The 493173-nt window shown below is 51.3% G+C and overlaps 6 protein-coding genes, 1 long non-coding RNA gene and 1 pseudogene across 18 annotated transcripts; 3 read left to right on the top strand and 5 right to left on the bottom strand.

The window, feature by feature from the left end:
• Positions 1-79646: 79646 nt before the first annotated feature.
• On the bottom strand, positions 79647-83700 carry LOC129018049 (uncharacterized). The gene is made up of 4 exons (XR_008495188.1): positions 83587-83700; positions 82231-82392; positions 81384-81540; positions 79647-79777 (listed from the first exon to the last, which is right to left on the bottom strand). It is a non-coding gene; the product is annotated as an uncharacterized LOC129018049 (long non-coding RNA).
• Positions 83701-87347: 3647 nt separating this feature from the next.
• On the top strand, positions 87348-218336 carry RAI1 (retinoic acid induced 1). Of its 4 annotated transcripts, XM_063656605.1 has the most exons (7): positions 87348-87782; positions 129972-130106; positions 199028-199164; positions 199791-205389; positions 210475-210568; positions 216283-216332; positions 216861-218336. In XM_063656605.1, exons 4-7 carry the CDS (start codon positions 199807-199809, stop codon positions 216873-216875), a joined length of 5742 nt encoding a protein of 1913 aa, XP_063512675.1. In that variant the 5' UTR covers positions 87348-87782; positions 129972-130106; positions 199028-199164; positions 199791-199806; the 3' UTR covers positions 216876-218336. The 4 variants fall into 4 exon arrangements, with proteins under 4 accessions (XP_063512675.1, XP_054315166.1, XP_063512677.1 ...); XM_054459191.2 differs by lacking the exon at positions 199028-199164; XM_063656607.1 differs by lacking the exons at positions 129972-130106; positions 199028-199164.
• Positions 218337-218953: 617 nt separating this feature from the next.
• SREBF1 (sterol regulatory element binding transcription factor 1) lies at positions 218954-244694 on the bottom strand. Of its 4 annotated transcripts, XM_063656609.1 has the most exons (20): positions 244398-244691; positions 230400-230489; positions 226974-227405; positions 226422-226609; positions 226204-226338; positions 225901-226122; positions 225147-225261; positions 224584-224804; positions 224145-224346; positions 223847-224025; positions 223345-223606; positions 223095-223261; positions 222744-222912; positions 222107-222215; positions 221716-221825; positions 221496-221628; positions 221126-221291; positions 220444-220650; positions 220243-220354; positions 218954-219729 (listed from the first exon to the last, which is right to left on the bottom strand). In XM_063656609.1, the coding sequence occupies exons 1-20, from the start codon at positions 244486-244488 to the stop codon at positions 219500-219502; spliced, it is 3540 nt and encodes a 1179-aa protein (XP_063512679.1). In that variant the 5' UTR covers positions 244489-244691; the 3' UTR covers positions 218954-219499. The 4 variants fall into 4 exon arrangements, with proteins under 4 accessions (XP_063512679.1, XP_054315172.1, XP_054315173.1 ...); XM_054459197.2 differs by lacking the exon at positions 230400-230489 and having other exon boundaries at positions 244398-244694; XM_054459198.2 differs by lacking the exon at positions 244398-244691 and having other exon boundaries at positions 230400-230569.
• A 6490-nt stretch (positions 244695-251184) lies between these two features.
• TOM1L2 (target of myb1 like 2 membrane trafficking protein) lies at positions 251185-378301 on the bottom strand. 3 transcript variants are annotated; one of them, XM_054459180.2, is made up of 16 exons: positions 378114-378301; positions 315005-315089; positions 306191-306269; positions 301267-301416; positions 292233-292367; positions 290302-290460; positions 287267-287383; positions 277031-277164; positions 274527-274575; positions 273945-274068; positions 270385-270502; positions 269126-269201; positions 265408-265494; positions 258553-258612; positions 256495-256531; positions 251185-255437 (listed from the first exon to the last, which is right to left on the bottom strand). In XM_054459180.2, exons 1-16 carry the CDS (start codon positions 378163-378165, stop codon positions 255289-255291), a joined length of 1611 nt encoding a protein of 536 aa, XP_054315155.1. In that variant the 5' UTR covers positions 378166-378301; the 3' UTR covers positions 251185-255288. The 3 variants fall into 3 exon arrangements, with proteins under 3 accessions (XP_054315155.1, XP_054315156.1, XP_054315157.1); XM_054459181.2 differs by lacking the exon at positions 265408-265494; XM_054459182.1 differs by lacking the exons at positions 258553-258612; positions 265408-265494 and having other exon boundaries at positions 378114-378265.
• Positions 378302-378706: 405 nt separating this feature from the next.
• Positions 378707-422289, top strand: DRC3 (dynein regulatory complex subunit 3). Of its 3 annotated transcripts, XM_054459185.2 has the most exons (14): positions 378707-378829; positions 379709-379819; positions 382868-383044; positions 389045-389161; positions 393155-393321; positions 397931-398077; positions 399466-399585; positions 400173-400285; positions 402643-402817; positions 409394-409525; positions 411211-411281; positions 412059-412182; positions 421185-421316; positions 421682-422289. In XM_054459185.2, exons 3-14 carry the CDS (start codon positions 382885-382887, stop codon positions 421793-421795), a joined length of 1572 nt encoding a protein of 523 aa, XP_054315160.1. In that variant the 5' UTR covers positions 378707-378829; positions 379709-379819; positions 382868-382884; the 3' UTR covers positions 421796-422289. The 3 variants fall into 3 exon arrangements, with proteins under 3 accessions (XP_054315160.1, XP_054315158.1, XP_063512684.1); XM_054459183.2 differs by lacking the exons at positions 411211-411281; positions 412059-412182; XM_063656614.1 differs by lacking the exons at positions 411211-411281; positions 412059-412182 and having other exon boundaries at positions 400155-400285.
• Positions 386399-386783, bottom strand: LOC129018046 (membrane protein BRI3-like; annotated as a pseudogene).
• A 1094-nt stretch (positions 422290-423383) lies between the features above and the next one.
• ATPAF2 (ATP synthase mitochondrial F1 complex assembly factor 2) lies at positions 423384-444012 on the bottom strand. Its single transcript, XM_054459190.1, has 8 exons — positions 443649-444012; positions 433731-433775; positions 433351-433496; positions 431433-431530; positions 429743-429823; positions 426868-426980; positions 426248-426363; positions 423384-423807 (listed from the first exon to the last, which is right to left on the bottom strand). Exons 1-8 carry the CDS (start codon positions 443779-443781, stop codon positions 423670-423672), a joined length of 870 nt encoding a protein of 289 aa, XP_054315165.1. The 5' UTR covers positions 443782-444012; the 3' UTR covers positions 423384-423669.
• Positions 444013-444138: 126 nt separating this feature from the next.
• On the top strand, positions 444139-473141 carry GID4 (GID complex subunit 4 homolog). 2 transcript variants are annotated; one of them, XM_063656619.1, is made up of 5 exons: positions 444150-444693; positions 449918-449977; positions 458894-459001; positions 463629-463730; positions 469913-473141. In XM_063656619.1, the coding sequence occupies exons 1-5, from the start codon at positions 444256-444258 to the stop codon at positions 469943-469945; spliced, it is 741 nt and encodes a 246-aa protein (XP_063512689.1). In that variant the 5' UTR covers positions 444150-444255; the 3' UTR covers positions 469946-473141. The 2 variants fall into 2 exon arrangements, with proteins under 2 accessions (XP_054315164.1, XP_063512689.1); XM_054459189.2 differs by lacking the exons at positions 463629-463730; positions 469913-473141 and adding an exon at positions 461454-462222 and having other exon boundaries at positions 444139-444693.
• The last annotated feature ends 20032 nt before the right edge of the window (positions 473142-493173 follow it).

Genomic DNA, 493173 nt, shown 5'->3' with positions numbered 1-493173 from the left:
AGACTTGCAGCTTGAAACAAGTCAGATAAAAACCTCCTGCCTGGCTCACGCCTGTAATCCCAGCACTTTGGGAGTCCGAGGCAGGTGGATCATGAGGTCAGGAGTTCCAGACCAGCCTGGCCAGCATGGTGAAACCCCGTCTCTACTAAAAATACAAAAATTAGCCAGGCATGGTGGTGCACACCTGTGATCCTAGCTACTAAGGAGGCTGAGGCAGGAGAATCACTTGAACCTGGGAGGTGGAGGTTGCAGTGAGCCGAGATTGCACCACTGCATTCCAGCCTGGGCGACAGAGTGAGATTCCATCTAAAAACAAAAAAAAAAACCCCTGCCAAAGATACTTTGGGGCACAAGTACTTGCCTGAGCCCTTCGAAAGCTCCCAAGTCTGAGAGCTTGTAGAGAAATTATCCAGGCCAACCTCCCTCACTGAAGCATTCCTTCTGTGCCATCTTGGGCAAATGGAAAAGTTGGTTCTGCTTACGTGCCCCCAGTGATGAGAGGTTCCCCACCTCTTGAGGTCACCCGCTCCACTGATGGACATGGGTCCATTAACCCAAAGTCATGATACCCATTAACCCAAAGTCACCCTTGCTGAAGCTTTAACAAACAAAAGTTCCTTTCTACCTTCAGGGTTATCTCTCTTTGCCCCTTGATTGAGCTCTTCAGATATAGGAAACCATTTATCACGGAACAGCTCCCAGGGCAAACCTCCTGATGGCCTCTCTTTTCTCTAACCCCACCTCCCTGGCTCCTGAATTCTGAATCAGGCTGCAGAAACTCCCAGCAATCATTAAAATGGGGTTTTAGTGCTAAAATTAACATGTGTTTATTGGGTGCCTTTGGGTAAAACCTAAACCTTTCCCTACTCTGAATCTATTTTCTGTTCATAAAACATAATGATATTTCTATCATAGAATATTTATTGAGTATAATATCTCTTGAGTGAGGCTGTTGTGAGGATTAGAGGTAATAACTCGTACAAAAGTGCCTGGCATACAGTGCATTCTAAGAAAATGTCCAGGCCGGGCGCAGTGGTTCATGCCTGTAATCTCAGCACTTTGGGAGGCCAAGGCAGGCAGATTGCTTGAGCCCAGGAATTCAAGACAAGCCTGGGCAACATGGCAAAACCCCATCTCTACAAAAAAAAAATACCAAAAAAAATTAGCCGGGTGTGGTGGCACGTGCCTGTAGTCCCAGCTACTTGGGAAACTAAGGCGGCAGGATCACTTGAGCCCAGGAGAGAGAGACTTCAGGGAGCTATGATTGCGCCACTGTACTCCAGCCTAAGTGATGAGAGTGAGACCCTGTCTCCAAAAAAAAAGAAAGAAAAAAATGTTTCCCTCCTTTCTATATAATTGAGATTTGGTGGTTAAGGTCACACTCATGGACATGCTGCTGGGATTTAGGATACCACTGGGGGCCAGGAGAGCTGGCTGACAGCTCAGGGACCTGCCAGAGTTCCTGGGAGGAGATGGGTGGGAAGGGGCCAGGATGGGTGGCCAGAGCTGCTCCCCAGATAGCACGTACTGCAGGTTATCAGAAACCCTATTGTCACTGGGAGTGCTTTAAAACCAGGAAGGTGGTGAGGGGCTATGGCCGCAATGCCCAGCACCCCCTGCATAGATTCAGGCCTGATTGCCCTCATCCTACCCCGGGTGGCTCCAGGAACAAGAGGGTAGCCAGGGTGGGAGCTGGGGCAGGGGAGAGGTCATCTGGAGATGTGTGCCCTGATCACAAGTTCCCTCCCCACTCCCATCTGCCCTGAGCTTTGGAAGAAGCCCCTTCCCGAAGGACCTACTACTTGCTGGGAAGAGGGCACGGGAGTGAAGTCACCTGAATCCAGTTGTCCACAGCCTAGGCCAGCCTGGGAAACACCAGCAAGGATGTTGGTGCTGGCAGGGCCTCACTGCCCCTGTGTCCACAGTGTCCACAGAGCACAAACCCCTGCCTTCCTGCTGGCCTCCAGAGGTCCTAAACACCCCAGGTATACACCCAGCACAGGGCATTTTCATGTGCTATGTCCTCCGCCTGGGTTGCTCTTCCCCGCATTTCCTCCCAGTACCCTCCTCACCTCCTCTGGGTTCTGCTCAACTTCCACCTCTCCACCCTGTTGAACATGCTGACTTCCCCACGCTCGCCATGGGCCTCTCCCAACTTTATTCCTCTCCATGGGCCATATCATTTAACAAATGTATTTAGTGCACTTCTTTATTTTGTATAGTGTCATTCCCTGTCCATCCCCCATCCCCTATAAGGGGAACTTCAACAGGGCAGAGATTTTTTGTTTGTTTTTTGAGACAGAGTCTTGCTCTGTCGCCCAGGCTAGAGTGCAGTGACGTGATCTCGGCTCACTGCAACCTCTGCCTCCCAGGTTCCAGCAATCGTCCTGCCTCAGCCTCTGGAGTAGCTGGGACTACAGGTGTGCACCACCACACCCAGCTAATTTTTCTATTTTTTAGTAGAGACAGGGTTTCACTATATTGGCCAGGCTGGTCTCGAACTCCTGACCTCAGGTGATCCACCTGCCTCAGTCTCCCAAAGTGCTGGGATTACAGGCGTGAGCTACCACCCCTGGCTTTTTTTTTTTTTTTAAGAGACTCCTGGGTTTAAACTCCTGGGCCCAGGCGATCCTCCTGACTCAGTCTCTGGAATAGCTGAGACTACAAGTGCATGCCACCATGCCCGGCTAAGGGCAGGGATGTCTTTTTTTTGAGATGGAATCTCACTCTGTCACCCAGGCTGGAGTGCAGTGGCATGATCTCAGCTCACTGCAACCTGCCCCCAACCCCGGGTTCAAGTGATTCTCCTGCCTCAGCCTCCCAAGTAGCTGGGATTACAGGTGCACACCACCATGCCCTGCTAATTTTTTTGTACTTTTAGTAGAGATGAGGTTTTGCCATGTTGGCCAGGCTGGTCTCGAACTCCTCACCTCAGGTGATACGCCCACCTTGGCCTCCCAAAGTGCTGGGATTACAGGCATGAGCCACCATGCCCGGTTCTGAGGGCAGGGATTTCTGTTTGTACACAGCCCTGTCCTGGGCACCTAGCTGTGGCACAAAGCAGGCACTGAATATACAATGAGTGAATGAACACTGTAGCTCTGCCACTCTGAGTTGGGTGATCTTGGGAAAGCCACTTTTCTGGGCCTCAGTGACCGTGTCTGTGGAATGGAGAGGGTGTCCAAGTCTGTTACCTAAATAAGAGACCAAACCCACCTATTAAGATTGAAGTTCGGCCGGTTGTGGTGGCTCATGCCTGTAATCCCAGCACTTTGGGAGACCAAGACGGGTGGATCACCTAAGGTCAGGAGTTCGAGACCAGCCTGGCCAACATGGTGAAACTCCGTCTCTACTAAAAATACAAAATTAGCCGGATTTGATGGCGGGCATCTGTAATCCCAGCTACTAAGGTAGGCTGAGGTGGGAGAATCACTTGAACCCGGGAGGCAAAGGTTGCGGTGAGCTGAGACCGTGCCATTGCACTCCAGCCTGAGCAATAAAAGCAAAACTCTGTCTCAAAAAAAAAAGATTAAAGTTCCTGGCTGGGCATGGTGGCTCACGCCTATAATCCCAACATTTTGGGAGGCCAAGATGGGTAGATTGCTTGAGCTCAGTAGTTCAAGACCAGCCTGGGAAACATGGTGAAGTCCTGTCTCTACGAAAAAAAAAAAAAAAAAATTAGCCAGGCGTGGTGGCGTGCACCTGTAATCCCAGCTACTCAAGAGGCTGAGGTGGGAGGATCACTTGAGCCCAGGAAGTTGAGGCAGCAGTGAGCCATGACGGCTGACTACACTCCAGCCTGGGCAGCAGAGTGAGACCCTGTCTCGGAAAACAAAACAAAACAAACAAACAAACAAACAAACAAAACCTAACCATGGAAACAATAGCTAATCTGTCTGAGTTCTTGCTGGCTGCAGGCTCTGAGCTTAGCACTTGAAGAACACATTTTCTTTAAGCCTCACAAGATCCCTGTGAGGTAGGGAATGTTATTCTGACTTTCCAGATGAGGTAATTGACTCATGTGGAAGGTACTGGCCCACAGTCACACAGCTGAGTAAGTGTCAGAGTTGAAACCTGTGGTCTGATGAAGGCAAAACATTCTTCCTTACCATGGCCCTGAGGTCCTAGATGGTCCGGGCCCAGCCCATCTTCCCAGCCCTTCTTGCCCTCTGTACTCCAGCCACACTGGCCTCTTTGAGGTTCCTTCCAGCCACAGGGCCTTTGCACCTCCTGTTCACTCTGCCAGGCACACTCTTCCCTTCTCTTCTTGGAGATCAAGAATGGTCCTCTCATCATCTGCCTGGCCCACCTCCACATCCCCTGCCAGCAGCCAGTACACACCTGGCACCAGGATGGCAGTGGGTGAATATTTGCTGAATGAGGGAGGTCAGAATTGAATTTAAGTCCCATGAAAATATCCTTCAAAAATGAAGGTGGCCGGGCACGGTGGCTCGCCTGTAATCCCAGCACTTTGGGAGGCTGGGGTGGGCGAATCACGAGGTCAGGAGATCGAGACCATCCTGGCCAATATGGTGAAACCCGTCTCTACTAAAAATACAAAAAAATTAGCTGGGTGTGGTGGCACGCACCTGTAGTCCCAGCTACTTGGGAGGCTGAGGCAGGAGAATCACTTGAGCCTGGGAGGTGGAGGTTGCAGCTGAGATTGCTCCACTGCACTCCAGCCTGGTGACAGATCAAGACTCCACCTCAAAAAAAAAAAAAAAAAAAAAGGAGGCAAAAAGGCTGGGCACGGTGGCTTATGCCTGTAATCCTAGCACTTTGGGAGGCTGAGGCGGGCAGATCACCTGAGGTCAGGAGTTCGAGACTAGCCTGGCCAACATGGAGAAACCCCATCTCTACTAAAAATACAAAAATTAGTGGGGTGTGATGGTGCATGCCTGTAATCCCAGCTACTTGGGAGGCTGAGGCAGGAGAATCACTTGAACCCAGGAGGCAGAGATTGCAGTGAGCCGAGATCGCGCCACTACACTACAGCCTGGGTAACAGAGCAAGACTCTGTCTCAAAAAAAATAAATAAATAAAAGCGGAGGCAAAGTAAAGCTATTTTCAGACAAACAAAAGCTGAGAGAATTGATCACCAGCAGGCCCAACCTGAAAAGAAATACCATGGGCGGGTTCTGCAGGCAGCAGGAAAATGATCCCAGTTGGAAGCCCAAGAACACGGGAAGAAATGAAAAAGACACATACGTGTAAGTAAATCTAGATAAGTATTAGGTGCTTGTAAAAATAAAATAATCTTGTGGAGTTTTAAATATTTACCTTGATAATTGAGAGAAAAGGCAGAAAAAAATCGGTAAGACTATAGATTTGAACATGATTGGCATTCATAGAACTCTCCTCCTAGCAACTGTAGAATGTACCTTCTTCCCCAGTTCACACTGAACATTGGCCAAAACAGACCCTATGCTGGGGCATAAAGCCAATCTCAACAGATTTCAAATGATTGAAATCATAGTTTATGCTCTTCTTTTTTTTTTTTTTTTTTTTTGAGACGGAGTTTTGCTCTTTTTTGCCCAGGCTAGAGTGCAGTGGCAGGATCTCGGCTCACAGCAACCTCCGCCTCCTGGCTTCAAGCCATTCTCCTGCCTCAGCCTCCGGAATAGCTGGGACTATAGGCATGCACCATCATGCCCGGCTAATTTTGTATTTTTAGTAGAGATGGGGTTTCTCCATGTTGGTCAAGTTGGTCTCGAACTCCAGACCTCAGGTGATCCGCCCGCCTCGGCCTCCCAAAGTGCTGGGATTACAGGCGTGAGCCACCGCGCCCGGCCTATGCTCTTAAACATAGTGGGATTAAACTGGAAAACAAGATGATAACTTAAAAAAAAATCTTCCAATATTTGCAAACTAGACAATACTTTTTCTTTTTTTTGAGACAGGGTGTCTGTCGCCCAGGCTGAGGTGCTGTTTCACAATCATGGATCACCGCAGCCTCAACCTCCCGAGTTCTACTGATCCTCCCATCTCAGCTTCCCAAGTAGCTGGGACTACAGACACTTGCCCCAATGCCTGGCTAAATTTTTTTGTATTTTTTGTAGAGATGGAGTTTTACCATGTTGTCCAGGCTGGTCTTGAACTCCTGGACTCAAGCAATCCATACTCCTCAGCCTCCCACAGTGTTGGGATTATAAGTGTGAGCCACCACGATGGGCCAGACAATACATTTTTTTCAGCCCCAGAAACAAGGTCCAGCCTGGGTCAGGTGTCGTCCATGGACCAGCAATGGGGACCGAGGGCTTGGGGTGCTATCACTGGCTCAGGGTGGGTCAGGTGACCAACTCTACTCAAGCAACAGTGGCCAGGGGAGGGGCAGGTGACCAGACTGCATGAGAAGATAGCATTTCCCATTTAATCTCACAGATAGAGGGCTGGGGTCAGGAGGAGGCATGAAGCATTGAGTGCCAACTTAGTGCTATGCGGACAGACAGAGTGCTGTGCGAATAAACAATAACAAGCCGTCCCTGCCGCGGTGGCTCAGAAGCGGCTAGGGCATAAGCAGGCCATTACCACAGAGTGGAAAACTGCTTCGCAGGGGTGTGCACAGGAAGCGGGGAAAGAGCAGCATTCAAGACTTGAAGGCAGGCCGGGCGCGGTGGCTCATGCCCGTAATCCCTGCACTTTGGGAAGCTGAGGTCGGCCGATCACCTGAGGTCAGAAGATCGAGACCAACATGGCCAACATGGTGAAACCCCAGCTCAACTAAAAATACAAAAATTAGCCCGGTGTGGTGGCCCCCACCAGCTACTCGAGAGACTAAGGCAGGAGAATCACTTGAATCCGGGAGGCGGAGGTTGCAGTCAGCCGAGATCATACCACTGCACTCCAGGCTGGGTGACAGTGAGACTCCGTCTCAAAAACAAAACAAAACAACAACAAAAAAGACCTGAGGCCGGGTGCAGTGGCTTACGCCTGTCATCCCAGCACTTTGAGAGGCCGAGGCGGGCAGATCACTGAAGTCGGGAGTTCGAGACCAGCCTGACCAACATGGAAAAACCCTGTCTCTACTAAAAATACTAAATTAGCCAGGCGTGATGGGGCAGGAGGCTGAGGCAGGAGTATCGCTTGAACCCAGGAGGCAGAGGTTGCAGTGAGCAGAGATCGCGCCATTGCACTCCAGCCTGGGCAACAGGAGTGAAACTCTGTCTCAAAAAAAAAAAGACTTGAAGGCAGCCCTGATTAGAGCTAAGGATGGGGTAGGGCCTCACCAAAAACTCTTTCCCTCCAGTGGCACATGGATCTGCTTAACGTTGGAGTCTTGTTTAGGATTATTCCCTCAGGGTTGACCCTGGAAGCACAGAAGACACAGCCAAGCTGCTTTCTAAAGCTCAGTGCCTGCAGAATAGTACAGTTCCCATTTCCCTGCATACTCACCAGCACAGAGTATTAGTCCAAAAATATTTATGTTACTTCAAAGTTGAAAAATTAGTTGAAAAATGTTATTTGCCTCTTTCCCACATTATTAGTGATGTTTTCGCATGTGCTTTGCATTTAAATTAGAATAGTGTTTTATTTGCACTACTTACCAACACAACTTCTCTTTGTGCCTTTTTTTCAAAAACACCCACGGATCTTAAGGGCCAGGCTCGGTGGCTCACGCCTGTAATCCCAGCACTCTGGGAGGCCGAGGCGGGCGGATCACGAGGTCAGGAGATCGAGACCATCCTGGCTAACACGGTGAAACCCCGTCTCTACTAAAAAATACAAAAACTTAGCCGGGTGTGATGGCAGGCGCGTGTAGTCCCAGCTATGCGGGAGGCTGAGGCAGGAGAATGGTGTGAACCCAAGAGGCAGAGCTTGCAGTGAGTTGAGATCACACCACCGCACCCCTGCCTGGGTGACAGAGCGAGACTCCATCTCAAAAAACAAACAAACAAACAAACAAAAACAAAAACACCCATGGATCTTAGTCTTTGCAATCTCTTGAATTTATTAATTTAAATGAATTGGACTGTTGTAATGTTTAAGTGATACTTAAAAGTTTTTACATTGCTGGGCGCTGTGGCTCACGCCTGTAATCCCAACACTTTGGGAGGCCGAGGCGGGTGGATCACCTGAGGTCAGGAGTTTGAGACCAGCCTGGCCAACATGGTGAAACCCTGTCTGTACTAAAAATACAAAAATTAGGGCTGGGCATGGTGGCTCACGCCTGTAATCCCAGCACTTTGGGAGTCCAAGGCAGGCGGATCATGAGGTCAAGAGATTGAGACCATCCTGGCCAACACGGTGAAACCCCGTCTCTACTAAAAATACAAAAATTAGCTGGGCATGGTGGTGCATGCCTGTAATCCCAGCTACTTGGGAGGCTGAGGCAGGAGAATTGCTTGAACCAGGGAATTGGATGTTGCAGTGAGCCAAGATCCTGCTACGGCACTCCAGCCTGGCAACAGAGTGAGACTTTGTCTCAAAAATAATAATAAATAAATAAGTAAATAAAATTAAAAAAAAATAAAAATACAAAAATTAGCCAGGTATGGTAGTGGGTGCCTGTAATCCCAGCTACTTGGGATGCTGAGGCAGGAGAATTGCTTGAACCCGGGAGGCAGAGGTTGCAGTGAGCTGAGATCACACCACTGCACTCCAGCTTGGGGCACAGAGCAAGACTCCGTCCCCGGGGGGGAAAAAAGGTTTTTACCTTGAAAATTTTCCAACCCAACAAAAAATTGCAAGAATTATACATTAAACATCCTATATGCGTCACCTAGATTTGTTTTCAGCATTTTCTGGCCTTTGCTTTATCGGTTTCTATACAGTGATTTTTTTTTTAATGAACTATTTGAGGGTAAGTTGCAGACTCTTCGCCCCTAAATCTCCAAAGAACAAAGACATTCTCCTATGAAACCACAGTACTGTGATCAAAATCAGGAAGTTTACCATTGATACAATGGTGTTAGCTAATGTACAGTCCATATTCAAATTTCTCTGATTGATCTGACAATATCCTTTACCGTTCATTTTCTCCTCAGATCCAGGATCATGTGCTGTCTTTAGCAGGCTGTGATCTGGAACACTCCTTGGTCTGTCTTTGTCCTTCAGGAGAGACATTGACATTTTTGGAGAGCACGAGCAGGGTATTTTGTAGACGGCCCCTCAGCTGGGTTTGTCTAAGGCCACCTCCTGACTCACTGCAGGCTCTGCAAGAATGTCACCTGCGTGCTGCTCTGTCCCCGGTGCCTGTGGTGCCATGTTACGGGGAGCTGTGATTGCTGGTGAACAGCAGGCGTCTCCTCTGCAAAGGCACGTGAGGTTTTGCTATTTTCTTTGCTCTGAATGACCACTGCTGATGTGATGTTCTTATTGATTTGTGAGACTCGTGAGGCGTTTAAAGCCCCTCTCAGGAGGGCAGCTCAGATGCAGCTGTGTCTCAGCGAGCGTCAGAGACTGACGGAGGGGCAAGCTGTCATCCCAGCCCTGGCTGCTTGGTCAATGCGTCCTTGTTAATGCTGACATCCTTGCCTCCCTCCTGACGCCAGGCAGGAGAGAGGCTCTCTGTGCTCTGAGATTGAAGGGTAAAATCACCTATGAATGAGTCAACAGCCCAGCTGCAACAGACTCCCTGAATTCATGTCAGACCCAAGGGGATAACCCAAAAGGAGCCTCTGGGGGAGGGCTGGGGAGCTCAGAGCTGCTGCAGATATGCTCCCAACTACACCTCTCCAGTCCCTGCCTCTTCATCTGTAACAGGAAGTGCCTGGCTTAGATGCTGTTCAAGTGTCTTGATGAGGGCAGGTGGCATCTGAATGGGACAGTTCTTTGTGTGCGAGTGGTCTCGCCAAGTGCAGGATGTTAAGCATCCTTGGCCCTCATCCCCAACACAAAACACCCCACAACCATTTCCACAAGGCTCCAAGGAGGGTGTTGTGGCCCCCAGCTGAGAACAGCTAGGTGATAACTACTAATCTCTGCTACTGTGTATGGAAGACATCTTATGTGCTGGCGTTGTGCCAAGCATTATCCCGTTTCTACTTCGTAACAATCCATATTACAGATGAGAAAAGTGAGGCCCAGAAAGGTTAAGCAGCAGCCAGGTAGGGTTGGAGCCAGGACTCTGGTCCCAGTCAGCCCAACTCTGTGGCCCATCCCATTCACCTGTGCACTCATGGAGGTGATGCCACACGTGGGTTGTGACCCCAGGTTCCTGAGTTAAGCCTGAGTGAGAGGTTAATATTGTCCCCCCTTCCCCTGTCACCACGGGTGGAGCATGCTGCCCTATGCCATTGACATTAGGTCGGACCATGTGGCTTACCTCGGCTCACGGAATGAGAATGCACAGGACATGAATGTGCTTGTGTAATTTGCTTTGGCTTTTTGTGCTCCAGTGACATACCATGAGAAGCATATACCCTGGGTGACTGCTGCCCCTTTAGCCTGGGGCCCAAAACAAGCACATGTGGGGGACACCCAAGCCCTGCCTGGGCTCACTGGACTGTGGACTGAAGCAGCTGCCCAACCCAGCCCAGCTGGATTAGATCAGTCAATCCACACTCAACCTGCAGACTCATGTGCATGAGCTTACATATTTATTGCCATAAGCCACTGCATTTGTGACGGTTTGTTATGCAGCATTACTGCAGCAATAGCTGACTGATACAACCGTCCTGGCTCCCAGGACCAGCTTGACCACTTACTAACTGCCAGAGCTTGGGCAGGTGGTTTTGCCTCAGTAGATCTTTGTTTCCCCATCTGTATAACGGTTGAGTAATAGTACTGACCTGCCTGTTATGAGGATTGAAGGTGATCACGCTTTTAGTATAGTACCTGGTATATAGAAAGTATTTAGTAAATGTTAGTTATTCATTGCTACCATCAGCACCACTATTACTATTATTGTTAACTGTGCCCCTTGGGATCCAGTAGGGAGCCCTCACCTCTACTCTCAAGGATTCTGACAGTCTGGAGTTAATGAATGGGAGGGGACTCAGCCCTTCACGGAGGTGGCCCCAGAGCACCTTGCCCTGGTCCCAGAGGTGCTCCCTGCCCCTGACTCACACTCACCAGGGCCCACTCACCCTCAACCTCAACAAGCATCTAGAATCGACTGCTTGGCACCAGATGGCCAAGTGCCTCACAGGGAGGCCCGGATGTGTCAAAGTGACCCAAAGTCCACAGGAAACCCAAAGCCAGGCTTGTGTCTCTTGACAGGTTCACCCTCCTTCAGCCCAGGATTTATTACGTAACCAACACTTTTAGCAACAAGCTAGAGCCCGGCAACAGGGCCCACCCCCTAGTGTAAGAGTGTGAGAGTGTGAGCGTGTTTGTGTCTGTGTGTCTTTCAGTGTCTGTGTGTATGTCTGTCTGTCTGCTTTATTGTGTATGTTGCTGAATGGATCTGTGTGTCTGTTGCAGTGTGTATGTCTGTTTCAGCATGAGTGTGTTTCAGCATCTGTGTGAGTATGCGCGTCTGTTTTTCAGTGTGTATGTAAATGGGTGTGGCTGTGTTTCAGTGTGAGGACAGTTGTGTTTCGCCATGTTGGACAGGCTGGTCACGAACTCCTGACCTCAGGTGATCCACCCACCTTGGCCTCCCAAAGTGCTGGGATTATAGGCGTGAGCCACTGCACCCGGCCCTTCATTCCTTTTTAAGGTCCACTAACATTCCACTGTAGGTACACACCACATTTTGTTTATCTGTTCATCAGTTGATGGACATGTGGGTTGTTTCCACTTTCGTGCTATTGTGAATAATGCTGCTGTGAACATTTCATGTACGAGCTTTTCATAGACATGTGTTTTCATTTCTCTTGGGCATTCTCCAGGAGTGACATTGCTGAGTCACATGGTTATTCTGTGCTTAACCTTCTGAGGAACTTTCAGACTGTTTCCAGAGTGGCTACACCACTTAACATTCCCACCAGCAATGCATGAGGGTTCCAATTGCCCCACATCCTGCCCTTGTTTTTGTTTGTTTGGTTTTGGCTTTGGCTCTTTGATTATAGCCATCCTCAAAGATGTGAAGTCTTATTGTGGTTTGATTTGCATTTCCCTTATGGCTAATGATGTTGAGAGTTTTTCCCATGCTATTATTGGCCATCTGTATATCTTCTTTGGATAAACGTCTGCTCAGATGCTTTGCCATTTTTAATTGGGTCATTTGCCTTTTTATTACCGAATTCCAAGATGAAGCAGGACTACACATCAGGAAGGGTTTAAAATGGAATGCTGGAAATCACAGCTTCTTAAGGTTGTCTCCTGTCTCTGGGGGACACCCAGTCTTCGCGTCCCAGAGGCAACCCCACTGCGAGTCCCTCCAGCCTTTCATCCCATAGTCCCACTCCACTCCATCTCTAGGGAAAACGTCATTCCATCTCCCTAGGAAGTCACTTCCAGGCAACCCCAAGGCCTTTCCTTTATGGAATCAAGGGCTCTTTAAAGTGTTTTTCTAGGAAAGATCTGCTCTTGCTCCAAACATCTGTGCTGCTGCTGTTGCCTTGTATGTATGCGGGAATAGCTAAAGCCAGCTCCTTGGAAATGGAACTATGTGCTTTTTCTTCCAGTCACTACACATAAATGACTTCTACTTTTCCACTTCTTAGTCAGACTTCTCCTTCAGACTCTGAACTCTATCCACCCGCTGGACTCCTCCGAGGAGGTCTTACAGGCACTTCACCCCATCTCCTCCTACTCCTTCCCCTCCACTCCCTGTTTCTTGACCCCAGCCCTCCCCCACCCTAGGTCCCAGTCACCCTAACCAGACATCTAGGCGCCACTCAGACCCCTCCCTCTTGCTCCCTGTCACGACTAATCAGTCATCGACTCCCATAATTGTTCTCTGAGATAGCACTGCTCAGGCTTCATCAGCTGGCACCTGGACAGTCGAGACAGCTGGCTTTCCCAAGCTTCCATCCTTTCCAAAGCACCCTCCACCCAGGAGCAGATGACTCCCTTGCTCAAAACCTTGCAATGACTCCCTACTGCCCAGACCAAAATCCCATCTTCCCAGGCTGGTGTGTGAGACCCTTCCATGAATCAGTTCTTTCATTTATTGATTCGCTCATTCTTTCAATTTTCTGAGCATCTATTATGTGTGAGAGACTGGCAAGCGTCTACAGAGCATCTGCCATGTGTGAGACAAGCCAAGCAGGTGACCAGTGGCACAGTAGGGGCCTGTGGGGGACAATGGAAACAGAGAGGAGGGGACCAAATCCAGGAGAAGGTGGTCACCCAGTACCCACCCCAACTCCAGCCATTTAAATTATCTCCAGTTCCCAGAATGCACCATGCTCTTTCATGTCTGGGGAACTTTGCAAACCCACTGAAAACTCTTCTCCTGTCGCCCTTTTTGCAAACTCCTTCGAGCCTTCACAACCTGGTTGAACTGTCTTGTCCTCTGCAAAGCCTCCACCCAATGCAGAGTTGATTCTGTTAGTCCTGCCTTTGAGCCCCCACAGCCTACCAGAGACCCCATTACAATGTTGATCTCATCCAGTTACTGTTTTTTTGGTTTTGTTTGTTTGTTTGTTTGAGACAGAGTCTTGCTCTGTCACTCAAGCTGGAGTGCAATGGCGCGATCTTGGCTCACTGCAACCTCTGTCTCCTGGGTTCAAGCGATTCACCTGCCTCAGCCTCCCAAGTAGCTGGGATTACAAGCATGCACCACCACACCTGGCTAATTTTTGTATTTTTAGTAGAGATGGGGTTTCACCATGTTGGCCAGGCTGGTCTCAAACTCCTAACCTCAAGTGATCCATCTGCCTCGGCCTCCCAAAGTGCTAGGATTACAGGTGTGAGCCACCACACCAGGCTCGTTCAGTTACTGTTTTAACTATGATGATCTTTATGGAAAATGAAATGCCATGTTGGTTTTACTTTCTGCTGGTACAGACACATCAGGGAACCACAAGTGCCTCTCCCCCAACTCCCTGCACCTCCCACCTCCACCAAGGAAGAAGCAATTTTTCCCATCTAAACCTCTGGCATGTGCTAACTCTGGTTCTCAAGCAGGGCTGATTTTTTTTTTCTTTTGGGATGGAGTCTCACCCTGTCTCCCAGGCTGGAGTGCAGTGACGTGATTTTGGCTTACTGCAGCCTCCGCCTCCTGGGTTTAAGCGATTCTCCTGCTTTAGCCTCCCAAGTAGCTGGGATTACAGGTGTGCGCCACCATGCCCGGCTAATTTTTTATATCTTTGGTAGAGATGGGGTTTCACCATGTTGACCAGGCTGGTCTCGAACTCCTGACGCCCTGATCTGCCCGCCTCGGCCTCCCAAAGTGCTGGGATTACAGGTGTGAGCCACCGCGTGGGGCTGATTTTGGCACACACACACCCTAAGGACATTCATCGAAGTCTGGACACACTTTTGATTGTCACAGCTGGGTGGGGGTGGTGGTGCTACGGACATCTAGTGGGTAGAGGCCAAGGAAGCTGCTAAAAGTCTACAATGTGCAGGGGCTGGGCGCGGTGGCTCACACCTGTAATCCCAGCACTTTGGGTGGCCAAGGCAGGTGGATCATGAGGTCAGGAGATCGAGACCATCCTAGCTAACATGGTGAAACCCTGTCTCTACTAAAAATACAAAAAATTAGCCGGGTGAGGTTGCGGGCGCCTGTAGTCCCAGCTACTCGGGAGGCTGAGGCAGGAGAATGGCGTGAACCCTGGGGGCGAAGCCTGCAGTGAGCCGAGATCGCATCACTGTACTCCAGCCTGGGCGACACAGCAAGACTCCATCTCAAAAAAAAAAAAAAAAGTCTATAATATGCAAGACAGCCCTCACAACCAACAATTATCCAACCCAAAATAGAACAGTGCCAAGGTTGAGAAACTGTCCAAATTATAGGTGGAAATACAGTTGTGTGTGTTTCGGCATTAGAGGGCATTCCCAGGCCTAGGTGGGCCCTGGAGATGGCCCATGTTCAGGTTGTTATGCTGGGAAGGTGTAGGTGCATGGAGGACATTGGCCGGCTGGGCTGTGAGGAGGAGCTGTGGGCAGGGGCTTGCAGAGATGAAGAAGGGAGCCCTCGGTCTGGCTGAATCCCTGGATGGATCATGGGGCCTGTGGGCTCCTCAAGGGGAGGAGACCTGTCCTCCCTTGAAGCCAAGCTGGGAGATAGTGGTGCCTTCCAGGAGGGTAAGTGGGCACCTTGCTGCCTTCCACCTCTGAAGGGCCAAGTGGTGCCCAGGATATCCATGTTTTGGCTTCTTCCTGGGCACATGTGGAGACTCCATTTCCCAGGGCCCCTTGCAGGTAGGTGTGGCCACATGACAGGTTCCAGCCAATGGAGTGTGATAGGAAGTAATGTCACCACTCCAGGCCTGGCCATGGAATTCTCACACAACCCGGGCTCTCTCCTTCCCAGTAGTATCCTAGCTGAGCCAGAGGATGCTAAAGGCCTACAGGGCAGCAGAGCCACAGATGGAAGGAGCCTGGGTGCTTGAGTGACTATGCAGCCTCCCCGGCCTGCCATCCTGTCTGGTTGGACTGTGACATGAAATAGATGTGAAACAGATCTTCATCATGAAGAGCCCTGGGCCTTAGGGGTTTACTTGTTACAGCAACTAATTTTATTTAACTAATACTGGTGGGTCAGCAGGAACATCCAAGATGAAAGACAAAATTCCCCTTCAGTTTTTCAGGGCTGTTCAAGTCCTAAAATCCAGGGCTGATCCTGAATTATTCCACCCTCCTCGCCCACCCCATTCTCCATTAGACTCTTTTGTAGTTTTTGCCAACCTTGGCAAGTGGGGCCTTGAGTAGGCCTTAATTTGATCCTTAAAAGTAAAGGGATTTCTTCCACCCTGAGAGTTGTGTGATAGTTTGTACCAGTTACAAAATTTGTGTTCTTTTTCTTGATGGACTCTGAGCCCCTTGAGGGGAGGGCCTGGGCCTGATTTGCAGATGTCACAAAGGCCCAGCAGTGGGCTGGGTAGGCAGCAATCTTGAGGAATTGTTTGTGGAAATCTCTGAGCATGTGATGTCCCTGATTGGCCAGCTCATTCTGCCTTTATGGTTTTTGGTTTGGTTTTTTTTTTTTTTGCGACCCGGGTCTCACTCTGTTGCCCAGGCTGGAATACAGTGGTGCAGTCACAGCTCACTATAGCCTCCACCTCCTAGGCTCAAGCACCTCTCCCAACTCATCTGGGACTACAGGCATGCACCACCATGCCCGGCTATAATTCTTATTTTTTTGTAGAGATGGGGGTCTCGCTATGATGCCCAGGCTGGTCTCAAACTCCTGAGCTCAAGTGATCTGACCACCTGAGCTCAAGTGATCTGACCTCCCAAAGTGCTGGAATTACAGGCATGAGCCACCACGCCCTGTCTTCCTTTGTTTGTGTTGATTATGAATACATTCACTTGCAAAAAATAACAAAAAAAAAAAACCCAGAAAATCTGATCAACAGAGACTTAAACAAATAGGTGTTTTGTTGTGTGTGGTTTTTTTGGTTTTTTTTGTTTGTTTGTTTTTCATGGAACACAAGCTAGAAGCAGGCAGTTGCTAGCATGAGGGAACTTGACTTTGCCATCCCTATATTGACCTTTTTATTCTCATGCTTCAGCCTCATAGGCACAAGATGGCTGCCATAGCTCTAATCATCACACTGGGGTTCGAGGCAAGCAAAGGTGAGAGAAATGTCTAGGGCCAGGCTAACTGTATTTGTCTCTTCATCAGGGCAGCAAAAGCTTTTCCAGAAATCCCCCCAGCAGACTTCCACTTTAAGAGTGATTGGCCTGAATTGGGTCAAATGGCTAGTACAAGAGGCTGGGAAGTTAAAACAGTCACGGTTGGCTTAGAACACTGATTCACAAATGAATCTTTTTTTTTTTTAAGCACAAAGGGAATAGGTATTAGGAAAGCAACCAATAGTGTCTGCCTTGATTTCCAGTCCTGTATCTGGGGCTTCTGCCAAAAGTCCTTTCTCCTAGGGCCAAGAGGGCCCAGGCCCGTCTTCTCAAGGTTACCACACCTGGTTTTCCCCATACCCGAGAGTATGTGAGGATAAAACAGCAGAGGATCGAAGGGTCTGTTGCCCACCCTCCCACCTTGCCTGCTGCCCTGTCCTGGTGCTTCTCAGGAAGCCTTCGGGGTACCCACCACACCCTGTCCCCATGCCCTTTCCCAGTAGACACAATCCCAGCCACTCTGATGAAGCTGGACTCTGTCCCCAAGAGATAGAAAGTGAGCCACTCTCCCAGCAGAGGCACAGGGTCAGTGTGTTCTGCAGAATAAACACAGTATTCCTAGGTACTCTCATCTGAGAAGCTGCCACATCTCTCTAAACCCCTGGCCTTCCCACATGATCTGAAAATAACCACTGATACTCACATATAGAATGCAGAATTCCAACGAAATGGAACTAAAAATAGCCAGAGGAAGAAGGACGTGCCTCAGGCAGATGATGTTTAGCCAAACATGGGAACAAAGGATGAGCCTGGGGCCTGGGAACAGGGTAATAGTAGCCAACATGTGCCAAGTGCCTACTGTGTGGCAGGTACTGAATGGAGTGCCTGGCAGGCATCGTACTGCGGGTCCCTCGAGTCAGCCAGAGGAGGTAAGTACTGTTACCACTCTCATTCTGCAGAGAGTGAAACAGGCTCAGAGGGGTAATGCCTAGAGTAGCATCCAGAACGTGAGCTCTGGTCAGATAGGGTTTGCTTCTCAGTTTAGTCATTCCCTAGGTGTAATGTGTTTAGGCCTCAGTTTCCTCATCTATAAAATGGGTAAGATAGTAGTAGCTACTTCATAGGCTCACTGGGAAAACTCAATATAAGTCATATATGTAAAGTACTCAAAACCAGATCTGGCACGAAATAAGCCCTGGATGTATGTGTGCAAATATGATACCCATTTTATAGGTGAGGGAATGAAAAATTGCAGATAACTATGCATTTGCCCAAGGTCACAAAACCAGTAAAAGGTAGAGCTGGCCAGGCGTGGTGGCTCACTCCTGTAATCCCAGCACTTTGGGAGGCCAAAGCAGGTGGATCACCTGAGGTCATCCCAGCACTTCGGGAGGCCGAGGCAGGTGGATCACCTGAGGTCAGAAGTTTGAGACCAGCCTGGCCAACATGGTGAAACCCCGTCTCTACTAATAATACAAAAATTAGCCAGGCTTGGTGGCACATGCCTGTAATCCCAGCTACTCAGGAGGCTGAGGCAGGAGAACTGCTTGAACCCAAGAGGCTGAGGTTGCAGTGAGCTGAGATCGCACTCCAGTCTGGGCGACAAGAGTGAAACTCCGTCTCAAAAAAAAAAAAAAAAAGGTAGAGCTGGGACTCAAAGCCAGGTCCCTCTACTACTCTAAACCACCCACCAGTCAGCCTGACTCCAAGTGGCACAGGCCAGTGGGTTAATGGGCAGGAGAACAGGTTCTATACACACCAGGCAGTCTAGTGGGTCCCCTTGAGGACCACAGGCAAAGCCAATGAGGGCTGTTTCCCTTTCCCCGAGCGCCCTGTCTCTCACCTTGACCTGTCAACATACCACCCGTTCTTGAGGGCTGGGAGAGAAGCCCCCATCTCTGACTTCTGGGTGGTAGACGCCTGGCTGCAGAGCCCTCCTGTGACCCCGTTCATCAGTCTTGGGAACTCATAACATTGGGGAGAACAAGCACAGACTTTGAGAACCTGCACACCACCCCCACCCTGTAGAGGTCCAGAAATGTCTCACTGGCAAGCAGCCTAGGTCTGCCTGTCATAAACCAGGAGCAGGCAGAGATGGAGACCGCACTGAATTAAGGCATCCAGCTACTAACATCACAGACAGAAAAGCCTCCCCAATGGACAAGCACAGTATTGCCTCTGAGCTATTCACATCAAAACTAATAGAACCTGAATCTGAGTAAGAACTAGACCCAATCAGCAAACTGCAGAAAATACAGGAGACAGAGGAGCATGTGAAACACCACCACAGAGGTGCAACCAGCACAAATCCAGACTGCCAGAGACCCTCCAGGGAGAACAGCTGGCTTCCTCAACAAGTAAATGGCAATGCATCAATGAGAAAGGAACCAGGAGCCTACGGACTAAATGAGAAATATCATTATCAATCAATTACAGTGCTGGGCCTTATCTGGATCCCAATTCAATTATATGTATTGCATATTATATACATGTCTATATATTATGTACACACACACATGCCAATTGGAACAATGTGATTCTCCAGTGAGCTATTTGATGATTCTAAAGAACTATAGTTACTTTATTTATTTATTTACTTGAGACAGGGCCTGGCTCTGTCGCCCAGGCTGGAGTGCAATTTGGGCTCACTGCAACCTCTGCCTCCCAGATGCAAGGGATCCTCCCACTTCAGCCTCCCAAGTGCTGGGACCACAGGTGTACGCCACCATGCCTGGTGAATTTTTGCATTTTTTGTAAAGACAGGGTTTCGTCATGTGCCCAGGCTGGTCTCAAACTCCTGGGTTCAAGCAACCCACCTGCCTCGGCCTCCCAGAGTGTTGGGATTACAGTCATGATCCACTGTGCCCAGCTTATAGTTACTTTAAAAAAAAATTTAAAAAAAGGTCAAGCATGGTGGCTCACACCTGTAATCTAATCCCAGCACTTTGGGAGGTTGAAGCAGGAGGATCACTTGAGCTCAGGAGTTTGGGGTTGCAGTGAGCCACAGTCGTGCCACTACACTCCAGCCTGGGTGACAGAGTGAGACCCTGTCTCTGAAAAGAAAAAAAGGCCAGGCGTGGTGGCTCATGCCTGTAATCCCAGCACTTTTGGAGGCCGAGGCAGGCAGACCACCTTAGGTCAGGTGTTTGAGAACAGCCTGGCCAACATGGTGAAACCCCATCTCTACTAAAAATACAAAAAATTAACTGGGCATGGTGGCAGGCGCCTGTAATCCCAGCTACTCAGGAGGCCGAGGCTGGAGAATCGCTTGAACCTGGGAGGTAGAGGTTGCGGTGAGCCGAGATCACGCCACTGCACTCCAGCCTGGGCAACAACAGTGAAACTCCATCTCAAAAAAAGAAAAGAAAAGAAAAAGATTATTTATTTATTTGTATTTCAATAGCTTGGTTACATGGATGGATTGTATAGTGGTGGAGTCTGGGATTTTAGTGCACCTGTCACCGCATTAGTGTACATTGTACCCAATACATAGTTTTTTTTATCCCTCACCTTCCTCCCCATTCCACCTTCTGAGTCTCCAAAGGCCATCATACCATTCCGTATGCCTTTGGACACTTATACCTTAGCTCCCACTCATAAGCAAGAACACATGTTATTTGGTTTTCCATTCCTGAGTTACTTCACTTAGAATAATGGCCTCCAGCTCCAACCAAGTTGCTGTAAAAGACATTATTTCATTCTTTTTTATGGCTGAGTAGTATTCCATGGTGTATATATACCACATTTTCTTTTTCCATTGATTGGTCTATGAGCACTTAGGTTGGCTTCATATCTTTGCAATTGTGAACTGTGCTGAGATAAACATACCTGTGCAGGCGTCTTTTTTTTTTTTTTAATTTTTTTGGAGATAGGGTCTCACTCTGTCACCTAGGCTGGAATGTAGTGGTGTGATTTTGGCTCACTGCAACCTCCTCCTCCCAGGTTAAAGTAATTCTCCTGCCTCAGCCTCCCAAGTAGCTGGGACTACAGGCACATGCCACCACGCTGGCTAAGTTTTGTATATTTAGTAGAGATGGGTTTCACCATGTTGTCCAAGCTGGTCTCGAACTCTTGACCTCAAATGATGTGCCCACCTCAGCCTCCCAAAGTGTTGGGATTACAGACATGAGCCACCGTGCCCAGCCCCAGGTATCTTTTTGATATAATGACTGCTTTTCCTTTGGGTAGGTACCCAGTAGTGGGGTTGCTGGATTGAATAGTAGATCTACTTTTAGTTTTAGTTTTTTTTTTTTTGAGACGGAGTTTCGCTCTTGTTGCCCAGGCTGAAGTGCCATGGCGTGATCTCGGCTCACCGCAACCTCCACTTCCCATGTTCAGGTAATTATCCTACCTCAGCCTCCTGAGTAGCTGGGATTACAGGCATGTGCCACCACGTCTGACTAATTTTTTGTATTTTTAGTAGAGATCGGGTTTCTCCATGGTAGTCAGGCTGGTCTCAAATTTAAGACCTCAGGTGATCTGCCCGCCTAGGCCTCCCAAAGTGCTGGGATTACAGGCGTGAGCCACCGTGCCTGGCCTTACTTTTAGTTCTTTAAGGACTCTCCATACTCGTTTCCATAGAGGTTGTATTAATTTGCATTCCCACCAGCAGTGTATTAGCGTTCCCTTTTCCCCACATCCACACCAGCATCTATTGTTTTTGACTTCTTAATAATGACCATTCTGGCTGGGGTAAGGTGGTCTCTCATTGTGGTTTTAATTTGCATTTCCCAGATGATGAGTGATGTTGAGCATTTTTTCATGTGTTTCTTGGCCATTAAGACTTTTTTTTTTTTTACAGCAGTTGTAGGTTCACAGCAAAATTGAGAGGAAAATACAGAGAGTTCCCATACACCCCCTCCCCCGCAAACACACATGTACATCCTCCCCCATTGTCAGCAAACTCCACCAGATGGTACATTTGTTATAATTGATGAAGCTACATTGACACATCATTATCTCTCAGAGTCTACAGTTTTACATTAGGGTTCACTCTTGGTGTTGTACATTCTATAGGTTTGGACAAATGTATAATGACATGCATCCACCACTGTGACATCATACAGAGTCGTTTCATGGCCCTGAGAGTCCCCTGTGCTCTGCCTGTTCATCCTTCCCTCTCCCCTAACCCCTGGCTATCATCAATCCTTTTACAGTCTACATAGTTTTTACCTTTTCAGTATGCCATATAGTTGGAATCATACAGTATGTAGTCTTTTCAGACTGGCTTCTTTCATTTAGTAGTGTGCGTTTAATGTTCCTCTATGTCTTGTTACGGCTGGATAGCTCATTTCTTTTTTTTTTTTTTTTTTTTTTAAGCAGAGTCTCGCTCTGTCGCCCAGCAGGCTGGAGTGCAGTGGTTCACCGCAACCTCTGCCTCCTGGGTTCAAGTGATTCTCCTGCCTCAGCCTCCCGAGTAGCTGAGATTACGGGCATGAGCCACCATGCCCGGGTAATTTTGCATTTTTAGTAGAGACGGGGTTTCTCCATGTTGGTCAGGCTGGTCTCGAACTGCTGACCTCAGGTGATCCCGCCTTGGCCTCCCAAAGTGCTGGGATTACAGGCATGATACAGGCGTAAGCCACAGTTTTTTTTTGTTTGTTTGTTTTTGTTTTGTTTTGAGATGCAGTTTCACTCTTGTTGCCCAGGCTGGAGTGCAATGGCGTGATCTTGGCTCACCACAACCTCTGCCTCCTGGGTTCAAGCGATTCTCCTGCCTCAGTCTCCTGAGCAGCTGGGATTACAGGCATGTGCCATCACACCCAACTAATTTTGTATTTTTAGTAGAGACAGCGTTTCTCTATGTTGGTCAGGCTGGTCTTGAACTCCTGACCTCAGGTGGTCCACCCACCTTGGCCTCCCAAAGTCCTGGGATTACAGGCATGAGCCACTGTGCCCAGCCCAGCTCATTTCTTTTTAGCATTGAATACTGCATTGCCTGGATGTATGACAGTTTATTTATCCATTCCCCTACTGAAGGACATCTTGGTTGCTTCTAAGTTTTGGCAATTATGAATAAAGCTGCTATAAATATCTGTGTGCAGGTTTTCTTGTGGACAAAAGTATTTAACTCATTTGGGTAAATACCAAGGGACACAATTGCTGGATTGTATGGTAAGACTATGTTTAGTTTTGTAAGAAACTGTCAAATTGTCTTCCAAAGTGGCTGTATCATCTTGCATTCTCAATAGCAATGAATGAGAATTCATTGAAAAATTCATTTAAAAAAAATACAACTGGCTGGGTGTGGTAGCTCATGCCTGTAATCCTAGCACTTTGGAAAGGAGGATCGCTTGAGCTCAGGAGTTTGAGACCAGCCTGGGCAACATAGTGAGACCCCCATCTCTATTCATTTTAGAAAGAAAAAGAAGAATAAATACAACTGATATGCTAAGAAAGGAGAGAAAATGGAATAATCGAAATTCTCAGTTAAAGGCCGGGTGCAGTGGCTCACGCCTGTAATCCCAGCAGTTTGAGAGGCCAAGGTGGGCAGATCACGAGGTCAGAAGTTCGAGACCAGCCTGACCAACATGGTGAAACCCCGTCTCTACTAAAAATACAAAAATTAGCCAGGCATGGTGGCGTGCACCTGTAATCTCAGCTATTCAAGAGGCTGAGACAGGAAAATCTCTTGAACCCAGGAGGCCGAGGTTGCAGTGAGCCGAGATCACACCACTGCACTCCAGTCTGAGTGACAGAGCAAGACTCCATCTCAAAAAAAATGCTCAGTTAAAACACAAAAGGCGGAAATAGTGGGGGACAAATGTAACAACAAAACACATGGACAAGAAATAGCAGTAACAAATATGCTAAATATTAATCCAAGTATATCAATAATCACTTTGGGGTTTCTTTTGTTTTTCCTTTTTGTTTTTGAGACAGAGTCTTGCTCTGTTGCTCAGGCTGGAGTGCAGCAGCGTGATCGCGGCTCACTGCAACCTCTGCCTCCCAGGTTCAAGCGATTCCCCTGCCTCAGCCTCCTGTGTAACTGGGATTACAGGCGCACTCCACCACGCCTGGCTAATTTTTGTATTTGTAATAGAGATGGGGTTTCACCATGTTGGCCAGGCTGGTCTCAAACTCCTGACCACAAGTGAACTGCCCACCTTGACCTCCCAAAGTGTTAGGATTACAGGCGTGAGCCACCTTGCCCAGCTCAATAATCACTTTGAACATTAGTGGTCTAAATGCATCAGTTAAAAGACGGAGATCTTCAGAGTGATTAAAAAACCAAGACCCAGCCAGGTATGATGGCTCACGCCTGTAATCTCAGCACTTTGGGAGGCTGGGATGGGAGGATCACTTGAGGACAGGAGTTCAAGACCAGCCTGACCAACATGGAGAAGCCCTGTCTCTACTAAAAATACAAAATTAGCCAGGCGTAGTGGCACATGCCTGTAATCCCAGCTACTTGGGAGGCTGAGGCAGGAGAATCGCTTGAACCTGGGAAGCAGAGGTTGCAGTGAGCCAAGATTGCACCATTGCACTCCAGCCTGGGCAACAAGAGAAAAACTCTGTCTCAAAAAATAAAAATAAATAAAAAATAAAATAAAAAATTAAAAAATTTAAAAAAAGAAAGAAAAAGAAAAAAAAGGACCCAATTATACCAAAAAACCCACTAAAAAAACCCCACTTTAAATAGAAAGACACATAGATTAAAGTTAAAAGGATAAATAAATGTAGGCCATGCTAATACTTATCAAAAAAAGCAAGAGTAGCTATATTAATTTCAAACATTAATTTAGTGGATTCCAGAGAAAGAAAAGTTTTCAGGGATAAAGATGAGCATTACATAATGATTAAGGCATCGATGCTCCAACAACACATAAAAACCCTTAACATGTATGAGCCTAACAACAGAACATCAAAATACGTGAAGCAAAAACTAACAGACTGCAAGGAAAAATAAATGAATCCACCAATATAGTATTAGAGACTTCAATACTCCTCTATCAGAAATTAACAGATCCCACAGAAAAGCAGTAAGGATATTGTTAAACTCAACAGTAACATCAATCAACTGGATATAATGGACACAAATAAGCTACTTTATCCAACAACAGCAGGTTACCCATTCTTCTCAAGCTTGCATGAGACATTCACCAAGATAGACCACATTCTGGGCCATAAAACGTACCTTACCAAATTTAAAAGAATAGAAATCGGCCGGGCGTGGTGGCTCACGCCTGTAATCTCAACACTTTGGGAGGCCGAGGCGGGTGGATCACGAGGTCGGGAGATCCAGACCATCCTGGCTAACACGGTGAAACCCTGTCTCTACTAAAAATACAAAAAATTAGCCAGGCGTGGTGGCGGGCGCCTGTAGTCCCAGCTACTCCGGAGGCTGAGGCAGGAGAATGGCGGGTGAACCCAGGAGGCGGAGCTTGCAGTGAGCCGAGATCGCGCCACTGCACTCCAGCCTGGGCGACAGAGCGAGACTCTGTCTCTAGAAAAAAAAAAAAGAATAGAAATCATACAATATCTGCTCTCAGACCACAATGTAATTAAACTAGAAACCAATAACAGAAAGATAACTGGAAAATCCCCGAATATATGGAGATTAGATGACACACTTCTAAATAACACAAGGATCAAAGAAGAAATCTCAAAATAAATTTTAAAATATTTGGCCAGGCACAGTGACTCATGCTTGTAATCCCAACACTTTGGGAGGCTGAGGCGGGCGGATCACCTGAGGTCAGGAGTTCAAGACCAGCCTGACCAATATGATGAAACCCCGTCTCTACTAAAAATACAAAAATTAGCAGGGCGTGGTGGCAGGCTACTCAGGAGGCTGAGACAGAAGAGTCACTTGAACACGGGAGGCAGAGGTTGCAGTGAGCTGAGATTGCGCCATTGCACTCCAGCCTGAGCAAAGAGAGCAAAACTCCATCTCAAAAAAAAAAAAATTAAAAAATTAAAAATATTTTTAACTAAATCAAAATGAAGGCCGGGCATGGGTGGCTCACACTGGTAATCCCAGCACTTTGGGAGGCTGAGGTAGGCAGATCGCTTAAACTCAGGAGTTCAAGAGCAGCCTGGCCAACATGGCAAAACCCTGTCACTACTAAAATCTACAAAAATTAACCAGGCATGGTGGTGTGTGCTTATAGTCCCAGCTACTCAGGAGACTGAGGTGGGAGATCACCTGAGCCCAGGAGGTTGAGGCTGCAGTAAGTCATGATCACGCCATTGCACTCCAACCTGGGCGACAGAGCAAGAAAAAAAAAAGAAAGAAAGAAAACACAACTTACCAAAAATTGTAGATGCAGCAAAAGCCATGCTTATAGGGAAATGTATAGCATCAAATGCATGTGTTCGAAAACAAGAAATTGGCTGGGCATGGTGGCTCACACCTGTAATCTCAGCACTTTAGGAGGCCAAGGCGGGCAGATCACTTGAGGCCAGGAGTTCGAGACCAGCCTGACCAACATGGTGATACCCTGTCTCTACTTAAAATACAAAAATTAGCCAAGCATGGTGGCGCACGCCTGTAATCCCAGCTACTCAGGAGACTGAGGCATGAGAATCATTTGAACCCATGAGGTGGAGGTTCCATGGAGCTGAGATTGTGCCACTGCACTCCAGCCTGGGCAATAGAGCTAGACCCTCTCCGAAAGGAAAGGAAAGGAAAGGAAAAGAGAGGAGAGAGGAAAGAGGAGAGGGGAGAGGGGAAAGGGGAGAGGGGAAGAAAAGAAGAAAGATCTAAAATAAATCATCTAAGCTTCCACTTCAGGAAACTACAAAATTAAATCCAAAGTAACCAAAGAAAAAAAATCAAAATTAAATCAAAATCAAAAAATTAAAATAAATTTAAAAATATTTGGCCGGGCACGGTGGCTCACGCCTGTAATCCCAGCACTTTAGAAGGCCCAGGCGGGTGGATCACCTGAGATCAGGAGTTTGAAACAAGCCTGGCCCGTCTCTACTAAAAATACAAAAAGTTGCCGGGCATGGTGGTGTGTGCATGTAATCCCAGCTACTTGGGAGGCTGAGGCATGAGAATCGCTTGAACCCGGGAGGTGGAGGGTGCAGTTAGCCGAGATCTTGCCACTGCACTCTAGGCTGGGAGACAGAGTGAGACTCCGTTTCAAAAAAAAGAAAGGAAGAAGAAGGAAGAAGAAGAAGAAACAGGAAGAAGAAGGAAGAAGAGGAAGGAAGGTAGTAGAAGAAGAAGGGGGAGGAGGAGGAGGAGGGGAAGGGGAAGGGGAAGAACAAGAAGACGGAGGAGGAGGAGGAGGAGGAGGAGGAGGAGAGGAGGCAGCAGCCGTGAGGCAGAAATCAAGACTGCTGGATGGAACTGCTTTGGACAGGAGAAAGGATCTGGAGGGCCCTGGTTCTGGGGAGCCACCATGCTCAGGTGTCAATCCTCGGTAGATCTATGGGGGAACTGAGGGTGGCCAGGCGTTCTGAGCCAGCCAGAAAGCTGCGTGGGTTGCAGCAGCCTGGGTGGGTTCCAGTCGGTCAGCAAGGAAAGGCCCCCTGGGTTCCAGGCACCCGGGACTCAGCTGCAGAGATGGTGAACCAAGCCCCTGCCTCTCCTAGACTCACCTTCCAGACCAAAAAAGGTGATTGGCAAATAAAGTTAATAAATAAACACAATCATTTCAAGTAGAGTCAGGTGCTCTGAATTACATCAAGCAGACGGATGGGAAGCGGGGCAGGAGGGAGGTGTGGACGGGGAGGAGACTTGGGGAGGGAGAGGCAGCCCCAGAGGGTCTATGGGAAGGGACAGCCAGTGCAAAGCTGCAGAGGAGGGACAGGGCAGGGTGGGGGAGTATTCAAAGGACAGAGGACAAGTGGAGGGAGATGAGGACCAAGCCCACCAGGGCTGGATGGTGCTGGGGTCAGTGGGCCGTGCCCAGGAAGGTGGGTTTATTGTAAGGGTCTTTGAGGAGCCAGTGAGGGTTTTCATCAGACATGGTGTGATTTAATTTTGCTTGTTTTTATTGGGGTAAAACACACATAACATGAAATTTACCATTGTAACCACTTGAAAGTGCACCATTCAGTGGCATTGAGTACCTTCACAATGTCGTGGAACTGCCACCTCTATCTAGCTCCAGAACCACCCCCAAAGGAAACCCCAGACACATTAAGTAGTCACTGGCCACTTCCCCTCCCCCTGCATTGCATCCGTGGATCTGGCTGTTTCTGACATTTCTTTGTTGTTTCTTTTCTTTTTTTTTTTTTTTTTTGAGACAGTCTTGCTCTGTCAACCAGGCTGAAGTGCAGTGGCGTGATCTCGGCTCACTGCAACCTCTGCCTCCTGGGTTCAAGCGATTCTCGTGCCTCAGCCTCCCAAGTAGCTGGGATTACAGGTGCCCGTTACCACATCTGGCTAACTTTTGCATTTTTAGTAGAGACGGCGTTTCACCATGTTGGCCAGGTTGGTCTCGAACTCCTGGCCTTAAGTGATCCGCCTGCCTCGGTCCCCCAAAGTGTGGGGATTACAAGCGTGAGCCACCATGCCTGGCCACTTTTTTTTTTTTTTTTTTTTGAGACAGGGTTTTGCTCTGTCACCCAGGCTGGTGTGCAATGCCACAATCAAGGCTGACTGCAGCCTCAACCTCCTGGGCTCAAGAGATGCCTCCTGGTGGAGCTGGGACCACAGGTGCAGGTCACCATGCCCAGCTAATTTTTTTTGTATTTTAATAGAGTAGGGCTTTGCCATGTTGCCCAGGCTAGTCTCGAGCTCCTGTGCCCAAGCAATCCGCCCACCTCAGTTTCCCAAAGTGCTGGGATTACAGGCATGAGCCACTGTGCCTGGCCTGGACATTTCATGCAAATGAAATCATCCAATCTGTGGCCTTTTGTGTCTGGCTTATTTTGATTTAATTTATTTCCTATTTATTTATTTATTTATTTGAGACAGAGTCTTACTCTGTCGCCCAGGCTGGAGTGCAATGGCACTATCTTGGCTCACTGCAACCTCTGCCTCCTGGGTTCAAGTGATTCTCCTGCCTCAGCCTCCTGAGTAGCAGGGATTACAAGTGTGTGCCACAACACCCAGCTAATTTTTATATTTTTAGTAGAGACGGGGTTTCACCATATTGGCCAAGCTGGTCTCGAACTTCTGACCTCAGGTGATTCACCCTCATCAGCTTCCCAAAGTGCTGGGATTACAGGCATGAGCCACAGTGCCCAGGCTTTTTTTTTTTTTTTTTTTTTTTGAGACACAGTCTCACTCTGTCGCCTAGGCTGGAGTGCAGTGGAGAGATCTTGCTCACTGCAACCTCCGCCTCTCATGTTCAAGTGATCCTCCTGCCTCAACCTCTGGAGTAGCTGGGATTATAGACACGTGACACCACACCCGACTAATTTTTGTATTTTTAGTAGAGACGGGGTTTCACCATGTTGACCAGGCTGGTCTCAAACTCCTGACCTCAGGCCATCTGCCCTCCTGGGCCTCCCAAAGTGTTGGGATTACAGGCATGAGCCACTGTGCTTGTCCTGATTTAATTTCTTAAAGCCTCTCGTAGAGAAGGGCCCGTAGTTGGGCACGGTTAAGGCACCATTAGGTGGGATGTGCTGGCGGGCTAGGCCATAGGAGCGGGATGGTGAGAAGAGGCAATCTGGAGGGATCATGGAGGCATCGCCCCCAGGATTTGCGGCGACTGGGCCAGGGGAGGATGAGGGATTGCAAGGAGTGGAGAGGACTTGGGTTTCAAGCCTGAGCAAGTGGGACAATGGGGGTGCCAATGTGAGGTGGTGGAGACTGTGAGGGGGGCAGCGCCATGGCAGGGGATCAGTCAAAAGTCCACTCAAGAATTTAGAGTACGGGGGAGGGGCTGCTGCACAAACGTTTAGCACAAGCCAAGCCTGCACCCACTGGAATGTGAGCATCAGAGTGGGTCGTGGGGCAAGTGACAGGCACAGTGCTCATCAAGGAGGGTGGGCCATGGGCCATACACCTCCAGGTTCTTTTGGTGGGAAAAACAGGTCAATTTCTTCTGCTCAGTAGGATGTATACCAGCAAGAAGATGAGCACACCAGCTCACTCAAAACTTTAAGGAACTGGGCCAGATGCAGTGGCTCACGCCGCCTGTAATCCCAGCACTTTGGGAGGCCGAGGTGGGGGGGATCACCTGAGGTCAGGAGTTTGAGACCAGCCTGGCCAACATGATGAAACCCCCGTCTCTACTAAAAATACAAAAATTAGCCAGGTGTGGTGGCGTGCGCCTGTAGTCCCAGCTACTTGGGAAGCTGAATGAATTACTTGAACCTGGAGGCAGAGGTTGCAGTGGGCCGAGATCACGCCACTGCACTCCAGCCTGGGTGGCGGAGCAAGACTCCATCTCCAAAAAAAAAAAAAAAAGACAAAACAAAAAACTTTAAGGAACCCATTCACCTGCCTAATTAGTGGAAATGTTTCTGGGGCCACAGGGCCACGATGCACAGTTGCACAGGTTGGGCACTGCACAACCCAAAAGGAGTACATTTATACAGACTTGAACATGACTGGCATCTTCCCTGAAGTCAGGCAGTATACAATCTGTGCAGTGGTGCCTGGTGTCTGGCAGTCAGGGTCATCATGAAATTGCTGTTTCTAAGTAAAGGAGCTCCCTTGAGAAGAGATAGGAAAGTTTGTGAGAAATATGTCAGCTTTCGTGGCCTCTGAAGGTCAAAAGAACTCTGGCGTTTAAACACAGCGGCCAGAGTCACTGCACATCCTGTTTTCTTTATGAGAAGAAAAGCTCGGCCAGGGAAATGTCAGCTCCAAGGTACACCCAGCTGGTTCACCGCAAGACGGCCACCCATGTCGTGCTGTCTTCACATATTCCAGGCAGTGGGAGGTCTCTCCAGGATTAAGGCCACCACCCTTCCCTCACTGCCGCCTCCCCTGTCATGCACATGGGGAAGGCCTGGCTCCTCTTAGGCCAGGCAGACCACCCTACTTTATTTGGCCTTGGGGCCAGCAGACAGGCCTTCCAGGACTGCCACCTTGGTCCCCAGGGGCAGTGCACTACACACCAGGCATCTGCAGTGGGCACAACTCCCTCTAGGATTGTGCAAACAGGACCTCTCTCCAGCAGCTCCATGGAGCAGGTCTCGAGAGCCCTGGACTTGGGTTTGAATCTCAGCGGTGCCACTGGCTGGCTGACCGTGGGACGTTGGGCAAGTCACTTTACCTCTCAGCCTCTACTTTTTCCTCTGTTAAGCGGGAATTAGAAGGCTGACCTCTCAGGGCTGCTGGAAGGGACAGAGGGGCATGTATAGGGTCCCTGGCCCATCCTTAGGGAGATGAGAGGAGAAACGTACACCCACTCACATATTCATTCACACACACACACACACACACACACACACTCTCCCCTAACCAGGTTTCATTTTTTTTTTCTTTTTCCTTTTTTTTTTTTTTTGAGATGGAGTTTCCACTCTTGTTGCCCAGGCTGGAGTGCAATGGCGCGATGATCTCGGCTCACTGCAACCTCCACTTCCCGGGTTCAAGTGATTCTCCAGCCTCAGCCTCCCGAGTAGCTGGGATTACAGGCACTCGCCACCACATCCGGCTAATTTTTTGTATTTTTAGTAGAGACGGGGGTTTCATCATGTTGGCCAGGCTGGTCTCGAACTCCTGACCTCAGGTGATCTACCTGCCTCAGCCTCCCAAAGTGCTGGGATTACAGGTGTGAGCCGCTGCACCGGCCCTAATCAGGTTTCAAATCCTTCTCTAAATACCCATCCTAGGCCAGCATGTCTCACTGATTCTTTTATTCCTTTTTTTTTTAAGAACAATATCTAAAATGCAAAAAAAAAAAAAAAAAAGGATATAATAATAAACAGTCATATTTTCATCACCCAGAGAAGTCCAGCTGCCAAGCAGGTGGCCTTTGATGGTGGGAGGCAGTGCCCCCCCTGCCCTGCCTCCCTCTTCACTCTGGCTTACCCCATGGGGCTTTTCTGGCACAGATGAGGAATCAGGGGTTTGAGGGCTACAGGAGGCAGAGGAGCCATCCTCCCGGTTCTCTCAGACAGGACAGGGAGCCTGGAGCACCCAGCTTCACAGAGGCCCCAGCACTTCCGTAGGCCTCACACCACCTCCTTCGCCCGCCTTTGCCAAGCCACCCACTGCGATGATTTGAAGGCCACCCCGGCAGGGCAGAGAGGCCCTGCAGGTGATCTTGCACTCTGCCTGCATTTCCACCACCAGAGCCTCAGATCTTTTGTTCTCCCAAATCAATGGCAGCAACGCTGTGGGCTGCCTCAAGTTTCGCCTCTCATCCTGGGATCGGGCAGGGGCTGGGAGTCCTTTTGGACAGGGATGCCCCATTTGGGGGATTGCCGGTCAGGGCTGGGGGATGGGTGAACCCTCAAGAGTGACACGTCTACTGGGTATTTAGACATGGGAAACAGCTTCCCATTTGGCTGCAAGGAGGCTCCAGGAGCTGGGAAGTTCCCCTGCGGCTGCCTGTGCTCCTGGGAGGAAAGGCCCCACCCATGCCAGATCGTGGTCCCCTCGCAGGTGTAATGCATTCATCTGGGTAAGCTGGGCAGCCTTGGAGTTGAAAGGACCCCAGGAATCCAGTCCAGGCCCCCTGTGGTGCAAATGGGGAAACTGAGGTCCAGACAGGGAGAGGACCTCACCCAGCCAGTGGCTGCCAGGTAACGCATGTCTTTGGTTTTGTCCCTTTAACTCTGTGAGTCTGGGTCTCAGTCTCCTCATCTGTCAGTTATAAACGATAACCCCACTACAGTCCCAGGGCATTGCGGGAGAAGCTGGCGGCGGCGTGGCAGTTGCTGTTCTCTGAAAAGTCCCCACTGTTCCTGCCCTCCCAGCCTTGGCCTTTGCTGGGCCATGGGGTCCCTTCCTCAGGATCCTCCCTGCTGAGCCCACCCCCCGCACATCCTGGCTTGGGTCCCTGCAGTAAGCCCTGTTCTCACGCCCCCCGTCCAGGAACAGGGGCTGAGATCCTCTCACCGGCGTCAGCTTCTTTCATGCTGAAAGCTCTGATTCTTGCACCATGCCCAGGCCAGAGCCCTCACTCAATGCATTGAATAACTGAGCAACACGGGCACACCTGGAATCTTAACCGCTTTCACGGTCCCCTAAATGCTCATCCTGAGCCAGAAAGTCTCACTGACTCTTTTGTTGTTGTTCTTGTTTTTTTTTTTTTTTTTTTTTTGAGACAAGGTCTCGTTCTGTCTCCTAAGCTGGAGTGCAGTGGTGCAATCATGGAGTAGCCTCCAACTCATAGGCTCAAGAGATACTCCTACCTTAGCCTCTCAAGTAGCTAGGGCTACAGATGTGACCACCACACCTGGCTAATTATTGTATTATAATTATAATATTATTATTGTTATTATTTTTTGAGACGGAATCTTGCTCTGTTGCCCAGGCTGGAGTGCAATGGCATGATGTCTCGGCTCACTACAACCTCCACTTCCCGGGTTCAAGTGATTCTCCTGCCTCAGCCTCCCAAGTAGCTGGGATTACAGGCACCCGCCACCATGTCTGGCTAATTTTTTGTATTTTTAGTAGAGACGGGGTTTCGCCATATTGGCCAGGCTGGTCTCGAACTCCTGACCTCAGGTGATCTGCCTGCTGCGGCCTCCCAAAATGCTGGGATTACAGGAGTGAGCCACCACGCCTGGCCTCACCTGGCTAATTTTTTGTTTGTTTTGAGATGGAGTCTCACTCTGTCGCCCAGCCTGGAATGCAGTGGCACAATCTCGGCTCACTGCAACCTCCGCCTCCCAGATTCAAGTGATTCTTCTGCCTCAGCCTCCCAAGTAGCTGGGACTACAGACGTGCGCCACCATGCCCAGCTATTTTTTTTACTTTTAGTAGAAACAGGGTTTCACCACATTGGCCAGGCTGGTCTTGAACTCCTGACCTCGTGATCCACCTGCCTCAGCCTCCCAAAGTGCTGGGATTACAGTTGTGAGCCATCGCACCTGGCCTCACCTGGCTAATTTTTTAAAAATCTTTTGTAGATATGGAGTCTCACTATGATGCCCAGGCTGGTCTTGAAATCTTAGCCTCAAGTGATCCTCCCATCTCGACCTCCCAAAATGCTGGGATTATAAGTGTAAGCCACTGTGCCTGGCCTGTTCTTCCTTTAAAAGAAAAAAATCTGGCCGGGCGCGGTGGCTCACACCTGTAATCCCAGCACTTTGGGAGGCAGAGGCAGGTGGATCATGAGGTCAGGAGTTCAAGACCAGCCTGGCCATTATGGTGAAACCCCGTCTCTACTAAAAAAAATATATAAAAATTAGCCAGGCATGGTAGCACACGCCTGTAGTCCCAGCTACTTGGGAGGATCGCTGAGGCAGGAGAATCGCTTGAACCCAGGAGGCAGAGATTGCAGTGAGCCGAGATCGCGCCATTGCCCTCCAGCCTGGGCGACAGAGCAAGACTCCGTCTCAAAAAAAAAAAAAAAAAAAAGAAAAATCTAAAATGCAGAAAGATGGAAAGAATAATAAACAGCCATATTTCCCTCACCCCAAAGTAAAACTATCCACACCTCATCATTACTGCTTCTTTCCCTTTCTCCTTTGCCCGAGGGCAGGTGGTGGCATGGTGCACGGCGGGAGGCGGGCAGTGATGCCTGTTTTCCCCATGTTCCCCACTCATGATGGCCATTGTCGTCCATGCCAGGTGGCCCCAGACCGATGGAAGGAAGGAAGCCCCAGTGGAAGTTTTGGTTTGCATGTCTCAGGTTATCCTCTCACACACTCACCAGCCAGCTCAGGTCCCCTCTGTACCCTGCTCACTCATATATTTTGCCATTTTTCTGTTGTGTCTCCTGCTTGTTCCTTGTTGGTCTGCAGGAGTTCTTTGAATGTGCTAGGTATGAATTCCTTGTTGGTTGTTTGGCTTATGACATTTACATAAAATAACTTTTTTTTTTTTTTTTTTTTTTGAGACAGGATCTTGCTCTGTCACCCAGGCTGGAGTGCAGTGGTCGAACTCCTGGGCTCAAGCAATCCTCCAGCCTCAGCCTCCTGAGCAGCTGGGTCTACAGGCATTGCACCACCATGCCCAGCTAATTTTTTGATTTTTTGTACAGACAGGGTCTTGCTATGATGTCTTGGCTGGTCTGGAACTCCTGGGCTCAAGCGATCTACCTGCCTCAGCCTCCCAAAGTGCTGGGATTACAGGTGTTAGCCACGGTGCCCAGCCAGATTAACCATTTTAAAGTGTATACTTTAGTGGCATTTAGTATATTCACGATGTTACGCAATCATTACCTCTACCTACTTCCAAAACATCTTCATCATCCCAAAAAGAAACCCCATCCTTGTTAAGCAATCTCTCACTTTGCATTCCCTTCTTCCCCAATTCCTTGGCAACCAGCAACTGGCTGTCTCTATAGACTTACCTATTCCACATATTTCACATAAGTGGAGTCATACAACATAGTGACCTTTTGTGCCTGGCCTTTTTTTTTTTTTTGAGACGGAGTTTCGTTCTTGTTGCCCAGGCTGGAGCGCAGTGGTGCGATCTCGGCTCACTGCAACCTCCGCCTCCTGGGTTCAAGCGATTCTCCTGCCTCGGCCTCCAGAGTAGCTGGGATTACAGGCATGCACCACCACACCCTGCTAAATTTTTGTATTTTTAGTGGAGACGAAGTTTCACCATGTTGGCCTGGCTGGTCTTGAACTCCTGACCTCAGGTGATCCACCCCCACTCGGCCTCCCAAAGTGCTAGGATTACAGGTGTGAGCCACAGCGCCTGACAGCCTGGTTTTTTTTTTTTTTACCTAACCTGTTTTCTGTAGCATGTGCCACTACTTTATTCCTTTATATGGGTGAATAATATTCCATTGTGTGGCTATACCGTGCTTTATTTAGCCATTCATCTGTTGATAGGTATTTGGGCTCCGCCATCTTTTGGCGATTGTGAATAGTGCTGCTATACCATTTGTGGTTGAGTATTTGTTTGAGTACTTCTTGTTTTCTTTTTTTTTTTTTTTTTTTTTTTTAACGAGTCTTATTCTGTCGCCCAGGCTGGAGTGCAGTGGCACAATCTCGGCTCACTGCAACCTTCGCTTCCCTGGTTCCAGCAATTCTCCTACCTCAGCCTCTCAAGTAGCTGGGGCCACAGGTGTGAGCCACCATGCCCAGATAATTTTTGTATTTTTAGTAGAGACGGGGTTTTGCCATGTTGCCCAGGCTGGTCTCAAACTCCTGGGCTCAAGCAATCTGTCCACCTGGGCCTCCCAAAGTGCTGGGATTACAGGCATGAGCTACCGTGCCCAGACAAAACCACTTCTCCACATTCTCATCCACACTCCTTATTTTCCATTTTACTTTTATCGTAGCCATTCTAGTGGGCACAAAGTGGTATATTAGCGTGGCTTTGACTTACATTTCCTTTTTTTTTTTTTTGAGACAGTCTCACTGTCACCCAGGCTGGAGTGTAGTTGGTCAATCTCAGCTCACTGCAACCTCCACCTCCCGGGCTTAAGCAGTTCTCCTGCCTCAGCCTCCCAAGTAGCTGGGATTACACGTGCACACCACCACGCCTGGCAACTTTTTGTATTTTTAGTAAAGACGGGGTTTCACCATGTTGGCCAGGCTTGTCTCAAACTCCTGATCTCAGGTGATCCGCCCGCCTGGGCCTCCTAAAGTGCTGGGATTACAGGTGTGAGCCACCAACCCCAGCCTCACATTTCCTTCATGACTAATGGTGGTGAGCATCTTTTCACGTACTTGTTAGTCACTTGTATATATTATTGAAGAAATGTATATTCAAGTCCTTTGACCCTATTTGAATTGGGTTGTTTATCGTTTTGTTGAGTTGTAAGAGTTCTTTATATATTCCGGATATCTGACCCTTATAAGACATAATTTATAGACATGGTTTCCCATTCTGCGGGTTGCTTTTTTACTGTTGTTACAGGTTGAGTATCCACCTTCGCAATCATGTGAGGTGGGGTCCACCTTCTGTTCCACCATGTAAGCCATCACCAGCCTTTAGCCAAGCCATCCTTCTCCCTAGGCTGTGAGCCCACCTAGATGCCCAATACCACGTAAATGAGAATGTGATGGGTGCCCCTTTTGGGGTTCCATAGGCCAGTGAGAAGCAGTGAATTCCGGGTGCTCACAGCTCCAGGGATAGATCATGATGCTCAGTCATGAGAAACAGCACCAGCTGCAGAATAACACTGGCCCACAGCCATGCAGCCACATGTGTGCTTGTGTAAGGCTGGACACACAGCTACAGACCAAGTATCAGCCTCATTAACAGGCAGCCTTGGGCTGGGTACAGTGGCTCACACCTGTTATCTCTGCACTTTGGGAGGCCAAGGCAAGTGGATCACAAAGTCACGAGTTCAAGACCAGCCTGGCCAACACGGTGAGACCCCGTCTCTACTAAAACTACACAAATTAGGGCAGGGGGCGGTGGCTCACACCTGTAAGCCCAGCACTTTGGGAGGCCAAGGCAGGCAGATCACCTGAAGTCGGGAGTTCCAGACCAGCCTGATCAACATGGAGAAACCTCATCTCTACTAAAAATACAACAAATTAGCTGGGTGTGGTGGCGGGTACCTGTAGTCCCAGCTACTCGGGAGGCTGACATATGAGAATGGCGTGAACCTGGGAAGCAGAGCTTGCAGTGAGCTGAAATCGCGCCACTGCACTCCAGCCTGGAGGACAGAGCAAGACTCCCGCTCAAAAAAAAAAATAAATAAATAAATAAATTCGTCAGGTGTGGTGGTGCATGCCTGTAATCTCAGCGACTGAGGAGGCACAGGCAGGAGAATCACTTGAACCCGGGAGGCAGAGGTTGCAGTGATCTGAGATTTCACCACTATACTCCAGCCTGGGCGACAAAGCAAGACTCCATCTCAGGAAAAAAACAAACGCGGCAACCTTGGCAGGGGAGAGAGGGGGGCTGGAGGAGGTACATACAGGAGGACACATTACAATTAAATAAAATGAACAGTGTCTCACACGGACCTGTTGTGTCTGGAATTGGTTCCCTCCGGTGGGTTCTTGATCTCGCTGACTTCAAGAATGAAGCCGCCGACCCTTGCGGTGAGTGTCACAGTTCTTAAAGATGGTGTGTCCAGAGTTTGTTCCTTTAGATGTTCGGATGTGGCCAGAAGTGCTGCCTTCTGGTGCGTTCGTAGTCTTGCTGACTTCAGGAGTGAAGCCGCAGACCTTCGCCATGAGTGTTACAGCTTAAAGGTGGCAGGTCCAGTGTTGTTCATTCCTCCCCAAGCGTTCGTGGTCTTCCTGGCTTCAGGAGTGAAGCTGCAGACCTTCGCAGTTAAGTGTTACAGCTCTCAAAGATGGCACGACTGGAGTTCTTTGTTCCTCCCAGTGGGTTCGTGATCTCGCTGGCTTCAGGGGTGAAGCTGCAGACTTTCCCTGTTGGGAGTGTTACAGCTCTTAAAGATGGCACGTCCGGAACTGTTCCTTCCTCTCAGTGGGTTCACCGTCTCGCTAGCTTCAGGAATGAAGCCACAGACCTTTGTCCTGGGTGTTACAGCTCAAATAGTTAGTACGGACCTAAACACTGAGCAACAGCAAAATTTAGGACGAAAAGCGAAAGAACAAAGCTCGCTACAGCATGGAAGAGAACCAGACAGCCTTGCCGCTGCTGGCGCGTGGCCAGCTTTTATTCCCTTATTTGGCCCCACCCACATCCTGCTGATTGGTCCATTTTACAGAGCACTGATTGGTCCATTTTACAGAGTGCTGATTAGTGCATTTTTACAGAGTGCTGATTAGTGCATTTTTACAGAGTGCTGATTGGTGTGTTTACAAACCTTTAGCTAGACACAGAGCGCTGATTGGTACATTTACAATCCTTTAGACAGAAAAGTTCTCCAAGTCCCCACCCGATTAGCTAGACACAGAGCACTCATTGGTGTGTTTTTACAGAGTGCTGATTGGTGTGTTTACAAACCTTTAGCTAGGCACAGAGCACTGATTGGTGCACTTACAATCCTTTAGCTAGACAGAAAAGTTCTCCAAGTCCCCATGGGACCCAGAAGCCCAGCCAGCTTCACCCCTTACTGTGATAACATGCCAGGACTTAGCCCCTGCACCAACACCCGAGAAAGAAGTGAAAGGACAGCTCTTTTGGCACGAGGTGCTCCAGCCAGGCCCCTTCGAGTTTCCTGTGGCCCGTCATCACTTTGACCTGCCTGGGTCCCTGAGGGGCCCTAACAGAGGAGGAAGGGCTCTTCTGGCAGGGGAAGAGGCCTGTTTCTCCCCTACCCGAGTAGTCATGGGGCCAAGCTTCAAAGTGCCTGAAAGGAGCACAGCAGGGGATGTCTTTACAGCCGAAGAGGAAGCCACGGGAATGGACTATTTCGCTGATGGGGTAGCCATGCCCACGTGCCCCAGCAGGCCAGCCTGGACTTGTACCTTCTGCTTGCCTGGGATCTTCCCCTGCAGACCGCCCCCAGCAGTCAGTTCCACACCAGGAGCCCTCAGCCAAACGACCACCGTCCCCTCTGTCCGTGCTGAACCCAATGCCCAGGCACAGCCCCAGCCCCAGCCCCAAGATGGGCCCAGTGATGAAGTGGCTGCCCCTTCACTTCCTCAGCAGTCCCCAGTAGGTCCCGAGTACAGGCCAGACCTCCCTGCCAGGGGCACGTTCCCCTCAGATCTCAGCCCAGGTGCCCTGAGTGGCCCTGCGTGTTTTTAGACATCTTCTATTCTGCGCCCTGGCTCTGTCCCCCCCATCTGTGTGTATAACCCTCTCTATTCGCGCCCTTTCCTGCTCCCTTTTCCTCCATCTTCCCTTCCTTCCATTCACTGATCCCACACATACCGTCTGAATGCCCACTGTGTGTCGGCCACCAGGCACTCCCCAGGGGATGAGGCGAGCAGGGTCCACATGTGGGCCAAGACACAGTCAAAACCACTCAGAGAGCAAGGAGTCCTTCTGGGTTTGTTTGTTTGTTTGTTTGAGATGGAGTTTCGTTCTTATTGCCCAGGCTGGAGTGTAGTGGGGCAATCTCGACTCACTACAACCTCCATCTCCTGGGTTCAAGCGATTCTCCTGCCTCAGCCTCCTAAGTAGCTGGGATTACAGGCATGGACCACCATGCCCAGCTAATTTTTTGTATTTAGTAGAGAGGGGGTTTCACCATGTTGGTCAGGCTGATATCAAACCCCTGACCTCAGGTGATCCACCTGCCTCAGCCTCCGAAAGTGCTGAAATTACAGGAGTGAGCCACTGCGCCTAGCTGAGCCCTTGTGTTTTAAGCTGCAATGTGGGACAAAAAGATACAAGGCAGCAACTGTAGGGAGGGTGGCCTTGGAAGGCCTTTCTAAGGAGGTGACAGTCACACTGAGATCTGCAGGCAAGGACACCTGCTTTGCAAAGATGTCGGGAAAGAGAAGTCCAGGCAGGGGAACAGCAGATGCAAAGGCCTGGAGGCAGAGGCTGAGATCCTCCCGAGGACCAGCCCCTGGCCTCAGATGTGGTTGGCCCTCAGTGACCAGAGGGAGAACAGTCTTTGCTGGTGTCACACAGCAAGTAAGAGGCAGGGATATAGGAGAGAAATCAGACCCTGCCAATACTACGTCTCATGTTCCTTCCCTGGCCACTGAACACTTGCTGAAGGCCACCCTCATTCATCGGTGACAGTGTAGGATCATGCTGGGGAGGCCACCAGCAAGCATTAGCATCTGCCCAGAGCTGGGGATGGTCCCAATCAGATGCTCAGCTCCAGCTGGGAAAACAGAAGCAGCACCACATCCCCACTGTCTTTGCCATGCTGTTCGGGACGTTGGACAGTATTGGATCACCAGCTGAGGCACACACACTTTTTTTTTTTTTTTTTTTTTGAGACAGCATCTCACTCTGTTGTCCAGGCTGAAGTGCAGTGGCACGATCTTGGCTCACTGCAACCTCTGCTTCCCAGGCTCAAGTGATCCTTCCACTTCAGCCTCCGGAGTAGCTAGGACTACAGGCAGGCACCACCATGCCCGGCTAATTTTTTGTATATTTTTGTAGAAACAGGGTTTTACCAGGTTGCCCAGGCTGGTTTCAAACTCCTGAGCTCAAGTGATCCTCCCACCTTGGCCTCCCAAAGTGCTGCAACTACAGGCATGAGCCACCGCGCCTGGCCAGGCGCATGCTGAGAGAGACAGCCATCTGCCAGCAGCTCATGCATTCACTTACCAGTGATGTCATTTGCCTGTGAGCACCCACCATGTGTCAGGCATGGGGCTGGGGCCTGCCTGGCCATTCCATCACCTCCTCCAGGCTTCTGTATCTGCGCCCCTGTCCCTGAAATAGCATTTCCACCTGCCTTGGATGCTTTCTGAAAAATGCCACCCAAAAGATGTTCATATCCTAATCCTGGAACTCATGAAGGTTTCTGCTATGGTTTGAATGTGTTCCCCAAATTTCATGTGTTAAAACTTCATCGTGGGAGGCCGAGGCAGGCGGATCACGAGGTCAGGAGATCAAGACCATCCTGGCTAACACAGTGAAACTCCATCTCTACTAAAAATACAAAAAATTAGCTGAGCATGGTGGCGAGCGCCTGTAGTCCCAGCTACTCGGGAGGCTGAGGCTGAGGCAGGAGAATGGCGTGAGCCCGGGAGGCGGAGCTTGCACCACTGCACTCCAGCCTGGGTGACAGAGTGAGACTGTGTCTCAAAAAAAACAAAACAAAACAAAACTTAATCTCAGCTGGGTGTGGTGGCTCATGCCTATAATCCCAGCACTTTGAGAGGCTGAGGTGGGAGAATGGCTTGAGGTCAGGAGTTCAAGACCAGCCTGGGCAACATAGTGAGACCCCCATCTCTAGCCCCCCTAAAAAATGATTTTAAAAAATCCCCAAATTCATATGTTGATTGGAGGTGGGGCCTTTGGGAGGTAATTAGGATTAGATGAGGGCATCAGGGTGGGGCCCCATAATGGGACTTGTGGCTTTATAAGAAGAGGAAGAGAGACTTGAGCTGGCACACTCTTGCCCTCTCGCCATGTGACACACTGTGCCTTTTCCTGATGCTGTAGGAAGGCCCTCACCAGATGCTGGCACCATGCTCTTGGACTCCCCAGCCTATAGAACCATGAGCTAAATAAACTTCTATTGCTTATAAATTACCAGTCTGTGATATTCTGTTATAACAACAGAGAATACACTAGACAGAAAATTGGTACTGAGAAGTGTTGCTAGTAACAAATACCCAAAAACACAGACGCAGCTTTGAAATGAGTAGCATTACCCAATGGGCTGGAAGAATTTGGAGAAGCAGGCTAGAAAAAGCCTGTATTGCTGTAAAAAGAGCATTAAGGGCAATTCTGGTGAGGTCTCCGAAAACAAGAAGACTAGGGGAAGTCTGGAACTTCTGCGAGATTACTTAAGTGGTCATGACCAGAATGCAGATAGAAATACGGAGAATAAAGGCCACTCTGATGAAGTCTCAGATGGAACGGAGGAACAAGATATTGGAAACTGGAGTAAAGCCCGTCCTTGTTATAAACTGGCCAAGAACTTGGCTGGATTGTGTCTGTGCCAGGGACTCTATGGAATGCAGAATTTAAGAGCAATACATTAGGATATCTGGCAAAAGAACTATCTAAGCTGCAAAGTGTTCCGGCTGCTGCACAGCTACTTACATTAAGCTGCAAGAGGGAAAATGACTTAAAGATGAAATTTATAATCAAAAGGGAAGCAAAGCAGAAAGTCTTGGAAAATTCTCAGCCTGGCCACATAAAGAGAGAAAAGGCATGTTCAGGAGAGGGTGAACCCAAAAGGGTAGCCCAGCAACTGTTTGCTAAGGAAATTAGTACAGGGAGAAAGATTGGCAAGAGAATAGAAGAAAGGCCGCGTGCGGTGGTTCATGCCTGTAATCCCAGCACTTTGGGAGGCTGACGCAGGCGGATCATGAGGTCAGGAGTTCGAGACCAGCCTGGCCAACATGGTGAAACCCCATCTCTACTAAAAATACAAAAATTAGCCGGACATGGTGGCGTGCGCCTGTAACCCTAGCTACTCGGGAGGCTGAGGCAGGAGAATTCCTTGAACCTGGGAGGTGGAAGTTGCAGTGAGCTGAGATCACGCCACTGCACTCGGGCCTGGGTGACAAGAGTGAGACTCTGTCATAAATAAATAAATAAATAAATAAATAAGAGAATGGAAGAAAGACCCTGAAGCATTTCAAAGATCTTCCAAGCTGGCCCTCCCATCACAGACCCAGAGGCCTAGGAAGGAAGAATGGTTTTGGGGACAGGCCAGGCACCGTTCATGGATTTGCTGTCCAGGGCCCCCTAGGGTGTCCGTGCTCTCATGTAGTGTTCCTCCACTGTCCCAGCTGTGGCACAAGCAGCCCCAGGTGTGGCTCGACCCACTGCTCTGGAAGATATAAGCCCATAGCCTTGGTGGCATCCGCATGGTGCTAATTCTACAGGCTCATAGAAAGCAAGAGCTGTGAGTATGGCAGCCTCTGCCTAATTCAAAGGCTGTATCAGCCTCGTAGCCCAAGCAGGACTTGTTGCAGGGGTGGAGACACCGCAGAAAGCCTCTCATGAAGGCAACGCCTGGTGGAGCTGAGGCAGTGAGACCACCACCAAGACCCCAGAACTGTACAGCTACCAGCATGCAATGCCAGCCAGGGAGAGCTCAAGTGTGGTCTGGGCCCAGCAAAGCCATGGAAGCCAGGCTGCCCCAGGCCTTTGGGGCCCACCCCCCACCCCAGTATGTCCAGGAGGCGGAACACAGAGTGAAGGATTATTCTGGAATCTTAAGGTGTGATGTTTAGCCCAGGTGTGGTGGCTCACTCCTGTAATCCCAGCACTTGGGGAGGCCGAGGCTGGCAGATCACGAGGTCAAGAGATCAAGACCGTCCTGGCAACATGGTGAAACCCCGTCTCTACCAAAAATACAAAAATTAGCTGGGCGTGGTGATGCGCGCCTGTAGTCCCAGCTACTCGGGAGACTGAGGCAGGAGAATCACTTGAACCCGGGAGGCGGAGGTTGCAGTGAGCCGAGATCATGTCACTGCACTCTAGCCTGGTGACAGACAACAACAACAAAAAAGATACAATGTCTACCCTGTTGTGTTTGGGCTTCTTTGGGACCATCTGCCCCTTTCATCATGCCTATTTCTGCTATTTGGAATGGGAATGTCTGTCCAACGCCTGTGCCACCATTGTATTTTGGGAGGAGACAACTTGCTTGATTTCACAGGGTCACAGCTGGAAGGAATTCATCGCAGGATGAATTGTGCCTTGAGTCTCACCCATATCTCATTCAGATGAGACTTTGGACTGTGGACTTTTGAGTTGATGCTGGAACAGGTTAAGACTTTGGGGCTTTGGGGATGGAATGAATACATTTTGCATGTGAGGACATGAATTTTGGGGCCCAGGGCAGACTACTGTGTTTTGAATGTGTCTCCTAAATTTCATGTGTGGGAGACTTAATCCCCAAATTCATATGTTGATTGGAGGTGGTGCCTTTGGGAGGTAGTTGGGATTAGATGAGGTCATTGGGGCAGGGTCCCCAGGAAGGGACTGATGACTTTATAAGAAGAGGAAGAGGCTGGGTGAGGTGGCTCATGCCTGTAATCCCAGCACTTTGGGGACTGAGTGGGTGGATAGCTTGAGCCCAGGTTTTTAAGACCAGCCTGGGCAACGTAGTGAAACCTCATCTCTATAAAAAGTACAAAAATTAGCTGGGTGTGGTGATTTCATCCACACGTACTGTAGTCCCAGCTACTCGGGAGGCATGAGGTGAGAGGATTGCCTGAGCCTGGGGAGGTAGAGGCTGCAGTGAGCCGTGATCACGTTGCTGCCCTCCAGCCTGAGCAATGGAGTGAGTCCTGTCTCCAACAAATTGTTTAAAAAAGGGGAGGACGAAAGACCTGAGCTGACAGCTTCTGCTCTCTCCCATGTGAAGCCCTGTGCCATGGAATGATGCCATGAGAAGTCCCACACCAGATGCCAGTGCCATGCGCTTGGACTCCCTAGCCTCCAGAACCATAAGCATATAAACCTCTATTGTTTATAAATGACCCAGTTTGTTTCATAGAAACAAAAAACTGAGACAGTTTTCTTACATGGCAAAAAGGTGGGTGGGTCTATCAGGTGTGACTGAGGATTCTGAGATGAGGAGATTGTCCTGGGGTATCGGGGTGGGCCCTGAATGCCATCACTAGTGTCTTTATAAGAATGGGGAAGCAGGCCATGCGTGGTGGCTCACGCCTGTAATCCCAGCACTTTGGGAGGCTGAGGTGGGAGGATCACCTGAGGTCAGGAGTTCGAGACCAGCCTGGCCAACATGATGAAACCCTGTCTCTACTAAAAATGCAAAAAATTGGCCGGGCACGGTGGCTCACGCCTGTAATCCCAGCACTTTGGGAGGCCAAGGCGGGTGGATCACAAGGTCAGGAGCTTGAGACCAGCCTGGCCAATATGGTGAAACCCCATCTCTACTAAAAATACAAAAATTAGCCAGTCGTGGTGGTACACACCTGTAGTCCCAGCTACTCGGGAGGCTGAGGCAGGAGAATTGCTTGAACTCAGGAGGCAGAGGTTGCAGTGAGCTGAGATGGTGCCACTGCACTGCAGCCTGGGCAACAGAGTGAGATTTCATCTCAAAAAAAAAAAAAAAAAAATTAACCGGGTGTGGTGGCACGTGCCTGTGGTCCCAGCCACTGGGGAGGCTGAGGCAGGAGAATCGCTTGAACATGGGAGGCAGAAGTTGCAGTAAGCTGAGATTGCACCACTGCACTCCAGCCTGGGTGACAAGAGTGGAACTCCATCTCAAAAAAAAAAGAATGAGGAGGCAGAGAGATGACCACACACAGCAGAGAAGACAGGGTGCAGATGGAGTGGAGAGATCTCCAAAGATGCTGGCCTGGAAGACGGCAGTGATGTGGCCACAAGCCAAGGAAGGCCAGCAGCTGCCAGAAACTGGAGGAGGCGAGGAACAAGTCTGCCCTAGAGCCCCGCGGAGGGAGCACGGCCCTGCAGACATCTTGATTTCTGCACAGTGACATTGATTTCAGGCTTCTGTCCTCCAGAACTGTGAGAGAGCAAATTTCTGTCACTTGTGGCAATTCATTACAGCAGGAAACAAACACACTCGCTAACCTTTTACTCCAATTTATCAGCGCCCTCCTCTGCTCCTGCTTATGGAGTCTATGTCATTCCCAGCTGGAATGCCAGCTGAGGGCAGGATTTTAAGAGCCTTGTTTTTCACTGCACCCTAGGGCTCACAGCACCAAACACAGATTGAATGCACAACGAATGAATGAATGGAGGAACCAGTATTTTTTCATTTTTCAAAAGTAATAATAACTTTTACATGAATGTGGGCTTAGGCGTATGCTTAGAAAAAGTCCCAAGGGGGCTGGGCGCAGTGGCTCATGCCTGTAATCCCAGCACTTTGGGAGGCCGTGGGGGGCGGATCACGAGGTCAGGAGATCAAGACCATCCCGGCTAACACGGTGAAACCCCGCCTCTACTAAAAATACAAAAAGTTATCCGGGCATGGTGGTGGGTGCCTGTAGTCCCAGTTACTCAGGAGGCTGAGGCAGGAGAATGGCGTGAACTCGGGAGGCGGAGCTTGCAGTGAGCCGAGATTGCACCATGGCACTCCAGCCTGGGCAACGGAGCAAGACTCCGTCCCAAAAAAAAGTCCCAAGGGAATCTACACAAATTTCTACCAGCACTTAGCACCAGGAATGAAACTACAGAAAGCTTCACATTCCACAGTGAACACTTTTGAGGGATTCAAGAAACTCTATTAATTGTTATCAAGAAACCAAATAAGAAAAGCAAACCATAAGGCCGGGTGAGGTGGCTCATCTCTGCAATCCCAGCACTTTGGAAGGCTGAGGCAGACAGATCACTTGAGCTCAGGAGTTCAAGACCAGCCTGGCCAACATGGCGAAACCCAAAACCCCATCTCTACTGAAAATACAAAAAATTAGCCAGGTGTGGAGGCGCATGGCTGAGGCATGAGGATCACTTGAACCCAGGAGGCAGAGTGAGCTGAGTGAGCTCAGTGAGCTGAGATCGCACCACTGAACTCCATCCTGGGTGACAGAGCAGGACCCTGTCTCAAAAAAAAAAAAAAAAAAAAAAAAAGGCAAACCATGAAGAGGAGAGTAGCACCATTTTTTCCAAAAGGGCGATTCTCTAAGGAGTTGGGGTCTGGAGAGCATCTGCTTGAATGGAAGTCACCAACAGGAAGAAAGCCATGCTTTGCAGAGGCCTCACCAGCCTGGAGAGCCACCAGGGCCCTCAAGGGCAATCAAAGTTCCCACCATTGGACTAAGAGGGGCAGGAACGTCCACCTGTCTTTCCTCAGATAAGAGAAAGGGCTCTTGGAGACTTTGGGGGGCCATTTAGACGTTGAGAGCTTAGTTTCTACACCACGGTTCCTACACCACTGATGGCTGCTGCCCTGTTTTATTGGCGACCTGCTCTGGGCCAGGCACATGGACTGTTTTTAATCATCTCGGCAAAATCTCAAGGTGGGGCCAGTCTTTGATTTATGGAGGAGAAAACCGAGACTCTGAGAGGTGGTTTGCTCAACGTCACACAGCTGGAAGGTGGCAGAGCTGAGAGGGGCCTCTGGTCTGCACTGACCCTTCTCGTGAGGCCACATATACCCGCTACCATCTTAGTGTATGTCTCGGGGTCTGTAAGGATTTTCCACACTCAGGCAATGCACCTTCTGGCCATTCCTGGGTCCTTGCAATACTGGTATCTCCCCAGTTCACCAATCTTTTAAAAATGCTTAAGGGAGTTCAATTCTGCCCCAACACCAGGCAAACAGTGCCACCTGGCGGATGACAAGTACAGTACAGGAATTACCATGTGCCCTTGGGAAACTGTCCCCAGGCAGTTGTGATTCTAGGCCAAGGGCAGAGTTGTTTTCTTTGACTTCATAAGAGGGGCAGGAGAGGAGGCCCACTGTGTTACCACAGCTGAAAATCAGAGGGCTGGCCCTGTCTGGGTGCTTCTGACAGCGAACCCAGACTTTCTGGGTCCCGCCTATGGTATCCTGCCAAGAGATCATCCAGCTTGGGCTTAAATACCTCCAGGGTGGGGGGCTCACTCTCCATGTGTCTTCATCACAAAGTTCTTGCTATCTCCGTGTAACATCCACTCTTGGCTCTTCCTCTACTTCCACGAAGAGCTCATCAACCCCTCTGCCCTCTGACAGCCCTTTGGAGGATCCAGGGAGCTCCACTTTCTCCTCCAGACTAAGCAGCCTCCATCACTGCTCTCAGGACAGGAATCTGGCTCTTCTCCCTGAAGTCGTGCTTCTCAGGTCTTCCTGGCTTGAGTGCTTGTGGTTGGGGAGTAGGATGGGAGGGGCAGAGACAGCTTCATTTTGCTGTATCCGATAGCGGAAGTGCTCTTCTCCCAACACCTGCCATGGCTAGAATCTTCTCACCATTCAGGTCTCAGCTCAAATATTACCTCCTCGGTAAGGCCTTCTCTGACCACCCTGGGCTCAAGTAGCCTCCCCAGGCCCACCCTCAGCCAAACTAATGGCATGTTTGCAGCCTTCCCCACCCCCACCCCCAACCTGGCCATGAGCTCCACAGGGCAGGGATTTGTCTGCTGTGTTAGGTATTGAGTCCATGGCCGTGAAGCAGTGGCCAGCATCTGCTGGCTTGATCCTCACTGGGATGAAGAGCAAGGTAGGGCAGTGGCTCCACTGGGCTCCTCCAGAAGCAGAGCCTGGGATAAGGGCAAATAGTTAATTTGGGAGATATCCCCCTAAAATTCTTTTTTCTTTTCTTTCTTTCTTTTTTTTTTTTTTTTTTTTTTTTAAGAGACAGAGTCTTCCTCTGTTATCCAGGCTGGAGTGTAATGACGTGATCATAGCTCACTGCAGCCTTGAACTCCTGGGCTCAAGCGACATTCCTCAGCCTCCCAAGTAGGTGGGTCTACAGACGTGCACCACCGTGTCCACCTAATTTTTAAAATTATTTTTGGTAAAGACAAGGTCTTGCTTTATTGCCCAGGCTGGTCTCAAATTCCTGGGATCAAGAGATCCTGCTGCCTCAGCCACCCAAAACACTGAGAATTCAGGTATGAGCTACCATGCTTGGGTATCCCCCAAAATTCTAATGTTGAAGTCCTAACCCCCAGAAGCTCAAGATTGTAGTTGTCTCTTGATATCCACGAGGGATTTGTTCCAGGACCCTCACAGATACCAAAATCCAAGGATGCTCAAGTCCCGCGTATAAAATGGCATAGTGGCCAGGCACAGTGGCTCATGCCTGTAATCCCAGCACTTTGGGAGGCCGAGGTGGGTGGATCACCTGAGGTCAGGGCTTTGAGACCAGCCTGGTCAACATGGTGAAACCCCATCTTTACTAAAAATACAGAAATTAGCCAGGTGTAGTGGCACACACCTGTAATCCCAGCTACTCGGGAGGCTGAGGCAGGAGAAATGCTTGAACCTGGGAGGCAGTAGTTGCAGTGAGCCGAGATCGCACCATTGCACTCCAGCCTGGGCAACAAAAGCAAAGCACCATCTCAAAGAAAATAAATAAATAAATAAAATGACATAGTATTTGCATATAACCTAAGTGCATCCTCCCATGTACTTTAAATCATCTCTAGATTACTTATAATGTCTAATACAATATAAATACTACATAAATAGTTGTTATACTACATTTTTATTTGTATTTTTGTTGTTGTGTTGCTATTTTAAATTAATTTATTTTTTCTCGAATATTTTCAATCCACGGTTGGTTTGATCCCTGGATACCAGAGAGCCAACTGTAACCTTATTTGGAGATAGGGTCTTTACAAAGGTCATTAAGTTAAAATGATGTCAGTAGGATGGGTCCTAATCCAGTATGAGCCGTGTCCTTATCAAAAGGGGAAATTTGGACACAGACACACATAGAGGGAATTCCGATGAGGTGAAGAGACACAGGGAGAAGACAGCACTCACACGCTGAGGAGAGAGGCCTGGAATAGAGCCTTCCTGCACACTCCCAGGAAGGGCCCTTCCTTGCCAACACCTTGATCTTGGCCTCACGGCCTCCAGACCATGAGACAGTGAGGTTCTGTTGAGGCCCCCATTCTGTGATGCTTTGTTACAGCAGCCCTGGCAGACTAACACAGGCACCCACTGCCCCGGCACAGACAGGGCCGTGGATCCCTTTACAGGTGAGAAGGCTGAGCCAGGGGAGGGAGGTGACTTGTCCCTGGTCACTCAGAACCAGGCAGGCCACAGACCCAGGTCTCTGAACTCAAGACAGGAGGATCAAGACCCCAATCCCAAGCCCACCCCACTCCCCAACATAACCCCAGTGGCCTGACGATGGGCCCCTGACCAAGGGTAAGCATTGGAAAGCCCAGCCTCGCTCGGGTCGGCCTGGGGACAAAGACGCACATGCTCACACCCACCTCAGGCCTCACTGGGAAGTGGATGTGGGGCAGGGAGGAAGTGGGGGCCTTTGGGACACACGGGAGCAAGGTGGGCTTCCAAGACAGCACCCACCACCAAAAATCACCAACCCAGATGTGCCCAGACACCAAACCCCAAATGAAGGTCTGACCAGGATGGCAGCTGATGAACACTGCCCAGGGATGCAATCGCTGATTCAACTCACGCTGAGCTCAGCCCCAGGGCCCCCGTGCCCTCAATGAGCTCAGCATGTTATGGAGGACGTATGTATGCAGACAGCCGTAGAAGAGTGCTTATTCCTGGGACAGATCAACGCCTCAGAGCCTGTGGGAATCCGGGGGTGCCCTAACCAGAACAGAGTATCAGGGAAATCTCCCTGGAGGAGGTGGCCCTGGCATGAAGTTTTGAGGGACAAGGAAGCATTAACTGCCACAGTGAGACACCACTTCCCACCCACTGGACGGTCACTACCAACAAATGGGAAATATGTGTTGAAGAGACATGGGGACCTAGAACCCCTGTGCACTGCTGGTAGATGTGTAAAATAGCAGCCACTATGGAAGATAGTGTGTTGATCCCTCAAAAAGCTAAACATAGGCTGACCACGTGACCCAGCAATCCCACGCCTAGATGTATACTCAGGAGAATGGACACATCCACATGAAAACTTGTACATGAGTGTCCATAGCAGTATTATTCCTAACAGCCAAAGGTGGAAACGACCCAGGTGTCTATCAACGGATGAACAGGCAGACAGAATGTGGTATGTCCATACAGTGGAATATTATTGAGCCTTAAAAAGGAATAAAGTTCATTTTATTTTATTTATTTATTTATTTATTTTTGAGATGGAGTTTTGCTCTTGTTGCCCAGGCTAGAGTGCAATGATGCCATCTTGGCTCATTGCAACCTCCACCTCCCGGATCAAGCAATTCTCCTGCCTCAGCCTCCCAAGTAGCTGGGACTACAGGCATGTGCCACCAGGCCCGGCTAATTTTTTTGTATTTTTAGTAGACAGGGGGTTTCACCATATTGGCCAGGCTGGTCTCGAACTCCTGCCCTCAGGTGATCCACCCGCCTCGCATCCCAAAGGGCTGGGATTACAGGCATGAGCCACCACGCACGGCCAATTTTTTAAAAAAGGAACAAAGTTGGTCAGGCCTGGTGGCTCATGCTTGTAATCCCAGCACTTTAGGAGGCCGAGGCCGGTGGATCACCTGAGCTGTCAGGAGTTCGAGATCAGCCTGGCCAACATGGTGAAACCCCGTCTCTACTAAAACTACAAAAAATTAGCCAGGCATGGTGGTGGCACCTGTAATCCCAGCTACTTGGGAGGCTGAGGCAGGAGAATCACTTGAACCCAGGAGGCAGAGGTTGCAGTGAGCCAAGATCGCATCACTGCACTCTAGCCTGGACAACAAGAGCAAAACTCCATCTCAAAAACAAACAAACAAAAAAGGAATGAAGTCCTGATCCATGCTACAACATGGATGAATCTCAAAAACATTTTCCTAAGCAAAAGCAGCAGACACAACAGTCACATATGAGTCCATTCATATGGAATGTCCAGGACGGGCAAAGGCACAAAGACAAAGAACACATGCATGGTTGCCAGGGGCTGGGCAGGGGAAATGGGGAGGTTCAGGTTTCCTTCTGGGGTGATGAAAATGTTCTGGAACTAGACAGTGGCAGTTGCACAACATCATGAATATCCCCCAAACTACTGAATTATACTCTAAAATGGCTACATTGGTGAATTTTATGTGAATTTTACCTCAATTAAAAATTTCAGAAAGAGGCCGGGTGCAGTGATTCATGCCTGTAATCCCAGCAGTTTGGGAGGTTGAGGCGGGCAGGTCACCTGAGGTCAGGAGTTCGAGACCAGCATGGCCAACATGGTGAAACCTCGCCTCTACTTAAAAAAAAAAAAAAAATACAAAAATTAGCGGGACGTGGTGGCACGTGCCTGTAATCCTAGCTACTTGGGAGGCTGAGGCAGGAGAATTCTTGAACCTCATGGAGGTTGCAGTGAGCCGAGATCGTGCCATTGCACTTCGGCCTGGGTGACAGGGCAAGATTCCCTCTCAAAAAAAAATTTTAAGAAAGAAAGAAAAACAATTTATCGGCAAAGAAGGGAGAAGAGAGTTCCAGGCAGGGGAAAGGGCCAGCACAGAAGCCAGCAGCGCGGGATGGCTTCTGGGAGCTGCAGACTGCCCAGAGCACTGGCAAGAGAGCAGGCTGGACACAGCCCTGAGTGCCAGGAAAGGGATTTAGAATTTCCTCTGTGCCAATGGGCAGCCTGCAGTGACTCTTCAGCAGGGAAATGGCGTGGCCAGATTTGCACATTGGGAAGGATTCTAAGGCTTCGAAGGAGAAGGGGATGTGCAGGGAGGGGATTGGAGGTGGGTTCAGGGGCTGAGAGGGGGAAGGGTGATGTGGGAGTGGGGATAATTGGAGGTGGGTTCAGAGGCTGCTAGGGGGAAGGTGATGTGGGGGTGGCGATAATTGGAGGTGGGTTCAGGGACTGTGAGGGGGAAGGGGATGTGAGGGTGGGGATTGGAGGTGGGTTCGGGGACTGTGAAGGGGAAGGGAATGTGAGGGTGGGGATTGGAGGTGGGTCTGGGGACTGTGAGGAGGAAGGGGATGTGCGGGGGAGGGGATTGGAGGTGGGTTCAGGGGCTGCAGGGGGAAGGGACGGGGCCAAGGGGATAGGAAGGGGCAGTGAGGAGAGGTGAGGCACTAGGAAACCCAAGATCGAAAAGAGGGGACGTGGGAGGTGAGGGAGAGAAAGGAGGGAGACAGGTTGGTGGCTCAGTATTGGGGCTCACCAGGGTGGAAAGCCCTAGGGCAGGAGCGCTCTGGGAAGAAGATGAGAAATAGGTCCAGAATATGAGTCGGAGGTGCCTGAGAGACATCCAGGTAGTGACAGGAGGGTCAGCCTAAGGGGAGGGTCTGGGCTAGTGACAGGACCCTGGGCTCAAATCTGAGGGCTTGGAGAGTACAGGTGCCAGATGATTGAGATCTCCCAGAACGACAGATATGAAACCTTGTGACACCAACAGCGGTGGGTTCATGGGCTCTGAAGCCAGTGGCCTGGGCTCGAATCCGAGCACTGCCATTTACAAGCTGTGTGATGTTGGGCGAATTACTGAATCTCTCTGAGTCTCCTTCCCCTATTCCTAAAGTGGAAGGAATCCATTCCTATCTCACAGAGTTGCTGGGAAGATTCAGTTAGTTAATATTTGCCCAGGGCTTAGGTCGGTGCCTGGTGACTGCTTAGCAAATGTTAGCTACTATTTAGTGTGCATAAGAATCATTTAGGGATCTTATTAAAGAGAAAGAGTCCTGGGCCCCACCCCCAGAGATGCTGGCTGAGACAGTGTCAGATGCGGCCTGGGAATCTGACTTTGGTTTTTTTTTTTTTGGAAACAGTGTTTCACTCTGTTACCCAGGTTGGAGTGCAGCGGCGTGATCTCAGCTCACTGCAGCGTCAACTTCCCGGGCTCAGGTGACTTTCCTGCCTCAGCCTCCAGAGTAGCTGGGATTACAGGCATGCGCCACTGCACCCGGTTAATTTTTGTATTTTTTGTAGAGATGGGGTTTCACCATGTTGCCCAGGCTGTTCTCAGACTCCCGGGCTCAAGCGATCCGTCCACCTCTGCCTCCCAAAGTACTGGAATTATAGGCGAGAGCCACCATGCTTATCTGGAATCTGGCTTTTAACAGGCATGCCCCAACCTACCCTATGTCATTGTGAGGCAGGTGGTCACTGGACCTCACAGCCTTAGTGGAGTGGAAGGAGCAGACCACAGGGTTCCGAGGCTGCCCAAATTTTGAGGGACAGGCTGAGAAGCCCAGGACACAGGACAACGCAGAGATGTGGGAGGAAAACTGGCGAGAAAGGAGACCCAACAAATGACAGAGGGTGGGCTCTCGGGAGAAGTGGGAGAGCCACAGGGTCGCATGCTGCTGAAAGACCCAGCTAGAGAGGACAGAGGAGCCTCTCTCTGGGGAAATTGACAATAAGAAGGTGGCTGGTGACTCTGGGAGGAACTATTTCTGAGAAGTGGTGGAACCAGGGCCAGAGAGCCAGGGCTTCAGGACTATGTGGGGTGCTACGGACTGCACTGTGTCTCCCCAAACCCCCATGTTGAAGTCCTAACCCCCGGTGCCTCCAAATGTGGCTGTATGTGGAGATAGGGCCTCTGAAGAGGGGATTAAGGTAAAATGAGATCACACAGATCGCCTTAATCCAGTACGGCTGACACCCTAATAAGAAGCAGGAATTTGGACAGACACATAGAAAGGGAAGACTATGTAAAGACACACAGAGAAGACACCGTCTACAAGCCAAGGAGAGAGGCCTCAGAAGGCATCAACCATGCTGACACTGCAGTCTCAAATTTCCAGCCTCCAGAACTGTGAGAAAATTAGCTTCTGTTGTTGGAGCGCCCAGTCTCTGGTGCTGTGCTACAGCAGCCCGACAGACTCATGAGTAAGGCAGTGAGTCAGCAATGCTCTGACAGAGTCCAGATGCCACCCAAAATCTGGGCAAAGCCCCTGACAAGAAAGACCAAAGTCAACAAACAGAAAAAAGCAGCTTGGTGAACTTTTATTATCTTCTTCTTTATTTTTTTTTTTTGTTGTTGTTGTTTTAGACAGAGTTTAGCTCTTGTTGCCCAGGCTGGAGTGTACTAGCATGATCTTGGCTCGCTGTACCCTCTGCCTCCTGGGTTCAAGAGATTCTCCTGCCTCATCCTCCCCAGTAGCTTGAATTACAGGTGCCTGCCACCACACCTGGCTAATTTTTATATTTTTAGTAGAGACAGGATTTCACCATGTTGGCCGGGCTGGTCTCAAACTCCTGACCTCAGGTGATCTACCCACCTTGGCCTCCCAAAGTGCTGGGATTATAGGAGTGAGCTACCTCGCCCAACCAATTATCTTTTATGAATCTGTAAGATGGAGATAATATATCTTACAGCATAATTGTAAATGTTCAGCAGAGCATATGGAGTGTATAATCAGTGCTCAAGAATCCTAAAGAGGGCCAGGTGTGGTGGCTCATGCCTGTAATCCCAGCACTTTGGGAGGCTGTGGTGGGAGGATCACTTGAGGCCAGGAGTTCAAGACTAACCTGGGCAATATAGCAAGGCCTCATCTCTAAAAAAAGAATTTAAAACTAGCTGGGCTTGGTGGTGTGCACCTGTAGTCCCGGGTGATGCTGGGGAGGCTGAGCGGGGAGGATGGCTTGAGCCCAAGTGTTTGAGGTTACAGTGAGCTATGATCATGCCACTGTACTCCATCCTGGGTGACAGAGTGAGACCCTATTGGAAGAAGAAAACTTCAAAAATGAGTAACAATCTCATCAATATCCTCAGCGAGATAAGAGAATTGCAACCACAAAACAAGAACAGGATGTAAGAAAAAAGGAATATTCAGAGAACAGAAAAGAGCCCATGAAAATTATCTACCTATATATTATATATTATATGAATATATTTATAATATATACTATATATTATTTATCTGTCATATTTATGGACAATATATGGGTGGATATGTAATATATATTTACACTTACACACATACATATAGAAATTAAAACCTCAACATAAGGATTAAAAGATAAAATTAAAGGCTGGGTGAGGTGGCTCACACCTGTAATCCCAGCACTTTGGGAGGCCAAGGTGGGTGGATCACAAGGTCAGGAGTTCAAGACCAGCCTGGCCAACATGGTGAAACCCCGTCTCTACTAAAAATACAAAAAATTGTCAGGTGTGGTGGCACATGCCTGTAATCCTAGCTACTGAGGCTGAGGCAGGAGAATTGCTTGAACCTGGGAGGCAGAGGTTGCAGTGAGCTGAGATTGCACCATTGCTCTTCAGCCTGGGCCACAGGGTGAGACTCCATCTCAAAAAAAAAAAAAAAAAAAAAAAAAAAAGAAGAAGATAAAATTGAAGAAATGACATGGAAAATAAAAAAGATAAGAAAATGTCACAGATCCAGACAGAAGGGCCAATATCTGAGTTATAGGAGTTCCAGAAAATGAGAACACAGAAAATGGAGCGGAAGTGGGGCCAGGCATGGTGGCTCATGCTTATAATCCCAGCACTTTGGGAGGCTGAGGTGGGCAGATCACGAGGTCAGGAGATCGAGACCATCCTGGCTAACACAGTGAAACCCTGTCTCTACTAAAAATACAAAAAAATTAGCCGGGCATGGTGGCAGACGCCTGTAGTCCCAGCTACCCAGGAGGCTGAGGCAGGAGAATGGAGTGAAACCGGGAAGCGGAGCTTGCAGTGAGCCACTGCACTCCAGCCTGGGTGACAGAGTGAGACTCTGTCTCAAAAAAAAAAAAAAGAAAGAAAGAAAACGGAACAGAAGAAATCATCAATCATATAATTCAAGAAAATGTCTCAGAACTGAAGGACAAGACTTTACAGGTTGAAAGGGCTTACCAGGAAGCCAGAATAATGGATGAAAACAGATTCTTATCAAAGCATATCATTGTGAAGATCAGCGACAAAGAGAAGGTTCTACAAGTTCCCAAAAATGGAAAATATAAAAGGGCAGGTATGTGGGAAAGATCTTATACAAAGGAGTAGGAATCAGACTGACTTCGTACTTCTCAGCAGCAACACTGGAAGCTAGAGGATGATGGAACAGTGCCCTTGAAATAAACTACAGGCACGCAATGCATAGCAACATTTCAGTCAACCATTGACTGCATATACAGTGGTGGTCCCATAAGATACCATATTTTTACTGTACCTTTCCTATGTTTATATATGTGTAGGTACACAAATACTTACCATTGTGTTATAATTGCCTACAGTATTGACTACAGTAACATGCTGTACAGGTTTGTAGCCTAGGGGCACTAAGCTAGACCATACAGCATAGGGGTGTAGCAGGCTGTACCATATAGGTTTGTGTAAGTCACTCTATGATGTTCACACAGTGACAAGGTTAACTAATGATGCATTTCTCCTAATGTATCCCTATTATTAGGCAATGTGTGACTATATTTCCAATCTTCATTTTATGCCCAGCCAAACTACAAATCAAGTAGGAAGGTAGATAGACTAAAGGCATTTTCAAACACGAAAAGTTTCAATAAATCTACTTCCCTTCCTTTCTTCCCTATTCTCTTTCTCATTTTGGTAGAGCACATCTTCCACCCTTCGCAAGAAAGGGAAATCCCAGGACAAAAAAAGCAGGAAATCCACCTCTGGAGAGAGATAAGAAGTGATCCAAAGGTGTTGCTGGAAGGAGTAGCCGAATGATCTAATCTGTGCCCTGGGCAGAAAGTGCAGTCAAACCAGACTGGAGCTGGGCAGGAGGCCCCTCAAGTGATTTCATCAAGGAGATGAAATTTATAGAACACACGATATGTAAAAAAGATGTGAGAGTAGATTCAAACTACTGGCAGAAGGCTTGGGTTTGAATTTGGGATAAGTACACCCAAACCAAACCAAACCAAACTCAATCACTTCTAGCTCCAGGGAGGACACAGAGCAGTGCAGGAAAGGACATGTCCTCTCTGTACCCTGTGCAGCTCAGCTGCCAGGGGCATTTACTTGGGCATGATAAAGTGCACACTGGATATTGGTTGTGTTGGTTCAGATCACCCAGGACTCAGTTCCTGAGCTGTATTCAAGAGTGTAAGAAGCATATTGGTGAGGAACACCTGTGAACAATAAAAGGTGAGAGGCTGGGCACTGTGGCTCACTGTAATCCCAGAACTTTGGGAGGCCGAGGTGGGTAGATTGCCTGAGGTCAGGAGTTCGAAACCAGCCTGACCAACATGGTGAAACTCTGTCTCTACTAAAAATACAACAAATTAGCCAGGCGTGGTGATACATGCCTGTAATCCCAGCTACTAGGGAGGCTGAGGCAGAATTGCTTGAACCTGGGAGGCAGAGGTTGCAGTGAGCTGAGATCGCACCATTGCACTCCAGCCTGGGCAACAAGAGCAAAACTGTGTCTCAAAAAATAAAAATAAAAATAAATAAAAGGGGAGAAAGCAGGCCTTGGCAGGGGGGAGCATCAGACCATGATGTAAATCTCCCCAGTCAGGAGCTCCAAAGCCAAGACTGCCCATTCCAGGAGTCGCATGCTGGACAAAGACAGCTCCAGGACCCCACTGTGCTCGGTCCCTGGTTGGGGGCTTCCCTGGATTAAGGAAGCAGTTATTTGGTGTATTTCTCCACATGTGTTGCTATAAAGGAATACCTGAGGCTGGGTAATTCATGAAGAAAAGAGGTTTATTTGGCTTCTGGTCCTGCAGACTGTACAAAAACATAATACTGGCATCTTCTTCCAGTGAGGGCCTCAAGAAGCTTCCACTCATGGTGGAAGGTGAAATGGGAGAAGGCATATCACATGGCAAGAGAGGGAGCAAGAGAGAGAGGTGGAGGTGCCAGGTTCTTTAAAACAACTGGGTTGGCTGAGCACAGTGGCTCATCCCCGTAATCTCAACACTTTGGGAGGCTGAGTTATTTACTTCCAAGATACAATGGTGGTACAGGGATTGGGTAAACATTCCCATTCCAAAAGGGAGAAATTGGTCAAAAGAAAGGGGCAACAGGCCCCATGAAAGTCTGAAACCCAGCAGGGCGGATGTTAAACTTTAAAGCTCCAACATAATGCTTGAGTCTATGTCCTGCATACAGAGCACACTGGCGCAAGTGGTGGGGCTTCCAAGGCCCTGGGCAGTTCCACCCCCGTGTATTTGCAAGATGCAGCTCCCATGGCTGCTCTCATGGGCTGGAGTTGAGAGCCTGTGGATTTTCCAGGCTCAGGGTGCAAGCTGCCGGTGAGCCTACCATTTTCAGGTCTGGAGAGCAATGACCCTTCCCCACAGCTCCACTAGGCAATGCCCTGGTGAGGACTGTGTGAGGCCTCCATCCCCACATTTCCCCTCCACACTACCCTATAGAGGTTCTCTGCAAGGGCTCCACCTCTGTGGCAGGCTTCTTTCTGGGTACCCAGGCTTTATGATACATCTTCTGAAATCCAGGCGGAGCTGCCAAGCCTCCTTCACTCTTGCACTCTGTGCACCTGAAGACTTAACACCACATGGAAGCTGCCAAGGCTTATGGCTTACACCCTCTGGAGCAGCAGTCATAGCTATACCCAGAGCCCTTTGAACTGATGCTGGAGCTGGAGCAGCTGGGGTGTGGGGAGCAGTGTCCCAAGGCTGCACAGAGAAACAGGGCCCTGGCCCTGGCTCCCAAAACCAGTCTTTCCTCCTAGGCCTCTGATCCTGTGATGGGAAAGACTGTCCTGAAGACTTCTTTTCATTTTTTATTTTTATTATTATTTTTTTGAGACAGAGTCTCACTCTGTTGCCCAGGCTGGAGTGCAGTGGTGCGACCTCAGCTCACTGCAACCTCCTCCTCCCGGGTTCAAGTGATTCTCCTGCCTCAGCCTCCCGAGTAGCTGGGATTACAGGTGCCTGCCACCACGTCCAGCTAATTTTTGTATTTTTAGTAGAGATAGGGTTTCACCATGTTGGCCAGCTGGTCTCAAGCTCCTGACCTCAAGCAATCTGCCTGCCTTGGCCTCCCAGAGTGCTGGGATTACAGGTGCGCCTGGCCCTGTAGACTTCTGAAATGCCTTTGAGACCATTTTCTCATAGTCTTGCCTATTAGCACCTGGCTCTCTTTTAGTCAAGCTAATTTCTCTAGAAAGTGCTTGCTCCACAGCCAATTAGTATTCCTTTCCTATAAATGTTCTTTCCGTCTCTACCATATAGGCAGGCTGCAAATTTTCCACAGTTTTATGCTCTGCTTCCCTTTTAAATATAAATTCCAACTTTAAGTCATTTATTTGCTCCTATATCTGATCACAGGTTGTTAGAAGCAGCCAGGCCACATCTTGAATGTTTTGCTGCTTAGAAATTTCTTCCACCAGGCTGGGTGCAGTGGCTCATGCCTATAATCTCAATGGTTTGGGAGGCCGAGGTGGGCAGATTGCTTAAGCTCAGGAGTTTGGGACCAGCCTGGGCAACATGGCAAACCCCATCTCTACAAAAAATACAAATTAGCCATGCATGGTGTCACACATGTGTGGTCCCAGCCACTCAAGAGGCTGAGGTGGGAGGATTGCTTGAGTCTGGGAGGTGAAGGTTGCAGTGAGCTGGGATCGTGCCACTGCACTCCAGCCTGGGTGACAGAGAGAGACTCCATCTCAAAAAAAATAAAGAAGAAAAAGAATTTTTTTCCACCAGATACACTAGATCACCACTCTGAAGTACACTCTTCCACCATTCCCTTGGGCATGGACACAATGCAACCAAGTTCTTTGCTACAGCATAGCAAGAGTGACCTTTGCTCCAGTTTCTAATAAAGTCCTCATTTCCATCTGAGACCTCATCAGCCTGGCCCTCACTGTCCATATTTCTGTCAGCATTTTGGTCACACTAGTTAACAAGTCTCTAAAAAGTTCCAAACTTCCCCTCATCTTTCTGTCTTCTTCTGAGCCCTCCAAACTCTTCCAACCTCTAGCCATTACCCAGTTCCAAAGCTGCTTCCACATCTTCAGGTATGTTTATAGCAACACTTCACTCCTTGGTACCAATTCTGTATTAATCCATTTCTGTTGCTATAAAGAAATATCTGAGGCTGGGTAATTTATAAAGAAACAAGATTTGGCCAGGCACAGTGGCTCACGCCTGTAATCCCAGCACTTTGGGAGGCCGAGGCAGGTGGATCACCTGAGGTAGGGAGTTCGAGACCAACCTGACCAACGTGGAGAAACCCCATCTCTACAAAGAATACAAAATTAGCTGGGCGTGGTGGCACATGCCTGTAATCCCAGCTACTCAGGAGGCTGAGGCAGGAGAATTGCTTGAACCTGGGAGATGGAGGTTGTGGTGAGCTGAGATCATGCCATTGCACTCCAGCCTGGGCAACAAGAGCAAAACACAGAAGGAAAGAAAGAAAGAAAGAAAGAAAGACAGAGAGAGAAAGAAGGAAGGAAGGAAGGAAGGAAAGAGGGAGGGAGAGAAAGGAAAGAAAGAAAGAGAGAGAGAGGGAGGGAGGGGAGGGGAGGGGAGGGGAGGGAGGTTTATTTGGCTCACGGCTCTGCAGTCTGGTCAGGAAGCACAGGGCTTGCATCTGCTTCTGGTGAGGGCCTCAAGAAGCCTCCGATCATGGTGGGAAATGAAGAGAGAGCAGGTGTGTCACATGGTGAGAGGGAGCAGGAGAGAGAGTGATGGAGATGCCAAATCTCATGTGAATTCATTGCTATAGGGAGGGACCAAGCCATTCATGAGCGATCCACCCCCATGATCCCAATACCTCCCACCAGCCCCCACCTCATATATATATATACACACATATGTGTGTGTGCGTGGATAAAATAGGTATATAGGCCAGGCGCAGTGGCTCACGCCTGTAATCCCAGCACTTCGGGAGGCCGAGGCAGGCAGATCAGGAGGTCAGAAGATCGAGACCTTCCTGGCTAACACAGTGAAACCCCGTCTTTACTAAAAATACAAAAAATTAGCCCGATGTGGTGCCAGGCGCCTGTAGTCCCAGCTACTCAGGAGGCTGAGGCAGGAGACTGGCGTGAACCTGGAAGGCGAAGCTTGCAGTGAGCAGAGATCGCGCCACTGCACTCCAGCCTGGGCGACAGAGCAAGACTCTGTCTCAAAAAAATAAAATAAAATAAAATAGGTATATATATATACACACACACATTATATACGTGTGTGCGTATATATATATACACACACATATGTGTATATATAAATATATACGTATATATATACACACACATATGTGTATATATACATATATACGTATATATATACACACACATATGTGTATATATACATATATACGTATATACACACATATATACGTATGCGTATACATATATACACACATATATACGTATGCGTATACATATATACACACATATATACGTATGCGTATACATATATACACACATATATACGTATGCGTATACATATATACACATATATACGTATGCGTATACATATATACACATATATACGTATATACACATATACATATATAATATGTGTATATATGTATATACGTATATATGTGTATATACATATATGTATATACGTATATATGTGTATATACATATGTGTACTATATATGTGTATATACATATGTGTACGTATATATGTGTGTATACATATGTGTATATACGTATATGTGTATATATGTGTATATATGTATATATGTATATATGTGTATATGTGTATATATGTATATATGTGTATATGTGTATATATACACATATGCGTATATATACATATATGTATATGTACGTATATGTATATATACGTATATATGTGTGTATATATACATATATGTATACATATATACACGCATATATATGCATATACGTATATATGTATACATATATGCATTATGTATATATGTACATACATAATGTATATATGTATATATATACACATATATATGTATGTGTATATATATATTTTTTTTTTGAGACAGGGTCTTGCTCTGTCTCCCAGGCTAGAGTGCAATGGTGCAACCACAGTTCACTGCAACCTCAACCTCCTGGGCTCAAGCAATCATCTTACCTCAGCCTCCCGAGTAGCTGGGACTACAGACGTGCCACCACATGCAGCTACTTTTGGATCTTTTTTTTAGAGATGGGGCCCCACTATGTTGTCCAGGCTGGTCTCAAACTCCTGAACTCAAGCAATCCACCTGTCTTGGCCTCCCAAATTGTTGGGATTACAGGTGTCAGCCATGATGCCCAGCCCCCATCTCTAATATTGGGGATCACATTTCACCATGAGATGTGGAGGGGACAAACATCAAAACTCTATCACTCGGCCAGTGTATTCATTTTCAGTGGCTGCTGTAACAAAGCAATACAAACAAGGTGGCTTACAACAAATTTATTCTCTTGAAGTTCTGGAGGCTGGAGGTCCAAAATCATGGTATCTGCAAGGGCTGCATTCCCTCCAGAGGCTCTAGGGAAGGATCTTTTCCTGCCTCCCGGCATTCCTTGGCTTGTGGCTGCATCACTTCAATCTCTGCCTTAGTCTTCACATGGGAAGCTGTGTGTCTCTGTGTCCTCCCCTGTTCTTTTTTTTTTTTTTTTTTTTTGAGACAGGGTCTTGCTCTGTCATCCAAGCTGGAGTGCAGTGGTGCGATCATAGATCAGCCTTGAACTCCTGGCCTCAAGTGATCCTCCTGCCTCCGTGGTCTCCCAAAGCACTAAGATTACAAGCTAAATCCAGAATGACTTCACCTTGAGATCTGTAACAATTGCATCTACAGAGACCCTGTTTCTAAGTAAGGTCGAATCCTAACAGTCAGGTTGGACATGAATTTTGACACTATTCAACCCACTACATCCAGGGTCACACTGTAATCCACCCCCTCCCTCTCTCATCCCATCCCCAGGCTTTTCCACCTCTCCAGTGCCAACCTCTGGCCTCTGCTCTTTCCTTGGGGCACCCTATTCCTTTCAACCCTCTACCCAGTCTGAGCCTGCTCGCCCCTCCTGGTATCCTACCCATGTCTCATGCTCTGCCTCTTCTCATTTGCAGTGGTGACCCCCCCAATTCCCACTGCGCCCCCCTGCATTGACCAAAGTCAAGTGGCCTACAGCCCCTGTCCCTACCTCCTTTTCATATGCTTTCCTGAACAGTGAGTCTGGAAACCTGAAATCACAGCCCCAGACTCTCTTGCAGCTCGGTTCTAGATGTGAACTTGGCTCTGACCATTAGATTCACTGACATGTGTGACCAGAATGCTTTCTGGTGGGAAAGTGTGGGAGAGGCTCCTCCCTGCTGCAAAGGCACATGTCCCTATAGCAGTGTCACTGGCTCCAGCTGCAGCTTTGTGAGTGGTGAGAGACAGGGTCTCACTCTTTTGCCCAGGCTGGCGTGATCTCGGCTCACTGCAACCTCCGCCTCCCAGGTTCAAGCCATTCTCCTGCCTCAGCTTCCTGAGTAGCTGGGACTACGGACACCTGCCACCATGCCCTGCTAATTTTTGTATTTTTTGGTAGAGATGGGGTTTCACCATGTTGGCCAGGCTGGTCTTGAACTCCTGACCTCAAGTGATCTGCCTGTCTCAGCCTCACAAAGTGCTGAGATTATAGGCGTTGAGCCTCTGTGCCTGGCCAGCTTTTAAGAACAAATGTTGCACCTGGGCAGCGCATGGCTCATGCCTGTAATCCCAGCACTTTGGGAGGCAGAGGCAGGAGAATCAGTTGAGGCCGGGAGCTCAAGATCAGCCTGGACAATATAGTGAAGTACCACGTCTCTACAAAAAAATTAAAAATTAGCCAGGCATGGTGGCACACACCAGCAGTCCCACCTACTGGGGAGGCTGAGGCAGGGGGATCACTTAAGCCCAGAAGTTTAAGACTGCAGCAAGTTGTGATTGCCCACACTGCACTCCAGCCTGGGGACAGAGCAAGACCCTGTCTCCATAAATCAATCAATCAATCAACCAAGGTCGCACAATGTCTTTTTAGATACAACACCAAAGGGACAATCTGTAAAAGAAAGAATTAGTAAGTTGGACCTCATTAAAATTAAAAACTTCTGCTCTGCTCTACAAAAGGCTGTCAAGAGAATGAAAAGCCAAGCCAGAGACTGGGTGAAAATATTTGCCACAGACATATCTGATAAAGGGCTGTTATCCAAAATTTACGAAGAACTCTTAAAACTCAACAGTAGGGAAATGAACAATCCAGTTAAAAAATAGAGATGGATGTGGTGGCATACTGCTGTAGTTCCAGATACTAAGGAGGGTGGGGCAGGAGGATTGCTTGATCCTAGGAGTTCAAGTTCAGCCTGGGCAACATAGCAAGACCCCATCTCTAAAAAACAAAAGATCTAAACAGACACCTCACCAAAGATACACAGATAGCAAAAAAGCATATGAAAAGAGGCTCAACATCATACATCATCAGGTTAATGCAAATTAACACAACAGCGAGAGCCTCTACACACCTATCAGAATGGCCAAGATCCAGAATGCTGACAACATCAAATGCTGGTGAGGATGTGGAGCCACAGGAACTCTCATTCATGCTGGTGGGAATGCAAAATGATACAGCCACTTTGGAAGACAGTCTGGCAGTGTTATGGACTGAATGTTTTTGTTCTCTCAAAGTTCGTATGCTGAAGCCCCAGCCCACTTTGTGACTGTATTTATTTGGAGACAGGGCCTTTATGGAGGTGATTAAGGCCAAATGAGATCATAGGGACGGGGCCCCAATCCAATAGGATGAGTGTCTTTATAAGAAGAGACATGAGAACAAGCTCTGGGCTGGCTGCCTCTCTCTCTTCCCTACTCCACCATGTGAGGACACAGGGAGAAGGCAGCCATCTCTGAGCCCAGAGAAGAGCTGTAGGATTAAACCTATCTTGCCCACACCTTGATCTTGGACTTCTAGCCTCTGGAACTGTGAGAAATAAATTTCTGTTGTTTAAGCCACAAAGCCTGTGGTATTTTGTTATGGCAGCCTGAGTTAAGACACGCAATTTTCTTACAAATGAAACAGATTCTTACCATGTGATCCAGCAATCATGCCTCTTGGTATTTACCCAAATAAGTTGAAAACATACATCCACAAAAAACCCAGCACACAGATGTTTGTTCAGCTTTTTTCATAGTTGCCAAAATTTAGAAGCAACCAAGATGTCCTTCAGTAGGTGAATGGATAAATAAACCGTGGCACACCCAGGCAATGAAATATTATTCGGTGCTAAAAAGAAATGAGCTACTAAGCCACGAAAAGACATGGAGGAATCTTAAATGAATTTTACTAAGTGAAAGAAGCCAATCTGAAAAGGCCACATACTGTATGATTCTAAATATGTTACATTCTGGAAAAGGCAAAACTATGGAGACAGTAAAAAGGTCAGGGTTTGTGGCCGGGGCGCAGTGGCTCATGCCTGTAATCCCAAAACTTTGGAAGGCCGAGGTGAGCAGATCACAAGGTCACGAGTTCAAGATCAGCCTGACCAATATGGTGAAACTCCATCTCTACTAAAAATATAAAAATTAGCCAGGCGTGGTGGTGCACGCCTGTAGTCCCAGCTACTCGGGAGGCTGAGGCAGGAGAATTACTTGAACCTGGAAGGTGGAGGTTTCAGTGAGCCGAGATCGTGCCACTGCACTCCAGCCTGGGCGACAGAGCAAGACTCCGTCTCAAAAAAAAAAAAAAAAAAAAAAAAGGTCAGAGTTTGTGGGGAGGATGAATAGGCAGAGCACAGGGAAATTGCAGGGCCGTGGAACAAGTCAGTATGATCCATGGCATTATAATTACAGATGAACAACACCAAGTGGGACCCTAACCTAAGCCACAGACTTCCAGTGATAATGACGTGTCGATGTAGGTTCATGGATTGGAACAAATGTACCATCTGGCGGGGGGTGCTGACAATGGGGGTGGGGAGCTGTGCACGTGTGGGGGCAGCAAGGACACGGGAAATCTCTGCAACTTCCACTCAGTTTGGCTGTGAATCTAAAACTGCTCCAACAAGAAAGAAAGTCTATTAAAAAAAATACATACGTACATAAAGAGCAACAGTTGATTTCTTGCTCATGCTAAGTCTGACCAGGGGAGCAGGAAGACACTACATGGTGCAGCCAGTCTACGTCCAGGCTGACCGAGATTCTGTTTTGATGGGGTCTCACCAGCTCAGGGAAAGGAAAGTGAAGAATTGCACACCAGCTCCCGAAGCTGCTTCCGGGAAGTGACATCCTCACTTCTGCTCACATTTCATTGGCCAAAGCGAGTTACAGACAGCCTTGACCTTGAAGCGTGTGAAGAAGCGCACTTCACCTTGGCTGGTGCCAGGAAGGAGAACTGGGGCGCTCATGCCCTCCATGGACCACCACATTCTGCTAAAAACACTCAGCATGGTGTTTTTACCGTGTGAGGCACCGAGCCCTGCCTCACACACATGCGCACGTGCACACATACTCACACACACAAACATACACACACACCCCTCCTGGGCAAGCCCCTGACGCTTTTGCCTGGTCTTTCCTCAGCAGCTGAGAACAAGGGCCCTCAGTTTGGGATGCGAACCATTTCCAGATCAGTTGATCAAATACGTACTGAGAAATTACCAGCTGGGCACAGTGGCTCACACCTGTAATCCCAGCACTTTGGGAGGCCGAGGCAAGTGGATCACCTGAGGTCTGGAGTTCAAGACCAGCCTGGCCAACATGGTGAAACCCCACGTCTACTAAAAATGCAAACATTTGCTGGGCGTGGTGGCAAGCGCCTATAATCCCAGCTACTCAGGAGGCTGAGGGAGGAGAATCACTTGAACCCAGGAGGCGGAGGTTTCAGTGAGCTGAGATCACGCCATTGCACTCCAGCCTGGGCTACAAGAGCAAAACTCCATCTCAAAACAAAACAAAAACAAAAACATAAACAAAAAAGAAAATAAACTACCATATTCACGGCAAAAACAGATTAAGGACAAGGCAGTTGAAAATGAAATGACAGGACCTGGAGAAGAGTGTGTTTCCCAGAGCTGCTCTCACGAGCTCTCCAGGAGGTGGGAGGGTCACTCAGCCCCAAACTTTGTGGGGTGTTGTGTGTTGGTGTGTGGCCAGGTATACTGATGTATAATTTACATACAATTAAACTCACCAATTTTTAGCATGCAATTCTATGGATTTTGACAAATGTGTCAAATCACATAACTGCCTCAAGCCCCCTTGTGGTCAGGTCAGCCTTGCCCCCATCCCCAGTTCCTGGCAACCGCTGATTAGTTTTCTGTCCCTATCATTTTGTCACTACCAGAATGTCACATAATAGAATCCTGCAGCCTACAGCCTTTCAAGGCTGGCTACTTTTGCTCAGCATAATGCACTTAAGATTCACTGATATTTTTGTACGTACCAGTAGCTTGTTCCTTTTTTTTTTTTGAGACGGAGTTTCACTCTTGTGGCCCAGGCTGGAGTGCAATGGCACGATCTCAGCTCACTGCAACCTCCGCCTCCTGGGTTCGAGCGATTCTCCTGCCTCAGCCCCCCAAGCAGTTGGGATTACAGGCATGCACCACTAAGCCTGGCTAATTTTGTATTTTCAGTAGAGACAGGGTTTCTCCTTGTTGGTCAGGCTGGTCTCAAACTCCTGATATCAGTGATCCTCCCGCCTTGGCCTCCCAAAGTGCTGGGATTACAGGCATGAGCCACCGCGCCTGGCCGCTTGTTCCTTTTTATTGCCAAATAGTATTTCCTTGTCTGGACATACCGCATGTTGCCTCTCCATTCATCAGTGGATGAACAATGGGCTGTTTTCACCGGTGCACTTGCCTTGATATCCACAAACTGCAAATGGCGGTGGCCCTGCCCATCCCACCCACACCGCTGCAGTGCGTGGCCTGCTCACTGGGCCACACATACATGAACCTCCACCCGCCTCAGGGCCTCTGCACTTACTGTTGCGATGCTTGCGATGCTCTTCCCATGACTCTGGCCTCTTTCCTCCAAACCTCTGCTCATAGGTCACCTTTCTGACCACTCTGTCCTCAGTTTCCACCCCATCACTCTCTGTGCCCTCCTCCTGCTGTTCCTTCTCCCAGCACCCACTGGAGTCTCTGGTTTTGTTTGCTTGTTTGTGTATTGTCCATCTCCCACCAGACTGGAGACAGGAGACTCTCAGCGGAGGAAGTCTCTGTTCATGGCTGTATCCCCAGGGCCTGACAAGAGTGGACTCTAAATATGAGTTGCGTGAGCAGCTGCTGGTACAGGATCACAGGAGGATTAAATGAAATAGCGAGTGTGAGTGCCCTTTGCAACCTGCTGTGCTTATAGAGGGGGAAACAGGCTGAGAAAGGTGCAGTGACCAACCCAGGGCCACCAGGTCAGAGCGATAGACACCCAGGCCCACACCCCTCCCTGGGCCACCCTCCTGTCCACGCTGCCTCAGGGCCAGCGTTACCGAGGCACATTACACACACACACAGCCCACAGACACCCAGACCGCACACACAGCTCAACACCACACACAGACAAACGCCCTCAATGCAGACATGCCCAGCCTTGCACACGCAGGAAGTCCACACACAAACACCAGCACACTGCCTTGAACACGCAGGAATAGCATTCACATGCCCATCCCCTACACAAACACACAGGCCACACCCACACGCCAAAACACTCCCCCAGCGTCAGACCTTGATGACTGACGGCCCAGGACTCCTGTGGGCTTGCGTCGCCATAACAACAGATGGCTCCAAGTCTTGGGCTGTGAGTGTGGTTGGGCTGTGAGTCACAGCTGTGGCAGACGCTCCACAGAGCAGGAGCAGCCTGGCCCAGTGCGGACCCCCCAGTGCCAACCTCTCATGGACGCAGAGTGGACCCTCTCAGATGGGTGTGCAGTGTCCATTAGCGTTACCCACAGGAGGGATGTGGCCCTCGGGTGTCCCCTGTGTGCTACACACCGGCGTATGCCCAGAGCTTCACACACATTTTCTTGCTTAATCCTCATGGTGTCCTCACCAAATCAATGTGGCCAGGGAGACAATTTTACAGATGGTGAAACTGAGGTTCAGTTAGGGGAAGTCCCTTGCCTCACTCAGGTCACACAGTGAGTCACCACCAGGCCTGAAATTTGAATTCGGGTCTACTGAACCATGAAAGGTCCTCTTTCCACTGCCCTGCATCCAATCCAGGGGAGCTCCCAGCTGTGCACACCATTTCCAGACAAAAGCAATAGATTATCAGCTCTCACTTGCACCAGAGTTGGTTCTGCCCTTGTAGAGCTCCCTTGGTAGGTAGTGAGATCCCCTCATGAGCAGCATCCAAGCAGAGACTGTCATAGCTGCTATGGAGAAGCATCAAGTATCAGGGGACAAGGGGTTGGACCAGATGGCCTGGCTTTGAGTTGTAAATGACAAAAAAAAATATTGGCAAACAAAACACGAATATAACAGCTTCAGGAACAGCCGGATCCAGCTGTCAGATGTCATCAGGAATCTTCTTCTGGATTTCCCCTTCCTTGGGGTTCACTTTCTTCTCAGAATAACCTTCCCTAGCCTAGGGTAGACCTCACAGCTGCAGGCTTACATCAGTCATGGCCCCTAAAAGCAAGCTTAATAGATGTTTGCCAGATGAATGCTAGAAGCATGATAAGGTTGTGGGTCTCAGTCTAAGTAAATCCCAACTTGACCTCTGGGAGTCACTCTGAGGAGGCGCAGTACTCATTCCTGTGTGCCAAATCCCATCATCTCTCAAACGTCGTATGATTGAGTTAGACTGTACTATGCACTTCACAAACATTAACTCATGGAAATCCCAGGCAGCCCTATGCAGTGGTCACAATCTCCATCTCATGGATAGGGACACAGGGTCCCATAGAGGCAAAGTGTGGTGCCCGAGGTAGGGCTGGAGTCACACAGTGCCTTACCAGGCTGAGCTCAGGAGGCCGTACCTCTGAACGAGGGCAGGACTGTTCTTCACAGGCAGCTTTCCTCCAAGGAGGCAGAGGACGGCACTGGCGTGTTCACTCGGCAGCCAACATTGGCGAGCACCCACTCTACCCAGCGGCCCGGGGTGCCACTGCCCATGGAGCTCGGAGGTGCCAACTGCTACGAGTGACCTTGGGTAAGTCATTTTGTGCTTGATCCTTGCATCCCCATATGTAAATGGGCAGGTCACCCCATTCAGAGGGGCAGCACTTGTGTCAGTGGTTGAACGCTTCTGGCAGTACAGCCCAACAGAACTTCCTATACCAGGTCCCACAGGGTGGCCACACACCACTCCTGAACACCAGAAAGTGACTAGTGTAATAATAACAAGTTTAAAGGCCGGGAGCAGTGGCTCGCGCCTGTAATCCCAGCATTTTGGGAGGCCGAGGTAGGTGGATCACAAGGTCAGGAGTTCGAGACCAGCCTGGCCAACATAGTGAAACCCTGTCTCTACTAAAAACACAAAAATTACCCGGGTGTGGTGGCATGTGCCTATAGTCCCAGCTACTAGGGAGGCTGAAGCGGGAGAATTGCTTGAACCCGGGAGGTGGAGGTTGCAGTGAGCTGAGAGCGCACCATTTGCACTCCAGCTTGGGTGACAGAGTGAGACTCTAAAAGAAAAACACACACACACACACATACAAATTTAAGTTTTATTTCTTTTAAATTGATTGAAATGTACCTAGCTACACGTGGCTAATGACAACCATATTGAGCAGCAAAGCTCCAGGGTTCTAGACAAACAGCAGATATTAATTTTGGTGTTGTTCTGTTTTACTAACCCCACCCCATGCTCCAATTCCATGCAGGCAGCCTGGCCCCTAGCTTGTCTCAGAGAGCTTTGCTGGCCTCCTTTGCCAGAGCTGGTGGCCAGACTCAGCATGGCCTTGGGACCTTTGTGTGGCTCTGGAGAAGAAAGAAGGTCCCGATAATGGCTGAGATCCAGTTGCCCACCAGCCAGCAGGATAGGGGCTTAGAATAGGATGTAAGTTGATTTAAATAAAAAAAGGGGCCGGGCGTGGTGGCTCATGCCTGCAATCCCAGAACTTTGGGAGGCCGAGGAGGGCGGATCACTTGAGGTCAGGAGTTCGAAACCAGCTTGGCCAACATGCTGAAACCCCATCTCTACTAAAAATACAAAATAATTAGCCGGGCGTGGTGGCTGGCGCCTGTAATCCTAGCTACTTGGGAGGCTGAGGCAGGGGAATCGCTTGTACCCGGGAGGTGGAGGTTGTAGTGAGCCGAGATCACACCACTGAACTCCAGCCTGGGTGACAGAGTGAGATCCATCTCAAAAAAAAGAGAAAAGAAAAAGAAAAAAGGAAGCTGGCTGTTTCTGGCACACCTGGGTTTTCCACTGGGTCTATACCAGGTGCACAAGTGCCTACTCCCCACCTCTATACCCGCACAACCCACCACGTGGACATGCACCAAACACACCCCCCAGCTGTGTGTGGACACAAGCAGCCAACACATGCCCTGTGGCTTACTCCTCCCATGCTCCTTGGCCTGGGGTGAGGGTCCAGCAGTTCACAGAACATCCACGTGGTCTGGGCTTCCAGAGCCTGTCCATCCTCCATCCCCTCTACCTGCCCAGCATCCCTGGGCCCCTGCTGGCCTGCAGGAGTAAATGGCCACCTGCACACCCTACACACTCACGCCCAGCTCTGGATGGACATGGGGCAGGGCGGGGTCTGGGCGGTAGCCAGGAAATCCTAAGCTGTGAGTGTTAGTTCCCTGTTGCTGCTGTAACGAGTTACTACACATGTGGGGGCTTAGAACAGCAGAAATGATTCTCTTGCAGTTCTGGAGACTGGGTGTCCAAAATCAGTATCACTGGTCTCAAGTCATGGCGTCGGTGGGGCTGTGACCCCTCGGAGGCGCCAGGGGAGAACCTGTGCAGGGCCCCCTGCAGCCTCTGCCAGCTGCCCTGGTGATCCCTGGCTGTGTTTGCATCACTCTGGTCTCTGCCTCGGTGGCTGCGCAGTCTCCTCCTCTGTGCTTGTGTCGAGTCTCCCTCAGCCTGTCTCTGGTGTGAACACTAGGGACAGCATTTAAGGAACCCCTGGATAGCCCAGGATCATCTCCTTATCTCAAGACCTTTAACTTTGCACATCTGCAGGAGCCCATTTTTTTGCTGTAAAGGGGACACCCACACGTTCCAGGGATGAGGACCTGGATATCTTTAGGGGCCATTTTTCAGCCTACCATCATGAGCCACAGGCACTCCGTGGCCAGCTCCCAAAGTTAGCTCTGGCTGTGGGGCCGTGTACAGTGACAAACCTGAGACCCCATCAGCGCTGACACCATAGGCCCCAAGAGCCTGTGGCCATGGCTGGCGAGAGCTCCCAGTAACAGTGGGGCTCTCAGAGAAGTAGAGCGAGGAGCACAGAGAGACGGACGGGCAGGTCCTGGGGGCAGGAAGGCATGAATTCAGGGGAGGCACACCGTGGCCTCCAAGCTGGGCCTCCACAGCGTCTCACTTCATCTTCCCACAGCCCCTGACAGATTAGGAAACCAAGGCTCACAGAAGCAACAACTAAGTCCTCTGTGCAGCTGACCTCTGAATGGCCCCACAGAGGAGCTGTTAGCAGCTCCAAGTTACAGGGGGAGGAAGTGCCTGCTCAGAGGCGAAGTGACTTGCCCAAGGTCACACAGCAACAGGTGGCAGGGCAGAAGCGTGAGCCCTCTGGCTGACTCAAGCACCCACCTTCTTGGTGCCTCACCAGGTTCCCGGAAGCCACAGGGTGAGCTGGTCTTGGAGAATGACCAGGATTTGGGGACGTGGAGAAGGAGGGTAGATGAACTTTGAGAGCTGAATGGACCAATGGGATTTTTTTCTGGCTTTGGAGGGAGGTGACCTCAGCGTGGGGGTCAGTGTCTCTGCTATTGGGCAGGTTCCTCCTCTCAGGGGCCCCAGAACAGACTCCAACAACATCTATCCCCACAACAGGTGGGGGTCTGGGGAGGGTTATGTCTAAAGGGCTGTGTTCACCCCACAGACGTCTCTCAGGGGCCTGCCATGGCCCCTCCCTCCCTTGGTTTTTTCTCCTTTTTGTCTGCTGCCCCCATCCCACAGGCCTTGGAGGGCAGCAGGAAGGAGAAGGGCAGAGGATGTGGCATGCCTGAGTGCACCCTCATTTCCAGGGACTCAGGAGAGCAGAAAGAGCTGAGTGCCCCCCAGGAGCAAGCCAGGAAGGGGCCATTCTCACCTCCAGTGGTGGCTGGGAGCTGGCCCCACCAGGAATGACGTAAGGCTCCAACCAGCAGCCCCGAGACCCCAGCCTGGCCCTCTAGGGCTGCACACAGAGCTGCATGCACCCCACCCACGTGTGTGGACAGAGGCACACCCCCTCCCTCCGTACACCTGGGCCTCTAACAACAGTTAGATGCCACAGAGGGCCTGGGCATGCCGTCTGTTGTTCAGGCAACACCCTGCTCTTGCTCAGGTGGAAAACTCTGGAGTGTCCTGGGCTCCTCTCCTCACCCCATGTCAGAAATTCTTGTCTATTCTACCTTCAAGATATATTTGGAATTGGAATCTTTTCACTGCCCACAGCCCCACTCTGGCCAGGGCCCCCTGGATTCCCAGGCCTCCTGCTCCTGCCCTGGCCCCTCTCAGCAGCCAGGGCGCACTGTGAGGACCTAGGGGAGATCCCAGCTCTCCCTGAAGGCCACCGTCACTCAGGGTCTGAGCCAGAGGCCCCACTGTACACTGTGGCCACCCAAGCTGGTCCTGACCCTCTCTGTCCTTGCCTCCTGCTCTCTGCCCCCATGCGTTGCTCTTCAGCCCTACAGGCCTCCCCACTACTCCCGGCACACTCCTGCCTCAGGACCTTTACACCTGCTGTCTCCTCTTCCCAGCTCCCCACACATCTGTCCCCTGCCTCCCTCAGGTCTCTGCTCTAAGACCACCTTCTCTCACCTAACTAACAAGCTGCTTCCCCCTCCCACCCCCTCCTGCACCCCTGGGACGCTCATCATCCATAGTGCCTATATTTACCTTTCTATTTTGTCTGTCTCTCTCCTGCCCCAGATACCCACTAGAATGTTGGCTCCAGGAGGACACGGATTTGTGTCTGCTTCGGTCACCGTTGCACCCCTACCCAGCCCAGCATCTGGGGCGTTGCAGGCTCTAACACCTGTGGAGGGAAAGAGTGCAGACACAGACAGAGACAGGCAGGGGCAGGTGACCTGTACACACTCAAGGCCTAGTGGGGCACTGGCACAGCTGCACATGCCCACACCTGCACACACACACACACACACACACACGGGCCCTGAGCTGAATGCCCTTGGCTCAGTGGGGCCTTGGATGACAGCCTGGCCCTGGCTCTTGGGCAGCTGGGGTCTTCGTCCTCACCCAAGACTGCCAGCCCACCCCAGCTGTGGCTGCTGATGCCCCAGATAGGCCTGCACTTCTCCTGAAGAGAAAGGACCAGTTTCCTGCAGCCAAACCTCCAGCACAGACCACAGACCACAGACCAGCCACGGCATCTGAGCTCCTCTCTCCCCCTAGCCTCTGCATCCCTGACATCCCCCACCCCAGGGAGGCAGCCTAGGCCCAACTGCCCCACTGAGCAGAAGGGAAGACTGAGGCAGGAGGCTGAGCCAGCCAGCTGCCCCCGTTAAAGGAGAAGCAGATAGACGTGGCTTCCAGCCCAGCCCCTCCCTGGCTCAGGCGGTCACTTCCCAGTCTGACCCCAGTCTGTGGGGGCTCCCTGGGCACCCTTGAGCCATGCGTGTGCAGCCACTATGCACACTCCCGCCAGCCGGCCCCTCCAGCCCAGCTTATCACCGATGACTTTCCCAACAGAGATCGATAGAAAACCTTTTATCTCCTTCCCCGTGGCGGCTCAGACTCAGGCCTCAGAACAGAGCTGGCTCCTGTTACTATGGTGACCCTCATGGACCTCACTGACTCCCTCCCATTCACTCCCATCCCCACTCCCTCCTCCCTCCATCCTCCCTTCCCCTCCCCCACTCCCACTCCCTCCCCATCCCATCCTCCCTTCCCAGCCCCTCTCCTACTCCCTCCCCACCCCCATCCCACAGCCTGGGACCAACACTGGCTCCCTACCCCTGCTGCCTGGTGAAGGGACAGGGCCTGCACACCTCCTGGCTGCTCATGGCTGACAGGGAGGGGCCTGGGGGGCTCCTTGCACCCACCCAAGCCCCATCTGCTCCTGGTCTCGACCTTGCCAGTCCCCCACTTTCATGCCAAACTACAGCTCCAGTGCCCGATTGAGGCCGCCCACCTGGCCACACCGTCCTCAGTGTTCTGTAACTGCTCACTTGTATCAATGAGTTGTTTCCCCCTCCGTACAGACAGATGGCACCCCTCCATACAGGGCTGCTGGGAGCTGTGAGCATTACATAAGCACAAACCTATGTTGAGTTTGGCCTGTGGCTGATGCTCAAGATATACTAGCCATTGTTAATAAGCCTCAATTTGTGCATCTATTAAATGGGTATACAAGGGATTGTGGTTGTAAAAATTAAATGAGAGACAGACACAAATAGTTTGGCTCACTGCCTGGCACATTCTAAACACTACATCCATGAAGGGACCATCATCCAGCCCCTGATAACCCACAGCCTCCCTTCTTCCTTCGTTCTTTGAGGGTGTTTAGGCGTGGGGAGGAGGTGGGAGGAACAGGTGCATCCCCGCCCTCCATGAAGGCTCTACAGCCTTGGCCTGCGGCCAAGGAGAACAATGCCCCATCAGGGTCCAAGTAACCTGTGTCCTCTCTCTGCTCACAAAGCTATATTGGTTGTGCCTCATTTTGGTGGAGGCCAGATTTTCCTCCCATGCTACCCTTGCCTTCCTGCCTGGAGGCCGGGGCTGCTCTCTTCTTTCCGCCTGGAATTCCTTGCCGCACAGCCAGCCCCACAATCAGGGAACCATCTTCAAGGGAAGTGCTATGGCACCGAGATCTGGAGCCAGACCCCCCGGGTCCACATTGCAGCTGTGCCACTGCTACCCTCTGAGGCAGCTGCACAGAGGCCTCCCAGGACCCCACACCCTCATCCCTGGAGCCTACCAGTGCTCCCTCAGGTGGCAAAAGGATCTTTGCAGACATAATTAGATTACAGATCTTGAGATTGTTGCAGGCTATCTGGATGGGCCCCAAACGTAATCACAAGTGTCCTTGTATATAAGAAAGAGGCAGAGGGAGCTTCGACTGAGAGGAGGAGCTACGCCAATAGAAGCAGAGGTTGCTGTGATATGAAGATGGAAGCAAGGATTCTCCCCCAGAGCCTCGAGGACGAGCCAGCCCTGCCCACATCTTGACTTTGGACTTCCGGCCTGCAGAACTGTAAAAGAATAGATGTACATTGTTTTAAGCCACTGGGTTTGTGGTCATTTGTCCCAGCAGCCGCAGGAAGCACACATACATGCTGCCTCACCTCCTCATCTGTAAAATGGGGCTGGTTCAGGACCTCCCCACTGGTTCTTGGGAAGCATAAGAGTTGGAAGGAGCAAAAAGCTTAGAAAAGTCAGGGATCCTATTTTTTAAATTGCTATGCAACAGCGATTTGCCGAGGAAGACAGCATTCCTCCTGCCTTCAAGAAACTTGCCACCTGGAGCAAGGGAGACTCACAAAGAATCATGATCCCAGAGGCTGTTAGAGGCTTGTAGAGTAGGCCTGGGCACACTGCCCAGGGAGTGGGGGCCTGATTTGACCGGGGGGCCTGGGAGGGCATCCTGGAGGAGCCCACTCTTGAGCTAAGCCTAGAAGGATATGGAGGGAGGAGTCAGACAGAGCAAGAGGGGAAGGGCATCTTGGGCAGAGGGAACAGCACGTGGAGCTGCTCAGAGGAGTAACGGAAGAGGTAGTTGAGGAACCTGCAAGTCAGTCTGCAGGGATGGGGCCTTGGGGGCATCACGGAGGTGAGGGCAAGCCAGGGAGCCACATACTGGAAAGGAACAATTTTTGGGGCCACCGTGAGGAGGGTGAATGGGGGTTTGAGACCGAAGGCAAGGAAACCAGTTGCAGAGATTGTGGTCTGGGAGGTAGTGAAGGGTAAAATCAGTGGAATTTCAGGACAACCTGAAGAAGGTGGGTGAGCAGAGGCAGTGGAGGGTTGGCAACTTCCTGCCAAGGGGAGGGGATGGGGGTGGGGCAATTCCCGAGATGGCAATGACAGTGATAATGACAACTAGTGCTAAAATTAGTGCTTACTATATGCCAGGGAATGTGCAAAGTGCTTGATACGCCTTATCTCAGTCTCAATCCTGGAATTGTGATTATCAGCAGGGAATAGAGCCCAGAGATGGAATCCAGAGCTGGGAACAGCGAGGTGCGGGAGGCTGGGTGGCGGGGGTAGGGAGGGGAGGTGAGGAAATGTCTTTTATATAAACAAGATGAAAAACTGTTCAGGGACTGCTCTTGTCATACTTTTCTATTATTAAAAAAGAAAGAAAACACATGTTTTATTAGTAGCTAAGCACTTTTATTTCCACCACTGGTAATAACAAAAAATCTGTAGGGCCTGAAAGCATGGCAATTCTAACCCCTCTATTTAAAAAAGACCTCTGAAGTACATATCCCTTAGGACTGTGCATGGGTAGTCAAAGCTTAATGACCAGCGGGGGAACAGGAGGGTGGAGGGGTCTGTGGTCAGCAGCTCGGCTGTCCTGGTGGTTTTATTTCTTGAGCTGACAGTGGTGAATGCAGGGGTGATCAGTGAATTATTTTCCATACCTTCTTGAATATCTTAAATATTTTATAATTAAAGATGGGGTGTGACTGATATTCTCCGGCTCTACATGAAAGCTGGTTGGAGGTACTAAGTCACATTCACAAATTACAGGATCTCTGTCCTCCTAGTCAGCTTGAGTTCCTTTCATCACATCCTGGCTCTGTTTGCATACCCCCAGAGATGGGAAGCTTCCTCTCTCTCTTGAAATTGCCTGGGGCCCTCTTTGAACAGCTCTAATTGTGGGAAAGTTCCTCATAAAGAGCCAGAAGCCTGGTCCAGTCCCTCTGCCCACTGGAACCACACAGTCTGTGTGTGATCACACAAGGCCCAGGCGGCCCTTTAGATCTTTGAAGACAGTGCTCATTCTCCTTCTCTCCCCATTCCAAATTTTTCTTCTCTGTGTAAAGTCTCAGTTCTCTTTCAGGCAAGCGACAGAAAACCAGCTCAAACTGGTTTATGATAAAAGGTGAATGTATTGGCTCAAGTGACTTAAAGTCCTGGGGTTTCCGAGCTTCAGGCACAGCTGAATCCAGGTGCCCAGAGGGTGTCTCCATGTCTCTCAACTCCTCATTCTTCCCCATTGGCTCTGTTTTCAGACCCACAGTCTCAGCAACTACCCCTGGAGGCTCCAGCAAAGCTCAATGCTTCCAGCAAAACTCCTGGAGGGCTTAGGTCATTTGAACCACCCCTGAACCAATCCCTGTGGCCAGGCAAATGGGGCAGTTTGGTCAAACCTGAGTCACGTGACAATCTCTGCATCCTAGAGGTAGGGACAGCCCAGCCTGAACCACATGGGCCATACGTGGGAAACAATGGTCCCCACAGGAAAAATGATTGTAATTACCACCAAAAGACTAGATGTGTTAGGTAGGACGGAGGCTTTATAACAGAGATCCACAATAACACTGGCTTAAACAAGATGGAATTTTATCCCTTGCTAACTCCAGATGCAAGAGATCTTGGGCTGATATGGTTAATTGTATGATTGGGGTGCCCCATAGCTGAGCATTCATTATCCGAGTTGGAAGTTAAGAGTTGTTAAAACATGAATATATTTAGTACTGTCCCGGCCACTTACTTCGTTCCCAGTCAAGCATCTCACCCTGCCTAGCACCAGCATCTGTCCACCCCACCTACCTGCATCTCTTCTGTCTGTCAGGTCTGCTTATGCAAGCTGGTAGCAAAGGAAATCTTCAAAGTTGTAGAATTTCTTGAAGTTGATGAGGGTTATGTTGGAGAGCTCCTGGGTTCTGCACACAGTGGCTGACAAACCAAGGATCTATCTATCTGGCTGGGTCAGCCCTGTCTAAATAATGAAAACCCCCAACGTGAAGAAAGATGAACCTGTGCTTTGGAAGAAAATGATTTGAATGTCATAGAACTCAGAGTGGCCCAAAGAACTCAGGGGGATGTGATGAAGCATTCTGGTTGTTAGGACCCAGAAGGTTCTAGTAAGGACCATCAGGCAATTTTGTGGGAAGAACTATGCCTACTCAAATGAACTTTTTGTACTCTAATTGTCTTCCTCCATTTTCTGCTGCTAAAACAATACCACTCTGGGTAATTTGTAAACAATAGAAATTTATTTGGCTCATGCTTCTGAAGACTGGGAAGTCCAGGAGTATGGCACCAGCATCTGGTGGGGGTCTTCATGCTGTATCATCCCATGGTGGAAGGCAGAAGAGCAAGAGAGCACTAGAGAGTGAGCAAGAGAGAGCTGAACTCACTTTTACAATAAATCCAGTGTCTCGATAATGAGCTCACTCCTTCAATAAAGAGATTAATCCATTCATGAGGGTTTTGCCCTTAAGACCTAATCACTTCTTAATAGTCCCACCTCTTAATACCTTCACAATGGCAATTAAATTTCATCATAAGTCAGCCTGGCATGGTAGCTCACCACTGTAATCCCAGCACTTTGGGAGGCCAAGGAGGACGGATCACTTCAGCTCAGGAGTTCAAGACTATCATGGCCAACATGGTGAAACCTTGTCTCTACTAAAAATATATAAATTAGCTGGGTGTAGGGGTTGGCACTTGTAATCCCAGCTACTCAAAAGGCTGAGGCAGGAGAATTGCTTGAACCCAGGAGGCAGGAGTTGCAGTTAGCCGAGATCATGCCATTGCACTCCAGCCTGGGTGACAAGAACAAAACTCCATCTAAAAAAAAAAATTAAATAAATAAATAAATGTCATCATAAGTTTTGGAGGGGACAGTCAAACCATAACACTAAGTATTAGCACATTAATCTAAGAATTAGCATATTAACCTAAATGTTGTTTGTGAAAGATAAAATGTGTATATTGTCATAGTTTAAATTTCATTTTTCAAAACAAAATTCCAATTAAACATTTTTTTCCCAATTACTAAGAAATGTTGGTTCCTGGAGCTTTGACTTGTGGTCAAAGTGGTCTTTTTCTCGGGATAATGAGACCCTTCTTTAGAGTGGGTTCAATGTCTGTCTCACTTGCCAGACTATGGGGGCTGTGTGGTGGGTCCCACATTATTATTCCTGGAGATGGAATCTAGAATGAGGGTTGGCTCGGCTGCACGCAGTGGCTCATGCCTGTAATCCCAGCACTTTTGGAGGCCGAAGCGGGTGGATCACAAGGTCAGGAGTTCAAGACCAGCCTGGCCAACATGGTGAAACACCGTCTCTACTAAAAATACAAAAATTAGCCGGGTGTGGTGGCAGGCGCCTGTAATCCCACCCCGGGAGGCGGAGGTTGCAGTGAGCCAAGACTGTGCCACTGCACTCCAGCCTGGGCGACAAAGCGAGACTCCATCCCAAAAAACAAAAACAAAAACAAAAAAAAGAATGAGGTTGGGCTCGATAAATATGCATTGAATGAATGAATGGAAGATCTTAGTGAGGCCTGTCTGGCTCCGGCCCAGCTGGTCTGGGACCCCTTAAGAGGCATCCCTGGAAGTGGACAGAATTCCCCTCTGTGGTGATTAAATTTGCCTGGAGTTGGCCATGCACAGTGGTTCATGCCTGTAATCCCAGCACTTTGGGAGGCCAAGGTAGGCAAGGCAGATCACTTAACTCAGGAGTTCAAGACCAGCCTGACCAACATGGCAAAAACCCATCTCTACAAAATACACAAAAATTAGCTGGGCGTGATACCATGCACCTGTAGTCCGAGCAACTTGGGAGGCTGAGATGGGAGTGTTGCTTGAGCTTGGGAGGTTGAGGCTGCAGTGACTCATGATTGTGCCACTGCACTCCAGCCTGGGTGACAGAGCGGGATCCTGTCTGAAAAAAAAAAAAAATTGCCCGGAGCTAAGTGGGGCTCTCACCTGCTCCCTCTCTTCTCTCTGCTAGAGACCAGAGGCCTTGAAGGAAGGAAGCCCAAGGGTCTCTTCTGGCTCTGCTTCCCCATCACTACCTCCACTTCCCCGCATCCCTTTCCCTGGCAGAGGCTTCTTGCCACAGGGCTCTGGGCACTCACAAGACCTACAAAAGAAAGGTTCACATTCACATCTGTCTTCTCTGTAGAAGTGCTGGAGGCTGATGGGGTGAGGGGGAGCAGCAACAGTTGGTGGTCCAGAGTTCTACAATGTTGAACTGTTTTAAATCCTCATAAGCCCAGGAGGCACGGATTGCTACACTCCTCCTGTTAGAAACCGGAGTCTCAAAGAGGGTGAGGAGGTACCCAAGGCCATGCTATTGGTGGCACGGTGGCAGAGCTGGGGCAGGAGTTCTGATTTTCCATCTCATTCCTCTGTTACTGTCTAAGCAGAGAGCCTGGCTGACAGCTACCTACACAGAAGAAGGTATTCTGGGAGAGTTTCCTCCCCTCTCTAGGCCTCTATGTTCTCTGCAAAATGGAGATAATAAGACTGAAATGCACATAGTAGGTGCCAAATAAGTACTAGCTACATGCTTGCTAATGGGAGTCCTGCTGCACACTCACACTCTCCCTGGACTCTGTAAGAACAGCCCAGAGCCTCCATCCAGTTTTCATTGCAGAGGAGGCGGGACGGCAGCGTGGGCAGGAGCTCAGGCCAGGAGAATCCCTACTGTAAGTATGACTGTGTGATCTTGGGCAAGTGACTTCATTCCCTAAATGTGTTTCCTCATTTGAACAAGGAGGCTATTGAAATGCGGGTGTCTACCTAGTGAGACAGCGGCTGCGGGAATCACCTGGCCACAGTAAACGCCCTTGCATCCTGTTGAGTGAGCCAAGGATAAGCCTGGTCCCTGGCAGGGTGCAGGATTCTGTCCTGAAATACACCCCCTCCGCTTTCCCCTATCCCAGCCCACTGGGGCCTCTCCTCCAGGCAGGAAACATGATCTCCTTTTGACCTATGAGAAAACAGACAGGAAGTTCAAGGCCACACAGATGTGAGTGTTAAGAACTCTGGGGGGAAGGTGTCTGAAACCCAAGGCTGTGTGTGTGTGTGTGTGTGTGTGTGTGTGCGCGCGCGTGTGTGTGTGTGTGTGTCGGGGTGTGTTGGGGTGTGCTGGGGGGTTGGTCAGCCAAGTGATTTAAATGCGGGTATAGAACAATAGGTAGTGGTGGGGCCCCGAAGAACCTAGATTCCTTAAAGATATTTATTTTCTTTCTCTTTCTCTTTTTTTTCTCTTTCTCTCTTTCTTATTTTTTTTTTGAGACGGGGTCTCACTCTGTCCCCCAGGCCGGAGTGCAGTAGCACTGTCATGGCTCACTGCAGCCTCGACCTCCCTGGCTCAAGCGATTCTCCCACCTCAGCCTTCCAAGTAGCTGGGACTACAGACATGCACCACTATACCTGGCTAATTTAAAAAAAACAAAACCTTTTTTTTTTTTGTAGCGATGAGTCTCACTATGTTGCCCAGGCTAGCCTCAAACTCTGGGCTCAAGTGATCCTCTGGCCTTGGCCTCTCAAAGTGCTGGAATTACAGGCATGAGCCACTGCACCTGGCAACGCATGTCAACTTCAAAATTTTCACTTTTTGCTCTGCTTTCCGATCAAAACAAGCCTAGCAGCCTGAGTTCGGCCTTTGAGCTGCAAGTTTGAGACTCTGCCCCAACACTGACTTTATTGGGCCTCTGCATTGCACAGCGTGCACACCCCTGCTCACCCTCCTACCTGTGTGCAACTAAGGATGACAAGCAGGGTCAGCAGCAGAAGTGTCTTGGGGCTAGCTCTGCTGACAGTGATCCCTGATCAGTTCCTAGTTCTCTTCTGAGAAGACTGAGCCCTCTTAACCAGCATCATTCAGAGCAGTCTCAGGATGGTTAGGCCTATGGCTGTCCTCCTCTGGAAGGGCCCTCGTTTGTTCAGAAGCCTCCCCTGGTTAAAGCAGGCAGAGGAAAACCACTCTTGAAAGCTTAACTCACCAATCACCTCCTCCAGGAAGCCTTCCCTGAATTCCTTGACAGGACTAGGTCATTACTCTGCATGCCTGGGCACCACAGCACTCTTCACGGGTAACTTTCACATTGCAACCCAGGGTCTAACCCAGTGTCTGACCCACAGTGGGCTCTCCATGCATGAAATGAGTGACTAAACTCACCTGCTGTGTGACTTTGGATCAGTGACTTCACCTCTCTGAGCCTTGATTTTCCTATCTGTAAAATGAGTTGCGGCAAGGCAGCATTCAGAGGGTCCTTGCAAATGTGATTAAATAAATTAAGAGTCTTCTTGAGATGGAGGGATTAGCCTGGATTATCCAGGTGGCCTGGAATGGAATCACAAGGGTCCTCATGAGCAGAGGCAGGAAGGTCAAGGGAGGAAGTAGGAGCTGGGACAATGGAAGCAATTGTTTTCTTGCCTGTTCTAGCTTCTGGAGGTCACCAAGGGGTCACAAGCCGAGAAACACAGGCAACCTCCAGAAACTGGAAAAGGCAAGGAACAGATTCTCTCCTGGAGGCGCCAGGAGAGCTAGCCCGGCCCACACCTTGGCTTTAGCCCAGTGAAACTGATTTTGGAGTTCTGACCTCCAGAACTGTAAAGAATAAATCTGTCCAGCCTGGGCAACATGGTGAAACCCACTCTCCACAAAAAATACAAAAATTAGCTAGGCATGGTGGTGTGGTGTGCCTGTGGTCCCAGCTACTTGGAAGGCAGAGGCACGAGAATCACTTGAACCCGAGAGGCAGAGGTTACAGTGAGCCAAGATTGCGCCACTGCACTCAAGCCTGGGCAACAGAGCAAGACTCTGTCATAAATAAATAAATAAATAAATTTGTGTTATTTTAAGCCACTTGTGGAATTTGTTACAACATCCCTAGGCACCTGGCACACAGTAGGTACTCAACAGTGGCAGTTCTGGTCAGGTGTGGTGGCTCACACTTGTAATTCCAGCAATTTGGGAGGCCAAGGCAGGAGGATCACTTGAGCCTAGAATTTAAGACCAGCCTGGGCAACATAGCAAGATGCCATCTCTATAAAAAAATAAATTGACCAGGCATAGTGGTGTATGCCTGTGGTCCCAGCTACTCAGGGGGCTGAGGTGGGAGAACTGCTTGAGTCCAGGAGTTTGAGGCTGCAGTCAGCTATGATCACACCATTGCACTCCAGCCTGGGCAACAGAGTGAGACCCTGTCTTACACACACATTCACACTCACACACAAAGGCAGTTGTTAGTACCTTGACCGCACACCGTCTTCCATCTGCCTGCATATTCCTTCCTCCTCTCACTCTCTGGAACACCCATCCCTTTTGCAACCCGGGGCTCCCTTCCTGCCCATCCTCTGAGGTCTGGCTCAGTCGCCACCTCCTCCAACCCTTCGCTCAACTGACATCCAGGAAGGCTAATCCCTTGAACAAACGTGCTTCCTTGAGTGGTGCCTGAGCTATGGCTCCCAAAGAGGCCAGGCTTGTGATCCTCTTTGTACTCCCAGCCCTGCGTACAGGGTCCAGTGGCCCCGGTCATGTAAACTTGATACCAGGGAATTTTCAAAACAAAAAATACCTAATTCCAAGGCCAGAAAATGGACTCTCCTTGGGGTTCCAGCTGGTCTTCCGTCCTCTCCAGGTGGAGAAGCTAGTCTTGGGGACCCCCGTGTGGGAACCAGAAATCTCCCAGCAAGGCCTCCTTGTCTTGCCTCCCATTGGGGTCCCTAGAACCAGCCTTCCCTTGGACTCCACTCAGGAGCAGGTTAAGGTAAGGCAGGGAGGGCAGGAGACCAGCTCGGGGTGGAGATTGGGGGCCCTGGATGGATGACAGGGACTGTTCCCATTAATCTAGCATCTTAAAGCAGTAACAGCACTTACTGCATGCCAGGCTGTGAGCTAAATGCTTTCCACAAGTACCTCATTCAATCCTCTCAACAGACCCATGAAGTAGGTACTATTATCCCCATTCTACAGATGAGGAAACTGAGGCTCAGCAAGTTAAATAGTTTGCCCAAAGCCACCCAGCTGGGCACAGAGGAGCCATGTTTAGAAACCAGATTTGCCAGGCGCGGTAGCTCATGCCTGAAATCTCAGCACTTTGGGAGTCTGAGGCAGGTGGATCACCTGAGGTCAGGAGTTCAAGACCAGCCTGACCAACATGGAGAAACCCTGTCTCTACTTAAAATACAAAATTAGCTGGGTGTGGCGGTGCATGCCTGTAATCCCAGCTACTCAGGAGGCTGAGGCAGGAGAATTGCTTGAATCTGGGAGGCAGAGGTTGTGGTGAGCCAAGATCGCACCACTGCACTCCAGCCGGGGCAAGAGGGGCAAAACTCTGTCTCAAAATAAATAAATAAATAAATAAAAATAAACCAGATCTGTCATCCAGAAACTGCGCTTAAAACAAGCTTAAAACGACATATTTCGCACTGGGATCCAGCTCTGTCTTGCTCTTGACATTCACCCTGGGAGATGGGTAGCCAAGTCCAGTAGGAAGGACTGTGGGGACCTGTGTTGATTCTGTCCTGTAGCTTGAGACCCTGGAGAGGGGACTTCACCACTCTGCACCTGTTTCCTCATCCACAAAATGTGATGAGCCGACCTCACAGAGGGGGCACCGGGATCTAATGAGACCATGCACAGAAGGGGCACAGCAGGCCTGGGACAGAGTGAGGGCCCCCCACCTATCACAATACCTTATTTTGCAGATGCGGGACTCACTTGTCCCAGGTCACCCACAAGCTCTGATGCCTTGACCAGCTCCCCTCTGCCCAACCAAAGGACAAATGAGGGAGGCTTCGATGGGGCTGTTAATGGGGTCATGTCCCACAGACCCTAGAGGCTGGGTGGGGCTGAGAGGCTTCCCAAGCAGGTGGCAGTGAGCTCCCACCTGAGCTATGGTAAGTAGAGACCTAGGAGTGAAATTGCTCCGAGGTCTGTAACTTAAGTTTCATGCAAGGACTCACTCATTCAACATGCCTCTGTTTAAAGTCTGCCAGTGGCTACCTTCCTTGCACTAGAATTGCAAACAAATTCCTCACTGGGCTCTCTGCAGCCCTGCAGGCTCTGGTCCTCCCGTTATGGCTCTGACTTCAGTGTGCCCATTACTTGTCCCCTTGCTCACGGCCTCCTCACAATTCCACTTACTCACCAAGTTCTCTCCTGCCTCAGGACCTTTGCACTTGATGTTCTTTCTGCCAAGGATGCTCTTCCCAGGAGGGCAGGCCCCTGTAGTCCCAGCTACTCAGAAGGCTGAGGTGGCAGGACTGTTCGAGGCCAGGAATTCAAGTTCGGCCTGAGCAACACAGCAAGACCCTGCCTCTAAAAGAACAAAATGCTCTTCCCAGACTCTACCCATGGCGGTTCCTCTTGCTATTTAGATCTTTGCACAGACAGGCCTCCTTCTCTCTCCCCCAGCCAAGGAGCCCTAGCCGTCACTTCACCTGCTAATTTTCTTCCTAGCACTTACTGCTCTAAAATTATCTTCGTCATGTATCTAAGCATTTGTTTGCTGTCTGTCTCTTCCCACCAGGATGCCAGCTCCATGACAGCAGGGACCGCATTGTCTCTGCTGATTCCTCAAGACTCAGCAAGGTACCAGGTGCCCAGTAAATGAAGTTTACATGAAGCCAATGGAGTTTTGAAATCGAAAATGTTTCTCAAACTGTAAAGAAATGGGCACAGGTGAGGGCTAATGGCGGGGTGAGGGTGGGGGGCCTGGCCTGACGCTGGAAGCTCCTGTACGCAGGGCGCTAGAGTCCTCCCAGGCCGCACCGGGATCCCACCGCAAAGGCCCCCTCCCGCAGGCCGGCGGGCGGGCGGGGGGCGCGCAGTGGGGCGCGCGGACCGCCAGGGGGTGCTGTCGGGGCGCGCACGGCCCACCTGGCGCCCGGGGCCGCGAGCGAGCGCAGCCAGGCCGCCCGGGAACTTTTTTCCTCGCGCTCTCGCTCTCCTTCTCCCCCCGCGCGTCGCCCGCCCGCCCGCCCGCCCGTCCGCTCTTCCTGTGCGGAGGGGATCGCATTTCCCCGCGGCACCCGCGGACACCAGGCAGGCCCGGCCGGGTGCGCGGCCAGGGCCCGGTCCCCGCGCCGCCCGTTCCCCGCGCCCCCGGGCGCCGCCCCCGCCCGCGGCTGGGCTCCGAGAGACGAGTGGGAGAGCGAGTGCAGCGAGGGCGAGAGGCGAGCCGAGCAGGCCGCCCTGCCCGCGGCCCGAGCGCCGGCGCGAGGAGGGGGCGCCGCGGCCCACCCTCCTTCCTGCCTGGCCGCGGGCCGGCCAGGCCGCCGCGCCCCGACCCCCATGGCCACCCAGGCCTCCGGGCCGCGAAGTCGCAGCGCCAGACCCAGGGCCCCCGAGTGAGCGCGGGCGCCGAGGTGAGCAGCGAGCGCCGGGGCGCGGGGGGCGCAGTGGACGCTGCCCCGGGGCGGGGGTGGCGCGAGGCGTCGGGATTCTGGGCCGGGTGATAAGCCGAGGCGGGTTCGGACGCCGAGCGCGCGCGCTGGGTGGAGATGTGGGGTCCGCGGGGTCCTTGCTTTGTGTGGTGTGGGGGGTGCGCGAGGTCACCGGATGGACGTCTGGGGAGCTGCAGGGTGGGGGCGCCCTGCGCCGCGGCTGAGGGTCTTCTGGGGGATGTGCGGCCAGCTGAGGTCGGGTGGGGGCATGGGGGAGCGAGGGGCGAGTGTGGCAAGGGCTCTGCTTGCGCCGAGGCGCGGAGTGTTTGCGGAGCGTGGGGTGGGGACGTGGGGGGCATTCGCGCGGCGCCGGGGGCGGAGGTGAGCTTTGTGAGTGCGTCCGAGGTGGGGGGCGGGGAGCTGATTTCCCCATGCGTGACCCGGGCCCGGCGTGGCCGTCGCGTGGGAGTCAGGGCCGGGAGGGGCGGCGAAGGCCGTGCGTGGCGAGATGGGGTGCGCGGGCTCTCTGCGGTGTCCCCACCCGGGCAGCGGCGCCGGGGCCTGTGCGCAGGCCCCGAGGCCGGGCAGGAAGCGGCCCCCGCGACCTGGAGAGCTCTGTGGCGGCCAGGCCCGGGAGGCACGGGCCCTTCGGGGATGACGTCACGGGCGGGGGCCCCGGACACGCGAGCCTTGCGCCCCACAGACAGCGGCGCAGCCCGCCGCCCTTTTCGAGGCCGGCCCCCCCCTCTCACGCTCCTTGAAGGCAGGGAACCCGGGAGGAGGACATGGGGGCCGAGTGCGGCGGGGACAAGGGGTGGCAGGACGCGAGGGTGACATTTGGAGCCTGGTCGCGCCAGGGGCCTCCGTGGTGGGGCGGAGGGGAAGCGAAACACCAGCCAGGCCCTAGGCCGTCGCGGCCCCAGCTTCCTGGGGCGCCCGTTTTCCCGGCGAGCAGTTTTCCTTCTTGGGGCTCTTGGTCGTTATCCAGTCCACGCAGGGGCCGGAGTGCGGGCTGCAGCGGTGCCCTCTCGCGCGGAGCCCTGGCTGGCGGGGGCGCGGCGGGCCTCGGGCTCTGAATGGATGGGAGCGAGTGTAACAATGCGCCGGTGGGGGCTGGGGGAGGGGAGGCCGCGCGCCTGAATGGCGGAGCCAGCCGGGCGCTGCTCCGCGCGCCGCACTCCATCCCGCGCCGCCTTCCCCGCGGTTTCGGCGGGCCCGGATTCAGGGACCCACTCGGGACCTGCACGGTTCCTCCCACCAATACTGCCCCCGCGCCCGCCTTTTATGTCTTTTCCAATGCAGTAGTGTGTTGAGAATTCAAGGGCATTACATCTGGTTGCAATCCAGTTTCATGCCGCTGCCGGGCTGTTAAGACCTCGCGCTGACGTCAGAGCAGGGGAATTACTTCTTTTTATTTTATCTTTTTTTAGTTGTCTGCTGCCCTGGGAGGAGAGGCGGGGGTGGGTTAGGCTGGCTCTGATGTGGAGGCGCCAGCGTGATGGGAGCCCCGAGCTGGGGGTTCTGCTTCTCTTCCTGCCCCTGCCCGCCTCTATTCTCCATACAGACCTCGCTCTGCTCAGGGTCAGGCCCACCCCAGGTGGGGGGCAGCCCTCGCTGCAGACTGAATGGTGGCCCCTCCCTGCTGACCACACAGCTGGGTTTTCAGAGGCTTCCCTGGGACGTGGCCCTCGGGATCTAGAAGCTGGAAATGAATCTTCTAGTTTCCCACCCCTCCCCCTCTTGACAGGCAAGCGGGTATATTCAGGGTCCAGGAGCAAGGAAAAGTGGCCTTTTGCGTGACACAGAAATGGACACATCATTCTGATCTCAGGGCAGGCTCAGCCCCATAACTCTGGCAAAAGCTCTCACAAGCAAAAGCCTTGGAGAGGAGGAGAATGTATCAAGGTGAGATCCAGGCCCCAGAAGCCAACTGTGGAGTGGGCAAAATAGGACCTTTCCCACCAGCCTAGCATCCCTCTGGCTTCTGCGGAGATAAAGGGAACTCAGGGGTACTGGAGCTGCCTTTCTCTTCCACTAGACTGTGGGGCTCTCGTGGGCAGGGACCCTATCTTACTCCTCTTTATTTTATTTTTGAGACAGGGTCTTGCTGTGTGGCCCAGGCTGGAGTGCCTTGGCAGAAACACAGCTCACTTTAGCCTCAACCTCCAGGGCTCAAGCGATCCTCCAGCATCAGTCTCCTGAGTAGCTGGGATCACAGGCGCCCGACACCACACGTAGCTAATTTTAAATTTTTTTTTTTTTTCTAGAGACAGGGGTCTTGCCATGGCTGGTCTTGAAGTCCTGGGCTCAAGCGATCCTCCTTCTTTGGCCTCCCAAAGTGCTGGGATTACAGGAGTGAGTCACTGCACCCAGCCTTACTCCTCTTTAGACTCCCAAGCCTAGACCAATGCCTTTCAAACTCTTGCCCGTGACCTATAGTAAGAAATACATCGTAGGTAACTACACAGGTCACACTGTATGTAGCTGAAACAAAGTTTACTGAAATAACTCCCTTACTGTGTCTGCTGGTCTGTAATACTTTCTGTTCTAGTGTATTTGGTTTTTTTAAATTACTGATTGCTACCCACGAAATTAATTTTGCAATCCACTGATGGGTCATACCCAGAATTTGAAAAAAACAAGCCTAGGAAATGAATTTGCCATCTATTCATGCAACAAATGTTAATTGCAACCCTAATAATTCCTCCCATGTTAAACTACTCAAGTAACACTTGGATACTTGGGTGAAAAACGCAAATAAGCCAGAAATATATGTAGTAAAAGTAAAAGTTCCCTTGGCACCCTCCGTGCAGGTAACCCCAGTTAATAGTTTGAACGTATCCTTCCAGACTTTTTGTTACTCACTTAATGCATATATATATATATAAAAAATATGTATTACATATACCAATCCATGCATAGTTTTCTTTTTCCCCAAGTGAGGACACACTGTGGGCTCTTACTCGGCAGCTTCCTTTTTCCTCTCCGTTTGTCTTGGAGAGGTTGGTTGTGTGGCGAAGTCCTTCAGGGCAAGTTCTGGGTTGACTCCTGGCTCCACCACATACTGAACAGGCCATTTACCTCTCTGTGCCTCAGTGTCCCCATCTTTACAATCAGGAGAATAACAGTACAGACCTCACGGTACTGAAGTGAAGATGCAGTGAGTTAATCCATATGAAGTTTAGAGCAGTGCTTTTGCCAATAAATGCTGATTGCTGCTGTCATTATTGTATTATTATTGCCATTGTATCTCCATGGCAGCCCATGTTTGAAATGCATTGGTTTTAACACTGCCTGTGGCCATGGCATGGGTGTCTTTTTCCTCCCCTATCCAATGTGTGGCTCCACAGGGAGGGAGAAGGTGCAACAGCAACGGTGTGCACAGAGCAACGTCTCTGTGGGAGAGGCACCTGGGCGCTGGGCCCAAGGGAACAGGGATTTTCCAAGGACCCACTGTTTCCAAAGTTCTGTGCTTAATGTCGGGGTCCAAGCAGGAAGCATCCCTGCACTTGACTACAAGAAGGTCACAGCCCAGTGGGTGATTGGGACCTAGCTCATAGCCAAGGCCTCGACCAGAGCTGGAGGCTTCCTGGAGGACGGGCCTTTGAGCAGGTGCTTCAGGCACGGCAGTGAGGTAAGAATGAGAGGAGCATTCCTGGCAGAGGGGGCGGTGAGGTAAGAATGAGAGGAGCATTTCTGGCAGAGGGAACACAGTGAGCAGAGCAAGTCTTTGGAGGCTGGAAGGGATGTGGCCTGCGTGCTGTAACCAAACAAGAGAGGAGGACTTGGCTCAGAAAGAATGGTGGCAGAAGAGGTTGGGCTGTTGCTGGGACCTCCTCACTGGCCTCCCTGCCTCCATCCTGTCCCCTCCCAGGCACTGGCCAGCAGCACTGTCAGAGCGATCGTTCTAAACCCAGCAGATAACCTCCGGTGGCTCCTGCTGCCTTATGAATAAAGGTCCCATCTGTAGTTCTTCCCATGCTGCCCAGGGCCATTTCTGGTGTCCTCTGCCTGCCCTGTCCTCATTCAGTCCTGTCCCCTCCAGCCACAGCCGGCACCTCCTTGTTAAGGTGCAGCCATGTGCATCCTTGCCTCTGTGCATCGGGCTGGGCTGTTCTTTCCACCTGGGATGCCCTTCACCTTCCTCCCTGCTGCCCCATACCAAAACAGACGTCCTGTCTCCTCCTTCTCTGACCTCCCAGGCAGAATGAGTCATCTCCTTTTGTCTATACTCGTGGCGTAGCGTTTATCACAGAATTATCGGCAGTTCTGCCAGTGTCTGTCCTCCCCATGAGGCTGGAGCATCGAGGCCTGAAAGCACATCTCCTTGCTCTCTCCGGCCCAGTGCCAAGGGCGAGGCCTAGAACACAGGACGCTCAGAAATGCTTCCTGGCAGGAGGGCCAGGTGAGGTGGAGAGGGTGAGAGCCCCGACATTGTCTCCCGTGGGCCCCTTTGATCTTTAGCAAGGGCATGCTCAGGTCTGTGTGGATCTTGTGCTGTCAGCCTTTAGATGAGTGGGGTGAGGGGCTTGGTGGGGTGGGGGGGCGGGGGGGAGGTGTCAGGCAGCTTCCCCAGGCTGCTTCCTGAGGGGTCTGGGAGAAACTGGCTTGTCCTGTTCCCTAGTGATTGAGGCAGAGCTGTGCCCTGTTCCTGGTGGGTCACTGGGGATCTGAGATTGGAATGTGACACCAGGGAGGGGGAGGCAGGGCTTGGAGGTACAGGCTGGGGCTTGGCTGGCAAAGGACAGATTTTGCTCCACTGGTTCTTGAACCCATGTGAAGTGTGTGTGTGTGTGTGTGTGTGGTGTGGGGGGACAGAGCCGGGGAGGGGAGAGATGGGGAGGAGAAAAACAGAGGGCAGAGAGGTGGAGTGGGGGTGGGGGACCTGGGGAGTGGTGAGCAGGGACAGGGAGAGATGGAAGTGGGGGGACAGCAAGGAGCGAGGGAGAAGTTCCTGCTGCTGCTGCTGGAGAGTATGAAGAGTGTGCTTAGGGCCAGGAAGGAAAGCGGCCAGGCGCATTGGCTCCCACCACCATTAGCCATGCCTTCCTTCATCTGTCCAGCAGACAACCCTAAGTGTTCTCTTGCTTGGCTCCATGCTCGCATGGCCCCAGACAGGAGCAAGCTTGTGGTCCAGGCTTCGCGCCCTTGAAGTCTAGGGGCCAGGTGGACGATGAGCATCCGGTTTCTTTTTTTTTGAGATGGAGTCTTGCTCTGTCGCCCAGGCTGGAGTGCAGTGGTGCGATCTCAGCTCACTGCAACCTCCGCCTCCTGGGTTCAAGCAATTCTCTGGCTCAGCCTCCCAAGTAGCTGGGATTACAGGCGCCCACCACCACGCCCGGCTAGTTGAGCATCTGCTTTCTGCACAAAGTGATCAGGCTGGGGGAGAGAAGGTGCCCAGAATGCTGTACAGAGGCAGGAGGGGAGGGTGGAGCAGGTGAGCATGGGGTGGGGGGCAGGGAAGCCATGTGTTAGGCACTATGGTGGGGAGCCAGGACTGCTGGGGAATCTTCCTTTCCTCTCTGGCCTTGGTCTCATCTGTAAATGGGGGGAGAGTGGACTGCTCTTGCACTGATGGTCTGTGGACCCAAGTCACCCACTCCTTGGGCGTGAGAAACCAGGGACCCCGTGGAGACAGCTGATAGAACAGGGGCAGCGGGCATGCTCAGAGCGTCTACAGGCCCATGATCAGGGGGCTTGAGGGAGAACATGCAGAATCCAGTGGAGCTTGGGTTCGCCTCCTCGAGTTCCCTTCTTGGAGACTGTGCTCATCCGGAAGGTGAGATAGGGTCGGGGTAGGGGAAAGAGTGCTGGATTCGGAATCAGGAAAAGTGGTTGAGTTTTAACTGCAGCATCCCTCGGGCAAGTCACTTTCCCTCTGTGAGGGTCAGTTTCCTGTTCTGTCAAAAATGTGAACGGGCTTTGTTGTAAGCATTAAAGGTGAGCTGGGGCACCGTGGCTCACGCTTGTAATCCCAGCACTTTGGGAGGCCGAGGCAGGCAGATCACTTGAGGTCAGGAGTTTGAGACTAGCCTGGCCAACATGGCAAAACCCCATCTCTACTAAAAATACAAAAATTAGCCAGGTGTGGTGGCCCATGCCTGTAATTCCAGCTACTTGGGAGGCTGAGGCACGAGAATCACTTGAACCCAGGAGATGGAGGTTGCAGTGAGCCAAGATAGCACCACCGCACTCCAGCCTGGGTGAAGGAGACTCTGTCTCAAAAAAAAAAAAAAAAGTGAGTGTTGCTGTGTTTTGTCATCTGGAAAGCAAGGAGGTCCTGTAGCTTGGGGCCATAAACAGGCTTTGGGGTCATACCAGCCTGTTCAAATCCAGGTACCAGCTGCTTACTGTGGGGCTCCATTTCCTTCCCCTTTAAAATTAGGATAATAGGCAGGGCGCGGTGGCTTACGTCTATAATCCCAGCACTTTGGGAGGCCAAGGTGGGTGGATCACTTGAGGTCAGGAGTTCGAGACCAGCCTGGCCAACATGATGAAACCCATCTCTACTGAAAATACAAAAATTAGTCAGGCGTAGTGTCACGTGCCTGTAATCCCAGCTACTTGGGAGGCTGAGGCAGGAGGATCACTTGAACACTGGGGGGTGGAAGTTGCAATGAGCCAAGATCGTGCCACTGCACTCCAGCCTGGGTGACAGAGCAAGATTCAGTCTCAAAATAATAATAATAATAAATAAATAAACAAAATGAGGATAGTAACAGGCCCCTCTTGGTTGCTGGTGCACAGTTCCTCAGCTGGGATATCATTGCTGGGCTGTTAGGCGTTGTTTTTTGTTTTGTTTTTTTGTTTTTTGAGACGGAGTCTCACTCTGTCGCCCAGGCTGGAGTTCGGTGGTGCGATCCCGGCTCACTGCAACCTTTACCTCCCGGGTTCAAGTGATTGATTCTCCTACCTCAGCTTCCTGAGTAGCTGGGACTACAGGTGTGCGCCACCATGCCCGGCTAATGTTTGTATTTTTAGTAGAGACGGGGTTTCACCATGCTGGTCAGGCTGGTCTCAAACTCCTGACCTCATGATCCGCCTGCCTCGGCTGGGATTACAGGCGTGAGTCACTGCGCCCAGCCTTGGGCAGTTATTTTTATTGCTAAAGTGCTTTGTATGTAGAAGAGATCACTATTATTATTATTATTTTTTTTTTTTTTGAGCTGGAGTCTTGCTCTGTCGCCCAGACTGGAGTGCAGTGGCTCGACCTCAGCTCACTGCAACCTCTGTCCCCTGGGTTCAAGCAATTCTCCTGCCTCAGCCTCCCTAGTAGCTGGAATTACAGATACGCACTACCATGCCTGGCTAATTTTTTTTTTATTTTTAGTAGAGACGGGGTTTCACCATGTTGGCCAGGTGGGTCTCAAACTGCTGACCTCAGGTGATCCACCCGCCTCAGCCTCCCAAAGTGCTGGGATTACAGGCGTGAGGTGAGCCACCACGCCCGGCCAATTCTTCTTCTTCCATTCATGCCAGGTCACATCTAACCCTTACCTGTAATAACATTGGCCAAAATGAGAAGTTTGGTGCTTGTTTCTTTTCTAGCCAGGTCAAGGCAGATGGATTGAGTGGGTCTTTTTACACATGGGGCGGGTGAGAATTACTAGTTTTCTGGCCAGAGTTTCTGTATGTAAAGGGACTTTGCCCCAGTGGTGTAGGTGGACCCCAGGAAAGCATCCAGCAACTTGTGACTTTAGTGGCAGTATAACCACAAACATTCATTCATTCATTCATTCATTTATAAATCACGTGTAGAACACCAGGGTATTGAGAAAACAGCCGTGAATGAGATGCAGCTCTAATGTAGCACAGTGGATATGCATACATATTTTGGACTTTGCCTGGGTTCAGATCCAGGGTCTACCACTTGCGAACTTAGCCAAGTTATTTATCTCCTTTACTTGGTTCTGTCATCTGTAAAATGGGGGAACTGATAGAATCTACCTCACAGGGTGGTGGTTTGTTCAAGTCCAGCGTCAGGTACATAGAAAGTGCCAGAGCATGGCCCTTCCTCCATTGTTGCTTTTATTCCTGCCCTGAAGGATCTCATGGGCCAGCTTGGTGCTGGAGGAGGTCACCCTGGCCAGGCATCTCCATGAGGGTTGGCATCCAGAAAGGGGTGCCAAAGCCCCCCAACTCCTTGAATCAGACCCTTCTATAGCAATCTAAAGCTGCTTCTCTGCTTGGCTGTTGGGGCCTGATGCTGGGGAGGTCCTGTGAGGCCTTATTCACCTGGGAAAGTCTGCCTCTGTCTGGTGCCAGGTGTGCTTGATTTTAGAAGGAATTTCAGTCCTAGCCGGGCACCATGGCTCACGCCTGTAATCCCAGCACTTTGGGAGGCCGAGGCGGGTGGATCACCTGAGCCCAGGAGTTCGAGACCAGCCTGGCCAAACATGGTGAAACCCCGTCTCTACTAAAAATACAAAAAGATAGCTGGATGTGGTGGTGGGCACCTGTAATCCCAGCTACTCAGGAGGCTGAGGCAGGAGAATTGCCTGAACCTGGGAGGCAGAGGTGGCAGTAAGCCAAGATGATCATACCACTGTACTCCAGCCTGGGTGACAGAGTGAGACCTTGTCTCAAAAAAAAAAAAAAAAAAAGGAATTTCAGTGTCAAGTATGAAGGCAGAAAGTGTTTCCTGATTGAGGACTCCTCACCAGCCGGAGGCAGCAGGACTGCCTGCTTCTGTGTGTCTTTAGGCAGGTTCCTCAAGCTCCCTAAGCCCATTTCCTCCTTCATCAAAAGGCAAAAGTAATAGTACCTATTTCATAGTTTTGTTGTTAAGAGGATCAAATGAGATAGGGCTTCTAAAGCACTTAGCCAGTCCTGGGCACAGAATAGTGTGCTTAGTAAATATTGTGCCTATTAGTGATAATCAGAATTCTCAGACAATGTAAAGTAAAAACCACCTGAAAGATTTCTTAGGCGCTACAGCTTCATAGAGATGTGAAGTTGTAAACCTCCCAGAGCCCAAGTGGACAAAGAATTGTTACAGCAGCTAGAGAGACAGGAGGCCCAGAGAAGCTTAACTCCTGTAGCAAAGTCACCCAGCATTCTGGCTTGGGATGGGCAGGGATGGGGAACCAGAGCTGGCTTTCAGTCTGGTGCTCTCTGGTGCTTTGATAGTGATTCCTTCAGCAAATAGCTATGGGAAAACAGCATTGATGCACAGCTGAGGTCATACGGGCCTGTCTTCTGGCAGCTTCTGTTCTGATAGGGAAAATGAAATTTCTACATGCTTATGATAAGAGGTAAAATAAAATCACATGTTCTATTAGAAGGGTAAAGTTGTTTGGTATTCACTCATTCTAGGGGGCTCTGTGCCAGGCTGTGGAGCAGTAGGTCTCATTTGGGGGCGATCTTGTGTCTCGGGACACTGGGCCATGTCAGGAGACATTTTTGGTTGTCTCAGCTGGGGAGGTGCTGCTGGCATCTAGTGGGTAAAGGCCAGGGATGCTGCTAGACATCCTACCGCACAAGGCAGCCCCCGGAACCACACATCAGCTGGCCCCGATGTCCATGTGCCGAGGGTTGAGATCCCTGCCTTGGGAAGCAGCAGTGGCCAAGCAGATGGAGCCCCTGCCCGTTTGAAGCATAGAGTGTGGTAGGTGAGCAGACGTTACAGAAATGATTGCCTAGATATGGATTTATTTGTAATGTGAGCTATGAAGGAAAAGGTGTAGCAGGAAGAAAGAGGGATGCGAGCCTTTCTACTCCTTTAAGGGAGGGCCTTTGGGGAGGTCTTTCCAGCTGAGGGCACAGCCCAGGCAAAGGCTCAGAGGCAGAAAGTGCAGGAGTGTGTTGTGGGTGGGGAGGCTACCAGGCACCTGGTGTGTGCCCGGGGAGAAGTCAGAAAAAGGCCTGGCCTCGGGGGGCCCAGAAAGTGGCTTCCAGAGGTGGAGAGAAGGCAAAAGAGAGGACTAAACCCTTTAGTCTGTTTGAGGGAACTCCAACCCCCAGCATGTTGCTCTCTGGGGGATCCAGCAGGGCCAGGTGGGCGGTGGGAGCACCCTAGCCCCAGGTGCTACCCTCCAGCCTGGGGCCCAGCCTTTTCCTTTTCTCTCATTTGCAGCCTTCTGATAGGTGGGAAAGAGAAGCAGGAAAAAAGAGAGAGAGCAGAGGAAAAACAATATTTTCATTTCAAACACAGATCGGGGTGGGGGAGGCGGGAAGGAATCTGGTTTATGATACCTTTGAGACAAGCACAGAAAATCCCCACCGTGGCCTGAAATAGCACTAAAACAGACGTTTTGCCAAATCAGACTTAATTGAGTGGCTCTCTTCTTGACTCCAGCAGGATGTGGACGGAGCTGGCTTTGTTCCCTTGGGGTGACACTGTCCCCTGGGGCCCCTGCCCTGGCTAATTAAACCAAGGGGACCTGGTCTCCCAGGCAGGACAGGAGCCTGGGGAGCTGAACTTGACAGCCCTTGGCCTCTGCCTGAGAGGGCCAGAAATGGTTACAGGGGTTGGGAAGGTGGGGGGTTCCTGACAGGAGGGCCAACTGAGTGAAAGCATTGCTGGGAGAGGCCTGGTTCCTCTAATACGTGAATATCTGTCTCTTTGGATGCTGAAAGAGATGGAGAAAAGCCAGCATCGAGTGCCTACTATTGTGCCAGGCATTGGGTGGTCCTCGCTAAGTCTTCTTAACTGCCCTATATCCATTATCAAGGAAACTGAAGCACAGAGAGGTTAAGTGATCTGCCTGAGGTCACACAGCAACCAAGTGGCAGAGTTAGGATTAGAAATCACATCCGCGGGCTCCAAAGCCAGGCCCTGCCTGCTGCTTACCCCCTTCCCCATGTTAGTCACTCATCCATTCGGGAGCTAATTCCTGGCTATGAAATAATATTGTGACCTTGTGGGAAGTGAAGGCTTGCAGTCAGACAGCCATGAGCTTGGCTTCTGACCAGAGCAGTTATTCTTTTCATGGCTTTCTCCCTCAGAACCTCCTCTTTCCTCATCTATCAAGTGGGCATAATCATGCCTTTATCCTGGAGTTGCTGTAAGGGTTAAATTCAGCATGGAAGGGGAAGGAGGAGGTCCCTGGGCCACCCAGCTTGGCAGGGTGCAATAAAAGAGTCCTAGGTAGAGGGAGCCAGGCAAGATTGCAATATCTCTGTGCCTATCAGTGTTGGGTTTCTTTATTTGAAAGGGGAGAGAGGGCAGACTCCGCTCTGCAGGTAGAGAAGGTGGTGTGGAATGCGGGTATTTATTTTTCTTTGCCTGTGAAAGCCCTGTTTTCGCTCAGGCTGTGTAGGGCTTCCCGACACTGCCATGGGTGTGCACATCTGCACACTCTGGGGTGCCTGCCATGCAGAGGCGTCTGCCCAGGGTGGGGCATCCACCATGTGACGCCCCCGTGCAGCCTGTAAGCTCTCATCACAGCGCCTGGGATACCTGGGAGTCCCCAGAAAGAGTGAAGATGGGTGAGGGCCATGAAACCAGGGCATCATTCCTCCACCTCCTCTGATCAGGACCTCCTGGTCCCATTCATCTCCTTATCTCCTGGCAGCCAGTGGGTTGCTGGGAAGGCAGGGGCAGCCTTCCTGATTGACAAACAAAACAAGCTTGCTCACAAAAGGAGAGGGGAGGCTGGCTGGGCCTCTCCAGCTCCCCTCCCCCTGCCCCAGGCATCTTTCCTGCTCCACCCAACTGGCACCCTACATTCTAAGATGCTGCGAGGGGGCTCCAAAGCCATTGTCAAAGGTCAGGCCACCCAGGCTAGGAGCCCCTTGCACTGGGGAGGTGGATTCAAGGAGTGATGGGGTTGCCATGAGGCGGGGCTTGCTGCAATGGCCGCCCCTCCTTCCCTTCAGCTGGCTGGGCAGGCAGCTTGGAGAGGAAGCCAGGCGGCAGGTAGCTGAGAAAGACATCGGATCCAGGGGGAGCAGCAGAGAAAGCAAACAAACAGGGCTTTGTGTGGCTGCAGATTGGCGGCTCAGAAGGGAAGCCAGGCCTGTGGTAGGGGGAAGGGAGAGGAAGGAACGGGAGACCAGGCCATTGCTCTGGGCCAGAGATAGGCGGCTGGACCAGCCCGGGCTGGGCGGCCGGGAAGTAGGGAGTGCCACTCCGTGTGGACAGGCATCTGGAGTCACAGCCTGGCCAAGTCCCAGCTCTGCCACTTCACTCCTTAACAGATCTGGGCTTGTTTGCCCACCTAATCTGGGCAGTCATTCACACGTAGGACTCGCTGGCGTAGGAGGAGAGTCACCTGTCCTGGCCCAGTCAGTGTCTGCTCTCATCCTACCCTTGTCCCGTCATTGCTGGCAGGATTCAGGGTCTCCTGGGAGCTGCTAGTCTTGCCGGGCCTCCTGGGAGGACAGGGACTTCTGCTAGATCTGTGGGCACTTTGGAGTCTTTGACCGGGGAGGCAGCCGTGCTGAGGGGAAACGGGTTCTCTGCCCAATAACGGCTGCCTGGGATGTAGGTGGGCAGAGGCTGGCATCAGGCCTGAGGAACCAAACTGCCCCCTCCTCGTCGCGGTGGAGACGCACGAGGTGCGGGGAGGAACACAGCCAGGAAGACGGGCCTTCCTGTGGGGAGGGAGAGCCATCTTTTCTGGGGTGTGAGTCACATTCTGGATCCCAGCGAGGGCAGCCCCCAACCTGGCCCACCTCTCAGGGGGCTGGGAGGACCCGGGCCTCGAGGAAAGGCATAGGTAGGAGCTGTCAGGCCAGACGCCCGGGCAGCTCCACGCTCGCCTCCGAGGCCATTTCCTTTCCTCTCTCCCCGACCTCGAGAAGGGGCGGCGAGAGGGCAAATGCCCGCGCTTCCTGCCGGTCCCGCCCCTCCCCGCCCGCGGCGCCCACCATCTTGGCCGCGCCGGAGCCTCCTCCGCGGTGGCGTCCCAGAGACCGCGGTCGGGGTCCGCGACGCCGACGCCGGGAGGGGGCCCGGGGCCTTTGGGGCGCTGAGGCCCGGCGGGGGTCGAGGCGTGGCGGGCCGCTCGCGTAGCCATGGCAGCGCCCGGCCCGGCATGCTTCGCGGGGCCGCGGGGGCGGGGGGGGGCGGGGCGGGGGGGGGGCGGGGCGGGGTGATGAGGCCCCGCCCCCTGGCGGATCCCGGGTCTTTTTCCGGGAACGCGGGGGCTTCCAGTCCCAGCGTTGCGGCCGGCGCTTGAGGGTCACCGAGCCAGGCGGCGCGCATCTCTGGGCCTCGTTCTCCCACTCCCTGGATGTTTGGGGAGAATGAAAGAGAGCCTGTGCGGGTTAGCCTCGGGAGGGGCTCTGCTCACCGAGCCCCGCAACCCCACGGCAGGGGCCTCGGGAAGCTGGACCCCTATCCCGACTTCTGCCGCTTAGGGGGCTATTGAAAGTGGAGGCCAAGCGGCCTCTCAGCTTCAGTCTCTGGGTCTCGAGCTCTTCCCTGGGACTGCCCATGGGTCAGTGAGGACCTACCCTTTGCCCTAGGGCAGGAGAAAGGAGGGGGCCAGGAGTGCACACCTCACCCGGTCCGGGCCTGGACTGTGCAACCTCGGCCGGCCTCCCTCCAGCCCAGGATCACAGGCCTCCCCTAGTTGGCAGTCGTTGGACCATCTGGCCGGGAGGCACATTCCTACCTCCTGAGCTCGGGCACCCCGCCTGCCTTGGGGCAGCCTCTTCCAGAACTTTGCTGCCAACACTGACCTGTCCCCACCCGGCCTTCTCGTGCCCTAAGTCCCTAGTTACTCACTCCACAGCCGCCTTCTTTCCCCTAGTCTTTCTCCCTCCTTTTTTTTTGAGCTAGAGTCTCCCTCTGTCGCCCAGGCTGTAGTGCAGTGGCGTAATCTCCGCTCACTGCAACCTCCGCTTCCCAAGTTCAAGCAATTCTCCTGCCTCAGCCTCCCGAGTAGCTGAGACTACAGGCACTCACCACGGCTAATTTTTTTGTATCTTTAGTAGAGACGAGGTTTCACCTCGTTGGCCAGGCTGGTTCCAAACTCCTGACCTCAAGTAATCCTCCCACCTTCGCCTCCCTAAGTACTGGGATTGCAGGTGTGAGCCACCATGCCCGGCCTCCCCTAGTCCCTTGAGAGGCACCGATTCAGCTGCCCTCTGTCACCTCCTACCTGTACTGAGCAGGCAGCTAAATTGAATGTCGGCCTTTGGGTCTCCGAAGGGAGGTTGTATGCTGGTTGAGAGGCTGTCCTCGCGCCTTTCTCCCTCCACACCCAGGGCACATGCACAAAGAGGCTGAGAATCGGCTACAGTTGCAGCAGAAGAGACTCAGGGTTGCCATCGGAAAGAACTTCCCAGTCCTAAGCATTTTGTTCTTAATGAAATTGTCAGATTATTGATATGTTGGTTGTAGAAATATCCAAAAATACAAGAAAAAAGTAAAAAATACTTTATAATTCCACCAGCAGTATGTAACTACTGTCAACATACTTTCTGTAGATGTATGATAAACCATTTATGATACATCTACGGAGTCATACTATATATTTGGTTTTGTAAGGCACTTGGTGGTTTTAATAGCTTTTTTCTCACTATAGAAGGAGGACAGGCTTATTATAGACTTTTGGAAAATATGACAAATTAAAAAAAAATTCACCCGTACTCTCAGTCTCCAAAGGCAGCCACAGTTGTCTTCCCTCAACCCCCCCCACCACTCGTTCATGGGGTTTTTCGCTTTGTGTTTTTTGTCTGTTTAGGTATGCCATCATTACTCCTGTATATACCAGTTGATATTCTGCTTTTCTTACTTAATGCTGTTTAAGATGCTCCTGAACCACGTTCTTGGGAGAACTTCTGAGATGAGGCAGACATTTCTGGGGGTGATTTGTTGGACTGGCTGTTCACTTTCTGAGTTTGTCCTCTCCCTACCTGTAGCCCGCCGACAGAGTCCTTCTCCATTGCCAGTAACCAATGATATGCAGCTTGGGTCAGGGGGTCCTGCTTGCTGGGGGCCCAGGAGGCTGCCTAGTGTGGACAGGGACATGCAAGACTCATGGCCCGATGCTGAGATCTGGGCTCCAATAGTAAGGGGCTCTACTCTGGCCCAGATATGCCAGACCTTGGGAGGTCTCAGACCTTGGCTTCATCCTCACTCGGGGCCTCCTTTGCCTGGGCACACTCAGACCCGAGGCCCCGTGTCGATCCTGTGACCCGCCTTCTGCTTTGACTTCCTAGGAGTTGGTTTCTTCTGCTCTTGGCTCCTCAGCCCCTCTTCTCCAGCCTCTCTCTGGAGGCATGCAGGCCTGGCACCAGCACAGCCTCCCTCTGCCCAGCTGCCCTTCGGCTCTAGCTACAAGCTGCCCTTGCCCTCACCTATCCCTACTGCCAGGCCTGTTTCTTCTCCCCCATTCCAGAACAGTTCAATTCTAATACATCCAAGCCCTGCGTGAAACAGGCCTTGGGAAATCGCAGTTGCCAGGGACGAATTGGCATTTAAAAGGCATCCAAGGCTTCGGGAAAAAAGCTGAAGAGACGAGGATGCAGGGCCCTGTATCAGAACAGCTGCTGGATTTATTGGGTGGAAAAATCAAAGGATACCCCTTTCCTCGGGAATAACAGCCCTGGCCGAGGGGCAGCGGGTGTGGCATGGGCACGCCATGCCCTGCCTGGCCACCACCTGCCATCACTGCTGTGTGCTCTCAGAAATGAAAAGATGAGGGAGGGACATTGTCAGCCTGCAGCCAACGGCCCGTTCTAACAGGTTTATTCAGTTGTAAAATATTTAAGACCAGTTTCACTTTACCTGTATCCAGGAGGCAGCCAGGTTGGGGCCGAGATTGATGTGCTGAACATGATTTATTTATTTGGATTTGCTCTTGTGGTCTGGGCGTTACCTGGGTGTGGAATTTAACCAAATGACAAGATGGGTTTTCGTGTGTTCCTGAGCTTGGGGATTGTGCGTGTGTGTGTAAAAAGTGAGTTTGTGTTTGTGTACATGGCAGGGGGTTGCTGTTAGGTGGCTTGTGTGTCTGTTTGTGACTGGGACCAACGTGTGGTTGTGTGTGTGTCTGAGTTGGGGAAATGAGCTGAGGGTATGGGTGCTTACACACCAGGCAGTATCCACAGCAGGTCACACATTCTTTGTGTGTTGGGGGCACCTCTGTGTGCAGCCGAGTAGCTGTTTGTCTGTGTGCATGTCCTGTAGTGTGAGGCCTGGATCTCTCTCACCCACTTTTCATCAGTGGTGGGGCACTGCGCACTGACTGAGTTGCTGGGGCATCTGCTTTTCCATCCCGCCCTGGGTGAGCACTGACAACACCTGACTGTCTTCCAGCAGAACTGGGCCTTCCTGCCGTGCAGCCCAGACACTAGAGGGAATTCTGTGGTCAAGGTGGTCCAGGCCCACAGCCATAGCCCTAATGCAAAGCACGGCTCCTACTCCAGTGCGCTGCTCTGGGGTGACCCTGCTCCTCCTCTCTGGACCTCAGTTTCCTCTTGTGCTGCACAGAGGGCAGGCGCCCAGGTCCCTGTGGCTGCTCTCACACACTGGCTTCTGGGTGGCGCATGGCAGGCTTAGGGCATTGGGCTGGGGTTTGTCTCCTGCCACTCAAGAGTTGAGTCCCACCAGTACTCAAGAACATCAGTACTCAAGAACGGCAAGGAATGATGGGAAAATCCCCGCTTTGGGGCCCAACTCTGGATTCTGGGCGTTGTCTCTGTCCCCCGTCTAGGCCCAGCCCTGGCCCAGTAGTCAGGAAAGTGGCAGGCAAGCCTGTAACAGCCCTCGGTCTCCCCCTCCCCCCACACCCCTTTGTATCGAATGTGTCTGTCACTACTTTCCTAATGAGGCTGCTGAGGGCCCCCCTGGGGCAGATACCTTTGCAGACCGGAGGTGAGGGGGTGGGCCAGCCTCAGGGTCAGGACAGGAAGGGGAGCTGAGCCCTTCCCCTGCCTGCACCCCCCAGGCCAGCTCAGCTGTGGAGGCATTGAGGCCCCTCTCAGCCCCTGAGCCAGCTGTGAGTGGGCATGAGAGCTTGGGGAGGTAGGAAAGCTCACCCTAGGCACCGAGTTTTCTTTGGCGCTGCGACTCTGTAGTAATAATACTTTCACCTGGTTGATATCTATGTTTGGAGGCCTACTGTGTGCCAGGCACTGAGATCAGCCATGATCTGGATGGACACACAAAATCCCTGTCCTTGAGGGAGGTGTGGCCAAAGGAAGAAAGACATTAATCAAAGAATCAAGTGATTTGAGTCGTGCATTCATGCATGGGAATGCAGGCTGATCACAAGCCAAGACAGAGGCCAGGCAGAGCTTCTCTGATGGAGACAGGGAGTCCTGTGCCTAGACTGGGGGCTGATCCAGGCACTGGGTAAAGGCTCAGCCGGGATTGAAGGAATCAGGAGACCCAGATTCTTGCTGTGTGGCCTCAGGCAACTGCCCACCTTCTCTGGGCTCCTAGGGGCTGGTGGCTTCCTTCTGGCTCCCGTCACCTCTGAGTGGAACTCAGGCAGTATATGTCTCCTCTTCAGTGCTTTTTGCGCTCCCTGCCAGGGCCCTCAAGACATCTGTCGGCAACATCCTTGACTTCGGAATGCTGGAGGCACTGCCCCAGGGGACGCCTGGAGCCAAGCACAGCACCGCTGCCTCAGGCCCCACCTGCCAGTTCCTCTGAGCCCTTTTGCTCTCACAGAGCCACCTGGACCGAAGAAAGCCTGGAAGACATGAAACTGAAGAATTAGTCCCCTATTTTGCCCCAAAATTGTAGAGAAAAGCATTTATTCATGCATTCACTCATTCATTTGCTTGACTAGTGTTTCCTGAACACCTAGTAATTGCTGGGCGCATTGCACTCCATGTTGGACTGAGATGGCAAAGTGGTGGTCCTCCTGCCACATCCTGCCCACAGACCTGTTTTGAAAGCCCATCCATTGTCGGGGGCCGGGGGAGGGGGGGAATCAAATGAATTGCCAGTGAGTAATCGTTGAGTGACTTCATTTCCAATTTCCAGTTTACATTTCTTCTGGATTATTCTACCCTCCTTCTGCCGGGTAGGATGGCCCACCCAGCCCACCAGCTGGTCACAGTGCCATCCCCCACCACTCCACCCCACCCTGTGCCTCTCCTGGTCATGTCACACATGATAGTGTGGCTTCCTAGTTATGAGCCCAGCCTCAGGAGCCAGACTGTCCAGGTTCAAAGCTCACCGTGGCTTTTGGGACCTTGGGTGTCCCCCTCCAAGCCTCAGATTCCTCTTGTGTAAAATGGGATCACAAGAGCAAGTACCCACTACTCCTTGGGGCTCTTGGGGAGATTAAGTGAGAGAATTTATGCTAAATCCTTAAAACTCACATAAGCCTTGGCTGCTATCGTTGTTGAATAAATGAACCACTTGCAGGCTGAGACCGGGGCTGTGTGTCATATGGCACCTCTAGGCCTCAGTTTCCTCAGCTGCTTCTTTGGGAAAGCACATCTGCTCTCTAGGTTGGGCCTCCTCCCTCGTCCTCCAAAGACCTATTCTTGGGGCCTGGGCCCTGTGAAACCTCCGGCTCTCGGACGCAGCCTGGAGCCCCAGAGACGAGGTCAGGCTCCGCGGCCCGCCTCCTGTCGCCCGGCCCCAGGCGGGACTGCCTTGGCAGGCCTCGGGCCGCGGGCTGGAGGCGCGGCTCCCGGCTCGGGGCTCCAGCGGCCGCGCCCCACCGCCCCTAGGCGCTCGCGCGCAGCCCCTGCGGGGGTGGCCGCCATCAAAGCGTCTTCTCGTTCTTATGCTAATGAGCCCCATTAAAGCTTAATGGCTGCGAACGCGCGGGTTTAATTGCACCTGCCCGGGCCTGAGGCGCGGCCGGCCGCGGAAGCAGCTGCGCGCCGGCCGGGACGGCCTTAATTACCTGGAAAACAACGCCCGGCGGGGAGGGGAGGGGAAAGGAGAGAAGAGGAGAGCGGCGGGGCCTCCGCGAGGCTGGGCCTCCTCCGCCGAGGCCGCAGCCCGGCCCCTCTCGTCCTCGGGGCGCGGCGCGTTCATTAATTTATCGCCCTGCCTCGGCGGAGATCCGCTCGCCCGCTCCCCGGCGTTCAACCGCGCCGGCCTCGTGCTCCCCCGCGCCGTCCCCTGGCCATCTTGGGCTTGGCATTCAAGGCCCTTCGGGACCGCTGCTGCCACTGACCCAGTGCCACCCTGCTCTGCACGAACAATAATAATGGTGGTTGCACACTACGTGCTAGGCGCTCTGGAGGGTTGAATGTGACCTCGCTGAGACCCCAGATGCCTCTTCTCGGCCTTACTCCCCTCGTCTTTAGGAGCTGGTACCTCTGCCTGCAACAAAGACCCCTCTCCCTCCTCACTCATCCTCCCTGAAACCCACCCCTGCCCCTCCAACAGGATGAGCCCCTGTCCTCCTGGGATGGGGTTGGGGATGGGTCTGGGCCCTTTGTTGGGGGGTGGGTTAGCCCATGGTGAAGGTTGTCTAGGTGTGTCCTCCCTCTGGACTGACATTTCAGTGAGGCCAGTCTGTCTGACTGCCCTATCTGCATGCCCCTGCCATCTCCCTGGGGATGGCCCTGGGGTTGTGGGGGCTGCAGTGCTGCCCTGAGCCTTTTGCCTAGACAGGGGGCTGTGAGACTGATGGGAACCTCAGGGAAACCTTGAGACCTAATGGTATTCTCTGTGGGACTTCCCTGTGCTCCTCCCCACCCCATCAAGTGATCCTGGGATAGGCGCCTGCCCCTCCTTCTCTCTCCCTCATTCCCTCCTCTCTTCTCTTTTTGCAGAGGGAAGGAAAACAGGGAAGAGGGAATAGGCAGACCGCTCATGCAGTTTTTAGATGGTCCCCTTTCCCTCCCCTCTCTCTTCCATTTCCCCTTGTACCCAGCCCCCCTTTTTTTTTCTTTCTTTGAAGACCGTGTCTTGCTTTGTTGCCGAGGCTGGAGCGCAGTGGTGCGATCATGGCTCACTGTAGCCCTCAATCCCTGGGCTCAAACAACCCTCCCACCTCAGCCTCCTAAGTAGCTGAGACTGCAGGTGTGCACCACCATGCCTGGTAGCCCCTCCTTTCTGCCCCTTCCAGTCCCATCCCTCCTCCCTCTGTGCGTCTCAGAGACCAAAGCCTGAAGCATTGCACAGTGCCCACTGGGAGGTCACCCAGCCCTGGTCCTGCCTGTGTCAGGCAATGCTGAGAGCACAGAGGGGAGTCAGACTTGGGCTCTGCCCTCCAAAGACTCCAGTCGGGGAGGCAGCTCTCGAAAGGAATACTTGTCCTCTAATGGAAAAAGGACCAATTTAAAGGAAGCAGAGAACAGTCTTTGAGCTCAAACCGGGAAGGCTGGGAGAGGCTTCTAAGCTCAGCCTGGAAGGAAGGATTAGTGTGAGCTAATTGGCAGGAATAGCATTCCAGGTAGGGAAACAATTGGAGTTCAGCCCTGGCTAGGGCAGAACACTGGCTGACATGAGGGGAGAGGGGGTAAGGGACAACCACAGAAAAACTGAGCTCACTCCAAAGTGTGGAGGCATGAGGCTGGAGAGGTGGGCAGAGGGTCCTCTGTTGCCTAGCAACCTTCAGTGCCTCCCTATTGCCAAGAGGACCAAATTCAGACCCTTCAGTTGGCACAAAAGCTTGTACCACCCACCTCATCCCAGGACGCAGCCTATTATCTTCAGCTGGGTTCCTCACTACCAGGCCAAGCCTCAGATGATTATTGTGAGCCTAATGTGTATGGGAAGGGGGGATAAGCAGTGACCCCATCAGGGCTAATAGCAGTGGGGCCTGCTGCCCAACTCCATGCCCCTTCTCCCATTCTTATCCCCAGATGTCCTTGCAGACAAAATGGAGGTGAATGGGCAGGCTGCCAGGAGCGTCAGGTGGCATCACAGCCGGGTGGACAGTCGTCCCTGATTAATGGGGTGGTGGAAACCTAGAGGGAGGTCCCTACTGGCATGCCTCGGGGTTCTGCCCTTGCTCTGGTCAAGGCAAGGAATGAGGCTCACAGGGGTTTAGCACCTCCCTGCCAGGCTATGTGAAACTCTTGGTATCCAGTAGTTTATCACCAGCCATGAGGTGGCTTCTCTTAATATCTCATTCTGCAGATGCAGACACTGAGGCCAGTCGGGGTGAGGAGTGAGCTCAAGGTCACTCATCTCCGAGGTGGCAAAATTGAGCCTCAAACCCAGGGCTGTGTGACTTCAAAGCCTGTGTTTGTAACTGTAGAGCTGTGCGGCATCAGTAATGCATCTGCTGCTTCTGCCAGACGTGAGGAGGTGGGGCCCTGCCTTTCAACTTCATCTCTCTGACGGTGGTTAGCACTGCACTTTGCGTGTAGTAAGTGCTCAATAAATGCTTGTGGACTGGATGATTGGGGCAGTAAGCCGTGAGCAGGGCTCAGAAGCAGTGGAGAGGCTCCATCACTCTGCCTCCCAACCTGCACCTCCACCCCCAGGAGTTGGACAGGGGCTGTAAGGGGACTTGGAGACTCAAGGCTTGCAGGCACGGAGTGGGCTCACAGGAGGCTAGGGAGGATCCAACTTCCTGTCCAGGTCAGGGTCAGAAGGACAGCCACGCCCCCTACCGCCCCGCTGGGAGGCCAGGCTGACTAGGAAGGCTGCACTGCAAGTCAGAATCATCAGCAAAACCTGTGGGATAGAGCGGGTGAGGGTTTCCATGCAGGGTGGGGACTGCTTTCTGATCAAGCCTCTAGGCCCAAAACCTTTGGAAGGGACTCTCTGAGGGCAGTACATTCTTGCAGCGTCGGGAGCAGGAGTTCTCCCATAACCTTTTTGGGGTGGGGACCCACCTGTGGCTCTGGAAAGGTGTTGGCTCTGGCTCTGGGTCTCACGGGGAGGGGGCCATTGGTGGGCAAAACAAGCATAGTGAAAACTGAGGCTCAGAGAGGTTAAGGTCACAGAGCAGAGCTGGGTCTGTTTTATTTTTGTTTCTGTTTTAGTTGCAACAGGGGCTTGCTCTGTTTGCCGAGGCTGGAGTGCAGTGGTATGATCATAGATCACTGTAGCCTCGATCTCCTGAGCTCAAATGATCCTTCCGCCTTGGCCTCCCAAAGTGCTGAGATTACAGGCATAAGCCTTCATGCCTAGCTGGGGCTGTTTTCAAACTCCACCAACCCCTTTTCTTTTGTTCCATTCCACTCTGCACAGAACCTTCATCTGGCTTCCCAGAGGGCCCAAGTCCTCGTCTTCAGATGTCCTGGCTGTGGAGCCTTAGAGCATGGTCTTCCTTCACTCCAGGCTTCTCGGGTCTCCCTATTGGGGACTGACCGTGGGGGGAGTGAGCCACCGTGCACCAGGGCAGCCCAGCTCCTCGGGGGGTGGCCCAGGCAGTCAGGGTGGCAGGCTTGATGGGCCAGGGCCTGGGGACTCTGCCACGGTAGACCATTGTGCCCTCACCTGGCTTGCCAGGAAAGTGGAGTGCGTGTGCTCACCCTCGCTTCTGAGGGGCCTTCCTGAGGCAGAGGCTGTCCTTGGACACCCAGTGCTGTTGAGGTAGCTGGGGACACTCACACCATGGTGGACAAAGACTTGAAGTCTCGTTTCAGCCCTGCACAAGGTGTGACCTTGGCTCCAGCACTGCTCCCTCTGGGCCTGTCTCTTTCTCAGCAGAATCTGGGACTGGCCACATCATCTCCAGGGGTTCTAGCACTGGATGCCTGAAAGTGGACAACATGGCAGTGTGAGGGGGCTCTTTATGGTGGGGTGGTCAGAATGGCCCTCCATGTGGGGGGCTCTTTGTCTCCCCAGGGCAGTCCTTAACCACCAGCCAGCCTCCCCAGGCACCCGTGCTGGGCAGTGGGGTGTGTAAAGGCCTGGCACACACGGACAGGAGTTCCGATCTCAAACCCCATCCTCATGAGCTCTGTGACCTTGGTGAGTCCCTTTTCTGTGTAGGCTTTAACTCTCATCTGGAACGCAGGATATGCATCGTCCTGACATCAGGACATTACCATGAGTAGTAAGTGAAACTCCCACTTCAGGTTCTTAGCCTGGCGTCCAGGGCATGGGAGGAGCTAATACGTGGCCTCTGCTGCTTGTGTTGTTATTGGCGGTGGTGTTTGAGATGTCCTTAGAGATGTTGGCCAAAGTTTCCAGTTCCCCACCCTCCCAAGCCCGTGGGGAAATTGTGCTTCCTGGTGGTCTTTGGGTGGGGGGGGGGGGGGGGGTCATGTGACCAGTTATGGCCCGTGAGGTATGAACAGAAGTGACATGTCCCTTCTAGGCCAGAGCCTTTCATGGCCATGAGTATCCGCAGAACTCACTTTCCTCTGGTAGACCAAAGTCAAGTTGGCAACTGCTTAGTGAGAGGGAGCCTCCCTGCCACCCCGATGGATGGTAGTGTGAAGGATAAACCAACTTTTGTTCTGAGCCCTTGAGATTTGAGAGTTTTGTTACAGCAACATGGCTAGCACATCCTGACTGATTCATCATCATCATCATCATCATCATCATCATCATCACTCAGGCCTGTCCCCCAGCCAGGGGTCCATCCAGGAGAACAACAGCCATGGAGGAGACCCGTCAAAAAATAGAACTTTATTACCAATCTGTTTCTATAATTGTTTGACTCATTTTTTCACTCATTTGTTCACTTTCTCACCAATTTCTTTACATCATTTATTCCTTCAAAAAACACTTCTCGGCTGGGTGCAGTGGGTCACGCCTGTAATCCCAGAACTTTGGGAGCCCAAGGCAGGCAGATCACCTGAGGTCAGGAGTTTGAGACCAGCCTGGCCAACATATAGTGAAACCCCATCTCTACTAAAAAATACAAAAATTCAGTGAGCTGAGATCGTGCCATTGCACTCCAGCCTGGGCAACAAGAACGAAACTCCGTCTCAAAAAAAAAAAAAAATATATATATATATATATATAAATGAGCCAGGTGTGGTAGTGCACACTTGTAGTCCCAGCTACTTGCAAGGCTGAGGCAGGAGAATCGCTTGAACCCAGCAGGCAGAGGTTGCAGTGAGCTGAGATTGCACCACTCTACTCTGGCCTGGGCGACAGTGCAAGACTCCTTCTCTCAAAAAACAAACAAAAAGGCTGGGCACGGTGGCTCACGCCTGTAATCCCAGCACTTTGGGAGGCTGAGGCGGGCAGATCACGAGGTCAAGAGATGGAGACTATCCTGGCCAACAAGGTGAAACCCCCTCTCTACTAAAAATACAAAAATTAGCTGGGCATGGTGGCACGTGCCTGTAGTCCCAGGTACTCGGGAGGCTGAGGCAGGAGAATCTCCTGAACCCGAGAGGCAGAAGTTGCAGTGAGTTGAGATCGCGCCACTGCACTCCAGCCTGGCAACAGAGCGAGACTCTGTCTCAAAAAAAAAAAAGCAAAAACAAAACGCCACTTGAGCACCTGTTTCATAGGCCCTGAGGGAGCGCACAGGCCAGCAGGGAGCTGTGGATCATTCTGCAGAGCCACGGTGCTTGCCCAGAGGCCAGCAGCCCCTATGGGATACTGGGGGTGGGGCATCAGATTTGCAGAGCTGGGGCGAGGGAAGGAATGGCACTCGGGGGAGTGGGTCTGCTGGAGAAAGGCCTACAGGTAACAGGAGGCACTAGGCAATTGGGTCCGGCCAGCAGGGATGGGACCGCGTAGTGGCCAAGCTGGAGGGGGACTTTGGTCCCTGGGTCATGGGGTGTGCAGTGCTCTGCACTGAATGATGAGAGTGGTGTGCATAGGTGAAACGAGAGGCCAGCAGCTGAAGGGAGGAAGACCAGGTAGGCGGCTGGGCCAAGGATCCAGGAGGACAAGGGCTGGCGTGGGTCTGAAGAGGAAGAGCAGGGCCAGGGAAAGCCCAGGGCTGGATGGCCAGTGGTTGTAAGCCGCACCAGCAGCCCGAGGGAGCCGGGGACTGGATGGGGGTGCCCTGTGCAGTGATGGGGAAAGTTTGAGGGATCAGAGTAGAGTTGGGGCACCCGAGCGGCATTCAGGGGAGATGTCCAGGATGTAGGTTGGTGAAGGGACAGGACATTGAAGTGAGAATCACCCCTCCTGCCCATAGACAAACCATTGGTTTGAGTGTGGGGCCTGCACTGGAAGCCAGGAAGCACACATTTCTTCTCTGTATGGGCTCAGGGGAAAAAAAGAATTGAAACTCCCACAGGGGAAAAGTTCTTAAAGACTCCACCATTGGAATGCTGATCTTGTGTAACAGGAATGTTTTAATCCATGCATTCGAAACACAGTTATTGAGACCCTACTGTGAGCTGGGCTCTGCCCTAGGTGCCCATGGGTGAGCAGACAGGCAGCGATCTCTGCCCTGGTGAGCTCCTGTTTTAGTGGGAGACAGGCAGCTAATGACGACCAATCTGAGTGAGTGAAGTGTAGAGTGTCTCAGAAGATGATAGGCCGGGCTTGGGGGCATGCTCCTTAGTCCTAAGCTACTCAGGAGGCTGAGGCAGGCAGATCGCTTGAGTTCAGGAGTTCGAGGCCAGCCTGGGCTACATAGCAGAACCCCGCCTCTACAAAAAATACATAAATTAGCTGGGCATGGTGGTGTGTACTTGTATTCCCAGCTACTCAGGAGGCTGAGGTGGGAAGATCACTTGAGCCCCGGAGTTTGAATCCAGCCTGGGTAACATAGCAAGACCTCGTCTCTGAAAATAACTAAATAATTTTAAAAGGAAGATAGATGTAGTGAGAAAAAAAGTAGAGGGGGGAAGGGGCTCAGGGATGGGGGAGATGCGTGCAGTTTTAAATTGGAGTGCCAGGAAAGGCCTCACTGAGAAGGTGACAGGTGAGCAAAGACTCGAGGGAGGTCAGTGAACTTTGCGATGTCAAAGGGAAGGGCATTGCAGGCAGAGGGAATAGCAGTGCAAAGGTCCTGAGGCAGGAACGTGTTTCCATGTTGCAGGAACAGCAGGGGAACCACTGTGGCTGGAGGGGACTGAGAGAGGGGAGAGGGTTCCTGGAAGACTGTTTGTTTGTTTGAGACAGGGTCTCACTCTGTCACCCAGGTTGGAGTACAGTGGCGTGATCTCAGCTCACTGCAACCTCTGCCTCCCAGGCTCTAGTGGTCCTCCCACCTCAGCCTCCTGAGTAGCTGGGACCACAGATGCGTGCCGCCATGCCCTACTAATTTTTTGTATTTTTGGTAGAGACGGGGTTTTGCCATGTTGCCCAGGCTGGTCTCAAACCCCTAAGCTCAGGCAATCCACCTGCCTCAGCCTCCCAAAGTGCTGGGATCATAGGTGTGAGCCACCGTGCAGGCCAGACTCTAGCTTTCATTCTGAGTGAGCTGGAGACTGCAAGAGGCAGGCTCCAAGCTGACTTAGGATCTCACAGGCTCCCTTGGGAGTTGAGGGGGCCAGACGGAGCTTGAAGGGGAATAGAAGGCTCCTGGAGGCTCTGGCAGACCTCAGAAGCTGCAGCCACATCGACCAAGCTGACCCCACCCTCCATCTCCAAGGAATGGGGGAATGGGCACCTCGGGCCTCTCAGGTCTCTGCCTCTGCCATGCTCCTCCTCCTCCCTCCTCCTGCTGCCACCCTCTGATGGTGCTTCAGCCTGTGCCATTTTTCTGGGTCCTCTCCAAGTGTATATTGACCCTGAGGTGGCAGCCGGAGGGGAGGCAGGCTCCCCTCCCCAGGAGGAGACCCCCTTGATGAACTCTGAGAGGCTGGTTGCTTAGCAAGCCCTTTTTTCTCTAACAATACTTGTGCTAATCAGCCTAGATTGAATGAAGAAGGAATTGGCTTTTGCACCTTCCTGTCCTCTCTTCTCATATATATATACACACACACACACGTATATATGTACATTTTTTTCCCTTAGAGTCTCACTATGTTGCCCAGGCTGGATTCAAAGTCCTAAGCTCAAGCAATCCTCCCATCTCAGCTTCCTGAGTAGCTGGAACTACAGGTGTGTGCTAGAGTGCCTGGCTAGGGACTCCATTCTAGAATCATGGAATCTTAGGGGTCCCCTGGGTTGCATCTTGACTCAGTGGATGAGTGGGTTACTTTTTCGCATCCCTCCTTGTACACCTCCTGTGACTCCAGGCAGCTCACTCTCTTTCTAGCGACTGAGGGCCTCTGGACAAGGTGAGGGGCACAGAGCAGTGGCCCAGAAGTTAGAAGACTGTGGTCCCAGTCACAGGCTGGGCACCATAAGTGGACACCATAACTGACGCATCCTCCTTTTGTGCTCAAATGCTGCAGCCCATCCAGAAACAACCAAAACATTCCAGCTTCACAGCTGCCAGGGTTTGGAGTTGAACCCTGTGTCCCGGGCTCCTGCCACCCCTGCTCCAGGCACAAAGGGAACAGTTCGTCAGTCCACCACGGGCCTTTCCTACCCTCAGTTGCAGAGTGGGCCAGGACATGCCACTTTACAGATGGGAAGACTGAAGCCCAGAGAGTGGAGGGGAAGGAGAGGAGCCCATTCCAGGCTCCCAGCCTGGGATTTTTCCCATATGCTCCAGCAGCCACCTGGGGACCATCATTATGACAACAATGATGACTGATGGAGGGCCTAGTGTGCCGGGCACTGTGCTGAGAGACCCCGAGGAGGGCGTAGCATCTGTGTCCACAGGAGGCGGCTGTGAGGCTGAGAGTGCCTAGGGAGAGCAGAGCTGGAGCTGGCTGGGCTCTGGCCACGCGGCTTTGCTGTTTGGTGTTTGCTGTCTGCTGTTTGCCATATCAAGGGGGGATACTCAGGCGGGCTCCTCTCAGTCTCTCTTCTTTGGTCCACCTCTACTCAGAAAGCCCTTTGCCGGCCCCCAAATACTCCTACCCTGACTCTCTTCGCCACCCCTCCAGGCTCCTGAGGCCCCTGTCTGCCTCGGCCTCTCTGCTGAGTTGACCACAGTCAGTCCTGGCTGGAAGCTGACCCTCTCCACAGCTGCCCCAACATACATGTCACAGTGGGGCATTTGCAGTTCCAGCCTGGGCAGCTGCCCCCTAAGTCTCTTTCGTGCCCTGCCCTGGGTCTGCCCCCAGGCCCCTGGCCTGACTCTGGTCCTGAGCTCCCTTCTCTGGGCCAAGGAGCTGCTGGGCCTTGGGGAGGGGGAACCCCAGCACTAGGTCCAAAGTGATGTGGCAGGGCACTGTCTGCGCCGGGGCCTGGAGCTTTCCTCTGAACCTTAAGGGGCCCCCAGATCAGCTCCGTGCGGGCCTGGGGTACAGCTTCCAGAATCTAGGAAACCTGTTTTTCATGGAGCCAGATAGAATGAGCACCCGGGAGAAGGCAGTTCCAAGAGCTGGTGCTTCAGGAGGAAACCTGCACAACAGACAGGCGTGTGCACATTACTAGATGCCAGCCCTGTGGCGGCGCACCTCACGCTCATTCACAGTACACGGACATGCCCACATGCCCACCACGGGTGGTCAACCCTTGGACACCCACACTCCTCTCACACCCTCACACACACACTCTGCACCACCCGCCCAGCCCCGGCCACACACATGTCAGGATTCTGAAGATCTCGAGCACACACAGACACGCACCTGGTCGCGTGCGCTTCCACACACACTTGGCACCAGGGTGGGTAAGCAGAGGTGACTCAGAAGCCTGCTTTTCACAGAGAATCAGAACCCAGAGGGGGCTTTAGCCACAAAAAAAGAGCATTTCAAGGAGAAGGGCTGCCTGCGTGCCAAGCACACGCCCCTCACCTACTCAGGACCCCTTGTGGGAGCTGAGCCACATGGAGACCCCGGGGCACTCATCCCACTCTCCAACACCCATCCCCACGTGGATATACGGCCACAGTCGCAGCTGCGGCCATGAGGAGGGGTTTTTGCTCCCTTTTAGCAGTGTTCCATCCCCCACCCCAGAGTACAGGGGGCTGCCCAGAGACCCTCCTGGCCCCGGGGGCCTGTGAGTCAGAGGCTGTCAGTGGTGGCCTTTCGGCTGTTGCTGGGGAAATGGCAGCACAGTGGCCACCAAGACTAGGACTCCCTGGGGAGGCCCTGCTGGCCCTGGCACTGGTGGCTTGGCCTCACCCAGCCCCACCTGGCAGATGTGCCCCTTGTGGCTACCAAGGACTTGCCCCCTCCTCATTTCAGAGGTGGAGAAATTGAAGTAAAAAAGTAGAGACAGCCAGGGCACCCCTCCCACAAGGACCTGCCTCATTTGAGACAGAGCCCTCCGGGAAGCCTGTGCATTCTGTAGGTGGGGACCTTTGGGGCCATTTTTTCCAGAGGCCCAGAGAGGGCCGTCATCTTGCCCAAGGTCACACAGCAAGTTCATGGCATAAGCTAGCCAGCCTCATACTCCAGAGCTCTCCTGAGGGCCCCCATGTGCCTGTGCGGGGGTGTTGATGGGGGGCGGGTGGGAGGGAGGAGGTAGGGCTGATTTGTTTCCCAGCCTCCTCCCCCTCCCCTGCTCCCTTCTCTCCCTCACACGGTTTGTTTGGAGAATGACTCACAGGAATGCAGCAAAATCCTGATGGATGGGAAGGCAGGGCCGCAGTACCCGGAAAACCTCTCCAGGGTAGGGAGGCGGGGCTGAGCCTTGGGGCCTGAGAGGCTGGTGATAGGGGAGCCCTGCGTGCAGGTGGGGCGACTGAGGCCCTGGAAGAACTCTGGTCACATCCTGGCTGGGGGTTGTCCCTCCTCGGCAGAAACACACAGGCCCTGGCTGCCGCAGCACCCCTGGGGCACCCGTCCCCCATGATTTCCATCTTTGTGTCCCCGAGGCATCTGGTGCACAGTAGATGACAAACACATGCATTTTGGCACTGAATGTGACCCAAGTCAGACCCTCCTGTGTGTGCCCTGTCCCCCAGGTTCTCCCAGCTCCCCAGAGCTGGGGGGCGGGTGCTTGCCATTCGGTCCTTTCAGAGGCGGCCAAGGGCCTACGGCCTGCTGGACACTGCCAGGGGCTGGGGAGGCTGGGATGGAGCTGGAGGGAAGTGGGAGGTGTACATGGGATGGACACCTCCTGTGTATGTTCCAAATGTGCTGGAGGCCTTGACAGGTCTTGGGACAAGGTGAGGCAAACCTTAAAGGACCTAGGATGAAATTCCAGGCAAAGGAACAGTGGCTGTAAGGGCTCCCAGAAAGTGTAGGGACCCTGGGAAGGTCCCAGTCTTTGAATAAAGGTGGGTGGGACCTTATTGGTGGCTTGGGGCATTAGGGCCCAGATATCAGGCAGCTGCATGAGGTGAGGCCCGAGCTGTGTCCCAGGGCAAGCCCTCCTCCTGGGCACCACATCGGGGGCCTCCGAGGAGGGACAAAGCATTCAACTCCCGGGACCTGTGGGTGGGAATGTCCCCAGGCCCAGCCCTTTAGTACCTGCTGATGGCTGTCACGCGGTGTCCGGCCCTGATGACCAGATATGTGTTTTCAAGAGAAGCTGGAATTTGGATTTTTATGTGAACTCTCCTGATTCTCAAATGCTGGCTCAGTTAACAAAAGGCACAGTGTGGTTTAAACCACACATGTCCGCAGGCAGAGGACCACCGGTTTCTAATGTCTGTGCTGTGGGGCGCTTGGGTTTTTGCATTTGGTTCTTTTACATTCCTTATTTTATTGGAAACAGCCCAAATAGTCACTGAGCTGCAACTCCGTGCTAGGTGCCGGGGCTCTATCAGCGAATAAGACAACATGTGACGGAGCTGCCATTTTAGTGGGAGAAGACAGTGAATAAACATATATCAGGTGATACGTGTTAGGAAGCAAATGGAAGCAGGGCTCCAGAACAGAGAGCGGCTGCAAGGCCAAGCCCACATTTGGGTGGAAGGGGGCAGCTAGTGCAAAGGCCCTGAGGTGGGGCTATGCTAGGTGTGTTAGAGGCCTGTGTGGCTGCAGCGGGGGATGGGTGGGGAAGTGGGAGGAGGTGAGGTCAGAAGGTAGCAGAGGTCAGATGGCATAGGAGACTGTGGGCTGTGGTATAAGCTTGGTTTTAAGTCTTATGTGAGGTTGGAGCCATGGAGGATTCTTAGGGAGGGAGGGTCAGGATCAGATTTGGTTTAACAGGCTCTGTTTGGGTGTTGTAAGGGCTGAGGGGGGGCAAGGATGGGCCTAGGAGGCCCAGAAGGGGCTATTGCACTTGTCTGGCTGAGTGATGATGGGGCCTGAACAGGATGGGGGCAGTCACCAGAGGGTGACCTGAGGAAACTGTGGTCAAGCCTCTCCGTGGTGTAAACAGTAAACATGATACTGACTCTAAGGACTTGGTAGTAACATAGAAATGGTGACTGTGTATAATGCTATGTGAAAATAGGATTAGAAAATTGTACATTAAAAACACACCAGCCCAGATGCAAAAGGCTGCAGATCATATGATTCCATTCATACGAAATGCCCAGGACAGGCAAATCCAGAGAGACAGACAGGAGGTGAGCAATTGCCAGGGGCTGGGAGTGGGGAAATGGGGGGTGACTGCCTATGGGAACAGGTTTCTTTTTGGGAGGGGGATGAAAATGTTCTGAAATTAGGTAGCAGTGATAGTTGCACAACTTCATGAATATACCAAAACCCCGAGTTGTCCCCTTTAAAAGGGTGAATTTTATAGTGAGTGAATTATACCTCAAAAAAAAAATTTTTTTAAGGCACATCCAGATTTCTAACCAAAATTGGATGCACATAGAAAACATTGCAAGGAGCTGGGCATGATGATGCCTGTGGTCCCCACTATTTGGGAGGCCAAGGCAGGAGAATTACCTAAGCCCAGGAGTTCGAGACTAGAGCCTGGGTGATATAGTGAGATCCTGTCTCTAAATAATACTAATAGGCCAGCTGCAGTGGCTCATGCCTGTAATCCCAGTACTTTGGGAGGCTGAGGTGCACAGATCACCTGAGGTCAGGGGTTGGAGACCAGCCTGGCCAACATGGTGAAACCCCAACTCTACTAAAAATACAAAAATTTAGCCGGGCGTGGTGATACATGCCTGTAGTCCCAGCTACTCGAGAGGCTGAGGCAGGAGAATCGCTTGAACCCAGGAGGTGGAGGTTGCAGTGAGCTGAGATCTTGCTACTGCACTGCAGCCCCGGCAACGAGAGCAAAACTCCATGTCAAAATAAATAAATAAATAAATAATTTTAAAAAGAAAAGATTGTAAGGAAATATTCACAGTAATTGTCATAGGGTGAAGGGGATTCTGGAATTTTTTTTTTTTTTTTTTGGTCTTTTCTGTGTACTTTTCAATTTTTAAAACTTAAAAGTAGGCATTTCTCTCTAAAAACATAAAAACTTTGTGACTAGGGCCAGGGATGGGGGATCCACTTGGAGGGGCTCAGCCTCTCTCTCCAGCCCTTGTGGATCCATCCAGCTGCATGGCTTTCACGTGGGAGGTTGGGAGCAAGAGCTTGCTCTGGGCCGCGGCTCTGACCTTCTGGAATTCCATTCCTGCTCACATGGCCTTGGTCAAGTCACAGGACCAGAGATCCCAGCGGCCCTCCCCTGGAGAGTGTCCCAGCCGCCCACGATGCCTCCACCCAGAGGCTGCCCCGTTCTGCTTGCATGCCTTCAGCCGCAGGTTGCTCACCACCTCCCAAGCAGCTCCCTCCTTCCATTTCTGGGCAGCCCTGCCTGCTAGCAAGCTCTTCCTTATATGGAGGTGAAATCTGTCTTCCTGTTGCTTCCTCAGCTCCCTCTCTGAACCCCAGTTTCTGGGTCTGCAGAAGGGGGCTCCCAGGCCTCTCCCTGCCTACCTTGGCCACTGGGAGGTTCTGAAGAGACTGGAGGACCAGCAGCCCAGAGCCTGTGTCGGTGGTCATTCAGCTCTCGGGACAAAGTGTGGGTGGGCCTGTGCCCTGGTGGCACAACCAAGTAGGATTTCCACATTCAGTGTCTAGGCCATCGCTGTGAGATTGGAATTTGATACTAATCCTGGAGATTGAAAACTCAAACCTCTCCATAGGCCAAGAGGGAATGATAATCATCAGTGCTAACATTTACGGAGGGCTTGTGGCGTGGCCAACTCTGAGTGACGTTCATGCACTCATTTCTATTTATCACCAGCAAATCCCGGGCCCTGCTGTTCTTCCCCATTTTAAAGGTGAAAAACCTGAGGCTCAGAAACGTAATGGGAAGCAGCTGGGTGCGAGCCTCCTGGCACACATTGTGGGAGTGCTGTGGGTCGAATAAGGAAGCTGAGCAGCAGGCAGCCTCTCCCCTGCAGAAGGGCACAGAAGCAGGACTGGAAGGAAATCCTGGTTGTGGGCTGAGCTCGGGCCATCCACTTGTCGTGGTGGGTGAAGGGTCTGGTCCGCAGATCTGCTCTCCAAGCTGCCTCGTTGCAGGTGCTGACTTTGGGAGGATTCTCCTTGTCTTGGCCTAGGAGCTTTCTTGCTCAGCTTGGGGAGAGAGGTAGTAATGTCGCCTTCCACCTCATGGACTTCCCAGTTTAGAATGCTGCTTCCCATCCCACCCACATCACCCTCTGTTAGGTAAGCAGGAGCAGAAACGCAATCCTTCATCTCAGCTCTGGAAACTGGGGTTCAGAGAGGGTGTAGAACTGCCCAGGGTCACACAGCCAGGACAGGCCCAAGCCAGGAATTGCACTGGGGGTGAGCAGGGGATGCCTTTCCTGGCTTAAGGTATGTGGGAGGCCAAGAGCCATCATTTTACCCAGTCCTCTCCTGGAGAGCCAGGGGACATCTGAAGCCAGGGGCTCTGCCTGTTTCCTCTGCACTGTCCCTGTGCTGGGCTGCTCTGAGCTGGGCGCTGGTGTGGAAGGTAAATAAGCAGCCCCATGGCAAGCTGTGAGACCAGGCAGTGGTTTGGGCTCCACCCAGGCCCATGCCTCTCTCTTCTGTTTGCAGAGCCTCAGTGTCTGCATCTCTCAAATGGGCTAAGGACACTCACCTCAGAGGATGGCTGAGGGGATTCCATGTGGGGTGCTTGGCAGAGTTAGCTCCAGCTCTGCATGCCACCCCCTCCCATGGTGCACCCACCTGGGTTCCACCAGGGCATTCTGGGATGACATCAGACCGGGAGGGGAAGTGCGAGGAGTGGTGTGGTCATTGGAGTCTTTCCTCTGCCTCCCCCAGCCCCTTCCATTCGCATGGTAGAAATTCAGATAGCACAGCAGCGAGTGTCCCTCCCGCTCCTGACCTTCCAGCAGTTTCTCCTCCATCCTTCCAGGAGTGATCTCCACAGATTCAGATGCCCCCCGGAAAGGGCTTTCCATTCAAAGTTTCCCCTGGACTCATTCTGGCCCCAGAGAGGCTGTGCCTGATCCGATCCTCGCCCCTTTGTGGGTGTGAACTTGGAGGCTGTGAGAGGGCCAGGTTGCCCCTGGGAATCCTACATATTCTGTTCCACATCCTCCTCCTGTTGTCTGTTCCGTGCCCTCCTATGTCTGGAGTGGAGGGGTGCTGGAAGGCTGTGCAACACACTGTTACCCATTTTGCAGATGACAAACTATGGCGGGGGGAATGGGTTTCCCTTAGCAGAGAGGGAATTGTCCAAGTCATGCCAAAGACTTAAGGGCATGTCATAGCCAGCTTGAGTCCAGGCAGGAGCTGCAGCCACCAGGCGGGACAAAGTCAGGGGACTTTAGAGGTCTTCACCCAACTGGGGCCAGGAGAAGGCCTGGAGGCAGCATCCCTGCTGCCATCAAGTCCAGGGAGGGCAGAAGCCCATGGAGCTCTGAGCTGAGTTAGGAAGTGGCTGCAGGGGTCACTTGTGGAGTGGTTAAGCCACCCAGAGATACCCATGAGCCCTGGGGCCAGGGAACAAAAGATGTGTGAAGGCAGGTGACTGACTTGGGTATGTGTGGACTTCTACATAGAGAAATCTCTGTGTTCTTGCATGTGCACGTGTTATTTATATGTATACATGGGTATATGTGTATACATCTCTGCATGTAGCTGTGTGTGCGTGTCTATATGATTGCATGAGTGTGTGTACACACAGGTGTGTGTGCCCATGTTTCTGGATGTGTGTGCCCAGCCTGAGGGGGGGACAGGGTTCTGTACGTGTGTGTGCACACGTGTCTGTGTGCGTGTGTGTGTGGTTTTGTGTCTATTCATGTGTGTGGTGCCTGTGTGTCTGAGTGCACATTGTATGGAGGGTCTGGGGGCTGCATATGAGGTAACTGTGTGACTCTGTCTGACTCTGGGTGTGTTTTGTGTTGGGTGTGTCTACGTGTGTGTCTAGCCCACACACGCTGGCCCGGGGCAGGATGGAGGGGCCTCCTGTGTGGTGCTGCTGGACTCTGCTGTGGTCACCACGGCCCCGTGGGCTTAGCGTGGGGCACTGGTGGGGCTGATGTTGCCACTTACCTCAGGGTGGGATGGCATGGTGCGGGCCCCTCCCGATGTCCCTGGGTGGCCTGGTGGAATGTGCCCACGGGATGCCCACCACCGGGGGGCCCCACCAGCATCGGGGCTGAGGCTCAGGCTGTGTAAGGCTCAGAGGTCCATCTATAGCAGTGGCTAGATGTCTGTGGCTGGGGCCTGTGCCTGAGGTCAGAAGTCCATTTGTGGAAGAGGCTGGGAGTCAGTCTGTTGCTGGGATTGGGGAGGGATCACAGCGACCAGGGTCAAGAGTCAGCATGTGGCTGCTGCCATGGCTAAGGGTCAGTCTGTGGCTGCAGTTGCAGATCAGTCTGTATGGCACAGAAGACAGGTTAGGCCTCAGCCACACCACTGTCCCCAGCCCCTTGGTGGCTTCCTGGCCCAGGGGTAAGTTTGAGCCCTGGGAACAAGGGGCAGGGGCAAGAAAGCGCCTGTGGGTCCTGCTACCAAGCAGGCCTGGGCCCAGCTGTTCCCATGGCCATGGCAGAGAACCCCAGTCAGCCCAGTGTGTCCAGAGTGTGTGGCTTGATTGTAGCCAGGAACCAAGGGTGCCCAGGACTGTGCCAGGGTGAGCAGGGCAGTGCTTCCCAAGTGAGACTGAGAGAAGACCCTTGCCTGCCTCTCAGTGCCTTTCCTCAGGCACCCTCTGACGCCTAGCCCTGTGGCTCTATAACCCTCCTTCTCTCTCCTCCTACCCTTCTTTCCCCTCTCCTTCATCTGCTGTCATCCTCCCCACCCCCCAATCTGTCTTCTTTTGCAGCTGTCCAGTCCTCTCTTTCCCCCAGCCAGCCTCCTGCCCCCCACCTGGGCCCTCTGAACCCCAGGGCCTTGCCTCTTTTAAGTTCAGCAGCTTTGACTTCACTCAGACGCTGGCGCTGAGGAAGGAAGATGAATACGCATAGTCTGGACGCCCCAGGAGAAGGAGGCTGCATGGAGGCCCAGTCACAGGACTGCAGGCGGGGGCCGTCTTCCTGGAGCCCATGTCCAGTGAAAGGTCCACAGCGGGGGTCAAGGGGGGCTTAGACTCGGATTCTGCCCTGTTTGAGCCTGAAGCTGCACTGACCTCATGGGGTGGCCTCCTGCAGTCAAGTAGGGAAGGATGGACAGACACACAGATGACAGGGAAAACTACAGACAGAAGAGATCAAAGGTCATTCAGATCAAAGGCAGGCAGAAGACGCCTCGGTCTTGGCCCAGCACCAGCATTCCTGTGCAGACCCCAGCCCAAGGCAGAGACTGAGATGTACTCCCTCTCGCCCCCTTCCCGTGGTGGGGAGGTGGCCACCAAGGCAAGCCTTCTGCCGCCACTCCAGCCAGAACCTGCATGGGTCGGGGTGGGTGGGCCAGATCAGCCTCCATCCTGGAATCGGGAGTGGGGACACTGAGGGGACATTCAAATGTTTGGAACATTTGAAAATGTTCCAAAAATGTAAGAGAACTTGGATCTCTATACTCCCGATGCTCTCCACCCCCATCAGCTAAAATATCAAGCTCTTTGCTTTCAAAGAAAAGCATTTTCTCGAGTGTTTTGCTCTCAGTTTCACATGGTAGCCCCAGCTTGCTCAGGAAGTGCTTGGCATTAGAGGGTTTTGATGGGGAGAAAAGGGAACAGGGCTGTAGTTGTTGAAGGACCATGCCAGCCCCACACGGGCAGGGATGCCTGTTCTGTTCCCTGCTGTCCCACAGTGCCCTGAACAACGCCTGGAACATGGTGGGTTCCATAAACGTATACCAAAGGAGATATTTGTGGGCAGTTGGTCTGGGAGACAAAACCGGATCCATGGGGGCAGGAGGGCTGGCAGCTGCAGACCTGGGTCAACATGCTCATAAAAAGGGGATATTAAGGCTGGGAAACTGGGAAGGTGACTGGGGTAGATGACCCCCTGCTGACTCAGACAGGGCACAGCTCCTGGTACAGTCATTAAAAATGGGGCCTCTTCAGCAGTTTTCTAAGCTACCACATTGGCATGAAGGGCATTAATGTGTTGGAGCAGGCACAGTGGAGGCTGAGGAGGGGCAGGATTCCTTCCTGAGGCATTTGCTCTCCCACCAGCCCCACTAGCATGAATGGCAGATCCCAGCAGCTGCATCCATCCTTGCAAGTTGCTCAGGCAAGATACATCAGCGAATCCTGCTAACCCTGCCTTCATAATAAATCCAAAATCTGACCCCTTCTCATCAGCCCCACCCTGGCCAGGCCTCATCATTGCCCACCTGGACTAGTGCAGGATGCAGGCTTCTGTGCTCCTGCCCTGGCCCCACATCTGCCCTCTTCACAGGGAGAAACTGTGACCACCCAAGGGAGAGCATGTCCCATCCCTGCTCAAAACACTGCAGAAGCGCCTCATCTCGTTCAGTCTAAGAGCCAAAGTCCCTACAATGGTGTGTGTGCAAGCCCCTGTAGGTGTGGCCCCCCATCCTCTCTGCCTACATCTCTTTCCGCTCACTCCCCTCAAGCCACACTAGCCTCTTGGCCATTCCTCGAAAATCCCAGGCTGGCTGCTGCCTCAGGGCCTTTGCACTTGTTCTTCCTTCTGCCTGCACAGCTTTGCCCCCAGACAGCTGCATGCCTCACTACCTTCGTGTGTCAAGCGTGTTCTCAAATGCTCTTAAGTATGAGCTCTGACCACTCAGTGTAGAAAAACAGCCCCTGCAGATGCTCCCAGCCCACTTCCTTGGCTTTATTTATTTTTCCATAGCACGCTTCACCTAAGGTAACATACTACATCATTTACTTATTCATTCTGTTTCTTGTCTGTCAAGACTAGAATGAAAGCTTTGTCTCATTCCTTGCTCTGAATCCTCAACACATAGAATGGAGCCTGGCATCTAGTAGGTGCTCAGTAAATATGTACCAAGCCAATGGATGCATACTTCTGCCACCTTCAAGTTACGTGACTGGGAGCAAGTGCATTTCCTGGACCTCAGTGATCCAGTCTCTGAAATGAGGCTGACTGATGGGGAGGGGGGAGATACATAGAGATTTGAAGTTGCTGCCCCACTACTCAATAAACATGTGGAATAGATGTTAAAACCTGGCCCACATCTGACCTCAGGCCTGCAGGCTTCCAGCGTGAGGCTTACCAGACCAGGGCTGAGCTTGAATGTGACTTCTGGGTCTTAGTGTACCAGCCTGGCCTGATGGGCCTCCCCGTCCCTTGTTTCCGCCTGGGTGTCCCTGGTGGCCTGTCAGCGAGCCTTGTCCTTGGCTGGCTCCATTGCCTGCATTCCCTAGGACCCTGCTTAGAGTCCCCAGCCCTCTACCCACCCTGCCTCTCTGGTCAACAGCTCCTGTTTACTATTTAGCTCTGGAATGGCGTCTGGACACACACTTGCATGAAAGCAGCTATTGAGATAGTGCTTGGCAAACAAAAGGGCTGACCTGTCCAGACCTAGGTTCTCCAGAACACAGCCCCACCTCACCAGGAATGACTGGGCCCTTTAAAACCTGTCAGCACCCCTACCATCCCAGCGAGGAGGGAGGATCCTGATTCCCCTGGGGCAGACTCTTAGTGAAAGGTGAAATCAGAACCTAGGGAGCAGGAAGCCTGCCAGCCAGGGAGCCTCCTCTGCTGGTGTTCCAGCAACATTTGTGGGTGCTGGGTGCTGGTTGCTGGCACCATGATCCCATGGAATCCTGCCAGTAGGGTCTGATGGAGTAAGCAAGGCTTTGGGGTCCATGCACACTTAGGTTTGAATTGTGAGGTTGCCACTCCATTCTGCTGCACTGCCACACGCCATGCACTGTGCTTGGTGGAGGTGAGCAAGGAATCTTGAAATTGAGAGTCAGATGGGATCCGATTGTGTTGCTGTGGTCTTGGCAAGTTCTTTGCAGGCTCTCAGCCTGGGTTTCTCCTCTAGGGGATGGTCAGATCCTGACCTTGGGGTACTGTCTTGTGACTCTCCATGATACCACTTGTGGAAGGGCCCTGGCCAGGTCAGGGTTTCCATCACCCTCTGGCAGATGTGAATGGCAGCCCTGCTGAATCAAGACCCCTCCGTACCACTGCCCCAGGAGCTCCAGGGAGTCCCCAGGGAGCCCGGGAACAAGAGAGGCCCCTGGAACAAATGACAGGCTCTGCCCTTTTTTGAGACAAGCCACCCACTACCATCCCATCCCTCTATACCCATCCCCAGAATCTGGAACCTGTGAAGGGTACTCACTGAGCGACCTGGAATCTGTGAAGGGTACTCACTGAGCGACCTCAGGTGAGTCTTCGGACATGTCCTGGCCCTGATGTTCTCCATCCTCCACCCCACCCCCATTTTATCCAGGGGAACTGTTGGCTCAAAGAAGAGAAAACTTGGGCTTGGTCAGGCTCATGGGAGGAGGGCTTGGTTTAACTTCATTCTTCCATGTATTCACTCACTCATTCATTGAACAAGTGCTTATGGAATGTACACAAGGAACCATTCCAAATACGGAAGATACACCAAGGAACAAACAGACAAAAATACCTACCAGATAACATAAATATGTAAATTACGTGGTATATTAGAAGGTGGGGAACAGCATTCCAGGCAGATGGATCAACAAGTGCAAAGGTCCTAAGGTGAGAGTGTGCCTGCTGAATTCAGGAACTGCAAGGGGCAATGTGGTGAGTGGGGCAACAGGCTGGGACTGAGGGCAGGAGTTGGTGGGGACCTGATTGTGTCGGCTGTCATCAGCCACCTGGGGGACTTTTCTCCTCCTCATCACTCAAACTGAGGAGGGGAGGGAAGACATTCCAGCCAGGTTGGTGATCCCCAGTGGGCATTTGAGTTTTTCCATTGCCACCTTAATGGTATACACAATGCACATCTCCTGGTTCACCCAGCAGCCTCAGGGTTGAGCGACCCTGGTCCCCAAGACAGATATTGAAGACAGAGACTAAACAGCCTGACATTTTAAATACGGGGAGCCCAGAGTGGGGTGGGGCTGCCCAGGACCTTAGGGATTCATTTCTGGTAGGGAGGGCTGCTACCAGGCTTCAGGGAATGCCAGAAAAAAGGTGCCCGAGGCCCACCTGGCATGTAATGATGGGCAGGGTTGGGTGTAGGATGTATAGAGACTTTAGTATGGGCAGGGTGGGGGTTTAGTAGGTGGAGAGGGGAGATTGGGATGTCACTGAGCAGCAAAACCCAAGTGTGACAGGTGGTCGGTGTGCTCCTGCCAGAGCAGAGGGGCCTGAGTAGGAGGAAGTGGAGGTGGAGGCCGAGAAGAATGAGACAGACTCACTGGCCAGCTGGAGAAAGTGGTGGGACGAGCCAGGGCTGACACATCTGTGTGACCCCTGGTGCAGTAAATCCGGTAGATGGATGGATAGAAAGGTGGGTGGATGCAGTGACGGATGGATGGATGAATGAATGAATGCGTGGGCGGTGAGCGGCCGGGAGAGGGGCGGGCCAGCTGAGCGCTCAATCACAGCCCCCGGGCTCGGCGCCGCCAGCCGCACTCAGAACCCCCCTCACCGCGGCCCTGCCCTGGGGCGCGTAATTACGTGCCCCCAGGGCTCTGGAGCGGCTGCTGGGACTACAGCGAAGAGGGGCCCGCGCCACCTCTGCCAGGCTCCAGGCGCCGGCCCTTGAGCGCGCTCCCCTCGGCCGCCGGGAAACCTAGAGGCGCGGTTTGGCCCCAGGGTCCCCGGTCCCGCTCTTCTTTGTCTCGGCCTAGTTCTCGGCTGCCTCCGGGCCGCGACCCACCTCTCCTGGCGGTCCTTGCCGCGTGCTTCTGTGCTGCCCCAGAATCATCGAGTCTCAGTTCTCGCTGCCTTCCCGGCCAGTAGGCGTCTCCCCCAGCTGGGGAGGGTCCCCCAAACCCTGTGCTTCTAGGACCGCGGGGCCGGCAAGTGGCAGGATCTCCAAGCTGCGTCTCTGATGCGGCGAGGGGAGGCGCGCGATGAAGGCCCCCCTCTTCTCCGCCTTCTCTCTACGCCCCACCGCTACTACACGTCGCGCTGCGCCGCGACCCCGGCGCTGCCTGTTCGCGCCTTAAGCGGCTCTTCTGCCGCGGTGCAATCCCCGACGCCAGGAGGACTGACCCCCACCCGCCAGGCCTCAGACCCCACGCAGATCCAGCCACACACGCAACTGCCTGCAGATACCCACCACAGCCCTTTTCGTTAACCCAAAGCCCCGCACAGGCGCACTGCCCCTACATGCGCAGCCCCACGGCCCCACACACCCACAAGCCCACTCGCAAACAGGCCCACATGGCCACACAACTGCCTTCCGGACACTCAGCCCCACGCAGGCACAATCCCATATACACACAACCGCACACAGGCGCAATCCCACCCACGCAGTACCTCACGGAGTCACACAACCCCCCTATAAACAATCGCACAGACACAACCCCACGCAGCGCCGCATCATTCAGTCAAGCTGAGACCCAGAAACACATTCACTAGCTTGTATCCAGACACCCCCCAAGCCCCGTGACATTCACTCGTAGGACAGACCAGAAATACACAGCCACATTGATACACACACGGACCTAAACGCACAGCCAAGACCTCACCCGCAGGCTCGTAAGTCACTGGAAAAATATTAAAGCGTTCCCTCCCTCCCCTCCTCTATCTTTGACATACACACGCCCGCGCGCGCGCGCACACTCTTACACTCACACCCCCCGTCCCTAAGCGCGTCGGAGCCTCGCCGCCGGTGACCCCGAGGCCCCGCGGTGAGAGCCAAGGGAGCGTCTCCCCGGCGCCCCCTCCTCCCGCTCCCTTTCCGAGCTCATCACTCGCTCCCCCGCCCGCCTCCTCCTTCCCTGCCCCCTCCTCCTCCTCCCTTCCCCCGCGTCTGGGGCGCGGGCTGCGCGCAGCCAAGCCCCCTCGTCGCGCGCCCCTCCCCGCGCGCGCCCCGCGCCAGCACCGCGCTTACCGAGTGGATGCGGCCACGGGGCCGTCTCTAATTACCTCCTGTCCCCCGGCGGCCTGTGAATAATGGCTACTGAGGGCGCTCGCAGGGGCTGCTAAGAAGGAAACGCGGGGCGCGAGAGGCGCGGGGCGCGAGAGGCGCGGCGCGCGCGGGAGCGCGAGGGAAAGGAGCGAGCCTGGGGCCGCTGCGAGCGGCTGGCGAGAGAAAGGGATCGTGCGAGCGCTCACATTTGTTTCTCCCAAGGATCTCGTCTGGCCACCGCGTTCTGGAAGAGGCGAGAGGCAGAGCGTGCGCGAGAGGAGGAGAGAGACGGCAGGGGAAAGGGAAACGGCGAGACGCGCAGCGCCGGCGCCCGGGAGACCCAGGAGGAGCCCGCAGGTATTGTTGGCGGCGGAGCTTTGTGTCTTCGGCGGGCCGCTGTGGGCGCCAGGGCTCCCCGAGCCCCCGGCCCGCCGCCGCGCGCAGACCTGCCCCGAGCCCGGGGCTGCAGGCTGGGGTCGCCGCCGGCCGCGGACACCCCTCCCGCGGCGCCAGGATCTTGGCTGGAGTTGCGGATTTGCCTGTTAGGGGGTTTTCCACGCTGGTTGAGGGAATCGGTCTCAGAAGAAGGAATTTCTTTCTTTCCTTTTTTTTTTTTTTTTTTTTGGCTGCTTTTGGCCGCAGTTTGGTTGTGCTGGGGATTCCCCCCTCCCCTTTTCTCCACAAAGCATTGGTGAGCGGTCTTGACGACTGTGGTATTGGCGGAAGGCATGGGGCTGAGATGGCGGGGCTGGTGGCCGTGGATGGGGAGGCGAGAGATGCCAGAGAAGGAAGGAGTTTTGTTCAAGTTCGCAATCTGCGCCCCGAAGCTGGTCGGACCGGGGAGGGCGATCCTGCTCCGGGCAACCGGTGGGAAACTTCCCGGGAGCGCGGCCTCCCTGGGGACTCGGCGCCCCTGACGCCTCCGGGCGCTTCCTCGGGCCGCTGCGGCCCCTCCTCGCCGCCCGCCAGCGCTTAAGGTCGCGCTCTCCCCACCCCCGCCTTCCTCCCTTCGCCGGCGGCTTCCGGATCTGGACAGAGCTGCAGGAGCGGCTTCAAACACTTCCCCTGGAGACCCCTCCCCACTCCTCGCACGAGAGCCTGCCCAGTGGCCCCCCTGCCCTGCGCCCCAGTCTCACGCGCGGTCGAGTGGCCAGGCTGACAATGAAATCTCGCACCTCTGCCGTGGGGGAGTGGGGTGGGGAGGAGGTCCCTCCTGGGGTTGCTGACCCTGGGCCTCGGGCAGGGGGAGGGGGCTCCTGGGGGAGGGGCTTGTTTTGGTTAGAGACGTCGACTTGGGATGGCGCTGGGGCAGGGAGGGGGCTGGGGGGTGGGCGCGGCGAAGGCGGCGGGCTTGGGTTCGCGGCCAGGGGTCGTGGATGGCAGCCCCTCTTGGGTTTGGTGATTGGCTGGTGACTTCAGGCACGTCGAGGGCCCCTCCAACCTCAGCCTCCTCCCCTCTGGTACAATGCGGGCTGAAAGAGGTGATCCCGAGGGTGCTGTGCTTGTGTGACGAAGTGTTTGTCTCCTGCGATCCTCAGCAGACGCTGCTCCGGTGACCCGGAGATCCGGACGCCTCGCCCCCTCCCTCAGGGCCGGGAGGAGGGGAGGATGAAGGAGGAGGAGAGTGGTGGGAACTTCTCCTTTCCCATTGAGGCCATGGGAAGGGAATGCTAGCCCAGAAAATTTCTGGGGACCGCAGTTCTGAGGCGGGGACTCAATCCAAGGGGGGACCACTGGGGTCAGAGGCTTCCCGGCACGCAGAAGCCCCCAGATTCTTTTGCTCCATCAGGGGATGCAGAGGAAGGGGAGAGGTGGAAGAGCGAAGGGCTAGCTGGACTGGCGTTGGGGGAGTGGAGAGCCCGTGGAAATCAGCCTTAATTGGATTCCCAGGCAAGCAGGCAGGCTATCAAGGTGCCCCCTCCCCTTTTTCTTCCTGGGGTAGAGAGCCAGGTCCAGAGACACGAAGCTGGCAACCCAGGCAGGGGAAGGCAATTCCTCTCTCTACTTAAAAAGAGAATTCCTGGGGGAGAGGGGAGGCACCTTTTGAGAGGGAGGGGGGCAGCTAGACTGTGTTCAGACTGTTCTGTCTCTTGGTCCAGGAATAGAAAGAGTTAACCCTCCCCCAGAAATTTGTCAGCCCCCACACAGCAGGGAAACATTGTTGGACCCTCTGACATGCTAACAGCATGACACTGGCTGACTGAAGCTAGCAGATTCTAGACCCTGGACTACCCCTTCAAAGCCCGACAGGACTTGGCTGGGTGGTGCCTTGTTCAGGGACCTTGTGGGAGGCGGAAATCAGAGCCCAGAGAGGGTCAGGCAGCAAGGCAGTGGCCTTGTGGCCCGGAGGGAAGAGGGGTTACAAGCCAGGGCCATCGGAAACTGGAAGGGAAGTCGCCATGGGTCTGGGGTAGAGGGAAGGGAGAGGCCCTTCTACCCTTTGCCCAGGCTCCTGAGCAGGCCTTTGCCCTGCTCCCCACCCTTCCCACACATCCACTCGGCTGCAGGCCTGGCCATTAAGGGTGGGTATCTGACCCATAGGTTGGACCATGAGACCCTAGTGGGTGAGGGAGGCCTGGGTGAGGCTCTGGGAGGCAGGACTGAAACCAGCAGGGATTCACTGCTGCTCATGCCCCATGGCACAACCCCCTTATTTGTGGGGCTGCCTTCCCTTCCCCAGACCTCGAGTTTCTGTTTTCAAGAACCTTTTTCTTCCTATCTTCCTTAGAGCCCCCAGGGCCTAGCACACAGCAGACACTCACAGTGTCCTGTATTTGTCCAGCTAAACAGAGTGAATGAATCAGTGATGAATGAATGAAAAGGGAAAGTTTCTCAATTGGAAGCATCTAGCCCTTGTGGTTTTTTTTAAACCTTTTTGAAATATATATTGTAAAATAGCATTCACAGAAAAGCTGAAAAAAAAAAAAAAGAAAAAGAAGGTTATTGACAGTCTTAGAGGGCTCTGACAATGTTAGTATTTTGATGTAGTTCTTCCCAGTCCTTTTCGACTCGGTGGTTGGTTTGTTTTTTAAAGACTTTGTCGTCATTCTCTATATTCAGATGTATATCCTGCTTGCTTTGCCGGCATAATGTGAGCCTTTTCCTGTTTTGTAACCAATGCTTCATAAACACCATGGTTAATGTCTTCAGGCTTTTCCAATCAAGTGGATGTACCATAATTTACTTAATATTCCCCTTTTGTCCAACATTCTGGATGTTCCTGATGAATGATGTAGTGGATATATTTTATATAGAGAGCTTTTCTTGATATTTAAAATGATTTGCTCAAAATGCCGCTGCTGATGCCGAAGGCTCCGACTGCCTGCAGTGGGAGAAACGGCTTCTCTAGTTTTCCCTGGATAAATGGGACACTTTTTCCTTCCCCACAATCTAGAACCTTCCATCAGAGCCGAAAAGAGCCTTGGCAATGAATCACCTATCTGACCTCCCTCCTTTGACAGAAGAAGAAGCCAGAGCCCAGAGAGGGGAAGCGAGTCCCAAGGTCACACAGCAGTTGCTGGGCTATGCAGCAGCGAAGACCCAGCTACTGATTTGCCATGTTGGTTTTCGCATCTGAAAAGATTCCTGAGGTCTTTAAGGCCGACCCTCCCCATTTCACAGACGGGGGTACTGAGACCCCAAGCTTACCCCTGGTGCCACCAGCTGGAGCCCCAGACAGGCGTCTCGGCCCTCCTGGGCCACCCCCGACTGGGTGTGTTCACAGGATCTGGCAACTACAGGCTCCCTGTTGCCCACCCCACCTACCCACCACAGCTCCCCTTCCTCTTTGCCATCCCATTCTCCAGACAAAAAGCTGAGGATCCAAAGCAGATGCAGTGAGGGGGTGGGACTGTAGGTCTCTGGGGACCCTAGTGGTTGCGTCCCTGCCCCATGCCTCAGTTTACTTGTCAGAGACCTAACGTTGGATCTGTTCAGGAGCAGAGGCAGGTGTTGGCACAGATATGAGGTGTGAAGGAGTGGTGTGGGGGATGGGGTGCACCTTGAAATCTCTCTCTGGCCCGAGATTCACCCCAGGAGACCCCCTGGGGAGAAGGGAAGGAGAAAGAGGGGGAAGAAGGAGTGGAAGCACCAGGAGACCCCCTGGGGAGAAGGGAAGGAGAGAGGGGGAAGAAGGAGTGGAAGCACCAGGAGACCCCCTGGGGAGAAGGGAAGGAGAGAGGGAGAAGAAGGAGTGGAAGCACCAGGAGACCCCCTGGGGAGAAGGGAAGGAGAGAGGGGGAAGAAGGAGTGGAAGCACCAGGAGACCCCCTGGGGAGAAGGGAAGGAGAGAGGGGGAAGAAGGAGTGGAAGCACCAGGAGACCCCCTGGGGAGAAGGGAAGGAGAGAGGGGGAAGAAGGAGTGGAAGCACCAGGAGACCCCCTGGGGAGAAGGGAAGGAGAGAGAGGGAAGAAGGAGTGGAAGCACCAGGAGACCCCCTGGGGAGAAGGGAAGGAGAGAGAGGGGGAAGAAGGAGTGGAAGCACCAGGAGACCCCCTGGGGAGAAGGGAAGGAGAGAGAGGGAAGAAGGAGTGGAAGCAGACAGTAGGAGAGAAAGCAAGGGATTAGAAAAGTGGGAAGGGAGTTGGAAGGAAGAAGATGGGGGGAGGATAAACGAGGAAAAGAGAAAAAAAGATGTAAGTGAAATGAAGAAAAAGAGAGAAAGCCCCCTCATCTTCTTGAGGGTCTCAGGGGGCACCCGGGGAAGTGGCTGGGTGGCATTTCTCCCAGTGGGGGTGTCTAGCTGGCCATCCAGGTGGGCTGTGCAGGGCCTGGTGGAACAGCTGTTTGGGGGCCAGAGGTGGGAAGCTCTGGCCATGTGGGTGTCAAGGAGACAAGGCCTAGGGGTGGTGACTTCTCTATTTCAGTAGGTCCCTCATGGGGCAGGTGGCAGGGCACCCCAGGGGAGAGGCTTAGGGGTGCTTGTGGGGGACAGGGTAATTGTGGCTCTGATTCCCCATCAGAGGACAGGGACTTTCTGCCCCCTTCCCTGCAGCACACCAACCATCCAGGTTGAGAGAAACCTGCTGTGAGTGTGAGCATTTGGACATTTCTGCGGTGTGTCTCTGTGCTTGGATGTGCCCCCATGGACATGTGCATCTGTGTGTGCACGTCTGTTTGTGCATGTCTGTGTGTGTGGTGTGCCTGTGCCCAGGGTACCCAGGGTGCCTCTCTTTTTGTGGTGTGTTTGTGTATGTGTGCACATTTGTGTGCCTCCGATCCTGCTTGTGTATTTCTTAAGGGGTTTGTGTGCCTTCCAGCTTGGGCATGTGTTGTGCATGCGTGCCTCTGTGTGTGTGTGTGTCCGTCCCTGTGTGTGTCCCCTCTGTGGTGTCAGTCTCTGATCCTATTTGTGCATTTCTGGGGATAAGGGAGGGTGCCCCCAAGCTCAGTCGTGTGTGTGCGCGCGCGTGCATGTGTGTGCATGTCTGTGTGTGAGCACACTGTTTCCTCCTAATGGCCCCAGGAGGGATCCAGGCATCAGGCTTTTGTGCTGCTTCAAGGTTGTGGCTGGGTGGGCAAAGTGGGGGAAGGCCTTCGACAGGGAGGGGTGGGGTTGAGGGAGGCAAAAGAAAATCTTAAAAGACCGTCTTCCCTCTGGTCTCCAAGGAGATCAGGCTGTGAAATGATCCGCACGTTAATTAAAAACGATTATATCCTGATTGAGCCATTCCTGCTCACATCCCCCAGCCAGGGAGAGGAAGAGGCTGAGAGCAGAGGATGCAAAATGGGGTAGGGTCCAATGGCAGGGCACAGCCAGGTGGAGCCACAGCCCACGGAGGGGAGCACAGGCTGGGGGAGTCAAGTGGGAAGGTGTTTAGGGGCACGTGCCCAAGTCTGATTGGAGCTTCTCCTTTGAATTTTAGGGACTCTTCCGGTGGTGGTCTCTGAGATCCCAGGAGTGGGTGGCAGCCACCCAGCCCCATGGATCTCCACTCATATGCCAGGCACTGAGCTTGTTGTTTGCACAGATCCTGCAAGTCAGCGCTTGTGGTTCCAGTTTTACAGAGAAGTGACGTGCTTGAGGTCATGCAGCCAGGAGTTGGGAACCCCAGATTGGACCCAGTCCTCTGACCCCAAGGCGCAGATGCCCTTCATAGCTCCTAGCTGCCCCCAGATTCCCACCATGAGCCCCTACCTCTGCAGGACCCCTGGGATGCTGGGGCCTACCATGACAAGACCTTCTCCATGGCACCCCTGAGGTGGTTCCTTTCTGAGGTCCAAGCAGCACAGGGCTGGGGAGCTGCGATGTCCATTCACGTGGGGAGCGGGATGACTCACTAGCCTGGAGCAGCCCTGGGCTGACTCAGGTCACCTCTGCCAACCTGGGCAAGGCCTGCCTCTCCCCACCTCGCTCCTCCCCAACACCGGCTCATGGTTCCGCAGCAGACCAGCCACAGGTGCCCCGTGAGGCTCAAGACACTGTATCCACACTGCTGGGTACCTGTGCCACGTCTTTTCTGGAAGGAGTCTGGGCCTGGTCACGATGGGCCTTGCCTGGTTATGCTGTAAGCCTTGTAAGGACTACGGTGGTAGAAAGGAGTAGTAGTAACAATAAACCAGGCGACCCTCCACCTCCACCCCAGCATCAGGTGTTGCGGGGTTCACAAGCGTGGCAGATCTCAGCATTTGTGGGACCTGCCTGCTGCCATACCTCTGCCCACTCCCACCCACCCATGTGCCACCTCTGTGTTCCCTGAGCCCAGCTTCTCCAAGAGGAGGAGACCCACTGTGGCTTGGCCACACCCAGAAGCAAATGAGATCGCTGGCCATGAGCGGGGGCTTTTTCTGCTTCTTTGAGCCTCAGTTTCCCCTTTGTATGATGGGGATCATAGCTTTTTCCGGAGAGGACTGACAAGAGAGTAAGGAAAACCAGGTCAAGTTTGTTCAAGTGCCTGGCAGCCCTGGAATGCACACAGAGCCCCATTTGTGCATTTGTGCACCTGTCCATCCGTTCAGGGCACTTGTGTGTTGCCACATGCCTTGGGTTTGCTGGCTTCTGGGGAGGGACACACACTGTCACATTTCAGTGCTTTCTAGGAGACACTCTGGGGCTCAAGTGACTGTCATCTCAGCATGAGCCTCTAGGGGGCAAAGATGCTCATTGGACCCACCTGAGGCTATGTTAGCAAAGGTAGAGTGGGAGAAGGGAGAGATGTTTCTGCTGGGGTAGGTCCTAGTGAGATTTGCTGAACCTGGTCCCACATCTTAGCAGAAGCCAGAAACAGTATCATGAGGCATCAGAGGGGCGGGCAGAACAGGAAGTCAGCATCCACCTGTTCCCCAAGGCAGAACTGGGAGAGAGGCAGGCAGATGTTCACTCATTCCACAAAAAGCCTTTTGCACTGAAGCAGGCAGAGAGACCCTGCCTGCGCTGGGTCATCCCTGCAAGATGCCACTTTTCAGGAGAACAGTTTTTGTGATGTTGGTATCTGCCTTCCTGCTAAATATCCCCTTCCTGCCCTTCCGAGGGCCTGAAATGCTTCCGTTAGTCACTGCCGAGGTCAGAGCATGGAAGGCCCTGATTAAAATGCAAACATGTTACTTGGAGGAGTGATCAGAAGATGAACACATGTTTGCATAATGCAGAGGCCACCCACCCCTAGGCCCCACAGGGCCAGCAGGCAGTGCTGATGGGGTTGTGGTGGCTGCCTGGCCCTCATGGGGCGCGGTAGCTCGGCTCTGCCAGGGCAGCCCATGGGGATGCAGCCCATGGCGCCTGTTGCCCACTGTCTCAGGAACAGGATTCAGATGTTGACATGATACTTCCTGGTCTGTACATGTTGTCACCTAATTCAGCAGCGCCCCTACAACCAGATTTAGACCTGGGGCCACTAGTGCAGCCTCCTGGCTTCATTGCTGCTGCCCAGTGATCACTATGACCATCCTGCAATACAAGTGGGGCAGGGATGGCAAAGCTGGGGCTCCCAGAGGGGAGCTCCTCTGCCCAAGTCTAGGCCAGTGAGGCCCTGCCAAGGCCTGGGGTGTCATATGAGGTGCTGTCACCAGACTGGGGGACCGAGGCACAAGATGAGACTTTGTTGGCCCAGGAGGGTAGGCTGGAGTAGGCCTTTCCAAGGGTGGCACGGGGCAGAGAGGCAGAGAAGCTTTGCCGGTGCCACTCTTCTATGGGTGTCCCAGCCACAGGGGCCTTACTTCGGGCCCACTCGCAGCCTGGGACCTTGGGCTAGAGTCCCTGAGTGGCCGAGAGAGAGCCCTTTCTAGGCAGCAGGGCAGGTGATGCCCAAGGAGGCAGGCTCTGCAGGAGCTGGGAACTGCCAGAGCGCCAGGCATGGTGCCAGCCTGGTATGCTTCTCATACCCACCCAGCCCTTGGTAGCCCTCCTAGAGGAGAGGACGTGGGAGCAGAGGGGCCATACACATAGGGTATCGGGACCAGCCTGAACCAGGTCAGCCTGACCCTGCACTTGGGGTGCCCAGCGGCCAGGCCTGTCCTGCACATCTGATTCATGCCTCATTTACAGGCTGTGTTTCATTCCCTTCAGTCCTTCCACAGTGTCTGCTGATGGCCCCAAGGTTCTGGCCCAGATGCCCTGGCGAAGGCACCCAAAGGGACAGGGGCTGGGTCTCCAAGGGGAAGCATTTTGCGGCAGAAGGAAGGGTGTTGGCTGCAGGACACAGCATGCCAGAGGCCTGGGGATGTGGGTGGCGAGCAGGTGGGATTGGGGAGGCGGAGGCAGGGACTGAGGCCAAAAAGGAGTCTGGGCCTTGACTGCTTGAAGGGTTTTATCTTGAAGGCAGTGGAAAAAGACGGGTGCTCTGGGCAGTGAGCACGGCTGGAGCAAAGTCTTGGCAGTGGGAACACACAGGGACAATGAGGAGAGGCTCAAGAGGATCAGAAGAGGACCCAGGTGGGGCCTCAGTTTCCTCCCTGAGAACTCCTGAGTCCTCTGGGGTGTGGGCTGGATGAGAGCAGCTTCCCTCCTCCTGGAGCTGCTGTGCAGGCCTGGAATGCTGGTCTAGAGGGAAGCAGGGACCTGACCATCTCCCCAAGCTCTTGCCTAAGCCCAGAGCAGCTCGGCCTAGCCCTGCATCCCCTGTGAGCTGAGCGCTGGGAGGGACTGTTCAGTCTCGATTGAGAAGTAGGTGATGGTCCTGGGGGACTGATAATTAAAGCTCAGCAGATTATAATTCCCTGAAAGAAAGCTCAGCACAGAGAGGGAGGAACAGTGCCCAGAGCCTTGGCGCAGGCTGGAGGAGGATCGCTGGGGAGGTGGTGGTGGTGGGGATAAGAATGATACCTGGAACCATCGTGTTCAGAGCTTCCTCTTGGTGAGGCCTCCTAGGTGCCCAGCCCTGGGCACTTTGCTGTTTCCAGTCTTCAGACCCTCCTTGCCAGTGAAAGGTTCCTGCCATCCCCATTTTACAGATGAAGAAACTGAGGCTTGGAAAGGTCTGGCAACTGTGGTTTAAGGCCCATGGCTGGTAAGAAGTGAGCCTGCGGCTGAACCCTGGGCTGTGTTGGGAGTGTTGGCCTCCTTACTGAGAAGAAGGCACTGCTTAACTCAGACAGAGGCTGTCTGATGGCAGAGTCCCGGGCAGGCCACAGGCCTGAAGTAGGAACAGGTTGGGGCAGGGAAGACCTTAGTACCCCTCAGGACACTCCCCATGTTTGTGGCCTTCTGTCTGGGGGAGGGGGATGGGATCAAGGGTCACACTGTGGTGACTGGATCTGCCGTTCACTTAGTCACCTGTTGTGTGATGCCAGGCAGGTGACGTCCTTCCTTGGGTATCTCCTCTATAAAGGGCTTGTGTTCTTCTGGGGTTTGCAGGCTTCTTTAAGAATCTCTTCCTCCCTCATTCATCCTACAGGTCCCAACTGAGCCTGTTCTCATGCCAGGAGCTCCTGGCACACTCCTCTCATCACCTGCCGGAGCTGGGCTCTATTATCATCCCCATTTGACAGAAGAGCACACCAAGGTCCAGAGGCTACTGCTGTCTGGCAGTCAGCCTTCTCCTCACCAGTTAAACCTGCTTCGTGCAGTGCTGCTGCCCAGCTTGTTGCTCCTCCCTGTCCCCTTGGCCCTGCCTGGAAGACCCTCACTCTCCCATGCCCCGTGCAGAGCCTGCCACCTCCTCTACCATCTCTTCCACAGAGAGGTCAGGGCTTGAGCACACAGGCCAGAGGTTGTCCTCTGGCAATGCCCCCAGGTGGGCGCTGTTTGGCCAGCCCAGGCTTTTAAAAATAACATTGGATTTCACATAAAAATTCTACATTTTGCTTCCCTGAAAAAAAAATCAGGTCGGCATTGCAGGGCCACACACCCACAGGGCACTATTGGCAGAGCTGCCACGAGGCTGCCACCTTCTGAGTCACCTGGTTCCCTGTAGTTCCCACTCATGTGCCAGCTGGGCCCTGGCACTCTGGAGCTTGCCACCCTGCTTAGACCTGGGTTCCTGCCCTGGCATCCTGGCTTTCCCTGATCCGAGGCAGATTATATCTTTGAAGCTCATCTAGTAAATGTCAAAACTGAGAAACTGATTCCAAACTGGGTCTTAGTGTTTTCTGAGAATTCTCCAGGCCAGAAAGAAAAAGAAAGGGTGCACCAGGTGCGGGGCACTGCGTGAGGAAAGATAAGGAGGTGTGAAAGGACGCAGAACGCTTGGGGAATAATACCATGTTCTCCTTGCCTGTTAAGTACTTGGTTGGCAATGCCTGAATGCTAACACCAATCAGATTCTGCTTGTTCTATAAGATGATTCATTCATTCCAGGCATTCAGATGACCCTCACAGCATCCCTGATATAGCACCATTGTGGGTGCTTTTATTCTCATTTTCAGCAGATGAGAACACTGGATCTCAGGGAAGTGACATGGCATGCCCCAGGTCCCAGTAAGGGCAGGACCCTGACAAGAATTCCGACTCCTGACTCCCAGTCCAGTGCTCGTTCTCTCTAAGACACTGGAAAAGTTGGCTCTTAGGTGGGCTTCTTTCTCTGGTGCATTTTTTAAAATGCTCCTTTAGTTAATATGCGGGAGGGATTTCCATGTTCTCGTACATAACCTTTTGCTGAAGTGACAACGTGCGATAAAAGGGTCCCAGGAGAGCCAGTGTAATTTGGGCTGTGAGGGACAGAGAATACCAATGCAGAAGCCTCTGCAGAAGACCTGGCTGCTCCTGGGGGCTGGGAGACCCGGGGCTCCCTCACCACCCAATGCAAAGGTCTGGCCATCTTGGGCCCTGGGACCACGTGTACGTTCTGATTCGTCTTCCACTGCTTGGTTTATTTTTCTCACGTTTTTGGATGAGGATCTTGGTTCCTAGAGGAGGGAGGTCTAGGCAGAGAGAAAATGAGCATCCGGGACAGGGGGAGGGATTGAGGAGGATGCGTGAGGGCAGACGTGGAAGCCTTGTTTCTAGTCAAGCACTGGCTAGTTGGAAGGTATCAGACAAAGGGGTCCACATAGAAGGCAAACTGAAGGGCATGTTCAAGTGCTGTTCACGCCTGCCTTTAGCCCCCAACGACCAAAAAAGGGGCTTGGCATAGCGAGACCCTCTCTCTACAATTTTTTTTTTTTAATTTAGCCAGGTGGTGGTGGGTGCCTGTGGTCCCAGCTACTCCAGAAGCTAAGGTGGGAGGGACACCTGAGCCCGGGAGGTCAAGGCTGCCGTGAGCCAAGATTGTACCACTTCACTCCAGCCTGGGTGACAGAGCGAGACCTTGTCTCAAAAAAATAAAAAGTTGGGGGGATGTTAAGGAGGTTCCAGTTAATTGTGGCTGATTCTAAATTGGAAGGCCTAACAAATGGTACTTATCCTCCTGTGGGAGCAGACCAGAGCTAACCAAGGCTGCTGGGAATGGGGGTCATGGAGACAGAGCCCCTTTTCCCTGCCACCTACCTGAAGGCTCCAAGAACTTCCACTGCAGAGGTGTCAGGGACAGACCTGGTGCAGACCAGTGGGCCCACACCTGCTTTCCTATGTGTGGGTCAGAACGTGTAGGTGTAATACATGCCTGCCTGCGTGTCTGCGTGTGAGCTCCTTGGACACACACAGGGGCACATGTCTGTGCCTGCATGTTTGTACATCTAAGTGTGTGCATATCTGTGTGTTCTGACACCAGCTTGCGACGCCAGCTCACCCTCCACAAAGCTATTTCCAGGCCCCATTCCCCAAGAACAGCCATCCCCCTCTCCTTTCCCGCCTGACATGGGGCAGGGAGGAGAGAATCTGTTTGAAATCTCAACAGGACATGGGCTTTGCACCTCCAGAGAGCAGGACTTGCTTGTGTGGACAGAGGTGACATAGAAAGGTTTCAGTTTCATCCAAAGAGAAACTTTCTTTTTTTTTTTTTTGAGACGGAGTCTTGCTCTGTCGCCTAAGCTGGAGTGCAATGGCGTGATCTCAGCTCACTGCAACCTCTGCCTCCCGGGTTCAAGCAATTGTCCTGCCTCAGCCTCCCGAGTAGCTGGGATTACAGGCTCCCACCACCACGCCCAGCTAATATTTTGTATTTTTAGTAGAGATGGGGTTTCACCATGTTGGTCAGGCTGGTCTTGAACTCCTGACCTCAGGTGATCCACCCGCCTCGGCCTCCCAAAGTCCTAGGATTATAGATGTGAGCCACAACGCCCAGCCTTTTGTTTTGTTTTGTTTTGTTTTTTCTTTTGAGATGGGGTTTCGCTCTTGTTACCCAGGCTGGAGTGCAGTGGCACGATCTTGGCTCACTGCAATCTCCACCTCCTGGGTTCAAGTGATTCTCCTGCCTCAGCCACCCAAGTAGCTGGGACTACAGGCATGCGCCACCACGCCCGGCTAATTTTTTTAATATTTTTAGTAGAGTCGGGGTTTCACCATGTTGGTCAGGCTGGTCTCAAACTCCTGACCTCAAGTGATCCACCTGCCTCAGCCTCCCAAAGTGCTGGGATTACAGGCGTGAGCCACCATGCCCAGCCCAGAGACACACTTCCTGTCATTCAGAAGTGATTTAGAAGTGGCCTGGGCTGCTCCAGGAGGTAGTGAGTGCCCCATCTTAGGTGGGTAGGTGTGCAAGCAGATGCCCAACCTGTGCCTTCCTCTCTTTTGTGGTACCTTCTAAGCGCAAAGTGCCTAGGGCTGTGTATCTCCTGACGGCAGTTCTGAGGTGGCCCTATCTTGCCAACCCAGCCTGGTTGGAGGGACTGACAGGGCTTCTGCCCCTAGGTGTCCCCTGAACTTGGCTCACAAAAGGCCTGAGGAATGTAGGGGACTGTGATTGTGTGTGTGGTGTGTGATGTGTGACAGTGGACTTGTTTGTGTATCTGTGTTATGTGTGTGCATCTGTGTATGGTGTGTGTACTTGCGTGGGTGGGGCTTCAAGGGTTGAGTGTGGATATCCATGTTGTGAGTATGCATTGTGCATGGCCCTCGAGGATGGGGGGACATTTCTGGGCTGTGTGGGTATTGACTGTGAACTGTATGTGCAGTTGGGCCAGTGGAGGTGTTTGTGGCTAGAACGTGTCTGGAGGGAGCTGTGCTGAGACCCCCACCACCTCTGTCCTGGTTCATTCTTTCCCACCTGAGGCTCCTCTCATGGCCCCTGCCCCCAGGTCAGACCTGGGAGGCTCTCAGTCATTCCAAACCCTGACCATTCATGCTCTCCCTCCCAGAGACCTTGGCACCTGCCAGCACTGCTCTTGACTTTGTCCTTGCTCTGGGATAAGAGCAGGCCCAGCAGATGGCTGAGAGGTCCCAAGGAACAGAGGAACAGGCGGGGAGGAGGCCCAGTCACTGCTTAGCTTCTCTGTAGGAGATATAGAAGGAAGTGGATCTTTGTGTTTCTGCAGCATCTGGACCAGATGGAGAGACCTTTCTGGAGATGCCATGCACACTTCCAGATATGAGCTGGAACATTTCCAGATATGGAATGTTTTTAGAAATGAGACATGGTGTTTCTGGAGACAGGATGAGGACGTTTCTAGAGAAGAGATGAAAAGCATTTCTGGAGGAGGGGCATTTCTGAAGATGAAATGAGAGCATTTCTGGAGATGGGAGAGGGCATTTTTGAGGAGTAAAGATGAGGCTTTTCTGGATTCCAAGCATTGCTAGAGATGGAACATTTCTGGAAATGGAATCTTTCTAGAGAGAAACTAGAATACTTCTGAAAGTGGTGTGTTTTTGAAGATGATGCTGGAGTATTTCTGGAAATAAAATAGGGCACTTCTGAAGATGAGGTATTTTTGGAGCTGAGATGCAACATCTCTGGAGATGGGATGTGGCATTTCTGGAAGTGGAACATTCTTGGAGTTAGGGTGGAGCCTCAGTAGACCACTGGCATTTCTGGAGATGGATTACATTTGAAGATGAGGGGGAATATTTCTGGAGATAAGATGGAGCATTTCTAGAAATGGAACATTTTGGAGCTGGGGAATTTCTGGGTTAAAATGAAGCATTTCTGGGGAAGAAACAGGTCATTCTCAGAGAAGGGACTTTTTTGGATTGAGGATGGGACATTTCTAGGGAAGGAGTTTTCTGAAGATGAGGGGGTCATAGCTCAGCCTGGCTGTTTCAAGGCCACTTGAGGAGGCAATAGGGGAGGGTCTCAGGGGCCCAGAGACCCCACCTGTGGTCCTTGTTTTACATATGGCCGGAGGGAGGGTCTTGCCCAGACTCACTCCTGCTGAGCTGCAGAGCGGGCTTCTGAGGAACCTTTCCAGAATGCAGCCTTTGCCACCACCCCCCCAACCCCTGGCCTGTGCTAGAATCCTACCGGAAGGAGGCCAGAGCTGCCCACTCTTACTCTTGGGGTCCCTACCTGCTTCTGGTGGGGTCCTGGCAGCCTCTAGGCTCACCATAGGGATTGGCAGTGACTGAATGGTTAAATTTAATTTAATTCAATTTTGTCAAGCCAGCTGAGGCTTGCTCCCCAGCCCCCTCTGCCAGAAGCCTGCATCTTTCCCCCAGTTCCCTGCCCCATATCTCCCTACCGTGGGGATACCTGAGGCTGGCCTTATTGCAGCAGACAGATGGAGGGGGGCTACAAGGCTGAACATGGGCAAGGGTCCAGGGCCCTTCTCGGGCTCAGCCTGATTTCAGGGCGGGGGTCCCCAGCCACCTCTGCCTACTCCAGAGAAGCAGATATTGAGGCCTGTCACCACTTGAGCAGGCCTGGAACCCCGGAGTAATTATTTCTCTTCCTTAATTGAAATTTCAGCCTCAGTGATCCAGCCTCAGAAGTGTAAGGCAGGCACAGAGACCCTGCCCCTGATGGGGGGAGGGGGCGCCCCCCACCCTGGCCCCAGAAGGAGGGAGGCAGTGCCATCCCATGGGGCAAGTGGCTTCACATGCTGGTGGTGGGCGTGAGGTGGACAGCTGCTGGTCAAGGAGGCAGGGTCAAGGGGGCCATGGGCTCAGGCCAGTATGGCAGCTGCCATGGGAAGGTTGGGCCTCTCCCCCTGACCCCTGACAGAGGAAGGTGAGGGGGTTGATCTAGGCTAGGGTAGCATGAGGGAGTGAGTACCAGGAGACTACTGCCTCCTCCCACATCTGGCGGGTGCTGAGGGGTGGGCTGGGGTGGGTGAGGGGCTGCAGTGCGAGTGGGGCGGGCTGGCTGGCGGCAGGCCCAGTTCCTGGTTCAGGGCTGGGTGAGGCGGCTGGCCTGGCGGGGCCGGGTGGGGTGGGCAGGAGGGTGCAGCTGAGGAGCCTGTTTTCCCGGCTGCTGCGGTCAGGCTGGGAGGAGCCTCCGCCACCTGGGTGGTCCCTGCTGCCCCACACGGCCTTGGGCCTGGCCTGTCTGCGGGTGAAGGCGGGGGCAGAGGACTCCAGGGACCAGCAGGAAACTGGGAGAAGCCATGGGCTTGAAATGAGCCTGGGGCTCACCCCTATGTGAGCTTCTCAAGGTGGCTCTGAGGTGCTGGGGTAAACGTAGCAACTGCCAGCTTGCAGCTGTGTGTGTCTGGACTCAGGCAACCCAGGCGCCACGCAGGAAGCTGCTGTACTCACCGGACCCTGACGGGCTGCAGAGGGCCAGAGAGTCTACTTGTGGGCCCTTCTGGGTCTCAGTCATCTCCATCTGGGGAATGGGTTGGCTTGGTAGGAGTCTTCAGGCCTGCATTACCTTCAAAGGGCTCAGTGCTGCAAGTATGGGCTGTCCTCCCTGTTTTTATAAATACACGGGCCCCAGCCTTACCCAGACAGCCCAGCATGCTGCCCGTAGTATCCTGGGGAAGGACAGCAGCTGTCATCAGTGTTATTTCTGAGGTGTGTTTTCCTGGCACCCAGGAAATTTCTATCAGTGGGAACAGCCTGCCCAGGGCCTCCTCCACCCCTGGGGAAGACAAGTTGTATGACAAGGGAGACAGAGGCAATTGAAAGTGAAGAACGGGAGTGAGGACGCCTCCTCTGTGCATATTGCTCACACACTGGGGCAGCCACGTGCCCAGTAAAAGCTCTCTTGAAAACCGTGGAGATAGGAGCCAAGCTCTGCAAGGCCCTGACTAGCTCACCTGACCCCTGGCATCTAGAAGCTCACAGCCTATTCTTGGTGGAGGTGTGGCTATGGCTGCCCTCCAAGGAGGGGAAGACAGAGATGGCTGGACAGGATGGAACAAGCCAGCCCCCAGGAGCTGGGGAAGCGAAGGTGGGTGCAAATGAAAATGCACAATCCCATTTGCAGTCCATTTGCTTAGCAGCCCTGACTGGGAGGGAGAGAAAGAAGAGGGCAGAGCAGGGAGAGATGGGGAGGGATAAGGGTGCAGAGAGAGAATCTGGCAGCCAGGGGTCAGGGAGCCTGTGGCCATAGGGCCTGGGATGCCTGCTGCTTACTGGGGCTGTGGCCCCTCCTGCCTTCCAGAACTAGGAAAGCTTTGCTCTGTCTCAGCTCCAGACACTGCATCCCCACTACACATTCCAGCACCTGCCTGCTTCCCCTGACCTCTGGCTGCCCCACAGACCCCATCCCTACCTCCACTCCTTGGGGATTTTGAGGCCTTACGCCACCACTCCACTCTGAGCAGGCTCAGTCTCCCTGTGTTGGTGGTGGTGTGGGGTGGTGAGAGTGGTCCTGGAGCAGTGGGAGCTACCCAGAGGCCACCTGAGGTGGGTCCTAGGCACCAGTCCAGCCGGCCAGTGGGCCACGGGGGCTGACCTTGTCGCCTTGGGCCCAGATGGAGGGCAGCGGTGCTCGGCCCTTCCCCCAAGCACGTAGAGCTGCCGAGCTGACATGACTCACCGCGTGGCAGCTCCCTCTCCCCACTGGGAGGGGGGATGGAAGCCTCCAGATGCCGCAGCCCCACCCTGAGGGAATCACAGGCCAGGCTGAGCCCTTCCAAAGTGGAGATAGCTGGGGATCAGACATCAGCGTCCATTGAAGCGGGTGTTCACCCGCATGGGGTAAGCCCTGTGCCTGGGGCTCTGGGCTTAGTGCCCAGCTAGGGCCTTGGGAGACCCTTGGACTTCTCTGTGCTCAGGGGGAAAGGAGCTATGCAGCCTCTAGGGGTCCTGCCTGCCCCAAGCTGTGCTGGTGGTCCAGGCCTCCTTTGGGGAGGACCCTGGCCAGGGGTCCCTAGCTCCTCCTCTGTCATCCAGAGAACCCTTACGTCCCAGGGGCTGGTGGTGTTCCTCTTCCTCGGAAACACTACCTGGAAGGCTGGAACCCCAACACAGCCACCTCTGGAGAGTTGGGGGTCACCCATCTCTTCTTTGCTCCCCACCCACCTTGGTGGAAGTGGTTCATCTGCTCTGAGCCCTAAAGAGGACCAGGTGGGAAAGAGGCCTGATGCCGTGCTGGGGGCTTCGAATAGATACAGGCACTTCTATAAGGTTGCTGTGTAGGGCAAGAAAACCAGCTCAGAGAGTGAACGAATTTGCCCCAGGCCACGTGGCCATCAGGTGGCCTGGCTGGGGTTTGAACCTGTCTTCTCAGAGCAAAGCTGACTTGGCTGCACCTCCCTGGACTTCAGCTTTCAGGGAGGGAGGTCCAGGCAGCAGGAGCCTGGGGGACAATGCTGTTTTTTTATATTGATTTTTGTATTGACCCCCACCCTGTTGCCCACCCCAGCAGGCCCCAGGACAGATCCCGTTTTGGTTTTCGCCAGAACAAAGCAGGCTCTGCTAGACCTGCCAAAGCAGATACTTCCTCAGAGCAGGTGAAAGGAAACTCAATCTCGTCTTTTGTTACTCAAGGAGGGAGTGAGGGAATGGCTTTGCCCTTGAACAGGGAGGCCGTGGGCGGGTGGGAGGGGTGGGTGAGGACGTGTGGGGAGAGGGCAGGGGCACACATACCTGAGCCGAGACACCACCCCCGCCCGCCGTCAGAGCATCCGGAGTGTGGTGACCATGTTAGTATTCAGCACACGCGCACACACACACACACACTCATGTGCGCACGCACACATGCACGCTCACACTCACACACTTAAGCGCACACGTACACGCACGCCTTTCTTTTCCGTCTCTCCCCACCACCCTCCTAAGTCCCCTCTAAACCAGGAAGGTAGCATCTGACCAGCAGAGAAAAAAAGAGAGAGAAAGGAAAAGAGAAAAAGAGAGATTAGTGGGAAGAAAATCCGATTCTGGAGTTACCTTAGTTACCAGCTCCTAATGACTCGCAGGGCGGGCTCGGCCACCTTCCTGAGCAGGGGGACCCTCCCTCCCGGGCCCCTCCATCACCCCATTAATAAGACGGGGCCCTTGTTCATGAGTTCTGCCACAGAAAGGGAAGAATCAAGGACTTTTCAATAAGAGAGAACTCCCTGGGTGGTTTTGAATAGTTGCTTTTTGTGTGGCAGTGCGGGACTCGTCCTCGGCTCTCTGCCCTGGCCGCCTCCCTCAGCCGGCTCTGTCTGGAACCGCCTGCTCCTGGGTCTCCAGATGGATGAGCTTGTTTCTCCGGGAGCTCAATCCTTTATTGTTCCTGCCTTTCCCCTCCTGACACCCTCAGCTTAGCAGAGGCCACAGGCAGCCTTTGCGTCTCAGGAAAGCAAGAGAATCCCCGAGGTGGTTCTAAAAAGGCTTAAAGCCCGGGAGTGGGGCTCAGCGTGAAGGAAACAAAAGCACACTCCCCACATCCAGGGTGCTGGGCCTGTCGGCCAGGGCCAAGCTCACGGCCGTTGCTTTGGTGCCAGTGGAAGGGGAATGAATGGAGGAGAGACTGGGTGAGGGAGATGGTGATAAAACAGGAGGGAGATGGGTAAATCCGTTTTATCAGACGCTGCGTATCTTAGGAAAGCACATTTCAGCTCTTTTGGCTTTTGGCAAGCTGGTCCTACCCTTTAATTTTCTAATAAAAAGGAATTACGTTTGCTGAAAAGGCAGTAACCAGCTTCATGTCAGTGTCTCTTGTGGAGACCATAATTCCCGTCTTGGGTGCCTGCCGGCTCTGGGGTGGGAGGTGGGCTTCTGTGGCCACGGGTGATGATATTCAGGAGTCAAGGGGCAGGGATGTCAGGGCCCACAGCAGATGCCAGGCAGTGCCACATGGCTTTGCCCTGCTTGCCTGTCCACTCCCAGCCCAGCCTCTGATCATGGTTCCTCTGATCATGGTTCCAGGCTCACCACAGACAGGGCTGGCAGAGGCTCCCAAGACGCACAATAGACACTTAATGAATATTTGTGGAATGAATGAAGGAATTCTTACTGCCGAGGCCTGAGGTAGCAGGCAAGTTGCTCAGAGGGTCAGATCTTGGTTTGAATGAATGAATGAATGAATAAAGGAATGAATGTTCTCCAGAGTCTGAAACTATCTATCTGGAACGACTAACCTCCAACCAACCCCACTCTCCCTAAGCTCTGGCACTGAATTCACTGGAAACTTTGCCAAAAATAATATCCCCTCTGCTTTTAATAAATAATATGCACTCATTGTTTTAAAAGAGAGAGAGAGACAGAAGTGCGTGAAGTCGGAAGTTCATGTCCATGCTGTCCCACATCTGAGTCCCCCAGAGCCAAGGGTGGGCACCTTTAGAAGGTCCTTTAGACCTTCCTCCAGGCTCTGGGAATCCCCTGCATTTCTTATCTGGTTTGGAGGTCCTTGCACACGTACTGTTCTACAACCCTGTGGGGCCCCTCGGCCATCCCTGTCCCCAGTGAGATCTGGATGTGGTTCAGACCTCCCTGGGCTGCAGAGTGTCCCTGCCTGCTCTCCAACCTGGGAACAGGAACCAGGTATTTATGTAAGTCTCTGTGGGGTGAATGTAGGAAAACATTTTTGCTATTACAACTCCATTCCAGTCCCTGATTTATTGATTTTTGAGACAGGGTCTCGCTCTGCAGCCCAGGCTGGAGTGCAGTGACATGATCACAGCTCACTGTAGCCTCAACCTCCTAGGCTCAAACTATCCTTCCACCTTAGCCTCCCGAGTAGTTGGGACTACAGTCACATGCCAACACACCCGGCTAATTTTTATTTAATTTTTTGGTAGAGGTGGGGTCTCACTATGTTGCCCAGGCTGGTCTCCAACTCCTGGGTTCATGTGATCCTCTTGCCTTGGCCTCCCAGAGTGCCTCCCAATGGGCTCACACCCCAGCCCCAGTTTTAAACAAGATCCTGAAGGCAGAACACTCACCATGGGCAGGCACTTGATAAATGGTAGCCTTTGTGATTTGGGAGGAATCTGTACCCAGTTCTATGCTTGGTTCCACATCCTAAGCATTGCTTGTGCCATACTATATGCCAGGCCCCCAGGGCGCAGGAACACACAGTTCCGGAGGGGTGTGGAGGCCCCCGAGCGGCAGCGTCCGGGAGCCCAGTCGCTGCCCCTGCCCACAGCAGCCCATCACTGCTGGTATCCAGCCTCCTTCAGACTGGTGTATGCCACTGGAAACGCTAGGACATGTGGGTGGCAGACCCCACACATGTGGTTTCTCTGGGGCTGCCTCCTGACCCCAGTGGGCAGGCGCCAGGTCTCTGAAGCTCAGCTGGCAAATGTGGGAGCAGCCCAGGATTTGGTAGGTTGGGCATGGGCACGGGCACTGCTCCTGTCCTAGGACCTGACTTAATCTCAGTCCTTGGAAGTGGCCTGGGAATCTGAATTTTTACTAGCCCCTTGGCTGCCATGGATCCCCTCCAGGGTCAGGAACTGGCATGAGGCATAGGAGGGCCAAGGACATCTTTTAGGCTGCATGGGGCCCGGATCCACTCTGCAGCCCCTGGCTGGGCAGTAGGAGAGCAGGCAGGCTCAGGGCAGGGAGGGGAGCTAAAAGAGAATGGAGGGGAAACCAGCAGGAGCTCTGTCTGCCCGGTTCTGGTTTGGGCTGTGAGACAGTCACTGCATTTTTTTGCACAGTTCTGGCTACATAGTATTTAAGAGGCTTTGCCTACAGACCTGAGTGACTGTGTGAATGGTGGCACTGGTGCATACGGGGACACCTGAGGAGGAACAGATTTGGGACTTGTCCACCTAGGACTCCCTGTGGGATTGCCAGTATCACCACTCTTTGTCATTAATTCCCAGCTTGCCTGGGGGAGGCTAGGGGGGTAGCATGGGGTTCCCCTAGGGTTCAAACACCAGCCCATCTGCCCTGGGTGGCCCTTCCCTGCTAAGAGCCTCAGTCTGCTGTTCTGTAAAGTGGGTCCAGCCATTTCTGTACCCTCAGGGTGGCCATGAGGGTCAGTAGCCAGAAAGGCAAGGCCCCACACAGAACTGGTTCACAGAAATAGCAGGCAGTTTGTCAGGGGCAGCCTTGGTGTGGTTTTCATTCAAAATCATTTTTTAATTCCAAAAGAAAGGAAATGGTTGTAAATAAAGAAGAGAAGGCTGGGCACGGTGGCTCACGCCTGTAATTCCAGCACTTTGGGAGGCTGAGGCGGGCAGATCACGAGGTCAGGAGTTCGAGACCAGCCTGACCAACATGGTGAAACCCTGTCTTACTAAAAATACAAAAATTAGCCAGGCATGATGGTGCACACCTGTAATCCCAGCTACTCAGGAGGCTGAGGCAGGAGAATCTCTTGAACGCGGGAGGTGGAGGTTGCAGTGAGCCGAGATTATGCCACTGCACTCCAGCCTGGGTGACAGAGTGAGACTCCGTCTCAAAAAAAAAAAAAAAAGGAAAACTGTAGAGGCACATAAACAGGTCAGAGTTCCTGTCTAGGCTTCCCTAGAGGTCTTTACTTTTACTAGTGTAATCTGAGTCTTTGACTCTGTTTGTGGGCATTTACACACACAATTAAATCTTTACTGTGTACCTACTGTGTGCTGAACCCCGAGGATTTCGAGAAGCATCAGACCTTGAGCCCTGCTGTTAGGGGCTCTCACAGTCCTGGTGGGGAGACTGACCCCTAAGCTGATAAATGACCCCTCCATGGGGAGTGGGCCTGTAAAGTGATGATGGAAGAGGGTCCATAAAGGAGGGAACTAACTGTGGGCTGGCAGGATAGGGAAGGGGGATCGGGGAACCTTGAAGGGGCATGGAGTGTGAACTGGGACTCCACAGAGATCACAAGTTTTTAGGTAGAAGAAAGGAAAGGGAAAATCTTGGAAGAGCATATTCTAAGGAAAGGGAGGTATTTGGGATGTGCTGACTTTGGGGTCCCTGTGGGATGGCCAGGATCAACCCACTGCAGGGAGCCACCAAGGGGGTCTGGATCTTGGATGCCAGGCCATGGAGTTTCTGTTTTATTCTCTAAGTCAGGGAGCCATTGAAGGCTTTTTTGTGGTTTGTTTTTTTTTTTTTTTTTTTTTTTGAGACAGGGTCTGTTGCCTAGGCTGGAGTGCAGTGGCACGATCTCGGCTCACCGCAACCTCAGCCTCCTGAGTAGCTGGGATTACAGGCACGTGCCACCACGCCTGGCTAATTTTTGTATTTTTTGGTAAAGACAGGGTTTCACCATGTTGGCCAGGCTGGTCTCGAACTCCTGACCTCAGGTGATCCGCCTGCCTTGGCTTCCCAGAGCGCTGGATTACAGGCATGACCAACCACACCCAGCCCTGAAGGCTTTTAAGCAGGGAGGTAAGTGACCTGGTCCAGCATGTGTTTTTAAAAACTTTCTTTCTCCAGCAGAGCTTACAGAAGGGTGAGCAGGGAGTACCCAGGGAGGCTTGTGTGGAGTCCAGGCCAGGCAGGGACAGTGGCCAGTGGGTGGAGGAAGCCGCGAGGATGTGGCTGGAAGAGAGGGGCAGGTTTGGGCCCTGCAAGGTGGGAGCTGCCCTGGGCCATGATTGGGCATGAGTGGGGAGCCAAGCCATACCATGGCTAGGGACAGGGACTGGGTGCGTGGTTCCCACATGGGCTTTGTGGAGTTGGCATGCATTGGGAAGCATCCCTCTGGGCTCAGCCCCTGCCTACCAGGCCACCATTGCCCCTTTCTTGGCCAGCAGATCCTCCACCAGCACCTGTCAGCCCCAAGCACTGGAAACGGCAGCCGGCGGGGCCTTTGTGCTTCAGGATTCCTTCTCCTGGGACGCAGGTGATAGCCAAGCCAGGCAGATGCCCCCGGGGGTGCCACTGTGCCCCCACTCGCCATCTCCGATGCTCAGCTGCTCCCCAGAAAGAAAGACCTTGTCACAAAGGGAGGCAGGGAGAGGACGCGCTTCCGCGCCGCAGCCCATCTGGGAGCCAACGTTATTTTCCTGATTGAAGGAAACATCTGTTCAGTCCTCTTTCAGAGTGAGCAGGCAGCGGACTGGGTCGGTCTGGCTCTGGGCAGGAGGTAGAGAACCTGGGCTGAGCCCAGAGCCCCTGCCCTAAGGGGTTTAGGAGGAGCTACCACCGTTCTCTGTTCCTCCCTAAACTCCTGGGAGTTCAGGAGCTCCTGCCATCCCCTTAAGAAGCCTCGGTCACTGCCTCCCCCAAGGATGGGGGCTACTGGGGCAAAAGCCATCGCCTACCCCAGAGCACCATATGTGTTTTCTTTTCTTTTCTTTTTTTTTTTTTTTTTTTTGAGATGGAGTTTCACTTTTGTTGCCCAGGCTGGAGTGCAATGGTGCTATCTCGGCTCACCACAACCTCCGCCTCCCAGGTTCAAGCAATTCTCCTGCCTCAGCCTCCCGAGTAGCTGGGATTACAGGCATGCACCACCACACCCGGCTAATTTTGTATTTTTAGTAGAGAAGGGGTTTCTCCATGTTGGTCAGGGTGGTCTTGAGCTCCCGACCTCAGGTGATCCGCCCGCCTCGGCTTCCCAAAGTGCTGGGATTACAGGCGTGAGCCACCACGCCCGGCCCCATGTGTTTTCTGAGGACTCCTTCATTATTTCACACACACACTAGAGCCATGTTTTTGAAAGATACGGCTGCCAAACAAACTGCATTTATTACATAATGATTAATTCATCGCCCCCATTTCTTATTAATCAAAGACATCCATAACTGCCTATCTGAGCTTTGGGTTGGGAAGAGAACCAGCGAGGCCTCGAGCTGACAGCCTTCCCACCCAGATCAGGGGCACTGGTAGATTTGTGTCAGTGGAGCCTCATTTGGGGTAAATGCACAGTACCCCTGAGGTTTCTAGAAGAAATGGAGACAGCTCACAGACCCCCACACGTCACCTCCCCAAACCCCTGGGGCTGCCTGGGATGTTTTATAACCCCTTCTCCAGCCAGCCCTGAGCTCAGGCTGGCCGCTTGGCACTTAGCCACTGGCTGACTAGTGGCCTGTCGGAGGATGTGGGAGATGGGGTGGGCCAGTCCCTGTTGCTGGAGGCTGCAATTAGTGGCAGCCTGGGAAGGAGACTGAAGCCTGGGCTGAGGTCAGGACCACTGGGCAGAGCTTGAGGTGAGGGCAACCGACATAGGGCTGTCCTGGCAGCCCATCCTGGGCTGAGAGCGAATTCTAGGGTTCCAGGGGCATTTGACACGAGGCCGGCCACACTCTGAGGTTAGGGGTTTTTCAAAGATAGTTTGGTGGCAGGGGCCTAGAGTATGGGGACTGCCGACTGATTGGGTTGGAGCTGTCCTCTTGTGCTTAGTTGCTTCTAGATGGGGGCCACAGGAGCGCTTGGTAGGTCCAGGTGGAGCCATCAATTGTCAGACATGCAAAAAACTTGAAAAGATATCTCAAAAGGGCCAGTCTAGCTGGGCACAGTGGTGCGTGTCTGTAATCCCAGTGCTTTGGGAGGTAGAAGCAGGAGGATCTTTAAGCCCAGGAGTTTGAGACCATCCTGGGCAACACAGTGAGACCCCAGCTCTACAAAAAATTTTAAAAATTAGCTGAGCATGGCGGAGTGTGCCTGTGGTCCCAGCTACTTGGAGGCTAAGGCTGGAAGATCACTTGAGCCTGGGAGGTTGAGGCTACAGTGAGCTGTGATTGTGCCACTGCACTCCAGCCTGGGTGACAGAGCAAGACCAGTTCTACCTGGCTAGGGTGGCCCCAGAGTCGTGGAAGGCGAAAAGCATGTCTTACATGGCGGCAGGCAAAGAATGAGGACACCCAATCTTCTTTACTCATTCATCTAACACTGACTATGTGGCCTGGCACCCACCAGGAATGTCCCTGCCCTCAAAGTCTTTACAGGCTGTTGGGGATGGGGCAGATGCCCAAATAAGTCATTGTTGTCCCAGGTAGTGCCATGCCAGGGGCCGTCCAGGGAGCTGAGGGCCCAGTAAAAAGGCACTTAAACTCAAATGCATGGAGAAGGGGACAGCCAGGGTGTGATTAGGGAAGACTTCCTGAAGGAGGTGCTGCTCCGAGAAGGTTGATTGGGTGGTTTTTGTAGGGGTTTTCTTGTTTCCACTTTTTAAATAACTACTTCATGCCACATGCTATTAGGTGCTTTTCACATACATCATCATGTTTAATTTGTACCAACAATCCTGTGAGATAGGAAATAGCTTCCGTATGTTAGCAGTGAGTAAGCTAAGGATCAGAGAGGGGCGGTTGCTTGGACAACTGGCTTAGCCATGATTAGAACTCCAGTTCTTAAATGATGATAGAAAAGGTGTAGGAGGATGGGAGCCGAGGCTGGCATACCTGGCAGAAGAAACAGTGTACGCACGCGTGTGTTGGTGGGACACTGTGGTGTGGAGGGCTGCAGGGCTTGGTAGCACTGGAGTGAGCAGAGGCGAGCCTGAAAGCTGGCGGCAGGGACCTCAGGGGCCATGACAGGTATGTGAGTCAAGGGAGTGATGTGGTCCTGCTACAAATCACTGGGGGTTTCAGCCCCTAATGGGACCTCCTCTAGCTGCACCCCCCTCCCTGCCTGTGCCCTTTTTGGCACCTGGTGGCAGGCACACCTCAAAGAACTTCTGCATCTGTTCCTGCTTCTGACCTCAGGAGACAGCAGCAGGGCTGGCATGGAGCATCAGGGAAATGCACAACAACACATCAGCCCCTGGGGGCCTCCTGGATCTCCCCACGAATCCTGCAATACCCATCACAACCATCCCCGTCCAGAAAGAGGCTGAATGGCAGCCAGCATCTGCCCGTCAGCAGAGAGTTCCCGCTCTTAGCACCAGCTCGCCTGAGCTGCCTCCAGGGACAGTCCCGCCCGCCTCCCCAGAGAGCCAGTGCTTCCGCTGCCGCCTAATAGCTCTCCCGGCTGGAGACGACTCTTGATATTTAGCCTGCGTGGCAGGAGCCTTAATAGCAGCAACTCTCCCTCCCTGCTCCTGCCTCCTGAGCCCCAGAGACAGCTCTGCTCACCTCCTAGCCGGCATCCTCCACGCACTGCCTAGGCATCAGGCGGAGGTCTTTCTGCACACTCTTGGTAACATCAAGGAATGAATGAGCATCCAGGAGCACTTCGAGTGTGCTATTTTCTCCTCTGAGATTCAGAGATGCCCTGTGAGAGGCTATTAGCATGGCCACAATTTAAAGATGAGGAAACTGAAATTCAGAGAGGGGATGTGATGGAGATGGCTCACTTTCGCTTCATCTTATCCCCTCTTGGTACCAGGAAGTGGACCATGCTCCTTCAGGCCTCAGGATCTTTGCCTCTGCTGGTCTTTCTTGCCTGGAACTCTCTCTCCTCCTTCTCTCTCATAGATCTCATCTCAGGGAAGCGTTCCTGCCCTGGTTTATTTACTAAGGTTGGTCCTCGCCACACTGTAAGCTCCATGAAAGTAGGGAGTTCCCCTACCTTCTGTTGCTCCCCTCTGTATCCCCAGCACCCAGCATAGGGCATGTAGCTCCACTAGGGCCTCATTAAGTATTTATTGAATGAGCAAATGAGTGAACGGATAAGCACATGCCTGTACTAGTTAGGGTAAGACCAGCTGCAGCAACAAACCAACCTAGCATTTCTAGATGGAGCTTTGTGAGTATTTCCGGAGGATGGTATTTCTGGTGGGTGGAGGCTTCCTCCACATGGCAATGTGGCAGGGGCATGGTCTGCATCAAGCTGGCTTAGTGTGGAGGGTCCACCCTGGAAGGAGATATCACTTCCATTCACATTCCATTGGCTGGAGCACAGTCATGTGACCATGCCCAGCTGCAAGGAAGGCTGGGAAATGTAGTCCAGCTGTGGCTCCAAGGACGGAGAACAGGTTTTGGTGACTCCAAAGCTTCCCATAGGTTGCTGTATTGGTCTCTCTAATCAGCAGAGCCAACCATACCTAGTCCTTATCACTATACCCTGTTGTAAGCACTTTTCTCAAATTAACCCATTTAATTCTTACAACAGCCCTGCAGGAGGGTATTATAATTAGCCCGGTTTAGTGATGAGCAGGCAGGGGCTCAAATGACTTGTTAAGGGGAAAATACCCATTAGAAACACATGATGGGCTGGGCACGGTGGCTCATGCCTGTAATCCCAGCACTTTGGGAGGCCGAGGCGGGTGGATCACCTGAGGTCGGGAGTTTGAGACCAGCCTGACCAACATGGAGAAACCCTGTCTCTACTAAAAATACAAAATTAGCCGGGCATGGTGGTGCATGCCTGTAATCCCAGCAACTTGGGAGGCTGAGGCAGGAGAATCGCTTGAACCCGGGAGGCAGAGGTGAGCTGAGATTGCACCATTGAACTCCGTCTCAAAAAAAAAAAAAAAAAAGAAAGAAAAAGAAAAGAAACACATGATGGGTGTCTGGAGATGCAGCAGCCAAAGGCTGAGACCCTCACCCCTGACTCCACCAAACATTACAGATATTCAAATAGGCAGGCCAGTGTCCAGAAGAAATTTATGCAGGCTGAGCCACAGTTGCTGGCCTCTCTTTACTCTGGTTTTGTGCTTGTCCAAGGGTGGGGAGGTGGTTGAGTACATCTCTCTGAAGGTCTGGGCCAGGGCTCAGCACTTCATCATTTCAGCTGTCCATTTTTGGAGGGCATCTGTTTCCTTCCGCCTTCCACAGAGGGGGAAGATGGGTACACATGTGGCTACTAACCATTAGCCGTCGGCTTCTGGTTTTGTCTTTCTGGCTCTTTATGATTGACAAGTGCTGGCATGTTGGCCTTTCTGCCCCTTAGCAGCTCCTCCATGCAGGAAAGCGGGAGGGAAGGGTGTGTGGCCAGTGCTAGGATGGGGTCTGTATGGAAGAGTAGCTCCAGGAAGTGGAGCCTCATCAAGGCAGGTAGCCCAGGCTTCCCGAGGAGGTAACATTTGGTCGGGCTTTGAAGGCTAAGGTGGGAGTTTGTCAGACTGAAAAGGAAAGGCATGCCAGGCAGAGGGCCTTGTGCAAAGGCTAAGAGAGCCTGGCTTCTCGGCTCCTGTGTCTGCTTTGCCCCTAGAGCTTGCCCAGAACAGTGACCTAAGTCTGAGATCCTTCCGACCCACACTGCAGAGGGAATGTCTCCTAAAACTACTGTTTATCTCACTTCAAGCTGGTGTTTTCCCCTTGTCCGTGGAGAAGGAAAGGGTAGCAAAAAAGAAGGAAGGTGAGGAGGGAAAGTGAACAGAGAGCGACTGGACTGAGCACCTGCTGGCTTGCTCTGCTGTGTCACTGCCATAACTCTTCCCTAGCTATGCACCGTGGCCCCCTTGCTCTCCTGCGGGCACACTACTGCCTTGGGCCTTTGCACGCACTGGCCGCCTGTCCTGCCTGCAGTGCTCTTCCTGGAGAGCCACAGGGCCGATTCCTCCTTCTCCTTAGAGTCTTCTCTCAAATTACCTCTCTTGATGAGGCCTGCCAGACCACCTTATTTAAAACTACGAACCTAGTACCCGTTCCCCTTAGCGAATGTTTCCCTCAGAGCACTCAGTCGCAGTGTAACGCCCTGTACAATTTACTGATTTATGTTGCTGCTTATTGGCTCCCTCCCTTCCGTGCGTCTCCCCAACTCCCCCCATAGAAGCCACCAAGGGCAGAGTTTTGTTTGTTTGTTTTTTTAATCTCTTATAGTGATGGATCTCTAGCACCCGAACATAGTAGGCACTCAATAAATGTTTGTTGAAGTATGAGTGAATTCAGCCCTGGGCAAAACGTGACCCCATTTCACAGACTAGGGAGTGGAGGCCCAGGGTCTTGCAGCACTGTGGGGAGAGGGCTGCACAGCGCCCCGCAGGAACCTCCCGCCCGGCATACCCACGGGCCAGTGCCGGGACTGGGCGCGGGGCGGCGCGCGGGCGCAGGTAGCCATGGTGACAGCGCCCCAGACTACTCGTATTTCCTGCCTTTTGTGTTCGCACATGCCCCAGCCCCCAGCCCGGGCCGACGCCCCTGATTGGCCGTCACACTGCGGAGGGGCGGGGCGGGAGGGGTTGAGCGGAAAGGGGCGGGGCTGACCTGTGGGCGGGGCCCCCGGGGCGAGGCTGGTCTCGTACTGGCGCGCGCTGCCTGTGATTAACAGGCGGGCGCGGCCGCGCGCGGCTGGAAAGGGGCGGGGCTTCCGGAACAGCCGCCCCGGGAGCCTGGGATAGGGGTGAGTGCTCCTTGATGGCGGCCCCGAACAAAGGACGCCTCCAGACCCGGGCTTCCTGTCCGTAGTTTTTCTTGGCCCCTTGGAGTCTGAGAGTGAGAGGCCTGTTAGGCCAGCGCCCCCTAATCCTCATCCGGCCGTGGGTGGCCAGGCACTGCAGACGTGTCCCCGGGGCCGACCACCTTACTTGCCAAGCTGGCCCCTCCCTCTCCTCACCACCACAGGGCCTTTGCACGTCATTCCTGGACACTGTTAAAGTCCTTCTTTCCGGCCGATTCCTCACCTCCTCAGGAGGCTCTCCACACAGATCGTGACCTGACCTGCCTGGCACTCCTCTGCCCTGCGTTTATACCTCTTTTTGTGCACTCTCCGCTCTCATCACACGTGTGCCTCAGGGCAGGGCCCTGTCTGTGGCCTGGCACACAGTAGGTGCTCGGTTTGTGTTGTTGAATGCCTCCATTCATCAGGTTGCCTGAGGCTTCCTTGGTGGGTGGTGCCGGCTGTACTAGCCCGGGACTTGGGAGGAAGGGAGACAGATGTGCCTTCAGACCCAGACACAGAAGAGCTTGTCTCCAAGGCCAGGGCACTGGGTCAGTGTCTGGCCTGGACCCCAGGCCAGAGGAGCCTGGTTTGGTGTGTGCCCTTGGTGAATGGCCCACTGTGCTGGCCAGACAGGAGCCCCAGGGGCTGGCCCTGCCTCAGGAGGAAGGCAGGGTCACAGACACAAGCTGGAGGGGCCTGGAGTGAGGGCTGCTCAGGACCCCCGCCGACCAGACCTGGGAGGCCCAGCATCTGACTCTTCGTTTGTGCATTACTTGCTGTGCCTTGTCCTGGCTTGACAGGGTTGGAGTGGGGGTTGGGGTGGTAGAGCAGTGAGAAAATCTCCACACCCCCTACCCCCATGGCACTCCCACAAAACAAAAGGGAGCTAAACTCATGAAATCGGCTTCACAGATATACGTGGATAGACTTTTGGGAGTTGGGTGATCTCTGGGGTATATACATTGTTTCCTCACCAACACCAAAAGAAAATGCAATTTGAGCCAATCTAATAACAACGTATTAAATCAGAGCTTCCTGAGCTTTGCTGGGTGCTATAAACCACCCTGAAGTTTGTACTAGGAGCAGATTCCTGGGCTCAGGCCACTCCCAAATCACAGATTTTAAGGGGTGGGGCTCAGGAATGCCCTTTTTTTCAAACTGCCTGTGTGTGGTTTTGATACTCAGTCTTAAGTCCATCATTTGAGAAATGGAATGACAGATATCTGTCTCAGAACACATTTGAACTCCTCTCCAGGCTCTAGAAAATCCTGTCTACCATTCTCTGCCCCAGACCCTGGCTCCAGATTCAAGTCTAGACTGGAGGAACTGTGGATCCTTTGGGATTTGGAAAAAAGTTCTAGACCCTCTTCAGAAAAATGTGCTTGTCCACACACACTCAAACTTTGCATTGGATCTCAAGAAGGTCTCATACCTGGGCTGGGTGGTCTGTAAAGCAGGGGAGATCTATTTGGGGAAAGGCCTCCATGCTGACACTCACCTGGACCTAGGGCCAAAGTGTATGGTTGTACAAGTTGTACACTGTACAAGGATCCCTGGAAGAAATTGAGCCACTGGCCAGCTGTGCAGCCTGGCATCTGGGTGTCTTCCTGTTTTGTACAAAGGCATTTTATGCTATTCGCCTAACCTGATCTTTTTTTTTTTTTTTTTTTTTTTTTTTTTTTTTTTTTTTGAGACAGAGTTTTGCTCTTGTTGCCCAGGCTAGAGTGCAATGGCGCGATCCCGGCTCACTGCAACTTCCGCCTCCTGGGTTCAAGCAATTCTCCTGCCTCAGCCTCCCGAGTAGCTGGGATTACAGGCATGCGCCACCACACCCAGCTAATTTTGTATTTTTAGTAGAGATGGGGTTTCTCCATGTTGGTCAGGCTGGTCTCTATCTCTCGACTTCAGGTGATCCGCCTGCCTCAGCCTCCCAAAGTGCTGGGATTATAGGCATGAGCCACTGCGCCCGGCCTTCCTAACCTGATCTTTAATTCCCCTCCTGCCTCCCATGACAACTCAAGTTAGTGGCACTAGTAAAGTTATAGAAATTATGTGCCTTATCCATGGGAAACCAGCCCTCCGTAAACTGTTATTAAAGCCATAACAAATAATATCCGACAGCCTGTACCTACTAGTGTTCAGCTCCTGGTACTCCAGAGCCCTAAGCGTTTTTGGGCAGTGGTTGGGGGGCTGCCATCAGGCCTCAACTTGGGTTAGGAAGATGGGACAAGGGTGCAAGGCCCGTCTCTGCACAGAGGGTGGGAGAAAGAAAAGGAGTACCTACATAGTAGGTGCTTGGTAAGCACTTTCCCAGTCTACATTCATTGGGTCCATTTTATAGATCAGGAGAACTGAGGCTCTGAGAGGGCTGGTAATTTGGAATGGAGAAGGCCCGCCTGTCTGGAGCGGCTTTATGAACACAGGCTTTGGAGTGTGACAGCGGGGAGGTCAGGAGGGGAGAGGAAGTAGCCATAGCTGTACCCCCACAACATTCACACCATGCCTCCCCCTGAAGGCTTCTCCTGACCTTTGGACTGCTTAGAGGGCTCCTCTAAGATCCCACAGCCTGAGCCTTCCTGTCACGGTGCTGCCACCCTGGTTTAGCAGGCCTGTTTACACACTGTCACCCCAAGAGCCTGGCAGCACCCCAGTGCTGGACTGTGAGCCCTCCACACAGGGCCCAGCGCATGGTGTGTAATACAGCTCTATGGAATGCTGAGTGGCTGATTAAGTGGGCTCTAGCTTCTGGCAGCTTTGCTCCCTGGGTGGACCGGGCGGGAGTGATGCAGAAAGGAGAGGTGTAGGCCTAGAGTTAGGAGGGCAGGGAGAGCACTGGGCACTGGAACCACTTGGCAGGGTGAGTTGGCATTCCCTGTTTGCCATGACCTTGGGGTCACCCCCACCAACTTGCCCCAGCTGGGCCTGACTGAAGGGCAGGGGGCCTGGACATTGGAGCCCAGGGAGGGCAGAGGGTGCTAGACTTAGGAGAGAGCTCTTTGTTTGGGGGCATTTCTCCAGCAGAGACCCTTAGTCCGTCCAAGGAGCATATCCTCCTCCATCAGTCAGTGTCCTAGCCAGCAGGGGTGCGTCCCCCCAGATCCTTCCCTGCTCATCCTATCCTGGGCCCAGCCGTGCTTTCTCCCATGGGGTCATGTCATCCTGACCCTCAGATTTGGCTGGGTCGCCCCAGGGCTCTCTGACAAAGCCCAGCTCCTCCCCTGGCACCCAGCATCCCTCAGACCCAGCCCACACCCTCTCAAGCCCGCCTTCTCTTCACCCCAAGGCCTGCCTTGCCTCACAGCTTGGGCAGGGCTGTACCCTCTGCACACATCACCCTTCCCTATCCCCAACCCTCTCCCTTTAGTGATAAATCCAGCTGGCCGCTCTTTGCAGCTCACCAGGGACCAGTGTCCCCAGTGCGGCCCTCAGTGCACCCAGTCCTTACGTGAGCCCTAGCCACCATGGAAGGCCAGGAGGGCCTGGCCAGCCTCCATCTGGGGTCCGGTTGGTTATTGCAGGGCCTGTTGGGACTGCCTGTGTCCCTGTTCCCCTGGGACAGGAGTTCGGGAGCCTGTGAAACTTAAGCATCCATCATGGGACCTGGCACGGGGGTGCCTGGCCACAGCAGGAGTGAATGAATTTTTTTTTTTTTGGAGACAGAGTTTTGCTCTTGTTGCCTAGGCTGGAGTGCAATGGTGTGATCTCGGCTCACCGCAACCTCTGCCTCCCAGGTTCAAGTGATTCTCCTGCCTCAGCCTCCCAGGTTGCTGGGATTACAGGTGCCTGCCACCATGCCTGGCTAATTTCGTATTTTTATTAGACAGGGTTTTTCCATGTTGGTCAGGCTGGTCTCGAACTCCCGACCTCAGGTGATCCACCTGCCTCTGCCTCCCAAAGTGCTGGGATTACAGGCGTGAGCACTGCACCTGGCATGAGTGAATTTTTTTATTCTTGGAAACTCCTTTGAAATAGTGTGTTTCCTTTCCACTGTCTTGTTCTTCACCTTTATCTCCCTTACGTATAAAGGTAGATGCAGTCAAGTAAAGCGTGCTAGCTTCAAATCAGAAAATCTCCATACAGCCTTCCGCAAATACCTCGAGCGCCTACTACGTGCTAATCTGTCCCAGGTGCTCAGGACACAGTGTGAACAAAATAGACCAAAAATCCTCTTAGTGAAGCAGACGCTTGAGTCGGGGGCACTGGAGAAAGCAAATCAGTTCGTCGGTAACGAGGCAGGGAAGTGGACAGGGAGGGAGAGGGGCTTCTGTGAAGGTGTGCTTGGCCAGGCCTCAGGCTTCCCACCTGTTCGCTGGGGTGATGTGCTTGCCCGGTGAGAACGGTATTCTGTTCCTGACTGTTGCCATTGTTATTAACCGCATGCCCATTGCCTTTCAGAGTTTGTGGGCCCTCTCGGTCAGCCCCCAGAGGGTGCTGAATGCCGGGCCCTGTGTACACTTCACCCTGTCTCCGTGGGGTCAGGCTGGCCACCTCCATTTACAGAGGAGCAGATGGAGGCCCATGGAGAGATAGGGTGGTGTCACATGCTTGGAGTGGGGTCCAGGGAGAGCTCTTGGCCTGAGGACTGAGGCAGGGAGACCCTGAGCCCAGACACACCCCAGTTTATAAGTGGGGACAGCTGTGGAGGTGTTGGGTGCTCAGCCCTGGGCCTGGCTTCTCTGGCCTGAAGACTGCAGCTCATCTGGCTGCAGAGTCAGGAAAGATTTCCTGAGCCTGGACTGAGAGGCCAAGGTGGGTTTGCGGAGGCAGGAGAGAGCTCCAGGTCAGGAGGCAGTGTGGGCCAAGCCGGGGGTGGGGGCAGGATGTGAGCACAGAGAGGGCAGCCGCTCTCCTGCAGACCAGTTCAATTCAAGTAACCCCAGCCTGCCGTAGGGGTGGGGGACAGCCTGGCTGCAGCAGCGCCCACCTGCCAGCGTGTGCCTTGCCTGCGCTCCACCTTCCCCCTCGGGCACTGCGGCTTTCTTGGGGTGGCAGGACCCCAGTTAAACAGCCCTGTTTCCTGCCCAGCCGTGGCTGCCGCCGCTTCTCGGAGGATTTTTTCCCCACAACTCAACAGCCGCCGCCACTTGCAGCTAAGCAGAAGGGAAGTTGGGACTCGCATTTTGCCTCTGTAGCGCCTGTAATCAGCCCCACACAGCCCCCGCCGCAGGCGCCCATCAATGCCGCTTCCGGAGACTACTTGAGATACACCTGCTCACGCTAAAAGGAGAAGCAGTAATCCATCAAAACAACCCCAGGCGCCGGGGTGGGAGAGGCTGAGACTCGGTTTCCCCCTCCCATGGAACAGGGCAGTATTGGGCATCTGAAGTCCCCACGGGTCCTGGCATTCTGGAGGAACACGACTCTGTAGCTTTCCCCTTCCGGGCCTCAGTTTCCCTGTCTGCCAAAGGTGCAGGGAGATGAGCTCCCAGCTCATGCCTCTGGGCCTCCTACCTCGCCCCCACCCTCATCTCTCCCTTTCCAGAGACATTATAAATCAAACGGCTTAGAACGTAAGGCATCAGAAATTCTGAAACCTTCATCTATTATTAACGCTGACAGTAAATTCCCCCTCCGAGCGTTTTACATAGCAACTGTTACCAAGACTCGGTGGTGGAGCTGCTGCTCCAGCGGCCGCATCCCAGCAGCTCCGGGCAGGACGGCAGGGCCGCCACAGGCCCTACCAACCCGGCCACCACCTGGGCACTCAGCAAACCCTCTCCAGGGGATGGGCGGGGAGGGAGCCTTTGGCAGAGGAAACGGGTGGCTTACAGCTGAAAGGAGGTCCCAGCTGCTTTTGGTGAGCCCTGCAGACCCCAGCTCCTGCCTAGGTGAAGACAAGGGGCCCTAAAGCTCCCAGGCCTTCAGAGGCAGCACCTGTGGACAGGGATGGGCTCCGGGAGCCTCCCTTCCTTGCTGCCCTGGTAAGAGGAGGCTTGTGAGATGGAGGACGGGAAAAGGCTTCGTAAACTGTAAAGGGCTGTGCAGATGTTGTTTACCGACTCACCCACCTGTCAGCTAGACGTTCCTGAGTGCCTGTTTGTCTGCAGGCAGTATCTGGGCACCAGAGATTTAAAACAAAGACAAAAGGCCCAATCCCTGTCGCGTCTGGTTTGGTAGGAGACAGACGCGCCAATCCCTAATTGCAGTTGTGCAATGATCAACGTATGTACCAGGAGCATACTCAGGGTGGTGAGGGTATCGCAGAGGGCCCTTCACGGGGGCTGATGCTGGGCAGGGTTTTGAAGGATGAACAGGGGAGGGTCTGTGTGTTCTGGACAGAGGGACTGGTGTATGCAAAGGCCCAGGGGTATGAAGCTGCCCAGCTGTCAGGTGGATTACAGGCTGACCTGTTTTGGTGGGGAGGGGGGCTGGTAGAGGGAGCAGGGGTCAGAGGGTGCAGGACCTTGAATGCAAGCAAGAGAGTTTTTACTTAGGGGTTTTGGTCGCCATGGAAGGTTTTCAGCTGAGGAGGAACAAAGATTTGGGTTTGGGGAGTATCACCCTAATCGCACAGATAAGGATACCAAGGCCTGCGCAGGTGAGAACACCTACCCAAACAGGAAGCAGGGGAGGCTGGCTGCTCTCTGCAAGCTGTTAAGATGCACCTGCTGTATGCCCATCCCCACGTGGGGAAGGGTGGTGTGACCTCAGACCCTGGGACAGCATGCCTAGAGAAGAAGCAGGCAGGGAGCTTGTGGGCTCTTGCCAGGTCAGAGTGGCCGACCACGAGGAGTTGTCTCACTCTCTGCCATCTCCAGAAATCAGGACACAAGTTGAGACACAGACTTCAGCCCAGCTATGGATGCGTCCATTGGCAGTCTCTCCACCTAGTGACAATATATATGTTCATAGAAGAACATTCAGCAAACAGTCTCAAGAAAATGTTTCCCTGCAGTCTCACCCCATCACCCCCATCCTCTGATGGCCAGGTCACATTTTGGGCCCAGTTGCTCCAGAACCAGGTACGGATACACATTTTTTAAAACAGAAGTGGCATCATGTTCTTTCTGCATACCCTCAGTGACCTGCTTTTCGCCCTTCATACGCTGGAATAGTTCCCCATGTCCGCACATATTTCGGGGTGAGGTTTGCCAAGAGCCAGGCTAGCCAGAGGGGACCCAGCTGACCTAGAATGTTCGGTGCTTGTCTTCAAGGGCAGAGGCCGTGCCTGGCCTGCCCACTGCTGCACTCAGCACCAAGCATGGAGACAGGCCCCCCAGTGGATGCTGAATGCAGAGCTGTGAAAAGAAGTGGAAGCTCTGGAGGTCCCTGAAGCTGAGTACAAGTTGGACGGAGCCCACTAGGATGCTGTAATCTTGATCTGGGGCTAAATTGAGTCTTGGGGTGAGATTTGTGCTTATTAAGGGCTCTGGATGCTTGGGGTAATAGATGGAAGTTGTTCAGGGAGGGCTTCCTGGAGGAGGTGGGCTGTGGAATAAAGCAGAAGGGAAATAAATGCATAACTGTCCATTCACTCATCTAACAGACATCCCCAGAGGGCTCCCTCCTGGTCAGAGCCCTGTGCTGGACAGGACTGGGCACCCAGACAGAGTACTGCCCCAACCTGCCACCAGCCCTGGGGGAAAGACAGACAAGTGCCCAGGTCACTGTGGCTGTGTGCTCGAGCAGTGCTGTAATGGTGGAAGGGTAGACAGTGAGGGGCCAACTTTACTGATAGCGCCCACTGATAGCCCCAACTTTACTGATAGGAAAACTTTACTGATAGCCCCCACCTCCTAGCCAAAGAAGTTGGGGATTGATTTATGGGAGGGAGCAGTTGGGCATCAAGGCGTGCCTGTAGATGATGGGCTTAGAGGGCTCAGGAGGGAAGCCTATACATCCTGCATACTCAGGATGGGCTTGGCATCAGGGTCAAGGTCACCCAGACTGTACCCAGAAGTTTGGCTCAGCCCAGTGTCCCTGGCTTGGGAACTCCTGGATGCCGAGGGTTTATGGCAGCTCAGTTAGTGGCCTAGCCCTGGGTCCCCTGCCATGGAGAGGGGCCCCTGACATCCAGCGTCCACTCCCAGAGTCCCACACCAAGGAGGCCCCCAGCCCCACCCAGAAGCCAAAGGGTGTATCCTTCCAGAGTCTAGAAGCTGGAGCTGCTGTGGGGCCTGGGCCTTGGTTTCCTCGGCTGTCAAATGGTGGCACCACCCTGCAGGGAGCATGTGGAGCTGAAATAAAATGTGTTCCAGGTGCTGGTGCCACAGGGCTTAGGGCCACACTGCAGAAAACCCTCCTGCTTGGTCCTAGCTGCCCAGGGCCAGGCCAAGAAAGGCTTCAGGAAGAAGCCTCCACCTCCTAGCCAAAGAAGTTGGGGATTGATTTATGGGAGGGAGCAGTTTGGCATCAAGGCGTGCCTGTAGGTGATGGGTGTAGAGGGCTCAGGAGGGAAGCCCAGCAGACTACCCCCTTGCCAAGAACCTCCTAGAACTGCATAATCAGGGGATAGGCAGCTCATTCACAATTGAAGTGTTTTGGAGTCAAACAGACCTGGGTTCAAGCCCCAGCTCCTTCACTTCCCAGCTGTGTGACCTTAGGCTAGTTCCTTGTCCTCTCTGTGCTCAGAGTCCTCATCTCTACAGTGGAAATGATATTGATAGACCAGTGTTGTCCTGAGGGTTGAAAGAGGCGACCCATATGTGAGTGCCTCAGCACAGGGACTGGCACATAGTAAGTGCTTGGCAAATGAAAACGGTTCTTCTAAGGCTTTTTTTTTTTTTTTAACTAGTGCCCAAGGAAGTGGGGGTGGCAGATTCCTCACTGGTCTCTTAGGTTCCTGGCACACATGCAGCCACCAGATTGAGCCTCTGGAATCGTACCAATCCATTTAGCAGCCCACGTCATTAGCTTTTTCTGAGCACCTACTCTGTGCCAGGCACAGGGGCACCATGGTGGAACTGGAAGCAGCAGGCTTGCTGGGAGGCTGACAAGCTGTGGATCCTGACCTGTAGAGTGGCCAGTGCCCCGGGGGACGGTGGAAGGGGAAGAGGGTATCTAGGGCAGGCGTCAGTTGGAAAGTCACAGTGAGATTTGAGAGAAGGTGATCCCTGAACTAGTGACAAGGCCTACTAGCATTTTGCCAGGCAAACTAGGAGCAGGTGGAAAGGTTGGGAGGCACAAAAGGTTGGGAGACTCCCAGAGGGTGCCAGTAGCTCCTTGTAAGTCGTTGCTGGGCATGAAATTTGGGAGCTGGGAAGGTGGGTGGGAATCCCCTGTGAATGCCAGGCCAAGGAGGCAGGGACAGTGTCTGATTGGTGACTGGGGCCTGGGCGGCATCTGAGCAGGGGACACAGTTGAATGGGAGAAAGGCACTCAAAGTCACTGAGGAGCGAGGGCAGGTGCGGGGATGGAAAGGTCTCAGGACAGGGGGCCCAGCAGAGAGAGAGGCATGGGAGGGAGGTCTCAGGGCATCCAAGGGCCTTTTGGTTGAACCAGAAGTTCCTGAGTGTGAGTGCGCCCCAGAAACAGCCACAGGCCTCATCCCTGCACTGGGATCAAGGCTGGAGTGCCACCTATCCATCCATTCGGCATGCGTGTGCCTGCTGTATGCCTTGACAAGACAGATGGACTCTGCCCTCATGGAGCTTACCATCCGGTGGTGCAGACAGACAAGAGAGTGAATAAATATACGAGGGAGGTGATTTTGGAGAGTGGTAAGAGCTAGGGACTAGGGGAGTTCCCTTAGGCAGGGCAGTCAGGGAGGGTTATCAGATGAGGTGACTGGGCTCATTGGAGAAGACCCAGGAGGATGGGGTCCCAGGCAGAGGGAACAGCATGTGCAAAGGCCTGGGGGTCAGGGGCATGGTGTGTATGAGGAGCCAGTGGGAGCCAGTGTGGTTGGAGTGTGCATGGGAGAGGGGTGGGAAATGAAGCTGGGGAGGAGTACCCCTCACCTTAGACAGCTAAGAGGTTCAACTTTAGTCGAAGGGAAGTTCTGACTCTACCCCCAGCAGCAAGGGAGCTTCCCCACCAAAGCAGGAGATCTGGCTCCCAGCATTCACTCTACTTTCCTGTGTGACCTTGAGCAAGTGGCCCACCCTCTCTGGGCTTCCAGATTCTGTGGCAACACAGAGGAAAGTGAGGTGCTTGCTCAGAGACTCGCCAGCTGTGACTGGCCAGGGGTTTGATCCCACTCATTTCTGCTCTGTGGTGGGGGACTTGTGGGGAGGGGCAGGTAGAGGTGAGCTCAGTAGAACCAAGAGCCCCCAGGACACAGGGCATCCAGGAGGCCTGTGCTTCCACAGCCTGTTCACTCCTTCATGCACCCGCCTCCCCCTCCCCACTGCATTCCTGCCCACACTGCCCACTCCCCAACCCCCTCCTCTCTCTAGGGCTGAAAGCAAGAGGCTCCCATGGGGGCTGGCCCGATGATTGGCAGAGTTGATAAAGGCCACTTGGAAACCCTCCTGCTCCAGGTGGTTCCCCACTGGCATTTGTAGCTGGGATTCCGAGGCCAGAGCTGAACCCAGAGATCATTTATCACACAGCCTCAAATGGAAGCTTTTCTGGGAAAAAAAAAAAAATTCTTTCTCGGAGATTCCAACTTGCATTGTCTAAAACAGGTTAATTGGCAGCACCGTTTCCCCCAGATCCTTCGCTGCATCCCCCCGCTTTCCTGGGGTGGGAATGGCAGCCCCTGGAAGTAGAGAAGGGGGACAGGTTTAAGACACACCGCATTTTCAGAGCTTGCTGGCCGTGCGGAGACTGCCAGAGGAATCCTAGAGATCCACCCAGTGACCACGGCTGCTGGGCTGCACTTAGCTTTGTGATCCAGACCGGGAGCTGCCTGTGAAGTCCCTTCCCAAGGAGCTGGAGGTCAGGAGCCTGTGTGTCTCACTCCCTTCCTTGCTTGTTCCTATGGGAAATGACAATTGACCACTGATACACGCCAGCCCTCAAGGAGCTGCTGGCAGCAGCAAGAGGGGTGAGCTGTGCTGGGGCAGAGGGGGCACTGAGGGACCCTGGGAGCCAAAAGACCGGGCAGCCCACTCTGCTGGAGTGGCCAGGGAGCAGAAGCAGTCTGCCTGGAAGGCAGGCAGGGAGAAGTGTGCTGGGCACAGGTATGGGGGCCCAGGTCATAAAAGAACCCGGTGCATTTGAACAGCTGTGAGATCCCAGCATGCCTGGAGTGTAGAATCCACGGAACTCACCATCAGAATGTTTCTATTTCACAAAGCCAGAGAGGTTGGGAGGGTCCAGGCCACAAAGAGCCTAGAATGCCTGGTTGTACTCGTCAAGATAGGCTGTGCGTGCTGCATAACAAATATCCCCAAATATCAGCCCCTTCAAACAGGTTTGACCCTCACTCATGCCAAGTCTCTGACCAGACAGCTGGGAGACTGCTCACTGATGTCACTCAGGACCTGGGCAGACAGAAGAGCAGCCGTTAGGGCTATTTTCGTGGCACAGAGGGAGAGAGACAGGTGTACAGATGCATGGAGCTTCCTAAAGCAGCATGTGGCACTTCCACTTGAATTTCTCAGCAAAGTGGGCCACATGGCCATCCTCCGGACATCTTTATGGGCTAGTGACACGCTTGCTGCCTTTGGCTGAGGAGGACAGGAGATATTTAGTGGTGGTGCCAACACTGACCACAAGGACCAAGGAGGTTCAGCACTTTACCTTGAGCAAGGTGAGGAGCCTTGGGAGGGATTGAGTAGAGGAGGCTGCAGCCTCATTTAGTTTTACTTTTTAACTTTTTATTGACTTGCATACAGAGAAGAGCACGAATCATAGGTGGACAGCTGATGAATTTCTGCAAACCAAACACACTCGGGTATAACTGAAGTTCAGATCAAGAAAAAGAACATCACCAGCCCCCAGATGTCCCTTATCCCCCTCATCAGGCATTTCCTGCCCAAGAGTACTTTTGTCTGCTTTTGAGTTTCACAGACATGAAACCTTTTCTGTCCAACTTCTTTTCCTCTTTTTTTTTTTTTTGAGACAAAATCTTGCTCTGTCGCCCAGGCTGGAGTGCAGTGGCGCAATCTCACCTCACTACAACCTCTGTCTCCCGAGTTCAAGCAATTCTCGTGCCTCAGCCTCACAGGTAGCTGGGATTACAGGTGCCTGCCACCACGCCTAACTAATTTTTGTATTTTTAGGGTTTTGCCATGTTGGCCAGGCTGGTCCTGAACTCCTGGCCTCAAGCTATACCTCGGCCTCCCAAAGTGCTGGGATTACAGGCATGAGCCACCACGCCTGGCCTCCTCCTCTTTTACTGTTTATGAGACCTATCCATGCTGTGTGTGGCAGTGGTTTGTTTTTCATTATTGTATAGTATTTTGCATATACCACAGCTTATTTCTCCCTCCTACTTTTGATGAACACTTGGATTGTTTATAATCAGAGGATCTTCGGTGGCTTACACCTGTATTCCCAGCACTTTGGGAGGCTGAGGTGGGAGGATAGTTTGAGACCAGCCCAGGCAACATAGCAAGACCTCATCTCAAACATTTTTTTGAAAACTAAAATAGTTGGAGGATCTTGTGAATATGCCTGCCATGAACGTTCTCCAACACATTGTTTGGTGCCTGTATGTGGCGTTCCCATTCAATGTGTGCCTTGGAAGTGGAACTGCCATGGTCTCATTTGCATTTAAGAAGCCTCTACTGGACACACAGAAGAGACCGAGGCACAGTCCATGCAGGAGGTGGAGGGGAAGGTATGTGGGCCCAGCCCTAGGGCTCCTCCACCTCAGAATCCAGAAACATCCCCAGCATGGACTTGTCTTCCAGGCGACTTGGGGGTCTGTATTGTACACATAAGATGAAAATCATGTAAAGCAAGGCCCAGACACATGGGGCTGAGCGTGCAGCCCCAAACGGCAAGACGTAGGCCTTACTGTGTGAGTCACACAGTGGTGTTATAGCACATTCTAGTACACAGGCAAGAATAGTTGTATAATATTTGAATGCACTGAACTCACTTCCACCAGGTACACGTGTGAGGAATCTCCCTGCAAGTCACCCATTTCACAAGAGGGAAGAGGGACCATCTATTAAGTCAGGGTAGGGGACCACCTACCCTGGGGCCTGGGGCTGGGGTTCAACCCGCCTCTGTTCCCCACTCTTGGACACACAGGATGAAGGGCCCTGGTGCTGATCGCTCACAGGGGTGGTGAGACTTACCGTGTTACCCTCTTGGGGTGTGGCATTTCTTAGAAGCCAAGAGTGGGTAATCCTTTGCCTGGAATGAAGCCAGGAGAATGGTGGGGCTTCAGGCTCTGGCTCTAGAAGACAGGGCTTCTTGGGAGCTGCCCCTGGAGCCACCCAGCCTGAGCGGTAGGCGCTGGAGCTGGTGCCTTTGAACTTGGATTCATCACAGGGAAGACCTGGGGTCCAGGCCTGGTTCCGAGGTGCCCAGGCCAGCCCCTGAGCAGCCAGGCGGCCTTCCTGTGAACTCACATTGTGGTGTCCCGTGCAGCTGTCCTGGTCCTGCAGGATGCATTCCCCACCCCCAAGCCCTTAAGGGCTGTTAGGTTTTGTTTTTGTTTCAAGAAACATATGGCCTGGTTGTTACTTTGGCTGGCCTCCCCAAGCCTCATGTCTCTGAGACCCCCACTCCTAAGGAAGGGGGCCAGGCATTGATGGGGGCATCTGGGAAGCCAAGGGGGGATGCCTGCCAGTTATGAGAAAGATGCATCTTTGTCGCAGACACATGTGGGGCGCTCTATGTAAATTGTTTCAGCGCCTAACAGGAAGAAGAAAAATGAGGCTTTGATGCGAGCCACCGCCTCTCAGCCAGGCGCGGTGGTGTCACTCAGGCGCGTCCGTGGCCTGCTTGTATTAAGGAGCTGTCAGCTCTTCTCAGGCCAGAGACCCAGGGGGCTCTCTGGGCAGGAGGTGGCTCTGCTCTGTCTGCCGAACTCTGGGCGTCAGCACTGGGGCGTGCTGGGGCCTCAACCCAGCCCCACCTCCAAGGCAGGCGGAGAGCACTGCTGATGGATTCCCCAGCACTGCACTGTGCGAGGCCCAGGGCGGGGACCCCAGCAGGCAGCGTGGTAGGGTCTGCTGGGGATGACAGGCAGGCGCACAGGCGGCGGCACTGTTAGGCCCCATGTGACGGCCACAGCCTGGCACAGGAATCGATGCTCCAGGCAGCAGACCGCAAAGGTGTGGAGGCAGGAAAGGAGCCACTGTCTCTTGAGGCCTGGGAGAGCACTGTGGGTGCTGGAGATAGATGGTGGCAGGGGCCAGCTCGGGGGAGGGCAAGAGTCTGGCCTTGTGGCTTTGGAAGCCCATGGGTTGCGAGCAGGAGAGGGTGGGGTGGTATGAGTCTGAGGGAGGTCTCAGATGGGAGGGGAGGGCGGAGCGGGGCAGGGACCAGTGAGGGCCAGAGTGGAGACTGGGCAGGAGGGCGTAGCACACTCCTTGGGCGTAGCACACTCATTGGGACATGCTTCCCAATGAGCCCTGGCCCAGTCAACTCCCAGCTCCAAGAACCACCCAGAGCCCTTTGCTGGGGTGCACACCGTCCAGAGCACTGACTTCCCCCACAAGCCAGGTGGAAATGTCCCAGGGAGGACCTCAGGTCCCTGGGGCCTGGGGAGCCTACTGAATCCTCAACAAAGAAGGGAAGAGAGGCCCAGGCCACAGGAGGTCCAGAGTTATTGTGTTATGCTCTGGATCTTGGGGAATGTGTAATCCCCACACCGTATCTATGGCAACTCTCCATTAACCAGAATTTGGTTCCACAAATTCCTGTTCCCATTCATTCTAAAAAACTCAGAACTGTTGGTCCTTTTAAAAAAACTCACTGAAAAAAAAAAAAAAAGATACTAAAGAATGTAAAGAAGAAAATGAAGTCACCTCCAGCCCCTCTGCTGAGAACACACTGATGTTAGTACTTTCGTGCATTTCCACCCAGTTTGTTTAAGAAAATTGGGATTGTGTTGAATGTCTGCTTTTGCATCCTGCATTTTCCATTGTGCTTCAGATCATGAGCATTTGCCGGGTCAGAAAAAAATGTCTTTGGAAGCTGGGCTGTGGGGACTGGGGTTTGGAAGGCTTGCTGTGTGCTGTGATCCTTCAGGGGTCACCGCCCTCCCTAAGCCTCAGCCTTTGCCTCTCTGCAGGGAGAGACTGAAGGACATTTCTCAGGCTCCAGCCAAGAGTCTCAGTGTTTTCCTTGCAACGGTGGCCTTGTTATTCCAGCCTTGCTACTCGCGGGTGGGCCTGGTGATGTTTGTGGCAGGGTGGGCATAGGGCTGGCACTGCCACCAAGTACATAGTTGAGCCGGTAAGCTCAGAAACCTGGGCTCACTCCAGCCTTGAGCACTTTCCCATCTCGTGATCTTGGGCAAATGACTTTGCCTCTCTGAACCCCTATCTCTTAAGCTCCAGAACCAGGTGGTTGTGACGGTTCACTGGCTTAATGTAAGTAGAACTCTTAGCACATAATAAGTGCTCAGTAAAGAGGAACTGTTGCTACCATGAGGATTGCTGGTATCTGTGATGTCACAGGTGTACTATGAGGATTAAATCATGATCTTCTTGCAGCATGCAGCAGAATGCCTGGGACCTAGGGGACACTGCCAGGGGGTGGCACCTGGTCCCATGATCTAGCCAGGACTATCTTTGTGGGCTATAACTTGTGCAGCTGCCCAGGGCCGGCGCTCAGAAATGCCCTGTGCTTGGTGCATGCTGCTCTGCTGTTGCTATCTTGAGTTTTTATTACTTTGTGAGCAAGAGGCCCTGCATTTTCATTTTGCACTGAGCCCCACAAATTCTGAGGCCACTCTTAACAATAGGATTAATCCCTAGGGCAGCCTGGCAGGGCACCCCACACATCCACGGTGCTTAATAGCTATTTGGAGGGTGAAGGCAGGACTGAGTGGGCCTTGGTTCAGAGGAGAACAGTACCCCAGCGAGGCCAGGTGGCTTGCCCAGTTTACACGCCAGACACAGGGCCAGGCAGTGCTCTGACCATCACGTGAGGGGCTGCCAGGGCGACGGTGTGTCTGTCAAGGGCAGGAAGTGGGCTGCGTGGAGTGCCAGCCGGGATGGGCAGGGTAGCCTGTGCCCTGCTGACCTGCAGCCAGACACACTGGGGAGACACAAGACGACTCAGGTTGGAATCGATTGAAACCAAGCCAAGAGCTTGGGCCTTGGAGCGCATGGCAGGAGGAGGAGGTTCAGACCCAAGGCGGCGGCTGGTGTTAGCGCTTCTTCCCGGCAGGGTGGGCAGGGCCCCATTAGGGGAGGCAGGCCTAGACGCCCCCCAGCACCCTTTCATGAGGGGCAGAGAGGAGAGGAGCAAGGCCCAGGCCACCTGGTATTCAGAAGGCTGAGGTGACAGTGTCAGGCAGTTTGGGGGGCAGATGAGGCCATGGCAAAGGGTGGCCAGGAGGCCAGAGCAGCACTCACAGATGAGGTGGGATTGGGGCCCCCTGCATGTGTGGGGAAGGAGCCCCCAGGACTCGGTGTGTGGGCCTCTGGCTGACAAAGGCCACTCCGCAGAAAGGAAATTAGAAAGAAGAAATGACTTCTCGGCTCATGTCTTCACGAACAAGGGAGAAAGTTGCTGGCGTGGTCTCCTCACAGAAGAGCCAGGGTATCTCAGGAGAGCCCTTTCTCTGCCAGCTGGGTCACCCTCAGGGCTGGAGGTGCTGGGCACCAGAGTAGAAGTGGATGGATGGGGGTGTCCCCCCAAAAGGAGAGGGAGACAAGGTGAGGCTGTGCCTTTTAAGCCTTCCACGCAGGCCTCCTTGGGACAGCCCAGGTCGGATCTCAGACTGCAGCGTGGGGGGCTGGGAGCCAGCTCCCCCGAGGCACGGGGGCTCGAGAGGTCTGAGCAGCATGCTGAGGTCAGGGCTGGAGGAGCAGAAAGTAATAGGGAGCCACTGATGGCTTCATAATGAAGGAGCGACATGACAAGCTTGTGAGGGGCCACATAGGGCAGAGGCTAGGGACGAGGAGATCCCGCTGGCAGCTGGTCATGGAATTTCTGGTGGGTAGTGAAATGGCCAGACCTAGGGCCTGTGGCAGTGAGGATGGGGAGGGGGCCCCCAGGACTTGGGGGCCTCCTCAGAGAGGCCTTACAGAAGGACTGGGGCAGAAGGCAAGGCCTGTGGGGCGAGGAGGCCTAAGGACACCATGGATACACTGGAGCCAAGCCATTAAGGATCCTGCACCCTGGCCAGAGGCCTCACTCAGGATGGTTGCAGTGGAGACTGAAGAGATGGGTCAGGTGGAGGGAAATGGGGGCTTTGCCCTCAGGAGATGGCTCTGGGAGGAGATACAGTCACCCAGGAAGAGAGGCCAGAGGATGGGACCGAGGAGTAGCGACACGGGAGGACGGTAGGGCAGGTGACAGGGCTTTGCTGGGCCCTCCAGGACCCTAGGCAGGGTCTCCCCTGGAACCAGGCGGTACAAGGCCTGTGATGGGAGGGGCGGGAGGATGAGGGATTGCCGTCAGGAGGGCCTCGGACCAGAAGTCTCCACTGCAGCCATCCTGAGTGAGGCCCTTGGCCGGGGTGCAGGATCCTTGTCTACCTGCGGGGTAGGGAGACAGCCTGTCTCCCAAAGGGTGGTGGGGCGGCTGAGCCTCAAGGACAAAGGCAGGCGGGGGCAGGGGAAGGAGCCTGTGGCTGGGAGCTTAATGGCCCCGAAAAAAAAACATAAAACCAGAGAATTATGGGGAGACATAAACAGAGCTGTCAGGCATTAGCTGCAGGGAGACGGCTCAGCCTGGGTAAGAGATGCTGGCGGCTGAGCTGGGATCCTTGGGTGTGCATAAAAAAAGACAAGTTATAAAAGGAGGGAGATTAAGAAGATACTGCCTCTTCCATGCTTGGGCTCCCCGGCCAATTCCTTTCTCACGCCCCGGCTGAGGCCCCAGCCACACACTGACCCTGGGGGCCCGGCCTGCGAGGCCTGGCCAGGTCAGGGGCCAGGGCCTGCCAGCGGCCAGGGAGGTCCATGGGGGTGGGTGGGGGCGGATAGCGACTTGGCCTAAGCTAGTGGAGGGGCCGGGGAGCCAGGCCCAAGGACGCAGGCGGCGCCAGCCCCAGCAATTTATGGGTGCTCACACACCCTGCCATCTTCATTTTCCCCGTTGCTGCTGCTGTCATTAGCCAAGCACTAATGGGCTTAAATTTCACCTTAAACCATCCCCACTGTCCTCAGCAGATGACAAACGCCCTACTCTCGCCGGCTGCAAAGCTGCTGGGCGGCCTGCAAGCAGGCATGTGCCTTCCCTCTGCCCGTGTCCTCTGGCCCTCAATAAGGAGGCTCCTAAGGACCCAGGGCCTGGGATACTCACAGGCCGGGAGAATTCCTGGGGTTGTCTGGGAGCCCAAGGAAGGGCAGGGCTCAGGAAAGGGGGCTTCAGGGGGAGCTTTGGAGACCCTGGGATGATAATGGATGGGGAGACAGGAGCTCAGGGTCCAGGGGCACCCCACTGTTTGGCCTTGGCAGGGCCATGCCCCTGACCCTGCCCAGGTGTCATGAAGAAGGGCCCTAGGAGCTACCCGCCATGTTTTTAAAAGCCTTAGGGAAATCATATTTTGCTTAGGCTAACAAAAATAGCAGTGGCTTTGCTTGGGGTTAGAATTCCATCCATCCATCCATCCAATTCGTTCACTCATTCATTCAGCAAATGTGGCCCATGAGCCCCTGGCCTGAGCAGGTCCATGAAAGGCCCGACTAGCTGTTCATTTGAGGCCCATGAGAGGGAACAAGTGGGTGATCTCTCAATGCAGTTTGTTTGGGAGACAAAATCCTTTAGCAGTGGCTCTGAGGATGGGAGGGGAAGTGACCAAGGGGCTCTGGATGGAGGCTGTGGGGACAGAGTGCATCAACCTGGGGTGCATCCAGTCCATGAGGCGGGTGTTTGCCCAAAAAGGAGACAGGAATAGAGACGGAGCTATGGCAGAGACGCAGGGGCTGCTGGGGGCTCCCTGCTCATGTGTGCACATAGCCATGGCCACCGCCTCCCGCCTTTGTTTCCCAGCAAGGGGCAGGTGCCCGAGGAGCTGCTGGGGTTGATCCACCATCAAAGCCGGCCTGTCGGGGGCTGGTATGCAGAGTCATCCCTTTCCCATGGGAATCTCGCTCCCTTCCAAGCCCCCAGCACTCACCTTTCATCCCTGTGCTGAGAGCCAGTACTCCCACTGATACCTAAACAGTGATGCCAGGGAGGCACTGCCAGAGGGAGGCCACCACCATACAGGCCTGGAATGTCACACTTTCTGTCCCCGCCACCCCCCACCTGCAGTAAGCCTAGGGGAAAGAACAGGCTGGCACAGGCATGCACTGGAGATGGAGGGTGGTGCATGGCTCTGGGCCACCATGCTGTGTGTCCCCTTGTCCTCTCTGGGCCTCAGACATGCAATCTGTCATCTAAGGGTATTGACCCTGCCAGGCTCTGGCACACCAGGAAATGTAAGCCAGACTCAAGGGTTGGCAATATGTATGGGAGGTTGGGTGAGGCATCTTCTCCAGTCCAGGAGGAAGGGATTCCTAACTGGTGCTTAGGACCACGGACTTTGGAGAAATCTCTTCCTCCCCACCAGTATCTGGAATTGGCTGTGGAGTCCTGCCAATGCTCTGTTCCTGACATTTCTAGAATTTCTCCCTGCATTTCCAGCCCCTGCCACCACTTTGGTCTGGCCCCATTATTGCTCTCTGGGGGACAGTCCCAGCTTCCTGTTCACTGGCCGCCTGGCCTCCCCTCTCACCCCCATCACCAATCCATCCTGCCTCACTGCAGCCACTGCAGACTCCCCAACACACATGTGTGATGCTCACTGTTGCTCACCCTCTGGGGCTCCCCGTGGCCCTCACCACAACATCTGTGCTCTCCACTGTGGCCCAGAGGGCCACACACCACGTGGACCCTGCCCATCTCTCATTTCTTGCCTCTCACTTCCACTCGAGAGCCAGCCTGCATTCTCGTTACCATCTCTCACTCTCTCCTGTCTTCCAGGCTTTTCCTCTTTCCCTTGCTAACTCCGGCACATCCCCTAGGTCTCAGGTGAAGTGTCACTCCCCTGGGAAGCCCCTCTGCCCTCCTGTTCCCACTCAGGTGTGACATAGGGCCCTTTCCCATGCACTGGCACTTACTTGCCTTCTCCACGAGGCTCTGAGCCCACAGCTGTCTCTGGGTGCTCAGTCTCTAGCAGGTGTATGGCATACAGTAAGCACTTAGTAACTGCTTCTGAGATAGACAGATGGGTATGTGCAAGGGTGGATGGGCAGGTGGGTATGTGTGCATGGATGCATGGATAGAAAGAAGGTAGGTTGGTGAGTGGATGGATGGGTGGGTGGATGGGTGGGTGATTGTGAGGTATACAGGTGAGTGAGTGGATGGGTGGATGGATAGATGGGTGTGTGTGCATGGATGCATGGAAAGACTGACGGATGGACAGGTGGGTGGGTGGGTGGATGGATGGATGGGTGGGTGGGTGGGTAGGTGAATAATAGATGGGTGGACTGTTGTGTGGGTGGATGGAGAGGCCAGGTGGTCTATGAGGTGAGTCCACAGGCATTAGAAAATGGAGTTCTAAGCCTTTGGCTTTCCATGGGCCTCAATTTCTCTGTCTGTAAAATGGTCAGCTCAGCTCCTGTGCCCAGCGTGGAGGCTCAGGATGAGCTGGAGAGAAGGTGGAGGCTTCAGCAGGCAGCACATCAGGTGCTCCACAGACAGTGCATGGGACAGAACAAGGTTGCTTGGCGTCCCTGCAGCCCAAGGGCTCCCTTCTTCAGGGGGACACCGATGCCCTCCTCCATCCCTGCTTGCTCCCAGGATCCTTGCCCAGGTAGCAGACTGGGAACCAGACCCATAGAGTTCAAATCTAAGTGTTGCTGCTCACCAGGAAATTCCCTTTGCCTCCCAGGCCTTAATTGCACATCTATAAAATGGGGGTGCTCATGTATTCATGTTCCTTGCAGTTTCTCTGGGGATCAAAACAATATGACGAAGGGGGGCGGAGAGAAAAAATGCAGTGTGACAGGGAAGATGGCACCTCTCCTGATGCCCAGCACACAGAGGGTACTCAGGAAATATGGGGCTTAGAATCTCAACACCTGAAAGAGCAGCTTCTGCTGCAGCCCCTGCCACAGGCGCCACACTGGCCACAGTGCTCCCTCCTAGCCCTTCTTCCCCTGGCCAAAGCTACCTCTGGAAACTGAGTTTGAAGTTTCCAAACCTTATCCCAGACCCCGTAGCCATGAGTTATAATAGGCACATAATTAATAATCACATAATTATAATGTCTATATTATTTATAATTTGTATATTTATATATAATTTATTTAACTGCATCTATAATTTATAATTTAAAATTACATCAGGTAAATAATTACTTACCTACTATAGTGCTTCTGCCACTTATAAGCTGTGTGACTTTGGATAAGTGCCCTAACCTCTCTGTGCCTCTGCTGCCTCCTCTATGAGTTAAAATGTGTAGACTGCTTCTCAGAACAGGGCCCAACACACGTCTAGTAGGTGTGGGAATTAGCCCCGAGGATGCTGATGACAAAGCATTTCTGTATCTGTTTTGCTCATGGGTTCTTTGCTCAACTCTGCAAGGTGGGCATTTAATCACTATCCCTATTTTATGGGTGAGGAAGCGGAAGTCCAGCAAGTTGGGGTGACTCACCTGAGGTCACACAGCGAGTCAGCAGTGGGCGTCAGGTACTCGGTGTTCTTTCCAAAGATTCCTGAGGCCCTGGTCTGGAAAAAGCCAGCTCTGGACTAGGCCGGAACACAGGGGCCTTTCTGAACCTTCCTTTCAGGGGCCTGGGGCCGCAGGGGCCTCCGGCCAGTCAGCCAAGTCTGTTCCTCCCAACATGCCAGCCAGGGAACACAGACAGCCGGACCCCGCTGTGGCCACTGCCCCGCCAGGCCCCTGTGCCAGGACAGCGTGTTTGCCCACCCGGGCAGTGACCAGCTGCTCCTGAGGCTGTGGGCTGGAGCCAGGTCTCTGTCACTTCAAGGAGCTCCTGTCTTCCCGGCCGCACCTCCACAGCCAGCAAGGACCAGTCAGGGATTTTCCTGAACTTTCCCTCTGTTATAAAAAAGTATATAAACATTTACCTTTTAAAAGTAACAGCTAACTTAGTTGCGCCCTCCTCTGCCCAGCATTGGTCTGGCAGCTGCATGTACGTTGTCTCCTGGCATCTGCGTACCATTGTCTGAGGTGCATAATCTTGTGCCTGTTTGCAGATAAGGAAACTGAGGCACAGAGAACTTGAGTTGCCTGTCCAAGGCCCCACAGCAAGGCAGTGTCTGGGTGGGGATTTGGACCTGGACAGGGAGCCTCCCTACCAATCAGGCCTTCAGGGCAGAGTCTTGGGGCCCAGAAAAGCCCAGCCCAGCTTCTGTTTTGAAATTTTATAACGTGTTGCTTTGTTCAGATGATTGAAGGAAAGCATATTGCAGGTAGAAATAGAATGAAAACATTGTAACACATGAAACCAGGAGTGCCTTTGTGTGCAGCTGACCCTTGAACAATGTGGGGGTTAGGGATGCTGACCCCCACACAGCTGAAAATTCATGTGTAATTTTTTTTTTTTTTTTTTTTTTTGAGACAGGGTCTTCTCTATTGCCTTAGCTGGAGTGCGGTGGCACAATCTCTGCTCATTGCAGCCTCGACCTCCCAGGCTCAGGTGATCCTCCCAGCTCAGCCTCCCAAGTAGATGAGACTACAGGCATGCGTCACCATGCCCAGCTAATTTTTGTATTTTTAGTAGAAATGGGGTCTCATCATGTCACCCAGGCTAGTCACAAACTCCTGGGCTCATGCAGTCTGCCCGCCTCCACCTCCCAAAGTGCTGGAATTATAGGTGTGAGCCACCATGACTGGCCTCATGTGTAACTTTCGACTCCCCAGTCGATTAACACACATTTTGTAAACACACTTTGCATGTTATATGTATTATTTACTGTAGTCTTACAATACAGTAAACCAGAGAAAAGAAAATGTTATTAAGAAAATCCTAAGGAGGAGACAATCGAATCTATTTACTAGTCATGAAGTAAAAGCGGATCATCGTGAAGGTCTTCATCCTCGCCGTCTTTGCATTGAGTAGACTGGGGCCAGGAGCAAGGGAGGGTCTTGCTGTCTCGGGTAGTGGAGGGGGAGGCAGAAGAGGCAGGCACACTCAGTGTAATCTTTTGAAAAAACTATCTTGGGATCTTGGCTCAGTTATTCCGATGCTGAGTATGCTAATCACATCTAACTTTCATTGAGTCTGAGAAAAACATCCACGTATAAGTAAACCGTGTTGTTCAAGGGTCAGCCATACCTGGCCCTGGCAGCAGCAGGTCCCCACACAGCTTAGCACTTGAGCCAGTCCTGGCTGCTGTGTCCCCCAAAGCTGTGTACCCACTGAGGAGGACACAGCCTGTACAGGAATTCAGGTTTGGTTCTCCTTCCCCGCTTGGGAGCTGTTTCCTCATCCATAAAATGGGAGGCTGATCCCTATCTTGCACATTGCAGGACGCCGGGGAGCCGACTCCTCTTGGCAGCTGGGGCTTGTCCCATCCTACTGAGGGGGAAACTGAGGTCAACCCACCAGCCTAGAGTCAAACAGCTGGAAAGTGGCAGTGCCATATTTGAGCCTGAAACCAGGTTCTTTTTTCAGTCACCTTGCCTAGCCATTCATAGAAGTTTTAAAATCTTTTAGGAGCTATCACATGCTTATGGTAGAAAAATTCAAATACAAGTTCCTTTTTTATACAAATGTTTTATACACACTTTTTTTTTTTGGAGACAAAGTCTCACTCTGTCGCCCAGGCTGGAGTCCACTGGCACGATCTCAGCTTACTGCAGCCTCCACCTCCTGAGTTCAAGCGATTCTTGTGCCTCAGCCTCCCGAGTAGCTGGGATTACAGGGTGTATCACCATGCCCAGCTAATTTTTGTATTTTTATACAGATGGAGTTCCGCCGTGTTGGCCATCCTGGCCTCAAGTGATCATCCCGCCTTGGCCTCCCAAAGTGCTGGGATTATAGGCATGAGCCACCGCATTTGGCTCACTTTTTTTTTTTTTTTTTTTTTTTGAGAGAGAGGGTCTTGCTCTGTTGCCCAGACTGTGCAGTGGTGCAGTCACAGCTCACTGCAGCCTGACTTCGTGGGCTCAAGCAATCCTCCTACCTCCTACCTCAGCTTCCCAAGTAGCTGGGACCACAGGCAAGCACCACCTCACCTGCCTAGTTCATTTTTCTTCTTGTAGAGGTAGGATCTCCCTATGTTACCCAGGCTGGTCTCAAACTCCTATGCTCAAGCAATCCTCCTGCCTTAGCCTCCCAAAGTGCTGGCATGACAGTGTGAGCCACTGCACCCGGCCCTGTACACACTTTCTACACTGCACTTTTTTTCACCAACTTGAAGACTGCTCCAATTAATCCATGTGGTGCTTCCATTCTCTGAGAACTCAACCGATAGAACCTCCCAGATGTATCTCCCTCATCCCCCTTGGATGGACAGCTAGGGGATCTCCAGTGTTTTGCTGCTGCAAAAGACACTGCAGTTGGTAGCCTTGTGCAGATGACTTCGGGCCCAGGTTAGAGGGCACATGTAATTTGCATTTGGGTTCGTATTGCTAGAAAGCTCTCCAAAGAGGTAGTACCAGTTTACCCTTCCATCCCCAACTAGATTGGGCACCTCTTTCCCCATGCCCTCACCAGCCAGGCAGATGCTCTGTGCCAAGAAAACCAAACAGCTGCTTCCCTTACAAATACTCAAGGGCCTGGGCATGTATGGAGGCCTGAGTCCAGCCCTGCACCCGTTACCAACTGCAAGATCTCAGGCAATAGGCTTCACCCCGTGGGTCTCAGTTCCCTCATCTGTAAAGCAGTGGTGATTGGATCGTGGTGAGAAGTTTGTAGATGCAAATGCCTAGGACAGTGCCTGGAACATCGAGGCCTCAGGTGAGAAGTGGCTGTTCTTACGAGTCTGCATGAGTCATGGGATGGGGTCCCAGCCCCTAGGATGGATGCTTAGGCCTCAGACCTGTGTTTTGGGAAGGGTTGAAGGGAAGGGAAGAGCAATGTGGGGAATTACCAAGGGGAAAGGGTGGGATTAGCTTATCCCAGCTTCCCACCGTGCCAGTGGGGAAACTGAGGCCCAGAGGGGCCCAGGCCTTGAAGTGATTGCAAGTTCAGCAGCATGAAACTGCTCTTTATCCGTGCATTGCTGTCAGGAACAAATGCTGAATGGAGAGTCCGGAGGGTTGCCCAGGCCACTGCAGGACCCAAGCTCTGAGACTGAGGGCTTGGGGACACAGAGTCAGACCCTTGTCCTGAAATCCTGGAGGGTGCTCCTTGGACAGGACAAAAACTGTATTCTCTCTCTGAGCCCAGCCTCAGCAGAACCCAGAGTCTTCCAGGGCTGAGATCTTGCCACACCAGCTGCGGTCACAGACCTGCCACACTGGCTTGACCTGGGAGTTCCTTACAGCTGCAGAACCCCTGTCCCACCTGACCCGCTGCATCAGAATCTGTGTCTCACCAGGATGTACACTTTGAGGAGCACTGAGACTCAGCCAGGATGATACTCTACCTGCTTGCAGGTACAGGCCGCTGCTCTATGGGCAGACCTCAACCCTCAGCCCCAGAATGTCCTCCCCAGCTCTGTCGCAGACACATGTGGCTCCCTGGGAGGCACAGAAAGTATAAGACTTGGACCTGATTCCCCATGAACTGGTGGCCCTGGAAGTTGCTACCCTTTATTGAGCCCCTGCCAGCTATCAAGCACATTATCCCATTTCGTCTCACAACAGCACTGGAAGTTTGCTGTTTAATTTAGAGTATCTTGCAGCTTAGGCACACAAAGCACAGAGAGGTTAAGTAAACTGCCCAAGGTCACCCAGCATATACATATGCAGGAGCTGGGATATGAATCCAGACCTGTCCTCAGCACCACAGTCTAGCCATTTACAGTCAGAGTGGGCATGGGGGCAGATGGTGGCTTCTCTCACCCCTGAAACCGGAGCCCCAGCCCCTATGAGCCCTCATAGTTCATTGGCCTGGCCGTGGTGAATCTGACCTCTCAAAAGCCTCCCTTTCCGGAGCAGAGGCCTGCGATTCTCCATGCTGGAGAGCCCGCCAAGAGGGATTCTCCTACAACTTTCCAGAACACAGCAGTTCTGGGGCCAGGCCAAGCTAGCTATGTACAGCTGGAAGAGGCTCTCTCCCCCAGATGCTGAGTGACTAGAAGCCAAGAGGGAGGGAGTTCTGGAATGGTCTGCAGCAGCTGGAGGTGAGGCCTGAGGGGGCTGGGGCGGGGCCTGGGAAGAGGGACCAGCGCACAGAGTATTCTGAACCGCAGAAAGTATTCTGTTCACTCTGGGAGAAAAACAAGAGTGTTGTTCAAAACAGCTGGACCCCAGGCCCAGTTGCCCTCGCCTGGTTTTTACTCTTAAACACCTTCGCATTTCATGGCTGTTCCGAAGAGAGAGAAATCAGCCAGTTGTCCATTCAGACACAAGACAAGGCATCAGCCGACAACCAAAGGCAAATATTTTCCATCGTGAGGAAAGCCTCCCGGGCGGCCCCAGGCCTGCCTCTGGAGCAGTGGCTGGCTGGTGGCTGCCTCTGCCCGAAGGTCGCTGCTTCTGGTCAGCAGACTGCGTGTCTGGGGGACTGGCCAGGATCCACACCCACCCAGGGAGCGCTGGGGGCAGCGGGGCAGCCATCCTAGGCCCGCAGGAAATGGAAGCTCCCTTCCTGGCATGAGGGCAGCCAGGCCTCCGGGGAGGCCAGGACAGTGTGGGCCCCACAGTTCCCTGTCTTGAAACCCCAGCCCTTGATATCAAAATTGGGACCTGTTAGTCTGTTGTTGGGGAGGGGGATTTAACTGCCCAAAGCTCTTAGGCCCTGAGTGAATTTTTTTCAGCACAACAGTAGCTACACACAGTTGAAGAGTGTGGCACATGGCTACGTAGGGTTTGTATTTGGTCTACAGATGAATGAACAAGACCCATGTGGACTTAGGCCTCATTATCATAATTCTGCAGCCCCAGGAGCCAAACCCCCACATGGAAACCCTTAGTAGGTAGCCTGGCCAAGTGGGTAGCGGGAAATCAGTGATGGTAAGCCCTGGGACTTCTCTCTAGTCCTCCCCACCCTTTTTTTTTTTTGAGACGGAGTCTCGCTGTCGCCCAGGCTGGAGTGCAGTGGCGCAATCTGGGCTCACTGCAGGCTCCGCCCCCTGGGGTTCACAGCATTCTCCTGCCTCAGCCTCCCGCGTAGCTGGGACTACAGGCGCCTGCCACCTCGCTCGGCTAATTTTTTGTATTTTTAGTAGAGACGGGGTTTCACCGTGTTAGCCAGGATGGTCTCGATCTCCTGACCTCATGATCCGCCTGCCTCGGCCTCCCAAAGTGCTGGGATTACAGGCGTGAGCCACTGCGCCCGGCCTTTTTTTTTTTTTTTTTTTTTTTTAAGACAAGAGTTTTACTCTTGTCCCCAGGCTGGAGTGCAATGGTGCAATCTTGGCTCACTGTAACCTCCACCTCCCGGGTTCAAGCAATTCTCATGCCTCAGCCCCCCAAGTAGCTGGAATTACAGGCGCATGCTACCATGTCCAGCTAATTTTTGTATTTTTAGTAGAGACAGGGTTTCAACATGTTGGCCAGGCTGGTCTCAAGCTCCTGACTTCAAGTAATCCACCCACTTTGGCCTCCCAAAGTGTTAGGATTACAGGCGTGAGGCATCGCGCCCGGCCACCCACCCTTTTTTTCTCCCAAGAAAACCAGTTTTCTGAAATTTTCAGGGGGCACCAGGACCTCCTCGCCCATGTCTTTTACCCCTGGGTACCTGTATCCTGTATTCACCAAAGCCCCATGGGCATCTCCCTGATTGAGGTCCCACCCGCAGGGCCTAGGACAGGGGGACCAGGGAGGGCCCCCAGAGGCTGGAGTTTGGAATACCCCCTTCTCTTCTCTGGAGCTCAGTTTCCATGTCTGTGAAATGACAGGTGATGTCACCTCCCAGAAGGGCAGTTTGAGAGAAGTAAAATCTATTGAGGCACCTTGGACACAGGAGGGGGTCAGACAGCATCAGCCTTTGAGGGTGCTGCAGTTACACGGCTCCAGCAGTCTGAGCCTTATCAAGACCTTTCCAGATCTGAGGGAAGCCCATGCCCAGGGTCTAGCTGGCTGGGGGAGAAGCCCCTTGAGAACCCCCACTCTGTAATGCGAGGCTCTGCGTTTGCTTAGGAGGCTCTGTCCCTGTCTTTTCCCCTTCTGGGCCAGCCTTGCTTTCTGGGCAGGCCTAGGAGTGTCCTGGGCCCAGCACTCAGAGTCAGCACTGTCTTTAACCTGTATTCCACAGGCATCCTCACCCCCTCCCCTCCCAGGAGCTAGGAACCTGCCAGGCTTCTTACCTCTCTGCAGGAATCTCCACCCCCCACCAGAGGCTGCCCTCTTGGGGAAGGGGCCCAGCCCTTGAGGCCTGTCTCCTCCAGCCCAGCTAAACCACAGAGAGAACTCCATCTCAGGTTCCCAAATAGGCGGTGTTCTTCCCCGCCACCAAGCTAGGCAGCTCCTGGCGGCTGGAATGCCCTGCTCCTTTCTTCTCAGCCCACCACTTCCTCCAACCTTCCCTCCTCTGTGCTGCTTGCAGCAGGGAGTCTTACCCCACCTCCTTCAGGAGGGAGGTGCTCACGGGTTCCTATGCCTGTGGATCTCCAGGATTGGGCACGGAGCAGTCTGCAAAATGTCAAGTGAGGGAGGGATCCCGTCAAAGCCCCAGGGGGGCCTCTGAGCTCAGTCAGCTCCTCTGCTGCTCCCCACCTCTGGGGGGAAGGACAGGCTGGGGTTTGGATGGGTGGCCTTTTGGAGAGCAGAGTAATGGGAGCCGACTTGAACTTCCTGCGGCCTCATTCCCTGACTGGGGGCGGAGGGTAGTCTGAGCTGCTGGCCTGGGGTGCTTGGCCGTAGGGGAAGGGGCTGGGAGGGAGGGGTCTGGGTGAGTCTAAGGGAGGGTGAGCCTGAAAAGAGGGGACGGCAGCACTAAACTGCCTTCGGGGAGTCCCCACTGTGCGCCCCTGGCACTTTCCCAGTCCCCTGGCGCGGTCGCAGGCACGGGTGGGGTCTGCCTCAAAGTTGTTGGTATGGCCAGCCCGCTGCTGTTTAAATGGTGTGTTTGTTTGGAGTGGCTTAGGGAGGGAACTGGAAATGGGGGCGGGGGCGGCAGCGCCCCACTTGGCGCCACCGCTGCCGGAGGGTCCGCGTGTTAGAAGCCCCAGCTTCGTAAATGACCGAAGAAGGGTGGGCGTTGAGGAGGGAAGGCCGAAAACCAACGGGGGGCTCGGGGCCCCGGGCCGGCCGCCCCCTTTTTGCGGGGGGAGAGCAGGAGCCGCCTCTCGCAGCCACTCTGCGCGCGGGGTGGGAGGGAGAGAGGGAGGCGAAGGGACGACAGCGCCGGGCTCCCCGCCCCCATCCCACCCGGTTCCAATATTTCGCAGAAAGGCACGCGGCTCCTAATCGGTCCTTTCCAGGCTGAGATTTAGCCGCGCGATGCCCGCGCAGGGGCGGGGGCCGCTGGCCAGGGGAGGCGCTCAGAGTCCGGAGCCGCCGAGCGAGGTGAGGAGCCCGCGTCCTCGGCTGGTGGAGCGGGCGGGCGGGCGCGCAAACCCGAGAGGCAGATATAGAAAGGGGGGCAGGTTAAAAATAACCCTCTCCGGCTGGGAAGCTCGCGCGCGCTCTCTCGCCTCGTTCGGTGCCAGAGGACTCCAGGGGAGGTGGCGTTGGGGAGGGCAGAGCGGGATTCCCCCTCCTCCGCCGGGCGGGGTGCCCGCCTGCGCGCCGCGGTTGCACGTGTGCGGGGCCGCGCGCCCGGGCCCCCTCTGCACCCGGTCGGTGGGTACCCCCTCCCCAGGACCGGGCGCATCTGGCAGTGGCCCCCCGCCCGCAGCCTTGCGCGGCTGGAGGGAAGCGCTCCATTATTCATTATTTACGAGCGTTAATAGGTTTGAGCCACGGGGGCGGGGCGGGGCGGGGGGGGTGGGGGGGCGGCGAGGACCCAGTGTGGACCGAAGCATTAGGGGAAGGGATGGGGAGGGAGGGGGAAGGGCGGGGGCGGGGTTGTGCCGCGGCCTGGAGGAAGAGGTCTCGGCCTGGGGCCTGGCGAGCTGGGCGCACCTCTCCGCCAGGTTTCTCCACACCGCCGGCCGTCGAGGCGGCTCAGGGCGCCAAGAGGGCAGCACGGGCCTTAGATTTTGCTTTCGGCCTCTGTCCTTCGCGTCCTCGCCCTTACCGAGGCGTGGGGAGGGAGCTGCGGGGGCCGTACGCCCCGCCCTGCGCGCCCTTTGCCGCCGCCGCATCCCCGCGCAGCCCCGGCCTCATTTATCATCATCTTTGGTCAAGTGGAGTGTGCAAGGAACAGCTGCTTCACTCGGCTGACTTCCGAGGGCGGCTACGGAGAGAATCAGGGAGATGAATGATGGGGGCTGGGGGGGGCCGCAGCCCCCCGGGGTCCCCGCGCAGGCGAGAGGGAGGCGGGGAGCGTCCAGGGCCGCCTTCGCCTCATGGCGAGTGCAGCGCCCCCTTCCTCTCTCCTGGCGCCTGCAGCGACCGGGGACGGGGGGACGGGGACCCCGAGGACCGGGCCCGCCCTGGGAGGGGACTGGGGGCGGGGGGGCGCCCTTCGCCGGCGGAGAACTGGCGGGCGCGCTGCCTGCAGAGCCCGAGGTCGCCGTGACCTTGCTGGGGTCAGCGGGCTGGGCTGCGGAGGCGGCGGCGCGGCGTCTTTGGTGGCGCTTTCTGGATTGGCGCAGAGGCCGGGAAACAAGGCGGGGGCGGGCGGGGGAACACAAATAGAAGGTGAAATTTTACCTGCCCCTGAGGGAGTCCTGCGGATTTTCTCCGGCAGCAGCAGGCGCTCTGCCTTTGTCTTACACGGCTGAAACATCTGTTGCAGAGGGGCGGAGAGGCCGCAACAACCCCCACACACCCTGCGCTGCTCCCCGTCCCCCTCTCCCTCAGCCGGGCTGCAGGACTCCAGGCGCCGCGTTAACCCTGCTCGCGCTGGGGCGTGCGCCCGGCATTCGCTATTGCAGTCCAACGCCTCGCGTGGGGCTCCTCGCCCTCGCCCCGGCTTGGGTCCTGGCGGGGGCGCCCGGTGACCCCCCTCCACCTTGTTGGGGTGCTGAGGCGTAGGCGGGGGGCGGGGGCGGAAAGGGTTAATGGCCTAGTCGCAGACCCTAATTGTCAGAGCCGGCCCCGCTTCGTTTCAATTACCCTAAGTAGAGACTGAATGCGCAATTAACGAAGTCAGCTTGCCAACTGGAAAGCCGGCCCCGCTTTCACGTTGAGCAGAATACTCCACCAGCTGACTTGGACGAAGCAATTTCCTCCTCTCTCTCCCCTTTTTTCTCTCCCTCTCTTCCAATCACCCTCTCTCTTTTTCTCTCTCCTTAATAATAAAATTATACCAAGCAGTTTGCGGTGTGGCAGGCGGCCAGAAAAGCGTTTCTTTAAACGCCGCCGTCTCACAATTAGGCAGCAAGAGGATTTGACACGCCGTGGCGGCCTGACAGGCGGCTTCCTCCCCTGGGGAGTGGGGGGAGGGAGGGGGTGCCAATTCCCCGCTCCCCCAGGTGGAACCGGGACTGGGAGGGGTTGGCCTGCTGTGCCTCCCCGGCTGTCAGAATGGCTGCAGTGAGGGGGTGTCAAAGGCAGGGAAGCGAGGGGCGGTTCCGCCTAGGCTGGGGAAGGCGGAAGGCAGCGGCACATTCCACGACTCCTCTGGGAAGCTGGCATATCCAGGAGGGAGACCTTGTTCCCCTTTCTGTTTGACAGATAGGCACTCTGGGGCACAGAGCTGTAGAGGGATCTCAGCCCTGCTGGGCGTCCTGCACAAGCCACTGGCCCACTCTGGGCTTCTTCCATTAATCCCTCGGCAAAATGAGGGGGAGATTTGACCTAGAATGTGCTCTGCAAAAAGTGTCTTCCTGTGGCTCATTGCCCTTAACAGCTGGTCTTGTAGGCCAGGAGAGGGGGTTGTAGGCAGCACCACGCAGAAGCAAGCCGGATACCCCTATCCGGTTTGGGTGGCAGACCCATGGGCCTCAAGGCACACAGGAGGGTGGCTCGGCGGGGAGCCATGATGCAGGCAGCTAATAGATGGGGTGACTTTGCAAGATTGCCAGGGATTGGTGCCATGAGGACAGAGGACACTGAACACTAGCTGCAGCAGCCGGGCCACTTGAGCTCGGGGAAGGCCCAGAGAATTTGGCAGAGGTGGGAGGTAACTGCAGGGGTCCCCATTTGCTCTTTGCAGCCCCCCAGTCCCACCCAGGCTGCTGCTTACGTGGGGTGCCTTCATCCTTCCTCACATAGTTAAGCCCTTCTTCCAGCCTTCCCTGATCACCTCCTCTCCCCACCCCCACACCCCCCTGGGTGTCACTACATCTCAACACCACCAGGGCAGTTGTCTGTGTGTCTGCCTGCCGCTGGAGAGCAAGGGCCATGTGCTGTTTCCTGTGTGTCCCCGGCACCCAGCTCGGCCCACATCCAGACTGTAAGCTGAACAGAAATGTGCTCCACAAGTGAACCAGTGCAGGCACTAGGGGCTCTGGAGGAGACAGCACACACTTTGTCTCTCCTTCCTGATTGGCTATTGCATGCATCCTGGCCTCCAGGCCCCTCATCCTCAAACCTCTCTCTGGGTATCATCCCTTTGGTCTGTGTTGGGGGTTAAATGCACTCAACACAGAGCCCAGCACCCCGATCCATCTCGTCTGTTTATTTATCCAAGCAATACTGAACGGACATCGACTCTGGGGCCAGTTTCTGGGGGTCAAACAGAGGAAGTCTCTGCCCTCCTCAGGCTACATTCTAGTGAGGGAGGCACATGTGAAACAGCTCATTGTACCATCAATTATGTAATTACCGCTGCAGTGAGAGCCACCAAGGAGCCTGGCGGGGGACCCAGGAGACTGGTGGTGGGGCCTCGCCCAGTGTCTGGTGTGGAATGCCACAGAGGTTCTCACCAGCTCTGGAAGCCTCCAGTCTTTCCAGTCCCCCTCCTCTCTGCACCTCCTTTCCAAGGCCGCTGAGTGCCCCTCCTGCACGGGTCTGCCCTGCCTCCCCCTGAGCCCAGGGCACTCGCCTGTCTGCTCTCCTGGCGTTGCTCTGCTTATCTGTGCTCGTCCCAGAGCTTCTCCTGGGCCAGGGAGCGCTGTTCCTCCTGCTCTGGGCACCATCGAGCCCACGCAGATCCCCTTTGCGTTGGTTCTGTCAGCATTTGACCCCAGGAGCTTGTGATCAAATTCAGGCCACAGACAGGTTCTCTTGAATTCTCGAATATGAAAGAAAAAACTTTGTACTTGGTTGATAACATTTTCTTAAATGAGAGATACCCCTTTTTATGAAATCCTGATTTATGTCTTTTTCAAGGGAAAAGCTCAGAAGCTTTGGCACCCTGGCCTCCCACTCCCAAGTGGCCGCAGTCTGCTGGTGCTGAGAGGGGCTGCTGCTGCCCCTCTCCCCGCCCCCACTTTATTTGGGAGCAGGATCGCCAGTTTGCCTCCATACCCACCTGCCCACTTCCCTGCCAGGCCTGGGGAAGATGTTCTTTGTTGAATGAAGCAAAGCAGTGGCCACCCCTGATCTCCCGCTGCCTGGCCCACCCACATGTGCTCTGTGTCGCCACTCCACTGCTCCTTCTGGATATTTTCACAGGGTTTCTGTGACATTTTGTGCATTATTGATTCAATAAATATTTATTGTTCTGGACAATGGGGAATAGCTGTGAACAAAACAGGCAGAAATCCTTGCTCTCATGGAACTTTTGTTCTAAAGAAGATACCAATAATGAAGCAAGTCAAGTTTGATTACAACAGGGTCAGTCGTGGGGGTGCAAGGGATGCTGTTTCAAACAGTGGTAAGGGAAGGCTTATTGAGAAGGTGACAGAGGTGACGGAGGAGCCAAGACTTGGAGCCAGGGTAGAGAGCTGTGTAGGTATCTGGGAGTGGTATTTCCAGAGGTAAAAGGCTTGCCCAAGGTCACACAGTCAGCCAGCAGTCAGACAAACCTGCAGACACTTGACACCTCTGTGTTTCCACTTCCCCAGGGAAGTAAGTCATGGACCCTCTGGGCATGTGGGGTAGGGAGGACAAGGCTGGGGCCAGACAGTCCTGTGCCTTCCCTTAGCAGCCAGGCCAGGCGCGGTGGCTCACGCGTGTAATCCCAGCACTTTGGGAGGCTGGGGCGGGTGGATCACCTGAGGTCGGGAGCTCAAGATCAGCCTGGCCAACATGGAGAAACCCCGTCTCTACTAAAAATACAAAATTAGCCAGGCGTGGTGGCACATGCCCGTAATCCCAGCTACTCAGGAGGCTGAGGCAGGAGAATCGCTTGAACCCAGGAGGCGGAGGTTGTGGTGAGCTGAGATCACACCATTACACTCTAGCCTGGGCAACAGGAGGGAAACTCTGTCTCAAAAAAAAAAAAAAAAGCTATATCTCATCCTTATCATGCAGCCTCCTACAAGGGCAGGCACTCCTGGGGCTTAGGGTGGGGAGAACAAAGCTGGCTGGGAGCACCTCTGTGGGTCCCATCTGACCCTTGTGCCAGCGTCTGGTCCAGCCCCTTGGTCTTCCTAGGCCCGGGACTGATTGTGTCTGATGGCATCAGCCTGGCCTCTTGGGGGAAGGACAGGGGCTGTGTCCCCCAGCAGGACCCAGACAACTGCCTGGGCCACCAGACCCTGGCCCTGTTAACTGTCTGCGACCCAGCAATCAGCACCCCCCACCCTTTTTCCCTTTTCTTCATTTTGACAGAGACACGGAGAGGTGGTGATGCTTTTTGTTCAGTGGTGAATAAAGTGATCTAAAAAAAAAATATTGTCCGCAAGAGACTGATCAGTACAGAACGGATAATAGGTGACCTCCTCCCGGCAGCCTCCCCTGGGGGGCCTAGGAATGCCTGCAGCTGCTGTGGCATCCCCTGTTGCTCCCCCACACCTCACAGTGGAGGTGGGACGGCTGGCCATCTGCCCCTCGTCCCTGGACTGTGGGCCCTGCGGCCCAGGTCTCCCAGCCTCTTGATATCTGTATCCCAGGAATTGGCACCAAGGGTCGGTGGGGTGGGAGTGGAGAGCAGGGCACAGCTTTAGAGTTAGGGGACCTGGGCACCTAGGCAGGGGGCCTGGCTGTGCCCATGAACAGCAGGTGGGGTCAGGCCAGCGGGTGGGTGTGGTTAGGCCCTGCAGGGATCCCATTCAGCTGGCTTAGCAGGTCTCAGCTGTCCCCACAGCTGGGTCCCTGGAGGAGATGGTGTTGGGGGCTGTGAGGGGAGGCTCCTCAAACATCTGGAGAGTCCAGATACCTCTGCTCCCTGTTCTGGTGTACTCTGAAGGGCCCAGAGCTCCCAGCCACACCAGGGCTTCCCCAACCTCAACTGAGCCTGGCTAGGGCTGCCCTTCCGCTTCTCACCCCATCACTGGCATCCTGATATTTGGGACCCCCGGACCCTATAGAGAGGGCATGTTGGTCACCCCGTGGGATTCTTCCTTGAGCATGGCGGGGGACCATGAATGAGGAGGGATGCATATCCAAGCGTTGCCCACAGGGAGTGGTCTGGAGGGGCTGCCTGGTCCTCTGGGGTTCCTGATGTCCTAGGAGGGTCCTCCATCTGCCCCAAGCAGGCCTCTCAGCCTGTGGACCCTAACCTGTTCCAGAGGCCTATGGGCACCCAACTCTCTTGTCTTGTGGGCTCCTTGGAAACTTGCCCCCTTCCTCCCATTCAAGCCAGGCCCCTAGGATATGGAATTGAGCCCATACGACAGCAGTGAATCTGGCTAACGATTTCTCATTTTCACCAAGTCTCCTGTATTGATTATTCATCACCCACAACAGATGGGGAGGCCCGAGGGGTTCCACCTTCTCCACCCCTGCCTGGACTCCTCCTCTGCCCTGTCCTCAGCTTCCAGAGTCCTGGTATACTCCGCCTTCGTCCTCAGGTTCCCAGTCTGCCCTGTCCTCAGCTTCTGGAGCCCTGGTACACTGCTCCTTCATTCTCAGGTTCCCAGGCCTTGAGTGGGTTGGGTTTTTAAATTTTTTTCTTGCAGCTACAAATCATGAAAACAGGTCATAAAACCACTTTGGGTAAGTAGGTGGGATGGAACCAGTGGCCTCGGAGCTGCTGCTGGGGATCAGTAAGCCCCCAATCCGTTTCTTTCTCCCTCTCTCCCTGTCTCCCCTCAGCCTCCCTCTCTCCCTTTCTCTTAGGAAAAAATTCCAGCCACTACCTCCCAGCTGGGCTCCCTCAGGAGCCACAGCAGCTCTGGCCCACACTGTGCCCATTTCCCTGACTGGGGCCTCAAGCCTGGGGTCTGAGGAGGCTTTAGGCCTAGTGACCTCTCCCTGAGGCTGCCCAGGGGACAGTAGTTGCCTTGGTGACAGTGGGTGGCTGGTGACCATCACTGCTCATTAGTGGACCCACCCGAGGTGGGTCTGGCTGCTTAAAGATGAGGACAGAATAAAAATAAAAGTGAGGACCCTGGCCTGGGGCTCAGGCCGTCACAGGCTGCAGCTCAGCCCCTTGCCCCACAGCAGCTTTGGCTTGCATCCTACTCCAAGAGACTGTCCCTCCAAAGTGGGAGCCCCCCTTGGGGGCTCAGGACAGGGGTGTCCACCCGTGGTCCAGTCACTGCCGCTGCTGCTGAGGGCGTCCTGCATAGGAGCTTCCCTGTGTGTAGGCTCTGCTCTGGGGTCCTAAGCAGGGCACTTGTCCTGAACCTCACTTTTTTCTGTAAAGGGGGAGGAGAGATTAATCAAACCGTTGTTTGAGAAAGCCGCACAGAGTAGGTGTTCTGCAGCTGCCTTGCTCCCGCCCCAGCAGTCCTATAGATTTCTGGAGGGAAAGGGCTGAGGTCTTTGCCTAAAAGAAGGGCTGTGCCCCAGGTGTGCCACACTGCCGAAGGCCTGTGAGAGCTGCTGGCCTTGCACCGTAGGGTAGCTGGGGTTTCGTTGTGCCCCCACTATGTTCATGGCTTGGAGTGAGGACACCCATTGCTGTGTCAAGGGGAATCCTGATGCCCTGGGTGCTATGTGGCTCCAGCTCATGCTCCCTGCTGTGCCTGGCCTGCCTCCTCTGTCCAGCGCTGAGAAGACTAAGTTCCAGGATCTGATTCTAAGGGTGAAGTGTTCATGTATCTGGTGCTTAGAGGATGCACTAGACTCCGCCCCTCCTGCCTTCTAGTTTCAGCAAGAACTTTGGAGATAAGGCCTGGACCAAGTGTCTGAGAGGAGAGGCAGGTTGGGGAGAAACGGATGGACGGGAATGAGTGGGGACCATCTGGGCAGTGTGGTTGAGCTGGACCATGAGGAGTGAGCCCAGTGGGTGGAGGGTGCCCTCCCTCGTCCCCACTCACCACCCCTTCTCCCTTCAGCCCAAGCCACAGGCCAAACCCACAATCTGCCCGCTAGGCCACTTCTTCCCTGCCTCCAGGTTCAAAGGTCACCATCGTTCTGCCGGTGGGGGGGACTCTTTCTGCCCCCTCCTCTCCTGAGGCCTGCCTAGCCCAACCCAACCGAGCCCAGCCCTGCTGCCTGCCTCTCGCCTTCTGTGTCCTGTCCTAGTGCTCTTGAAAAGTAATCATAATCATAATAATTAATAACAACAGAGCCCATAGCAGGCCTGAGGCAGCCCTTAAAGAGGCAGTGCCCCATTTTCTCCCAGCAGAGCTGGCAGTGGGACCTGGCTGGCACTGAGAGGCGGCCTGTTCCTTTGTTCCCATCCCTCCCTTTGCCTTGGGTTCCAGGGTGGTGTTGGGGCGAGCATTTTTGCCTGTGTTCTCCATCAGCACTGGGCTTCTCGTGTTTTAATTGAACTGTCTTTTCTTAGCGATAGATGCTTTCACCGCATCCAGCTGCTCGTGTGTATTGGGAAACCTGCCTGTAATACAGCTCGACTAAATTAAAAGATGCGGCAGCTGGACCGATTAAACAGGGAGGGAGGAATGCAGACGGACAGGCAGGGAGGGGATACTGGTAATAGCACCCCCTCACTGACTCTGTCTCTCTTTAAATAATGTTTCTGGTAATGCATTTTGGAGAATGTGAAAAAAAATAAAAAATAAAGCCGTAGAAATGTTAATGATATCCACAGGACACTCAGCAGGAAATGAGAGTGATCTGGGACTAATAAAAGCCGAAATGTAATTTGTGCAGATATACGAGGCGCAGCCTTCAGAGTGGTCCTGGGTTTGCACATTCTGGGCTCATAAACATGCGCCAGGGGAGGGCAGGGAGCAGGCGCCGTGCCCTCGGCCTGGGCACAGGCCCGCCTGGGCTGCCCTGTGGCAGTCTGGCCGGGGCAGGAGCGTGAGGCTGCCCACCTGGCAGGGAGCTGCCAGACCAGAACCAAGTGCCGTCCCCAGCTCCTCTGGGTTGGCACGTCGCAGCAGGAACCTCCTGTAATGTTTTATCCGAGCCGCCAGGGGTAGGATTGAAGTGGGTCAGAAGGGCGGGCACGCTGCTTGTTAGGGATGCCTGTGACAAATCCAGGGAGAGGAACTGGAGCAGGGGGAAAGCGGCTTTGATAAGCCGGTAGGCAAGGGCTTGCCTCGTGGGAAAGTGGCCGGCCCCCACACTGGGCTGGGTCTCCTGCATTGGTGGGCCAGGGCAAGCTGACTCCAGAGAGCAGGAGAGGTGGTCCCAGGACTGGGCTGATGGGCTTCTGGGGGCCATCTGGCTGCCCTGGGCTTGCCCTGCTCTCAGGCAGATGGAGGCCCTCTGTTCCCTTCCCTGCATCCATCCCCAGACACTAAATAAGGAAGGCACTTGTGGTGGGGTCCAGGCCAAGGAAGAAGGGTGAATGGAGCAGCACCCCCAGCTCTCCCCCACTCCCCACCTTTCTGCCTCTTTCCTGTCCCCCTCCCCGACTCTGTGCCTCTCCCTCTCTGTGCCCCTCTCCCCCTCTCTTTGTCCCCTCCTGACCCCTTGAACAACCTGGAATCTTTGTAGCCTGAGGCAAGCCACCCCTTCCTTTTGGAGCATTTGGGAACCAGCACTGGAAAGTTCCCTATCCCCTCCTGGGGGCCTGGGCCACGCAGGCCGAGCTGAGCCCCCTTCTTCCTGCCTCCGGGCCAGCATGGTTCTGGGTAAATCCCAAACCCTCTGGGACTCGGCCGATGGCCAGCCCCTCCATGCACGTCCTCCAAAACCTGGGGCATTCCTCTTTCTTCCATCCCTCTTTGAGGGGTCTTCTGGGTGGCCAGGCCAGTGAGTCAGCTGGAGGAACCTTTACCCTGAATGCTGGGCCGTCAGATACTCTGCTCTGAGAGGCTCCCCCAACCCACCCCGGGTCCTTTCCTGACCCAGGATTCTGCTCTGCAGGTAGGGGCAGGTTAGACCCCCGCCTGAGCCCCAGCCCCTAAAATCATAACCAGATGGGCTCTTGAGTGTTGCCTGCCCCAGCCCTCACCTGCAGAGGTGGGGAGGAACTGGCCAGGAGGGACAGGGCTGTGTCACCCCATGCGGGTGGGGCTGGGCTGTGCCCTTCCGTGGCCGTGGCCATGGGACTGCATCTCTACTCCCATTAGTATGCACTCCCTCACTCTGGGCCACGTAATCTGTTTATGCACCTATGATATCAAAAACAGGAGGCAGGTGCTGCCGTCTTGCGTTCCTGGGAGTCAGAGGAGGGGACGTTTTATGTCTACAGTTGCTTGGCAGCCCCTAATCGATGTCTGCTAGAAGGAACAGACAGATTCCAGATGGCGTGGCAGTGATAGAGGAGGTGTGTGTGTGCATGCGTGTGCATGTGTGTGTGAGCATACATATGCTTGTGTGCACGCGTGTGCGTGTGCTCAAGCGGCCTCCCTGGGACAGGGGCAGACCCTCCTCAGTCCCCAGCATGGCTGGGTCATGCTTGAACACGGTCACGAAGGGACTAGATTACAGGATCCAGCAGGCCCCAGGGGACGAGGGAGCGGGAATTGCTCTGCTAAATGCTTTTGGGCTGTCAGGAAGGGCTGGGAGTGGTGGGTGGGGGACAGTGGGGAGGAGCTGGCAGTGGGGGAGGCGGGTAGCTCCCCAGTGACCTGGCGCCGGGCAGCCGGTTTTGCCTCCCGCGTCGGTGGCCGTCCTTGGCAAGGCGCAGCTGCAGGCGATGTGGGAGCGGGAATTACAGAGCACACCTCCCTGACACAGAAGTTGTCAATATGCGCACAGCTGGTGGGGAGGCTCAGGCGAAGGGGGGAATATTAAGAGCTGTGAGGGGGAGCAGGCAGGGTGGGGAGGTGGGTGGGAGGGTGCTTTCTGAGGCAAAAGGAAGTGGCCCATCTGAATCGCTCATCCTCTGCCCCCTCCCTGCCCATCGTCCCCTCCCTCCTTCCCTCCCTCCCTTCCTTTTTCTTTTCACAGATAACCAGCCCGAGTCATGCAGTCTTTTCGAGAAAGGTGTGGTTTCCATGGCAAACAACAGAACTACCAGCAGACCTCGCAGGAAACATCACGCCTGGAGAATTACAGGCAGCCGAGTCAGGCCGGGCTAAGCTGCGACCGGCAGCGGCTGCTCGCCAAGGACTATTATAACCCGCAGCCTTACCCAAGCTATGAGGGTGGCGCTGGCACGCCCTCTGGCACTGCGGCCGCGGTGGCCGCCGACAAGTACCACCGAGGCAGCAAGGCCCTGCCCACACAGCAAGCCCTGCAGGGGAGGCCGGCTTTCCCTGGCTACGGCGTCCAGGACAGCAGCCCCTACCCAGGCCGCTATGCTGGTGAGGAGAGCCTTCAGGCTTGGGGGGCCCCGCAGCCACCGCCCCCACAACCACAGCCACTACCGGCGGGGGTGGCCAAGTATGATGAGAACTTGATGAAAAAGACAGCAGTGCCCCCCAGCAGGCAGTATGCAGAGCAGGGCGCCCAGGTGCCCTTTCGGACTCACTCCCTGCATGTCCAGCAGCCACCGCCGCCCCAGCAGCCCCTGGCATACCCCAAGCTCCAAAGGCAGAAGCTGCAGAACGACATTGCCTCCCCTCTGCCCTTCCCCCAGGGTACCCACTTTCCTCAGCATTCCCAGTCCTTCCCCACCTCCTCCACCTACTCCTCCTCCGTCCAAGGTGGTGGGCAGGGGGCCCACTCCTATAAGAGTTGCACGGCGCCGACTGCCCAGCCCCATGACAGGCCGCTGACTGCCAGCTCCAGCCTGGCCCCTGGGCAGCGGGTCCAGAATCTTCATGCCTATCAGTCGGGCCGCCTCAGCTATGACCACCACCAGCAGCAGCAGCAGCAGCAGCAGCAGCAGCCGCAGCCGCAGCAGCAGCAAGCCCTTCAGAGCCGGCACCATGCCCAGGAAACCCTCCATTACCAAAACCTCGCCAAGTATCAGCACTACGGGCAGCAAGGCCAGGGCTACTGCCAGCCAGACACAGCCGTCCGGACCCCAGAGCAGTACTACCAGACCTTCAGCCCCAGCTCCAGCCACTCACCCGCCCGCTCCGTGGGCCGCTCGCCTTCCTACAGCTCCACACCGTCGCCGCTGATGCCAAACCTGGAGAACTTTCCCTACAGCCAGCAGCCGCTCAGCACCGGGGCCTTCCCCGCAGGGATCACTGACCACAGCCACTTCATGCCCCTGCTCAATCCCTCCCCAACGGATGCCACTAGCTCTGTGGACACCCAGGCTGGCAACTGCAAGCCCCTTCAGAAGGACAAGCTCCCCGAGAACCTGCTGTCGGATCTCAGCCTGCAGAGCCTCACGGCGCTGACCTCACAGGTGGAGAACATCTCCAACACCGTCCAGCAGCTGCTGCTCTCCAAGGCTGCTGTGCCGCAAAAGAAAGGCGTCAAGAACCTTGTGTCCAGGACCCCAGAGCAGCACAAAAGCCAGCACTGCAGCCCTGAAGGGAGCGGCTACTCAGCCGAGCCCGCAGGCACACCACTGTCAGAGCCGCTGAGCAGCACGCCACAGTCCACGCATGCGGAGCCACAGGAGGCCGACTACCTGAGCGGCTCCGAGGACCCACTGGAGCGCAGCTTCCTCTACTGCAACCAGGCCCGTGGCAGCCCTGCCAGGGTCAACAGCAACTCGAAGGCCAAGCCCGAGTCTGTGTCCACCTGTTCTGTAACGTCTCCTGACGACATGTCCACCAAATCTGACGACTCCTTCCAGAGCCTGCACAGCAGTCTGCCGCTCGACAGCTTCTCCAAGTTCGTGGCGGGTGAGCGGGACTGTCCGCGGCTGCTGCTCAGTGCCCTGGCACAGGAGGACCTGGCCTCTGAGATCCTGGGGCTGCAGGAAGCCATCGGTGAGAAGGCCGACAAAGCTTGGGCCGAAGCACCCAGCCTGGTCAAGGACAGCAGCAAGCCACCCTTCTCGCTGGAGAACCACAGCGCTTGCCTGGACTCTGTGGCCAAGACTGCGTGGGCCCGGCCTGGGGAGCCAGAGGCCCTGCCCGACTCCTTGCAGCTGGACAAGGGCGGCAATGCCAAGGACTTCAGCCCAGGGCTGTTTGAAGACCCTTCCGTGGCTTTCGCTACCCCTGACCCCAAAAAGACAACTGGTCCTCTCTCCTTTGGCACCAAGCCCACCCTTGGGGCTCCTGCTCCAGACCCCACTACAGCAGCTTTTGACTGTTTCCCGGACACGACCGCTGCCAGCTCAGCGGACAGTGCCAACCCCTTTGCCTGGCCAGAGGAAAACCTGGGGGATGCTTGTCCCAGATGGGGATTGCACCCTGGCGAGCTCACCAAGGGCCTGGAGCAGGGTGGGAAGGCCTCAGATGGCATCAGCAAAGGGGACACCCATGAGGCTTCGGCCTGCCTGGGCTTCCAGGAGGAGGACCCCCCTGGGGAGAAGGTGGCCTCGTTGCCCGGGGACTTCAAGCAGGAGGAGGTGGGTGGGGTGAAGGAGGAGGCAGGCGGGCTGCTGCAGTGCCCTGAGGTGGCCAAAGCTGACCGGTGGCTGGAGGACAGCCGGCACTGCTGTTCCACCGCCGACTTCGGGGACCTCCCACTGCTGCCACCCACCAGCAGGAAGGAGGACCTGGAAGCTGAGGAGGAGTACTCCTCCCTATGTGAGCTCCTGGGCAGCCCCGAGCAGAGGCCCGGCATGCAGGACCCACTGTCACCCAAGGCCCCACTCATCTGCACCAAGGAGGAAGTGGAGGAGGTGCTGGACTCCAAGGCTGGCTGGGGCTCTCCATGCCACCTCTCAGGGGAGTCCGTCATCCTGCTGGGCCCTACAGTGGGCACCGAGTCAAAGGTCCAGAGCTGGTTTGAGTCCTCTCTGTCCCACATGAAGCCAGGTGAAGAGGGGCCTGATGGGGAGCGAGCTCCAGGGGATTCCACCACCTCGGACACCTCTCTGGCCCAGAAGCCCAACAAGCCTGCTGTGCCCGAGGCGCCCATTGCGAAGAAAGAGCCTGTGCCACGGGGCAAAAGCTTACGGAGCCGTCGGGTGCACCGGGGGCTGCCCGAGGCCGAGGACTCCCCATGCAGGGCACCAGCGCTGCCCAAAGACCTCTTGCTCCCTGAATCCTGCACAGGGCCCCCACAGGGACAGATGGAAGGGGCTGGAGCCCCAGGCCGGGGGGCCTCGGAAGGGCTCCCCAGGATGTGTACTCGTTCTCTCACGGCCCTGAGTGAGCCCCGCACGCCCGGGCCCCCAGGCCTGACCACCACCCCTGCACCCCCAGACAAACTGGGGGGCAAGCAGCGAGCCGCCTTCAAGTCGGGCAAGCGGGTGGGGAAGCCCTCACCCAAGGCTGCCTCCAGCCCCAGCAACCCGGCCGCCCTGCCTGTGGCCTCCGACAGCAGCCCGATGGGCTCCAAGACCAAGGAGACAGACTCGCCCAGCACGCCTGGCAAGGACCAGCGCTCCATGATCCTTCGGTCACGCACCAAAACCCAGGAGATCTTCCACTCCAAGCGGCGGAGGCCCTCTGAGGGCCGGCTCCCCAACTGCCGTGCCACCAAGAAGCTCCTCGACAACAGCCACTTGCCCGCCACGTTCAAGGTCTCCAGCAGCCCCCAGAAGGAGGGCAGGGTGAGCCAGCGGGCAAGGGTCCCCAAACCTGGTGCAGGCAGCAAGCTCTCTGACCGGCCCCTCCACGCACTCAAAAGGAAGTCGGCCTTCATGGCGCCGGTCCCCACCAAGAAGCGGAACCTGGTCCTGCGGAGCCGCAGCAGCAGCAGCAGCAACGCCAGTGGCAATGGGGGAGATGGGAAGGAGGAGAGGCCCGAGGGTTCCCCCACCCTCTTCAAGAGGATGTCTTCTCCCAAGAAAGCCAAGCCCACCAAGGGCAACGGCGAGCCCGCCACAAAGCCCCCACCCCCGGAGACCCCCGATGCCTGCCTCAAGCTCGCCTCTCGGGCAGCCTTCCAGGGGGCCATGAAGACCAAGGTGCTGCCACCCCGGAAGGGCCGGGGCCTAAAGCTGGAAGCCATCGTGCAGAAGATCACCTCGCCCAGCCTCAAGAAGTTCGCATGTAAAGCGCCAGGGGCCTCTCCTGGTAATCCTCTGAGCCCATCGCTTCCCGACAAAGACCGTGGGCTCAAGGGTGCTGGGAGCAGCCCAGTGGGGGTGGAAGAAGGCCTGGTAAGTGTGGGCACCGGGCAGAAGCTCCCAGCTTCTTCTGGGGCTGATCCGTTATGCAGAAATCCAACCAACAGATCCTTAAAAGGCAAACTCATGAACAGTAAGAAACTGTCTTCGACCGACTGTTTCAAAACCGAGGCCTTCACATCCCCGGAGGCCCTGCAGCCCGGGGGGACTGCCCTGGCACCTAAGAAGAGGAGCCGGAAAGGCCGGGCAGGGGCCCTTGGACTCTCCAAAGGCCCGCTGGAGAAGCGGCCCTATCTTGGCCCGGCTCTGCTCCTGACTCCCCGAGACAGGGCCAGTGGCACACAAGGGGCCAGCGAGGACAACTCTGGTGGAGGAGGCAAGAAGCCAAAGATGGAGGAGCTGGGCCTGGCCTCCCAGCCCCCGGAGGGCAGGCCCTGCCAGCCCCAGACAAGGGCACAGAAACAGCCAGGCCACACCAACTACAGCAGCTATTCCAAGCGGAAGCGCCTCACTCGGGGCCGGGCCAAGAACACCACCTCTTCACCCTGTAAGGGGCGTGCCAAGCGACGACGGCAGCAGCAGGTGCTGCCCCTGGATCCTGCAGAGCCTGAAATCCGCCTCAAGTACATTTCCTCTTGCAAGCGGCTGAGGTCAGACAGCCGGACCCCCGCCTTCTCACCCTTTGTGCGGGTGGAGAAGCGAGATGCATTCACCACCATATGCACTGTTGTCAACTCCCCTGGAGATGCGCCCAAGCCCCACAGGAAGCCTTCCTCCTCTGCCTCCTCTTCCTCATCCTCATCCTCGTTCTCCTTGGATGCAGCCGGGGCCTCCCTGGCCACACTCCCTGGAGGCTCCATCCTGCAGCCGCGGCCCTCCTTGCCCCTCTCCTCCACGATGCACTTGGGGCCTGTGGTTTCCAAGGCCCTGAGTACCTCTTGCCTTGTTTGCTGCCTCTGCCAAAACCCGGCCAACTTCAAGGACCTTGGGGACCTCTGTGGGCCCTACTACCCTGAACACTGCCTCCCCAAAAAGAAGCCAAAACTCAAGGAGAAGGTGCGGCCAGAAGGCACCTGTGAGGAGGCCTCGCTGCCGCTTGAGAGAACACTCAAAGGTCCCGAGTGTGCAGCTGCCGCCGCTGCCGGGAAGCCCCCCAGGCCTGACGGCCCAGCTGACCCGGCCAAGCAGGGCCCACTGCGCACCAGTGCCCGGGGCCTGTCCCGGAGGCTGCAGAGCTGCTACTGCTGTGATGGCCGGGAGGATGGGGGCGAGGAGGCAGCCCCAGCCGACAAGGGTCGCAAACATGAGTGCAGCAAGGAGGCCCCAGCAGAGCCCGGCGGGGAGGCCCAGGAGCACTGGGTGCACGAGGCCTGTGCCGTGTGGACCAGCGGCGTCTACCTGGTGGCCGGGAAGCTCTTTGGGCTGCAGGAGGCCATGAAGGTGGCCGTGGACATGGTAAGAGGCCAGCCCAGCCAGGGTGGGGAGTGTGGGGTTCCGAAGGACAGGCAGGCAGGCAGTCGGGGAGTCCCTTGTTTCTAGTGCTACAGTGTGGGCCAAATGTGTCTGCAGTCTCGGGACGATCTGCAGAGTCCTGAGCCTTTCTGGAGTGTGTGGGGGAAGTGGAGGCACCTGTCTGGCTAAGGCAGGTCACACTCGCCTACCCTGTCCCAGGAGACTTCCTGCCGGGGCCCGTATGCCCAGCCACCAAGGCCCAGAGAACACGAGGACTCCCAAGATTGAACATCAGGGCTGCCCCGGGCGGTGCAAGAGGAAGTTGCCCACCCTCTGTTCATGTCTCCGTTGCCTCTGGGATGAAGCTAAGGGCTCAGGAAGACCCTCTCTGGGGACACAGGCTTGGTGCATGGACCCAGTCACAGGGTTCCTCCCTCTGCAGGACAGTCCATGGGGGTCACACAGTCACAACAGGTAGGGCGGGGCAGACCAGGACCCTCTCACCATTGGCTCTGAGACCAGCTTTGGAAGCCATAGTCACTGAGCACCAACGCGAGAGAGGGAACTCTAGGGCTGCGCCGCCATGCACCTTTGGGGCTGTGACCTGCCCTCTCTGTGCCTCCGTCCCCTCGTCCCTAACGTGGGTGTGAGGGTGCCCATGGAGGAGGGGTCGGGAGGGTTAAAAGGAGGGCACCTCCAAGCCCACCGAGCACGGCAGCCCTGTGATGGTGCAGAGGGGCCTGGTGGCTCTGGTGACAGCAGGGTGACGTTCTTAGTGGTGTCACCACTTCCCCAGTACCATAGAGTACCTCTGTGCCCTTCTGAGGGAGGGGCCAGTGGGGGCGGTGGGGTCCACCTGTCCTCTGGGGCCATGCTCCTGCCCCCACATTCAGCCCCGACTCCACTGCCTCATCCAGACTTCCGTGGAGTGACGCTCCCGGCTCTTAGCGCTGTGTGGTGGCACTCAGTGGGGACGCCTGCAGCCTTCTCTGGTCCCTGCCCTGAGTCCCATCCCCTCCACTCCTTCCTTCAGCCCACTATGTGCGGCTGAGGTCACAGGGGAGCCAGAGGGGCTTGGCAGGGGTCTCCAGAGGCCCTGGACAAACACTGCCTGCATCTGAGTGATTCAGTGACCCGGCACAGTGGCCCCAGCGGGTGGCTTCACCCCTCCCCCTGTCCAGCCTCCTCCCCCGTTGCTGCGCTGCCCACCTGCTCCTCGAAGTACACCCCTGCAGCCCCTGTGAGCAGCCCCTGCTCCTGACAGTTGGAGTGGCATTGCCTGGCCAAACCAAGGTCCCGGTGGGGGCCCACTGTGTTTGCCACCCACGCCTCCTAGTGTGTGTCTTGGGCACCTGCTTCCCACTGCCCATGGGGATGGCTGGAGACCTTCTCCACGCCCAGACGCCCTGCCCACCTCAGTCCACCCTCCACCTCAGAGGAAGGTTGGCCCCGACAGGACTCCTGCAGGTTCCTGGTGCCGCGGGTCTTGCTTGCCCAGCAGATGGTGGCCTTGGGCCTCTTCCTTCTCCCCTTCCCAGTTACAGTGATTTTTTGCCTCTCTCCTGCTTTCTCTCTCTCTCTCTTTCTCTCATTACTGGCTCCTTCCCAGCGCCTTGAAACAGGTTCAAGTCTCTCCCGTCATCAAAAAATAATAACCCTCAGATCACCAGCCCCAGCTGGCTGCCACCTCCCCTGCTTCACAGCCCCATTCCTGAAAGCCTTGTCCCCACAGCATCCTCGGTCCTGCAGCCTCACCAGGAGCTCCCCGACACTCACGTCCCACCAGGCTGAGATCAGGTCGTCTCCATGTCCCCTGTAGCCAGCACTGGCCGGCCGAAGGGAGGAGGGGTCAGCCCTGAGCACCGACCGCCCCATCCTGTCCCCGGCCCATGGGTGTCTTACCGCCCATGCACACACAAGGTCCTGCTGGACTGAGGAGACACTGTGTGTTGGAGAGGCGCTAGCTTCCCTACACCACACTGGGGCTGGAACTCGCCAGCCCAGCCCATGCCTGTCTGCTGTGCCATGCTCCAGAAATGGCCTGACAGCCTGCACAACTAGGGCTGCCCCGGGAAGGTCGGAACCAGGAACACCCTGCCAGACAGATGGGACATCTGGGAGAATGGGCAGAGTCTGGGGCTTCCCAGGGTCACTTTTGGCTCACCACCCCTTCCTGCCTCAGTGGCTTGGGGGTGCCATGCTCCTTGGAGTCAGACCCTGGTTCAAATCCCAGCTCTGCTGAGGGCTGGTTCCATAGCTCCAGGCGAGTCACGCATCCTCTGAGAACTCCACAATGTCAAACCCCGTTAGCAGGATTGTGGGGTTCTGTGGATCATGTGGGACCTGCCTGGCATGTGGAAGGGGCTTGGGGTGCAGCTGCATCCCTGGCCCCAGCACTGCCACACCCCTCGGTACCTTGACCTCACTTTTGCGCTCTGGAGGGCAGAACCTCTGAGCCAGCTCTCAGGGATACCCTTTTTCCTCGATGGCCCTTTCTGGGAACTGCCCCCGCCTGCTGTCTCTGAGCCCTGCCTGCCCTTCCCCCAAAGCCATCATAAACCCCTACCTCCTATCCAGATGGAGCCTGGCCATGGAATGCTTGGGGTGAGAGGGACCCATAGCGGGCTCTGGGCATTGTTAGGGGGCTGGGTGGTGTCTGCAGAGGCCCCGCCTGTGGCAGGGTTTACATGCCGCCACCCCTGCCCTCCTCTTGGGTAGCTGGGGTCAGAAAGGCCTGAGGCCTCACTATCTCTGCATCTCAGTTTCTTCACGTCTAAAATGCTATTCAAATGCCTGCCTGAGGGTGGTTGGGGCCTCCGTGCAGTAAGTGGAGAGAAGCCTTCAGCCAGAGGACCCCCATATGCTTAAACATCCAGACACCGAGGGCCACTCACAGACAGCGGCCGGCTTGTGTTTCATCATCCCTTTTGGGTCAGGAACTGGGGACGCTGGACCCCAGATCTCCAGGAGGCCATCCCAGACTAGGCAGGAAGGAGGCCTCAGCCCTGAGCTGAAAACCTGAAATTCTAGAATAAACCCCAGGCCCCACTCCCAGCGTGGGCAGCAGGGAGGGGAGTGTTCTGACATTTCTCAGCTGCTGTGGGTGGGATGGAGCACCCACCCTGAGCATGTGGGGTCCTGTGGGCTCCTACTGCAGCCTGGAGGCAGCTGCAGGGGTCAGAGACCAGCCTGGAGCCCTCGGGCAGGTTTACTGAGCCTCAGCTCTCATTGGTAACCCGGGTAAAATGACAGTAATCCCATCATAAGGTTGCTGTGGGCATGAGGCTTCCAGCCATGCCTGGCACATAGGAAGCTATTGTTGTTTGTTTCACTGGCTTTGCACCTGGGCACAGGCCGCCGCCCTCTCTGCTGCCTTTTCTACCTCACCCCCCGCCCCCAGCACGGTGGCACCGTGGCTCTGGTGCCTGGTGACTTCTCCCTCCCCAGCCTCAGGTTTGCTTCACTCTTCCAAGGGCCTTCTTGGCGTGACTGTCCTGTCCTGGCCACGTCCACTCCAAGCAGCTGGTCCAGGTGTGGGGCAGCCCCCAAGCTCAGCAGAGGACAGTTTTGAGACTTAGAGGAGGACGGCATCAGATTTACATGAAGTCAGCCATCTCAAGGGATTACCACGTCACCGCCTCCTCTCACAGGTCTGAGAGCCGGTCCCCTGGAGGGTGCAGGTCTCATCCTAGGTAGAACAGTCCCACCTAGCTTCAAAGTGCTCCTGCTGCCAGAAAGGGTAGAAAACCATGCTGAATGCCTTCACTGTTGCCTGGAATGGGAGCCTCAGTTTCACCATCTGTAAAGTGAGATTAATGAAAGGGACCCACAGAGGGCTATTAGAAAGAGCCAGTAGGCAGCCAAGCGTGGTGGCTCACGCCTGTAATCCCAGCACTTTGGGAGGCTGAGGTGGGCGGATCACGAGGTCAGGAGATCGAGACCATCCTGGCTAACATGGAGAAACCCCGTCTCTACTAAAAATAGAAAAAATTAGCCGGGCGTGGTGGCGGGCACCTGTAGTCCCAGCTACTGGGGAGGCTGAGGCAGGAGCATGGCGTGAACCCAGGAGGCGGAGGTTGCAGTGAGCCGAGATTACGCCACAGCACTCCAGCCTGGGCGACAGAGCAAGACTCCATCTCAAAAAAAAAAGAAAAAGAAAAAAGAGCCAGTAGGCCGGGTGCAGTGGCTCACGCCTGTAATCCCAGCACTTTGGGAGGCCTAGGCAGGCAGATCACCTGAGGTTGGGAGTTCGAGACCAGCCTGGCCAACACGGTGAAACTCCGTCTCTACTAAAAATACAAAAATTAGCTGGGCATGGCGGCACATGCCTGTAATCCCAGCTACTCGGGAGGCTAAGGCAGGAGAATCACTTGAACACAGGAGGCAGAGGTTGCCATGAGCTGAGATCACGCCATTGCACTCCAGCCTGGGTGACAGAGTGAAACTCTGTCTCAAAAAAAAAAAAGCCAGTGGACAAGGACACACATCACGCCCAGCACACCGGAAGCATGCAGCAGATGCTGGCTGGTAGCCGCAGCCATAGTAGTAACTGGCATCACTGGTCCAAAGGGGTCTCCCTACCCAATGTACCAGCCCAGGGAGTGCTAAATGACCCATGCTTGTGGGCATGTGTACCCCAGTGCTGAACCTCCTTCTGGTAGATTTTCAGGCACCATTTTGGAGTAGGGAGGCAGGGACCACAGGGGGCCAGCCAGTCTGTACGGCTTTTTTTTTTTTTTTTTTTTGAGACGGTCTCACTCTTGCCCAGGCTGGAGTACAGGCAGTGGCATAATCTCGGCTCACTGCAGCCTCGACCTCCCAGGCTGCAGCAGTCCTCCCACCTCACCTTCCTGAGTAGCTGGGACCACAGGCACACACCACCACCCCTCACTATTTTTTGTAGAGACAGTTTCACCATGATGCCCAGGCTGGTATCAAACTCCTGGACTCAGACGGTGCTCCCACCTTGGCCTCCCAGAGTGCTGGGATTACAGGCATGAGCCACTGCACCCGGCCTACCAGCCTGTAAAGCTTGAGGGCTGGGCTCCAACTGGAGACACTCACCTGCCTTTCCTTTCTCTTCATCAGACGTGTTCCAGCTGCCAGGAAGCCGGGGCCACCATTGGGTGCTGCCACAAAGGATGCATCCACACCTACCACTACCCGTGTGCCAGCGATGCAGGTACGAGCCCGCCCAGGAACAGGAGGGCATTGGAGCCCATCCAAGCAGTCCAGGGGGACCCTCCCTGGGCACAGCTCCCCAAACCCAGGCCCCATCTCACTCTTCAGTTTCCCTCCTCTCTTGCCCCAGCAATTCTTTTATCTCTCTCTCTGCCTAGACCTCTGCTGGGCAATGCCAGGGACATGGAAATGAGTCATTCCCCAGGCACCTGCTTGAGGAGTGCCCAGAGCAGTGAGGGAAGATAGAGGCATAAATTACAATGTGGAATGCTGTCTGCGGAGCCGTCATTGCCAAGGGGCAGGGAGGATCTCAGGCCTCAGAGAGAGAAAGGAGTATTGGGGGTTGGGCCTTTGAAGGATAAATAGGAGTTCACTCAGCAGAGACAAGGGGAAAGGCACTACTACAACAGCAAAAACCAACTGAGTTGGGGGTGATGAGGTTCAAAACAGACTGAGACCCATGGAGCAATTGTGGAAGTTTTGAAGCAGGGTAATGGGGTATGGAGGTAGGCCCAGGCTCCCCACATCCTCTCCCCGGTCCCTCCTCTCACTCATGTATTCATTTGTTCCGCAAGCATTTATTGAGCCCCTGCTATCCCTGGGCACACAGAATGACCCTGCATGGGCTGGAGCCACCCAAGAGCCCTTACCTTTATCGACCAGGCGGGGAAACTGAGGCTCAGAGACATTCTTTATTTCATCCAGAGAAAGCAGTTGCTTATGGTACAATATTAGTCATTGGGGACAACAATATTTGGGGAGATATGGGGCCAACTTTGGCCTGGATTCAAACCCTAGTGGTGAGGGGGTGGTTTTCATTCTTGTTTGAGACAGAGTCTTGCTCTGTCACCCAAGCTAGAGTGCAGGGGTGCAGTCATGGCTCACTGCAGCCTTAACCTCCTGGGCTCAATCATCCTCCCACCTCAGCCTCCTGAGCAGCTGAGACCACAGATGTGCGCAGCCACGCTGGCTCCTAGTAGTGTTTTTATTTTTATTTATTTATTTATTTATGTACTTATTTACTTATTTTTGAGACGGAGTCTCACTCTGTCACCAGGCTGGAATGCAATGGTGCGATCTTGGCTCACTGCAACCTCCGCCTCCCGGGTTCAAGCGATTCTCCTGCCTCAGCCTCTCAAGTAGCTGGGACTACAGGCGTGCACCACGACGCTCAGCTAATTTTTGTATTTTTAGTAGAGATGGGGTTTCGTCGCGTTGGACAGGATGGTCTCGATCTCTTGACCTTGTGATCCGCCCGCCTCAGCCTCCTAAAGTGCTGGGATTACAGGCGTGAGCCACTGCGCCCGGTCCCTAGTAGTGTTTTTAATGTGTGGTCTTGAGCAAGTTGGTTGATATCTCTGCACACAGTTTCCCCACCTGTATGACGGAGATGATGATAGCCCCTTCTCTGCAGAGCTGCTGGGAGGAGAGTGAAATAATGAACACTACCCACACAGTGCTGCCTCAGTCCTATTTTGGGTCCAGCCTTTGTGACCTCTCCCCCTCAGCCTCAATCCCTCCCAACTCTGGCCTGGAAAGAGGTGAAGTCATAACCCACCTCCCAGTGGACAGAGCCCAGGCCCCCCAGGCTCCCGTCGCTCTCCTAGCAGCCCCAGCTACTGCCTCCCCTCCTCACCTGATGCCCTGCTGGCTTTGCCTGGACAGAGGGGACCACAGCCTGTACCCCACCTGCCTGGTGGGTCCCCAGCCAGTGTCGGCCCAGCCGAGCTGCCCCAGGGAGGACACAGAGGACTCTGAGTGCTGACAGTTGCTTGGCGGGGGCTGAGCTGCCAGGACCCAGCGGGGAAGGGGCTTGCTGGAGCAGGGACGTGGAGGATTCTCACTGACTTCACCCTCCCACTCTGAGCAGTGTGAGCCAGAGTTTAACATGGACCCTGCCACTTGCCCAGGCATGTGGCCGCACTCCCCATAATAGCTGCCCTGAGTCACATTCCTCCTTCCACAGTGATTAACTTAGCGCCTGCTCCACTCCCAGCCCTGCTACAGGCCCATGTTGTTTCCAGCCATCTTCACAGATTGGCTGCCTCACCCACAGCACACAGCATGGCGTGGACAGTCCCAGGACTTAATGCCTTGGCTTTCTTGCTCCATGTCCTATGTTCTTTCTCCTACCCCAGGACTGCCCAGCCCCCCAAGGGGCTCACCCTTGAGTGGGACAGACAGCAAAACTGTGGTTCTTGGCCACAGTTAGGGAGACCAGACAGGAAGGAGAGAGTATGCACTGTGGGAGAGGTTCATCCTGTCTGAACAAGGGAGAAATCTAGGAAGACTTCCAGGAGGAGGTGACATTTAAGCCAGGCCTCAAAAGATCGGGGGAGCTGGGTAGCAGCTGTTTAGTGGTGGGACTTGTATACTAGGCTTTGAGCAAGAGAACTTTTGTTTCAGATAAAATCCTAGAAGGATTCCTCATATAACAGGGATCCCTGTAGCGCTGTGAAGATTGAGGCAGGAAAGGGACTGGGAATGCTGCAAATGGAGACATACACCTCAGAGACTGAGTTGGCACAGAATCCATGGGACTTGATGATGAGGGAGAGGGAGGTGACAAGCCTGATGCCCAGCTTCCCCACGAAGGGGAGAAGTAGGGTGTGGACGTGCAAATGGAGTATTAGCTGCTGCTGCAGAGCTACTGGCCCTTCCAGGCCCAGCTCCATGGCTCCAGCGCCAGCCCTTCATTAGTTCTCAAAAGGGCGTGAGTTGGCTGCAGGCTCTGCTGGGAGCACGATGATCTAGGGTGGCCCCAGCTGGGCCAGCTTGTCTTTGCTCCATGCGATCTCTCATCCTCCAGCAGGCTGGCCTGGGTGCGTCCTCATGGCAGCAGCAGGGCTTTTGAGAGAGTGGAGGTCTCAGGGCCTCTCACAGCCTAGGTCCTGGGCTTCGCCACGATCTGTTAGCCAAAGCAGGTCCCAAGTCCAGCCCAGAGAAGTGCAGGCCGCCTCTCCATGGGGTGAGCTGCAGAGCCACACCACAAAGGACCTGGGTGCGGGGAGGGGACTGGGCTGCTCTGCCAGGCCATCTACACACACGGCAGTTCCCTTTGGCCACACGGCAGCAGAGGCAGCTGTGGACATACAAAGTGTAGATAGCTGGGCTCAGGATCGAGTCTCGCCCGCCATCAGCAGGCGAGGGCTCATCAGAGCCCTGGAAGGGACAAAATAGCAGGGTTGTGTTCACCATGGAACAGCTGGCTGAGGAGGAGGGTGGACCCCTGGGAGACTGAGGAACAGCTGCCAGAGAAGGCGAGGGAGAGCAAGTGAGCTCGAGAGTGAAGGCGGGGAGGACGGGCGCTTGGGGTGCAGGGAGGGCCCCCAGCGTGAGTCTGCCAGCCAGGTGGTGGGGGGGGTGGGAGTGAGAGGGCACTAAGGGAGTGGGCCGGTCAGGCTGATCTGATGTCTGGCCAGGGAGGAGCCCCAGGCCTCTGCATCAGGCACTGGGACTGCAGGGCACCAGGGCTGCCCACTGGCTGCCAGCCTCTGCCCTGCACTGCGCTGTCCTGGCCTACTCATCCTGTCCCCTTCCAATCCTTGTTAAGGAAACCACTTTGGAGACAAGCAGTGACTGAAGAGCAGGCAGAGGCTACTACACCACAGTGTCCTGTCTGAACCTTTCCCCACTCAGGTCCTGGGGCCAACCTGTCAGTGAGTGCCCAGGTTCCTCAGGTGCAGGCACCAGGTCAGGAGCCAGATCATTGAGGATTGGCCTTGCCCAGTGACTTCCGCCCCGTGCCCCATGTGGGGTGGTGCTGGGGCAGTGCTGAGGGAGCCAGTTTGGAAGTGGCAACCTCCTACCCTCAACTTCCCTTGGTGGGAGTGCCTGCAGCTACCCAGGCGTGCCGGGGGCAGGCCTGGGGTTTTAGCCCAGTGTCTTTGGAATATCTAGTTCAGCCCCAGAACCGCATCTGGCTTGCCTGAGCCAAGGGAAGGGGAACAGCCGTGGCACATCTCCAGCTGCTGGCCCTGAATGGCAGTTTCCAGGTCCGTGGCACTCCAGCTTCTGGAGACAAGGGGAGACCGCCTCAGAGAGGCCTGCTACCGCCCGGCCCTGCCCTCAGGGCTGCGGAGCTGTCCCCGCCCTGCCTTCTGGCCACCACCCTGTCATGATGCCATTGCACAGAGTCACCTCCAGTGTGAACAGGAAGATTGTGTTGGAGAGAGCACCAGCCTCCAGCTACTTTTGGGTCTGGGGTTTGTTCAGAACAGTGGCTGGTGAGGCTTTGCGGGAGGGGAGCCCAGAAGGGGACTAGGGACTGGGGGGTCCCTGGGGGAAAAGCCAGCTTCTCCCTAGGTGGCAGCAGGCAGGGGAGTGGGGACTCCCTGAGATAGCAACACATCCCAGGCCTAGGTGGGCATAAGCACTGGACATGCTCAGTTGTCCTCTCTGCCCCTGCCTCCTGTACCCACTGCATGCCACACATGTGCAGGGTGGTTTATTTTTAAATTTTATTTTATTTTATTTTTATTTTATTTTATTTGAGACAGGGCCTGGCTGTGTTGCCCAGGCTGGAGTGCAGTGGTACAATCACAGCTCACTGCAACCTCCGCCTCCCAGGCTCAAGTGACCCTCCCGCTCCAGCCTCTCGAGTAGCTGGGACTACAGGCATGCGCCACCATGCTGGCTAATTTTTGTATTTTTGATAGAGATGAGGTTTTGCCATGTTGCCCAGGCTAGTCTTGAACTCCTGGGCTCAAGCGATTCATTCACCTCATCCTCCCAAAGTGCTGGGATTACAGACATGAGCCACTGCTGCTGCCAAGATGGTTTCTATACACTCCCATCCTCAATCTCCATGATAGGTATACAGTAGGTGGCATAATGCCCATTTTACAGATGTGGAGACTGAGGCTCAGAGAAGTAGCAGATGCTCAAATCCAGGCTTGTAACACCACTACCAGTCCATCCACAGGGGTTCATGACATGCTCACTGGAAGTTAGTGAGCTCTTCCAGGGGCTGGGCATACATCCAGGGAAGAAGACAGAGCTGGTGCCCTCTGGGAGCTTGCCTGCCAGTGGGGAAGAAACAAGGAGCAAGGCCGGGTGCAGTGGCTCACGTCTGTAATCCCAGCACTTTGGGAGGCCGGGGTGGGTGGATCACCTGAGGTCAGGAGTTTGAGACCAGCCTGGCCAACATGGTGAAACCCCGTCTCTACTAAAAATAGAAAAATTAGCCGGGTGTGGTGGCGCACGCCTGTAATCCCAGCTACTCGGGAGGCTGAGGCAGGAGAATCGCTTGAACCCGGGAGGCAGAGGTTGCAGTGAGCCGAGATCGCGCCACTGCACTCCAGCCTGGGTGAAAGTGAAACTCCATCTCAAAAAGAAAAAGAAACAAGGAGCAAGACAAGATCACACAGGCCAGTCTCTTAGGAGGCAGTGACAAGTGTGGCTGGCAGAGTAGGGCAGGAGGGAGGGAGGGACTGAGGGACTGCCTCAAGTGAGGAGGGGCGGCGCGTGGAACTCAGGGGGAAAAGCTCTCCGCGGAGGAGGTGAGGTGAGTCCACACTGCCAGGCCAGGGGCCGCACCCGCGCCGTGGAGTGGAGTGTGAAGGGTTTTGTGCAGGATCTGATTAACTCTTTGAAAAGAGCCCCTGCAGTCTAGAGCCTCGCGGGCAGTGCGGCTCCCCTCCTGGCTGCAGACAAAACCCCACAGCTGTGAGCCCCCACCCTGTCCTAACCACCGAAACTTCTCTTTGGTCACAGGTTGCATATTCATCGAAGAGAACTTTTCTTTGAAATGTCCCAAACATAAGGTAGGGGACACAGTGTTTTGTAGGGGGAGGGGTGTCAAGCGGGAGAGGAGCCCCACCTCGCACCTCCTTCACAGTCCCCTGCCCCCTTGGCTGCGCAGCCCCGCAGGGCCCAGCCCTAGAGGGAGGGAGCTCTCCCCGCCCACCCCCAGGAGCCCCCGCCGCCGTCCAGCTCAGGTCCCTGTCCACTTGCGCGCTGCCGCCGCCACCGCCGCCGCCGAAAACCCGCAGGCGTCGGGGCATGGGCAGCCAGGGGCTGGAGGGCGTCCCTGGGACGGCCACCCCGCAGCTCCCCAAGATAGGTGACAGAGTGGGGCAGGCGGGGGCGCGGGACGGTGGCACGGAGGTGAAGGTGAAGGTGGACGGGGTGGGGCCAGAAGGGGTGGTGCCGACGGCCTCGGGCGGAGACCCCAGCCGCGCTCTCGGGTCGCCTGGGTCTGGGGCTTAGGGGGCGGGCCCACACCGGGGGCGGGGCCTATGGACTGTGAGGTCCGAGGTCGTCGGTAACTGGCGCGCGGGCGTCTTTTGCAGAGGCTGCCGTTGTAATCCACACCAACGGCCGGAGGAGCCGCCGGAGCCCGCCTGCCCGCCCGCCGCCGAAGGAGAGGAGCCGCCTGCGCAGCCCCCGGGCCTTTGAGCTGCTCCCAGCGCGGGTCCGGAGCCGATCCTTGATCCGGGTCCCGGATCGTGGATCCGGCCGCCTAGGGCTCAGACTTGCGGCCCCGGGTTGGGAGGAAAACCCGTTCCAGAGCCGCCTGCTCCCGGAACTGGACGGCACAGGGCGTTCTTGCCCACCCCAGGGGCCAGGCTTGCGGAGGGGGAGCTCGCGGAACGGCCAGACTCCCCGGGGCGCTCAGCCTCCGGCGAGGGTGGGAGACGGCTTTGTCCTGGGGACACTTTTCCCCTCTGGCATCTCAAGACGACGTGGCACACATTCCACGTGGGTGCTGCCGCCACCCCAGTCGGTCGTGGCTTGCAGCTGGGAGCCCTGGGCTTGGGGGTGGGGGTCGAAACAGTCCTGGAAGAGGCGGAGGGCGGCTCCTAGCTCCGTGGACTAGGCGGGGGAGAAAGGAAGCCTTTCTGAGAGCGGGCTAGGCCAGCGCTGGAGAGGCCGGAGCCTTTGGAACAAACCGTGCGGAACGCGTCCAGGGGCTTTCCCGCCCAGCCTTTGCCAGATCTCTCGTGCGGTTCGGGCAAAGCCGGGGTAGACCTGGGCTATGCTCAGTTAGGGGTTGCGGGCTCCCCGAGTGTGGGCGGGACTGGGACACCCTTTGGCCTCTGTTCGTCCCCTTTCCAGTCCTCCACCCCCGCCCCCGGAGCCCAGCCTGGGAGCACAAAACCCAAGAAGCGGCCAGAACGCACCTCCGGCGGACGCGCGACCGTTGTGCACCACCAGGGACCGCCGCGCCTACTCTGCACGGGAGCAGGGACAGCGCTAGATTCGTGTACAAAACCTGTGTACCCCTCTATATATATGTTACATAGAATGTATATATGTTGGGAACATGCTCGCTTCTCCCGTGTGTCGCCGCCGTGCGTCGTGCGCCCGCAACAGAGCCCCAACCGGGCCTTTGCCGGGTAAGGGGCTACCGCGACGCCCCTTGTCCACGCAGCCACCACCGGCCCGGGCCAGTCCCTGCCAGTCCGTCCGCCTGTCCGTCCGTGTCCTCAGCTCTGTCCACGCTTCGATAGGCCTGACGCAGCCCCAAGCCCAGGGCCGCCCTAGCAACTTCCTGTACATATGACTGTAAAATGGTAAACGTGTGTATTATATCTGGCCTCGTTATATAGTGTATATATATGTATACATATACATATATATAATATATATGAAGACTGTAAATGTTAAGACGACTAGTGTTCTTATTAGTATATTGCTTCACACTGAAGATTGTGTGTATCGAGCTGTTTCTAAAAGATGTTTATTTTCCTTAAGAGTAAAAAACAGTCATTGCATTCAAAAAAAAAAAAAAAAGTCAATAAAGATACAACGATTGTTTTGGAAAATCTGCAGCCCGTGGATTCCGACCAGATTCAGCTGGGAGCAGGGCCAGGCTTTAGGTTGGGGAATGGGAATGAAGGGAGGGGCTGGGCGGGGGGGCATGAATGGAGTCAGGGAGTCTGCCTTTTACAGAACAGGAAACCTCCCCCGGCCCTGTGCCCCCTCGCCAGTGTGGCGGCAGGTCGGGAGGGAGGAGACTTCTTTGCTGTGAGATGACCAGGGGCCGGGATGGGGGAGGTGAGACATGCCAGACTTGTAGGGAGACCCAAGCTGTAGCTCCTGTCATACAACAAACAGGTCCTGGAAGTCAGTCAGTCAGTCCATCCTCCCATGCCACCCAGGGACCTGATGGGGACAGAGCTGGGAGGTGAGAAGGGACAACTGACCCCATGGAGGCCCCAAGGGTTGACACAGCCCAACCATGTGCCCTGGGAGCAGGGGGAACAGGTCAGCTGGAGGCCATACAGCCAGCCCTCCCCACTCCCCCCACTAATATCGGGAAGAACTAAGTTGTGTCCCTTGTGGCCGGAGGGGGAAGGGAAGCCTTTGCCTAGGTGCTGGGGAAGGGCCCAAGCACTCTCACTAGTCAGCACAGCCATCAGCTGAAGACACAAAACCCAGATTATAAATAATTTCATTTTTAATTCTCTGTACAAAACTTCTCAATCTATGAAAATAAAGTTTGCAAAAGGCAAAGTAGCACAGGAGCCTCAGGTCAGGAGGCTGAGCACGCTGACCTACACTATGTACACGTCTCTCTCCCACGACGGAGAGAGAGGCCTCTGGGGCAGAGCCCTGCTTGCAGTCCGGGAAAGCCAAGTTGGCTTCCGTCAGCACAGGGAAATGTACCCCTCTCTTCCCTGTAAACAGGAGGAAAAAAGCCACTAAGGTGCCTGCAGAGCAAGGAGGGCCCCCCCCCCAAAACGGCTCGGCCCCTGCAGTGCCCCGATCGGCCACCAGAGGTCAGCACCGTCATGGCCGCCGGTCTTAGGGTCGGGATCGCGCCCCTCGGGCCTTCCACCGCGAAGACACACAGCAGCCGCAGGTCGACCTGTGGAGGCCAGGGTCTCTTGCACTGCCTTCGGCCTTCAGAGCTTCGACGCAGGACAGAAGCTGCACGGGACCTTAGTGGCTAGAGACAGGGGTGCTGAAGCCGGGGACACGGGGTCTAGCTGGAAGTGACAGTGGTCCCACCGCCCAGGCGCATGAGCATCTGCTGACAGTCGTGCAGCAGCCGGCGATCGCCAAGCTTCTCGAGTGTGCGCGCCGCCTCAGCCAGCATGCCCACGCGCTGCCCGGGCGCCGACAGGAAGCCGGGGGGCAGGTAGCAGGAGGCCAGCAGCAAGGCCTCCGCGTGCTCCCGCCGCGTGGGCCGCGGCTCCAGCTCCGCCACCGCGCCTGCGCACACGAGGATGTGTCAGGGATGGGTCTCAGGTTGGCCACGCCCCCGCGGGAGCCCCGCCCACACACAAGCCAGGGCATCTGCTGCCTGTACCTGGCACACAGGTACCTGGCGGGGGGCTGGTGGGTCCCCCTCTCCTCACCCTAGTCTCAGCCCACACACAAAGTCCACAGACAGTCACGCACGTGCAGTCATGTATCCCACAAATGACAGTCACCCCACTGATTTCTTGTGAAAGGAATTGTCATCAGGTAACCATCAAGAAGATGCTTGGTCATTTTTTTTTTTGAGACACGGACTCTCCCTGTCACTCAGGCTCACTGCGGCCTCCAACTCCTGGGCTCAAGCTATCCTCCCAACTGAGCCTCCCAAAGTGCTAGGTGTGAGCCACTGCGCCAGGCCTGTCTGTCCCGTCTGACACACACACAGCCTCCCTTGGTATCACACCCCATGTGCGCCCTTCCCTGCTGAGCAGACAGCACATCCCTGGTCAGCAGCTGCCCCCTCACCTCCTTTGCCACCGGGGCCTGCCCGCCGCCTCAGACTGCGGTCGAGGAGCTGGTGTGTCCGTGTGGGGCTGGCCCCCGCCATCAGCCGGGCCGTGGCCTCATGTAGGAACACCTGGGGGCCAGGAGAGTGGAGGCTCAGGGCTCTCCATCTCCACCACTGCCTGACTCCCCATCTTGAGGACAGGGCCATCGGGCACTCACCCTCCGCATGGCGGGCCGGAAGCTCTGTGCCAGCCGCCTCAGGCTGCTCAGGTCCCGTTGGAAGCCACGCAGCTCAAGGGCGGAAGCATGGGGCCTGCTGCTGGTGCCCTGGGCTGCCGGGGCCGGGGCCGGGGCCGGGGGCTGCTGCTGCCGCCACAGGCTGGTGCGCACCACAAGAAGCAGGTCACACAGGAACAGCTGCACGGCCTGGGGGTGGCAGGCAGGGCAGGGGTCACCAGGGCTCCAGCTCTGGGAGGGGCAGGATGGGGGCCCGCGGTGCCAGGGGCCGGCTCCGGGCTGCACTGCCGAGGCACTGCACCCGCCTCACACACGTGCAATGCAACAGCAATGCACCGCGGGGCCGCCCGCCTCTCTCGGCCCCCACACCCGCCACCGGCCCGGGAGCAGCTGTCCAGCCCTCCTGATGCAGGGCCTCCAAAGGCATCCTACCATACCATCCACCCCCCTTCTCCCAGGGATGGGGAAACTGAGGCCAGATAGGGGCAACCCCTCTCCTCTGGACAGAAGCCTTAGCCAAAAAGCAGGGTCTGCTAGACCGCCTATCCTGTGCTGCTTGGGCTAACCCCATGGTCTTCTGCAGCCCCTGGGGGCTGGGGAGAAGGACCAGAGAATGGAAAGCTGAGTCCCCCAGCCCTGCCAGGCCCCTGACCCCACCCCTCACCTTGTCAATGGAGCTGCTGGCTGGTGTGGTAGCCAGGCTGTCCTGTAGGTACCCACTGGCCTTCTCACAGATGGTCAGGCTGGCTGGACCAGACTCTGCCTTGGCACAGCCCAGCAGGGCCCAGGCAGCCTTGAAGGAGTGCAGAGCTGCCCTGGGCAGGGGTCTCCTGTTGGGACCAGGGCAGAAGAGTGCCAGTCAGGCCAGTCCACAAGCCCTGGCTGAGTGCCCCCCACTGCCCTGGCTCGAGTTCCCTGAGGAAAAAAGGTGGTGACTCCTCCTGCACAGAACAAAGGCTGAGTGAGGCACAGTGCCCAGGGGGTGAGGAAGGCTGAGCCCGGGACCAGGCAGGAGGAACCTGCCGTGCACTCACTCAGACTCCTGCAGCACCCGGGGCAGGTGCTCCACCAGCGGGCACAGCCGCTCAGCCGCCTCCTCATCCCGCCGCAGCCAGTGGATCACCACAGCTGTCAGAGAGGCCCACCACTTGGCCACCGGGTCTACGCCTGTAGAAGAGGGAGGGTCCCCTGAACCCTCAGTCACGCTGCACGAGGGTGCTGAGAAGGGAGCCAGGGCAGGGGCCGGGGGCTCACCGGTGGTGGTGGCCATGCTGGAACTGATGGAGAAGCTGCAGGCAGGAGCCCCCGCAGCATCAGAACAGCTGTTCAGCAGCTGCAGGTACCCGAGGGCATCCGAGAATTCCCTGTGGAAGGAGAGAGCTGGCTGTCGGAACAGATGGCAGGGGTCCTAGGAGGGTGCTGGCCCTCCCCACCTGCCCACCAGAGTACAGCCTGGCCCCTGGCTCTGCGAAGTGCCACCGTCTCCTCCCACAGGCTGGTGGGGAGAGGAAACTCAGAGAGGAATGAAGGGCGCATGGCACGCACGGTAGCCCAGCTCTGGCCCTCTCCGCAGGGTTGAGGACAGAGCTATTCTCAGAATCCTGCCGGAGGGGCCTTGCCTGGAGGAGGGCACGACGACACTTACTTGTCCCCATCAGCTGACCCAGGGCTGGGGCTGGGCTGGGTCACACAGTTCAGTGCTCGCTCCAAGAGATGTTCCCGGAATAGCTGAGTCACCTGGGCCAGGGGGTCCACTGTGGAGAGGAGGAGGTGAGTGGGGTGGGGAGCAGGGCCCCACCCTCCTCTCCAAGCTAAGGGCTTTTTCCTGGGTGGGCTGGGGCCGCATGCAGGGCCACTGGGAAGTGCCGGCATGCCCCTGGGTGCAGCCCCTGCCGAGGACAGGGGAAAGCGGGTGGACATAACTACCATCAGCACCAGCCTTGGCCAGGACAACACGGAGGCCTGCCCTACGCTGCTTCCAAAGGAAAACCGACTTGAGAAGGTGCCACTGTTGGCTCCACTTCCTTACTCCACAGCGGCGCTGCCTGGGGTCACTTCTCCAATTAGCCACCTGCCCATCAGTCCCTGCATGTGCTTCTGAAAGCCCCAATAGGAACGAGAGGCACCCAGGCCTTTCCCTTCCTGCAGCCCCCACAGCAACAACCCAAGGCAGGGAGAAGGACTGGGGTGGCCAGAGACAGCCAGAGGTTCAGGCGACAAGGGACAGGACAGGAATGAGAATGCGGGACAGGAGACGGGACAGGGAAGGGGTAAGAGAGCACCTGGGTTCCCGGCCAAGCTGTACAGGCTCTCCCGTGGGGTACTGAGCACGGCCCAGTCCCCATCCACGAAGAAACGGTGGCCCACGGGGTGGCAGAGCCACTGCATGGCAGGAGGCACTGAGCCACTCTGTGCCAGGCAGGCCTGGCGGGCACTGCTCAGGAAGAAGCGCTGTAGGGGAGGGGACTGGGCTGTCACAGTGGACACAGGCTGGGGCCAGACCCCGGGCCGAGCCCCAGCTTGGCCTGGAGCCCCCCTGGTAACCACTGCCACATCCCGTGTAGCTCTTACCCACGGAGCCTCTGGAGAGAGCTGCAGGGATAAGCCCTCAGCGCCCCCCACCACCCACTCACCGTCAGAAAATGCAAGGCCCGTGGGAGACTGGTCTTCACTCTCAATGCAGCTGCCACATAGATCTCGGCCAGCGTCGCCACAGACACGGCATCCCCTGCACACTCTGCCAGGTTCAGGGCACTCAGCGCCAGGTTGGTGGCAGTGAGGTGCCCGCCTGTGTACTTCCCTGGAAGGCAAGCAGGCATGAGGCTGTGGGTGGAGCACAGGCAGCAGGGAGCACCTTGGAGCCCGCCCCACGCTCGGTCCTACCCATGGTGTGCAGCTGGTGCAGCTTATGGTAGACCAGGGCTGCGTCTCGGGCGCTGGCGCAAGCATCCACCCGCAGAGCACAGTCCTGCTGCAGGCCCCCTGCCCGGCCTGCCAGCCAGCGGCCCACCCAGAGACGCTGCAGCAGGTGACGGATGAGGTTCCAGAGGAGGCTACAAGCCAGGTCAAGGTGGGAGGTGGGCAGGGGCCGGCCCAGTGCCCGCAGGGCCAGCCACAGCTGCTGGGCAGCCTGGGCAAAGTCTCCCTGTGGATGAGGGTTTTCCAGGTGAGAAAAGTGAGGTCAGAGCAGCTGCCCCATAGCTCAGAAAAGCCATCCACAGCAGGCTCTGGAGGGGTGGTGGGGGTCTGCGGCTGCGCGGCCAGGCACAGGGAGGACAGGACAGATTCATGGTGTGCACAGGGAGCAAGGAACAAGGGTTGACACCCAGCACCTTCCCGGCCTGGGGTCCCTGCCCTGCCCACTCTGCCGGGGCCAGCCCCTTACCCGGGCCAGGTCCAGGTCAGCCTGCTTGCGATGCCTCCAGAAGTACACGGCGGGGCCTGAGTGGGGCCGTGTGACTGGCTCACCGTAGACAAAGAGAAGCACCAAGGAGACCAGCACCAGCAGCCCATTGAGCAGCCAGACCACTGGGGGCAGCAGCCACTGGGCCCAGCCAGGGCCATCTATGGACAGAGGGAAAGCTGGGGACACAGCTCCCAGGAAATCCAGAGCCCCAAGTTCACAAGTCTGGGGGCTCCCCCCGAGCGTCCCTCCCAAAGATGCCCAGGCTGGCCAGTCCCACCTCTGCTCTCGGTGCCCAGCACGTTACGCCCAGGGCTATGGTAGACGCTGGTGGTATCTGAGGGGCTGGGAAGTCCCCGGGCCCCCAGCAAGGAGGCCAAGGGGTTGCAGGACAGGCAGAGGAAGACGAGCGTGCACAGGGCCAGGCGGGAGCGGTCCAGCATGCCCCGGCTGTGCGAAGACGGCCGCTGCTCTGGCTTTGCCTGGTGGGGGTGGGCAGGGTCGTGAGGGCAGAACCAGAGGGACCCCAGAGAGCACGGGGCTGGGAAGGGGGGGTCAGGATTCTGCCCACCTTACTGTGGGACCCCACATGGCTCCAGGCCTCAGTTATTCTGTCTATGAAATGGGAGGTAGGATCTGTTAGGGTCTTCCCGGCCCTGTCCTGAGGCTCAGAGGATATGGCTGGGAGTGGGGAAGGGGGCACCGTGGCAGGGCCCAACCTTGCTGTCCTCAAAGGCTGGGCTGTCAGGCTCCGAGTCACTGCCACTGCCACCGCTGCCACTGCCCCTGCTGCCAAGGGACAAGGGGCTGCTCTGGAAAGGTGAGCCAGCATCCGAGGGGGGTGGGGTCAGTGTGTCCTCCACCTCAGTCTTCACGCCCTCCATGAGCACGTCTGTGTTCCCTCCACTGCCACAGGCCGACACCAGATCCTTCAGTGATTCTGTGGGCCGAAAGGAACAGAGCCAGGAGTAAAGGCTGGATATGTGACCCCAAATCAGAGCTTAGGCCCTTGGGGGCCTAGGGACTACTGTAGCTCCTAAAGCTAGCCCAGGAAGCTTCGATGGGGTTGGGTTAGGGCCAAAGGGAGGCACCAGGTCTCTTTCAGGACCAGAGGTAACCAAGGGACTAGAGCTGAAGGCGGGGCTAGAGCCAACGGTGAGGTGGGCGAGGCAGAGGGTGGGCCAGAACCAAGGGTAGGTGGGGCTAGGGATGGGGTGGGGCCAGGAGGCGGAGCTGGGCTAGTGAAGAGGCCAGACTGGAGCTCAATAAAGCCAGGACTCACTGCTTTTGTGGACAGCAGTGCGCAGACTTAGGTTCTCCTGCTTGAGTTTCTGGTTGCTGTGTTGCAGAAAGCGAATGTAGTCGATGGCCTTGCGCAAGACAGCAGATTTATTCAGCTGCACGGTGTGGGAGGGAGGGGGAGCGCACAGGTGGCCCGTCAGGTCGGGGGTTGTGGGGTTGGGGGGCCCTAGCAAGGGGGTGCGGAGCTGCTTTGCAACATTACTGCCTCAGGACATTTGCACTTGTTCCTTCTACCTGAAACGTTCCTCACCTAGTAGCACCCACCTCCCAGGCCGGGCATAGGGTTAGGATGTAAGATGCAGACAGCAGGGTCTGGCTAGCTGCTGCTGTGCCGGCCGCCGTCTCAGGGAGGCCTTCCCTGGCTACCACCAGGGAACCCTCACCATCCCTCTTCCTGCTTTCTCTGCAATGAGCCAAACGTGGTGGTCTCGAGCACTTATTCATCCTGCCTACCATCCATCTCCCCCACCAGAACGTCGGCTCTTCTTTGAGGGACAATTTTTGCCTGTCTTGTTCATTGCTGCATCCCCAATGCCTAGCACAGCCCCACCTTTATTGAAGAGGCCTGCAAACCAGTTTAACTAAATAAACGAGGCTGGCCAGGCCTGGGAAGGCTGAAGTCCAACTCCCTGCTTGTCCAGGCTCAGTCTCACTCCCTCTCTTCCTTCCAGTCGCCCCTGATCTGTTCCTTCCTAGGGACACCCCGGTCTGTGCCGCTGCAGGCCTCTGCACACCTTTGCCTCAGTGCCCACCACCAGATCCTTGAGCTCAATGATTTTGTCGTTGATGGAGGAGCGGTAGCGCTTCTCAATGGCGTTGTGGGCTGTGCGCTTCTCTCCACGGCTCTGGGCAGAGCCCGAGGCCTTGCTGCCAGCTGCCAGCCGGTTGATAGGCAGCTTGTCCGCATCTACGACCAGTGGGACTGTTGCCAAGATGGTTCCGCCACTCACCAGGGTCTGCAGGGCCAGGCACATGTTACCAGGTGGGCATGTGTGTGTGCAGACCCCACTCCCTTATGCCCTGCCCACATCACCCACCGGCAAAGGCCCTGTCTGCACAGTGGTGCCGGAGACCAGGGGGCTGAGACCTGCCGCCTTCACAGTGGCTCCGTCTGTCTTCACGGCTGTCAGAAGCAGCGAGTCTGCCTTGATGAAGTGGGGCTGCAGCAGGACCTGAGGGTGGGAGACGCTTGGCCGTAAGCTGTGTGTCTGGGCCGGGGCTGTCCCCTCCCCAGCCCCTGGCCAGACCCCCTCACCGGGACCTGCTGGATCTGCGAGCTCACAGTGGTCGTTACAGGGGCTGCCGTGGGGGCAGCTGTGACTGTCAGTAGCTGCTGGGGGACCACACTCTGGGCCTGGGTGTGCAAGGAGACGGGCGGGACCCCTGGCGGGGAAGCCAGTGGCAGGCCAGGCAGAGGCTGCTGGGTGCTCCCAGGAGGGCTTCCTGCAGAAATAAAGCCTGGGGCTGCAGGCACAGACCTCCCTCTCCCACTTTCAACCTGCTCTTCAGGTCTCTATCACCGACGGGCCTTGGATGAGTCATTGCCCCATGTGGCTTCCTGTGGACAGTCCCTGCCTGGGCTCTGATGCAAATGCACTGGCTTCAAGCCAGGCCTCCAGTCCGAGGTTGTGCCTACCCTGGCAACAAGCACACCAGGACTGCTAGTAACAGGGCGTCTCAAGCAGCCGAGTGGAGCCCCAGTTTCTAAAGCCTGCACAGACCTCTACTCACATCACAGCAGAAGCTTCTTCCTGTGCTCCTCAGAGCCCCACCCTGGGTGTCCCCTCCCGCCACACATCCCCCTTACCTGTAGAGAAGCCTCCCGGAGGGCTGGGGTAGCCTAACACAGGGGTGGAGCTGAACTGCGGTGGGGCTGGGGCTGGGAAGCTCTGTGGCAGGAGGGCCCCTGGCAGGGGCTGTGGGGTGGGGGTCTGCAGGATGCTTAGTGGCACTGACTCTTCCTTGATACCAGGCCCAGGGGAGAAAGCGGGCATGGACGGGTACATCTTCAATGGAGTGGGTGCAGGCTGGGGAGGGGACAGGGGTGAGGGTGCTGCCTTTGGCCCGCTCAGGAAGGCTTCAAGAGAGGAGCTCAATGTGGCAGGAGGTGGAGACAAGCTGCCTGGGGAGCTGGTATCGGGGCTGGCAGGGTCTGTGCCCCCTGCCCCACTCCCAGCATACGGTGGGTCAAACAGGCCAGGGAAGTCACTGTCTTGGTTGTTGATAAGCTGAAGCATGTCTGAAAAGGAGAAGAGGATGCGTGAGCGAGGCAGAGACTGACCCCCAAACAGGGCATCACACACATCCAAACACAACCTTATTTGCACAACCCTTGTTGGCACACAGCTGTATGTGTGGGCAATGCCACCGGGACAGAAAGCCACCCACAGGAGCTGGTGTTCCCGGACACACAGCCGTTTTGCAAGTACCTGTGCTGTCTAGAGCAATGCCTGCTGCTGTGAGTGCATCACAATACCTGGACAAGGTGGGCACCACAAGGCTCACAATCTTACCCCACAGCTAGGCTGGGGCTGAGCCCAGGGTCGGGCCCAAGACAGCAGACTTCAGAGCCTGAGCTCTTCCCACCATCCAGTATTTGCCCAAACATCTAGAAACATCCTTAGTCCACAGCAAACAGCAGGCTCACATTCATTCACTCATTCAATGAGCATGTGCTGAGTGCCCACACTATGCCAGGCACTGTTCCTGGCTGTGAATGAGAAAAATCCCTGCCTAGAACTAGGCGACTTTCTGGGGAGCTGGGAATGTCCTGTATCTTGATGTGGATAGTGGTAAACTTTTACTCCTGTCTTCAAGAGGCATGCATTCTACAAGACATCCACCTCTGAGTCCACACACACACACACACACACACACACACACACACACACATACTGCACCGTGGACTCAGACCAGCTTCCAAGCATTTGCCCATGAGGTGACCAACCCTTCCAGACAGCTCTCCTGCCCTCTCCACAGTCCACCACCCCCGACCCCACACAGAACAAAAGGAATCCAGAGGCCCAGGTGCAGCCTTCCCTGGCCCCACTTGGGGCCTGTTTCTCAATGTGTGAAACGGGGGGCATGCCTCCATCCACAGATCCAGCAGCTCCAGTCTTTGGGATGGAGATGGGGATGGGGAGGGAGGAGCAGCCTAGGGTAGAGGGGGTCTTCATATAGGAGCGATGGGCCCCACACCCCGCCATTGGCCACTCCTGGTCTCATCCTAAAACGCCCCCCCAGCAGGATCCTCTGGGCACTGAATTTGACAAAGCAACTTAGAAACTGCTGAGGAGTGGGTGATTTTCCCCTCCCCTCAGTTTATAGGGGGAAGAGGGGTGCAGAGAGAGGCAGGATTGCCTTGAGGCCCTGAAGAAGTGGTGGGATCCTCTGTGACCAAGGACCAATTGTGCAGCCTGGGCCCACTCTTCCTAGGGCAGCGCAGGATCCCCAAAGAGAATGGCAGACAGGGAAGTCCCCCAAGAGGACCCCAGATCAGAGCAGGGTCCTCATCCACACTAGAAGGACTCTAAGGGTGGGGGCCCATGTCAGAAGGGTGGGTCTGGTCCAAAAGCCAGGCCCGCTGTGGGGCTACCCACATTGATGGGGCCAGGCAAGACCCCTAATCCTCACCCACAGCTGAGAGGGTGATGTGATCATTGGCCCCATTCTACACATGAAGAAACTGAGCTGTAGAGAGGTGACTTACTGGCCTAAGTTCTTATAGAGTCAGAGACTCAACTGAGTCCAGACCCTACTTGACTCCAATGCCCCAACCACTGGCCACTACCCTAGACTACCTCAAAAGATTAGCTCACCTCAACTTGGAAACAAGAAAAGACACTGAGGTTCAGGGAGGACCACAAGCAGCCCAAGAGCATGCAGTGGGGTTCAAACCCAGGTCTACAAAATCCCAAATCTATTGTCTCTCTGCCTTTTCTTGCCCCACCAAGAAGCCAAGAGCCAGGCTGCCATCACCAACCCATTACTCAGTGGAACAGACCAAGGCTTAGGGCCGAGCCAGCTGCTGGCCACATGGCCAACCAGTGTGACTCTGTGTAGAGTTCTGGGCTCAAGTCCAGGCTTTGGCTGCAGCTAAGTAGCCTCAAGACCCAGGCCTGGCCACTCAGGGCTTTGATTTCATCTCTGTAAAAGCAAGTGCTGTCTGTCCTGACTCCTTCCTCCTCATACAGACTGGGACACACTCCCACCTCAGCCCCACCTGGCCATGGGCCCTCTCCCCCAGCTGGTGACTGGCAGCCTATCTGGCTCAGCCCAGGGCCCTCTAACCCACTCATGGTGGCACCTACTGGGTCAGAATGCTCTACAGGACCCATGGGGGCCTCCAGTGCTCTCAGGATCCCCAGCCTGAGCTCCCAGCCCTGCCCACCACCAGCTTGAAGTGGAGCCTGGACCAACAGCCTCCTCTCACTGGCCCCAGTTTCCTCATCTGTACAACAGAAAAGATTAAACCCTTTTTGGTAGGGCTGCCCGAGGCTTTGCTTGGCAGGCAGCTGGCACAGAGTGGAGACCCAACATTTCCTACTGACAGGTACCCAGGTAGGGAAGCTACTGCAGGAAGGGAATTTCCTAGAGCAGTTGGCAGAACAGGATGGGGTGGCAGTCCCAGTCTTCCTGGCTTCTCAAGTAGAAACCTCTCCTGGTTTGTGGACCCCCCAGGTCACAAGTCATCAAGTCATAATGGACTTTCAACTGCAGGGTTTCCCACCCCTTTACCCCAGTCCGTGTGAGACTCTTCGATAGATGGGGGAAACTGAGGCCTGAAAGAAAAACTGACAATTTTGACAATCTAGGGCTCCCACTGTCTTCCTGAAAAGTCTAAGATGCCCACAATAGGCAGGGGTGCCGAACAGGGCAGACGCTGTGGCAGACAGAGGGACAACGGGCCCTCCTCCCTGCTTCCTCCTGGTCCTCTCCCAAAGCGGGTGCAGAGAATGTAAAGAAGACCACCCTCTCCCTCCAAACCCTCTTAGGTCGGGATGCTGCTGTTGGGTCTCTAAGCAAACCCTTCCCCCTTGAGTTGCAGGGGGCACTAATTTGGTTGGAGGTAGCCCCCCACTTCCCCAGCGAGCTGGTAACTGTCACACCTTCTCCCTCGGGAAGGGGCTCTTTCCTGCTCAAGTTCCGTAGCCCGCATGCCCGCCCACCCGAGGAGAACCTGCAGGAGACGGAGGCATTGTATAAAGGGCTGGCGGGGGGCCTCCAAAAATACCTTCGAACGTGCAATCCATGGCTCCGCGATCTGCGCCCGCCCTTGGGGCGTCCAGGCGGTTGGCCCTACCCCTCCCCGCGCCGACTTCACCTGTCAAGGCGCGGCGGAGTTTTGAAGCCGTTGAACGCTGCGGTGCGCCCGCCCCGCCCCGCCCCGCCCCGCCCCGCCCCCAGCCCCGCCCCGCCTGCAGGTCCCACCCCTCCCCGCCCTTCGGGGCTGCGGGCCGGGCATCGGGTGAGCGCGCGCGGCCAATCAGCGGCCGCGCTGCCGCCTCGCTAGGGCCCCGCCCCGGCCCCCGCCCCACCTCCCCACGGCGGCGGGGGCTCGAGTTTCACCCCGCGGCGGTGAATGGGGTTGGGGTTACTAGCGGACGTCCGCCTTTAACCCGCTCGGCGCCAGCGTCTGCCGGGGTTACTGGCGGTCACTGGCCCTCAGCTCCCGCCCCCTTCGTTAAAGGGTCAAAGCAGAGAAGTCCTGGCGCAACACACCAGAACTCTGTGTTCGAAATCACTGGTTCGCTGGCACCCTGAGCGAGCCTTAACCGCTCCAACCCTCCGTTTACTCCTCCAGAAAACAGGACACTCATTATCTCCCTGGCGTCGAATGGTAGAAGGGAGATAATACGGGTGCAGCACTTAGTACGCAAGAAGCGTTTAATTAAGGCCAAGGGCTGCCGAGTGGTAGCTGCGGTGGGTGCAGGCACCTCCCCCTTCTAGGGCAGCCCCAGGAAGGGGCCACCCCTCACCACAGCGGGGCTGATGGTATGGGATGAGGCCACTCCTGAAAACAGGTCACTTCCGGGAAACTGAGGCCTGGACATAAGGGTTTCCTGACTGCCAGCACCGATGTCCCTCTGCCGAGTGGGTGAAGTCTGCCCCTCCCCCTCAAGGCCTCACAACCCAGCAGTCACCAAGTGAATCCCGACCCACTATTCATTGTAGGGCCCTGGGAGGCCAGGCAGGGCTGCAGTCCCTGGGACAGAAGATGGGTAAGGAAGGGGTGACAGGCTCTAGGGTTCTTTTGAGGAGGTGCCTGGGGCTGTCTTCCCTCTTTTGTCAAAGGTAAAAGTTGCGCGCGCGCGCGCACACACACACACACACACACACACACACACACACACACACACACACACACACACACACACACGTGATGAGAGCCTGGCCAGATGATTTTGCAGCCAAGTAGACCACCAGCAAAGCCTGCCTCTGCCCCAACCTGCAGGCCAGCGCCTCTGACCGGTCCCCGCCCCAGTTGGCTGCAACCTGGGAAGGTGCCTGAACCCTGGGCAGACCCAGTGACTCAGCAGTCCATTGGGGGCTGGAGTCCCTGTGGCCTCAACCTTGCTCTCTTTTCAGGACCCTAAGCAAGAAAACCCAGCCATGTCTCTCTTGCACCCTGTCCTCGCCACCGCCGTCCAGCCCAGGCCCTTATTTCCCAGCTTTGGGAGGTTCAAGGACAACAGACGGCCTCTCTAGCATGGCCCAACCCTCCCCTCAGCCCGCGGGTGTTCCTTCACCCCCAAAACAAAACACAGCATTGCTCTTGGCAAAGGCTCTGACATGAGTGACTTAAGACAGGGAAGCGTCCTTGACCCAAAAGCACACTGAGAGCTGAACTCCAGGCATGAGTTCCCCATGGCCTCCCAGCCTGGTTCTTTCATTACTTTGCTCCCCAGTTTCTGAGCCTAGAATGTGGTGAGACCAACAAGCAGATACTAGCCTGAGACAGCAGGGCCAGGGCCATTGTCCCCTCCCCTTACCCATCTTGGCTTTACCACATATTCCTGCCTCTTACTGTGTCTTTATTTGTCTCATCTTCCTGCTCTAACCCCCTCCCATCCCACTGAGGAAGCGCGATGGGAGAGGGCGGTTGCTCTCTGAGCCCCAGGGGCAGCAGAGTCATTAAAGACTCTGGTGGGGGTGGGGCGGAGGGGGCCTTCCAAGAGGAGGGGGTGTGACCTGGGAACAGAGGGCCGGCCCTTGGGCAGAGGGCACAGACTAAGCTAAGATGCCCCGAGGAAGGGGGAAGGGCCTGGGTGCCACTGGCCATGGCCAACCTCTGAAACAAGGCCTGGCCAAACCCTGGCTCACTCTCCCCCGGGGCTGATCTACTGGCCAATTTCTTTTTTTTTTTTTTGAGACAGAGTCTGGCTCTGTCACCCAGAGCACAGTGGAGTGCAGTGACGCAATCTCAGCTCACTGCAACCTCCGCCTCCCGGGTTCAAGTGACTCTCCTGCCTCAGCCTCCTGAGTAGCTGGGATTACAGGTGTGCGCCACCACACCTGTAATGAAATGTAATTTTTGTATTTTTAGTAGAGATGGGGTTTCACCATGTTGGCCAGGCTGGTCTCGAACTCCTGACCTCAGGTGATCCTCCCGCCTCGGCCTCCCAATGTGCTGGGATTACAGGCGTGAGCCACCAAGCCAGTTTCTGTGGAAGCTGGTCACCAGGTTAAGACTGAAAAAGGAAACGCTAGAGCCAGCCCTGCAGCCTCCCTCAGAGACACACCCAAGTGGGCTATCTGGGGCTACATGCCAGGCCCTGCTCTTCCTTCAGCCCCTCACTTGCTGTGTGATGGGGACAGTCTACTCCCCACCCTCTGAGCTCCCACACCTACGATCTCCAGAGGTGGGAATTCTGGGAGAGCAAGTGTGTAAAACATCCATCACTCAACAGTCTCAACAAAGGTTAGTTCTCTCTACAGCAATTAGAATGGTTTAGAACTGGAAAGTCAGGTAGTGAGTTGCCTGATACTTGCAGTATTCACGTGGGAGCTCCATTACCATTCAATTGAGTCTTTTTTTTTTTTTAAGGGGACTTAACGGGGCCAGTCTAGAGTAAGGCAGCTGAGGCACCTTGGGTGCACAATTTAAGGAACAGCCTCTCTTGCCTCCCCTAGTCCCTGTCCTGGAAGCTGGCAGAGCTGGTCTCTAGAGGCTCACTGTGGCACCCAAATTGCGGCCCACCTGTGGGTGAACCGGGCTTCCCACGAACACTGAGAAGGCCCTTGTGGTTCCCACACACACTCTCAACACAGGAAGGAAGAGGAGGCATAGACTCTGGGCCATGGTGGCCCCACCTGCTCCCTCGTTCACCTTCCCCAGGCTTGTGAAGCCCTGCCACCCCTACCCAAGCCTGGGTTCCTCCTCTTCCCTCTTCTTCTTCCTCTCCTGCCCTGATTCTATCAGGACCCAACAGGAAACCTGAACCCCCACCTGGCATCCCTCCCCAGTTCTACCTTCAAATCTCTCTCTGAAGGCAGATGCGGGCGCCCTTTAATGACTCTGGCCGATGTATTCCGCGAGGCCATGAGGGAAATCCTGGGCAGGCCTCATAGCACGCGCTTGCAGGGCCCAACGCTGACCAGCACAGAAGCCTACAACCCACACAAGGCCTTGAACCCCAAACAACCTCCTGGAAGAGGGAGCTCTCCACCTGCCCCCACAGCCTTGTCTACAGAATCCAGATCCATCTCTCTGACAATATCTACTGTGTGCCAATCCTGTGCCAGGCACTGGGGCCACTGTAGATGAGGTGGTCAGGGCAGCCCATCTTAGGAGGTAACATCTGAAAGGACGACTGAATGATATGAGGGAGTGCGCCAGAAGGGAGGGCAGAAGAAACAGTGTGTGCAAAGGCCCTGCAGTGGGCGTGGGAAGGACAGGAGGAGTGGAGGCAGTGAGGGGGTGGAGGCCAGGACGGCCACCAAGGAGCTGGGATTCCAACTCAGGTTAGTCTGTCATCTGAGCCAAGGACCCCAATTCTCCAGGGAATGGGTGGGAAAGGGATTTGCAAATTGTTCCCTGCACTGCAGACCACAAAGCTGCACCAACTGTGAAGAAGGGTCAGCCACAGGGGAGGACGCAGCACAGGGGCTCGTGGGATTCCAGAGCACACCCTCGGCCTGCTAATGGAGGCAGCAGGGTGAGGATGGGTGCCCACCATCCCTCCGGGGAGCTGGGCTGCACCCCACCTGCTGTTCTGCTCCCACCAGGCACCTCCTTGATCCTCCTAACTGGAGTCGGCGGTTCTCGTGTTCTCAGCTGGTCGTGTATCCAGCAGTGGCACAGGCTGCCCTTTGTGCACTCATGGCTGCCCCGGGGGCACAAGTGTGTGCCGGCTCTTCCCGGAATGGGATGCACCCATGGCTGGAGCCCCAGGTGCACCTGGGCGCAGGTTCTCTTGAGGAAACTAAGGCTCAGACAGAGGCCTGGTGCCCAACGTCCCACAGCTGCCATGTGAAGAATCTGGTACACAAACCCCATTCTGTGGACCCCAGAGCCTGCCCTTCAGCCCCAGCCTGCAGGGGACAGCAGTGAGCCCCAACTCCAGCCTGCCTCTGCCCTGACCAGCTGTCCTCATTTGTCGCAGTTCAGTGAGTGTGTGCAGAGTGCAAGGACAGAGAGGACAACACGAAGCTCGTTAAGGCTCAGCTCCAGCACTGCCTCCTCCCGGAGGCTTCCTAACCACCACCCCCCCAGACCTATCCACCTGCCCTGCCAAATTAGAGGCTGGGCCTCAGCTGGGGGCCCCTCCTGTCAGGGCCTGAACCAGCTGTGACCCCAGCCTCACCCAGCACAGGGCTGACCACAACAGGGACCCCAGTCAGAGGCCGCGCAGATTCCAGCCATGGCTTCCTCCACCCTCGTCTGCCTCCACCCCCATCCCCTAACTGGTGTCTCCCTGAGCCTCCCTTTCCCTGCCTGCTTTCTGAACACCACACACTATTGAAGGCCAGGCTGTTTCCTCCACCAGGAATGCCCTTTCCAGCTGGCGAATTCCTATTCCTCCATCAAAACTTGCTCTGATGCCACCTCCCATTCTTCCCTCGTCTGTGCCCCTCCACACGCCAGCTCCCAACATACTGACCGTCCCACCCTATAAACCTCAGAGCCACGCTTCCTCCTCCCCACTAGGCTCTTCCCGGAGCTACAGGTGTGTGGAATTACCCTCAACAGAACCTGTGAGATGGCGATTACATGTGATGCTGGTCGGCACCAATTCAGACACCTTGTCTGAGAAGTGGCCCAGGGCACATACTTATCACTGGCAGCTGAAAACAACCCACGGGCCTGATGCAGTGGCAATTCTGGGAGTAGCCCCTGCTGCTGGGCACCTGTTCTCAGTCAAAATGGCAGTGCTAAGGTTAGGCGCGGTGGCTCACACCTGTAATAACAGCACTTTGGGAGGCTGAGGCAGGCGGATCACTTGAGCCCAGGAGTTCGAGACCAGCCTGGGCAATGTAGCAAGACCCCATCTCTACAAAAAGTTTTAAAAATAGCTGGGCATGGTGACATGAGCCTGTAGTCTCCGTTACTCTGGAGGCTGAGGTGGGAGGATCCCTTGAACCCGGGAGTTCAACATTGCAGCGAGCTGTGATTGTGCCATGGTATTCCAGCCTGGGTGACAGAGCAAGACCCTGTCTCTAAAAACAAACTGGCTCACGCCTGTAATCCCAACACTTTGGGAGGCAGAGGCAGGTGGATCACGAGGTCAGGAGATCGAAACCATCCTGGCTAACATGGTGAAATCCAGCCTCTACTAAAAATACAAAAATTAGCTGGGCGTGGTGGTATGTGCCTGTAGTCCCAGCTGCTTGGGAGGCTGAGGCAGTAGAATCACTTGAACCCAGGAGGCGGAGGTTGCAGTGAGCCGAGATCGTACCACTGCACTCCAGCCTGGTGACAGAATGAGACTCCATCTTAAAAAAAAAAAAAAAAAAATATATATATATATATATACACACACACACACACTCTCACACATATATATACACACACACACACATATATATTTCTCCCTCTTGAGTTGTTTCTCTGCAGCTTGTTTTAAAGCTCACATGAAGGCAGCAAGACGTTTTCAAGCTGCCAGGCTCCAGTCTGGAAAAGATAAAGCCCTTTACAACCTTCCCTACAACATATTCCCTTTTCTTCTAGCATCACCGGCACTGGGTGATGGTCATTGTCTTTTATGTACTTTTGGTGGCTTTGCTTAGTCCCAAGGCTGTGACCAGAACTTTGAAGATGCTTTCACTCACATTTCCAAGGCTGCCTTGATGTGTTTTGCACAGAAACCACCATCTGTGGCCAGATGGCCACTCTGCCCCTCCTCCCCCAGCCAGAAACACTGCTTCCTCAGCAGGTTCTTTTTGTTTGTTTGTTTTGAGACAGGGCCTCACTATGTTGCCCAGGCTGGAGTGTAGTGGTATGATCATGGCTCACTGCAGCCTCGACCTCCTGGGCTCAAGCAATCTTCCAGCCTTAGCCTCAGCCTCCTGAGTAGCTGGGACGACAGGCACTCTCCACCATGCCAAGCTAATTTTTTTAGTTTGGGTCTCACAATGTTGCCGAGGCTGGTCTTGAACTCCCGGACTCAAGCGATCCTCCTGCCTCAGCCTCCCAAAGTGCTGGGATTACAGACGTGAGCCACTGTGCCCAGCATCGATTATATTCCATGGAAGCCAAGGATAGGGTGCTTGCTCCCCGTGGCGGGGGGTGCTCCCCACTGGCCTAGTCAGCCCCATCCTGTCTCTCACCAACTCCAGACCACCACATGGTAGATGCTCAGAACTTGGAACCACAGCCTGGTACATCCTAGAAACTTCCAGCACAGGCTCCTTGGGTAATTGCTGCTAACATTTGTTGAGCTAAACCTATCGGGTGCCAGGTACTGGTTAGGTGCTCTAAATGGTGATTTGTTTGTTTGTTTTCTCTAAAACAAACAGGGCCTTGCTATGTTGCCCAGGCTGGTCTTGAACTCCTGGCCTCAAGCAATCCTCCAACCTCAGCCTCTAAAGTCAATAAGATTATAGGCGTGAGCCACTGCATCTGGCTAAATGGTGATAATAATAACACTAACTGGCATTGGTTCAGGGCCTACTATGTGCCATGCACTGCTTAAGCCCTCACTCATCGGATCCCCACAATTCCAAGAAGCTGCTTTTAGTACTGTTCCCTTTACATTGTTAAGAACCTGAAGATTCTTGGACTTGTCCAAGGTCATACAGTAGGGCTGCTTGTTAAGACCCCTGATCCCAGCCTTCTAGCTGCAGGGAGCACAGGGACCGCAGAGCCTGGCAGGGGCAGCATGTAGAGGCAAGGCCTGCTGGGAGACAGCTGCAGGGACGGGGAGTCAATTAGGAAAGGAGCTCAAACAGGGTTCGGGGTAGGCCACAAATTCCCCCTAGGGGGATGGACCCCCAGCCCCGTCCCACCTCCCACAAGCCCCAACCCAGCAGGGGACCCACACCTGGGAGCCAGTCTCAATGGCTCCCTGACCTCTCACCCCTGAGCCAGTTAAGGCTTTCCCCACCTCACCCCCGACACACACAGCCGCCCCTGTGGAGCACATGGTGCAGGCTGTCACACACTGTCAGTGCTCAGGGTCAAAAGGCATGTCCACATGGCCCGTGGCTGCTAGGAGACAAGGTCAGAGGCACTTCCTCTGGCCGGCCTGGGCTCCACCTGTCAGCAGGCAAAGTCCAGATCCCAGGCCTCTGCTGGCAGTGACTCCTGCCCGGAGCTGACCGGGTCACTCAGGATGTTTGTGTCCAGCTAGGTGAATGTTGGGCGGAAGGTAACTCCCGGCCACCTGCCCACTGCCTCCTTGGACCCACTCCCAGCGCCCTCCTCTCCATCCCCCCAACCCTGTCCCTTCAGATGCATTAGGGCTGAACCCCTGGGGGCTCAAAGGCAGCAAATCCTACAGCCTCCATCTCCTGCTTTTCAGGGGAGGCCCCCACAGTTCAGAGAGGGCAAGGTACTTTCCCTAGGAGAAACAGCAATGCGTGGTCGCACTGGGAGGACTTTCTGCTGCCCTGGGGTTAGACAGGCTGGATGCAAAGAGGCAGAAAAAGGCATGGGAAGGGGAACATGTCTGATAGGTGAGACCCCCTCAGGCTCCACCCCTGAGGGGCTGTCAACACGGGGATGAGGGAGAAGTGGCACCATACCACAACAGGCTGTGCCTGAGGTGGGGGTTCTGGATAAATGGGCAATATCATAGGAGGGGCATGTTTGGCAATCTTTGCAAGTCTTGAATGCCACACTGAGGCAAGGGAACTTTTTTTTTTTTTGAGATAGAGTCTTGCTCTGTCGCCCAGGCTGGAGTGCAGTGGTGCGATCTCAGCTCACTGCAAGCTCCGCCTCCCGGGTTCACGCCATTCTCCTGCCTCAGCCTCCCGAGTAGCTGGGACTACAGGTGCCCACCACCACGCCTGGCTAATTTTTTGTATTTTTAGTAGAGACGGGGTTTCACTATGTTAGCCAGGATGGTCTCCATCTCCTGACTTCATGATCCGCCCGCCTCGGCCTCCCAAAAGTGCTGGGATTACAGGCATGAGCCACTGCGCCTGGCCGAGACAAGGGAACTTTATCTTGGAGCACTAGGGAGCCATGAATGGTTGGAGACCAGGGGAGTTCTGTGCTGTGAGCTGGGGCAGTGACTAGTCTAGAGCTGTGTTTTCTAAGGAGTGCCAGTGCTTGGTGGGACTAGGGAGAGAACTGGGGCATGAGATATCCTGGGGAGAGGTATGGGGTGGCAGAGCGGGCCCCCAGTGTGCCCCACCAGGGCTGGCCTGGACCCAGCAAACAGCCAGACACATGACTAGAAGCAAGGCCCTGTCGTGGCTGGGCTGGGCATGCTGGGAGGGACATCAGGGTGGGCGAACTCTGAGAACGCACTGCTCAGGGCAAGATGACACCCAGAAGGGCTTTCTGGGAAGCAGCCTCTGATGGGGCTTGGCAGACATCTGGGGTCCGACAGACAAAGAGCAGACATGACAGGGTCCAGGCAGAGGAAAGAGAACCCGAGGCCCCGTTCCAGGCTCTTGGCCAGAACTCTGTTTCCGTCTGCCTCTTCTGCACTCATAAGCTTGTGCAAAATCGGATAAATTAATCCTCAGCAGGGAGGTGAAGACTGCCACGGGCTTAACAATAATCCCCAACACAGGTACAGGGCCATCTCCTGATCCATCCTCCCCCGACAGCCGCAAGGTACTCTGAGGCCCAGGAGGAGACAGGCTCACCTGAGGTCTTGGTGCAGAGGCAGGACTCAAACCCAGGAAAACTATAGCCAGGGCAGTGCCTTCACCCACAGATGCAAGGACTTATAGAGGCAGCTCCATCCCCAAATCCATTCACATGACAAGAGTTTGGCTGTGGCAGGCAGCAGGACCGGATGGGGCCCAAGGCCCTTGGCTGGCTCACCAGGGCTGGTTCCCAGTCTGATGACTCAAACACTGCTCTGGACTGGGATGGGGAGGTAGCCACATAGCCTCTGACCCCTCTGTGACCCACTTCCAGGCCCCCAGAATAGCCCCTGTGGAGGAGCCTCCCTCAACCCCTCATCCCCATTCTTAGGAGCCCAGTGATTAAGAGCTTAAGAGCTAGGCTCTGGAGCCCACAGCCTGGGTTTGAATTCTGGCTCTGCCATCATCTGGCTGTGTGATCTCAGGCAAGTCACTTAACCTCTCTGGTCCTCAAGGCTGTCATCTTCATCATATGTCTACCTACTTGGGGTTGTCAGGGGATTAAGTGGGATTATCAACACACTGTCTGGAACACAGTAAGTACTCAATTAGTGTTTTCTGTTCACATTACGATCCTCCATCCGAGCAGCCAGAGGGAACTGAAGCTTGGTGTGCCCCTGCTCCGACCGCCGACTGTCCTCACATCCAGCCCAGCTCTGCACTCTGGCACTCAAGGCCGGCCTGGCCCCCTCTTATCCCTCATGTCTCTCAAGGGATCTGGCATTTCCACCCCCAAATCTTCAGACCTTATCAAACCTGCTCAGCTCCACTCCTGGTAGAAGAAGCTTCAAAAGCAGGCTTGACCTCTGACCATCAATTCCCCTCCCAGAACCTCATCCTAGGAACACAGTGAGGATCCGGGCAAAGACTGGCCTCAGTGGCCGGGCGCAGTGGCTCAAGCCTGTAATCCCAGCACTTTGGGAGGCCGAGGCGGGCAGATCATGAGGTCAGGAGATCGAGACCATCCTGGGTAGCACGGTGAAACCCCGTCTCTACTAAAAATACAAAAAATTAGCCAGGCATGGTGGCGTGCACCTATAGTCCCAAGCTACTCGGGAGGCTGAGGCAGGAGAATGGCATGAACCTGGGAGGCGGAGTTGGCAGTGAGCCGAGATCGTGCCACTGCACTCCAGCCTGGGTGACAGAGCAAGACTCCGTCTCAAAAAAAAAAAAAAAAAAGACCAGCCTCAGTGTTCACTGCAGCACAGTTTATAAAGATATAAAACAACCTAGGTGTCCATCGACAGGGAATCAGGTGGGTAATAAGAGGGAACCTTACTGTCGTCTGGCTGTTGACATGGAACCAAGCAGATTCCAATCAGCTGTGAACCAATGGACCCTATTTTAATTTATAAAAATACAGATCCAGCCGGGCACGGTGGCTCACGCCTGTAATCCCAGCACATTGAGAGGCCGAGGTCGGCAGATCACGAGGTCAGGAGATCGAGACCATCCTGGTTAACATGGTGAAACCCCATCTCTACTAAAAATACAAAAAAATTAGCCTGGCGTGGTGGCGGGTGCCTGTAATCCCAGCTACTCGGGAGGCTGAGGCAGGAGAACTGTTTGAACCTGGGAGGCGGAGCTTGCAGTGAGCCAAGATCGCACCACTGCACTCCCGCCTGGGCGACAGAGCAAGACTCCGTCTCAAAAAATAAAAAAATAAAAATAAATAAATAAATAAATATATACATACAGATCCATAGCTGCCCGGGGCTGGGAGCAGGAACAGGAATTGACTAAAGAAGTATAAGGGATCTCACTGTGTGATAAAAATGTTCTACAGCTAGTAACTGTCACACAACTCAGAAAGTTAACTAAAAATCATTGAATGATATACTTAAAATGGGTAAATTTTGTGATACATAAAGTATACCTCAATAAAGTTGTTTTTAAAAAATTGATGAAGGCCGGGCATGGTGGCTCATGCCCTGTAATCCCAGCACTTTTGAGAGGCTGAGGTGCGCAGATCACCTGAGCTCAGGAGTTCGAGACCAGCCTGGCCAACATGGCCATCTCTACTAAAAATACAAAATTTAACCAGGCGTGGCGGTACACGACTGTAATCCCAGCTACTTGGGAGCTGGAGAATCTCTTGAACCTGGGAGGCAGAGTTTGCAGTGAGCTGAGATCATGCCACTGGACTCCAGCCTGGGCAAAAGAGCGAGACCCTGTCTCAAAAAAAAAAGTTTATGAAGAGTGTGCAGCCATCCCCAAACACACATACACACAGAGAGAGAGAGAGAGAGAGACAGAGACAGAGAAAGAAAAAGAGAGAAGAAAAGCTCTTTCACATAATTAGCAGGGCTTATCTCTGGGTGGTAGGTTTAAAGTTTTTTTTGAGACAGAATCTCACTCTGTCATCCAGGCTGACTGCAAGGGCACGGTTATAGCTCACTGCAGCCTCTAAGTCCAGGCTCAAGCAATCCTCCCACTTCAGCCTCCAGAGTAGCTGAGACTACAGGCACATGTCACCCACACCCAGCTAATTTTTTATTTTTGTAGAGACAGGATTTCGTCATGTTGCCCAGGCTGGTCTCAAACTCCTGGACACAAGTCATCCTCTTGCCTCGACCTCCCAAGTGCTGGGATTATAGGTGTGAGCCACCACCCCTGGTCTAAAGATTTTATTTTCTTCTTTTTGCTCACTTGCATTTTCTAATTTTTCTACAATGAAAAAAGATGTGTGGAATTGGGAAGAAAAACAGGAAGTTTGAATAAAAACTGAAAAATCCTCTACTGAAGTGGGTAAAGCTGAGCCCTGCCTAGTGAGAAGGGGCTGCCCCCAGTCTTCAAGGAGCTAGGACTGCCCCCACTCTCTCATAGACTAGACCTTGGGCCACATGGCTGCCCATGCCTGGCCTTTGGGTCTGGAGAGACAATGTTTTTATCCATGAGTCAGTAAGAAAGGTCTGTATCAGACCTGTGGCCCAGACCGGATTCTGTCAGTAAGAAAGGTCTGGGCTGGGAGCAGTGGCTCACACCTGTAATCCCAGCACTTTGGGAGGCCGAGGTCTCCTGATCACAAGGTCAGGAAATCGAGACCATCCTGGCTAGCACGGTGAAACCCCGTCTCTACTAAAAATACAAAAAATTAGCCAAGCCTGGTGGCGGGCGCCTGTAGTCCCAGCTACTCGGGAGGCTAAGGCAGGAGAATGGCGTGAACCCGGGAGGAGGAGCTTGCAGTGAGCCAAAATTGCACCACTGCAAAACAAACAAACAAACAAACAAAGGTCTGTATCAGACCTGTGGCCCAGAACAGATTCTGTTGTCCAACTTGCCCATGAAGGGAGGGTTTGCATCATTTTTCTGGAGGTGGAAACTAAGGTTTAGAGGGTGAGAGGGCTTGAGCAGGATGACAAAGGAAGTGAGGAGTGTCCAGGTTCAAGCTCTGACCCCAAAGCGCATGTCCTCCTGGCTTGGTCACGTTGCCTCTTGGACTACACTCACTGGGCCCAGTGATGTGGAACTGGTAGTTGAATCAGGCCCAGATCTCCCTAAGGCTTGGGATTTCAGGGTTCATCACTCCAGAGGGCAGTGAAGGACAACCCCTCATGCCAGGGATAGGGGAGGCTGTTTTGGAAAAGCCTCACAATCAGGGCCTCTCCTCTGGGGTCCTCCCCTAGCCCAGCCCCAGGGGGAAGGAGGGAGGGCTGGGAAGCTTCTGGGGCTGGCAACCAGCTGGGATCATCTGCAAGGCTGCAGTAGGGCAGGAGTGGTGGTGGCATAGATGTATCTGTTTTGCCAACCCCAGGGCGGCCACGGGTTCCATGGACATATCCATTCAGGCTGTGAGTCTAGGCATCTTGTTCCTGCAACCTTGGCCTCAGTTTCCTCATCAACCAAGTGCAACTTAGCCAGTGTTGCTGAAACTCCTGCACCGAAACCATGGAGGCAATTTGCTAGGGGCTTCCGTTTGCTCTATCTACAAAATGGAAGCAACGGGCCTTCTAACTGGCACTTGGTGCCACCGTTGGCCCCAAACCCCTTCTCATCACAGCCAGCGTGATGCTCCAAAGATGGAAGCCGGTGCCACTGTTCTGCTCCACCATTTCCCTGGCCGACCAAGTCGGTTCGCGTCCTCCTCCTCCCTGACCTCACTCCTTTGCAAGCCTCTAACTCCTCACACTTAGGCCCTGCCTCGAGGCCTTTGCCCTTCCCTTGCCGTGGCCTGGAAAACATCTTTCCTTGCTGGTCCTGGGGGTGACCCTCAGGTCTCAGCTTAGAAGTCCCTGACCGCTCTACCCAAAGTAGCCACATCCCTGCCCTCCCCCAGCCTCGCTCCACCCAAGGTGCAACTAAATAACCCGTTTGGTTTCCCGGGAGATTTTTGTGTTCCCGAAAAGAGGGGGTACCCAGGTCTGTCTGTAAACCCTCGGTGCCTAAGACGGGGGCTGGCATTCAGTGTATGTCAGTGAATGAGTGCGGAGGCGATGCCCGTCGCAGACCCGCAGAACCCGACACAAGGCGGGGGAAGGGCGCGAGGCAGCGCCCGTGCGCATGCGCAAGAGCTCCAACGCCGAGCTGAACTCTCGGGCCGGAGGGAATGACCGTGAGTAACCTCGCAATTACGTCACGGCTGGGGCTGGGGCGGAGCTTCGGCGACGCCCGGGTCCCCAGCTTCAGCCGTGGCCACCACAGGGCTGGAGAGTCACCGGTCGGGCGGCACCCGGCCTGGGACGCGTAGGGGCGCACGTGTCCCGGCCCGGAGCCGCCAAGGGACCCCGGCCCGGCCCAGGAGCCCTCACCCCCAAGCGCGCAGCCCGAGACGCTAGGGCGGGAACCAGGGAGGCTCGGTGAGGCTCCGGACACCGAAGCTCACGGCACGCAGCTCAGAGACACCGGGAAGTCCCGTGCGAGCACAGCACGGAGCTGGCGCCCGTGGGGGAGACAAAGGCCAGGGAGGCACCTGCGCGCCCCCTACTTGCGCCACCCGGCGCAGCTTCAAGCCCTGCCCGCCCTGACGCACCTTCGATGTCGGTCAGCAGCGCCAAGTCCAGATCGCACGGCTCGCCCAGCGCCTGCTCCAAAGCCGCCTCGCTGAAAGGTGGCTCGTCCATGGCGCAGCCGCCTCCTCCGGGAGGCCCGCCAGGCCCGCCGCCTCGTACGGCCCTTCCTAGGGAGCGCCGCCGCGGCCCCGGCTCTCGGTCGCCGCCGCCGCTCCGCGCGTTCGTGTCCTGCCCTGGCCTCGCAGGCGGCCCGGCGCCGGCGAAAAGTTCCTCGGAAACTGGGTTCCCCCGGTCGCAGCTCTGCTGGGCGGTCGAGGCGGAGGCGGGGCCTTTCGGGGAGGCCCCGCCCTCCCAGATAGACGGCCCCGCCCCACCTTGAGAGAGCGGGGGACCCCTGATCCCCGGTCTGCGCCACAAATCTCCCCTCCGCCGGCCCCTCCTCCAGAGCGCCCTCCAGTCATTCATTTTATCCAGCCTCGCGCACAACGGCAGCGGCCTCTGGCCGGCTGCTGCGGGAACGCGGGCAAGCCGAGCCCCATCTCTGGGCCTCTGTTTCTCCAGCACCAAGCAAGGGAGCTGAGTGGAAGCCCCAGGCCTGGGCCCATCCCAAACTTCATTTCCTCATTTCCTAGATTTGACTCTTTAGAACAAGACAGACCAGGATCCAAGTTATAGGGGTCCCAGGCCTGCTGTGTTGTGAGCAGGCCTGATGTAACTGCTGGGCCAGTTACATCACTCTGCCTCAATTTTCCTCATTTGTAACATGGGCCTAATGATGCTTCCTCACGGGCAGGCTGGGAGGCTAGTGACAATGTGGAGGGGAGCATGACCTGTGAGATCAGCCTGCCCCCTCTCTGCAAAGAAACCAGAATATTGGCCTCTGAGGACAGGAGTGGCCAAAGAAAGAGGCTGGAATTTCCTATCGTCTTCATCTGGTTTCCTCCCAGATCCAGCTGTAGGGATAGGATACCAGTGGGCCCAGTGCAGCTCCTGAAGGAGGAAGCCAGTACCCAAGGAAGACTGGCCCCAGGGCTGTCTTGACCCCAGATTTGGCACTTATTCCCAGGAGCAGCCAGGATAGGGGCTGCAAGGAAGAGGTGGCTGTGCTTTAGATCAGAGCCAGGCTGCCCTGGATCATCACAAGCTGGGACTAGATCAGAGCAGGCAGCCCTGTTGAGAAGAGGGATGGAAACCGAACCTGGTTCTGTGGCCTAGGGACAGAGGCAGGTGCGGCAGGAAGGAGGGAAGGGGTCCCAATGAGGTGGGTTGAAATAAACCAGAATTAACATTCAGGTATCTGAATGTGATAAGGCAGTGAGCTCCCTGTCCCCAGAGGTATGCAAGCAGAGAGAAGCACCCTTGGTGGAGGGCAGCCCAGGAAACTCATCAGGGGCTTGGGCCTCAGGCCTTCCCGACCCCGAACCTTCATGAGTCAAGCCATCCTGCAGACTGCCTTCCTCAGACTCCAGATATAGCCTATCTGGCCACGCCCTAAGCAGGAGTAACATTCATGATGCATTTTAGAAGGGGTGTGTGGGGGAGAGAAGCCACAGAGCCCAAGTCTCTGGGGCTCAGCCTGGACATCCAGCTCCCTTTGTTCCTCCCCCAGAAGTGGCTGCGGTGGAAAATTACCCAGAATAGGGGCGCCAGAAGTCATAGGGGTCGTCAAACCACATCTCCCCAAGTAGCCCTGCTCACAAGGGTCCACCCAGGACCCACTCCCTCCAGATGAACAACTGCTGGAGAACACAGAGAACAAAGCTGGCTTCCCCTCAGTGCCCCACCCCCACCAACACTCTAGAGGCTGCAGGAAGCTGGTGACTTCCCTGAAAATTTAAACAGCTCTTCCCAGGGAGGGGGTGGGATAGGAAGTGCTGGATGAAGCCTAAATACCATTTTCTTCAGAGCTAGGCAGGTGATCTGGGTTTTCACCTGCTTGCTGCATGACCTGGATCCACTTACCTCACTTCTGACTCTCAGCTACTGGATCTATAAAATGGGAATAACCCTTTCTGCAGTCCCTCTGCAGAGGCAGGGAGGGTGTTGTGGAGTCATCATCACAACAGATCTGCCTCACTGTTTTTTGTTTTGTTTTGTTCTGTTTTTTGTTTTGAGACAAAGTCTCGCTCTGTCACCCAGGCTGGAGTGCAGTGGCATGATCTCGGCTTACTGCAACCTCCACCTCCCAGGTTCAAGCAATTCTGTCTCAGCCTCCTGAGTAGCTGGGATTACAGGCGCACGCCACCATTCCAGGCTAATTTTTGTATTTTTAGTAGAGTCGGGGTTTCACCACTTTGGACAGGCTGGTCTTGAACTCCTGACCTCAGGTGATCCACCTACCTTGGCCCCCCAAAGTGCTGGGATTGTAAGTGTGAGTCACTGCACCTGGCTATCACTGTTTTTGTTGTTGTTGTTGTTGTTGTTATTGTTTTTAAGACAGAGTCTCGCTCTGTTGCCCAGGCTGGAGTGCAGTGGCACAACCTCAGCTCACTGCAACCTCGGCCTCCCGGGTTCAAGCAATTCTCTTTCCTCAGCCTCCCAAGTAGATGGGATTACAGTCATGCACTACCACGCCCGGCTAATTTTTGTATTTTTAGTAGAGATGGGGTTTTGTCATGTTGGCCAGACTGGTTTCGAACTCCTAGCCTACAGTAATCTACCCACCTCGGCTTCCCAAAGTGCTTGGATTACAGACGTGAGCTACTGCACCCAACCCGCCTCACCGTTTTTAAATGGGTTACCACATATGTAAATAGAATAGCTCAATAAATATTCACTCCGTAACTGCAGGAGTTAGGGGAAAGGGAAAGAAGGTAAGACAAGGTCAACAGGAGACCTGCACCCCAGAAAATCCAACCCCCATGGGGCACAGTCCAACGTGGGGGTGGGAGGAATTTACATCTTTGCCACCAAAGAAACAAATCTTTGCCCCACAGCCTGGGATTATCAGGGCAACCCTCAACGTGAGGGTAGGGGAAAACAGGAGAAAGGATCCATTTTTCAGGGGGAACATGCTTGTCTTGGCAGTTTCTCTCCTCAAAGATCCTGAGACCTCCAAACAAGACCCTCGGGCCCCGGTTGGCTGAGGAGCGTTGAGCACGCCCAAGTAACGTGGACACAAGCCCCTCTGTATTGGTGTGCCTATCAGGGGTCAGGGATCCAGCCTGGTCCACGGTGACCCCGGCGGGCAAGTTCGGCACAGTTTACTTGCTGAGCGCTTACAGTGTTCAGTGCTGTTTAAACCCATTCACTCCTCTCGACAGCCTCAGGCGGTTGAGGCCGTTACCATCCCATTTTACAGATGGGTAAATTGAGGCACGTGGAGCGGGGCGGTGAAGCGACTTGCTCAGGACCTCACAGCACTGCTGCCCCTGATTTTGTCTGGGCTGGAGGCACCCGGGGAGCCGGGTCGGCTCCTCACGCGCGCGGGCCAGGGCAGCGGCTGGCGCCCAGGGGAGCCGGGGCGCAGAGCCAGACAAGCCCCGCCCCCGCGGGCCCGGCGCAGCCAATGGGCGCCCGGCCCGGAGTGGGGTGACGCGGCGTCAGCGCGTAACTCCCAGGAGCCCAGCCCTGGGTCACATGCGCCGCGCCCGCTCTACCCAGGAGGTAGGGAGGGGCGGCGGGGACAGGCTGGGCTCAGCCCCCAGGCCAGACACCTGGCCAGGACTGCCGCCAGGTGCGCGTCCCGGGCACCGGAAGGGCTAACACGGGACAGCCCCACCCGGGACTGCGTGGCGCGCCCAGAGCGGAGGATTCCTTCCAGGTCACCCAGCCCGGCCCCTGCCCGACCTCGGCGTTGCCAACTGGAAGATACGAATTCGCATCTCCCCGCTTCGTCTCCAAGCCTCTTAGAGACTGAGAGGCAGCTTCTGTGGGTTTCGAGCCTTTTCGGTCAGGCGTCCAGCACGGGCAGGGCCTTTTCCAGGCCGCTTGTCCTGTCCAGCCATGCCCTTGGTGCCCGGAGCTCAGCGGTGGATGGCAGGGCAGGCACTGGGCAGGAAAACTGGGTTGTCCACTCTAGCCATTGCCTAGGCTACTGAAACCCCTCCCCACTCCCAGAGCCCCCCTGCCACCCTGCCTGGCCCTGCATATCCTTCACTGCTGTGGGAGCCAAGCTGGGACCTGCCCAGGTTATGGCCGAGGGGCCAGGCTGTGGGAAGAGACTGCTCAGAGCCTGAGTCTCGCCTCCCCCACTTCTCCATCTGTATATAATGGGGTCAGATGACTGTTGACATGGGTGATTCTGGTCCTAGATGACGCTCGTGGTCTCATTCCAGCTTGGGCTCTGGGGTGAGCTGGGCGAGTTCTTTCCAGCCCTCTCTGAGCCTCCATGGCCAGCTTTGCCCCTGGAGGCTCACACCCATGTGGGCACCTGCAGGCTTATCATGAGTCATTGAACACACCCTCCACAAAAGAGCTACTTGAACCCCAAAGATTGCTGCACAGTGAGGGGTGTAGCTCACAAAGGCTGAGGAAGACTGATACCTGTTCCCTGGGGAGTAACTGGCTGTTTGAGGGGAGAGGCCAATTGCATATTGAATGGGGTGAGTCTAGCTGGCAGCAGGGAGAGTGAGGAAATCAATGTAATAAACCCCTGTGGGCATTGGGTTTACCACACACTACACCAGTTTACGGATCAGGAGAGTAAAGAACAGAGTGAGACTGTGACTTACCCAACACCTACAGTTAAGCCTGCAACCCCAGGGAGGAATGGGGTGGACAGGAAATGGCACCAGACAATAGAGTCCACTCAATTTCCGGAAGCATCCTACTTACTCCCTAGTGCTGAGAGTAGAGATTTTGCGTCCTGGAATGTTGAGGGCCTGGGCTTGGAGGCCCTGGACAGACTCCTCTGGGGTCTGCCCCAAAAGCTCTGACAGGGGCTCCTGTAAATTAAACTGATGGAATTTCTGGATGGGTCATGCAGACCTGTCCAAGGTCTCAGGTTCTGCCCTCCCGTTGCCCCCAGGACCCAAAGGAGACCTTTTTCTTGGAAAAACCACAGGCTCCCACAATACTTCCCTCAAGTGTGCAGCTTGAGTGCCCTGGGGCTCAGCTATGTGCTCAGAGCCTCCTCTCCCTGCAGGCCGTGGAAGAGAGCTGCAACACTTACTGGCTGCAGAGTGTCCTTGACTCTGGGAATGGAACCAGGCTGCACATTCCCCAAGGGCAGGACTGGAGCAGCCCTGTCCTTCCCCTCTGGCACCAGCCTGGCACACAGCAGGCTCTCAGGAACACTGCTGAAAGCACAAGTGGCCTAGGTGTCCTGGTGAGTCCACAGTAGTGTCTCAGGAGCAATCTACTCTCCACAGGATAGGGACAGAGCTCAGGCCTCTTTCAGTGCCCACATTGCCTGGTATAGTGCTGGGGGCACATAATGAGCCAGGATCTATGCTACCTGTTTAAAGGGACCTGGGTTTGCAGCCCCCCACCCCCACTTCAGAAGCCCACTCCCCTTCTCCCCTGGGTGTGGGAACCTCTATCTCACTCCAACTGGTCAGAAACAGGGCTCTGCAGAGCTCCCTGGAGCCCAGGGAGGCAACTGGCCAGAGGGAGCTGGGTGCTGCCCCTTCTGGCTACAACTGGTGATGATGGTGGTCCCAAAATGGCCCCTGCCGTGACCTGACTCCTATCAGTAGGCAGGAGAGCCCCTCCTGAGCCACGCTCCCAGAAGGGCTGCTGTTCAGGGTGGGTGGGGCAGCTTTATCTGCTGGCCATGGACGTGGTGTCTCTCCTGCCCACTTCGTGGGCCTGTCTGGGAGGTCTGGCTCTGGGTTGGGTGCTGGTTCTGCCACTACTCCCTGTGCAGCCTGGGGCAAGCCTACAGCTCTTTCTAGTCCTCCATGTCTTCACTGGCACAGCAAGAGGTTGGGAAGATCTCCAGGTTCATCAGGGGTTTGGTGAGTCCACCCCAACTTGAGGTCCGTCCTTAAGCCCCAGCGAAGGGATTAAAGGGCCCTCGGTCTCCCAAGCCACTTGGAGAAGGCACAGTTCCCAGAGGCTCCCACAATGCACCCCTCATGAACCCCTATGCCTCTGGGCCTGAGGGGCCTGCTTCCAGGAGGACAGCTGCCTTACAACAAAGGGCTGCAGGCGCCCACCTCCAGGACAAGGGGAGAGGGGGAAAGAAGCCTTTTTAGAAAGGGAGAGCAGGCTGTGGGGATGGGAAGAGACAGGTTTCTTTTTGGGGGAATAAAAATGTTCTAAATTTGGTTGCGGTGATGATTGCCCAACTCTATGAACATTCTAAAGACTACTTAATTGTACACTTTAAATGGGTAAATTGTATGCTATGTGAATTATATCTCAGTAAAACTGTTAACAAGGAAAGTGTGACGTCTACCTGGCTTGGAGCAGCAGTTCTCAAATTCAGTGCCCAGCACAGGCTCTGCAGATGATGCCCAGCCAAGCTGTGGGAGTCCAGCCAAGGGTTGGGGGCTGGGGCTTAGAGGGGGTCAGGGGGTGGCTCAGGCCTGCTTGCTCAAGGCCTGGGTGCCCTGGGCAAGGGTGAGTGGCCTCCTTCTGCCCATCTGGGACCTGGGGTGAAACCTAGGAACAACCACAGCACTTGGTCCTAGAGCTCTCAGGCAGGTTGTAGCAGGCTCACAGCCACTCCCACCGATGTCACAACCTGGGCCACACACAGGGATTTTCCTGGCCAGGTAAGGGGCTGCTCAGGCAGCCTGGCCACTGGGGAAGGATGGACTGAGGGTCCCCATGGCTGCCCCTGCTTAAATAAAGCAGGTGGTCAAAACTGGCAAGCCCTTCGGACAGTCATAGCCAATTCAACAGACCACACAGGCACAATTTGTTCAATTATTTATTTATTGTGGAGTATTTTACATGCAAGAACCCAACTAGAGAGAGGGTATCTGGAAGGAGGCCAGTGGGGTGGATGGATGCTCTGAGCCTCGGGTGCACTGACCCACCCTCCAGAACCAGCTCTGCCCACAGAAACACACGACAGTGACAAAAACACTAAACTTCTAGGACAAGTGGACAGCAAACACAACATTCAACACATTCCTCTTTTCAGTAGCCCCCAACAATCCTGAGAATCCTCACAATTAAGTGCAAACTTTAGGAAATAAATATCCATCCCCCTCTCCGGGAGAGCCTGGAGGTATGGACAGACAGAAGCAGTTCTGACTCAGGGGCTGATGGCTGCTCCCTACGGCTGGTGGCTGCAGGGGAAGCCTGACTTGGACCCCACAGATAGGAAGGGCTGGTGACGGACACTGGGGGAGGCGAGCACTTCAGGGGCTGACAGGCAATGTCTCTGGGGTGGAAACACTTCTCTCTGGGTGGGGAAGACTGGCTGTAACCCAAGTGGGTGAGACGTCCCCACAGCTGACAGTGCAGAGGCTCCCGGGGACCACCCCAGCAGTGCCAGAGGCTGAGGCCAGGCTGCAAGCAAACACTCCTCCACACTGCTCTTCCAGAGCTGCCCCAGGGGCTGGCCTGGCCCCAGGTGGGCCCATGGCCTACCCCAAGCCATCCAGAAGGCTGGGCCCGACTGAGTTAGAGATGTGTGTCTGCGGGGGCCGAGGGTGGGGTGTGGCAGTGGGAAGAAGGGAGGCAGGAGCATGAGCATCGGCAGCAGCTGCCCTGCGAGCATCTGTTGCCCCTGGGCCATGTGGAGCCCTTGCCCCAACTCTCCAAGCTGGGTCCTCTCCTCCCCAGGGGCTGGAGTGACAGCACAGGCCCCAAGACCACCAGGTGGCATGGTGGGGTGGTGGGGGAAGGCTAGTGAACCAAGGCACCATCACTCACGTGGAGGCGCTAACAGAAAGACAGGAGGACAGACGGATGGTCACCTTTCCCTCTAGCCCAGGCCAGAACCCCTTGAGACTCCAAAGCTCCTTGTCCCATGCATGCTGGTAAGCGAGACAGTCATTCTCAGCCTGGCCACAGTTGGCCTGCTTAGTGCCTGGAGACTGCCCAGGCAGGGCTACTCTGCGGCAGGCAGGCCAAAGGCCCATGGTGCCGGGGGCCCAACTGCACATAGCGCCATTCTCTGCCGCCCACTGGCCAAAAAGGTAGGCGGGAGGGAATGGTTAGTTTTCACATCTCAGCAACAATGAACGCAGAAAGGGTTAAACACATTCCCAAGAAAATATTTTGACAAAATAAATATTTTAACCTATAATCAGGTATAATTAGTGCTTATAAGGAATCCCAACAATAATTTAGTGTAATTAAGTATATACTGTATCTGTGATTTCTAACACTCATGGAGAGGCTGGTGGGCCTTGAGAGTCCAGGTTTCCTGACAGGGCCGCGCCCCCTTCCTGGATCAAGCAGCCTAAGGACTGTGCTCCCCAGATGGTGGGGTCTGGGAGCAGAGACCTCAGGACAGGACATCTCGCCGGGGCTAAGCAGAACCCACTCTGGGGCACCGGGGCTGTACTTGCTTCCTGTGCAGGCCTCAAGCAAGAGCCCCCTCTGCCTACAGGTGGGGCAGGCTACCTCCGGATAGGAGGTGCAAGCAGGCCACCCGAGGGGTGGCTCTAGGCCAGGAAGGCAGGTGACACTTGTCAGCATGGCCAATGGCCTCCTGCCAGCCCATAGAGGTCCACCACTCCCTGCTGCCCCTGGGGCAGCCAGGCCTCTCCAATGATGCCTGGCAACCAGCTGGCGCTGGGGTAGGGCAGTTCTGGGCGTGGATATGAAAAACAGTTTTGCTGAGGGCTCCCCAGCAGGGTGCCTATCTCAGCTTCACACACTACGGAATCCCTGCTTTCAGAGCCTCCAGGCTCCTGACTTTTTGGGACTCCCGGTTCCATGAGGCAGGGAGGCTGGCTCTTCCCTCTGAGGACACTGGGTCTGGGCTGCAGTGCTGAGGCTGTGGAGCACTGACTGCCCGAGGTCTGGCTGCCCACCACCCGCAGGCCCAGCTCTGGCAGGGCCTCAGAGACAACCCAAGTCACAACCCAAAGGCAGCCAAAGGGCTGGGGCCTCTGGGTGCACCTGGGCCATCCCAGCTACCTTTTCTGCAGCTCCAGTGAAGCCAGCTGACTTCAGAAGTCTTCACATTCAAGCTGGCCTCAGGGGGGGTCTGTCTTTGAGAAACATTGAGGAGAGAGGCAGGGGCTCATCAAGCGTCAGGGAGCAGAGGGGCCAGGCAGGTGTGGCACGTGCTGCCAGAGAGGACAGGGCTAGAATCAGGCTGGCCAGGCTCCACAGAGGAGCTTCCTGGGTGAACCTGAGGAACTGGAGTGTGACATCCCAGCTAGTCCCGCCCTCAGCCAGACAGAGGTTTCCTCTCTGGAGGAAGAAGCTGGAGGGCTGCTAGCCTGGCACAGGGTCCTGGGTCAGGCAGCACTTGGTCTTCACGAATAGTTCCTGTTGATGCTCAGCATGACCCCCAGCTGAAGCCGCCACCCTGAATGCTCCCCAACGACCATGTCGCTGGTCTCTTCTCCCGTCAAGCCCAGCCCTTTCCCTGCTCGGCTGGTGGTCTGGGCCATCCTGCCAGGTGGGAAGGGCTAACTACACCATGGATCAGGAACCTGTGCTGACCTAGGCAGTGCATGCTGGAGGGGACAGGAGCAGACTGACCCAGCGAGCTGGGCCCAAGACACACGGGGATGCGCACAACTGCAGTATTCTCCTTCTGAGCAACAGCAGCCTGGTGAGAGGTGTGGGGCAGGTGTCTGGCTGGACCAGGGCCTGGGATGACCCATGAGTCCCTTGCCCATGGCCAGGAGACACACCAGTGAGGACACGGGATGGGAATACATGTTACCAGCCCCTAGCTGCTCTGTCTGCCTTCAGGATCAGCTTGGGGAGAGAGTATAAATTGGTAGCCAGAGGACCTCTGAGGTGGGAGGAGGCCAGACTGTCAGGAGAGTCTGTGCAAGGAGGCCAAGGCCTATGCCAGGGAGCAGAGCAGGGGCCTTAGTGCTGCCCAGTCCTCTCAGTCACTGGGAACCTCCAAGGATGCCGCAAAGCTGTTTGCTGCTGGCTCTTGAGGCAGATGTGTGAGGCTACGGTAGGCCAGGCCACAGCACTGAGTGTGGCCCATGTGCACATCTGTGACACTTCCCCAGGCAAGCCAGAGCAATGCCTCCAGTGCAAGTCCCTCCACAAGCCAGGACCAGGTGCGTGGGTGTGAGCCTGCAGCGTGTGCGTGGCAGTTTGGTTTATTGGTAGTGTCGTCTCAGCAGCGTGCCACATGGCCACCATCTGTGGGCTGCCTGCTGCCCTCCCAATTGTCCTTGGCCCTCTCCCTGCCCTGGGAGCCTGCAGGGCCCCTTGGTGCCAGGCTCGGCTGCTGAGCCAGCTTGGGTGTGAAGCCTGGGCTGGCAGCTGAGTGATGGAGAGAGGGTCAAGGAGGTGAGAGACCCCCCGTGGACACCCAGCAGAGCCTTCTCAAATGCTGATAAGCCAAACGTCACAAGGTGACAAGTCCAAGGAGTGAGACCAGGCTCATGGGTGCAGCACACCCTGTTCTTCCAGAGGTGCCACAAAGCCCCTTCAGGGAGAGAGGGGCCCAGGAGGGCAGAATGCCTGAGAAGGTCGCTGAGCCAGGCAGAGGTGAGCACAGGGCGGGGCCGGGCCTGCTCCTTCTCCGTGGGCGGGTGGAGGAAAGACAGTCCGGGTGGTCTGCTCAGGAAGCACTGCCTGGGGCTGGGCCACTCTGCCCGCTCTTCCTGGGAGGAAACATGGGCAGAGGGGCCCATGGTGGGAGGGGAGAGAGTCTCTGGCTGCAACTGTCCCACCACTCAGAGAAAAGAAGTGGCTGAAGCTGGTCCTGACTAGTGGGAGGCCTGGGAGCAGACACGGCATTTCCATGGAGACACAGGTGTGCAGGCCATGTGGAGCTGGGGATGTAGGAGTGGCCAGTGCCTGGTGTCCACGGGGTGCGAGCGGGGACCCGCCATCTGGGGAGGCAAACCACAGAGCTGCTCACAGGGCGAAGAGCGCATCCTCTGACCGCTCTGGCTTCTTCCGGCCGGAAGGGTTTGAGGCTGGGGCAGGAGCCTCCATGGGGGGCGAGGGGAGGTCGGGAACCATTTCAGCAGCTTTGGCTCTTTCTTCAAGGAATTTATCAAACTCTGCAATACAAACCAAGGCAAGGGTCAGGGTTGGTGAGGGCCGGCCACCAGAGGAAGCGTACCCTTCCACTCCCCAGCCTGTTTCCTCTTCTAGGGCAAGCATGAAGCCCACCTAGGAGCAGGTGGGTAGGGAGGGGTTCGTGAGCTGCGGGGTGCGGGGAGGCTCCCGGCTGTGCCCAGCCCTCCGGCCCTGGAGGGAAAGGCTCTGGAAAACACAGCCCAGAGTGCTCACCCCACTGCTGACCATTTTCCAGATCAGCACTGGGTTTTGTCCATTTTCTAGTTTGTCCATTTTCCAGATCAGCACTGGGGGTGGGGCAGGGTAAGCTGGAGGGGCTGGCTTCTGATTAAACAGGCAGGAACCATCCCACCTACCCCAGCCTTGCCCACCAATGGGGGACTGAGGAGATGCTGAGGAATGCAGTGGGGAGGGGGGAGTGCCCCATTTCTATGGGCACTGAGAGCTAGGGAGCAGGGTCCTGTGAAGTTTCCCTCCGTGTGGAGTGGTCTGGCCACAGGGTCTGGCAGACTTGGGGAGAGGAGGACAGGAGCATGGAGAGGCAGGTGGAGTGGGGCAAGATGAGCTTGGGGAGGCAGGATGTGAAGGGCAGGGAATGTGGGGGTGGCCATGTGGGAGAACTAAGACCCCGCTGCTCCCATCCAGCCCATCAGCTGAGGCCCAGGAGAGGCTCCTCCCTTCTGGCTCAGTGGCCCAAGGGTGCTGCTGCGCACCTCCACAAACTGCGTGTCTGAGCTGGGCTGAGCATCTGTGGGTCAGGACCAGGTGGCAATCTGCACCTGCTATTCACCAGCTCTGCAACTTTGTGGAAGTGACATGTTCTTTCTGACCTCTGTTTCCCAATAAGCGAGATAAATCACACTTCCCAAATCAGCATAAGACCTGGGTGGGACAAAGCCACCCGTGAAGCCCACGGCTCAGTGCCTGGCACCAGTAGGTGCTCTGGCAGCGGGGGCTCCAAGGTGATGGGGGCTGGCTCCTGTGCAGCCTGGGCAGAGGCAACAAAAGGGGGCTGTAAGGCCACTGGCCAGGCCATACCTTCACTTGTGACACCCTCCTCCAGATCATCGCCCTTCTGTGGGAGGAGCAGAGAGAATGAAATTAGGGCACTGGTCCAAGCACTGCCCGCCCAGCCACCTCTGTCTGCCATGGCCACCCTAGGGCAGCACTGCCCAGGGTAGCCCGAACAAAACTTCCTAATTTTCCCTGTTTCCAGATTTCTGTAATAGTAAAATACTGCTCTTCTTATTGGAGAAACAGAAGCTTTGTTTTTAAAAAACAAAAGCAAAAAAATTCAAACATGTTTTAGGTTTTGATCTTCCAGAAGGGCTGGAAAGAAAACTCCAAAAATGGTGCAGGCTGGTTCTCCAGCCTGGGCTGTGGAGGGCGGGACCCCACCTTTGGCACTCTTGAGGCTCTAGGGAGAGGCACAGAGCAGTAGCCACAGGGGGCTGAGCCTGAGCACACACAGGGTCACATGTACCCAACACAACACCCACTCACTGCCAGCCACAGGGTTTCTGGGAAGACGCTGTTGACACCAATAGCTGGAAACCACACGAGGCCTTGATGGCTCAGGGCCACAAAGCCCACAGCACAGGGCCTGTCACTCAGTAGGTACTTTGGCAGTGGAGGCTGTGCCTCCAGAAGCCATGTCCTGCAGCCTCCTGGGAGCTGCACCAGCCTCCTCCCGTGGCCCAGATTATATTACCTGCTGCTGGCTCCTGAAGGAGCCATGGAGGCTCTGTGCACTCAAAAATTAAAGTGCACCAGACTTGATTTTGTTTGGAGAACACAGTAGTGTCTTGAGCTCATGGGGTTCCCTGGGGACTGGGGAAGAGCAGCATGTGCAGGGCCTCATTGGCAAGGGGCAGGATGGGGAAGTGACAAAGCCCTGGGTTGGGCTAGGAGACCTTGGTTCCTTCCTGGCTCTACCACTGACCTGCTATGTAGCCTTACTGGACACATCCCTTCCCTGTCTGGACCCTGGGGTCCCCCTTAGAAGTTAAGGACCTTGGTCCTTCCTGCCTTGCTTCTGTGAGAGAAGCAATTTCTTTTCGAGGCATCCCCTTGGGAAAGATGTCCCGGGGTGTCTTCTTCCTCCCTGACACCCAGGCAGCTGCCTTCTTTGGCAAGGCATGTGTTTGGAAAGACTGACTTTCTGGGGAGGAGGTCCAGAGCAGCCAGAGGCCCCAACCTGAGTCCTGCTGTCCTAGTGTGGGAGGTGGCCAGCTCACCAGCCCACAGCCAGCCAGGCTGACCCTGTGGTTAAAGAACTCAACAGGCTCTTCTGCCTGGGGACAAGGCCCCCTGCAGAGGAGGCAGCTAGGAGGGAGATGAGGTGTCTCCAGCTCTGGGGGAGAATCCAACTACCCCATGACTCTGGGCAAGCCACTTCCCAGAGTGCACTTCTTCATCCGCCACCCTGAACCCCTACTGAGAGTGAAAGTGCTTTGTAAAGAACAGAGGGAGGGGCCAGCAGTTATCACATGCAGTCACTGCAGCTCTCCTTTCTTGGGACCTGTTGCCATTTTCGGATGCATAGTATCCTCATCTTCTAGCCCTAACTCTGAGGATGGAGACAATGGGTCTTTGGGGCAGGGGTTCTTTTAAATCAAAAATCAGGAAGGGAGGAGGGGGATGACAGCCAATTAAAAACAAAAGCACTGTGTGTATACTTCACAATTAAAAAAAAAAAGAAATGAAAACAAAAAACAATACAAAACATGCTCCCCCTACACTCCCTCCCCCAAAAAACCAAAGCACGCACACACATCTGAAATGGAAAAGATACTGGGGGGAAGGCAAGTGTGTGTTTTGGAGCCGGCTACGGCTAGGACTGTGTGGGTGAAGGAGGCTGTGCCCAGGGCCTTGCCCCCAGCACAGCTGGCCTCCGCAGGCCTGGAGGCCACTGCAGCACCCACAGCTATGGGCTGATGTCGGGGAGGAGGGGCAGCTATGGAGCTTGCCCAGACCTCCCTTCTCCACTGACCCAGACAGGGGTGGAGCCCCTGCTGATGCTCCCGCAAGGCCTGTCCTCAGAAGAGCCTCTGCCGCTCCACACCCCACAGATGAAATAGAAAAGTCGAGTCTCACCAGGTCGGTCCTGAGCCACACCTCAATGTCGTCCATGACAGAGGGCTGCGCAACGGGGATCTATGGAGGCGGCAAGCAGCGGGCCAGGCAGCCCCCACACAGCCAGCAAGGGGAGACAGAACACCGGAACAAAGGAAATCATCAACAGCAACCCCAAATAAAACCAAAATGTACACAGAGCAAAAAAACACAATTGGCACGGCACACAGGGGCAACACAGGGCAGCCACGTGTGAGATGGCAGGTGAGGAAAGCAATGAGGTGCAAATGATAAGAAGCAGGCTCCCCGGCAGGGCCGGCGGTAAGGAAGGTGGCTGTACGCGTTCTTGAAATGGAGAACTTTTTGACTATGAGTGTCCACTCTCACATTGCAGGGCCTCTCAGCCCGGGGCTGCAAAACACCTTCTAACTTCAGGAAGGCGCTGCCATGCAGGCTGATTTTGAACTCAGCCACTATGACAGTCCGCTGTCAAGCCCAACCCAGGGGAGGCCAAGTAACAGCCTGCCCAGAGCAGGGTACAGGTGCTCAGAGGGCAGGGCAGCACCAGCCCTGGGGGATGCAGGGGGTCTGTTTGCTCTGCTGAAGAGATTTTGAAATGCGTCCGGGTGCATTTCTGAGTGGAGAGGGGAACTGGAGGAGATGCATGCTCCGCTGGGCTGGGTGTGGCCTGGTAGACAGAGGCAGGCACATTTTACCATCAACAGAAACACAGCAAAAACGAGGGCTCTGATGACAAAGGGGACTATGGGGCTTTAGTCTTCTTTGTGTCTCTTTAGGGGAAACTCATGAAGCAGCCCTGAAAGCAACAGCTCCCTTTAGTCTCGTCCTTTCTTCCCTGTGTTCAATGGCTGGCTGTGCTTCAGGAGTCAAAGAAACGAAGTTCATCTGAGCACTGGGGCGCAGCAGCCAGAGCCAGGGAGGTGACAGCTTCCAGGCATACTAAGGTGTACCACGGGGGTGCCTGAACAGTCACCTTGCTTGGGCCCCTGTGCCAAGCACCTAAGGGACAGAGGCTCTGAAAAATGCACATGGCTAAAAAGGTTTAAGTTGCTGTCAAATATGACATGATAAGAAGTAAACTCCCTAGAAGCCATGTTAATGCAATGTTGGCTCCCAGCCTAGAGAAATGAGGTGATGGCCCTTAATCGCCTCCTCACCTATCCTGGCTCTGGGAGGTACCCTTCCGGGGCTCACTTGCAAGACCCCTGTTTCTATTACAAAAATGCCAGCACTGTGTCTATAGCTGGCTTCACCCAATGCCATGATCTAGGGTAAGACTAAAGTAAAAATAAGCAGTAAAAGGAATGCATACCCCAGTGTCTATCAAATGTAAAAAATAACACGACCTTCACAAAGAAAAAGAACAAAGAACACATATCACCAGCAGTGATGTGACAACTCCAGTCCTGGGGGTTGACACCTGCTGCTGATGGTGGTGGAGGGTGGTTTGGGGTCCCAGGTGGAGTCCAGCACTCCGAGCAGGTGTCTATGATGCCACCAGAGCTCTTCACTCCCTCAGTGAGCTCAGCTGGCCCTTTGCTCTGAGGAATGTGCTCTGTGTCCTAACTTCGGACCCAATGTGGGAAGCCCACAAGAGCACTTTCAGAAAGGCCCAAGCCAGTCACTGATCAGATTAGGAAGAGTCTGTGTTGCCCATTATTTCTTTGACTTATTGGAGACTTAAGAATGTTGACTTGAGCAGGGCACGGTGGCTCACGCCTGTAATCCCAGCACTTTGGGAGGCCGAGGCAGGCAGATCACCTAAGGTCCAAGAGTTCGAGACCAGCCTGACCAACATGGAGAAACCCAGTCTCTACTAAAAATACAAAATTAGCTGGGTGTGGTGGTATGCGCCTGTAATCCCAGCTACTGAGGAGGCTGAGGCAGGAGAATCACTTGAACTTGGGAGGCGGAGGTTGCAGTGAGCCGAGATCATACCATTGCACTCCACCCTGGGCAACAAGAGTGAAACTCTGTCTAAAAAAAAAAAAAAAGAAAAAAGAAAAAAGAATGTTGAATTGAAAAGGTATCAGGGAGTCTTATCACCCAGACATGAAGCCTAGGGACAGGAGGCATGTGGGTCCTCACTGGGGGGATGGAGGCACAAATGACTGACAGATGTGTTAACAATGCCTAAGGCTGGTACTTCCTTGCCCATCAAAAGGCAGTAGGGCACACTGCTACTCTGTGCTTGCTGGCAGGCCTTGTGCCTTGACATTCCTGGAACAGGACACGCCAGTTATCATGCTCTCTATGACTGTAAGTCAGAATGTATGGCCTCTGGGAGGACGCATGCCATGCTGAGTCCCCAGAACTGAAGCTTAGAAAGTCAGCAGCATCTCCAGAGAGAAAACAGTCCCACACTAGCGGTTAGAGTGCGCACCAGCCCTTTCTTTACACCTGACCAGCTTTTGTCCACTTAGCAGAAACAGATTAGATGTCCTGAGCTTTCCAGTGTGTTGCACAAGCTAGAACAAAGACATTACGGGGTCAGGGGCCTTAAACCTTCAGATTTTTCTCGTATTGTTTTGTTGCTGTTAAAGAACAAATCCCTTGAGGCCTGGGGTCATACTTTAATTTTCTTCTTTGGGGATTAATCTTGAGAGCCAACATGCTCAGAAAATAAACAATGACACTTAAGAAATTCCTCACCCCCTCAAAAATAACTTCCCAAAAGCTGGATCATGGGAACCCTTTTCTTCCATGTCCTAGATTTTTCCAAATAAGTGGTATGTTTATGGAATGGCATCCTCCAGACCAAGCCCTAGAGGGCACGCTGAGGAGAGTGCACTGGGTGGGGTCCATCTGGGCCCTCGCACTCACTGGTGGCAGGACCTGGGGTGAGTCGCTCCTCTCTGGACCCCACTTTCTTCACCGGAGAGCTCCCGAGTTTCTTCTATCCTAAGAAGCCTCAGAGATTTGGGTGGAGAGGGAGGAGCAGGGGACAGAGGCCTGAGCAATGCTTGGCCTCAATTTCCTCATCTGTGAAATAAGGCGATTGCTAGGTTGTATTTGGCTTTCAATTCTTATGACTCAGAAACCTTAACTTTCAGGTCGGTGCTTCTGTTTTCTAATTCAGAAACCCAGGGATGTCAGAAATTATGGGAATTGACTCATTACAATATGGAAGCCACTTGGCCTCAGGGCGTGAACCATGGTGGAGCAGGGTGATGGTTAACAGTTAAGCTTATATAACGTAAGCTTAAATTGACTTTCTTGTGGCCAGACACAAAACCTTATTTATCTAAACCTCTTGTCCTGGTAAATAAATGCCTTGAGTATTATAACAGGGCAAAGTTCCTTCTAATAACGTAGGTGCTATCAGACTCAGACTAAACATGTACACTGCTTAGAAAATATGAACTAAAGAAACTGTGGGAGGCCGAGGACGCACTCCTTGTCAGGCTGATGGGAGGGAAGTGGGGCCCTGGCTGGAGGAGGGGGCACTGCGCTGAGTCTTAGGGGACTCTGTTTCTTCCCTGCAGCTTTGGGCAAGTCACCAGGCCCCTAGGAGGCCTCGGTGTCCTCATCTGTCAGACTAGGGGCTGGCCCGGCAGATTCCTAAGAAGGCTGTTGGCTCTGATGTGTCATTGTTTTATATTTATTTATTTATTTATTTATTTAGAGACAGAGTCTTGCTCTGTTGCCCAGGCTGGAGTGCAGTGGTGTGATCTCAGCTCACTGCAACCTCTGCTTCCCAGGTTCAAATAATCCTTGTGCCTCAGCTCCTGAGTAGCTGGGATTACAGGCGTGAGCCACCACACCTGGCTAATTTTTTTGTTTGTTTGTTTGTATTTTTAGTAGAGACAGGGTTTTGCCATGTTGGCCAGGCTGATCTCAAACTCCTGGCCTCAAATGATCTGCCCAGCTCGGCCTCCCAAAGTGCTGGGTTTACAGGTGTGAGCCACTGCACCCAGCTTGACATGCCATAGTTTCAGCATTTTCTTGGGCAATGATACAAGCTGAAGGCTGGTCTGAGGGATCTGAAGAAGAGGATGAGTTGGAAGAGTGGGGCAGAAAGGAAGAAGACATGTGAAGAGAGAAAAGGAAGGAAGCTAGCAGAGGAATGCCCTCCAATAGAGACTGCTGCCTGAAGCTCAGCCCCTCTGAAGATAGGTAGGCCAGGCTGGCTTGGCTGAGGCAGTGGTTAGACCAGCCCTGCCCATTTTCAAAGTCCACAGACATCTTGGATGTCAGAAGCCACAGGTTTTGATCTGAGTGGCAGGTGAGCCATCCTGCTGTCAGCTGATTCTCACTTGCAACTGCAGGCAGGGGCAGCTCTGCCTCAGGGATCAGGAGGGAGGGTTGCCTGCCCAAGGGGGAGAGGCATGTGTCTGGTACTCCAGGGGTTAGGATTATCCTTCCAGTGTAAGAGGAGCCTTGGGGGCCTCCAGGTCTGAGGAGGGAGTCCCGCCCTCCAAACCCAAGCCTGGGTTTTGGCAGCAGCATTCTTTACTAACCTACCTCTGTTCTTGTTTTGACTTAGATTCTCTCACATGAGGATATTTTTCTGGCTGCACCCTGCAAAAGGGAGACACCCCTAGCTGATCACCAGCTAGGAGAGGCAAAAAGACCTCACACTAGAGAGGCCAGGGAGGGAGAGCACAAGCCTAGCAGTCTCCCTGAGAGCCGCCTGGCCCTAGCCCATTGACAAGTCTCATTTCTCCTCAACAAGTAATAAGCCTGGTGGTGTCAGTTAACTTCTGTGTTGGCTATCCACACACCTGAGTCCCAGGAGCATAAGGGTTCCAACAGATGCTCCTCTGCAGCTTCCCACAGCCCCAGGCCCACAAGGAAACCCACCTGTCCAGTTTTCAATGCAACAAAAACAATTTGTGTAGCTCAGGTGTGCTATTTCCAGAGAAGCTGTGAATCCCTTCCTATGACACTTCAAGCACCACCCCACTGGGACAAAGTCTAAAAGCCTTTCATCTCACTCAATAGTACAAAAAGTTTCCAAGTAAAGAATTTGTACTCAGGAGGCTTGAAAAGACTCAAGGTTTCTACACTATGGGAAATAAGGCAAAGCAATTAATATTTGTTGTAAAGAAAAAAAAACTGCAGTCAGTCAGGCAAGACACCAGGTTAGCTGTTAGTTAGGTTTGTTTCTGGGAAGTTAGAGACTGGAGCTCTATGTGGGACCTGGCAGTGGCGAGGCAGTCTGTGTGGGCAGAGACAGGCACCACCACCAGCTGCCAAGGCCACCCTCAGGGGAGTTTGTGTGGGCAGTATCCTTTTTTGCAGGATTAATAGGCACAAGGGCACATGGGCTGGATCTTCCCAATGAACGGGCATGGTCTCCAGAAGCCCTGCTGCAAAGGCCCCCGACATGTGGGCCAGAAGCCAGCCCGTCCCTGAAGAAGCAAATGAGAGGCCTGGGCCAGCACATCTCTCTAAGAATGGGCTTGGGGTATAGTGGAGGAACTGCCTTCTCACCCAGAGCAGGAGTGTGCTGCTGCTATGAGAGGTGGCGGGGAGACCTGCCCAGGCTGACAGCAGAGCTGTGCAGAGGGCACCAGCCCAAGAGGCAGATGCTCCTTGCTCCCACGGCTCTGGGTGATCCTGCATGGCCCAAGTTCCTGCTCTCTGGTCACACTTTGCTCAAGCAGGTGGACCCTGTGCTGCTTGCAGTCTAGGACCTGCTGGCCTTTCGTCTGGCCACAGCCTAGCATAGCACACTAGGGGCAGTTATGTATTCCTCTCACCCCACCCCACCTGGAGGGAGAGGTGCATGTTCGCACTGCTTTCATCATCTTTCCTTCTCTGCATTCTCTCCAGCTCAGGCTCCACCACATGTACCAGAGCTTTGGGCTCTGCTAGAGGTGAAATGGTCATCCCAAGGTATACAGCCTGAGATGAGCTGACCCTCTCTCCATGCACCAGGCTCAGGCCACCTGAACAGACAAGGCAGGAGAGACCCTTGCAGGTCTGGGGCCAAGGAAAGCTATGCTACATGAGAACTAACTGTGTTTACAACATTGAACTCCCCTGGGCTTTGTTTTCTTTTTATTCTGTTTCTACTGTGTTTGTGTATTTTTTTTTTTTTTTTTTTTTTTTTTTGAGAGGGAGTCTCACTCTGTCACCAGGCTGGAATGCAGTGGTGCAATCTCAGCTCACTACAATCTCTGCCTCCCAGGTTCAAGCGATTCTCCTGCTTCAGCCTCCCAAGTAGCTGGGATTACAGGCGCACGCCACCACACCCAGCTAATTTTTGTATTTTTAGTAGAGACAGGGTTTCACCATGTTGGCCAGAAGGGTCTCGATCTCCTGACCTCATGATCTGCCTGCCTCAGCCTCCCAAAGTGCTGGGATTACAGGCGTGAGCCACCGCACCCGGCCTGTGTATTCTTCAAGAGGTTTCAAATCATTTTTAGGGACCTAGTGGATACAAGCAACTATATTATAAAAATCTGTCAAGCCTAGGACTGCCGAATTCACAGGCACTGGGCTACAGGGGGCTTCCCTGACTGGTCAGATGCTTTGAGTCTGTTCCCTTAGAATTGTTCCCTCCTAAGCAAAAGCCACAGTAACTTGTGCTCATCCTGGAAAAGTGAATACTGCCCGGAGCTCCGGAGACAGTAAAAGGAAGGAAAGGACCCTCTCCTCATCCCTGCTAATGTCCCAGACTCTTAAGGCCCGGGGACAGGGAGGTATTTTTGGGACTGGGAATCTGTGGCTTACAGCGATTATGCAAAAATAGGAGGGGAAATTTGGCACCCCTGCCAGAAAGAGAGAGTGTGGCCTTGTACTGTCTGATTCACAAAGGCTCCGCAGGTCACAAGAGGAAGACATGAGCTGTTACACAGGTAGGGGCTGGGGTGGACAGCAGGCTTGGCTCGGCTGGTGACTCCTCACCATTCCTTGGGTTATGAGCCAGCTGTCTATGGGCTCCAGGTCAGACTCCCCACCTCTACCTCTCTTCTGGGCCGAGGACAGAAAAGTCTCAGAAAGAAAAGTCACAGCAAGACCCATGAGAAAGAAGTCAATAGCACATATTGTGGAAACAGAAAAGTCACTCTTCAGACGTGATCCTTTGCCACGTAAGGAAATGTGATGCCCTGCTCCCAACCTCCACCCCTGGAACATCCCCCCTTACCTGCCTGGAAAAAAGAAGAAAAGTTTAGTAACCAAGAATCCCAACAGGATAACACATACTCATGCCAACTACTCCCGTGCCCTTGGAAAATCTCCAGGAGATCACAGAAGGTTGACCAGAGCCGCTTCTCTCAATTACGGCTATCAGGGTTGGGAGGGGGTCAACTTTTCAAAGAACCAGCTTTTACAAAAGCAATTCTACTTTTTTCTTTTTCCTGCATTTTTTCTTTTTTTTTCTTCTCTTTTCTAGTGGCGTGTGTATTCTTTTTCTAAACTCTTGAATACTAAATTTAGGTGTATTATTGCCTTTTAAAATATTTATTTGAGATGAGATCTCACTATGTTGCTCAGACTGGTCTCAAAAACTCCTGGGCACGAGCGATCCTTCTGCCTCAGCCTCCTGAGTAGCTGGAATGACTTTTTATTTTTCTTTTTGAGATGGGGTCTTGCTCTGTCACCCAGCCTGGAGTGCAGTGGTGCGATCTCAGCTCACTGCAACCTCCACCTCCCGGATTCAAGCAATTCTCTGTCTCAGCCCCCCAAGTGGCTGGGATTACAGGTACCCACCACCACACCTGGCTAATTTTTGTTTTTGTTTTTTTGAGACGGATTCTAGCTGTCGCCAGGCTGGAATGCAGTGGCATTATCTCGGCTCACTGCAACCTCCACCTCCTGGGTTCAAGCAATTCGCCTGCCTCAGCCTCCCAAGTAGCTGAGATTACAGGCATGCGCTGCCATGCCCAGCTAATTTTTGTATTTTTAGTAGAGATGGGGTTTCACCATGTTGGCCAGGATGGTCTCAATCTCCTGACCTCGTGATCCACCCACCTCGGCCTCTCAAAGTGCTGGGATTACAGGCGTGAGCCACTGTGCCCGGCCCTAATTTTTACATTTTTATTAGAGACAGGGTTTCACCATCTTGGCTAGGCTGGTCTTGAACTCCCACCTCAGCCTCCCAAAGTGCTGGGATTACAGGTGTGAGCCACTGCTTCCGGCCCTGGGATGACCTTTTCTTGACTGACTTGGTTGGATTTGATTTGTAGAGGTGTGGCTACACAATTTTCTCCCATTCATTTATTTTATTTTATTTATTTTTGAGACGGAGTTTCACTCTTCTTGCCCAGGCCAGAGTGCAATGGCATGATCTCGGCTCACTGCAACCTCTGCCTCTGGGTTCAAGCGATTCTCCTGCCCCAGCCTCCTGAGTAGCTGGGATTACAGGCACGTGCCACCATGCTCAGCTAATTTTGTATTTTTAGTAGAGATGGGGTTTCTCCATGTTGGTCAGGCTGGTCTCGAACTTCCGACCTCAGGTGATCCGCCAGCCTCGGCCTCCCAAGTGCTGAGATGACAGGCGTGAGCCACCGTGCCCAGCCTTCCCCTTTTTTATTGTGTTCTTAATTTCTCCCTTGGCCTCGTTTTCATTTCCAAGTCAGCATGGCTTGGGATGGGACAAGGTAACCTGAAATGCTGCAGGTGGGCAAGAATATGTGTAGACACACACATACACACACAGCCCACATGCTCTGCTGCCCTGTATCGCTAAGGCTGTGGCCATGACATTGCCCCATGGAGCAGCAAACATGAAAAGCAATCTGATGGCCAGGCACGGTGGCTCATACCTGTAATCCCAGCACTTTGGGAGGCCAAGACGGGCGGAGTGCCTGAGGTCAGGAGTTCGAGACCGACCTGGCCAATATAGTGAAACCCTGTCTCTAGTAAAAACACAAAAATTAGCCAGCTGTGGTGGTGGTGGGCGCCTGTAATACCAGTTACTCAGAAGGCTGAGGCAGGAGAATCGCTTGAACCTGGGAGATGAAAGCTGCAGTGAGCCAAGATCGCGCCACTGCACCCCAACCTGGGCGCCAGAGCGAAACTCCATCTCAAAAAAAGCAATCTGCCTACTGCTGGGTGGAAAACCTGCTGGAGTCATCAGGACCTTTGAAAACAGGGAGCTAGTCCAAGCCACACACGCAAAGGGTGAAGGGCGGGAAGTCACTCACATCTCCTGGGCTCAGACCCAGGCCTGGGCACTGATAATGGCAGGGGTGCAGCAGGACACACCCTGGCATGGACAAAGCAAGTCCTAGAGCCAGAGTGAGGGACAAATGAGGTCAGCCTCGTAGGGGCACAACAGGGCTGCTCCCAGTGCAGGCCAGGGTTGGCCAGGAGGAGGGGATGTCCTCACCAGGCAGTATCCTGGTAGGCCCCTAGCTGGGCTCTCTAATGCCCATGCTGGGGCAGGTGGGAGGACATTCTAAGTACTGGGACAATCAGAGTCATGAGCACTGCATTGATTTTGGGTGTCCCAGTCTCAGGGGTTCAGGTGGCACTGCCCACTCCTGTGGAAAGGCAGGGCACTGAGGGCCCAAGGCAGCCAGCTGGCTCTTCTGCGCCCTCTGGTGACCAGTGCAGAGGGATGCATGCCCTCAGATCCACCAGGCAAAGGCCAGCATGGATGAGGGAGAGTCCCTTCCCCCAAGAAGGAGCATCCCGTGGAAACCAGCACTGCTGCCTGCCTGGGCCTATTGGACAGGGGCTTCAGAAGGCCAAAAATTGGGACCCAGGAAGCAAACAGCCCTTTGCAAACCTTCCTGTCCAGTGGACAGATGATCACTGCCCTCTCTAGCCCAGCTGGGGGACCCAGACAGGAGTTCCAGCTGCTGTCGGCAGCTATTCCAAGGACCCTCCTCCTCCCTGCCCCTGCAAACAGACATGCATCCATACACATTTCTTAGTTAGGCAAAAAGAAAAATCTCATGAGAAGCATTAAGACACACATCCTTTCCCCTTCAGTAATCTGAAATTGTACAGAAAGCATGGCTATGTTTGGGGAGGCCCAAACACATACCATTCCCTCCACTTCATTGTGCTGCACCCCCTCACCACCACAGGACACCCTCCCAGCCACCACCCAACTGCGCCAGCTCTGTAAACAAACCCTGGCTCTCGAGTGCCTTCTAATGGGGTTGGTACTGCTCTGCTAGTTCAGTGACAAATGGCCATCAGAGATGTGGCTTGGGTCAGCATTGTCCTTCCTGGTGCAGGCCATGGTTTTATCAGAGCACTGACCACCCTGTGGCACTGTAACAGGTGACCATAGGAGACTTGTGCCTGGAGAACTTGGGGCCACTGTGGTAGGAAGAGCAGGGGTTCTGGAGATGGACACTAATCCTAGGATTGGAACCCCGGCTTGCTGTCTGCTCTCTGGGTGTCTCAGCCTGTCTCCCACCTCCCTGGGACTGTTTCCTCTTGGGTGGATTGGGAAGCTCATGTGTGGCCTCATCTCACGGGGTGAGGTGAAGACTCAATGAGGCGCTACCTGGGTTCTATGGGGTATCCCCCGTGGGTCTCTCCCCCGGGGTGTCCCTGCCCCCTGTGCAAGCCAGTTTCTGCTGAATTACCCAGCCAGCTTTGCCAAATCACCTGACTTTCCCTCCAGAAGACTCCAGGCAGAAAAACAGGGTTAAAGACCTACCCCTTCTGAGCTCTGTTTTCGATGGTCTAGGGCAGAAGCAAGTCCTCCGACAGCCTGAGGATCCTCATAGGTTACCCTGGAGATGAAGAAGCAGCACAAGCAGAGTTCATTTTCCTCCAATGGTCATGGAAGGATGGGGTAGTGGCCTGTAATCACTTCTATCCTATGGTCCTTCCTCAGATGTCCTTGGAAAAACATTTCCTGAGACCTTGACATTGAGCAGAGGATAAGGGCTCATGTTGTCTGTCTCCCTGCAGTGGATGCTAGGAGGCCTGGGTCCTAGCTCAGTCTGAGCCACTAATCTCTGCGATCTCAGATTTTGTGCGCCTCAACATCCCTCTCTTGAGTAACAATACTGAGCATCTCTGAAGCTCAATGTCAGGGTGTCCAAAGTGCCCTAATACTCCTCAGAGGGAAGACTAGATAAACACAAAGTAACATTAATTCTTATTTTATTAGCAGCAGCCTCAGTGGCATTTGACAGGGAAGGTGGTATCTGGGACCCGGGACTGTCACTGATTATGGATGGTCTTCCTCCACTCTCTGACTCCTTTAGCTATATCTGTTTTACAAGCAACTTTTGCTGGTGAAGGGTACATGGGACCTTGGGTTTCTGTTTACCCTACTGAGTCCCAAGCAGGACTCGGGATGCTGAGTGCACCAAGATGCTGGGTCCCTGGGAAAGGTGGGAAAAAGTGTGTCTCGCCCGCCTTTAGGCTGAACAGAAAGCTCAAAACATGTACAGTGCCTCCCTGAGATGTAGGGGATTCTCTCTTTTGGAATCAACTCCCTGAATTCCAGATGGCTCATCCTAGCCAGAGCTGCTATCAGAGGAGCCTCTGCTCTGACCACTTATTTTAGTCAGGAAAATCTTGCTGTAAGGAATGGGTTCACCCTGCATGGCTGCACCCTCCTGCTTCCAAGCATCTCCTGTGGATGAGGGGCCAGGCAGGGTGGTGTCTGCAGCAGCAGCAGCATGGGGAGAAAAGAGAAAAGCTGTCTCTTACAACTGACAGGAGAAATCACACTCCAATCAACCCCGAGGGCAGGACAGTGTGTGTGCGTTGGGGGTGGGGAGGAGGTGGGCAGTTGGTGTTTATTCAGTATCTGTGTCTAATGCCAAGTCCTTACAGCCATGCTTTAAAGTTCCTGGCAGTCCTGGACATGGTAAATAAATGCCTTTTTGTGCTGGCCTGTGACCAGGCATGGGTCAATCCCCCCAATATCTTTAGAGAGCCACTAGAAGGGGCCCCACATACGTCTTGCGCTGCTCAGCCAAGGAGTTTCCTCTCGTCTGGGCAAACATGTCAAAGCCGTCACGGGGATTACATTGCTGGAGTGAACTGAGGGTGCCACTGACGCTCTCTGTCCCCAAGTCTGTGGCAACAAAACAAATGGGTGGCAGATGAGAACAAAATGTAGACTGTAGATCTGATGAAGGCGCCCCAAGCTAGGACGCCAGCCAGGCGGGTTTAGGTTCCATGGGGAGGGTGGGACGGGACTTTCCTTGGTACTCCCAGTGCACCACATGCCGGAGGAGCCAGGGTGGGCCAGATGGGGGATGGGACAGCCACTGCCCCTCAAACTGCTCAAGGAGGCGAAAGAGTCATAACAAAAAAGAGATTGCTGGGGTGACAAGGCACAGACTGGCGCCAGTGCACCTGCAGATTTTCCATAATGCCCTTCTCGCTTGGGCTCCTCATTAACTCAATCACAATGTCCAAGGACCTGGAACATCTATTTATTCAGCAAATATTTCTTAGGTACCCACCATGTTCAGAGCTAGATCTTGAGTGGACCAAATTGAATCTGATATGGTCCTCAGCTTCAAGAAGTTCAGAGTGGGCAAGAGACAAGCCACAGCAGTGCTTGGCTTGAGACATCAGGAAAGACTCAAAACCAACACAAGAGTGGGTCTGTAAGGATAAGGGGGAGGATGCTGTGGGGAGAAGGGGAAAGGCAGATACAAAGGCACAGGGTTTAGAGGCCAGGGTGTGCGAAGTGAACAATGCTCATAGGAAAAGATTTGTGGAGGAAGTGGCTGGTAATACCTCAAATACCAGGTAAAGGAGTGGGTGGGAAGATACTAGACTTTTTTTTTTTTTAAAGAGACAGAATCTCACTCTCTTGGCATGATCATGGCTCACTGTAGCCTTGACCTCCCGGGCTCAAGCGATCCTCCCACCTTGGCCTCCCAAGTAGCTAGGACTACAGGTATGTGCCACCATGCCCAGCTGTTTTAAAATTATTTTGTAGAGACAAGGTCTCGTTATGTTGCCCAGGCTGGTCTCAAACACCTGGCCTCAAGTGATCTTCCCACCTCGGCCTCCCAAAGTGATGGGATTGCAAGTGTGAGCCACCACCCCTGGTGGACACTACTTTTTTTGTTGTTTTGTTTGAGACAGGGTCTCACTCTGGATGCCCAAGCTGGAGTGCAGTGGCACGATCTCAGCTCACTGCGGCCTCGACCTTCTGGGCTCAGGAGATTCTCCTACTGCAGCCTCCTGAGTACCTGGGACTACAGGTGTGTGCCACCACTCCCAGCTAATTTTTTTGTATTTTTAGTAGAGATGAGGTTTTGCTATGTTGCCCAGGCTGGTCTTGAACTCCTGGACTCAAGCAATCTGCCTGCCTTGGCTTCCCAGAGTGCTGGGATTACAGGCGTGAGCCACTATGCCTGGCCTACTATACCTTTTTTAAGAAGAGAGGTAGCAGAATCCAATTTGGATTTTTTTTTTTTTTTTTGAGACAGAGTCTCACTCTGTCACCCAGGCTGGAGTGCAGTAGAGCGATCTCGGCTCACTGCAAGCTCCGCCTCCCGGGTTCACGACATTCTCCTGCCTCAGTCTCCTGAGTAGCTGGGACTACAGGCGCCCGTCACCACCCCCAGCCAATTTTTTGTATTTTTAGTAGAGACGGGGTTTCACCATGTTAGCCAGGATGGTCTCGATCTCCTGACCTCATGATCCACCCGCCTCAGCCTCCCAAAGTGCTGGGATTACAGGCGTGAGCCACCACACCCGGCTTTTTTTTTCTTCTTTTTTTTTGAGACGGCATCTTGCTCTGTTGCCCAGGCTGCAGTGCAGTCACACAATCTCGGCTCACTGCAACCTCCGCCTCCCGGGTTCAAGCGATCCTCCTACCTCAACCCCCCTAGTAGTTGGGATTACAGGCACACACCACCATGCCCAGCTGATTTTTGTATTTTTAGTAGAGATGGGGTTTTGCCATGTTGGTTAGGCTGGTCTCAAACTCCTGACTTCAGGTGATCCACCTGCCTCGGCCTCCCAAAGTCTTGGGATTACAGGCGTGACAATTTGATTTTTAAGTATTAAATCTGGCAGTCATATATGCTGGACTGACTGAAGGCAGAGACATCTGTTCCGATACAGAAATAGTGGCTACAAATATACGAAATATTGAGAAGCTAGAATTACAGCAACTGATAGCCACTAGAAGTTTAACTCAAGTCAAATGAAAGGAAAGTAGACAAGAAATATTTTTTTAAAAGGAAAACAGAAAAGCAAGACAGAGGAAAGAATTTTGAGGGCCATGCTTATTATTTCAATGTTATAATTTCATTTGTTATAAATTGGTATCATCCAGTAAGTATAACCAATGTGCTAGAGTCATATACACACTTTGAATGTACAAACTAAATGAACTGTGGAAAGTGGTGAGTTTCTTTTAAGTTCCAGACAATGGACTGCTTTAGGCTGATGGTAAAGTTCAAGGAGGGCAAATATTTCAGTGTGCTACCTCCTGTTTCCAAGCCCTCTGTAGATACTGACAATCAATCAATCACAGACTTGTCTAAGCCCTGATGTGGCTTCAGCATCCTCCTCAAACCTGTGTTCCAAGAAGCCAAAGAGCTGAAACTTATCTGCCCTCCTTGACCTAGTTAATATTGATTTTTTTTTTTTTTTTTGAGATGGAGTCGTCCCCCAGGCTGGAGTGCAATGGCGCGATCTCGGCTCACTGCAACCTCTGCTTCCTGGGTTCAAGCAATTCTCCTGCTTCAGCCTCCTGAGTAGCTGGGACTACAGGTGCCCGCCACCAAGTCTGGCTAATTTTTTTGTATTTTTAGTACAGACGGGGTTTCACCATTTTGGCCAGGCTGGTCTCAAACTCCTGACCTCAAGTGATCCACCCACCTCAGCCTCCCAAAATGCTGGGATTACGCGCCCGGCCTTGACCTAGTTAATATTGAAAAGGAAATTACTTCAATCATAGTGAATGTTCCATATAAAACATGGCAGGTGACCTTTCTTTTTTTTTTTTTTTTTGAGACGGTGTCTTGCTCTGTCGCCCAGGCTGGAGTGCAATGACGCTATCTCGGCTCACTGCAACCTCCACCTCCCAGCCTCAAGTGATTCTCCTGCCGCAGCCTCCCGAGTAGTTGGGATTGCAGGCGCCCACCATGCCCAGCTAATTTTTGTATTTTTAATAGAGACTGGGTTTCGCCATGTTGGTCAGGCTGGTCTCAAACTCCTGACCTCAGGTGATCCACCCACCTTGGCTTCCCATAGTGCTGGGATTACGGGCGTGAGCCACTGCGCACGGCTGTGACCTTTCTTTAATTCCTTGGAATTTCCCCCATCCCTGCTTTCCAACATAGATTTTAAACTTCAAATTTAGGGGGAAAAAAGGTATGAATTGAAGGTAAGGTGGTACAACTGGCTAGGACTCAGGAAAACACTTTCACATGTATTTCCCAAAAGACTCTCTTTGAGTCTTCCAAGAAAGAAAGAGAGGTGGCCTGCAAGGGAGGCCAGTGGTAGGAAGTAGGTAGGCCCTTTTGTCCCTATGAGACACTCACCTAAGCCTGCAAGCTGGGAGGAGAGGGAAGATGGGGGCGCTGTGTTCCCCACCATCGGGCTCACCACGGCTGGAGACCCTGGCCCCAGGTCTATTAAGTTGTCTTCGGTCACTTCATTCAGTACCTGTCAGAACATGAGATTGGCCATAAGCCCCAGAACCCTGGAGTCAGGCTCTGTGAGGTAGAAGCTAGCAAGGCAACTATGCAGGGTTCCAAGAAGAAAAGCATCAGCACTGCTCTAGTACAGAAGCAAGGCCACTTCCCCCACTTGCCTTCCAGGTTCATGGTGGGCCTGGATGTCAGTGAGCCCTGCCCACTGCCTCCTCCCCGTCCCCACTAGAAGGAGGGGTTGCTGAGTCAACAGTGACTGTCCTGGGAGCTGCAAACTTAGGGCTTCCTTGCCACCTTCCCATCAGGGGTGCCTGCTAGCTCTGCCCTAGTATCCCATCAACCAGAGCTTGCCTCTTCAATTTCCCAAATATTTCAACCCCAGTTAGAAAAACTGGAGGTCTCTCCAGCCTCCAAAACGTGGAGGGGTAGGTCTGGCCTCAGGAGATGAGAGGATTCTGAAGGAATACTTACTCCATTACTGGCATTTTGAACCGATCGGCCAGACCTGTATCGTTCGAACCTAACAGGGGAAGGGAAAGCAGAAGTAAGGAGAGAGGATGCCTGTGATATGGCCCTGTGGGGTGCTCACTAGTCCTATGAAGAATCCCTGGGACCAAGACCAGCCAGTCCCACCTGGGGGCTAGGGAGTGAAACCATACATCAACTCTGCCATGGCTTCCTCTGTGTGGGGCTCCCCCTGAGAGGATCAGCTTCTCACCCAGCACCCAGAGTGGGCATCAGAAAGGGGTGGTGGCTGGCCCATCATGGAGGTCATTGTGAGTGTCCCCAGCCTCTCCTCACACACCTGGGCCCAGAGAGCTCCTCTTGTCCCTGGAGGGAGGGTGGCTTAACCACCTTACCTTGGAGCTTCCCAATGCTTACAACACCAGGCGGTAGCTGCAGACTCCCTATTTCATAGGGCTGTGTTCAGGAGCAACTAGCTAGTGTTCCTAACATGCTCCCAACTCAACCTCTGGGGAAAGGGGGTGGGGAACACATAGGGTGGGCACCAGCAGGAGGAAGGCGGATGCATGGCCCTGGCTACGGCCTGGGGAAATGCTCGCCAGTAGCTGCTACAGAGAGGCCTGGGCCAATCATCGAAGGACTGCTAGGAGGGTGAAGTGAGTGTCCTCTGCACCCAGTCAGGCAGTGCAGGGGGAGTTGGCTTTGAGCAACTGTTGAAGGCCAGGTCATTCTTCTGTCAGGTGGGGAATGGAAGAGTAGTTATGAGGTGTGTGTTGGGGTGGGGCAGAATAGATTATGTTCTGTATCGTATTTAAAAACTCCAAATGCCACAGGCAGCGGTAGCTAAGAGACTTTTTCCAGCTGGAGCCTTAGACACCCAGCTTTAATGAGTTATGCTGCTCCACATTTGTCTCCCAACTTGCTGGGATCAGCAGCTGGTGAAAAGGGATCCCCAGGAGGAATGATCTGGGTAGGCAGTGAGTGTCCACTGTGGTTTTAAAAAAGACTTGTGTGTTTTTTCAACAGTGGTCTACAAGGAGAACAGGAATATTAATACATCGGAAACAATTTTAATCCTGGGGTACCTTTCCCACACTCATCTTCAACGAACAATGAGTATTATCAAAGATACTCTAACCAGGATAGCACTTCCAGCCACCAGCCCCAGGCTTTGCCTCTGAATTATCTGTAATGCTGGGACTGGGGGACTCTTGGGTGAAAATACTCATATTAGTTAGCTCCTGTTACGCTTTCTAGCAGGGCTTAAATAGGTTTAATAGGTTAAACCCAAGCCCATTTACCATGGAGAAACTGGAATCACATGGCAAGACAAAGGGGCCTCGGGCTGGGAGTCAGGTTCCCTCAGATCTGCTCCTGTTCTCCAACTGATGCACTGGGGGGTCCTAGGGATGCCCCCACACTTACTGCAGAGGTTTCTTCACCTGTCAGGTGGGCACAGAGCCACTGGTGTGTACTTCCATAGTCAAAAGATGAGACAAGGCCCAAGGCTGTGACAGTCATAACAAAACCACCCTTTAGGCCCCCAAAGGGTAACACAAATGCGAGCATCTGTCCCACTCACCCTAACTGATGCCAGGTCCTTGTCCTCCTGATGAATCCAGCAGTAGGTTGTGAGTCAGCTGGTGCGGCAGAGGGGACCAGGACCTTAAGTCTGCAGGGGACTCAAGCCACTGTCCTGTCCTCTCAAGCCTCATCTTTAAGGGGAAAAGGTTGGCCTGATCATGGTCCTTTCTGGTCCTTATGCTGAGTCCTTCATGAAAGCCCAGTGTGCTCCCATCAGGTGATGAGATAGGAACTGTGCTTGCCATTATTCTTCCTATTTAAAACTAGGTCTAAATAAGACATTTTGGACTTTGTCCTGAGGGAAGGCTTTGGAAATGAAAAAGAATTTGCAGGTTTGTTGCCTCAAACCCAAAAATGATTTGGCTGCAGAAAGAACTGGAATGAATGTGTGCACGCTTCCCTAAGCAGCAGCATTCCGGCACTTACACCCGCCTGCTTCCCCTGAATGCTCTAGATAACACTGACATTTGCAAAGGAAAAAGCTTTTTTCTTTTTTTTTTTTAAGATGGGAAAGAGGAAATCCTTTTTCTTACTAGAGATTTTTTTCCCCTTTAATCCTTTTCAAATTCAAAGGATCATCAAAGGAGCAGGTGCAGAAGCTCTGGGGCCCAGAGGCCCCCAAGTGCTACCCCTCCCTGGGGCTGGGGGTGGCGGGGCAGTGGGGAAAGGCAGAGCAGCCTGAGGCTTACAAAGGGCAGAGAGCCTAATTCTGCACGTCAACTTCCTGCTGCTTCTGCTGCTCAGTTCCCAGGAGGACAAGAAGCATTTTTCCTGTCAGCCGGGAACAAATTAGCATCTCTGATGAGTATTTTCCAACTCTAATCTCTCTCCCTCTCCCTCTCTTTCCTTTGTTTATGAAAGAAATCCCTCTGTTATGGCAACAATCTTTTCAAGGGGGGAGAAAAAAAAAGAAATCCAGCTCCCACCTCTCGTATCGAAGGAAGACGTTGTTGAGGTCATCATTCACATGCAGCAGCTCCTCGGTGACCTCCTCGTTGGACACGCGGGAGATGAGCTCCACGATGCGCTGCTGCATGGCCCGGCAGGTCCTGTTGAGCTCCTAGGGAACACATGCACCTCTGGGTAGCCTGCTGGGTGTGCTTTTTGTCACATTCTATCTCCTTTGAAAAAATTTGTACTGATTCTTAAAAGTCACAAAAGGAGTACATGCTTGTTCATAAAATCAGACATGTGCAGAATTCAAAGTAGAAGTTCCCTCTTCACTGCCTGCCCCTCCTTCCCCAGAGGAAACAAGTACTTTTTCAGCAGACAAATGTCCAGACAGACATACTGTTGTACGTATACAAGTACATGCTTGTACAAATCATTAAAAAATATTAAAATGTGATTCTTTCCAGATTGCTTTTTCTCAACAAAATATTCCAGACACCGTTCTCCATCACTTGGTACAGACTGCCTCATTCCTTTGTGTGTGCTTCATAATGTATCTCACCATTCTTCTATTGCTGGACATTTAGATTGTGGTCTCTCTTTTTGTGGCCAACCCAAATAATGCAGCAATGAACACCTGTACACACACATGCATATGCACTTGGGCAAGCACTTCCATAGGACAAGTTCCTTAGCAGGGAAATTTCTAGGTGAAAGGGTATGGTCATTTATAACATTAATTAGTAATAGTAAAAGGCCCTCCGAAAATATGACATCAGTTTACTTACACTCCCAGCAACAGCAGGAGTGTATTTTATGACTGCATTAGGTATATTTTGGTGGCATGTCTGCCACTTTGCCGAGGCCTCAGAAGCCCAGGCAGCTCCCTGGCTGGCCAAAAGAGGAAATTCGCACACCCCCAGTTGCCCCTGGAGCCCTCACTACCCTTAGAAGCAACATCCCCGTGACAACAGAGCCTTAGCACTTTATGGCCCGGCTTCCATGAGCCTTCCCTGTTCCAGAACAGCAGACTTACTGATGCCCTTGTTCAAACTTGCTTATAGAGCTCCCTCAGTTCCTGCCAGGCCCCTTGCCATCTCGATGCCAGACTGAGGATGCTACAGAGGAGGAAGCTGGCAACACTGCCAGGCTGGCCCCCAAGCACGTGACCAAAGCTCCAAGTCCCAGTGTGCCATACAGGGTTAAAGCAGAGGGAAATGCTGTCCCCACCTACCTGGGCACTGGAGGGTGCCAGTGAGTTAAGGGGATAAGACATGAAGGATAAGTCTCTCCTTCTCACAGCTCAGCCTCAAAACGACTTCATTTTGAAACCGTTTCTGGTAGAAGTAACTGATTTATTCACAGGAGACATGGCAATCTCTCTTTAATTCCTCATATTGTCTCATAATCTCGCTAGCTTGGCTAGAGAGTCTTCCTTCCTACCACATCATAAACTCTTGAGGGGGTGTTGCCATTTATCCACTCAAGGATGCCCTCAAGCCCTGCACTGAGCCACACACAGTGAAAAAGCCCAGTAATCATCCGCTGAACACATCACCGAGGTGGTCAATCAGCCAGTGGGGAATCAAAGGCATCCCCCCTGCATGTCCCTGGTATCTTGCAACACAGCACTCACACAGGGGCCGGGCTTCTTATCTGCCTTCCCCTCTAGACTGAAGCTCCTTGAGGGCAGAGAAGGCGTTTCCCTGGTACTCGTGACTGACACATGAGAGGCACTCCCCAAGTACTTCTGAGAGAATTAATTAATGACTCTAAAGTATTCAGAGGCCGGGGCCAGGTGTGGTGGCTCATGCCTGCAATCCCAAAACTATGGGAGGCTGAGGACCATACTGGCTAATACGGTGAAACCCCGTCTCTACTAAAAACACAAAAAATTAGCCGGGCGTTGGTGGCGGGCGCCTGTAGTCCCAGCTACTTGGGAGGCTGAGGCAGGAGAATGGCGTGAACCCAGGAGGCGGAGCTTGCAGTGAGCCGAGATCACGCCACTGCACTCCAGACTGGGAGAGAGAGTGAGACTCCATCTCAAAAAAAAGTATTCAGAGGCCGAGTGCGGTGCCTCATGCCTGTAATCCCAGCACTTTGGGAGGCTGAGGCGGGCGAATCACTTGAGGTCAGGAGTTTGAGACCAGCCTGGCCAACATGGTAAAACCCCATCTCTACGAAAAAATACAAAAATTAGCTGGGCACAGTGGCATGCACCTGTAATCCCAGCTATTCAGGAGGCTGAGGTGGGAGAATTGCTTGAACCCGGGAGGCAGAGGCTACAGTGAGCAGAGATTGCACCACTGCACTCCAGGCTGGGGAACAGAGTGAGACCCTGTCTCCAAAAAATAAACATAAAATATAAAGTATTCTGAACTCTTGGTCCCCGCAAATTACCAGCTCAGTTAGCCACATACGCTCAGTCTTCTCAGCACTCTTCACTCAGAGAATGGGGAATTCTTGTTCATCCAGGATCTAATTTTCCCTCTCTAGGACTCATCCCAGGCCCCACTGAACCAGCAGTAAGCACTTATAAACATACAGACAAGTGCTAGAATTAATAAGAAGAGGTGAATACGGGATCTTAATTGCAGGGGACACTACTATCCAGTAAAGAGAAAACTCCACAAAATGCCCACTCTCTTCTGTTGTGAATGGCTCATGTCCCCAGGCCAGGCAGGAGAGGGGCTCTCAAAAAGCTGCCTGGGCCTTGGGGCCTGCCAGATGTGGTCTGGATTGCCAGGCAATAATGGCCACAAGCGCCAATGGACACTCACAGGTCAAAACCCAGTCACAATTACTGTACACAGGAAAACCAACAACACAGGGGAAACACTCATTACAGAATGAAGCATACTCAGGAGTGATGCTGAAAACCAAGCCAGGCCCTTAACATTAAAACAAACAAAAACAAAATAAAAATGTCCTAACTTATGAAAGAAGCAATCACATTAGATCACGTGAAGGATTCCAACCATCAGGACTGAAGTGAACAATTAAAATAATTATAGTATTTCTAATAGATTGTTAAAATGCAGTGAGCATCTGTTCAGGACTGACAGGGGAGCACAGATTTAGGTTAACTTTGACAGACCATCCTCCCCTGCTTCCTAAAAGAAAAAAAGGATACTTGGCCAACACTTGGGCAGTAGATTTACCCCATACTTTGGAAGAAGCACCAGAGGGAGACCTGGCCAAAGTGTGCAGGATGGAAAAGGGAGGCTGGGCAGTAGGACAGAGAAAAGAGGTCAAACAAACTTCTGCCTTTCTGCTCTGCCATGGACTGTTCCGGGCCCCCATGCGGGTCTCCCCTCCAGAGATGTGGACGTGCCAACACACATGAGGACTGAGCCAGGCACTGCTGAGCTCCTTTTTGCTCCAGCGCTCCAGGTGTCTGCGGAAAATCTCTGATGAGCAAAAGGATCTCAAGCCCCAGCTCAGGACCCACCCCCTCCAGCAAACAGGCCCATTACAATAAAGTGTGGCCTCCTAGCAGCAAGCCCTGGCTGTCCTTGGTTGGGGAGGGAGAAGGAAAAAAGTCAATAACTTCTCATTCAAGCTGCAGGCCAATCACAAGGCACAGGGCCTGCAAGTCAGGGCAGTGTGGCAGTATGTTGTGGGAAACAGATCCAAGTTACCCTCCAGAAGACTGGGGTATCAGCACCTAAGGCCCACAGACCATCTTCAAATACACCTCAGACTTTCTAGGATATAGGTGGCCTCAGGCACTTGCCACATTGCTCAAGGGCTCCTGAGAAGTTGGCCATCTGCCTGCAATGTCCCTTATTTCCTTTTCCATCAAACAAACTCTTACTCATCCTTCAAGGCCTCAGGATGCTTCCCCACTCCAGTATTTTGTCATAAAAATTTTCAAACATACAGCAAAACAGGAAGAATTTTACAGTGAACAGACACCATATGCCTATCACCTAGATTGTACCATTAACATTTTACAGTGACAACTTTAACACATACTTCCCATTTATTCATCTTCCTGTCCACATACAATGTTTTCTGGGGATCTCCCACCACCCCACCCTCCTCAAGACTCCCAAAGCATTCAACACACTCCAGTCTGTCATCAGAGCCCCTCTAGAAAAACCTCCAGCAAGGGGTGACCAGCCCCCATCTGCACTCCACACAGCAGAAGCCCCAAAACAAAGAGTAGGCCTCAAGGGTGGTTCACTGGATTTAGAGGAGAACCAAACCAGATTCCTCAGTAGACTGCAGGAAGTATCTCAGAAACATGGCTACAAATACTCCCAGCACCGGCGGCCTGATGGAAGGGAGTAGGGGTTGATGTCAGTCTCCTCAACAGAGCCCTAGCCCCAGCTGGGTGCTGGGGACCAAGCTGCAGGCAGCAAGTAGCCCGTGACTGGATACACTCTCCAAGTCTCCAGTCCTCTCCAGGCCTGCTTCTCCCTGTGTAAAGTAAGGGGGCTGCATTCATGAGGAAGTTCTTCTGCAGAAGGCCACTGACATGCTGCAGCGGCCTCCATGGCACGGGGCCAGGGCAGCTGGGGCTGCTCTGCTTTTCTTGATTTTAAACATTGCCATTCATTGTAAAATTTTATTTGTGGAGGAAAAGGTTCCATACTTTATTTATTTATTTACTTACTTATTTATTTTTTGAGATGGAGTCTCGCTCTGTGGCCCAGCCTGGAGTGCAGTGACGCAATCTCGGCTCACTGCAAGCTCCGCCTCCTGGATTCATGCCATTCTCTTGCCTCAGCCTCCCGAGTAGCTGGGACTACAGGCGCCTGCCACCACGCCCAGCTAATTTTTTGTATTTTAATAGAGATGGGGTTTTACCATGTTAGTCAGGATGGTTTTGATATCCTGACCTCATGATCTGCCCGCCTCAGCCTCCCAAAGTGCTGGGATTACAGGCATGAGCCACCACGCCCAGCCATTACTTATTTATTTATTTATTTAATTTGTTGAGATGGAGTCTTGCTCTGTCACCCAGGCTGGAGTACAGTGGTATGATCTCAGCTCACTGCAACCTCCGCCTCCCAGGTTCAAGCAATTCTCCTGCCTTAGCCTCCCAAGTAGCTGAGATTACAGGCACCCACCACCACACCCGGCTAATTTTTGTATTTTTAGTAGAGATGGGGTTTCACCGTGTTGGCCAGGCTGGTCTCAAACTCCTGACCTCAAGTGATCCACCTGCCTCAGCCTCCCAAAGTGCTGGGATTACAGGTGTGAGTCACTGTGCCTGGCCTCCATTACTTTAAAAAAACGTTTGGAAAGTGTTAGATGATTTCTGAGGCTCTAACACTGTGACCTCAGCTTGGAGGAAGAATGAGCCCCAAGGGCACAGAATGCAGTGATCTCATCAACAGTCAGCACCAGGAACATCTGCTCTGGCCTTGTGTTTGCTGCCTCTTCCTCACAGCCTTCCCATGGGGTGGTGGGTTAGACAGCTCCCAACCCTACAGGCGGGGCCTCTATGCTCCAATCCTGGAGAAGCATCCTGATGGCTTTCCAAAGAGCTACGCTAAAGACAGCCCCAGAGACTATGACCTGGGGCTTCCGCATCAGGGATTTCCAGGGGTCTCTGCACAGAGAAAGCTTTACCATCTCTTGGCTTGTCTTTTACACCTGTCTCAAAAAGGAAGAAAAGGCCGTGCATGGTGGCTCACACCTGTAATCTCAGCACTTTGAGAGGCCAAGGTTGGTGGGTCACTTGAGGTCAGGAGTTCAAGACCAGACTGGCCAACATGGTGAAACCCCATCTCTACTAAAAATACAAAAATTAGCCAGGCATGATGGCAGGTGCCTGTAATCCCAGCTACTCGGGAGGCTGAAGCAGGAAAATCACTTGAACCCGGGAGGCGGAGGTTGCAGTAAGCCGATATCATGGCATTGCACTCCAGCCTGGGTGACAAAGCAAGACTCTTTCTCAAAAAGAAAAAAAAAAAAGGACAGAAGGTGAGAAGGTGAGAGGAGGGCCAGATGTTAAAGACTTTTGCTACCACAGTGCCAGCCAGCCACCTGCATGTCCTCTGTGGTGTCATCACAGCCAGACCCTCAGCAGGCTCACTTGGGAGACTTTCCTCTGCTTCCTCCACCTCCAAATCAGTCAAAGTGTGATTCTCTTTGGGCCTAAGACACCCGAGAGCCTACCGCTTGCTCAGGTCACCCTTTCCACTGTGCAACAGCCAGGACAGGAATTTCCTAAACGTTGACGACTTCAGCTTTGGCCTTCTCCTATTTCTGGTCCTCAACAGAGGGAAGAACAGCTGGTCACTTGTACAAAAGCCCTCCATCTATTAGAACACCTTGGTAAATATCCTCTTTTTTCTATCTAATTAATCCCAATGCCTTTATCTTTTCTTCAAGGGACATCCTCATCCCTACCTCATGCAACAGTCTTTTAATCATCTTTATGGATTTCCTCTGAGCCCTCCACAAGTTTGAAGGAACACAGAATAAGGTCCTGAAGATCTGTTTTCTGTTGCTGCAAAGATGGGAGGGAGAAAAAAGTCTTTGTTGATGAGAAAGGGGAATAATGAAACTAAACATGTAGAATAAACTAGATTTCTCTAAAGAAAATGGCCTTGGCCGTTCTGTCTTTGTTGAAATGAGACGCAAGAAGCAAGAGGAGATAACACCATCTGCTACTTGGAGAAATGAGGAGGCCTCTGTTATTATCTGATGCTGATGAATGGCCACAAAAGAACATATATTTTTGGCATCATTGTATTAATTAAAAGTTATCCATTGAAGACAAAGCTCAAAAGGCTAAATTGGGAGAGACAGAGGGCACTGGATGACAGAATCGCAATCTTTAAAGATCCCAGAAAGCCGAACTCAGGCTTTCTGCAGGTAAGGGCATGCACTTTAGCAGGGACAGATGCAGTGTCTTGAATTTCGGGCCCAGACCTAAGGGTCCTTGAACAGGATGACAAAGATAGGCTTAACCACCAGATGAGAAGTGATGCAGCAGGGTTATCAGCTGATAGAAGCTCTCCATTTTATGTCTGCCTCTTGTGAAGAACTGCCTATCCCTCCCCGTGGTGGGCTGCCAAATGCCACATTTGTTCCATGTGGAGACTGGGCAGTGGGTGGGGCTTACGGCAATCTTCAAATATTTAAGGATCTACCCATGTGAAAGAGGAATTAGTCTTGTTCTAGTGTCTAAGAAGACAGACCAGGATCAAAGTTATAGGGAGCCACACCTTAGAGCAATGTGTGAAAGGGCTTTCTAACAATAGTCACGAAAGCTAGGATTTGTGAGGCCTTGCCTAAGCCCAGCCCTGCGCCAGGCACCGTCAAGATGCAAGTGATCACTCCAGTCTAGAGAGGAGAAGAGGGCCTGGAGACGGCTGGTGACTTACCTGGCATCGCCCAGCTCATCAGTGGGAGGGCAAGGATGGGAAGGCATTAATTCATAGGCCTGTATAATTTGTATGCCTGCTGTGCTGCTGCCCGAAGTCTAACCAAGATGTCCATTTGAAAGCAAGAGGGCTGCTGTGAACAGCCTGTCACTGGGGACGCGCAGAAAGACCCAACAGATAAGATGCTGTGGAAGAAACCCGAACACAGGTGTAGAACTGAACCAACTTCCTGGAAGGTCTCTCCCAACTCAGAGAGTGGAGGATTTGACACATAGCTCAAGAGGAGGAGTTGCTGTGTTCACTCTGGGCACCCTTCCTTCCTTCTCCTCAGGTGCTCCAGCTACGCTGACAGCACAGGGTGCTAGAGTGGCCTCTGCCTCTCCTCAAATACCAGCCACATACCCATGAGTCTGCAGGCAAATAGCTCACACTGCCAAGTTTCCCTGCTGCTCTTGCTTCACTGTGGGAAGCTACACCCAAAAGTGCTTTGCGATGTGCAGGAGGCAACTGGGACATAACCTGCCCACAGTTATGATCATCCTAGGGCTGACACCACCAATTATCTCTCTTCTTATTCCCCCCACCTCCTACCCCAGCAATTTGTACTTGAACTGGGAGCAGCTTCTGTTGGTGGGAACATCTGGATTGTTTGTTTCCATGGCCTAGCCAGCACTCTCAGCTCTGCACTTCTCTGCCCCGAGCACTCTGGCTGCCCTCCAGCTTGATGGAGGGTCCTGGGGACACATTCTGATTCCAGCACTTTCCAAGCAGACAGTGGTATTTCTCCACATGGAAGGCTGGCGGTTCAGTGTGGCTCTGACCCTTGGGAGACCCTGCCTGCTGGCTTCTGACTGCCAGGGGAAAAAGGGGAGGGAAGATGTCAGTGATGGCGGACGCGTGCAGCCAACCAGCCAGGAGGGCTGTGTCTGTTCACGGCTGTCCACAGTGCTGCCCAGCTCCTGAATCTCCTGTTGCTGGAAGGACAGCCTCCCACTGGCACCCAGAGTCATTCCTTTTCTGTTTGATTTATAAGATAGCAGTGAGGGCTGGGAGGCTTGGAGTTGGAACAAAACAGAGGGAAGGAAAACGTCATGGGAAGCAACCTATTTTTGAAAACTGTGAGCTGATGCCAGGAGATTAGGTTCTGTTTGTCTTGGCTGATGGGCTTGTTTAAAAAAAAAAAAAAAAAACCAAAACCCCTCTCCCCACAAAACACGAAGTATTCCTGCTGTCTGGGTCTGCTCTGGCTGTCTGGAAGCATCTTGGCTTTGTTCAACACACCCCCTGCTGCCAGGAGCACGGCTCTATCCAGAGCAAATCCCCCCTGTCAGCAGGAATTCCGACGCTGACACAGCACAAAGCTGCCTCAAGAGGCCTTCTCAGTTTCTGGACTGACCTCAGAATCCTATGCATCTGGGTAACGCCTGGCCGAACCTTCCTGCAGGCTGGGAATGGAGGCCAATGACAATGCATTCAAGGGAAGCCAGGTCCCCTGGAGTGTGGCACATATTCAGCTGGATCTGCTGAACTGAGGCAAGCCTGGGCTGATGCAGGTGTGTCAGGAGTGAGGTCTGGGAACGAGGGAGAGGCCTCTCAGGACTCCTCACTGGGGCTGGGCCAAGGGTACTTGTCTCGGCTTCAAGAGCAGGCTGGTGTAGTTACATGGAGACAAGTTGTTTCCCGGTCTATTTCCTGGAAAAAGCTGCAAGCTCCAGGGACCACAGCTCATGCACCTCTGTGCCCCTAGGACTGTGTTTTGTGTTAGGCCTGGAACAGGTCTCCACCACCCTCACCCCCATAAGAGCTGATGGCTTTGGAGTAGGAAGAGGGCACAATAAGCAGCAACTTGGGACCAGGACAGGGCCTTCACAGGCGGCAAGCATGTGCCAGCAGCAGGGTAGAAGGTGTAGCACTTGGGGACCAAGACTGACAACGGAGGGCCGGACACAAATGGCAGTATCAGCAGCAGCAGCAGGTGTATCATGAGAAACTCATGCCGGGTTGCTAAATCAGTCTGGCTCCTGACCTGTTCCCTCAAGCATCTTGCCTCCCGTTGAAAAGTGTGTGGGGCCTTGCAGTTCACAGCATCCTTTTTCCACCCTCCAGAAGGTCACTGCTTCTAAGGGCAGTACCACTGACATTTTCTGCAAATGCCAGGGTCATCTGAGGCTGGGTATGGTGGAGATCTGGGCACTGGCTCTGGACCTGGCTGCCCTAGGAAACAGGCCTGAGGTGGGGGCCCTGACCCTGGTTTCAGGGGTAGACTGCAGGCCGCCCACCCCTGGACCCCTTTCTGCCATGCCCTCAGATCCATGGGCTGTCCAGAGGCGGAGAGGCCAGTTTGCAATGGCAAACCACAATATGCCTGGGAATCCTCAGTGTTAGGGAAAAGCATGGGAGCATCACACTTCATCTCAGTCTCAGGACACCTTGGGGGTGAGGTGCCACTAGAAGGGCTCCTGTGCACAGTCAAGGTTGAACAGGCCCTCCTGCAAAATGTGATGTTGAGGGACCAAAAGACAGAAATAGTAAAAGCTCAACTACATTTAAAATAAACCTACAAAAAAGTCAGAAAGAAAATACATCAGAGCACCTACAGTGGTTATTTACAGATGCTTGGGTCAAAGAAAGTTATTATTTTTTTTTCTGTGCTTTCTTTTTCTTTCTGTGAGCATGTATTCTACAATTGGCATTTTATAATCAGGAAAAAAAATGTTATTAAGGAAAATAAAAAAGACAGACAGTGGTACTGGCCTCTGCCCGTCCGTAGGCAACGTGAGGCTGCGTGTGCGCTCACATGGACTATCAACAACAGGGCCACTGGACCTGTCCCGCCTTGCCGCTGTGTCCCCAGGTGGGATCCTCCAACAGTGTACGGTGGTAGAGCTGCCACCACAGGCCAAGTGCTTCTGAAAAATGACTCACCTGCAGCAACTCCAGATCAGATGAATCCTCCTGTCCAGGGACCATTTCTGTTAACATCTCAGACATGACTTTTGTGTTTCCTCGAACGACGTCCAGTTCACTCCGCAGCCTGGCAATCTGGTGGGGGCCACGAGGAAGGAAAGCAGGAAGGAAAGGTCAGTCAGCCTGCACTTGCAATATCAGAATCAGCTTGCTCCTAGGCTAGTGACAATCCTTCTCACTGGGAGATCTGGGTCGCCTTTCTGAGTGCACACTGCAGAGGCCACCTTCTCATCTCCCTCTGGCCTGCCTGCCCTGCCACCAACAGTCTTTTGTGCCTCTCTGACTGTGACACGAAAGCAGTACCACGTAGTGAAGGGCTCCGTGTCAGGAATGCACCAAGCTGGCTCTCCGTCTCGGCTCTCCCACCACAGGAACTTGAGTAGAAGCTGAACCTCTCAGGGCTTCCGTGGCTGCTCTTTAAAATCCAAGTACAGGAGGGCAGGAGCTCTGAGATCCCTTCAGAACTGAGATCCTATTCTACAAAGCTCTGAGTTATAGACTCCGCTCCTAGGAGTTTTACATCTAAACACTAGGATCCTCTGAGAGGCTGGGCAGTGTCAACAGCACTTTTCTGCTGTGGCAAGAATGAGAGAACAGGGGAAGACAACAGGGGAGACACCTTCCCCACCCAGCTCCCTACGTGGTAACACAGCCCCTTGAAAAATACCCAAGTTGCCCATCAGCGATCCCAAAGCCTGGACCCGGGCCAAGGCCCGAGGCTCCTCTCCAGCAACAGAGACATCATACACTTTCTCCCCTCGCCCTCAGTCCTGTGCCCCAGATCTGCCCCTTCACTCCCTCAACCCCCTCGAAGCATCTGCAGAAACCACAGGGACCTTCCTTGCCCACAGTAAAGTATCATAGAAGAATCTGCATAGAAGTGCCTACTGGTCCCATCACTCAGTGACAAGAGACCAAATAACGCTGGACAGAGGTCAAGAACTGCACAGGACACTGGAGGGAGCCCTGGAAGACTCAGCAGCAACATCCAGAGCCGGACCTGAGCCTCTCTGAGCCTTTGTTTCCTCACCTACAGAAAGGTGGCACTAACCTCACCAGGCTGCTGTGAGTTTCCCATGCGGCGCCTGGCATGCAGGTATGCTCTCTACTACACACATACGGCCGTTGTTCCTGCTCAAAGGTCCAGAGAGAGGAACTGTAATGTCATTCTTCCTGCACTGTGACCCAGCTTAAGTGACAACTTCTCTCCTCAGTGAAGCCTTTTCTGACTCTCCTCACCCCATCCTGAGGTAGAAGCAACCACTCCTGCCTCCTCGGGTTCCCACTCGCTGTGCCATCTTCCACTATTGCAGCTGTAGCAGCCTCTCCTGTGTGGGTGGGCTCTCTCAGCAGACCTTTAGCTTCTTAGGGCAGGAACTCAGCTGGGTTGAGCTTTACACCCTCAGCACAGAGACAGGGACAGGAGACCTCAATCAATGGTCTACCAGGGAGATGGTCTGGGTCCCGAGAGGCTCTTGTTAGCCTCTGGCTCTGCCTGGTGGATGATCCAGGGGTTTTCTTCAAACTCTTGGTAGAGAGAAGAGGTTTCTGGCTAGGAAGGCCCAGGAAGGCTATGGGTAGCCACCCGGTAGACTCTGAAGCCCTGGGTCCTCTTGGCCAGGCAGGGTGCTGACCTGCCTATCTCTGCTTACATTCGCTCCCCCAGGGGCAACAGGCCTCAGGGCTCCTGTGCTACCTATGCCCAGACCCTCCAGACCCAGCATCTTCTAGCTACTAGGAGGGCCTTCCCGAGGACCTCCCACACTGTGAGTCGGTGAAGGGGCTCAGTAACTGTCCAACTTCAAACATTTTCTGCCTTCCCTCAGAGCAGGAAGGGCACAGTTCTGCCCATGGAAGCAGGGCCAAAAGCCAGAGACCTTCTTTCCCACAGCACTTGGGTAGCCACAATGAGGACCTCTTCCATCTGCCTGTCAAGCCCACAGCTGCCTGGTGGGGTAACAAATCACTTGTTCTACTGATGGGAGACTGGGGTTAAATGTCCTGACTGAAGCCTACAGTGGGCCGCAGAGCTGGGAGCTCACACCCAGGCCCTGGGGGCTTCAAGTTCACTCCTCCTGCTCTCACCATACTCCCTGCTCAGAGCTAGCAGGGAAGTGTGAGGAACACGACACAACACTGCCATCCCTACACACACATTGCTTGACCCCTCTGCTTCAGTGAGGTTCTGCAGTCATGACATTGTCGCAAATGGTAATAAGGATTTGGTAAATATAAACACTGGAGAGTTGTGTTTTTTTTCCCCCAAGTCTGACCAATTCTCAAATTGTAACTAATTGGAGTTCTATGGATTCTTCTAAAGAGCACTCCCCAATTCATCTAAAAAATCCAGCGTGGGGTTAAAACTGCATTAGTTTATCAGGAAGTAACCTGGGAAGGTGGGGAGTGTTTGGGATAAAAGCAGGCTTCTTGTGCTTTAGGAGGGCCTCCCTGATCAGGTCACAGGCCTCTGATGGCTGACTTTTTTTATAGGACAGATCTAAGCCTCTGCATGACAGACAAGCCTGTCGCAACTCAGCTGCACGTCTATGCTTTTGGCCTCACGTTCTGCCATGGTTTCCTCCCAGATCTGGGCCCTACATATGCGCCTGCTCTCCAATCCAGCCACCTGCTGCTCCGAGAGAGCAGCCTCTGCACCTCTGCATTGCAATGTCATTGCTGAGCATGTGGTCTCACCTGACAAAGCCCGACTCCTGTGTCAGGACCCTCTACATATCAGGTCCCCGGTGCCTCCCAGGCACCACTCAACCCTGGGCTCACAACTCTGAGCCCTTGGTTCTGCTCCCCACCACAACCTGACCACACTCCATCATGACTTCCTCAGCATCTGTCTCCCCTGGGGATTGAGCCCTTCCATCTCTGTGTCCCTAACACCCAGCACAATATCTGGCTTAGGAGGCCTTTGTAAGTGTCTCCCAGAAAGATGAATAAGGATAGTCAGCTGGCTTGCCTATGGCCCCGAAGTATGCAAGTACCTGTTCTGAATTGGCTGTGATGGGGCCAGTCACACTCAGAGCTGGGGCCTGCGGTGCGGAGTAGGGAGCAGGAGGCGGCGAGGAATAGGAACCAGCACTTGTCCTCTGCTGTGATTGGGACCTGGGCATGGTCGCGGCTGGATCCACTTCAGGGACACTCTGGCATGGCAACAACAAAGTCTTCTGTTTACCTGGGCTGTCTGCATAGCTGGACCTGGTACCTACCCCACCCCATGCGGCACTTCCCCAAGGCTGCCCAGGGAAGGCTCAAGGCCCTGCTCCACTGCTGCCCGGGTGAGGCTCACAGAACCCCACTGAGCCCAGGCTCTCCATCCAGGAAGTGGGGCTGCCAATGGCTCCTCCCTCTACTTACCTCTCAAGGAATGTGTGGCAGACAATGAAAGCAACTCCAAAAGGCAGCACCGAGAGTGCTCTGTGAGCCCTCTGGTCATGGTTCCTATTATTAAGACCACCTCAGGATCCAAGTGGAGGGAGGGCGGTTATTAAGTTTTGCTAATCACAGATCTTTACTTGGTACCATAAGAATTACTTTTTTGGTCTTTACAAGTAGACTAATATAAATAGTAATTATGCAATTTACCAAATGTTTTTTGTAATTATAGGAACAACAACACTGCTCTCTGTCATTATTAGAAGAATGAAACAGGTTATGTTGATTTCACAAAGCATAGTGCATGGTCTGGAGGGATCATGATGAAAACAGGCTCTAGAAAGGGCAATCCCTCGGGCCAGGTGCGGTGGCTCACGCCTGTAATCTCAGCACTTTGGGAGGCCGAGGCGGGTGGATCACGAGGTCAGGAGATAAGAGACCATCCTGGCTAACACGATGAAATGCTGTCTCTACTAAAAATACAAAAAATTAGCCGGGCGTGGTGGCGGGCACCTGTAGTCCCAGCTACTTGGGAGGCTGAGGCAGGAGAATGGCGTGAACCCAGGAGGCAGAGCATGCAGTGAGCCAAGATCGCGCCACTGCACTCCAGCCTGGGCGACACAGCAAGACTCTGACTCAAAAAAAAAAAAGAAAGGGCAATCCCTCATGCTTGCCCTTTGGGCATCTCAGATGACCTCTTGCACATTAAGATTAAGTCGTGTTCCTACGAGAGACGTGCACAGGTGTGCTGTCCTTCTCAGAGATGGGCAGTGGGGGCAGGCAAGGTGAAGTGTACTGGGATGAGGTGCCTCTCCCAGACCCTGGCACTTTCCTGGCTCTCCCCCAGGCTAGGAGTGGAGCTGATTCCCAGCCAGTAGAGGGACTAGCTTCCTTGAGAAACCATGAGGCATGACCTACATACTTTTAACCCTGAAGTGCCAAGCTGCCCCCTCCACGGTGCTCGAGTTACTGTTGGCACTGCAAAAGCTTTGGTGGGATGCCCCTAAAGGGACCTTCCCAGGGCTTTGATCCCAAGGCTGATGGAATCAAGGATTGAATCCAGAATCAATTCTGGATTGATGCTGAATGCTCACAGCTCAAAATAAATTTTAGATCCATTTGACTCGGTACAATTGAAAAAACAGAAAGCTACTTTTTGACCCAAGAGTGACATCAAGCCCTGAGGTGCTATGGTGCTCTGAGGGACAACAGGATTCCCACACCAGATTCTAGGGGCCTCTGAAAAGCGGGTGCTAATGACCCTCACAGGATGGCCCCGCCCAAGTAGCCACTTCCATGAAAACCCTGAACTGATCCCTCTATTATATTCTTCCACAGACGCTGCTGCCACTTAATCACCAGTCAACCAGCTGTCTCACTCCTGCATGCCCCTTGTTATTAAAAAGGAATGCCCCCGAGCTTTGAGAAAGCATGATGACAAGCTGAATAATTCAAAGGCAGCAGCAGAAGGGTGGCTGCAGCAGCTTGGCTCACCCATTCTGCAGTAGGTCTTTCTAGAAAGTGCCAGCTGGAAGCTTACCCGCTGTGGTGTGTGTATGGGAGACAGAGCGTCCAAGTCTGCCATGGGAAATTCAACCCCTTTCCTCTTCAGCTCCTCATATATGTGCACAACGCCGGTGAGATCAGGACTGCTTCGAAAGGCATCAGCCCATGCCTGGGAGAATAGAAGGCCTGTTAGGAAGCATTTCTCAAAAGCTGCCGTGGTATCTGAAAATCCAAAGTGGCCCACGTCCTCTCCCTGAGACCAATGCTCTCCTACTTGCACATGCAAATTGCACTGGCTAAACCTATTCTGTTCCTCTCCTTCCGCAACTGCTGCCACAACACAGCTGGTGAAACCCTGGCTTTCAGTGGTGCTGCTGAGCATGAACAAAAACACAAAACTTAATTTAGCATGTATTTCCTTGGAGAAGAGACAGAGAAATAACACCTATGCACTGTGGTGCATCCTAAAAAGCAGGCATTTCCCTAATGGCAAGGAAATCAATTGCTGGGGCTGTTCAGTTGCAGGGAGTGGAAGGTGGAGCCTTGTCAGCTCAGTAGGGTGCCTGCCCTCTGTGCAGGAGCACCTCTGCCCTGAGAGCTTCTACTGGTGGAGTTGGGAACCGGCAACAAATTGAGCAAAAAGGAAAGGAGAAATTGATGTATGACATGAAATAAAGGCTAACTACAGGTTTCCTCAGATCAGAGACAACTAATGCCAAGCTTGTCTAGCCTAGCTCTGTCTAGCGCTGCTGCCGGTAGGTGAGATGACTGTGGTTCAAGGGAAGAAGAGCCCACTGGGGGCCAGACGCAGGCCAGACTGGGGAGTTCACCCCCCGGGGTCCTTTTCCCAGACCCAAGCTTCTTTCATGATGTCCGCTGCCAAAAATGTCAGCACACATGTGCCCAAATCGAAAAATCCCATGAAAAGCACGATCACCAGATTCCCTTCAGTGAAAACATATCACAGAGAGGAAAGAGCAAAAATTCAAGTAGATTATCATTTCTGTTGACTCATGAAACTTAAAAATTAAAAAAAAAATTCTGGTCCAGGCGCGGTGGCTCACGCCTGTAATCCCAGCACTTTGAGAGGCCGAGGCGGACAGATCACGAGGTCAGGAGATCAAGACTATCCTGGCTAACACAGTGAAACCCCATCTCTACTAAAAATACAAAAAAATTCGCTGGGCATGGTGGCGGGTGCCTGTAGTCCCAGCTACTCAGGAGGCTGAGGCAGGAGAATGGTGTGAACGTGGGAGGCAGAGCTTGCAGTGAGCCAAGATGGCGCCACTGCACTCCAGCATGGGCTACAGAGCGAGACTCTGTCTCAAAAAAAAAAAAAAAAAAAAAAAATTCTGTTCTTTGGAAGTCTCAGACTGTATCAGAAAAAGAATACCCAAAGGGCTCCCCAGAAATGGCCCTTCCCATGCTGTCCATTCACCATACATACCCAAAGGCGGAGGCAGAGCCTCCTGCGCCCATGACTCCATTGCCAAGTCTGTCATTGTCACAGAATTTAACTGTCTCCCTCACTCCAGCAATGCGGTACAACCAATCCTGAGGCAGCCACAGAAACTCTATCTCTAACCAACAGACCCACTTGAAGTTAGAAGGTCAGTTTCCAAAAAGCCTCCTTAATTATGACTGATGCATCTCACTTACCAGGAACAGTACTGTCAGCCTGGCTTTCCCTGATGCACTTATTTAATTTGCATGCTCAGGGATTTAAAACTACAGGACAGCCCCTCTTGGCCAACACTCCTTCTGGATTCTGAGGAGGGCCAAAGAAGGTGCCTCACAGAGCACTGTCTGGAAGGCCCAGCTGGAGAGTAGGTTGCCCGCAGGGAGTGCCTCTGGCCCCGCCCCCACCAGCTGCGCTGGCTGCCTCCACCTGGTTCAAAATCCAGCTAAGTCCTGTGACGCCAACCTCAAAATGCCCTAGCATTTTAGTTTAGGGTGTTGACTTTAAGGTCTAAAAACCAGTTTCACAGCCAACTGTGGGAGGCTGGGGAACAAACACATGGCAGTTCTTCCTGGCACCACTTCATGCCTCTGTACATGGAGTACCAACAGCTCCAGGGACTCCTTTCAATTCATCTAGCTCTCTACCCAAGTCAAATTTGAGATAATAGGAATAAAGATGAAAGAACTATGGCTCCTCTCTCCAGTTGGAGGATATTTCTTCGGGTCCACTTTCTAAGGCACTCTGCTTCCATGTTTACAGAGATAGATTGGAGTGGGAGGGAAATGCACACCCAAGTTGGGCCAATCAGATGCTCCTCCTTCCAGGAACTCAGCAGCACTAGGAGCTGGGTTGTTCTCACTGAGTAGGCAGAACTGTCCTCTGTAACTCCAGGGCCATGTGCCAGCACAGGACTGGAAGCAGAGACAGCCTATGTTCTCCAGAAGGAGCAGCTAGAGTGCTCGGAGGTGCAGACGTACAGGAGAGGATTTGGAAGGCCTTCCTGATCTTTTCTGTCCCTTCCCAGGGCTGGGTGACCTGGACTTCTGGGAGACTCTGCCCTGTCATGACAAACTCTTCTCTTTGCCTAGGCAAGCTGGAGTTGGCATCTGTTATTTGCAATCAAGTAGTCTTGGCTAATGTACCCGCTTCCCACCTGCCACAATTCCAACCCCTATCTGGGACCTCTGTGCAGACTGGATGAGATGGCTGCTAACAGAGCAGATATTCATGATGGCAATCTCTACTGAATAGGATTCTGATGCCAACGGAGGAAAAAACGGGGTGCATGGGCACCTCTGAAGAAATGCAGCTCTGGGTGTCTCTCATCTCTGGGTGTCTCCCATTCATATGTGAAAACGTACAGATGGGAGACATCCAGAGATGCCATGTGTCCCTAGCATCTTCTTGGGACATGCCTCAATAATTGGGCATGGGTCAGAGCTGTTCCCCAGGCTGGAGTACAATGATGGTGCCATCTCGGCTCACTGCAACCTCTGCCTCCAGGATGAAGCAATCCTCCCACTTTAGCCTCCAGAGTAGCTGGGACTACAAGCACGTGCCATCATGCCTGGCTAATTTTTGTATTTTTTGTAGAAATGGGGTTTCATCATGTGGCCTAGGCTGGTCTTGAGCTCCTGGACTCAAGGGATTCACCCACCTTGGCCTCCCAAAGTACTGGGATTACAGACATGAGCCAACTGCACCCAGCCTAGACACCTTTTGAAGGCAGACATCGAGTCTCTCACCCTTGTCCAGAGAAGGCAGTCAGTCAACATTTATCAGGTTAAACTGAATTCAGTTCTCACAGTTACTAAGCATCCTTATTTTCCTACTTCAGAGTACAGAGGAAAGATGGCCACTTAGGCTGTCAACAGATTGAAGTGACAGTGACAAAGGAGGGGTGCTGGAAGGCTGACCCAGCTGAGGATACTCCCTAGAGGAGATGTGGCAAGCCTCAGGAGGTCTGGCCACTCTTGGAGTGCTTAACCTGAAGCCTGGGAGCAGCAGAGAGGGTGGGGCAGGCTGCCCCCCTTAAAGCTGCCTTTTCAGAAAGCAAAGTGATGCAGTGGTGTGGGCAGACTCTGAGGGCCTGTCACAGGAGCTAGCTGGTTAATGGCCAAGTGGCCAGTTCACTGGAAGCCGCCTTTTCCTGCCTGTGGCTACAAGATTAGGGGCTTGGAAGACCCAGAGGAAGGTCTAATAAGGAGAAAAAAGGAAAGAGATCAATTCAGATCTCCTTCATTCCTTTGGACTGTATACAAAACCCCAGAATAAAACCAGACACAAACATAAATCATATCCTATTCATTTCTGTGTTCCTCAAAGTTTTGACAAAGCTTTTAATCATCAAATTTCAGACCAATAAACTATTGCTGATTTAAGCTATGGGCTCTGGGATGCCTTTGGATAGAAGGGAGCTTCTATCAGCTCCTGCTTATGCCCCCAGACCAGACTTCCTATTCCCAGTGACAGGGTCCCCAGGGAGCTGCTGTCCACACAGAATCTGGCCAGAGCCCAGCTACCAGGCTCTGATGTCTTCAAAGAACACACACCTCCAGCTTCTCCTGTCCCCACTCCCATCCCCACCCCAGTCAGTTCCCTTTCTTCAGTGGAAAGAAAAACCTTCAGTGAAAAGAGAGTATGGTTAGACTATTGCTGGGGCATGGGGAGGGGGACCGGGGAGGCATGACCACACTGAGGTGACTCTGCCAGGATGACTCCATTTCTGCTCCTGAAAACAATTTCAAGGGAAAGGCTCAGGGATGGCATAGAGTGGGAGCATCCTTTTTGTCTTCTCAACAAATAGGAGTCAATGTGAGCAAACAAAAAGGGACACAAGCCAAAACAAAAAGGGACACAAGGCATGAGGTGAAAACATAGGGGTGAAGCTGAAAGCTGCTGGAAGTGAAGTCTTTGGTGCCCCTGGGGGTAGGAGTGAGTGTCAGCAAGCTACTAACCAGGTTGCACCACTCTCAATGTGTCTTTCCTCCCATCCTCCCAGGGAGACCGGCTCCATCCAGCAAGGCAGATCCTGTGGTGCGGGTAAGCCGACTGAGCCCCCGCACCTGTTGGTAAAAAGTCCCAGAACCACACTGCTGGATCTGTCTTTTGGCGGGTTGAGGGGGATGGGGTGGCTACGGATGGCTGGAGGGCAGCCAGAAGACAGAAAGCCCCCATACAGGAAGGGAAGGAGTGCAGTGGGGGAAGGAGGGGTAGGCATCAGCTGGATTCTCTTTGCAGTTGGCCAGAGTGCTACTGATGGCAAACGTGCCACTGGGTAGGCTGACCATGCCCGCGAATGGCACTCTGAAAGGGAATCAGAAGGTGGGCTGGGGGCAGGCAGATGTGCACGGATGAGCTCTATCACCCATTTCCCTACAGGCACAGGGGGACTTTGGAAAAGCCAGTGTGGAGCCCAACCTCCCCCTTCCCCTCAATCTGGCTGCAGCTCTGCTTCCACCATCCTCAGGGCAACCAAAGGGGCAGTGGGCTTTGGCCAGCAGCTGGTAATCAGAGCCATGGGTTCTACCTCTGCCAGGACCCCCAACCATGCCTCACAGGCAAGAGGTGTCAGGGAGGCACGTCTGTGTGGCCCCTTTACCTTGAAAGCTTTTCAAGTGCTAACACATTCGATCTACTTTTCCATAATGGAAAGGTTAAGGCTGTACCCCACTCCACCCCCAACCCACAAACAGTCAAAAGCCAGTTTAAGTCCTTCCTGGCTGGGCCTTCACCCTCTGTCATCTGCAAACCTTCGTTTCTCCAGTTAAACTGCAGGCTCCCTGAGGGCAGGGCCAGGACTGACCCTGCCCCACTTCTCTGAAGAGCACCAAGAAGCATCCTGATACCATGATGGTGCAGAGGAGTCTGTTACCGCTCTGGCACCCCACACTTAGCTGAACCTCCTCTCAGCCTAACCACATTGATATGAGAGCTGCTACCAACTCACAGGCTGGCAAGGCAGCCAGTGACCTGTCACCTCCAACCTCATTCTTGTCTCATGGTAGGAGCAGCACTTTCTCTCCTGGGGGAATTGTCAGAGTCTCTGGGGGAGTCTTAAGTTTTCTAAAGTATATTCAACATGCAAATAAAAGTACTTTCTTTCTCAAAGGGGCTAAAAAAAAGGTTGACCCAATGCAATACTACTCCATGCTCTAATGAAGAAGATTGAAAACAGGGTGTGTGGGTGAGGATGCGAAGCAACTAACACTCTTGGGTGCTGGTGGCCGAGAACACCCAAGAGCCCAGTGGAGCCCATTCCCCACCACACAGCAACCTCACACCCTGGTATGAGGTGGATATATGTGAAATTGCTAATATTTGGCCATTTTTGACCAACAAAGATGGCACTTTCACATATTCAACTTAATATATTCCCATTAAAAAGGAATATATATATGCTCAAGAAAAGTCAAGTGCTAGATGCTCATAGCAGCATTTTTCACAGTACCCCCAAACTGCAAACACCAAGTCCCCATCAACAGTGGGAGGGGTAAATAAACTGTAGCGTGTTCACACAACAGGACTTGGCATAGCAATGGCAACGAAAGACCTAGAATCACAGGCAACAATGCGTGTGACACCCACAAACACAGCAGAGGCAACAGAGCACTCTGGATGAAGTTCAGGAACAGAGAAGACTCGTCTATGCTGTGAGAGCTCAGGCAAGTGGTCATCCGGAAGGTGGGAGGTTTTGGGTGTGGTCATATTCTGTTTCCAGATGCAGGGGCTGGTTACATGTTCAGTTTGTGGAAATTTATCAAGTTGTACACACTTTTATGTGTGATTTCCTGTATATATATTATAATTCAATTAAAAATTTTAAAAAAAGAAAGGGCTAAGGATCCTGTTTATTCTATTGGTTCACCCTGTTACAGAAGCCAAGCCACCCACAGCTGAATGCTGCCTGCTGTCCTCTGCTGGGCAGCCATTACCAAAGGTGAGAGCTCTTCAGGAACACTGCAGATCTGGAGAGGAAGAACACTCTCCAGCTGGGTTATCAACCCCCATCTAGGAGTAGCACCCTTATCTGAAGCCCATGCTTTTCACAGCTGGACCAGGAAACTGTGTCCAGCCAGGCAGAAGCTTGCGAGGCATCTCAAGGCCCTGTTCTGCTCAGGTCCCCATGGCCAGCACACACTGCTACTGCCAGACCAGCAGGGGGAGGCCTCAGAACATGGTACTGGCCACTTCACACCATGGGCTGATCTCATGGGCTCAGGGTTGAGAACAGACAGGCAAGAACCCCAAGTTCCATTTTACAGGTAAGGTGGTATATGCCCACATAAATTAGTACACCTGTCTGAGGTTAGCAGCAGGGCTTGGTAAAAGCTGGGAGGAGCTGGAACGTGTGGAGGGGTGATCCTGATAGGAAAGCTTGGAGGTGAGGGCAGGGTGTGCGGGGACGGGCATCCTCAGGGTAGAGGTGTGGGCCACAGCCAGTGAAGAAGGCTGTGTCTGCCCTCAGCCACGGTCCCCACACAGTCAGCAGGGACAGTGCAGTTCACACTCCTTGTGATAGCTGTGCTTGCCATGCGGTAGGCCGGCCACCCTGCTGGGCCCGCCACCCTGCAGACAGGCCTCAGGGTCAGAAAGCTCTACCACAGGACATGCTTTGTGAGAAGAAGCCACCATTTGTTTTCCTAACATGAATTCTTGGGGGTATTGAGGTAGGGGAGTGCAGCCCCAGAAGGAAGGGCTGTGGTAGAGTGGGGTGTATGAGGAAGGTAAAGTGCATGCACACGTGTGTGTGTGTGTGTGTGTGTGTTTATGTCAGAGAGAGAGAGAGAGAGAGAAGGATGTTGGGTGGGCAGAACGGGGACGAGGGACAACCCTAGGGTAAACATGGGAAGGCCTCCCAGAGTTCCTCAGAATTAACTACATTCACTCATTCATTATAAAGAAATACTGAACACCCGCTCTACACATTACACTGCTCTAGGACCTGGGGACAGCATGTCCCTGGGTTCTTAGGGAACGAAGAATGAGGCAGACAAAAGAAATGTTAGCAAAGCCAGTCTTGAAGACCACAAAAAAGGATGATGTGAGACAGAGCGTGTGTGTGCTTAAAACCAGTTGGAGGCCTCCGAGGCACCTGTGAATGAGGAGGAGGAGTCACTGCTCTGAAAGCTGGGGAAAGACCTTTCAGGCAGAAGGAAGTGAGCACAGGAAATGGACAGAGGCTCCTCTCCAGCTGCACACCTGACCCATCTGAGAGCCCAGCCTGCCCCAGCACTCCACTTCCTGCATTCTCCGCTGCCTCTGCCTGGCTGCCTCCCTTTGTCCTTGCTGGAGACCCACACCCAGCCCTGGGTTTGTCTCTCCTCTTGGCTCCTGCAGGCCCTTGTCTTGCCTCTGCCACGGCACTAATAACCCAGGCTGGATGTGCCTGTTGACTTATGTGCCTTCTGTGTCACCACGTGCTCTGTCTAAAACCCAGGTCTGCATACACCCCAGCTCAGAGCCCTTCGATGGCTTCCCACTGCCTACAGGACCAAGCATGGCTCCTCAGCATGCATGGCCACTGGCCTCTGGGCATCCTTCTGGCCCCATCTCCTGCCTGCTTCCCCGCCCCAAACCCTGCCCCCAACATTCTTCATTACACCCCCTTCCCCACATAGTGGTCTTTACAACATGTCCACAAATTATTTGATCCTCCTTTCTTCAAGAGATGGTGTTTATTTCCCCTACTCTTGAGGCTAGGCCTGGTGACTCCCTTCTAACAAATAGAATATAACAGAAAAGATGGTATGTGACTTCCAAGGCTAGGTCATCAAGACCTAATCTTGATGTCCACGTGGTGACAAACTCAGGTCTCTTGCCAATAGTCATAAAGGAACTGAGGCTTCCTGCCAACAGCCATGTGGGTGCACCATGGTGGAAGTGGAGCCTCCAGCTATAGTCGAGACTTCAGACAATGCAACCTCAAGAGAGACTCCAAGCCAGAACTGCCCAGCCAGCTGCTCCTGAATTCCTGGCCCACAGAAACTAAGAGGTAATGAACATTTTCCGTTTGAAGGTATGTTTTGAGGTAATTTGTAACAGAGTGATAACAAATACAACCCAAATATGCCAACTGCTCTCATTGATGCGTCTGGGCCTTTGCACATGCTATTCTCCCTGCCTGTGAAGTCTCTCCCACTGACTTTTCCACCAAACTCCCCATCATTCTTCAGGGTCCAACAGAAATGTCATCTCCTCAGTGAAACATCCCTTAACACCATCCCCAGCCCCCTACATTGCTCCGCCTGACCCAGAGTTGGCCCCTGCCCTGTGACCTCACCAAACTCGCACGTAGCTCTAACATGGTTCTTCCTACTCCACATTTTCTCAGAGGCCTGTTGAGGCCACCCTACCTGCCTTTGTGAGCAGCAGAGGGATGGCACCCAGAAAGCTTCAGGAAGGCTCTGTTAACTGGCTGGAGAGCCATCAATTAGAATTTCATTCCAGTGGGATGAGAATTTTTTTTGAAGTATTTTGCACCAAATATTTAAATGTAGAAGTCTCCATTTTTTTTTCCTCCAAATGGTGGGAGAGCATGAGGACTCATCAATAACAGACTTCATCTTACTCTGTCCCAACAAATTGGGCAAGGGGTCCAACCTACCTGGATCAGAGCAAGCACTTTGTCCTGTACAATGGTGGGAGGGCTGTTCTTGGAAGAGATAATTTTGACCAGAACACTGTCGATGAAATCTCGGTTGGCCACAAGGATGTGGAAGCGGTGGCCACAGTTCTTCACACATGTCTCCAGCACCTGATGTCGGGAGGGAAGGAGAAGGGTCACCCCAGTGGGAGCTGGAGAAGACACTGGGAACTGAGGAGCGCAGCTGAGATTCCACCATCCCCTCTGTCTTGCTCCTAGATCAGCTTTCTGACACGTATCCTCCAGAGCCAAACCTGCATGGCACACGCATTCCCACACTCCATTCTCCAGGGATGACAACAGCCCCTTACTGACTGAAGTCTCCTGTCCCTGCACAATAATCAGGCAATTAGTTGGTAATTGAGGCACCAGTTTTGCATGAGAAGGATGCTAGTGTTTTAATGGGATCAAAATGACTGAGCGGTCCCTGAAAATTAGCATTTTAACTCCTCTCTCTGGGCCTCTGGGTATGAGGCATTAGCCAATGGGACACGGGCTCTGTCACAAGAGGAGGCTGCTATGACAGCTTGAATTGCTTAGTGAGTTACTGGCCCTTATATGTGAGAAAGCAAATGCACACACACATCCCCCACTCAACCCTGCTTCTGCAACCAAAATTGGCAATGACAAAGGATTTTCCACTCTTGACAAATGGTTTGTGGACCTCAGCTGCCAGGTGACTTTAATGTCCATGTTCAATTCAGACCCTGCCTGCTCCTCCTTTGTCTGGGAAAATGAGTGACACAGGCTTTAGCTGCTCAGAAAAGCCCAGCATACTGGTTCTGGCCAGATGGTCAGTGAGAACTTGAACCTCAGCTCCACCACTTTCTCCCTGAATGGCCCAGGACAGATCTTTCTTAGCCTCAGCATCCTCATCTGTAAAGCAGAGATGATGAGCTCTCCCTTGCAAGATTGTTGGAAAGATTAGCAAGAATACGTTTAAAGCAAAGGCCAGGCATAGTGGCTCACGCCTGTAATCCCAGAACTTTGGGAGGCTGAGGCGGGTGGAGCACCTGAGGTCAGGAATTCAAGACCAGCCTGGCCAACATGGCGAAGCCCCGCCTCTACTACAAATACAAAAACTAGCCAGGCTTGGTGGCACATGCCTGTAATCCCAGCTACTTGGGAGGCTGAGGCAGGAGAATCACTTGAACCTGGGAAGCGGAGGTTGCAGTGAGCCAAGATCGTACCATTGCACTCCAGCTCAGGCAACAGAACAAAACTCTGTCTCAAAAACATATATACATACATACATACATACACACATACATACATGCATAAAATAATGCACATAGCAAAGTATCCTGCATAGGGGAGGTACCCAATAACTGATGACCATGATTACATGATTACTGTTCAGAAGGCTGCTGTACACATGACGAAGGGGATGGCCTCTTATCCTCCCACAGGACAGGTATGTAGCCTCTTGGAATTCGGAGGTGCCAACTGGGAGGAGTGCTCTGAACTTCCCAGCACTCTGTAAACCAACCCATAGGATTACCTGGCCCTTCCCATGCCAACAGCCCCCAGTGCCACAGTCTACTAACTGGGGAATGCCTCCTCGAAACGATGTCACCAGCAACAGGGAACATTTCTGACTACCTCAGTTATTCTCATTTGCCCAAACTAATCCAACCACTGGTTAACTTCTGCAGCCATCCCACAGGGCTAGGTCCAAGCAATTGGGCTTTACCTGGACAAATCACAGCCGTAAAGAAAGGTCCATAACTGGAACACTGACTGAATGCGACTATATGCCAGGCACTATGAGAGATCCTTCCATAACATATGGAGTTTTATCCAATTCTCACAACTAATTACTTCTCCTTAAGTGGAGCTTCAATATCCCATGTTTTAGAGTTAAGAGGTTTAGAAAGGTGAAGACATTGATCTATGTACAAATTGTCAGTCAGTGCCAGAAGGAGCACAGGAGCTGTGATCAGCCTTCTCTGGAGCCCCAGTCTCCTCGCCCACCTTGAGGCCACAGGGCCATCCCTCCCTCACAGCTCTCCTCCAAGCAGCCACATCAGCTGAGAGTGCCTCAGATGACAGGCAACATGTGTTAGATTTATTGTTCCCCCATTTGGTCCTTGAAATAACCCTGTAAGGTGGGAATCATCCCATTTTAGAGATGAGGAAGCTGAGGATCAGAGGTACCATGTAACTTAACCTAGGAGCCAAAGCTGGGACTCCCCATGCCAGGCAGCTCCGCAGCCAGCCAGAATCGTTCCTTGCCTCGCTGCTGGCTGCACCTTAGGAGGCCCCGGGTTCCTCTGGACTTGCCAAGGAAGATTCTGGAGGTTAGCACCCTCAGGGTCTCTGAGCAACCACAGGTTTTACTAAGCCAAGGAGGCATTTTCCTTTCTGAGTCTCTGCTTGTGCCTGATTCTGGTAACCGTGAGGTAACTGGCATTCACTCTCTCGTAGTGATCCATGGGGGCACTGAGATGAACCAGAGGGGTTCTTTCTGTTCTCAAGGGTCTTACAGGCACCCTTCTCTCTAGGATTCTCTAAAACCTTCCTCCCAACTCAGGCAGTGGGGTGTTGGGGTCAAGGCAGATGGCAAGAAGTATGCTTTATTTTGTGAGAAGCAGGTGGGAAAGGTGAGGGTGTAATTATGAATGGGGAAGAGAATTGGAAAAAGAGGCATAGGTCTGAGGAGTAGAGCAGCCTGGGGCTCCACTCCACTCTCAGAGCAACAGTGGGCAGGAACCACTGCCCGCCTTTAGGGAATACATGCTTAGTTTCTCCTGCACAGCAGTCCTCAATGTCAGTGTGCCTCAGCCTGGTCTTGGAAGTGCCCTGGACGGAGATGCATGTGCCACAGAGCAGCCCCAAAGCCTATCTGAGCAGGAGATCTAGGAGGTCCTCCCTGGGCTGGCAAGAGCCCCTTTAGGCCACCCTGCCAAACAGGACCCTGGCAGTTTTGTCCCTATGGGTTGAAAGGCATGAAACATACAGTGGTAATTTTCCAGAATGAAGCCAAAAGCCATGGAGAAAGTAAACGGGGCCTCTAAGCAATCAGAAATGATGTTTAAGTCCACAAACGAAGACACAAGCAGAGAGCCCCTCAGGGCTTCTTACTAACTTATTTTGGGTAAATATTAACAATTTTGGTGGGTACAGATATGAAGTCAGGAGAGGGCCACAGGAAACAGGAGGACTGAAAGTGACTAAGAGAGTAAGTGAAGCCCTATCAGCAGACGTGAGACCATGCAAACTGCACTAGGATGGGGCCTCGGTGTAGGGATGGCAGCCGTGCGCATTTCACAGGCCTCCCAAAGGCATGGCTGGGTTTGCAGTGAAGACCTAACCCACAGGAAAGGTCAAACAGTGTCAAACAGTGTCCATCATGCCCTGCTAGAGGAAGGCAAGTAAACGCAGAGTTCACTTTAGAAAGATTTCCATCCAACACGATTACCATGAAGTTGGGTGTGTAAATGGAGAAGTTTTAGATAGCAGTAAAATACCCTGACTTATTAGGGCTCATTCCCTGGTGATATGAGTTATTGAAAGCCATTCGTTTTGGGCATCACTCCTGGTTTAGTGAATGCTGTGGCTCAAATTCTGAGAAAAAATAAAATAAAAGCTTCAACTCCCTATTTCTCAACCAGTCTTTTCTCCTTTATTGTTCAAATCCCAATTCCCTGGCAGAACTCTCTTAATAAGTTTTGGGGTTTCGCTTGGGCTAAAAATCCAAACAGGTTCTCTGCTTTAAAAGGAAACATGGTTGTTTTGGATAAATAACCTACTATTTCAAAGCCCTAGAGAAGTCGACCTGGTGACCTGTTACAGTTTCTATTTTAAGAACTCACTGTGGCCCAGATTTTGCCACATCTGAAAAACTGTTAGTTCTCAAGACAGAAATAACACCTGAAGTCGTCTTTTTAAATTCTCTGACAGCTTTGGTAAGGGCAAAAATCTGGTCTGTTCCTTCCTGAAAAAAATCACTTGGCTGACTTTTTCAAGAGTCTTTGTAGCTATTTTCAGTTTTTACCCCATGCAAAAGACCACTTTATGATGGCAATCCACAGCTCGGTACACCTCACTAGCTGTGAAGGCTGGGTAAACTTCCAGACCTCTCTGAGCCTCAGTTTCGTCATCTGTATGAGGGGGACAGTAAAATCTCTTTTGGAGGGTGGTTGTAAACATATTCATTAATGTCCAAAAAGTTCAGCACAGTCCCAGGCAGGGGCAGGTACTCAATAGGTGGAAGTTAACTTTTTTTTTTTTGAGACGAAGTCTCACTCTGTCGCCCAAGCTGGAGTGCAGTGGCGCGATCTCAGCTCACGGCAACTTCCACCTCCCGGGTTCAAGCAATTCTCCTGCCTCAGCCTCCCGAGTAGCTGGGACTACAGGCACGTGCCACCATGCCCGGCTAATTTTTGTATTTTTAGTAGCGACTGGGTTTCACTATGTTGGCCAGGCTGGTCTTGAACTCCTGACCTTGTGATCCTCCCGCTTCGGCCTCCCAAAGTGCTGGGATTACAGGTGTGAGCCACCGCGCCTGGCCAACATTTTTATAAAGAGGAAACTGATGTCTAGAGAAGGAGTTGGTCTCAGTCTCAGAGCAGGCTGGTGACAGAAAAGGGACCCACCCAAAACCTTTAGCTCCTCTGCTCTGGGCTTCTGTACCTGACAGCACTGCACACACCTTATCTTCTGCTGGTATACATTTACCAAATTGAAGCTCACCACTCCCTGTTTCAGAGGACAGGAAAACCCAAAGGCAATACCAGAAGGCTTTGCTGGACTCCAGTGGCCCAGGCACCAAGCCATTCAGAGGTTGTGCTAAGTGGGCAGAGGGAAGGCCCTGTGAGTGGGGCAAGGCCAGGAGCAAGAAGTTCCCCAGATGACTTATCTCCTCAAGGAGAATAGCACTCACTGTTAATGCCAGCATCACCTCTCTGTAGTTCCGGTTCCCGTTGAGTCGCTTCTTCAGGGCTCGAATGGCATCCTTTGGCCTGGAAAAAAGAACAGACATATAAAGATACTTACAATCCCACTTGAGGACACGACCCTACAGATATGTGAACTAGCATATATGCAAGACTATTTGCTGGCTGCAGCATGTTTGTAAATGTAAAAGACTGGGAACAAACTGAATGTCCGTCAATACACAACAGGTAAAATTAAATCATTGACACAATGGAATACTACGCAGCTGCAAAAAAGAATAAAGAAACTCATGCACCAATATGCACCAAACTCAAAGACATGTGCATAAAGTTCTTTGCGTAACAGTGTACAAAGCTAGCTATTAGTTGAGTTATAGAAGGAAAGCAAACATACATAGCACAGGTGCCAGCGTAGGGAAGAGACCCTCCAGAAAGAGCTATAACAACCTGGTAACTGTGGCTGCCCCCAAGGAAGGGAACAAAAGGGGCAGAGAGGTTTTTCACTGGACTGCCTTTTTGCAGACCTTTTGAATTCTGTATCACATGCAAGTATTATTTATTCAAAACCATAACTAACCCACTGGTGTGTGGGTACATAGAAGAGAGTTTTTCCAGATAAACCATATGAGAGACACAGAAGAGAGCGTGCCAGGTCCTTGTGAGCCCTGGATGCCTGGCTCTTCCGAATTCTATGGAACTCCTTTTCCCAGAGAAAGCTTAAGTGAGTCTCCTTAAAACCTAACAAGTTTTGTGTTTTTAGGTGACAGATCTGAGGTAGATTCTCAGATAAAATCTTGCAGAATTATAGACAGTACTCAGTTCACAAATGGGCTATGTCCAAAAGTTGGAGTGGAGTTGTTTGGAAATTGGAGTGAGTTCTTCCTTAATTACTGTTATACCTTAGAGTCAGGATTCCCAGGCAGCCCTCTAAGTATACATATTACATGTAGGTCTTGTGTCTAACATGTAATTTAATTTATTCTAACTCAGGATTCAACAAAGCTGTGGGCCTAGCAGCTGCCCCTGGCACAAAGCCCCTGTGCTGACCTGACCCATCACCCTATGCTCTGGGGAGCCGTTAGTTCGGCTGTGGGCTAGCGCTTTGCTATCACATGTGGGTTCCAGCCTTCCACTAATCTATGTGTCAATATACTGGTCTTTCCCAGCTTGAATGTTTGTAAGTCAGGGATCTCCTATTCCTACAGTTTTAAAACATTTATACTCTACCAAATGAAAAGGCCCCTTCAAATGTGTATGAGGAAGTTGAGGAGGGGAAAGGGTTGATGCTCTGCTAATCAGCTTAATTTAAGAGAAACTGGGCCGGGCGTGGTGGCTCTCATCTGTAATCCCAGCACTTTGGGAGACCAAGGCAGGTGGATAACCTGAGGACAGGAGTTCGAGACCAGCCTGGCCAACATGGTGAAACCCTGTCTTTACTGAAAAATACAAAAATTAGCTGGGTATGGTGGCAGCTGCCTGTAATCCCAGCTACTCGGGAGGCTGAAGCAGGAGAATCACTTGAACCTGGGAGACGGAGGTTGCAGTGAGCTTAGATCACGCCATTGTACTCCAGCCTGGGCGACAAGAGCGAAACTCCATCTCCAAAAAAATAAAAAAGAGAAAGTGTGCCCAGCACTATGGCTCATTCCTGTAATCCCAGGACTTTGGGAGGCCGAGGTGGGTGGATCACTTGAGGTCAGGAGTTCAAGACCAGCCTGGCCAACATGGTGAAACCCTGTCTCTACTAAAAATACAAAAAAATTAGCTGGGCATGGTGATGCGTGCTTGTAGTCCCAGCTACTCTGGAGGCTGAGGCAAGAGAATCGCTTGAACCTGAGATGTTAAGGTTGCAGTGAGCCGAGATCATGCCACTGCACTCCAGCCTGGGTGACAGAGTAAGACTCCATCTCAAAAAAAAAAAAGAAAGAAAAAAAGTGAAAGGAGCAAGGCTTCTGGAAGAAAATTTTAAAACACCCTGAATCACCTGTTTCCCATTCCCAGCTTGACATATGGCTGCCCTGTAGGAATTCTTGGCCCCTGGGTCAAAGGGCTGATGAGACAGACACAAGGCTCCATGGGGACTGGGCCCAAGGCCAAGTATGTCTGCAGTACGGCTGCCATTTCCAAAAGGGGATGCTGATTTCTGCAAATATGGGACTTAACCAGCTCTCTGCTTTGAGGGCTGTTTGTGGTATGAGAGCTGATGAAATTCAGTGGCTACTGGCCAACAGCATGGACTGATTTCCTCTCTCCAAGGCTCTGCCAAACCACCGCTGTCCCTGACCCACAGCTGCCACACCCCTCAGTCCTCTCTTCTGTCCTCTTGAACTTCCATGGAACAGGAAAATAGGAAGAGCGCCTGAGGGCTGCAATCATTTCTGGCTGGCAGAGGACCAGCACACTCAGGGCTCTCCTGGTGTGGTGGCCATGGGGTGGGAAATCAGACAGTCAGCAGCTTCCTGGATGAGGTTTAAAATGAAAATTCATCCACAGGCTCTGGGAAGTACTGGCCGAGAGTGATGGGTGAGCACAAAAGCAAGTATTTATCTCTCTCCCCGGGGGAGAAGCTTCAGAGAGGAGGATCAAAGTCATGTCAAAGGAATCACAAAGTTTCAAGAAGCTGCAGCAGATTAGATAGTGTGGAGTTGGAAACCAGGAGAAGAGACAGAAGCATGTGTCAAGAGCCAAGATGGAGCAGAAAGAAAGGATCAGGAAGAATCAGTGGCCTGTGTTGAGATGGCACCAAGCCCTAGCAGCTTTCAGGGGAAAGGTCAGGCTCCTCAGGCAGTGGTCACAGCCTCGTGATTTGGCCTCTGGGCCATGATCAGGCTCCTCAAAGTCTCCCTGGACCCCAGACTTATAAGAACTCTTCCCTGATCCCCAAACAAGCCTCCTGTCATCCCTCCAGCCACAGCCTTTATATCTCTTTGTCCTTCAGCTTCAGAACTACTCTTTGGAAAAGCTTTCTCCTCATCACCCCCAAGGAGGACATGGCTGCCCCTCTTCTGTCATCCTCAACACCCCCTCCCCATTATTATCTTGCTCTGTTGCATGTCTTCAGTTCCTCCTCTGTGCCCTCTCCAGCTTAGAAGGTAGAACACAAAGATTCTATGAGCTGAGGAGGGTCCAGAGATGGCCATGTAAATGACCCAGGTCAGGGGTTCCTCATGAGAGCTGCACATCAGAGTCACCTGGAGTGCCATTCCCAAATCCACAAGCTGTGCCTTGATTGTGTAGGTCTGAGGTGAGGCCTGGAAAACAGAGTCTAAAACAGTCCCAGCTGGGTGCTGTGGCTCACGCCTGTAATCCCAGCACTTTGGAAGGCCAAGGCAGATGGGAGGTCAGGAGTTCAAGACCAGCCTGGCCAACACGGTGAAACCCTGTCTCTACTAAAAATACAAAATTAGTCGGGCGTGGTGGTGCACACCTATAATCCCAGCTACTCAGGAGGCTGAGGCAGGAGAATTGCTTGAGCCTGGGAGCCGGTGGTTGTGGTGAGCTGAGATCACGCCATTGTACTCCAGCCTGGGCGACAAGAGCAAAACTCCATCTCAAAAATAAATAAATAAAAACACTCCCAGGTAGGTTATTCAGTCAGCCACTCCTGGTTAATGCCTGAAGGACTGCCATACAAGGCCTTAGGCATCAGCATTCCTCAGGCTGATGGTGACCTCAGCTCTGGACATTAGGGAAAGCCCAAGGAGAGGCCTTTGGGGCAGTTTACCAATCTGCACCCACCAGGACCACAGCCTCCCATTGGTAAAGTATTGCACAAATACAAGAAGTGCAGACAGCACTTCAGTGGCTGTGGCCAGGTGAGCCTGTGCTTGCATCCTGCACGTGCCCTTCCAAGCTGTGCTGCAAGGCCTTTGGCAAGTGACCAAACTACTCAGCCTCAGTTTCCTTAACACTGAAACAGGCTGTCGCTACCATATAGAACTGTTGGGGGTAGGGGGCGCTGCTTGTGATGATGCACTGCAGGGCTGGACACAGGGCCTGCAGGGCCTGGCACATGGCAAGTGCTCAGAGATGGCAGACAGGGTAAGGGCAGTGAATCCACAAAGACAGTCACCAAGACTGGGCAGATAACTGACACCCAAATGAAAGTGATGACAAAAGTCATGGGCAATGGAAATCTTTAAAGGGAAATAGTACATCCATATAGACATAGTATAGATATGAAGACACAGTTATGTAGCCAGATACGTCATATATATTTACTCCTTTAATCCTTATAACAACCCTATGAGATAGGTATTATTGGCAACCCCATTTTGTAAGTGAGGAAACGGGACACAGACACAGGGAGATGAAGTAACTCACACAGGCTCGCACAATAAGCGAGTGGTGACCTAGGATTGCTCCAGCCTGGGGTGTCCACCTTCCTCCCCTTCATCCACCCGCCTCATCTGGCTGATACCCTGGCACTCTGTAAGACTCCAGTCTGGTGTCACTTCCTCCAAGAAGGCTTTGCTGCCAAAAGTCCCAAGGCTGCCCACTGCCCCTGCACTAGTCTGCGTAGCTATATATAGCTTCTCTCTCTCTCCCTGCCCCTCACCCAGCACTCGTTATGCTGTGTTATGCATATGTTTATATGCCTACATTCCTCACCAGACTGTGAGTACCTTAGAGACTTCGTTCATTTATTCACTTATTTAACAAATATTTATTAACAGCTCATCAAATGCATTATGCTAGGTGCTAGGGACAAAATGTTGAGTAACTGGCCAGGCGCGGTGGCTCACGCCTGTAATCCCAGCACTTTGGGAGGCCGAGGTGGGCGGATCATGAGGTCAGGAGATCGAGACCATGGTGAAACTCCGTCTCTACTAAAAATACAAAAAAAATTAGCCGGGCGTGGTGGCGGGCGCCTGTAGTCCCAGCTACTCGGGAGGCTGAGGCAGGAGAATGGCGTGAACCTGGGAGGTGGAGCTGGCAGTGAGCCGAGATCGCACCACTGCACTCCAGCCTGGGCCACAGAGTGAGACTCCATCTCAAAAAAACAAACAAACAAACAAACAAAAAAATATTGAGTAAAACAGATGGAAATCCTGTCCTCATGGAGATCACAGCCTTGTGGGGGTTGCAGGGCAAGACAGACACTAACAACCGTCCCACAGATCTATAAGTTTAAACTGTGATGAGCATCAGTACAACATGGGTTATGAAATCATATAACAGAGGACTTGTCCAAATCAGGAGGGGAGGGGGTTAGGGAAATGAGATCCAAACTGAGAGATCCAGTGAATGACAGGATCTACTTAGTGAGAGAGGTGACGAGAACAGAAGGGACAGCAGGTCAGAGGCCCTTCAGGGAGGGCACAAAGGGGTGGGTGGGGCGCCCTACTGTCAGTTCAACTTGTGGGAGTTTCTTTCACTCAGGAAGAGATTATTATTATTATTATTACTATTATTGTTATTATTATTTTTAAGATATGGGGTCTCACTACATTTCCTAGGCTGGTCTCAAACACCTGGGCTCAAGCAATCCTCCTGCCTCAGCCTCCTGAATAGGTGGGACTACAGGCATGAGCCACTGCACCTGGCTAGGAAGAGATTTTGAGACACCTCACAGCAGAGGCAAGGAAAAAATATTCTCAGGAATCACTGAGATGCTCTCACTCAAAAAGGTAGCAACAGGAGCTTTAGCCACTTGAAGAGCAAGATGTGTGTGACCAGCCTTCTGGGAACTGAGGATTTGAAAAAGAAGGCATTGGCCCCTTCAGAATAAGGAAGCTCCTGGGGTTCCTGGGCTTCCTGCCCTCAAGTCATAGAGATATTTGAGCAATTCACTGGAAAATAAGAGTTGCCAACATATTTGTATATTGCTCAAATCTGTAGAGAATTTCAAGCCGGGACCAGGAATATAGAAAATTCAAGGAGCTGAAAGATCAGCAGGGTTGAAGAGCTCAAAGTGGAGCTGCCGAGGGGTCTGGGGCTCCTCATGAGGGGCCTGGTTAGGGTTTTTAACTTCAGTGCCTGCGAAGCCCCTGAAGGCTTGTTAGCAAGGGAGCAACTTGCTGGTTCTGCAGCAGGAAGGGGTAGGAGGGAAGGGGTCGAAGCAGAGGTGCACCTCTAGGGTAAAGTGCAGACACCAGAGAATGCGGCACCTGACCTTGACTACCTTTCCAGCTGGATTCCAGACCCTCCCGCTCCCCCAACGTCACCCTGTCCATCCTAGACCACTTGTATCCCTTGACACACTGGCCCTTTTGATGCCACCCTTGGCTACGGGACACATTTCTCCTGCCATCCTGGAAGACAGCCCCTCCAGGAGGCATCTGTACCCACCTTTCCCTCTGGGACCATGGCATCAGGGACAGGTCTCGGCCACAGCCCTTGCCAGTCCTGCCAGGTGAGCTTTCAAGGGCAGGCTGGAACATTCACCTTGGCATCCTGTAGCTGCTATACCTCCACCCCTGGGGGTCAGTAAACATGGCCGGATGATTGGACAAACAAGTGAATTAGTGGCGTGTTAGGAGGACGTGAGGAAGGTAGCCACTCAGAGCCCAGTGACGATGGGATTAGAGATGTGTAGTCCCTAACAACTATTTGTGAGTCACATCTGTGTGCCAGGCACCAAGCTGATCACCTATATTTAGCTGGTGAAAATATGCCACCTTTCACCAAAGACTCCCAAGTTTTCATCTAGTGCAGGCCACTGCCCCCAACTCAAGTTCCCTGTGCAGTTCCCTGTCACATCTTCCAGGAGCCTAGCTGGCAGCAAAGATCTACTCCTGATCTCTGCTCCCCAGCCTGCTCCACCTCCGGAAACAGCAGCTCCATCCCATGGCTGTTCAGGCCCCGAACTTTGCAATTTCCCTTGACTCTTCTTTCCTGTCCCATGTCAGCCAATTCCATTGGCTCTACCTTCTAACACATTCAGAATCCCATCACTTCTAATCATCTCACACCAGTATTACTGTGATAACCTCCTCACTGGGTTTTCTTTCTTCTTTTCTTTTTCTTTTTAGAGACAGGGTCTTACTCTGTCGCCCAGGCTAGAATGCAGTGACACCGTCCTGGTTCATCACAGCCTCGAACTCCTAGGCGTAAGCAATCTTCCTGCCTCAGCCTCGTACAGTGCTGGAATTGCAGGTGCACACCACTATGCCAGGCCATCGCTGGGTTTTCTGCATCTGTCCTTGGCCTGCCCCCAGTCAGGCCACTCTGAACACAGTAGACTGAGTGATCTCTTTCCAATAAGAGTGGGACCACACCACTCCTCTGCTTGAATCTCCAAAAAGGTTGAAGCCAGAGTCGCTCTGGTTCTACGTGGCCCTGCGTTATCTGGATCCCCAGTATGTCGGTAACTTCCTCTCCAGGTACTCTCTTCTTTGACCACTCCACTCCGGGCCCATTAGCCACCTTGCTATTCCTCAAACACATCAGACACCCTCTGTCCCAGGACTTCTGGGTTTGCTGTTCCATGAGCCTTGACAGTTCTTCCCTTGTATAATCCTCATCCCCTACTCCCTCATCTCCTTCAGGTCTTTGTTCAAAGTCACCTTCTAAATGAGACTTTTCTGTTGTTTTGTCTTTTCTTTTTTTTTTTGAGACAGGGTTTTTCTCTATCACCAAAACTGGAGTACAGTGGCATGCTCATAGCTCACTGCAGCCTTGACCTCCTGGGCTCAAGTGATCCTCCCACCTCAGCCTCCCAAGTAAAGACAAGATTCAACCGTGTTGCCCAGGCTGGTCTCGAATTCCTGGGCTCAAGCGACTGGCCCACGTTGGCCTCCCAAAGTGCTAGGATTACAGATGTGAGCCACCGAGCCCAGCCAAGACTTTTCTTGATCACTCTATTTAAAATTGCTAATTCCCAGACTCCTCTCTCCCCATCTCCCTTCCACAGTCTTGTCCTCATCTGACCAGGTTATATGTTTAATTATCTTGTTTATGGCCTGCCTCCCTACTACTATAGAGTGGCAGCTCCCCAAGGGGAAGGAATCTATCTTGTTCACTGCTGTGTCCTCAGTATTTACAATAGGGCCTGGCACAAGGTAGTCATTCGAGAAATATTTGTTGCATGAAAGCAGGACCAAGCTTGAGAGGCTGGTCCCCAGTTCACACATGGCAAGGCTAGAGTGACAGTGCTGAGATGCCAGCCCAGGGATGCCTGAGTCCCAGCTGCTCTCCTTGCCACTCTGAAAATGGTTTAAGAGGGCATGGCTACAGTAAAGTAAGTGTTAGTGGTATGGACAGAGGGCTAAATACAGACCAGTTTGGAAGAAGTACAAATAAGAGTGCAGCTATAAAACAAAAGAGGATTCAGGAAATAACAACAAGAACGGATCCAGCAGTGCAGGAATGCAGGAGGGGCAACGTGTTCTAAGTCCACTCATGCTGCTTTCCCACTCCCGGCCGTGTCTGCCCCATGCCCTGGACCTCCCTCCATGGACACAGCGGTGCTCTCTGACTCCTGGCAAACCAGGGCAGAGACAGGCTGTGAAGGAGAGGCAGAGGCCAGGGAGGAGAGGAGGGACGAGGTGACACTTGGGCTGCAGAGACTAATGGCCACTGGGAACCGAGCAATCAAGCAGCTTCATTTCCACTTGTGATTAAAAGCAGGTGATTAAAAGAGGTCGTCCCTGTTCTACCTCCAGCACTGCCACTGGGCAAGTGGGGGAGGGATGAAGACAAAAAGGACAGATAATTCAGAGTGTGTCAGCTTATTCAGTGCCAAACCAAACAGACTAGGAACAAAACAAAAAATAAAACCTGCCACCCTTAGGTCCTGACAAGCTTTGAGTGGCCCCTAAAAGCTGAGAGAGGCTTCCCAGGAGAGGGGGCACACGTACCCTTCCTCCGTCTCATTGATGATGTCACAGATCTCCATATTCAACGTCCAGTCCTCACTTTGCAGGGAGCCATCTGTTGCCTTTTCTGTGAAATCAGAGAGAAAATGGGTTTACATTTCTCCTGGAATAAGTGGGCCTTGGCAGGAAATGGGGAGAGACCAGAACCACCACATTCTCCTCCCAAGCAGATGGGCTGAGCCAACAGAGCCATTCTGGGAGTGCTATTATCACAAGAGAACACCCGGGAAAGGTCCTGGCCTGAGGGCTGATGTTATAACAGGTTCTTCATTCACCAAACTCTACACTGAAAAGCTTATGACAGGCCTAAGCCATCAAAAATCACTCCAAACATGAGGATAGTAGGTTTATGAACCCATAGAGTCTGCAGCCAAACTACCTAGGTTCAAATACAGGCTCCACTACTTACTAGTTGTGTGGTCTTGGGTAAATTACTTAACTTCTAGGTGCCAAAGCTAGTGAAAATAACAGTACTTACCTGATATATTTGTTATGAAAATTAATGGGTTGATATACATGAAACACTTAGAACAGAGCCTGGCACACAGTCAGTACTATACAGGTATTTGCTATTGGGATTATTAAAAATCAACTGCAGTAGTTAAAAACTACATTTCAGATAAGGGGGAGAAAGAAAGGACCATTGGTTATCAAGCCACTGTAGGCGTGGTGTTGGGTGCTTCATGTACATTATTTTATCTCATCCACAAAATGACTTTCTGACCATTCAATGAGGAAAGGACAGTATTTTCAACAAATGGTGCTGTGAAAATTGGATTGCCACATGCAAAAGAATGAACTTGGACCCTTTATCTTACACCATATACAAAAATTTACTCCGAATGGATCAAAGACATAAATATAAGAGCTCAAACTAAAAAACTCTTAGAAGAAAACATAGTGAAAAAGCTTCATGACACTAGATTTGGCAATCATCTCATGGATATGACACCAAAAGCACAGGCAACAAAAGAAAAATTTTGAACTACATCAAAATAAAAACTTCCAGGCATCAAAGGACACAACAGAGTGAACCTGCAGAGGAAGAAAATATTTGCAAAATTATATATATGATAAGGGGTTAATATCCAGACTATGTAAAGAACTCCTATAACTTAATAATAAAAAAACCCAAACTATCCAATTAAAAAATAGGAAAGGACTTGAACAGACATTTCTCCAAAGAAGATATATAAATGACTAACAAGTATGTGAAAAGAGGTTCAACATCACTAAGTATTAGGGAAGTGCAAGTCAAAAACACAATGAAATATCACCTCACACCCAGTAGGATGGCTACTATCAAAAAAATAGAAAATAACAAGTGTTGGCAAGGATATAGACAAATTGGAACCCTTTTACACTTTTGATGGAAATGTAAAATGGTACAGCTGCTATAGAAAACAGGATAGTAATTAAAACATAGAATTACCCAGCAGGGTGTGGTGGCTCACGCCTGTAATCCCAGCACTTTGGGAGGCCAAGGAGGACGGATCACCAAGTCAGGAGATCGAGACCATCTGGCTAACATGGTGAAACCCCATCTCTACTGAAAATACAAAAAATTAGCCGGGTGTGGTGGTGGGTGCCTGTAGTTCCAGCTACTCGGGAGGCTGAGGCAGTCAGCCTGAACCTGGGAGGCACTGAACCTGGGAGGCAGAGCTTGCAGTGAGCCGAGATCACGTCACTGCATTCCAGCCTGGGCGACAGAGCCGGACTCTGTCTCAAAAACAAAAACAAACAAACAAACAAACAAAAAACACAGCGTTACCCTACGATCTAGCAATTTCACTTCTGAGTATATACCCAAAAGAATTGAAAGCAGGGCCTTGAGGAGATATTTGCAGAGTCATGTTCATAGCAGCAATAGTCACAAGAGCCAAAAGGTATAAACAGCCTGTGTCCATCAACTAAAGAATGGATAAGCCAAATGGATATACATATAATGGAATATTATTCAGCCTTAAAAAGGAAGGAAATCCTATTGCATGCACAATATGGCTGAACCTTGAGGGCCTTGTGCTAAGTGAAATAAGCCATTCACCAAGACAAATACTAGATGATTCTACTTACAATTAGGTACCTAGAATAGTCAAATTTAAAGACAGAAAGTAGAATGGTGGTTGCCAGAGGCTGCTGGGGGGTGCAGGGGTGGGGAAATGGGGAGTTATTGTTTAATGAACACAGAATTTCAGTTTGGGGAAAATGAAAGAGTTCTGGAGATGGTTGTTGATGGTTGCACACAATGTGAACATACTTAATGCCACTGAACTGTATACTTTAAAATGGTTAAAATGGGCCAGGCAAGATGGCTCACAACTGTAATCTCAGAACTTTGGGAGGCTGAGGCAGGAGGGTTACTTGAATCCAGGATTTGAGACCAGCCTGGGAAACATAGCAAGACATTGTTTCTACAAAAAATTTAAAAATTAGCTGGGCATAGTGGCTTGTGCCTGTGGTCCTAACTACTAATGAGGCTGAGGCAGGAAGATTGCTTAAGTCCAGGAGTTTGAGGCTGCAGTGAGATATGATTGAGCCATTGCATTCCAGCCTAGGCGACAGAGTAAGACCCTGTCTCTTAAAAAACTTTTTGTTTAATGGTTAAAATGATAAATTTAATGTTATGTGTATTTTAAAAACCACCACCAAAAAAGACAGAAAAATTATACATAGGTCAATGGACTGCTGGGTCAGGGAGTAGCAGGGTGGGGATCAGAGATCATTTGGATCTGTAACCTCCTTTGACGACAAACCCAGGGCCTGCAGAAGAAAAAGGAAAGGTCCAGGTGCTCAGGATCGTCAGTGGCAGAGCCAGGACTACAGCCAGGGTCACTGACTCCCTTCCCCCTCTGAGATGTGAGTGAGCTCTGTGAGGGCAGGGACTAGGTCTGTCTTGCCTTACACTGGGTCCCCAGTGCCCAGCACTTGGCAGTAGTGCAATGCATTTACATCAGATGAATGACTGCATTAGCATCCCTTCCTCTAAGTTATGGATCTCACACATGAGAACCACCTGGGGAGCTTCTAAAGAGCCCCAAACCTGAGCCTCATGCCCCAGAGGTTCTACTTTGAATGGTATGGGGTGGGATTCAGGGATTATTACTATCACTATTATTATTATTATTATTATCATCATTATGTGAGACAGTCTCGCTCCATTGTGCAGGCTAGAGCGCAATGGCGTGATCTCGGCTCACTGCAACCTTTGCCTCCTGGGTTCAAGCAATTTTCCTGTCTCAGCCTCCCAAGTAGCTGGGATTACAGGCATGTGCCACCATGCCTGGCTAATTTTTGCATTTTTAGTAGAGATGGGTTTCAGCATGTTGGCCAGACTGGTCTCGAACTCCTGACCTCAGGTGCTCCACCCGCCTCAGCCTCCCAAATGGCTGGGATTACAGGCGTGAGCCACTGTGCCCAGCCCTAACACTATTGATGGTTGAGGAGGTAGATCATTTGGCTGTTTTCTTCTCCATTCTCACCAAAAGGATGTTGCTGAATGCAAAATGCTAAAACCAGTCCTCTCTTGCCTTCTGGTGTTGGCTGCTTCTGAAGTCACTATATTTAACATCAAAGTGTAGAAAGCGGCAGCCAAAAAGCCAAGCCGCTGGATTGCGAGGTTCCTCCAAACAGGGCTGCCTTAGGTTTCAGAGAGCATGGGAGGGTGTGTGGGCAGTAAAACCATGCTTAGAGCCAGCACCATCACTGCTGTCAGCGTCAAGGCTTCAGGGCATCCTGGCCTGGGTCCTACCCCAGGCGAGAGAAAATGCCATGGCAACGGCATCAGGATGCTATGCTGCTCTCGCACTGAAGATTTAATGGGAGCCGTATCTGATTACCCGAGCTCAGGCCTGCCCTGCCCTGTCCAGTCCAGCTCAGCCTGGCCCACCCTACCCAGCCTCTTCCCTAGCCCAGTCCTTGGCCATTAGCATATCACCAGAGAGGTCAGCACTTTACAATTATCCGTCCAGAGGGCTGGCTGGTGGGAAGGACTTGCCCCACTGCTCCCTATAACACTGTGTTTCTGCTGTTGCACCAGGTTTTATTTTAGGTTTTGACGATTTAGGTGACAAAATAAATGAGACTGAACTTTGCTTTCCTCTGGCCTGGGGACAGGACTGAGTGAGGGAGCCCACATTGAGTGGCCTTAGTTCCAGAGGCAATCAGATCCAACTTTGCTCTTGATTAGCTGGAAATTCTTTTATGAAGAGAAAAATCAGAACTGATTTGAGCTCCTCTGTCAGCCTTCCCTCATCTGTTTCAGTAGAGCTAAATACCCATGGTTGTGTTTGTGTGGCATTTTCTGCAAAATGAAAAGAAAGAAGCATTCTTTTTGGGTTGGTTCTTTATAATCAAAATGAGTATATATCTTTTAGCTTGAAAACTCAAATCCCAGTAATTGAATAGAATGCGCTGACCCTGAGGATAAGTTACCATGCCTTTGAACCCTTCCCCAGTATCGTAAGAGGAAAGGAGAGGGTGAATATAAGGTTAATGGATTCTGCTGCTAAACCGAACTTGGAAATGAGGTTTCATTGATTTAATATTTCCTCTATTAAGCCTCCCAAGACTGTATCCCTTGTGGCCCTACCAAAGTGCAATCTCTGTACTTTCTTCTCCATGAGAGTCTGTGCCACAGCTTGAGTTCTGTGAAGGGAAGAGACGACTACCCGCTGGCCAGCTGGCCTCTCCCCTTCCTGGCTCGAAAGAGTAGCAAGTCCAGGCCCGCAGGCAAAGCTGCTTCCATCAGGATAAGTCTCCTCCTGAGGAGGCTGCTGGATTTATGGCTGCAGACATGCCCCTACTGTGTGTGACCCAGGTGGTGAGTCATTCCTCTGGGCGTGGACACCTTGAAGAGGAGGGGTGTTCAGACACAGCTGCAGGAAGAGCAGGGGCAGGAGGCAGGCACCATTTCACTGCTGCAGGCTCCCAGCACACCTGGGGCTCATTGTGTCTGGATAAGCCATAGGGTGACAGGGCACACTGCTGTCTCAGTGGCTACATTGTGTCCTCCCCCTTAACCTTCCTGGAGCCTCTGCCCTTAGTCTATTCTTCTCTAGACTAAACGGATGGTGCCTACCACCACCCCCATTCTTCCTAGGCCTGCCTGCCCTCCCTCGGGGGGGCTCTGATTTCCCTGGTAGCCAGCTCTGCTCCTTGCTGGCTTTATGACTTTTACTCTCTTTCCCACATGCATGAAAAGGGCAGAGAGGGGGTATGGCATCTCTGGGGCCTATCTAGTTCTTAACCATTGCTGACATGCATTCTCATCCCTTCCTCTCCTCCTCCACTTTCCCCGTCTTGTAGACAAGTATCAAAATACTGCTTCTGTACCTGCCAGCCTGGTGCCATCTGAGGACTGACTTTGGTTAAGATTTCTCCAAATATCAAGAGCCTCCTAGCCCCTGCCCAGTCCTCTGCCTGTGTATTGCATTTATGTGAAGTCAGATTCTTACTATTTGGGGGTGGGGTTGCTTTCTCAGAGCAGGGGCTTGGAGGCACCTGGGTGGTCAAGTCTTTGAGTCTTTGAGTGCCAAGTGTGATGAATAAAGAGAAAAGGTTAGGGATGTATCTTTTTTAGGTAAAAAGAATTTAAAAAGAGCAGTAAATAAAACAATGAGGCTTTTTAATGCAGACGGAAGACTGTTGCACAAATGTTTTGAGCAACAGCTATATTTTTGGAGTGTGCTGTCACTGCTTGTAAAGTATAGCTTTTGTTTGGATGTGTGAGTTCTATCTAGTATGTTACGTAAAAAACAAGTGTCACTTCACCATAGCTGCATCCAGTAAAACAAGGACACTTCCAGCCTGTACAGAGGTCTTCTATGTTATTATCCGAGTATCGGCGAAGTGTGGATTGTATTAAACTTTTATTAAAATAGTGGTGATGGTATCCTTTCATGAATTGAGAGTTAGGATGGGGTAGTTTCAGAATTCCTCCAAGATATTAACTTCAGATCCAAACTCAGGCTTTGCTAGCAGGTGAGACTATATCATGCAAACATCCAGGCTTTAGAGACAGAACTAGGATCAAATATTGGTACCACCAATTCAATGATGGGATCCTGGCTTACCAGGTGTGAAGTGGTATCCCAGTGTGGTTTTGTTTTGTGTTTCTCTAATGACTACTGATGTTGAGCATTTTTTCATGTGCTTTTTGGCCATTTGTATATCTTCTTTGGAGACATATCTATTCAATTTTTTTTGCCCCCGACCCCTTTTTTTTAAGAGACAGGATCTCACTTTGTCACCTAGAATGGAGTGCAGTGGCCCAATCATAGCATCATAGCTCATTGCAACCTCGAAATCCTGGTCTCAAGCAATCCTCCCACCTCAGCCTGCCAAGTAGCTGGGACTTCAGGGATGCACCACCACAACTAGATCATTTTCTTAAAAAATTTATGTAGAGATGGGGTCTTGCTATGTTACCCAGGCTGGTCTTGAACTCCTGGCCTCAAGTGATCCTCTTGCCTTGGCCCCCCAAAGTGCTAGGATCACAGGCATGAGCCACAATGCTTGGCTCCATTTTTAAACTGAGTAGTTTTTTTTTTTTTTTTTGGTTGTTAAGCTGTAAGAGTTCTTTATATATTCTGAATATTAATCCCTCCTATTTTATGGTTGTCTTTTCACTCTCTTGATAGTATCCTTTAATGCACAAAAGTTTTAAATTTTGATTGTCCCATTTATCTATTTTTCTTTTGTTGCCTGTGGTTTTGGTATCATATCTCAGAAATCTTTGCTAAATCCAATGTCATGATTTCCCCTTTTTAAGATTTTTTTTTTTTTTTTGAGATGGAGTCTCGCGCTGTCACCCAGGCTGGACTGCAGTGGCGCGATCTCGGCTCACTGCAAGCTCTACCTCCTGGGTTCATGCCATTCTCCTGCCTCAGCCTCCTGAGTAGCTGAGACTACAGGCGCCCACCACTACGCCAGGCTAATTTTTTGTATTTTTAGTAGAGATGGGGTTTCACTGTGTTAGCCAGGATGGTCTCGATCTCCTGACCTCGTGATCTGCCTGCCTTGGCCTCCCAAAGTGCTGGGATTACAGGCGTGAGCCACTGCACCCGGCCTATTTTAAGATTTTTATAGTTTTCCCTTCACTCTTATGTTTAGGTCTTTGGTCTGTTTGGGGTTCATTTTTGCATATGGTATAAGATAAGGGTCCAACTTCACTCTTTTGCGTGTGGATATTCAGTTTTCCCAGCACCATTTGTTGAAAAGACTGTCCTTTCCCCTCTAAATAGTTTTGGCACCCTTGCTGAAAATCAATTGACCATATATGGGAGAGTTTATTTCTGAGTTCTCTACTTTATTCCATTGGTCCATATGTCATTCCTTATTCCAATACCACGATGTTGTGATTATTATAGTTTTGAAGTAAGTTTTGAAATCAGGAAGTGTGAGTCCTCTAAGTTTGTTCTTTTTAAAGGTTGTTTAGGGCCGGGTGCAGTGGCTTACGCCTGTAATCTCAACACTTTCGGAGGCCGAGGTGGGTGGATCTCATGAGGTCAGGAGTTTGACACCAGTCTGGTCAACACAGTGAAACCCTGTCTCTACTAAAAATACAAAAATTAGCCAGGCACAGTGGCTCACACCTGTAATCCCAGCACTTTGGGAGGCCGAGGCGGGTGGATCACGAGGTCAAGAGATTGAGACCATCCTGGCCAACCAACATGGTGAAACCCCATCTCTGCTAAAAGTACAAAAATTAGCTTGGCATGGGGGCACACATCTATAGTCCCAGCTACTCTGGAGGCTGAGGCAGGAGAGTCGCTTGAACTCAGCAGGCAGACGTTGCAGTGAGCCGAGATGACGCCACTGCACTCCAGCCTGGGCGACAGAGCGAGACTCCATCTAAAAAAATAAAAACATTTAAAAAATTAGCTGGGCATGGTGGTGCACACCTGTTGTCCCAGGTGCTTGGGAGGCTGAGCCAGAAGAATCACTCGAACCTGGGAGGCAGAGGTTGCAAAATGAGCCAAAATCACATCACTGCACTCCAGCCTGGGTGACAGAGCGAGACCCCATCTCAAAAAAATAAACAAAAATAAATAAAAAATAAAGGTTGTTTGGCTATTTGGGGTCCCTTGAGATTTTATGTGAATTTTAGGATGGATTTTTCTATTTCTGAAAAAAATGCCATTGGTCTTTTTTTTTTTTTTTCCAGAGACAGGGTCTTGCTATGTTGCCCAGTCTGGACTCAAACTCCTGGGCTCAAGCAGTCCTCCCATCTTAGCCTTCCAAGTAGCTGGGAATACATGTGTATGCCACCATGCCTGGCTTCATTGCAATTTTAACTGGGATTTCGTTACATCTGTAGATCACTTTGGGTAGTGTTGTCATCTTAAAAATATTAGCTTCCCAGGCCAGGCATGGTAGCTCATGCCTTAAATCCCATCACTTTGGGAGGCCAAGGTGGGAAGACTGCTTGAGCTCAGGAGTTTAAGAACAGCCTGGGCAACATAAGGGGACCCCATCTCTACAAAAAATTTAAAAATTAGCCAGGAGTGGTGGCTTGTGCCTGTCATTTCATCTACTCAGGAGGCTAAGGTGGGAGGATGACTTGAGCCCAGGAGGTCAAGGCTGCATGCAGTGAGCCGTAACTGCGCCACTGCACTCCAACCTGGGCAACAGAATGAGGCTGCCTTAAAAAAAAAAACTGTCTTCCCTTCTATGAACACAGGATGTTTTTCCATATATTTATGTCTTCTTTCTTCTTTAATTTCCTTCAGCAACGTTTTATAGTTTTCGGTGCATAATTTTTTGCTGCCTTGGTTAATTCCTAGGTATTTTATTTTTTTAGAGGCTAGTGTAAATGGAATTGTTTTCTTTTCTTTTCAGATTGTTCATTGTTAATGTATATTAACAGAAACACAACTGATTTTTGAATGTTGATTTTGTATCCTGCAGCTTTGGTAAATTTATGTTATTCGCTCTAGCAGGTTTTTTTTTTTGTGTGTGTGGTATCTTCAAGGTTTTCTACATGTAAAGTCATGTCATCAGGGAACAGAGATAATTTTACTCCTTCCTTTCCCATTTAGATGCCTTTTATTTCTTTTTCTTCCCTAACTGCTCTGGCTACAATTTCCAATACCATGTTGAATAGAAGTGGTGAAAGGCAGCATTGTTGCGCCTATATGTATTTTTACAAAACACAGTCATACACCATGAGAGCAAACAAAGCTGAAGAGAAGACCCATTTGAGTCCTTATTCCACAAAAAATTGCAAGAGGGTGAAAACAGGAACCATATCAGGATCTGCAGGTCTTTGCAAGCCCTGAGAAAGTCACCTCAGACTTCTCCTGTCTGGAAAGCCTTCTCTCCAGCCTATCTGCCCATATCTGCTCCCATCCAACGTCCTCTCCAGAACCTTCTTTGCTGCCGCCCACAAGAGAGGCCCTCTGATGGGCTCCAGCACCTGATGGTACAGTCCACACAAGGACTGAGCCTTCAAGACCATTCTAATGTTCTGAGAACTTTTCCAAATCTTACCAGCTTAATGAGCCGTAAGTACCTTCTTAGCCCCCAACCCCAACCTAAACTGGAAACTGCTTGGAGGCAGGACATCTTCATGTCAAGAAGGCCTGGCCTTATGCTGATGAGGGCCCTTTAGAAGTAAAATGATGACTATCAACCCTTCTGAGGCCCCCAGGTGACAGGCACTGAGAAGTCTGGTGAGATGAGAGCTCGGTTCCCAGCTGTCCCCGGTTCTCCCTTCGGACTTAGAAGCAGGAGAAATGTGCATCATAATGGAGTCTAGGAACAGGGAGTGTGAACTCAGATTTTGGTGAGTTCTAGTTCTGCCAATTACTGTGTGACCGCAGGCAATAACCTGACCTCTCCAAGCCTTTGGACTGCTGTAAAATGCTGCAATAATAGCACTCTCTCACACAGTGGCTGTTAGATGAGACTAAATAATACAGAAAACACCTGACAGAGCCTCTAATACAGAGGACCTTCCCTTGCTGTTACTTCTATCCTTATTACAGCTCTTCTGAAAGGAGCTCTGCCAGTGTCCTCCCCTTGTACCCCCCTCCTCTCCCATTCCCGTGTCACCACTGCCACCTACAGGTAAACAGCCATCCACAAGCTACACCCATCAGATTCAATACCCTGGGAGCTCTAGCTTTTTGGATTTCTGCGTTACTGAGCCAGGAAGACCTCCATGCTTCCAGAAGGAAGCCCCCAAACTTGGCTTGCCCCACCTGTAGGGTAAAGGAGCACACCACAATTTCCTTAAGAATCCAAGCATTAAAACTCCAAGAAGTCTTAGGGACCATCTAGTAAAAAGATTCTCCATAAGTCCACATTTCCTGGACCCCAGGAAGTGGGGCATGGGGGAGGAGGGGCCACGGTGTTGTTGCAAGTTCCCTATGGGCAGTTTCTTGCCCTCAAAGCTACATTGAACCACTGGTCTCAAGTCTTCAAGGAAATGGCTCTCATTCTTTTCACCAAAAAAATGGAGAAACAGAAGAGAGAATGAAAACCCCTGTTTATTTGGTTTGAGCCACGTTCTTGACAGACATTACCTCATTTAACCCTACCATCCCACCCCCCAGCTGCCAGGCAGGTTCTCTCTCTCTAAGAAGAAGAAAATGAAGCCTAGTGGGGTGACTAGCCCCACAGCGTGCAGATAGGAGGTAGCAATACTGCCAACCACATGACCCAGGTCTTCCTCGTAAGCCTGGCCTTGGACCCTGATCCATCCTCAGGTAGAGGGTCACAGGGGCAAAGAAGACCCTGGCCTCCACAATAGATGGTCCAGAGTATTGGATGCAGCCCACCCTCCTGATTTTTAGGTGAAGTCTAAAGACCCTGGGCTAAGAAGTGTAAAAGAGAGTGCTGGTGAAAGTGTCAAGTTAAATTAGATGCTGGGGCACTTTATTCTCTTGTTCTTCTTCTTTTTTTTTTTTTTTAATTAATACATATTTTATTTTGGAATAATTTTATATTTACTGAAAAGTTGCAAAGATAGAACAGAGTTCCCATTTGCTCTTCTCGCCGTTTCCGCTAACATTCAATTTTTTTTTTTTTTTTTTTTTTTGAGATGGAGTCTCGCTCTGTTGCCCAGGCTGGAGTGCAGTGGTACAATCTCAGCTCACCACAACCTCCGGCTCCCGGGTTCAAGCAATTCTCCAGCCTCAGTCTCCCGAGCAGCTGGGACTACAGATGTCTGTCACCACACCAGCTAATTTGTGCATTTTTAGTAGAGACAGGGTTTCACAATGTTGGCCAGGCTGGTCTCGAACTCCTGACCTCGTGATCCGCCCTCCTTGGCCTCCCAAAGTGCTGGGATTACAGGAGTGAGCCACTGCGTCCAGCTTTTTTTCTTTTTCTTGAGACGTAGTATCACCCTGTCGCCCAGGCTGGAGTGCAATGGTGCGATCTCGGCTCACTGCAACCTCTACCTCCTGGGTTCAAGCAATTCTCCTGCCTCAGCCTCCTGAGTAGCTGGGATTACAGGCGCCTGCCACCATGCCCAGCTAATTTTTGTATTTTTAGTAGAGACGGGGGTTTCACCATGTTGGCCAGGTCTGGTCTCAAACTCCTGACCTCAGGTGATCCACCTGCCTCAGCCTTCAAAGTGCTGGGATTACAGGTGTGAGCCACTGTGCCTGGCAGTTCACATCTCACATAACCACTGTACACAGGCCAAAACTAAAAAGTTAACATTGGTATAGTACTATTAACTGAACTCCAGATGTTATTTGGATTTCTCCAGTTTTTCCAATAATGCCCTTTTTCTGCTCATGATCCGATCCAGAATACCACATTGCATTTTGTTTTCCTCTCTTTGAAATCTTCTGTTTTCTTTAAAGACCAATAAACTCGCAAACTCCCCAACTTATTCTCCTGTCTGGAGAGCTCAGTTCTAAAGGACAGCTCTGTGTGAGCCCCAATTCCACACCCTGGCCTCATTAGGACACCACATCCTCCCACTCCCCAAACAAAGGAACCCTTCAGGCCAGCCAAACAACAGAGAAAACAGAAGCTTGTTAGCCACACAGGCCCAAGGCTGCTGACCCAAGTTCTTTTTTAACTGGAATTCCCTTGAGGAGGATCCACAGATTTAAAATGCATTTGGGGTGTGCTCTCTAGAAGCAGAGCCACTGGTATTTGATGTATTCCGTTCTTTGTACTTAATGGAATAACTTACGTGTGAGTCAGTGTGTGAGAGTAGCTGGGGGAAGAGGCCAACTTAGGGCCGGGATGGAAATTGGCCATGGGGGAGGAGAGGCCTCTGCAGGAGCCAGCCAGGCCCCAAGATGGTGCCAGCCTTGGGGAAGAGGGGGCTGTGGCCAGCTTGTCCCAGCCTAGCAGGCTGTGCTCTAATGTCAGACAGGTGGCGTTGGCTGGGAGGATCAAAGGTCCTCTGGGACCTGGTGCTCAGGTTACAGCTTCTGCTTAAAGCAGAGCAGATAAGGGAAAGTGGGGGCGGGGGTGGGGGGGTGGGATTCACCTGTCTTGTCTTCCTCTCGCCCTCTTCTTCGTGCAGTCTGCTTTGCTGCCAATTTCTTCTTCCCCAGAGCGCCTCCCAGGGGCTGTTCCCCTTGCCCTCGTGCCCACCATTCACCACCAGCACTCTCAGAGAAGAGAGGTGTGCCTGAGAATTTCACGGTGTGCCACACTGTCACCAGTCTTTTTTTGAGCTTCTCCCGATGACAGAGACACACCCCAGAGATGTGAATGCCACTCCTTGGGAAGGATTATCCAAAGACTTCCCAGCTCAATTTAAAAACTTTAACCGTGAGCCAGACTGGGATGGAAAGAAGCAAGATGGAGCCCCTACACTCAAAGCGCTCCCCAGGAGAGACCTGCGGAGCCAGCCAGGACACAGGGCACAGACCTGAGGCTGAACAGGGGAGCAGAGGGGACTGTGAAAGCTAAGAAACGGTCCTGGTACAATGAAAGAGCAGCAATCTGAAGAGAGAGGAACATCACAGGCTATGCAAACAGCCTCCCAGGGCCAGGGCCTCGGTGAAGGGGAGCGGTGAGAGGAGGCCAGCTCTGGAGTGTCCTTTCATTTTCTCTAAGGAGTCTGGGCTTTCCACAGGAGGCAACATGGGGCTTTTCAACAGGAATGACAAGAATATTTATGTCTGAGACAGATCGCTCTGGTAACAGCATGGGGGCTGTAGTGGAGTGGAGAGACTGCAGGCAGGAAGCAGGGGGCAGGTTATCACAACTGCTCAGTGAGAAAAGGAGACAGGACAGCATGTTGGTCAAGGTCATGGCTTTGAATCTGGGGACTGGGGGTCAGTCTTGGCTCTCTCTGACCTGGGACACATTTCTCACACTCTCTGAATTTCATCCATAAAACGGGCAAAACAATTGTACCTCCTCACAGGGTGTGGTAAGATCAAATAAGTTAGTGATGTAAGACACGAAACAGGGAACCTGGAACATAGTGAGGGTGCAATAAATATGAACCACAATTCTTAACTTGTGTATTCTGTGGACTGCATCTCAGGAAAGACGGAATTCCAGCGGGGAAGCAGAAGGAGAGGGTGACTGTCTCCAATGCTTTTATTGCAGCCTCCAGGTGGAAAAGTGAAGTGGCCACCTTAACTCCCTCCTGGAGTGTGAGCAGAGAGGACCAGGACAAGGCTGCAATCTGTTGGCCAGGCACCAAGTAGCCTGTGAGGTCAACCAGGGACCGCAGTCACCACCAGGAACAAGGCTATAAAAAGGCCTCAAAGAGTGATTACAAAATTCCACACCAGGAGAAAGACTCCCAAAGTTTCCCAGGGCTCATACCTGCTGTGCTCATTAAAGCCACAGTGTTGGCTGGGCGCGGTGGCTCACGCCTGTAATCCCAGCACTTTGGAAGGCCAAGGCAGGCGGATTGCCTGAGGTCAAGAGTTCAAGACCAGCCTGGCCAACATGATGAAATCCCGGTCTCTACTAAAAATACAAAAAAATTAGCCGGGCATGGTGGTGGGCGCCTGTAATCCCAGCTATTTGGGAGGCTGAGGCAGGAGAATCACTTGAACCCGGGAGGTGGAGGTTGCAGTGAGCCGAGATCGCGCCATTGCATTCCAGTCTGGGCGACAAGAGTGAAACTCCATCTCAAACAACAACAACAACGACAACAAACACCCATGGTAAAACTTCAACATTTGCATTAACATGTATTTTTAAGCCTGGGCAATACAGGGAGACCCTGTCTCTATAAAAAAAAATTTTTTTTTTTATTAGCTGGGCGCAGTGGTGAGCATCTGTAGTTTCACCTACTCCAGAGCCTGAGGCAGGAGGATCACTTGAGGCTAAGAGGTCACGGCTACAGTGAGTCGTGATCGCACCACTGCACTCCAGCCTGGGCAAGAGGGTGAGACCCCATCTCAAAAGAAAAAATTGTTAAAATTGTAGATTTTATGTTATACACATCTTTAAAATGGTAAAAAAGATACTCGGGAGGCAAGAGGATCACTTAAGCCCAGGAATTGGAGGCTGGGAGACACTCCAGTCTGAGAGACAGAGCAAGAACTTGTGTCTAAAAAAGAAAAAAAAGGCCAGGCGCAGTGGCTGTCGCCTGTAATCCCAGCACTTTGGGAGGTCGAGGCGGGCAGATCACAAGGTCAGGAGTTTGAGACCAGCCTGGCCAACATGGTGAAACCCCGTCTCCACCAAAAAAATAAAAAATTAGCCAGGCATGGTGGTATGCACCTGTAATCCTAGCTACTCGGGAGGCTGAGGCAGGAGAATTGCTTGAACCCAGGAGCAGAGGTTGCAGTGAGCTGAGATCACGCCACTGCACTCCAGCCTGGGCAACAGAGCAAGACTCTGTCTCAAACAAAAACAAAAACAAAGGTAAAAATGACTACATATTGTATGATTCCATTTATATAAAATGTCCAGAATAGGCAAATCTATAGAGACAGAAAATAGATTAGTGATTGCCTAGGGTTGGAAGGGCTGAGGGAAACGGGCAGTGAATGCTAATGGGTACGGAATGATGAAAATGTTCTAAAACTGATTGTGGTAATGGTTGAACAACGCTGTGAATACAATGTTTTTTTTAAAAAAACTCTGTGACTATATTAAAAACCACTGACTTGTGCATTGTAAATGGGTGAATTGTATGGCATAGGAATTATATTTCAATAAAGCTGCTGAAAAATGGGAGAAAAGCTACTAGGAATGTGTTCAATGTAGTATTATTTAAAATCCTTGGCTGGGTGCAGTGGCTCAAGCAGGAGGATCACTTAAGCCCAGGAGTTTGAGACCAGCCTGAGCAACATAAACCTTGCCTCTACAAAAAATACAAAATTAGCCAGGCATGGTGGCACATGCCTGTAGTCCCAGCTACTCGAGAGGCTGAGATGGGAGTATTGCTTCAGCCCGGGAGACTGAGGCTGCAGCGAACCGTGATCACATCACTGCACTCCAGTCTGAGTGACAGAGTGAGATCCTGCCTCAAAAATAAAATAAAATTCTTAAAACTTCTCAAATATAAAATAAAAAAGTGATGATTAAATATAGTATATTGATTCCACTGAATATCATATAGCTATTGATATAGTTTGGATATTTGTCCCCACCCAAATCTTATGTTGAATTGTAGTTCCCAATGCTGGAGGTAGGGCCTGGTGGGCAGATCCTTCATACCTTGGTGCTGTCTTTGTGATAGTTCTTGCAATATCTGGTCAGTTAAAAGTGTGTGGCACTTCCTCCTCCACTCTCTCTCTCTGTCTTTTGTTCCTGTTTTCACCATGTGAGGTGCCTGCTCTCCCTTCCCCTTCTGCCATGAGTGAAAGCTTCCTGAAGCCTCCTCAGAAGCAGCTGCCAGTACTATGCTTCCTATACAGCCTGCAAAACCATGAGCCAAATAAACCTCTTTTATAAATTACCTAGCCTCAGGTATTTCTTTATGGCAATGCAAGAACAACCTAATACAGCCATTATAAGTAATAATTCTTAAAACCATATAGAAACATTTTGTAATGATGTAAGAAAAAAACAAGACACAAAATTGATTTTTAAAAAAACATGCATACGGATAATGCCTGGAAGATAAATGGGAAAAAGTAAAAATAATCAGTGTGTTGAAGTATTTGGCTTAAAGGCAAACTTTAAAAATTTTTTATGTTATTACTGTTACAAAAAGAAGGAAAGAAGATATTATACAACAAAAGACTAAGAAAGAAAGTGGCAAACTAATAACCAAAACTAAAAGCCAGTTATTTAGTTCTTCCATGAAAAATAGCTAGGTATGGCCCAGGTGCAGTGGCTCATGCCTCTAATCCCAACACTTTGCCTCGCTGAGGTGGGAGGATCTCTTGAGCTCAGGAGTTCAAGACCAGCCTGGGCAACATAGCGACCTCACCTCGTGTCTACCAAACAGAAAAAAAAAAAAAAAAAAAAAATAGCCAGATGTGGTAACGCATGCCTATAGTCCCAGCTACTTGGGAGGCTGAGGTAGGAAGATTGCTTGAGCCCAGCAGATGGAGGCTGCAGTAAGCTGTGATGATGCCATTGTGTGACACAGTGAGACCCTGTCTCAAAAAAAAAAAAAAAGCTAGGTATAGGCTATAGGTTAGTCGTGGTGCCTCATGCCCATAATCCCAGCACTTCCGAAGGCCAAGGCAGGAAGACCACTTGAGCCCAGGAATTCAAAACCAGCCTGGGTAACACAGCAAGACCTCGTCTCTACCAAAAATTTAAAAATTAGCAGGGCTCAGTGGTGCACACCTGTAGTCCCAGCTACTCCACAGGCTGAGGTGAGAGGATCACTTGAGCACAGGATGTCCAGGCTGCAGTGAGTTATGATCACACCACTGTATTCTAGCCTGGGGGACAGAGTAAGACTCTGTCTCTTGAAAAAAAAAAAAAAAAAAAAGCTAGGTACAAGCTTTAAAGCTGGCCTAAACACAAGTAAGCTTCGTTATTGAACATACAGACTAAGGATAAAAGCCTGGTAATCCCAATATCTCTCAAAGGGCATTTTATTCTGACCAGGCCTCCCTGCTAACTCTCCCTTGTCCCAAAGGAGGTCACCCAGGGTGCCCAGCTAGTTAAGGAGGACCAAACTGAGAGCCAGTCTGGACTGACACAAGGGGAGATGCGGACATAAATGTACACGTGTTTCACATTCCAAAGCCAAATACAATAGGGTTCTAGATCATCTGGGAAATTACTCCTATTCATCAACATAGAAAGGTCAGGAATATCAACAGTGAGAACAAACAGGGAAGATTACATTTAAATGTAACCATACTTGGGCCTGGTGTGATGGATTACACCTGTAATCCCAGCAGTTTTGGAGGCCGAGGAGGGCGGATTGCTTGAGCTCAGGAGTTCAAGACCAGCCAACATGGTGAAACCCCATCTTTACAAAATATACAAAAATTAGCTGGGCCTGGTAGCACACACCTGTAATCCCAGCTACTCGAGAGGTTGAGGCACAAGAATTGCTTGAACCTGGGAGACAGAGGTTGCAGTGAGCAAGGATCACACCACTGCACTCCTGCCTGGGCGACAGAGAGGGACTCTGTCTCAAAAAAAAAGAAAAAAGAAAAAGAAAAAGAAATGTAACCATATTTAAATATGAAGAAGAGCCCCAACACAAGCATGTATTCCTGTTTATACAATATTCAGGGCTAAAAGACTTATCACACAGATTGTGTAACTTATTAATGACAATGTGACTTTAAACAGTAGTTCTAACTGGGTCACCTTGAATAATACGAAACAAAGCTTGCCAAGGGAAACATGCAAATAAGATCAAAATCCAACAGGGAATAGGCATTTTCCTAGCTTTTCCGATTTTTACTGTAGAAAAATAAACATAGTATCTATCTGGTTTCTTTAGCACTAAAAAAACCAACAGCATGATACTGCATTCTTCAATGGGGGTGGAGTCCAAAGGGACAGGCCTGACATTATTTTCAGCACACCGCACAAAGTCAAGCTGGTATGTGGATAAAGCAGCACAGCTGGGTTTACCATGTGAGTAATGCAAACCACATGAGGCCAGCTGCAGAGGCTGTGGAGAGAGGCCTCTCTTTATCCCTTCTTCTTTCCCTCCATCTCTTTCTGAGGCCAGGATCTGCATGCAGACCTTTCTTGATAAAGAACTCAACCTCAACGTGATCCACCAAGGGAAACATTCCCTGAAGAACATGGTGGAGCAAATAAACATTTGGCCTCATGAGAATGGCCACAGAAAACACTAGGGAATCTTAAACTGTCAGTTGGATGACTAGATATTTTATAATATTAAGGATTATGATTAATTTATTTTAGATATGATAATAAGCTGTTGGCTATCTTTTTTTTTTTTTTTTTTTGAGACAGGATCTCACTCAGTCACTCAGGCTGGAATGCAGCGGCACAATCTTGGCTCACTGCAACCTCAACCTCCCAGGCTCAAGTGATCCTCCCACCTCAGCCTCCTTAGTAGCTGGGACTACAGGCATGTGCCACCACACCTGGCTAATTTTTGTATTCATGGTACAGCCAGGGTTTCACTATGTTACCCAGGCCTCCCAAAGTGTTGGGATTACAGGCATGAACCACCACACCCAGTCAGCTATACTTTTAAAAAGATTCCTTATCTTTTAGAAATGCATACTTAGGTATTCATAGATGAAATTATATGATGTCTGGGATTTACTGAAAAATAATCCAGGATAAAAGTGTGTGGGGCTATGGATGAACCAAAACTGCCATGAATTGATAATTGTAGAAGCTCAGTGATGAGTATGTGGGGGTTCATTATAGTAGTCTTTTTCCTTTTGTATATATCTGAAATTTTCTGTAACAAAAAAAAATCAGTAGGAGACGGCATAAAACCATTCATAACTTTGACCCAGCAATAGCCCCCTAAGGAAATAAATAAGGGGGAAGGGGAGAGCTGATTCTGCAAAGATGCATAATTGAGAAAAACACTGCTGCTCCCAACAAACGAGAAGATGGCTAAGCAACGAGGGTACATCAATAAGGCAAAAATGCTACGTGGCTTTTTAAAATGATAAATACTTCAGCCTAGTCGCTAAGTGGAAATCGGTATAGGAATGCTAAGTGGAAAACAGGCAGGATAAAATATTATGTGCATACTAATCACCACAAGGTAAAAATGCATGCTCACATAATGGAAAGGGTCAAAAGAGAACACAGAAGGTGACATCCTCCCTTTAACACTCAGCTCGTTGCCTCCTCTCAGTGAGGGCCCCAGATGGCTCCCACGTGAGCATGCACACACCAGATGAATTAATTGCACTCTTCTGGGATCTCACAGTCCACACTTGCTGAGTCTCATCCAGCCCCTATTGCTTGTGTAATGGTTCCTCATGGACCTGCCTTCCCTGATGGACCATGAATTTTACCAGCACACAGTAGGTACTCAATCATGTGTGTCAAACAGAATAAAACATAAATAGATGCTGTCTGTGCCTCAGGATTTTTTTTTTCTTTGAAGCTATTCCCACCCACAGTAGCCATTCAGGAAAGGCATTCCTCAGTATCAGAGAACAATGCTTCCATTTCTGATTCACAAAGTGCTTCTGCTACGTGGGTTTATGAAGCCAGCAAGGCAAAACAAAATCAAGCAGACTTCCTGTCTAGATCCTTGCTGGACCACACAGAAAAATCCCATTTTGTTTCACAAGCTTGTAACAAGTCTCATTGCTATGGTTCCTAATACCAAGTCTGAAGATTCCCCAAGTACTGCTGTGAGAACAGGCCTTTCCTTGGCTACTTAAAAATGCTGCATGGCTGCCCTCTGTGGCTGGCACTATAGTGAAGGGTACGAGCCAGAACGCAGTTGGGACTGTGGCTCCTCAGCAGCGTCAGGCGGGGAAGTCAAGAACTGCCCATCTAGACAGAAGTGGGCAGCAACACAGCCTGGGCCATGCTCCACCCAATCTGAATGTTTCTCCATCTCTTCTGCTTAGAGCTCCTTTGAGCAGCAGGCTTTGGGTAGGTGAGAGGGGTTGATAGGGATATTCAAGAATGTCAGAGGCCGAGTGCGGTGGCTCACGCCTGTAATCCCAGCACTTTGGGAGGCAGGTGGATCACCTGAGGTCAGGAGTTCGAGACCAGCCTGACCAACATGGAGAAACCCCATCACTACTAAAAATACAAAATTAGCCAGGCGTGGTGACACGTGCCTGTAATCCCAGCTACTCGGGAGGCTGAGGCAGGAGAATCGCTTGAACCCAGGAGGCAGAGGTTGTGGTGAGCCGAGATCGCACCATTGCACTCCAGCCTGGGCAACAACAGCAAAAACTCCATCTCAAAAAAAAAAAAAAAGAATGTCAGGAAGAAATCCATAGACTGTCATTTTTCAGAGCAGTAGTTAACTTTTTGGATAAGATGTTAAAGGAAGAATACATGCCCTTTGAAAATCTGATAAGACCTTTCCAGAGAATTACACACACAGTTCTGCACACACTTTCAACAGGTTATTCACCAATCCCTGGCCTCAGTCAGATACCACTCCTGCCCTAGAGCTTTAGCTGTGGCTGTTGGTATGAACACTTAGACAAGTTAAACACAACATGAATTTCCACAACAGCAAGGCAGCTGCGATGAGTGAGGTACTACAGAGAGTGAGTGACAGCTCTGTTGGGAGGGCTGTCTCTGTGTCTTTATGAAGACCACTAGCAGAGATACAGAGCCCATGCCTGGGCACACACAGGAAGGCAAGAGCACCATGGTTAAGACACTCCATTCCAAAAACAAAACAAAAAAGACACTCCATTCTAGTTCTTCAGAAATGAGACTGCCAAGCCTGAAGTCCTTAAGGTTATCAGACCATGACACAGCCTCTTTTTGTTGGACTGGAATGCTGACACTACTCATTATGCAGAGTCATTTTGCTGAGTGTTGCCTTAAGTGCTCCAGAAAGTGGGGTACAGAGAATTACCAACATACAAACTTTAGCCCATTCTCCTAACAAAAACCAAAAAATTGGTACAGATGGTCTTAGAAAATGACCAAATCAGAGACTCTTGTAAAAGTGGTTAAAAAAAAAAGGGGTCTGGGAATGTGTAGGACCTAACTTCGAACTTGGTAGGCACAAGGAGGACTGCAGAGACCCTCACGGTAGACACACACCTGGCAGGCCCCTTCTGACACTTGGGGCTCCTAAGTCTGACCTATTCCACCTCTTGTCCAAGAAATAAAATTCCCTTCCCAGCAGCCTCTTGCAATCAGCTCATCAATATGCCATGAAAATGTTTTGAAACAAGCTTTGGTCACATCACTGCCCTGTTCCAGCCCTTTATTAACTTTCCCTGTGATGGTACAAGAAGGGTATGTCCCATTTACTTCCAAAAGGAATTTAGGGTAATTTTAGTAATAATTTATACCCAAGACAAATAAAACAAGAAGGCTGAAAACCAAACGGAATAAAAGAAGAAATGTTTTACGAAGAACCAGAGAGAGAAGACAGTTATTGCAACTAGACACTAATTAGGCCCGTGCTTCCTGGTGGCCTGGGCAAGAAGGGAAAGACAATGAGTTTCCACAGTCCTTCCTTGCTGATTAAAGGCAGAATAAAAGGCATTCCTCTAGGAGGGAGATTTTTTTTCCCTAACAGTAAGTTTTGAGATTTATTGCAGTCCCTCATATTAAGGAATAATGAATAGCATAATATGGAATGTCTTCAACAACAGCTTTATATAAAATATAAAATGTTCTTCCTGTAACTTAGCCTGGTATTAACTGCCCTTTACCATTTGTCCCAGTTACTTTTGCAGCCTCTCCTCTTTTCCTATTTTGCCCCATCCCATCCCCACAAAGAACTACACAGTCAACCAAACCAGACTCCTCTTTCCAAGAACACATCCCCACCTTTTCGTTATTACCTATTTTTACCCATCCTATCCTCTTTAAATCCTTCCTCTTTTACACAGATTTCCCCAATTCTCCAATCAAAAGAGGTCTCATTCTATCACACATCCTATGCCTCTGTACTGCCAAGCAAGGCAGAGCATCAACAAGGCAAAGTCATGCAGAAGTGGCAGCAAGATCTTTGGAGTCAGGCCAATTGAGCTCAAATCTGATTCAGTTGCTTATACACTGTGTGATCCTAACCAAATAACTAAATGTCTCTGAGCCTCAGTTTCCACATCTATAGAACAGAAACAGGGCCTGGCACATAGGAGTACTCAGGAGAACTGGGGGAGCAATAGCTGGCATAATAGAGACTTGAGTATCTGTCTTCTCTCCCCCTCCCCCGTAAAAAAGGAGCTCCTTGAAAGGCAATACAATGAAGCATCTCCCAGAAGACCTTACACATGAGGGGACCTCAAAAATGGAGTTGCAGAGTTATCTAAAAGCCTGACTGTTTGGAATTAGATCAGAGAGTCTGACATGCAGTAGCTTCATGCCAGATCCAGGTTCAGAACGCAAAGCTCCTATAACTCCTGGGCCAAACTTTACACACGTGACACTGTTAGCCCCTTGAGGGTCTCAACACACTGACTTCCTATTTCACACAATAAAGATCCTCTTCCTTGTCAGAAAATAATTCTTATCATACAGGTCTCCAAATACCCATGCAAATCACATTAATATAACCCGAGGTGGCCACCTTACCCAAAGATCCCATCAAGGGGAGCTGGTGTGTGTTTAATTGTTATGAATGTATATCACTGACCAATGCCTTGATGAACTACAGATAAAATCTATCAGCCCTTGATGGCTAATTTGGTACAACATGAATATTGTGAGTTCTAATAAGTCACAGGAGACTATTCTGGTACTTACCAGCTATATGTCTTCCACACTCATAAAACAACCATAATTACCTTTCATGGGTGAGATGTTCTAGTAATTCTTAAGTGACTTAACCCTAGAAAATCTATGGAAAAAGCTAATTTCAAAGAATTTTTGTTTTGAAAGTAGAAGACAAGACCAAGAACTTATGAACATGCTTTTTACTTTTTTATTATTATTATTTTATTTTTATTTTTTGTAGAGACAGAGTCTTGGTATTTTGCCCAGGTTGGTCTCAAACTCCTGGCCTCAAGCAATCCTCCTGCCTTAGCCTTCCAAAGTGCTGGGGTTACAGGCATGAGTTACCGTGCCCAGCCTTCTTTTTTAACAAACATGCCAGAAAACATGTCCCTTTGTTTCCTGGGGATAGATGAATTATGGTAATGCTGTCCCTGGGCAGCAGTGTAAAACTGTTTTACAAACAGTTGAATCTTCTATTTTAGAAGTTCCCCTCAGAAGTAGCATGGCTGTATTGTTGGGGGAAAGCCAGGCCTCTCTGGAGCAGGCACGGGATGTGGTGGGGAATGTACTTTGGAACTAGACAGAACTACATGCAAATCTTACTTTAAAATATTGGGGTAAGTTGTTTCAACTCCTTGGGCCTCAATGTTCTTATCTATAAAATGGAGTTAATACTGTTAATACATATGGAAATGGTTCTCCCATTTTATTGTGCACTCGAATCATCTGGAGAGTTAAAAATATAGCTACATGAGTCCCATTCCCAAAGATTCAAAGATTTCTGTTTCAGTGCATCTGATGTGGGGACCAGAAATCTGTGGGGATTTAAATTATTTTTCATTTTTAATTGCACAATATGTAAATACATTTCCCCCTTGTAAAATATTAAAACATTACCTTATCAGTTATGATTGCATTCAGCTGCAAGCAATTAAAAAACTAACAGTCATTTAAACAGATGGGGGTTATTTTTCTCAGGGAACAAGAAGAAATCTAGAAGCAGGCAGTATAGAGCTGGAGTGGATTTATGGAATCCACTCAAGGATTCCATAAAGGACCCAGGAACTTTTTATCTTCTTCCTCTGCCATCCTTGGCCTGAGGCTTCCCTCCTTTCCAACCTTCCAGCTGCGAGGCACCACTGCTCTACCTGGCAGTCTATAAAGCAGGCAGGAAGAACGCAAAAGGGCCAAAGAACTTTGCCATCTTATTTATGAAGAGGTGCTCTCCTCAGGAGCTCCTGCCTCTTGTTCATAGGCCAGAGCTGTGTCATACAATCATCCCTAGCTGCAAGGGAAACTAGTAAGAGAATATAGCTGGGCACATAGGCACTCCAAACAAAATCAAGTCTCCGTCAGTAAAGAAGAAATGAGGAACAGGTATTGGGAGCCTATGGAATAGTGTCTACTGCAATTACAGATGAGGTTCATGTTCGCTTGGGGCCTCTTTCCCTTGACCCCCATCAATCCTGGCCTCATGGGCTTTTCACCAAGCTCCCCAGGAGGTTCTGATGCCCCCTAAGCATCATTCTGAGGGCCACCACCACACTTACAGTACTTATGCAGAGGTCTAGATCTGGCTTTAAAATGTTTAGCCTGGTGGAGCCATAATAGTTGTCTGATGGATATTTACTCTCATCCTCTTTCCTTCCCCTACAAGTCACCCAGAAAACCCACTCTTGTTTGTTACCACCACAACTCAAGTTTGCCCTAAATGGCCTTGCTCAGCATCCAACACTGGGGTGTGAAAAATTATTGGCTTATTTTATAAATCAAATCCATCCTTCAAAAGATGATGATCTGCCACCCTTGACAATATTTAAAGAATGTGACTTGGGCCCAAAACATGGCTGAAGCATGAGACCCTGCCTGAGATGACAGTATCATCCCACAAGGTGACTCACTGCCTGGAAAGGCTTGCCCCTAATCCACAGACATATTTAGATACTAGGTTAGGAAAAAAAAATCTGAGTAGGCAAGTGTGCATCACACATTAAGTGGGGGGAAAATCAAGACACAAACTAGTATATTTTTTATATTTTATATTAAAAGTATATACAGTTTTAAATTAAAAGTGTATACCTGGCTGGGCATGGTAGCCATTTTCAAAGTGCTGCAATCCCAGCACTTTAGGAGGCCAAGGTAGGAGGACTGCTTAAGCCCAGGAGTTCGAGACCAGCCTGGGCAACATAGTGAGACTTTGTCTCTACAAAAACAATGTTGAAATTAGACAGATATGGTGGTGTGCTCCTGTAGTCTCAGCTACTTGGGAGGCTGAGGGAGGGGTATCACTTGAGCCCGGGGGTCAAGGCCGCAGTGAGCTATGATCATGTCATTAAACTCCAGCCAGGGAGACAGAGTGAAACCCTGTCTCAAAAATAAAAACCACACAAAAAACCAGTATATACCTAGGCAAAGGAACAAAGCCTGAAAGGCTAGGCCCTGATACAGTAACAATGGTAAACATCTTAGTAGCGAGAGTAATTATGTCTTACTGTGTTTTGTTTTGTTTAGGGGGATAATTTCTAAAATTTTTCTCCTAAAAATACATATTTATTTTGTAACAAGATTTATGATTTTTAAAAATGTGTCGACCTATACAGCCATCAGAAATAACAATATGTGACATCTCATCTTATCTGGTCTTTGGGTAAAATTAAAAGGCAAATAAGAACGGCATCCAAAGCAAGGGCATGACTGTGTATGCGGGGCATGGTGACAAGGCCACTGCCTACAATGGTAGTGTTTTAACAATCTGAAACCATTCAGATTTAACAGGGGAAATCCTTCAGAATGAAACACAGGCTCCAAGTTCCTGCGATTTCCTAGTCGAGAAGCTGCAAAGAGAAATGCGGGTTCATTACTCAGCCACCGTGCTGCACTCAGCTATCCTGCACATAGCAATTAGAGTGGAACTCAGGGCACCATGTGCACTGCATACAAAGCCAGCCACCCTCTGGGAGGAACCAAAATGCACAAGACCCCACAGCATAGAAAGCAGCCAGCTATTAAGAAAAGTTTTTCCAATTGGTACATTCTCAGCAAACCCTTGCCTGCAATTTCCTCAGGAAGCCTCTGTGGCTATCAAACAAGCAAACTAATAAATATATTAATAGGCAAGATCTACAAGTTGGATGCTGTTAACTTTGGGGAGGCAGCTGAACTGTGAGTCAGGTCTAGGGAGATAACTTCATACGGAAGGCTCTATTCTCTATACATCTTTCTACTCTAGCAAATGCTTATAATCTGTTGACAAATAACAGCCTTAGCGGAGCTTCTTCTGAAACAAAGATGCCCCCAGTTGCTAAGAACTCCTTGATTTAAATTGGGCTTGCTGCATTCTGAACCACTTCCTCCAAATCTGAATGGCAGAAAAGTGACCTTCTCCACATCCTCTTACTGCTCTTTCTTGTCAGTAGACCTTGAGCTTGCCGAGCTGTGCTTTCCAAGGTCCTGGTAACTGTGCCTGCTCTAGGAGGTAGCTTAGAGGACTGGAGAAAGCAGAGGATGGTGCACCTGGAAGCCCCAATCCTGGTCCCAGGGACCCAGGGCAAGTCACCTCCTCCCTGGGTCTCTATGGGATCCAATGCAAAGCTGAATTATACACCTGATTTTACCATCTCTAAAGTCCAACAATGATGCCATAATGCTCCAAGAGCCATTAGGACATAAGGAACGAGGTCACAAGTGATGAAATACGGTTGGCAAATCAACATAAAAATATTCAACCTCAGCAGGAATTACAGAAATCAAAATTCAAGTGAAATGCACTTCCACCTATCAGTTTAGCAAATTCTGAGGAATGACTCACACTGGTGGTGCCTGCCTTGTGCAACAGTCTGAACTGGTCTCCCAGAAGGGAGGTCTTCCCCTCCTGTCCCACCCAGTCCATCCTCCACCCAGCAGCTAGTGACTTTTCTGGAATGCAAATCTCATCATGTCACTGGCCTGCATTTATAGCTCCTTTACGGTTTCCCACTGCTGTTAGGACAAAGTCTACATTCTGTCACTTGGCCTCACTTGCTCATGCCCTGCCTTCCTCTGCAGCCCATCTCTTTCCACCCTCCCTTCGGCCTCTGGCCTTAGCTCCCCCAGGCCTGTGCCCTTCAGCAGCTCTGGGTTTTCACACATTCTGTTCTCTCTGCCTGGATATCTAGGACAGTCTCTCCCCACCATCCTATCTGCTTCTACTCTTGTTAACATTTAACACCTTCAGGATGTGGCCTAAAACCCTTCTTCCAGGAAGCTTTCCCCAACCCTGTTCCTCACACTAGTGCCCCTGCCCCAACCTGGGCCAGGTTAGGTGGGGTCTCCATAAAAACTAAGCATATGTAAAGCAGTATAAATTTTTTGGAGAATAAGAAACTTAAAAATAAGCATACCCTTTGACATGGTAATTCTATTTAAAGGAATTTTTTATATGTAAATAATCTAAAATGCAGACAAAGATATAAGCCCTAAGATGTTTATCACTGAATTAATTATAATAGCAAGGAAAAAAAGAAAAGGAATAATCTAAATGTCCAACATTAGAGGAATGGTAATGTGAAATGCAATGTATTCATCCACATAAGGGAATATTATGTAGTCATTTAATAATGATATTTATAAGCTGTTTTTTAATTAAAAATGCTTATTCTATATTAAGTGGGGAAAACAGGGCACAAAATTATACTTACAGCATTATCTCTGTAAAGAAAAATGTTTTAATAATACAGGAAGAAAATACGCCAAAATGTTTATAGTAGTAACCTTTGTGTAGTAGGATAATGAATATTTTTCTCTACTTCTCTACATTTCTTTCTGCTTTCGAATTTTCAGGGGGAAAAGGCTTTTTAACAGTCTAAGTTCAACCTCTTTGATTCTTCCACATTGTTCTAAAGCTGCCTCATACCATGAGGGCTCAGAGTTGAACTGGCCTCTTGTACGCTGCCGTGCTGACCTCCCTCGATCTTTCTGCTTAGGGTCTCCTGACCCATAGCATGTTGTGACAAATGCCAGGGGAGCAGAAAGAAGGCTGGAGGCCATCTGTCCCTGCAGCCCCAAAGGATAAAGGAGAGCAATGCCTGGCAAATTGTCCCTATTCCAGTGGTACATATTCCAGAGTTATCTGGCAGGCTATTCAACATGAACCCTTCCTCCCACAGAAGTGATGATCTTAAAAGCCTAATGAATTCCCTCCTCTGGTTTTGTAACAAGCATTCTACTATAATCCTATTCAAGGAACACTGACATTTTTATTTTTGTCTTTGGTCGGAGTCAACCAATAAGGAAATGGTAGCCTGTGTGCCAATATCCACCCCTGATGAATAACCAGCCATGATCAATGCCTCATACCTGGGTCCCATCAGGCTCGGATTAGGGGAATTTCACAGGTAACAATGGTGAGGGCCAAAGATCTGTAGCAAATGAAGGCTGTCACATATGAACCAGATGAAACAAAGGTTCTTTCCTGCCTTTTTGTGTCACCAGTGGGGGAGGGCCTTTCCCAGTGATTGAGGACCCCAAGTCATGCAGGCTTTGCGTCACCTGCTGGTATCATGTGCTCTCAGCTCATGAACAGCTTTCTAAGGCTGACAAACTGCTCAGCAATGACACATAGCCCACATGCTACAGTCTCTTTTCCTGCAGGCTGTAGGAATGAGAAAGTGCAAGGATAAATGGCACTAAATAATGCAGAGGTGAACACCACTCACACAAGAGCATAACAAAGGATATTTGGGAGAGCTGCACAGTGGAGGGGCGCATGTGGAAAGGTTAGCACTCCACATTGGGCTCCAAATCATAGCTCTTAAGCTTAAAGACAGCTCCCGCATTGGTCTCCTTCATGTCTCACCAGTCCACCTGCATCTGACACTGCCTAATAGAGAATTACACTCCATTCCTGCCACTCACAGAAAGGTCTCCACTGATTCCACACAAAGGCTTGGCTGGGATTTTGCCATACGGTGGCTCTGCTTTGGAGGGCTCTCTCCAGAACACAATGCTACCAAGAGCAGAGACCTCCCTCTGTGTTACTCCCTCTCACCCAGCGTGGTGCAATGGGAAGAGAAGAGGACCCAGGACTGCAGGTAGAAATGAGAGGGAGGCAGTTAGATCCAATTAAGCAAGTCCTTTTCATTTAACTGGAGAAGAGACCAACGTGGGATGTGCTGCCTATGAGATAATGAGTTTTCCATTACTGGAGGTATACAAGTCTGAGCTGGTAGCCACCTGGCAGGACGTTCTAGAAGGGGCACCTGCTGTGCCTAAGACCTTGCCCTCAGCAACCCACAGAGCTCCTTCCACCTCTTAGACCCTTGGTGCCTTTGATTTCACTGTAGTGGCCTGAAGCTGCCTTCTTCACTGGTAACATAAGGCTGACAACAGTCCCGCTCTGACTAGGATGTTCTATATAATAAATGACTACCAGGAGAGGCACTGGGGAGGAATACGGGAGCCACTCAATCCTCCACTAGAGAATGGAGTGACGAGGTGCTCTGGAAAAAGCCAATGAGACTCAAGATAGGCATGAGGTTACAAATCTCTCCAGATTCCACTTCTACCCACATACTCATAAACGCACAGGGACGCAACCCAGCAGGCAGACAGTCACAAACCAATACTACCTAACCTTTACTGACTTATAATATCCTACATGCCTTACCTCATTACTTTATTTAATCCTCACCATGAGGCAAAGATTGAAAGGGTTTTTTTTGTTTTTTTTTTTAAATATTTTGTAAAGAGGTCTTGCTAAAGTGACCGCCCCACCTTGGCCTCCTAAAGTACTGGGATTATAGGCATTAGCCACCACACCCAGCCTAGGTCAAAACTTATAATTCTCACTTTCTACACACTGGGGAGGGCCCGCCCAGAGAAGCTAAATGACTTGCCCAGACACACACACAGCAAGCAGTGGCACCTGGACTAGAATTCCATTCTGTCTGACTTCTGAACCCAAGTGTTTCACCAATAAGTTATAATGTAGCTACTCAGTAATGGGATGAAAAGGATAAAATGAAGAACCTTGATATACAGACAGCCTCTAAGTAACTTGTTTCTACCCATTACTGAAGTATCTTCCATCTGAATTAAACCTTTGCAAAGAGAGGCCAGCCCTCTCCAGTGTGACTTTCTCTCCCTAACAGTGCCTAACTTTTTGTGTTAAGACTAATACTGGGCAAAAAGTTGGCAGCTGGCTTTTAGAGTTGAAAAGAACCTTAACTTTCATCTGATGGGAGGCCTCCCAGATGGGCTGTGCCCAGCCACTGGCCACAGTCACCTCACTGTACTTGTGATAGACCTTAGCAGATTCTATTCAAACAGTCTTAAAAAATATATGACATTATGAGACAACTAGAAATTTTGAACACTAGCTGGATACATGATAGGAAATTACATTTTAAAAGTACAATCACGGTATTGTGATTGTTTCTAAAATGAGTCATTTTCTTTTAGAGATACATATTGAAATATATGCTGAAATAATATGATTTGGGGGACTTACTTCAAAATAATATGGGCAGGGTGAGGGAACGGGTATGCATATTGACAAAATCTAATAGGTCATGAGTTGATAATTGTTGAAGTTCTATAAAGGGTTTGTAGAAGTTCATTATACTATTCTATTTTTGCATCTTTAAAATTTTCTATAACACAAAGTTTAAAAAGTAAATTTGAAGATAAAATTGACACATTCAATACTCTTAGAGAAAAGTTAAACATAGGGCAGAGATTATAAATGTAACGAAAGTATAAGTAAGGGAGAGATTCAAACTCAATAAACACATTTGTTGAGTCCCCATTATGTAGGAGGCCCTGCAGTAGCCTCTACTTCCTCATCTATAAAATGGAAGTGTTAAGAATTCTGCTTCAGGCCAGGTGTGGTGGCTCATGCCTGTAAATCCCAGCACTCTGGGAGGCCGAGGCGGGAGGATCACTTGAGGTCAGGAGTTCAAGACCAGCCTGGCCAACATGGTGAAACCTCATCTCTACTAAAAATACAAAAGTTAGCCAGGCATGGTGGCGGGCGCCTGTAATCCCAGCTACTTGAGAGGCTGAGGCATGAGAATCACTTGAACCCAGGAGGTGGAGGTCGCAGTGAGCCGAGATCAAACCACTGTACCCCAGGCTGGGCGACAGAGCGAGACTCTATCTCAGAAAAAAAAAAAAAAAAAAAAGAAGAGTTCTGCTTCATAGGGTTGTTACTCAGATGAGATGAGCTTATACGTGTCAAGCACTGATAAGAGTGGCTGGCATATAGCAAGAGTAATCAATAAATGGTAGCTTTATACAACCCTATGCAATAAATACTATTAGAATCATTTTACAGATGAGGAAGATGAGGCTCAGAAAAGTATGATAACTTGTCCCAAAAGTCATGCTGCCAATATGAGGGAGAATTTGAATTTCAGAGTCAGCACTGCCCCCACCCAGCTCAGGGATGGACTCTGGCATGCCATAGCCAGCATAGCCAGGAGAGAGTCCTGTGGGTGCAGAGCATGGAGAAGTCAGGCTTTCAGGGAAGAAATGAGCTGTGACTCCTGAACAGAGCAGGAATAAGGTAAGCCTGAAAGAATGAAGGAAGAAAAGCACTCAAGACCCTCAGAAATGCCATTCTGATGAAGTTCAAGGCAAATTCTTTTCCTAATTAAACGCTGGTCTCCACAGCTGTCATTGGGGTGACCTCGCTAATTCAAATAAATAGCCACAGGGTTTCAGAGGGAACAGTTTTAACTGTGCTTTCCATAATAAGGATTCTGGATTACAGCCCAAAGCTTTAGCTAGTTAAGTGTGTGGGTCAGTCTCATAAATTGTTTTCTTGGCTGGATCCCAAGAAAGCCAGACTGTCATTCGAGCAATGAGGTGATTGGTTTTGCATTCCTACCCAAAAAGGAGGCTTCTCTATGCTTGCAAATCATACTTGTAAGATCTGCACCACTGGGATTCTCAATCTTCTGCTAAAATCTGTTCTAGTGTTTTCTTTGGGGAAACTACACTTCTGAAGATGGCTGTCCAGAGATAGCACCCCAGAACACAGCCACTGGAGACCATTTCTCCAGTGAACAGGTGGAAGGGTCATCTCAGTAGGAAAGCCTTCTACCTTTGCTAACTGCCCCTTCTCTGAGCACTCTGGGGAGGGGCTACTGGCCCCCTGAAGTTCCTGTTCCAACTCAAAGTTCTTTTCCTTACATGATGGCTGGGGCACCACTGCTGGGCAATTCCAGAGGGAAGCGCAGGAAGCGGGCTTTCCAGAGGGAAGCGCAGGAAGAGGACTGGTCGCAGTCCAAGGATGGCAGTTGTGTCCTGGCTCTGCCCTCGAATGACTATAGACGACTCCCTTATCTGCTTGGCTTCCTTGTTTAAAATCTTGGTTTTAAACAAGTTGAAACTTCATGGCAGCAGGAAAACAAAACATATGTGAAAAAGCTAGACAAAAAGCTGAGAATCATCATTACGCTGACTCCCATTAAGCCAGAACTAGATCAGATCTTTTAGAACAGGGATTCCAAGCCATGAGGAGATATTCACAGGCAGTCTAAGTCTTCCCTGTGGGTCCCTCACCTGCCCATCCCTAAAGTCAGTGTGGAACAATGGAACCAGCCAGGCAGTGAGTTGGTCAGGCCTGGGTTTGATTTCTGGCTCTGCCACATTATCTTCCAATGTTCCATTCTTAGCAATTTTACAGTGGAAATGGATACATAAGCCCTGTCCATGCCTCACTATCTCGGCTGACTGAAAAACAAAAATCCACAGATAACCTATGAACCTCATTTTGCCTTAAGGAGTTTCAGCCTCTAAGCCAGGCGCAGTGGCATGCACCTATAGTCCCTGCTACTAGAGAGGGAAGGTGGAAGGATCCCTTGAGGCCAGAAGGTCAAGTCCAACCTGGACAACATAGCAAGACCTCATCTCTATAAAACAAAAGTCTCAGCCACTTTCCCACAAAAACGTAGCACAAAAGAGCTCATGTGAGTGAACTTTTTATTTGAATGTTCTGTTCTCTCTACTTCTCTCCATTACAGGGGCTTATGAGCACTAACAGCTCCTAAAATGAGAGGCAGAAAGAAGGCAGAAGATATGGACAAAGGAGTCTAAGGAAAATTTGTAATCCAGTTCACCATCTTATAAAAAACCAGCGCTAGCTGAAAACAGCACACAAAAGTAAGTACCAGATGACCCTGATCTGCCTGACCCAAGATCAGCATGTTCTTTTTCACAAGGCCACATTGCAAGGTTCCATTAATAAATAGCAGTAATAAGGATGGGGGCCTTGGAGTCAGGCAGACCTGGGCTCAAACTCCTGGCTCTGTAATTTATTAGCCCCAAGATCTCAGACAAGTTCATTAATACTGGCTTTAACTCTCAGTCATATCATATGTAAAATGGGGATTAAAAACTATATACTTTGCAGGATTGCTATATTAACCAGAAAATCATATCTATTTAAAGGACATTTATAATACTAGTTACTATGTATTAAGAGCTTATTATGGGCCAATATGTACATCTACCCTTTTAAATCTCAAAACAACCCTATGAGGGAGCTATTATGTCTCCCATTTTAAAAAATGAGGCTACTTAGTAGGCTCAGAGTAAGTAATTTGCCCCAAAAGATAGTGTTGGTAAGTGTTGGGATGAGAATGTGACTTGGGTTTGTGTGCTCCAAAGACTGTGTTCTTATTGTTATTACAATGGTACTAAGCAGTCACATCAGCACAGTAGTTAGTATAGAAAAGGAAGCCGTCAGAATTCCAGGAAAGGTTTTGCCAGCTTTACTCGCGACAGCCCTGGGATGGGCCATCATTCCATTTTACAGATGAGAACCTGGGGCTCAGAGACATGAAGACTCTTAGAGGTAAACGAAAACCTGTTTATCTTTTAGAGCCCTTTATCTATTTCAGTATTTATGGATAAAGTAATATGATGTCTGGAATCTGCTTCAAAATAATGCAGAGTGGGAGGGGAGGATGATTAGATGAAACAAGATTGGATTGGCCAGATGCTTAGAAGCTGAGTCATGGGTACACAGAGGTTCATTACACTGTTCTCCCAATTCATACCTACGCTTGAAATTTTCTATGATAAGAAGATAAAAAGCAAAAATAAAAAAATACTTCATCTCCTGGAGAAAGTATAAGGCAGAAACAGGTCTCAAACTGGGGTATGTTCTGTCCCCAAATTCTAAGTCCTCTCCAATCCACTGTAATAGTCACTTTAAAAAACCCTTTCTTCTTTCCATCTTTATGATATGGGTCCAAAGTGCTGCTAATTAGAGCTGGGGAGTTAGGAAGGCAAAGCAGTCTCCATTAGGGGTCAGATAGTGGCAGACCAGACTGCCGCTGGGGTGCGACAGAGGGCTGAACCCTGCTGCCTGGAGAGTGCAGGAAAGGCCTCAGCAAGGTAACCACACTTGGGTATGGAGAGAATGTGGATGATCCAAAGGAGAATGTAGGAATGTGAAGGCAAAGGAGAGAAGGAGTAGCCAGTGCAAATGCATGGAAAGGGGAGCCCAGAGGCTGAGCTGCCTCCAGATCTCTCTTGGGGATTGCTGCTGCAGCCTCCCCATTGTTATCACTTCCTCCAGTCTCTCTTTCCATAGTCTACATTCCACACTGCCCCAGGTGGTCTGCACCAAACAGAAAATCTGATCTCATCTTCCCGGTAAGTATTAAAAACCTCCCAGATCTCCCCATTTCACTCCAGATAAGGTCTACACTCCTCAACCTGATCCTCAGGGTGACTATCTCTAACCAGCCCTGACTTCTACTTCCTAACCCTTGCCAGGGCCCCACGTGAACATCCAGAGCCCAAGGTCTAGCTGCAACAAACATACAGGCCCCTTTTCTCCAACGTTCTCTCTTCTTTGCACACCCCTCCCCCTCCAGGTAAACTCCTACAGGAGACCAGCTCAGATGTCACCTCCTTTGTGAAGGCAGTCCTTACTCTGCCCCTCTCAGTGCATGCTGAGGGTCTTCCTCTGGATGAGAAGGTGGGCTCTAGGGCAGGGAGAGGCAGCAGACAAGGTGATCAATACAAGGTGCCTATTAACACTACTAGTGACATAAATAATGCAGCCCCCGGACAGGCAGGCAGGGGCCGTGCGAGCCATCATGGTGCCTGGCACAAAGTGGCTGCTGTGAGAGGCTGCCTGGTGAGTGGACAGGTGAGGATGGCAGGATGCTGAGCAGAGGGATGCTGAGCAGAGGGCTCCTTCCTGACCTTGGCTGAGGCAGCCTTGCTGCGGTGCCCTTCATGAGTCTGTAAGCTCACGGCTGCAGGATGCTAATTCAGTGCCTAAAATGCTGTAACAGTTTCTTTGAAAGGTTCCAGACAAATGGAAAATGACACCGACAGCTTGACGCTCCCTTCACCTCCATGGCTGCAAACCTAAAGAATATTTATGATCCGTGGGATCAGAGATTTGGTGCCTTAGAAGCAAAGAAAGGTCACAAGACAAACCAACGCAGACCATCTGCTCTTGGGTGGGGAATGAGATTCCCGTATTCGGAGTTACTCTCCCCAAAGCACCAGGCACCTGCTTCTCTTGTGAAAATCTATGAGCTAACACAATGATTTTTATTTAACGTAGTATAAAACCAACGTCTCCTACAAGGAGAGGTGAAAAGCTGAACACAAACATGCCGACTAACAGGGAGCTACGGAAGCCTTCTGGCGGGGAAACAGGAGGCCCGCACTTGTGCTCTCCATATTAAATGCTTAGCGACAAGGCCTAACAGAGGAGAACAAATGCTCCCGGAGATGTCTGCCTGATGGCAATGGAGAAAAACTCATCAGGGGCTAGTGCTAGTGGAGTTCCCCTCCTCCTCCATTTTTCATAGGCCGGCTGCTCCTGCAATTCCCAACACCGTGCTCCTGACATTCCAGCAGATGCTGCCCGCACCGCCGCCGCCACACTAATCCTTCATCCTCCGGGGCCAATGGAAATGTAGGATTTCCCATTAATCAGGGCCGTGGACACCAAAATAGCTCATCTGACCTTTGCAAATACCAAAGGGTGGATTTAAAGCAGAAACTGGCAAAAGGTAATGCAAAAGTCTTTAGCTTTCTTTTCAGAGATGATTTTATGCAGTCATTAGCTAAGAAACAGATTGCCAGTAGGACCAACAAGGTTAAAAATTAGGTGGAAAGAGCCAAATGTTTCACCACACACACACACACACACACACACACACACACACACACACCTACTCTCTCTCTCTCTCTCTCTTACTCATTCCTTGATGAATTATTTAACTTACATTAAAAAAATATATATGGCTCAGAAATCTCTTGGCATTGGCACTGGATTGAAAACAGTGTCAAACTGGGAAGTAGCTGTTCTCTGACAGAACACTTATACATCAAAACAAACATGGATTTCAATGTGCAATACCAGGTAGACTTCATCAGACAACACAGACCACAGATCTGCTATTGATGAAAAGATAGACCCTCTCTTAAGGAGACCCACATTACATGGGATCAGACTTCATTAAACTTCCTTATCACATACATACCCATTTTATCTCTATTTACAGCCTATACATCTCAGTTAATCATTGATATTTTGTGAGCAAAAGTGACCTTAATATTTCACGGAGACTTTCTCTGCATAGCTATAATTCAGCACCACATAAAACTGGATCTTAAGTATCTTAATGAAATGTAGGACTCTTTCCATTAAAAAAAGAGAAAAAGTAATTATAGAAAACTGGAAGAAAAAGAAGAAAAGCTAGTCACATAAGTCTGCCACCACCCTAATTCAATCTTTTGTCTTTTTTTATTTTTTAAAAAAGATGTCTATTTTTGAGACAAGATCTCGGTGTCACCCAGGCTGGAGTGCGGTGGCGCAATCATGGCTCACTGCAGTCTCAACCTCCTGGGCTCAAGTGATCCTCCCACCTCAGCCTCCCGAGTAGCGGGGACTACTGGGGTGCACCATCACGACTGGCTAAATTCTTCATATTTTTTGGTAAGACAGGGTTTCATCATGTTGGAGACCAGGCTGGTCTCCAATCCCTGGGCTCCAGCAATCTGCCTGCCTCAGCCTCCGAAAGTGCTGGCATTATAGGAATAAACCACCACACCCTGCCCTAATTCAATTTTTTATAAGAGCTTTATCAAGATATAATTTACATACCATGAAATCTACCCTCTTGAAGTGTACAATTCAGTGGGCATTAATACATATATTCACAGAGTTGTGCAACCATCACCACTATGTAACTCTAGAATATATTCATTATCCTAAAAATAAATCCTGTACCTGTTAGTAGTCACTTCCCATTCCCCCTCTCCCAGCCGCCTACAACCACTAATCTGCCTGCTCTCTATATAGATGTGTCTATTCTGAACATTTCCTATAAATGCAATCAAACAATATATAGCTGTTTGTGTCTGGCTTCTTTCATGAAACATAATATCTTTACCCAATTCTATTTTTTATTAGCACTTTGTTAGGTTTCTTTCCCATCTCGATTCTGATATATTTAAAACTTAATCCTTTGCTAACATTATAAAGTTAAGTCTGTTTTTTGCTAAACCACAAGTTACTGACCCTAAGCTAGGCTCACGGGTGCAGAGGCTGCAGGAGGCCTGTTTTGCTGTCTAAACATCAGCTCATTATATTGGTCTAAGTATTGAGCTTTTTTTTTTTTTTTTTTTTTAAGACAGAGTCTCACTCTGTCGCCCAGGCTGGAGTGCAATGGCACAATCTTGGCTCACTGCAACCTCTGCCTCCCAGGTTCAAGCCATTCTCCTGCCTCAGCCTCCCAAGTAGCTGGGACTACAGGGATGTGCCACCACACCTGGCTAATTTTTGGATTTTTAGTAGAAATGGAGTTTTACCACGTTGGCCAGGCTGGTCTCCAACTCCTGACCTCAAGTGATCAGCCCGCCTCAGCCTCCCAAAGTGCTTGGATTACAGGTGTACACCACCGTGCCAGCCTAAATGTTGATCTAATTTTAACAGAAGTGCCTCAGGGTTAGGAAAGTACTGACTAGTTATACCAGCCCTCAGGACAATCCCATACAGTAAATACAATCTTCAGCAAGGAACAGGAAAGAACACTAGAACGGGGATTTAAATAGGAAGAGCTACAACCATCCAGTGAGCTTTTCAGTTTTATACAGTGGGGGGTCTCACTATATTGCCCATGCTGGTCTTGAACTCCTGGGCTCAAGTGATCCTGCTGCCTCAGCCTCCCAAAGTGCTGGGATTACAGACATGAGCCACTGTGCCCAGGCCAGTGAGCTTTCTGTTTTGCAAATATTGTAGGCTAAATTGTGCCATCCTCAAGTTCTCATGTTGAAGCCCTAAGCACAGTATGACTGACTGAATTTGGAGATAGGGTCTTTAAAGAGGTGATTAAGTTAAAATGGGGCCCTAATCCGATCATGCATGCATAGAGGAATGACCATGTGAGGACACAGCAAGACAGGAGAGAGGCTTCCGAAGAAGCCAAACCTGCAGCTTGATCTTGGGTTTTTAGCCTCCAGAACTATGAGAAAATAAGTTCGGTTAAGCCTTCCAGTCTGTGGTATTTTGTTACGGTAGCCCTAGCAAACGTCTCATTTAATGCCCCGATACACACTTTTAAAAATAGGACTTCTATCCTCATTTTACAGATGAGGAAGCTCAGGCTCAAAGAGGTTACTGGAGCTGGGACTCAAAGTGAAGTCTGTCTGATTTTGAAGATTTTGTTCTTTCCAGAAAGTACAAGTTGTATTCATTTTTAATTTTTTTTGGTAGCATGAGGGGTCACACTGTTAAAATAAACAAATAAAAATCTTTTTTCTATTTTTTTTAAATATATACTCTTTCCAGAATATACCTGGTTACAGTCCAAATTCAGAATCCCCTCATTTCAGAAATACTTTTGATGGAGGAAAAGAAAATTAATGAGTCAAGTGCTTTACAAGCATTATCCAATTTGAATATTAAACAATTCTAAGAGATATATATTAGTCATAATTGAGGAAACTAAGGCTCAGAGACATTAAATGACTGTATCACGATACAACGTTTGTCTTTAATTAAGTTCCTTAGTCAAACAGTTTCATTTTGAAAGACCAAGTGTACTAAATTCTATTTATCAACCTTTCACTGAGACCTGCTGTACTGGATACTCTTGATACCAAGATAAATACGCCCTAGTCCCTACCTTGGAGAGAGTGTCAAGTACAGCTGGGGAGGGCAATAGCCCTCCAGAGCTGCTGCTAGCCCATATGGAGCTTCTGTGCAATCAAAAAAGGTGCCCCCTTGGCCAGGTGTGGTGGCTCACACCTGTAATCCCAGCACTTTGGGAGGCCAAGGCAGGCAGATCACTTGAGGTCAGGTTTGAGACCAGCTTGGCCAACATGGTGAAACCCCATCTCTACTAAAAATACAAAACAAAAATCAGCCAGGTATGGTAGTGCACGTCTGTAATCTCAGCTACTCGGGAGGCTAAGGCAGGAGAATGACTTGAACCTGGGAGGCGGAGGTTGCAGTGAGCTGGGATCATGCCACTGAACTCCAGCCTGGGTGACAGAGTGAGACTTCACCTCAGAAAAAAAAAAGAAAAAGGTGGCCCTTCCTTAGAGTGGAAGCAACCCCAGAGCACAGCCTTGCTGAGCAGCCCTGCGGCTCTGACTTCAGTCCACACCCCCTCTTGCTGAGTGAGATCAGCAGAGTGCCCAGAGCGAGGCAGGGGTCCTAGGAAGGGCTTGCTTCCCCCTTCCCTATCAGCCCCACACTCTCCACACCCAGCCTCCCTCCTATTGCCTGATGGATCAAAGACCCCCATGATCTGTGCTGACCCTGTGAGGGGTGGGGGGAAAGAGTTGGAGTACAGAGCCAGGGCTGCTCAGAGTAAGTATTGGGCAAAGCCAAAAAGTGAGAGTGCCAAGCAGGGGTCAAAATGCCAGAAGGGGCCACATAAGGAGTGACTGTCCCATAGACCAGAGAATGGGGAGCTGGAGCCATGAGGTGAAAGGTCAGGGACACCTTAATTGAATGTTCTTAGGGACCCTCCATGTGGGTTTCATGCCATGCATTTCTCACACAGGAGCCTTTTACCCCAAATATATTTATTCTTGCCACCTGCCATTAAGGGTCTCCACCTCCACCTTTTCCCAGTGCTAGGTGATGCTCTCCAATGGGGAACAGCAGTGTGGAACTTGTGCCAGGAAAACCCAGCTCATCATCAACGACATTACTGAACATCTAGCATGGCACAGCATAGGGCATAGGGCCCAGTGCAGACAATGCCACATCACAAGGCTTCATCTCTAACAAGAGCCTGTCTCAGCCCCCAAGGAGGCCCAACTGAGTCAGGAGAATAAATGTTACAAAGTACCCCTTCCAGCAGCTAGAGTCTTACAGGATAAATACCACCCCACTCTGATGCTACAATCTGACCTGTGCCAGGGTGGGTATATGAAAAAAGTTCACAGGGAGTCATCAGGGCACCTGGGGTGAAGACAGTGGCTCCCTGTTCAGAGGACATATCTCAGTAAGTGTGGCATCCAAGCCTCACCTTGTAGAAGTAGAATCTCCCACATAAGCAAGAAGCAGATGAGACAGCCATCCTGGGGACGGAAGGACAGAAGCAAAGGCCAGAAGGCTGGTGGGGTGTCCCGAAAAGGTGCACAGTCCAGTGGCCAGAAGGCAGAAGAGCACTCCTCAGAGAGTGGCCTGCAGATCACCAGTGGGCAAGTTTAGGTGGGCCAGGGCAATGTTACAACACTGAATCTGTTCTCTCTCTTTTTATTTTTTAAATTTTATTTATTTATTTATTTTTGAGACAGAGTCTTGCTCTGTCACCCAGGCTGGAGTGCAGTGGCACAATCTCAGCTCACTGCAAGCTCCGCCTCCCGGGTTCACACCATTCTCCCGCCTCAGCCTCCCAAGTAGCTGGGACTACAGGTGCCCGCCACCATGCCTGGCTACTCTTTTTTGTATTTTAGTAGAGACGGGGTTTCACCATGTTAACCAGGATGGTCTTGATCTCCTGACCTCGTGATCTGCCCGCCTCGGCCTCCCAAAGTGCTGGGATTACAGGCGTGAGTCACCACACCCGGCCTATTTTTATTTTTTGAGATGGAGTATCACTCTGTCGCCCAGGCTGGAGTACAGTGGTGCGATCTTGGCTCACTGCAACCTCCACCTCCTGGGCTCAAACAATTCTTGTGCCTCAGTCTTCCGAGTAGCTGGGATTACAGGAATGCACCACTATACCCAGCTCCTTTTTTTAAATTTTTAGTAGAGACAGGGTTTTACCATGTTGGCCAGGCTTGTCTCGAACTCCTGACCTAAAGTGATCTCCCCGCCTTAGCCTCCCAAAATGCTGGTATTACAGGCGTGAGCCACTATGCCTAGCCTCTCTCTCTTTTTTTTTTTTTTTTTTTTTAGAGACAGCGTCATGCTATCTTACCCAGGCTTGCCTCGAGCTCCTGGGCTTAAGTGGCATGGCACTGCACCTGGTCGCTGTTCCAATACTTTGTATGCTCCCATTCTAATGAGAGCAAGTCTTGGCAGGAAGCCTTAGGCAGACAACAGGATCCTGCTAGAAGAACCTTGCTTTGATTTCAATGTATTTATTTATTTTAATTTTTATGTTACTTTAGATTAATGCCAAGTGAAACTACTTTTCAATTGAGAGTGATAGAAGCCTTTTAAAAGAATATGTGCCCAAGTAAAAAATAGTGAATCAATACACAGAAAATCTGTGACAGCATAGGTGGCTCGTAGATAAGGGAAAACCATGAAGGTAGTCCCTAGATCTGGGAACACCTAGGCCAGAGCCTTGGTGTACAGGGAAAAGAAAGAGCAGACACTGCAGTTTCTTCTTTCTGGTGGCCTATAGGCAGGGAGGACATACCAGGAAGGGGGTGCTGTTTCATCTTCCCCCCTAGGGGGAGGATCCCTGGCAGGATGTCTCCAGGGATCTACCTGGAGCCAACCTAAAAAGCCAGGTAAGGGCTTTAGTGTGGGGCAGACCTGTTCAAGTTTTGGTTCTGCTACCTACTCCCTGAGAGGCTTCTGGGATGTGAATCAGCCTCGTCCATAAATCCTAGATAATAATACCCACTCCCTCGCGGGGCTGCAAGGAAAATGACCAGCACCCAGTAGATGGCAGTTCCCTCACCCACCCAGCCCTTTCCTAACTCTGGCAGGGACCAGATCTGAGATCCAGTCTCTGAGAATGTTCATAAGATTTAGAGGAAACAGAATCGTACTTCTCTGTTCTGACTAGAATTAAAGGATATACAAAATGCCTGATCTCACTTTGTCTTACTGGGTTAGAGATGAAAAGGAGGAACATTTAGTACTTGGGAAGATACTGTAGATTCTCAAGCCTCATGTGTCACCAGTAAAATGCAGGGAATTTGAGTTTGCGCATAAAAGGTTGCTGCCGTGGAGTGGCAACAGAAAAATTTGGTTTCCTCAGGAGTAGCAGACAGGTAAGGCAAATAAATAAAAACCATATGAAAATTAACTGAAGAATGGTGACCAAAGGGTTCTTAGCAAAAAACCTTTCAAGAAACGTAAAGGTCCTGCATAGTCTTTTTACAGGGCAAGGGGAGGCCAAGGATACAGGAGGAATGAGTCTCGGCAGCTCCACCAGCAGGCATTCTCTACCTCTGCATTTCCATGGGGACGTGGTGCTTAGGAAGGAAGTTAGCCGAAGGCAACTTTCATCCACACATCTTAGAGGTGGTTTTCCATTAGACAATGTGGACCAACAACCAAATGCCTTTTCCCCTCCTCAGATATGTAGAATTAAAAGATACCCAGTACTGATGAGAGTGCAGGGCAGTCACTTGGGTTCTGTTGGTGAGGGGCTCATTTAGAGGGCAATTTGGCAGTCTCCATCCAAATTTCCAATACTCTTATAGTCTGACATGAGCATTTTGTCCCTAGGAATCGAAACTATAAATGTAGAAGTGCACAAAGATATGCTGTTCCAGTATTATTTATAGGGACAAGAAAGCCACTGCCCACCAGGAGGAGGATGGCTATATAAACGGTACATCCATTCTGTGGAATGCTTGCACAATGAGATAGATCTAAATATGCTGTCATGGAAAGGTCTCCAAAATGCACAACGACATGGCAAAATAGATCCAAATATGCTGTCATGGAAAGGTCTCCAAAATGTACAATGACATGGCAAAACAAAAGCGAGCTGTAAAATGAAGCCTACAGTAGGATCCCATTTATACAAAAGAAACTTCATGGAACATGGGCCACACACTAAGCAGCTGCCAGACATTACCTCTGGAGAGCCTAGTTGGGCTGAGAAATTAAGGGCTCGCTCTTTATACAATAATTGCTTCTTTATTTTCTAATTTTTTTTTTTTTTTGAGACAAGATTTCACTGTTCCCAGGCTGGAGTGCAGTGGTGTGATCTTACCTCACTGCAGCCTCGACCTTCCCAGGCTCAAGCAATCCTCCTGCCTCAGCCTCCTGAGGAGCTGGGACCACAGGTGCATGCTGCCACGCCTGGCTAAGTTTTTAAATATTTTTTGTAGCAACAACATCTTGCTGTGTTGCCTAGGCTAGTCTCAAACTCCTGGGCTCAGGAGATCCTCCAGCCTCAGCCTCCCAAAGTGCTGGGATTACAGGTGTGAGCCACCACACCCAGCCTATATTTTATAATTTTTAAAAACAAAAATGGGTCTCTGTGTCAGCCCTATTCACTGAAGGGCAAACAAACAGCTTTAGGATGCCCAGTATGCGCAAAAGACCAAAGAGAAGGCAGCCTCTGGTGTAGACGAACACTGGAGTAAGAAGCAACATGGAATGCTGGTCCTGCTGCAGGAAGGCCCCTTAGCCATCTGAGGCACACTTCCTCCTCTGCTGCCCTGACGGAACAGGAAGGTTGAAAAGGTGTGTGCACATTCTCAAAAGCAGCCTGCCCACCACAATAGGGCTGCAATGGGGCTTCTGGGACGCCATGCCCAACAGACTGGTCCCCACCCCTTCATTTGGGAGGCTGAGGTGGGCAGATCACTTGAGGCCAGGAGTTTGAGACCAGCCTGGCCAACATGGCGAAACCCCGTCTCTACAAAAAAAATACAAAAATTAGCCAGGCATGGTGGTCGCACCTGTAATCCCAGCTACTTAGGAGGCTGAGGCAGGAGAACTGCTTGAACTGGGGAGGCAGAGGTTGCACTGAGCCGAGATCTTGTCACTGCACTCCAGCCTGGGCAACAAAGCGAGACTCTGTCTCAAAAAAATATAAATAAATAAAAGTAAATGTTATGTGTATTTTACCACCATAAAAACAAAAGACTGCAGAGAGTCAGTCTTGTCCTTGAGCATCAATTAATCAGGAAGCAGCAGTTTGGTTGCTGCAGTATTCCTGCAGGTGCTAGAGACAAGCAGGAATGCCCCAGATCACTTTTCCCACCTCAGGAGGACAGACAACCACTGGCCCTGCAAAAGGCGTCACCAACTGTTTAAGAGACAGATCCCACATAGGGACCACCATGGGGGCAGAGCCTTAAGCATCACCTGGCCCCTAACCCAGGAGGAAACCTGTGCCCCACAGCATGCACATGGATGGGGTGCAGAAACAGCCCACAGCTGACCTCACTGACCTGCCCCCACCAGCCCAACACACATGAAGACACATGGGTAGGGGGAGCACATAGGGTGTGTAGTGGGCCTCACTGGGTTTCAATCCTGTTGGTTGTGTGATTCTGAGAAAGTCACAACACAGGTAAAAACGCCAGCTCACAAAGTCAAGAGGGTTAAATGAGATAAAATCTTGAAAGAACACAGCACAGTCCCCTGCACAAGCAGGTGCTCTATGCATGTTCATTGCCTTGCCTCTTCTTCCAAGTCACACAAGGATGCCTTCCCTTGTACCCTGTACAGTTAGCTGCTCTCAGGACAGGCATAGGACAGGGGAAGCATTGTTCATCTTTGAATTCAAAATCCCACCAGCTCAACATAGTGCATTCGAATAGTCAGATAATTATTAAATACACATAAGTTGTAAGTGCCACTGCAGTTCAGAGGCTTCTGGGCCAGCTTTGTGGCAGTGGGAAGATCTAGGTTAGGTTTCAAAGGGTATATTGGTCTAAACCATGAGCAAGAGAGAAGGGATGCTTTGCAGGGCCAAAGGCCATGCTGAGCACAGAAAAGGAGTGAGTGGGAACAGCAAAGTGAGTAGAGACCTTGGTAAGAGAAAAGACGGGAAGAAGCCCAGTCAGTGAAGGCCTTGAACACCAGGCTACATTTATAAATCATTCTTTTTTTTTTTTTTTTTTGCGATGGAGTTTCGCTCTTGTCGCCCAGGCTAGGGTCCAATGGTGCGATCTTGGCTCACTGCAACCTCCGCCTCCCGGGTTCACGTGATTCTCCTGTCTCAGCCTCTCTGGTAGCTGGGATTACAGGCACCCACCACCATACCCTGCTAATTTTTGTACTTTTAGTAGAGATGGGGTTTCGCCATGTTGGCCAAGCTGGTCTCGAACTACTGACCTCAGATGACCCACCCACCTTGGCCTCCCCAAGTGCTGGGATTACAAGTGTGAGCCACCACGCCTGGCCCTATTTGTAAATCATTCTAAAGGAGATGGGGAAGTTCCAGAAATTTTCTGGTAGAGTTGTCCAAAGTTTTGGAAGGTTCCAGAGTGTAGAAAGGGAGGGAGAATAGCAAGGAGGAGACCAGCTGGGTGGTATCGAACTGGTCTTACAGCCTCAAGCAATGGTCCAGGCATGACCAAGGGCTGGACTAAGACGAGGAGAAAACTAAGAGCAAACACATGCTAAACACATTATGAAAACAAACAAAAAACTCTCACACAGATACCACACTCTAAGGCCAAGAGAAGTCCCAGAACCTCCATGGCACAGTGTGGCTCCTCCATCCGTTTGCTCAGCCCCTTCCTGACCTCCCTTTCTTTTGCTGTTGCTCACCCTAGACCAATGTCTTTATGTTCAAAAAGCATTTATGAAATTGAAATGATTGCATCTCATGGGCACCTTGTCAGAAATGTGCCATCACAAGTGACATTTTCGGGTGTCAGTCTCTCATCTGCTGGTGGATCTGACTTGCCCAGCTGACAAGTGAGAAGACTGTGACACCAACAATTATAGAAACAAACAACCTAGAATCTGGAAATCAAGCTGTTCTCTCCACCTCTTCCATCATACTCAGCAGATAATATGGTGGCCACTGCCAGAGAGCCCTCACTTCTCAAACCACAGCAGCTAGTGGGAAAGGCAGGACCCCACATTACACAATTCCTTTTTTTTTTTTTTTGAGTCAAGAGTCTTGCTCTGGCACCAGACTGGAATACAGTGACGAGATCTCTGCTCACCTCAACCTCTGTCTCCCAAGTTCAAGCGATTCTCCAGCCTCCGTCTCCGAAGTAGGTGGGATTACAGGCAGACGCCACCAAGCCCAGATAAATTTTTTGTATTTTTAGTACACAGCATTTCACCATATTGACCAGGACAGTCTTGAGTTCCTGAACACGTGATCCTTCCGCCTCGGCCTCCCAACGTGCTGGGATTACAGGCGTAAGCCACTGCGTCCAGCCTCTTTTTTTTTTTAAGAGATGGAGTCTTGCTCTGTCACCCAGGCTAGACTGTGTCCGGAATTGGTGCATTCCTCGTCTCACTGACTTCAAGAATGAAGCCACGGACCCTCGCAGTGAGTGTTACAGTTCTTAAAGGTGGCATGTCTACAGTTGTTCCTTCTGATGTTCAGATGTGGTCTGAATTTCTTCCTTCTGGTGGGTTCGTAATCTCACTGGCTTCAAGAGTGAAGCTGCAGACCTTCGGTGTGAGTTTTACAGCTCTTAAGGCGGCATGTCTGAAGTTGTTCGCTCCTACCACCTGGAATTTTTCATTCCTTCTGGTGAGTGCGTGGTCTGCACCAGCCTCAGGAGAGACTGCAGACCCTTGTAGTGAGTGTTACAGCTCATAAAAGCAATGGACCCAGAGAATAAGCAGCAGCATTTATTTCAAAAAGTAAAAGAACACAGCTTCCACCACACGAAAAGAACTCAACTGGGTTGCCACTGGTGGCTCCGGCAGCCTGCTTTTATTCCCTTATCTGGCCCCACCCACATCCCACTGATTGGTCCATTTTACAGAGAGCTGATTGGTCCATTTTACAGAGAGCTGATTGGTCTGTTTTACAGAGACCTGATTGGTCTGTTTTGACAGGGTTCTGATTGGTGTGTTTACGATCCCTGAGCTAGACACAAAAGTTCTCCGAGTCCCCACTGGATTAGCTAGACACAGAGCACTGATTGGTGCATTTACAAACCTTGAGCTAGACACAAGGTACCCATTGGTGTGTTTACAAACCTGAGCTAGACGCAGAGTGCTGCTTGGTATATTTACAATCCCTTAGCTAGACATAAAGTTTCTCCAAGTCCCCATGAGATTAGCTAGATACAGAGTGCTGATTGGTGCATTTACAAACCTTGAGCTAGACACAGAGTGCTGATTGGCGTAGTTACAATTCCTTAGCTAGACATAAAGGTTCTCTAAGTCCTCACTACACTCAGAAGCCCACTGGCTTCACCCAGTGGATCCCACACCTGGGTTGCAGGTGGAGCTGCCTGCCAGTCCGGGGAGGTGCGCCCGCACTCCTCAGCCCTTGGGCAGCCGATGAGACCAGCGCAGTGGAGCAGGGGGCTGCGCTCCTCAGGGAGGCTCCAGCCGGCCGCGTAGGAGCCCGCGGCAGGGAGGCTCAAGCATGGTGAGCTGCAGGTCCCGAGTCCTGCCCTGTAGGGAGACCGCTGAGACCTGGCGAGAATTCGAGCGCAGCACTGGCCGGCCGGCACTGCTGGGGGAACCCGCACACCCTCCGCAGCTGCTGGCCTGGGTGCTAAGCCCCTCACTGCCCGGGGCCTGCGGTGCTGGGCCCGCCGAGCCCACGCCCACCCAGAACTCACGACGGCCCACAAGCGCCGCACGCAGCCCGGTTCCCGCCCACGCCTCTCCCTCCACACCTCCCCGCAAGCTGAGGGAGCCGGCTCCGGCCTTGGCCAGCCCAGGGAGGGGCTCCCACAGTGCAGCGGCGGGCTGAAGGGCTCCTCAAGCCAGCCAGAGTGGGCTCAGGGGCTGAGGAGGCGCCTGAGAGCGAGCGACGGCCGCCAGCACGCTGTCACCTCTCAAGAGTACAGTGGCACAATCATAGCTCACCGCAGTCTCCACCTCCTGGGCTCAAGGAATCCTCCTGCCTCAGCCTCGAAAGTAGCTAGGACTACAGGCAGTAGCACCACCACACCCAGCTAATTTTTAAATTTTTTGTAGAAACAAGGTCTTGCTATGTTGCCCAGGCTGGTCTCAAATTTCTGGCCTGAAGCAATCCTCCTGCCTTGACCTCCCAAAATGCTGGGATTAATGACCCACCATTCCCTTATACAGCCTTTCAAAATGGCAGGTAGAGAAAACAATGCATATGATTCTTCTTCAAAATATCACTGGGATTCAACACAAAAGAGCATATACTGTATGACTCCACTAATGAAGAGATAAAAGATCAGTGGTTCCTTCTGCAGTGTGTTGGAGGAGAGGATCAACTGGGAAGGGACCTGAGGGAGCTTTCTGGGGTAAGGTTGACAGTGTATATCTTGATGGGGTAAGGTGACAACATGTAAGCATGTGTCAAAATTATAACAAGATGTATGCATTTTACTACAAGTAAACTACCTGAATGAAAATCATTAGAAGGCAAATATATATATTTATACAAAATATATATAAAGTATAAAGTATATTTATATAAAATATATAAAATATGTATTATATGTATATATTTACCTGTGCGCATATATTTACATGTGTGTATGTACTTACACACATATCACAGGCTATACACACACACGTACACACACATATGATTCATAGGTATGTACAGTCTCTTATGGAAAGCTGTAAGTCTTAAGAAAAACTAGGCCAGGTGTGGTGGCTCACCACTGTAATCCCAGGCCGAGGTGGGCGGATCACGAGGTCAGGAGATCAATACCATCCTGGCTAACACGGTGAAACCCTGTCTCTACTAAAAATACAAAAAATTAGCTGGGCGTAGTGGTGGGTGCCTGTAGTCCTAGCTACTCCGTAGGCTGAGGCAGGAGAATGGCGTGAACCCAGGAGGTGGAGCTTGCAGTGAGCCGAGATTGTGCCACTGCACTCCAGCCTGAGCAACAGAGCAAGACTCCATCTCAAAGAAAAAAAAAAGAAAAAGAAGAACTAAAAGCCACTTTGATTTGGGCCTTAAGCTTTAGGTCTGAAATGAACTTGGAAAGCTTATTCAAACCCTGTTCTTCAAAACAAACGAACAAACCATGCTCTTCAAATGAGTAAACTGACAGGATGTGCCCCACCCAAAGTCTCACAGCAAATCAGCAGCAGAGCAGTGAAAGGTCCCAGACTTTCCCAGTCCTAGCCTGGGATTGGTTTCTCTGGTCTGGACCAGTGCCAGAAAAAGTAGATAAAACAGAAGACCATCAGTGATTTTATGGACTAATTTCATTTAAACCATCAAATCTAGAGCTAAATAGTACCCCTGACCAAGCCCAGTCTAAATCAGGAGATTAACTTTCAAACAATAAAATGTATTTACCTTCATGAGGCTGAGTTGAAAATTTCCACTGCATTAAAATGACAGACTTACTATCCCATGCTTACCCTCCCTGCCAATATACAAATATCTAAATGACTGGCAAGAGGCTGTGAGCTAAGTAGGAAGACATGTAAGAGTCATAAAACTGACTCACTGTGGGACCTTGGCAAGTCTCCTACTGTGATACAATAAGAAATATATATTTGGTCTTTGTCCAGGTTCCTGGCACACCTCACCCAAAACTCCTGGAATCTCCTGAGAGATAAGTGTCTTTTGTATGCTAATGAGATTACTAGGGGTTGGGCTCCCTAGCCAGAAAGACCAAGGTACATTTCAGTGTTGGAACTTTTAGCCGTACCCTCATCCCACCTTACCTCCGGAGAGGGGAAAGGGACTGGAGGTTGAGTTAGAGAGGGACTGGAGGTTGAGTTATTCACCAAGAGCCAGATTTAATCACTCATGCCCACATAATGAAACCTCCATTAATACCCCTAAACGATGGGGTTCAAAGAACTTCCAGGTTGAACACATAAAGGTGCTGGGAGGCTGGCACAGAAGTTCTCTGCCCCTTCCTCACACCTTGCCCAATGAATCTCTTCCATTTGGCTGTTCCTGAGTTGTATCCTTTGTCACGAAAATGTAAGTAAAGTGTTCTCCTGAGTTTTGTGAGCCATTCAAGCATATGATCAAACATGCGGAAGGCATCATGGGAATCCCCAATTTATAGCCGGTCATGGGAAGTACAGATGGTAACCAGGAACTTGTGACTGGCATGTGAAGTGGGGGCAGTCTTGTGGGACTAAGCCCTTAACCTCTGGGGTCCGCACCACCAGCTCCAGGTAGTTAGTGTTGGAACTGAATTCAATTGTAGGACATCCAGTTGATATCAGAAAAAAACAAAACCAAAAACCAAAAAAATCCCTGCACATTTGCTGTCAGAAATGTCATACGTCACAGACACCCTCTCTGGCCTTGTTTCCACAACCTGTAAAAATGAGAGGGTTGGACTAAATACCACTAAGACCCTTTCAACTAGAGTCTTCTGATTCTTTGAATTGCTGGTTTAAGAATTTCCACAGTTAGCATAGGAGACTCTCGCTCTCTGGAAGCCACTAGCAAATTCAGCTTTCAAACCCCAAGCAACATCATTTCTCAGGCCTCATTTCCTATTTCGACTAATGACGTGCCAGAAATCTGTGTGATTTCTCCTTTGAGGAGCAGCAAAAAAAACTCCACAGTGTCCTATTACAGGACCCAGTTCTTGTCCCCAGCTCTCAAAGACAGCCCAATTCTCTGAGATGAAAGAATCAGTCTCTCTCCATTACACTCAGTTTTAAACCAAAACCCGAAACAGAATCTTTGACATGCCTCCCAGACTACAAGGCTTATGCTTCATTAATGATTAAAAGAGCAGCTGGTAATGTCTTAAAAGCAAGTTGGTCAGTTAGACAACTTGGCATCTGTTTAAATCCCGTCTTTTCCTCCATCCAACACTGTAGTTCTAAAGCAAATCCAAAGAGAAAGTAAAATACACAGGTCTTCCATTACTAAGAAGTGCCTCAGCGAGGATGTAAGAAAGCATGTCCTTTGAGGAAATTCTCAGAAAACTTGCTGGTATGAAGAGGACACTTGTACACTGAGTTACAGGAGGAGAACTGAAACTGAGTACATAATTTACAATACTAGTGTAGGTCTGGATTTAAGACAACTATTACTAGATTTTTCAGCTACCAAGTTCATTCAGGCATTCATTCACTCAATCCCACAAACAATACTAAGCTCTCTGGTTTAGTGGTTAAGAGCACTGGCTCTGCTGCCCACAGACCTGGGTTCAAATCCCTGCCCTGCCACTGATAATCCATAGGCCTTGAGGAAGGTACTTGACTTTTTTTTTTTTTTTTTGAGACAGGGTCTCTGGCTCTGTCACCCAGACTGGAGTGTAGTGGCACAATCTCAGCTCAGAGCAACCTCTGCCTCCTGGGCTCATGCCATCCTCCCACCTCAGCCTCCTCCCAAGTAGCTGGGACTACAGGTGCACGCTACCATGCCCAGCTAATTTCTGTATTTTTTTGTAGAGACGGAATTTCACCATGTTGCCCAGACTGGTCTCGAACTCCTGAGCTCAAGCGATACTCCCATCTTGGCTGCCCAGAATACTAGTATTACAGGCATGAGCCATTGAGCCCAGCTGGTACTTCACTTCTAGGCCTTAGTTTCCCAGTCTTTTAAAATATGACTGATAGGCCTGGGTGACACAGTGAGAGTCTGTCTCAAAAAAAACAAAACAGAGTGATAATACCTGCCTTACAGAATTGTTGTGGGAATTAAAAGAATGCATGTAAACTACATAACCCAGTACCTAGTAAGGAGAGACATTCTGACTGCTACTAATAGCACCATCCTTATCTTTAAGGCATTGTGTTAGATTCTACTGAAAGATAAGGGCATGACACGGAAGGTACAAGCAACAAAAGAAAAAAATAGAGAAACTGGACTTAAAACTTTTGTGCATTAAAGGACACTATCAACAGAGTACAAAAGGCAACCCACAGAATGGGAGAAAATATTTGTAAGTCACATATCTGATAAGAGATTAATATTCAGAATATATAGAGAACTCCTAAAACCGAACAACAATAAAACCCAATTAAAAACTAGGCAAAGGATTTGAACAGACATTTCTCCAAGGAAGATATACAAATGGCCAATAAGCACATGAAAAGATGCTCAATATCACTAATCACGAAGAAAATGCAAATCAAAACCACAATGAGACACCAATTCATACCCATTAGGATGGCTACTATAAAGAAAAACATGAACCAAGTGCAGGGGTTCATGTCCTATAATCCCAATACTTCGGGAGGCCAAGATGGGCGTATCACCTGAGTCCGAGAAGTCCAGGAGTTTAAGACTGGTCTGGGATACATGGGGAGGCCTTGCCTCTACAAAAAAAGAATTTTTTTTTTTTTTAAATTAGCTGGGCATGGTGGTGCATGACTACAGTCCTAGCTACTCAGGAGACTAAGGCAGGAGGATTGCTCGAGTTCAGAAGTTCAAGGCTGCAGGGAGCTATGATCATGTCACTGTACTCTAGCCTGGGTGACAGAAGGAGACCCTGTATCTTAAAAAAAAAATTGAAGGGCCGGGCACAGTGGCTTACACCTGTAATCCCAGCACTTTGGGAGGCCGAGGCAGGCAGATCACAAGGTCAGGAGATCGAGACCATCCTGGCTAACACGATGAAACCCTGTCTCTACTAAAAATACAAAAATTAGCCAGGCGTGGTGGCGGGTGCCTGTAGTCCCAGCTACTCGGGAGGCTCAGGCAGGAGAATGGCATGAACCTGGGAGGCGAAGCTTGCGGTGAGCAGAGATCGCACCACTGCGCTCCAGCCTGGGCAACAGAGCGAGACTCCGTCTCAAAAAAAAAAAAAAATTGAAAACAGACATGAATAGATATTTGTACACTCATGTTCATAGCAGCATTATTTACAATAGCCAAAAAGTGGAAGCAACTCAGGTGACCATCAATGGAAGAATGAATAAACAAAATGTGGTATAAACACACAACGGAATATTATACAGCCTTAACAAGGAAGGAAACTTCGACATGCTCCAACAGAGATGAAACTTGAAGACATTATGCAAGTGAAGTCAGTCACGAAAGGATAAATACTATATGATTCCATTTATATGAGGTTTCATAATAAATATATGATTCCACTTATATGAGGTTCCTAGAGTAGTCAAATTCATAGTGACAAAGTAAAATGGTAGTTGCCAGGGGCTGGGGGGAGGAGGGAACAGGGAGCTATTGTTTCCCTTTTGCAAGACTAGAAAAGTTGTAGAGATGGCTAGTGGTGATTGTTGCATAACAATGTGAATATATATATATATATATATATATATATATTTTTTTTTTTTTTTTTTTTTTTTTTAGGGACGGAGTCTCGCTCTGTCACCCAGTGCAGTGACACGATCTTAGCTCACTGCAACCTCCTCCACTAGCAATTCTCCTGCTTCAGCCTCCCGAGTAGCTGGGACTACAGGAGCACACTGCCACGCCCGGCTAATTTTTTTGCATTTTAGTAGAGACAGGGTTTCACCGTGTTGCGCAGGCTGGTCTCGAACTCCCGAGCTCAGGTAATCCACCCGCCTCGGCCTCCCAAAGTGCTAGGATTAAAGGCGTGAGCCACCGCGACTGGCCCAATGTGAATATATTTAATGCCATTGAACTGCACACTTAACAACCGGTTAAAATTGTAAATTTTGGGCCTGGTGTGGTGGCTCACGCCTGTAATCCCAGCACTTTGGGAGGCTGAGGTGGGTGGAATCACAAGGTCAAGAGATCGAGACCAACCTGGCCAACATGGTAAAACCTCATCTCTACTAAAATTGCAAAAAAATTAGCTGGGTGTGGTGGTGCGCACCTATAGGCCCAGCTACTCGGGAGGCTGAGGCAGGAGAATCACTTGAACCTGGGAGGCGGAGGTTGCAATGAGCTGAGGTCATGCCACTGCACTCCAGCCTGGGTGACAGAGTGAGACTCCGTCTCAAAAAAAAAAAATTTAAATTTTGTTATATATATTTTATCACAGTTTTGTTTTTTTTTAAAGAATAAATAGAAACAGGTACCCTCATGGAACAAACATTTAGTCTAAATGATGGAAAACATAACAACACATTTTGCTTTTACATACTCACTTGACCCCTGTAAGGTGTGACGGTGCAAGTATTCTTGTACTCCCTTCACCACCACAGTTTACAGATTGGGAAACTGAGTTTTAGCACAGTTACTGGACTCATACAAAAGCAGTCACATTGAGAAGCAAAGATGGGACTGACTCCAATCTAGAACAAAGAGTGCTAGGTGCTGGAAGAGAACAGAGAGAGCAATGGGAGTCCACATTCCTATTGGTGGAACTATGCTATCTTTCTGGAATTCCTATTTGAAATCAGTTTAGGCTCCTTCTTGTCCAAATGGAAACAGACCATGCTTGATGTCTAAAAGGCAACATGAACAAACAAAAACGCTGGAGCTAGAGCCCCTGGCTGGAGAGGACTGCTCTGCCTACTTGAGCCAGGAAACCTTGGGCAAGTTTCTGAACCCCTTTAAGTCTCTATTTCTTCACCTGTAAGATGAAGATAACAGTGTTTCCAGAGAAAAAAATTTTTAAATGAGATAAGTATGCACAGCACTCAGCAAGGTGCCTGGCACATGGTGAAGGGCCAGGAAATGATGGCTAGTAATGTTAGCTTTGAAAAATGCTAAATACCAGTGACAAAAAGAGTGAATAACTATGCAGAATATACTCTACCATGTGCTGTGAAGGTCACAAGGAAACAGAAAGTAGAGGAGCCTCCAGCCTTATACAGAAGGTATGGCAATAAACACAAGATAAATAACACAAGATAAATAACAACAGTAACAGTGGAGGGAAGGAATCAAGAAGTCTAAATATATTAGTTGACTGCAGGACACTGCTAGGGATTTTAAGCACATTATCTCATTTAATTGTCACAAAAACCTGGAGGACAAGTAATATTTTCTATTTTATAGATAAGAGAAGAGCCAAATGAATGATATGGATAGCAAGCACTGTGAGCTCAGAGAAGGGATTCATCACCATAAACAGGGTGGTCTAGGAAGGCTGCCTGTAGGAAGAGGTGAGGGCTGATGGGCATCAGGCTCGATGATTGAATGGAGAAAAGCAGAGAATCTCCTAAATCAAGAAGATTGGAGGGAGCAATAACATATGGAACCAAGTCTGAGACTGGTTTTAAAAGTCGCCTCTTTTAACCACAACAAGCTGGGTCAGCAGAAAAAGCCTGAATGTTATTCATATCTTTTCAGACTACTAGGTTAGCGCAACATTTCTGGGTGATTTATCTGCTAGGTCAAGAGCAACAACCCTTAACTGATGCTCCTCTCGGCAATGTATTTACACCGTTTTCCTTTCCTAATATCCCAAGTAAATAAATAAATAAATGTAGATTATACAGAAATATGCTAAAAGTGGTTCTACAATGTTGCCTCTTCAAGGCATGAGAAGATGAAGAGTGAAATACAAAAGTATTCCATTATGTGAAATAAGCATCTCAACAAATTTGTGAGGACGCACATTGTGGAGATTTTTTCCTCCTCTGCATTTTTTCTATATCTTTCATATTTTCTATCGGTTATACATCGTTTTGTAAAAAGCACAATTAAAGGCTAGGCACAGTGGCTGAAACTTATAATCCCAGCACTTTGGGAGGCTGAAGCAGGAGGATCACTTGAGCCCAGTAGGTTGAGGCTTTAACTATGATCGTGCCACTGCATTCCAGCCTGGGCGACAAAGCAAGACCCTGTCTCAAAAAAAAAGCACAATTATATGAGAATTTTAGATATTCCGATAGCCCACTCCTAAGCAGTGGCATTCCTCTAGAAAAGCCCTGGGAATATGTCAGCTCCTGTCCTTGTATATGATAAACAGAGCAGGAGGAGGAGCAGGCTGACACCCCACGTGACTTTCAATGTCAGGGGTTTTAAGACCTGTCCAGGCAATTAAGGACAAATGCTCTAGACTAGACTTCTTCCCAATGCTCCATCAACCTGCCTTGGCACCTTTCTGTTTCTGAGGGGACTTCATAGACAGTGTCCCTACCCTTGACCTCAGAGGAAGCAGCACTGACCACAGCTGACTTCCCCCACCTTCCCTCCCCGATTCTGCACAGAAGCAGGCTTTCATGGTAGAGAGAATGATCTTCTGGTGACTGCTAAGGAGAAATCTCCCTACCTCTGTAATGATATTCATGCTTCCATGCTATTCCCCTCCCTAGAAGTCTTTCATGTCTCCCCAGTACCTCTAAAAAATAGTTCAAACTATTTAGCCAACATATGAAGCAAGCCCTCCACTTAATCAGGCCTTATCCTCTCTTCCCAGTCTCACCTCCTATCACTCCCCCTTTGCTAGGCACATAGAATAAATCCCATCACCCCCGCCTACCCCTTAACATCCAGCATTTGCTCAAGTTGTCTCTGCCAAGAAACCAAACATCCTTTTCCATTTCTACACAAACCAAATCCTCCCCATTCATCAAAGCCCTGCTCAGCAGACACCACCTCCTCAGAGTTTTCCTGAGTTCTTCCTTCCCTCCTACAGTGTTCCTCCTCACTTTACTCTTGCTGAGGGCAGCACAGCATGACAGGATACCAGCTCTGGAGCCAGAAAGCTGCATTCAGACTATAGCTCCCTCACTGCTAGCTGTGTGACCTTAGGTAGGTTCCATACTTTCTCATTGTCTTAATGTCCCCATCTGAAAATGGAGATAATGACAGTACCTTCCTCACAGCATTGTTGTGAGGATCGAATGACTGCAAGATGTATGAAGTGCCCACTTCAGTCTCTGGCGCATAGGAATACAACATTAAACTTTTTTTAAAACCCCAAAAACGGGGCCGGGCATGGTGACTCACACCTGTAATCCCAGCACTCTGGGTGGCCAAGGTGGGTGGATCATCTGAGGTCAGGAGTTTGAGACCAACGTGGTCAACATGGTGAAACCCTGTCTCTACTAAGAATACAAAAATTAGCCGGGCATGATGGTGGGCACCTGTAATCCCAGCTACTTGGGAGGCTGAGACAGGAGAATCCCTTAAACCCAGGAAGTGGAGGTTGCAGTGAGCTGAGATCGCGCCACTGCACTCCACCCTGGGCAACAGAGCAAGACTCCATCTGGAAAACAAACAAACAAAAAACCCAAAAGCCTTTAGCTATTATTATTACCACCTGAACTCACCCCTCCCCTCCTACATTTCCTTACTGCATTTATCTATCCAATCTTGCAACTACTTTCTATCTGATCTAATTTAGATACCTACACACTGGGAAATTCTTAGCTTGCTATATACAGATAGTACAGGGCCACCGAATGAATAAATGAACGAATTCTAAATAATCACTCTTTTAGCTTGTCCACAAGAAAACCTACATTTAATGTTTGAAGAAAGATAAAGAAAAGATTAAAGAAACAGAACTTCAAATCAAGAACTACAGTTCTCGAAGTGAACCAGTAGCATCAGCATCACTAGAGAACTTGATAGAAATGTAGAATGCTAGTTCCCACCCCAAACCTACTGAAACAGAAACTCTGAGGGTAGGATCCACGTTTAACAAGCCCTCCAGGTGATTCCCTTGAGGCTGAATCATGAGCTCTGAGGGCAAAAAGTAACATAAATGGCAGCACAGAATGAGCACTGGATCAGGAGTAGATTCTAGGCTTCACTCTGCCATTGACCTTGCACAAGTCTCTTAACTTCTCAGAGCCTCAATTTCGTTATGTGATACAGGGATGATAACACCCAAATAGTTAAATGTTGTGAGGGTTAAATGAGATTCTGTGTACAGAGTTTGCATATAGTTGGTACTTAATAATTATAAGTTCCTTCCAGTTCTCTTCCTGTATATCTCACAAGGTTGTGAACACTAAATAAAATGACTGAAGCAAAAGGGCTTTGCAAATTCCTGCCCTTGAACATCAGACTCCAAGTTCTTCAGCTTTGGGACTCAGACTGGCTTCCTTGCTACTCAGCTTGCAGATGGCCTACTGTGGGACCTCATCTTGTGATTGTGTGAGTCAGTACTCCTTAATAAACTCCCCTTAATGTAAACATCTATCCTATTAGTTGCATCCCTCTAGAGAACCCTAATACACATAGCAATCTGAGGGACAACTAACTATTCTTGGTACAAATAGCCAGGTTAAACGTCTACCATTCACAGGATATTATGAAGCAGTTTATGTCCAACACCAGTCAGTCTACAAACAAACTCTGCAACAGAATATCTGCTTCTTGCCTGTTTATTAAAGCAGAACAATGAAGAGAATACATGCCCACCACCCCCAATATTCTGGTCAGAATTAACTAACTACTCACTGATCTTTGAATCTAAACTTTACTCTTGGAAAAGGATTTTCTGAAAACTTTTTCTAGCCAACACAAAGAAAACTGCAAACTGTTCCAGACACAATGGACCTGACTTGGGGAACTCCCCATGTATGACATCCAACTCCAAGCAGTTGTGGAAGGCTGAGATTAAGACAGTTAACATTTTGAAGCTTGTTGCAGAACAGAAAATTAAGAAATACAAGTAAGTACTCTTTCTTCCACCACACTTCTTAGCCTCGCACACCATGGCTAGGCTTTCTCTCTCTCTCTCTCTTTTTTTTTTCTTTTTTGGAGACGGAGTCTCGCTCTGTCGTCCAGGCTGGAGTGCAAATGGCACGATCTCGGCTCACTGCAACCTCTGCCTCCCGGGTTCAAGGGATTCTTCCGCCTCAGCCTCCCGAGTAGCTGGGATTATAAGCACGTGCCACCATGCCCAGCTAATTTTTGTATTTTTAGTAGAGATGGGGTTTTGCCACGTTAACCAGGCTGGTCTTGAACTCCTAACCTCAGGTGATTCACCCACCTTGGCCTCCCAAAGTGCTGGATTACAGGCGTCAGCCACCGCACCTGTCCAGCTTACTCTCTCTCTAAACCATGCTTTCTACTCAGGAACTGCCCTCCAGAATAAAGGGCAGGATGGATGCAAGAAATGCACAGTTAACTATGTCAGACTGTGGTCTTAGCTGCTGGCTTGAGATGAACACGCTAAGTGTTCTACTAAATCGTACCAGGTTAGAATGTTCACATGAGGCCCACGCATGAGACAGAGTAAGAATTACTCCACCAACCGCTCAGACCCAGGACACCTTTTGGGAGCATGTTACCTCTACTGAAGGCTCCCTAAGAGCAGCTTGTTAATACTTGTATCCCCAGAGCCTGGCACAGGCCTGGCCCCCCACAGGCACTCATAACTGCCTACTGAAGTGAACAGACAAAATTATTAGGTGTAAGCCCCATGCAGCTGTTGAGAAGTATTATTTTATAAGCAGGGAAAATTAGGTCCAAAGAGACTAAAAGTTGAAGTCAGTTAAATAACATAGTCTTTGGGCCGGGTGCAATGGCTCACTCCTATAATCCTAGCACTTTGGGAGGCCAAGGTGCGTGGATCACGAAGTCAGGAGTTCAAGACCAGCCTGACCAAGGTAGTGAAACCTCGTCTCTACTAAAAATACAAAAATTAGCCCGGCACGGTGCCAAGCACCGGTAATCCCAGCTACTTGGCAGGCTGAGACAGGAGAATCACTTGAACTTGGGGGGCAGAGGTTGCAGTGAGCCGAGATCACACCACTGCACTCCAGCCTGGGTGATTGAGTGAGACTCCATCTCAAAAAAAAAAAAAAAAGAATGTAGTCTTTGATGCCACCCATCCAGAGCAGGGCTTCATCCTGTGCCCAAACCCCTGTGCCACCACTCCCCACAGCCACCTCTGCTCCATTCAGATTGGTGTTCACAGATGTGCCCGTGCCCAAACATCCTGTGCCACCACTCCCCACAGCCACCTCTGCTCCATTCAGACTGGTGCTCACAGATGTGCCCGTGCCCCACTCCCTGCCTCATTCAGCTGTCCCTAGGTCCAATGATCTTGTTTTCTGCATGCAGAGTTCCTACCCATCCTTTATGAACAGCCCTCAGACTCAAAGAAGCCAGTCCCTGTCACCCCAGCCTCTTCTGAATTCTTTCTGACTCCTTCGGCACTTACAATCTACACCACTTATTGTTGCATGCATCTCTGTCTTCTCTCCTGAAACCGTAAATCCATTGAGGACAGGGATCAGAGAGGGACCAGCTCTCCTTTTTTTTTTTGGAGACAGAGTCTCACTCTGTCGCCAAGGCTGGAGCGCAGTGGCACAATCTTGGCTCACTGCAAACTCTGCCTCCCAGGTTCAAGCGATTCTCCTGTCTCAGCCTCCTGAATAGGATTCTCCTGAATAGGTGGGATTACAGGCGCCCACCACCACACCCGGCTCATTTTTGTATTACTAGTAGAGACAGGGTTTCACCATATTGGCCAGGCTGGTCTCCAACTCCTGACCTCAAGTGATCCACCACCTTGGCCTCCCAAAGTGCTGGGATTACAGGCATGAGCCACCACAACCAGCCTACAGCTGCTGTTTTTAATCATTAGCTTTGTAGTTGTTATTTTATTTCTGTATTCCCCCTCCCTCCCACCAATCCCCCACCCCCGCACACTCTTTTAAAAGAATACCAACAACACTAAATATCACGAAAGTCACTTTGACACTTTGTCACAACAGTACAGAATATACATTAGAACCTAATTCTGTCCATTAATCATTTACCTGAACTGAACTGAAATGACCTATTGGCTACCTGGCAGTGGGGAGCCATCATCATCTTTGGTCAAGCATCTTATGAGCAATGGTGAATCCTGGGGCCTGGTAGGGTATTTTCCTTCAGAGGTCACAGACGGGCCAGTTGTTTCACATAGCCTCTCCACATAGAAAATCCAACCCTAACTTAAGTATTCTGTTATTAACAGTGGCAGTTTCAATTTACTGAGCTTCTACTATGTTCCAGATACTATGCTGTTTTCATATATTATCTCATTTAAACTACATTACTCTGTGAATATGAATCTTTCTCTCTCTCTCTCTCTCTCTCAGAAGACTGACAAACTAAACCTCAGAAAGCTACACACAATTTTCTGGGGTCACACAGCCAAGAAATGGCTTCCTGACAGAAGTATCAAGCTCTTTCTACTTGCTATATATCCCTGTATCCCTTATATTTGTTTTTTGTTGTTGTTGTTGTTTGTTTGTTTTTTGAGATAGAGTCTCACTCTGTCACCCACGCTGGAGTGCAGTGGCACGATCTCTGCTCACTGCAACCTCCGCCTCCCGGGTTCAAGCGATTCTCCTGCCTCAGCCTCCCGAGTAGCTGGGACTACAGGCGCATGCCACCACGCCTGGCTAAATTTTTTTTTGTATTTTTAGTAGAGATGGGGTTTCACCGTGTTAGCCAGGATGGTCTCGATCTCCTGACCTTGTGATCTGCCCGCCTCGACCTCCCAAAGTGCTGAGATTACAGGCGTGAGCCACCGCACCCAACCACATTTGTATTTTAAATCCCCTTTAACTTCTACCCCTCATTTACTACCTTGTCATTTTAAAGGTGTAGAGCTTCCTATTATAAAGGGGACAGAAAGGAAAACAATTCCCCCAAGTTTTCTGGCTCCCTCCATTAACTGGCTGGAAATTAGTTTTTGGAGTGTGGCTGCCACACAAGAGCACTTGAAGAGAGTGGGAAAGGACACTGGGCAGAAGTAAGGAAGTGAGAATCCAGAGACTCTCCAGTGGGCAGCAAGGGACAAGATGTCAAAAAGGTGGGAAAACACCCTTTTGGGGTCCATCATGCATTATAAAAGATACTATGCCAGAAAGTAAAGAAAGGCTCCTAAATGCTAATTAGCCAACAGGAGAGACCTCAATAAGTTTATAGGCTCCACTAAAGGCTGGAAAGTAAGCTAGAATTTCATAAGCAAAGCAGAAAATAAACAAATCACTACTGCTGAAATCAGGCCCTTAAGAACACCAAAGATCCTGGCTCATAAAAGACGTTTTACCAGTCCTTCAACCAACCAGGAGGAACCCAGTTTTCAAACAAACTAATCAGCATTCTTGACTGATCAAGTGGCATAAGCCACTGCCTTGGGTAAAAAGGCAAGTTGCTTTCTTAGTAAGGAAGTCCCATATGGTGGCCATTTCAGTATTCCTTTACCTACACTTTGGGCCTTCCTTATCCATAATTCTGGCCATCTCTGGTGTCCCCAGGTGTCCACATCCCCCCTACAGGATTAACAGATAATGCTGAGTACCATTCTCTCTACATTGCCAACAAAAGATTTCAGCTTTGGTAAATTTAATATGAGGTGGGGGAGGAAGCAACAGTCAATGTGCAGAGTACTACAAAGAATATCAAAACTTGAGAACTTTAAGGGATCTATCACATCTCATCTCCAAACACTTTGACAGACAGGGGAACTTCAAACCAGAAAGGGCACAAGGTCATATGGAGTCACTGACAAAACCACTGCTAGAGTCCAGGCTTCCATAATTCCCAGTCCAGGGCTGTTATCATTAAATAACACAGCCTCCCTTCTTTCCTAGGAGGCACTGCAGGCATGCCATCCCCCTGCCAAGATAATCACCCTCCAAGAGCCCCTCCTCCTATCCCAGTCCCTCCTACAGCCCAGCTGAGTTGCAGCTCAAATTAGCAAGTCCCGGAGCAGGGGGCATTTCTGGGAGGGTGCCCAGTCTGAGGGTTGCTGGTACCGAAGAGGAGGGACAAAGATGGAGAAGAAGGTGACATCCCACAAAGGGTTTGGGAGAACTGGGTCCTTGGGGCAGTGGCAGTGAGCCTGCTGGGCTGGATAAAGACACATGCAGTGGCATCTCCCAAAGCGCACTGGGGAAGCAGACCAGCAGTTGGCACCACCTCTAGCAGCAAAAAGAAGGGCTGAGCCTTGATGGGCAGGGAAGCCTGGGGCATCTCCGAGTCCAAGTTGGGCCTCAGGGGTGCCTCCTGGCAGAGTGGCACTGGCGCCCGTGAGGTGGCACCAGTGCCAGGGAGGAGGCCCGAGGACACAGATGCCCTGCCTGCCCGTGGGACAGCACCGGCACCCGGCGAAGGCCCAGCCCGCCCGTGAGGTGGCACCGGCGCCCAGTGAAGGCCCGACGACCAGGATGCCCAGCCCGCCCGTGAGGTGGCACAGGCGCCCGGCGAAGGCCCGACGACCAGGATGCCCAGCCCGCTCGTGGGGTGGCACCCGCGCCTGGCGGAGGCCCAGCCTGCTCGTGAAGTGGCACCGGCGCCCGGCGGAGGCCCGCGGTCCTCACCAGCCGGATCAGCGGCCGCCGTCGCCCAGCCTCCTGCCCCACACGCGGCCTTACCGAGGCACTGCCCCACCGGTGTGCTGAATGGGTTCCCCAGGAGGAACTCCATCTTGGGTGGACAACACGCAGCGGCCTGGGCCCCCTGTCTGCCACTTAGGTCTCCGCTGTAACCCGCCGGACTCCCGTCCTGACTGACACTTGCCCCCTCCCCACCCTCTGGAACGCCGAGCGCCGGGCCCTTGGCCCCGCCCCCTTGCCGCGTCTCTATTGGGGGACACCAACAAGGCCCGCCTCCGATTGGCCGTTACACCTCCGTAAGCAAAGCCCCCCCACCCCGCAGCGTCCGATTGGGCGGAGGAGCGAGCTAGGTCACCGGAGTCCCCGTCAGCCGTGGCGGCATCGCCCCTGGCCCGCCCCCAAAGAGGAAGCTGCGCATTTTGATTCCTCTGTATATTGGTCAATCTAAAGGATTCTTACTATTATTGGACAAAAGACGAGTCAATCACACAAATAGAAGGACGGAACAGAGGTGAATCTGGGAATATCCCCGCCCATAGAAAGTACTGATTGGAGAAACATTTGTTTTCTCTACGGCTGGTTGGTGTAAGGAGTGTTTCACCACCCGGAGATGTGGTCACGTGACTTGTCAACTTTCACCCAGGATGTCTCCCTCCTGACTTCCCCTTAGCAACCAAGTCGCGGCGCTTGGTTCCCCAGCAACCGGGAGACGCGTCTGCTGCGTGGAACCAGCCGAGTTCCCAGCGCTTGAGAAGGTGAGACCCGGGAGCTGAGGCTCCCGGAGGACTCGCAGGGACAGATAGTGCCCGACTTAACTCTTTCCTGTGACCTTTTTCTCGGAGAACGCCGGCCCGGCCCTTCTCATTTATAAACTGAGCACGTAGGTCCTCTCCCAGCCACTTTACAGTCGTGCTGAGACAGCCAAGACACTTTAGTCCTGGGCTTGTCAAGCTTTTGAATTAAAAAAAAAAAAAAACAAACAAAACTAAGGGAGCATTTCCCGAGGGAGCAGGGCCAGAATGGATTTTTAAGGGGTTCCGTCTTCCAGCCTCCTTTCATAGAAAGAGAGGTACCCGGTCCACTGATAACTTTCCCCAGAATTTAGCCATCATATCTGACCTCATAGCTATCAAATGATTTCATCTTGGTACTGTATATACTGCTTTGGATGTGAATACCGCTACTCAGGTTCCGTATCCGTCTCTGTCAGTAACTCATTGTACGACTTTGGACAAGTTCCTTTCCCTCCCTGGAGCCTCAGGTTCCCTAGCTGGGAAATAAGGGCATTAGGACTCCGTTTTTATGGCCTCCGGAGCTTACATGTACTTAAATAATGCATGTGCACTGAGCACACAGTAAGCATTCAGTAAGTGATTGATTTTATTCTTTTTTAAAAAAATTTTTGTTCATTATTTATTTATTTATTTATTTTTAAAAATGGAGACGGGGTCTTGCTATGTTGCCCGAGCTGGTCTTGAACTCTTGAACTCAAGCAATCCTCCCACCTCGGCCTCCCAAAGAGCTGGGATTACAGGTGTAAGCCATCTCGACCAACCAATTTTCTTCTTATTAATTCGTGGCCAATAGGGATTATAGTTGTCAGATCCTGTTGACCCCAGGTTATCATTTCCCAGGAAAATTCTGGATCTGTTATCTGTGAGGAGGCCACTCCGTTGACAGTTGTGTAAAACTCTGCTGCTTTCCCCAGCTCCAACCTCTCTGGTCTTCAACAACACTATCATCAGGCAAGTCAAAGGGGACCCAGGTTGGGTGGTAAACTATAAGATCCCCATAGAGGAGGACTGTTTGGGCCTTGGCCCTGAACCCAGGACAACTGTGAGAAACATTGTGAGCTGTGGCAATGCTAGTCCCCAGTACCCTGGGTACAGTTGAGTCATGATTAGGAAAATGGACTCTGCCATGTGCTAAGTGTATGAAGTTGGGCATGTTAATTAACCTTTTAAACTAGCTTCTGTTTTCTTATCTGGATATTGGTGAGTATTAGCCCTACATGTAAATTAAGTTTCTAGAAATTTCTCTCATCCACATCTTGGTAACACCCTGGTCATCTCTCACCTCAGTACTTTTGCAATTCTCAGTACTACTGCTAGAGTGAGCTTCTTAAAAACTAAGATCTGATCACATTGCTGCCCTTATGTTTTTTATTTTTTGAGATGGAGTTTCGCTCTTGTTGCCCAGGCTGGAGTGCAATGGCACGATCTCGGCTCACTGCAACCTCCGCCTCCCGGTTTCAAGTGATTCTCCTGCCTCAGCCTCCCGGGTAGCTGGGACTACAGGCATGCACCACCATGCCCAGCTAATGTTGCTGCCCTTATTAAGCCCTAGGTGCTTTCCAGGGATTCTGGGATAATAACAAAACTCCCACACACCTCTCCAAACTTGCATCACTTCAGCCAAAGTGCAACAAGTCTGTTCTCTCCCACCTAAAGGGCCTTGCCACAAAGTTATCTCCTCCTTCTTTCCTACTTGTCCTTCAAATCAGCCCTGTCTTCCTTGGCCAGGCCAGGTGCCCCTAATGTACAATTTCATAGTTCCCTACACCTACAAATTGTCATGGTTTGTAGTTAAATATTTGTATTATTGTTTGATTCGTGCCTGAAGCTGGGGTAAAATCCATCTGTTTTATTCACAGCATATAGCAGTTACTCACTACCCGTGTGTAGACTAAATACGTGATCTCACACAAATGCAGGAGGGAGAAATTATCCACCTTTTACAGATGGGAAAGCCAGGGCTTAGACAGGTGAAGTGAGTTGCTAAAAGATGCACAGTCAGGATCCAAATCCTGCTCTGATGTGCTTAACAAATAGCATGTGTAATAACAATCCCCCATTTCCTAGCATAGCAATTGCTGGGCTTGACTGAAAGCAAACTTGATCTGTCACAGGTACCAGGCCCTGATGAAGTAGGAGGGATAAGTCAGTGAAAGTTTTGAAATCAAAATTAAGAGTCATTTCCCAAAGTATAGCACCTTTTTTTTTTTTTTTGATGGAGTCTTGCTCTGTCGCCAGGCTAGAGTGCAGTGGTGTGCGCTCTCGGCTCACTGAAACCTCCGACTCCCTGGTTCAAGCGATTCTCCTGCCTCAGCCTGTCGAGTAGCTGAGATTACAGACATGCGCCACCACGCCCAGCTAATTTTTTGTATTTTAAATAGAGTCAGGGTTTCACCATGTTGGCCAGGATGGTCTTGATCTCCTGACCTTGTGATCCGCCCACCTCGGCCTCCCAAAGTGCTGGGATTACAGGTGTGAGCCACCATGCCTGACCCCCCCCCAAAAAAAAGGCCAAACACTTTGCAGAAAACATCAGCCAAATATAACACATTAAAATTCCCCCAAAGACAAGTTGATGACAAGTTATGGGAAACCTTAGGGGAAACCATTGCATAAGAGTGGGGAGCTAGAGAGAGGCCGAGGGCTGGAACTGTCTTTGGGGGTAGAATCAGTCACCCCAACGAGGTGGAGCCAGTGTGAACAGATTGGAGAGAGTGGGAGGAAAAGGACCAAGGTCTTGGGAGGACGGAAGGCACAGGTGGAGAAGGGGTAGAGGTTGAAGGGTGTGGAGGCTATGCCTCCCCTGGAAGCAAGAGAGAAGTGTGCACAAGAGCTCATTGGGACATTTGATGAGGGACAGTTCAGGGCAGAGGATGCCTATTTGCAGAAGCTGCATCCAAGTGGATGGTCAGGGAGGCAAGAGGAGGGCAGTCTTAGAGGGAAGTCTCTAAGACCAGGTAACAGGATTGTATGGCCCAACCTGGCTTTTCAGCGGACGCCATCAGTCAGCCCTGCACCAGGAGTTTCTCCAGCAGTGCCCAGTGGAATGAAAAACAGAGCACAGGGGCTGCCTAGCATCAGGGACCAGCAGGGCAGAAGGACAGGAGGTTGAGGGAGGCCCAGATGCTGGGAAGGCATGTAGACAAAGATAGGAGTAGGGCCAGCAGGGAGGCAAGAATCAGTGGCAGAAAGCGGGGTTAAATATGCCTCCTGGATGTCCTCACCAAGAGGGTTGATAAGGATGAGAATGGGGTCCAGCCACAAACAGCAGCCTGGAGTCAGCCTCACATTGTGAGTGACCAAATCTACACATCCCCCCTGTGCTGTGGTGTCTCAGTCAAATCCCTCTGGACCATTAGCAACAGGATCTACTGGAAGCTGGGCACGGTGGCTCATGCCTGTAATCCCAGCACTTTGGGAAGTGGAGGCAGGTGGATCACCTGAGGTCAGGAGTTTGAGACCAGCCTGGCCAACATGGTGAAACCCCGTTTCTACTAAAAATACAAAAAATTAGCCAGGCATAGTGGTGGACACCTGAAATCCTAGCTACTCGGGAGGCTGAGGCAGGAGAATCGCTTGAGAACGGGCATTGCAGTGAGCTGAGACCACGCCACTGCGCCCCAGCCTGGGCGACAGAGCGAGACTCTGTCTCAAAAAAAAATTAATTAATTAAATTAAAAAATAACCTACTGGAGCTAGCTTAAGTAAAAGAGGATTTCATGTGAGAAACAGGAAACTCTCATGAGACCTGGACCTAGGGACATTAGAGACTGGAAAGCTAGCAAGAAGGAGGCAGCCTCTGTCTGTGTCGATCCTAAGCCCTGGAGCAGCCTTGGTGTAAGTATACAAACCCCGAGATGCAGCAGACCCAGGGCCGGGTGTGGGGCGTTCCTCAGAGTGCCAGTGGCCACAAGACACTATAGGGGGAAACCTCAGCCAGACCCTGCCCTCAAAGAGAGAAAGAAGCAGGCCGTGAAGGAGGAATGCGGTGTTTTTTAGGGAAAACGTGGGGGAAGATGAACCGGCTGTACAACTCGATGGAGCCGAGGGTGATGGACGATGACATGCTCAAGCTGGCTGTCGGGGACCAGGGCCCCCAGGAGGAGGCTGGGCAGCTGGCCAAGCAGGAGGGCATCCTCTTCAAGGATGTCCTATCCCTGCAGCTGGACTTTCGGAGTATGTATCCAAGGTTCAGGGGTGGTGGCCAGGGTGGGGCCCTCCCTGGCTTTCTCTGCTCCATCTTCAAGCCCCAGGATTCCCGCCGAAGTCCACAGTCGAGGTTCCCACATCAGCATTAGGGCACCTGGGTTACAAGGCATAGGAGCAGCACAGATGTTTGTAAAGCGTCATACTTAGTGTCTTCATCATTTGAATATCCACAACACTCCTGATTCTGAATAAGAATAGAAAACAAGATAAAATTGTCCCACGCCAAATCTACGTGAGCCCCCAAGACTGTGCTGTTTCCATCACACACCTCCACATGGGTGTCCTTGGAGTGGGGGTCCCTGGCAGGCAGAGCCTAGGAGGTCCCACGTGGCCAGGAGCAGAGGGTAGGAAGTGTGGCAGAATGAGGGAGAGCGGGCACTGGGAGGGCAGCTTCAGGGAAGGGGTGACCAAAGACAGGCTGGTAGCAGGAGGAGCACAGGCCCTTGAGGCAGGGAGGCACATCAGGAGTGGGAAGATGTGGCTCAGGACCAGGCGGACCCTTACTGCTTCAGTGCCCCGTCTGTGAAATGGGATGGCTGTCATCCCTGTCTCAAGCATTGGGTGGGGAGACAAGGTGAGACAGCACGTGCACAGTGCCTGGCTCATACAGCGAGCCAGGCACAGTAAGTCAAGGCAGAGGTGGTACGAGGGCAGTGAGAGAGGTGGGCAGGGATCCTGAGACCCCCTTTGTATCGTGTGCAGGCAAGGCCACAGCAGAGTGACCTGGTCTGATTCACATTCCTGCTCTGTCTTGGGGCCCCTAGGCTGGCCGGCATCCAGTCAACAACAAGGAGGTATTGAGACCCTGCCTCAGTCCAGCCCTGCTGCCAGAGCCAGGGACACGACAGTGGGCAAGTCAGGCATGGCCCAGGCACAGCCCCACGAAGCCCACAGGCTCCCAGGGCTGACCACCAAGCAGGGAGGGCCCTGAGCCACAGCCCCGAGAGGGGTAAAGGGGCACAGAACAGGTGTGGCAGGAGGGGGCTTTTGCAGCTGACCGCTTTCCCTCTGTTTCCCCTCCCCAACCTGAGGTCCATGCAGCCAGTGTTGAACACCTGCCTGTTACATGCCAGGTACTGTTATAGGCACTAGGGATTCAACTATGAGCAAAAAAAGACAAAAGCCTTGTCCTCGTGGAGCTGACATTCAACTTGGCGGGGGACAAAGAAATAAAATGAAGAAGGAAAATAATACTATTTGCTAAAGGTAGTATGTGCTGTGGAGGAAAAAAGGAAGGAGAGGAGAAAAGGGAAGTTGCGGGTGGAGTACAGTGTTTTATAGGGTGGCCACGGGCTTCACCAAGAAGGTAACAATTTAGCAATGACTTGAGGTAGGCGAGGGAGAGAGCTGCCGTGCAGATCCACCAGGGAAAGTGGAACAGCCAGTGCAAAAGGCCTGGGGCAGGCTGGACCCCGCCTTATCATCTCTGCTGAGGAGCCAGTATGGAGACAGGTCAGGGAGGTCATGGTGTCAGCTTGGAGCCAATGGAAGGTGTTTGGCTCTTACAGTGAGTGAAGTGGGGACCCTGGGAGGATCCTGAGCAGAAGTGGGACAGGATGTGACTTAGGATTTCACAGGACCCTGCTGGCTGCGTGAGGATAGACCGTGGAGGCCAGGGGCCAAGGCAAGGATCTAGTAAGACGGCCACTGCTGTACTCCAGCAAGTGATGACCACAGGCCTGGCCGAGGTGGTGGCCACAGAGGCAGATTTAGTGTCTTTATTGAAGATTAAATCGGCTCTTTTGGCAGTCCTGTCATGCTGGTAACTCATTAGAGCTAACTGCCAAGTACATCCTGATTTGTTGTGTTGTTTTGGCTTTTCCTCCTGAACTGCTGACACCTAGGAAAAAGCCAGCATGCTGGCGTGTGTGGCAGAGCACCAGGTGTGCAGGAGCCATAGGGGGAGTGCTACTGCTGGGGGGCTGTCAGATCAGGCCCAGAAAAGGCACCTGGAAAATCCAACCCAGGGATGGGAGGTGGCCGGGAGGCTGGGGCAGAACTGGCCCCACCCTGGAAGCACAGGTGGGAATTGTGGCCGGTATCATTCTGGGAAATCTGGCCACAAACAGGGAGCTGAAGAACAGGCACCAGTCCCACCCAGCCCTGGGAACCCAGGAGAGGCACAATGCAGCAATCCAACTCTAGGGGAAGGGCAGTCCCACCCAGCCCTGGGAACCCAGGAGAGGTGCAAGGCAGCAATCCAGCTCTAGGGGAAGGGCGGTGGGCCCCTCTGGACCTGGGTCAGAGAACCCTGTCTTCCCCAGACCTTTGTGCAGGGAGGGGAGCTAGGAGGGGTTCCCCACTTTCCCACTGGGACTTTCACAACCTCACAGGCAGGCTCTGCCCCTCTGAATGAATATTGAAACTGCAGCTGGACTGTATGGTTTTTTTTGTTTGTTTTTTTATTGTTGTTGTTGTTGTTGTTGTTTTTGTAGAGACGGAGTCTCACTCTGCCGCCCAGGCTGGAGTGCTAGAGTGCAGTAGTGCGATCTCAGCTCACTGCAACCTCCGCCTCCTGAGTTCAAGCAATTCTCCTGCCTCAGCCTCCTGAGTAGCTGGAACTACAGGCACATGCGGCCACACCCGGCTAATTTCTTTTTTATTTTAGTAGAGATGGGGTTTCACCATGTTGCCCAGGCTGGTTTCGAACTCCTGAGCTCAGGCAATCTGCCTGCCTCAGCCTCCCAAAGTGCTAGGATTACAGGTATGAGCCACTGCGCCCAGCTTTTTTTTGTTTGTTTGTTTGTTTTGAGATGGAGTCTCGCTCTGTCGCCAGGCTAGAGTGCAGTAGCGCCATCTAGGCTCACTGCAGCCTTCACCTCCTGGGTTCAAGTGATTCTCCTGCCTCAGCCTCCAGAGTAGCTGGGACTACAGGCGCACACTACCACACCTAGCTAATTTTTGTATTTTTAGTAGAGACGGGGTTTCACCATGTTGGCCAAGATGGTCTCAATCTCTTGACCTCATGATCTGCCCGCCTTGGCCTCCCAAAGTGCTGGGATTACAGGTGTGAGCACCTGGCCACTAATTTGTATTTGTATTTTTTATTTTTTTTAATGGTAAGAATCTCATTTATTGAAAACATTATATTTCACCTTTCTCAAATTGAAGACTGCAAAAAATAAAAGCAGTGCTTTACTGAGTTCTCATTAACCTCAGGAGCAGCAGCGCTGCCTCTCCATGCTCCAGGAAACCCTGGCTCCCATGTGCCACATCTATTGCACCTCACTTTACAAAACAGTCCTGAAGCTTAATCAAATAAAACTATTGTACATTAGAAAAAGAGAGCTGGGTGTAGAAAAGCCAGGTGTGGTGTTCCCTTTAAGCAAAGGCTGCTCCGCAGTTGGGGCATCTTTGCTTCCTCAAGGCAAAACAGCAGATGAACCCAAAGGGGAACAGGATGATGGCCAGGAGGATTCCCAGGAAGGTGAAGCAGTCCCCCAGCACCCTATCCCTGCAGACGGGACAGCCTCTCATTGTGACGATGGCATTGGCAGGGTACCAAGTGATAGTCCAGCTGTGGTCATTGTAGACCCTGGGGTGGTGGTTGGGTATCCCTGTGATGAGGTAAGGGGAAGGCGGGCAGCAGCAAGGGGTGGGCAGCAGGGATGATGCCATAGCCATGCAAGCTGCATGCGTAGTCACCCTGGCCGGCCCCTAGGTTGTAGGTGGGCAGCCACTCCCACAGCAGGGGCTTGTGGTCCATGGCAGCCCGGCTTAGGTCAGTCAGTCCTGGCAGGGGACGCAGTGGGGGATGTGGCAGGGATGCAGCAGACTGGCCGGCTCAGGCTCCTCTGAGGCACAATGCCTTAGCACCGATTTTTATTTTTATTTATTTATTTAGAGACAGAGTCTTGCTTTGTCACCCAGGCTGCAGTGCAGTGGCATGATCTTGGCTCACTGCATCTCTGCCTCCTGGGTTCAAGTGATTCTGCTGCCTCAGCCTCCTGAGTAGCTGGGACTACAGGGACACTGGCTAATTTTTGTATTTTTGTTATAGAGACAGTGTTTTTCCATGTTGGCCAGGCTGGTCTCAAACTCCTGGTCTCAAGCAATCCACCGGCCTTGGCCTCCCAAAGTGCTGGGATTATAGGTGTGTGCCACCATGCCCAGCCACAGGACCAAATTTTTTTTTTTTTTTTGAGACAGTCTCACTCTGTCATCCAGACTGGAGTTCAGTGGCGTAATCTAGGCTCACTGAAACCTCTGCCTCCTGGGTTCAAGCGATTCTCCTGCCTCAGCCTCCAGAGTAGCTGGGATTACAGGCACGTGTCACCATGCCCAACTAATTTTTGTATTTTTAGTAGAGACAGGGTTTCACCATGTTGGCCAGGATGGTCTCCATCTCTTTTTTTTTTTTTTTTTAAGATGGAGTCTTGCTCTGTCGCCCAGGCTGGAGTGCAGTGGCGCGATCTCGGCTCACTGCAAGCTCCGCCTCCTGGGTTCACGCCATTCTCCTGCCTCAGCCTCCCGAGTAGCTGGGACTGCAGGTGCCCGCCACCACGCCCAGCTAATTTTTTGTATTTTTAGGAGAGACGGGGTTTCACTGTGTTAGCCAGGATGGTCTCCCTCTCCTCACCTCCTGATCCGCCTACCTTGGCCTCCCAAAGTGTTGGGATTATAGGCGTGAGCCACCGCGCCTGGCCCACAGCACCAATTTTTAAAATTCCTTTCACTTCTGTATTATTTCAGTTCTTTTAATGAGCATATTCTATTTTTTTTTTTTTTTTTTTTTGAGCTGGAGTATCGCTCTGTCACCTGGATTGCAGTGGCGCAATCTTAGCTCACTGCAACCTCTGCCTCCCTGGGTCAAGTGATTCTCCTGCCTCAGCCTCCCGAGTAGCTGGGACTACAGGCGTGCACCACCACGCCCAGCTAATTTTGTGTATCTTTAGCAGAGATGGGGTTTCACCACATTGGCCAGGATGGTCTCGATCTCTTGAACTTGTGATCCGCCCGCCTTGGCCTCCCAAAGTGGTGGGATTACAGGTGTGAGCCACTGTGCCCACCCTTAATTAGCATATTCTAATTTTGTAAATTTTAGAAATCATTACAAAAGCAAATATGGAAAAAAAGGAGCCTATAAACAACAGAGCTGTACGTGGCTTCTGGGAAAACCTGGCAGACAAGTTTGGCCTCTAGAGTGTTACATATACAGTACATATTTACTTATATGTATGTGTTATTCAGAACTCTCCTGGCTGCCAGTGACAGAAACCAAACTCTGGCTTACCTAGGAAACAGAATGAACCAGCTGTGTAGCTGGCGTGGGTGGTCTTCACAGGCCACAGGGGCCAGGCACTTCCATGATATCAGGAACCTGCCTCGTTCTTGCATGGATGACTTATCTCATCGCCTACGTATGGACATTTGGGAGCTTTTCTGCCCCTTACGTGCCTGAGGGATTCCTTTGGACATATATACAGTGTGGAGACAGATTCTATGTAGAGAAATTATAGTTCAAAGGGCACTGACTTTAAATATTTCAATAAACATTGCCAAACAGTGCTCCAAAAAGGCTGAACGAGGTGATCAACCCTCCCACCAACAGAGACACATGTTTTCATTCTATTTATCACACTGTGGAAGGAGGGCCTCTGTCTGTGTCCTGTGTCCCAAGGTGGACCAGCCTCCTGGAGAGGCCCTGGCCTGGCCCCAGAAACAGCACAAGCGAGTCTCCTGCCCAGGCCAGGTCCAGCTCACTCCCACCCCAACGACTTTTTAGCCCCACCCTAGTAAACCTATTAGGTCTTTCTGTGGCTCTGGGTGGCAGTACCGATCCCCGCCCACCTCATAGGGACAAAACGTTCCTCAATGCTCAGCCTACATCTCCAGGGTGCCTGCGTACTCCAGGGCAGGGCAGAAGAGTTGTAGGTCCCTTTTGTATGGTTCTGCCTCACTCATCCTGTACACTAGCACAAAACTCTGACCTTAACCTGAGGCTGAAATCACCTTCCATTATTTCAGACATCCTCCGCATAGACAACCTCTGGCAGTTTGAGAACTTGAGGAAGCTGCAGCTGAACAATAACATCATTGAGAAGATCGAGGGCCTGGAGAACCTCACACACCTGGTCTGGCTGGGTGAGGCCCTTTCCTCTATGTGTCCACCCTAATCGAAGGTGACACCCTGCCAAGGTTATTGCCTTCCCAGGAGACAATAACTGTGTGTGACACTCAGCTGCCGGCCCATCATTAGCCAGGGTACAGCAGAAGCTCTGCCTGCTGGGAGCAAGAAAGCTGCTATTTTTTAAAAGCCTAGGGCTTGTGCTGGGCAAAATGCAGCAAAGATGTGCTCAGACACAGGACCACAGAATATTCTGCTCTCATCTGCCCAAACTTTCAGTCTGGATGGGGCACAAAGGGGCAGCTGTGGACTCCTATTTAATCTAGACTCAGGCTGACAGATAACCATCGACAGGTAACCATTGGCTGGTGGGACCCAGATCAAACCAGGAATAATCGTCATAGAGGCTAGTGTGTATCAAGCACTTAACTACATGCTAAGTGGGGCCTATATGCTTTCCATATGGGTCTTTCAGTTCACACAGCATCCCCATCATAGAGATGAGCAAACTGAGGTCACCGCACCGCATCAGGCCTCACTGCCAAGGCCATGGAGGGTTTTGATGAGATGTCCCTTCTGCTGGCCTCTTAGGAGCATCCTCACATCTGGTGAGGGGCAGTGGGTCCCTAGCAGGGAGAAAGCGATGGGCCTGAGAGCTCCTTATGCACTGTCTTGTTTAACCCCCATTTTAATCCTAAGAGTTGGGCATCTGTTATAATCCCAATCTACAGAAGAGGAGCTGAGACTCAGGGAGCCCCAGGCACTTGCCCAAAGCTGCACGACCAAGAAGTATCAGAGCTAGGACTCACCCCCACACCTGTCTGACCTCACAGCCCACATTCCCTCCATCCTATCAGGCGGTCTTCTGGTAATAAGGGCACCCTGGGGCATCGTGAGCCTTCCAATTTGCCAAACATTCCCAGCCTCCTTTGTGCTGACAATTGCAAGCCCATAGCAAACCCACAGGCAGGGTTATGCTGCCATTTCACACATGCAGCAACTGAGGCTCAGGGAGGCTGACCAGCTTGATGGGAGTCACGTGCTACAGGTGGCAGAAGCAAACCACAGCCAGGTCCTCTGACACCTGGGCCCAGGTCTCTTGTCCCAGGTTTCTCATTTCTCTGCACCCTAGCACCCATTAATGCTGATTAATGAATGTCATGGTTTTAAGCAGGAGTTCTCTGGCCTGGCTGTCTCTCAGACATAAAGCAAGTGCCACTGAGCCCCATGACAGCCCCCTGTTTCTGTCTGCTTACCCAGAGAGAAACTTGAATACTGGTCTTAGTTCCCTCCCTAACAGAAGCTTATCTTCCTACTACTTGGAGCCCCTGCACACACACTTCCTAGTCAGCTCGTTCCCCCAACCCCTTGCAGTGGCCATCCACACTTCCAAGGGTCATTGGATTGATGGCCAGTGCTCCCTGGGATGGGGGTGCTAGAGCAGTGAGGGCAGGCTCTGTTAAGAGGTCACACTGCCCCTCAGAGTATAGTCAGAAGCTGGTTTTTGTGCAGCCATGGCACTAGGTGCCCAGGGACCCAACCACAGCCAGAATAGCTGGGTCCCTGGGGTGCTGAGGATGGGGGTTAGGGAGATGGCACTCCCATGGTTCAGCACGACCTCCCACACTGACATGCACAGGGCTGAGGATGTGCTGGAGCTGGCTAGCACTGGCTGTCAACAGCTGGCTGTACACATTTCTTCCCAACTTTGCTTCCAGGGATGCCACGCTGGTAGCTGGAAATTGGCCACGGTGGGACTATTTACACCACAGAAATGAGCAAGCACCTCACATCAGGGGTTTTTCTCAGCCCCCGTTGGTAAACACTTGCTAGCACACCACTAGGGGGTGGGCTAAGCCTCCCAAGAATAGAACCCGGTGGCATGGTGGGAAAGGAAGTGTGCAGGCCTGGCATTTGTTAGACCCCCATTCAAACCCCAGCTTGGCCAACACACTGACTTTGCACAAGATATTCCACTCTGTGACCCTCAGTTTCTTTTTTTTGAGACGGAGTCTCGTTCTGTCACCCAGGCTGGAGTGCAGTGGCACAATCTCAGCTCACTGTAACCTCTGCCTCCCAGGTTCAAGTGATTCTCATGCCTCAGCCTCCCAAGTAGCTGGGATTACAGGTATGTGCCACCATGGCTGGCTAATTTTTGTATTTTTAGTAGAAACAAGGTTTTGCCATGTTGACCAGGCTGATCTCGAACTGCTGGCCTCAAGCAATCCACCCGCCTCAGCCTCCCAAAGTGCCAGGATTACAGGCGTGAGCCACTGCACCTGGCCTGAACCTCGATTCCTTTATGTGCTGTGCTACCTTGAGCATATTACCATGAGGCCCATTTGAATCTCAGTTTCCTCATCTATAAAATGGGGATGATATCTATGCTATGAGGATTAAACAAGGTAATGCACTTAAAGGGCCTGGCATAGAGAAAGGACAGAGTTATCATTGGTCTCAATGTCAACAGGTGAGCATCCCCTGATATGCGGAGGAGGCTAAATTAAGATGTGGTTAAACTCATCTCCCAAATCACCTTTTGTTTTTTGTTTTTTTTTTTGACACAAAGCTTCACTTCATCACCTAGGCTGGAGTGCAGTGGCACAATCTCGGCTCACTGCACCTCCAAGGTTCAAGTGGTTCTCGTGCCTCAGCCTCCTGAGTAGCTGGGATTACAGGCATGTGCCACCATGTCCAGATAATTTTTGTATTTTTAGTAGAGACAGGGTTTTGCCAGGTTGGCCAGGCTGGTCTGGAACTCCTGACCCCCAAGTGATCCCCCTGCCTCGGCCTCCCAGAGTGCTGGGATTACAGGTGTAAGCCACCACGCCTAGCCCCAAATCACCTTTTAAATGTGATCACCCTGTGGTTATCATGCTCATATTTCCAAGCCCAGGAAAAATGCTCATTTTTGGCCTCTAGGCCATTGGTGTTCCAGGACAAGGTAACAGCCCCACCTGCCAGCTAACCCTGAAAACCTGTGGTGGGGAAAAAGTACTTTTAGGCCAGACATGGTGGCTCACACCTGTAATCCCCACTTTGGGAGGCCGAGGTGGGAGGATCACTTGAGCCGAGGAGTTTGAGACTAGCCTGGGCAATATGGTGAGAGCCTGTCTCTATACAAAATTTTTTTAAAAATTAGCTGGATGTGGTGGCGCATACCTGTGGTCTAATCTACTCAGGAGGCTGAAGCAGGAGGATCACTTGAACCCAGGAGGTCAAGGGTGCAATGAACTGTGATTGCGCCACTGCACTCCAGCCTGCACAACAGAGTGAGACCCTGTCTCAAAAAAAAAAAAGGAAGGTACTTTTATTCCCAAAGATGTAGAATTAGTCAAAAGTCTCGGTTGGGGTTGAGGTTACAGTTGATGAGGGAGCCTGAGACAGCTGTGATGGAGCTGGAAGAACCTGACCTGCCACATGTCCAGGGAGAAGCTTTAGATGAACTCTGGCCCCACTGTAGTTAGCTGTGTAGCTTTGGGCAAATCACTGAGTCTCTCTGAGCTTCTGCTTCCCAAATGATAAAACAGCAAGAGAAATTCCAAACTGCCACTCAGGGCTGCTGTCAGAGGATATACACATGAGTGCTTGATAAACTGGTAAATGCAAAGCAGACAGGAGGTGGTCTTGCTAAAATGCCACAGGTGTGAGGAAAGGGGACACTCCACCACTGTCTACCCCTGACCCCCAAGGGCACTGCTTCAGACCTGCGGGTTAGTGTTTTCCTCCCAGAACTATGGCAGAGCATAGACACCAGTATTTGCCCACATGTCCCCAGCCAGGAGGATGATTGGCAGAACTGGAGAGGGTAGTGAACATTGGAGGCTGCAGGAAAGAATCCACACCCGGCTTCTAAAAAAAATCACAAACTATTAGACAGTGAGTCCAATTCTGGCCCTGGCAGCTTGGTGCTGGCTCACAGGGCACTCAATAGCCCTGATGGTTTTATTTCGGGACAGCCCATCCCCTGACCCAGGCAGCAGACCCTCACAGCCCTCTCTTCTTCCCAGATCTGTCTTTCAACAACATTGAGACCATCGAGGGGCTGGACACACTGGTGAACCTGGAGGACCTGAGCTTGTTCAACAACCGGATCTCCAAGATCGACTCCCTGGACACCCTCGTCAAGCTGCAGGTGTTGTCTCTGGGCAACAACCGGATTGACAACATGATGAACGTGAGTGGCCGCCCAGCCCGGCCTCACGCACACCTGCAGGGCCTTGGAGCGCCGTGGGTTGAGTGGGGGTCTGTGGTGAGGGGAAGTACAGGCTGAGTGTTCAGATCTTCTCATTTTCCTGGAAAAGTCAGGAATCTGGATTACTCCACGAGGCATTTGCTCATGTTTAAATACCATGCTTAACCCAACAAAATTCATCGGAGAGCACTAGTTTACACCCTCCATATTAGTGGCAGTTCTTTCCCTGAGTCTTGCACTTATTTAACAAACATTTGCTGAGGCACGTACCTATTAGTGTTGAGCATATGTCCTGTGCTCACTGGGAACAGAGACAGACAAGATGTGGTCCCTTTGGAGTGACCAGCACACACCCCCATAGTCAAGGCACAAGGAGACAAGAAGCCGGTGTCCTGAGGAACAATAAAACAAGGCCTGTGGGTGGTAGGAGGGCACCCCGAGGCTTAGGGGTGTGCACAAGTGGCAGTGGACACAGCTGGGGGTGTGGCAGCAGCTTTAAGGGTCCTGTGTCAGAGGTGATACATCAGATGGCTCCTGGCTTGCTTCTGCAACCCACCAACCCTGAGGGCTGTCCAGTAGCCTTTGAAGATTCCTTTTCTGCTTAGGTCAGCCTGGTGGCCTGGGTTCAGATCCCAGCTGCAGGCCATGGTGGCTTAGATGAGTGGCCTGGGAGGGTCAAGTGCTGAGTTGTGACCGGTATGTAAGTCTGTCCAGCAGGACCAAACCCTGGAGGCACTGTAGTCTCAGAAGTTTGCCCTGCATGCCAGACAGGAGCATCTAAACCCAACCAAGGGTCAAGCCTTCTATGCCTCAGTTTCCTCATCTGTCAGATGGAGATGATGGCCATGATCCTGCTGCCCAGGCTTTCGCAGGAATCAAGTGGGGTCATGAATGTAACGTATTTGGTTCGGTGTCAGGCTGGAGTATGTTCCTAACAAATGGAGGACTGTCGTAGCTGAGGGCCTTCCTGTGAGTGTTGGGATGAGGGGAACTTGATGCAGATTCACTGAGAGATGACTAGAATTTGCCATCCAGCAGAAGGAAAAGGCTTCCCAGGGGGATGGAATGGTGTGAGCAAAGGCCTTGGAGGTAAGTTGGGAACGCCTGCCCGCACGCACCGTTGAGGAGCGCAGGGTCCCTGGACAAGGTCAGAGGTATGTGGTGCAGGGTTGGGCTCAGGATGTGGCCGGGCCTCGCCGCAGTCAGTCAGGATGGCCAGAGAAGCAGTGGGAGCCGAGGAGGCTTCTATCTGAGATGTATTTGGGACAGGTCTACATTTAGGAAGGAATTCACCCCCGTGAGGGTGGATTTGAGGGGGATTGTGAGAATGGGTTACCCCAGGACAGTGTGACCAGAAAGGATGCTGCACCTGCAGGGAAGAGAAGCTGGCCCCAAACTGACTGGAAGCAGAGGTAAGGCAGGGACTTGCACGCAGGTGGCTGATTTGAGAGGTGGCTTCAGGAAGCTGGAGTAAGGGAGGCAGGGAAGAACCAACACACAGGTGTGTCACTGAGACTGCTGCCCCTGGCCTCGGAAGTGTCCAGAATGCCTCCCAGAAGTGACTATCTAAGGACAGGAGCCTGAGGCATTGATCCCCCCAACAGCTAAGGGAGACCCCAGGGGGATTAACTTTCTCGCCACCTGGCTTTTGGGCTGGGTGGGCTTCTTTGGCTTCAGAGACATCTCTGAGGCAGAAAGTGAGTAGTGAGATAGGACACTGCCAGCTAAGGTCTCTCATGGCTACAGCTGAAGCCGGAGGTAAGCTGAGCCCCTGCGGCAAACAACAAGGGCATTTAGTGGTGTGATAATTGGCACTGCAAGGAAGCGGTGCTTATCAGCAGAGCTTCAAGGACGTGAGTTCCTTCTGCCTCTGGGCTCTGCCGTCCTCAGCATCTCCCTAGAGCTTGATTCTCTTATGGTTGCAGTCAAGGACATGGGCTTCCTTGTCTGCATCTAGCAGGATGGAGAGAGCAAGAACTCTCCTTCTGACAGTGGCCCTTCAGTCTGATCAAGCCACCTCAGGGTCTACACTGACCCTCAGCCTAACATCATGGCTGGGTGACAGCCAGGCTGGGCTTACATGAACGGCCTGGGGTGGGAAGCACCGAGTTGTCACTAGCAGTTCCACCTGGTCAAGCCACAGAGGTGGTGGAGTCTCAGAAGTTTGCCCTGCATGCCAGACAGGCAGCATCCAAACCCATGCATGGTCTTGCATGAATCAGCCCCTGACCTTGTCTCTACTCCCATCTCAACTTCTTCCCAGCCCTCTCCCCACCATTCTGCAGCCACCCTGGCTTTTGCTTAGTGCCTGGTATGTGCCAAGTTCTTTGCTGCCTGGGGTCTTTGCCTGTGCTGTCTTGGCTTCCAGGCATGTGCTCTCCTCTGCTCTTCTGCGGCTGGCTCCCTCAGGTCTCAGATTAAATGTCACCTCCCCAGAGAGACCTCTGAATCTCCTAACTGAAAGAGGCCTCCCTGTTATTTTCTCTCAGGGTGCCATCTTGATGTTCCTTATAACACTTAACTCAAACCATAATGATTTTATTTACTTTTTAAAACATTTGGCTGGGCCCGGTGGCTCACACCTATAATCCCAGCACTTTGGGAGGCCAAGGCGGGCGAATCACTTGAGGTCAGGAGTTCGAGATAAGCTTGGCCAACATGGCGAAACCCGTCTCTACTAAAAAGATAAAAATGAGCCGGGTGTGATGGCGGGTGCCTGTAATCCCAGCTACTCCAGAGGCTGAGACAGAAGAATCGCTTGAACCTGGGAGGTGGAGGTTGCAGTGAGCCAAGATCGCACCACTGCACTTCAGCCTGGGTGACAAGAGCAAAACTCCATCTCAAAAAAATAATAATAAATTAAAAAGAAAACATTTTTCCCCCACTCCTAAAATATATGCTCTTGCCATAAGGGCAGGGACCCCATAGGCCTTGTTCCCCACTGTATCTTCATAACCTAGCACATGCTGGAGGCCTGCTAGGTGACTAACAGTGTTTGCTGCTAGGTGACTAATAAATGACTGAAAGAAATTCATTCAGAAAAGCATGCTAGATTTTTTTTTCTATCTTTTGCATAGTATAGTGTCTAGATGCTATCCAGTAAAGTATTGCTTTTTGTTTTGTTTTGTTTTGTTTTTTTGAGATGGAGTCTCGCCCTGTCACCCAGGCTATATGGCAGGTGGTGCAATCTCGGCTCACTGCAACCTCCGCCTCTTGGGTTCAAGCGATTCTCCTGCCTCAGCCTCCCAAGTAGCTGGGACTATAGGCGCCCGCCACCATGCCCGGCTAATTTTTTTTTGTATTTTTAGTAGAGATGGGGTTTCACCATGTTAGCCAGGATGGTCTCGATCTCCTGACCTCATGATCTGCCTGCCTCAGCCTCCCATAGTATTGGGATTACAGGTGTGAGCCTTGTACCTGGCCGAAGTATTCCTTTTTTAAAATACTTTTTTGCCAGTACTTTTAATGGCAAAAACCACAATTACTTTTGCACCAATCTAATATTAACTACCTGGTTAACATTTTCCTCATTTTACTAAAAATAGAGTGTAGGGAGAATAGATAAAATTACTGGAATGTTCCCCTAGCTGTTATCCAGGGAATCCAAGGTTAGCCGTAAGTTGGGTCCCATTTAATTTAAGATATTTGTACCTTCCATGGGGCTTTACAATCTAAAAAGACATGCCTGGCCAGGTGCAGTGGCTCACGCCTGTAATCCCAGCACTTTGGGAGGCTGAGGTGGGAGGATTTATTGTGAGCAGGAGTTCAAGACCAGCCTGGGCAACATAGCAAGACCCCATCCCTACTTAAAAATAAAATAGGGCTGGGCGCGGTGGCTCACACATGTATTTCCAACCCTTTGGGAGGCCGAGGCTGGTGGATCGCTTGAGCCTAGGAGTTTGAGACCAGCCTGGGCAACATGGCAAAATCCCATCTCTACTACAAACACAAAAATTAGCCAGGTGTGGTGGCACACGCCTGTAATCCCAGCTACCCGGGAGGCTGAGGCACGAGAATCACTTGAACCGGGGAGGCAGAGGTTGCAGTGAGCCAAGATCGCACCTCTGCACTCCAGCCTGGACGACAGAGCAAGACTCTGTCTCAAAAAATAAAATTAAGTTAAATTTAAAAGATTTTTAAAAAATAAATAAAAGGGTGTGCCTATACTAGTAACAGCAACTAAAACGCCCATTACTGAATAGGTGTCAGGCACTCTTCCAGTGCTTTTCATAGCTTATTTCACTTGGTCTTTATAACACTGTAACACACATGATATCCTTATACCCATTTAACAGATGTGGACATTGAAGCTCACAGATGTTGGGTAACTTGTTCAAGGTCTCACCACATGGTTCAGCAGACCTGAACCACGGTCTGCTGGTTCTTTGAAAAGCCCATTTCTGACGGAAGGTCTCAGTACTGCTTCCCAGCCTGGGACACCCCCATACGTGCACACTGCCTGTCACCCCACCCAGTGCTGATGGTGCTGTGGCCAGGCTGACTCCGAAAGAGTACTGAGGAGGGAGGCGCAGCTGTGTTTTCAACTCTGTGGCAGCCAAGAAAATGGGCCTTTCTCCCTTTTTCTCCCCAGATCATCTACCTCCGGCGGTTCAAGTGCCTGCGGACGCTCAGCCTCTCTGGGAACCCTATCTCTGAGGCAGAGGATTACAAGATGTTCATCTGTGCCTACCTTGCTGACCTCGTGTACCTGGACTTCCGGCGCATTGATGACCACACAGCAAGTGTCCCCCTCTCAGTCTCCCAGCTCTGTGAGACAGAGTCCTCAAGTCCCCAGGTTTCTTGGAAAAGGGGCATTGAAGGGTAGCTTCCCCTGCCCACAACTAGGAGAGAAAGGGCAGCTCCCTCTTCCTAATCCCTTTACATGACTCTGTCAGAGTGATTCCAGCAGCACCCTTGTAAGTACTGTTTTGTGTGCATTCCCAGGGGCCAGGCCTCTTCCACACACTGTCCCAGGGCCACCTCACAGCCATCCTGCACTGTCCAGTTTTCCAGATGAAGAAGCTGAGGAGGGCCGGGAGCAGTGGCTCAAGCCTGTAATCCCAGCACTTTGGGAGGCTGAGGCGGGAGGATCGCTTGAGCCCAGGAGTTCAAGACCAGCCTGGGCAACATAGGGAGACCCCATCTCTACAGAAACTACCAAAATTAGCCAGGTGTGGTGGCACACACCAGTAATCCTGGCTACTCAGGAGGCTGAGGTAGAAGAATCGCTTGAGACCAGGAGTTTGAGGCTGCAGTGAACTAAGAAGATGCATTGCACTCCAGCCTGGGCAACAGAGTGAAAAAATTTAAAAATTAGAAAAGAAAAGAAGTTGAGGAGGCCCAAGGAGGGCAAGCAGCCAGGATCACTGGCTCAAGGCCAAGCCAGGATTCACCGCAAGTTGGTGTCATCCCAGGAGCAATATTAACAGCTGAGCTCCAGAAGGAACCAGGCCATCAGAGGCTCAGGCCTGGCTCTCAGGGGCAGAGTCAGGGCTGGAGGTAGAGACCTGAGTGTCATCTGAGGATTACCAATTGGCAGTACTTGAAGCCATGGTACAGGTGGGATCACCTGGGGCATGTGGAGAGTGAGCTGGGGCACGGGGATTGAGTTCTAGAGGCACCAGCATTCCTGGCCAGGTACAGGGGGATAAGCCAGTGTGGTGGAGAGAGCCAAGGGCCAGACCCTCGTGACTGGCCCTATGGCCTCACTCTACCTCTGTCCTGTTGTCCTCCTTCCCTAAAGGAGGGCCAGAAGGCCTGCTGAGGGCTGTTGGGAGTGAGAGAGCAGGTCCTCTGTGGAGAACACCCAGTCTGGGGCGAGGGGAGCGCTCCATTGCTGTGGCTCCTGCCCTGGAGATGGCCCCGGGAACCCCAGCCTGCCACGCTGCCTTCCGCTCCTCCTGGTCTTTCCCTGATTTCCCTGCGCTCACAAAAACCTGGTGAGGGTCATCAGGAGATGGGCATTCTCATCCACGAGACCTCATGGCTTTCACAGCCTTCATGCAGGCCCCTGTGCAACACCCCTGCCCATGCGCAGGAGGCTGCAGCGTGGCAGAGGCGGCATGGCAGAGGCAACGTGGCTCAGAGGAACCTCTGGTAACAATGCCACTCCCGTTCCTTGGTCAGAAAGAGCTTGCGGAGGCTAAGCACCAGTACAGCATCGACGAGTTGAAGCACCGGGAGAACCTGATGCAGGCCCGGCTGGAGGAGGAGCAGGCACAGCGGGAGGAGCTAGAGAAGCACAAGGTACTGCTCCGGCAGGCTGCACGCCCTCGGCCCCGCTCAGAGATGCCCACAAGAGGGCACTGATGAAGTAAAACGGTCCACAGGGATCCCCAGGCTCTGAAAACGCAGAAATCATGCTCCCTCCACAGGGCCTGATGCCCTCTCCCTGCCTGGCTCGTCTGCTCTCTGCCCCAGGGCCAGCTCCGTCTCAGTCCAGACCCTGACCCTACTCCTTATTGGCATTCCTGCCTCCAGGTGCTGGAGAGAATGTGCTAAAAACAGTCTGTCAGAGGCCCCTTAAGACCCTTAAGGCAGTTCCCCATGACATGCCAGGAACGGCTCAGGTCCCGTAGCCTAGCATGGCCCTGAATTCATGACTAGATCCAGTTGGCCTCTCTCCCACCAGTCTCCACCCCTCCTTGCAACCAGACTGAGAAATGTGTAACATTCTGGAAACAGCCTGCAGTTTTATGCCTCTGCACCTCTGCACATGCCATTCTCTTTGTCTGGAACATGCTCCCTCCTGACCTGCCTTCCTCATGGGCCTGTGAGATGATGCAGGGGCCCCTGACAGGAGCCATCCTACCTAGGTGTGTTTCTGCCCGCAGACTGCGTTTGTGGAACATCTGAACGGCTCCTTCCTGTTTGACAGCATGTACGCTGAGGACTCAGAGGGCAACAAGCTGTCCTACCTGCCCGGTGTCAGTGAGCTCCTTGAGACATATCCTTCTGAGTTCATGGCTGTCTCAGAGCCTGTGCCAGCAGCCTGCCTTGGCAAGGCCCCTTCCGCTCTAGGCCTCAGTTTCTCCATCTCTCTTGTAAGACCTTGGGAGGTAAAATCTCCACTTGAGAGCAGTGTACCCAAGAGGCAGTTCAGAGCCAGGTCAACTAAGCTGCATGGGGGAGATGTCTGGATTTCAGGGACATGTGGAGTATCTGGTCAGCATGGCATGGGCTGGCCATGTTTGGCAAGCCAGGTTTTCAGAGGTGGAGAAATGGATTGAAATGTGTTCTCATTAGCCATACTCACTTGTTCTTGTTGTGCACTTAGATCTGGCATTTATTGTTTTTCTCAACCACCCCACTAGGCAGGTACCATCATTAACTCCATTTTATAGTTGGAGACACATAGCTTGGCTGTCCAGGGTCACCCCATTAGAGGTCAGCTTTTGAAGCTTTGTCTGTGGGGCCTGAGAATCTCATTCTTTCCCCAGTTGCCTGGAGCCCAGAGGACGTGGTTGGTACCTGTCATTAGGGCTGTGGCTGTGACCACCGACCAATAGGCTTAAATTGTGAGCTGAGGGACTCAGGACAGAATCAAGGAGCTCCTGGATCTGAGAGCTCTGAGCTAAGGCATCCAGTCACAGGTGAGTCTATGGAGTCACCTTCACTGGACAGAGAAAAATTCACTCAAAAACCTGACATTCTGGGCCTGTGAGGTGGCTCATGCCTATAATCCCAGCACTTTGGGAGGCCAAGGCAGGAGGATTGCTTGAGGCCAGGAATTTGAGACCAGTCTAGGCTAGGCAATGTACTGAGACCCTATCTGTATTAGTCTGTTTTCACACGCCTGATAAAGACATACTTGAGACTGGGCAATTTACAAAAGAAAGAGGTTTTTGGGTGGTGGTGGTTGTTGTTTTTTTTTTTTTTTTGAGACAGTGTTGCACTCTTGTTGCCCAGGCTGGAGTGCAATTGCGCAATCTCGGCTCACTGCAACCTCCGCCTCCTGGGTTCAAGCAATTTTCCTGCCTCAGCCTCCCAAGTAGTTGGGCTTACAGCCATGCGCCACCACACCCGGCTAATTTTTTGTATTTAGTAGAGACTGGGTTTCACTATGTTGGTCAGGCTGGTCTCAAACTCCTGACCTCAGGTGATCTGCCTTGGCCTTCCAAAGTGTTGGGATTACAGGCGTGAGCCACCGTGCCCAGCCAGAAAGAGGTTTAATTGAACTTACAGTTCCACGTGGCTGGGGAGGTCTCACAATCATGGCAGAAGGCAAGGAGGAGCAAGTCACATCTTATATAGGCAGTGGGCAAAGAAAGAAAGCCTGTGCAGGGAAACTCCCATATTTAAAACCATCAGATCTCATGAGACTCATTCACTGTCATGAGAACAGCACAGGAAAGACTCACCCCCATAATTCAATTACCCCCCACCGGGTTCCTCCCACAACACATGGGAATTACGGGAGTTACAATTCAAGATGAGTTTGGGTAGGGACACAGCCAAACCATATCACCATCTCTAAAAAAAAACCAAACACACCTGACATTCTGGAAAGAATGAGGGCAGGGTGGTGAGGAACAGTGAAGAGCAGGGCTCCAGAGCTGGGTTGTTTCTGCCAGCTAGTGACCCAGGTTTGCCTTGGCTGTAGCCCTGTGTAGCCATGTGACTTCGGGCAAGGCATTTCATCTCTCTGGGCATCAGTTTCCATCCCACAGGATCACCAAGGTCCTGTAGGCTTTACCTGGTTGACTCCAAGGACTCCATGTGGCAGGCCCTTTTGTACCCTCAGCCGCAGATGAGGAAACTGAGGCCCAGAGAGGTGAAGTGACTTGCCAGGGTGGGTCCTGGAAGCAGTGGCAGAGCCAGGACTTGAACATCCCCAGCACAGCTACAGCAGCTGAGCACCAAGACAGGCCCTCAGTAAGGGTGCCCTTCCAGATAGCACACCAGAGACAGAAACACACACTGCCTGCTTCCCCAGCTGGGACCGGCTCGCAGGCTGCCAGGGTTCCCAGGCCTCTCTCCTGGGGCCTCTCTAAGCACGTCTGCCTTCTGCTCTGTAGACTCCCCAATGGTTTCTGCCTCCTTCCTTCACACAAGCCCCATTCCTGAATCCCTCAGGCTGAGGGTGGGGATGCATCAAACACACATTGTAACCACATCTCAATCCTGGCTCTCTGGGCCTTTGATTTCTTCATCCGTCATATGAACCAAATGAGACCAGGAGTTTGAGTCTCACACACTGTTGAGCGCACAGTATGCGCACTGTGCCAGGGTTACCAACACCTTTGCCGTGCCCTCCGCAGCCTGCTCCTGAAACAACTGTGGGCTTCCTTAACAGCCACTCACCTACAAGGACAAGTTTGTCATCATCTGCGTGAACATTTTTGAGTATGGCCTGAAACAGCAGGAGAAGCGGAAAACAGAGCTTGACACCTTCAGTGAATGTGTCCACGAGGCCATCCAGGAAAACCAGGAGCAGGGCAAACGCAAGATTGCCAGGTTCGAGGAGAAGCACTTGTCGGTAGGCCCCAAGCCTCCTGAGGCCCTCCTTGTCTCCTGCTGTAGGCCCTCCCTGCTCTTGCCACTCCCACTGTAGAGGGGCTGCAACTCCTGTACCCTCTGATGACCCCTGAGGCCAATGGTTACTGTCCCCATTTGCCAGAGATCATATAGCTTACAGGGGCAGAGCCAAGGCCCGCCTTACCCCAGCATCACCAACCACAGCTCCCCACTGCTTGACGTGTGGCCTGTGGGTCTTTGTCACACAAAGCGCCCTTGGGATTCAAGGTCGGCCCTACCCCTTAACTTATCATCATCGTTACTATTAATAATGGTATTAGTATGACCATTACTATTTTGACAGTAATGATTACCATCATTTTATTCATTCATTCATTTAATAGACATTTTCTGAGCTCTACTCTCTGCCTGATCCTAAGAAGCTGGAGCCACACTGGACATGGTTCCTGCCCTTGTGGGGCTCAGACCCAGGCCCAGGCCCCACCCCCTACCTGAGCAAGCAGAGGGATCAGTGCCATCCTGGAGGGAAACCTGGGGAGCCTTGGGGGTGCCCTAGGGGCGCCTTATCTTAGGCTGGGGAGTTTAGGGAAGGCTGAGGCTCACAGAAGAAAGAAAAGTTGATGGGGAGGAAGGGCGTTCCTCCACCCACTAGGAGCAGCAAAGGAGAAGACTCTGGGTGGTCAGGACTCGGCCTAACTAGGCCATGGGGTCCAGCCCAAGCAGGGGCCATTGGGAAGGGCACCAATCTTTGTATTTGATGGCAGCTGCCTCTTTGAGTTGGCATTACTTTTAAAGACAGGATGCTTAGCCTATTGTAAATCACAGATCTTTGTGAGATGCTAAGGAAAGCTGTGGACCTTCTTTTTCCTCAAAAAACTGTTCACACACACCAAGCTTGCTTGTAGCATAAGAGGCTTTAGGGAGCCCATCCTTATTGTGAACTTAAGGCCCTTCCTTGTTGTGAACTTAAAGTAGAGCAAAGTCCCTCGATGCACAAGTTCAGATCTGATGGAGTTGGTGATCCACTCCCATGTGCTTCCCGCCTCCCCAATGGCCACCCCCATTCCTGTCTCATTAACCTCCAGGGCCTCACATGTTGTGGATTTAATTCTCAAGACCCTCCTTGTTATATTTTAGGGAGCAGGGGTTACTGCATTCAACCAGAAGTTCAAAGCTGTCAGCAGAGGAATACGTTTGGCTCACATATGTGTTTTATTTGGCCTGCATAGGGTTTTAAAACATTTCAAACATCCTGCTGACATTAGAAACTAGCAGATTTCACAGAAAAAAATTGTGGTTGCCAGCTTCTCTGGAAGCAGCTGTCATCAGGGCTTGAGTGGCAGTTGTCCCCTCTGGACAGGTCATGTCTCCAGTCCCGCAGTCCCTGCCCAGCCTTCCTTCCTGACATTTATCTGGTCCCTGTAGCCACTGTTCTTGGGAGTGTCAGCTAGCTGGCTCTTCCTGAGGCCTGGTGCAGGGACCCGGCCCCTCAGCAGCGAGTCCCTCTGCCGAAGCAGGATGTGGGCCATGCCAAGCCTGACTTGGAACATGGAACGTGCCACTTGCTCCTCTGTTCAGGCACCTGCCTTCAGTGCGGGCCAGCTCCTCAAAGACCACCTCAGACGAGCTGACTATCCTAGTGCTCCCCTTCTAGAGCCAAGAGCAGTGGATCCTGCTCAGCCTGCACACGGAGTCCCCGGGCCCTGGAAATGTGCTCACATTCAGGCCCAGCAGCACCCACTTAGACGAGCATGGCCTGGCACAGGGATTTTCCATTGTTCCCCTGGTGCTTTCCATGCACAGCCTAGATAGAGGCCACTGACTTGGAAGTTCCCAAGACCCCATAGGCCCTGCAGACCCCCAGTTCCCTCCCTGACAGGCCCTCTCCTATAGGTTTTCCTACGCTCCTCCCACTCATCCCCATTAGGCCTCATCCATTGTACACAGTGCACTGCTCCAGGTGCCCAGTGAGTCACGTTTCAGGGTCATGGTGCAGCCATGTAAGGCTTGGAGCTCAGGCAGACTCCTCACTGGTGACCCAGAGACACATTATTGACCCTCTCCTAGCCTCCATTTCCTCATTTGCAGAACAGAGATAACCACCTCAAAGAACTGTAGTGAGAAACAGAGACAGAGAGGGAAAGCACTTGTGCAAGGCCTGGAGCAGAGTCAGCCCAAAAGGATGACAGCATGTCTGTGTGTAGTCAGCTGCACTCTCGAATGAGTGGTATGTGCACATGGCACAGCCTGAAGAATGGCCACTGGGGGATACGGTCTCCCTCCTACTCCTGTATCTGTGTGTGTGTGTGTGTGTGCGTGCGCATAGCATGCCCTATTCTGTACTTTGCTATCGTGTGTGTGTGTGTGTGTGTGAGCATAGCATGCCCTGTTCCGTACTTTGCTTTCCTATGTGTGTGTGCATGTGTGCATAGCATGCCCTATTCTGTACTTTGCTTTCGTATGTGTGCATAGCATGCCGTTCTGTACTTTGCTTTCCTGTGTGTGTGTGTGTGTGTGTGTGTGTGTGTGTGTGCATAGCATGCCCTGTTCTGTACTTTGCTTTCCTATATGTGTATGTGTGTGTGTGTGCATAGCATGCCCTGTTCTGTACTTTGCTTTCACGTGTGTGTGTGTGTGTGTGCATAGCATGCCTTGTTCTGTACTTTGCTTTCCTATGTTATGCATCTTGGAGAGCCTTCCAAAATGAGAGTTGCTTCATTTTTTTTATAACTAAAATATCGCATTGCATGGGTGAGCCATAATTATTTAGCTAGTCCCTGTTGATGGACAGTTAGGTTTTTTCCCAACCTTTTGCTCTTTTAGTGTTCCACTGAATAAGTTGGTGCAAGTTTGACCTGCAGGATGAAGTCCTAGAAGTGGAACTGTGCATTGGTTTTTTTCATGGTTATTGTCCAACTGTAACCCACAGAACCTGTACCTTCCACAGCCGTCGTCAGGCCAGTGTCACAGGCTTCCTCATGTTTGCCAGTCTGTGCACCCTGAGTATGCGTTTATTTTCTCTTAAGTGGGGATGAGCAACACGTTTTACATGTTTTACAACCATTTGTGTTTTTTATTCTGTGAATTATTTGTACTTATATTTTGCCCTTGCCCACTTTTCTATTTGGTTTTTGGTTTCTCTCTCTCTTCTTAAATTATTTATTATTTTCAGAATAGGGTCTAACTCCATTGCCCAGGTTGGAGTGCAGTGCACCATTATAGCCCACTGCAGCCTTGAACTCCTGGGCTCAAGCAATCCTCCTGCCTCAGCCTCCTGAGTAGCTGGGACTACAGGAACACAACACCACACCTGGCTGTTTCTTTCTTTTTTTCTTTTTTTTTTTTAGCTAGTCAAATTTAGCAGTGGGAGACTGTATACCAACTTTAGTGACACCAAATTTAATAAGTTCTGATAACCTACTACCATCAGACCAGACCTTTCTTTTTTAAAAAGTTATTACTTGGCTGGGCGTGGTAGCTCATGTCTGTAATCTCAGCACTTTGGGAGGCCAAGTTGGGTGGATCACCAGAGGTCAGGAGTTCGTGACCAGCCTGGACAACATGGTGAAACCCCGTCTCTACTAAAAATACAAAAATTAGCCAGGGTGGTGATGCACGCCTGTAATCCCAGCTACTCGGGAGGCTGAGGCAGGAGAATCACTTGAACCCAGGAGGCAGAGGTTGCAGTGGGCCAAGATCGTGCCACTGCATTCCAGCCTGGGCAATAGAGCGAGAGTCTGTCTCAAAAAAGAAAAAAAAAGTTATTACTTTGTAGGAGCTCTTTGTAGATTGTGTCAGTGAAATGGATGGCAAATGTTTTTCCCATTTTGTGTTTTATCTTGCAATGTTGTCTGTGGTGCTTTTGCCATTCAGAATGAAAAATTTTTTTGGCTGGGGGAGGTGGTTCACAACTGTAATCCCAGCACTTCGGGAAGCTGTGGCAGGAAGATCGCTTGAGCTCAGCAGTTTGAGAGCAGCCTGGGCAACATAGTAAGACCCCATCTTAAAAGTAAATATATAAATAAATTTAAAAGAATTTTAAATTTTTTAAGGTAGTAGAATTTACCAATCTTCTGGTTATACTTGGCAAGGTCTCAGATTATTTATTAAAAATCTCCCAGGTTTGGCCGGATGCAGTGGCTTATGCATGTAATCCCAGCACTTTGGGAGACCAAGGCGGGCGGGTCACCTGAGGGTCGGGAGTTTGAGACCAGCCTGGCCAACATGGTGAAACCCCATCTCTACTAAAAATACAAAAATTCACTGGGCATGGTGGCAGGCACCTGTAATCCCAGCTACTCAGGAAGCTGAGGCGAGAGAATCGCTGGAAACTGGGAGACAGAGGTTGCAGTGAACCAAGATCGCGTCACTGCACTCCAGCCTGGGTGACAGTGTGAGACTCTGTCTCAAAGAAAAAAAAAATCTCCCAGGTTTTCTGCTAGCACATTTATGGCTTAATTTTTTACATTTGAATCTTCATCAGGAATTTGTTTTCATGTAAGGCTTGAGGTAGGGATCGAGCCTGGTTTTTCTCCAGACAGAGTAGCTATTATTATGTCATTCGCCCCCCTCAATCATGCTGTTACTCCATCCTCCTTCATGACTAATACCAGGCATCAACAAAAACAAGCCAAAATCACATCTGGTGTTGGTGGTAACCCAGGCCCTTTGCTAGAAAGCAGCTGGTAGTCAGTGCTGTTTGGACCCCAGGTTGCCATATACCCTCTGAGCACCCCCTCATTCCAAAGGGCTCAGCATCTATTTAGCAGTAGCTTCCACTTGCTTACTGGGGTTCTGTGTGGGTTCAATTCATCTCCTCAAAGACTGGAACTGTCTTTCCTTGCCAGGGTCTTTCCTGGCCTGTGCCTGTGATAGGCCTTTTATAGGAGCTTCCAATAGCCGAGCTCCATTGTGCACCAGGTGCTTTCTGTACACAGCCTCTGATCCCCAGGACCCCGTGAGGCAGAGATGCTTCTCCCCATTTACAGTGAGGAAACTGAGTCAGAGAATGAAAGTGGGTCTCTCAAGGTCACACTGCTAAGTGGCCCAGGCAGGATTCAAATTCAGGTCCACCTAACTCTGAAGTTGTAAGGCAGGTAAATTTTTCCCTGTAGCTTATCAGGGTCACTGACTGGGACCAAGAATTAAACTGACATAAGACAAATGAGAAAAGCATACAAATTTTATTGAGTAATTTTTACATGTAGATGGGAGCATTCACAAGCAAAATGAAGGCTCAAGAAGCCATTAGGGCCGAAAGCTTATATACTTGGTTGGAGTAGTGAATTGTGAGAACGTGACAAGACAAAGAGGTTTGGGCTAAGGCAGTTCATCGTGGAGAAGTGACAAGGCAGATGAGCATTAGTTTAACAAGGTTTGTTCACACAGATTCCCCTTGGCCCGGACTCCCTCCCTCTGATGATAAGAATGGCTTCTTGGCCGGGCGCGGTGGCTCACGCCTATAATCCCAGCACTCTGGGAGGCCGAGGTGGGTGGATCACGAGGTCAGGAGTTCAAGACCAGCCTGGCCAAGATGGTGAAACCCCGTCTCTACTAAAAATACAAAAAAAAATTAGCCAGTCATAGTGGCAGGTGCCTGTAATCCTAGCTACTCAGGAGACTGAGGCAGAGAATTGCTTGAACTCAGGAGGCAGAGGTTGCAGTGAGCCGAGATTGTGCCACTGCACTCCAGCCTGGGCAACAGAGTGAGACTACGTCTTAAAAAAAAAAAAAAAAAAAAAAGAATGGTTTCCTTCCTCCTGGTACAGGGAGGGCACCTTTCCCATGGGAGATTTAACTCCTGCTTTCAGGAAGAAAAAGGGAGTCAGGGTGTCCTCTTTGCATTTTCTAAGTATCTTTTTTTTTTCTTTTTTTTGAGACAGAGTCTCACTCTGTCGCCCAGGCTGGAGTGCAGTGGCGCAATCTCGGCTCACTGCAAGCCCCACCTCCCAGGTTCACACCATTCTCCTGCCTCAGCCTCCTGAGTAGCTGGGACTACAGGTGCCCGCCACCATACCTGGCTAATTTTTTTTTTTTTTTGTATTTTTAGTATAGATGGGGTTTCACCATGTTAGCCAGGATGGTCTCGATCTCCTGACCTCGTGATCCGCCCGCCTCAGCCTCCCAAAGTGCTGGGATTACAGGCATAAGCCACCGCTCCCGGCCTTTAAGTATCTTTAACTCAAAATAATCACTATGCCAAAGCGGCATATTTTGGTGTGAAATGCTCTGAACCCCATGAAAGCCATGGCTCCTTCTACCCTGCTTACCAGCCTCTAATAAAAACCTGAGCTAACAAGGAGTGAGCACTTGCTAGTGCTCAAAGAGCCTCACATGTGTTCTCTCACTTGTGTCAAGGGTAGGGGCTATCAATCGCACTTGACAGACCAGGAAACTGAGGCATGGAGAGGGTAGGTAGCTTCCACACGCTCTCAGAGCCAGCAAATGGCAAAGCTGAGACTTGCACTTGGACAGGCTGACTCGAGTCCAAATTATTTCCCACAAAACCAAATTGCCACCTGCCATTATCTAATTACACTTAGTTGTTGATTCCTAAAGTGCAGTCTATTGTTTCTAGAGTTTAAGTGCCATTCGAGAGGAGTCGGAACTGCCCAACATTGAGAAGATGATCCTAGAATGCAGCGCTGACATCAGTGAGTTGTTCGATGCGCTCATGATGCTGGAGATGCAGCTGGTGGAGCAGCTGGAGGTAAGGGTGGGCCCTGGACACCAGTGCCAGAATCTGGGGATGCAGCTGCACATCCATAGGTGAACTGCAGCCTTCATGGGCATGCCTCTGCTGGAAATGTCCAGCACGACTCAGCGTGGCAGGCTGCAGCTTTCTTGCTCATCAGTCCTGTTTGCTTTTATTACATTTTAATCATTTACATTGGAAGTGATTCTTGTGGAAAATGAGAGGTGAGGTCATTCTTCTGCAGTGTTCCCCCTATCCTGGAAGTCAGTGGGGAGAGGTTTTTGATTAGACCCCTGGAGCTATCCAGGTACTCTAAAGGCAAAGTGGACCCCCACTTGGGGACCAAACAAAGACCCCTCCGCATTGCAGCCTGCAGTTGCCGCTTCTCAGGCGACGCGAGGAGGCTGCAACTCAGCACTAAGTAGTGGAAATGAAAAGCGCCGCTGTCTGAAATTCATTAGCGGCCAGAGTATGTGTTACAAGGCAGCGGAGGCTGGGAGTCTGAAGTGGTGTGATGAATTGAACTTCATCGGATGGTGCCATGGCTGGGCCAAGTGATAGCGCCTAATCAATTCCTCACACGTCAAGTGACACCTCAGACATGGGATAGATTTCCCCATCACATCACAGGGCAGGTGCTCCCTCCCCGCTGGGGAACAGAGGCACTGCAGAAGCAGCACACAGTGCCAGGGGAGAGTGAGGCAGCAGCTCCCAGCCTTTTCAGGCACGGAGATTGCTTTTCAACATCCAAACATTTCCCAGAACCCATGTGCCATCCTACTTGTATTACCGGTGGCCAGAAAGCCACAAGCGCAATCATGCTTTTCAATGACCTTATTTTTATTCACGAGAACAGCACATACATGTGTTTGAAAATTATGTAATGTGCTCACTCTGCAGACAGTCCTCACGTTCCTATAGATTCCACCCCTGCCTACCTTGCAGCCCCTGGAGTCTATGGCAGATGGGGGTGGGGCACTGCTAGAGTGGCAGGCCTGGAAATCACACCTTCCATTGTTCCTTCAATCAATACTAACTCCCATTTGGGCCTTAGGTGCCTTGCTAAGCACCACAAAACAGCAACTAACTGAAAGAGATCTGGGGTGACAGCCAGCTCCTACTGAGGGCCTCCTCTCTGTCAGGCACCTTGCAAAGCATTTTGTGTGAAGTGACTCATTTAACCTCACCACGACACCACAACACAGGGATTATGCAGGTAACCTATTTCCCAGATGACGAAGATGAGGCCCAAGGAGGTGAAATGCCTTTCCCAGAGTTACACACAGTGCTGGAGCTGGGAATACTGACCCAGGCAGTCTAACTCTTAACAGCTCACTCCACTGTTTGCCTGGAGGTGATGCACAGATATCACTGAGAAACCCAAAGGAGAGGGGGTTGGCTCTGTGTGTGTGTGTTGGGCAGGCAGGTAAGGAGAGTAAGACCAGGACAAGTGTTCCTGGCAAAGTTCCGGTGACAGCATTAAACATTCAGATGGTGAGGGAGTTAATACGGTTGGGGAACAACTTTAGAGAGAGCAGAGGGGTAGGTTCACAACCATCTGCTCAGGAGGGTCAAGATCGGTGGTCGTTACCCTGAAGGGCTGTGATTAGAGAAGCTGGTTGCTAAATTCTAAGGAGTACCTTTTGCTCTGTGCTGGACGTCTAAATATGCATGTTAACTGTGTTCTTTAACATTTCCAGGAGACTATAAACATGTTTGAAAGGAACATTGTTGACATGGTAGGACTGTTTATCGAAAATGTCCAAAGCCTATATCCTTTCTGTAATGACCTTCCCCCATGGGGAGGTGCTACAGAGCCCCCGGGCTTGTCCTGGCCTCTGGACAAAAGAATGTTCCACAGGGTCTGAGGGGGTTTCCCGACCCTCAGAACAGTGATGGCCTGGTTAGAGCTGTGGTTTGGATGCCCAGAGGGACAACATCCAAACTGTTTGCAGTAGGGTCCCAGCATGATTGTTCTCATATGGGTGATGTTCACTGGGAAATGACGCCCCCTGTGTTGCGGGCAAGCACACTCTGGGGTTGAGGCAACCCCCACGTGGAAGACACTATAAGGAGTATATCAGGTGAAATGTTAGGGTGAGGAGCCAACATTGGAGCATGGCCAACCCTTCTTCCACCCGAACTCAGGGCACTCCACACAGGGCAAACTGCTGTGCTCCAGCTAGCAGCAGCCCTGTGGTCCTGCCCTCCTGGGGCTCACAGTCCCTCGGGGAGACAAGTTGTAGAGGCAACAAGTGGTAGCAAATGCACAGGGTGAGAAGCAGTTAACCCAGAGGCCAGCGCCAGGAGCCTCCATGCAGGAGGGAGAGAAGAGGGTGATGGCAGGGGCTGAGGGTCCGTCCGAGGTGTCGGGCAGAGGCAGGGAGTCGGGGATGGCCCAGGGTTCGGAGCCTGTGAGTGCACGGTGCTGCCAGCTGGAATTTCCGAGCTCGCCTTGGACCCTTAAAGTCTGTCTCCGGCCCTCTGAGTGCATCAGGGACGCGCCGGGCCTGCTCCTCCCGGGCCTTTGCTTAACTCGGGGCTGCACGATAGCCCAGTGCCGGGACCTGGAGAATCACCACCACAAGAAGCTCCTGGAGATCTCTATCAGCACCCTGGAGAAGATTGTCAAGGGCGACCTGGACGAGGACCTGCCTGACGACCTGCGCGCAGTAGGCGGGGCGGGCGGAGCGTGGCGAGGAAGGGCTGGATGGAGTTGGACTGGGCGGGGCAGGGGCGGAGATGGGGCTGGGAAGGGTGGAGCTGGGCGAAAGGGGAGGGGAGGGGAGGGGAGGGGAGGGGAGGGGCGGGCTGCTCGGAGCCTGACAGATGTGGTCCAGCCCAGCTCTGTGGCTGGACTGAGGCTCTGTGAGTAAGCCTGACAACCTCCCAGGGCCTCAATGTTTTCATCTGCAAAAGGGCACACTAACCTGCTTTACAGGGTTGCTGGCAGATAAAATAGGCTAACAAAGCACCTGGTGGGGCACCCAGTGGGGCCCAGTTAAAGAGGAGCTCATGATAATTAGATGGTTTCAACTTTCCAACAGGGTCGTTTCCAAAAGTTCAATTATGTGGAGGCTTCTGGCACTTTCTAAGAGAAGCAGTTACAGGTAGAGGTTGAAGTCTGAGATTTCCCCTGGAGGTCTTCTTAACTTTAGAGTCTGTATGATGAGTACTGTGGGGGTGTTGGAACCACCATTTCTGATCCCGCACAATGCCATCCGGTTTGCACCAGCACATCCACTGATGAATGGTCACAAAATCAGCAGGGTCGGCCTGGGGAACCTGGCTCCATCCCTGGGGTCTGCACACTAAGAAGGCTCTCCTGGATGTCTGCGCTGGGGTCCCGCAGCAGCATGTCTATGTCTCTGGGAGGAGTGTGGGCATCAAGGGCCCAGACAGAGATACTGTGTTGTCAGAGCCTGCTTTAGTGCATGCATCATTCACTCCACTGCCAGTGTCTCAGCTTCTCTCTGTCACCACATCACCACCAAGGAAAGCCACCATCGTCCTTGGCCTGGACTGCTTGCCTCTTTACTGTCCTCTTACAGTCTGTCCTCCATGTGGCAGCCAGAGGGACCCTTGAAAACCCAAACCCTATCACTGCACACTTTTACACAACACCTTCTAGTGGCTTTCATGACCCCTAGCATCAGCTCCTCCCCATAGTCCCCCAGACCCTCGTGGCTGGCCCTGCCCATCTGGGCGATTCCCACCCCCAGAACCCTCACTCCTGATGCTCAGCGGCAGCCTCTGAGCTCTTCCCCAGTCACCCAGGCTTGCTCCTTTCAGTTGATATTCCGCCTGGCAGACACGCTCTTCCTAGGTCCCCATGTGCCTGGCTTGTCCTTGTCATTCAGATTTCAGCTTGACTATCAGCTCTTGGGAGAGGCCTTTCTTCATCAACTTCCAGAAAAACCACCATCTCTGTATCACATGCCCCATTTATCAGGTCAGGTCAGAGCCTCATCATAGTTTCAAACTATCTGGCTGATGTGTATTTGCTGCTGATGTGACTATTCACACTACATGTAAGCTCAGGAGGGAGGACAGGGATGGCCTTTTCACCACCATGTACCTCCTCAGTACCAGCAACAGTGTACAATGTGCAGCACAGATGCCAGGCATCATCTGCAGAATGAGTGTGAGAGCGTATGCTCACCAAGCCTCCACTCTGCCAGATACGGGGCTAAGTCTTGCAGACACACAGGACCAGCAGTCCCTGACTTCCACAGCCTCTGTCCTGGGTCCGCCCAGACAGACACCCAACATAGCAGTGTGGTGATAGGGTCACCGTGACACCAGCCTTCCCTCTCTAAGCTGTTAACTGCAGCTAATTGCTATTGACCAGACACAGGAAAACATCACCTTCTCTGCGAAGTAAGGCTGTCCCTGAGTGCCCAGTTTGGAATTCCCCAGACAGACCATCTTGAGGTGGGTGGAGATCCCTCCCAGCACAGCTCCCATGTCTGTGACACCCAGAAGGCACAGGACTGAAACGTGCCCAATTTCTAATGACTGGGACACACAGAAAAAGATGACTCCAGAGGCCAACAGCAGAGAAGCAGGCTGGGCTGGCATTTTCAGTGGCCAGCCCTCCCTCCAGCCCAGCTGGCTGTGCCTGGTGCGAGCTGACCGCCATTCCTGTGGCTTTATGCCTGCAGTTATAGGAAGAGACTCCCCAGGACCTTATACCATGGCCTAACTCTCCTTCCATCTAAGCAACAAAAAATGTGGCCTACCCTTCTCAGGAGGAAAAAGTATGCTCTGACCATATGAGTAATACCAACATCACTTTGAAAGGCTGAGGTGGAAGGATTGCTTCAGCCCTGGAATTTGAGACCAGCCTGGGTAACATAGCGAGACCCCCTCTCTACAAATAATAATTTAAAAATTAGGTGATGTGCACCTGGTGGTCCCAGCTACTTGGGAGACTGAGGTTGGAGGATTACTTGAGCCTGGGAGGTCAAGGTGAGCCATGACTGTGCCACTGCACTCCAGTCTGGGTGACAGAGCAAGACCCTGTCTCAAAAAAATAAAATAAAGGAATAATACATCGCTGACATTTGACTGGGGGCCTCCTGAGGGCCAGCCCTCTGAGAAGCACTGAACTCATGTTTGCTTTTTTAATCTTCACATCAACACGGTAAAGTAGGTACTATTATGGTTCCCTTTTACAGATAAGGAAACTGAGGTACGGGGATGAAGGTAACCTGCCCAAGGACACACAGCTTGTAACAGATAGAGTTGTGATTTGAACCAGGCAGTTTGATTGAAAGCCTTTGACAAAATGTCTACTGTATAGCAAGATGGGGATGTTCAGAGGAGGGACTAGGGCTGTGAGTGAAAAAAATCTAGCTACTGTTACCTAATTATCAAGGAGCATATCTTGATAAGTCACCCTGATGAGGTTATCTCTAAAACTCTGCTCATGCAGTTGAGTGACTGTTATCAGCTCATGACCTACGTGGGGCCAATCTGTCCCATGTCTATTTTCAAGTCCTTCAGCTTTGAGAGGAAAAGCAGAACGTACATGCTGAGGAGAGAGCCTGGAGCTGGCACTGAGGGAGGGCGTCTGAGTGGTGCTGGCAGCCACAGCTGCCCGTTTAGGGAGGTGGGGAGGACAGAGGTGCTGCCTGGCTGCTCTGAACATCCACGCGGGTGTCCGGCTGCGAGGGCAGGGTGAGTGCTCAGGCCCAGGGAGGATGCAAGTCCCCAGGGTCTGCTCAAGTGGCAGTGGGTCTGACCCAAGCCAGCAGTCTCTGGATAGGGAGACTGCCACAAGATTCTGGCTGGCACCAGGAGACTCCGCGTTGGCTTGTCCCTGCCCATCAAGCCAAGCTGCTCTTTTGTCTGTGGCAGAGGAGAATGCAGGGTTGTCAGGTGCCCTTTGTGGGTATGACGGAATGATCTGATCCCACATGCCATGGGGCAGCAAGTCCTCAAGCCACTAGCAGTGCGGTGGTCCTGGGGAGGGGCACCAGCTGTTCCCTTCTCAAAAGTCACTTTGTTGCTACCCAAAGCAACCTACAGATTCAATGCAATCCCCATCAAAACACCAATGACATTCTTCACAGAAATAGAAAAAAAATCCTCCAATTTAGAACCACAAAAGACCCTGAAGAGCCAAAGCCATCCTGAGCAAAAAGAACAACGCTAGAGGCATCACATTACCAGACTTTAAAATATACTACAAAGTTGTAGTAACCAAAACAGCATGGTACTGGCATAAAACAGACACACATTTCTCCAATAAAACACCAAATGGTGGATGACACCGTGGCAGCAGGAGGGCCCAGAGGCCTGGAATGGGAAACCATGGAAGCTTTGTCAGCAGCTTCTGGGGCTAGGATTGTGGCCATAGTCAGGGCAGGGGCTGAGGCTGTGGGGAGCTCTCAGAGGCAAGGCCCAGGCCAAAGAGTGGATGCCCATCACCAAGCTGGGCTGCCTGGTCAAGGACATGAAGATCAAGTCCCTGGAGGAGATCTATCTCTTCTCCCCGCCCATCAAGTAGTCTGAGATCATTGACTTTTTCCTGGGGGCCTCTCTCAAAGATGAGGTTTTTGTTTTTTTTTTTTGAGACGGAATTTTGCTTTTTTGCCCAGGCTGGAGTGCAATGGCACGATCTTGGCTCACGACAATCTCCACCTCCCAGGTTCAAGTGATTCTCCTGCCTCAGCCTCCCGAGTAGCTGGGATTACAGGCATGTGCCACCATGCCCAGCTAATTTTGTATTTTTAGTAGAGATGGGGTTTCTCCATGTTGGTCAGGCTGGTCTCAAACTCCTGACCTCAGGTAATCCGCCCGCCTCAGCCTCCCAAAGTCCTGGGATTACAGGCGTGAGCCGCCGCGCCTGGCCTAGGATGAGGTTTTAAAGATTATGCCAGTGCAGAAGCAGACCTGCCCCAGCCAGCGCAGCAGGTTCAAGGCGTTTGTTGCCATCAGGGATTACAATGGCTGTGTCAGTCTGGGTGTTAAGCGCTCCAAGGAAGCAGCCACTGCTGTCAGAGGGATCATCGTCCTGGCCAAGCTCTCCACTGTCCCCGTGCAGAGGCCACTGGGGGACCAAGATCGCAAGCCCCACACTGTCCCTTGCAAGGCGACAGGCTGCTGCGGCTCTGTGCTGCTGCACCTTATCCCTGCACCCAGGGGCACTGGCATCCTCTTGGCCTCTGTGCCCAAGAAGATGCTGCTGATGTCCAGTATTGACAACTGCTACACCTCAGCCAGAAGCTGCAGTGCCACTCTGGGCAACTTTGCCAAGGCCACCTTTGATGCCGTCTCCAAGACCTATAGCTACCTGCCCCCTGACCTCTGGGAGGAGACTGTGTTCACCAAGTCTTCCTCTCAGTAATTCACCGACCATCTTGTCAAGACCCACACCAGAGTCTCTGTGTGGAGGACTCAGGCTTCAGCTGTGGCTACAACACAGGGTTGTTTTGTTTTGAGATGGAGCCTTGCTCTGTCACCCAGGCTGGAGTGCAGTGGTGCGATCCTGGCTCACTGCAACCTCCACCACCTGGGTTCACATGATCCTCCTACCTCAGCCTCCTGAGTACCTGGGACTACAGGCACACACCACCACGCCTGGTTAATTTTTTGTATTTTTAGTAGAGATGGGGTTTACCAATGTTGGCCAGGCTGGTCTCAAACTCCTGACCTTAAGTGATCCGCCCACCTTGGCTTCCCAAAGTAACACAGGGTTTTTATATAAGAAAAATAAAGTGAATTAAGCCTGTTTAAAACAAACAAAAACACAGATACATAAACCAATGAAACAGAGAACTCAGAAATTAATCTATGTATTTACAGCCAACTGATTTTTGACAAAAGCGCCAAGAACACTCACTGGGGAAAAGACAGTCTCTTCAATAAATTGTGCTGGGAAAACTGGATATCCATATGCAGAAGAATGAAACTAGATTCCCACCTCTCACTCTATACAAAAATCAACTAAAAATGGATCTAAGACCTACATGTAAGACCTGAAACTGGCCGGGCGCAGTGGCTCATGCCTGTAATCCCAGCACTTTGGGAGGCTGAGACAGGCAGATCGCTTGAGCTCATGAGTTTGAGACCAGCCTGGGCAACATGGCAAAGCCCCACCTCTCTATAAAAAGTACAAAAATTAGCTGGGCACGGTGGTACATGCCTATAGTCCCAGCTACTCAGGACGCTGAGGTGGGAGGGTGGCTTGAGCCCAGGAGGCGGAGGTTGTAGTGAGCTGAAATTGCACCACTGCACTCCAGCCTGAGCAATAGAACCAGACTTTGTCTCAGAAAAAAAAAAAAAAAAAAAAAAAAAAGACCTGAAACTATAAAATGACCAGAAGAAAACAGGAGAAATGCTTTAGGACATTGGCCTGGGAAAAAATTTTATGAATAAGACCTCAAAAGCACAGACAACAAAAGCAAAAATAAATGGAATATATCAAACTATAAATCTTCTGCACAGCAAATGAAACAAGAGTGAAAAGACACCCTATACAATGTGAAAAAATATTTGCAAACTACTTATCTGACAGGGTATTAATATATCCAGAATACACAAGGAACTCTAACATCTCAATAGCAAAAAAAAAACAATTCAATTAAAAACATCTGAACAGATGTTTCTCAAAAGAAGACATACAAATGGCCAACAAATACATTAAAAAATTTTCAGCATCACTAGTTATCAGGGAAATGCAAATAAGAACCAGAATGAGGCAACATCTCACCCCACTTAGGATGATAATTATCAAAAAGACAAAAAATAACAAATGCTGGTGAGGATACAAAGAAAAAGGAACTCTTATATACTGTAAGTAAGAATGTAAACTAGGACAGCCACTAGGAAGAACATTGTGGAGGGCCCTCAAAAACTACAAACAGAACTATCATATGATCCAGCAATCTCACTACTGAGCATTTATCCAAAGGAAAGGAAATCACTATATTGAAAACATATCTGCACCCATGTTTACTGCAGCACTGTTCGCAATAACAAGATACAGAATCAACCTAGGTGTCCAACAACAGATGACTGGACAAAGAAAATGTGGTACATATACACAATGGAATACTATTCAGCCATAAAAAAAGAATGAAATCCTGTCATTCATGGCAACATGGATGGAACTGGAGGACACTGTGTTAAGTGAAATAAGCCAGGAACAGAAAGTTAAACACCTCATGTTCTCACTCATATGCCGAAGCTAAAAAAGTTGATCTCATAGAAGTAAAAAGAAGAACACAGGCTTCTAGAGACCGGGAAGGGTAGAGAGATGGAGGAATAGGGAGAGATTTGTTCAAGGATATACCAAATTACAGCTAGATAGGATGAATAAGTTCTAGTGTTCTATACCACTATGGGATGACTATAGTTGACAATAATATATTATAGTTTCAAATAGCTAAAAAGAGGATACTGAATGTTCTCAAGACAAAGACATGATAAATGTTTGAGACGGATATGCTAATACCCTGATCTGATCACTACACATGATAGGTGTTGAAACATCACTATGTACTCCATCAATGTGTACAGTTATTAGTCAATTTTTTTAATGCCAATTTTTTTTTTTTTTTTTGAGGTGGAGTTTCACTGTTGCCCAGGCTGTAGTGCAGTGGTGCAATCTTGGCTCACTGCAACCTCGGCCTCCCACGTTCAAGCTATCGTCCTGCCTTAGCCTTCCGAGTAGATGGGATTACAGGCACCCACCACCATGCTCAGCTAATTTTTGTATTTTTATTCACCATATTGGCCAGGCTGGTCTTGAACTCCTGACCTCAGGTGATCCACCCACCTTGGCCTCCCAAAGTGCTGGGATTACAGGCATGCGCCACGGCGCCCGGCCAGTGCCAACATTGTTTAAACAAAGAAGTTGCTTTGAAAGAAATGTGTCTTTACAGCCACAAGGACCACAGAGCAGGGCAACAGCTCAAAAAAGACTCAGGAATACCTGTTTGCACAGCCCCTGCCTCCACCCTAGTGCTTTCAACCTGCAGAAACTGGAGAGGGATCCGGAATATTCTACCCATAAAAACTATTCTGACGGAAAATTGAAGTAGCCACCACTCTAGGCCACCCAAAGTCCAGAAACAACTTGTAACTTACATTTCAAAATAATTCCCTTAAACCCAGTTTCCTTTTGTTTTCATTTTACAAATGTCACACAGTTTTTCATAACCAATTCTAATCATGTATGTTTCTAAGCAGACTTCAGTTTCTGTTGCTTCTCATAGCTTTTGAAGCTGTTTTCTACATATTCAAACTCTGAGGGGTATGATTTCTCTGCCTGGCTTAGAGCTCCACTATGACCCACCTTTTAGAAGGAAGGATGAGAACCTTTTCGTGATGGGTTGACACTGTGCTTGTAGTTATCTCTAAAATAACCAGGACACCCACTCCTAAGCACACTGTCAAGGCTCACCGAAAACAGGCTTTACACACCTTTGAACCATTCCCAGAGCCTGGCCTGGGACCTTGTACACACATGGAAAGAACTTAATAATTTCTTGACATTTCTCCCTTGTGACTGTGCTCATTGGTCCCCCAGACACCCCATTCCACATATCAGCTAACCTTGCTTTTCCCACATGAGATTATGTGGAAAATCAGCATCCCACAAGACATGAACAGGCATTACTCTGAAGTCTGTAGCCAAAAAAGTTGGAAAACCAAGAGAGACAAAGCTTAAAGGGTTTATTTTCCACAGGACTTCGTAGAGCCTTCGGAATACTTTGTGCCCAGCAAATCTTCAGGAGGGGCCTAGGATGTGCTGGCTTTCCCAAATGTATTTGACCAAAGAATACTTTTTTTGGCAGAAATATTAACATCTTAAGATTGCACAGAACGTTTTACAGACCATTAAGTTAACTGCCACTATAGGAAAGAACAAAAAGTGTACACTCCACTTGCAAATCCTCCCTGCAATACAGAGCATTCAGGTGCTCTGCCTTACCAAGCGCCTCTGCTTCAAGGTGGAAGCAACTGCTTACTGAGTGCTTCAGTGGCCTTGCCTGCTCTGGGAAATGACTCCATTTCAACCATCCCAGGCAACAACAGCCACAGTGTCAACACCTAGAACCAGTGAGGCCTATTAGAAGATGGTTGTTTCTAACAACTTTTTACTAGACAGAAAAGTCAGGAACAAGAGAAGGCAGAAAGAGACTCCAAATGGAATCCAAAGTTTGGTTTTGTTGACATGAGTGGCAGTGGAGAGACAACTGTGGGGTGAACACCCATGAGTTTGTAGGGCCTGCTGTCTTCAGAGCAGCCTCGAGACCCTCAGCCAGCCTCATGCTTCCACCCAGCAGGCAGAGGTTTTGGGCAAGTTAGACTTAAAAGTTAATTGAGAGAGAAGCATTGTGAGAACAGATGTCCTGGGTGAGGTGCCCCCTGGGCAGCCATCTGCCTTCACCCTGGAGGAAACATGCTTCCAGCGGGGACTGCAAAGTAACACCCTGGTTGGCCCTTTCCCCACAACACCTGCCCTGCGCGGCTGGGGAAGCGGCTGTCACAGATGAATTCACAGATGAATCGGCAGAGTGTGCTGATACAAAGGTGGGCTCTGCTCTGAGTGTGGCCTGCATAGCCAGGGGACTTCCAAATGCTCCTTTTCTATTCAGCTCTCTTTGTGTTCACGGTGTAATGACACACACTTTCTCATTGGATTCTTTTCACTCACCAGCTTTTTGTCGATAAAGATACGATTGTTAATGCTGTCGGGGCATCACACGACATCCACCTCCTGAAGATTGACAATCGAGAAGATGAGCTGGTGACCAGAATCAACTCCTGGTGTACACGTTTAGTAGACAAGGTGAGTCAATGCCAAGCCATCCTAGCAGGCTGGATGAATTTTTCTAGCTGACATGGAAATCCTCCCTAGGTAGTGGATAGAATTTTCATTAAGGAATGAAGTGAAGGAAGAAATAAAATTAAGGATTATAGAACTCCACACTGAAAACAACATTGCCCAGAGACTTTAAAACCCATGGGCTTCATCATTTTCCTAACTCCTACTTCAAATATACAGAGATCAGCAGAACCTGGGGAGGCTCTGAAGCAAATGAGGAGGTTTGCAGATCTCAAGGAACTATTTTCCCCTTCCCTCAAACTGGACTCAGTGAAAGATATTAACCAATGATCTGATGTAAGGAATCGGGCTTTGGTTTCACTCCTCAGATTCACAAGGATGAGATCATGAGGAACCGCAGGCGCGTGAAGGAGATCAATCAGTACATCGACCACATGCAGAGCGAACTGGACAACCTGGAATGTGGCGACATCCTAGACTAGATGAGTGTCAGCCACAGGAGCTTCTTCAAAACATAGCACCAGCCCCAGCCAGAAGGAAGTGCACATGCCTCACTGAGCACCTCGGGAGAGTTGCTGGGCATCTCTCAACTGCGATCCCCAACACCATTCTTTCCCCCACCCCTGGAAAAACTTCCAAAAGTAGAGAAAATAAAGGACTCATTTCACATTTCCCCTACTCATAAAAAAAAAAAAAAAAAAAAAAAAAAAAATCAGCTGGGCGCGGTGGCTCACATCTGTAATCCCAGCACTTTGGGAGGCCGAGGCACGCGGATCACGAGGTCAGGAGTTCAAGACCAGCCTGACCAACATGGTGAAACCTTGTCTCTACTAAAAATACAAAAATTAGCCAGATGTGGTAGCATGCGCCTGTAATCCCAGCTACTTAGGAGGCTGAGGCAGGAGAATCACTTGAACCTGGGAGGTGGAGGTTGCAGTGAGCCAAGATCGCACCACTGCACTCCAGCCTGGGCGACAGAGCGAGACTTCGTCTCAAAAAAAAAAAAACAAAAAAACATGTTCATGTAAGAACAACAGAAAGAGTTTGAGATGAACAGCCGGTCCCAGGCCAGCTGACAGAGCGACTTCCAAGGGCACTGCCATCAGCTAGACTCTTGGCTGTGGCATAAAGTCAGACACGTGCCCCTGCCGTTTCCCCTGCCATGCCTAGGCAGGCTGCCGGCCACAGGCAAAGGAGGCCGGTGTGGGCTGAGACCTTCTCTGCTCTGGGTGCTGAGGGGCAGGGAAGCAGGAGGAGAGGCTGCAGCTCCCACCACAGTGCTGGGGCCTGGGCCTGCCCACCAAGGCTGAGGTTAGCCACAGGGACCTGAGGACCCTCCAGAAGAGCAGAGCGCAGGCGGGGCATCCCAGCTCCACCATGTCACCCCCGCAGCCCTGGTGTCATCTGTGACAGTACCTCACAGTGCCTTCAAGGAACAGTTCAGGGAGACAGTGCATGGGAAGCGTGAAGAGGCACCCAGCATGTGATCAGTGCCCTGTGAGCAGGGTTGATGCCATTACCTTACTCAGGCTGGCAAGGACACAAGGCTGAGAGAGCCTGTCTGCCTGAGAACCACTCTTCCCCACTGCCCTCTTACTGGCCTGACACCAGAGAGTAGCGCCTACCTCCTGGGACGCTAGAGGTGGCTATGTCAGGAGGACCCTTAGGACTCCTGGGTGGGAGATGAGCGGAAACATGCACATCAGGTGACCTTGTCAAGCCCGCCCAGGCTTTTAGCCCAGAAAACAACTTCTATTTTCTACTTTCTAGAGTAAATCATTTGTTTTAGAACAGTAGGAACAAATAGAAACAACCAGCTTAGACCACAATTGTTTCAAAAGATTGTTTGATTAAAAGCCAGCCAAAAAAAAGCCTTTAGGCTGAGGCTGAAGAACACAAATAGAATTGTCTGTGGATTATATGACTGTTTCCCCAGCGGAAGGTTCCTGACCACAGGCAGCAGATATCCAAACACGCCATGGGAGATATGCTGTTTAACCCTCTGGAACCTAGACAAAACAGGAAGAATGGAGAAGTGCAGAGGCGCACGTGAAAACAGGGCTCAGCATATTTCCAGGGTGGAGAAATATTTAATAAAATCAGAGTCAAGAGAAAGTTACTTGTACAATTCATCTCCTACATTTACTGCTGGCCAGGCCAGGGGCACCTGGGTTGAAATCAGGCTGACCTCCGGACAGCTGCACTAGCACACTGTGTCTCGGGGGAATCTCAGGGTGATGCTGAGGCCGAGCCCCCAAAAGCCAAGGAAGCCAGCCCCACAGGCTGGGGAGCCCTGAAGGCCGGGGAAGCTGTGGCTGCATTGCCTCTATCCTGCTGTGTGCGCGCTGTCCAGGCCTCACTCCTTCAGGAGCTTGTGCTTGACTGTGGTGCTCTCGGAGCAGAGATGGATGAAGAGGGTGCCGGCAGCGGTGCGGGCCCGCAGCTCCTGCAGCTCATAGTCATGGGCCCACTCAATGTTGCCCCACTTCTGGATCTGAGGGAAGGACAAGACAAGTTGCTGGGTGAGTGGCCAGTGCCTGGCTGCCTCCTGACCAAAGCCATGTTCCATTCCAATAGCTTGGCTGAGGGCAACAGGTCTGGATCTTGCCAAAACACATGAGACACGCCTAGGGGGAGGCGGCAGGTAAGAACACCCAGGTACGCCAGGCACGGTGGCTCATGCCTGTAATCCCAGCACTCTGGGAGGCCGAGGCAGGAAGACTGCTTGAACCCAGGAGTTCAAGACCAGCCTGGGCAAATATGGTGAAACCTCACCTCTACAAAAAGTTTTAAAAATTAGCTGGGTGTGGTGGGGGCGTACCTGTAGTCCCAGCTACTTGAGAGATTGAGGTAGGAGGACTGCTTTGAGCCCAGGAGGGTGAGGCTGCAGTAAGCCAAGATCATACCGCTACACTCCCACCTGGGCAACAGAGCAAGACCCTGTCTCAAAAACACCCCGCACACACGCACGCACGCACGCGCACACACACGCGCGCACACACACACACACACACACACCCCCACCCAGGGAGCCGGAGCAGGCACTGTGCTCTCTGTGGTATGGATGGTCTGGAAGAAGTGCAGTCCAGGTCCAGGCCCAGGGTCAATGGCTGCCCACCCACCACTGGGCAGGCTGGGTACCAGAACCACCCATGTAACTTCTTTGAGGAGGCCTGACTTATGTGCCATCCCTTCTCCTACACTTCCTCCCAGAAAGCCTGTGAACGGACAGCCTCTGCAAGTTGCCTTGCCATGCTGGGCTACAAGTGCCCCCTAGCCCCATGTGGGTGGAATAACTAAATCAAGTAAGGCCACACAATGGCTTCAACTCTGACTCTTGTGGTAGTCACAGAACTACAGATGCCTCTGCTCTGCACACTGGGGACAAGTTGCAGATTCTCTGTCTGGAGCTCTAAAAACAAGAGGGAGGAACCCTCAGACACACGATGTGGCTGTCCAGACAGTGTAACTCCAACCAAATCCTGCTGGCTCCTCCCTGGCTAGTTGCCCAAGAGGCCTGGCCTGGCCGCCCCAGCTCATCCAGGAACTCAGAATCCACCATGCTACACAGCTATTTGAACTTCTGGGCTGCCTGGTCCCAAACTGTACAATTGTAATATGTCATCTGAAGAATATTCCATACTTTCATTGTATACCATCACATACATAATTCAGGTTATTCCTCTGTTTGTAGAGGATCAAAACCAAAGTTCAGAGAATGATGGCCTGGCTTGGGTCCCATAGTCAGAAGCAGAGCCCAGACTGGCTTCCCACCAGCCCTACAAGTCACCCCCTTCCTGTGTAATCAGTTCTGACATCCAGAGAATAGTAGCGGGCCTCCTTTGTTATACAAAAATAGTTTTTTCCCTGGCATTTTTCTGAGCAGAAGACTACAAGAACTAGGGAAATACATCACAAAAAGTTTTTTTTTTTTTTTTTTTACCATACTAGGGACCAATTCATAATAGCAATTAACCTTCTGAGCTTGGTGGAATAACAACAAAAAGATTGCAAAGATGGCCATAATTTTCAGAGTTAAAAAATGCAAACCATACTGTGGCAAAACCTTAATTCTGAGCCCACTAAATCAAAACTTGTATACAAACAGCAGCTAACCCTATGCTCCTCTGCCAGCCAGATAAAATGTCGGAGTATGAAGGCTCAGCTGATGAAGGAGCACAAACGGGTTCTCAGTCATCTTGGCAGGGCCTGTTCTGCAGGCTTTATCAAGCCCAGATAGTCTTTATCCACCCGTGAACCTCCTTGTGCAGAGTGAGGCCTGACGGCCTTGGCCCTAAAATCACCAGACCTGGCTTCAAACCCCAGCTGGCACATTTTCCAGAGGCGCAACCTTGCACCTCCGTTTCCTCCTGTGTAAAACAGTGATAACCACAGCTCCTACCTGCTCAGGCTGCTGAGAGGAGGTGAGATGGATACAATGCAGGAACACAGTGGTAGCACTTACTGTTATTTTTTATTGTTATTATCTTACAATACTTTTTTTTTTTGAGACAGGATCTCACTCTGTCACCCAGGCTAGAATGCAGTGGCACAATCTTGGCTCACTGCAACCTCCACCTCCCAGGTTCAAGCAATCCTCCCACGTCAGCTTCCCAAGTAGCTGAGACTACAGGCGCTAATTTTTGTATTTTTGTAGAGAGAGGGTTTTGCCATGTTGCCCAGGCTGGTCTCAAACTCCTGACCTCAAATGATTCACCCTCCTCGGCCACCCAAAGTGCTGGGATTACAGGTGTGAACCACCACGCCAGGCCTACTTGACAATACTTCTGCTGGTCCTTGATTTTGATTTCTGCATGTACACAAAAGTAATAAAAGCCAATTATGCATAACTGTATTTCAGATGGGTTAGCTGCTCCCCCAAAGTGAGTCTGAACTAGGAAGGGGGAGGCAGGACCTGAGGTGCTGCTCCTCACCTGGTACTCCTCCTCCAGGCGTGACAGCAGCACGGCCTGCTCCACTGTCAGGCGCAGGTCAATCAGGCCCAAGGTCAGCACCATGGACTTGAGCTGGGCAGCTACAAACTCAATCCCTGCAGGGACACAAGCCAAGTCAGAACCCAAAACAGGGCAGCTGCCACAACCTACCCCTTGTGAGTCCCAGCAGCCCTAGCAGAGAACAGGAGTGAGTGGTGCAAAGAGCCATCCAGCGATTGGCCCACTCTTCTGAAAGAGCACGCTGGTCTTCCCTGGGGGTGATCCTCCTTTGCTCTTACCCAGTGAGACACATGACCTGAACTTGGCAAATCAGAGCTTTCCCCACCCAGTCTAGTGATTGGTTCATGGATAGACATGTGACCCAAGCCAGGGCAATGAGATTGAACTCAAGACTTCTGCTGGAGAAGTCAAAGGTGGAAAGGCATGAGCCTAGAGCGTAGTGACTGGCTAGCATCAGAGCCACCCAGCCTCCACACTCAGCTAGCCCAGAACACCCCATGCCTCTCCACTCACAGGACCTGGGGAAGGGCAAGTACAGGCTTCAGACACTGATGGACTTCACAGCCACCTGCCAAGCCCACAAGAAACTCCATACATACCTTGTAAAGCCCATGTGTTGTAAGATGCCAGGTGGCTGACGAGCACCTCCCGAGTCTTGGCAGGGATGCTGGGTCCCATTATGCTGGTGGAGGAGCTGATCTCCACGCCGTATCTGAAAGGAAAAGGGCTTCAGCGTGTCTCTGTCATGCTGTAGCCCAAGAGCAGCCCACCTTTTGACTAGAAACAAAGGCCTAAGCTTCAGAGCATGTGTGCATTGGCCAAGGAGCTAGTCTTGAGGACTACAGGAGCAACTGCCACCATGGTCAGTGGCCTCCCGACCTGATTTTCTGTCCCTCAAGAGCAAACTTGGAGGACCAAGAAACTGTGCTGAATGAAAGGATGGTTCCTGAGTCATGTGAGCTAGGGCTCGGTTATATGCAGCTGCCTGAAATGCTCATTCATTCACCTGGAATCTCCATCAAAAGGCCATCTGCCTTTTACATCTCTTTAAAAAGTTTTTCACATTTGAGGACATATAAAAGTTAAAAACAATATTTAAAATGGTTTTCCTTAAAATAATGTTTATATATGTCATATATCATGGAGGTTTCCTTTTTTATTGAAACAGGGTCTCACTCTGTCACTCAGGCTGGAGTGCGCTGGCACGATCTTGACTCACTGCAGCCTTGACCTCCCAGGCTCAAGCGATCCTCCCACCTCAGTCTCCCAAGTAGCTGGGACTACAGGCATGTGCCACCACACCTAGCTAATTTTTTTTGTAGAGACAGAGTTTCACCATGTTGCTCGAGCTGGTCTCAAATGCCCGGACTCACGCGATCTGCCGACCTCAGCCTCCCAAAGTGTTGGGATTACAGCCATGAGCCACCATGACCAGTCAGCAGTCATTTTTTCAAACTATTTTTTTTTTTTTTTTTTTTGAGATGAAGTCTTTCTTGCTTTCTACCCCAGGCTGAAGTGCAGTGGCATGATCTTGGCTCACTGCAACCTCCGCCTCCTGACCTCTGCGCCTGTCTGAGAAGATACATTTTCAAGAATAATCATAACTAAATAAAACAGAAAAACACAATGGGGGATAAAAATAATTTTTGTAATTTTCTTCCATATATCACTGATTTTTTTCTGTTGCTTAAAAAAATCCGGCTGGGGCCGGGCGCAGTGGCTCACGCCTGTAATCCCAGCACTTTGGGAGGCCAAGGCGGGCGGATCACAAGGTCAGGAGATTGAGACCATCCTGGCTAACACGGTGAAACCCCATCTCTACTAAAAATACAAAAAAAATTAGCCGGGTGTAGATGGTGCATGCCTGTAGTCCCAGCTACTTGGGAGGCTGAGGCAGGAGAATGGCGTAAAACCCAGGAGGCGGAGCTTGCAGTGAACTGAGATCACGCCACTGCACTCCAGCCTGGGCGACAGAGCGAGACTCCTTTCAAAAAAAAAAATCCAGCTGGGTGCAGTGGCTCACACCTATAATCCCAGCACTTCAGGAGAATGAGGCGGGCAATCACTTGAGGTCAGGAGTTTGAGACCAGCCTGGCCAACATGGTGAAACCCCATCTCTACTAAAAACACAAAAATTAGCTGGGCGTGGTGGGCGCCTGTAATCCCAGCTACTCGAGAGGCTGAGGCACGAGAATCACTTAAACCCAAGAGGTGGAGGTTGCAGTGAGCCAAGATCGCATCACTGCACTCCAGCCTGGGCGACAGAGTGAGACTCCATCTCAAGAAAGAAAAAAAAAAAAAAATCCTTGCTGAAATTCCTAATAGTACAAATGGACTGTAAGAAATGGCTAAGTTTTTCTGTAAACTCTTAAGGATGAGATATTTCCTGCCACAAGAATCTGATGATTTTATACTATAGCAAAGATCTCTAGGCACCTAAATTATTATTACATTTCATTAGATTCTGAAATGACACTGTATTGTCACATTCCCACACAGTATTGTAGTCTGGTCTTTAGAGCACTGCCTTTGCCTTCTCCTTTAAGACCCAAGGACACCTGCCACACTGTGAGCATCTGGCAGCATGTGGCAAATCAGTGAACTGATTGGTAACATCACTTTTGTGGAAAACTGCTATACCAAGAGATGTGCCTTGCAAGCTTAGAAAATACCATGGTCAAGGTAGTACCCTGAAAGCCAGCCCTTCCAAATTTCCCTTGGGATCAAATGAAATTGAATTTATTTTGCCACCACATCAATAATCCATTCAACTTTGCATTCAAAAGAGTCTTCCTACTAAGGAAAAACATTTCGTATCAATTCCTGGAAGCTACATATCCACTGGATGTTACCCGTAATTTTGCAGGAAGCTATCCAGACTTTTCTCCAAGTGCATACATATCGTATATGTTGTTCTGTTATTTAATAGTACAGCAATTGTGACAAAGATGAAAATCACTGCCAAAATTTAAACATTTGCTGTGTGCTAATAAGCAGGATGCTAAGCCTTTACATGCATCAATTCATTTATTCCTCCTCAAACCCTGAGAGGTAGGGATTATTAGCCCCATTTATAGACAAGGAAATTGAAGCTCAGAGAGATCAACTCATTAGCCAAGTCACACAGCTGAGTCTCTAGCAGAGCTGGGATTCAAACTGACACTGCTGCTCTGACCTGCTGGCAGAAGGTGGCCTGGGAACTCCACTCTTCTCCAAGGACACAGAGCTGCCCCTATACTTCATGAACCGCTATAGCAGGTGTGCTGTACCTAGTGGCTGAAATTAAATTTGAGGTGCTTTTTTCCCAGGATGACCCTATCCCTGATCATATGAGGGAAGCCGAATCCCACGAGTGCTCTGAAATCAGAAAGCTGACTAGCTAAGGGCACTAGTTTTCCAGCGTGGCCCCCTGACCCCCACACTCCACCAATGCAGGTGTCCAGTCAGTGCTTTCTGCAGGGCTGTACATCTTACCTTTTCTCAGCCCATTTGATGATTGGATCCCACTCATTCCTTTGAAGTTCCACTAATGTCTCGGGCTCCTCCACCCTGTAGCTAATTCATTGTAAAAATCACCTTCATTAATAAAAAAGTACAATTCCTTCATTCAGTGATAGAAAAGGAAAAACACAAAGGACAACAGCAAAAACTTCACCACCACCATCCCAGCCCCACAAGTCTTTTCCCCTAAAGCAGTGGTTCTCAAAGTGTGGCCCTGGCACCAGCATCGCCTGGGAACTTGTTAGAAATACACATTCTCAGGTCGCATCCCTATAGAAATCAGAACCTCTGGAGGGGGGCCCAGCAATCTGTTTTAACAAGCCCTCTAGGGGATTCTAATGTAAACTTGAGTTTGAGAACCACTACCCTAAATGCCCCCAAATATTTGACAGGTCCAAGCTTGCCGCACTGTTACTGCCATCCTAAAGCAGATCCAATCTACTAACTGCAACCCTGGGTCCATACCCGCTTGACCTAGATGCTGAACAGGAATGCTGTGCCAGATGCTCAGTCTTTGCATCTCTACCCTCACCCCCTCCAAGAGACTGTGCCCCGGTCACAGATCAAATAGCCTGTTTATACCTCATAAGCCCACCCACCTCCTGGCTACAGATGCAGCTGCTGGCACAGATGCCAGACCTGATGGGACCAGGCTAGAGGTCAGGCTGTGCCATTTGACCAAGAGACACAGACATGAGTCAGTTGAGAGGAGCTGAGCTGCAGGGCCTCATGGGATGGGAACCCAACTGGGCACTATGGAAATCCACTGTCTTGTGTAAGCAAAGTCGGGAAGAGAGGTCATGAGTTATGCAGGAAAAGCTGGGGTGCTGGGAGGGGCAGATGGACAACCAGCCTTTCCTCCCTCACCTTCCTCTCACCCTAGTAGGGCACAGGGAGGAGCTCTGACATTGGATCTTCCAGCTCCCTTTCCTGGTGACCCAACTGTCCTTCATTTCCTGTCAGGATCCCTATATAGTTTTCAAGAATCCCCTTTTTGTCTGAGCTAGGTTGAATGGGTTTCTGCTCCCTGCAATCAAGTGAACTCTAATATAAATGCAGTAGGCGTTCCCACTAGCTATGGGTCACCCCCTTCAAAAGCATGCCTCCAGCTGTCAGTGCTGACTTCCTGTGTCATCGTGAGATGACTCAGGATCCTAGAGCACCTGGGCTAGCAGGCACGGTGCTGCTCAATCAATTCCATTGTTTCTCAACTTTCCTTCGGCATCACTTAACAATTAGCCAAGAAACATAGACACAGAGGAGAATTCAGAACTGGAGAAGGACACTCCTAGTTATCAGCATCCATAGTGCCAAGGATGCCTACCTGAGAAAGTGTCAGTGGGCAGAAGTTTAAGGTCACAGGCCCCCCCTAGGCCTAAGGGGCCTGTGGTCACGGCACCTGCAAGAGCTGCATAACCACCCTCCCAGCCTAAGGAGCAGCTTCTGGGCTAGAGAAGAGGGGTGGCCATGTTCTGACACCATTGTAGCCTGAGGAGTCCTCCTACTAAGGGGCTACAGAGCAGCCAAGTGCCAAAGTCAAGTGGGCCACCTTCCCTGTCCTTGCAATAAATGGAGAGGGTTTCTTCTTCCACTGATAACCATCTGGGCAAATCAGGAAAAATAGTCTCAATCCAAGGGGAATGCCCATCTAAATGTCCATTACCAGATGGTGTCGGTGTCCAGAAACTTCACGGCTGCCCGGATCAGCTGATCCTTGTTTCTCTGGGTTGGGTTGTCCAATGATGTGTTGCACAATGTGGTCTGAATCAAAGGCAAAAACCACCCTGTCACTGCCTGCGGGGCTCAGGCAAAAGCCCTGCTTTCCTGAGGATACCACATCTGACACATAGCAGACAGCACCACAGCACAGCCCTCCACCAGAGGCATCTGCATTACCGGAGCAGCAGCACAGCTACTGAGAGTGTGCCACAACCAGGCTCCATGCCAGATGCTTTGTGTTGACACTCACAGGACTCAAGGGAAGCGTGCAGCAGCCCCAGGATTAGTGAACCTCCCCCATGGTCACATGCCTTTTATTACCAGGCTCTAGTGTATTTAATTCTCACAACAATCCTTTGGAATAGGTACTATTATGATGTCCATCTGGGACGTGAAAACTGAGGCCCAGACAGGTTAGGTTAAGGACATCATCAAATACAGTTATTAAGACATGTATCAGTGACGGAGCTCAAATCTGACTGGAAACCTTTACCAGCTGCCTCCCTTACACCTTAGAAAGCAGTGAAATAGACCATGCAAATTGGGATCAAGATTATTTTTTTCGGCCAAGTGTGGTGGCTCACGCCTGTAATCCCAACACTTTGGAAGGCTGAGGTGGGCAGATCACCTGAGGTCAGGAGTTCAAGACCAGCCTGGCCAAAATGGTAAAACCCCATCTTTACTAAAAATACAAAAATTAGCCAGGCATGGTGGTGGACGCCTGTAATCCCAGCTGCTTGGGAGGCTGAGACAGGAGAATCGCTTGAACCCAGGAGGCAGAGGTTGCAGTGAGCCAAGATTGTGCCATTGCACTGCAGCTTGGGCAACAGACCTAGACTGTTTAAAAAAAAAAATCTTTTTTTCCAGACTTACCTTGTCAGTAATAGGCTGCTTAGGTTACCCTATTCGTTTGTAGCCCTAATCACCCTAATTTCACTAGGTTGTCAAGGACCAGGCCAGCACCTCAGCAGGCTGTGATGCTGGGAGGAGGCCCACCTGGGTATGCAAAGGTTGAGCACAGCAGCGGCTGGGATGACAGCAGCTGACTCCTATACTGACTGAGTGCCCAATCAGTGCTGGGGACCATGCCAAGGGTCCCCATCATGCAAGGGTCTTGCATCATCTCATCTCATCCTGACCAGGCTCCGTGAGGTGGGTACTATTATCACTCATCTTTAATAGGTGGGGAATATGGGGCTGCGAAAGGGGCAGCAACCTGCCCAAGGTTACAGTTTAGAATCTGCAGAGGCTGGACCTAAGAGTCTGGCTGGGCCCTTCCTTCCCCAGGCAGCCTTGGTGCCTAGGCGAGCCACTTTGGTGTGGACGAGGGGGCTGGTTCTATAGGGAGTCTTCCTCACCTCACCCAGCTGCCTCCAGCGGATCTTATATTCAACTAATATTTACTGAGTACCAACTAAATTACCTGCTAGTGGCTGTCCAGACACTGGTGAGTAAAACAGACATGGCTCCTGCCCTTCTGTTGCTTACCAGGCAGTGGAGGAGACAGACAATAAATGTGCAAACATAAAACAATTATAAATTGCCTAAGTGCTGACAAAACAAATGGCCAGCTGCTGTCATAGAAAATAAGAGAGCTGGGCAGTCAATGAAGGTAACATCTGTCCTGAAACCAAAGGAGAAACCAGCCATCCAGCACAGTGTTCCTAGGAGAGAGAGCTGCAAGTAGCCGGGCCAGACAAGGAAAGAGTTTAGCACGTTAGTAACTCGAGAGGAGGTGAATACCTGGGGGCCAGACAGGCAAAGGACCATCCCCCAGGGCCTTGTCAGAATTTGGTAAGGGGTCTACCCTACGAAGCCCTGGGTGGGTCTCAGGGTCCAGGTTCACACTGTGAACTTGTTACCAGGTGCATGGTGTAGTACTTGATGGTATCCTGCTGGGAATCCCACTCAGTAGCCACTGCAATAGCCAGGGCCTCGCTGGGGACAGTAAAGAGCTTGGCTTGAGGAGTTTTCAGCTTCCTGTGGTCCAGGTTTATCTCAAAGCCACCTTGAAAGATCAAATGAAAAACTCTCAGGGATTTGTTAAGTGGAATCAAGTGACCATTCCTATATTTAGCCACTTGAATTGGTGCAGACAAAGCCAACTCTGAATCCCTTACAGAAATATCTGACAAAAAGCAGGAAGGATAATCTCACCACGGAACCAGCTGAAGATGAAAAATGTTCCCAACCATTCACAAAAAAAAAAAAAAAAGAGGCAGCCAAAATTTCAGACACTCACCTTCACCCTGTGTGATGCTGACATTCTGATAAAACCTCTTCCTTTCTGTAAGAAAGATTTTTCAAAGAGGCAGTTTAAAATAACGTTGAGACAACTCAGGAAGCGACAGGACCAGCTTGTATCATTACTGCTAATGTTGATTGATTGGCTTGATTTTCATATCCCCATTCAAGGTCTGCCCTACTCAAGACGGTATAATCAACCGCTTCTGATTAAAGCTGGGGGAAGGGAACATCCGATCTCCAGGGAGAAGGGAGGAACAGAACATGCTGGTCATACCTCTGCCAGCCCCCCAGCCTGGGGACAAGTCTGATCAGGAGCATCTCCGCATGCTCTCCCACCCTCCCCACCACCAGTGCCACCTCATGCCAGCACAACGAGTTCAAACCTAAAGTCGGTGTCTGAGTGGGACAAAGCTAGAGACCCATTTCAGGCAAGACTCTGATGCCTCTAAGGAGTGAGTGGAAAGCCAATGTGCGTGCGCAGGGTGTGCGTGTGTGATATATAGGCAGGATGCAGAGCTCCCAAGGGCATTTCCCATCCCCTCTCTCCAATTAATTAACCTAATTAACCAGCTTGCTTGTGTATCCAACAGGAACTCCAAACATTTCCTTCAAGAATGGGAAAATCTGTGTCCTGTGTTTTCTTTTGAAAATAACTTGAATAAAATCTTACATGAAACAGTCTCCTTCTTTTACCCTGGAGGGATTAACAACCAAGAGCACTTCTAAGGAATTATGCAGATTCCCTCAACTGATAACAAAGAAGTCACATTTTGGAAGCTATAAGCTATAAGTCAGTCTCTCACGTCTGTGACAAACACAAAACTTTCACTCATTCATTCATTTGTTCACTTGTTCATGCGTTCAATGAGGTCTCAAAGTCCTTGGAGACCCTAACTGAAGTTATTTATTGGAAATAATGATGCAGCATGTGGAAGAAAAAAGAGTAAATCATTTGCTTTATTTATTCATTTATTTTTTTTTATTTTTTTTTTGAGATGGCGTCTCACTCTCTTGCCCAGGCTGGAGTGTAGTGGTGCAATCTCAGCTCACTGAAACCTCTGCCTCCTGGGTTCAAGTGATTCTCCTGCCTCAGTCCCCTGAGTAGCTGGGATTACAGGCATGTGCCAACACACCAGGCTAATTTTTGAATTTTTAGTAGAGGCAGAGTTTTGCCATGCCAGCTAGGCTGGTCTCAAACTCCTGACCTCAAGTGATCCAACCCGTGAGCCACCATGCCCGGCCAAATAGTTTGCTTTTAATGCTAAAAAAAAAAAAAAAAAAAAAATGCTGGTCGCAGTGGCTCATGCCTATAATCCTAGCACTTTGGGAGGCCAAGGTGGGAAGACTGCTTGAGGCCAGGAGTTCAAGACCCAAGCTGGGCAACATGAGACCCCATCTCTACAAAAAATACAAAAATAAGGCCGGGCGCAGTGGCTCACGCCTGTAATCCCAGCACTTTGGGAGGCAGAGGCAGGTGGATCACCTGAGGTCAGGAGTTCGAGACCAGCCTGGTCAACGTGGTAAAACCCCATCTCTACTAAAAATACAAAAATTAGCCAGGTGTGGTGGCGCATGCCTGTAGTCCCAGCTACTCGGGAGGCTGAGGCAGGAGAATCGCTTGAACCCGGGAGGCAGAGGCTGCAGTGAGCTGACATCACGCCACTGCACTCCAGCCTGGGCGGCAGAGCAAGACTCCATCTCAAAAAAAAAAAAAAAATACAAAAATTAAAAATTAGCCAGGCATGGTGGCACACGCCTGTAGTCCCAGCTACTAGGGAGGCTGTAGCAGGAAGATTGCTTGAGCCCAGGAGGCTGAGGCTGCAGGTGAGCTGTGATGGCACCACTGCACTCCAGCCTGGGCAACAGAACAAGACCCTGTCTCTTGGGAAAAAAAAAAAAAAGCTTAAGGTAAAATTTCATTAATTCAAATAGACCATGAAAATTCAGGAGAAATTAGTATGTGTGCACGGAGAGGGAAGCGTAATGGAGAAGTGGGCAACTGGTTTTACTCCAAATATTTTTTTTCTTTTTCTTTTTTTTTTTTTTTTTTTCGAGATGGAGTCTCACTCTGTCACCCAGGCTGGAGTGCAGTGGTACGATCTCGGCTCACTGCAAGTTCTGCCTCCTGGGTTCACACCATTCTCCTGCCTCAGCCTCCCGAGTAGCTGGGACTACAGGTGCCCGCCACCACACCCGGCTAATTTTTTGTATTTTGTTTAGTAGAGACGGGGTTTCACCGTGTTAGCCAGGATGGTCTCGATCTCCTGACCTGGTGATCCGCCCGCCTCCGCCTCCCAAAGTGCTGGGATTACAGGCGTGAGCCACCGCGCCCGGCCTACTCCAAATATTTTTATGTTTTCCCATCATATCAGTTTTCTATAAATCTCATTTGCTATCACTAATACTTACAAAGGGCCCAAAATTGCATTCCACATTTGCACTTACTAAACTAAGGCCCAAATTGTTTTCCCACAAAAATATGTGTGTGTCTACCATGTGCCTTGGCACTTGGGATACAAGAGTGAATAAAATAGACAAGGAGTTTAAAGTGTTTTTTTAGGCTAGGCACAGTGGTCACGCCTGTAATCCCAGCACTTTGCGGGGCTGAGGCGGGCAGATCACGAGGTGAGGAGATTGAGACCATCCTGGCTAACACAGTGAAACCCCGTCTCTACTAAAAATACAAAAAATTAGCTGGGCGTGGTGGCGGGCGCCTGTAGTCCCAGCTACTCAGGAGGCTGAGGCAGGAGAATGGCTTGAACCCGGGAGGTGGATGTTGCAGTGAGTTGAGATAGCGCCACTGCACTCCAGCCTGGGTGACAAAGCAAGACTCCATCTCAAAAAATAAAATAAAATAAAGTGTTTTTTTAGGATCAGATCTGTCCACCAAGATGATGTTGTCTTACTATGGCACGATTTACCACCTTCATCTGAAATCACAGCACTGATTATCTCATATGTTTGACACTAAAATTAGAAGTTTACAGCACCCTACTGCTTTTAAATTTCTCTACATGCTGTCCTGGTCATATCCAAATGGCAGGCTAGACATGGGTCTGGAGGCCTCCTTTCCTCTTTCAGGTCTGGAGTGAGGTAGACCATGTCCTTTGTGTTTTCCAATGCAACAGGCTGGGCAGCATGTATAAAAGCCAGGCCAGGCAGGAAGTTGGGAAGGGCTCTGAAAGCTCTGACTCAACACTGGGGAAAGGGTCTTCCCATGTCAGCAGGAAGAGCCAGCAGAGTGTACAAATGTACAAGAGTGAGCACTCTAGCATACTTCCAGGCCCGGTCTGGGAAGTGAACCCAAGAGACCTGGGGCCGAGGAACAGACTCAAGGCAGGAACTGCCAGCACAGGGCTGAACCTTCAAAAGCTCCTGGGACAGCCAGGTTTCCCAAAAGGGAAGTCTTTTTTCTGTTTTGTTGGCCAGGCTCACTTCTGTAACTGAATAAAAAAAACTAGACGGGAGTGGGATGGATGGAGGGCAGGGAAGGAGCCACCAAAATTTCTCCAAGCAGAAGAAAACCATGCAGAAAATGAGACGGCAGAAGGGCAAAAGAAGCCTAGGGGCTGCCAGGCCTCAGATTAGAAGGCAGGTGCACATAGATGTGTTTTAGCCAGGGGCTCTCCTGAATGACCCACTGACACTTGGAGGGGCAAACATGTCTTGGAACAAGCTTTGGTGAGTACTGATCATGTTCCAGGACATACAAGTCCTGGGGATGGGACATGTGCAAAGCTCATCTCTGCACTCTCCAGCCATTTACTGTCAGTAGGAATATAGACACTAAACCAGGCAAACAATAAGGTGACTTCTGTGATGGGGCAGGCAAGTGGAACGATTAGTCAGAATTAAATTGCAACTTGAAGGTGAGGCAGGAGGTACCAAACTTTATGACTGATTCAATTTTTTTTTTTTTTTTTTTTTTTGCGGAGCGGGGCTGTGGAAGTAGTTTCCAGAAGAAGAAACAGGTTGCATGAAGGACCAGGGTTTCCAGAGAGCAGTTGTGGACTAGACAGATGGTCAGAAGGAGAATGCAAGATTCTCTAAGATGCTAGAGAGGGCTATGGGGCCACATCTGGGGGACATGTAGATCACTGCAAAGACAGCAAAGGGAGCCAAGTAAAGGCTCCACACAGGCACACAGGAACATGATCTGGGGTCAGGCATGGTGGCTCATGCCTGTAATCCCAGAACTTTGTGAGGCCGAGGGGGACAGATCACTTAAAGCCAGGAGCTCAAGAGCAGCCTGGCCAACATGGTGAAACCCTGTTTCTACAAAAAACAGAAAGATGGGCGAGGTATGGTAGTGCCTGCCTGTAATACCAGCTACTCAGGAGGCTGAAAATCAGTTGAACCCAGGAGGCAGAGGTTGTAGTGAACCAAGATTGTGCCACTGCACTCCAGCTAGGGTGACAGAGCGAGACTCTGTCTCAAAAAAAAAAAAAAAGAACATGCTCTGGACAATTCATTTGGGGGGATGCATGTTCCCCAACAATGTCACATAAGACAAAATGTGAGACCAGAAACCTATGAAGCTCCCATGTTCTCGGTGAATACAGGGTTAGCAGACATCAATGGTAACCCTGTCTTTAAAGATGAAAAAAATCAGCCTAGCTTCGTAGGATCATGCAGAACTGGCCTTCCCTTTAAAAAGATTACCAGCCTCAGGAACCACAACTCCCACAGTGCACCAAGAAGAGGAAGTACTGGTTTCAGAGCTGTCTCAATGCCTTTATCTTTTACAACAGTGCCATCTGGTGGGCCTTAAACCTTAAAGGTGAAATTCTAACTCCAGGGCCATCTGTATCCTAGGGTGGCTCTAACCAACTCTTTTCAGGTATCAAAATTCTTCAGCCCAAATACATAAAGAACTCTTACAACTCAATAACAAAAAGACAAATAGGCTGGGCATGGTGGCTCGAGCTTGTAATCCCAGCATTTTGGCTGGCTGAGGCAGGTGGATCATTTGAGTCCAAGAGTTCAAGACCAGCCTGAGCAACATGGCAAAACCCTGTCTCTACAAAAATACAAAAATTAGCCAGGCATGGTGGCGCATGCCTGTAGTCCCAGCTACTCAGGAGGTTGACGTGGGAGGATCACCTGAGCCTGGGAGTTTGAGGCTGCAGTGAGCCATGAACACACCCCTGCACTCTAGCCTAGGCAACAGACCGAGGCCCTGTCTCAAAAACAACAACAACAAATAACCCAATTTAAAAATGTTCAAGTCTGAGAGACTGAGGTGGGAAGATCGCTTGAGTCCAGGAGTTTGAGACCAGCCTGGGCAACACAGCAAGACCCTGTCTGTACAAAAAATTTTTAAAGTCAGCTGGGCATGGTGGCACACACCTGTAGTTCCCAGCTACTTTGGAGGCTGAGGTGGGAGGCTCGCTTGAGCCCAGGAGGTTGAGGCTGCAGTGAGCTGTAACTGAGCCACTTGCACTACAACCTGAGTGACAGAGCAAGACCCCCTCTCTTTAAAAAAACAATGGTCAAGGGATCTGAATAGACGTTTCTTCAAAGAAAATATACAAATAGCCATTAAGCACGTGAAAAGATACTCAACATAATTCATCAGAGAAATGCAAGTCAAAACCACAATGAGATACCACTTCAAACCCTTTAGGACAGCTGTAATAAAAAAGACAACAAGTGTTGTTGAGATGTAGAGAAACTGGACCCCTCAAACACTGCTGGTGGAAACGTGAAATGGCACAGCCACCTTGGAAAATAGTCTGGCAGATCCTCCAAAAGTTAAACAGAGTTACCATTTGACCCAGTAATTCTACTCTTAGGTATATGACCAAGAGAAATGAAAACATATGTCCACACAAAAACTTGTACATGAATGTTCATAGTAGCGTTATTCGTATTAGCCAAAAGGTAGAAATGACCCTGTGTCCACCAATGGATGAATGGATAAGTAAAATGTGGCATATTTACACATACAATGGAATATTGTTTGGCAATAAAGAAGAATGGAGTTATTGATACATGATACAAGGTGGATAAAACTTAAAAACGTTTGGACATGCTAGCTCACTCCTGTAATCTCAGCACTCTGGGAGGCCGAAGCAGGAGGATCACTTGAGGCCAGGAGTTTGAGGTCAGCCTGAGCAAGACCCCATCTCTACAAAGCACTAAAAAGCTAGCCGGGCATGGTGGTGTGTGCCCATAGCCCTAGCTACTTGGGAGGCGGAGGCAGGAGGATCACTTGAGCCCAGGAGTTTGAGGTTACAGTGAGCTGTGATCATGCCACTATACTCCAGCCTAGGCAACAGAATGAGACCCAATCTCTTTAAAAAAAAAAGAAAGAAAGAAAAAATCCAAACTTTAAAACATTATGCTAAGTGAAAAAGTCAGTCAAAAAAGACCACATTCTATTTATATGAAATGTCCCAAACAGGGAAATCTATAAAAGAACAAAGGAAAGTAGTAGTTGCCAAGGGATGGAAGGAGTAAGGGTGGATGATAGCTAAAGGGTGCAGGTTTCTTTTAAGGGTGATAAAAATGTTCTAAAGTTGATTATGGCAATGGCTTTACAATTCTGTAAATATACTAAAAACCATTATATTTACACTTCAAGTAAATGAATTGTATAGCAAGTAAATATCTCAATAAAGCTATTAAAAAAAATCCTTCAGGCCAAATGTATAACGTTTAGCAAACTTTTTCTGCAAAGAATCAGATAGTAAATAGTCTAAGCTTTGCAAGCCATACAATATCTGTTCCAACTATTCAACTCTGCCACTGTAGTGAAAGTAGCCATAGATGATATGTAAATGAATGCATGTGGCTGTGTTCCAATAAAACTCTATTTACAAAAACAGGTGGCAGGCTGGACCCTGATCTACAGACTACATAATCTCCCTCAATCCACACCACTATTCTATGAGGATGACAAGGCAGCTAATGCCTCGGAGGTGATAGAGAAGCTAAACATCTTGTCTTGGTGACAGACAACTGGTAAATAGCAGAGACAAGACTTCTAGCCTTGACTTCATCAGGCAGTTGCACTCAGCCAGATATGCTGAATAGATAGGTTTTTCCAGAACACCTCCCACTCTGGGAGTCAATAGACCTCTGATAAGCTAGTGCAGAACTAACTGCCACAACAATCTCACGTAGGTCTTCTTGTTGCAATATCTCCTTCTCCAACACCTCAGTGACCCTTTCCTAAACTCCTCCTCTCCTTCTGATAACCTTCAATGGCATGGCCATTCCTAAGTGGCCAAGTTCAATCAGCTTGCTGACTGAAGTGTTCATTGAGAAGAACCCACTGCGGTTTAATCTTCTACTACTCCAAATACACACAAATATCTCACAACTGGTAAGGTCTTTAAAGAGCACACATGGGGGTGGGGGCCAGGCACAGTGGCTCACACCTGTAATCCCAGCACTTTGGAAGGCCGAGGAGGGTGGATCACGAGGTCAGGAGATCGAGACCATCCTGGCTAACATGGTGAAACCCCGTCTCTACTGAAAATACAAAAAAATTAGCCAGGCGTGGTGGTGGGCGCCTGTAGTCCCAGCTACTCGGGACGCTGAGGCAGGAGAAAGGCGTGAACATGGGAGGCGGAGCTTGCAGTGAGCCAAGATTGCGCCACTGCACTCCAGCCTGGGTGACAGTGCGAGACTCTGTCTCAAAAAAAAAAAAAAAAAAAAAAAGCATACATGGGCCTGATTTATGCACCTCCCTCCTCATTCATTCATTCCTATTTTTTTTTCACATTTGACTACCTACCATGTGCCAGGTACTTCCAAGAGCCTAACTAGTAAGTTTAGGCTTCTTAGAAAGGAAAAGAAGGCAGTAGATCAAGTGCCACCATTATGTAAAGTGAGCATCCACAAATCTAAATTAGCCCTTTGTGGTCGGGCATGGTGGCTCAAGCCTGTAATCCCAGCATTTGGGAGGCTGAGGCGGGAGGATCACCTGAGGTCAGGAGTTCATGACCAGTCTGGCCAACATGGTGAAACCCCATCTCTACTAAAAATACAAAATTAGCCACGTGTGGTGGCGGACACCTGTAATCCCAGCCACTTGGGAGGCTGAGGCAGGAGAATTGCTTGAATCTGGGAGGTAGAGGTTGCAGTGAGCCAAGATCACACTATTGCATTCTCGCCTGGGTGACAAGTGCAAAACTCCGTCTCAAAATAAATAAATAAATACATAAATTAATTAATTAATTAACCCTTTGCTTTTTGCCAACTTGGTGAACTCCTGAATGTGTCCCCTTTGCTATGCCTCCCTGGGATGCCCTTCCTTCCTCTTCTTTACTGGCCCTTCATGGCCCATTTCCAGGCCCTTCCCCTGAGTCCTACAGGTGAAACTTCAGCTCCCTGCTGCATCCAGCCCCCTTCCCCATTTCTATAAAGTTATAGAACTTGGCCGGGCGCGGTGGCTCACGCCTGTAATCCCAGCACTTTGGGAGGCCGAGGTGGGCGGGTCACAAAGTCAGGAGTTCGAGACCAGCCTGGTCAATATAAACCCCATCTCTACTAAAAATATAAAAATTAGCAGGGCGTGGTGGCAGACGCCTGTAGTCCCACCTACTTGGGAGGCTGAGACCACAAAATCGCTTGAACCTGGGAGGCGGAGGTTGCAGTGAGCTGAGATGGTGCCACTTCACTCCAGCCTCTGCGACAGGAGACTCTGTCTCAAAAAAAAAAAAAAAAAAAAAAAAGAACTTGACAGCCAGAAAGATCCTCAAAGACAACCTAGTACTTCAACGCATGGAGAAAAATGAGGAAGTAGTTGCATGCCCAAGATCACACAGACCTCAGAGGTTCAGCCAGCATCAGATCCTAGATTTGCACTCCTGCCACAATGCCAAACTGCCTGTGAAGTTCTGGATTTTCTAAAACAGGCAGTGTCAGGGAAAAGTCCCTCATACCTTGCTGTCACCCTGGACATGTTCTAGATACCCAACACTCTCCCACCATCTTGCTGAACTCCTACTCATCTATCGCTCAGCTTAAATGCCCTTTCACCCAAGACACATTCTAAACCCTGAACATCTCCAAGATGGGAGTAGGCGATTCTCTGTGTTCTCACAGCTTCTTTGTATGTTCCTTATCAGGATATTATAAACTTTTGCAATGAACAGTGAACATCATTCAGGTAGGCCTTTTTCTTCTTTAATTGAGCTTCTCTACCAATACATACAGGTGGGTCTTAAAGACAACCGTGTCTCCTGCCTCCAGCACAATAAAACTAATTGAATGGTGGGAGGGTGTTACTGCTCTTCATTCACTGAAATGAGTCATTCTCACTCTTACGCTAACACCACTCACCATCAGCAATGAAAGAGCCACTACTTGTAAGGTTCATCAGAGTTGGAGGTGGAGGTGACTCCACAGTCAGAGGTGGAGGTGTCAATTTCTATTTAGGAGAGAAGGCTGCAGATGGCAGAGGTTGTGGTAGGAGGGAAAGTCAGGAAACCTGTAGCAGAAGTGCCCGGGATGGAGGAATGAAGGCCCAGGTTCTAGGTCCCTTCTGTGCAGGTCTTGTGTTGGGCAGTGGAGACACGGAAAGCAGTCAGACAGCCACCACAAACCTCTGAGAGAGTCTGCCTCTAACCTAGGTGAAGTCCTGATTCAGAGCCCAAACCTCCCCTTTTGAAAACAAAGATGACACCTGCTTTCCTTATTAAAGGGAGGGCAGCTATAAGCTTTGAGAAAAGCTACACAGGCCAAATATCAATTAATGTATCGTGCGTGACTCGCTGTTCCCTCTCGGGTCGTCTGCCCTTGTCTGGGCTTCACTTTCTCATCTGTAAAAAGACCTGACTGGCCTGCATAACCTCATGAGCCTGAACCCTGCCTCAGTTACCTCGCTTTGCACAGCCGCAGCCCGAAGCCCACCTTACCCCAGCTCGGCCCCTACCCAAAAGAGAACATGTCATGGTCTTACCTGTCGGCGGGGCGTAAGCCCGGGCTGGAGACGGGATGGTTGGCCCCGGACTCATAGAAGCACTGGGGCCACCCGCAGGCCGATTCAGGAGACGGCGTCCCCCGTCCCGCAGCCGGAGGCAGCTCCTCCACATCGCGCCCGAGGGTCTGGGAAGATGCGAGACGCGAAACCTGGAGCAGGAAACACAGAGCGAAGGGATCCCCAAAGCCGCACGTTCGGGATGTACGGAAACCTCTCAACGCCTCCTCAGAGCCCTCAACCTCCCCTGGACGCCGCCATCTTCCGCATGACACCAACGGCGCGCCGTCGCCGCCGCGCGCCTCCTGCGCACACCCCCAATCAATCAGCATCACAAACGCACCTCGCCCCGCCCCATCCACGCCGCGCCTCGGCGAGAAGACTACAAGTCCCAGCTGGCCGCTCGCGCACCGCGCCACGTGTTTTCTTCTCCCGCCAATGGACGGAAGCGCCGCGTGAGCCTGCTCCCGCCCCCCAGGCTCGCCTGAGCCAATCGGAAGGGGCGGGGTGTGTGTCTGTGTGTGTTTGTGTGTGTGTGTGTGTGTGTCTGTGTCTGTGTCTGTGTGTCTGTGAGTGTCCGTGTGTGTGTATGTGTGCGCGAGGGCAAGTCGGGAGGGGGACCCAGCTCAGGACTGGGAGGCCCTGCTCGCAGGTCCCTGGGTCCCGGTGGCGGCCGGAGCGCTTAGTCCGCAGGCAGCGGGCGGGTGGTCGCCCCTCCCGCCCCCACCCCGCGCGTGCGCGCCCCGGCCTCTCCCTCCCCGTCACCCTCCTCGGCTCCCGCGCGGCGGCGGCGGTTCCTCTCCCACTCCCCCCAGCCCTGGCTCCGGGGGACCCCGCGATGCCGGTCCGCACCGAGTGTCCCCCGCCGGCCGGTGCCTCCGCTGCCTCCGCGGCCTCACTCATCCCGCCGCCGCCTATCAACACCCAGCAGCCCGGCGTGGCCACCAGCCTGCTCTACAGCGGCTCCAAGTTCCGCGGCCACCAGAAGAGCAAGGGGAACTCGTACGACGTAGAGGTGGTGCTGCAGGTGAGCGCCGGGCCGGGCCGGGGCCCGAGGGCCTCCTCGCGGCGTTCACGGGCCGTGCCCGCCTCGGCTCCTCGAGCCCGCAGCGGCGGAACAGGCCCTTGCCGCCGGGGCCTCCTGCACCCGGCGCTTCCCACCCGGGACCTGCCCAGCCTGTGTCTCACACTCTCCGAGCCCCAGCCCTGACCTGCCCCTTCGGACCCAGAGCCCGTCGTGACCGGCTCCTGGCGGACCTCGAACACTCCCAGACTTGAAGCCCGTGACCGGCCTGTCTGGGATCCGGAAGCCCCTCATGACTCGGGCAAGGCCTGGGTCCTTCCTCCCCATGACCTGTCGTCCCTAGATCAGGGACTGCCACCAGCCCTTTTCAGACCCTGAAGAACTCTCCATTGGTTTCACCAGACTCGGGACCCTCCCCATGTCTGGGCCCACGTCAGGTTCTCTCAGACCTGAGACATGCCCTCCTGCCCCTTCCTCAGTTCCAGGAATCCGCAGACCTTGGGGTCTTCCTCCTCCTGAGATCTCCTTAGGAGGGCTTCATCAGACCCCTAGACGGGGGAGCACCTAACCCACAACTGATTGGTCAGGCCCTGGCCTCACCTCAAGACCAGGCACTTACTCCCTGAGTGCTGCTCACAGTCTGTTGGGATGTTGCCTCCTGGGTCCCCTGTTCCACTCACTGCTTCTCTCTCTTGACGGTCCAGGCACCCAGCTCCTTCCAGCTTCTCCACCCCCAGGCCTCCTGCCCCTGCTCTGGGACCATTTGCGGTCTTTCCCCAGTCTTCCGGGCCTCTATCCAGACTTCCCCACCCCATACCTTCGTCTTGCTCGATCCTGGTTCCAGGGGACCCTCTTTCCTGTTCTTAACTTTTCTCTACACAGGCACAGGGCTTCCTCTTAGTCTCTGGTACCCATGTACTGGGAAATCTAACTCACCCAATTTTAGTTCATGTCCAATCGCCTCCCCTCGTTTGACCTGGATTCCTGAATACTTGCTGCCAGTCCCTGATCAGCTTCGGAAGTACAGCTTCACTTGTCTGGGCCTTTCCCACACCTCACTCCTCTCAGGCTTGACACTTTTTGCCAGCTGAAATGGAGTGGCAGTGGTGAATACTCTTTTTATCTCCCCTCCCCATGAAACTCTTCCTCCTCTATACCTACCCCTGCCTGCCTAAGGACCCCTTTCCCCTTCCCTTTGCCCTTTTTTCCTTAGTCTGACACCTCGTCTGCCAGGCTGTTCCCAGAAGCCCCTGCAAGCACCTGTCCCTCTGAAAGGCACTGTGTGCTGCCCCACTGCCCCCCCCCGCCCCATCCCCCCGGGGTGTGAGGGTGGAATGTACAGTATATCTGTTCCTCAAGCTCTCCTCTTGGTCATTTAAAACAAATCTTAGTTTCACTTCTGAAGAGTAGGTCTCCCATCCAAAAGACAATGAGGGTGCCTTTTCTTTGTGCTAACTGCAGAGCACTCATCACTCTTTTATTCTCATACTGCTTTGTGGGAATAAATCATTTTCTCTGCTTACTTGAAACAGCATCGTCATGTTAATCATATCTTTGGGCTGTAAAGTTCTATCATGAGCCACGATATTTATTATAATGGAAATACGATTGTGGCTGAAATATTTTTGTCTTCATAATTGTGTGCCTAATGTGGTGATCCTCTTCTCTTTTTCTTAAAATGTGAGAGTCGAGTATGAAGGTACAGGGGTTTTTCGGTTTGTTTTGCACCTAGTCATAGAATTCTGGAGGTGAGATCCCTGGGTGGGTCACGTTTGGGATGATCTTGGATTTGTCCCTGTTGTTCAGTTTGATGGTTTCTGATGTAGTAGGGGACAATTGGCAGGATAGCCAGGCGTCAAAGGGGAGTCTGCTTTGGCTACTGCAGCAACTGCTGCTCCCTTCTGTCATTAGGGTATCACTTCTGAGCTCCTTTCAGAAGGAGAATCATGAACCAAGGGAAGCGGTGGTTGAGTTGGGGCAGGGCTGATAGGTCTCAGGCAGCCCAGAGCAGAAACCTGGTGGATGGCTGGGAGCCACTTGAGTAAGATGTCTGATGGTGGGGGTGGTGGTCATGCCAATGAATGCTGCCCTACGTCTGGATTGGTGAGCTGCTTGGTCATCATCACGACTAGTCAGTGGCATGTGAGTTGCCCCATCATCTGGTTTTTCAGCCAGGACTAGTTTGTCAGACACAGCCTTCTTAGACTTAAAATACTTCTGCCTTTTATAACTCAGCTTCTTTTTGTTTCTTTTCTTTCTTTCTTTTTGTATCTTTATTTAGATACAATTCACTTATTTAAGGTGTACAATTCAATAGTTTTTAGTATATTCACAGTTGTTTAACCACCACCACAACCTAATTTTAGAATATTTTCATCACCCCAAAAGGAAACCTTGTAACCCTTAGCCATAACTCCCACTCCAATCCTAGGCAACTGCTCATCTGTTTTTGTTGTTGTTTGTCTATTCTGGACATTTCATATAATCATATAGTATTTGTCCCTTTGAGATTGGCTTCTTTCACTTAGTATAATGTCCTCAAGGTTCATCCATATGGTAATATGTATCAGCACTTATATTCCTTTTTATTGTTGCATTGTTCATTGTGACAATTGTCCATTGAATGGATATACAACATTTTGTTTATCCATTGATCAGTTGATGGACATTTGGGTTGTTTCCACTTCTGGCTACTATGAATAATACTGCTATGAACATTTATGTACAAGTTTTTATGTGGATGTATATTTCACTTCGGTAGATAACTACCTGGGAGTGCAATTGCTGGGTCACATGTTAACTCTTTTTTAACATTTAGAGAAACTGCCCCTGCATTGTTTTACATTTCCACCAGCAGTGGGTGAGGGTTCCAGTTTCTCCACATCCTCGCCAACACTCACTGTTCATCTTTTTTGTTGTAGCCATCCTAGTGTGTTTGAAGTGGTCTCTCACTGTAGTGTTGATTTGAATTTCTATAATGACTGTGATGTTGTGCATCTTTTCATGTGTTTTTGTTGTTGATGTTGTTGTTTTGGAGTACTTTCTTTTCTGTGATTCTAGTGTAAAGAGTTCCTCAAACCTTTGTGAGTTTCTGACTGGGTCTCCTCTCCACCCCCTACTTACTGTGACTCCTCTTTCCTCCTCTGCCATCTAAGAAGCCAGCAGTAGAAGGGAGCCCTGGTCGCTGTGAAAGGAATATTTAAAAGAACAGCCGTTGGACACAGCTGTGCTGTGAGACCTTCTTGCTAAACACGTGCCCTGTTATCTTTCTTGAGATGCTCGCCTGCCGTTTGGCAAAAGCTTTATGCGTTGTGGTGTATTTGAGTTCACCAACCATTATCAAGATCAATTTGCGCAGAGAGACACTTGGTTGAATGGAAGCCAAGCTGAAATTCTGATTCTTGAGCATGTGATAATCCATGCAAAATGTTAGCCATTTACATTTCAATTTTTAATCTTATTAGCAAGTATCCTTGCCACCTGATACACTTTTCAGCAGCTGTGAAACCCCAAACTATATTGAATTCAATGAGAATTACATACGTGAAATTTAAAGACTCAGGTTAGAATTATGTGTCCTTTAATAAAAGTTCTTTGCTGAACCATGTTAGTGTGGATTAGCTGTTTTAGATAATGTCCAATGCCAAGGTCAGCAGATGAGGATATTTAAAATGCTTTGGCAGTTTTCACAGGGAATACCTTTGTCACCAGCACCAAACTGTGAAGGCACTTTGGCTTCATTGAAGTTCGTTTGCTTTGGTGCTGACATCATCTGGTTGACTAAGTTCATTACAGTTTTTAAGCATGGCTTAGTATTTGATTTATGGTATAATTGGAAGTAATCAAGTTCACAAATCTGATAAATACCACAAAACTATTCTAATTTCTTGAAATAAGACCTCACTTAACATTAAAATCTCAGTGTACCACAGGTACCCTTGTACTTGGTTTGCTTTAATTCAAGGGTTTACCTTGTAAGTGAATCCAATTGTCATAAAATCTGAAACTCCCTATTCAGAATGAGTCTGTATAGATATAGGTGAAATCTCACATCAGGAGGAGTTTTGAGGTGACGTGGCTTCAGGCTGGTTAATTCAGAGGCCTACGATGGGCCCAGTTTTTTCCATCTTTCTGTACTACCATCCTCAGCATTTCCTGGCCTATTTCTCCCCTGTGGTCTAGATGTCTGCCCCAGGACTGGACACTCCATGCAGATACTGTCACCACCAGGGGACAAAAAAGCCATTTCTTCCTCATGCACCTCTTCAAAAGCCAGGGATTTTTCACAGATGCACCCAGGAGACTTACACATCTGATGGGCCAGAAATGGGTCACTCACCCCTAAATACATGACTTGCAAGGGGATAGGGACACCTGTGTGCCTTAGATCCCTCAGGTTGACCAAGTCTTATGTGGTAGGTAGGTACCAGAGCAAAAACTGGGCCCTGCCAGCGTGAAAAAGGAGGAAATTGGTTGTTGAGTAGGCATCCGGCAGTGTCTCAGCAACCAGTAATTGGTGACTGCTAAACCTCAAAGTCTACTATGCCTGCTATTTCTATTTATTTTAGGCTCCTGACTCTTTTCATTAAGAAACACAGCATCCACAGAGTGGACATTCACAATATAGTCCGATTTTTGGTTGGCATTTTGGTTCATAACTGAAGTTTATACCACATAAGTCTTTATAAGATGCCATTTCTGAACAGTCTGCCCATTTCATAAAGAGATAATGCAGGATGATGTTTAGTGTAAAAACTAGAAGAGGAGCAGACCTCCTAGGCCAGTGATTAAGCAACACAGAAATAGAAAAAGGCTTGAAAGACATTAGAAAGAAAGTCAAGCCTGAGGTTAGGGATGACACCATGTGTACAGGCAGAGACAGAGGCCCTGTGCCCAGCAATGCTCAAGATCTCTAGATGACCAGGAGACATGTGTTGAAGATAGTACAGAAAATGAATTTGAGTGGGCACCCCATTTCAGAAAGGCACTTCAGTCTCATGATATTCAGCTGAAGAAAGTTGAGAGGGTCTTGGGATCAGTTTGCTTTGGCAGAACAGGCATGTGTGTGGGGAGAACTTATCAGGATTCCAGAGACTGGGTGAGCCTTGGGCTGCGCTGGGTGTTTACTGACCACCAGTCTGGCCTCACAGGATTTGCAGAGTACCCTCCTGCATGTCCCCTAGTAAGTTTATCTATTTGTGACAGGCTGCGTATCCTTTCTTTTCAGCACGTGGACACGGGGAACTCTTACCTTTGTGGGTACTTGAAGATTAAAGGCCTTACTGAGGTAAGCACTTGCTCACACGAACCAGCACTAGAAAGTCTGTGGTGTGCTCCACAGGCTCATTGGGGTTAAGGGCAGGCGGTCTCAACTCCTTGAGGCCTAATTAAAGCAGACTACTCCTGAGCATTGCTACTGTATAGGGAACATAAAACAGGCAGTTTCAGTGTGTCCTATTGAGAAGTGTACAGATTCACAAATCTTTTAAAGAAAAGTTTATAAGTATGTCATAATTGTCACAACCAACACTATTGATTTTATTTTTGACCCTTTTTGGGGGAAAAAATAATAAGAATATAGCTACCACCCTCATCATAAGTTTAACAGTTTCTGAGATAAGCATCAGTCCTATAAAAAATGAGCTTTTAAGTTCTTTAAACCTCTTAGTTCATTGGAACAATGAAAAGTTACTGACTGGTCACGGTGGCTCATGCCTGTAATCGCAACACTTTGGGAGCCTGAGGCGTGCAGATCACTTGAGGTAGGGAGACCAGCCTGGCCAGCATGGTGAAACCCCATCTCTACTAAACATACAAAAAAAAAAAATTAGCCAGGCATAGTGGCACGGACCTGTAGTTCCAGCTACTTGGGAGTCTGAGGCACAGAGAATCGCTTGAACCAGAGAGGCAGAGGTTGCAGTGAGCCAAGATCACATCACTGCACTCCAACCTGGGCAACAGAGCAAGACCCTGTCTCAAAAAAAAAAAAAAAAAAAAGAAAAGGGAAGTGACCATCTAGTTTCCAGCAGAAGTACCTGCTGTGCAGAGTATTTTATTTTCTTTGAACCAACTTTTTAAACCTCAGAATTCCTGGGACTTTAGAAAGCAAGGAGGAGCATCCTTTCTTTTCCATTAGCAAGGAAACAGGAAGTGGAAGGGAGGTAGCTGGACTGGCCCTCCGAATGCTGGGAATGCCCAGTCTGGACCTAGCTGCAGGGGGCCTCTGGCCTTTGTCAGCTCTCATGGTCTGATGACCCAGCAGTATTTGGACAGAGTGCTGTGCTGGATGGGGCAGTGGAAAGGAGCTGGGGTGGCATTCTTCTGCCCCTTCCTGCGTCTGTGACCTTTAACTTCTTTCAGTGTCCTCATCTGTGAAATTGAGAATTAAAAATTCCTGCTCCAGGCTGGGTGCTGTGGCTCACACCTGTAATCCCAACATTTTGGGAGGTCAAAGCAGGAGGATCACTTGGGGCCAGGAATTGAAGACCAGCCTGGACAGCATAGCAAGACCTTGTCGCTACAAATAATTTTTAATAAATTAGCCAGGCATGGTGGTGTGTGCCTGCAGTCCTAGCTACTCAGAAGACTGAGGCTGGAGGATCGCTTGAGGCTAGGATTTGAAGGCAGCAGTGTGCTGTGATCATGCCTGTGAATAGCCACTGCACTCCAGCCTGGGCAACCTAGGAAGATCCTCTCTCTTTAAAAAAAAAAAAAAAAAAATCGGGTTCGGGCATGGTGGCTCACACTTGTAATCCCAGCACTTTGGGAGGCCGAGGTGGATGGATCACTTGAGGTCAGGAGTTCAAGACCAGCCTGGTCAACATGGTGAAACCCCGTCTTTACTAAAAATACAAAAATTAGCTGGGCATGTTGGCAGGTGCCTGTAATCCCAGCTACTCAGGAGGCTGAGGCAGGAGGATCGCTTGAACCCGGGAGGCGGAGGTTGCAGTGAGCCAAGATTGCACCATTGCACTCCAGCCTGGGCAACAAGAGCGAAACTTTGTCTCAAAAAAAAAAAAAATCCCTGCTCTGTCTAAGACAATCAATGGACTTGTTCTGGGGGTAAGGAAACAATGTTAGAGAAAATGACAGACTCGAATATGATACTAATATGCGATTCTCTTGTAAAGTCCTGACGAGCCTCAGTCTTAAGACAAGTTTCTGGCTCCTGGTTCCTATCTGCTTTTCTATTAGAAGCTTAACTGATTAAGGATCTCCTATGAAGTTTGTTGTTGAGACTAAAGGTATTTCTTCTTTAACTCGAGAATTGTATCAAATCAAGTAGGAGTAGAAGTGATAGCAAAATACAGGATTCCAGCCTTTGGGTTTGTGGTAGGAGAAAAGATACTAAAACAGAATATGCTCAACTCTCAGGTAGCCAAATACATTAGTTAACTGGGTGCAGAACATAAACACTGAATTTCGTAAGGAAACCGGCAAGTGTGTAAGGCATTGGAATGTTAACGCTGACTCCAAAACCAGTCATTTGGGTGATAAGAAGCTGCACAGAAATGGTAAGTAGCATTCGAAATCTTGAAGAAGTATACAGAAATGCTAATGGCATTGAGCTCTCCATCGGGAGCAAGTAGCCCTTCCTTTAGGAAGCCCCCGTGAGTCGAGAGCAGCAGTCAGGCTCCTTTGAGGAGGGGGCACTGACAATGGCCCTTCATTGGGGGCTAACCCAAGGGGAGCCCTAGGCTCTTAACAAAACCTCTGCAGATGGCGTGGCCTCGATGAGCACATACCCTCCCCAGAGTTGCCTGTTCCTGGTCGAGCAATAAATAGACCACGTTATGCTGCTGCAGGGGTGTTGAGTTAAAGCAAGTCCTGCTCAGGCCTTAGATGTAGAAGAATTCTTTTTAAATAATGTTTTTTAGTAGCTTTATTGAGATATATTCACATACCATACATTTCACCCATTTAAAGTATACAGTTCATTGGTTTTTAGTGTATTCACAAAGTTGTGCAACTATGTGATAACTTTTTTTTTTTTTTTGAGATGGAGTCTCGCTCAGTCACCCAGGCTGGAGTGCAGTGGCGCTATCTCGGCTCACTGCAAGCTCCGCCTCCTCGGTTCACGCCATTCTCTTGCCTCAGCCTCCCGAGTAGCTGGGAGTACAGGTGCCCGCCACCACGCCCGGCTAATTTTTTTGTATTTTTAGTAGAGACGGGGTTTCACCGTGTTAGCCAGGATGGTCTCGATCTCCTGACCTCATGATCCGCCCGTCTCGGCCTCCCATTGTGCTGGGATTACATGTGTGAGCCACCGCGCCTGGCCAATAACTTTTTTTTTTTTGAGAGAGTCTTGGTCACCCAGGCTGGAGTGCAGTGGTGTGATCTCACCTTACCACAACCTCTGCCTCCCAAGTTCAAGCGATTCTCCTGTCTCAGCCTCCCGAGTAGCTGGGATTATAGGCGTGCGCCACCCTGCCTAACTAACTTTTTTATTTTTAGTAGAAACAGGGTTTCGCCATGGTGGCCAGACTGGTCTCGAACTCCTGACCTCAAGTGTCCACCCTCCTTGGCCTCCCAAAGTGTTGGGATTACGGGCGTGAGCCACCGCACCCAGCCTGATAACTTTTAAAATTATAAGTCTAGTATATGGTTGCTGTAGATAATAGTAAAATGCAGAAAACTACAATGAATCTTTGAATAAATTTTGTACCTGTATTTAGCTTTTTTTTTCTTTTCCATTTATATTTGTTAAAATATCAATTTTTTATTTTTATTTTTATTTTTTTATTTTTTTTTTGAGGCAGAGTCTTGCTCTGTCACCCAGGCTGGAGTGCAGTTGTGTAATCTCAGCTCACTGCAACTTCCACCTCCCAGGTTCAAGCAATTCCCATGCCTCAGCCTCCCGAGTAGCTGGAATTACAGGCGTGTGCCACCACACATGGCTAATTTTTGTATTTTTAGTAGAAATGGGGTTTTACCATGTTGGCCAGGCTGGTCTTGAACTCCTGACCTCAGATGAACCACCCACTTTGGCCTCCCAAAGTGCAGGGACTACAGGCATGAGCCACCGTGCCTGGCAAAAATATCAAATTTTTAATTTATTTTAATTAAACTATAATTTGGGTTTTAGTCATAGTAGTTGCCTTCCTCACATATACAATATGGAAAAGTATCTACTAAAATGGAGACAGGCCAGGCACGGTGGCTCATGCCTGCAATCCCAGCACTTTGGGAGGCTGAGGCAGCTGGATCGCCTGAGGTCAGGAGTTCGAGACCAGCTTGGACAACATGGTGAAACTCCATCTCTACTAAAAATTCAAAAATTAGCTGGACGTGGTGGCGGGCACCTGTAATCCCAGCTACTCAGGAGGCTGAGGCAGGAGAATCGCTTGAACCCGGGAGGCAGAGTTTGTGGTGAGTTCAGATCATGCCACTGGACTCCAACCTGGGCAACAGAGTGAGACTTCGTGTCAAAAAAAAAAAAAGGAGATAAGTGTCAAAAAAAAAAAAAGAGATAAATGGCCTCTTAGCTACCTCACATTCACAAACAAGCACAGCTGTGTTTGTTTTGTTTTAATTTTTATTTTAGGCTTGGGTGTACATGTGCAGGTTTGATATATAGATAAACTTATGTCACAGTTTACCTATATAACTGTTGTGGAGATTATTTTGTCACCCAGGTACTAAGCCTAGTACTGAATAGTTATTTTTTCTGCTCCTCTCCCTTCTCCCACCCTCTACCCTCAAGTAGGCCCCATTGTCTGTTCTTCCCTTCTTTTTTCTTTTGAGATGAAGTCTCACTCTGTTGCCCACGCTTGAGCGCAGTGGTGCAATATCTGCTCACTACAACCTCTGCCTCCCAGGTTCAAGCAGTTCTCCTGCTCAGCTTCCCAGGTAGCATGTACCACCACACCAGGCTAAATTTTTTTTGTACTTTTGGTAGAGATGGGGTTTCACCATGTTGGCTAGGCTGGTCTCGAACTCTTGACCTCAGGTGATTTGCCTGCCTCGGCCTCCCAAAGTGCTGAGAGTACAGGCGTGAGCCTGTTGTTTCCTTCTTTGAGCCCATGAGTTCTCATCATATAGCTCCTACTTATAAGGGCGGTATTTGGTTTTCTGTTCCTGCATTAGTTTGCTTAGGATAACGGCCTCTAGCTCTACCCATGTTCACGCAAAAGACATGATCTCATTTCTTTTTATGGCTGCATAGTATTCCTTGGTGTATATATACCACGTTTTCTTTATCCAATCTGTCATTGATGGGCATTTAGGTTGACCCACTTTTTACTATTGTGAATAGTGTGCTACAGTGAACATTTGCATGCATGTATCTTTATAGTAGAATGATTTATATTCCTCTGGGTATATACCCAATAATGGGATTGCTGGGTCGAATGATAGTTCTGTTTTTAGCTCTTTGAGGAATTACCACATTGCAAAACAGAGCTTTAAAGTTTGTTTTCATGCCTTCTGGAAGTGAAATTCTAGAAATGTAAAGAATAAATATGAAATAACATTCCTTTTGCACTTTTGAGCCATCCATCAGTCAAGAGAGGCGACCTTTCCGGGGAACCCAGCAGCTTTCAGGGGGTACCTGGGAGCCCAGCCTTTGGGGGCCATGGGCAGGCCCCCCACTTACTCATTACTTGGGTTTGGAAGGGTTGGAAGCTCCAGCTGAAGTTGTGCTAGACTTGTGCTTAACTAGGGAGACAGGTCACACCTACCAAAACTCACAAAAACAAAAGTGCCAGTTTTTGTCACAGAATGAGATTCCTGTATGTTCCAGAAGTTCCTGTTGACTTCTTGGCCAATTGAATGTTAATTCCCCAGAAGACAGGTCTACATGGAAAGTCATGGTACCCATCACCAGACAGTTCTGGGTGAGCCTGGAATCAGTGGGAGGATTAGTTGGGGGACTTCAATGTCTGACAACAGCCAGACCCACCAAGGCATGCCCACTCCTGCTTTTGCTGCCTCTCTTACTCATTTCTCAATATCCTTTCTTCTGACATGGTTTTTCGTTCGCTCTATAAATTACCCATCATTGGGCTGTAATAAAGTGCTTGAATTTCCTGTTCCTGCTCTGAGAATATTTTATCTTTTCGGTGACTTCTGTACACACTGAATCTCATTTATTAGGTATTTATTTTATTTAATTCTCAAAGTTTGAGGGTACCCTGTAGTCACCCCGATATACTGCCTAAAGTATGTTTACAAAGAAGTCGATGCAGAATTATTCATTAGGAAAACTAGTGATTTAAACCATAAGTATTTTAATCATATTAGGACCTCCTCCCCACCCCTCCCTTTTTTAAAAATAGAGACCGGGTCTTACTATGTTGCCCAAGCTGGTCTTGATCTCCTAGGCTCAAGTGATCCTCCTGCGTTGGCCCCCTAGAGTGCTGGCATTACAGGTGTGAGGCACCAGGCTTGGCCTTGTATTAAAACCTCTTTATCATTTCATCCTATCCCTTTCAAGGAAGTTCAGAAAAAAGATTAAAGCTTGAAACTCAGAAAAATAATATAAATAGTATCTAGTTGGCTCATGCCTGTAATCCCAGCACTTTGGGAGGCCGAGGCGGGTGGATCACGAGGTCAGGAGTTCAAGACCATCCTGGCCAAGATGGCAAAACCCCGTCTCTACTAAAAAATACAAAAATTAGCTGGGCGTGGTGGTGGGTACCTGTAATCCCAGCTACTCGGGAGGCTGAGACAGAGAATTGCTTGAACCCGGGAGGCGGAGGTTGCAGTGAACCAACGTCGTACCACTGCACTCCAGCCTAGGCGACAGAGTGAGACTCCATCTCAAAAAAAAAAAAATAGCTTCTAGTTTAAAATCTCAAATGCAAGTGGTGATTTATTGAGAACTTTTTTCCTTAGTAGTCTTTCCTAGAACAGATTATAATTAAAAGTTAGTTTATACCGGCTGGGTGCAGTGGCTCAACGCCTGTAATCCCAGCACTTTGGGAGGCCGAGGCGGGTGGATCATGAGGTCAGGAGATCAAGACCATCCGGGCTAACACCGTGAAACCCCGTCTCTACTAAAAATACAAAAAATTAGACAGGCGTGGTGGCATGCACCTATAATCCCAGCTACTCGGGAGGCTGAGGCAGGATAATCACCTGAACCCGGGAGGCAGAGGTTGCAGTGAGCCAAGATCGCACCACTGCATTCCAGCCTGGGCAACAGAGCGAGACTCTGTCCCCCCCAAAAAAAAAAATTAGCTTATACCTTAAAAATTAGGTTTACATTTAGGAAAATTTCTCCTCTCTCATTTTTTCAGTCTATGTATTTAAATATGTGAAGAATCCAGCAACAGTGTTAGGATGGGGGGTTGTGGGTTTGGGGCAGTGTTAGATTTATCATATTTTAAGTTCACTGTTAAGGAAACAGATCCCCTCCACGGTGTCATCCTAAAGCAGGCCTCCTAGTCACCTGCAGCGGTGGTGATGTCGTTTCCTGGGAGCCACTGTGCCAGTGGCTTTTACTGTGGCAGCCTCTCTCAGGAAGGTCCTGCACTACATGCAGGCCAGGTTGGTAGATGTGGCAAAGCCATCAGAATGAGGTGTTTGATGCAGAATACGAGGGGCTTACATCTGATCTGAAGGAAAAACGTGGGCCCTCTGCAGTCCTCAACGTTAGGACTGTAATCTGTGGTTTGCCAGGCCAGTGACTCTCTCATAACCATGCTCCTGGCAGACACCAGGGGCTTGGCAAGGTAGCCTGAGAGGTGGGTGGTTGGTTGGTTTCTACAAATGCAGAGAAATTGTAGATTTTTTATGGTGTTAACTTTTTGTCTTATTAATCTTTTTAAAAATCATTGGTGCCTACTTATTAACGCATGAACAAAGAGCAATTAACAAAGCACCCAAGCCAGCACATGGCTTCTTGCTTACATTTTCAATGGCGTGGTTTTTACATTCAGATATGATTTACATGTTTTTCCTCGTATAAATTGTTCTTAGTTCATATGTTTTTCCTCATATAAGTTGTTCTTAGTTCATGTGACAGAATTAAATGTATCCCTGTATATCAAGGTATTCTAAGACTACCTTCAGGGACCATTTGTATAGTTCATTACTAGAAGTTTCTCTGAACATGTAGAACACTGAAAAAAAGTATTTACTTTTTTTTTTTTTTTGAGACAGAGTTTCACTCTTATTGCCGAGGCTGGAGTGCAATGGCGTGATCTCGGCTCACTGTAAACTCCGCCTCCAGGTTCAAGCAATCTCCTGCCTCAGCCTCCCGAGTAGCTGGGATTACAGGCATGCGCCACCACGCCCAGCTAATTTTGTATTTTTAGTAGAGATGCGGTTTCTCCATGTTGGTCAGGTTGGTCTTGAACTCCTGATCTCAGGTGATCCTCCCACCTCAGCCTCCCAAAGTGCTGGGATTACAGGCATGAGCCACCATGCCCAGCCAAAATAAAAGGTATTCTAGGCTGGGTGCAGTGGCTCACACCTGTAATCCTTGCACTTTGGGAGGCCAAGGTGGATGGATCACCTGAGGTCAGGAGTTCAAGACCAGCCTGGCCAACATGGCAAAACCCCGTCTCTACTAAAAATACAAACATTAGCTGGGCGTGGTGGCGGCCACCTGTAATCCCAACTACTCGGGAGGCTGAGGTAGGAGAATCACTTAAACCCAGGGTGTGGGAGGAGGTTGCAGTGAGCTGAAATTGTGCCACTGCACTCCAGCCTGGGCGACAGAGCAAGACTCTGTCTCAGGAAAAATAAAAAAGTATTTTACCCCAAAATCCACCCTGGAACCTTGGAGAATTGGTGTAAAAGGGACAAATGACTGAGCCAGTTGGAGAACCAGTGGCTTGAGGGAGCCTTAGCGGTAAACACAGTGATTTTGGAGCCTCTTTGGGTAAAATCTAAGATATTTTACTTGGAAAATAAAATCTACTAAGTTATGATCTGCTTTGTATGCTAGAATATTCAAAATTTATTTGTGGAAACATCCAAATTATTTTCTAAGAGACTAGCATGTAACAATTGAAGTCAAAGAAGGGCTGTCTGCTGCTGGCAAAATGCAGGAAACCTTTCATTCTCTGGGTGATTTAGATTCAGATCCATTGCCACAGCCTGTTGGCAAACTGGCTGGATCTAACTCTGGTTTGGATTGTCAGGTAGCAATGTCTAGGTACTGGAAACAAGTTAGAGTGAAGTTGATTCTTCTTTTGTAAAAAGGTTAAAAACTCTCAGTCAACATCTTATTTTGGTATTTGGGTTTTTACCATAGGAGTATCCAACCCTTACGACCTTCTTTGAAGGAGAAATAATCAGTAAAAAACACCCTTTCTTAACTCGCAAGTGGGATGCAGATGAAGATGTTGATCGGAAACACTGGGTGAGTAAATCTGATCTATGCTGGGTCATCCAGGGGCTGCTAGAGAATTGGAGAAATGCTGGGAGCCAGAGACCTTGTCCCTTATTGAAGATTACTGGGGCTTTGCAGCCAAGTAAAAGGTTGCACTGCACACAAACCTCAGTTGTTCCATCTTCCTTATGAGGAGAGTTTAAATACGATCTGACCTGCTTCTTAAATCGCAAATGGTTGTCTGATGATAGCAACCCCAGAGTTCCAGCCAGAACTCTGCTCAGCTATCAGAATCTTCGTGTCCCCCTATCCTTCCCACCTGTTTGTCCATCTTCTGTCCACTGTTTCTTTCAAATTACCTCTGCTTGGGGAAAACCCTGTGAAAAATGCAGTGATGACCTCCGGCTTCGGGGCTGGCATGAGATGGAGATGATGTTGTGGGAATCTGCCCTCCCGCTGGCTTATCAGGGCAGAGCCACATCATTTCTTTTTATCCTGGCTCCTGACAGACAAGTATAGTCTTGTCTTAAGTACACCACTATAAATCCCGCTGCCCCCCTTTTTAGCAGTCAAGTGTAGCGCATTCTCACTCAGCGGTGGTGAATGCTTCAAGACAGAGTTAGTGTCCTGGGATCTTTTCATTTGTTGTCATATAAGTACCGTGTCTTCAAAAATCAGTGTCTCGGCTGGGCGCGTTGGCTCGCGCCTGTAATCCCAGCACTTTGGGAGGCCGAGGCGGGCAGATCACGAGGGCAGGAGATCGAGACCATCCTGGCTAACACGGTGAAACCCCGTCTCTCCTAAAAATACAAAAAATTAGCCGGGCATGGTGGTGGGCGCCTGTAGTCCCAGCTACTCTGGAGGCTGAGGCAGGAGAATGGCGTGAACCCAGGAGGCGGAGCTTGCAGTGAGCCAAGATCGTGCCACTGCGCTCCAGCCTGAGCAACAGAGCGAGACTCCGTCTCAAAAAAAAAAAAAAAAAATCAGCTTCTCAACCTGTCTAATAGCCTTTTGCTTTAGTTGACCATGGTGATGGTGAATTTTTGTTTAACATTGAAGAAGTTCAATGGGTTTACCCTCCATAAACCAACCAGAAATGGCTGTGTCAGTAGCAAAGATTCTAGAACTCGTTCTTCCCATTGCCTCTCACACCTGGCTATCTAAACTCTCCACTGGTTCTGGCACAGCAGTCTGTGGAGAGAACTCCCGCCGACCCTTGTCTTGAGTTCACCTCACTAGAGATCAGTTGCTTTGCTTACTCATGTTTTTTATTTTTTTATTTTATTTAAAAAAAATTTTTTTTAGAGTTGGGGTCTTGCTCTGTCGTCCATGCTGGAGTGCAATGGCATGATTATAGCTCACTGTAGCCTCAACCTCCTGGGCTCAAGTAATCCTCCCACCTCCGCACCCTGAGTAGCTAGAACTACAGGCACGTGCCACCACACCCAGCTCATTTTCTTTTATTTTTGCAGAGACAGAGTCTCACTGTGTTACCCAGGCTGGTCTTGAACTCCTGGTCTTAAGTGATCCTCCTGCCTTGGCCTCCAAAAGTGCTGGGATTATAGGTGTGAGCCACTGCACCCAACCTGTTTTTTTGGTTTTTCTTTTATGGGGGTTTTTGTTTTGTTTTGTTCTGTTTTGTTTGGTTTTGTTTTGAGACAGAGTCTCTGTCACCCAGGCTGGAGTGCAGTGGTGTAATCTCGGCTTACTGCAACCTCCGCTTCCCAGATTCAAGTGATTCTCATCTATCAGCCTCTCAAGTAGCTGGGATTACAGACGTGCACCACCGTGCCTGGCTAATTTTTGTATTTTTAGTAGAGACAAGGTTTCACCATGTTGGCCAGGCTGGTCTTGAACTCCAGGCCTCAAGTAATCCTCCTGCCTTGGCCTCCCAAAGTACTGGGATTACAGGCGTGAGCCACCATACCCGGCCCCAAGCTGTTTTTTACTTGAGTAAAAAAAGGAGATCTATCAAATACTGAGGTTCAGTTAAATTTAAATTTAAACTTGAGCTTTTTAAAGCGTTTTTTGAATTCTATACATTTTGATTGTTGTAGCAAATGGACACTAAAAACTAGACAGTCATTTGTGTCTCTCTGTGATACAAGAGAATGCACAAGACCTGAGTATCCAGAAGGTTGGGGGAGCTCAAGTGGTGTATGAAGGTGCTGGGCACCAGCAGGTGGAGTTGGAAAGGGCTCCCTGGTACCATCTGCGCCCACCCCTGCCCAGGGCTAGATTCTTCCTGCATCGCTTGCTGCCTCACGAGATGGCTCCTTCCTCTCCTGTACAGTCCCAGAGTAGAAGGTTCTTCCTTGTAGTAAACCACAGCCTCTCTCCCATTCAACTCTATTTTCCATTTCATATTGGTCCTGCAAAAAGCAAAGTCTTTGAGGCCCATTGACACTCAGTTTTAGGCTAGGTTGACTACAAATTAAATACTTGGAAAGCAACTCTTAATTTTCCCATTGACTTCCATTAGAACATTGGAAGATATCTGGGTCTACAGACTGTGCTAGACTGGACTGAAACATTTTGGGTGAGAGAGGAACTAAGAAGGCCACCCTTGGTACTGGCATGTGAGGTGTGGTTGAGCCAGGGAGCTGAACCTATGGAGTGCTTCCTCCTCCAGCAGTTTGTGGCTGCTTTTGTAGTACTCAGCATTTCTCCTAACTTTCACCACTCATGGAGGACTCCCAGGTTCCCACGTGGGACTCCTGGAGCTCTGTACTGCACCTGGGTTTGTCTGAGATTTACAATGTCTAATACACTTCACCTAGGCTGTCATTTTTTCATTATAAACTAGAATCAGAGATATTGTATTGCATCCTCAGATTTTCCTGAGTGGTATTTAAGTTGCTATTATAGTGGTACTATAAAGTCAATATTCCATATATTCAGTCTACATAGGATAAAAATGTCTATGTGACACCAGGCGTGGTGGCTCACGCCTGTAATGCCAGCACTTTGGGAGGCCGAGGCAGATGGATCACCTGAGGTCAGGAGTTCGAGAACAGCCTGGCCAACATGGTGAAACCCCATCTCTACCAAAAATATAAAAATTAGCCAGGCATGGTGGCACACACCTGTAATCCCAGCTATTCGGGAGGCTGAGGCAGGAGAGTCACTTGAACCTGGGAGGCGGAGGTTGCAGTGAGCTGAGATCATGCCATTGCACTCCAGCCTGAGCAACAACAGCAAGACTTTGTCTCAAAAAATAATGATAAAATAAATCTATGTGACAAAATCTATGACTTAATATCTCTGTATCTTGATTTTTTATTTAAGATGTTTTCTTATCAAATTAACACATGCTTGTTGAAAAATATTTGAAAAAATAGAAAAGCTGGAGGAAAAGGAGTCACCTATGGCAACACCTAAAACTAAAATAGCTGTTAACCTCTTCCTGAATCTCTTTTGGGTATACAGTGTATACTTGTTTTTTGTCTTTTTTTAAAAAATGGGATCATAAGATACAGTTTTGTAACCTATTCCTAATCTCCTGTTGTAAATGTAGAGTCAGCCCTCCATATATGTGGGTTCTGTATCTGTGGATTCAACCAGCCACAGTTTGAAAATATTTCAAAAAAAAAAATTGCATCTGTACTGACGATGTATAGATTTTTTTTTTTTTTTTTTTTGAGACAGAGTCTCGCTCTGTTGCCCAGGCTGGAGTGCAGTGGCACGATCTCGGCTCACTGCAAGCTCCGCCTCCTGGGTTCACGCCATTGTCCTCCTCAGCCTCCCAAGTAGCTGGGACTACAGGCGACCACCACCATTCCCAGCTAATTTTTTCATATTTTTAGTGGAGACAGGGTTTCATCGTGTTAACCAGGATGGTCTTGATTTCCTGACCTTGTGATCCACCTGCCTTGGCCTCCCAAAGTGCTGGGATTACAGGTGTGAGCCACCACACCCAGCAGATGTATAGATTTTTTGTTCTTGATATTTTTCCCTGAACAATACAGTATAACCACTATTCACTTAGTATTCACATTGAATTAGGTATTATAAGTAATCTAGAGATGCTATAAAGTATAGGGGAGGATGTGTGTAGGTTATCTGCAAATATTGCACTGTTTTATATCTGGGACTTAAGCATCTGCAGATTTTGGTATTCATGGGGGTCCTGGAGCCAATCCCTCACAGATATCGAAGGACAAGGCTATCACGTGTTTCTAGTGTCTACTTAGCTAGCTGGCCCAAGCCCCTAGATCATGCAGAGACACAAGCTTCACAAAGCCCTCTTCTCTGAGGCTGGGCAGGCTGTTTCTAAGCTGTTCTGCATGGCTCTTTTTGCTACTTCGGATTTACTTGCAGAGGTCTTCTCATTAATTGTTCTTAGCTTTCGTCTGTTTATTTTGTCTGTCTGTTCACCATTCCCATCCTTTGGCCTTTTCCTCAGCCATGTTAACAAGGCAGGCGTAGGGCAGTGGGGCCTCAGCTGGAGTCCAGGTATCTGCCCCAGGGTTGAGTCTGCATTCACTGGGGTGACCATAGGACCCCATCTGTTACTTTGCCTTAGCTGCCCTTTTGGGAGCCGCATCCCCAGCTGTCATGTCTTGGGAAGGTGGGTTTACCTGGGCACATAAGCATAGTTCTGAGAGCAGCCTCTCCTTCTCTCAGTCAATTGGCACACTCTCTTTTCTGCTTTCAGGGCAAGTTTCTGGCTTTTTATCAGTATGCAAAATCATTTAACTCAGATGACTTTGATTATGAAGAGCTGAAGAATGGAGACTACGTCTTCATGAGGTGGAAGGTAAGGTCCCACCAGGTGGCCCTCCAGACTCCCAGCAAGCCAGGCCCTGTACTGCGCCTACATATCCACTCTAACCAAGGGCTCCCCGTGTCCAGTGCTCGTCACAGCTGGTTGTCATGGCAAAGTCTTCATGACAGGGTCTTTGCACACCTATAAAAAGTGGGCACAGCTCCAGGGCACACACTGGTTAACTGCTGATGTCCCAGACAGCTCCTCCTCGCTGTGCTTTTGGTGGGTAGCAAGTGGATTCGGGCCTAGGTGGCCGCCTCTAACATTGTCTTCTCCCTTTCCTTTCTCCCACCCAAGAATCTTGTTGAACCCCCAAGTTGAATCACTCCAAGTGTTCTGTGGATTCAAGGCAGAGCCAAACTTGCTTTGAACTTAGTCATCAGTTGTACCCAGATCCCTCTACGGGCTTAAACACCGTCCGTGGGCCAGGTCCCCTCCACCACATCCTTTTCCCAGAGCTCAGGAAAGTCTCACCTCCTCTACTTCCCTCCAGCTCAGGAAATGAGGGACCGGGAATGGAACACGGGTTTTTGACTCAGCAGACCTCAGAGAGCCCCACCTGACTGACTTGATGGATTGGCTTTTAGCTGCAAGGTCATTTGTGCTCCCTGCTTTGATAACGTGATATTTACAGCCCCAGAATAGCAAAATCAGGAAGCCAGTTTGTTAAATAACTTTGAGAACATACTAACCCCTAGTCCACAGTCTGCAGGGAAAAAGTCGTTTTATCTTGAAATCTTGCCAGCTTTCATAAAGATGAATCATATTGAGTTGCCTTTCCCGGTCTTTACTTTGCATAGCTAACCACTTTAAGAAGTGGGGATCGGCCGGGCGTGGTGGATCACTCCTGTAATCCCAGCACTTTGGGAGGCTGAGGCAGGCAGATCATGAGGTCAAGAGATCGAGACCATCCTGGCCAACATGGTGAAACCCCATCTCTACTAAAAAATACAAAAAATTAGCCGGGCATGTTGGCATGCCCCTGTAGTCCCAGCTACTCCGGAGGCTGAGGCAGGGGAATCACTTGAACCTGGGAGATGGAAGTTGCAGTGAGCCGAGATCACGCCACTGCACCCAAGCCTGGCAACAGAGCAAGACTCCATCTCAAAAAAAAAAAAGAAATGGGGATCACTGGGCACGGTGGCTTACGCCTGTAATCCCAGCACTTTGGGAGGCCAAGGCAGCCAGATCACGAGGTCAGGAGTTCGAGACCAGCCTGGCCAATATGGTGAAACCCCCGTCTCTACTAAAAATACAAAAATTAGCCAGGTGTAGTGGTGCATGCCTGTAATCCCAGCTACTCGGGAGGCTGAGGCAGGAGAATCACTTGAACCCAGGAGGTGGAGGTTGCAGTGAGCCAAGATTGCGCTACTGCACTCCAGCCTGGGTGACAGAGCAAGACTCTGTCTCACCAAAAAAAAAAAAAAAAAAAAAAAGAAGTGGGGATCACCACTCTTCCAGTAGGTTGCCAGATGCAGAGAGTAAACAGGGAACAGTATGCTCACGAGCTTGCCATCTAGCGGGAAACATGTCAACTAAACAACCTGTTAAAGGAAGTTTATTGTTTGAATTTTATTTTGTTTGTTTTGAGACGGAATCTCACTCTGTTGCCCAGGCTGTAGTGCAGTGGCACAGTCTTGGCTCACTGCAACCTCCGTCTCCCAGGTTCAAGCAATTCTCCTGCCTTCGCCTCCTGAGTAGCTGGGACTACAAGCACACACCACCAAGCCTGGCTAATTTTTGTTTTTTGTTTGTTTGTTTGTTTTTTGAGACAGTCTCACTCTGTTGCCCAGGCTGGAGTGCAATGGCGCGATCTCGGTTCACTGCAACCTCCCCCTCCCGTGTTCAAGCAATTCTCCTGCCTCAGCCTCCCAAGTAGCTGGGATTACAGGTGCCCGCCACCATGCCCTGCTAATTTTTTGTATTTTTAGTAGAGACGGGTTTTTGCCATATTGGCCAGGCTGGTCTCGAACTCCTGACCTCAGGTGATCCACCCACCTCAGCCTCCCAAAGTGTTGGGATTACAGGCGTAAGCCACCGCACCCGACCTGAATTTTAAAATTAATTTTAAAAGCCACAATTTTAGAAGTTGAATAAGGAATGGGAGAGTGTCTTAAATTTGTTTAAAAAGCAATGGACTTGTTTTGCCTCCAAAGAATGTCTCAGGGTGGCTCATCTGTGGTCCTTTAGCAGACCACCTGAGGCCCTGGAGCTTCTGACCTCATCTCTCTGGGAAAGTAGGTGCCAGGACCTGGGTTTCCAGCTTTCAGCTCCAGCAGAGGTGGCAAGCTTGCCTCTCTCCTAAGGTCCCTGGTAAAGAACAGTACCGTTCTGACTGCTTTTGACAAGGCGTCAAGCTATTGGAGGAGGTGTCACAGGGGCTACTGGCAACTGCTCTGCACTCAGAATAGTCCACAGACCTACAGAAGCAACTCACTGTTCTAGATGTTATCAAGCATCTGGTGACAGTTCTGAGAACTGGAGCAGAAACTTAGCTCTTCCTAGGTTGATTGTCTGTGGTCTCTGAAAGATAGAGAGGCAGGCAGACAGGCAGGTGAGTAGGTATTGATTTATGTATTAGATGTTTCGGCCATGGTACCTTCTCTGAATTGCTGATCCTAGTGAGCTCAAGACACAGTTTGTCACTTTAGTATATAGAATACTCCAGGAGCACATGGACGCTTTTCAGAAGTCAGGCTGAGACCCCACAGGCCCGCCATCACCCAGCAATTCTAGGTTAGACTATGAGATCCTATATTTTTCTCGAGTGGTCCTTAGAACCCGCTGATGCTTAACAGGGAGGCCCCGTGGGTGGTCAGAGAATGCTATCTGTTACTGACCCTCTTCATCTGTGTGCAGGAACAGTTTCTGGTCCCAGATCACACGATCAAAGACATCAGTGGTGCTTCTTTTGCCGGGTTCTACTACATCTGCTTTCAGAAGTCAGCAGCCTCCATAGAGGGCTACTACTACCATAGGAGTTCAGAATGGTGAGGACCCCTGAGGACAGAGGCCACGGGGAGGGCTTGCTGCCCAGCTGGCTCTCCCTTGGCTCATCAAACCCAAAAGCAACATCTTAGCCTGTCTCTGTATAGATTCTGTGCTTTATTTGGATGCTGAGAGCTTATTTCAGTGATCTCAGTTGCTCACAATAAGGCCTTATCCCTATGCACAGAGCAGAGTAAATGAGATGAAAATGAAATATAGGTAAAAGAACTCATTTCTAAGCACTTTTAAGAAATACTGTATTTTTGGCAATGTTTATCTCAATCTTGCTGGTTTTTATTTAATCCTTGCAAATTGAATTAGTAACTAAAATGTGAATTGATCCAGTAGTGGACAGTGTGAATTTTGCTGTCAGCAGCTTTTTAAATTTTGTGGCTGCATTCCTTAGAGTTGGTCCAACATGCATTTGATTTAAGGCTCGTGACCTGGGGGCCTGTGAGTGGACAGTCCTGTCCAGTGTGTCACCAACAGTAAAGGACTGAACTCTGCCTAAATGCTAACTTTTGCCACCTTTTGAGGGATTCTCTTGCCTCCTTGCTGCTTTTTAAGCACCTTGCTATACCTGGAGGGCAAACCATATGATAAAATGCCTGATTTCCTCTCTGAAGGTAAAAATTCCTTCTTTCCTTTCCAGTATTTCACACTTTGTTATATGTGAAGTGATCCTACCCTAGATTCCTTGTTCAGTGGTAACGAAATTATATCTGCAAGTAAATGCCAGCCCTGTAGCCACGATTTTTAGGCTTTCAGTAATGGTTTTCATGCAAGTTTGTAAAACTTTTTATAAACCTTTTTAAAAATAATAACAGCTGGCCGGGCGCAGTGGCTCACGCCTGTAATCCCAGCACTTTGGGAGGCCGAGGCGGGTGGATCACGAGGTCAGGAGATCGAGAACATCCTGGCTAACACGGTGAAACCCCGTCTCTACTAAAAAACAAAAAATTAGCCAGATGTGGTGACCGGCACCTGTAGTCCCAGCTACTCGGGAGTCTGAGGCAGGAGAATGGCGTGAACCTGGGAGGTGGAGCTTGCAGTGAGCTGAGATCGGGCCATTGCACTCCAGCCTGGGCGACAGAGTGAGACACCGTCTCAAAAATAAATAAATAAATAAATAACAGCTTTGGTTCGGGCACAGTAGCTCACGCCTGTAATCCCAGCACTTTGGGAGGCCGAGGTGGGCAGATCATGCGGTCAGGAGTTCGACACCAGCCTGGCCAATACAGTGAAACCCTGTCTCTACTAAAAATACAAAAATTAGCCAGGCGTGGTGGTACGCACCTGTAGTTCCAGCTACTCAGGAGGCTGAGGCAGGAGAATCACTTGAACCTCGGAGGCGGAGGTTGCAGTGGGCCGAGATTGCACCACTGCACTCCAGCCTGGGCGACAGAGTGAGACTGCATCTCAAGAAGTGTACAAGTCAATGATCTTTCGTATATTAATAGAGTTGTCTAACTATCAAGTTTAGAACATTTTCATCACCATAAGAGGAACCCCATACCCTTAGCCATTATCCCAAACTCCTTATCCCCTCTGAGCCCTGGGCAACCACTAGTCTTTCTCTTACATATGTATAGATTTGCCTATTCTAGGTATTTTATATAAATGGAATCCTACAAAATATGGCCCTTGCTTCTGGCTTTTTTCACTTAGCATAATGCTTTGAAGGTTCATCCATGTTGTACCATGTATCAGAACTTCTTTTTTATTGCCAATTAATTTTCCATTACAGGTATATACAACTTTTTTTTTGAGACAAAGTCTCGCTCTTGTCCCCCAGGCTGGAGTTCAGTGGCACAATCTCGGCTCACTGCAACCTCCGCCTCCCGGGTTCAATCAATTCTCCTGCCTCAGCCTCCCGAGTAGCTAGGATTACAGGCGCCTGCCACCACGTCTGGCTAAGTTTTGTATTTTTAGTAGAAACAGGGTTTTGCCATGTTGGCCAGGCCTGTCTCGAACTCCTGACCTCAGGTGATCCACCCGCCTCGGCCTCCCAAAGTGCTGGGATTACAGGTGTGAGCCACCGTGCCCGGCCAGTGTATACAACATTTTATTTATCTATTCATTATTTAGTGGACACTTAGATTGCTTCCATTGTTTAGCTCTTGTGAATAACGCTGCTGTGAACATGGGTATATCTGAGTTGCTGCTTTCAATTCCTTGGGCATATAACTAAGAGTGAAATCGCTAGGTCATACGGTATTGCTATATTTAACTTTATGAGGAACTGCCAAACTGTTTCCCACAGCAGCTGCACCATTTTGCATTCCTACCAGTGTGTATGAGGGTTCCAGTTTCTCCACATCCTCCCTGGCACTTGTTATCATGTCTCTATAATTATAGCTACCCTAGTGGATGTGAAGCAGTATTTCGTTGTAGTTCTAATTTGCATATTTTTGATGGCTAATGCATATTTCTTTCCTGATAATTTGTTTTTGGTAAGAAATAAGCCGCTTTTTCCTACGTTCTTCCACACTCCTATATGAAACAAGTAGGGGAGAGCCCACATGCTAGACATTGACTCTAAATGTGCCCGAGGTTGTCATCCCAGCATGTAGATTGTCGGCTTCTGTTTCTCCTCCCTCTGCATGACTCTCTGGAGCACCTGCCAACAGGGGAGGCAAACACCTCAGATATCACTAATGTTTTCCAAGCTTAATACTGTACCTAGGAAAGTGAGAAAATTTAAATGAAAGGTAAAATACAGTTTAAGGCAGTAGTGAAATTAATTTTTCTACGCTCTCTTCAGATACCATGAGAATCAGTTTATGCCTATGCTAGCCATAAAGTTCTTAGGATATGACAGCCTGGCATTACATGCTACAGCAGGAGAGGGCAGAGCAGCCGGTGAGGTTAGGGCTTGGGCGTGGGTCTACATCTTCTCCCAGAGCTTATTGAGGTCTCCTTTTTATAAAACATACCATACTTCATGATTAGAGCAGAATGAAAAAAAAAAACATTCATCTTGTGCATGGTTCAGGAGGATTAACCAAAAAAAGAAAGAATGAATGAAATCAAACTAGGTTCAACTTGAGAAATAGAAAATGAATGTGCATTTCAGTCCAAGTATGTGACTTGTCGGGTGCTCTGGTTTTTGAGGGGTTACTAATGTCCTTTGCTCAGGGTGCATTAGATGACTACCTCCCGTTTCTGTCTCCTCCTCCTTGCAGGTATCAGTCCCTCAATCTAACCCATGTTCCTGAACACAGTGCACCCATCTATGAATTCCGGTGACAACGGTTCAGAACAGCAACCAAATAAAACTGAACTTGGCAAAAAAGAACTTTGCTGAGAAAATTGTGTACCTGCCAGAACCAGGAGAAGTGTGTTCCTGTTTCTTCACGAGCAGACTCGCATCACAAAGCATGAATGTTAACCCACAGAATCCAAGGAGCATGGCTGGCCCGTGGGGCAGGTGGAGGGAGCAGTCTTCGTTCTTCCTCCCCTCAGTGGCAGTTTGGTCTTCACCCGTTTTTAAGCTACCTTAAATGCACTTTTCCTTCCTGCACAGCTAACTTCTACATCACTGAAATGCCCATTCCTTCCTCCGTCTCGCCTCCAGCCGAGTAGAAGGTCTGCTCCCGGATCACCCTCAGCCTTGGTGCTCAGTGGTCCCCAGGCCCTAGACCCCCACCCCCCGCCGGTTGCTTTGTCTGGTAGCTCAAGAGAAGGCAGAGCCCCAGTACCTCTGTGCCCCCCAGAGCTCTGTGCAGGGAGTTGGCTAGCTGCCGCAGCATCGGCCACCAACAACACGAGAGGCAGAGGCTCCAGTCCCTGCTGGGCTGCCTCAGTCTTCAGTGCTGATTGTGTCACGGGTCAGCGTGCGCTGCTGAGCCCTGTACTGTTAACAGTGCAAAGCTAGTGAGTGGCTGTCAGGTTCCCTGGGCCTGCCATCAGGGATCACTAAATTTAAGGCTTCCAGATCCCTGGCAGGAACAGATTCCAGTCCTGCTTACTCAGTACATTTGCTCCAAACTTTTGAACTTGAGGGCAATACTAAACTTAAAAATAAGAATTTTTTTATTACAAAATTATTTTTATGGTCCCTTTAACAAGGACCCTATGGCAAATGCACAATTATTCAGAATTACATTTTATCGTTTTCACATTGAAAACAGCAAATGTTGACTTAGTAATTTTTATATCGATATCTATATGTATATGTATATTTAATCAACCAGCAGTTTTGAAACTAGTCATCCTGGTACAAAAGTTTTGCAGCATTGCCTAAATTATAGTGCTCAACACAAGAACTGTTTTTGGGGCCAGTTTAGCATTTGTGCCTCCTCCTTTTGCTACTCAAAAATAGCAGTGCTTGGCGGCAGCCTTCCATGAGGCAGAAGGGGTCGTCGTTCTCTGAAAACAGTGACTCTGAAATGTTGGGACAGGGGAAGGCGTGGGAAACATGAACATGCTCAGATAACTCGAGGCTCACGTGCCAAAGTGTGTGTGTGTGTGTGTGTGTGTGTGTGTGTGTGTGTATGGTGTTTTGTTTTTTTAAATGTTTTAAAAGCTTAATAGGTTGGCATCAGTTGTAGCCCACAAACATGGGCAGGGCTTTGGGGAATTGGCATTTTTCTGGTGGTTTACAAGACTTACTCCGAATACAAGAGGAAAAGCTTTAAAAACAAGATTGCATCATAACCCCCAGGAGCAAAGCAACCTGGAGGCTGCATATCCACGGGCGGGCAGCATAAGAGAACGTGAAGCCCTTCAGTGAGATGAGACGAGCAATGGGAAACCTTTTCTGTTCTTAAGAAGTGACTTTAATTTTATTGACATATGTACTGTATGTTACTGAGATTGAATGTTAGGGGAAGCCTTAAGGGAGAGGTATTTGGGAAAGTAGCCAGTGGGCACTTGTGATATCTAAAATCTGTTATCCCAGGACTGTGTACAGAGGGGCAACCCACCCATTCAGGAAGGTCAGGGCTTTGGAACCCTAAAAAGTTGGCCCGATGACTTAAAGGGAAAAATAATTCATTCCCAGAGATGAGTCAGAACAGTCTCCTCAATCCTGAAATTCAACAAGGCATCAGAAGGGCTGGCTGTGGTCAAGCCCAGCTGCTGTCATGTGAGGAGATGCTCACTGTGGTTTTGTTGAGCTGATGGCCTTGGTTGAGCTGATGGACAAGTGAAGGAGGCCGTGGGGCTGTGCTGTCCTTCCTGCCGTACGTGCCATTCCACTCTCTTCAGCTCTCCCCTCAACGGCATGCGAGCCCATACCTTCTGCATTTTTACAGGCCTGTGAGGGATATAGGCCTCCCCTTGGAGTACTGAGTCCGGAGGTCATCCCTGAGCTCATCCAGGGCTCATGCTGTGTCTCCGAGTAGTGGCTTGACTGGGCAGGAAGGGCCATTTGCAAACACTGCTGTGTTCTAGACAAACAGCCCAAGTCCTATGGCAGGATTTCTTCCTTCCGTTTTTACCCAGGTAATGAAGTGCACCCATTGTACTGGGAAAAATGAAGAGGTGATACCTTTACTAGATCCTTCAGACACATCTATGAGAAGATTTGTTCATTTAAAAGTCTGCCCACTGAGGATAGGGAAAGGATTAAGGATTTTTCCACCTCCTCTTAGTAACTCCTGAATTACCAACATCAACTTCTTTCTCTCTGTTCCTGAAGGAACTTTGGGGAATCATCTTCATCTGTAGTTATGCTTTCCTGAAACTTCTCAGTGGTTTACATGCCTCTGAAACTATGTGCAATATTTTTGGTTGACACTTGTATCCATCCTTAAGAAATTAGTGCAGATTGCAGATATTCTACTGTCTTCCACCCCAAACAAGCCTGCCATGAGGTGGGATCCTAGGGGTTTGGCTGTTCTTACTCCACTGCTCAGAAAGCTTCCATTCTGCTGTCCTCAGCCTCGACCCTCTTCTGTGCTGGACTTCCACCCACCCACCCTTTTCAAGTTTAGATAGCGTTTCAGCTGCGGTCCCAAAGTAACAAAACAATACCTACTGTTAAGTAGGAAGTCAATCTGTGTGCTGGTTTTGTTGGTTATGTTGAAATCACAAACTCCAGAGGAGCAAAGGGGTTTTTCAATGTCTTTTGCTTTCAGAAACAGAGAATATAATATTCTCACTAAGGCCTTGAATTGATTTTTTTCTCATAAAATAGTCTGATAAGCTAATTTTTAAAAAGAAATGCCATTAACTGTGTTGTATTGTGGTTTAAAATTACTAACAAGTTGTGGGAAAGAAAAATAATATTTGATTTTGAATCTTAAATGTTTTTAAAAATTAGACTTGAATGGGCACAAAGTATAAATATTTTGTTTCTTTATGGAGGACATGTGGAAGAAGTTGAGGGTTTGGGATGGGAGAAGTATTTTGCAGAGCTATCAATGTCCAAATAATTTTTTAAAAATAATAAAGGTATTTAAGCAGTGAGTTTGTCCTTTTTGTAAACCAAAGCAGCTCCATTAGAGGAAACCAGTCCTCTCTGGGCCTGTGGCTGTGGAGCTCTCCAGCGCCAGCCGGAGACCTCTGTGTGCCAGGGCAGGCCGAGGGCCCCTCTGGGCAACTGTTGCAGTGGTCTGGTTGCTCCTTTTTCATTCTGAATGTTTTCAGCTGCTCAGCACTTCTATTCAAGCTCCATTTTGTTAATTTCTGTATTTCTTCAGAGATGTGGAAGCATTTTTTTTTTTCCATATGTGAAGGGTTTATATTTCTATTTAACACAGAGAAAATGTGCAGGCAGAGGTATCTGTCCAAAACCTGCTTTGTGTTCTGGTATGGGGACAGGCAATGCGGTTGGGCTGCTCTCGACACTGTGACTGTGGTCCTCAGAGAAGATGCCTAAGTCTCAAAGCACGGGCATTTGGACCCCCAAATAGCAGGATCCCTAAATCAGCCATTACAGTTTATTCTGACAAACCATTCTGTTACGTTTCAGGTCCCACCTCCCTAGGAGGCTTGAAGGAACATGGCTGGAAACATCATTGAGATTTTGAGGAAACGTATAAAGTGTTGAGGTCTAAATTTTAAGCAAGTTGAAATGCTAAGGGAATTTACATCAGTGGCAGGGCAAAGCTCCCCTGTTGTGTGTATTTTCTGATCTCATATTGTCTAAGCAATAATAAGCTTTTTTCTCCCATGAGATGTGGTGTCAATAAAGGAATAGACTGTTCACAGTGCTGGACTCAGGATTTAAGACGCCATTTATTTTTATCTTTTGAGGCAAGGTCTCTATCACCAGGCTGGAGTGCAGTGGTACTATCACAGCTCACTGCAGACTCCCAGGCTCAGGCGATCCTCTTGCATCAGCCTCCCAAGTAGCTGGCACCACAGGCATGTGACCACACACAGCTAATTTTTTTTTATTTCTGTAAAGATGGGGTCTCCCTGTGTTGCCCAGGCTGGTCTTGACCTCCTGGGCTCAAGCTATCCACCCACCTCAGCTTCCCAAAGTGCTGAGATTACAGGTGTGAGCCACCACACCCAGCCAAGACACTATTTATTGGCTGTTTTGTTGAATGGAAAAGTCATGGGAGGACTGGGTTCCACCTATCAACCTTCGGTCCTAATCTGCCCTCAAGGTACATCAGCTAACCTCCCTAAGCCCAACTTCCCTCACCCAGAAAGTGGAAAGCCTCTATCTGGACTAAAGAATTGAGGATTCTAGAAGATGCTCCTGAAAGCACATTGTAAATTGAATAAGAATAATTGTAAATTGAATAACATGTAAAATGTTATTCTTGCTTAATAATAATATAAAAAGTATCTACTGTGCCAGGATGCGGTGGCTCACGCCAGTAATCCCAGCACTTTGGGAGGCTGAGGCGGGAGGATCACTTGAGGTCAGGAGTTCAAGACCAGCCTAGCCAACATAGTGAAACCCCATTTCTACTAAAAATACAAAAACTAGCTGGGCATGGTGGCGGGTGCCTGTAATCCCAGCTACCAGGAAGCTGAGGCAGGAGAATCACTTGAACCAGGGAGGCAGAGGTTGCAGTGAGCCAAGGTCACGCCACTGCACTCCAGCCTGGGTGGCAGAATGAGATTCCATCTCAAAAAAATATAAATAAATAAAAAGTATCTACTGAGCCTTGCCGCATGCACCATTGTAGGTATTGAGGGTGATGCAGGAATAAAACATGTCTACAACAGCTATAGCAACTTTCATATCTCGATTCTTAGATCCCCAATTTATAACCTTTAGTTAGCTTTGTTTTTAGGCCATCTATAGGAACTGTAGAAATAGTAGAAATTGTGTGGACTTTAAGTGTGAAACCAATTGCAAAACAGGACAAAAGGAAAACTATAAGAATGCCCCTCTCCCTCTCCCTCTCCCTCTCCCCCTCCCCCTCCCCCTCCCCCTCCCCCTCCCTCTCCCGACTCCCTCTGTCCGTCTCCCTCTCCCTCTCCCTCTGTCCGACTCCCTCTGTCCGTCTCCTTCTTCGGTCTCCCTCTCCTTTTTTCGGTCTCCCTCTCCTTTTTTCGGTCTCCCTCTGTTGCCAAAGCTGGACTGTACAGCAGTGATCTCGGCTCGCTGCAACCTCCCTGCCTCGGGCTCCTGTGATTCTCCTGCCTCGGCCTGCCAAGTGCCTGGGATTTCAGGCACGCACCGCCACGCCTGACTGGTTTTTGTGTTTTTGGTGGAGACGGGGTTTCGCCCTGTTGACCGGGCTGGTCTCCAGCTCCTGGCCTCCAGTGATCTGCCCGCCTCGGCCTCCCGAGGTGCTGGGATTGCAGACGGAGTCTCGCTCACTCAGTGCTCAATGTTGCTCAGGCTGTATAGTGCAGTGGTGTGATCTCGGCTCGCTACAACCTCCACCTCCCAACCGCCTGCCTTGGCCTCCTGAAGTGCTAAGATTACAGCCTCTGCCCCGCCGCCACCCCGTCTAGGAAGTGAGGAGCGTCTCTGCCTGGCCGCCCATCATCTGGGAAGTGAGGAGCGCCTCTGCCCGGCCGCCCCGTCTGGGAAGTGAGGAGCGCCTCTGCCCGGCCGCCCCGTCTGGGAAGTGAGGAGCGCCTCTGCCCGGCCGCCCCGTCTGGGAGGTGAGGAGCGCCTCTGCCCGGCTGCCACCCCGTCTGGGAGGAAGTGAGGAGCGCCTCTGCCCGGCTGCCACCCCGTCTGGGAGGAAGTGAGGAGCACCTCTGCCCGGCCGCCCCGTCTGGGAGGTGAGGAGCGCCTCTGCCCGGCTGCCACCCCGTCTGGGAAGCCAGGAGCGCCTCTGCCCGGCCGCCCCGTCTGGGAGGTGAGGAGCACCTCTGCCCGGCCGCCCCATCTGGGAAGTGAGGAGCACCTCTGCCCGGCTGCCCATCGTCTGGGAGGTGAGGAGCCCCTCTGCCCGGCCGCCCCGTCTGGGAGGTGAGGAGCGCCTCTGCCCGGCCGCCCCGTCTGGGAGGTGAGGAGCGTCTCTGCCCGGCCGCCCCGTCTGGGAAGTGAGGAGCGCCTCTGCCTGGCCGCCCAGTCTGGAAGGTGAGGAGCGCCTCTGCCCGGCCGCCCATCACCTGGGATGTGAGGAGCGCCTCTGCCCGGCCGCCCCATCTGGGAAGTGAGGAGCACCTCTGCCCGGCCGCCCCGTCTGGGAGGTGAGGAGCGCCTCTGCCTGGCCGCCCTGTCTGGGAGGTGTACCCAACAGCTCCGAAGAGACAGCGACCATCAGGCGTGGGCCATGAGGACGATGACGGTTTTGTTGAAAAGAAGGGGGGGAAGTGTGGGGAAAGGAAGGAGAGATCAGATTGTTGCTGTGTCTGTGTAGAAAGAGGTGGGCATAGGAGACTCCAGTTTGTTCTGACTAGGAGAAATTCTTCTGCCTTGGGATGCTGTTGATCTATGGCCTTTCCCCCAGCCCTGTGCTCTCTGAAACATGTGCTGTGTCAACTCAGGGTTAAAGGGATTAAGGGCGGTGCAAGATGTGCTTTGTTAAACAGATGCTTGAAGGCAGCATGCTCTTTAAGAGTCATCACCACTCCCTAATCTCAAGTACCCAGGGGCACAAACACTGCAGAAGGCCACGGGGACCTCGGCCTAGGAAAACCAGAGACCTTTGTTCATGTGTTTATCTCCTGACCTTCTTTCCACTATTATCCTATGACCCTCCCATATCCCCCTCTCCGAGAAACACCCAAGAATGATCAATAAATACTAAAAAAAAAAAAAAAAAAGAAAACTAGTAAAGAGGAAAAGGTCCAATATTTGGAAAAACAGCAGGTTTAGAGGAAGTACATAGAATCTAAGAACAAATGATGTTTATTTTGTTAGACTTGCATGTAATTATTTTGTACTTCCCTGATTTTGCTTTATCTTTGTTAATGCTATAATTAAAAACACATTTGGGTAAAAATAAAAATATATAAAAATAAAAAAATAAAAAGAATGCTGTCGGCTGGGCGAGGTGGCTCTCACCTGTAATTCCAGCACTTTGGGAGGCCAAGGTGGGCGGATCACAAGGTCAGGAGATCGAGACTCATCCTGGCTAACACGGTGAAACCCCGTCTCTACTAAAAATACAAAAAATTAGCCGGGCGTGGTGGCGGGCACCTGTAGTCCCAGCTACTCAGGAGACTGAGGCAGGAGAATGGTGTGAACCCAGAAGGCGGAGCTTGCAGTGAGCCAAGATCGCACCACTGCACTCCAGCCTGGGCGATAGTGCGAAGACTCCATCTCAAAAAAAAAAAAAAAAAAAAATGCTGTCTCCACTCATCTGAACTGCACCTGGGAAGGGAAGCATTAAAATTGCTCAGTAATGAAATAGGCAGTAGGCTTTGATATATTTAAAATAAAAAATTTAAAAAAAAGCCTCAAAGTTGGATTGTAGTTGAACAGCTTTTCCCTCCAGATTTTTCTTCCAAAACATCGAAAGATTGAAACTCCCTATTTGTACATAGCAAGGAAAACATGTAAGGCTTTTCATTTGTAGAGAAACATATGCTGGATTCAAGTTTATTTTTGACATTTTTTTCCTTCTGATTTTTCAGCTCGCTTCATTTTTCAATGCATTAGTCATGGTTTCTCTCCATAATCGCTCCACACCCCCTCCATCTTCATGCCTTCTCACTGGCTTGACCTGGAGCAGTGCTTCTGAAACCTGGCTGCACTTTAGAAGCACATGGGAGCTGATTTAATGTCAGGCAGTACCCAGACCAGTCCTCACAACCTGTCGATGGTTTTTAAAGCTCCCCGGGTGACTCCAATGCACAGGAAGCTTTGAGCGTAACTAAGTGAGCCTCCCGCCCTGAAATGAGAGAAAGGCTTTCAGGCTTGTGGTGTTGGTGGACTAAGTGTGGCTTCTGGCCATTCACACAGTCACCACACTGCGAGGGAGCTGGGAACTGGAGCCTGTGAGAAGCCCCTGTGAACAATGTTCTTTGTCTTAAAACAGCTTACATGGACTTCTCCTTTTTACCTCTAAAAGATTCATTCCCCTTTCCCCAACCATATACCCCAGATTGCAACCCCTTGCTATTCTCAAACTCTTTGTTTTGGAGTGTCAGTCTCTCTCTCGCTTATTTTAGCTTGATGTGAGTAGCTTGCAGAGTTGTGCTGCATAAGGAAAGAAAATAAATAGAAAGTAGCTATCAGGGGAAGTGGGCTAGAAATGGGTTGTTGGTTTGGTTATTTCTGCAGGGGGAGGGGTTTTCTGCAAATTATGTGTAATGAGGCTTTGTTTATTGTGGCAAAATGTGTATTACATAAACTTTACCACTTTAACCACTCGTAAGTGTACAGTTCAGTGGTATTAAGTACATTCACATTGTGTTCCTATCACCACTGTTTCCAGAAGTTTCCCATCATCCTAAAGAAATTCTGGACTCAGTAAACACTATCTAAATCCCCATTCCTCCCCCTAGTCCTGATAACCACCATTCTATTTTCTGTCCCCATGAATTTGTCTAGATACCTCATAGAAATGAAATCATAACAGTATTTATCTTTGTGTGACTGGTTTTTTTCACTTGTAGAATGTGTCAGAATTTCCTTCTATGCTATGGCTGATACTCCATTGTATGTATATAACACATTTTATCCATTCATCTGTTGATGAACATTTAGGCTGTTTCTACCTTTTGACTATTATGCGTTGTGCTGTTATGAACACTGGTATACAAGTATCTGTTTGAGTACCTGCTTTCAAGTATTTTGAGTTTGTAACTAAGGAGTGAAATTGCTAGATCATATAATTCTATGCTTAACTTCTTGGGGAACACCAAACTGTTTCTCATAGTGGCTGCACCATTTTACATTCTCTCCAGCAGTACACAAGGATTCCATATTCTCCACATCCTCTCCAACACCTATTTTCCTTTTTTAATTTTTTTTTTTTCTTGAGACAGAGTCTCACCCTGTCGCCAGGCTGGAGTGCAGTGAAGCGATCTCGGCTCACTGCAACCTCCACATCCCGGGTTCAAGCGATTCTCCTGCCTCAGCCTCCCAAGTAGCTGGGACTACAGATGCATGCCACCACGCCCAGCTAATTTTTGTATTTTTAGTAGAGATGGGGTTTCACCATGTTGGTCATGATGGTCTCGATCTCGACCTCGTGATCCGCCCACCTCGGCCTCCCAAAGTGCTGGGATTACAGGCGTGAGCCACCGTGCCTGGCCTTAAAATTTTTATAATGGCCATCCTAATGGGTGTGAAGTGATACATCACTGTGATTTTTGTTGTTGTTGTTCTGAGACAGGGTCTCATTCTGTCACCTAGACTGGAGTGCAGTGGCTTTTCTTTTTTCTTTTTTTTTTTTTTGAGACGGAGTTTTCCTCTTGTTGCCCATGCTGGAGTGCAATGGCACGATCTTGGCTCACTGCAACCTCCGCCTCCCAGGTTCAAGCAATTCTCCTGCCTCAGCCTCCTGAGTAGCTGGGATTAGAGGCACCTGCCACCATGCTTGGCTAATTTTTGTATTTTTAGTAGAGATGGGGTTTCACCATGTTGGCCAGGCTGGTCTTGAACTCCTGACCACAGGTGATCCGACTGCCTCGGCCTCCCAAAGTGCTGGGATTACAGGCGTGAGCCACTGCGCCCGGCCATGCAGTGGCATTTCTGCACTCCATGATCACGACTCACTGCAGCCTTGACCTCCTGGGCTCAAGCAATTCTGTCTCAGCCTCCCAAGCAGTTGTGACTACAGATGCACGCCACCACACCCAGCTAACTTTTTTTCAAAATATTTGTAGAGACGGGCTCTCACTATGTTGATTTGCATTTACCTAATGAGTAGTGATGCTGAGAAATCATCTCAAGTGTTTATTCAACATTTGTATATCTTCTTTGGAGAAATGTCTATTCAAGTCCTTTTCCTGTTTGTGTGTGTGTGTGTGTGTGTGTGTGTGTGTGTAGACACAGGGTCTCACTACGTTGCCCAGGATCTCTGCTTTTTTTTTTTTTTTTTTTTTTGAGATGGAGTCTTCCTCTGTTGCCCAGGCTGGAGTACAGTGAGTGGTGTGAGCTTAGCTCACTGCAACCTTCACCTCCTGGGTTCAAGCGATTTTCCTGCCTCAGCCTCCCGAGTAGCTGGGATTACAGGTACCCACCACAACGCCAAGCTAATTTTTGTATTTAGTAGAGATGCGGTTTCACCATGTTGGCCAGGCTGGTCTTGAACTCCTGACCTCAAGTGATCTGCCCGCCTCAGCCTCCCAAAGTGCTGGGATTACAGGTGTGAGTCACTGCACCCAGCCCCCTGCTCATTTTAAAATCAGGTAAATTGTTTCATTGTTGCTGAATTGTAGGTGTTCTCTATATTTTCTAGATATTAATTCCTTATCAGATACATGCTTTGCAAATATTTTCTCCTATTATTCTGTGGGATCTCTTCACTCTCTTTTTTTTTTTTTTTTTGAGACGGAGTCTCACTCTGTCGCCCGGGCTGGAGTGCAGTGGCACAATCTTGGCTCACTGCAACTTCTGCCTCTCGAGTTCAAGTGATTCTCTTGCCTCACCCTCCTGAGTAGCTGGGATTACAGATGCCTGCCACTACGCCCAGCTAATTTTATGTATTTTTAGTAGAGATGGGGTTTCACCATGTTGGCCAGGCTGGTCTCGAACTCCTGATCTCGCAATTTGCCCACCTCAGCCTCCCAAAGTGCTGGATTTACAGGCACGAGCCACTGTGCCCGGCCTCTTCACTCTCTTGATAGTGCCTTAATGATACACAAAAGTTTTTCTTTTTTGAAACGGAGTCTCGCTCTGTCGCCCAGGCTGGAGTGCAGTGGTGCTATCTCGGCTCACTGCAAGCTCTGCCTCCTGGGTTCACACCATTCTCCTGCTTCAGCCTCCCAGTAGCTGGGACTACAGGTGCCCGCCACCACTCCTGGCTAATTGTTTGTTTTGGTTTTTTTTTTGTATTTTTAGTAGAGACGGGATTTCACTGTGTTAGCCAGGACGGTCTTGATCTCCTGACCACGTGATCCGCCCACCTTGGCCTCCCAAAGTGTTGGGATTACAGGCGTGAGCCACCGCGCCTGGCAAAAGTTTTTCTTTTTGATATAATCCCATTTATCTTTTTTTTTCATTTTGTTGCCTGTGCTTTTGGTGTCATATCCAAGGAATCATTGCCAAATTTTAATGATTTTCTAGGTAACCATTTATTACAAATTATAGTACAGCTATATAATGAAACACCTCTCAGCATTTCTTATAAAAAGAAATGTACCATAGCAATACAACACGGATGAATCTGGAAACATTATGCTGAGCAGAGGAATCTAGACACAGAAGATGATATGCTGTGTGATTCCGTTCAGATGAAGTTGTAGAAAAGATGAGTCTAACTGGTAGTGATAGAAAGCAGATGGGTGGCAGCCTGGGGCTGAGTTGGGGTGAGGACTGAGTGGGGGGGTGGTGGTTTCTGGAGTGATAGAGATGTTCTGTGTGTCAAATGTGGTGGTGGCTGCATGGCCCTATGCATTTGTCAGAACTCATTGAATTATGCACTGGAGAATGGTGTGTTTTATTGCAAGTAAATTATGCTAAAAAAAAGTTGAATTGAAAATATTTTTAAAAACCATCCATTAATTCAGAAACAGTAGGGATGCATTGTACAAAACTAGAAAATTCAGACCAGCAAGAGAAGGAGTTTTGCTTACTTTTCCCAAGGCAGGTGTGACAGCGTATTTGTATGCTGTTGAAAATGACACAGCAGAATGCAAAGTTCAAGCTGTAGGACGGGTGGCTCAGGTAGAAGCACTGAGAGTTTGTTTCTGGGAACAAGCAGCCATGCCAATGCTGGCAAATTGGAAGTTTGTGGAAGTCCTTGTCTCATTTCTTCAATGGTTCTTAGTGAGCTTGAGAGCAAGATAGACAACCCTCCTGAGGATGAGGATGGGGGAGAGGTATTGGGCCTTTGAGGAGAAAGAAGGCACGAGATGGTTGTCCAGGAGAGGGAGAGTGGATGGATGCGGAAGTCAAGCATGCCCCAAGCAAGCATGGGGATGTTCCCAGCCCAGGTGCAGGTGCAGAGTAGGAAGAGGCCTGTGGTTTTGCAAGTACAGGTGAGCGAAGAGTCAGGGAGTTGTTGTGTGTGCAAGGGAGTGAAGTAAGTAAAGACCATGGAATTCAAGCTGGATACGGAGGGAGAGAGGACTTCAAGGGGATGAAGCTGGTAGCACCAATGGATTGGAGATCTTGGTGGGCTCAAAGGATGGATGGAATCAGAATTCTAGAAAGTTGGGGCTGGACTTGGTGGCTCACATCTATAATACCAGCACTTTGAGAGGCCAAGGTGGGAGGATCACTTGAGCCCAGAAGTTGGAGACCAGCCTGGGCAACATGGCAAAACCCCATCTCTACAAAAAATACAAAAATTAGCCAGGCATGGTGGTGCATGCCTGTAGTCACAGCTACCAGGGAGGCTGAGGTGGGAGGACCTCTTGAGTCTAGGAGGTGGAGGTTGCAGTGAGCTGAGATCACACCACTGCACTCCAGCCTAGGTGACAGAGTGAGACCCTGTCTCAACAACAACAACAAAATAATAAATAAAAATAGAAAGTTGGGAAGGGAGAAGCTTTCACATTCAAATTTGGTCAGACCTCTCTTTACCTTAAAAGTGTTCCTATTGCCCACAAGATCAAATCCAGACCCCTCAGGAGAACCTCAGGTGTGACCAGTCCTCTGTGACCTGTCCAGCATCCATCTGGCTTGCTGGAGATGCTGCCAGACCTGCAGAGCCCCCAGGCAGAGCCCACGGGAAATACCCCCAGCCCAGCTCATTCCCACTTTTTGACCTTGGCCTGCCTTACTCTCTAAGGGAACCATCTTCCCCAGAACATTTTTCCTGATGTTTCTGCCTGCACCATCCACTCTGCATTAGGGTCCACCATGCATGCTCCTGGACCCCACCATGCATGCTCCTGGACCCCATGCTGCTCATCTCTTTAGTGGGGAGGAATCTTACTCCATTAACTTTATTTTCCTTATCTCAAATCAGATTAACAGCCTGCATTGTGCCAAGGTTGCAGAAAATGACGCCTGAGTGTTTCTTATTGGGATTCTCCCTTCACCTGGTCACAAAAGGGCCTTGTGTCGGTGTCTCAGGCTGTAGGTGCTGAAGCTCTGGAGAGATGCTTCTCGTCTTTAGTCCCTCCGGTTACCACGCAAGGGCCCCTTGCCCAGACCCCTTTCCTTTCCCATATAAATGACAACTTCTACCACTCTTGGGGGCCAAGAATATTTGCCATTTCTCAAGACTAGGAACTCCTGGCTGGGCGCGGTGGCTTATGCCTGTAATCCCAACACTTTGGGAGGCCGAGGTGGGCGGATCACGAGGTGAGGAGATCGAGACCATCCTGGCTAACACAGTGAAACTCTGTCTCTACTAAAAATACAAAACATTAGCCAGGCGTGGTGGCGGGCGCCCGTGGTCCCAGCTACTCGGGAGGCTGAGGCAGGAGAATGGTGTGAACCCAGGAGGCGGAGCTTGCAGTGAGCTGAGATCACTGCACTCCAGCCTGGGGGACAGAGCAAGACTCTGCCTCAAAAAAAAAAAAGACTAGGAACTCTGGGGCCTGGTCACCCTGGGTGTACCACAGAGCCATTCCCTGCTGCCACCTGAGGCCAATCATCCCTCCAATGCACCTGGAGAGGGCCCCCATGCAATTGTCTATGCCTAACCCTGTTCCATAAGGGCTGGGGCCTGAAGCGTCCTGTAAGAATGAAGACAGCATTTAGGAGTTCTACTGGCTTTGTTTTCTGGATTTCAGCCCAAAAGATTTCTCTAAAGCCCTCAGATGTTAACTCATCACAAAAGACATGGCTAGATTCAAAAGGACAAACAGCCCTACACACTGCCTCAACTCCAGATGTCTGAGGTTACTGCAGCTTCAATAAAGTGTGCACCAATTAGAATTAAAATACTCATTTTTCCATCCTGGGCAACACGGCAAAACCCGGTCTCGGCCAGGTGCAGTAGCTTCTGCCTATAATCCTAGCATTTTAGGGCCGGGTGCCATGGCTCAAGCCTGTAATCCCAGCACTTTGAGAGGTCAAGGCGGGTGGATCTCTTGAGGTCAGGAGTTCAAGACCAGCCTGGCCAACATGAGAAAACTCTGTCTCTACTAAAAATACACAATAGCCGGGCATGGTGATGCGCTCCTGTAATCCCAGCTACTCGGGAGGCTGAGGCAGGAGAATCGCTTGAACCCAGGAGGCGGAGGTTGCAGTGACCCGAGATTGCGCCACTGCACTCTAGCCTGGGCAACAGAGCAAGACTCTGTCTAAAAAAAGAAAAAAGAAAAAAAAAATACAAATCCTAGCACTTTGGGAGGCCAAGGCAGGAGGATCACTTGAGCCCAGGAGTTTGAGACCAGCATGGGCAATGTAGTGAGACCCTGTCTCTACTTAAAACAAATAAACAGCCGGGCGTGGTGGCTCACGCCTGTAATCCTAGCACTTTGGGAGGCCGAGGCAGGTGGATCACGAGGTCAGGAGATCGAGACCAACCTGGCTAACATGGTGAAACCCCGTCTCTACTAAAAATAAAAAAATAAAAAAAATTATTCGAGCGTGGTGGCACATGCCTGTAGTCCCAGCTACTTGGGAGGCTGAGGCAGGAGAATTGCTTGAACCCAGGAGGCAGAGGTTGCAGTGAGCCGAGATTGCACCACTGCACTCCAGCCTGGGCAACAGAGTGAGACTCCGTCTCAAAAAACAAACAAACAAAACAAACAAACAAACAAAACCCAGTCTCTACTAAAAATACAAAAATTAGCCAAGTGTGGTGGTGCATACGTGTATTCCCAGCTACTCAGGTGGCTGAGGTAGGAGTGTTACTTGAGCCCAGGAGGTCGAGGCTGCAGATCGTGCCACTGCACTCCAGTCTGGGTGACAGAGCGAGACCCTGTCTCCAAAAAGCTCTTTTTCCTGGGTCAGAGTCAACCTTCAGAGAACGCCCCATGCCTGGTAAAAATAAACATTTTCTTTCTTCTTTTTCTTTTCTTTTTTTTTTTTTGAGACGGAGTTTTGCTTTTATTGCCCAGGCTGGAGTGCAATGGCGCAATCTCGGCTCACTGCAACCGCCACCTCCTGGGTTCAAGCAATTCTCCTGTCTCAGCTTCCCAAGTAGCTGGGGTCACAGGCATGCACCACCGTGCCTGGCTAATTTTGTATTTTTTGTAGAGATGGGGTTTCACCATGTTGGTCAGTCTGGTCTCCAACTCCTGACCTGAAGTGATCCACCCGCCTCGGCCTCCCAAAGTGCTGGGATTACAGCATTAGCCACTGCGCCCGGCAAAAATGAACATTTTCATCACAGGTGCAACATGCTCCCCCACAGCCTGTCCCAACATGCCTGTACCTTTGGTGAATGCCCAGGCTTGGGGGAACAGGGATCTCGATGGCACAGTGGCTCACACCTATAATTCCAGCACTTTGGGAGGCCGAGGCAGGTAGACTGCTTGAGGTCAGGAGTTTGAGACCAGCCTGGCCAACATGGTGAAACCCCTCTCTACTAAAAATACAAAAATTAGCCAGGCATGGTGGTGCGTGCCTGTAATCCTAGCTACTCGGAGGCTGAGGCAGGAGAATCGCTTGAACCCAGGAAGTGGAGGTTGCGAGCGGAGATCGCACCACTGCACTCCAGCCTGGGCAACAGAGCGAAACTCTGTCTCCAAAAAAAAAAAAAAAACAACCCTGGCACAGTGGCTTGGCCTTGTGCTTGTAGTCCCAGCTACTCTGGAGGCTGAATTAGGAGGATCCCTTGAGCCCAGGAGTTTGAGGCTAGCCTGGCCAACATAGCAAGACCCAAGCTCCAAATAAGTAATAATAATAATAGTGTGATGATTCTCACATATCCATTCTATCTTTTGCTGATTTCCTGTCTTTTTGTTCACTTATCTATCTCTCCAGCCAAGCTCTGAGCTTCTTGAAGGCAGGGCTGGTGTTCCATTCATTTCTCTATCCAGAGGACACATGAGTTGTGCTCACCTGACACCAGCTGAGCAGCCAAACAGTTCCATTAGTCAATTTGATTTGAGGAGATTGGTGCACACTACTGTGCACCAGTATTGGGTCCCAGCTACTCGGGAGGCTGAGGTGGAAGGATCCCTTGAGCTGGAGAGATGGATGTTGCAGTGAGCCAAGATCGCACCACTGCACTCCAGCCTGGGGGACTACGTGAGACGCTGTCTCAAAAAAAAAAAAAGAAAAAAAAGAAAAGAAAAGAAAAAAAGAAAAAGAAACAAACAAAAGTCAAGAGACAAGCTTTGGTGAAACCTTGGGGAGGGAGGCAGTGAACTTGTTTGAAGACTACCTCTCCAAGTTCTATCTCTGGATGAAGAGTTTTAAGGGAAATTAGGGGAGTACAAATGATGATCAAGGCATTCTTGTGAAACGCGCAGTCTCAGGCTGGCAGTTAATTGTTAATTCTTTGGTCAATGCCTTGTGGCCATCTGCAGGCACCATCAAGCTGTTCTTATCAGGCTGGTCAGCCCGTTCCTAGAGTTGTTGGTGAGCGTATTTTCTTTTATCTCTATTGAAGGTCCTGTTTTCCTGAGGCTGTTTTTAATGAAAAATCTACAAACTCAAGCAAAGCATAATTATATTCAAGCAAACAAGCTTTTCTCTAACATGGAGTCAGTACTGTTAAATAAATGAACAAATTTGAACAAGGAATACTGTCCCGGTTAGATAACTGTGATTATAAGTGAAGTCCGTATTTGCCCCTAGTTACTTTGCCAGAATTTCTTCTGAAATGCTTTACTTATTTATTTACTTTTGTTGTGGTAAAATAGATATAAATATACATGAAATTTACCATTTTAACCTTTTTTTTTTTTTTGAGACGAAATTTGGCCCAGGCTGGAGTGCAATGGCACAATCTCGGCTCACCATAACCTCTGCTTCCCGGGTTCAAGGGATTCTCCTGCCTCAGCCTCCTGAGTAGCTGGGATTACAGGCATGCGCCACCGCATCCAGCTAATTTTGTATTTTTAGTAGAGATGGGGTTTCTCCATGTTGGTCAGGCTGGTCTCGAACTCCTGACCTCAGGTGATCCACCCACCTCAGCCTCCCAAAGTGCTGGGATTATAGGCATGAGCCACTGTGCCTGGGCCATTTTACCCATTTTTAAGGATATAGTTCAGTGGCATTAAGTACATTCACATTGTTGCACAACCATCACCACCCTTTGTCTCCAGAACTTTTTCATATTCCCAAACTGAAACTCTGCACCCATTAAACACTCACTCCCCAGGTATATTTTCCTTAAAGAAATTTCAATTCAAGCCCTTTGCCCATTTTTTAATTGGGTTGTTTTCAGATATGTGATTTGCAAATATTTTCTCCCATTCTGTGGGTTGCCTTTTCACTGTGTTGATAGTGTCTTTTTTTTTTTTTTTTTTTTTGAGACAGTCTCGTTCTGTTGCCCAGGCTGGAGTGCAGTGATGCAATCTTGGCTCACTGCAACCTCCACCTCTCAGGTTCAAGTGATTCTCCTGCCTCAGCCTCCCAAGCAGCTGAGACTACAGGCATGCACCACCACGCCCAGCTATTTTTTTTGTATTTTTAGTAGAGACGGGGTTTCACCATGTTGGCCAGGCTGGTCTCAAACTCCTGACCTCAGGTGATCCGTCCACCTCAGCCTCCCAAAGTGCTGGGATTACAGGCATGAGCCACCGTGCCAGGCTGACAGTGTCTTTTGATGCACAAGCCAAATGTTTCTACAGTTCCAGTAGCAGCCTCTCCAGAAGCATTTAAACTCCACCTCAAGGGCTCATTGCACAGCATGCACACAAAGGCTTGTAGTTGACCTTCCAGGTTAGGGTTTGGAGGGCCCAGACCTTCCAAGCAGGAGAGCCAGTTGCCTAGAGCAAGTCTGATGTGCGGTCATCCCCCTTGACCCTTGAAGTAGGCATGATTCTAACGTTACCTGAGAAGAACTGAGGCCCACAGGGATTTCATGGAAGCAGATACAACAGCAAAGATGCCAGGATTCTCAGAAGGTGAGTCATTTTCCAAAACTCTTCTGTTTCCCCAACTAACAACTGGAAGTGAACCTGCCTTTGTGAGCACAAAGGTGGTGGTGAAGGAGGCTCCGAGAGCCACTGATGTAGAAGGTGGAGGCAGAGAGAGGACTTACAGGCCCCCGACCTGGGTCAGGGTTCTTCAGGCCTCCACATCTTCACAGGCCACCCAAGTTGTTCTCACCACTATCATCTTCTTTAAACCTTACAGAAACATCATACATTTATTTCCACCTACAGCCTACCATGTTACTTTGGAGTCACAGGACTTGGAATTGAAAGCCCTGGATTAACATCTCAGTCCTGCCATTGAATGGCTTGAGCACTGGGCCAGGCACTTTGCATAGCTCAAGACTTCACTCTGTAAAATGTAGATGAGAGTGGCAAGTTCACAGTTCACAAAAGCTCCTGTCTAGCCCAGAGCCTAGTGCATAGTAGATGCTTGATAAATAGGGGTTAAATCTGAGAAATTCCATGACATCCAGAGAGAAGAAACAATTTCCAATGGTTCTGGCATTCAACGACAACTTATGAGCAAGCAAACTACATGCCAGGTGCTCTACAGCCATTATCTTCTTCTTCTTCTTCTTTTTTTCTGAGACAGAGTCTTGCTCTTGTGACCCAGGCTAGAGTGCAGTGGTGCAATCTCGGCTCACTGCAACCCCCGCCTCCCGGGTTCAAGCTTCTCCTACCTCAGCCTCCTGAGTGGCTGGGATCACAGGTGCCTGCCACCATGCCCGGCTAATTTTTGTACTTTTAGTAGAGATGGGGTTTTGCCATGTTGGTCAGGTTGGTCTCGAACTCCTGACCTCAGGTGATCCACCCATCTTGGCCTCCCAAAGTGCTGGGATTACAGGAGTGAGCCACCGCACCTGGCCTCTTACTTCATTTTTATAACAACCACATTATTCCCACTTTTAGGATGTAGAAACAGGCTCAGAGAGGTTAAGACATTTAGCCAAGCTAGGCCAGGCATGGTGGCTCACGCCTGTAATCCCAGCACTTTGGGAGGCCGAGGTGGGTGGATCACAAGGTCAGGAGATCAAGACCATCCTGGCTAACACGGTGAAACCCCGCCCTACTAAAAAAAATAATACAAAAAATTAGCTGGACATGGTGGCCGGCGCCTGTAGTCCCAGCTACTCGGGAGGCTGAGGCAGGAGAATGGAGTGAACCTGGGAGGCGGAGCTTGCAGTGAGCCGAGATTGCGCCACTGCATTCCAGCCTGGGAGACAGAGCGAGACTCTTTCTCATTAAAAAGAAAGAAAGAAAGAAAGAAATTTAGCCAATCTCACACAGTTAGGAACCTGGAATGTGAACACAGGTGGTATGATTTTCAAGGACGTGTTTCCTCCCCCCAACTTTTTATTAATAACATACAGAAAAGTTGGAAGAATGATTTAATAAACACCCACATACCCTCCCCCCAGTTTCAACAATTGTTAACATATTGGCACATTTACTTTACCCTGCTTTCTCTAAATATATACATTCTTTTTTTGTTTGTTTTTTGTTTTGTTTTGTTTTGTTTTGTTTTTGATACAGAGTCTTGCTCTGTCTCCCAGGCTGGAGTGTGGTGGCACAATCTCGGCTCACTGCAACCTCCGCCTCCCAGGTTCAAGCAATTCTTGTGCCTCAGCCTCCCGAGTAGCTGGGATTACAGGTGCCCGCCACCACAACCGGCTAATTTTCGTATTTTTAGTAGAGACGGGGTCTCACCATGTTGGCCAGGCTGGTCTTGAACTCCTGACCTCAAGTGATCCGCTCGCCTCAGCCTCCCAAAGTGCTGGGATTACAGATGTGAGCCACCGTGCCAGCCCTACTTTGGTTTTTTTTTTTTGAGACAGAGTCTCTCTCTGTTGCCCAGGCTGGAGTGCAGTGGCGCGATCTCGGCTCACTGCAACCCCTGCCTCCCAGTTTCAAGTGATTCTCCTGTCTCAGCCTCTGGAGTAGCTGGGATTACAGGCATGAGCCACCATGCCTGGCTAATTTTTGTATTTTTAGTAGAGACGGGGTTTATCCATGTTGGCCAGGCTGGTCTCGAGCTCCTGACCTCAGGTGACCAACTGCCTCAGCCTCCCAAAGTGCTGAGATTATAGGCGTGAACCACCGTCCCCAGCCCCATATGTACATACTTTGAACTAGTTGAGTAAGGTACAGATGTCACACCTACTATGGACTGAATGTTTGTGATGTGATGGTATTTGGAGTTGGGACCTATGGGGGTAATTAGAGTTGGATGAGTTCATGGGGTAAGATACTGCTTATGATGGGCATGGTGCCCTTGTAAGAAGGGACACCAGAGAGCTTGTCTCTCTGAGAGCATGCGCTAAGGAAAGGGCATTTGAGGACACAGTGGGAAAGTAGCCCTCTGCAAAACAGGAAGAGAGCCCTCACCGGAATGCAACTATGTTGGCATCCTGATCTCAGACTTCCAGCATCCAGAATGTGAGAAAATAAATGTCTGTTGTTTATGCCACCAAGTTCATGGTATTCTTTTTTTTTTTTGAGACGGAGTCTCGCTCTGTCACCCAGGCTGGAGTGCAGTGGCACGATCTCGGCTCACTGCAAGCTCCACCTCCCAGGTTCACGCCATTCTCCTGCCTTAGCCTCCTGAGTAGCTGGGACTACAGGCGCCTGCCACCACGCCTGGCTTTTTTTTTTTTTTTTTTGTATTTTTTAGTAGAGACAGGGTTTCACTGTGTGAGCCAGGATGGTGTGGATCTCCTGACCTTGTGATCCGCCCGCCTCGGCCTCCCAAAGTGCTGGGATTAAAGGTGTGAGCCACCATGCCCAGCCCAAGTCCAGGTATTCTATGGCAGCCTGAGCCAACTAAGACAACCCCTAAATACTGCATGTACATCTGCTAAGAATAAAGACATTCGCTTACATCATCACACCAAGAAAATTGGTAATAGCTCCAGAATATTCAATATCCAATTCGTAATTAGATTTCTTCCAAATTGTCCTCAGAGTGTTTTTTATTTATTCAAAATTTGTGTTTATTTATTTAATTCATTTTAGAGACAGCATCTCACTCTATGGCCCAGGCTGGTGTGCAGTGGTGTGATTATGGCTCACTGCAACCTCTACCTTCTGGGCTCACACGATCCTCTTGCCTCAGCCTTCTCAGTAATCAGGACTACAGATACACGCCACCACACCCAGCTCGGAATGTCTTTTTGTTGTTGTTTTTTTTTTTAGATGAAGTTTCTCTCTTATTGCCCAGGCTGGAATGCAGTGGCGTGATCTTGGCTCATTGCAACCTCTGCCTCCCGGGTTCAAGCGATTCTCCTGCCTCAGCCTCCCAAGTAGCTGGGACTACAGGCATGCGCCACCACGCCCAGCTAATTTTTTGTATTTTTGGTAGAGATGGGGTTTCACCATGTTAGCCAGGATGGTCTCGATCTCCTGACCTCGTGATCCACCTGCCTCGGCCTCCCAAAGTGCTGGGATTACAGGCATGAGCCACTGCACCCGGCCTCTAATTTTGTACTTTTTTTTAATAGAGATGGGATTTCGCCATGTTGGCCAGGCTGGTCTTGAACTCCTGACCTCAGGTGATCCACCCACCTCGGCTTCCCAGAATGATAGGATTACAGGCGTGAGCCTCTGTGCCCGACCCAGAATGTCTTTTTATAGGTGCTTTTAAATTTTTCAACCGGAATTAACTGGCCATGGTAGCATGTGCCTGTAGTCCTAGCTACTTGGGAGGTTAAGGCTGGAGGATCACTTGAGCCCAGGAGTTCAAGGCTGCAGTGAGCCATGATCATGCCACTACACTCCAGCCTGGGTGATAGAGAGACACCCCATCTCTAAAAAAAGAAAAATAGCCTGTAATCCCAGCACTTTGGGAGGCTGAGGCGGGTGGATCACGAGGTCAGGATATCGAGACCATCCTGGCTAACATGGTGAAACCCCGTCTCTACTAAAAATACAAAAAATTAGCCGGGCGTGGTGGCAGGCGCCTGTAGTCCCAGCAACTCAGGAGGCTGAGGCAGGAGAATGGCGTGAACCCAGGAGATGGAGCTTGCAGTGAGCCGAGATCGCACCACTGCACTCCAGCCTGGGCGACAGAGCGAGACTCCATCTCAAAAAAAAAGAAAAAAAATATGAATATAAATAAATAAAATAAAAATTTCAACCAGAATCTGGACAAGTTCCACACATGTAACATTTTTTCATTTAGAACAATCTCCCTACTTACCCGCCCCCCCCGGCCACTGTCATTGACAATTTTGATGAACCAAGGGCACTTGCCTTATAAAATGTTCCACTTTCTACATTTATCTGATGTTTCCTCATGCCTAAACTCAGTTACAGTATTTTTGGCAAGAATTCTACGTAAGAGATGCTGTCAGCCAGATGAGGTGGCTCATGCCTGTAATCCCAGCACTTTGGGAGGCTGAGGTGGGAGGACTGCTTGAGACCAGGAGTTCAGGAGCAGCCTGGGCAACATAGTGAAACCCCATCTCTACAAAAAAAAATTTTTTTTTTTAATTAGCCAGGCATGATGGTTCGGGCCTGTAGTCACAATTACTCTGGAGGCTGAGGTGGGAGGATCACTTGAGCCTGGAAGGTTGAGGTTGCAGTGAGCTGTAGTCACGCCACTGCACTCTAGCCTAGGCAATACAGGGAGAGCCTCTAAGAAAAATGTCACGAGATGCTGTCTACTTTACACTGCTTCATATCAGGAGGCATCTGATGGTAGGTGATCCTGAGTTGGAGTACTTAATTAAGGTGGTATGGGTGGTGAGGTGCAGTGGCTCATGCCTGTAACCTCAGAACTCTGGGAGGCCAAGGCTGGCAGATTCCTTGAGCTCAGAAGTTCGAGACCAGCCTGGGCAACAATGGTGAAACTCCATCTCTACAACATAATACAAAAATCAGCCAGGCGTGGTGGCTGATTTTCTCCCAGACTGAGGAGGGAGGATCACCTGAGCCTGGGAGGTCGAGGTTGCAGTGAGCTGTGATCACGGCACTGCACACCAGCCTGGGTGATCAAGTGAGACCCTGT

The sequence above is a fragment of the Pongo pygmaeus genome, chromosome 19 (assembly GCF_028885625.2).
Source record: "Pongo pygmaeus isolate AG05252 chromosome 19, NHGRI_mPonPyg2-v2.0_pri, whole genome shotgun sequence".
NCBI lineage: Eukaryota > Metazoa > Chordata > Mammalia > Primates > Hominidae > Pongo > Pongo pygmaeus.
This window is presented reverse-complemented; position numbering and strand designations above follow the sequence as displayed.

Coding starts and splice junctions, on each gene's coding strand:
- RAI1 (XM_063656607.1), top strand. CDS start 199,807: ATGCAGTCTTTTCGAGAAAGGTGTGGTTTCCATGGCAAACAACAGAAC. Junction 205,390..210,474: donor TGAAGGTGGCCGTGGACATG/GTAAGAGGCCAG, acceptor TCTCTTCATCAG/ACGTGTTCCAGCTGCCAGGA. Junction 210,569..216,282: donor CCCGTGTGCCAGCGATGCAG/GTACGAGCCCGC, acceptor CTTTGGTCACAG/GTTGCATATTCATCGAAGAG.
- SREBF1 (XM_063656609.1), bottom strand. CDS start 244,488: ATGGACGAGCCACCTTTCAGCGAGGCGGCTTTGGAGCAGGCGCTGGGC. Junction 227,406..230,399: donor CATGGATTGCACGTTCGAAG/GTATTTTTGGAG, acceptor TCTCCTTTTCAG/ACATGCTTCAGCTTATCAAC. Junction 221,292..221,495: donor CGGGTGCTGCAGGAGTCTGA/GTGAGTGCACGG, acceptor TGGTCCCAACAG/GAGACCCCTGCCCAGGGCAG.
- TOM1L2 (XM_054459180.2), bottom strand. CDS start 378,165: ATGGAGTTCCTCCTGGGGAACCCATTCAGCACACCGGTGGGGCAGTGC. Junction 290,461..292,232: donor CCATACACACACCACAGCGG/GTAAGCTTCCAG, acceptor TTGCCATGCCAG/AGTGTCCCTGAAGTGGATCC. Junction 287,384..290,301: donor TCACAGCCAATTCAGAACAG/GTACTTGCATAC, acceptor GGCCCCCACCAG/ATTGCCAGGCTGCGGAGTGA.
- DRC3 (XM_054459185.2), top strand. CDS start 382,885: ATGAACCGGCTGTACAACTCGATGGAGCCGAGGGTGATGGACGATGAC. Junction 400,286..402,642: donor GTCAGTGAGCTCCTTGAGAC/ATATCCTTCTGA, acceptor ACAGCCACTCAC/CTACAAGGACAAGTTTGTCA. Junction 411,282..412,058: donor ATCGAAAATGTCCAAAGCCT/ATATCCTTTCTG, acceptor TCGGGGCTGCAC/GATAGCCCAGTGCCGGGACC.
- ATPAF2 (XM_054459190.1), bottom strand. CDS start 443,781: ATGTGGAGGAGCTGCCTCCGGCTGCGGGACGGGGGACGCCGTCTCCTG. Junction 433,497..433,730: donor CAGCATCACACAGGGTGAAG/GTGAGTGTCTGA, acceptor TGATCTTTCAAG/GTGGCTTTGAGATAAACCTG. Junction 426,364..426,867: donor CAACACATGGGCTTTACAAG/GTATGTATGGAG, acceptor GTGTCCCTGCAG/GGATTGAGTTTGTAGCTGCC.
- GID4 (XM_054459189.2), top strand. CDS start 444,256: ATGTGTGCGCGAGGGCAAGTCGGGAGGGGGACCCAGCTCAGGACTGGG. Junction 444,694..449,917: donor ACGTAGAGGTGGTGCTGCAG/GTGAGCGCCGGG, acceptor CTTTCTTTTCAG/CACGTGGACACGGGGAACTC. Junction 449,978..458,893: donor AGATTAAAGGCCTTACTGAG/GTAAGCACTTGC, acceptor TTTTTACCATAG/GAGTATCCAACCCTTACGAC.